The 576,716-nt window shown below is 41.9% G+C and overlaps 1 protein-coding gene and 1 non-coding gene across 2 annotated transcripts; one reads left to right on the top strand and one right to left on the bottom strand.

Annotated features, from left to right (window-relative positions):
* Nucleotides 1-65,534: 65,534 nt before the first annotated feature.
* Trnas-cga lies at nucleotides 65,535-65,609 on the top strand. The gene has a single exon. It is a non-coding gene; the product is annotated as a tRNA-Ser (tRNA).
* Nucleotides 65,610-323,445: 257,836 nt separating this feature from the next.
* LOC124721169 (structural maintenance of chromosomes protein 4-like) lies at nucleotides 323,446-572,976 on the bottom strand. Its single transcript, XM_047246005.1, has 21 exons — nucleotides 572,637-572,976; nucleotides 534,385-534,573; nucleotides 533,838-534,014; nucleotides 533,331-533,435; nucleotides 487,413-487,600; nucleotides 475,619-475,759; nucleotides 475,393-475,543; nucleotides 455,437-455,658; nucleotides 440,260-440,381; nucleotides 432,632-432,872; nucleotides 432,342-432,544; nucleotides 430,607-430,794; nucleotides 429,033-429,274; nucleotides 409,692-409,818; nucleotides 401,676-401,865; nucleotides 377,088-377,232; nucleotides 343,683-343,856; nucleotides 338,342-338,524; nucleotides 337,946-338,178; nucleotides 331,933-332,116; nucleotides 323,446-326,446 (listed from the first exon to the last, which is right to left on the bottom strand). The coding sequence occupies exons 1-21, from the start codon at nucleotides 572,880-572,882 to the stop codon at nucleotides 325,775-325,777; spliced, it is 4,323 nt and encodes a 1,440-aa protein (XP_047101961.1). The 5' UTR covers nucleotides 572,883-572,976; the 3' UTR covers nucleotides 323,446-325,774.
* Nucleotides 572,977-576,716: the final 3,740 nt, after the last annotated feature.

Genomic DNA, 576,716 nt, shown 5'->3' with positions numbered 1-576,716 from the left:
ATTGTCTTACTCCTCCTCTTCCTCCTCTGCTCGAACAGGCTTCGTAAGCTCCATCGGTACTGACCAATCGCCATGTCATCCTCAGCCGATAGGATATAAAGGGGCATGTAGTCAGAACACCGCTCTCCAGGCCGCTAGTTCTCAGTCAAGTAGCTCCTCATTTGGCGGACTGAGTACCAACAGCGCTCGGCACACCCTGACGGTCAGCCATCCAAGTGTTAGTCAAGCCTGACAGTGCTTAATTTCGGTGATCTGACGGTAACCGGTGTTACAACTGCGGCAGGGCCTCAGTCATGAATTTTACTTTAGATAAAAAGTCTAGGAGAATCTGTTATTTCATGTTCCCATATAAATCATCCACTCAGCCTCTTCCAGAATATTAACTAACGATGTCTACTCTACTGGCTTTTCACAGGCAGCACATTCCTGTGATACAAAAATGACTCCCATGTTTCAGAAGTGTATGAACAATGGAGGAAATTAAATAAAAAAGTAGTGGATGATGTGTACTTCCATACAGAATGTAAATGATTGTTATTAATATATATGTGCGTCGCTTACGTCGCATCGGAGCTTACTGTCCGCAGGAACTTTGTCACGACAGTGCTACCTCATGAGCTCGCGTCATTGAAAGCTGTACTAGCGTTCTCTTAAACGCTACTATGTTCACTGACTCCTATTTATGTGTTACATTTATCCAAGATGTTAATCTATCTCTATCACAGTACTAATTGTATGGGGTTTCCTTTCTTTTATTTTTTAATATTAAGAGATGATATATTCCCAGAGAACCACTAAATAATTATTTGATAAACATAGCTGACAGTTTATTACATTACTATCTCAAAATCGAATTAATTATAACAGCTGAGTCATCTGCAGAAAATACTAAATATGCTGGATTAATTTTGAGTTGAAGGTCATTCGCATTTATAATGAACAAAATTGAATCCTGCGTAAATTCACTGGTGATTCTTCCTCATTCACTAAAATTTTATCTTCTTCCTTCACTGTTGAAATTACCAGGTTGCTTTTTTTCTGTTAAGATGATTTATACAAGTTGTTTGTAACACAGTTAGTTCTATGAAGTTTGAGAGGATTGTTGTACATAGAAAAGTGAGACCCGAGGTCACAATGATACTTCAGACGTTTACACCACTTGTGAATAGTCAGAAATTAACGTTTTTCTAGTCCAAATGAATTAGCACTCGTTGTTACGGAAATCTTCGCAGAGAGATTATTCCACGCCAAAATCACACCAACATGATCTGGCTTCTTCTGAAAACTAATTGGGATTCGATAGGACATTCGCTATGGCTCGATACAAAAGGCTCAGTCCAGTGTGCGCTGCATTTGCCAAGTCATTCCGTTTATTGGAAGTAGAGATCAATGCGCAAAGTCCTCTGTATTGCTCTCCCTTGTTGCCTCTAGACTGAGGTGACAAACAAAAGTGATTGGCTAGCGATATGCACATGTACAGATGACGGTAGTATCGTGTACACAAGGTATAAAAGGGCAGTGAATTAGCGGAGCTGTCATTTGTAATCAGGTGATTTATGTGAGAAGGTTTGCGACGTGATTGTGGCCGGACGACGGCAATTAACATTCTCTGAACGCAGAATGGTGGTTGTTACTAAACGCAGCGAACGTTCCATTTCGGAAATCGTTAAGAAATTCAATATTCCGAGATCCACAGTGTCAAGAGTGTGTCAAGAATATCAATTTCAGACATTATATCTCACCACGGACAGCGAAGTGGCCGACGGCCTTCACTAAACGACTGAGAGCAGTGCTACATATGTATAGTTGTCTGTGATAACGGATGAGCAACATTATATGAAATAACGGCATTAATAATTTGGGACGTACGACGAGCTTATGCGTTACAATAGTGCGGTGAAATTTGGCGTTAATGGGCTGTTGCTACAGACGACCTTTGCTAACAACACGACATTGCCTGCAGCACCTCTCCTGGGCTTGCGACCATATCGGTTGGACCCTAGAAGGGGTCTCCCATACATTTTAGCCGGTGGGCCACACTGGCTCTTCCAGTAAGTCACAAGGGCCGTCGCCTTTGTATAGTCTACGTTTTCTTGAGGCCCGTTACCCTAGTACTGCTCGGAACCCCTTTGTAGAAATCAGAAGTATACGTGACACTAAACGCTTCTGCCAATCTTTACGAACTGACACTAAGTGATACTGCACTAGTCATTACACAGTGCACTGCTTGTTGTTTGACCCTGAGATGTGTGTTTAATTTCATGTCATATACATTGCTACAAATATGAATGTCGTTGTAACGCGCTTTGCGGAGCCTTGTTACTTCCGTGAGCCATTAACATCACAGCAAGAGACTAGAACGTTGCATGAGCTGCATGTGGTATCAGCACTGCAAGGTATCTTCCCACCGCAACGTTCCTCGCTACGCGACGGCAATCATGGTTACCTCTTAGTTCCCTGCGGCTCAAGAAAAGTTGCAGAGACAATAGTTCAGCATACCAACATACTACAGCGTTGTCCGCCCCCGGTAGCTGAATGGACAGCGTGACGGATTGTCAATCCTCTGGGCCCGGGTTCGATTCCCGGTTGGGTCGGGGAATTTTCTCCGCCCAGGGACGGGGTGCTGTGCTGTCCTCATCATCATCCTGTCATCCTCATTGACTGCAGATCGCCGAAGTTGCGTCAAATTGAAAGACCGGCACACGACGAACGGTCTGCGCGACGGGGGCCCTAGCCATACGATTAAATAAATAAACTGCAGCGTTGAATTAAGAGCAGATTTTCGTTTCAGGAGTAGACGATGAATGAAATGTTGATGGCACAGGGAGCGGGGGTGGACTCCATAATTTCTGTTGGCACCTACGGTAAGTGTCGAGGTCATTTCATTGCCAACGTGACCGCCGATGCGCCTGCTGCGCTTTATGTCGTGTTAGGACTACTTCCAACAATGCTGTAATGACGTCTTCCGAGGAAAAAAAGTTAAGTGCGGTAGTACAGCACCAATTTGAGGGTAGTGGCAACGTGTAAGATCTGAAAAGCAAAATATTGTGGGACTAGTGTTTTTTGTATTTAATTTAAATAAAACTGCCTTAAAAATAAATCTAGTGCAAATTCTTTACGTAGGACCCTTGCTCTTAATATTAGTAACTGGCATCATTTTGATGTGCATTTATATCCCTTTTGTGTGGATTTGTGTAAATACACTCCTGGAAATTGAAATAAGAACACCGTGAATTCATTGTCCCAGGAAGGGGAAACTTTATTGACACATTCCTGGGGTCAGATACATCACATGATCACACTGACAGAACCACAGGCGCATAGACACAGGCAACAGAGCATGCACAATGTCGGCACTAGTACAGTGTATATCCACCTTTCGCAGCAATGCAGGCTGCTACTCTCCCATGGAGACGATCGTAGAGATGCTGGATGTAGTCCTGTGGAACGGCTTGCCATGCCATTTCCACCTGGCGCCTCAGTTGGACCAGCGTTCGTGCTGGACGTGCAGACCGCGTGAGACGACGCTTCATCCAGTCCCAAACATGCTCAATGGGGGACAGATCCGGAGATCTTGCTGGCCAGGGTAGTTGACTTACACCTTCTAGAGCACGTTGGGTGGCACGGGATACATGCGGACGTGCATTGTCCTGTTGGAACAGCAAGTTCCCTTGCCGGTCTAGGAATGGTAGAACGATGGGTTCGATGACGGTTTGGATGTACCGTGCACTATTCAGTGTCCCCTCGACGATCACCAGTGGTGTACGGCCAGTGTAGGAGATCGCTCCCCACACCATGATGCCGGGTGTTGGCCCTGTGTGCCTCGGTCGTATGCAGTCCTGATTGTGGCGCTCACCTGCACGGCGCCAAACACGCATACGACCATCATTGGCACCAAGGCAGAAGCGACTCTCATCGCTGAAGGCGACACGTCTCCATTCGTCCCTCCATTCACGCCTGTCGCGACACCACCGGAGGCGGGCTGCACGATGTTGGGGCGTGAGCGGAAGACGGCCTAACGGTGTGCGGGACCGTAGCCCAGCTTCATGGAGACGGTTGCGAATGGTCCTCGCCGATACCCCAGGAGCAACAGTGTCCCTAATTTGCTGGGAAGTGGCGGTGCGGTCCCCTACGGCACTGCGTAGGATCCTACGGTCTTGGCGTGCATCCGTGCGTCGCTGCGGTCCGGTGCCCACTATACGCCCTCGCTCAAAGTCCGTCAACTGCACATACGGTTCACGTCCACGCTGTCGCGGCATGCTACCAGTGTTAAAGACTGCGATGGAGCTCCGTATGCCACGGAAAATTGGCTGACACTGACGGCGGCGGTGCACAAATGCTGCGCAGCTAGCGCCATTCGACGGCCAACACCGCGGTTCCTGGTGTGTCCGCTGTGCCGTGCGTGTGATCATTGCTTGTACAGCCCTCTCGCAGTGTCCGGAGCAAGTATGGTGGGTCTGACACACCGGTGTCAATGTGTTCTTTTTTCCATTTCCAGGAGTGTATGAAAAACAAACGGAGAAAAATAAGTGCCGAAATTTTAAAGAGCAATGGTAACATCAATATTCCGTGATTGAAACAAGTAATAAGACAATGTGTACATTTTCACGAAACAACATCAGTTCTAAAAGAAAGCAATATAAAACATCATAATCAGGCTTAACATTCTTAGAGCTATTCCAGATTTACCAGAAGCCAACGGTCAGAAATATATGAGTCTTTCAAACGCGGTTGGAAATCGCAGCAAATGATGTTTAAGAAAGTAAATGCTAAAAGTTGCAACTCGTGTTAGTTTTCGCGTGGCGCAGTTCATAGAAAAACATGAAAAACCGTTTACTTACTGACGGCGAAGTAATAATTGCATCTTTCATCAACAGCCTTTGTACGAAAAATGCCTGGTTATGACAGAAGTCTTAAGGCCAGTCATGTGAGCTGTTAAATATATCAGATCACATGCTTTCAGTCATAAATGCTGCTAGTTTATTGAAGAGATTGAAGAAAATGACTTACCATATTCTATAACAGTACGCTGGCTTAGCTGTAGAAAAGCTCTGACGCGATTTTTTGAGCTCCGAACAACAATCGAAATTTTCTTGAATGACAGGGGTAGTCCTCTGGATGAGTTGCAGAACAGTAAGTGCTTACGGAAGTTATCACTTTATAAAATTTTATTTAAACATGAATGACCTTAATTAAAAATTACAAGGGAAAAAAAAGCTCCAGATTGATTTGTACACTCATATTAAATCCTATCGACCAAAAATATTTTGTTTCGGTCTCAACTGGACGAAAAATGTTTCACGTATTTTAATATGCGCCAGACATTCAGACCGCAGTCAGACAATCCATTTACGGTAGCTTTCGTAATTGAAACTTTGAGTGCTTTAAAAAGAAATTTTGAGTCTCGTTTTTCGAAGTTTGATTCAAATGCAAACGACATCAAGATTTTTCAAAATTCTGACGCTGGTATAGTTTCAAATGGAAATGGCTGATTTGCAAATTAGCGATCATTGTAAAGATAAATATTTAAATTCATCATTACTGGAATTTTATTAGAGTCTTCCACTTACATAGGTTGACAACTGAATAAAGTTTGCTCGTGGTTTTTTTGCACTTTCGGTACAACTTGTCTGTGAAAAAAATATTCTCCAAAATAAATATACAGAAAATATTTACAGATCTAAACTAAGTGAGGAGCATTTGAAGTCGCAGCTGATAATTTCGACCAGTAAACTTGATCCACAACTGCATACAGTTTTAAGCAGGAAGTTACAGCTACATAAATCTCTTTATTAATTATTACATTGCTTAACTTCATTATGTGAATTGTCTATATGTGTCACTTAGGTACGGTAAAATTGCAGGTTCTCTCGTATAGTTAATTACAGTTAAAATGTTCAATTACATATCAGTTAATATGTATCTTAACTGACCATGAAATAAAAGCATCTAATTATTGTACGTAATTTGTATGATTTATATGAATTGTAAATTTTACGCTGTACAGTGTTACTTCGCTTAACGAGCATGATTCGTTCCTGAATCTTACTCGTACGTAACTCGCGTTAAGTGAAACACTTTTTTCCGTGGGAATCCATGTACAGTAAGACAATGCGTTCCATCCCGAAAAAAATAGGTACACAAACAGATTTATAATACACCACTGTAATTTTTTTATTTACAATACAGTACATCCTATTTTAGAAGAAAGTTGTCTAAAGATATTTTTTATGTTTACGCCTATGCCCGTGCTTCAAATTGATACATAGCATTATCGTTAATTAAAATCGTGGCGTGCATAGCTACTGCCTTAAGGGCATCTTTAATGAATCCATGTTAGTTAACGACGACAAATCAGAATTGGAATTTATAAACAGATACTGCAAGGGAAAGGGTTACCATGCGCCGGTAAAGAAATGACCTTGCAACACCGTAGCAGAGAAATTGCCACATCGCCGCGGAGGCCGGAGTAGTGGTACGCGTGACAACAATTGCGGCGCAAGGCGCATTGCGATCAGCACAGCTGACTCAATACAGCATTCTCGGAGCTTTTGCTTTACAGAACGAGAGTTTATAGAAGTACGCCTGGATAAGTGGCCATGGAGACCGATCCAGGCCAGAAGGTAGTTTGTGAAGTGGTTATTGGCGGCTGGAAAAAATAACAGTAAACAGACTCTTTATGCGAAGCATTGTTCGCTAAACGAATCAGTTTCTTGCATTTTCTTCTACTCGTTGTGCGAACAACTCGTTGTAGCACGTGGTCGATAAATAACGTTCAACTGTAATAAAAAAATTACAGCGGCGCATGTCTGAGCCGTTACTGGGGGCCGAATTGATGGTCCAGTGTTGGCCTGCGGGCCGTAGTTTGGAGACCCCTGCCCCAGACGACTGGTCAGATGAGTCCCGATTTCGGTTGGTAAGAGTGTGGCGAAGACCTCATCAAGCCATGCATCCAAGCTGTCAACAAGGCACTGTGCAAGCCGCTGATGGCTTCGTAATTGTGTGGACAGTGTTTACGAGGTCCAACTAAATCAATCATTGACTGGAAATAGTTATGGTCGTCTACTTGGAGACCATTTGCAGCCATTCAACGATGGAATTTTTATGGATGACAACGCGTCATGTTATCGCGATTGGTTCAAAATGGTTCTGAGCACTATGGGACTCAACTTCTGAGCACTATGGGACTCAACTTCTAAGGTCATTAGTCCCCTAGAACTTAGAACTAGTTAAACCTAACTAACCTAAGGACATCACACACATCCATGCCCGAGGCAGGATTCGAACCTGCGACCCAAGTGGTCTCGCGGTTCCAGACTGCAGCGCCTAGAACCGCACGGCCACTTCGGCCGGCTGTTCGCGATTGGTTTGAGGAACATTCTACACAATTCGAGCGAATGGTTTGGCCATCCAGATCGCCAATATGAATCCCATAGAACATTTATGGGACATAATCGAGTGGTCAGTTCGTGCACAAAATCCTGCTGCGACAACACTTGTGGACGGCTGTAGAGGCAAGGCTCAATATTTCTGCAGGAGACTTCCAACGACCTGTTGAGTCCGTGCCACGTCGAGGTGCTGCACTACGTCGGGAAAAAAGAGGTCCATCACAATGGTAGGAAGTATCCCATGACTTTTGGTACCTCAGTGCATAATGTGCAGTATTAGTTAGACAATCTGAAATGGACGAAGAAATGTCGCTGGAATTTGATTTACACAACGGTTATTACATATTTTTTGTGGGGAAATGCTCTGACACAGGCTCAACTCAGTCTCGTTAAGGCCAAATAAGAACCTGCTCGATAAAATAAGCAACGTAATTGACGCGGAAGACGCCGTTGTGGCGACAAATCGGAAGGCTTACAGTGGATAAGGAGCTGTGCGGCATTTTTTTACTGCGGAGTTTGAGTGCATTCCTAACAATGCAACAACATCAACAGATGCCTTGCAGATAGTGTTTTGGGTCCTGCGTGTTGATCTGCGTTTCAGAGAAATAGTAACATCTACTGCTTGAAAAAATGGGCTGCATAAAGTAAATGAAAGATTTGGGATTCGTGAAGATGATGTATTTCTATCAGAGCGCATTCTGTGAATTTGTGGCAAGAGAGACAGGCGCGGCTAGACGTGCGCTAGTTTGACAGACGGCGTGGTGCGAGTCCAGACGTGTGAGCTTTGCTCACGAGAAGGTGAGCTGCCAGTCGGACCAGCGAGCGACACCTCAGCCTCTGATATTTGACAAACATGCGGACCAAGAAGCAAGTGGACTGTCAGATGGGCAACAGGTAGTCTGCAAGTGGCTTTCCTCAAGCGAGTTGACGCTGCAGATTCGTGCTCGGCGTGAGGGTTCCGCCATGAAAAATCTCAAGAGGCCGAAAATTATCTCACTGCCTCCGCATAAGTAAAATCTACACTAATAAAGATAAATGAGAGGCAATGGCACCGCATGAAGAAGAGAAACGAGGCAAGACAGCACGTCTAACACTCACTCTGTAGATGTTATACTACTTTAGACCTCGGCAATGCAAGATACGAATTTATCTATGATTATAAAGTGCAAAGTCCCGACTGGCTCATTCACTGACTCATCATCACCCAACGCAAGCCACTAAAGACAGAAACTTGAAATTTGCAGAAGTTGTTGATCTTATACTGTAGGTGTCATTTAAGAATGGATTTTTGGAAACTCCACTCCAAGGAAGGTGAAATAGGGGATGAAAATATGACGCTGTTAAGGTAATTTTGAAGCTAGACCTGCGAAAATTGGTATTTGGTTTCTCGGTCAGTAATAAAGAAATACGTATTTCAGCAGTTCTGGAAATTTAACCTCTATTAGGTGAAAGAGTGGGTGAATTTAAAAAAATATCATTATTAAAGAACTAATAAAGTATTTTTAAAGCTACGTATATGAAAATTGGTATCTGACTTGTCGATTGAAAATAAAAAAGTACGTGTTTAAGTGAAATTGACTTCTCGATTTGAAATAAAAAAATACGTGTTTCAGTGAAACTTTCTGTCAGATTAAAACTGTGTGCCAGAGTGAGACTCGAGCCCCGGACCTTTGCCTTTCGCGAGCAAGTGCTCTACAAGCTTTTTTTTCTTTTCTTTTCTTTTTAACCGCTTTATGTGAATGATAACCTTAACCACTTTCTTTTTTGCAGACCACTTTCTTCTTTTTTATCGCTTTATAAGAGCGATAACCTTAAAGGGTTTTTTTTTTGGGGGGGGGGGGGAGGGGAGGGGAGATACAACACGTTCATACATTATGTGTGATCATTATCAAACTAAATGGAAATAAAAACGCCCTCTTGACGAAACAAACAAAATGGCTTCCGCGCGCCGCTAATTTGTGGGTAGATGCACTCAGAATACCAAGTCAAACAGGCATGTTCCGGGCACGTCTTCCATTTTGCCGGTACAGTGATCTGAGTCCTTGGATCACACACTCACACTGAAATCACTTTCTCGTAGCCGGAACACCCCAGGTGCAGGAGGGCGGTCGCGGGGTCAGCCACCTTGTCACGGTCCGTGCGGCTCCCCCCGTCGGAGGTTCGGTTCCTCCCTAGGTCATGGATGTGTGTGTTGTCCATAGCGTAAAGTTAGATTAAGTAGTGTGTAGGCTTAGGGACCAATGACGTCAGCAGTTTGGTCCCATAAGACCTTACCACAAATTTCCAAATTTGCAGGAGGGAAGGAGAGGTCGTAGAAGGAGTTACCCAAAAAGCCAGCATAGTATTGACGGTATCTCGGATTGTGCATGAGAAAGGTAAAGCGATCTTGCAGGCATGTACAAAAATTAAGAACACCCGTATCTCCTTCATGGAAGAAGGGTGAGACCGATAGGCCTTTTATCCAGTTCACCGCGTTGTTATTCGTACGTGCGAAGTCTCATCTGATAACAGAAGTGTCTTCGGTGCAATGGCATGGGGAACCGTACATAGAAGAAATGCACGCATTTTCAGAATCAGCTGCTACACCGCTACAGAAGGTCCATCATCAGTCGATGCTCATCTGTGTCAAGCGTCTGACAATGGGGGCAAAGCGGCGAAACGGTCATGTTAGTGGCATGCAGATGAATTTGTGTCATGTGTTCCCCATTAACAACCAGATACCAGGTCGCACTAGCGTTCGTGTCGAGGAGGAAATGCTGCACAGAACGCAAGACCATGGGATATGCGGCCGTAGAATATCGGCTTTCCACAACATTCCGAGTACGATCTCTCATTAGGCTATAAATATCACGTGCCGTAGGGTTCCCGGTACGAGGCAAGTCGGTATGGACATAACTGTATTCGATGAAAAATGTCCTGACATGTGAGACGGAGGGAGAAACATGTGCTACTGCAACGGGTGCCACTCGGGGAGGAGAGGCCAGTTCATCAATCAGTTTTCATGTTAATCTGGTTCGGCGGCGGGTCCACGATCTAACCATCGCGCTTACATAAAGAGCAGCCGCTCTTGCATGGACGTTGACAAGATCGAGGCCGTGGTCTCGAGGAGAAAGAGTTAGCGTGTCGCAGCGGACTTTCATCATAAGACCCGCACTTACAAAGTAGCCAAACGTCACCCGCAGTCTGCGAGCTATTCCCTTTGGCATCAGTAAAATCTGTGCTAAGTGGGGTAGTCGTGAAGCCAGATGAGTGTTCAAAATCCACCCGTTGTGTTATGTCCAGTGCTTGCAGGAGGTTGCCGCGAACGTTCGTGCGGATAACTTGAAGCAGGCGTTTATAGTTAAGTGAGGCCGTGCGTTGTATATTACATGTGAAGGTGATCCCCAAACATTTGAACTTGTCCAGTAATGGCAATGGAGCCACAATTGCTGCTGGAAGGCCTCTACCAACGAACACAGCACCAGATCTTGTCAGGTTCACACGGCTTCCTGTAGCAATCCCATATTGGTTGATCCATTCCAGTGCCTCTCGCACTTCATCCCCTTATAGAACCAAGAATAGCAGGTCATCTGCGTATGCATGACAGATGAAAGCATGCCCCCTCATTGTGGTTCCTGTAAGCCAGCTCCACAAACTTTATAACAGTGGCTCAAGGGCGATGGCATACAGTAGCATCGACAGCGAACATCCATGGCGGACCATTTACCAGCACTCGCGACGTGGCATCTCGTAAGACTTGCAAGACGATGTGAATAAGTGCGTGGGGAAAGGTCATCCACTGCAGCATTTTCTCTGGAAAGCCATGATTCACTCTATAAAAGGCACGGTCGAAGTCCACTGTCACTGAACCACTGCAGATGCAACAGGTCGCCGCCAAGGCTATGATGTCACGGTAATCGCCGAGCGCCGTCTGAATGCTAATGTCACCACCAAAGCAGTTTCCATCCATAGAGATGACTTGAAGGAGAACGCGCCGAAGACGAAGGGCAAGAATCCAGGTAAAAATCTTGAAGTCACAATTTAACACGGTCAACGGCCTATAATGTCCAACTCGCCGACCCCTAGGTGGCTTGGGGACCTGGATCAGCAGGCCTTCTACGAATTCAGGTGGGAGTGGAAGGCCAGGGTTCCTCAGTCCTCGATACATCGCAGTCCAGCTCGAAGCCATGAAGTCTTGGAACGTGCTGTAAAACTCCAGCGGAAAGCCTTCACGACCTGGGACTTTGTTTGCCGCACCCCTACGAAGAGCATCAGCGATGTCATCGGCCATAATCGTCTCTGTGAGAATCTCCACAGCAGCCCCGTCAAGGTTTCCTGTCACCGAGTGGAAGACGTCATTCATTGCTATAGTGTTATGGTCCTCTGCTGCATAGAACTGTTTGTAGTAATCCACTAAAGCGCCTGCAACATCATTGTGGGACCTCAATCGGCGACCATCTGGCATGTCGAGGGCGTTGACCAGCGTTCTCAGACACTGATGCATCTCTCAGGTAATATGAGGCACGAACAGAGGTTTCCTTGCACCCAGTCTTGACATCTTGCACGTACTGTTGTGCCCTCATGGCAGAGACGCATAATCGAAATTATCTTCACCTTAATCCGTTGAATTTCAATCTGTCATTGAACAGAGGGGGAATGGCCTGAGAGTTCGCGGAGAATATTCCATGGAATGTCGTTGCAACAGCGTTTTGCCACGAACGTAATTCATCACCGAGCGACATAATGCAGGCTTGCTGCAGTCGAGCCACCACTGGACTGTTGAAGATTATGTTTAAGGCGTCTCGCACAGTCGTCTCTATGACCTGCCAGCATTCCGGATCCTTGAGATTGGCGACACTCTGCTTCCACGGGCTCCAACTGCGACTCACCTTCTGCCACCGGAGGGAAACAGTGCAAATGTAGGTGATATGGTCGGAGAGGGCCGTAGGCCACAACTCAGCGTCAAGCGTGGCAGTTACAAATCCTTGTGAAACGTAGACTCGGTCAGGACGACTCGCCGAATAGCCGGTGACATACGTAAATCCAGGCCGATCACCATGCACGCAGTCCCAAGTATCGGTGAGCTTCGAATCATGCACTAGCAGCATGAGTCTCTGGCATGTGGTAAAATCGGGATGTTGGTTCTTCTGGGATAACACACAATTCGAGACATTGCCTAGAATAATATGTCGTAACGGTCTACAGAGAAAGTAGCGACCTCTTCTGAATAGAACCGTGACCGTTTCCGTCGCTTGGCCGTGCCAGAGGGAGAGCTAACACTGATGATTCGGACACCGTGGACGGTCTGAGCAAGACCCTAGCTTATGGTAGCTAAGCCACTTCGTCTACCTCAATGCCTTCCTTTAAAAGTATAGCCGTCCCACTACCACTGTCAGCACATGGCGTGAAATAAAAAAACATAGCCATAGATAGTGGGAAACATCGCTAGGCACAGAAAACTGAGAACACCCGTAATTTTTGCAAAGAACCTAACGGTGTTCCGAAAGGATAGGCTAAACACGGTTAGCGGTGGTGTGTTTGTTCCTTCAGAAGTAGTTTATCTTGTCGCGAAATTTAAGCAGATACTTCCTGTGACTTAGTATGGGCAGGGGTCATTGTTGCCAAACGGAATAAAATGATAATTGGATCCTTTTACCGACCTCCCAATTCAGATGATACAGTTGCTGAAAGGTTCAAAGAAAACTTGAGTTTGATTTCAAACACGTACCCGACTCATACCATAATAGTTGGTGATGACTTTAATTTTCCCTCGATATGTTGGCGAAAATACATGTTTAATTCCGGAGTTACGCATAAAATATCATCCGAAACTGTGCTAAACGCATTCTCTGAAAATTATTTCCACCAGTTAGTTCATGAGACCACGCGCGTAGTAAACGGTTGTGAAAACACACTTGACCTCTTAGCAACAAATAATCTTGAGTTAATAACGAGCATCAAAACCGATTCAGGGATTCGTGAACACTGGGTTGTCGTAGCGAGATTGAATATTGTAACCCCCAAATCCTCGAAAAATAAGCCAAAAATATACCTATTCAAAAAAGGAGATAAAATTCACTTGATGCCTTCCTAAGAGACAATCTCCACTCATTCCATATTAATAATATAAGTGTAGACCAGATGTGGCTTGAATTCAAAGAAATAGTACCGGCAGCAATTGAGAGATTTTTACCAAATAAATTAACAAACGACGGAACTGATCCTCCTTGGTACACAAAACGGGTTAGAACACTGTTGCAGAAACAACGAAACAAACATGCCAAATTTAAACAGACGCAAAATCGTGAAGATTGGCAGCCTTTTACAGAAGCTCGAAATTTAGTGCGGACTTCAATGCGAGATGCCTATAACAGTTTCCACAACGAAACTTTGTCTCGAAACCTGGCAGAAAATCCAAAGACATTCTGGTCGTATGTGAAGTATGTTAGCGGCAAGAAACAATCAATGCCTTCTCTGCGCGATAGCAATGGAGACACTATCGAGGACAGTGCTGCCAAAGTAGAGTTACTAAACATAGCCTTCCGAAATGCCTTCACAAAAGAAGACGAAGTAAATATTCTAGAATTCGAATCGAGAACAGCTGCCAACATGGGTGACGTAGAAGTAAATATCCTCGGAGTAGTGAAGCAACTTAAATCACTTAATAAAAGCAAGTCTTCTGGTCCAGACTGTATACCAATTAGGTTCCTTTCGGAGGCTGATGCATTAGCTTCATACTTAACAATCATATACAATCGTTCGCTCGACGAAAGATCCGTACCCAAAACCTTGAAAGTTGCACAGGTCACATCAATATTCAAGAAAGGTAGTAGGAGTAATCCACTAAAATACAGGCCCATATCGTTAGCGTCGATATGCAACAGGATTTTAGAACACATATTGTGTTCGAACATTATGAATTATCTCGAAGAAAACGGTCTATTGGCATACAGTCAGCATGAGTTTAGGAAACATCGTTCCTGTGAAACACAACTAGCTCTTTATTCACATGAAGTGTGGAGTGCTATTGACAAGGGATTTCAGATCGATTCAGTATTTCTGGATTTCCAGAAAGCTTTTGGCACTGTACCACACAAGCGGCTCGTAGTGAAATTGCATGCTTATGGAATATCGTCTCAGTTATGTGACTGAAATTGTCATTTCCTGTCAGAGAGGTCACAATTCGTAGTAACTGACGGAAAGTCATCGAGTAAAACAGAAGTGATTTCTGGTGTTCCCCAACACAGTGTTATAGGCCTTTTGTTGTTCCTTATCTATATAAATGATATGGGAGACAATCTGAGAAGCCGTCTTCGGTTGTTTGCAGAGGACGCTGTCGTTTATCGACTTATAAAGTCATCAGAAGATAAAAACAAACTGCAAAACGATTTGGAAAAGGTATCTGAATGGTGCGAAAAGTGGCAGTTGACCCTAAATAAGAAAAGTGTGAGGTCATCCGCATGAGTGCTAAAAGGAACTAACGTCGGTTACACGGTAAATCAGTCTAATCTAAAAGCTCTAAATCCAACTAAATACCTAGGTATTACAACTACGAACAACTTAAATTGGAAGGAACACATACACTACTGGCCATTAAAATTGCTACACCACGAAGATGACGTGCTACAGACGAGAAATTTAACCGACAGGAAGAAGATGCTGTGATATGCAGTTGATTAGCTTTTCAGAGCATTCACACAAGGTTGGTGCCGGTGGCGACACCTACAACGTGCTGACATGAGGGAAGTTTCCAACCGATTTCTCATACACAAACTGCTGTTGACTGGCGTTGCCTGGTGAAACGTTGTTGTGATACCTCGTGTTAGGAGGAGAAATGCGTACCATCACGTTTCCGACTTTGATGAAGGTCGGATTGTAGCCTATCGCGATTGTGGTTTATCGTATCGCGACATTGCTACTCGCGTTGGTCGAGATCCAATGACCGTTAGCAGAATATGGAATCGGTGGGTTCAGGAGGGTATTACGGAACGCCGTGCTGGATCCCAACGGCCTTGTATCACTAGCAGTCGAGATGACAGGCATCCGCATGGCTATAACGGATCGCGAGGCCACGTCACGATTCCTGAGTCAACAGATGGGGACGTTTGCAAGACAACAACCATCTGCACGAACAGTTCGACGACGTTTGCAGCAGCATGGACTATCAGCTCGGAGACCATGGCTGCGGTTACCCTTGACGCTACATCACAGACAGGAGCGCCTGCAATGGTGTACTCAACGACGAACCTGGGTGCACGAATGGCAAAACTTCATTTTTTCGGATGAATCCAGGTTCTGTTTACAGCATCATGATGGTCGCATCCGTGTTTGGCGACATCGCGGTGAACGCACATTGGAAGCGTGTATTCGTCATCGCCATACTGGCGTATCACCCGGCGTGATGGTATGGGGTGCCATTGGATACACGTCTCGGTCACCTCTTTTTCGCATTGACGGCACTTTGAACAGTGGACGTTACATTTCAGATATGTTACGACCCGTGGCTCTACCTTTCATTCGATCCCTGCGAAACCCTACACTTCAGCAGGATAATGCACGACCGCAAGTTGCAGGTCCTTTACGGGACTTTCTGGATACAGAAAATGTTCGACTGCTGCCCTGTCCAGCACATTCTCCTGATCTCTTACCAATTGAAAACGTCTGGTCAATGGTGGCCGAGCAACTGGCTCGTCATAATACTCCAGTCACTAATCTTGATGAACTATGGTATCGTGTTGAAGCTGCATGGGCAGCTGTACCTGTATACGCCATCCAAGCTCTGTTTGACTCAATGCCCAGGCGTATCAAGGCCGTTATTACGGCCAGAGATGGTTGTTCTGGGTACTGATTTCTCAGGATCTATGCACCCAAATTGCGTGAAAATGTAATCACATGTCAGTTCTAGAATAATATATTTGTCCAATGCATACCCGTTTATCATCTGCATTTCTTCTTGGTGTAGCAATTTTATGGCCAGTTGTGTAGAAAATGTTGTGGGGAAGGCTACCCAAAGACTGCAACAATCCCACGCCTTTGGTTTACAGTCATAGATCGTCCTCCGTACCGTCCCAGCTTGACCCCATTCGATTTTCTTCTGTTTTCAAAATTTAAAGAACACCTCAGAGAACTTCACTTTGAAAGTGATGAAGCGGTGTAAGCAGAGTTGAGTTCGTGGATTTGTCAACAAAGTCAAACATTCTTTATTTCCACTCAAGATGCCAAATACAAATTTTCAGAGATTTAATTTTAAAATTTCTTTCGTAATGAAATATTTCCATAAAAATTTTCATTCCCTATTTTACCCCCTCATGAGCTAAATTTCAAGAAAAGCTAAAACACGTATCTTCTTATGTCTAACCGAGAAGTCAAATACCAATTTTTATACAAGTAGCCTTAAAAATGCTTTACTAATACTTTAATAATAATTTATTAAAAAAAACTTTCACCCACTACTTTACCCTCTTAGTGATTGAATTTCGAAGAATGTTGAAGCAAATAGTTTTTTTTATTTCTGACCGCGTGGGTTGAGGCGCCATGTCACGGATTGCGCGGCCCCTCCCGCCGGATATTCGAGTTCTCCCTCAGACATCGGTGTGTGTGTGTGTGTGTGTGGTTCTTAGCGTAAGTTATTTTAAGTAGTTAAAAAGTTAGTTTAGGGACTGATGACCTCAGCAGTTTGGTCCTTTAGGAATTCACATACATTTGAACATTTTTCGTAGTTATAGCTTCAAAATTGCCTTAAGAGCGACATATTTTAAAAAATCCCCTCATCCCCTATTTCATCCCCTTAAGGGTGGAATATTGAACAGTCGCTTGTTACACGATGCCTACAGTACAAAACCAACACCCTCTCCAAGTTTTATGTTTGTGTCCTTAGTGGTTTGGGCTGTGCGATGATGAGTCATTGAATCAGTCACGTCCTATTTCAGCTCCTCAGGGATTGAATTTCCAAAAACACTGAAAAACGTCATTTTTTATTTCTAGTCTAGAAGGCAAATACAATTTTTCATAGATTTAGCTACTACTTTCATAATGAAACATTTCCATAAAAACTTCCATCACTTATTTCACTTCCTTAGGGGTTGAATTTACAAAAACAATGAAACACATATGAAATTTTCACTCTATAGCATGGTGTGCGCTGATATGAAACTTCCTGGCAGATTAAAACTGTGTGCCAGACCGAGACTCGAACTCGGGACCTTCGGAAAGTAGGAGAGAAGTAAAGATGTGTTGGGGGGGGGGGGGGGTGTATTTCGAGAGTCGTGGTTGCGTGGCTCAGTTCTCAGTTGGCGGAAGTCGGTCTTCGGCAGGCTAGCAACAGGGAAGACTTGTTTACTTCTTCTCCACGCAGCTCACTCGCGGAGTTGTTTACGTGATTATGCTGGCTTAGTGCGCCATAGTTTTTACGTGCAACTAGCAGCGGTTTTAAATTCCGTCACTCTGACGGACACGTCGGTGACGTAACGGTGGAACATGTGGGACTTGGACTGCTGACGATCCATGTATTTGAACCCCCTTTCAAGGTGCCTTCAGAGACGGTGGGATCTGCATACTGCAAGCAGGACACTTAGAAAATGTAACAGACCTACTAAGGAGACTGCCTACATTGCGCTTGTCCGTCCTCTTTTGGAATACTGCTGCGCGGTGTGGGATTCTTACCAGATAGGACTGACGGAGTACATCGAAAAAGTCCAAAGAAAGGCAGCACGTTTTGTATTATCGAGGTATATCGGAGAGAGTGTCACAGAAGTGATACAGGATTTGGGCTGGAAATCATTAAAAGAAAGACGTTTATCGTTGCGACGTAATCTTCTCACGAAATTCCAATCACCAACTTTCTCCCCCGAACGCGAAAATATTTTGTTGCCACCGACCTACATAGGGAGGCACGGTCACCACGATAAAATAAGGGGAATCAGAGGTCTTACGGAAAGATGTAGGTGTTCATTCTTTCTGCGCGCTATATGAGATTGGAATAATAGAGAATTGTGAAGGCGGTTCGATGAACCCTCTGCCAGGCTCAAAAAATGGTTCAAATGGCTCTGAGCACTATGGGACTTAACATCTGAGGTCATCAGTCCCCTAGAACGTAGAACTACTTAAACCTAACTAACCTAAGGACATCACACACATCCCTGCCCGAGGCAGGATTCGAACCTGCGACCGGCTTGCTTTTGTAATATCGTCTCAGTTATGTGACTGGAGTTGTGATGTCCTGTCAGAGAGGTCTCAATTCGTAGTAACTGACGGATAGTCATCGCGTAAAACAGAAGTGATTTCTGGCGTTCCCCAAGGTAACGTTGTAGGCCCTTTTCTGTTCCTTATCTATATTATCGATTTTGGAAACAATCTGAGCAGCCGGCTTCGATTGTTTGTAGAGGACACTGACGTTTATCGACTAATAAAGTCAAAAATGGCTCTGAGGACTATGGGACTTCAGGTAGTGAAGGGAGACGAAAATTTAATAGTCATGGGTGACTGGAATTCAGTAGTAGGAAATGGAAGACAAGGAAACGTAGTAGATGAAAACGGAATGGGGGTAAGAAGTGAAAGAGGAAGCCGCCTGGCAGAGTTTTGCACAGACCATGATTTAATCAGCTAACACTTGGTTCGAGAATCATAAAAGAAGTTTGTATACGTGGAAGAGGCCTGGAGATACTCGAAGTTTCAGATAGTTTATATAATGGTAAGGCAGAGATTTAGGAACCAGGTTTTAAATTGTAAGACATTTCCAGGGGCAGATGTGGACTCTGACCACAATCTATTGGTTATGAACTGTAAATTAAAACTGAAGAAACTGCAAAAAGGTGGAAATTTAAGGAGATGGGACCTGGTTGTACAGAGTTTCAGGGAGAGCATAAGGGAACAATCGACAGGAATGGCAGAAAGAAATATAGTAGAAGAAGAATGAGTAGCTCTGAGGGATGAAGTAGTGAAGGCAGCAGAGGATCAAGTAGGTAAAAAGACGAGGGCTAGTAGAACTCCTTTGGTAACAAAAGAAATATTGAATGTAATTAACGAAAGGAGAAAATATAAAAATGCAGTAAATGAAGCAGACAAAAAGGAATACATTCGTCTCAAAAATGAGATCGACAGGAAGTGCAAAATGGCTAAGCAGGGATGGCTAGAGGACAAATGTAAGGATGTAGAGGCTTATCTCACTAGGGGTAAGATAGATACTGCCTACAGGAAAATTAAAGAGACCTTTGGAGAAAAGAGAACCACTTGTATGAATATCAAGAGCTCAGATGGAAACCCAGACCTAACCAAAGAAGGGAAAGCGGAAAGGTGGAAGGAGTATATAGAGGGTCTATACAAGGACGATGTACTTGAGGACAATATTATAGAAATGGAAGAGAATGTAGATGAAGATGAAATGAGAGATACGATACTGCGTGAAGAGTTTGACAGAGCACTGAAAGACCTGAGCCGAAACAAGGCCCCGGGAGTAGACAACATTCCATTAGAACTACTGACGGCCTTGGGAGAGCCAGCCCTGACAAAACTCTACCATCTGGTGAGCAAGGTGTATGAGACAGGCGAAATACCCTCAGACTTCAAGAAGAATAGAATAATTCCAATCCCAAAGAAGAAAGCATGTGTTGACAGATGTGAAAATTACCGAACTATCAGTTTAATAAGTCATGGTTGCAAAATACTAACGCGAATCCTTTACAGACGAATGGAGAAACTGGTAGAAGACGACCTCGTGAAAGATCAGTTTGGATTCCGTAGAAATGTTTGGAACATGTGAGGCGATACTGACCCTACGACTTATCTTAGAAGATAGATTAAGGAAAGCAAACCTACGTTTCTAGCATTTGTAGACTTAGAGAAAGCTTTTGACAATGTTGACTGGAATACTCTCTTTCAAATTCTAAAGGTGGCAGGGGTAAATGAGCAAGCAGTAAGGGAAACAAAAGAAAAATTCGGAGTAGGAATTAAAATCCGTGGAGAAGAAAGAAAAACTTTGAGGTTCGCCGATGACATTGTAATTCTGTCAGAGACAGCAAAGGACTTGGAAGAGCAGTTGAACGGAATGGACAGGGTCTTGAAAGGAGGATATAAGATGAACATCAACAAAAGCAAAACGAGGATAATGGAATGTAGTCAAATTAAGTCGGGTGATGCTGAGGGAATTAGATTAGGAAAGGAGACACGTAAAGTAGTAAAAGAGTTTTGCTATTTGGGGAGCAAAATAACTGATGATGGTCGAAGTAGAGAGGATATAAAATGTAGACTGGTAATGGCAAGGAAAGCGTTTCTGAAGAAGAGAAATTTGTTAACATCGAGTATTGATTTAAGTGTCAGGAAGTCGTTTCTGAAGGTATTTGTATGGAGTGTAGCCATGTATGGAAGTGAAATATGGACGATAAATAGTTTGGACAAGAAGAGGATAGAAGCTTTCGAAATGTGGTGCTACAGAAGAATGCTGAAAATTAGATGGGTAGATCACATAACTAATGAGGAGGTACTGAACAGAATTGGGGAGAAGAGGAGTTTGTGACACAACTTGACAAGAAGAAGAGACCGGTTGGTAGGACATTTTCTGAGGCAACAGGGGATCACAAATTTAGCGCTGGAGGGCAGCGTGGAGGGTAAAAATCGTAGAGGGAGACCAAGAGATGAATACACTAAGCAGATTCAGAAGGATGTAGGTTGCAGTAAGTACTGGGAGATGAAGAAGCTTGCACAGGATAGAGTAGCATGGTGAGCTGCATCAAACCAGTCTCAGGACTGAAGACCACAACAACACAAGAGGGTAAAGTAGTGGGTGAAAGTTTTGTTTAATAAATCATTATTAAAGTATTAGTAAAGCAGGGCAACGGCCTTTCCGCTGTGGTTACACCGGTCCCCGTGAGATCACTGAAGTTAAGCACTGTTGCGCGTGGCCGGCACTTGGATGGATGACCATACAGCCGCCACGTTGTTGCCATTTATTAGTCGCCAGCCGGGGTGGCCGAGCGGTTCTAGGCGCTACAGACTGGAACCACAGGTTCGAATCCTGCCTCGGGCATGGATTTTTGTGATGTCCTTGGGTTAGCTAGGTTTAAGTAGTTCTAAGTTCTAGGGGAATTATGACCTCAGAAGTTAAGTCCCATAGTCCTCAGAGCCATTTTTGACTTTATTAGTCGATAAACGACAGTGTCCTCTCCAAACAATCGAAGCCGGCTGCTTAGATTGTTTCCAAAATCGATAATATAGATAAGGAACAGAAAAGGGCCTACAACGTTACCTTGGGGAACGCCAGAAATCACTTCTGTTTTACGCGATGACTATCAGTCAGTTACTACGAATTGAGACCTCTCTGACAGGACATCACAACTCCAGTCACATAACTGAGACGATATTACAAAAGCAAGCCGGTCGCAGGTTCGATTCCTGCCTAGGACATGGATGGGTGTGATGTCTTTAGGTTAGTTAGGTTTACGTAGTTCTAAGTTCTAGGGGACTGATGACCTCAGAAGTCAAGTCCCATAGTGCTCAGAGCCATTTGAACCATAAGCACGCAATTTCACTACGAGCCGCTTGTGTGGTACAGTGCCAAAAGCTTTCCGGAAATCCAGAAATACTGAATCGATCTGAAATCCCTTGTCAATAGCACTCCACACTTCATGTGAATAAAGAGCTAGTTGTGTTTCACAGGAACGATGTTTCCTAAACTCATGTTGACTGTGTTGTCAATAGACCGTTTTCTTCGAGGTAATTCATAATGTTCGAACACAATATGTGTTCTAAAATCCTGCTGCATATCGACGCTAACGATATGGGCCTGTATTTTAGTGGATTACTCCTACTACCTTTCTTGAATATTGGTGTGACCTGTGCAACTTTCAAGGTTTTGGGTACGGCTCTTTCGTCGAGCGAACGATTGTATATGATTGTTAAGTATGAAGCTAATGCATCAGCCTTCGAAAGGAACCTAATTGGTATACAGTCTGGACCAGAAGACTTGCTTTTATTAAGTGATTTAAGTTGCTTCACTACTCCGAGGATATTTACTTCTACGTCACTCATGTTGGCAGCTGTTCTCGATTCGAATTCTAGAATATTTACTTCGTCTTCTTTTGTGAAGGCATTTCGGAAGGCTATGTTTAGTAACTCTACTTTGGCAGCACTGTCCTCGATAGTATCTCCATTGCTATCGCGCAGAGAAGGCATTGATTGTTTCTTGCCGCTAACATACTTCACATACGACCAGAATGTCTTTGGATTTTCTGCCAGGTTTCGAGACAAAGTTTCGTTGTGGAAACTGTTATAGGCATCTCGCATTGAAGTCCGCACTAAATTTCGAGCTTCTGTAAAAGGCTGCCAATCTTCGGGATTTTGCGTCTGTTTAAATTTGGCATGTTTGTTTCGTTGTCTCTGCAACAGTGTTCTAACCCATTTTGTGTACCAAGGAGGATCAGTTCCGTCGTTTGTTAATTTATTTGGTATAAATCTCTCAATTGCTGCCGACACTATTTCTTTGAATTCAAGCCACATCTGGTCTACACTTATATTATTAATATGGAATGAGTGGAGATTGTCTCTTAGGAAGGCATCAAGTTTATTTTTATCTCCTTTTTTGAATAGGCATATTTTTCGCTTATTTTTCGATGATATGGGGGTTACATTATTCAATCTCGCTACGACAACCCAGTGTTCACGAATCCCTGAATCGGTTTTGATGCTCGTTATTAACTCAAGATTATTTGTTGCTAAGAGGTCAAGTGTGTTTTCACAACCGTTTACTATTCGCGTGGTCTCATGAACTAACTGGTGGAAATAATTTTCAGAGAATGCGTTTAGCACAGTTTCGGATGATATTTTATGCGTACCTCCGGAATTAAACATGTATTTTCGCCAACATATCGAGGTAAAATTAAAGTCATCACCAACTATTATGGTATGAGTCGGGTACGTGTTTGAAATCAAACTCAAGTTTTCTTTGAACCTTTCAGCAACTGTATCATCTGAATTATGAGGTCGGTAAAAGGATCCAATTATTGTTTTATTCCGTTTGCCAACAATGACCTCTGCCCATACTAACTCACAGGAAGTATCTCCTTAAATTTCGCGACAAGATAAACTACTTCTGACGGGAACAAACACACCACCGCTAAACGTGTTTAGCCTATCCTTTCGGAACACCGTTAGGTTCTTCGCAAAAGTTACGGCTGAGCTTATCTCCGGCTTTAGCCAGTTTTCAGTGCCTAGTGATGTTTGCCACTATACGTGCCTTAACATTCTTCGAAATTCAACCCCCAAGATGGTAAAGTAGTGGGTGAAAGTTTTTTTAATAAATTATTATTAAAGTATTAGTAAAGCATTTTTAAGGCTACTTGTATAAAAATTGGTATTTGACTTCTCGGTTAGACATAACAAGATACGTGTTTTAGCTTTTCTTGAAATTTAGCTCATAAGGGGGTAAAATAGGGAATGAAAATTTTTATGGAAATGTTTCATTACGAAAGAAATTTTAAAACTAAATCTCTGAAAATTTGTATTTGGCATCTTGAGTCGAAATGTTTGACATTGTTGACAAATCCACAAACTCAAATCTGCTTACACCGCTTCATCACTTTCAAAGTGAAGTTCTCTGAGGTGTTCTTTAAATTTTGAAAACAGAAGAAAATCGAATGGGGTCAAGCTGGGACGATACGGAGGACGATCTATGACTGTGAACCAAAGGCGTCGGATTGTTGCTGAGATCGCAGCGCTCTTGTGTGTTCTGGCATTGTCTGTCATGTTGAAAGAGAGAGTGCTCCATGTGTGGACGAACTCCTCGAATTCGATACTCGATTACAGCACTCTGTTTCTCGCACACCGACATAGTTACGCTAGACACCACCATGTTAGAAGTTGGATCCCTCCAGCCGCAAAGGGCTGCAAATATATAAAGATGAAGAATAAAGAGGTAGATTGTTAACAATGATCTATTATTTGAAAAGCTTTAAGAGTTTTTACATAAATTCTGAGGCATTACTTTTTAACACGCCCTCGTAGTAGATGAGTTTTGTTATTTGGGGAGCAACATAAATGATGATGGCTGACGTTGAGAAGATATAAAAGATAGACTGGCTTTAGCGAGGGAAAACATTTCTGAAAAGAGAGATCTGTAAAAACAGAATATAAATTTAGGTGTTAGCAAGCTTTTTGCTGAAAGTATTTTTCTGGAATTTAGCCTAGTACGGAACTGAAACGTGGGCGATAAGCATTTTAGAATATGTGGTGGAATAGAATAATGCTGAAATTAGATAGAGTATCCGATGAGAGGATAGTGAATCAAGTTGGAGAGAAGAGAAATTTATGGCACAACTTGACTAAAAGAAGGGATTGGCAGATAGGACACATTCTGAGGCACCAAGCCATTGTCAGTTTGGTACTGGAGGAAATTTTACCAGGAAAAATTGTGGAGGGAGACTGAAGGATGAATACACTAAGCAAGTTCGAATAGATGTAGGCTGAGAAATTATTCAGAGATGAAGCGGCTTACACAGGACTGACTAGCAGGCAGAGCTGCGACAAACCAGTCTTCGGACTGAAGATCACAACAACAACAGGAAGAACACATGACTAAAGTGGTAGGTGACTGGGGTGTACACAGGGTACGAAATTTAACACATACACGTTCCACCTCTGACGGTAATAATGGCTCTAATACTGCTGGGAATCGAGTTGGACTGAGCTTAGATGACAGATACGGGTATGTCATTGCTAGCTCCTTCAGTTTTATGCCATATTTCACGAACCGTAGTCGTTGCAGAGTGGTGGCGTGCTTGTATCTTGGCAGATATTTTCACGGGGCTAGATATCTGGAGAACGTGCTGTCCTTTTGATCGCCCTCTATGTAGAGGTAGATCAGGACAGCACGTACACTACGCAGTCCTGTGTTACTTTGTCTGTCCACGAAAGAGATAGCTGACAAAACACTCGTTCTACCAATAGTTGAGAATTGCTCCTCAGTTAGGAATCTTGCCAGGTAGGTTTCATAGGAAAAATAGAGAAAATGGAAAGGGAAGCAGCGTGTTTCGTCATTTGTTCGTCTAGTAAGCGCGAAAGCGTCACGGAGATGCTCATCAGGTTCCAGCGGCAGAAACTACAAAAGATGTGTTGTGCATCACGGTGTGGTTTATTATTGTGCTGGCCCGTAATATTACGTCATCATGAAGGTACATGTAACAGACGTCGAATTGGCATAAAGTGTACTACAGGTTTCGATGAGCAAATGATTAATATTTCATCGCAGCCGCACATTGTAGGCTGGAGTAATGCCATCTACATGATGTATATTAGTGAAGATACTCAGCAGATTTCTCGTTCTGAAATCGCATGTGAATCTCGTTTGTTCGTAAGAATAACGTGTTATGCGTCGTGAAAGAAGCAGAAACGCCAACCAGCCAGTCTCGGTACTCGACAGTGACAAGATCATGACTTATTTGACTACTGTTTGTCGTTCTGTGATGTTGCTGATCGCGTAGATCGGGATACAACGACTACCATGCGAATATGGAATCGATGGGCTCATGGAGCCCATATTCTATGCCATGCAGGACGCGAAATTCCTCACATGACTAGCGCCCGAGGGGCTCAGTTCGAAGCGGGACTCAATATTGAGGACAATTCTACTCCATTCAATGAGATTCCAGGCCGAAGACGTGTCTGGGCAGCGGTGGGATTCCTGGAATGAGGGTCTGGGCAGCAAGGTAATGTCTGCCCGCACACGGCGAGAGTTTATACTGGTTGTCTTTGTGCTTTCAAACCCTACCTTGGCCAGCAGGGTCACCGGATATCTCCCTAATCGATAACGTTTGGAGCATTATTGACAGGGCGTCCCAACCATTTCGGGATTTCGATGATGTGCGCGCCAAATGGACAGAATTTGGCACGATATGCCTCAGGAGGACATCCAACAATTGTATCAATAAGACGAATAACTGCTAGCACAAGGGCCAGAGGTAGATCAACGCGTTACTGACTCGCTCAATTTGTGAAGTTCTTGCTCTTCAATAAATCACCCTGTTTTTCCGAAATGTTTGTCTGTACATGTACATCAATTCTACCGATTTCCGTCCATTGGGATGATTCCTTCTTGGCGTATCATTTTTTTTGTCTTACAGAGTAGGTGTCTTGCTTCAAACAAACCTATTTCCTGACTTGAGGTACAGGCCGTGGTTGTGCGACCCTGCAGGGCCGAGTGAACGTTATGTTTGTCATCTTGAACGGTAGTCGCATAAGACCTTTAAGGTCTTTCATTGCCTTCAGTACGATCCTCCTGAACCCATTGATTCCATATTCGCATGGCAGTCGTGGAGACCCCAGCAGTCCGAGCGGCAGTACTTCAGAACGATAAATCCATGTTCATTAAGTCGAATTCCATCACGTGCTGGCAGGCGTTTCTCCTTCTGACGTGCGGGATAGCAACCTTCTCACAAACAAACAACATTCAAATGCTATTTCTGAATGATTTTCCTGACGCTCAGTCTCCTGTTATATTCAGAATGTAGATGGCGTTACTCTTACTATTTTGTGCGGTCTACTTACATACATCTCCAAGAATGTTGTACACTTCATGTCGATTTTATGTTTGTTGCATACACCTTTACGGTGTTCCAGTTTTTATGGTCAGAAATTTACAAGTCCGCCAGTGCGCTTTACAAAATCTTTTTCACGTTTTGTGCCACTCAGAAGATAATCACTCTTTTTTTCCAGTGACCTTTCACACAGTTTCGAAACATCGCGAATGCACTGAAACCTTTTCTATGTACACTGTATTTCGCATTCATTCGGAAGAACAACAAAGTTTTTGAAATTTACGGAAGATCACCACATAGCTAATAGGGTGTGTAATTGACAGTAAAACAGTAAAAATAAAATAGACTACATAAGATGAAATCTAAGTTGAAACCGTGGATTTTTAATACCTCAAACTGAAAAGAAATCAAAATAATGTTTATTAAGAAAAAAAATAATGAAGTGAAGAACCATACATGAAGAAGAAAAAGGCTGTACTCAAATGAAACCGGGAAGTAAACAGTAAATTGGAACTATTCGAGGTAGGACTGATTGGGTGAAAAATGTATAACGGCAGTAATAACATATCAAAATATTGTCCGAGATACCATTCAGCTTACCTTCCATTCTTCTGTGGGATCACAAAGTGCTTTGTACTGTAATTTGTAGCTGAATCCTGGTGGGAAATGCTTTAGGCGGTGATCCAGATCCCAATCGAGGTATACACTATTCGTTGTCACATTTTGGTATGTGAGTCTATATGGTTTTGAAGGAACGACTGAAACAAAATTTGTGTTCATATCAATGTTTCATGGACAACAGTGAAAAGCATTTTAAACAGAGCTAAGTGCGCAGCATTACAGAATCGTCTGTTGCTAACGGCAGGGATACTGAAATGAACAAAGTAAACATGCAGTCAAAAAAGCAAGACTCACAATGGCATTGCACTCGTAAAACGAGAGATATAATCTGTTTATGTTCGAGTATTTTGGGTTTGAAAAAGTCTACTTTTTCTTTGTTGAACTGTTAATAGTAGACATCCTGATTCTATTGGGTGCGCTGTCGTGTGAAGCCGTTAAAAGAATATTTCCCATTAAATTATATCAAGTGCGCAACGGGAATTTATATCATGTTTTCAACACGACGCGAGGGGAGTGTATTATATTCGTGGATTCACTTTGGAATGTAACAAGCTGTAACATTCGTAACATCCAAGTGTTTACACAACTGAGAAAATGCTACAGGAGGAAGGTACATGAGACTTGTATACCAAACAGCAACATCATTACAAACAGCAACATCATTACAGGTGCTTCACAAGGGGCCAGAAACTAAACAGCAACATCATTACAGGTGCTTCACAAGGGGCCAGAAACTGAGTACACCATCCTGAATAAAATCCCGACAATTCTGACAAATCCCAAACTACCAGCATGTGCTCTGGCTTGCAGGTATTCACAATGATCAAGAATGTACATAGATGACAACGGTATTGTGCTAGTATGGGTAATCGTTCTTTTAAATTCTATCCGCCAAAAACATAGAAAAATTGGTAAAATTCGGCACACGCAAATGTGGATTTCGATCCATGTTTTCGTTCTACCTAGCTATGAGCACTCTCATTAATTGTTAAGATGAGGATTTGATCAGTGAGAGCACACTTATATTTTGCAAACAGAAAAGCAATAGATTCTAGAAAAATCATGGCTTCAAATGTCACTAAAGAGTATATATTCTCCTAGTGGTTTAATTTAAATAACGCAGCGATCACCTACATTAAAAAATTAATTAACGGCTCCTGACCGAAAAAAAAACTTATATCAGATGAGCTCGTAAGAGGCTATCTTTCTCACGTATTCGACACAGGCAGAGCGCTGTCATACAAACCTTTTAGAAATCTACGTTAGCAGCTGTGAGACCAGCGCATCTTGTTAGACTGGAACCACTAACCAGCCAATCCGCAAAACTCTCAGGTGGCGCCAGCCACCTACCCAATCGGGTGGGAGCTACCAAACCGTCAGAAAGGTCGTTCCCTTGTTTATAATGATGTTTGCTGGAAAAAGTTCGAACCGAGAATGTAGTGGAAATTTTCACAGCTTCCCGTGTTGTTTTTTACTTGACCAATCGTAAGTCGTACTTTTACAAAGAGAGGTTCAAATGGTTCAAATGGCTCTGAGCACTATGGGACTTAACTTCTGAGGTCATCAGTCCCCTAGAACTTAGAACTACTTAAACCTAACTAACCTAAGGGCATCACACACACCCATGCCCGAGGCAGGATTCGAACCTGCGACCGTAGCGGTCATGCGGTTCCCGACTGTAGCGCCTAGAACCGCTCGGCCACCCCGACCGGCTTACAAAGAGAGGAATGCACGTTGTCTCTGATCGCGCCAGGCCACAAGCCAGGCTTGAAAACAAAATTCAACGGAAAGTTATATAGCCTCTACAAATAAAGGATTAGACAAAACTATCCTGATTCTCCAGTGCATCACCAATTACCCACTCAACCACAAGTTATGGAATGTACCCGTGGTGAGGATTACGGAGAGGTTGCTGATGTGAAGTACAGAAAAATAAAATCAATAAATGATGGTCTCCTATGCAGTCATTCTCCCAGCTATGACTTATATAAATCAAACAGCAGGAAATAATCTGCTAGACTAACTGAAAGTAAATTAAGTATATCTGATAGCAGTTACATGATACGGCTGAGGCATGATCCTTTCATGGTATTTTAGATTTCGACACACTAACTGCAATTGACTGAGATGAATCGAAAATCAGGAAAACGATTTTCATGTAAAGTTAATATTATTTTTGTTTACGTTATTCGTAATCCAGCGTATTGCCATTTCAGGTTGTTGTTCTATAAGAAGTTATGTGTATGAAATAACATAGTCTACGACCATGTATTATTGGTAAAGAATTAGAGTGAAATAAAAACAAACAAATTACCACAGCACAACACAACCACATTTTTATGCTGATATTTGTTAAGCGTTCCAACATATTCTTACAAGGAAGAGTCCTTCCAGTTTATTTAAAATTCGTGCTATCTAGAAAAAAATTTAAATTTAGTCCAATATTTTTTTCAGCTTTAAAATGGTTGTAGACATGCGTCGAACTTTGGAAAATATATACGGTTTCATTATACACTGCACTGCAATTGGTAGCTATGAGTCTGGCTGTGAGAAGGTGTAAGTTGTTCAAACGATAGGATATTGCATGAGAAGGTAAAAATTCGAGTTCAAGCACCGGTTATGTAACAGTAAAATTCAATGTGGTCAATTAAAATTGCAACACCACGGAGACAGAATGCAACAAACGTAAAACTGGTATGAAATGTACTATGTGCTGAAATATGCAGACAATTAGCAGTTCAGTGCAGCCACTCAAAATGGGTAGGAGTAACTTCGTCTATAAACAGGGTATCTCTTCTAAGAGTCGTCAAGCGCATTTTCTCTTGTGTTTCAACAGATACTTACAATTTTGTTTTTGAATTGTATAGATGTACTCAGCCCAAACAAATGGTGCTGGTCGCGTCTTTAATGTCATGCCCAGTGTTGACAGAAAGCGTCTGTTTTTTTGTGCTACAAACATTATTTTTAAAGCGGAATTTTACGTGCTGTAATAAAACTGATTATGGTGAGATGAATGTACTAATCGATCTTTGATCATATGAAGTGAACGATAAACGATATATCACCGAAGGACATAAAGACCAAAAATCTACTACTACATAGCTACGCGAAAATGTTTATATGTCAATGTTTATAAATACTTAATATCATTATGACGGTGATTATGCAATTCTCAAAAATGGTAGACAGTGAATTGTATTTTATTTATGAAACGTATGTTTCAAAGATTGTTTTGCACAAATAGATCGATATATGATAGTAATTTCTTTGCTTCATGTTGTTACAGGTAAATCTTTGTTCTTTTTTTGCAGTTGGTTGTACGAATTGGAAGTGCGAGGATGGAGAACGTGTTATGTGTGTTTTATTGATTTGTATTGTGAACTGAAATGACTGAAAATATATGTGTAGTTCTGCAGAAGTCCACCACAATTCATATTATTATTGAAACATCAATCCGATCATCCTCTAGACTATTATAGAAAGATAAACCACAGAAAGGAAACGCACAACGAGTCATCCATACATAACAAAGGAGAGCAAAAAAAATGAGTGTTGTTACTATTTACAGAACTCGTCATTTTAATTCGACTGTCCCTGTCACTCGCTGCAGTGTGTAACTATCTCAGCGTTGCAAGTGCTGTGAAAATGTGATCGGCCGCCCAAGTTACTAACTTACTCGAAACATTAGTAAAGCAACTTTGGGCAACAAGAGGGTGGGGACAGACAGAGTACCCATTCGACAGAGCGATCCCATATTGGTCTAGTGCGAGATTCTTTTTATCGATATGTATTAACAGGGACAGTAAAACTCGAAGAATTACCACTACAGCAGCAGCGATAGCACTGCCATGGCCTGCTACCACCAAGCATGCAGCGCTACTGAGTCGCTGTTGGATTGCTGTCTATTCTTCGTATTTTACTTTGCCTGCAAGTACATATAGATAAAACCTGAATATCACACTAGACTAATTTGGGAGCGGTCTATCGAATAGCCACATAAAATTCCGATTTAAAAATCTTTTTTTTTCTTTACTCGGAAACAGACCGATGCTTTGAATGCGTTGCATGAAAGACATGACGAACAGTAATTGTTCGGGCTGTCTCTAGCTGCACAATTCAAAAACTATAGCGCAAATATCGGCCCAAACACCAGAGAAAATGCACCTGACTACTGTTAGGAGAGACACCCGGTATGTAAGCAGAGATCATGCAGCGAGTTTCTAATTCAGAAATCGCATTAGATGTTGGTTCTTCATTGAAGATCTCTTTATGTCTAGTGTAAAAAGGAGAAACATCTACCAGCATGTGGGCCATCGAGACACCGCTTTTCTGTTCGGCAATATTTGTGTTTATATTGGTTGGGATCCCAAGACTTTCATGCGAATACGAACTCGGTGCGTTCAGAACGGACCTACTCAAAGCATACAGGATCTCAACGGCCCCACACGATTAGCGCCCGAGAGGACAAACATATTGCTCTGTCAGAAGTACAGTCACGTCACCTGTCTTCACGCAGGAAATGGGCTTGTCTGCGGCAAGACAAGACTACACAGTTAGTGTGACGAAATCTGGAAAGGCGGCAGCAGAGGAAGGCACTCCAGTGGTGCACACAACGACTAAACTGGACAGAAGAGTCGCACCGTGTCATCTTTTCAGACGATTCGTGGTTCTGTGTGCAGCATTCACGGTGGACGTTTTTGCGTGTGGAGGTTCCGAAGAGGCCAGCATTGCCACAGTGCATTCGCCAATCTCAAATGGGCTCAACACCTTACCTTATGGTATGGGGTACACAAAACACGATGACCTACGGTTCGCATATCTGGTAATTTGGACAGCAGTTGTTACATTAGCAACACGATAAGCCCAGTAGTTGTGCGCTACCTTAGAGGTGTGCGTGACATTATCTTTCGACAACATAATGTACGGCCACACGTTGTCTGAACACAAAGGAATTAAAGACATTAGCTGCCAGTGAGCACTCGTTTTGGGGTAAGGTGAAAACTTATGATGAACTGGGATTCGAACCAGGGTCTCCTGCTTACTAGGCAGATGCTCTGACCACTATACCATCCAGATACAGTGGTCGTCCCAACTGCACGGACTCTCCCAGCACGCCTGCCGTCAGACCCAAATGCTCAGCTTATGCGACACGCACTGATGTACTGCCCCTGCTCATTAGCCTCATTACTCGCGGCATCTCGCCAGTTACGGTAAGAGTTCGAGCTCGTTGTTCATCTGCACTGAAGGGATTACTGACCGTCATCGGCTTAATTATATATTGATGTCTACTTTTTACAAGATGTCCACATGGAGTGGTCAGCGCAGCTACCTAGTACGCACGAGACCTGGGTTCGTATCCCGGTCCGGCGCAAATTTTTAATTTGCCCCTTGATATAAATCACTGCCCACTGGCAGCTCATATCTTTAATTCCAAAAATGGCTCTGAGCACTATGGGACTTAACATCTGTGGTCATCAGTCCCCTAGAACTTAGAACTACTTAAACCTAACTAACCTAAGGACATCACACACATCCATGCCCGAGGCAGGATTCGAACCTGCGACCGTAGCAGTCGCGCGGTCTTTAATTCCGTTTTGTCTTGATTCATAGCGGCTGCAGGATAAAATGGTGTCTTTTCTTTCGGATTGTCCGATAGTCACTTGTCAGCCACTACTACTGATAAACTCTGCTATGCAGCTGCGGAAGCATGGAATGACATCATCCAAGCTCAGCCGAACTCGATGCCCTGCCGCTTAGAGCCGTTGTTATTGCCAGAGGTGCCAGCTCTCTGTACTACATTTCGCACCATGTACAGTGTGGTTATAATTAAACTTTAGCTATCTGATAATGCCCTTATGGCAAACGAATGATCGTATGACAATGAAACTTCGTGGAAACATTCGTAAGGACATGCAGAAGAGAAATGACGAATAAACCATTGAAAGAAACACATTTTACTTTCCACGTGAGGGGTAACAGTTTTTAATTGTGTACCTTTTTTGCGTTCTAGGATACAAACGTTGAACAATGTGACGACATCTGCATCCACGACAACACTAGAGATTTCTTTACTGCTGTCTGAAACATCTCAGGTGGGATGTTAGCTGTCTACCTCGCTATGCTCATCTTCTTCTTCAAGATCGCACATTGCGTCCTGCATTCTCAGACATGGCAACAGTAACTTCTTCAACGATTTGTGGCACAATTGGTTGTCAGCCTCTCCCGAACTACCGGATCATGTTCTTCAATTACGGACCTCTCCGGATTCCTTTAATGCGTCGATAGCCGCAGCACTGTTGCTGTTGTTTTGGTAAAACAGCTTTAAGAGTAAAGCCTCCTCACCTTGTCCAGACCCATGTTGACTGCCGAACCAGTAGCGGCGCCCAACGGCAAGTCATGGCACTAACACTACCTGCAGCGCGCAGTCTGTACATCAATCCTATAAATTTAGGTACGCGTACGGCAAATAGTTTTCCATCGACACTGACGCAAATAGCGAAATGTCAGTTATAACAGACCTGTATATCCCCACATACATCAAAAGTTAATTGTGTATTCCTGTTGCTACACTGTACACGCATAGTAAGTAAACTTTCGTAATTTTCTATCCTTCCAGATGTTGCAATATAATGAGTTGTTTTTAATCCAATAGTAACCTCACTATAAAAAAAGTTTCATCCCGCATTGCTGTTATTCATACAAAATGAAGCAAAAGGAGAAAATTTTAATTACACGGTATAAAACATAGATAGCGCAACGAAACAACAAAAATGAACAACCAAACTGTACACTAATAGTAATAATGGATGGTGAATTGTATACGTAAACAATATTTTACAACAGAAAAAAAATTTTTCATTTATTTCGAAATCCCACAGTGAAGTCGACTTAGTGTAATTACTTTCATGAAAACATGAAAAGTTGTCTTTTGTGTGCAGCACTCACCATGTCCGTAATGATGAAAGAGAATCTTTGGGAAAACGGTTTCTCCGAGAACATTCGTTCCAGTGAACTGGAAATAGTAGAACTCATACTCAGCGCGGTATCTCGGGGTAGTCGTGCCGTTCCAGAGACAGTAATGGGACCGTTCAGTGTTGCCTGGGCACACGAACTGATTCCTGCAGACATTTTAAAAACAGAAATACATAATTTATTATGAACAACGACAGTGAAAAATTCTCTCCTAATATTTGAGTGAAAGATGCATTTATATTACAGCTCAAGAATTATTTTCGATGTACGAGGATTATTCGGAAAGTAAGGTTCGATCAGTTGTGAAATGGAAACCACAGTGAAAATCCGATGAAGCTTTTCACAAATGAGTTGGGTAGTGTATCTAGTACACCCGTCTGTCGCGTCAAGACATTCTTTTCAGTTCTGAGAGCGAAGTGAGCACGTAAAGATGCCTAGAAAAGAGTTTCTTCCACCAAGTATGGTAGCCTGCTGAGAGATTTCGCCTGATTTCATACAAACCCACGTAACCTAACAGTCATACATTTCCTCGATTGTGACAATTCTCGCCAGGGGCAATGAGGTCGCTTCCGCAGCGTTTTCGACAGGAGGTCTTTGATCAACCACCGTACAGCCCAGACTTGGCTCCCTCCGAGTTAAGTTTCTGCTCATATCAACCGCCGGCTATGAAGACAACATTTTGACACAGACAGTGTGCTGCAGACCAGGGTAGAGGGTTGTCGGAAAACACAGACGGTTGCCTCGATGACGAGAGTATTGGAAGGTTGGTACAACGCTACGACTAAGTATCTAAGTCGGAGTGGTGATTATGAAGAGAAGTAGCCGGAAGGTAACTACTGCAAATAATTTTTTTTTTATTTTCACTGTGATTTCCATTTCGTGACCGATCAGACCTTACTTTCCGAATAACCCCCGTAACTTCACGACAAATTTTGTGTGACAGGTTCTCGATCCCGGTTCCTCTCACAGAAATACAGGTACCGGCTAACTTAACCAGGCACAACTGACGAAACGCTCCCACAACTATACAGCGCAACACGATTAAAGGATCACTTTTTCAAAACCCCGTAATTGACTCTCATTTCGACGCAGCAATTTGTAATTTAGCTCAAAGGTGCCTAAGACCTTCTTCTGTAACGGTGCAAAAATGTGGAGCGCTGTGACGTCACTCTCGAGCTCGACGACGCTTCAAACAGCAAGGCCACGTTTCACGTGTCGTGTAAGGTGGATTAACCGTGTCACGTTAACCAAAATTCAGCCCAACGCCACCGTGGGAGTGTCACGCGTTGGGCAGGTAGTCACAGCCGCTCTTTCTCCCATTTCAGCCTTTCTTTTGACGCCTCTGCGTTGGACGCGTTCTTCTGATGGGTGACAGAGGGAAACATTTCAGACACGTCGCCACTACCAATCGACACGTCGTGGCCTCAGGGAGTGGCATAAAGGCGTCAGTAAGACCACCATTTTCCCTCCTCCGTGTATTCTAACATATAACACACGGCTACAACACGAACAAAATCACAGACGCCGTGTTCCTGGACATCGAAAAAGCTTTCTATCGTCTCTGGCACAACGGCCTTATGCGCAAACTAAGCGATGGTGGTTTCTCGCACGGACTCGTACGTCTCATACACTCACATCTCACGAACAAACGTTTTAACACTGACGTGCAGGGCAAACAATCGACACAACACGGTATCGAAGCTGGAGTACCCCAGGGAAGCATCTTGGGCCCCATCTTGTTCAACCTGTACATTAACGATTTTCCAGCAACACAAAACACGACGTTAGCCATCTAAGCCGATGACACGCCCATCCCTGCGCAAGATTGGAAACCGTCAAACATAAATTCATCAATACAGACGACACTCAGAACTGCCGAGCCTTGTTTGGAACGATGTCGAGAAATGCGAAACAGTTCTGTTCACACGCAACCCTGTCGACACATGCACGCCCAATACGTTTCCGAGAGAAAGTCAAGATATCTCGATGTCTGGCTGGACCGGAAACTTACATGGGGGACCATATTGAATACGTTGCTAACAGAGCGCACGCGAGGCTCAAACAACTCTACGCAATGCTCGACAGGGAAAATACACTGAATAGGAGGGAGTCGGGGTCCATATACATGACACTGATTAGACCTCTGATGAGGTACGCAGCTCCCGTCTGGGGATATGCAGCTCCTACACGACTGCGCCGCCTGCAGATCGTACAGAACAAAGTGCTACGCATCATTAGCAACGCTCCACGCTACTCACGCAACGTGGATCTTCACAATGTATACCGCCTCGAAACCCTCAAGGAAGTATTCAAAAAATACGCCACACGATTATACAGAAAGTCGAGACACTCGAAAAATCCTTTCATCCCTACTCTGGGAAACTGTGATCACAACCATAGGTGGAAGCGTAAGCGGCAAAAGACACAACTACCTATGACAAAGCTAACAGACACCCACAAGATACAATATCGGCAAGCCCCTGCGTATCAGCAACATAAGATACAACATCGGCAAGCCCCTGCGTATCAGCAACACTGACTGGATACGCCAGCTGCCATTAAAGCCGACCAACAGTCTACAGAATGGAAACCGACGAGTTCGCACACTAACGCACAAACAAACCGCCAACACTACCCTACAGTATGAATCCGATATATGACCTATCGGACACAAAACGATGATGAACCTAACTGTTACAGGTATGTTGACGCTGACTGAGAAATCGACACCGGCGCCCAGCAGTAGCGGTCGAGTAACACCAGCGTACAACGTCAAAGGTATCGACCTGCATGATACAGACTGCTAACAAAGCCTACCTTTGGATGACCTGTCCTAGGCAGTAAGAAACCCGCTACTGCTCTTACAACCCGATCCGACGATCGCAGAGGTTTTTTTGCCCTTGGCTTTTGCCTAGGCACTTTCTTCCCTCAGCCTTTCAGACCGCTACCCTTCGTTCAACTTTCGACCCAATCTATCTCCAGATGGGCGCATATTAATGGTTAACCTTAACCAGACGTACGAAAACATCGCAGTACCCACATCCTGCTTAACCTCACTTTAGTGAAAACTAACCCTTATGCAGAGATGGCAGGAGACCTTTTGTGTTGGCCATCATGCCGGTGTGGGAATGGAGGGGCTCCACCTCTATACCATTTTCCCTGGGGCGTTCATTCCCACACAGTTGACGGTCGAAAATGACATTTCGCAGTGCGATGAGCAACAGGGCAACGTTCTTGACAAACGTTGACACTGCTGGAACTTCTTTTGAGGGCAGCGTGACTACAGATTCTGCTCTCATGTTCAGGGTGGAATCTCTAGGGACCGTGCAAAACCATTCACCAAAATTTGAACGTGATGTGAAGCAGCAATGGGTGCATATTCATCTTCAAGCCTCCTGTGGCGTCATCGCGGGGCAGTGAGACACTGACACGTGCGCGAATAAAACGGCAAACGGCGGAGGGTCCCTCTAAGACATTTCAGCTTGGCCACATCCTCAATGGCACCCGCCGACTTGTACTGAGAATGTTAAAAATGTACCTGTACAGAGACAACCTGAGAAGCAGTCTTAGCCACCTGCTAGAAGACATTTAGAATTGAAGGTGTGTCAAGGAGTTGTATGCCTGCAAGCAGCTAGGACTACTTGACACGTTGTCTCAGTACAAGTATATTTTTAAAATTGTCAATAATGGTGTTGGGTGCCACCGAGCGTGTTACCAAACAGGAGTGCCTTAGAGGGACCCTCTTCTGTTTTATTCAAACATGCGTTAGTGTTGCAACCCCCATGATCACGCCACAGGAGGGCTCGAAACAGCAGACCTGAAAATGTATAAGCACCCTTTGCTGCTTCGGATCGTGTCCAAATTTTGTTGAATGGTTTTGTATGGTCCCTAGTGGTACCAACCTGTACACCAGAACAAAAGCTAAGGTCACACTGCCCCACAAAGAGGTGTGATCACGTTCAATGGTGATCGAGCTCCACAGTGTCCTCAGAGAAGGGTGTCAGTTGTGCCACAAGTTGTTAAAAAATGTCACCCTGTTGCTTACTCGACCGCGAAATGGGTGGGAATCAATGCCCCAACAAAAGGGGCGGTTTAATTGTCGTCTTTATGCTACTCTTTGAGCCCATGTCGTGTCGCTTATGAGCGACGGTGTGTCTGAAATGTTTTCCGCGGCCATCCATCAGAAAACCGCGTGATTTCAACGCTGGGCGTCGCGGTTCTGACCTCAATCGCAGAGCGTAAGAGCAGATGTGAGGATCTTCCCAACGTGTGACACGTCCACGGAGGCGTTGGACTGAATTTTAGTTAAATTTAGTGGCAACGTGACATCATTAACCCACCCTAAATGGCACGTGAGCTTCTGAGGCCTGGCCTTTTTTTCGCGCGTGTCGACAACTTGCCGTTTGGAACATCGTAGAGCCCGAGGGTGACGTTACAGGTCGCCACGCTTTTGCAAAATTACAGAGGAAGCTTATAGGCACCTTTGAGCCAAATTTCAAACTCCTGAGTCGCAATGAGTGACAATTACGGGTTTTCTAAAAAGCGACTCTTTAATTGTGTTGCGCAGTCTATAATGCCGTCTATACCACTTTCCTGTATAGTGAATGATTCGATCTGAAACAAGCCCCAGGTTGTGGCTTCTGTGCCGTATCCCTCTGGCCGGCCGCTGTGGCCGTGCTGTTCTAGGCGCTTCAATCCGGAACAGCGCTGCTGCTACGGTCGCAGGTTCGAATCCTGCCTCGGGTATGGATGTGTGTGATGTCCTAGTTAGGTTTAAGTAGTTCTAAGTGTAGGGGACTGATGATCTCAGAAGTTACGTCCCATAGTGCTCAGAGCCATCTGAACCATTTTTGTATCCTTCTCCAAGGCGTGCCATTCCAGCAAAAGTACGCAAGGGCACTTTGAGAGGCTTGGAATACAAGATGAAGGGACTGACACAAGTAAAGCTTTCAGGTTGGGACATGAGTCGTGTCTCGATAGTGCAGCAGGTAAAATAATTTTTTTCTGAAAGGCAAGGGTTCGGGTGCCGATCAGGAACACAGTTTTTTATCTGATAATATATTTGTGATAGCGTGCACCCTACTCTAATAAGAAAGATACATACTGCAATATCCATGATGCACGTATTCAGGTTGCCGGAATGTCGAAAGGTAGGCTTAAAAACACTATTCGGTTTTTAATAGCTTAAAGTTTTACGAACGTAGACCAGCGCTAAAGTAATAGTTTTCTCCAGTGAATTAGAGCGACCCAGAACGGATAGAATACGCGGTCCGTAGCTATCTGATCAGTTTGGTATTTCCCATGCTGCGCATGGATTTTCGAAGTTCCATACGCTCAGCTGGTTGAATGATAGTCTAATTTCCAATTCTTGTTTTAATCTTGTTTTAATTCTGCTGCCCAACAATGCCACAAAACTCCTTTTTGACTGTACAAAAAAAAAAAAAAATCAACTGTATTTTTGTCGTGTTTACATTTCAGTTGCCAGAACTACTAGCTCGTAACGGCAACGAGCTAAGTGAATAGTAACTTAACTATGTTGCACCTACTACCGTTATTCGGAAACAAATCACTAATAGAAGAGCATTTCTCCTAGAGTAAATGTGGAGATGAGAAGAAATTTTATCGTCAAATAATTGTCATGTATACTTCAATGCATACTGTGGTTGTCTGCTTGTTTTGGACACTACTCTTCAAATGAAAATTTCGTCGACTAACGACCTGCTATAAGTACTCAGGTTACTTTCTTGATGATCAATGGCTTCTTCAGTGAAATAAACTGAACGATTCTTAATCTGAAATGCTAAATAAGCAATTTAAGGTCAGTACAGAAGTTTCGCTACATATTTGGCATAACATTAGTAACTACAGGTACCGTACAGCTTTAAAACGTCACCAATAAGTCTGAACCCTAAGTAAGATCAGGGAGAGGAAACGACATAATTTTTATTTGATGTTTTCTGTCCTTTATAAGAAAATGACAAACAAATTGAAATCAGGGAAAATCGACATTATATTATATTCCGTTCATACAGCAGCAGCACATGAATTATATTATTTAAGTCTTACCTTCCTCCGGAACGACCGGGCAAATGAAAACTAAGTTTGTAGGTTGTTGCTATTGGGTTTTCTCTTTCTTTCCAGGAACAATTGAGATTCGACCAGTTCTCCGAGGTACAAGTAAAATTGTAAATTGGTTTGGGTCTATCTGTAAAAGGATAAAAGACATGGTTATGTTTCGTTTGCATTACAAACCTACTTATAGCATAATGCCAGTAAAGATTGAAGTAAAGATACAAGTGAATAAAACACAAGACAATTATGGACCATAATTTCTTTTAAAACAAAAATATGACCCTTCGTATATAACTGTAACTAGATAGCCGAAAAATATAAAATCCCACATTTTATTTGCATTGACATGGGTATACTTTCTTAGAATATCATAATTTTAATGGAAATTCTGTATTTATTCAGATACACAGTTACTGAAAACGACAGTTGCAATGTCACCTACAAAGTACAGGTTTATTTTTCTGACATAGCCTTACGGAACTTAGTAATCATTCAGAGAAATGCATTAAGTTTCTGCTACAAGTACGTCATGTGTTCCCCCTTGCTTATTCGTCAGATACTGGGTCTGCAATCAAATTCACTCCACAAACAACATGCTCCGTTGATGTCAGCTCATATCACGTGTAGGTCTTCTGGTAAAAGTAGCACAAACACTGATACCTCCATGCAACTCCACACAAAAAATCGCATCATGCCACGTCGGACGGGCGTAGAGGTGGTTAGAGGAATTTTTGAACATTGTCCCCACCACAACCGATCCATTGATTATCTGATGTCGTGTTTAAGAGATCACAAACATGAAGATGGAATTGGGCTTGACATCAAGCTCTTGCCTAATGATGTCCACGATGTTAGTTTCTAGCTGCGAGATGAAACAGTTTTTCAGCATGTCCAGTTACACGTGTCTTGTATTGGTCATTTCCATGAAGAAAACGAAGGTTTTAAGTTTAGACTGCGATGTCGCACGTAAGAAATGAACTGTTAGTGAGTTATGAACAAGCTACAGGAATATTCTATGATCCGCATACAGTATTGTGTCTAATCATAGTGCCATCAAAAAATTATTCCTTTCTCGGTTATAATAGGTTTCTCACGTAAAAAAATTATTGCTCCCCCGGTAACGAAAGATTTCTCACATAAAACACACTCCTACATTTCCTGCTTTATCGTGTAGCGATTCAAGAAGACTTACTTTGTCTTGGAGTGCGACGCTAATGTTTCTATAATCCCAGAAAAAAGAAAGACTTACACTATCCTCTACTTTAACCTACCTTTGGCGCAAAAATGGGTAAAATATGCTGCTGTAAGATTTTTCCATTAATTGCCAGATGAAATAAAATGTCTGACACACAGCAATAATAGTTTCAAAAATAAATTGAAATAATGTCTTCTTGACAACTCCTTCTGTACCATAGATGAATTCTTGAATAGTAATAAATGAATCTATAGGTATAATACATGCATTTGCGCCATTTAAGAGAATGGGATAGGTAATAAAAATTTTAGGCTTAAAAAAAAAGAAACCTTGATTCATGTGTATATTTCTTACGCACTTGACACAATCCGCATCATAACGGTTACCGTGATATTGATCAATGGAACACGTAACTAACTAACTAACTTTTGTAGTTTCGTTAAGAACTTGTAAACGATTCGACTGTCGAATGTTTAGCTCTCTGCTCGTTCTGAACATTGATTTCCGTATTAGACTTACTAGACCCTCCCACACACGCCTAATCGTTTCTTCAGTCACTGTCGGATGATTCATTTCCCTCGACAGAGGCACCCTATAAACAGTGGCTACGAAAATAATCTTTGAATGGCGTTCGAAGTCTGTGCGTCTTTGTAGAATCTCACTCTGAAGTTTTGTTGCTCTGTAGTAAAAGACTGATACGAATGAAATTCGACCACAGCAAAAGCTTTTTCAGCGCCTGTGACCATCTTCACTAATTACCAACCGACCTTCGTTCTGATGGAAAAAAGTGAAAACTGTTACAACAAACAAAACTTCTTAAAGTACTAAATTGTTTCCACCAGGATAGTATATGTGTTGAGATTAGTATTCACCCGGTCCGTTAAAGTAATGTGATCACCGCCTATGTTCGATGTCAACGTGCAATAACCGATCACAGACGGCAGATGGCAGCACTGGCAGTTCAAAAGGACACGATCATTGGCTTTCAGAAAGCATTTCCGAAACGGCTAAATTTGTAAATTGTTTGCGTGCCGTCATGGTTCAAATGGCTATGAGCACTATGAGACTTAACATCTAAGGTCATCAGTCCCCTAGAACTTAGAACTACTTAAACCTAACTAACCTAAGGACATCACACACATCCATGCCCGAGGCAGGACTCGCACCTGCGATCGTAGCGGTCGCGCTGTTCCAGACTGAAGCGCCTAGAACCGCTCGGCCACTGCGGCCGGCCGTGATGTCATGGTTAAATTATTCCGTGCATGGCAAAATGGCGCTATCGACTGGAGCGAACGACGGCTGCGGTGATGCGTACTGGCGAACAGATGTGCAGCTGTGGAGCAAGTGACCACCCATATTAACCGAGGGGATACCGGCAGTGTCTCCTCAACGACCGTTCAGCTAGTGTTGGTGCATTTTGGTCTCCACAGCAGGCGTCTGGTTCATGTAACCATGCTGAGTGCTGTTCATCGGTGATGAAGGCTGTAATTTGCAAAGGCCTTTTCGGATAACAGATGGCCGAACGTCTGAAAGCAAAACCCTTGCAACAGTTGTCGGATAGGTGCAGTCCAGAGGAGGGAGCGTTGTGGTCTGGGGGATATTTTCGTCTCAGTCCCTGGGTGGTCACATCATTCGGGAAGGCACAATGGATGAACACTAGTGGGCATCTATCCTTGGGGGCCATATTCGCCCTTGCATGCAGCTGGTTTTTTCTCGGCACGATGCTCAATAATGTTCATGTCTAGGGAACTTGGTGGCCAGCGAAAGTGTTTAATATCAGAAGAGTGTTCCTGGAACCACTCTGTAGCAGTTCTGGACCTATGGGGTGTCCCACTGCCCTGCTGGAATTGCCCAAATACGTCGGAATGCACAATGGACATGAATGGATGCAGGTGATCAGGCAGGATGTTTACGTACGTGTCACCTGTGAGAGTCGTATCTAGACGTATCAGGGGTCCCCTGCCACTCACGCAAAGCCTCCGAAGCAAAACATCAGTAAGGAGGAACGTCATGCCATCAAGGAGCTGAAGAACAACTCTCAGATAGTGGACAAAGGAAATGGCACCGTAGTGTTGGACACACTAGATTACGACAAGCAGATGGAGGATCTTTTGAATGAACTCATTTACCAGAATAAATAATTAATGAATCTTCCTCTCCCCCCTTTCTCTCCCTTCTCTCTCTCTCTCTCTCTCTCTCTCTCTCTCTATCTCTCTCCCTCCCTCTTTCTCTCTCTATTTCTTTCTCTCTCTCTCTCTCTCTCTCGCTCTCTCTCTCTCTCTCTATCACACACACACACATACACACACTCACACTCACACTCACACACACACACACACACACACACACACACACACACACACACACACACAAAACAAGTGAAAAATACACGGAGGCGCCAAAGAAAATGGTATAGGCATGCGTATTTACAGAGATATGTAAACAGGCAGACACGGCGCCATGAAACTTGTCAATTGTATCTTTCGTCTAGCCCAGAATGTATTTTATTTTGTTGTTGCTACGAAAAAACAGTACGAGTCTTGGCTCATGACGCTTACATAAAAATGTCTGCTGCGGCCGGCGAGAGAGAGGAACCCACAGCTACACCGTCCGTCTGCTAATAAAAATCCCCTTTCCACCTGAAATAGGTCATCGCTCCAACTGCACACGCCCCACACCATTACAGAGTCTCCATCAGCTTGAACATTCCCGTGCTGACATGCAGGGTCCATGGATTCATGAAGTTGTCTCCATACCCGTGTATGTACATCCGCTAGATACAACAAGCTGAACACAAAACGTAAAGTGCAAGTGATTGAAGCGATGCGTTAGAACAAATGTGGGTGGAAGAAAGCCGGAAATCTGTCAGCTGGAGCATGGAGACCTAATCCAGGATCACACACATGGGGTAACAGCGCGGGAAATCGTGTCTAACACCGAAAGTTAATTTTCACCTCACGAAATTCGTGCAACTAAAGTTGATTCTAACCTGCAAAACAAGAGAAAAACATGACAGTATGTAACATAGTAACACATTATAAATACCACATAATATATTTACTGTATGTATAAAAAGAAACGCGTAATCCAAGCGACTAAAGATGCTTCACAAATAAAAGAAGCGAAACGAGTATGGCAATAAACAAACTGCCTTGAAGTAGTTGCATAGACGGAGCATAACTTCATGAATTTTGAAGGAACTAAGGAATGACGGAAGGCAGAAAAAAATGACGCTCTTACAAGTTCTTCCTCGAAGTTTATTTGCTATCCCAGTTTTTGCTTTGCCTTTCCTTTTCGTGCTTTTTATGAAAATATGAACAAATACAATATAGTGAGCATTGCCACGGTTTATTTGCTGTGTAAGCAACGCAAAAACAAAAAAGAAAAAAGATTTTCCGCATAGAGACTAGATATCACGACCGTCGGATTACCGTTCTGTACCCTTCTACTGCGCCAACCGCTGCCTGGAAGCTACGCTAACATAAACAGCTCACGCTTCGCCAGATCCGCTCCAAAATTGCTATTTTTCCTAAACACTTGACCATCTGTCACTTTCATTTCTGGTCAACCTCTGCATATGACATAAATCTCGACGAAATCGGTGATGACGAGTAGACACCATTCCCTTGTGAGCCTCCGAACCACACACATGTGTAAAACAGTAACAAATTATTTATCTTTTGTGTCCTTGAACGGTGACAAGGGCTCAGGAACTAACCAGCAGTTCCCAGTGACATTTGCAGTGGGTTATTGTGCAACGATAGCATGACGCATGGTACTGCAATATACAATGAAGCGCCAAAGAAACTGGTACAGGCATGCGTATTCAAATAGAGAGATGTGTAAACACGGAGAATACGTCTCTGCGGTCAGCTACGCCTATATTGAGATAACAAGTGTCTGGTGCAGTTGTTATAGCGCTTACTGCTAATGCAAGTGAGTTTCAACTTGGTGCTATAGTTGGCGCACGAACGATGGACCACAGCATCTCCGAGGTAGCGATGAAGTGGGGATTTTCCCGTACTACCATTTTACGAGTGCACCGTCAATATCAGCAATCCGGTAAAACATCAAATCTCCGACATCTCTGCGGCCGAAAAAAGATCTCGCAAGAACGGTACCAACGACCACTGAAGAGAATCGTCTAACGTGAAAGAAATGCAACCATTCCGCAGATTGCTGCAGACCTCAATTCTGGGACATCAACAAGCGTCAGTGTGCAAACCGTTCAACGAAACATCATCGGTATGGGCTTTCGGAGCCAAAGCCCCACTCGTGTATCCTTGATGACTGCACTACACAAAACTTTACGCCTCGCCTGGGCCCGTCAATATCGACATTGGACTGTTGATGACTAGAAACATGTTGCCTGGTCGGAAGAATCTCGTTTCAAATTGTATCGAGCAGATGGGCGTGTACAGGTACGGAAACAACTTCAAGAATCCATGGTACCTGCATGTCAGCAGAGGACTGTCCAGTCTGGTTGAGGCTCTGTAATGAAGAGGGGCGTGTGCAGTTGAAGCGATATGGACCCCTAATACGTCGTGATACGACTCTGACAGGTAACACGTACGTAAGCATCCTATCTGATCACCTGCATCCATTCGTGTCCAGTGGGCATTCCGACGGACTTGGGAAATTCCAGCAGGATAATGCGACACCCCACAGGTCCAGAATTGCTACAGAGTGGCTCCAGGAATACTCTTTTGAGTTTAATCACTTCCGCTGGCCACCAAACTCCCCAGGCACGAACATTATTTAACATATCTGGGATAATTTGCAATGTGCTGCTCAGAATAGATCTCCACCCCCTCGTACTCTTTCGGATTTATGGACAGCCCTGCAGGATCGACGGTGTCAGTTCCCTCCAGCACTACTTCAGACATTGGTGGAGCCCAGGCCACGTCACGTTGCGGCACTTCTGCGTGCTGGCGTGGGCCCTACGCGATATTCGGCAGGTGTACCAGCTCCTTTGCTATTCAGCGTGGAAGGCTCTTCCGGTTGTCGTCCGAAGCGGCGTGGTGCTGTGGATAGGGTGCGGCTGGCTTCCTACGATGCTGGGCAGGGAAAGCTGCCATCGGCGGCAGCTGGGAGGCGGCGCTCGGGCAACGCCGGCACCCGAGGACGCTGCAGAGCGGACAGGCCGGCGAAGTTCTGACTGGTGGGCCGCAAACGGCGGCCGGTGTCATTACCCAGAGCGGGGAAACCGTTTGCCAGCTAGCGTGCAGGAAGCTTCTTTTTCAGTATAGTAAAATTTTTTATTGTACCTTCACCTCTTTGCTTGTTATCTTGGCTTCCAGTTCAGGTTTTCGTGTCGTCTGCGACTGGCAGAGGTACTGACAGCGCAACATAGGCAGTGGCTGGTCTGACGTCAGGGCTCCGAACGTGGTTTGCGTTACGGGTGGACTGCTGCGCAGATGGCTGTGGTGCTCGAGCAGCCTACATCACTGCCTCGGAAACTCTCCGCAGCGCCTCAGCGAGATGTGACACCTGTCCGAGTGTAGACAGATCTTCATTGGCCACGGCGCTCGGTGTGGCGCGGCTGGTTGCAGCTTCGGCAAGTACGGCGTCGATAGCGTTTGCTCTATCGATGCCAGTCGCCGTGGTGGTTTCTTCAGGAGGGCGGCGGTTTTTCTTTCGGGCGTGTTCGCTCTTGCACCCTTGTCGGCACAGATTCGCCGTCTTCTGCCTCCCGAGCTGCGGAGGCGGTGTCGATCGACGTCTGTTCGTTAACAGCGGTGACGGCCGGCCTCGCCGGCTTCTGTGCGCCCGGACGCGGACGTCGGACGGGAAGGTCGGCCTCCTCGATTGGGACGTCACGTTGGCGGCCTAGTGAGCCTCTAAACACTTCACAGTCACAGTAGTCGCGACGTGGGGGACACCACAGTTCTTACTTTTCGGCGAGAGCGTTTTGGGTAGCGGGCATCTTTCGCTCTCGTGTTCGCCCTCCTACTTCACGCATGCCTCAGGGAGGTATGCTGGCGTGAAGCACATCCCCTCGGCATCGGAAGCACTGGGGAGAGCCTCTCGTTTGTTAGCTGCTGGGCGGTGACCTTAGTGTCGGCCACCATCGCCATTGAGAAGAGCTTCTTGTGCTCCTTGGTGGCGATCACCAGGATGGGAGGTGACTCTCTGTGCTATTTCATGCGTGTCACAGAGCTTCTTTTAAGAGGTCGGGGTCTGCAAATCTTTGGAAATCTTTGAAGACCGCCTCGATGGGTTTATCTGAGACGACAGCGTAAGTGTAGAATGGAAGCGAGAGCGATGGTGCTGCACTTGTGACCTCCCTGATGACGTCAACGTTTGCGAATTGAAATCTTCTCTTGCAATCCTCAAAGAGAATACCGTTGTTGTCCACTGACACGTTTGAGTCGCTGCCTCTCGGGTCTCCTAAAACGAAAGAGTCGTCCATCACGATCTCCGTCACAGACACGGTCATTGTAGGTGGTGGTAGTGGTGGTGGTGGTGGTGCTGGAGGGGGTGGCGGATAGATGAGGCCATCGACGGAGTGAGTCCCATCAGACACAGATCTGCCACTCTGTTCTCTGTTAGTGTCGTCTTCGGTGAGGTACCGGATGAAGCCGTCGGCCGAACAGGTTCGGTCGATCGGCGATCTTCTATCCCTTCGTCGAGTCCAGCGCGCCACATAATTCTGATTTCATTCACGAAATAACGAAAGGGCAGCAGTAGACGTCTGCTCACTATGGCCCCGCGACGCCGAATGGCGGACTGCTATGTACTTAATCTCGCGACTCTGATCGCAGTCCACTACTGGTGGTGCAAGTGCAGATGTGTGCAACCACGTGATCGCGGCTGGAATAATAGTTCCGCGATAGTGGCGTGCGAGCAGCTCGTCGGTAAACTAGTGCCTCTGACGAGGAAGTGCCTGCGGCCGAGTGACTGGACATCCCGCAGAACACACATATCATGTTGGTAGTTGTAGTGGTCCGATGTGGGTTAAAAATGGCTCTGAGCACTATGCGACTTAACTTCTGAGGTCATCAGTCGCCTAGAACTTAGAACTAATTAAACCTAACTAACCTAAGGACATCACACACATCCATGCCCGAGGCAGGATTCGAACCTGCGACCGGAGCGGTCGCTCGGCTCCAGACTGTAGCGCCTAGAGAACCGCACGGCCACTCTGGCCGGCGGTCCGATGTGGTATCGGCAATAATAGTATAAAGGGCAGTCAATGAAAACGAGACAGGTGGAAGAAAGTAAGTAAACTGTTCATTATTTCATGAGTAACTGACGTAACTGTTAATACATGTGTCGCACTGTGAGGCAAGCCGGTCAATTCCTACACCGAAAAATATTTGTGATTTCCTCGGAATCTTGATTGTATGCAAGCGTGGCCTTCTCGTCCGAAGCAAATTGTCGCGCACAAATATCTTTCTTCAGGGCTCCAAAATTATAAAAATCGCATGAGCAAAGATCAGGAATGTATGGAGGATGTGTAAGGGTTTTCCAGCGAATCTTTTGCAGCGTCGTCGAAGTAACGTTGGAAACTTATGGGCACATCGCTTACACATCCTCCATACAGTCCAGATCTCTTCCCAGGCAATTTCCGTACTTTTGGAAACCTGAAGAAAGACATTCGTGGCCGTAGATTTGCTTGGGACGAAGAAATGCACGCCTGGCTACAATCGTGGTTTCGTAGCAAACCGAAAAATCTTACCTCGAAGGATCTGAAAGTCTTGTCTCACAATGGGATAAATGTGTTAACAGTTATGACCATTATTTTTTAAATAAAAAACAGTTTACTTACTTTTTTCCATTTGTTTCCTTTTCATTTGACTGCTCTTATATCAAACAGAAACTGTTTCCAGAGACAGAAACAAACACAGGTTGTACATGACAGAGTTCTGTTCGAGAAGTAAACAAAGAAAATGCGGGGGTATGCTGCATTATTACTTATTGAAGTTGAGAATAATACGTAACAAATAATTATTTGTATTAGAGAATAATTTTTTTTACTGATCGATTCTTTAGAAAAATTATCTAGAATTGTTAGATACAAATTTATTCGAACTGCCATTTCTGACAGTACAAAACCGTGAATATTACATCTAAAAACCAAGTTGTTACCACTAATGCAAACAACCATTGTATCTAATCATACGATATATCACAGAGCCACTGAACCTCATGTAAGTTTTAACCCCACAGTCTCTAACGTGCTATAGCAATAGCGGAATCTGTAAACACTATTATCAGCAAATATATATTTTCGGAGGAAATAATGTCATCCTTAAATCCAATTTCTAATGAGTGTATCACGCAATCTGAAAAGAAACAAAAACTTTTCGAGTGTCTCTGTGCGACTTCAAAGTTACACAACATTATACCAAAATCCAGTCAGTTCTAATAATTATGTACTAATTTCCGAACTTTCTCGAAATACTACCACTTAATGCGCATCTGAATGATCTGCGATACATTTGCAATTTCTGAAAATTTTATATGCAGAAATTTCGAGTGAGCACTTCAGTCCAATGGATCATCCATCAATACATTTGTTCACGTTCCCTAGGTAGGATGATGTTAATTACTCGTGACCTTATTCACGTTAAGTAGGTTACATCATCTCATTAAATATTCGTGAGTGACCTGCACTATCAATCACATCATCCTATCTTAGACAATAAAACTAGGAAAGAAACGCATTCAGTGCACAGGGTGTATCATAACTAATAGCGCAATTTGGCACTGGTGGAAGCATACGACAATACACGGACGAAAAAAGAAATCCAGACACGAAGAATGAATTTTGCAACAAAACCAGAACTCATAGTCGGCTTTCTACATCTGTAAGATGATGTCTATTCAAATGTCTCGCCAGTCGCATAAGAGTGGCGCTAATAGCGCCACTATGAGGTGTTAATCAGGCTTGCTTTAAATATAAGCTATAGGCTTACCGGTCGTGAACGTTAGTTGCCTATGAGTTTGGACGTCATGAGTTGATGTTAGTCAAGAATGCCTTTAAGGCGACAAAGAAGCCATTATCATCACTTCATTGAGTTTGAAGGAGTTCGTGTAATAGGGCTACGAGAAGGTATTTGTTTCTTCTTCGAAAATGTAAAAAGGCTTGGCAGGAATTTAGCCAATGTACACGATTGCTGGCAGCGGTAGTCACGAGAATGTACCGCCGCAAGAAGGTTGGGCTCTGGACAGCCACGTGCCCTACCGAGAGGGAACACACAGTTTTCGGCGTATGACTCTGGCGCATCGTACTGCATCTCCAACAGCAAATTCAGCACCAGCTGGTACCACAATGGCACAACGAACTGTTACAAATCGGTTACTTCAGGGAGAGCTCCAAGCCACACGCGCTGAACCCAAACCACCGCCTTTTGCGATTTCAGTGCTGCCAAGCGAGAGCTCATTGAAGGACGGAGTGGAGATCTGTAGAGGTTTCTAATGAAACCCGGTTCTGCCTCGGTGTCAGTGATGGCCGTATATTGGTTAGAAGGAGGTCAGTTGAGCGCCTCCAAAAACTTGCCTGCAGCCTAGACGCAACGGCAGTACATCTGGAGATATGGTCAGTGGTGCGGCTTAGGAGCACTCTCGCGGTTATCTCACCAACGCACACTGTAAATTTGTACGTAAATTTGGTGATTCCACTTTTTGAGCTGCCATTCGTGACCAGCATTCCAGGGGGTGTTATCCAGTAGGGTGACGCTCGCCCACATGCCGCTGTTGTAACCTAACATGCTCTACAGAATGTAGACATGTTGCTTTGGCCTGCTCGATCACCAGATCTGTCTCCAGTCGAGCACATACGGGGCATCAGCGGATGACGACTTCAGCGTCATCCACAAACAGAGTTAACCGTCCTTGTGTTGACCGGCCAAGAGCAACAGGCATGGAATTCTATCCCAGAAACTGAATCCGGCACCTATACAACACAACGCATGCACGTCTGCATGCTTGCATTCAGCATTCGGGCGGTTACTCCGGTTATTAATGTAGCAGCATTTCACATTTTAAATGTCTTACGTCGTTCTTGCCGTAACATGCGTTGTTGCAATGTTAATCACTTAAATATGGTATTTAGACGAATGTATTTCCGAAATCTCATTACTCTGAATTAATTATTTTTAGGTGTTGCGATTTGTTTTCCGTCAGTGAAGAAGCAAAAACGTTCCAACAAACGTGGATCCGCAAGCGAGCCATTAGCGAGATAACTTGGAATGTGCGGCTCGAGTCGCCACTGGCTTCAGCATGAAATATTGTCTTGCAAATCTATGTCAAATGTAAACTTACTTCACTCTCAGTCTAATGGGCCTAAAATTTATTGGCCGGCCTGAGTGGCCGAGCGGTTCTAGGCGCTTCAGTCTGGAACCGCGCGACCGCTACGGTCGCAGGTTCGAATCCTGCCTCGGGCGTGGATGTGTGTGATGTCCTTAGGTTAGTTAGGTTTAAGTAGTTCTAAGTTATAGGGGACTGATGACCTCAGAACTTAAGTCCCATAGTGCTCAGAGCCATTTGAACCATTTTGAACCTAAAATTTATTACAATTTACTGTACAAAAATACTTGTTAAAGGTATTCATATGTCATTCTCGCATTTAGATGCGATACTGACCTCCTGTCTGCCTCCTAAAGTTCGTCGCCGATATGGACTGCCTAGTCCTACACTCCACTCTCAAGAAATTCAAGTGATTCCTTCATGTCACTCTCAAACAATTTCCCTCCTAGTTCAGCCTGTGGCTTCTCAAAAACAAACCTCCCAAGATGCAGGCAATAATAATAGGAAGGACCAGCCGCAGCTTATTTCCGCCCCCATGAATTCTATTTTATGCTCTACACTCGTCCTGTCCAACTAACTAACACGGTAAAATATCTCGGAGTAACCATCGATCGTAAACTAAGCTGGAAACCTCACCTACTACACATCCAACAAATAGACCATAGTAGACTAGAGCTACTCACCAGCCGAACACGGGGTTAGGCCGACCACACTCGTCACCTATGTCTCCTCTCACACACTAAACGCCTTTGGATGTCCTACACTACCCGCAAATTTCACACAAACGAACCTGTCTTTTTATCCTCGATTATTAACCTTTTTACTCTGACACGTTTGTACTAAAGCATCCACCACCCTTACACCAACACACTCTTCACGTCCTATACCAACGAAACCTTAACCGCTTCCGCTACCTGATCATGAAGTCCACCCATAAATGTAGCCATCCTTCCAGCTTTAATAGAATACTCATCTTCATCTCTTTGCCAGCGCTCCTGATGCCTCCCCTCTCCGCCCCCCCTACTCACCCCTTTCCCCCTCCCCCCCCCTCCCAACTCACCCCTCACTCCATTTTGCTTCTTCTATATCCAAACACCTGGTTCGGGGTACGCCACCGAACTCTTCCATCCCGCATTCTTTCCAAAACACTCTCCTCAAAAATTCCTCGTCACCTGTAATTCATTTCCTACTGGATCTCGTAAATATTGATCAAACTGTAAAATTGGCTGCTCCATCTCTTCAACTGTATCAACTGGAATGCTCTACACTGCACTTCTGAGATGACACCGAACAGAAAAAGGCAGGGGATTGAGGTCACGTATCTTGGAGGACAAGGCACAGGCCCGACTCGACCTATCCATCTTGTTGGATCATACTGGAGCATTAGATGTCGTCTTACATTAGCAGCAAAATGTGCCGGTACCCTGTCAGGCTTATACCACATCCCCAACGTTGGGCCATCTTGACCCCAAATAGATCGGGACTTAATGGAAAAGTGTACATTTACATTTTTACAAACTAGGACAATATACCACACTGAAGTCAGTGACGGCTCGTTACTACATTTCCACAATTTTATTGTAAACAGCCCGTTTGCGGACCCATGTTTGGTGGAATGTTTTTTATTCTGTTGCGCCACACGTTCAGGTTTCACTACCAATTACACTGAGGTGACCAAACTCATGGGATACCTCCTAATATCGTGTCAGACCTACTTTTGACCGGCATAGTGCAGCGACTCGATGTGACATGGGCTCAACAAGTCGTTGGAAGTCTCCTGCAGAAATATTGATCCATGCTACCTCTATAGCTGTCCATAATTTCGAAAGTATAGCTAGCGCAGGATTTAGAACGTGAACTGACATCTCGATTAAGTTCCATAAATGTTCGATGGGACTCGTGTCGGACGATCTGGGTAGTCAAACCATGAGCTGAATTGTCCAGAATTTTCTTCACATCAATTGTGAACAAGTGTGGCGCGGTGACATGAAGCATTGTCATCCATAAAAATTCCATCGTTGTTTGGGAACATGACGTCCGTGAATGGCTGCAAATGGTCTTCAAGTAGCCGAACATAACCATTTCCAGTCAATGATCGGTTTAGTTGGACTACAGGGCCAAGTTTATTCCATGTAAACACAGCCCACACGATTATGGAGCCACCAGCAGCTTGCACAGAGCATTGTTGACAACTTGGATCAATGGCTTCGTGCGGTCAGCACCAGATTAGTACCCTACCATCAGCTATACCATCTGAAATCGGAACTCATCTGACCTGGCCACGGTTTTCCAGTCGCCTGGTATCCAGCCGATACGGTCACGAGCCCAGGAGAGGCGCTGCGGGCGATATCGTGTCGTTAGCAAAGGCACTCCGTCGGTCGTCTGCTGCCATAGCCCATTAAAGCCAAAGTTAGCCGCACTGTGCTAACGCATAAATTTGTCATACGCCCCATATTGATTTCTGCGGTTACGTCACGTAGTGTTGCTTGTGTGTTAGCACTGACAACTCTACGCAAACGCCACTGCCCTCGGTCGTTAAGTGAAGGCCCTCGGCCACTGTGTTTACCGTGGTTAGAGGTAATACCAGCAGTTTGGTATTCTCGGTATACTATTGACGGTGTGGACCTCGGAATATTGAATTCCCTGAGGATTTCCGAAATGAAATGCCCCATGCGTCTAGCTCCAAGTACCATTCCGCGTTCAGAGTCTGTTAATTCACGTCGTGCGGCCATAATGACGTCGGCAAGCTTTCCACATGAATCACCTGAGTACATGTGATATCTCTGCCATCGCTATCCCATGACTTTCGTCAACTCAGAATATGATACACCCTTTATAGGCTACGAAGTTGGCTGTAGCTTCAAAATGAATCTCCACTGGTTCCAAGCACTAATAATCAGAATTTACTGGTATGCTGGAGTCTCTCAACATCAAAATAAATATTTTTGCAGTTGTCAATATAAAGGCATTCCCAAACGGAATGCGCACGCTGTGTGGTGGAAATGACCTCGGTAGCCCGTGGTATGTGCGTGGATGCACAGATATTACTTGGCACATGGGAAGCACTGAAGGTGTGGCGGCCGCGGAAAACAGCCCAAATCACAGGGACGGTTCAAAGGAAAGGTGTTCGTTTTACATTATTATGTTAAGCACTAAGAAGGATTGTCATTACCAGGACTGTTTTTTCTTCTTTTTTTTCGTTTTTTTCTAAACCTCCGATCTGTCGCGAAATGGAAACGACAGCGAAAATCAAATGCGTTTTATTTCCAACACTTAGCAAAACCTTCCAGCTACTTTTCTTCATAGTCGCCGCTCCTACTAGGACATTTGTCGTAGCGTGGTACCAGCTTTTCAATACCCTCGTCATAGAAGGCAGCCGCCAGAGATTTCCGTCGGTTCCCCATGCTGGTCTGCAGCTCGTTGTCTGTGCCAGAATGTTGTCTTCATGCCCAGTGGTTCAAGTGAGCGAAGATAGAAAATCAGAGGGAGCCAAATCCGGGCTGCATGGCGGGTGATCAAATACGTCCCATCGGAAACGCTGTAGGAGCGTCTTCGTTGCACCGAGCAAGTTGGCGCAGTGGTTAGCACACTGGACTCTCATTCAGGAGGACGACGACGGTTCAAACCAGCGTGCAGCCGCCCTGATTTAGGTTTACAGTGATTTCTCTAAATCGCTTTAGGCAAATGCTGAGATGCTTCCTTTGAAAGGACGTGGCCGCCGACTTCCTTCCCCGTGCTTCCTTAATCCGATGGGGCCGATGACCTCGCTGTTTGATCCCCTCCCACTAAATCAACCAACCAACCAACCAGTCCGATGGGGAATTGTCACGAAGAAGAAAAAGTGTGACAGTTACGTTATGTGAGCTGCATGAAGCCAGGCGAAACCCCTCAGCAGTGACTCAAACTTGCTGCGAGACAATATTTTCTAGGCATCTTTACGTGCTCACTGTGCACTCAGAGCTAAAATGTGCGACAGATCGTAGTAGACAGACATACTAAAGACACTGCGCAACAGATCTGCACAAAGATTCACCGGACTTTCCCTGTGGTTTTAATTTCGCGACTGATTGGATTTCGAAAAAAGAATAACCCTTATAGAAAGCATTTCTTATCTTGTGCACACTGACATATTTCCTGTGCAGTAAGTTAGTGTCGTGTTGTGTTGTGTCTTAAGTATATTTTTTTGTGTAAATGACGTATGAGTGCATGTAGTGTTATAGTTGTGTTGTTGATAGCAAAAAGAAAGAGTGAAACCCGATCCCAACACCCAACCTACGTTTTTTGATTAGCATTAAGAGTTCCACAGTGGTTAATCTTGCGACAAAACTGACGACAATCTTCATGAATGTTTCATGTTGAATACAGTAAACTGTGGGTGTGCCCCTACAGACAGAGCTAATCAGCTAGAAAACTGACAGTCGAAGACTTTTTGCAGGGATAATTTGGCCAGCAGCCGGAAAAAAGGTAGGGGTGCAAAATTTATGCTGACCAAATACTGTACTGTTGTTTTAAGTGAAGGTCAAAAACTCTTCCCATTGGCGTATGAATAGAGTGTCTACAACACAGCTACAGTGCTTGACTGTCAGTTTGGGAAGTTGGGTGATAAACTTGGTGCCTTTCGTGTAGAACAGGCTCAGTGCTGAAGAAAGAAAGAGAGAGAGAAAGAGTCTTGCCACATTGTTGGCTTGAAGACGGTCAGGGACTGATCAGAATCTGAGATGGTAAAACATTCTTCCTTCCCTTTCAGTGACACTTTTCTCCACTGTGTATAACTATGTATTGAGAGTATATTTTTAGTTCTAATGACTGCAATTAATACTCGTACTTGTAGAGTGCATCTTTTACTGTTTATGGGAGAACGAAACTTGGTCATGTGGTATAGTCTTCGTCAGGCATAGCACAAAACTGATGACCGACCCTCATGTTCCCATCCAACGAACCATTTAAGACCAGTGGTAATTCACGCTTTCCCTGGCATAACGCAGAGTTGATTCAGGTTTAATGAAGAACATACAGGGTGGTCCATTGATCGTGACCGCGCCAAATAGCTCACGAAATAAGCATCAAACGAAAAAATTACAAAGAACGAAACTTTTCTAGCTTGAAGGGGGAAACGATATGGCGCTATGGTTGGCCCGCTAGATGGCGCTGTCAACGGATATCATCTGCGTTTTTTAAAATAGGAACCCCCATTTTTTTTACATATTCGTGTAGTACGTAAAGAAATATGAATGTTTTAGTTGGACCACTTTTTTCGCTTTGTGATAGATGGCGCTGTAATAGTCACAAACATATGGTCACAATTTTAGACGAACAGTTGGTAGGTTTTTTTAAATTAAAATACAGAACGTAGGTACGTTTGAACATTTTATTTCGGTTGTTCCAATGTGATACATGTACCTTTGTGAACTTACCATTTCTGAGAACGCATGCTGTTGCAGCGTGATTACCTGTAAATACCACATTAATGCAATAAATGCTCAAAACGATGTCCGTCAACCTCAATGCATTTGGAAATAAGTGTAACGACATTCCTCTCAACAGCGAGTAGTTCACCTTCCGTAATGTTCGCACATGCATTGACAATGCGCTGACGCATGTTGTCAGGCGTTGTCGGTGGATCACGGTAGCAAATATCCTTCAACTTTCCCCACAGAAAGAAATCCGGGGACGTCAGATCCGGTGAATGTGTGGGCCATGGTATGGTGCTTCGACGACCAATCCACCTGTCATAAAATATGATATTCAATACCGCTTCAACCGCACGCGAGCTATGTTCCGGACATCTGTCATGTTGGAAGTACATCGCCATTCTGTCATGCAGTGAAACATCTTGTAGTAACGTCGGTAGAACATTACGTAGGAAATCAGCATGCACGGCACCATTTAGATTGCCATCGATAAAATGGAGGCCAATTATCCTTCCTCCCATAATGCCGCACAATACATTAACCTGCCAAGATCGCTAATGTTCTACTTGTCGCAGCCATCGTGGATTTTCCGTTGCCCAATAGTGCATATTATGTCGGTTTACGTTACCGCTGTTGGTGAATGACGCTTCGTCACTTGATAGAACGCGTGCAAAAAATCTGTCATCATCCCGTAATTTCTCTTGTGCCCAGTGGCAGAGCTGTACACGACGTTCAAAGTCGTCGCCATGCAATTCCTGGTGCATAGAAATACGGTACGGGTGCAATCGATGTTGATGTTGCATTCTCAACACCGACGTTTTTGAGATTCCCGATTCTCGCGCAATTTGTCTGCTACTGATGTGCGGATTAGCCGCGACAGCAGCTAAAACACCTACTTGGTCATCATCATTTGTTGTAGGTCGTGGTTGACGTTTCACATGTGGCTGAACACTTCCTGTTTCCTTAAATAATGTAACTATCCGACGAACGGTCCGGACACTTGGATGATGTCGTCCAGGATACCGAGCAGCATACATAGCACACGCCCATTGGGCATTTTGATCACTATAGCTATACATCAACTCGATACCGACCTTTTCCGCAATTGGTAAACGGTCCATTTTAACACGAGTAATGTATCACGAAGCAAATACCGTCCGCACTGGCGGAATGTTACGTGATACCACGTACTTATACGTTTGTGACTGTTACAGCGCCATCTATCACAAAGCGAAAAAAGTGGTCCAACTAAAACATTCATCTTTCTTTACATACTATACGAATATGGAATAAAAATAGTGATTCCTATTTTTAAAAACGCAGTTGATATCCGTTTTTCCTATAACAGCGCCATCTAGCGGGCCAACCATAGCGCCATCTTCTTTCCCCTTTCAAGCTAGACAAGTTTCGTTCTTCGCAGTTTTTTTTTTTGTTTGGTACTTACTTCGTGAGATATTTGGCCCGGTCACTATCAATGGACCACCCTGTATAGTCAGACGAATAGGGACTGTACGACAACGCCTCTTATACCTCTGGTAGAGTAATTTTGATGATGGAAATTTATTCCATCACAGGGACATGATATAACCTCTTCCCCCATAGCTAAGCAACGGCCTGCTTCACTTATCGCCAGGGGGCATGGGCATGCACTGCCGCGACAACTTAACATCAGTCCGCATCAGCTCGCTCTCAGCCATTGATCACCTATTAACTGGCATGTGCTGGCAGTTATATGGAACACGGACTCTATAAGCAACTGCTGGAATTATCACTCGGAGCAAGAGTGTGCACCGCGAATCTGTGACCTTACTTGCCTGAGAAACATGTCGCTCGGATTATCTACAGAAATCACTAATAATATGGAATGGCTGAGTTGTATGGACTTCTTTGGCGAACATCTTAATGTGTAGATTTTACGAGCTACTATACAGAGCTATCCACTGTGTTGTAGGAATATTTATACTGTGTGCTTAAGTTAACCCCGGTACTACACTGACGGGAAAAGAACTGCAACACAAAGAAAGAGTTGTGCAACATAAACGAAAGTTGTTAGGCGTGTTTCTACACCTGAAAGATGATGTCTATTCAAATTTGGCGCAGGTCGTGTAAGAGTGAATTTAGTAGCGCCACTATTAGGATGCAAACGAGTTTTGCCTCAAACACATGCTGTAATGGTTGTGAGCGTTAGCTGCCTTTGAGACTGGACGTGGTGAGTTGATATTACTCAAGAATAAGTTTAAGGCGACAAAGATGCATTTTCAACACCTCACTGACTTTGGTTGGTTGATTTCAGGGAAGGAACCAAACAGCGAGGACATCAGTCCCGTCGGATTAGGAAGGATGGGGAAGGAACTCGGCCACGCCCTTTCAAAGTGCGGTGGGGTGGGGTTTGTCTGTGCGGGCTGAAAATTAAAATTCACCTACCTCAGAACGGCGTCTGCTCGATGTCCCTTCACTCGCAAAGTAGATACAAGATGATGTAAAAGCAGCGTTGATAAAAAACACCATCTAATATCTACAATTACTGAGGCCGCGCAACTCTAGTAACGAAATAAAGTTCTGTAGAAAAACTATGGAGAACTTCGAGGAGGAAGCCCTGTCGTCATCCGAATGGAAACCTACTCGCTTTTTCCGTTACGTGGACGACACGTTCGTCATCTGGCCACATGGTATGGATAAACTCCTTGACTTCCTTGCACATCTAAACTCCATACACCCCAACATCAAATTCACTATGGAGACTGAAACGGAGGGTAAATTACCTTTCCTTTACGTCTTGGTCAAGAGAAGAGCTGACGGCACCCTAGGTCATGGGGTGTATCGGAAGACAACGCACACTGATCTTTATTTGCACGCAGACAGCTGCCACCACCCCTCACGGAGGAATGGGGTACTTAAAACTCCAGTACATAGGGCGCGCACTATCTCTGACGCAGAGAGTCTACCCCAGGAATTTGGAACATCTGAGAACTGTATTTCGAAAAAATGGGTACTCAGAGTGGCAGATTCAACGTGCTCTCCGCCCAACCACTACAGCACAACCTGTGGAGATGGATGAAATCACGAGGGAGGAGGTAGGCACTGCGTTTATTCCATATACAGGCGCACTCTGGGGGAAAATCGCCCGCATTTTGAAGAAACACCGGGTCGGAAATGTGTTTTGTCCTCCTAATAAAACTCGTGCACTGGTGGGGAGCGCCGAAGATGACCTCGGTTTGAGGAAGGCCGGAGTGTACCAGATTCCGTGTCAATGTGGCAAGTCGTATATTGGTCAGACGATGCGTACCGTCAAGGATTGATGCCGTGAATACCAGAGGCACACTCGACTGATGTATCCGAGCAAGTCGGCGGTCGCTGAACATTGTTTGTCGGAAAATCACGCTATGGAGTATGAACGCACGAGGATTCTGGTACAGACGTCGAGATACTGGGACAGCGTTGTTAGAGAGGCCATCGAAATTCGCACCAATGACGACCTCATAAATCGTGACTGTGGCTATAATCTTAGCAAGGCTTGGGAACCAGCGCTTGGGTTAATCAAGAGTGAATCGAGAAAACGTATAGTCGTGACGGCCACGGCGGACAGAGCCATCACTCCGACGTCATCTCAGACGCCGTCGCAATCTGTTCCACCGCGCGACCGTGGCGCGGGGCGCGGACAGCGGAGGGAGCGCGCCGCGGGCGGAGGGTATTTAAATCGACCGCCGCCGCGACCGAACCCAGTTCCCTCTGAGCAACCATAGCGTACGGATCTCCGTGCCGGCACGTTCATAGGAGCTTAGTCCGTCAGTTCACCTGATGATGGCGACATGTATGATCGCCGAAATATTGTGCCCGTTCGACACTGTAGACCGGCAGTACACCCGTGGATATTTTGATTATCAAATACGCCGGGAGAAACTCAAGAATCACATGAGTTATTACATTCGGTCCTTCTTGTGGATTTCTAAAAAAAAGATACTGCTCGCCAAAAATTCTCAGTGGTTGAATACTGAAACATGCCACGAGTATACTATGAAGGCCAAATTTTCATACGCGAATATCATTCCAACAAAACAATTCCAAAACTTCCAAATTTCACAAAATGTCCGTAAAGGCAACTGCTGTTACGGCCATACAATCTAGTCTCGAAAAGCCAATTATGTCTTCATTTTACACATTATTTTGACTGGCACTAGTAACATGACCGTCTGTGTTCAAAGCTAGCTAGCGACTCCTTTTTTCCAGTCTCTCTCCCAGTATAACTATCAGGAAACGAGCAGGCACCATCTCAATTCTGATTGGCTGACCATACTCGCCGCCAATCAGAATGCTCGCTCATGATCATACTCGCGCCAAAACTGGCCTGCACCAGTCCTTATACACAGACGTATTTGCGTCAATCTGACATGCAAATATTAAAGTAATGTTTAATAAACGTAAAGACAATAATTCTGGAAATATTCTTTAGATACAGATTTTACTCCAGCTGACTTTCTGGCTGCTCTGTTACAATAGCAGTCACACCTAGACATACGTCATTAGCAAAATGAGTAAATTCCCTAGGATCATTTTGCCACGACAGTCTTGTGTAACTCTTGCAGGTTACTTAAGAAGGTATATACCGCAACATTGAAATTAAAAGAATGTCCCACATACCCACTCTCATTTGCCAGCCGGAGTGGCCGTGCGGTTCTAGGCGCTACAGTCTGGAGCCGAGCGACCGCTACCGTCGCAGGTTCGAATCCTGCCTTGGGCATGGATGTGTGTGATGTCCTTAGATTAGTTAGGTTTAATTAGTTCTAAGTTCTAGGCGACTGATGACCTCAGAAGTTAAGTCGCATAGTGCTCTGAGCCATTTGAACCCTTTGAACCCACTCTCATTTACTCACATTCACTCCCACAACCATATTAGACACAAATAATAACTCTCTCTGATTTTTATATTACAAAAACGAAAAATAATTAAAGTTTTAATATGAAAATCTCTATTAATTATTTCTGCACACCGAGTGTTCGGTTTATGTTTTCCAATTATACCAAAAGTTAAATTATCATATTTCCTAACTGAATTTAGCAACATAAGTGCCGGTTTTTTTACTTCTTAGTAATTTTTCAATCTCCGAAACTATGATAGTTACAATGTTGAAATTTTTATGCAATCTTCTCCTGAATAACAAAAGGTACCGATTTTGAAAATGACTGAATAATATTTAATATCACTTATTCAGGTTCTTATAGGTGGTGAATGTACGCGTCCAGTAAGAGACCTCGAATAGCTTTCCCACGGCAGGCAGTGACAGATTCTCGTGTGTTTCTCGGTTGCGCTGGTAGATGACAGCCCCAGAAGTTACATGCAGCAAGCTATCCTAAAACAAACGTTCGCTCGGAACAACTTGCAACGCTACAAAATGAACCATTCCGCCAGTTGTCTGAAGCGATTTACGGAAATCACGGAAGACCTAAATCAGGATAGCTGGACGCGGGTTTGAACCATGGTCCTCTCGGATGCGAGTCCAGTGCGCTTACCACTGTGCCATCTTGCTCGGTCACTGAGTTTGAACGAGGTGGTGTAATAGGGCTACTAGAAGCTGAATGTTCCTTCTGCTACCCTGCAGAAAGACTTGGCAGAAATGTAGGCACTGTTCATGATTGCTAGCAGCGGTGGTCACGAGAACGTACGGTCGCAAGAAGACCGCGCTCCGGACGACTAGGTGCCACTACCGGAAGGGAATACCATCATGGTCGGCATATGGCTCTGGCGCGTTGTACTGCATCTGCAGCAGCCGTATGAGCAGCAGCTGGCGCCGTAGTGACTCAACGAACTCTTACAAATCGCTTACTTCAAGGACAGTAAAGAGCCAGGCGCCCCACAACATGCTTTCAACTGACCCCAAACCACCGCCATTTGCGACTTATGTGGTGTCACTGGGGGGGGCAGGGTGAAGGGCTGTTGTGTTATCTAATGAAACCTGGTTCTGCCTCAGTGCCAGTGATGGCCGTGTGTCGGTTGAAGGAGGGCAGCTGAGGCCCTACAACCAACCTGTCTGCATGGTAGACCCACTAAACCATCGCCCAGAGTTATGGTCTGGGGTGTCATTTCATATGACAGCAGGAGCACTCTCGTGGTTATCCCACGTACCCTGACTGCAAACATGTACGTCAGTGTGGTGATTCGACCTGATGTGCTGCCATTCGTGAACAGCATTCCAGGAGGTGTTTTCCTGCATAATAACACTCGCCTCCATACCACCATTATAAACCAACATACCCTACAGAGTGTCGACATGTGCCTTGGTCTGCTCCATCACCAGATTTCTCTCCAATCGATCACGTATGGAACTCAATCGGACGACAATTCCAGCGTCATCCACCTACAGCTTTAACTGTCGCTGTACTGACTGATCAAGCGCAACAGACGTGAAACTCCATCCTACAAACTGACATTTGGCACCTGTACATTGCAATGCATGCACGTCTGCTTGCTTGCAGTTACACCGATTGTTAATGAACCAGCATTTCACACTGGAAATGGCTTATCTCGCGCTTACATTAATCTGTTATCTTGAAATGTTAATCACTTAAACATGTTACCTAGACAAATGTATTCCCGAAATTTCATTACTCAACTTTAAAAGGAGTTTACTGGTTTCAATTACTTTGGCATTGGTAAATGTTTTGATGTCACTGCTATTTCTATCCATTTGCCTTGAGCTCTGTTGCAAATTTATGAATATTATACGAGTTGCTTCTGTAATCTGTTGCTTACTCAGCATAAATGCAAGTTCAGTTTTCCTGCCTTTGTAGGAACCTAGTGGGGGTTCTTGTTCAAATTTCGTTCATACATTTGTTTACAGGACTAACCTCACTAGTTTCAATTTAAAATCAAGCTGTGCACGTTGCTAAAGGTTTCTTCCTATCCATGTTACCGATATTCCTGACTATCAGGTCCAAGCCCGGTTTTTAATGTAACAATATTTGACTTTGGTACTTAGGGTTGTCGTCGAAGCTAGCTGGGTGTTGTTCCTTAAATTTTATTTATACATATTTTAACGTCGCTCTTTTGTCTCACTGTGTTTTATTATAGTGGCTCATTGCCTCTTCTGATCTAATAACTAATCGTTTATTCGTGTTGCATTTATTATTGTGGAACACTTGTTGATTCAAATGTTTTCTCTTTGTTTTTGTTTACAATTTGCTTTATTTAATTTATGTTGAAAGAGAACCATTGAAGTAGGGTGAATCTCAGTGGTTCGACATCTCAAGTTAACTTCTTCGATTTCAAATTATAAAAAGATATTGTTCATTTGCCAGCAGTCGTCTGAATTTCTCAGTCTTGACGTGTTAGCGAAATACATAATAACTATTTGAAGTGCCTTTCAAAAATAAAATTGTCTTTTCTGGTTCAAATGCTAAGCTTCTTGTGGCTCTGCATCTTACCACTCCCAACTCCTCGGTTGGTAAAGTGTTTAAGGAAGGGAATCGCATAAAAAGTGAAAGAAGTTCCACTGAGTGATAGAATAATGTGTTGTGTTTTTATGGAAGGTTGTGAGTGTGAGGTTTGTCTAGTTTTGAATAAAACAACGCAACAGAGCTCCTATTCTTCTCGAGGGGATGTATCATGGAGTTATGGGCGGAAAATTAATAAATCGACAAGTTTTATTAAATGAAGCGTTAGATCCATGTATAAAGTGTTAAAATGCATTTCACATATTCAGCGTAAATTTAGAGCCAATTTACAACAAAGGGTAATTTATCACTCAAGTGAGGTTAGAGGGAAAGTAACGTAAAATATTTCTCTGCGAATCTTATAAGCATTGTTTTGCGCACTTTTGCGTTTAAACTATTTGTGTGTCGTGGTTCTGAGGCGGAGATGGAGAATTAACTAAGTATTTGCTTAATTGAGTGAAGGTCACGGCATAAAAAGTACACTCTGGTTCGATGCTATTCCAAGTAAACAGTACCAATCCAAAACGCTGCAGAGTTAAAATCTCATTCTGGAAACATCCCCCAGGCTATGGCTAAGCCATGTCTCCGCAATATCCTTTCTTTCAGGAGTGCTAGTTCTGCAAGGTTCGCAGGAGAGCTTCTGTAAAGTCTGGAAGGTAGGAGACGAGGTACTGGCAGGACGGGGCGTGAGTCGTGCTTGGGTAGCTCAGTTGGTAGAGCGCTTGCCCGCGAAAGGCAAAGGTCCCGAGTTCGAGTCTCGGCCCGGCACACAGAAATCTGGCAGGAAATTTCATATCAGTGCACACTCCGCTGCAGAGTGAAAATCTCATTTTAGTAGCAATCCAGCATGCGAATCTGATGCGATATTGCCTCACCTCCCTGTCTTGGAAGGTATTTGCTATTAAGTTCATAAATATAAATATCAAGAAAGAAGTATAAAATCAACAGGAAGCTCGAATTATGGTGGATGCTAGTTAAAGATGGACACTAATGAGCCAATAATACCACAAAAATCTCGTTTATATTAATGAAACTAATGTTTATATGGTGTGTGTAAAACAGTCAACGACATTACTTCGAATAAAAAAAATCATACTCATAACACAGCGCATTAATATGCTTTATCAGCAACCTGTAACAGGAAAGCATGCAAATATTTCAAGTCATCAACACATTCAAAATTTATTTATTGTTATTAAGGTGTTCACAGTGTCTGTTTTAAGTCACAAAATCCAGTTTAATTATTTGTATGGAATGAATGTTCAATAAATGAAAACATAGTCCAATATGATACAAATGATTTATGAAGAAAAATATGACAAATACTAATTTTTAACATTAAATTAAGTGACGTACTATACAAACATTATTCCACCTTTAACCTACAGATTTAAAGAGTAACCTGTTGAAGATCCTAATCTATGTGTATGATTACTATTACTGTTACTTCTTGAGGCATGATTTTGTACAGTCATCATTCATTAGCGCACTAGCTTGTAAAGAAGCTGTTGTTTACCATTAGCTCTTTCATTCTTTAACTGAAGTGTTGCTCATTTACATACGAATTGAAAATTAGAGATTTGGGGGAAGTTTAAACTCCTTGTGAGCTAAAACTGGTGAGGTGACAAGTAAAGAAAGAAGTCTTAATGCTTACAAGTGGTATCCTACACGTATCATATGAAATCTCTTAGATTTCTTACGGCGAAATTCGTTTTATGCTAACCATTAATCATGACATATTTGGTGCACTAGGAATTGCTTGGAATCTGCAAGAAACAAGAGGCACTACAGTGAAATACGTAATATCAAATGAAAATACTACCCAAAATTATTATTGTTGGACAGATTTCTGAAAACTGAACGTTTTTTCTCTGAAAACTGTTTTGCTATGTTTTTACAACGATTTAATTATATTAAAGCCACGTCCTCGTAACGTACTGGTGAGTCAAACAACGCGTAAAGAAACATAATTTTATAGGCTAATGAATGTGTTTAGTAGCTCATTTTGATGTAATAGTCAAATTAAAGTTTTTTTACCCTCAAACGTTAAAAACTCCAGGATTTTTTAGATGTTACAAAATAAGACATTTGCTTATTGTAGGTGTCCCGTAACAAGTTCTAAAAAATGCTTTTCTCCTTGCTTTAAGCACAATCGTACCTGTGGGTTCGTGCACTTTGGTTAGTAGCTCTGCAGTTGATTTCGACCCGCATGTTTCCTGTATTTGAACTATCAAAATGGTTCAAATGTCTCTGAGCACTATGGGACTCAACTGCTGAGGTCATTAGTCCCCTAGAACTTAGAACTAGTTAAACCTAACTAACCTAAGGACATCACACACATCCATGTCCGAGGCAGGATTCGAACCTGCGACCGTAGCGGTCTCGCGGTTCCAGACTGCAGCGCCAGAACCGCGCGGCCACTTCGGCCGGCTTTGAGCTATCATTTTATACCGTGTTAGAAGACATTATTAACACATTATGTGTTCCATGCGCCTCTAAAACATTAACGCCTGTCTGTTAAGTCTCGTCCTTTCATCACCCAGGAGATACTTTATTTATAGTGCACATTGTTACCAAGAAACAAAGAAGCAGGTACAGTATAGCCAAAACAAGGAAATTTGTTCCTTTGTAATGATTTAGAAATAAGAAGATTAATTCCAATACAAAATTGTAATTTTTTTGCTATTAAGATTGAAAAGATATTCCTTCATTTAAATTAAGAAGTGCGAGAAAAAGTATTTCTACACTATGTTCTCAAATTCTGGATTTTTAAACGCTTCAAATATCCCAGAACTTTCCTGTTCCTTTCCCTAAGACTTGTTCGAAGTGTTAGCACCAGAGATATTATTCTGACGACATCATCGATCAACGTAACATAACAAAAGACTATCCTGAGAAAAATAATTGTGTTTGAAGATTTCCATTGAACTATAATAACTACATACCTCCTTCCCTAGTCGGATTGCTAAGTTTACCTTATTTCTTCCAGTTTATAGCAGACTGCAGGTAGTGTACGATGCATAATTAAATTCATCTTCAACGGTTCACCTACAATGCGTGTAATTCAGAAAAGCTAGGCTGTAACGTTTTCGTCCAAAAGTGCTGGTGCGGTAGGGCAGGGACATCCTAAGGTTTACAATATTGCATCGCCTGTGTTGTTCAGAAGTGCGATGGAAAATCCCTTCGGACATGCATGCCTGTCAGAAGGAACAGTTACTGCGGCGACTACAGCCATTACGAAATGAAATGAATTCGCAGTTGCGAATGTGGGTAACCATTAACTTTATAACGAAACGACGGCAATTAAAATTTGTGCCGGACTGGGAGTCGAACCTGTATTTCCCGCTTGTCACGATGCATGGAAGTTTGGGTCGTCCCGTGATAGCCTGATAGTAAGCGGGAGTCCCGGTCTAGCACAAATTTTCATTGTCGTCATTCCACTATGCAGCTGATGGTTGTCCGTATTCGCATCTGCGAATACATTTCATCCTAAGTTGGTGACAGTGGGTGTCTCTCAAAATAATTGTGCTACCTACTGATGAATGCCACTAGAGAAACCACCAATGAGAAAAGCTCTGAATACCACTTTGGCATGGAATTCACTCTTCTCAGGAATGTCATCAGGCTGTGATGAACACTTGCTGAGCACTTTAATTCATGATGATCCTGTACAGTGAACTCTAGACTCAGTATATGTGATGAAGTTTGACCGTTGTACAATATTTTAATTCGAGTGGTAAGGTGAAGAAAGCTATCAGAAAAAAATGATAAATCCTTGAATGTACCAGCAAAGAATTACACATGTTCAAACGTATGTCAACATAAAATCTTACAATATGTCGCTCGTAACGTATATAATTATAAGATGGATGGCCTTAAGGATACTTTAGTGTTGTTTATACGAGATAAAATGTAATTATAGCGATCTAAATGTTGTACAGAAATTAATTTAACCGCCATTAACTCAATTTTATCCATTAATGAGTATACGCAAAATTTTGATGATAGTTAAGTATTTGATGCGTTATACTTACAGCCAACGATGACCATGTTAGCGCAGACTAGTAATTCTTTGAATGGTTTTCTTTCCAGTTTGCATACATATGTACTTTTCGACGGCCCCAGTGCTTCAGTCAACTTTGCCGTCGTGGTATTAAGTATTTTCACATTTTCTTTTCCTAACAGCTTCTGGTTCCTATAAAACCGTAAATGACTGGCATTTCTGCCCACTGAGAGCCTATGCGACGTATTAATAATGCAATATATTTCCAAAATCTTTCCATGCTCCAGTATAATGTCTCCTCTAGGAATTGTCACTATAGAAAAACAGAAAAAGTAGGCATCAAAAATTAATACAGGAAATTAACATGTGACATTTAACTTACTAGATGGTGAATACTCTTATTTCTTTCAGTGGTGTTCAAATGTTTCTAGTTAGCGGGCACTTAACAGATACCATCTCTACATGCAGTTCATGGTTCAACTTGTTCCATTTGCGCCTGTAGATTGGAGGCTGCCGCTTTTGCTGAATGAGTGGGAACTATGAACATCGTTACCTGTGGACGCTTTACCTACCGTGTCCTCCGAACGTCCTGATATTACTACAATTCCTTTTAGGTCTCATGAAACAAACGAGAACCTACTGGGCTGCAAAAGGGACGTACCGCTCTCAAACTTATGAGGTTCAGCCGGTAAAGGGGCTGCGTGAGAACAACTAATCAACTTTGGAAACACATTTAAGATAGATAAAGTGAGAGATCTCGTAGCCTCAGTAGTAAGATGTCAACGCCAAATAACAAGGGTTCGTCTCTGTAGTTACACTGCCAGCCGAAACGTATTCTGCTGAAATCCTTATATTGGCGAAATAATAAGGGGTATTCAAATGGAAACGAGAACGACAGAAGAAGCTAAGTAAACTATTTATTATTTGAAAAGTAACTGTCGTAACTGTTAATACATTTATTCCACTGTGAGAAAGACGGTCAATGATTTCATGGAAAATGTTTACGGTTGCCTACGGACCCATAATTGTACCCAGGGATGAAGCTCTTCGTCCGAATCACACCGACGGCACGAATATCCAAAAATATGAAAATCGCAGGAGGGGAGATAGGAATTGCGTGGAGGATGTTTAAGGACTTCACAGCGAAACTCTGCAGAGTAGGCGAAACAACTTTGACAAACTTCTGCCCACATGTTGCCAAGGTTGTTTCTAGTACATTGTAGAAGTTTCGCCGGTAAGCCCCTACACATCTTCCATAGGTTTCCGACCTCTCATCAGTCGATTTCCATAGTTTTGGAGTCCCGAAGAAAGGCATTCGTAGCCGACGATTCGCTTCGGACGAAGAGATGCAAGCCTGGGTACAATCGCGGTTCCGCAGAGAACCGCTAAACATTTTCCCATGCAGGAAGATTGGAAGATTGGCTCTGAGCACTATGCGACTTAACTTGTGAGGTCATGAGTCGCCTAGAGCTTAGAACTAATTAAACCTAACTAACCTAAGGACGTCACACACATCCATGCCCGAGGCAGGATTCGAACCTCCGACCGTAGCTGTCGCTCGGCTCCAGACTGTAGCGCCTAGAACCGCACGGCCACTCCGGCTGGCTTTCCCATGAAGGCACTGACCGTCTTTTCTCACAGTGAGATAAACGTATTAACGGTTATGGTGATTACTTTTGAAGTAATAAATATATTACATACTTTCTTGCCCTCTGTCTCGTCTTCATTTGACTGTCTCTTATAAATACATGAAATATGTCACGTTTGGTTTGTATTTTGAATAACGGAACGCTCACAGGACCATATCAGTTACACACAGAAATGACAGGAGAGTACTATAGTGAAGTACTGCATATATTTAAAGAACGTGTAACTCGGTTTATTCAAATTAACTTGACGTTCCCATCGTAGACACTGGAAAAGCCAGAGAGGAATGGGACAGTGGAGGCTGGGCTTATATGCAAAAACTATGCTCTCTGCTCCCTCCACAGCTGTAACCATGATTGAGAAGAACTAACCTCACCTTGTTGCGAAATACAGTATTATTCATTTTTTTGTGAGTGTAATCATCAAACCATTTAAAATTTTGGCTCGACCCAGAGCACAGCAGAAGTATGCTAACCTCCCGTAGACTCATGTGTTTTAATTAGCCAATAAATAGTAATGGTTGCGATATTATTGAAAACAAAGCTCACAAACGTCTTGGTGGCGATAGATATGGCAACGTCACAGTGACATCGTGGTGGTAAGTTCAAATTTTGGCAGGAAAATAGGTCATTTGGGCTACCTCCACTAACCTAAGTCATCCGACTGCCATATCTTCCTTGGAATTGGCGGGAAAAGGACTCATCCTGAGCTGAGCAGCTGGATAGGATGGATGTAAGTCTTTATTTTTCACGCAGTCTTTATGTAAACAATTAGAGTTTTCATAGGCAATAGCTCCTTACAGTGTGTTCACCATGAGGCCCAGAGTCCAACTGACCTAGTACACAGTACTACCACCAGAGGGCGCTGTCGTCCCATGGCGGTGTCGGGGGAAAATGGCGAGAAATGCACTCAGCCTGTTCTGGGTTGCTGGATAGGAAGGATTGTACTTTATCTATTTTTGAACAATTTATTTAGCGATGGATTTCACGTAGTTCATGTACTACACTGATACAAAATAACTCACCCTGGTGTGCTTGAGGTCACAGCAAATAGCCTACAGACCTGCAAACTACTCGTAAATCACCGAAATGATGCAGTACACTGATGTGCAGACTCGAAAACAACTCGTAAATTGTCAAAATAATGCATGTAAAAGGCTCTGCAAACATGCTTACTAATTGTAAACTGTCCAAATAATGCATTGCACAGCCTAAAGACCTGTTCACAAAATAATGCAACAGACACGTCCACTACTCGTGAAATTGTAAAAAAATAATGCATATTTAACACTCTGCCAACACACTCACAACGCCGAATATAATACACTGCACAAACAATCATTGTATGTAAAAAACGCTTTCGAACTACCGCTAAGAAATTCGACCGCCACATATCAGCGAACTGCTCCTTGCAGAGGTTCCAATGCCAACGCCGCACATGCGCTTTGCTCTCTCTCTCTCTCTAATTACTGCCTCTAGCCTCAGAGGATGTTTATTGTGAAGGTTATTGTCCCTTTCGGACATTTCCTTCTATTTTTCGAGTGATGAGTGGATGTACTTTTTCTTTTGTGAATTCTTTTCTTTTAGAGCATGTTGTTTTTCTTTATTGCCACTCAGTGAGTAGCGATTTGGGTCTTTTATATCGGCCTTGGGTTTGGTCGTATTGACCTAGCGAGTTGATGAGTTCGTTTTCCGATCTTCCCACGTTGGCGTAGAATTGTTCCGCCAGGGTGCGCAATCGTGTCTGTAGTTTCTCTACATCTGCAGCTATGTGAAGGTCTGCAGTAGGGAAACGGGATGGTGTATGTAGGGCCCGTCGGAACATCCTGTTCTGTATCTTTTGTAGCCGTTCTATCGTAACCCCATACAGGGCATGCGTACTCCAGTATCGGTCTAATTAGACCTCGACAGACGGCTACTCCGCTGCTCGAGTCGAGGGAACTTGTGCTATTGGGGACACGCGCTTTGCAGGGCCAGCCGGACGCAAGCCAGTGCTGGAGAGACGAACACAAGCACGCGAGTCATCACTACCACGCCGCTGCCAGCAGGTGAACGTCGCCTCTAGTTTTGGGTATACAGTTACAATTCTTCGAGTGTTGTACTGACATCACATGTCTTTGTAAATAAGAGCCAAGTTTCCCTCTGGATGCCCACGTGTTCACCTAACCACTGTGGCTGACACATAACTGCGGGTCCACAGCCGAGAGACATGTTTGCATAGCGGCTCACCCTCAGAGGCTAAAAGGTTCTCAATGTTATACTGACGCCATATGTCTATGTAAACAACAGCCAAGTCTCCCTCTGGATGCGCTTTAGAAATCTGTTGCAATCCTTCCCAGAATAATACAGGGTGCATTCTTCCTAGCGATCTAATGGGACAGCGATCCCCCATACGAGACCCTACCAGCCAGGTACGTGTTTACCCAGCCACCACGCGTACCTGCCGGTCCAGCGTCAAGCGAGAGATCTTTGCCAGCGACTCACCCACGCAGGTGCAGCTAAACGGTTCTCAGTGTTATGCTGACGTCACATGTCTATATAAAATAAATAACAGCCAAGTCTATCTCTCGGAAATAGTAAAGTGCCGCAGAAATAGTTAACGGTCGCTTTCGTAGGAGCTTTCGTAATGTCTCAGCTTGTCTCCATGGATATTCTGGTCCTGATAGGACCAGTTCAAGAAAATATCCCAGAATAACACCGATTGCATTCTTCCTGGTAGTCCTATAGAGGCATCACGTGTTATCCTTGCTGGAAATTGTGATGTCCTGCTTTCAACATACGTCTCAGAAACGGTAAACTTCTCATCGCTAAAAGCCTTCATCGTGTATGTGCACGCTTGCGAAAACACCGTTAAACATAAAAGCCTTCTTGTTATTTGGAAAGAGAGACGATGGTCCCGAAATAGTGACGTTCCATAAAAGCTTCTCATTGGCAGTACATTCAAATGAAGCTCTCCCATTGGTCGCCTCGATCTACATATAAACCCACAACCAGCCTCCTTTGTCCTCAGTTCGCTGCTGCCCACTGTGTTGTGCGTACCGTCATCTCTGTGTGTACATGTTTTTTTTTTTTCTCCCCAAGATGAAGGGAGGTAGCAGAAGCAACGATTCAGAGTGTAGTGGCAAGAGGCGTAGAGTTATGGAGACAGGATTACCAAGTGAGTAAATAATTTGTATTTTGAGTGTAAATCTTCGTGTGTATGTTAATTCGCCTTATGAATTCCGTCTCCTTATTATAGTACAACTCCAATATTTTATCTTGGAGTGTGAGGAGAGACAGGAGGGGCTGAACCGTGGCAGACTCTGGAAGTCCAGCCTCCTGTGGTGGGTTCACAGCCAGGATTGCCATGTGAGTATAATTTTCATTGTAATTTTTTTCTTGTATAGCAACGATTCAAAATTTCCTTATTTCATACTTGTTTTTCGATTTATATATCTTGTTTGTTGTGGGTGTTGTAGGCGAGACAGACCAGTTGCCAGATGTCGAATCTGACGGGGATGATGACATGCCTGAATGGGTCAGACAAAGGTCCACTGGACAAGAGGAGGAGGAGGAAAGGCCCTATTAGATGATGATGATGATGATTATGATGACTTCTTTGAGGGTGTGGTGGAGTTACCTGATGAAGTGTTAATGCCTTGGGTCCAGAGAGAAAAAGGTAATTACTCACTCTGCTTACAACCTTGAGACCGTCAGAATTCTTTCTTTCACTGCACCAGCAGCGGTAAGCAATGCACTTAACTATTATTTTTTTATCTCTTCTTCTAAAGCGATCGTGTCTCCGCAGCCGCAATACAGTGTGGCTCGCGCACCGATAGTGGCTAAGCCTTCTTCCTCCCCAAAGCCTGTAAGGGCGCCCCTAGTCCCTGTGCGGGGCCGCCGCCGCTCTGGCGTCCGTGGGCCGAGCAACGAACCACCACCGGGTCGGATCTGCAGCAGCATCAACAACAGCACCGGAAACCATCACCACAGCTCAGCTGTTCCCATCGGTCTGACCCGGTAGCACCTCAGTATCCTCCTCCGTCATCATCACCATCGTATCAGCCTCTTCAGAATCGGTGTAAACGTAAGGCATGTATACCTCAGCGCATACCGACTTGGCCCTCCCCAACACCATCATCAACAGGGTGGACTCAGAATAGCATTAATAGTAATAGAAAAGATTCTGTGGCTAGTGGCAGTTCTCTCTCCCGTCCCTTTAGTGAAGGACATACTATAGCACAGTTAGAATACTCGGTGACTGCGTCAATTACCAATTTTTACCAATTTTTACACCATACAGATATCTTTTCTAAATGGTTTTGCAATTTTTTTTATCTTCTGATGGCGTTACTAGTCGATAAACGACAGCGTCATCTGCAAACAACCTAAAAGGGCTGCTCGGATTGTCTCCCAAATCGCCTATATAGGCAAAGGGCCTATATCACTACCTCGGGGAACGCCAGAAATCACTTCCGTTTTACTTGATGACTTTCCATCAATTACTACGAACTGTGACCTCTCTGACAGGCAATCACGAATCCAGTCACATAGCTGAGACGATATTCCATAAGCAAGCAATTTCACTACAAGCAGTTTGTGTGGTACAGTGTCAAAAACCTTTCGGAAATCGATAAATACGGAATCAATTGGAAATCCCTGGTCAATAGCACTCAAAATTCCATGCGAGTGAAGAGCTGGTTGTCTTTCACATGCAAAATCCTGCTGCATATCGACGTTAATGATATGGGGCCTGTAATTTACTGGATTACTCCTGCTACCTTTCTCGAAGATTGGTATGACATGTCCAACTTTCCCGTCTTTAGGTACGGATCTTTCGTCTAGCGGACGGTTGTATACGATTGTTAAGCACGGAGCTATTGTATCGGCATACTCTGAAGGGAACCTAATTGGTATACAATCTGGATCGGAAGACTTGCTTTTGTTAAATGACTTAAACTGCTTCAGTATTCCGAGGATATCTACTTCTACGTTACTCATGTTGGCAGCTGTTCTCGATTCGAATCCTGGAATATTTACTTCGTCTTCTTTGGTGAAGGGATTTCGGAGGCTATGTTTAGTAACTCTGCTTTGGCAGCACTGTCTTCGATAGTATCACCATTGCTCCACACACGCACAGAATCTCTTTGGATTTTCTGCCAGGTTTCGAGTCAAAGTTTCGTTGCAGAAACTGTTATAAGCGTCTCGCGTTGAAGTTGGCGCTAAATTTCGACCTTCTGTAAAAGATGCTCTGGCAATCAGGTTTGTTTGATCCTGTATGTCTCAACGTACCTCCTGGAGTGTCGACGCCCGGGACGCAGGGCTGGCAGCGGGCGGGCGAGGCGCAGAGCAGGACGCAGGCGGCCGCCACCAGCAACCCGGCCCGCGCCATCACTGGCGCCGCATGCTGCGGATCAAAAATTGTTCAAATGACTCTGACCACTATGGGACTTAACATCTGAGGAACTTAGAACTACTTAAACCTAAGGACATCACACACATCCGTGCCCGAGGCAGGATTCGAACCTGCGACCGTTGCGGTCGTGCGGATCCTGACTGAAGCGCCTAGAACCGCTCGGCCACTTCGGCCGGCGAAAACGAATCCAGTTCGATGAATTTCCTCCGCAGCACCATTAACGACATACATTGACAAGGGGACGGTCCAATCTGACATTTCGAAACCTGCTCTGAATTTTTTTTACACAGAAAGAATATTCTGAAAGAAACACTGTGTCAGAATTTTAGCTTCTCAGACACACTGCAAATATTTTTATACCGTGTTGAAAACTTCCAAATCTGTAGTTGTCTAGGCGGCTGGAGAAATGTACACCTCTACAGTATCTGCAGCGTGCAGCTCACAGCAGGCGCATAGCCTCAGTTGAAGGTGGATCGGTAAGCAGATAACATTGCGCAGCATTGTCGTAATTTGTAAAGAAATTTCAGTTTCCATTGATAGTTTTTCTAACACAGTTGTTCCCAGTTGCTGTTCGCACGAATTTTCAACTCATTTAATATCCATATTAATTAGCAGTTGTCTTTGCAGTATCGCCAGTTTTTAGCAATCGAGATAAAACTGAAATTATTTCCTTTGTTGTGTCTTCGTATATCCTTCCTAACAGCATCTGTCTTTTCGCAGATGCAGTGGAAATCATGTACTTCTCCTGAAGACCTACATACGTGTTATTTATCAGTTAATTTCTTCGGCATACATTCAAAATGTGTCGAAATTTTGTTAGAGATCGTGGAAATATTAGAAGAAAGAGGAAATCGACGATTTCTTTAAGTGTGGTTCGAATGATGATTGTTGTGCTCATTAACGTTCAGTACCTTCCTAGCCCAAAGAAATCGTGTAATGTTACAATGGATAGCATGTAAATTTTTTGGTTAAACGGAGAAGGGAGTAAACGTAAAAAGTTAAGCAAAGTACAAAGCCACTTTCGTTTTGTAAAATCTGAACTTGAACTGTATCAATAGAAGAAAGATTTACACGAAGTATGAAATATGCGCAAAAATTAAACCCGCAAAAATGTGAAAGTAAAAGTATTCGAAAAATTGTGGACTGTTCGTGAGAGTGAGTACGCCATTACTGAGGGAGATCTATGAGAGCTGGCCGTCAAAAATGCAAATGAGATCAACATTACCGATTTCCTTGCTTCTCTGACCTCGTTAAATGGATTCGGGAAATTATATGGAAAAGGAAATCACAAAATTACGAAGTTTACTTCAAGTAAACGTGTAGATAAGACGTCATTAACAGATAATACTATAGAGATATATGTAGCCGACGTGAGGCTGGAGCTTCTTTTTATCCCCTAAAACGCTCTCCATAAAGTCAGTCAGTCATGTTCCGTTCAAGAACTGTGTGCAAACTGCACTTTATCATATCGAGCGAAAAAAGGCAGGGTCGCTTGTGCAGTTGATGATTGCTATGACACATTCATGTACAACAATGTTAGTGATAAGTAACAGTGAGTCACTCTTTACGCAGTTTTACATCTGTAGTCAGGAACCACAAAGTTAATTAGAAACAAAAATGTAAAAAAAAGGACTGTTTAGTTACAAAAATCTTACAATCGCTGTAGCAAAATGTGGAAAATCTGAAGAGAATAATTTTCAATATTACATCCTAAACGTCCTCTTACAAGTTGCAGAAAACAATTCATTGATTGCTTTTGTTGGGCTCTTGGTCTGGACATAATGACACCTTTATCTTTAGGATGCCGTCAAAAGGACTGTTAATATAATTCGGATTCCACCCGGACTAATAGTGTGAATCTACATCACGATAAAGAAATTTTTGCGACGCTGTAAAGCATTTTTCAGAAAATTTTCGGACAGTATAATTTCCGATAGTTCTTCGTCATTTCATGTCTATCAGCGGAGCAATATTGTTAAACTTCGGTCATTTGCGAATTTCAGTTTGCATCACCACATTTTTATGAATTTGATCAGGTATGCCTGTTATGCAGCACAATACGAAGAACAACGGTCACGACCATTCTTTCTCCATCCCAATTCTGTGTAAACAAAACTAGCAAATTACTGTGAAACACTTCAATGCATTAATTTTTCTTTTATTAGCTGTGCCTGGTGTAAGAAAAATGTTTGTTTCTATCATCCACACTTCACTTTTTTGTGAAGATCACACGGAATAAACAAGGAACTGTTTCATTGTCAGGAAAATACACGTTATTATCATAGGACCTGTGCTACGGCAATTGTTATGAAATATGTCATGTCAACAAATCAGAGTCCTGACTAATGGTAATGTTTGGTTTGGGGAGCGCTCAACTGCGCGGTCATCAGCGCCCGTACAAAGTCCTAAATTTTACACAATCCATTTTCTATTCACAATTCAATCTCGTCACTCTCACAAATGATGAAGAAATGATGAGGACAACACAAACACACAGTCCCCGGGCAGACAAAAATCCACAACTCGGCCGGGAATGGAACCCGAGACCCCGTTATCTATAGGCAGCAAGGCTATCCCCTTTTTATTATCATTATTACGATTTTTTTTCCAGGAACAGGGTAAATGAACAAAAGATCTTTATTGGTACAAACTTAAATACAACAGAAATGCCATCCTTCCGGCGAAAATAACACAAGACATTATACTCGTACAAGGCGAGCAATTTTTTGTTTTTATGAACAAGGTGTAGGAAGAAAAGAATAATAATACTGATGTAAGCTAAGAGGTGTGAAGCAATATACAGTGGAGTGAGGGAAAAACCAGTGTGTTCTGGTATAGTGCATAACCCCTAGATCACAAGATGCGGACGTCCTGGTTGAGGGAAAACGTCTGTAATGAAGCATCATACACTGTCTTGATTATTGTTCTTATGCTAGTCACTTTTGTAACAATAACATATGTAATAGTTTGGCTGTCGATATGAACTGCGAGTTATTCAAAAAATTGGGGTTTTGAGACACTTTTGGAATGGTTTAAGTGCTCACACTTGACGCTACGTTCTCCTATCCGTGCGTCTGCAGGTAAACAGGAAGGGCTCTACAGACCGCTCCTATAAACGGTTCTATGACTAACTCTGATATTACAAAAAAACACTTGCAGTACGCCTTAGACGCTAAAATTTTTACAGTGCCTTTCTTTCGATGTATTTTTCCTGTGTGACAAATTTAAAGGTAGGTTTAGACATGTATTGGACTAGTCCCTTGTTAGTCTCACAAGGAAAGCGTAAACACAACAGGTCACCGATGTTGCTCGTCTTCCCCACGCGTACAGAACATAGACAGAGCAGTTGCTGCATTAGTACAGCGCGTATTTCAAGCGTGCTCTGGAAATAGAAGTTCAAAGCTTTATGAGCCTGTTGAACACCCTACAAGAACACCGACTGTTGACACTTAAGGCGACAGACTAGAAGTTTGGCCGTACTATGTACGAGTCACGTCATTTTCTTTGTTTTTTCTCCTAATCTTCAACAAAACACTTGTATCGTTACAATGGAACATGTTTCTTAGGGAAGGAACAACAATAAAAATGATAATCATTGTTGTACATTCGTGGCGAGATATAATTATGGTAATATAAGGAGTCATGATAAAATAAACGTTTATTTATCGATTGGCTCATGCACGTATCGCAGCAAAGTCTTATCGGGTGATACCTGCTTTGAATAACGTATACTGTATTTGCGAAACGCTCATGAATGTATCGGTAGATAAATGTTTTCATTTCATCACATCCCTTATTATATCTTCATCACGATCCTCGTTTATATCTCGCTACCACAGTAACTGTCATTATAATTATTGCTCTTTTTCGAAGAAACATGATTAGTTGCTAGCATGCATGTGTTAAGTAGATGACTGTAAGATAGGTAATGCCCCCGCGATCTCAGTACTGACGCACTTCAAATTTGCCGTCTCGTGTAGTTGCGCTAACATTGCTGCCCTACGGTTGGTACTGTCGTAAGATATTCTACAAACTCGTAAAACTTCGAGCCTCACACTGTACTAGAGTCGAGTTTCTTACATCCAAGTATGTACTAAAACTGTACGAAAGATGAGCAAAATCGGAGATCCATTGGGTGTATGCTTCCCTTGTCAGTTTCGATTTGAAAGTTATCTCTCTACGCGACGGGCCACTTTCCATTTCACGAAACATATTGTAAAAGTTTCTAATGGATAAAATAAAGTTAAAAGATTATACAAAATTTATATGACAATATACTGACAACTGGTGATTTGCGTGTCTTGTGAAATGTATTTTATTGCGCACTTCACAGAATTCTGCTGGAGAAGATCAGATGTTATTGCATCATAGAAATTACTGGTGATCGGTTTTCATCCTGTGTATAACTACAAGAATCCAGAATATAACATTAAGAATTCCAGGGAATGCACAAAACAAAGTAGAGTCCTCACAGTGGGGAAGAGTAACTACTTGATTGATGGAGTGGGATCGATATTGGGTGCTCTTGTTCTTATTATGCACCCAAGAAGCAGAAATTATTATTTTTGCTGACAATGCTGATATTATAATCAACCCTAATAGAGTACCTTCAGCACTTCGGTGTAAATAATATTCAGGATAATGTTCAGGGATATTTTCTGAGTAGACCCTAAGACAAATAAATAAATAAATGGACGGTGCACCAAAAAGGAATTATCCGAATGGGACAGAAATTGGCAGATGTGAGGTACATGTACAGACAAACAAACGATTACAATTTCAGAAAAGTTGGATTATATATTCGAGAGAAAGAGCTTCACAAACTGACCACGTCAATAACGCGTTGGTCAACCTGTGGCTCTTATGGAAACATTTATTCAGCTTGGCATTAATTGACAAAGTCGCTGGATGTCCTTCTGCCAAATTATGTTTTATTGGTGTGTTAGATTGTCAAAATCCCCAGCTGGTTGTAGGTCCCTGCGAATAATGCTCCAAACAAGCGCGAAGACGAGATGCAGAAACTCTTGCCGTGGGCGGTTTATCTTACTGAAATGTGAGCCCTGAATGGCTTGCTACGAAGGGCAACAAAACCGGGCGTACAATACACACGACGTAGCGCTGTGCTGTAAGAGAAATGAAAACTTGTGGCAGGTTGATATCCTACAGCTGTCCAGGGTGTCCTCGCTGGTCATCGGGGCTCATTTCGAAGTGGCCCTCCACACTCGAGACAATTGTACTCCACTCAACACTGCAAACGGGCTTGTTGTTGTACAGAAGTCAATGGGGCGCCGTGAGCTCAGCCCTGTTTCTGTGATCCGCCTATAAATGGCCGTTGTGTCCACTGAAGCACCAGTTGCAGGTCGAATCGATGATAATGATGAATCCGGTGCTATGAGTGCTTCTCTGACAATTGCTCGGTCCTCACGTTCTCTCGTCCCTCTTCATCGACCGCTTCCTTCTTGACGCTTTGTCCGTCCACGGTTCACCCATTCCTGCCAACATCGTGGAATAGTGGCACTGCTCCTATTCAAACCTTGACCGATTCGCCGATTACTCCAACCGCCTTCTTTGAGCCCAGCTACACGTCCTCTCTCAGATGCTGATATCTGCGTGTACTGTTCATTCACTTGTCTGCGAGGCATAGTTACTGTCCAACTGAGTACACAGAACGAAATTCGCAAAGACCTTTTGCCGTGGAATCGACACGTCCCCCGTTAACTACCGTTGCCAGCGTCACACTACATCCGTCGGCCGCCAAAGTTCACAATTTTTCATTTCCCATCGATACCTGTACGAATATCAATTTATGGCAAATTTGCGTGACTCCTTCGTGGTACTTCTTTCTTGGTCTTAGAGTGTATTTTGGTATCAGGGATCCATTCACAGTTGTTCATTACACAATAAAAAAGTAAGTATGACTTACGCAGTTGGTTAGCCCAGTTCCCATAATTTCTGTGAAAATGTTTTCGTAACAGAGAAAAAACCCGTAATATGAAATGACCAAAACGTACAACACAAAACACAGAGTAAGGCGACAATCTTGACACAGATGCAGAAGTATGAGACGCGACTGACGCCGCTGCAGGAACAGGCCAGCATAGTGCCATTGCACCACTCTTTGCACTGCACTCAGTGAAGTTCATATCGGACAACTCCTCTTCAGTAAAACTGCCCCCAATGCTACGTATCACTGTTAACGGATAACTCGCACAGAACGGAGCAATATTGAATGCAAGGTCAAGGGCTACGAGTGGACTGGGAATTACTGTTGCTAATTGTGAAACGTGTCTACTTTTGCCACGACTCGTTTCTTTGATACATTAACAAGGCAGTATTATGTTAGAGGCATGCACTCACGTAGACACACTGGTCTCGATGGTGCACCGTTTTTTGTAGCTCTTTGGTCTAGGAGTAAGCGGAATGCGTGACGCCTCAGTTACTGAGGTATCCTGTCGTGGTTCTGCCAGGCCATTCGGTCGCTGCTTGCTGTTTCACTTCATGTTGTCTCAAATCTCTTGGTGCGATAGCTACATGCTACTGGCTTAAGCAACGCATTGTAAAAACACTGAAGAGCCAAAGAAACTGGTACACCTGCCTAATATCGTGTAGGGTCCCCGCGAACACACAGAAGTGCTGCAACACAACGTGGCAAAGACTCGACTAATGTTCGAAGTAGTGCTGGAGGAAACTGACACCATGAATCTTGCAGGGCTGTCCATAAATCCGTAAGAGTACAAGGGGGTGTAGATCTCTTCTGAACAGCACGTTGCATAGCATGCCAGATATACTATGTGATCCAAAGTATCCGGACACCCCCAAAAACATACGTTTTTCGTATTAGGGGCATTGTGCTGCCACATACTGCCAGGTACTCCATATCAGCGATCTCAGTAGTAATTACACATCGTGAGAGAGCAAAATGGGGCGCTCCACGGAACTCATCAACTTCGAACTTGGTCAGGTGATTGGGCGTCACTTGTGTCATACCTCTGTACACGAGATTTCCACACTCCTAAAAGTCCATATTTTCACTGTTTCCGATGTGGTAGTGAAGTGGAAACGTGAAAGGACACGTACAGTACAAAATCGTACGGGCGACCTCGTCTGTTGACTGACAGAGACCGCCGACAGTTGAGGAGGGTCATTATGTGTAATAGGCAGACATCTATCCAGACCATCACACAGGAATTCCAAACTGCATCAGGATCCGCTGAAAGTACTATGTCAGTTAGGCGGTAGGTGAGAAAACTTGGATTTCATGGTCGAGCGGCTGCTCATAAGCCACACATCACGCCGGCAAATGCCAAACGACGCCTCGCTTGGTGTAAGGAGCGTAAACAGTGGACGATTGAACAGTGGAAAAACGTTGGGTGGAGTGACGAATCACGGTACACAATGTGGCGATCCGATGGCAGGTTGTGGGTATGGCGAATGCCCGATGAACGTCACCTGCCAGCGTTTGTAGTGCCAACAGTAAAATTCGGAGGCGGTGGTGTTAAGGTGTGGTCGTGTTTTTCATGGGGGAGGGGGGGGGGGCGGGCTTGCACCCTTGTTGTTTTGCGTGGCACTATCACTGCACAGGCCTATATTGATGTTTTAAGCACCTTCTTGTTTCCCACTGTTGCTGAGCAATTCGGGGATGGCGATTTCAAAAAAAAAAAAAAAAAAAAAATGGTTCAAATGGCTCTGAGCACTATGGGACTTAACATCTCAGGTCATCAGTCCCCTAGAATTCAGAACTACTTAAACCTAACTAACCTAAGAACATCACACACATCCATGCCCGAGGCAGGATTCGAACCTGCGACCGTAGCGGCTGCGCGGTTCCAGACTGAAGAGCCTAGAACCGCTCGGCCACCAACAGCTGGCGGCGATTGCATGTTTCAACGCGATTGAGCACCTGTTCACAATGCACGGCTTGTGGCGGAGTGGTTACACGACAATAACATCAGTGTAATGGATTAGCCTGCACAGAGTCCTGACCTGAATCCCATAGAACACCTTTGGGATGTTTTGGAACGCCTCATCGACCGACATCGATTCCTCTCCTTAGTGCAGCACTATGTGAAGAATGGGTTGGTCAGATAGTGTATGCTCAATAATGTTCACGTCTGGGAAGTTTGGTGGCCAGTGGAAGTGTTTAAACTCAGAATAGTGTTCCTGGAGCCACTCTGTGGCAATTCTTGGCTTGTGAGGTGACGCATTGTCCGGCTGGAATTGTCCAAGTTCGTCAGAATGCACAACGAACATGAATGGATGCTGGTGATCAGACAGGATGCTTACGTACGTGTCACCTGTCAGAGTTGTATCTCGACGTATCAGGGGTTCCATATCACGCCAACTGCACACGCCCCACACCATTTACAGAGCCTCCACCAGCTTGGACAGTCCCATGCTGACATGCAGGTTCCATGGATTCATGAGGTTGTCTCCATACCCCTACACGGTGTCCTGTCAATACAATTTGAAGCGAGACTCTTCCGATCAGGCAACATGTTTCCAGTCAGCAACAGTTCTCTGTCGGTGTTGACGGTCCCAGGCTAGTCGTAAAGCTATGTGTCGTGCAGTCATCAAGGATACACGAGTGGGCCTTCGGCTCCGAAGACCATATCGATGATGTTTCGTTGAATAGTTCGCACAGTGACACTTGCTGGTGGCCCAGCACTCAAATCTGCAGCAATGTGTGGAAGGGTTGATCTTCTGTCACGTTGAACGAATCTCTTCAGTCGTCACTGGTCCCGTTCTTGCAGGATCTTTTCCGGCCGCAGTGATGTCGGAGATTTGACGTTTTACCGGATTCCTCATATTCACGGTGCAATCGTGAAATGGACGCACGGGAAAATCCGCACTTCATCATTACCTCATAGATGCTGTGTCCCATCGCTCGTGCGCCGACTATAACACGTTCAAACTAACTTTCATCTTCATAATCTGCCATTGGAGTAGCAGTAACCGATCTAACTACTGCGCCAGACTCTTGTTGTCTTATATAGGCGTTACCGACTGCACCGCCGTATTCTGCCTGTTTACATGCCTCTGTATTTGAATACGCATGCCTATACCAGTTTCCTTGGCGCTTCAGTGTTTAATTGGCTGCACTCACATAGAAAAAAATTATTTTTCCAATGTCACAGATACAATAAATCTTTTACTTTCACTTGGTATTCTGACTGAAAACGGTACTTAGTTCTTTATGGACGGATCTGAGACGTGTGCCCACGTGGACTGGAATCATTCTACTGCCAGCCATGATCAGACAAGATACTAAACCTCACTCTCGTTCAGTAAGAAGTATAATTGATTCTTTCACGTCATTATTTTATTTATTCTGCAAAATGTGATCCATTTCCTTTGTTCTTAGTTTGAATTTCGATGTTGATCGCCGAGCTTCAATATACGAGGGGTGGATAATACACACATCAAAAAAAGTTTTGCATCACTTCGGCTCCGAGAGTTCCGGAACCTGTACAGAAAATTGGAATAGAGATAAACATAAACATCGTTTCCGTCCTTTTTATTGCTCACGAAAACCACACACTGCATGTTGTACCACCATACAGCGAGACCTCCATGGGTGGTGGTCTAGATTGCTGTACACGGCGGTACTTCTAATACCCTGTAGCACGTCCTCTTGCATTGATGCATGCCTGTATTCGTCATGGCATACTATCCACAGGTTCATTAAGGCACTGTTAGTCCAGATTGTCCCACTCTTCAACGGCGATTCGGCGTAGATCCCTCGGAGTGGTTGGTGGATCACGTCATCCATAAACAGCCCTTTTCAATCTATCCTAGGCATGTTCGGTAGGGTTTGTAACAACAACGACCCTGTACTATTGTACATATAAGTAATTCTTTTCATCTGATTTCACGATAAGCTTGTGTAATAGATGTTCTGATTTCATTTCTTTTTGTTTCATGCCATTATGTTAAGAAAACTGTAAATAAGTTTCAATGTGAATATTAATGTTTATGTCACATGTCAAGTAATATTGTAACAGAATTGAAATGTAACAAATTATGAAACTGTTGTAAGATGTTTAAAATTGTAACTGTGCGTCTGGTCCATACGTAGGCAATGTGTTAGGATATGTAGAATGCAAAACCTCGGGTGAATACCCGGTTTGTCAGGGAGCGGTAAAAGGTGGATGGCAGGCGAGCGCGGGAAAACGCCCTCGGGCACTGCACGGCACAACGGGCTCAGTAGTAGTTGGAGTTTGGCACTGGTTTGAGCAACACCTTCTGGAGCGAGGAGGCTCTCCTGGAAGACATAGCTTCACTGAGTCTCGAGTATGCCGTTCCAATGACCACACAGCATGGCAAAATTCCATAGGCACAAAATGGAAAAGTATTGCGACGCTAAGAAGAATTAAAGTGCCGATACGTCAAGAGCCATAGCTGTGGTTGTCTGTGTGCTCTGTGCCTCGCCATCTTGCCGCCCGCCAACCGCCGCATCGATACTAGCAGGTTGAAACTTTTAGTACTGTATTCGTATGGATCAGAGTGAACTGTGTTTGTTTGGTGCAATAATAACCTAAATTTTACCAGAACTTTTCCATCATTTAATTATCCTCACAACTAACCTAGACAGGGTCCTTTCCAAACGTTGTGCAATCCGAGTGTCCCGAAAGGAAAATTAAAAATTGTGTTAATAATAATTATTTGCAGAACTAACTATATTAGAATAGTGTTTAAAGAAATGTTTTGTTAATGAACCAGTAAATGAATAGCGAAAGTCTGACAAAGTCGAAAGATAAATTTAGTATTGATATAGCAATGAAGTTTATTATTTCTAGACAGATTTAAAGAATCTAAATGAGCAGTAAATAAGATTAAAAGAGTAGTAACTTATATACTGAAAATCTTGAATGAATAATAAATCCAGTAATCATTTTTTTTTAAATACAGCGATCATAACAGTTTCAGGGTCCCCCCTCATTCATTTGAATTGTGAAGTGTTCTAAATTGGTTTGACCAGCAAAAGTTAAAATCAATATAAAAGTCAAAATTTATCAGTGTTTAATCTTTATCGAAATTGACATTTTGTGTGTGGCATGAAAGTACAATTTCTAGAGTAACCTATGCCCGATTTTACCCAGATTAATAGACAGTATAAAGTTTTGTAGTAAACATTATAGTGTAGTGTTATGTATTCATGATTTTCCATGCCAGTACAGAACGTGAAAGTATCAGTTCAATAGATTTTCTGGTTCTAAAATTCTACTATATTATGCAGTGTTACAACTTGTTGTTTTGCATGAATATATACCAACTTGTACAGGGAAGACACTCAGTTAATACCTAATTAGGCTGACGACCGTATTATTGTCAGATTGGTGGCATCTTCTGGTTTGCTTTTGATCCGTCCTGACGTGTGATAGCATTTCGAACTTACTTGACGCATCATTGTTATTACAGAGTGGATGTAAGTCTGATTTGCCATCATTCAGGTACATGCGGTCGATATCTATCCGAAAATCCTTTCTCATAAGGTGGATCCCGCTCACTTACCATAGCACAGGCTTTAACGAGTACTGTGTCAGGGATTACAGGTTCATGTCTGGAGAACATACTGGCCACTCTAATCGAGCGATGTCGTTATCCTGAAGGAGGTCATTCACAAGATGTGCACGATGGGGGCGTGGATTGTCGTCCATGAAGACGAATGCCTCGCCAATATGCTGCCCATGTGGTTGCACTACCGGTCGGAGGATGGCATTCACATATCGTGCAGCCGTTACGGCGCCTTCCATGACCACCAGCGGCGTACGTCGGCCCCACACAATGCCACCCAAAAACAGCAGGAAACCATCTTGCTGCACTCGATAGACAGTGTGTCTAAGGCGTTCAGCCTGACCGGGTTGCCTCCAAAGACGTCTCCAACGATTATCTGGTTGGAGGCATATGCGACACTCATCGGTGAAGAGAACGTGATGCCAATCCTGAGCGGTCCATTCGGCATGTTGTTGGGCCCATCTGTACCGCGCTGCAAAGTGTCGTGGTTGCAAAGATGGACCTCGCCATGGACGTCGGGAGTGAAGTTGCGCATCATGCAGCCTATAGCGCGCAGTTTGAGTCGTAACGCTACGTCCTGTGGTTGCACGAAAAGCATTACTGAATATGGTGGCGTTGCTGTCAGTGTTCCTCCGAGCCATAATCCGTAGGTAGTGGTCATCCAGTGCAGTAGTAACCCTCTGACGGCCTCAGTGGGGCATGTCATCGACAGTTCCTGTCTCTCTGTATCTCTTCCATGTCCGAACAGCATCGCTTTGGTTCACTCCGAGACGCCTGGACACTTCCCTTGTTGAGAGTCCTTCCTGGCACAAAGTAACAATGCGGACGTGATTGAACCGTGGTATTGACCGTTTAGACATGGTTGAACTACAGACAACACAAGCCGTATACCTCCTTCCTGGTGTTGGAATGACTAGAACTGATCGGCTGTCGAACCCCTTCTGTCTAATAGGCGCTGTTCATGTATGGTTGTTTACATCTTTGGGCGGGTTTAGTGACATCTCTGAACAGGCAAAATGACTATGTCTGTGATACAATATCCACAGTCAACGTCTATGTTCAGGAGTTCTGGGAACCGGAGTGATGAAAAACTTTTTTTGATGTGTGTAATATGGAAACACCGAAAACATATTATCATGCCTAATGCGGTGTACGAAAACAGTTGGCACTCAAAACAGCTTCCAGTCTTCTCGGAATGGAAAAATACAGGTCCTGGATGGTTTTTAAGGGAATCTTACATAATTCTTACCGCAAAATAATGGCACGTTCAGGAACCGATGGTGGGGGTGGATAGCGATGACACACCCTTCTCTCCAAAGTAGACCACAAAGGCTCAATAATAGTGACATTTGGTGAGTATGGTGGCCAGGGAAGATGCGAAAATTCATCCTCGTGCTTAAAAAACCAGTCCTGGACGATGCGAGCTGTGTTACCAGTTGCCCTGGCGTCTTGGAACACAGCATCGACATTGGGGAACGAACATTGTACCATGGCATGTACCTGATCGTCCAAAACGCTCATATAATCTTTGGCGGTAATGCATCATTGCAGAGTAACCATGGGGCTGGTGGAATGCCACGACGTGTTTCACTCCTGGAGCGTAAAATCGGCCAGAAGTTGGAAACAGTCTGAAATAACTCGTTTTCCTGTTATGAGTATTTGCATCACTGATGAGTAGTTTTGGAATTTCAGCTCGCCATGCAATTCCATCTTATGGAGTTCCCCTCGAGTTGTCTAGGTGCTGACAGTGTTCGGGAATGCATCATTCCGTTGAGCAGTGAGTTTTGCAGTTGTCGTCCTCTTATTTTTTTGTCACAATCCTTTCAATGACCGTCTGTCACCATCACTGAACACACATTTTCGTTCGCGTTGTTACTTTGCGAATGATGTATAAATCTGCGATACGAAGTCTCTTGAAAAATTAACACTTCGGCTCCCTTGGTTACGGAAGCACGCACTATACGAGCACCTACATTCTGCCCACGTTTGAATTCACTTAGCTCCGTCATAATGCACTTACGACTACACGGGACACTGTTCCTATCACGGCTGACACTTGCAACGCACTGAGATCACTGCACAGGCGCCGTTCGTGTTCAAGTGCAACAACGCAACCTGCAGGCTTGGCTAGCATCTCTATTTATGTTGCAACATGCATTTCTGACGGTGTTTCCACATTTTTGTCCAAGCCATGTAAGTCTGCTTATGCTGTAAAAGGAGTGGTTTTCTAATGGAGTAGTAATATGGAAATACCAAAAACATATTATCGTACCCAATAGCGCGTAGGAAAACAGTTGGCATCCAAAACAGCCTCCAGTAGTATATATGCGCCTATTTTTTCAGAAAATTCCTTTGTTTTTCCCGCAACCGTGTGCTTATGTAAGCTCACGACCTTCAGTAGGCCATACTGTGATTCCATGCACTGTTTAATTGTACCGCCTTTCACAAAATACTTGACACGTTCCCCAACACTACGAGTATTATTATATATTACGCGATTTTCAGCATTTTTAGGCAAGTAATCATACAGCAAACCGATAAACGCAGCAGCGCAGCAGCATACGGTACAGATCAGTTCTCACCAAATGCTCAGATAAAAGTTCGTTTTCTGTTCAGAGATTAGTTTTTGTATTTAAGTAAGATTGAGTGTTGTTTCACATTACACAAACTCCACAAACGTGTATATTGCACGATCTCCTATAAGGCTTTAAGAGCCCAGTTGCTAACTTTTTTTTTATTACCTGCTAAAAATAATTTCAAATGTAAAAGTTGGAAAATATTAATTTCAAACTATTGCCGAGTGATGGGAGAAGGGCGACACCTGAGGAAATGTCCTTATCTTAATAATTTTTTAAGAAACTGTTTCGCGCTAAGAACATCCGAGCCGCCACACAGATCAGGTTTTGGGGAATAACGTACGCCGAAGACTTATGTGAATGCGGTGGAGGCGGAAAAATGTCACCAGAGGCGCGGAATCCACAGCTCGCACAAACAAAAAATGGTGGACATTATATTAGTCAGCCACTGCCATACATTCATTCGGGAATGACCGATAAGTATTTGCGGCAGAGGTATTGCAGTTATAAGTATTGTCTTCTTGGAGAAGGCGAGAAAGTTATTACTAGGAGGTGTAACATTTGTAATGTTATCAAGAAAATGTATTCTGTTTTATTCACAATAGTCAGCCATTTCCTTTACGAAGTGAACTAAAATGAGAATATTGTAATTTTGCTTCCAACAATTATTTGCTCTTTGACTTACCATTTGGTATCTTTGCTTTTGTTAGCGGCATCTGTAGCGGCGGAATATTATTGTAAGCAGTGAGATGCGTATTCTAGGATAATAGTTATGATTCCTATACTGGCAACTTAAATTTTCCAAGTGATTTTTATTTTAGGCCCGCTATATCCGTGGTTCACCTGAGAAACCATACGATCTTAAATGCTTGGTAAATTTTAGCTCTCGAGATAGGAAGCAAACCTTTGATTCTTTTAAACAAATTGAAGCCTCGTTTCATTTTTAAGAAAAAGATCCGCCACAATGCAGTCTCATTATACTAAGAGTTCATAATCTGTGCACCAACTAGTTCCTTGCTGTTTTACAGTATTTTACTACTAACCATTTCTTCTGAGACCCAAGAGTCTGTTTTCTGTTGCGCTTGCACAAGTTAACTGTCGTCGCCACATAAATTATACACCATTCTCGCAATATACATGTACATAAATTACAGTCAGATACATTTTTACTAGGACCTGCCAGAAAAACAGTTGTAAGTCACTAATAGTCGAAATTTTCGTTTGATTGGTCAGAATGCAGAACAAGATACTTACCTATCAGCTGTAGGTACAATAGTGAATGAAACAAGTTTGTTTCCAGACATGACACACAACGCATATCTTCCACATTTATACTTACGTGGAGATACTTTCAGTGCAATACAAGTACAAAGATAAATGAGAGAAGAACTGAAACTAAATGTCATTAATCTTTAAAGAGCCACCAGAGGTCACGGGTCCGTCGTACCAAAAGAGCCTGAAAACGTTCCCGTACAACCTCCGAAATTTTGACGGACGAGTTGATGTTCACCCTGTACGTAACACGGCACTTTCACCATCTGACATTCAGCATTAGTGTTACACAAAAAGAGGTGAGTCGTTCAGCCATAACAATGCGTTACCACTTTCACTGCGATGTGAAAAATTTAAAAGGCAATAAAATCCACTTCAAACAGATGTGAAATCTAGGCTTGACAACACCTCCTGCATCAGAAAAGAATTTCTGAACGTTAAACAATATACTGTTTGTATGTGAGGGGAGGGGGGGGGGGAGTCTCTTCCACCGGATTCTAGCCATGGGAGAGGCTTCAGTGTGCGAGCTTTCTTGCTCACCGTGCGAGGCGTTAGTAGTATCTGTATAGAGGTGCTACCGAAAAGTGCTAAGAGGCTAGTCATCGTGCCCCACTCGGCATCTTATCCAGGTCTCCCCTGTCGGTATTGTATTTCATAGCATCAACGGGCACTTCTCATCATTTTTATATATGTAATTTCACTTGCCACACTTGTACGTATATGTAATTACTGACCACTGTGTAATTGGCTCAATAATGTCAGCCTACACTAGTTGGATTATATAAATTAATCGAACGCTAAAAGCTATTTAATGTCACTTGTCTCAGAGTTTACGTATTTATGTACCCCGAAGAATATTCCTCTGCTAACGCTGAAACCGAACAGGTTTTTTTTTTCTTTCACACACATTCCGTCAACTTGCAGCTATTGTTCACGAATGTTCGGTAAGCAAACTAACCATCCTGTATTCTGAAACGTTAATACTTTGTCACAAGTTTTAATAAAAATCTTTCATAACATTACATTACATTTTAAAATTAATTAACATCTATCTTTCACTTTGGAAGAGACCAGACTCGTATTATGGAAAAAGTCGGTTGAAATGCTCGACCGGACACAAAGGCGTAGATTTTCTACGGTTTCCCTAAATGGTTTAAGGTGAATGCCACTAATGCTTCCTCACAAAAGGGTACAGCCGATTTTCTTCAGCATTCGAAGCGGGTGCTCCTTCTTTAACGACCTCGGCGTTGACGGAATGTAAAACTCTAATCTTCCCTCCTTCATCATGCATTTTGAAGTACTTTACTGATGAAAATGGATTCAGAGCTTTACAGAACTTCCACAATTACGAAATACGTTCGACGAAATAGGTAAATTTATTTTATAATTATGATGTTTTTCGCAGATTTGTCGCTCGTGCAGTAATTTTTTCAGTTTGGTAAGGACTAGACCCTTTTGTTTAACGGATAAATTAATCCAAGAGGCAATATTAACAACGTAAGAAAATAATACACATAAAATTTTAGATGTTATGGAATTTTTGGTGAGTGGTAGTTCCAAAACGGTTCAAATGGCTCTGAGCACTATGCGACTCAACTTCTGAGGTCATCAGTCGCCTAGAACTTAGAACTAATTAAACCTAACTAACCTAAGGACATCACACACATCCATGCCCGAGGCAGGATTCGAACCTGCGACCGTAGCGGTCACGCGGTTCCAGACTGAAGCGCCTTTAACCGCACGGCCACACCGGCCGGCACTGTAGTTCCAGTTTTGAATAATTACGACAGGTTATCACCACTTTTGATAGCACTTTCAAGAACTCACAACCTTAAGTAAACCACATAAAATAGCGTTAACTGGTCTGAAAAGAAAAATGGAAAACAATAATAAAATAAACACCTTGTTGATGAGCACGTAGTTAACACACTACCTGTGATAAGGTAAGAAACAAGATCGATTTGCATGGTGTCTATCTATAATAAGACTTAGCGACGGTAGCACAATTCGGCCGGCAAAGAGGCATACATCACATAACGATGGCGCATTGCACTGGAATCTTTAGCTGCGATAACATGGGATTATTTGCGCAGCACGTTTACTCAGCACAGATAAGCCATAAGATTTTGCTTGATGTTGAAAACAGCGACGACAAAAGATAGCACCCAAGAGAAGTTCTGTTTTCTTTATCTTCACGTTGCCGCGATTGTAGATGCCACTGGCGACACTCTAATTCTCTTACTAAAAGAAGATTCTGCTCAACGAAGTCTTGGAGCAACATACTGCAACTTCCACTACAAGAAAAATATTTTGGAAGTAACAATGATTCGCACGATTAAATCAATGAACGGCTAACTTGGGGAAAATATTACCGGTTTGCCTCGCAGTTCATCTAATACCTTCGATCTAACAGCGACATAGCAATTAGAAGGGAACTAATCACTAACGGGATTAATGGACAAAACAAATTGGTTGCGGAGGAGTTCGAAAAGATGAAAATCATGGACCATTATTTATTGTTTTACATTACAGTAAGTTAAATTCATATCGAAATAATTTTGGTAGGTATCGAAAACATCTACTACCCAAGGTATGGTGACACTAACTGCAAGCAAAAGTAAACAATAATACTAACAAGGGAACCTCCCCATCGCACCCCCCTCAGATTTAGTTATAAGTTGGCACAGTAGATAGGCCTTGAAAAACTGAACACAGATCAATTGAGAAAGCAGGAAGAAGTTGTGTGGAACTATGAAAAAAATAAGCAAAATGTACAAACTGAGTAGTGCATGCGCAAGATAAGCAACATTAAGGACACTGTGAGCTCAGGAGCGCCGTGGTGCCGCGGTTAGCGTGAGCAGCTGCGGAACGAGAGGTCCTTGGTTCAATTCTGCCATCGAATGAAAAGTTAAATTTATTTTATTTTATTTATGATAATCACATCCACAAGAAAACCCAAATCGGGCAAGGTAGAAGAATCTTTTTACCCATTCGCCAAGTGTACAAGTTAGGTGGGTCGACAACATATTCCTGTCATGTGACGCACATGCCGTCACCAGTGTCGTATAGAATATATCAGACGTGTTTCCCTGTGGAGGAATCGGTTGACCTATGACCTTGCGATCAAATGTTTTCGGTTCCCATTGGAGAGGCACGTCCTTTCGTCTACTAATCGCACGGTTTTACGGTGCGGTCGCAAAACACAGACACTACACTTATTACAGTGAACAGAGACGCCAATGAACGAACGAACAGATCATAACTTTGCGAAAATAAAATTTTCACCCAAGGGAAGCTTGAACCAAGGACCTCTCGTTCAGCAGCTGCTCACGCTAACCACAGGACCACGGCGCACCTGAACTCACAATATCCTTGATGTTGTCTATCTGTGCGCATGGACTACTCAGTTTGTGTATTTTGTTTATTTTTTTTCATAGTTCCACACAACTTCTTCCTGTTTTCTCGATTGATCTGTGTTCAGTTTTTCAAGGCCTATCCACTGTGCTAACTTATAACTAAATCTGAGGGGGATACGATGAGGAGGTTCCCTTGTAAGATTTGAATTTAACTTCAACATCACTTCTTCAACTACTTTTGACAGTAACTCCGTTCGTTCATGACTGTGAACATTCTCGCATCATGTATCGAACATTCACACCCACATTACAAATTACTGATCCACTACATGTCTCATCACCTAAAGATGACAGACCTTGCTTTTAATATCTTCATCATTCATTTAGAGAAACGAATCGCTGCTCGAATCTCACAAGCAACGAGGGTTTCAGTTCTGAGTTTTTTCGTGAGCACTATCTACTAATAGCACGTTGTTATTAATTGAAATTCAAGCAGCTATATTCTCAATCTAAGCAAAATTATTTTGCGATTCACTTGCATAAAATGGGCGTTACTCCACTGGAGTGTCAGGATTCGTCAGTGCAGTTGACTTTCAATATGCCGCATCTCATATGGCTTCTGAGGGGCAGCCTTGATGCACAGTACATCGAACGAAATAGAGCTGAGGTTACTCGACTTCTGTTTGGGAGGAGGAATTTCACATATCGATCCAGCCATTTGTTCAATTAAGGTAGTCTTCCATCTCTATCGACTCAAAAGCCGACAAGTCGCTAAACTGTAACCTTACTTTCTCCTTGATGCACAACACCACTTCTGGTTTTCTAAAAACAAATTCGTTTCGAAAATATTTTGGCGTAATACAAAATAAAAAGGAAACGCGAAACATGTGACGAATTTCTGTTTCTTTTTATGCTTTTAAGTCATATTTCGTACTTTATCTTTTATATTTCGTACTTATCTTTCATTTAAAAAAGGGCCGGCCAGGATGTGCCAAAGTTCACATGTGCAGGGAGTGTGAGGACCACGGGCAGGCCAAAGCCCGGCCTGTTTCGACTTTGATCGGTCCTTCTCGGAAGTAGTCGGAACAGCACGGCATTGCACCGTGGCATTTTTCTGTCAGAACCGTGGTGTCAGCGCTGCTGGCCCTTCTCTATTTGCTCGTGGTATGAAGACATTCACATGTCCAGTGGCTGTTTGCACAAACAAAAGTAGCCTACCAATCTATCGTCATAAGCCTTTAAAAATGAATGGGATGATAGAAGAGAGGGATGAGAATTTCCAGTATCTATAATGCAGTCACCTAACTGACGGGTACTGCAAATTTACTATGAAACATTGCAAACCGTGCAGAAAGAATTTGAAGATCTAGTTGGCAATGAAAGAGCCAAAAATTACAACGATCGACACATGGGATTCATTGTTCTCTACATCAAGAAGCACTTTGTGCTAAACTTGCGGGCATGGGTCACGTGAAGAAACTGGTAGTAAGAATAGTAAAGTTTTTGAAATCACACTCGTTAATCCGCTGTCAACTGCAATAATTTTCGATCGAACTGAACGAAGAGTATGGAGAGTTTCTGTGTCACAGCAACGTACGTTGGGCAAATCAAGGGGCATGCCACGAACAATTTTTCGATTTAAAACTCGCTACTGTTGAATTAGTGAAGGAGAAAGGAGTGCAGGAACGAAAATTAGAACATCCGGAATTGATTGCAGATCACGCATTTTAAGTGGACTTGACTGCACAGAGAGGATGCAAAAGTGCTACAATATGTAAATCGACATATCAGTGTGAAAGACTTTTTCTCGATTATTAAACTAAATAAGTCATCATTATGTGTCAACATTAGTGCCAAATTCTGTGAAACAGTCAACGTTAGTCGATATGCTCACAGTTTGAACCAGATAAATATTATTTGTCTTTAGTGCACCAAAAAATTAAATAATACTGGAAATTTGCTTTGTTTTTTATCTATGTTGTTGAGAAATCTGAAATATAAAATCAAGTCTTACACAGCGTAAGTCAATTGGCATTTAAATGCGGCACGTTTGCAGTTGCCCCCCCCCCCCCCCCCCCGAATTCTTGGTCACATCTGGTTTAGAAGGTGATTGCTGTTATTGACGTGTAGTACTTGTAATGGACCCTAACGAGACGAAATTTTGGATAACAACGTATGACTATAAACAGGCTGACCAGACTTCAAAGAGAAAAAACCGGGACGCTGGTGTTTATACCTAACTTCATTATCTCACTTAAGTTTACTTTTCATGTCAGTTATCGTGATATTCTGAAATCGATAATAAGCCTACGATGATGTAGCAGCTGAAAACCCCATAGCAAGAATACATCTTCATTTTGTGAATTGGAAAGAAAAATGTAGCTAAATTTCATATAAATAATTCATTTCTTGAGAAATAAAAAAATATATATATAAATTTTCATTGTAATAGCTGAGATACGTTGTCTGCAATGTTTAGTCACTTACTGGCTACTTAAAAACAATTTATTAATCCTAAGAACCGTGTAATATTACTAATCAGTAATCAGATACAGATTATACATTTAATACTAAAATTTAAGATTTCGTTTGACAGTGGACTCTCAGGGTAAGTATGCGTACACACCAAATAACATTCAATACACACTGCTAACACATGCCGCATCGCTCACTTTCTTAACAAAATTAACTTCCGTATAGCTGCAGTACCATTAGGAAAAATTGTTTAAAACGATACTCCTTTATAAATCCTTTGGTTTTGGTTTTGCTTGTCTCGAGGGCCATAAAGAGGAAGGTCGGAAAGTTAAAGGCTAGGCTAGGTAATACCTGCTTTCCTTTCCAACATTTCTCTTATTCCTTCATACTTGTTGATGCAGTAGGCCTATATACTGCGAAAATATACATTTCTATTATGCTCTGCTTCTAGGAAACTTGTTTTTCATAAATACTTAATTAAATGGGAAACATTATTGCATGCATTTAGTTTCTCGATTAAAAACCTGGACAATTATTTGTCCCGAAAGATATTGTCGGACACCAGGACATTTATGTGATAACCGGGAGTGTCCTGGCAAAACCGGGATGTCGGGTAAGCCTGATCATATTTGTTTCTGCTAGGAAAATAATAGTTAGATTAATTTTTTAATATCCCATTTCTACAGAGTTGGCGCATAGCTATCGGTTGTCATTCTCCGCCTCTGTTGAAATTTCATAAATTAGAAACGTCAGGTGATTCTTCAGGATAAGATGGAGTTAAGCTACATTCGACGATTGAGGGAACCAAATAGTCTATTTCGAGATTCGCGATGACTGATGGAGTACATCAGAAACAGGTCCAAAGTCTTTTTCACCAGTAAAAACTGAACGATGCCGAAATGAGCGGATGGTGAGTCATGTGAGAAGCGCTCAACGAATTCAAAAGCGAAATTCTATGTATACATCTTACGCAACGGCGGACTAAGCCCATCGAAGGCCCGAAGCGACGAAACTAAACGAGGTACCTGCGAAAGTAAATGAGGCCCCCGGTCTGCTAGTAAATTCCTGTATTTCTAGTGTAATACTGTAAAAAAAAATTATGTTGATGTAACGGCTGACAAAAAAAAAATCTGGTATTTATAATGTATATACTCTGTGCTCTACCAACTGTAATATACATGCTGAAATATATAGCTGAGAAACTTTGAATATGAATCAGCATTTAGCACTGCCATCAAGTAGTCTACAGATAAATAATAAAGAATAAAATAAGAAAATTATCTTCTTTTATACGTTTGGAAATAAAGCTTGCACAGTAACAATATCAGTTAGTTTCACAACCATAGTACAAGATGGAAATGAAGCCCCATGCTTCTTGACAGAGCGTAGGGAGGCCCGCACCGCCGTACTAGGCAATAGTAGTTATTATTAATTTTATTATAGTATATGTTTTCGTACCTTTGTTTTACTGAAATTCTCAATAAAGTCGGTAAAATCTGTTTCATTTGAAACATTTCTTTCAGTTGCAAAAAGGGCAGGTTAGTTAATCGCTCTTCATTCATCGTAGAGCAAAGATATTTCTTTATTAGTTTAAGTTTAGAAAAACCTTGCAACGTTCCCTTTGAAAAATTATAAATGACTGTGCTGGAAAACTACTACGTTATTTGATTTTCAAACAGCTGAGCAAAACTCAACGTACCCAGACATTTCTCTCTTTACTTATTCTGATCATCACTAAACTCACACACAATATTTTAGCACAACGCAATCTGACTTTCAATAATCCCTACAAAAGAATGGTCCTCACTAACAATAACCTATACCTTTCATGAGTCACTTACCTCACAAAAATCTTAGTTACTCGAACTACAACAATACAGCGAGCGCCAATACGGCCAGCTAAATAAAAGGTTCTAACTACTGAAGGTACTAACTACTGATAGGCGTAGTTAGCAATTGAAAGATTTTTATAGAGAACAAACAATGTATTTACCTTAATAATGTTGAAAAGTCATAATGTATATGTCTAGCAATTCATGACATCCATCTTTACAAATTTCCTTTTTATGGCGGACACACGTCCAGTTCGTCCACATGTCTCTCTCCACATCCGCCACTGCTGGCGGCTCACCTCCAACTGCCCAACGCTACGCGCTGTTCACATCCAACTGCCCAACACTACACAAGCGAATATTCCAACAATGAGTCCAACCAGCCACAGACTGCACACAGAGCGCAGTCAGTGATTTTCATACAGAGCGCTACGTGACGTTACCAACATAAAAACCTAAACAGCCTACTTACATAGCCCCCATGTTCCCCACGAAAAATTTTACAAAATATTTTGGGCAATGGCCAATACATATCTGCTAATTTTTTTTATATTAACGGCAAATATATCAAATGCACACAATTAGTGATACACCGTTGGTCAAAAGCAAAAATTGTCCTCACAGTCCATGAAGACAGTCCTGGTCATTAATCACAGTAGTAATTGCAGTTTTTTTTTTTTGCACAAAGTCTGAGTAGTAAAAGAAAATGCACACGGAAGTAGTGGATTTCCATGTAGTCTTGAAGAAGTAGTGTTGTCGTTCCAACGGAAAGACAGTGCCCACTCTTGAAATGCAGACAGAGCAAACCCACAGCAGAGTCAGTCGAAGTTTTGAAGCATATTGGTATGTAGGTCATCACAGAGCAGACCCACAGTATTTCTTGCAGAGATGATGGTATCGGTGGGCCACCAAAGGTGCAGACCCACTGCAGTCCTTGTAGAGATTATGGTATGGTGGGCCACCAAATGTGAAGACCCACAGTAGTCCTTGTAGAGGTGGCCAGCAGCCATCTTTTGCGAGTATGCGGGTGCACAGTCACCATAGAAGAGACTTGCGGATAATAATGCAAGTCCATAAACCACCACTTGTGCGGTCACAAAAATTTTTTTGAAATGTCCTTAGAACCAGCAGTGCTGTTAACCAGTCCCTTGCTGAATTATCAACACACGTGCGAGCACTAACATGCCCTTTTTTTTAACTTCTCACATATTGCGCATATACTATGACCAAAAGAAACGTGTGCAGTAACCCTACTATATACTTAATTTGATGAACTGGTGTGTATACAATCTTATGACTTGAGAATACGGTTACAAAGGTACAGAAAACCTCATTAAAGAACATAGTAATACAGACAACATTTGTAGCAATACAGGCTTTACTAAAGAATAGAAATAAACATACACATCAGTGTTACAGGAATTATGACATAAGTAAATAAATAAAAATTGTGGATAGCTTTCGAAACATTAACTTCACACATGAGCATTAAAACAGAACAGAATAAATAATGTCTAAACATCTTTGCAAAGTAAATAACATTTTATTAATGCAAATTTTATTTGAGTATAACGGTATTCCTCGTAATAGTGAATGTAGCTTAGTATTAGAAAAATTCTACAACATAACTGTTATCAGATAAACATATAAAGACAGGAAGAACACAAATACACAAAGCTACCAAACACATAGCGGAATAAGATAAAAGGAAAGGACAGGGTTTGTTTTCAGTATAACATTTGGTACTGCAGTCCAACCCAAAACTTCATTCCACAGATCTTTCCTCTTATTTCAAGATTTGTTCCCGCCAAAGAAATCCTAGCTAAGAATGTTTTCTGTATTTATATGTTCACATATTTCTTGCCTCATTATTTATTTTCCATTATCTTATCTCATCATTTGTTTCCAAGAAAATCCTACCTAAACCTGTTGTCAGTAAACCCTACTTTTTTGTTTATATCCTCTTTCAAAATAATTACTCTTCATCGTACACTACATTTTTGGCCAAACTTTTTTCATATAGCTTCTCAACGCATTTCTTCCACTTCATCACAACTCATTCTCTTACATAGCCTACCCCATCGTAAGCTAACTTAAATCTACTGAGCTCACAAGGGGAGGCCGCCAGTTGTGAAATTCAGATTCGATTCATACTGCGCATAATAAAAGCTCATGGCCAGAGGTGTAATGTGGCAAAGCACCAAGATGCACTTCTCAGCCGTTGTCGAGAAAATCGACAGTTAAAAGAAACCGTTGCGGTGAAATACTCTCTACGATTAACAATTCTCTACAGCGCCGTGGCGCAGCGGTAAGCGCTCGGGTTCGTAATTCGAGGGTCGCCAGTTCGAATATCGCGCCATGCAATTTTTTTATTATTAGTTTTTTGTAATTTATATATATATATATATATATATATATATATATATATATATATTCATTAATAGTTTATATATATAAACTATTAATGAATATATATATATATATATATATATATATATATATATAAAAATTACAAAAAACTAATAATAAAAAAATTGCATGGCGCGATATTCGAACCGGCGACCTTCGAATTACGAGGCGGATCGCTCTCCAATTGTACCGCCTCCATTTTTCCGTTTGTTTAACGGGGTGTACCAAAGCTCTCCCGTCCGCACTGATTTTCGACGATGTTATAAGTTGCGCTAGGGACCACATCTACCTTCTTTCGGAGTTAGCACGCAACTACGCTGTTATGCGGCGGCTCGTTTCGGCCCATTCAATATCTGTCCTTAAAGTGTAACGAGCGAGTAACGGAGTTTTTTTATATTTCATACCTGCCACAGCAAGTTTGTGTTCGTGGGGTCTCTATTCTAATTCGAACGTTTGACTTACGCTATACGTATTCGTTTCGGAATATCGTTTCTACGTCTTCCGTTAACTATACGTGGTTAACATTATGAAGATAATTAATAACATTTGTGAAATACAACTTTGTTTGCGGAAAACATAATGATGTTCGAAGTCGCCAGTTTTTCCACGACAAACGACTTTCAACAACTTATTATATGCATAATTGTTGCAACTGATTGCCGGGAATTATATATATATATATATATATATATATATATATATATGAACCACAGGCACATAGACACAGGCAACAGAGCATGCACAATGTCGGCACTAGTACAGCGTATATCCACCTTTCGCAGCAATGCAGGCTGCTATTCTCCCATGGAGACGATCGTAGAGATGCTGGATGTAGTCCTGTGGAACGGCTTGCCATGCCATTTCCACCTGGCGCCTCAGTTGGACCAGCGTTCGTGCTGGACGTGCAGACCGCGTGAGACGACGCTTCATCCAGTCCCAAACATGCTCAATGGGGGACAGATCCGGAGATCTTGCTGGCCAGGGTAGTTGACTTACATCTTCTAGAGCACGTTGGGTGGCACGGGATGCATGCGGACGTGCATTGTCCTGTTGGAACAGCAAGTTCCCTTGCCGGTCTAGGAATGGTAGAACGATGGGTTCGATGACGGTTTGGATGTACCGTGCACTATTCAGTGTCCCCTCGACGATCACCAGTGGTGTACGGCCAGTGTAGGAGATCGCTCCCCACACCATGATGCCGGGTGTTGGCCCTGTGTGCCTCGGTCGTATGCAGTCCTGATTGTGGCGCTCACCTGCACGGCGCCAAACGCGCATACGACCATCATTGGCACCAAGGCAGAAGCGACTCTCATCGCTGAAGACGACACGTCTCCATTCGTCCCTCCATTCACGCCTGTCGCGACACCTCTGGAGGCGGGCTGCACGATGTTGGGGCGTGAGCGGAAGACGGCCTAACGGTGTGCGGGAACGTAGCCCAGCTTCATGGAGACGGTTGCGAATGGTCCTCGCCGATACCCCAGGAGCAACAGTGTCCCTAATTTGCTGGGAAGTGGCGGTGCGGTCCCCTACGGCACTGCGTAGGATCCTACGGTCTTGGCGTGCATCCGTGCGTCGCTGCGGTCCGGTCCCAGCTCGACGGGCACGTGCACCTTCCGCCGACCACTGGCGACAACATCGATGTACTGTGGAGTCCTCACGCCCCACGTGTTGAGCAATTCGGCGGTACGTCCACCCGGCCTCCCGCATGCCCACTATACGCCCTCGCTCAAAGTCCGTCAACTGCACATACGGTTCACGTCCACGCTGTCGCGGCATGCTACCAGTGTTGAAGACTGCGATGGAGCTCCGTATGCCACGGCAAACTGGCTGACACTGACGGCGGCGGTGCACAAATGCTGCGCAGCTAGCGCCATTCGACGGCCAACACCGCGGTTCCTGGTGTGTCCGCTGTGCCGTGCGTGTGATCATTGCTTGTACAGCCCTCTCGCAGTGTCCGGAGCAAGTATGGCGGGTCTGACACACCGGTGTCAATGTGTTCTTTTTTCCATTTCCAGGAGTGTATATATATATGAATTACAAAAAACAAATGCTTAAAAAAAAGGTAGCATGGCGCGAGAATCGATCCGGCGACTTTCGGATTACGAATCCGACCGCTTACCGCTGCACCACGACGGTGTAGAAAATTAGTAATCGTAGAGAGTATTTCACCGTAACGGTTTCTTTTAACTGTCGATTTTCTCGACAATGGCTGAGAAGTGCATCTTGGTGCTTTGCCACATTATACCTCTGGCCATGAGCTTTTATTATGCGCAGTATGAATCGAATGTGAATTTCACAATTGGCGGCCTCCCCTTGTCAGATATGTAAACTAAGAGATGAGGGAATGCAGCAGCATAAAACAATTGACACAAACAGCAATGACCAAAAAATGCTGATTGGCAAAGCAAGCAGCAATAAATATAAGTGAGCAAAGCAAATGCAACATTACAACTAATATAAATCAATGTGCAGCAACAAGAAAAACAAATCAGTAGTAAAACTGGCTTAACAGAGTAATACAAAATAAAATTCAGTAAAACTATGCCTGAATAACAGCAGCAGCAAAAGCAATAAACTATAATTAAACATGACAAAGCTCAAGCAGAAAAACTATTACAGTAAAGACAGGAAATGTCTAATACCTATGTCACATCGTAACACTAGAGTGATGCATCACAATAACTTACTCTACCAAACAAGTTACCAAATCGATGAAAAATAATGTATGCAATTCCTGTGAATTGAAATGTCTATTTGTGCTCCCTTTTTTAAAGAAATTAGATCATAAAATTATTATTTACTGGGTATGTAGACAGAAAACATTTCTATTAGTACATCTATTAAATTTTATTTCAACCAATGCTGCAGTGCAGCTAGAAACTAGATATTAAACAAAATAGGCAAATATATTCATAAAGCAAGGCTTGAAACGTCATTCACTAGACATATGGCATCTCCTAAGGCAGTAAAAAAGTTTCTCAACTAGACAGACAGAAGTCACAATCAGGTGTGTAGACATAAAATATTTCTCATCATTTCATTAGGCATTTCAGTAAATATCAGAAAGTACGAGCTCCAAACTGTAATCATATGTTTTCAAGTATTAGCATGTCGTATTTGAATGCTTTCTACAAAGAAATGTCAATAGTGAGGTTAATGGCCTCTTTTACACGAATGCCTTTTTCCAGGCGACTGTTGCGCAGCTGGGCCCCCACAGCGCATTACGTCAGGGTCACCTACCTTCCTTACCGAAATATTTATGAAGCAGTTTCCACTACTGTGACAGTTTGATGCCATAAAATTTCACAGATCGTAAAATGACAGTAAAAATGTGTAGAAACGAAATCTCATGAATAGGAGTGTCTAACATTTCTGTCAGCATAATGGTACTCACATTCACACACGTACTCACCCTTCATAATGATCACAACCAATACTCGACATCACAATACACATCATCGTCACAATAATAATATCATAACACCTCAGTCAAATCTCAAAAACGTCGTAGCTTTCATCAATAATCTCAAAACCTTTAAAAAACGCTCACTGCTCGTTGCAATAAAGTCATCTATCTCAAACGTACTTCAAAAATCACGATCCCTTAGCAAATACATCATTCAAAGCTCTTATAGTATCACAATGGTTCCGAAAAAATATGAACAGTTCACAAAGTACAGACAAAATACAATTTCATAAGTGTGAAGTTAACCAACTGTGTAATTGCGTAACCATGTGTCACTGACATAGTAAAAAAAAAAGTTTGTCTCTCTTAAATAATCAGATAGCTGGGTAATGCTGTGTTAAAGAAATATGGTACCGATGTGAAAAGTTGTATAAGCAGATACCATATTAGCTAGGGCTCCTAGCGCTTGCTCCACGCTTAGTACATAAAGTAGGCGTGTACCCTCTGAGGATTAATGTAATTATATCCTCAGGTGTTTCAAATTACAGCAGTGGAATGAAATGTATCACTGAAAACCTTCTTTGTATCTTTGTAATTCAAGAATCATTCTAAAAATGTTCCAAGTACAAAAATTAATCACTCAAATGCGTTTCCTGTAGGTCTAAACTGTGCATCTTGCTGTAAGATAATTTCTGTCATCACTTAACGGTAAAAATGTGCCAAGTGTCGTAATAATCGTCGTCCATAAGCAAAGTACTGTAGAAGTCAATGTACTTACCTTGTAATAAACAAAAGTGAAATTCTATGGGTATATATATCGTAGTTATTATGTATATTACCGTGACCAAGAAAGTACTCTACTGTAACGTATTGTTGTGCTATGGAGAAGGCTGTCTCATTGTAGCTATACCACAAAAGTTACTAGTAAAACATGATTTACTTTCCAGAAGAATACAGAAAAACTGTGCAGATATAAAACAGATACAGCGCAAATCAATAACATAAATTGTGTCACTCATTAGTATCATCGTGATGTAATCGTGTAGCTGTCAAACAAACCAAATACTAAGTCATCTGTAAACTCACAGAAAGTACTTTAAATAAAGAATGTCTTTTCAAGTAAACCAAAAGGTTGCATTAAAGACTCATTAACAGTATATGTTCTATGTATTATAGCCGTTTCGTAATCGTGCAACTAACAAGCAAGAATGTACACACAATAACACTGTGTCGTCTGTTCACTATTACAATGCATTTGTAATTACTGTCTAAATAAGTTCCCTAGGTTCTTGCCTGGATAGCTAACTTCAAAACATTGTTGCATGTTAACAGTTTCCAAGTCTGACAAATCGTACTAGTAACGTGAAGTGAAAAATTTTATGGCAAAGACTAAGTTAAAAAGCAGATTATCTCTCAATAAACGGTTTAACATGTGAAATGTGGTGTAAATCTTTACTCTTCCTAGTACGCAGAGTATCAACTTCAATGCAATTATCATATAGTATACGTCGGTAAAGAATACAGTAATTTTTCTCAAGATTAGCTTCTATGTTATTTTTGTCAGGGCTGGCCGGCGCATGTAGCTGCCTGCAAGTGCGAGTCATTGTCTATTGTCTCTTCCTTGTCTCGCGTCGTTACTGGGGTTTGGAGATCTAACTTCTACAAATTAACGTTGCAGAGAGGGCCCTGCCCTGTTTGAATCCCACCAGTTCTGATGAAATTCAGGTTTGTCGTTATGATTGTATCGTCTGTCGTCATTTTGGTAGTTTCTTTCTCGTCGGTTAAGTGGTGGAGAATTTCTCCCTGAATCGTAACTGCGCGGTGGACCGTTGCGTCTGAAGTTATTCTGTCGCCCTTGATAATAATTATTTTGGTTCCCATATTGTCTGTTTCTATGATTGCCTCTGTCATAGTCATTACCGCGAAGAGGTGATCTTTCCCTGCAATTATTATTACTTTGCCAATGGTTGTCATACAGGTGGGGTCTGTTTTGGTCACGATTTGTGTTGTAAGAATAGCCGTGTCGTGTCTAGTTATTATTTCTGTCGTCACGGAATTGTGACGGATGTGACCTGTAATTGTTGTTCTCCTGGTTTCGCATCCAGCGATTGTCAGTGTCAATTTCCAATTCTTGTAAGAGTCACTGAAAAGCTTCGATATCGTCTCTGCAACGTCCTGCCAAAATAATATATCTTAAATGTTCCGGCAATTTAATTAAGCAAATGCGGATGAGTTTTGAAGGGCTGTATGGGTTTGACAGATACTGATTCTTATGCAACATGTCTTCAAAATATTTGACAAGACTGGAAAATCCAGATTGTTCAAAGTGTTTCATCATTATGATGCTATATTTTACGCGATCTTGAGTAGCTTGAGGCCAATATGCTGAGAGGAAGGCGTGATAAAATTCTGCTTCAGTGTGACAATCGCGAATGACCGAACGCATTCTTACAGCTGCTTCATTCTCTAAGTAGCCACACATAAATTCTAATCTGTGCTGCAATGGCCATTTGTGAGGAAAACAATGAGAGGATTGATGAAGCCGTGCTTGTGGATGAATGTTGATGCCGGAATTCTTAAATGTTTTGAATATACGTGTAGTAATGAACAGCTTATAGTCAAAGTCATCATGATGGTGAGTCGCATTGTTACGTCGTGTCGGCGGTTCCATCTCAAAATTCGGTGCACCTTGCCAATTTCTTTCATAATTTCCTAAATGCCCTGCGTTATTATTTTGTGGCTTTTCCGTATTTCTAAGTCTCTCTTCCCGTATTGGAGCCCGAGTGTTCTCTGAAATATGTAATTCTTGTATTACTTGTGCCAACTGATCTTGTACTTCCCGCATTTCTCTTTTGTGTTACGTATTAATTTGATTCTGATCATGTTTGAATTTTCTAATTTGTTCGTACTCTTCTGTGTCAGTAAAGACTACCGGTCTTGTGTCATTCAGATTATCATCTACCTTCGTGGATAAATTATTTAGCTGATCCGAAAGTTCGACTACTTTTTCCGATAATGTGCTGATTTCCTCCATGTGATTTTCTGAACCAAGTTTCAGAGTGTCAATTTGTGTCGAAAGAGTATCTACTGTGTCCTTCAAGTTTTCCTGAGTTTTTGCAAGTTGCGTAACCGAATCGGTAGATGCAACTGAGTCAATTTTAGCTTGCAAGGTGTCGTGAGTTTCATGAACAATAGTTTGCAGTTCTTTTATAGCTGCTTCGTGATCCTGTAATGCATTTTCATGACGCGAAAAAAGAGGTTGAAAATGCTCAAAAATTTGTGTTTTTACGTTATTACAGGCTTTTTGATATTTCGATTCGATGTTATGTAACTCAGTAGTTAAATCTTCACGTGTTTGTTGAAGTGTTTCTTTAATTTGTTTCTGATTTTGTTCCATTTGTCGCTGTTATTGTTTATGGTTTTGTTCCATTGTGTCTAACGTTTGAAGCTGTAGTCCCATTTGTTGCATTAATTGCAATAACAGTGCACTGGTGTCTGGAACTTGTTCCTTTGTGACTATAGGAAGTGCATTTGCACCGGCAGCATCCGTATTTTGAAAAGCAGTAAATGTGTCTTGACTTGATTGAGCAACGGGTAATGACGCAAAACCTGAATCTACAGTATTTGCAAGACTGTGTCCTATCATTTCGGATTCCTGAGGCGAGCTGTGGCCGACCGATCGATCGGCAATGCTTCCCTGTTCACTAATTGCTTCACTGTCTACACCATTATTTAATGCCTGGTCCATTTCCCTGTGCAAAATTACCAAATTACTATTCTGAATATTTGTTAATTCTTTACATGGTGGTGCTGATAAGCTACGTTCGTCGTAACTATCTACATCTACATCAATACTCCGCAAGTCACCTGACGGTGTGTCGTGGAGAGTACCCTGAGTACCTCTATCGGTTCTCCAATCTATTCCAGTCTCGTATTGTTCGTGGAAAGAAAGATTGTCGGTATGATTCTGTGTGGGCTCTAATCTCTCTGAATTTATCCTCATGGTCTCTTCGCGAGATATACGTAGGAATGAATAATATGTTGTCGAAACTTCAACAAAAGCCCGTACCGAGCTACTGAGCGTCTCTCCTGCAGGGTCTTCCACTGGGTATCTGTCATTTCCGTTGTGGTGTCACCGCCAGACACCACACTTGCTAGGTGGTAGCCTTTAAATCGGCCGCGGTCCGTTAGTATACGTCGGACCCGCGTGTCGCCACTATCAGTGATTGCAGACCGAGCGCCGCCACACGGCAGGTCTAGAGAGACTTCCCAGCACTCGCCCCAGTTGTACAGCCGACTTTGTTAGCGATGGTTCACTGACAAAATATGCTCTCATTTGCCGGGACGATAGTTTAGCATAGCCTTCAGCTACGTCATTTGCTACGACCTAGCAAGGCGCCATATTCAGTTACTATTGATATTGTGAATAATGTACCGTCAAGAGCGACGTTCATCATTAATGGATTAAAGTTAAGTATTCCACCAGCTACGTCCGTTTTTCTAAATTCTAATTTCCTTGTCATGTTCCAGACCTCACGCCAGCCTGCGTGAGCTAAAACGCGTGCATTTCGGCCTCCTTTAGTAAAACGGTGTTGGCTCTCTTGCCAACCACAACATCCGTAACGCTTTCGCGATTACTAAATGATCCTGTAACGAAGCGCGCTGCTCTCCGTTGGATCTTCTCTATCCCTTCTATCAACCCTATCTGCTACGGATCCCACACCAGTTAGCAGTATTCAAGCAGTGGGCGAACAAGTGTACTGTAGCCTACTTCCTTTGTTTTCGGATTGCATTTTCTTAGGATTCTTCCAATAAATCTCAGTCTGGCACTTGCTTTACCGACGTTTGATTTTGTGTGGTCGTTCCATTTTAAATCACTCCTAATGCCTACTCCCAGATAATTTATGGAATTAAAAAAATGGTTCAAATGGCTCTGAGCACTATGAGACTTAACATCTGAGGTCATCAGTCCCCTAGAACTTAGAACTACTTAAAACTAACTAAACTAAGGACATCACACACAGTCATGCCCGAGGCAGGAACCGAACCTGCGACCGTAGCGGTCGTGCGGTTCCAGACTGAAGCGCCTAGAACCGCTCGGCCACCCCGGCCGGCTATGGAATTAACTGCTTCCAGTTGCTGACCTGCTATATTGTAGCTAAATGATAAAGGATTTTCCTTTCCATGTATTTGCAGCACATTACACTTGCCTATATTGAGATTGAGATTCCCTGCACCATACGTCAATTCGTTGCAGATCCTGCATTTCAGTACAATTTTCCATTGTTAAAACCTCTCGCTATACTACAGCATCATACACAAAAAGCCTAAGTGAACTTCCCATGGTGCGGTTCTAGGCGCTACAGCCTGGAGCCGAGAGACCGCTACCGTCGCAGGTTCGAATCCTGCCTCGGGCATGGATGTGTGTGATGTCCTTAGGTTAGTTAGGTTTAATTAGTTCTAAGTTCTAGGCGACTGATGACCTCAGAACTTAAGTCGCATAGTGCTCAGAGCCATTTTTGATCTTCCGATGTTATCCACAAGGTCATTTATACACTACTGACCATTAAAATTGCTACACCAAGAAGAAATGCAGATGATAAACGGTTATTCATTGGACAAGTATATTATACTAGAACTGACATGTGATTACATTTTCACGCAATTTGGTGCATAGATCCTGAGAAGTCAGTACACAGAACAACCACCTCTGGCTGTAATAACGGCATTGATATGCCTGGGCATTGAGTCACACAGAGGTTGGATGGCGTGTACAGGTACAGCTGCCCATGCAACTTCAAAACGATACCACAGTTCATCAAGAGTAGTGACTGGCGTATTGTGACGAGCCAGTTGCTCGGCCACCATTGACCAGACGTTTTCAATTGGTTAGAGATCTGGAGAATGTTCTAGCCAGGGCAGCGATCGAACATTTTCTGTATCCAGAAAGTGCCGTGCAGGATCTGAAACATGAGGTCGTGCTTTATCCTGCTGAAAAGTAGGGTTTCGCAGAGATCGAATGAAGGGTAGAGCCACGGGTCGTAACACATCTGAAATGCAACGTCCAATGTTCAAAGTGCCGTCAATGCGAACAAGAGGTGACCGAGACGTGAAATCAATGACAACCCATACCATCATGCCGAGCGATACACCAGTATGGCAATGACGAATACACGCTTCCAATGTGCGTTCACCTCGATGTTGCCAAACACGGATGCCACCATCATGATGCTGTAAACAGAACCTGGATTCATCCGAAAAAATGACGTTTTGCCATTCGTGCACCCAGGTTCGTCGTTGAGTACACCATCGCAGGCGCTCCTGTCTGTGATGCAGCGTCAAGGGTAACCGCAGCCATGGTCTCCGAGCTGATAGTCCATGCTGCTGCAAACGTCGTCGAACTGTTCGTGCAGATGGTTGTTGTCTTGCAAACGTCCCCATCTGTTGACTCAGGGATCGGGACGTGGGTGCACGATCCGTTACAGCCATGCGGATAAGATGCCTGTCATCTCGACTGCTAGTGATACGAGGCCGTTGGGATCCAGCACGGCGTTCCGTATTACCCCCCTGAACCCACCGATTCCATATTCTGCTAACAGTCATTGGATCTCGACCAACGCGATCAGCAATGTCGCGATACGATAAACCGCAATCGCGATAGGCTACAATCCGACCTTTATCAAAGTCTGACACGTGATGGTACGCATTTCTCCGCCTTACACGAGGCATCACAACAACGTTTCACCAGGCAACGCCGGTCAATGGCTGTTTGTGTATGAGCAATCGGTTGGAAACTTTCCTCACATCAGAACGTTGTAGGTGTCGGCACCGGCGCCAACCTTGTGCGAATACTCTGAAAAGCTAATCATTTGCATATCACAACATCTTCTTCCTGTCGGTTAAATTTCGCGTCTGTAGCACGTCATCTTCGTGTTGTAGCAATTTCAGTAGTGTATAGATTGTGAATAGCAACAGTCCTACGGCACTCCCCTGCGGCACACCTGAAATCACTCTTATTTCGGAAGACTTCTCTCCATTGAGAACGACATGCTGCGTTCTGTTATCTAGGAACTCTTCAATCCAATCACACAATTGGTCTGATAGTCCATATGCCCTTACTTTGCTCATTAAACGACTGTGGGGAACTGTATCGAGCCGGCCGCGGTGGTCTCGCGGTTAAGGCGCTCAGTCCGGAACCGCGTGACTGCTACGGTCGCAGGTTCGAATCCTGCCTCGGGCATGGATGTGTGTGATGTCCTTAGGTTAGTTAGGTTTAAGTAGTTCTAAGTTCTAGGGGACTGATGACCACAGCTGTTAAGTCCCATAGTGCTCAGAGCCTTTTGAACTGTATCGAACGCCTTGCGGAAGTCAAGAAACACGGCATCTACCTGGGAACCCGTGTCTATGGCCCTCTGAGTCTCGTGGACGAATAGCGCGAGCTGGGTTTCACACGATCGTCTTTTTCGAAACCCATGCTGATTCCTACAGAGTAGATTTCTAGTCTCCAGAAATGTCATTATACTCGAACATAATACGTCTTCCAAAATTCTACAACCGATCGACGCTAGAGATATAGGTCTATAGTTCTGCACATCTGTTCGACGTCCCTTCTTGAAAACGGGGATGACCTGTGGCCTTTTCCAATCCTTTGGAAAGCTACGCTCTTCAAGAGACCTACGGTACACCGCTGCAAGAAGGGGGCAAGTTCCTTCGCGTACTCTGTGTAAAATCGAACTGGTATCCCATCAGGGCCAGCGGCCTTTCCTCTTATGAGCGATTTTAATTGTTTCTCTATCCCTCTGTCATCTATTTCGATATCTGTGCGACAACCTAGAGAGGTAACTACAGTGCAGTCTTCCTCTGTGAAACAGCTTTGGAAAAGGACATTTAGTATTTCGGCCTTTAGTCTGTCATCCTCTGTTTCAGTATCATTTTGGTCACAGTGTGTCTGGACATTTTGGTTTGATCCACCTACCGCTTTGACGTAAGACCATAATTTCTTAGGATTTTCTGCCAAGTCAGTACATAGAACTTTACTTTCGAATTCATTGAAGGCCTCTCGCATAGCCCTCCTCACACTACATTTCGCTTCGCGTAATTTTTGTTTGTCTGCAAGGCTTTGGCTATATTTGTTTGCTGTGAAGTTCCCTTTGCTTCCGCAGCAGTTTTCTAACTCGGTTGTTGTAACACGGTGGCTCTTTTCCATCTCATACGATCTTGCTTGGCACAGACTCATCTAACGCATATTGTACGATGGTCTTGAACTTTGTCCACTGATCCTCAACACTATCTGTACTTGAGACAAAACTTTTGTGTTGAGCCATCAAGTACTCTGAAATCTACTTTTTGTCACTTTTGCTAAACAGAAAAATCTTCCTACCTTTTTTAATATTTCTATTTACGGCTGAAATCACCGATGCTGTAAGCGCTTTATCGTTTCTCATTTTACTTTGAAGCCTAGCGTTACGTTTTCCACACGCCACAATTGTCAAAATATTTCACACGATAACACAGAAAAGCACAATTTGAAGAGTAAAATAAGAAAACACATTAACATAGCACTGAAAATAATGTACAATTAATTGCAAGCGCGGCTGTGAAATACTTGGTACAAATCTACATGCATGCCACAACTGTTTTACTGTACAACAATGAAAAACTACAACTAGAAAGTAGATTCTCTCTATAATTACGCGCTAGCAATAAACAATAACAACGCTAATTACACAAACTACAAGAAAAATTCAGAAGAATACAGTGAGGTATTCTCTGCTAAGGGTTGGCATATGAAACGTCCCCTTTGAAAAATTATGAAAGACTGTGCTGGAAAACTTCTACGTTATTTTATTTTCGAACAGCTGAGCAAAACTCAACGTACTCAGACAGTTTTCTCTTTACTTATTCTGATCATCACTAAACTGACACACAATATTGTAGGGCAACGCAATCTGACTTTCAATAATCCCTACAAAAGAATGGCCCTGACTTACAATAACCTATACCTTTCATGAATCACTTACCTCACAAAAATCTTAGTTACTCGAAGTATTGCAATACAGCGAGCGCCAATACTGCCAGCTAAATAAAAGATTCTACCTACTGAATGCACTAACTACTGATAGGCATGATTAGCAAATGAAAGATTTTTATAAAGAACAAACAATGTATTTACCTTAATAATGTTCAAAAGTCATCATATATATATATATCTATCAATTCATGACATCCATCTTTACAAATTTCCTTTTTCTGGCGGACACACGTCCAGATCGTCCGCTTATAACAACCTCTCAAAACTCTGGCATCTCTCTCTCCACATCCACCACCGCTGGCGGCTCACCTCCAACTGCCCAACGCTACGCGCTGTTCACATCCCTCTGCCCAACACTACACAAGCGAATATTCCAACAATGACTCCAACCAGCCACAGACTGCACACAGCAGTCAGTGATTTTCATACAGAGCGCTACGTGGCGTAACCAACATAAAAACCGAAACAGCCTACTTACAACTTCTCTCGCATGAGGCAACTGAGACACAAACAGCCAACAAGTATTGCATTTGTTTCCGTGCCTTTGTTTTACTGAAATTCTCAATAACGTCGCTAAAATCTGTTTCGTTTGAAACGTTTCTTTCAGTTGACAAAATGGGCGGGTTAGCTAATCGCTCTTGATTCATCGTAGAGCAAAGGTATATCTTTATTAGTTTAAGTTTAGAAAAACTTCCCTCTCATGAGGCAACTGAGACACAGTCAACAAGTATTGGATTATAAATGATGTACAGGCTAATGATTCACTGAGACCCCATTTAATTACAAATTGAAGGATATCTTGGGCTGTCCTTCTAGCAACAACGTCCAAATGTATCGGTTGCGCGTAGATGCCTACAACACCTTTTTATTTCTTGAAGCACCTGCTATTTATCAAAATCAGCGTAAATTTCAAATAGATTCTCCAGTGGTGCAGCCAGAGTGTCATTGGAAGCTTCAACGCAAATTTTCTTTAACAATTTGGAAAATTTTGGTGATTTCCTTCATGGCCGTGTACCATTATGGCAATTCCTGCAATGCGTTGAAAGAATGATTTGACGAACTTCTTCTTGGATCAATAATCCAGCGTCAAGAGCTAGTTCAACCGTTAATGTTTCATTCCCCCTTCTTGTTCTTCGTCGGGCAGTATTCATGTCCATATCATTGCATTATTTAGTGCCGAAAGAACAGCACCGTCTATATTTGCAGTTCGTTCCGCCTCTTACTTACTTCCTCCAGTATAAGTTGATGTAGGTCAAAACGGAAAAATCACATATAGCTGGAAGGAGAAAGTTGCTGCAAATCTAGTACCAAGGTTTGCGTTGGACGGATCTTGCATATGTTCCAAAGACCTACTAATTGCTTTCATGTTTTCTTTTGTGACTTTTACTGAATTGTAATGAGCATTCCAGCGAGTATCACACAATCGGTTTAAACTTTTTTTTTTCAACCTATTCTATCTACATGTAGAAGATGAGAAGACTGCCTATAACTATTCTAAAGTTCTGAAACATATAACACTAGAGAGAACACATGAGAATACATGAACAAAGATGTAAGAAATGAGTAGCACAGGGACTGGACAGAGCTTTGGGAGAGACTTCTCGAATTTTGCGTTGTACTGCTCCACGTACATCCGACACTGATATGGCTTTGTGATAACGTGGGACCTTCCTCAACACAATATGCAAGTCATCTTTTTCCAGCTTCTGTTAAATATCTTTTGACATATCCTTTGCCGTCTTCCTCGACAAAAACACCAAAAAAAACAAAAAAAACTAAGAAGAATTCTCGAATTTCTACGACGTTCTCTTACGTATAGATTCATCTAATTATCTGACTTATTTGGTCAGTTCTGCTTTCATCGGGAATGTTGTCAAAAATTATTCCGCAATATTTAGCCATTTTTGTACCCCGTACCAGGTACTGTCTTCATGTGGTCACCGAAGTTACACGTTATACCGTAATTTTATGACAATAACGTTCAAATTGATTGCCCTCGTTGCTGTTCTTTAATAGATACGTTGTTCATCTTATGAAAGAGGTCACCACGTTACTTCTGGGTTGTTCGGATCTGTTATTTATATTTCGCACTGAAGCCGCCGTAGAGCGTGCGGGGTGCACCCCCTTTAAGGCGTTGACTATAAGTAGATAAAACTTTATGCTATTTTGGGTGAGTAGATGGTTACCGCCGGCGTATAAAGTATAGATGACGCTAGTTGTCAACTTGAAGTTTGTTGTTGTTGCGATCTTCAGTCGGAAGACTGGTTTGATGCAGCTCTCCATGCTACTCTATCCTGAGCAAACCTCTTCATCTCCGAACAACAAGTGCTACTTACATCTTTCTGAATCTGCTTACTGTATTCATCTCTTGGTCTCCCTCTACGTTGCACTTCCCTCCAAAACTAAATCAGTGATCCCTTGATGTCTCAGAAAGTGTCCTGTCAATCTACCCCTTCTTTAGGTCAAGCTGTGCCACAGATTTCTTCGTCTCCTCAATTCTGTTCAGTATCTACATCTACATCCATACTCCGCAAGCCACCTGACGGTGTGTGGCGGAGGGTACCATGAGTACCTCTATCGGTTATCCCTTCTTTTCCAGTCTCGTATTGTTCGTAGAAAGAAGGGTTGTCGGTATGCCTCTGTGTGGGCTCTAATCTCTCTGATTTTATCGTCATGGTCTCTGCGCGAGATATACATAGGAGGGAGCAATATACTGCTTGACTCCTCGGTGAAAGAATGTTCTCGAAACTTCAACAAAAGCCCGTACCGAGCTACTGAGCGTCTCTCCTGCAGAGTCTTCCACTGGAGTTTATCAATCATCTCCGTAACGCTTTCGCGATTACTAAATGATCCTGTAACGAAGCGCGTTGCTCTCCGTTGGATCTTCTCTATCTCTTCTATCAACCCTATCTGGTAGGGATCCCACACTGCTGAACAGTATTCAAGCAGTGGGCAAACAAGCGTACTGTAACCTTCTTCCTTTGTTTTCGGATTGCATTTCCTTAGAATTCTTCCAATGAATCTCAGTCTGGCATCCGCTTTACCGACGATCAACTTTATATGATCATTCCATTTTAAACAAATCCTAATGCATACTCCCAGATAATTTATGGAATTAACTGCTTCCAGTTGCTGACCTGCTATATTATAGCTAAATGATAAGGTATCTTTCTTTCTATGTATTCGTAGCACATTACACTACATTGAGATTCAATTGCCATTCCCTGCACCATGCGTCAATTCGCTGCAGATCCTCCTGCATTTCAGTACAATTTTCCATTGTTACAACCTCTGGATATAACGCAGCATCATCCGCAAAAAATCTCAGTGAACTTCCGATGTCATCCAGAAGGTCAGTTATGTATACTGTGAATAGCAACAGTCCTACGGCACTCCCCTGCGGCACACCTGAAATCACTCTTACTTCGGAAGACTTCTCTCCATTGAGAACGACATGCTGCGTTCTGTTATCTAGGAACTCTTCAATCCAATCACACAATTGGTCTGATAGTCTATATGCCCGTACTTTGCTCATTAAACGATTGTGGGGAACTGTATCGAACGCCTTGCGGAAGTCAAGAAACACGGCATCTACCTGGGAACCCGTGTCTATGGCCCTCTGAGTCTCGTGGACGAATAGCGCGAGCTGGGTTTCACACGATCGTCTTTTTCGAAACCCGTGCTGATTCCTACAGAGTAGATTTCTAGTCTCCAGAAAAGTCGTTATACTCGAACATAATACGTCTTCTAAAATTCTACAACCGATCGACGCTAGAGGTATAGGTCTATAGTTCTGCACATCTGTTCGACGTGCCTTCTTGAAAACGGGGATGACCTGTGCCCTTTTCTTGTACATTCAGTAGAGATTGCCAGCGATTGGTTTTCCAATTCAGGTGTTTACAAACTAACCTGTAATAACTGCCCTTTATATTATATAGGTCAAACACGCAGAGCTGGGAAAACAAGATATAAAGAACACCTACTAGGCAAAAAAGGAGCGAATATACACAACTCTACTTTTGCGGAACAGCTCTTGATAGCCGGCCATACGCCTAAACAGTTAGAAGACACGGTTATCCTACACAGCCAAGTCAAAGGGCGTAGACTAGATCTGTGGGAAGAGTTACAAATTTTCAAACATCTAGAGCTCAAAGACGGTAATACACTGATCGACCAGTTGAACCTTGCTTGTAGACAATTTTTCGAAGGCTTTAAACCTGTACTGTTTATGGTATAACATTAATTCTGGTAACCTCAGTGGTCTATTTTCTCAGGAAGCTATGATGCACTTTCTAATCTTTAAGCTCACTACCCTTTATGTAATGTGGTTTTCTCACGATGTATGGCTGCCACTACATCGGCCCTTATGTGATTTTGTCTGGCTCTAAAACGTTGGTTCCCTGCGAATCACCGAGCGAGGTGGCGCAGTGGTTAGACACTGGACTCGCATTCGGGAGGACGACGGTTCAATCCCGCGTCCGGCCATCCTGATTTAGGTTTTCCGTGATTTCCCTAAATCGCTCCAGGCAAAATGCCGGGATGGTTCCTTTCAAAGGGCACGGCCGACTTCCTTCCCTGTCCTTCCCTAATCCGATGAGACCGATGACCTCGCTGTCTGGTCTCCTTCCCCAAACAAACCAACCAACCAAACCCTGCGAATCTGTATTAACTGGATTGTGGACCAGGGTTCGTAATTCTGTCTTAAGAGCTATTATTATCAATTTTAAAGTTCTGACATATATACCGTGTGTGGGCTTCACAAATATTGTAATATAATTTTTTATATTCTGGCTGTATATGCCACTGTACGTAACTCTCTCGGCGTAAGCGCCACCTGCCTTTTTGATATATAACTACATTAATTGTACCAAGGCTCCCATACTGTTATAACGAGAGTGTTGAACGCTTTCCTTCTTTTTATTGTTACTTTATCTAAGGACGTTATTAATACTGATAATTTACACGTTGCTTTTGTACGCCAATCGGCACATGGTTCGCGCCATGAGCGCCACCTGCCCTGGCCGCAGAGTAACTACGCTGGCCGATTACACCCAGTTGGTTGTGAGCTCTGCAACATCCATGTACTAATTTATATTTACGTGACAAACCCTATTTTTAGGGCTATATTTTAATTTTGACAAATGGATCTATGCAGACATTTGAAAAAACGGCGATGATACATCAGTCCATACTAATGTAAAATTGTAAGTACCAGTCGTCGTTCTCATATTTTTGTAATGCAAGAGCTCTCTAATTTGTGTTAAAATCTATTCTTGACTTAAGTTTCATACCTTTCTAATGTAAGCTATGATGTTCATTGTCCTTAGGCCACCTTCTGAAGAAGACAAATTTAAATTTGTTGAAACCTAGGTAAAGAATTCTTTATCCTTTGCAACTGGTCGGCTGATTATAATTTTATATCTTAAAATTTCTATTTACGGCTGAAATCATCGATGCAGTAATCGCTTTATGATCGCTGATTCCCTGTTCCGCGTTAACTGTTTCAAATAGTTCGGTTCTGTTTGTCACCAGAAGGTCTAATATGTTATCGCCACGAGTCGGTTCTCTGTTTAACTGCTCAAGGTAGTTTTCAGATAACGCACTTAAAAAAATTTCACTGGATTCTTTGTCCCTGCCACCCGTTATGAACGTTTGAGTCTCCCAGTCTATATCCGGCAAATTAAAATCTCCACCCAGAACTATAACACGGTGGGGCAATCTCCTCATTAGTTACGTGATCTACCCATCTAATCTTCGGTTTCTTCTGTAGCACCACATTTCAACAGCTTCTATTATCTTCATGTCTAAACTGTTTAATGTCCATGTTTCAGTTCCATACATGGCTACACTCCCTACAAGTACTTTCAGAAAAGACTTCTGTACACCTAAATCTATACTAGATGTTACAAGTTTCTCTTCTTCAGCAACGCTTTTCTCGCCAGTGCCACTCTACATTTTATATCCTCTGTACTTCGGCCATCATCAGTTATTTTGCTGCCCAAACTACCAAAACTCATCTACTAATTTAAACATCTCGTTTGCTAATCTAGTTCCCTCGGGATCATCTGATTTAATTCGATTACGTTCCATTATTCTTGTTTTGCTTTTGTTGATGTTCATCTTATATCCTCCTTTCAAGACACTATCTATTTCGTTCAACTGCTCTTCCAAGTCCTTTGTTGTCTCTCACAGAATCACAGTGTCATCGGCAAACCTTAAATCTTTATTTTTTCTCCGTAGACTTTAATTCCTACTCCATATTTTTTTATGTTACCTTTACCGCTTGCTCAGTGTAACGATTTATTAACATCGGGAATAGGCTACAACCCTATCTCATACCCTCCTCAACCACTGTTTCCCTTTCCTGCCCCTCGACCCTTATAACTGCCATCTGGTTTCTGTACAAGATATAAATAGCCTTTCGCTCCCTATGTTGAACCCTGCCACCCTCAGAATTTCAAAGAGCGTATTCCATTCAACATTGTCAAAAGCTTTCTCTGCAAATGCTATAAACCTCAATCTATCTTGTAAGATAAGTCGTAGCGTCAGTATTGCCTCGCGTGTTCCTACATTTCTCATGAATCCAAACTGATCTTCCCCGAGGTCGGCTTATAACAGTTCTTCCAGTCTTCTGTAAGGAATTTATGTTGGTATTTTGCAACCATGACTTACTAAACTGATAGTTCAATAATATTCACACCTGTCAGCAACTCTTTGCTTTGGAATTGGAGGTCTACAATTGGTAAAAACGGTTGCTCAGATCTAGATGACTCTAGCTCATACAGTTAAATTTTCACATTCATGAAATAAGCTGTATAATAATTATGTATAACCTCTGAAAAAGTTATTTTCATAATGTAATACTTAAGTTAAAGTAATAAATCGCTGCACTTATATATACACGCTGGCGAGTCACATTAATGTGACCACCGCCTATGTTCGACGTCAACGGGCAATAACCACTCACAGACAGTAGGTGGCAGCACTAACGGTGGAGGGCATATAAAGCGTGTTGGGATGGGTGGGGGAGGGGGGAAGGGGGAAAAAAGTACAGTTATCGTCATATTGCGGAAACGGAGCGATTTCTCTGACACTTTAAATGTCATAATTATTGGCATTCGGGTCACGGGTGGAAGGATTTCCGAAACGGCAACGTCTGTAAAGAGTTCACGTGCCGCTGTGGTTAAAGAATACCGTGCACGGCAAAATAGCGCTACACAAAACCGGCGCCGATGCAACTCTGGTGCACCACGGGCCATAGACGAAAGCGGTGAACGACGGCTACGTTGATGTATGTGGGCGAGTTGTTGACAAACTGACCGAGGGATAACAACAGCGTCTGCTCGAACGTTGCCTCCACCTCAGGCGCCTGGTTCATGCACTCCTGCTGACTGCTGTTCAAAGTCTGGAATTTGTACGCCAGTAACGCAACTGGACAGCAGCTATCGTTTCCAGAATGAGATTTTCACTCTGCAGCGGAGTGTGCGCTGATATGAAACTTCCTGGCAGATTAAAACTGTGTGCCGGACCGAGACTCGAACTCGTGGACTTTGCCTTTCGCTGGCAAGTGCTCTACTGACTGAGCTACCCGAGCACGACACACGACCCTTCCTCACAGCTTCAATTCTGCCAGTACCTCGTCCCCCATCTTCCAGACTTCACAGAAGCTCTTCTGCGAACCTTGCAGAATTAGCACTCTCATTCTGGAAACATCCCCCAGGCTGTGGCTAAGCCATGTCTCCGCAAATCCTTTCTTCTGGGAGTCTATACTTGGGGACCGTGTCAACCCCTACATACAGTTTGTTTTTTCCTTGCCACGATAGCATCTACCAGCAGGACAATGAATGTGTCACACAGCTCGCAGTGTACGTGCGTGGTTCGAGGAGCACTTTAGTTCACCGCACCAAACTACCCAGATTTAAACTAAATCTTGAATCTGTGGGACCACCTCGATCGGGCTGTTCGAGCTATGGATGCTCAACCGAGAAAGCTAGCACAACTGGCCACGGCACCGCACATCCCTCCCAGAACCTCACTGACTGTCTTCCTGCTTATTTCGCAGCGGCCCGCACTGCAAAAGGCGGTTATTCAAGCATCTGATAGATGGTCAGATAATGCGACTGGACAATGTAGCACACCTACGTAGATGACATAGGTATGAAAAAACGTTTCGTGTAGAATAATTGCGTCTAGCAGAAAACTGGTTATAATTCTTCGTATTTTAAGTTTAGTGCAACGATTTATGAAAATTCAAAAAATCCTGAGCACACCCATTGACAAGTGCCAATGTAGAATAACTGCGTCTAGCAGAAAACTGGTTATAATTCTTCGTATTTTAAGTTTAGTGCAACGATTTATAAAAATTCAAAAAATTCTGAGCACACCCATTGACAAGTGCCATGACCTAATAACAATTAGGCACCTACGTTCATATATTGCATGTGTATAGTGTCTCTGACTCCAAACTACTGAAAATATTTTGACTTTGTTTGGGATATGATTAAAAATGGTCCTGTCCTGGGAGGGCCTACAAATCTCGAGGTCCTCGATATTCGGACGTCCGCAAGTATCAGAGGCCCTGGGCGGGACGCCCCCTCCGTCCCTCCTTTAGTCTGCAGCTGATCTGACGAAAAATCCTGAGAAGTTTTGGTCTTGCATTAAGTCAGTAAACGAATCAGAACCATCTAATCACTCACTTAGTGTTGTGGCGTAACAAGTTAGCTACGCCACACTGAGAAGGGAGCCGAAAGGCACGCGTACACACACGCCGACTGGCGTCAAGTCTGGAACAGGATACGTTATGACTGCTATCAAGAAAATACGTAGCTTTGGAATATACTTAACTTTTAATCACTCCTTGTGATACATCTCTCTTGACTATACAAATGAGACTCGTAAGATACATGCACTGTTACAATTGGCGCCTTGCTAGGTCGTAGCCATGGACTTAGCAGAAGGCTATTCTAACTGTCTCTCGGCAAATGAGAGGAAGGCTTCGTCCGTATTGTCGCTAGCAATGTCGTCCGTACAACTGGGGCGAGTGCTCGTCCGTATCTCGAGACTTGCCTTGTGGTGGCGCTCGGTCTGCGATCACACAGTGGCGACACGCGGGTCCGACATGTACTAAATGGACCGCGGCCGATTTAAGCTACCCTAGCAAGTATGGTGTCTGGCTGTGACACCACACTTAGTTACTATAATGTGACCGAAGCGGAAGATTGAGAGAAGAAAGGCCGTAGTACTAAATTGTTTGCAAAATCATCTGGTGTTGGTGACACAGCGATCTGTGTTATTTATTGCAAATTTTAATACTCTTGATCGAATTACAGCACACAATTAACAAGGTAAACGGCTTCGGTTGACTAAAAACGATCTTCAGATCATTCTATCACTGAAATTTATACCTGAGGCATCGATACTATGAGAAGGAGTAGTAACGGTTTTATGCTGTTTGCTATGAGTAGCTTGCCAAAATAGCCAAAATCTGGCTACAGCATGTCTATCGTCGTATAGAAGCAGTCTACTTATGGTTCTACACGCCGACAAACATGCTGTGGTAGGCACTGAAAATTTTGACAAGGTACTCATAGCAACGGTTTTGAGGTGGTTAACGCCATCTGTTGTTTCAAGTACCAATTACACTGAAGCACGATCTGAAGCACCGAAACTGGTTATCTATTACTATTACTATTTTACTGTTACTGTTTTATTATTCTATCTATTACTGTTTGTTTGTATTGCGATCAAGACTATTAAAACATGTAGTACTAAATTCGGTTTTCCAAAATTGTTTCTTAGAGGAAGATAGTACCACGGTACCTCCTTTCAGTCGTCGTGTGAACACCAGAATTATAGATATCGAGCGAAGTGAGTAATCACACTCAGTCAACAGAGGAGAAGCGACTGGACCTGGTGGAATACCTAAACGATTCTACATAGGGCACTCGCATTCTAGTACCTGTCTTCAGAACGCAGTAGGAACGAATTCTTCTAGTTGAATGAAAAAATGACCAGTTCATACCCATTTGCGAAAATGGTCTTCGATCATATGTACACAACTCTGGGCCCATATTGTAGACCCCTCTCCCAAGGTGGCTTCCGCCAGTTCCCTCTCCCTGATGATGTCCTCCTCCCCTCCATCTACCCCTCCTACCAACTTTGATCCTCCCACCCTCCTCCTGTGTTTGCTCCTCTGGGCACCCTCCCTCCCTTCTCTCCCTCTTCCCTCCCTCTTCCATTTCTCCCTACTCCTCCCCCGGGCTTCCCCTCCCCTGTCCCTCTCCTCCTCCCCCCATCTCCTCAGCCATTGGCATCCTTGTTCTCCCCTCTTCCTCACTTCACCCTTATTCCCCGCTTGGCAGGTCCACGGACTCACACACGCTAAGTGGATATTCGCGCGCCGGAGATCATCGCCATCAGTGTCTAGTGTGTGCCGTCGTGTTTAGTGTTCAGTGTTCACCGTCACACTCCATCGTTCACCAGTGCCATCGTCATCTACAGTGTTTGTGCTTCGTGTCAACAGTTTGTAGTGTGGATTGTCATCGAGTGTGAACAGCTTCATGTTTTTTTTTATGTTCATGTGTCTACTGTTTTTTCCCGCCGTTTTTCCAAGTCATGTATCTTCTCTGTTTATATCATTGTGCCATCTTTGGCTGAAGAGCGGCGTATTGTGCTGCTGCCAGCCTACCTGTTCTACAGGTTTTAAAATCACAATAAAGAAAAAAAAAACATATTGTAGATGTCTATCTGTTGTGGAATCTTGGGACACGTTTTATGCTCGTGTCTTATTGACTTTATGTATAAATTAACATGGATTTCCCAAACAATGGTTTTACGAAACCCAGCTCGCTCTGTTCATTTACGAGACACAGTAAGACGTACACTCGACAGAAAAAAAAGTGGGTCACGCCTGAATTCCAACGTGTAAGCTGTACCTGAATGTATGCAACCAACATAGCATACCTCTGTTGCACATCGTCGCAACCCTCCACAGTACAGTCGTTGTAAGATACACAATGGGTACTGCTAGAGACTACTAGAGAACACCGGTCTTTATGACAATCCGTCCAGATGTAAAGTAACACCACAATAGTACAGAAGAGATCAGACAGTTCTTCACGTTTGTAAAATAAACATAATTACAATAAGTGACATTTCAAACGTTATGCGACAACTAATTTTGTCACATAAATCGTTCAGTAATCCTTAGGCACAATTAAATATTTGAGACAGTATATGGATTTATAAAGTTGTATAGCAATTGGAAACAAGTTATTTGCTGTCTAAAAGGTTTACCCAACACATGCTGAACGTCGTTCAACGTTCAACGTGGATTGGTCTCGCATCAACTTTTTGTAATACTAAGCAGTTAAAAGAAAACGTGATTAACGGTGGCAAGCACTCTACGGAAATCCCAACATTAACAGCGAATCACAAGTAATATCATTGTTCACATTACTCAGCAACAGTTACTTGTACACAAAGTTGTACTTTAAATGGTATGACCAACGTCTTCGTTCTGGATCCGAATGCAAACCCAGAACGTAAAGCCATTGTTAACCAAGCAAAGCGTTGTGCCTTATCGAGACTCGATCACTAGACAGAAAGAGACGTCAAATATTGACGTTTGCACCTGTATCAGTTATCAATTTTCAACTTGAACGTAAATGACGATAATGTTTGTACGAAACCAGGAACCCTAACATGACAATTACGTTCTTGGTAATTAACCTCGAAAGACGTAGTGTATTGTTGCATTGTCAAGGAACAAAGGATGCACATGTTTAAAATTGAAATGCCATCATGTACTGCTGGTGACAAGGATGCGAACTCAGCACCTAATCGGATTGTTGAATAAGTACGTAAAATCAGAATGTACATGTCACAGTTTATCTCCAGTAGTGAAGTTGGAACCTTAAATGACGACTGAAGTTGTATTGTCTGACCGGGATTCAAACCCGGCGCCTACCCCCGTAGTTGTTTATCCAGGAACAGACGAGAAATGTCCAATGTTGGTCCACCATTAGCGAGATGTGCGCACGTTTAACTAGAAATAAGACGACGAAAACGTCTATGCTGACTGAGAGTCGAACGGCGCACACATGGTTATGAAGACACATTAATAATCAAATGCCGTCCGGTGTGGCCAAATGGTTCTAGGCGCTTCAGTCTGGAACCGCGCTGCTGCTACGGTCGCAGGTTCGAATCCTGCCTCGGGCATGGATGTGTGTGATGTCCTTAGCTTAGTTAGGTTTAAGTAGTTCTAAGTTCTAGGGGAATGATGACCTCAGATGTTAAGTCCCATAGTGCTCAGAGCCATTTGAACCATTTTTTTAATAATCAAATTCTTATTTAGTAGTAGCTAGAAGTAGCATGTTTAGTTGCAAACCTTAAGGCCTTTCTCATCCCTAGTAAGTGTTGCCCAATATCTGCGATATCATGGTGTTAATTTACAAGTAGATTGACTGCCGTAAAGAGCAATATTCTCTAGTAGTCGCGTATCATTGAGATGTAAATGAAGTGCCTCAGCAGAAAGTAATTTCCGTCGTACCGAGCGAGGTGGCGCAGTGGTTAGCACACTGCACTCGCATTCGGGAGGACGACGGTTCAATCCCGTCTCCGGCCATCCTGATTTAGGTTTTCCGTGATTTCCCTAAATCGTTTCAGGCGAATGCCAGGATGGTTCCTTTGAAAGGGCACGGCCGATTTCCTTCCCAATCCTTCCCTAACCCGAGCTTGCGCTCCGTCTCTAATGACCTCGTTGTCGACGGGACGTTAAACACTAACCACCACCACCACCACCACCACCACCACCACCATTTCCGTCGTACAGCAAGTATTGTTTCAGAAACACTGAGTACATGTTATAAGTGCACAAAACGTGTATTATATACTACGTATATACTATTATTTGGAGAAGCTGCCGTCAAACATGTTTACTTTTACTTAGTTGTCGTGGATGAATACAAGTTTTCTTAAGGCTACATCTAATGCAGAGCGGTTACAAGAAAGAATAGTTTCCTGCGTCATGCTATTGCTAGCTAGGTGAAATATTTTGTGGTAGCTGCTTAAAATGAATGTATTTTGTTCGTCAAATACTTGAATGAATCGTCAACTGTAGGTGTGCCTGCACATGTTATAGCACAATAGCTGTAGCTGCGTTAATTTGTACTACAGACTTCGGTAGGTTAGGTGTATCTTTTGATCCTTCAAGGGGTGATCGTGGCCTTGCGGCCCGGGTCTGTACTAGCCGCGGCTCGCGAGCTACGGGCCAGCCAGGCTGGCCGAGGCGAGACGAAGTGAGCGAGCTGGCGGTGACGTTGGTGGGCCAACAGCCCGGGACGAGCCAGCACGGCTGCGCCGCATGCCTCTGCCTCTGCCGCTCCGTTTGACGTAATTATATTTACCTCCTCTCCTGGCATCAGTATAAGAGCGGCAAGCAGAAATACACATCAGTTTATTCTCTTCATCTTTCTAACAAAGTCTGTAGGCTAAAGAGCGGCATACTAAGCTTCTGCCAGCCCGCCCCCTTCGGGGGAAATTGAAATTCAATAAAGGAAAAAAAAATACACATCAGGCTGTCTTCCGTAATGGCTCACTGGGAGAGGTCTATTCGAGATAGTTATCGCTCTCATTGAAGAAGGAGGATGTTCCATCAGAGAGGCTGGCAGACGGTATGGCGTACCACATACCACTGCAACGAGATGGTGGAGGATCTGCCTTGAAAGAGGCACTACCAACAGGGCTCCTGGCTCAGGCAGCAAGAGAGTGAGCTCACAGCAGGAAGACAGGGGCCTAGTGTCTAGGAGCAGAGAAAATCCCTTTCTGAAAGCGAAGCAGTTGCGGCGGGAGACCAACTTTCCCGGCTCCAGTGACACGATTCGCCGAAGGCTGAGGGACGCTGGACTGCATGCACGACGATCCGCCGTAAAACAGGAGCTCAGCGAAGACAACGTTTTATACCGGCTAGCATTTGCGGAGCTCCATCTGAGGGCGTCGTGGGACAACGTCATTTTCACTGATGAGAAGGTGTTTTCCACCAGTAACAACGGTCCACGAATCGTTTACAGGCCGCAAAGGACTCGCCATCGACGCGAATATGTAACCACGACGAGAAGAAGTGGCCGGCTATCTGTTACCTGCTGGGGTTGGATTTCTGCATTAGGGGCGGGAATTCTTCACAGGATAGAAGGAACTCTGGACAGCGTGCAGCATGCCCACATATTGGAAAATGAGATGCTCCTGTCAGTGAGAAGCTGTACGCAGAAGGGGACGTCACATTGCAAGAGGACCATTCTCCCATTCACAAGTCTGCATTTGTTCAGCAGCGGCTCTCCATGATTGGTGTCAACGTCATGGACTGGTCGTCACGGGCGGCTGATATGAACCCCATGGAAAACATGTGGGCTGAGGTCGCCAGAACATTAACAGAGAACTGGCCTCGAAACCAACCAACTACTGCGGACGCTCTTTGGGACTGCGTCCTGGAAGCCTGGGAGGAAGTTGCTTCTTCAGGCTGTTACGTCCGACGGCTTATACATTCTATGCCAAGAAGGATTCTGGATAAAATATTGGAGACCTTAAAATGTTTTGTTATGTCTTCTTTTTCGTCATTTTTCCTCATTGGGAGCTAGTGGAAGATCGCATGGCAACAGAAAAGGTACAATGTGGGTTAGTTTTCCATTGAGTTGCCTTTTTAATTCAAATGGGTTTCTTTTGAATATACAGTTTGTTAAATATTCTATTTGATTTCATTTATACCCTGTCTAGATACTTACAAACTATGATGACTAACTGAAAACCTCAGCTGTCGACAGGTGTTGTTGATATACCTCGATGTGGACAGCTGAAAATGTGTGCCCGGCCGGGACTCAAACCCGGGATCTCCTGCTTACATGGCAGACGCTCTATCCATCTGAGTAACCGAGGACACAGGTGAATAGCGCGACTGCAGGGACTTATCCCTTGCACGCTTCCCGTGACACATTCCCAACTGTCCACAATTCTACATATGTATTGTACCTTATAGACATTTGCCCAACCACTCATTACTCGCGCACACATTTTCAGCTGTCCACATCGAGGTATATCAACACCTGTCGGCAGCTGAGGTTTTCAGTTAGTCATCATTTATTCCAGGGAAAAGCTGCACGGTTATTAACAGGAACTTTTCTTTCGAGAACAAGTTACTATCTTCTTACTTACAAACTAATCAGCGTAGATTGACTCTGTCACAATAGTTTTTGTTATTTCAAATACATCTCTCTCTTCCCCTCCATCCATGAATACACCCTCCGTCCTCCACACAATACGCAAACGATTTCATATTATGTTTAATCGTTGTTAATATCTCCACTATTCTCTCTCACACACTCTCTCTCTCTGTCACTATCGCCGCAAGTGCCCTTCAATTCCATTCCCCCAAAACTTTATAAACAAATCTAGCAGTTTCCATTGACGCTACATTTTCTCTTTTAATTGCTGCTGTCTTTACTCTGTCATTCCTCTCAACACCCTTGAAACCGTATTCTTTGATCTCCCCTTCCCTATAACCCATTCTTCGTTCTGAAAACAGTCCTTCCTTATCTCTGGGTCCTAAGATAAAACGAACTGTGGCACACATCTAAGTAAGCAATACTTTGCAAGCATTTCACGCTTATATTTTGCACTTCTGCACTTCTATCCATTCCCAGATCCCGCCCTCCTTCCTGTTACCCGTCCCTTGACATCTGCATCTACATCTAAATTAATACTCTGCAATTATGTGCTTGGCAGGGCGTTCTGTAGTCTGGTGGATTAATCTTGTATTGATGTGTGAAACGTGTAGGTTCACATCTCACGTCAGGCGTAGATTTTTAACACACACAAGTAACTCTCCTTCACCCCTAGTAACGCCAATTGCAGAACGCCAGTAAGCTCCGTAGTTCAATATCCGCAGTAAAGATAACATCCCTTCGCTGCCGACTGGGGCATAGCGGCATTCGTCTGAGCTGTGACAGATGGAGAAACTCCGCAAGGTAGAGACTCTGTCACCAGCAAGCCGTCGTAAACTAGAAAACGTATTTCATTTAATGAACCAATGGCCATGTAAGTTCACAAGGCTCTTACTTTATTTGAAACTAAGACGTTGAAAATTGTGGTGCTGGACTGGGATCCGAATTCGATTTCACTGTGTTCCCCAAGATTGCAAACTCTTCTAGGCCTCTTCGAAAGGCACCTATCTGGTTTCGAATCCTGATCAGCACAAAATATTCATTATTTCATTTCAAACCCTAGCATGTGAACTCCGAACTACTACTGAAAAAAAGTTGCATCTTCAACGTCTCTTAGTACTGTAACGTGTTCGTTTCAACTCACAGCCACATGATGAGCTTTTTATCACAGCATTACAAGATCAAACGTTTCCTTACATCTTTTCAAGTTCAAACATTCCTCTCCATCCTACTGGCGAAAACGGACTTGGGTTTGACGTTGTGTTCGTTGTGATCGCCAACGACGATATGTTGTGGATTCAACTTCTAGCCAGCAGAGTATTTTCTATCACATCATTGAAAGTACAAATATGCCACTCCTAGCTATTATTGGAAAGGAATTTGATAGTTAAAGTGTCTTCATGACCATGTGTGCAGGGTCTGAATTCCATTCAGCACAGAACTTTTCGTCGCCTAATGTCTAGCTAAACATGCGCACATCTCGCTACTGGTGAACCAACAATAGCTATTGATCGTCTGTTCCTGGCTATAAAACGACGGCGCTAGATGCTGGGTTCGAATCCCAGTCAGGCAAAAACAATTCTATCATTTAAGGTTCCAACATCTTGCTATTGGTGAAAACATTTGATATTTAACTTCTGATTTTACGTACTTCGTTAACAATCCGATTAGGTGCTGGGTTCGCATCCCTGTCACAAGCTTTACATTATGTCATTTCAATTTTAAACATGAGCATACCTTATTCCTTGTGAATGACACCATATTAAACGTCGTTTGGGGTAGTTCCCAGGAAGGTAACTGTTATGACAGGATTCCCAGTTCAGTACAAACATTTTCGTCATTTATTTTCAGGATCTGAATTGATAACTGATACTGGTGCAAACGTCTATACTTCACGTCTCTTTATGCCTAGTGATCAGGTATCAATAAGGCACAAACAGAGCTTAGCTTAGTTAGCAATGGCTATAGGTGCTGGGTTTAAATCCAGGTCCAAAACGACGACGTTTATCATGTCATTTAAAGTTCAAATTTGTGTACACGTAGCTGTTGGTGTGTTACGAGAACAATGATATTACTGGTGATTCGCTGTTAATGTTGAGATTTCCGTAGAGTGCTTGTTGTCGCTAATCGCGTCTTTTTACTGGTTCGTCCAATATCCAGTTTCCAGAGCCACTCGCCATTGAACGACGTTCAGCACGTGGATGGAAAACCTTTTTGAGAGCGAAAAACATTTTTCCAATTGCCGTAGAGCTTTGTAACTCCATATATGATCTCAAGGATTTAATTTGGACTAAGGATTACTGTACGATACATGTAAAATAATCCGTTTTCTCAGAACATTTGGAATGTCACTTGTTGTAATTAAAGTTAATTTATGAGTGTTATGGGGTGTCTCATCGCTAAGAACGTGTTTTCTGATATGTTTTGTATGACGATATTAGTTGACGCTTAGACTGACTGTCATAAAGACCTTTGGTCTTGTAATATTATTGGGATTTCCGTAGTATGAAAGCTGTGAGTACCCTTGGAAATGCATTCACCTAGCTGTATATTAAATGATGAAGTTATGAGATGAGACCTATTCTTTGAAAGACATTTGTTTTATATAATTTACGTAACTGTAAAGATTAACATCTAGCGCGGACGCTAATGCATCGATTGCGCAGTCAAAGAAACATTTTAACAGAAGCTGAACTGAGCGTTCCGCTTCGATCTAAATAAAAGATGACAGTAAAAACCTTTGTAGATATTCAGATTTTATCGTACTTCTGCTTGTAATGTGAAAGCGTAAAGAAGGTCGTCTTTAAGCCATAAAAAGTGAGCGGTCTTGCCAGCGTGCAGACAACATTATTAATTAATAAAATTCAAGTAATTTGTGTTCGATATTGTAAACCGGCGAGTTATTGTTATAAAGGTGTTGAACGGTGCAAGAAGTCTCTTGAAGGAAGGAGAAAAGTAATGACTGTAATTTGTGATAAAAACGTGAACCAAGAAACTAGTACAGGACAGGCTGAAATCTGATCGCACCATACAGTTAGAAAGTTATACTGTTTATAAAGAATCTTTAATTGCTTGTGAGAATTATTAGAATATATTTAGTGTTTACCAGATTTCTTATTCTATTCTTTTCCTTTATATTTTTTTTACCTCCATGTCATATTATTTTTGTAAATATCAAACAGCCTTTACTACAGCAGAGAATACTGCGGCATCCTGGTCATAGACAGAAGGCCGCTCCTTGTCTTCTATACAACTCATAGCTGCCCCATTTATTAATAATTTCATTTGCAAATGCAATTTTTTTATTGTTCATTGTTAAAGGTCCCTTAGGTAATTATAAATTTCATACTGATTACATAAAAAAATCCGGGTTGTTCTTTTCCAAATAATAGAAGCCTATGCGTAATCAAAAACTAGCCTCCTTCTGACAACGATCAGGAGCCGACCAGAAGACGGACGTCTTCGACCGCTTTCGTATTTCTTGTGGAAAAGCTGTGCCAAACTGGGAACACGACATTCTAGTATGAAACACAATATATATATCAAACAGCCTTTACTACAGCAGAGAATACTGCGGCATCCTGATCATATATATATAATTATCAGCTTAAAATTGAAAAAAATTCAACTGTATTTAACTTATTTTTTTTATCATACTAGAGGCTCTAGTAGTCTCTTGCGGTACCCATTGTGTGTAGTCAAACGACTGTACCCCACGGGGTATTGGTGTTTAGAGGACCTGTAACACAGCTACGTTATGTTGATCATATTCGGCAGTGACTCATTTTTTTGCTGTCAAGTGTACATATCGGTTTTTCGGTTGAATCTGTATTCCTTGATTTCCGAATAATGTTCGACACAGGTCCACACTGTCACCTAATGAACAAAATAAGAGCATATGAAACATCTTACCAGTTCTGTGACAGGACTGAAGAGTTACTAACTAACAGAAAATGGCATGTCCTTTATAACGGAACCAAATATTCACAGGTAAAAGTAAATTTGGGCGTACAGAGAGAGAATGTTATAGCACCATTACCATTCACAGTACACGTAAATGGCCTAGGCGATAACTTCGAAAGCTCTGTGAGGTTGAACGGAGATACTGCTGTATAGAGGGCGAGTCACGAGGTTTTCCCACTGTCGCTGGACGTTATTTCTTAGCTTATTTGGAACAAAAAATGTAAATACAGTAATGTGATCAGATCCATAATTAAGGAGCTACAACAGAGTTCCGAAACATGTCACGGTGCATCGAGTGCTACACCTGTGTTCACAGGACACACGATCAGTCTTAGGTAGACAAGTGCAGCGAGTGGTACGTTTGCATAACAACCACGTTGTTGATACTGCAGTCACTGTTTAGTACTATTATTGTCTCCTCTGTGGTGTCACCACCAGTCACGACACTTGCTAGGTGGTAGCCTTTAAATCGGCCGCGGTCCGTTAGTATACGTCGGACCCGCGTGTCGTCACTATCAGTGATTGCAGACCGAGCGCCGCCACACGGCAGGTCTAGAGAGACTTCCTAGCACTCGCCCCAGTTGTTCAACCGACTTTGCTAGCGATGGTTCACTGACAAAATACGCTCCCATTTGCCGAGACGATAGTTAGCATAGCCTTCAGCTACGTCATTTGCTACGACCTAGCAAGGTGCCATTACCAGTTACTATTGATACTGAGTCATGTACCGTCAAGAGCGACGCTCATCATTAACGGATTAAAGTTAAGTATTCCACCAGCTACGTCTGTTTTTCTAAAGTCTAATTTCCTTGTCCTGTTCCAGACCTCAAGCCAGCCTGCGTGAGCTAAAACGCGTGCCTTTCGGCTTCCTCTAGTATACCGGTGTTGGCTCTCCTGTCAACCCACAACATCCTCTGTAAAGTATACTTTGCGATGCCATACAAGTTTTCATCGCAGGAGTATAGAGAGATGGTGTACGTTTTGAGCTTCTGTGATGGTAATGCGAAAGCTGCTGTTGCCGAATATCACCGTCGGTATCCTAATCGTAGAATTCCGAGTGCCAAAACATTTAGTGGAACATATCGAACATTGTCAGAAACTGGTACACTTCGCAGTATTCGTATTCACTCCGAAAGACATCGTGACGTTCAAGAAGAGGAAAACATTCTTTATTCAGTAGAGCGCAGTCCTCGTTCAAGTACAAGACGCCTAGCTACCCGATTGAACGTTTCACAATCTAAGGTATGTAGGATTCTTCATGAGAATGGACTGTATCCTTTTCATGAGCAGAAAGTTCACTATTTAGAGTCACATGATTGTGCCACCCGTTTGCACTTTTGTAACTGGTTATTTGGAAATCGGCAGCTCTATCGCTTCATAATGTTCAGTGATGAGGCAACCTTTACAAGAGATGGCATCAACAACATGCATAACATGCATGTCTGGGCAGCCGAAAATCCCCATGCCACGGAAGTATCTCAATTTCAACGCAGATTTAGTGTCAATGTCTGGTGTAGTGTTGTGTGTGACTAGTTACAGGGGCCGTTTATTCTCCCTGGAAATTTAAATGGTCAGATGTACAGTAACTTTTTACGAGAAGACTTACTGCAGGTTCTTGAAAATGTACCTCTGGAAACAAGACGTCACATGTACGTCCAACATGATGGGGCACCTACACACTTCCATCATGTGGTAACAGCTTATCTTAATCAGCAGTTCCCACATTGATGTGTAGGTCGCAGGTGTCCTATCAACTGGCCTGCCGGATCCCCAGATGTAACACCCCTAGATTACTGCATCTGGGGGTAGATGAAAGACATCTAGTACAAAGTTAAGGTGGAAACACGAGAAGAATTGATACAACGCATTTTCGATGCCGCAACGTTAATAAGAAACGAGCATGTGAAATTTCGAAATGCTACTCGCGCGGTTCACTCCCGTGCGAATCTTTGCTCTCAAATGCAGGAAGGAAATTTTGAACACTCGCTTTAAATCCACTCTGAATTTAAGAGACTGCTACAAAATTGTTTAAATTAATTATTATGTGCATCTTTGATAGTGAAATCCTACAATAAAAGCTTTTTCTCCCATTTTTTTGAGTTTTTCGATTATTGTAGCTCCTTCATTATGGATGTGATCCAATTACTGTATTATAATATTTTGTTCCAAATAACCTAAGGAATACCCTCCAGAAACCGGGGGAAAACCTTGTGACTCACCCTCTATAGAGAAGTCGGAACGCTAGAAAATAGTAAGCAAATCCAGGAGGTCCTAGAAAAGACGGACGGGTTGGTGCAGAGCTTGGTAGCTGACCCTCAACATAAACAAATTTAAAACGTTTCGCATAGCTATGCGGAAAGATCCATTATTATATAACGCAATAGCTAAATAATCGCTGTAAACAGTCACATCCATTGAATATCTGGGAGTATGCGTACAAAGCGATTTAACGTGGAGCGACCACATAGAACCACTGGAAGGGACGGTAAGATAGCAGACAGATTCATTGGATACATCCTCAGGAATTAGTCCACCGACGAAGAAGGCAGTTCACGGAACTGACGTGCGATCGATACTCGAGTGTGAAAGCGTCACGGAAATGCACATCCAGTTCCATTGGCAGGCGCTACTACAGGAACGTTGTGCAACATAGTACGATTTACTGTTAAAATTATGAGAGTGTACGTTCCTAGAAGAGTTAACCAACACATTGCTTTCACCCGTGTATATTTCGGCAAAGGACTACGAAGATAGAATTGGAGATATTCGAAGTCATACAGAGGCTTACGAACAATCGTTTTTCATTCTTTTTTCCCGGGTACCATTCACGACTGGAATAGGAAAGAGGGGAGTCATATCTGCACACGAAATAACATTCGTCATAGACTGTAGATGACCTTCTGCTATGTAGATACTTCTGATTTCATTTTTCCTTACTCGGCTACTGGCACGGGTCATATTCAAAACGTAATTTACATTGTGTACACTTAAGATGTAAAAATTTGTAACGAGACTTTCAAATCACCTCGGATATTGATCTGCAAATATCAGTGCAGCAATTAAGAGCTGAAATACTTTAAAGTTGCTATTACACAGAGTGGTTACGATTAAACTTTCGCTACTTGGCACGGCCCCCACGAAAACTCAGTAATCGTGGGACAATGAAACTTTGTAGAAACATTTGTAAGGACATGGGGAAGAGAAATAATGAAACAAACACACTTTAATTTCCAAATGAGATGGTAACATTTGTTAACAGCGAACGATATTTACGTTCCAGGTTACAAACGATTCTCAGTGTGACGACTACCTGCATCCACGGCAGCCTGGATACCGCAGCACTTTTCGAACGGTGGACCGTGAGATGTTCAGCTGTCGTGACACAGCTTGTGGCCATTGCGTCCAGCATTCTCATCCATGGCAACAGTAACTTCAACAATTTGTGGCACAGCTGGCCGTCGGCCTCTCTAGGAACAACTTCCAAGTCGCCACTTAATGTTCTTCAACTCCAGTGGGGGAAGAGGACCTCTCCGTATTCTTTAATACTTCTATACTCGCGAAGAAAGCAGCACTACTGCTGTTGTTTTGATAAAACAGCTTTACGAGTAAAGCCCCGCTCACCTTGTCCATACAGATATTGACTGCGTCTGTAATGCACACTGATGCTTGCGTTTCAATCCTACGTCGCCGAACAAGTACCGGCGCCTAACGGCAGGTCATGAAACTAACACTGCGAACAACGTAAATCCTGCAGCGCACACTCTGAACATTATTCCTATAAAGTTCGGTATACATACGGTAAATAGTTTTCAGTCTACACTGATTCCGGTAGCGAAAGTTTAGTTACAACCATCCTGTACTTACACAGTATGTTTATGTTACAGCACACTTTTCTACAAAAGTCATTTTCACATGCTATCGTCAGTGGTCGGTGTTGAAACAGTGTCTCTTATCCCATGCTACAGTGAAGTAGTGCAATACAAACATTTCTTTTCGAGCCGTTCACAGTCGTCGATTGCAAATTCCTATTGTCAGGAATAAAGAACAGTATACAGGGTGTTACAAAAAGGTACGGCCAAACATTAAGGAAACATTCCTCACACACAAAGAAACAAAATATGTTATGTGGACATGTGTCCGGAAACGCTTACTTTCCATGTTAGAGCTCATTTTATTACTTCTCTTCAAATCACATTAATCATGGAATCGAAACACACAACAACAGAACGTACCAGCGTGACTTCAAACACTTTGTTACAGGAAATGTTCAAAATGTCCTCCGTTAGCGAGGATACATGCATCCACCCTCCGTCCCATGGAATCCCTGATGCGCTGATGCAGCCCTGGAGAATGGCGTATTGCATCACAGCCGTCCACAATACGAGCACAAAGAGTCTCTACATTTGGTACCGGTGTTGCGTAGACAAGAGCTTTCAAATGCCCCCATAAGTGAAAGTCAAGAGGGTTGAGGTCAGGAGAGCGTGGAGGCCATGGAATTGGTCCGGCCCTACCAGTCCATCGGTCACCGAATCTGTTGTTGAGAAGCGTACGAACACTTCGACTGAAATGTGCAGGAGCTCCATCGTGCATGAACCACATGTTGTGTCGTACTTGTAAAGGCACATGCTCTAGCAGCACAGGTAGAGTATCCCGTATGAAATCATGATAACGTGCTCCATTGAGCGTAGGTGGAAGAACATGGGGCCCAATCAAGACATCACCAACAATGCCTGCCCAAACGTTGACAGAAAATCTGTGTTGATGACGTGATTGCACAATTGCTTGCGGATTCTCGTCAGCCCACACATGTTGATTGTGAAAATTTACAATTTGATCCCGTTGGAATGAAGCCTCATCCGTAAAGAGAACATTTGCACTGGCATGAGGATTGACACCCGTGGAGGCCAATCAGCTGCTGATAGTGCCTGCACACGCTGTACATGGTGCGGAAAAAGCTGGTTCTCCCGTGGCACTCTCCATACAGTGACCTGGTCAACGTTACCTTGTACAGCAGCAACTTCTCTGGCGTTGACATTAGGGTTATCGTCAACTGCACGAAGAATTGCCTCGTCCATTGCAGGTGTCCTCGTCGTTCTAGGTCTTCCCCAGTCGCGAGTCATAGGCTGGAATGTTCCGTGCTCCCTAAGACGCCGATCAATTGCTTCGAACGTCTTCCTGTCGGGACACCTTCGTTCTGGAAATCTGTCTCAATACAAACGTACCGCGCCACGGCTATTGCCCCGTGCTAATCCATACATCAAATGGGCATCTGCCAGCTCTGTATTTGTAAACATTGCTCTGACTGCAAAACCACGTTCGTGATGAACACTAACCAGTTGATGCTACGTACTGATGTGCTTGATGCTAGTACTGTAGAGCAATGAGTCGCATGTCAACAAGCACCGAAGTCAACATTACCTTCCTTCAATTGGGCCAACTGGCGGTGAATCGAGGAAGTACAGTACGTACTGACGAAACTAAAATGAGCTCTAACATGGAAATTAAGCGTTTCTGGACACATGTCCACATAACATCTTCTCTTTATTTGTGTGTGAGGAATGTTTCCTGAAAGTTTGGCCGTACCTTCTTGTAACACCCTGTATATGTCACTGCCTTTTCTATCCTTAAAAATTCCATTTTGCCTCTGACTCTTTGACGTCGTCAGTCCCTCGTAAATAGGACAATACTTACAGCTTTCTGTCGCAGATACTTGCCAGATGTAAATGATGATGACGTAATGGAGAAGAGAGTTTTAACGAAATGAGCCTAATAAAAATATAGAAAAACTTGACATTATTGTAGATACTGCTAGACTGTAAAAATTGAGAGTCTAAGCTGTAAATAAACACAAGTATCAGTTAACTATACGTTCTTTTGTGACAAACGTATGTCTAAGAACAGATATGCTACCATGTAGAAGATAAAACGGAAACGCAAAGTAGGTTAATATACGTGCCAACGCGCCAGGACATCGTTTTAAATACTGCTTCTCACTTTAAAAAAAAAGCGCAAGACAACGATACTACGAGTATATTTTGAACAATAGAACTCACTTTTCGTTCTTTGTTCTTTGTGAAAATAATACCGGCCGGTCGCGTTGGTGGCCGAGCGGTTCTAGGCGCTTCAGTCTGGAACCGCGCGACCGCTACGGTCGCAGGTTCGAATCCTGCCTCGGGCATGGATGTGTGTGATGTCCTTAGGATAGTTAGGTTTAAGTAGTTCTAAGTTCTAGGGGACTGATGACCTGAGATGTTAAGTCCCATAGTGCTCAGAGCCATTTGAACCATTTTTTGGAAATAATACCATTCCAGTATTTAGCTTTAACAAAATACATTCTGCTCTTCAGGATGTATCTTGAATCGGATTTTAGACTGTGTAAGGTCAGATAAAATGTCAAGGTTACGTCCATGGAAGGGGAGATTAGTCTGAAAGAGCTCTCTGTACTCCCCTGGGTAGGCGCGCAACTTGCTTTCTTGTGCAAACAGTTGATCTCACTACGCATACCTGTTCAGTGCACAGCCAACAGCAGTATCGATCTTTATACAAAGCAGTGGATCTGCAGAAAGCGACTAAAAGAAGTAGCAATTATAACCTAGGTAATTAAGAGCAAAGAGCTGCTCATTTCTCACGGATGACCTCTGTTACATGACAATTGAATGATAACTAAAAAGCATAGAAAGCATTGAAAACGAAGTCATTAGAAACAGAACAAAAGTTAAAATAAAATGAGTATGGAGCAGCAAATACGGCTTGTTTTTTTCAATGAAACTGTCCGACATTCTCCTTAGCGGTTTTCCATAAGTTTAATAAACACAACAGATACACATAACAGAGACTTTAGTCAACAATAGATTATTCTCCTTCATTATTTAAAACTGTCTGCGAACGCTGAAATAACTCTTCGATTCCGTGACTGTAGAAACCACGTGCTTTCAAGACGGAGAACTCGCCGAACCATGTTCGGAGTGCGTTTTCATCCAGAAAGAAAGTTACTTGAAGGTTATTCGATTGAGGGTAGAAACGGCGAAAATCTGATCAGTTGAATAAGATGGGTGCGGAATGATTTCCCAATCCAACTCCTGTATAGTGTTTCTTGTCAGTCTAGCGGAATGCCGGCGAGCGTTATCGTGGAGTAGCATGACTTCACGCAATCTGCCTTGTCGTTGTCCTTGGACTGCGTCCGCAATACGTATCAGCTAATGACAATAAATGTCAGAATTGATGGTTACACCTTGGGGAAGCAATTCGTAGAATATCACACCGTCGCTGTTCCACCAGATTCATAACATTTTTTGTGAATGCGTGCAGGTCAATGTATGGGGTTTTCTGCTTTGTTTGGACTTAACCATTCTCTTCATTATGTTAGCACAAATACACCATTTCTCGTCATCAGTAACTATGCAGTACAGGAATGGTTGATGTTGTTCCCTAGTCAACTGATGACGAGCAAGTAGAGGTGCACATACGGCCACTCGCTGCTGTGACTGCTTTTGGCTTAGAGCATGCGGTAACCATACACCCTGTTATTGAACCTTCCCCACTGTATACAAATGTCGCACGATGATGGAATGATCACATTTCATCAAATTTGATAGTTCTCGAGTACACTGACGTGGATCATTGTGGATTAAAGCCTTTAGACGATCTTCATCAAACACCGAAGGTCTTCCTGAACGAGGAGGGTCACTAACGTCAAAACGATCCTCTTTACAACGAGAAAACCATTTGCTTGCCGTGACATTATCCCCATACACAGTGCAAATTTTTCTGGCTGCCTCGCTGCTGACACCCCTTTACTGAAGTGAAACAGAAGAATACGTCGTAAATTTCTCCAACTGGCACTCCCTTTTCTTTTGTCTAAAGCTCCACTCACTATCTCCAAATGACAATATGTAAACTCAATTAGCAACAGTGAACTACAAAAAAAAAGTGACAGTCATTAAATCAAACCATAGCAACTGGAATACAGAATGCGAAACAAAAAGACTAAGAACTTACCCACTACTCTAATATTTACGAAAACAAAAAACCTTTATATGGATGTCTGAATGGGGATTTTCAACGTGCTTCTACCGCATTCTATTCCAGTATCTTAACCATTCCATTCCCTCACTCGGTGATTGATTTAGAGCATTCTCTGTCCATCTTCAAGTCTCCAAATTTCTGATTAATATTCGTTAGCCGGCCGCTGTGACCGAGCGGTTCTACCAGCTTCAGTCCGGAGCCGCTGCTGCTACAGTCGCAGGTTCGAATCCTGCCTCGGGCATGGATGTGTGAGCCCGCATCTCGTGGTCGTGCGGTAGCGTTCTCGCTTCCCACGCCCGGGTTCCCGGGTTCGATTCCCGGCGGGGTCAGGGATTTTCTCTGCCTCGTGATGGCTGGGTGTTGTGTGCTGTCCTTAGGTTAGTTAGGTTTACGTAGTTCTAAATTCTAGGGGACTGATGACCATCGATGTTAAGTCCCATAGTGCTCAGAGCCATTTGAACCATGGATGTGTGAGACATCCTTAGGTTAGTCGGATTTAAGTAGTTCTAAGTCTATGGGACTGATGACCTCAGATGTTAAGTCACATAGTGCTTAGAGCCATTTGAATATTTGTTAAAATGTGTTTATTAGTCAATATCGTGACAAATTTCGAGGAACATGCACACTGGATAGCATCAGTTGACACATGATTAACCATTGTATAATGCTGCATAACTAATGTTAACTGAGACCCTAAACTGTGTAGATAGGAATGTGGACCCTTCTGTCGTAATTCGTTGCAAAAGTCTAGCGTTTTATGAAGCTTCTTCAGTCTATCTCTTACTGACCTTCTGCGATCTTGGGCTGCGAAAATACTCAATGAATGCAGCTACTGTGTAAGGAATTAAACTTCTCGGTAATGATATTACAGTATAACTGTAGCTATATTCGTAAGACTCACCTATCTGTTTTAAGATTATCGTAATGTATAGAACGATATAAAACAGTATAAAATGAAAGTAGGTTTTAAGACGCCACTATGAGAAGAGAAAATCCACGAGATGTTATGTGCTGCGTTCAGGTAAGTGTAACTACTAGCAGACTGTCTTGTCTAACGTAAGGTAAATATTCAATTTTTTTCAATCTGGAAGGTATTGACCATGAGAAACACCGAAAGTCTGCTAACATGTTAAAGTACCGTAAACCGGGTGTACACTGAACGCCGTGATAACTTTCACCACTCATGCATCAAACGTTTTACAGATCTCTGCTGAGTCTCAGTTGACTGTTTAGTATATACTGTTTGGTGGTAAAGTTCCATCAATATAGTTTAAATGGCGTCACGTACTGTCGAGTTTCTTGTACAACGGTTGGCGAACCTGTTGCGACTTATAATTGTATACGAAAAAGTGTGTTAAAATCAGGTTGTGCAAAATCAACCGATATCATTTAACTGCAAAGCGATCGGTGTTTTCAAATATACCATGTATGTTACTCGATTAATTCTGGAAGCAGATCATGTCAGTTTTTTGTTCACGTGTATATATCTGCCACCATATTAGAATTTCTGAGGTCATGCGCATGATTTCTCTGTTTCGGGGTTGCTTTGGCTACTGGTCATTATTACCCCAGGATTATAGATACACAGTTTGTTAAACAATGTTGATGTCAATGACAGTCTACAACTATGGAATACAAAATTGGTTCAAATGGCTCTGAGCACTATGGGACTTAACATTTGAGGTCATCAGTCCCCTAGAACTTAAAACTCCTTAAACCTAACTAACCTAAGAACATCACACACATCCATGCCCGAGGCAGGATTCGAACCTGCGTTCGTAGCGGTCGCGCGGTTCCAGACTGAAGCTCCTAGAACCGCTCAGTCACAGCGGCCGGCTATGGAATACATACATTAACCATTGATATACAGGGTGAAGCGAAATTCGCGCACTCGGGCTTCGCAGCGTGATACCTCAATGCCAGCGATAAAAAAATGTCTCTCCCAAAATTTCGTCTGGCAAGTGCATACGGCAGAAAAGGGACGTTAAAGAGTGACAATTTGGCAACACTGCAGCCACATGTATGGTGACTACCTCTGTCAGCACACATTGCTTGTACTGTGCAGTTGTGTAGTGTATAAAGTTTTGGGTTAGCGTGCAGGAGGTCGAGAGTTCGATTCTAGGTTGAGGCATGGGTTTTTTATTTGGTAAATGTAGACCAGGTGGTATGGTATCTGGCATCTTAATCGTCAACAGCGATTTCAGCAGGTCCTCTAGAAAATATTTGCACTTTCCTACTACAATCGTAGAAATGGAAGACTGGTCAGGTTTGGAAGTAGCCCTTTGCACATCGTGTGTGTGAATTTATTGGCACCAGTTCATTTACTAGATGCGAAACCTGTTTTCTTTGTACCTTACTCCAATGGTCTCATGGATTAGTACCAAACATTACTCTTGCCTCGTTCAGCTACACTACATTTCGTTTGGAGCCTTACGTTACCAGTAGGACTATCAACGTGCTTTGTGAATAATGTCCAAACTCGATTACTATTTGTATGTGTTATCACCATGGTCCCAGTAATTATGCCTTTCAACACTGAGTCTGGTAACCGCACGCTGTTTAGTACGTATCTCAATACATTATTATTATTATTATTTGATTCTTAAGTTTCTCCCGGCGTATTTGATAATCAAAATGTCCACGGGTATGCTGCCGGTCTATAGTGTCCAACGGGCACAATATTTCGGCGATCATACATGTCGCCATCATCAGGTGAACTGACGGACTGAGCTCCTGTGAACGTGCCGGCACGGAGATCCGTACGCTATGGCTGCTCAGGGGGAACTGGGTTCGGTCGCGACGGCGGCCGATTTAAATACCCTCCGCCCGCGGCGCGCTCCCTCCGCCGTCCGCGCCCCGCGCCACGGTCGCGCGGTGGAACAGATTGCGACGGCGTCTGAGATTACGTCGGTGTGATGGCTCTGTCCGCCCTGGTCGTCACAACTATACGTTTTCTCGATTTACTCTTGATTTACCCGATCGCTGGTTCCCAAGCCTTGCTAAGATTATAGCCACAGTCACGGTTTATGAGGTCGTCATTGGTGCGAATTTCGATGGCCTCTCTAACAGCATTCCCGCTCACGCCGCGGAGAGTTACGCATAAGCTGATTGTCGCTGTTGCTACTCGAGATGTCGGGACGCGGAAGGGGACGCAAAGCTGCTGCCTTGGCGGAGTTGCTGCTCACGCTAGCAGGAACATCCGGCAAGAAGAGGAAGACTACACCGCAGTGCTTTCGCTGTCAAAAGCTTGACCACGTCGCCAAGCAATGCAGCGGAGCAGTTGCGTGCTTGAAGTGTGCGCAAGCACACGACACACGTGACTGCAAGAAGCAGAAGGACGCCCCCAGTACCTGCGCCAACTGCGGCGGCGCACACGCGGCCAACGCCCGTTCCTGCGCCTACAGAAGAAACTGGCGCGGACCGGAGAAGAAGACGCAGAAGCAAGTGACCACCACACACGAAGAGGTGGTCACTTGCACAGAAGACGTCGTCACCAGGCGCCTTAACGACGCCGTACAAGACGCCATGTCCGCCTTCAAATCCGCCATGGCGGAAGATAGGGCGGCCATGCTGGCGGAACTGGGCGAGGCTCGGCGTCAGATTGCTGAGCTGGCGCAGGAGCTTCGCTCAACCAAAGCAGCTTCCGCCACAACAGTCGACACCGCCACCCAGGCGACTCCTCCACGGGAGGATTTCGCAACGGTGGCCACGCACACCGACGTGACTGCCGAAGGGGAGGCAACACAGCCCAAGACGGACACCGAAGCAGCAGCGCAAGAAGAAGAGTGGGAAGAAGTCCCATTCCTCCCGCTTCCAGACATGTACAGCGCAAGCGCTGTAACGCAGAAGATCGCTGCATCGCTTCGCGATGGTACGTACCCCCACCACGATAACCCTTATCCTTTCGTTCCACCTAACCATCCTAAACCTCAACTCCCACATCGCCCACTTGTGTATCCAGAAGGCCTTCTTGGTCTTTCTAGGGAGGAGTTCAATCTGATTGACTCCTACCCTATCTTCACAGAGTGGCAAATGCGCTGTATCATCATCGCTCTGGTCAACGGAGAGTATGATAAAGCGGGATGCATTTTGCACAATATCCCAACCGAGGGAGAGACCTCAGCAACAGTCAAGAAGAAGAAGAAGAAAAATCGTCACACCGACAAGTACAGGAAATAGGTCATCGGCACTCCTTGCCAGTCCAGAGAAACCTACCAGCACAGAAAGAAGATTCGTCAAGATTCCCAGGGGAGTAAAGGCCAACAGGCCACAAACTTCCAACCGAACCTCCTCACAGTGAGGAAGTCAGAAAAGAAGCAGCAGGCGTCTCTAACTGCGCTGTCCCAGTATCTCGACGTCTGTACCAGAATCCTCGTGCGGTCATACTCCATGGCGTGATTTTCCGACAAACAATGTTCAGCGACCGCCGACTTGCTCGGATACATCAGTCGAGTGTGCCTCTGGTGTTCACGGCATCGATCCTCGACGGTACGCATCGTCTGACCAATATACGACTTGCCGCATTGACACGGAATCTGGTACACGCCGGCCTTCCTCAAACCGAGGTCATCTTCGGCGCTCCCCACCAGTGCACGAGTTTTATTTGGAGGACAAAACACAGTTCCGCCCCGGTGTTTCTTCAGAATGCGGGCGATTTTCCCCGAGAGTGCGCCTGTGTATGGAATAAATGCAGTGCCTACCTCCTTCCTGCCTCGTGACTTCATCCATCTCAACAGGTTGTGCTGCAGTGGTTGGGCGGAGAGCACGTTGAATCTGCCACTCTGAGTACCCATTTTTTCGAAATACAGTTCTCAGACGTTCCAATTCCTGGGGTAGACTCTCTGCGTCAGAGATAGTGCGCGCCCTATGTACTAGAGTTTTAAGTACCCCATTCCTCTGTGAAGGGTGGTGGCAGCTGTCTGCGTGCAAATACAGATCAGTGTGCGTAGTCTTCCGATACACCCCATGACCTAGGGTTCTTGGTGCATCTGATAACTGGGCTGGTGTTGCCGCTCGTGAATATGCTGCTAGATATCCTCACCGCCACCATCCAGAAAGAAATGTGTTTTATCATCTGGAGCTGCGCCTTCGGGAGTCAGGTTGTCTCCTTCCACCATCGCATGACAGAGGTCGTCCACGGACTCGCTGTACCCCAGCTACTGAGGAAGCTGTTCTGGAGGTCGTACACCGAGAACCTCAGCGAAGTACACTTAGTGTAGCGAGGCAGCTGCGTGTCTTGCAAATCACGGTCGTTTACATGTTGCACGAGTATGGGCTGCACCCCTATCATTATGCTTTCTCGCAACACCTACATCCTGCACATCGTCATCAGAGAATGCGATTCTGTGAATGGTTCCGACAACAACAGGAAGCCAACGATGACTTTGTGAACACCGTAATATGGTCAGATGTATCAGAATTAAATCGTGAGGGTATCTTCAATATGCACAACGCCCACCATTGGTGTGAGGTTAACCCACACATCACCCACGACCGTGGATACCGAGTATCAACGTCTGGGCCGGAATATCGGGCGACAGGTGGTTGGGCCCTACATGTCGCCTGACCGGCTGACTGCACGTCGGTATCACGCATACCTCTAGAACTATCTGCGTGATGCGCTGGAAGATTTTCAACTATATGTTCGGCAGAAGATATGGTTCCAACATGATGGTGCACCTCCACACTCTGGAATTCATGTGCGACAGTATTTGGCTCAGACGTGGAGGTCCAGTCGTATGGCCACCGCTTCCATCTGACCTAAATCCCTGGATTTCTTCCTATGGGGGCACCTGAAGGAGAACATGTACTCTACTCCGCGGACGAATGTAGAAGAATTGGTAGCGCGTGTTAATGCTGCTCTTGTTACTGTGGCTGCAGCTATGGTGTCAAGGGACCAGAGCTATATGATCCGGCGAGTTGCGCAATGTTTGGACGTGGAGTGAGGTCGCTTTGAGCATCTGTTGTTCTGAGGATAACGTATTCTGTTGTGAAGGTCATGTGGTCATTAATATGGGCATTAATATTGTCAGTGGTTACTAATGTGCGACGTCTGAGTACTCATATTACGTGTAGTATAAATGACAGGTAGATGTGTTGTTGTACTGTGCTGTCCAGCGTTACAAAATGTTGTAAATTTTGGATACGCATGACCTAAGAAATGGTCAGAATGAAATCAGCAAATTAAAAAAAAAAAAAAAAAAAATGCGTCCCAACCCATGATCGGACCCTCGACCTCCTGCATGCTAACCCAAAACTTTATACTCTGCACCAACTGCACACTACAGCCAGTATGTGTTGACAGAGGTAGTCACCATGCATGTGGTTTCAGTGTTGCCAGATTGCCACTCTGCCGGATGCACTCGTCATACGAAATTTTGAGAGAGACATTTTTTTATCGCTGGTATGTGAGGAGTCGCGCTGCGAAGCCCAAGTGCGCGAATTCGCTTCACCCTGTATAGACTAAGGCTCATTTGAAATTGTTAATGTGTCTATAACTAAGAAAAACAAATGTCAGTCATATACTCTGCTCAAATTGCAAGCTATCGTGGTTCAGGCAGTGATCTAGGTATTGCATATTATGTCAAATATATCCGGAAACAAGGAACGAAGTTTGTTTGGCCACAAGTGCCAGATATTGTCTAGATAAATGAAGAACACATAACCTAAATTCTAACTACAATGGATTTTTTGAAACGAGGATTTAGGTCTCCATTGGATGAAATTAAAAGTATTATGCTCAGCTAAACTTGGAGTTAAGTGCACGGTACTCCATCTTAGTAGCTTTCGTTATATTTATAATTTTGATGCTGGATCACACTGATTTATGTACTGTACTATGTTTTTCTCTTTTGTAAGGCTTAATAAAGCACTAATAAAAATTTTAGATCAGTGTTTCCCTTTGTGGCTGGTCAAAGTTCCATTGTCTTTGTGAAATACTGAACACAAATGGAATGGTAGCTGGCAGTTGTGGTGGAAGCATAGGTCAGTCAACGTATCCTCAAATTCATGACAACTTTGACCATCTACATTTTTTCCCGTTACTTCCCCTGCATTTTAGAAAATCTGTTGTACTGAATAGTACGTAAACCTTTTGTACAAGTCCCAGTGTTCACTAGCATAAATATCGCAAAAGTTAAAAAGGAGTCATGATAACCACATTTGAATCTAAAAACGGTCATACTATACCCGCTTTATGGTATGTGTTTTGCAGGAACAGATATACAGTGCCTTACTGAATAGAAAAGGAAGATGAAAGCTTAACGTCCTCCTCTCGATGAGGTCATTAGTGACAAATCATACACGAAGACGGGAAAACTATAGGGAAGAAAATCGGCTGTATCCTTTTCAAAGTAATCGTCCCAGTGTTTGTCTTAAACGATTTAAAGGCATCAAGAAAATCTAAATGTGCATTGCAAGACGTGCATCTGAATCGCCGTCTTCTCAAATGCGAGTCCAGTGTCTTAATCGCACCGCCAACTCGCTCGGTGTCCCTTGCAGATTCGTTTACTCCTCGAATGAAAGAAACGGACATTTAAACCTCGATGCCATGGTCAAGGATCATACTGTATTCCTTGACAACTGGAAGGGCTGCCAACGTAAATTGCGCTGTGGAAGTATTGGTTTAAACATTTATGTATTCAATGTTAAACATTGAACTACCAAAGTAATTGGTATAGTCATGCGTATTCAGATACAGAGATATGTAAACAGGCAGAATACAGCGCTGCGGTCGGCAACGCCAATATAAGACAACAAGTGTCTGGCACAGTTGTTAGATCGCTTACTGCTGCTGTGTCAGCATGCGACCCATTCAACGAAACATCATCGACATGGGCTTTCGTAGCCGGAGGCCCACCTGTGTACCCTTGATGACTGCACTACACAAAGCTTACTCCTCGCCTGGACCCGTCAACCCCGATTTTTTTTTTTTTTTTTTTTTTTTTTGTTTGGAAATTTGCGGTAGGTTCCTGTGGGACCAAACTGCTGAAGTCACCGCTCCCTAGGCATACTCACTACTTAATCTAAGGACTACATACACACCCATGCCCGAGGGAGGACCCGAACCTCCGACGGGTTGAGCCGCCCGAACCGTGGCAAGGCGCCTAAGACTGCGCGGCCGTCAATGCCGACATTGGACTGTTGTTGACTGGAAACATGTTACCTGGTCGGCCGAGTCTCGTTTCAAATTCTATCGAGCCGATGGACGTGTACGGGGATGGAGAGAACCTCATGAATCCATGGAACCTCCGTGTCAGCATGGGGCTGTTCAAGCTGGTGGGGGCTCTGTAAAGGTGTGGGGCGTGTGCCGTTGGAGTGATATAGTGACACGTTCGTAAATATTCTGTCTGATCACCTGTACCCATTCAAGCCCATTGTGTATTCCGACGGACTTGGGCAATTCCAGCAGGACAATGCGACATCCCACGCGTCCAGAATTGCTACAGAGTGGTTTCAGGAGTTTAAACACCTTCTCTGGGCGCCAAACTCCCCAGACATTAACATGATTGAGAACCTCTGGAATACCTTGCAACGTGCTGTTCAGAAGTGATCTCCACCCCCACGTACTGTTATGGATTTATGGTACAGCCCTGCAAGATTCTTGGTGTCAGTTCTCTCCAGCACTACTTCAGACATTAGTCGAGTCCATGCCACGTGGTGCTGCGCCACTTGTGCGTGCTCGCTGGGTTGCTACACCATGTTGGGCAGGTGTACCAGTTTCTTTGCCTCGTCACTGCAGTTGGGAACTGACAAGCCAATTCGGGATTGACAGTCTGTCTGTACAGTCATTTATATGTGCCACACATCTGCTCAACAGACACGAAGGACGTCCTAGAGCGTTGTACCTTGCAAACTTCCACGTTGCAGTGCATAAGAATTTCATGTCAGAGAAGAGAAGCGAAGGGTCGACAGACGTACACATGCTTCAATAACACCATCTCTCAGCTTTCAGGAATGGTTAGTGCAATGGTATGGCTCTTCACAGTTAGTGCTCCTTGAGATATTTTTACGTGATGGAAATGGAAAGCGATGGCCTGGCTGCGTCCTTGGACTCGAGGCAGCGTCCCTGTCTTGAAATGGTAGAAGATTCGAATCCTGTCTGTTCCTGTAGATACATATCGTTTGTTGGAGGATCCTAAACTTTTCAAGTGAGAGTGGGATGAGATCTGCAACGGAGTGTAAAGGATATAATTTTCTTCACAACTGCAGCAATTCTTGTAATGAAAGATTAATATGAAAACCACGGTGCCACATATTTTGCTTTATTTTAAGAGCGTGAAATGAAAGTAACCATCTGTCCTTTGTGCAAATAATCCTGAGAGAGGAATTCTCCAGAATTTAGCTCACTAGCTGTATCCACAGTTCCATGGGGACATGGGCCACAGAGAGGTTGCTTTATTGATAAACTCTCCCATGCATCATTGTAAGACCTTCGGAACTGAAGAAGAGGTCCAACATCTTATTGCAACAAAAACTCATTCGTATTCACCTTTTGGATCTGCAACTCTTGTGCTTTCTTTCCGCATTTGCAGTTAAATTATAGGATGTGGGTTGCGCCTTTTTGCAGACACGCTGCTTTTTCTTTTTACCCAAACATGTTTCAACACCTCTGTACCATTATCAGTGGGTTTTTGTTTATTGAAAACTGTAAAAAACGAAAATATTTTAGGTTATAACTGATTTATCAAAGTGAGACCTAAAGAAAGTTTTTGTTCGTTTTGCTTCTTACCTTGATTTTACATTATATGGCTTTGCAGGAACAACTGTATGGTGTCCTGCACTGATAGCTCGTCATCCGCAAACCAAACGATGCAAATGTAAATTTCATGGGCGAGTTAACACACCTCTTGAATTTTAAAAACGTGATTTTGGTGTGCCAGAATGTTTATAAGCCCCTTTTACTTCGTAAAATGCGTTTTGCGCAGTAAAAAGGCGTTTATAAAGAAATATATTACACAGAGCACATTAATATGTGTATGCAGTGTCCTCGGAACGCAAAAGAAGAAGGATCAGTAACAATAAAGCGTGAGTAGTAACGAATATATACACAAAACATTTTGACAAGCCAAAATCACTCTATTTTTCAACTCAAGGGATGTGTTAACTCGCCGATGAAATTTACATTTACATCGTTGTTTGGTTTGTGGATGACAAGCTATCAGTGCAGGACAGCGTACAGGTGATCCTGAAAAACCATATAATGTAAAACCACGGTAAGAAGCAAACGAACAAATGGTTCAAATGGCTCTGAGCATTATGGAACTTATCTTCTGAGGTCATCAGTCCCCTAGAAATTAGAACTACTTACACCTAAATAATCTAAGGACCTCACACACATCCATGTCCGAGGCAGGATTCGAACCTGCGACCGTAGCCCCACCCCGGCCGGCTCAAACGAACAAAAACTTTCTTTAGGTCCCTCTTTGTTAAATCAATTATAACCTAAAACATTTTCACTTTTTACAGTTCTCAATAAACAAAAACCCACTGATAATGGCACAGAATTTCTGAAACATGTTTGGGCGAAACGAAAAAGCAGCGTGTTTGAAAAAAGGCGGAACCCATACCCTACTATACACTATATGAACCCATATTCACTGGCTTAATGGCAAAAGGGCATTTTTTCTTGTACAGAGGTGATAAAAACGGGTCCAAGATCTGAGAAGTGCTTGATCTACTCCAAAGACATCATAGGGAGAGGTTTCCACTGTAACTGCAGAAAAGTGGCTCAGCCAATGGTCTTTATTGTTAATTAAGGCCATATTATGGTCACACACCATATACGAGAGACCTCTAACTGGCAACGTTACTGTAACTGAGGCCAGTCTTCTCGTGTTGTTGACAACGTAATGTAAGAATCTGATAATAGTATAATTTTCATTCTGCCCGCCACGTGCATCAAAGAATATGTTCAGATCCTTAACACCTGGTGACAACTTTATTAATATAAACTGGTGCAACATAGATGCAACTTCAAAAATGGTTGAAATGGCTCTGAGCACCATGGGACTTAACATCTGAGGTCATCACTCCCCTAGAACTTAGAACTACTTAAACCTAACTAACCTAAGGGCATCACACACATCCATGCCTGAGGCAGGATTCGAATCTGCGACCGTAGCGGTCGCGCGGTTCCAGACTGAAGCGCCTAGAACCGCTCGGCCACATTGGCCGGCGATGCAACTTCGTCAGATCCTTTCCCTCCAATGGTCTCATCATAACAGTAGAAAAGAGAGACACTGTTAAACAGAACGTGGATGTTAAACGAATATAGAGAGAATTAGCGTCTGTAAAAAAGTCATTGGTGGAAATGTTTGGCATACTGAGATTTTTCTGAAAATATCCATCAGTTTGATTTGCAGCTCCTTGTATTCGCCGTGTTTGCAGTTAAAATTGTTGGATGTGAGGTCCACCAGTTATGCAAAACACCGTTTTTCTCAGTACCCAAACATGTTTCAGCACCACTGTACAATCATCAATGGGTTTTCGTTTTTTTATTCTGCAATGTGAACATTTTTGTTAAATGATTATAAAATTATGTGCATTTTAGTTCAAACAGCAGATCGTTTCTTTTTGTAAATACCTTTACATTTGGTGTGTAAAAAATTTTCTGGATCACTTGTGTGTTAATTACTACAGGTAGCTTGTCATCTGCAACCAAACGATGTTGATGAGAAAGTTTTTTGCTGGGAGTTAACCTATCTTCTAGAATGTAATTCAGTTTTTCGTGATGTTTTCGCGCCTATATTCGGTTTTACTCACGTTTTCGTGTGGCAAGCACTTCCATTCTCCGCATCATGCTGAGGTTTTGTGATGCACACGTAACTATAACAAGTATTTTCCACAAATAACGTTATAAAACACCTTTCACTTCACCAGAACATAGTGTGATTGTGGTTTGTTATGTGTCCCAATCCAGCCTGTGTTCATTTGTTCACCAGAGAGTTCGGCGCCAAATTTGAATTTTGTTTGCATTTTATCTTTGTGTGTGTGTGTGTGTCGCCATGAAACATTGCGTGGTCCAAATCTTGTCTAGACATACGCTGTTTTATTGACTTTGTAGACATCAGTCCAAATAAGTAGGAGTTCTGCTCATTATAACTACTCATTTGATTATATTTCTTTAAGAATTTGTGATCTCTGTTCAGCAGGCGCCTTTTGAAAACACTTTAATCTCGTACACATACATCTGGGCCGGTCTCCTGAGATGATAAACGCAGTGTCTTCATTACCGCGAACATTCTTCAGTAACCTTTTCTCTTCTTAGACGAATTCTCTGTAATAGATACATTTTGAATGTCATCTACGTCATTTTGCACACTTTCCATATTATGGTCTTGCAAATAAACAACATCCACAGAATAATAATTATGAAAGTAAGAGACTGAGTACAATAAAAGCGGAGTTGCCAACAGAGTTTGCAAGGAATACAGAATGAAAGAAACAGGTTCGAAAACATGCGGAAATGACAGTCATCATTTTCCCTAAGCCACAATTGACATCTAGCATTGTTTTGGTTCATAGGTAATTTTCAGTTCATTACTACACAACGACTGTTATTGATCTTGCCATATAACGCTGTATGTGCATTCTACATGTCTTCAGCTATGCACCGTCATTCCTTACCCATTTTCCACAAAAATGTGACATCCATCCTTTTCCCGTTGCCTTTTAATTTGTTTGCACTGAATGCATCTAAAAACTTTAAAAACTACGTTACAAATAAAACAGAATTTTGAATAAAAATTGTGAAATGATTTGTCTAAAAGTAGGAAATAAAGTAGATTAGAGGAACCTTCGACGCTTCTTTGAATGATGTTAGAACACTTGTATTGCAAATGAGGTATGTCAGATATTTCTCTAGTCTATTTTGCTTATTTCTTTTAGACAAATTCTTTCACAAAACATTTTGCCGTTTCTCTCCACGTTTTTATTTCTAATTTTTGTTCGGAAAGCATGAAACATATTTAAATATCGATCGGTATTCTATTATTATTAAGAGACTACATCAAGAGAAGGCGTGGAAGTTTCAATTTATGCTGTAATTTGATATTTATTTTACTTTTTCAACATGAAAGAAGGAATTCCACAAATTTCTATAAAAATGTAACTTTTTATGCACGAACTCGCTATATCCTGAAGACATGAACTTTTTGACACACTGCAAACAGCAGCTGTTCGTGAATTATTTCAATTTTCCTCAGATCACTAATTCCACATTTCTTAATTATGCTAATTACTTTCAGGCAACTAAATCTTTTGTTGCAAATATAGACCAGACGCTGGAAAATTTAAATGTCCACTTTCCACTCTTCGTTGGGCTTTGAAAATTCGGACAAACATATTGCCTCGAATCATTAAACTTTTATTAATTACTATGATTACTTTCAAGCGATTTACTCATTCCTCAGTCTTCGTTTGGATGGAAAATTTCGACAAAAATTCATTCTGTAATTTCTAGGGAGGTTTTTTTTCCGCTCCGCTCAAACATTTGACCAGCTCCTGCCAAACACTACAGAAAATGCGCCAGATCACTCCTGAGATCGGCAGAGTAAAATTATCTTCTAGACTTCTCCAATCATTGAGGCCTTCAGTTGTATGCATCCGTGTTACTTCTATATGTTTTCTAACGACATCCCATCACCGTGGCCACTGTTTTCGCTTATCTCTTCGGACCCAGTACAAACCTCCCTTGGTGCGACTAGCACGGTTCACCTGGCTACGTCTCCAGTCTCCATCGTATTTTGCTTACGCCCACTGCTCCTGTCCGTGTCCTCATCCTGTTTGGTTTCCTATCTCTCATAGTAACTCCCGCTAAGTATCTCTACCTTGTTTGCTGGGCAATTCTCAGCCTGTTAACGAATCTCGCCTTTAAAGTCCATTTCTCAAGTTCAAACTGGTGAAAACACAGACCTTAAGCTTTCTTTTTTTTTCAGATACTTGGGAGTCTGGATGCCTATTTGCTATATAATTCTTATTGTTCTGCTGCAGAGGGGACGCGGAAGAGGGTACGATGTGTGATTAAAAAGTAACGGGACTTTTTATTTTTCTTAAAGACTCTTTATTTATTCATCAACATAAATTTTTCCCCTTCAAAGTAATACCTCTAACATATAATACACTTGCGCCAGCCTTTCTTCCAATCTTGGAAGCACATCTTGAACTCACTTTTCATTATGCTGTACAGTTCCTTCAGCGATTCTGTTTTTATCTCATCAGGGGTGACTAAACGATATCCATTCGAGTCTCTTCAGCCTCAGGAATAGAAAGAAGTCCCAAGGGGCCAAGTTCGGCGAATGTGGTTGCTGAGACAACATAACGGTTTTGTTTTTTTGCCAAAAAATCACGAACAGGCATTGAGGTGTGAGCGGGAACTATATCGTGGTGCGATTTCCACTAGTTAGTCGTTTTCTTCGGACTGCTTCACGCAAACAGCGCATAAGTCTCAAATAGTATTCTTTATTGACCGTACGTCCATAAAACAGAAACTCATTATACACTATCCCATTGTAATCGAAGAAAACAGTGAAAAGACCCTTCACATGTGATCGAACTTGCCGAATTTTTTTCGGCCTTGGCTCCAATGGGACGATTTGACCTTGGTTTCGAAGTCATACCCATGTACCCATGATGGGCCAACTGTTTTAATCTTCTTTAGACGTTATAGATCATTGTCGACTAGATTCAGCAATTCCTGAGCGATGTCGAGGCCACGTCATTTTAGGTCGAAATCCAACAGTTTCGAAACAAACTTTGCTGCTACACGTTTGATGCCCAAAACACCCGAAAAAATTGCTTGGCGTAAGTCGAAGGATGTGCCGTGATCATCAGCAACCTGTCTGATGGTGATTCGGTGATTTTCCAGAACCATTTTCTTTACTTGCTCCACTTGTCGTCAGATATTGAGGCACTAGAGCGTCCAGGGCAGTCGTCGACTTCAACGTCTTCTCCGCGACCCTCTTTGAAACGTTTATACTACTCGTAAATTCTTGTCTTACTTGCAGTAGTTTCGCCAAAAGCCTCACTCAACACGTCCAATGCGGTGCTGAACTTTAGTCCGTTTTTCAAGCAAAATTTAATGCAGATTCTCTGATCCACCGTTTTCGAAACTAAAAATTCGCCGAGCACTCGAAAACACGCGTAGTCTTCTCGACTGTCAACAATAAACTAAATATTCAAATTAGCAGAAAATGCAAACATACATCAGGAACATGCGTAGCAACAAGGTAAAAAAATTGAAAATCGGATTTATGAAGCCAACGAAATTTTAAAAAATTCCCGTTACTTTTAGATCGCACCTCGTATATCGTGTGTGGACTAATATTCCTGTATAGGTGAACAAAATTTGAGCCCTCGGACGCAATCGGGAGAGTCCTTGCATACTAATAGCACTAAACAGTCTAACAAAATTTCGTCCCGTCCATATTTTCGGTAGAAAACGGGGGTCAAAGAAAAACTATTCGGCAGCATTGTAGTCACATGTACGACAACATTCTTCATTCATTACATCCATTTGTACTGCCCAGTTAGAACGGAGATTAGAGTTTCGAGTTACAGTATGGAGTTAAAGAGTTCGAATCCGGGTCTAAGTGTGTGTTTTTTTTTTAAATTTGTAGTACACATTATTATTATGCTATATGTAACCTAGAAATAGTTTTTTTAAAGCTGAACGTAACAGTTATTCGTCAGACACGTCAGAAGTATTTGTGAAGAGCAGTAGTCAGTTACACAATGAGGTGACAAAAGGCTTTGGGTAGCGGTATGCACATGTACGGATGGCTGTAGTATTGCGTACACAAGGTATAAAAGGGCCCTACATTGGCGGAGCTGTCACTTGTACTCAGGTGATTCATGTGAATAGGTATCCGACTTGATTATGGACGCACGACAGGAATTAGCAGATTTTGAACACGGAATGGTAGTCGCAGAAGACGCATGGGACATTACATTTTGAAAATTGTTAAGGAATTCAATACTCCGGAATCTAGTGTAAGAGTGTAACGAGAATATCAAATTTCAGGCTTTTCCTCTCACCAAGGACAAGGCAGTGGCCGACGGCCTTCACTTCACGACCGAAAGCAGCGGCGGTTGCATAGAGTTGTCAGTACTAATAGACAAGCCACATTGCGTGAAATTAACCGTAGAACTAAATGTGGGACGTACGACGAACGCGTCTGTTAGGGCGCCTCTTATGAGTTCGTGATCATATCGGTTGGACACTAGATGACTGGAAAACGTTGGCCTGGTCGGATGAGTACCGATTTCAGTTGGTAAAAGCTGATGGTAGGGTTAGAGTGTAGGACTCCACGAACCAGAGGACCCAAGTTTCTAACAAGGCACTGTGCAAGCTGGTGGTGGCTCCATATTGGTGTCGACTACGTTTAAATGGAATGGACTGGGTACCCTGTCCCAACTGAACCAACTATTGACCATCTCCAGCCATTGATGGACTTTATGTACTCAAAAAACGATGGATTTTTTTATGGATGGCAAGGCGCTACGTCACTGGGCCACAATTATTCGCGGTTGGTTTGACGAAGATTCTGGAGAATTCGAGCGAATGATTTGGCCACCCAGATCGCGAGGCAAAAATCTCATCGAACATTTATGGGATATAATCGAGATGTCAGTTCGCGGAGAAACTCCTGCACCGGCAACACTTTCGCAATTACGGACAGCTAAAGTGCAGCATGGCTCAATATATCTGCAGGGAGCTTCCAAAGAGTCTATGCTACGTCGAGATGCTGCACTACTCCTGACAAAAGAGGTGCGACAATTTATTAGGAAGTATCCTATGACTTTTGTCACTTCAGTGTCAAGTACCTCCATAGCACAGAAATAATTATAAAACTTATGTGGAGATGTTAAAGGTGTAAGTAGGCTGTTTAGGTTTTTATGTTGGTAACGCCACGTAGCGCTCTGTATGAAAATCACTGACTGTGCTGTGTGCAGTCTGTGGCTGGTTCGACTCATTGTTGGAATATTCGCTTGTGTAATGTTGGGCAGTTGGATGTGAACAGCGCTTAGCGTTGGGCAGTTGGAGGTGAGCCGCCAGCGGTGGTGGATGTGGAGAGAGAGATGCGGACGAACTGGACATGTGTCCGCCAGAAAAAGGAAATTTGTAAAGATGGATGGCATGAATTGATAGACATATATATGATAACTTTTGAACACTAGTAAGGTAAATACATTGTTTGTTCTCTATCAAAATCCTTCATTTGCTAACTATGCCTATCAGTAGTTAGTGCCTTCAGTAGTTAGAATCTTTTATTTAGCTGGCAGTATTGGCGCTCATTGTATTGCAGTAGCTCGAGTAATGAAGATTTTTGTGTGGTAAGTGATTCACGAAAGGTATAGGTTGTTGTTAGTCAGGGCCATTCTTTTGTGGGGATTACTGAAAGTCAGACTGCGTTGCGCTAAAAATATTGTGTGTCAGTTTAGAGATGATCAGCACAAGTAAAGTAAGAAATGTCTGAGTACGTTCAGTTTTGCTCAGCTGTTTGAAAATCAAAAAAACGTAAGAGGTTTATCAGCACAGTCATTTATAATTTTTCTAAGGACGTTACATATGTCGACCCTTAGCCGAGGATGCCTCACTGGAGTCTTCTCATTTTTTCTTGCAGTTTGTGTAATTAGTGTAACTATTGTTTACTGCTAGCGGGTAATTGTAGAGAGAATTTCCTTTGTAGTTGTAGATTTTCATTGTTGTACAGTAAAACAGTTGTGGCATGCATGTAGATTTGCACTAAGTATTTCGCAGCTGCGCTTGCAATTAACTAGATATTATTTTCAGTGCTATGTTAATGTGTTTTCTTATTTTACTCTTCAAATTGTCCTTTTCTGTGTCATCGTGTGTAATATTGTGACTGTTGTGGCGTGTGAAAAACGTAATACTAGGCTCCAAAGTAAACCGAGAAATGACAGTGAAGACGACAGTAACTGTGTTAGCACCACTGTGAAATGAATTAACTAATGTTCAACATAGTAATTTGGTAATTGTGGATAGGGAAATGGACCAGGCAATAAATAATGGTGTAGACACTGAAACAGCTAGTGAGCAGGGTAGTATTGTCGATCGATCGGTCGGCAACAGCTCACCCCAGGAATCCGAAATGACAGGACACAATCTTGCAAATACTGTAGATTCAGGTTTTGTGTCATTACCCGTTTCTCAATCAAGTCAAGACACGTTTTCTTCGTTTCAAAATGCGAATGTTGTCGGTGGAAATGCGCTCCCGAAAACTACAGTGAAACATGTTTCAGACACCACAGCATTGTTATTACAATGACTGCAACAAATGGGACAACAGCTTCAAAAGTTAGACACAATGGAACATAATCAGGGACGAATACAGCAACAGCTTCAACAGTTAGACACAATGGAACAGAATCAGAGACGAACACAGCAAAAGCTTCAAAAGTTAGACTCAATGGAACAAACGCTTGAATAAACACGCGAAGATTTAACTACTGAGTTACTTAACATCGAATCTAAATGTTAAAAAGTCTGTAACGACGTAAAAACACAAATTTTTGAGCATTTTCAATCTATGTTTTCGCAGCATTAAAATGCATTACAGAATCACGTAGCAGCTATAAAAGAAATGCAAACTATTGTTCATGAAAATCACGACACCTTGCAAGCTAAAACTGACTCAGTTGCATCTACCGATTCGGTTACGCAACTTGCAAAAACTCAGGAAAACTTAAAGGACACAGTAGATACGCTTTCAACACATATGGACACTCTGAAACTTGGTTCAGAAAAACACACTGAGGAAATAAGTTCGCTATCGGAGAAAGTAGCCGAACTTTCGGATCAGTTCACTAACTTATCTACAAAGGTAGATGATGATCTGAATGACACAAGACCCGTAGTCTTCACTGATACAGAAGAGTACGAACAAATTAGAAAATTCAAACAAGATCAGCATCAAATTAATAAGTAACACAAAAGAGAAATGCGGGAAGTACAAAATCAGTTTGCACAAGTAATACAAGAATTACGTATTTCAGAGGACACTCGCGCTCCAATACGGGAAGAGTGACTTAGAAATACGGAAAAGCCACAAAATAATAACGCAGGGCATTTCGGAAATTATGAAAGAAATTGGCAAGGTGCACCGAATTTTGAGATGGAACCGCCGACACGACGTAACAATACGACTCACCGTCATGATGACTTTGACTATAAGCTGTTCATTACTACACGTAAATTCAAAACATTTAAGAATTCCGGCAACGACATTCATCCACAAGCACGGCCTCATCAATTGTCTCTTTGTTTTCCTCACAACTGGTCACTAGAGCACAGATTAGAATTTATGTGTGGCTACTTAGAGAATGAAGCAGCTGCAAGAATGCGTTCGGTCATTCGCGATTGTCACACTGAAGCAGAATTTTTATCATGCCTTCCTCTCAGCATATTGGTCTCAAGCTACTCAAGATCGCGTAAAACATAGCATCATAATGATGAAACACTTTGAACAATCTGGATTTTCCAGTCTTGTCAAATATTTATTCGCATTTGCTTAATTAAATTGCCTGAACATTTACAACACATTATTTTGGCAGGACGTTGCAAAGACGACATCGAAGCTTTTCAGAGACTGTTACAAGAATTTAAAATTGACACTGACAATCGCGGGACGTGAAAACAGGAACACAACAATTACAGGTCACATCCATCACAATTTCGCGTTGACAGAAGTAATAACTGGACACGACGAGGCTATTCTTACAACGCTAATCATTACCAAAACAGACACCACCCGCATGACAACCTTTGACAGAGTAGTAATAATTACAGGGAATGATCACCTCTCCACAGTAATGACTATGGCAGAGACACTCAGAGAAACAGACAATATGGGAACCAAAATAATTATCATCAAGGTAGGCAGAATAACTTCAGACGCAACGGTCCACCACACAGTGACGACTCAGGAAGAAGTTCTCCACCACGTGACCGACAAGAAAGACACTATGGAAACTACCGACATGACGACAGACGATATAATCTGAACAACAGACCAGAATTTAATTAGAACTGTCGGGATTCAAACAGGGTAGGGCCCTCTCGACAAGGTGAATTTAAGTTAGATCTCCAAATCCTAGTAACGACTCGCGACAACAAAGGTAACAGAAAATGACTCGCACTGAAGGCAGCCACGTGCGCCGGCTGGCTCACAGAAAAATAACATAGACGCTAACCTTGAGAAGAATTTGAGCATTCTTTACCGATGTATACCACATGATAATTGCGTTGAAGCTGAAGCTCTGTGTACTAGGAAGAGTAAAGGCTTACACCATATTTCACATGTAAAACGATTTATTGAGAGATAATCTACTTTTCAACTTAGTCTTTGCCATAAAATCTGTCACTTCACATTACTAGAATGCTTTCTCACACTTAGAAACTGTTAACATGCAACAATGTTTTGAAGTCAACTATCCAGTCCAGAACCTAGAGAACTTATTTAGACTGTAATTACGAATACATTGTTATAGTGAGCAGATGAGACAGTGTTACTGTGTACATTCTTCCTTGTTCATTGCACGATTACGTAATGACTATAAGGCTTACATACTTAGAACATATACCGGTGCCACTAATGAGATTTTAATGCAACATTTTGGTTTACTTGAAAATACATTCTGGATTTAAAGTACTTTCTGAGAGATACCAGATGACACAGTGGTTAGTTTATTTGACAGCTACACGATTACATCACGACACTACTAATGAGTGACACAATTTATATTATTGCTTTTGTGCTGTATCTCTTTTATATCTACACAGTTTTTCTGAATTGTTCTGGAAAGTAAAACATGTTTCAGTAGTAACTTTTGTGGTATAGCTACAATGAGACAGCCTTTTCTGTAGCACAACAATACGTTACAGTATAGTACTTTCTTCATCACGGTAATGTACGTAATAACTACGATATCTACATGCAAAGAATTTCACTTCTGTTTATTATGAGGTAAGTACAATTACTTCTACAGAACTTTGCTTACAGACGACGATAATTACGACACTTGGCACATTTTTTAAAAAAATGTTCAAATGTGTGTGAAATCTTATGGGACTTAACTGCTAAGATCATCAGTCCCTAAGCTTACACACTACTTAACCTAAATTATCCTAAGGATGCACACACCCATGCCCAAGGGAGGACTCGAACCTCCGCCAGAACCAACTGCACAGGGCACATTTTTACCTTTAAGTAATGACAGAGATTATCTTACAACAATACGCACAGTTTAACACTACAGTACACGTAGTTGAGTGATTTACTTTGTACTTAAAACATTTATTTTTAAAGATTTTTGAATTACAAAGAAGGTTTTCAGTGATACATTTCACTCCATTGATGTAATCTGTAACACCTGGGGGTGTAATTACATTTATCCTCATGGGGTACACACCTACTTAGCGAACTAAGCGTGTGGCAAGCGCTAAGAGCCCTGGCTAATATGGTATTTGCTTATACAACTTTACACATCGGTATCATATTTCTCTAACACAGAATTACACAGCTATCTGATTATTTAACAGAGAAACAAACATTTTTTTTACTATGTCAATGACACATGTTTACGCAATTACACAGCTGGACGACTTCACACTTATGAAATTGTATTTTGTCTCTACTTTGTGAACTGTTCATATCTTTTCAGAACCATTGTGATACTATGAGAGCTTTGAATGTAGTATTTGGTAAGGGATCATGATTTTTGAAGTACATTTGAAGTAGATGACTTTATTGAAGGTTTTGAAATTACTGAAAGAAGCTGCGACGATTTTGAGCTGTTATTGATCTTTTATGATATTATTACAAGGGTGACGTTTATTATGCTGTTGAGGTATGTTTATGATCAACAAGCTGATGCTATATGAGGAATGTGATTATGTGTTTATATGTATATTAATCATGAATAGAAGTTAGGGACTCTGGTTTGTGGAAAAAGATGTTGCAAACCAAGAATCGTACTTTAAGACACGTGTGTCCATGTGTGAATGTATCACAACACTGCTATTCATGAGATTTCGTTTCTACGCATTTCTACTGTGATTTTTCGACCTATGAATCCTTTTATATGGGACTGTCACTGTAGCAGAAACTGCTGATTTAAATATTTCGGTAAGAAAGCTAAATGACCTTGACGTAGTGCGCTGTAGGCGCCCAGCTATGCGACAGTCGCCTGGAAAAAAAACTGTGCCTTTCAGAGGCACAACAAAAAAAAAGGAGAGGCCATTAACTGCACTATTGACATTTCTATCACAAATACGACACGCTCATACTTGAAAGCATATGATTACAGTTTGGAGCTCTTTATTTCTGATATTTACTGAAATGCCTAATGGATTGATGAGAAACATTTTATGTCCATTGTCTTGCTAGTTGAGAGAATTTTTACTGCCTTATAAAATGCCATAAGGCTAGTGAATGACATTTCATGCCTTGCTTTATGTGTATATTTGCTCATTTTGTTTAATATCTAGTTTCTAGCTGCACTGCAGCATTGGTTAAAATAAAATTTAATAGATGTACCAACAGAAAAGTTTTCTGTCTACAGACCCAGTAAAGAGTAATTTTATGATCTACTTTCTTAGAAAAGGGAGCACAAATAGACATTTCCCCTCACAGGAATTGCATACATAATTTTTTCAACGATTTGGTAACTTTTTTATCAGAGTAAGTTTTTGTGATGCATCACTCTAGTGTTAAGATGTGACATAGGTACTAGACATTTCACATCTTTACTGTAATATTTTTTAACACCACTGCTGGTTCTAAGGACATTCCAGAACGTTTGTGAGTGCACAAGTGGTGGTTCATGGACTTGCTATATTATCCGCAAGACTCTTCAATGGTGATTGTGCACCCACACAGTCACAACGGATGGCTGCTAGCCATCTCTACAAGGACTACAGTGGGTCTGCACCTTTGATGATCCACCAATACCATAACCTCTACAAGGACTACAGTGGGTCTGCATCTTTGATGGCCCACCAATACCATTATCTCTAAAAGGACTGCGGTGGGTCTGCATCTTTGATGACCCACCAATACCATAATCTCTACTAGGACTACAGTGGGTCTGCTCTGTGATGACCTACCTACCAATATTCTTCAAAACTTCGTCCGACTCTGCTGTGGGTTTGCTCTGTTGTGGCCCATTACCTGTCTACATGTCAAGAGTCAGCATTGTCTTTCCGTTGGAAGTACAACACTACTTCTTCAAGACTGCATGGAAATCCACTGCTTCCACGTGCATTTTCTTTTAATGATCAGACTTTGAGAAAAAAAACTGCAATTACTACTGTGATGAATGATCAAGACTGTCTTTATGAGAACAATTTTTGCTTTTTACCAACATTGTATCAATAAGTGTGTGCATTTGATATATTTTTTATCGTTAATATAAAAAAATTTACCAAATAATTATTGGCCACTGCCCAAAATAATTGGTAAAACTTTTTGTGGGGAGCATGGGGGCTATGTAAGTAGGCTGTTTAGGTTTTTATGTTGGTAACGTCACGTAGCGCTCTGTATGAAAATCACTGACTGTGCTCTGTGCAGTCTGTCGCTGGTTTGCATTGCTGGAATATACTCTATTGTAGTGTTGGGCAATTGGATGTGAACAGCGCGTAGTGTTGCGCAGTTGGAGGTGAGCCAGCGGTGGTGGATGTGGGGAGAGAGATGGCAGAATTTTGAGAGCAGACGATCTGGATGTGTGTCTGTCAGAAAAAGGAAATTTGTAAGACTGGATATCATGAACTGAGATAAATATATATATAAAATGACTTTTGAACAATATTAAGGTAAATACATTGTTTGTTCTCTATGAAAATCTTTCATTTGCTAACTATGCCTATCAGTAGTTAGTGCCTTCAGTAGTTAGAATCTTTTATTTAGCTGGCAGTATTGGCGCTCGCTGTATTGCAGTAGTTCGAGTAACGAAGATTTTTGTGACGTAAGTGATTTATGAAAGGTATAGGTTATTGTTAGTCAGGGCCATTCTTTTGTTGGGATTACTGAAAGTCAGATTGCGTTGCGCTAAAAATATTGTGTGTCAGTTTAGTGATGATCAGAATAAGTAAAGAGAGAAATGTCTGAGTACGTTCAGTTTAGCTCAGCTGTTTGAAAATCAAATAACGTAAGTGGTTTACCAGCACAGTTATACATAATTTTCCAAAGGGGACGTTTCAAACGTTCTTATTACCCTCAGTAAGAGCGACCAGTTGTAATATTGTAAACGCAGTCTCAGCGACAGCATGTGTTTCACAAAACATTCATGGTATTCAGAACAGATGATCAAATCGACTTCCTGCAGTTCCAAACATTTACCCACACGCCTGATCATATTGATCTTTTGGCTTAAAAGTGGAATAACAAAATCTGTTTTACTCTCGTTTCCGTATTAGTGCTAAACAATAGCGTGTATTTGCATAATACCTGCTGTAATTGCTGTACAATGATTAAGAAGCCAGATACCATTCTATGCAGTTAGGAAATTTTAAAAAAAATACGCTAAGATACGTTAACGATCTCGCGAACTCGAATATTGTGGCGCAAACTGTAGCCATTTCCCTAACCTGACAGCATGCCTATGCACTCCAGAATGAAGAGATTTGTTGTGCATGTGATTAAAGTGTTGGCAGATTGAATTTCTTTGACGTCAGTTTTATATCGAAAATATTTGTAACAGAATCACATACCTCGATTACGCTCACCTCGCATCTTACAGCCTAATGCTGTACTGTTATTCTATACTAGTAGGTTACTAATGATATGAATATACCAACGAAAAAATAATAACAACGGGAAGTTCAACGCTCATCTGACTTGGTTCCTCCTACCTTGTGCGAAGAAAAGTGTTTTAGTTCCTACACTGGACTCGGATAGCTTGTCAATGATTATTACCACCAAACTTGTTCAAAATTAATTCACGTTTCATAGCTGATTGTAAGTACAGCTGTCCTTTCATGAAACGAATACGCTTGTAAGAACGGACTTCAAGGCTGAAATTTCGACAGGCTACGAGAAGTAGCGCTAATGATACTGCTCCCAGAACCCTCAGAATATTCGTGCTGCTGAACAACGTAACTCTCAGCATTAGAGTTGCTCGTACTTGCGTTGTGTAAAATACCTGTACCGGAATTGGGGCATGGGTCGATTTAGTAGAGCTTAATTCATACGGAACGAGACCGTTACACAATTTGTCATCAACAGACAAAGAAAAACCGACGCGTCACGAAGGGATTATCCGAATGGGACGGTAGGTAAGATGTACAGGCAAAGAAACAATTACAGTTTCAGAAAGATTGGATGATTTGAATAAGAACTTCAGAAGGTAAGCAATACAGTAACGCGCTGATCCACCTCTGGCCCTTATGCAAGCAGTCATTTGGTTTGGTACTGTCTGACAGAGTTGTTGGATGTCCTCCTGAAGGTATCGTGCCAAATTCTACCCAACTGACGAGTTAAAGCATCAAAATACCGAGATGGTTGGGGGGCCCTGTCCATAGAGCTGCTAATGTTCTCAGGTGAGAAGAGATCTTTGACATTACTGGTCCTGCTATAAAATGAAATGGCACCACAGACTACCATTACTTTTTTACCCTGACTATGCTCAATAAGGTTACACTTTCCCAACGGCTCAAGCCCGCAAACATTGGGGATACGTCAAGAAACAAAAACAAAAAAAAGGGAGTAATAAAGGAGGAAACACATAAAGACAACTTGGAAGGTGTAGCGGGCTCTTCTTCGATCAGATCTCCCGCTCACTGGCCTGGACTAGGCTGTTACACTCTACTGCTCCGAAAAAGGGTGTCGTGAGGTGTCAGGCATGTCAAATGTCGGGTACACCTCAACTGAGGGGCGGGTCATAAATTCAGCTGTGTAAGTAATTGGCAAATTGACGCGGTAGTATGGCGTTCGTTCAACTGCGGTGTGAGCATCTAAAATATGGTACCAAAACTCGAGTTTGCCCTGTCGCTGAAGTGGTATGCAATCGTCAGGCAATTGAACCATGTTATAGCGTGGTGCTTGGTAAGAGGAAAATGTGTGTACTCCAGAAAGACAAGGAATTGCAGCCTGACAGTCTTTGGTGGGGCACAGAGGTAACGTGCCAGTATCAGTCATTGACATACATCGTGTTTCGACAGAAATGTGAGACGATGCTTATCAGTATCCTCACTGTGGCAGTGAGTACATAATGGTGATTGTGCCACCCCATCACAGTGAAGTCGCTGGTTCGTCGGGTATTTACCATGATGACATGGTACCACAGGATTCGTGCATCAGCTGTAAGGCAGGGCACATGAACGATCTTCCACAATGTTGTCCAATGGATATCTCGCCAGAGGTACGCTAATACACTGCAGAGGATGCGTTGCGAAAATAGTTTGTAAAAGTCCCTCTCGTGGTATGTGCATGGACGTAAGGGTATCATGTACGCAGCTGAGTTCGACAAAGTAGGTCAATACGTGGGAAAGTGTTGGGGCAATGTGGGCCACATTGACCATTGAGACAGAGGAGGCCAGTATAAGAACTTTCAGGAGGCTGCGTGTAAGGGACATGGAAGACCTGTGCCGATGCCTTGTCATAGTAGCTAACTATAAAGCAAATGTCCTGACCCTAACATGTATGAAACTGAGTCCTGCTGAAGTAGGGAGGGTGAGGCTCTCGTAGCAGACCTTAAAGATGGTTCCTGCTGATACAAAGTACCCAACAGCCGCCTGGAAGTTCCGTCACAGGACCATTGGCAGAGGGAATATTTGGGCAATGTGTACCAGCTTGGGCATGACATAGGTGCTGACGTGGGCCACTTGCTGGATTCGATTGAGGCTGCAGTGGAGTTCGTGTCGGATGTAGGCTCAAATTATCTGAAGCAAACGGCCGTAGGAGTATCACTGTAAGATGGGTATGTCCCGTAAATCTGATATCCAGGTAATGAGAGTTTGTCCACTGTGGCCAGGGACAGTGCCCCTTCACGCTGGAGGCCACGACTGATGTCTATAATTGTTGATTTGGCCACAATGAGGATGCTTCCCGAGGTTCTTCCATACTGTCGAATCCATGCAATGGCGTTATGTATTTCTGTAGATGTACACACCAGGAGCAGGAGATCATCTGCATGTGCTCGGGAACGGAAGATTTGGCTGCGTAGGGTGAGTCCCATAAGTCACGATAGGATGCCTCCGATAAGGGGTTCGTGGGCGATAGAAGAAACTTGAGTCGGACCCTATCAAAGGAACTATCGAAGTCGTCGATCTATACCAGCGCCGCACGGAGGCGGCAGGAAGCGGCAAGCACGATGAAATCCCGACATTCGCCCGTGGCAGTTTGGATGTTGGCACCACGGCCAAGCGACGTCTGCTCCAGTGCAGGAATTGAGGGCAGTACCAAGTGTGTGCGTGCCGCCAATAGGCGCGATAGATTTTATAGACCTCATTGAGAAGAGTAAGCGGACGAAAGTTTGTGATCTCCAGACCTCGAGACATTTCACGTACCGGAATTAAATTTCCGGCCACAAAGGCCGTTGACGCATGAAGGTTGGGAGTGAATAGCTCCTGGAACATTTGTGTTTACCGCTGGATCATTAGGTCACGGAAAACCCGGTAGAATTCAACTGGAAGACCATCTGGGCCTGGCGATTCTTTCGTCGCGCCTTTGGCGATAGCGTCTGCCACCTTGTCCTTAGTAATTCCGCCACCAAGGATGTTGCCTTTGCAGTGTCGAGCGTATGCGTGACGTATCTGAGAACGTCCTCAGATGTCCCGTCGTCCACTGTTCTGTCGTCGCAAAATTATCGTTAGTGGTCAGCAAAGGTGGATACAATAGCCACCCGTGCACTGACTCGGCTACCGTCTTACGAGAGGAGGGTGGTGATACGCTAGTGATGATGACGACGACGACGACGGTCGGACGTCGTATAGATCATTGATGGTGTTTCCTCATGCGCGATATTCTGTTTGAGTGACTTCACCACCAAAGCCTGTAGAGTATTGTGTCTGAGTGAAATTAATGTGGCCTTAATGTGTTGTCGTTCCCTGTGCAACGGATGATGGAGGTTGGTCGTCGAGTTCCCACAACATGGTATAGAAATATTTCATGGTGTCACGCTACCTATACTTTCCTGCATTAGACCAACTCTATCGTGATAATTGGTTTGGGGTAGCTGGACCACCACATCAGTGTAGATGGGAAGGCGGTGTTCACAGGAAGCCCACAGCGCTGCGACGCCTTGTCGACAAGTTGAGTCAGGGAGGAGGGACGTGTTAAGTTTCCATGTCTCACGGCTACGCCACACTAACTGTAGTAAAAGTAGGAGGTAGCTGATGAGTGCACAGTGGTCGGATAAAGTGAGTGGTCATTTTTCTGGGGCGAGCACTCCTGACTGGAGGGTGTCAGGGACGTAGATGCAATCTATCCTGTTTGTGAAATGTCTAGTAAGATGTGTGTGACGGGGGGTTCGCCGTGGACTTCCTCCGACGCATCAATAAGGCGGAGTTCTTTGACCACTGTACATAGGACCGAGCGTGGTGAGTAGCCGGCATGTTGGTCTTGCAGATACAATACGCAATTAAGGTCACCTCCAACTATAGCGTGGTGAAAACGGCCAATGAATAGTAGAGCGGTATATACTACAGAGTAAAAAACAGAATGTTGAGGCCGCTTGGATGTGCCCGATGGAGCATATACATTGATGATACACATTCTAAAAAAATGGCTCTGAGCACTATGGGACTTAACATCTGTGGTCATCAGTCCCCTAGAACTTAGACCTACTTAAACCTAACTAACCTAAGGACGTCACACACATCCATGCCCGAGGCAGGATTCGAACCTGCTACCGTAGCGGTCACGCGGTTCCAGGCTGAAGCGCCTAGAACCGCATGGCCACACCGGCTGGCTACACATTCTAAATATGGTAATGGTCATGCCCATTGCGGATGGGAAATATGGTCGCGTCAGTGACCAGTAGCCCCTGTCGGATATAGATCGCCACCCCTCACCTGGCCTGATCACTAAGAGTGGTACAAGTCATACCCTTAAATATTCGGGATTTTTGCAGCATGCACATCTTGTAATAGGGCAACGTCGACATCTGAAGCAAAAATCATGCCTCAGACTAATTGTATCTTCACCGTACTGCAAATCGTATTAGTATTGACTGTAGCCACTTAGTACACTTGTCGCAGCATCACCAGAAGTTGATCCGGCGTCGCTGAGTGAGGAGTGGGTGTAGTCAGTGGGTGATAGTACCACACCCTGCCAGACTGTAGGGGGCACACTTGTAAGTCGTTGGTGATTGGGGCTAACTGGGTGCATCGGCCCCAGTGGATCGTCGACGCATCTTCTTTATCGTCTCCCCGTGCCGTTGTGGCACAGGAGTGTTCAGGGTCCGTAGAGTCTTTCCGTGTGAGGGAGTGGTCGTACGATGCTAACAGGGAGAGAACTGTCTCCACCAGCGTGTTGTTCTTTACACCGTACACAGAGAGGACAGGCGCTGGCGTGATCGTCGTGCAAGGTTGTCCATCACTGGCAGCGTCGGCTGATATCGGGAGGTGGACGTCGTCCGCACGTGTGACATCGTCATCCTCGCAGATGGGACTGCCACTGGCTCCTGGCATCGACCTGCGCCTCCGCTTGCGCCGCCGTGGCGAAAGTTGCTGGAGAACACGTCCTTCTACGTTAGAGTCCCGTCGTCCAGGTTCGAAAGCTTCCGTCGGCACCAGAAGCGAGCCAAGTGCGGACGCAGTGACGACGCCAGTCGGGGTGTTAGGTGGAGGAAGCAGCTGTGTGGCGGCCTCCCTGTCTATCCGTCCTTTCGCGTCGTCCAATCCGCCGCTTTGTGATGGCTGCCGTGGGCTGCGGTGGCTAAGTGGCAGGCTTCGTGCAATAATGGCGGCGGTAAGCGCCGCTGCATACGTCACCGGCAGAGTAGATGGGTTGGGTAGGGGCTTCACGTCCGAAGGCAGTAACTGTGCGATCCGTCGCTCCATACATTCCGACCAAAGATGATATTCTTTTCCGCATTCCGAGCATTTCAGGGGTCGGCCGTCGTACACGATAATGGCTCTGCTGCTCCCGATGCGAAGGTAAGAGGGTAAATGGTTACGGAGATCGATACGCACTTGTCGGGCAGCATTCGAGATAGCCCATTTCCCAGCTACGCGTTCGAGGACCGTGCCGTAGGGGCAGCGTCAAGAGGTAGTTCAAAAGGCAGCTCGGGAACTATAATTGTTCGCCCTACCCGCGTGATCGGCGGTCACAGTGCCTACGTTGCCACCTGCGTGGCAGAAGCAGAGTCGTCGACTTGCCTCCCTGATGATCGCGTCGCACATTCCGTCATTGATAATCTTCACGTACACTGTGCTGCCAGTGACATGAAGATGTATTCCTATTGTGCCTGATGCTGGTATCTATACCTTGTCTCTTAAGAAACATTCCGCATACTGTGCTTTGAGTAGGGCAAAGTCGGGCAGAAGGTGAATCGTAGCGTTGCCTTACGATGTTGGTTCGCCATGTGGTCTTCCTAGTACAGCCGGAGCGTGTAACAGCCGATATAAATACAAACAAAGGCAAATGCTATCCCTCGCGCTGAACACATGTACGCGTCCACACAGTGTTGGAACATTTGCACGCCGGCCGGAGTGGCCGAGCGGTTCTAGGCGCTACAGTCTGGAACCGCGCGACCGCTACAGTCGCAGGTTCGAATCCTGCCTAGGGCATGGTTGTGTGTGACGTCCTTAGGTTAGTTAGGTTTACGTAGTTCTAAGTTCTAGGGGACTGATGACCTTAGAAGTTAAGTCCCACAGTGCTCAGAGCCATTTGAACCATTTTTTGAACATTTGCGTGGAGTGACACTTGCACGGAGTCCGCGGCTCCTGCCGGGCTAACCGGCTGTTCATTGGTACAGGCACACTGAGACACTGAGAAATCTAGCAGTTCAGGGCAGCTATTCGTGCCAGCTGACCGGCGGTCACACCACAGCACTGAGCAACCATGTTTCGCTTCAGTGAGGCCCGTTAACGCGTTTCGTGGCAACTTTATTTTTAAGACTACTGTATTAATGTGAACTTGCAATGAAATTCAACATAATGAGAAATGGCAATGAAATCAAACATCTCTTTTAATACTTCGATGATGCAAAGAACAGCGCGGGAGCAGCTAAGTAAGACATGAGGTATTTCTTACGACTATTGGAGCCTTATGACGACTGCCATTTTAGGACGAAATTTAAGTTGACAAACTTATATTTCATTACCATACTATTTAAAAGTTAAACATAAAAACACAGAATGTCAATATATATTACTTATAATACTTTTAACTAAAGGATCAACGTCTGGTACCAGTTTTCGAGTAATGCTAGTTCGAAGCCAAGCTCTTAAGTCTGCTGGTGAGCTTCTGTGGGCGGATTTCGTTGTCTTCATTACACAGAACAGCAGCATGTACATGTAACGCTAAACATCGACATAATCTTAACTGCAGACTTCTGAAGTCGTGAAAAATTTTACATTGAGGAACAGAAGTCAACGTGACTAATTTTCCAATGACAGTATAATCACCCAAACGTCATACCGCAGTGTATAGCTTATAGCTGTAACCGAGTTTCCGCACTGTCAGCATTATCCGAAAACCAGTGAAAGTGTGCGACCCTCTGCAAGCAGTTATGGTAACTTGATCTAACTGTAGATCCATTCATTGAGTGTTCCTCCACACAAAAAATGTATTTTTTTTGTGAAAATGTTGGGGAAGTAACAGATACTTTATTTCTCTGCCCCAGTATGACGAATACTTTCTTCAGTCATATCGCTCAAAAGCTTTTTTTTTTTTGGTCATGTATCAAGATGCCATCACATACAGTAAACATATAGACTAGGCATCCTGCACTGATACATTGATGTTGATGTGTCTGACTGCTTTGAAGCACCTAACCTAACCCGACCGTTATGCTACTTTTCATCGCAAATCAGCTGCACTCTATTTTAAGGGGAGACTTCACGCTAAAACTCCATTTTTTTTCAAAGAAATTTAACGATTACTTTATATCTTAGATCCCAAAACGATTTGGCTGTATTCGAATTACAAGTACGTCTAAGAAATGTTTGAAATACGGACTGAATAAGGGGGTGTGGCACACCGAGAGATGCCAAAGATAATATTTGATTTCTGGCACCATCAAACAGAACCACCTTTACACCGAATTTGGCATTAACTCAAATTAGGAAAAACAAGTTGCAAGATTTCCAGAAAACTGAAGAAAAACAATTTGTATGCAGTTGTTGGAAATCAGTTCCTTTACCTGACTGTGTAGATATAAATTTAGGGAATATAATGAAGTCTTGTTCAGTACAATCGACGAGTTCCAAGGAAATAGGCATTGGCTTACGATCAAATATCCCAACCACTGTACCTCCTCAAGAAGTCTATGAGTAGGTTTTCATTCAGAAACTTCAAGAAAATGGCTACCTTGATCTTGAAATTACGAGAAGCAGCCTCATATAAGCAAGAAGGGAAAACGTTTTAGTCGTTGTGTGTCTTGTAGTAACATTCATTTTTTGATAAATATTGAAATACGTTTTGCAATAACTTTGTTGTTCTAAACTCAGCGCCAACTTTTTTTATCATAAATATTAGCCAATCTAAATGAAATTTTTGCAGGAAGTAGTCTTCATGTATTTGCGTACTTCTATTAATTAATATTACTGAAAATGTAATTTGTTTATTTTATCATCAAATTTATGTGCTGATAATTAGAAAAATTTAAGGCTGAAATTTGAAATAAACACTGAAAACAAAATTATTAATACATCTTGTAAAATGCATGCACGAAACTGTAAAAACTATGTCTTGAGAATGTACCTACAAAATCTGTCATGTGAAAATTGTGCTGCGAGTACCAAAAGTTTGTTTTCAAGAATACCATTAAAATCATATTAAAAATTCAATGCTCGAAAACCAGCCATGTTGCAGACTTCTTCTAAACTTGAATATTGCTACATATTTATACAGTAGGCATGATTTTAAAATTTGGTTGCTATCGTCAAAGTAGAAGTAAGTTAAAATTTTTGGGTGGAATTTCCCCTTACGCACTGTACCATATATATTGTATGTTCATATCTAAGGCTACGCCGAACCTAATTATGGTCATTCCTCTGAAGGCAGCACATTGTTTGCACTTCTCCTGCGCTACTAATCGGCTGTGCTGCGCTACGTAAAGACGCCTGACCGTCCCATTTTCCTGCGAGCACTCATAACATAGGCGGCTAGCGAGGATGACCGCTCTTGTTCGCCTAGCCGCATCCTCAACAGGCCTGCTGTAGTCTACCACATGTGTTACTAGTAATTAGTTTTAGATTAGTTTTAGCGTATGTTGAAAGGTTGCAAAACTGCGATCAGTCACTTTTTTATGATAATTTATTTAGCCTTTGCTAGTTTCATGCTGGTTTTCTCATCTTTTATCGGAGGGAGAAAGTATGGATTTCACTGCATGACATTTGGCTGCATTTTCGCTGCAAAGATCTTTTATTCGATGTCTACCCACACAGATTTTGATTCTAACAACCTCTGAAGGCGAATGCTGCGATTATTCCCTTGAAGAAGCTTGGTCTTTGAGGTAGTTTGGCACCCTTCATTAGGGAATATTTTACTAATTCCAAGAGACATCTAGCAGTTTTTTTGTCATTTCCAGGGAACACCACAAGAAGGTAGTATCTTTTCATCCCCCATTAAATTAATTTACAATATTTACAAGATTTCCAATGATTACATTAAACTACTTTTCAATATCTACAAATATTACAATGATTCTGACATTTAATTCGTCATCGTGATTTCTATGAGTAAGCCACTTAAGTCAGAAATGATTTTAAGTTCCCATCAGTTTGATGTTTCTTTAAAGCCTTTGCAATCGTTTTGTCAGTCTTCATTTATGACGTTTTTCTTCTGTTCCCATCAGGGTTTAAAATTAGTTGGTCAAATTAGTCGCTGTGGTGCTCTGCAACTTCTTGAAGATTTTTACTAAAGAGTAAACATTCAGACGAACTTTTGATATTAATGTTTTTATTCTTCGATTCCATCCTTCTGAGACAATATTAGTGCGATGGTGCCTTCCACTGCATTTCCACATCTCTCTTGACATATGTTCGTTATCGATCCACTGATCCACAAAATAGTCATTAAAGTTCTGACGCTTTTGGCTTTCAGGCGTGTTGTCCTGAATACACTGTCAACCTCCATCCACCATGTCCAAGGGTATATGGCGGCGTATTTTCTCGTTTTCCTTGTAGGCTGGAACGTTGCAGAGTAGCAGCTGGGTATGTTGGGTGTACTAAGGGATTATTTACTGAGCAAACTCAACCCATCCAGAAAATAGGATATAAAAAAATAAATCAATAAAAATATATTCAAGCAATGAACTCCATATCGTGAAATTCGTTATTATTACTTTTAGTTCTTTCCATTCATTTATATGGGGTGTTCAAAATGTCTCTCTGCAGCGCCGTATGATTGTTAGCCATGCGTGCCATATGCCGAAATGAAACTCAGTGAAATACAAGTTATTAATTTATTGAATATTCATTTTTACTTACAAATTTTCACATTAAATGTTAAAAGTGTCCCCCTTGTTGTTGAATACACAATTCAATTCATCTAATCATGTTTCCAAACACAAGCTGTAACATTTCTTCTGTAACAGAAGCAGTGAAAATGGATATTCCAGTTTTCCCTTCAGCGATGGATTTTGGACAGTTTTTAAAAACAGTTGCTTTCGCTGCACCCCAGAAGAAAAACTCAGGTGGTGTTAGGTCAGGCGATCATGGAGGCCAAAGTCCCTGTGAAATTATGAGACCACCAAAAACATCAGCAAGCAGTGACACTGAAACGCAAGCTGTTTGTGCATTTGCACCATCTTGTTGAAAACAACCGTTCAGTATTTCTCTTAACACAACTTTTCCCATGAATGGGTACAGAATATCACTGCAGTATCGTTGTGCATTTATTGTTTCGTTGAAAAACCCAGGCAGGTGAACAATCATATGGCACATGCAGCTAACAGTCATACAGTACTGCAGAGAGACTTTTTGAACACTCTGTACTTTAGTTTAATATTGTCATCTACAAAAAACTGAAAGTCCCAGTTACTTATTATTTTATTAAAACTGTCTGGCAAAATACTTTTAAATTTATTATCAAGCTCCATACAAATTTTCTCCCCATATCTAGTTCTTAAACATTCACAATCAGTTATGTAATACAATTCATCTACTTCTGGCTCAATAATCTTTTTAAAGAAATCAGAATTGCTTGTATTATTTGGCTTCTTCAGTAGAATATGCACTTATATAAAATAAAAATGTAGCAGATAAATTTAAACTCTATAGCACTTTCAGTTGCCGTGACTCTGGCCACTAAAATTCTAAAGCACTCTGTAAATTTCAGGGTTAATGCTCACTGACCCTGTAATTTCATACTTAATAATAGGCAACGTTTTTCATGTGGTAAATCTGTACCGCCTGCAATTCATAAAATTAAATTGATGTGGAAAGGATGAACTGTCGAGGTTCAGCACAAATGTTTCCACTCTGACAATTTCCTTAAGAGTGTGTCATTCTAGATTACAATTTCTTTATCATGAACTGCGTATTGTACTGCAAACTCATAGATGAGATAAGAAATACACAGTAAAAATATTAGTGATTGGAAGAAAATTAAGAGTGTAAATATTTTATCTATATAACTATCTATACCACAGCAACAAGAAAAAAATTCGTTTATTAAGGAATAATTTTAATTTATCTAATAAGAGCTTGTCTCAATAAATGGAAGTGTTGAAAAAGTGTAAAAAAATGTGAAGTAGAGAGGTCAATTCATAACTTTCATTCACATAAATATACAAAGGATAAACATTCACATATGTGTAATGAATGTTATAAAATGCTTAGAAGAAATATTTATAATAATAATAAAAAAGAACATTTTAAACAGCTTACACCTAATTATAAGAATCCTTTGGAAAAATTTAAGGACATAAAAGATTTTCTTTGTTTTTACAATCAACAGGAGCTAAACACAGAACAAAAAAGTGAAGCACATTGTGAAAAATGTATTGGTTGTCAAGAAATTAAAGATTTTAGTAGTTTTTACTTAAGTCATACATCTAGGGACAAGCTCTCAAGTAGATGCAAGGTTTGTCAACTAGAAGATATGCAAAAAAAGAAAATAGTGTGTATGTGTGGAAAAGAAATAGTTAAATGTGGTCTCAATAAAGTTTACAGACAAATAGGGACATTAAAGTAACTGAAAATGAAATCACAACATTTTTGCAAAAAAAATTTTTTCTGTCCTTAAATAAATGGAAGCCTCTCTGGGAGAGTTTACAGTCACTCAAATCCATGATTATTACAGAAGGAATAATTCACAAATTTATAGCAGATTTCAAATAATTTACCACCACCCACTTTTCTACCGTCTAATGGAAAAATTTTCCCAATAGAAGGCAATAGAATGGAACCCTCCCTGAGAGAGTTTACAGTCACTCATCTCGGTGATTACTGCAAAGGAATAATTTACCAGTATACAGCAGATTTACAAATGATAATGTAATTAATTTAATTATTTCACATAATTTACCTCCTGCTACAAGAACTCTCGATACTTTAAAAGTAAGGGAACTCAAAGCTAGAGAAAAAAATCTTGGCATTACTGCATACAGTAATTTAAAGAAATCAGAGGTAGCTAATGCTACTGGGTTACAGGAGTTCCAATTTTATCCAGAATTATTCCAAAAGACTAGATCAAGGCCAAAACTAGCACCTAGTATAAATTATTTTTACTGATTTGATGATGATGTTATTGAAAAAGCTCGACCACCAAAACAAGAAAAAATAGTGAGACTAGATTAAATTTATCTGTTCAGTAGAAAACTATTTGAGCAAGAAAAAGAGACTGAGCCATCTAAAAAGCATTTATTTGTGATTAAAGAAATTAGATTGAGACTCAATGAAAAATTTAAAGCATGGCCTGTTGACTATCTAATGGTTTTCAATGATGTCAATATTTCCAAACTCAGTTCTGTCGGTGGTAAAAAAGATTATATAACTACAGCACTCAATTCCATTGTTGAAGTAGGAGAAAAGAGAACCAATTTCAGGAAATGAGATATTTAGTATATAACAACCAAAAATCCAGAAATGTTTTATCCATTTTCCACAGGATATAAAGCATCAGATAATACTCGAGAATCAGTTCAATTTTTGTGCAATAAAATGGAGATATATTTAAATTTGATAAGACTATTTATATAGCCGTTACCTCATTTAATATTCAGATGATAGCAGTTCCTAGAGGTGGCCGAGGTAAAAAAATAATAAATCTAACTGAAGACAAAAAAACTAAAAGATGTGTCATAAGAATTAATAACAATGATAATTTGTGTTGTCCTACAGCAGTAATTGTGGCATTAACATACCATGCAAATAATATTTTAGGGAGAGAACTAACTACAAACGAGATTAAGACAATCAGAATAGGAGATAAATACACATTACACAAAGAGCTAACTGAAATTATGTAATCAGCTGGGTGAATACGATGTAGAAGGGTTTACTTTAGATGACATTAAAAATGTTGAACAATTGTTGGATATTCAAATAAATGTTGAATGTGCTGAGAATTTCAATTCAGTTATCTGTAGTGGTTCTGAGAAAGAAATAGAGATTTACCTGTTCGAAAATCACAACCACTTTGATGTAATTAATGGTATGGCTGCTTTAATAGGAGCGGTATATTACTGTAGTAAATGTAACAAAGCATATAACAACAGGGATGCACACAGATATAAAATAGAGAGAAAAGTCTGTATACTATGCAATGGTTTGGAACATGATACTATGGAAAGCAAGATACAATGCAAAAAGTGCAACATACACTATTATAATGAATATTGCTTAAACAATCATCAAAAAGTTTATAATACAGCTTATAAATGTGAAGGATGCAAGAAGATTTGTTTGAGATCTAAAGAACATAAATGTGGCTTTGAACTTTGCAGGAATTGTAAAAAAGCTGTTAAAATTAGAAATTAGAGATGTTACATTCAGTACAGATTGCAATAAGGAGGTATCTCTGAAAGACAAATTTTGTGAGGGTTTTATAGTTCAAGGTTGCCCAAATTGCAATAAAAAAGGTTGTTATGTTAATGGAGAATTCAAAGATTTTTATGTTTATCAATAGTTCAAATACAATAAAATAGTTGCAGGTGAAGAGTTTAAATGTTGTGAAATAGGCTTCTCTAGGAGAGTGAATTGTAGCTATACTGAGAGATAAATGTGGTTTAACTATGAAACAACTCAAGAAACTGGTACACATATTCCATATCTCATAATTATTTACAATTTGAATGGAGATACTGTTTATAAATTTAAAACAAAAGATGAATTCTGTCGCTGGATGATATCTGAAAAAAACAGTCATCATTCATTCATAGCTCACTATGCAAAAGGTTTTGATTCTCTATTTATTTTGAAGTACTGTGTTGAAAATACAATATAACCATATACCATCTACACAGGAACAAAACTGCTGTTATTGGAGATCAAACAGTTAGGCCTAAAAATAATAGATGGCAGCACTTTGTCCATGCCTCCCTCTTAGTAGTTTTCCAAAAATATTTGATTTGAAAGAATTGAAGAAGGGATACTTCTTTCATTTGGTCAATAGAAAAGAAAATGAAAATTACATAGGACCTATTTCAGATACTCAGTATTATTATGTTGACACTATGAAGCCAAAAGATAGAGAAGCATTTATCATATGGCACTGGCCAAGAGTTAAAGAAAATTGTGTGTTCAATATGAAGAAGGAAATTAACAAGTAATGTAATTCTGATGAAAATATTTTGAGAGAAGGTTGTTTAGAATTGAGAAAACAAATTCTAGAAATAGCTAATACAGACCCATTCTGTTATTTAACTATCGCTGGAGTTTGCATTGCCATGTACAGATCTAAATATTTACCTGAAAATACAATTGCTGTATTGGATAAAGAACAGAAAGAGAATTATAGTAAAGAATCCATAGCTTGGTTAAGCAGTTTAAGCCATAACAACATTGAACACGCTCTTAATGGTGGAGAAGTAAGAATAACAGGTGCAAAAGTAGATGGATTTGATAAAGAAACTAAAACTGTTTATAAATATCATGGTTGCTTCCGCTATAGTTGTAAAAAATGTTTCAAAGGTGAGATGATTAAAAACAAAAATTAGGAAATAATGGATGACCTTTATCAAAAGACCTTAATGAGATGTGCAGAAATACGAAATGCTGAATACAGTTAAGTGGAAATGTGAGAATGTGTTTGCCTTAACTCACCAGAGAATAAAAAGCTTAAGAAATTGAAACATTTACCAGAAGTTGTCGAACCACTGAAGCCAGGAGATACTTTTTATGGTGGCTGAACAAATGCAACAAAATTTAGACCTAATGCTGATGGTGTTAGCACAAAAATAAGTCATGATGATATATGCAGCCTTTATCCAACTGTGCAATATTATAATGATTATCCTGAGTGACATGAAAGAAAAATATGTAGACCAAGATATTATACAAAAAACTGGTATGGATTTATAAAATGTATAGTATTGGCACGTAGAGGATTGTATAACCCTGTTTTGCCTGTACATATAAAAATCGATAAAAACGAAAAACTGCTGTTTCCTTTGTGTATCAAATGTGCAGAAGAACAAATAAGTAAATGCATTACAATGATGAGAAACAAGTTATATTGGAACTTGGGTAACAGATGAAGTAAAGTTGGCTGTGGAAATGGGGTATAAGGTTTTAGATGCCTATGAAGTATGGGATTTTAGAGATAAAACAAACATGTTGTTTAAAAATTATGTGAAAGACGTTCTGAAAATAAAACTGGAAACTAGTTCACATAATTTCGAATGTGATGAAGAGTATATCAAAACAGTTACAGAGAAATTGAATATCGACTTGGATCATGATAGAATAAAGGAAAATCCTGGTAAGCGAGCTGTTGCTAAGATATGTCTTAACTCATTATGGGGAAAAGTTGGGCAAAGACAAAATATGAGTAAGACAAAGTATGTGACAGATGAACAGCAATTTTATGAGATACTACTGGATGATTGACTAGATAATTTGGATGTAAATTTTATTATTAAGCACATGGTACAGATGAGGTACACTTTCAAGGATTATTATGCAGAAAACAATACTGCTACAAACATCTTCAGAGCTTCATTCGCTACATCAAATGGGAGACTTAGATTGTATGATAGGTTAAATAAACTAGGAAGAAATGTTATATATTTTGACACAGAATCTGTAGTACTTATTGATGATGGCACAGTCAATTTAGAAAAAGGTTGACGTTAGGGAAATGGACAGAAGAGTTGGGAGATAATATATGGATTGCAAACTGGGCTTCTACTGGACCAAAAAGTTATTATTATGAGAAAAACGATGAAAGTTCTGTGTTGAAAGTAAGAGGATTCACATTAAATTACCAGAATATTCAAAAGTTGAATGACCAATCTATGATAAGGCTAACAGAGAGTGAAGTGAAAGACAAGGTATAGTTAGAGTACAATCAGATAACTAGAGATGTTGATACTAAAAATTAAGTTAACAAACAGGTTAAGATAAATTCTCATTTCAGTATTACATGAGAGATGTTCTAGAACATTTTGATACAGTGTCTTTTTGATATTAAAAATTAAATAATTTATGTATATCTTCTAACATAAAGAAAAATTCATGCCACATTCCTTATACAAAAAGAATAAATTAATCACTTTCCTTTGTTGTATTCTCTGATGTCAAAATTTTTGGTTATAGAGTGAAAAAATTTTAAAAATAATGAGTATGCTTTAAGGTCATTTTGTAATTTTTCTGGTAACTTATTTATAGGTAAATTATGATTTACTATTACTTTCACATTAAAAAAGAGGGAATCTGACTTTTCCATTTACTCCCATATACCTATAGCACTTATTGTTACATCATGGTTCCACCCTCTCAAATGTTCTATAGTTAAAGATGGTTTCAAATATTCGTTGCAAATATTCATTCAACTTGTCTCTTTCGTGGATTAGTATTTGTATCAAGAAAAAGGTCAAATTTAAATTCGTCCCATACATTAGTCATATTTAAAAGATCAAAATTTAAAAATCTTATTAAAATTTTATTCCATGTAATGGAGTTGATTCCATCAACATCAGATACATCCACTACTGTTGTTCTTGGTTCAGAATCTTCTATCATGAATATATTTGAATTTATTAACCACAATAACTTTCAGCTAAATTAAAGATATTTGGGTTTAATTATTTGAAGAAAAGAATGTATTGATTACAGATGATATTTCATGTTTTTATATGGAATTCCAGAGTCCAAATATTTGGACTCTGCAACTTTAAGAACAAATAAAGGTGATTATCTTGAATTTCTTAAACAAAATAATACTCCATATACAGAAATAGAAAACAGTAGTCCACTTGCCTTAGAGTACGAATATATTTGAAATGAAATGAATATGTTAAAGCCTAATAATCTTTTTCAAAAGGAATGGACTTTATTAACATTGGAAATTTTTAAGGGTCTGTAATGACATTTAACACAAAACAATGCAAGCAGGTAAGAAAATGCTAATTAACTGTAGAAAAAATATTTCTTGATTATCTAAAATACACAGCATCTGTTAAAAAGCAACTCGCACTCGAATTCGAAAGTCACTTAAATATAAAAGAGAAAGAGCTGGAAAAAAAGGAATAAGAATGCCTTCACTTAGAAATGTAATATCTGATGTAGTAGAGATGAAGAAAGAACAAGTTATTTACATTGCCACATGTAAGCAATATGCCACGAAAAACTATTTCAAAGTTGGTGGCATACTACCTGAAAATCATCTTTCAGGAAGATTATCCATTTATAATAGTGTAAGACCTAAAGACAGTAAAATATTTGATGTCTGAAAATACAAATATACAGTTTTCAAATTAGTAGAGAATATGCTTAACAGTTATTATGATGCACACAGAGTAGACAAAAGAAAAGAAATATACAACCAGCAGTCTGTCTTACTTCGTTGAAAATTACATGACCAATCCAACGATATTGTTGATGAAATAAATGAAAAGAGAAAAAATATTTATGAAGGAATTTTGCATGTGTCCATTATAGAATTTTAATTTTAGATATATTTTTATTCTATAAAAATGGAGTCGATTGTAGACCTCGTTTATAAGAAGCTTGCATAGAATGGTGAAAGTATCTGTGATTATTGATGAAAATAATAATCTATTGTTTAAGGCAAGAGATGTTGCTGAAATTTTAGAATATGGTAATCCACAACAAACCATCAGAATAAATGTAGATGATGATCGTATTTCATTAGAAAATTTATTAAATCAAGGGGTGCTATTCAATAGCACACCTTTAAATATGCAACCAAATACAATATTGATTAATAAATTTGGTTTTTATTCCCTTACTTTATCTTCTAGAAAAGAAGATGCAAAAAATTTAAACATTGGGTTACTCATGAAGTTTTACCATCAATTAGAAAATATGGTCAATATAAACTACAAAATAAAATTAATTATTTACATAATAAAATTTAAAATATGAGAAACACATTAATCGTTACCAAAGATAAAATCCTAGAGAAAAGTGAAATTATTGACAATCATGCCACTCCTCCAACCATTAATCGAGATAAACGTAGTGAATTTATTTTAATGAAGAAAAATCATATGGGGTAATATGCATATCATGTTATAAGAACTCATAATTATTCTGTAAATTCTAGATTGAATGAATAACGAGCAGGTAACCAAGAAATGGAAATAACTTTCAGAATCAGAAATTCAAACTCGATAAAGTTATATAATTTAATGAAAGAAAGATTACCGATAATTTCTCAAGGAAATCATTTTGATACAAGTTTAAATGAAGATATTCTTATAAGTGAAATAATACATATTAAAACTGATCATTAAATAATTACTTTACTTCCATCAATCCAATTGTTGTGTGAATTATCAAATTCCAACCATTTAACATACACCACATACACCTTTTCTACTTTCTTTCTCAAAACTTTTTCAACGAGATATACATCTAGAAATTTTGTTTCCTGTAGGTCTTGCTCATAAAAAGTTCCATCAATAGCTTTCAATTTGTATATGACTTTATTAGAATGAACAACAGATTCAGTTCCAAAAATTTCTGTTGACCAGTTGGCTGTGCATCCTTATTCAAAAAGTTCTTTAATTTTACTGCTCCTTACTTTATCTCCTTTTTTAAATTTTGGAGATTTTAGACCCACCTCCAAGGTTGGTATAAAATTGTTTTCATTAACTTCCATTGGTTCCATTTTTATAGTTGATTGTTTTGTGTTGTTGTATTGATCAACTGAATTTTTAACCAAGTCAACCTACTTATAATTTCGTTGAAGAACAAACCTTTCCACATCTTTTCTTAAAAATTTTTAACAACAGATGCTTTTAATTCACTAAAAGTTATGTAATGATTAATGTTATAGTTCTTCATCAGTTCTTTACATTCTTCATTGTAGAATTCTTTGCCATTATCTGATTGTAAATTTTTTGGCTTTCTAGCGTTGGAAACTTTTTCAAAAGCATCACCTATATTCTTACCTGTTTTATCTGTAACTGGGATAGCCCAAGCAAATTTAGAAAAGACATCAATAACAGTTAATAAATATTTATATCCTAGATTTCTCTTAGAAATCCTTTCAATTTGTCAGAATGCATTTTGACTGGATTGGCTTGCCATAGATCATCAATACCAATTAAATTAAAATTTCTTTGCTTGAAATTTATTCTCATTGGTTTATGTAATTCATTTATGATGTCTTTACGAATATTAAAGGGGTCTGGTGGACAGCCTTCACCGACTGCTGAAGCAGTTTTAGAACTTCGTTCACCTACAAAATTTTTTAAACAAACTTACTCTTTTTGCTTTTACATACTGTGCAAAGACCTTCAATCCTCTGTCATCCATTTTTAGTTGTGAGTCTGTAAGGATTATGAGTCTCAGTAAATTATTTACACTTGAAACAGAAGATGTGATTATGATTATCCATTTATATAGAATAAAAAATTTAATAAGATTTAAATTACTTCACCAAATATAATAAACTTTACATCAACTTGAACAGTTTCAACAGAATATTTCAATCTCATAGTCACAAAACTTGATTTGTTTACAATTATTGACTGATTAGTAGGAGTTATTTAATAAAGATTACTGTAAACACATACTGTAATATGAAAATCATTGAAAGATAATTATTTATTTTTATTTCGATCAATAACAACAATTTTTTTAAAATAAAAATACTCGAAATTGTGTGTTTTTTGTTCCCCTCCAGTAATAAACATAAATTCAATTGTTTGTTTATCATATAATTTATCTTTAAGATTACTTAACTCATGAGAATGTGGAGTTATATCTGTTTCCAAGAAATAATCCAAAAATCTTTTTCTACTTCTGTTTTGGTAAAGTAATTTGATAGACCAGTTTTAGTGACGTAATTATTCAACTGTGTTAGAGTATTGTATATTCGGATTTTGTAACAACATTTGATAATTCACTCTGTAAATAATGGTACTTTACTACATCCTTTGCATCAATTGGGTCATTTAAATTCGTATTTCTTCTACCTTTAAAGCCAATATAACCTCTACTTACTTTAAAAATAGTATTAAATTCTTTATGCAATTGTTTAATTAGATTATTTATTTTTTGATCTATTACTGACTTAAAACTGTTGATTTTTTATTCAAATTTTGATATTAATTCATTATTAATTTTTGGTCCTGATGACTGAAAATCCTTAATGGGTTTATTTCCAAAAATGTCTATTTAATAAAGTCAAAGTTTCATTAAACTTGTAATTATCTGACAGCAATTTTAACGCAGATAGACGTAAATGACCACAAATTTCTTCATTAAAATTTTGTATTCTGTCAGCATTGTAGTACAAATCATTTTTTCCTAAATATTTAACTAGTTGCTTTGGTATGTTATCACCAAATGAATGAGAAACAAATTTTATGCCCTTATGTTTGTAGAAACAAACCCAATGAGTACAAGGATGATCAGATATTTCTAAATTAACTATTCCAGATTCATATTCTCTAGTATGACTTGGCAATTCATCAATCATAAAAACGCCCCAAAGGTGTTTGATTTTTAATTCTTTAAGTAATTTTTCTATATTGAAATTAGTTAATGCATTAGGATAGAAATCGATTTTTTAAAATTTCTCCTTGGTTTTGCACCTATCTCTTCTATTCTGTGATTATGTCTTTTCTGTTCTCCCATTTCTGCATCAGCTTTTTTCTTGTTTATTACTGCATTTGCAATTGCTGCAGATCCGCCATCAAGTGAACCAATAGTTGCTACATAAGGTAATGCATCTAATAGTCACAGAAGAAATCCACCTTTGTGTTGAGTTAATCCAGTGCCATCTTTCTTTTTTGTTAGATATTCAATAATTTTTTTCACAACAGGTATACCTAGTGTAATGAGTAAGTTACCACCAGTTTTTTCTCTACCTTTCTTTTTTCTGCAAAAGTTAAGAATGGTCCAATACTATTTAATTGACCATTATTCAGTTTAAATTTAATTGATTTTGGTTTAGTTCTGCCACTAGATAGCAAAGTATAATCGATTGAAAAGTTATTCATTTATACAGATTTAAAAAATTATAAGGATTAATATTTTTTTAGATAGTGGTGATTTACTGCTATTGAAAGTTTTACACTCCCTAACTATGGTCATCCACTCCTAAGCCCATACCAAATTTTCTCTTTCCATACATAATGCCTCTAACTCCAGTGGCTGCAACTTTTCTCCTAATGTTGCATCACCTGCATGCATTCTTTCTTTTGCAGCTAATTGAAGTTCTTTATGAGCTTAATGTCTTTTTTCTTAATCTTTATGATCACAATAGGTAATGTCATGTTGTTTGCAAGTTTTATCTAATGGATTAATTCCTTGATCCCCACTTGCTAATCTTTCTTCTAGTTTATTGAAATCCCCACAAAATTTATAGCCTGGAAGATGCATTTCAGGCATTGGTACATTATTTAAAACCCAATTGACTAATCCTTTTCCATGTTTTTCACTTTTCCAAAACCTATGTGGGAGATTATTCAGAATTCTGATCAAATATGGAACTCTTTTTGAATTGTTGACGACGAAATAACTAAATTTATTTGTCAACATTTGCATTATTCCCACTTTTTCATTGGGATAATTTTTATTTCTGGCTAATTCTTCCCCATGTATTACATCTAATCTATCAATTAATTGATGGACATCATTCATCCAAACATATTTGCTTGCTTTTTCTGAAAATTTTTTACTAAGCCTTCACCAACTTTTTCTCCTTCAGTTTGCAATGAATTATCTGAAATTTTTGTCTCAGTGCCTGAAAAAAGTCATCAATAATTTCTTTCATCAAATATATGTATTTATTTCCTCTACTCGATTTTATTTTATTTGGATTATTATCAACATATAATGCTCCTGAATTGTATAATATATCTGCATAATTTGACTAATCAGAACCTGTAAATAATGTATTCATATCTTCCACAGTTATCTGTTTCTTAGTTAAAAGGTTCATTAACCCATCTGTACCTTCATATATCCTATCAACAATAATTAATTTATCTCCATAAAATTTTACTGGTAATTTACCAACGAATTTAAATGAACCAACAGGTCTTGATCCAAAAACATTATCTTCGCTGTGATTAATATATTCTAACATTCTTTCACTTACATTTATTTTTTGACATTTTTATCCTTTTTTCTTTCTCTCTTCTCCATACTTCATTAATAAATCTTGTATATCTGATTCACTTAAAGTATAGTAACACTGAGGACTTTCATGTTGTTTAATTGGCAGTATATCATTAAATTCTCTTAACTGATAATGTGAATAAGGAACCATTTGCTTTTCAACTTCTCTATTTCCTTCAATAGCTTTCAAAACATTATCACGTAATCCTTCGATACCTTGATTAACTTTTTCAGTTGCATAGATAACCTGTTGATCTCCTTTAATATTTTTCATATTCTGTTCTTCATTGTTTCTTCTATTTTTAAACTCTTCTATTAACAGCTCTTTTACCATTCTATTTCGCCTAGCTTTTTTAACAACTTCTGTATCATATTTTTCGAAAATTTAAGAGAGATGAAAAAACATTAATTATACATTTTTTAACGTTTGTCTTGAATGTTTTATGTTTATGTTTACATTTGTGTTGTTATAAAGTGTTGCACTTCATTTCCGAACTTACCTTCATTTGGTTTTCTATTCATGTCTATCATAAAAAATCCAAATTGGTTGCTCCAACATTTACTACGCATTTCTTTCAATTCATCAAACTTTAAATCACCATCAACAAACACATGGTAAATATGATTTAAATTTGTGTCATCTTGTCTAAAGATATTTTAAAAATTAAGATAATCTCTGACTAATTGTTTCGATATTTTTGAGTAAGTCTGACCCAAATAAAAGCAATCTAGTCCTTTATGTCTTCCTCTACTAAAGTATTCTGTTACTTTATCTTGATTTTCAAGAATGAAGTCATCAAATACTACTACTGAAAATCTTGACATTGATCTAATGGAATAATTTCTTCATTATTTTCAATAAAAGTAGTAATTTTTTGTTGCACTTATCTTCAATTTTTTCACATATTTTCTATAAATTCTCAATATTTCGGTTGACCTAAACTTTTAGAATAAATGTGCAAATTATTAATTTATTCCACTTCAACCATCCAGGTGCTAGAATATAATTATCGATCATTAATGTGGTTTTTCCGCAGTCACTTGGTCCCATGATGGCATATCGAATAGAGTTAGTTAAAGTTTACCATCTTAACTTAAGACTTCCAGGCTCGTAGGCTGTGTTCTATGTATAAAACTCTCCCCTTAAGCTTCATCTCTAATTGTGGATGACTTCCTCTGAGGTAAAGCAGCGAACTGCGAAGAGAATTCGAGGAAGCGGTGATTATATAGGCAGTGCAGAGGGTGCCACTGTCCATCACATGGCGTCGGCCATGAAACTGTCTCTGGTAATGCCAACATTCTCGATTGAAAGTAATCGATTGTCACGTTTGCGGTGCAACACTGACATCCAAATTTTATCCAATTTAACACCTTCATCGTTCCTGTTACATTTATTATGGTGTTTATCAATCTCAATAGCGTCTCTATACATTCATGCATAATAACGCAAGGATTTAGATATGATACTCGTCTTGCTGAATTTTATTTCATGATCAGTTCAGCGTCATATCTAAAACCTCACATTTTTATGCATGCATATAGAGAGCCTATCGAGATTGATGAACACTGTAATAATTTTAGCAGGAAAGACGAAGGTGTTAAACTGGATAAAATTTGGATGTCAAAATTGCACTGCAAGTGTAATGATCGATTACTTTCAATCTAGAATGTTGGCATTACCAGCGAGAGTCTCATGGCCAACGCCATGTGATGGACAGTGGCGCTCTCTATACTGCCTGTATAATCACCGCTTCCTCAAGTTCTCTTCTCAGTTTGCTGCTTTACTTCAGAGGATGTCTCCAGCAGTTGGAGACAAAACATCAGGGGAGAGTTTTATACATTGACCGTGGCCTATCAGCCCAGAATTTTTAAGTAAAGATAATACAGGCCGTGGAAGCCTACATCAAAAGTTTACCATGTCTTTTTTTTATTTCTTCTCTGGAATTCTTATTTTTGCTTCCCAATCAGTATTCATTTAATTAAAGAAATTTTTTAATAGTAAATGAGCAGATTATTTCAATTGAGTGGTAATTTGTTTGTTCCAAAAAACACATTAACTGTACCAATATAAGACAGCTTTAGTAACGTTGCACTGGTTGGTTCTTATTCAACTTTTTTAACTCCAAATATTATATGGAAAAATAATAAATTATATTGTGATGGCGGAACGATAGAAATTCCTGTTGGTCAGTATAGTTTGAAAAAATTGGAAACATTCACTCATTCAAAAAAGCCTAAATGCACATTAAAGCAAATGAAATTTTAAATAGAGATGTCATTGAGCGTTATGTTAAGTTATGTATGGATATAAAAGATGGTATTGGAAGTGTACTTAGATGTAGTAACCAAATTGTTGAGGCTATTGAAAAGACTATTGTTAACGATGTTCCTAAAGTTATTCCACTTGAATTAATAAATATAAATTTTAATTTGACTGGTCATTTTCTTCGAGAAACTAATATTATTGCCTCATTCACGCCTAACGCAGAATTTTGCAGGCTGGTAATTCAAGAATGACATTATCCTGTACATATTCCGATTTTTGAACGCATTCAAAATTTAGAAATAACTATAACTGATGAAAATTACAATTTGATTGGCTTCAATGGTGCTTATGTAACAGTTGTTTTAGAAATGTCTTAATAAATTTTATTCTTATTAAATCATGAACAAAATCGTCGAAAGTTATCAGTTTCACTCATTCCCTGTGAATGAGAAGACTAAAAATAATCTAAATGTCTCCAAGAAGAACACAGCGATTAATATAAATATTGGTAATGGATGGTTTCATCCAAATCAGGCACAATTGAGTTTTAGTATTATCGGAACTGATGGTACAGATTTCCATCATATGATGGAAAATACAATAAAAACTAATTGATAACTATGTGGCAAAGCTGTTTGAGGTCATCACTATAAAGAAAGCAAACAATTTTTTCTAGAATGGAATATCCATTCATTTCTTCGTCTGTCCTTATGAGATTAACTTTGACTATAGTTCATGAGTTAACTATGGAAGGTCATATCCTTAATAACAGTAAGATAAAAAGTAAGAAAAAGGAAGTGCTATTTCCACTAGATGTGTATTCTGGATTTTTCAAAGATTATAAAGAATTGATGTGGGAAGGAGATTTAACAGTAATTTTTACTTGGAGTTCAAGTGCTGGAGATACTATTCTTAGATGGGCTGATAAAAACGATGCTGGAATTGAAATAAAAGATACACTTCCAAAAGAAAGTTAAATTGTAGTAGAATCTATGGAAATTCGTGTTTGTGTTGTAAAGTATGAACCAGAATATTCACTAGAGCTAGAAGAAGAAAGATTAAAATATCCAAAAATTCCAATTTCTTTCTTTGAATCACAAACAATTGAAATGGCTGGATTAGAAGAAAATAGAAATTTTGAGCTAGATATTACTAATTATTATACTTGTCCAGAACTTGATACACCTCACTTTATTTTCGTTGTTTTCGAAACTAATCGAAAAAATAATCAGCTAATTGATTCTTCTTTATTCAATCATGTTAGCTTACAAAATATCTATGTGAAAAATGGAAGAAATTATGTTTTTCCTCAAGAATTTTGTAATCTTTATCCACCAATAATTATCTGAAAGCATATGATGCTTTCCTTAATTGTAAGAGAGTCACTTAATTGAATGATGATGTCAATGTAAATCCCTTCAGTTTTATTGAAAATTATCCTTTTTTTGTATAATACGTCTAGGAGAATGAATGTGTTAGCCACACAGAAAACTAAAATGAAATTGGTTGGCACTTTTAATGATAAAATTCCGAAAGATACAATTGCCTACATAGTCACGTATGGTAAGAAAAATTTAACATATGATGCTCAGCATAGAATTTTGAGTGAAAATTTTTAATATTGCTCTTTTTATTCTGTATAAATGGATTCTGTACTGAAGACGATAAATAATACAAGCAATTGTGATTGGTTTATAAAGATTGGTGAGCTAGCAGAAAATGAATTGTATTACATTATGGGATGTGAATATTTAAATATTGGATATGGAAGGAAAATTTGTATGGATGTTGATAATAAATTTAAAATTATTTTGCTAGACTGGTTTAATAAAGTAATAAGTGAATTGGACTTTGAATGTTTTGAAGATGGTGATATTAAGCTAAAGTATAACGGATGAAGAGAGCTAAAAATAATGATTACGTATTTCACAAGCCAGAGTTCATTGTTTGAATAAATTTTTATTGATTTAATTTTTTATATTTTATTTTTTATGTCTTCTTATCTGGGTGGGTTGGGTTTTCTCAGTAAATAATCCCCTAGTGCACCCAACATACCCAGTTACTACTTGGCTGCAACACTGAACTTGTTCCACAAACACTGATTAAAATTATAACTGCAACTAGTAATCTCTGTTTCAGTAAACATACTGTTAGCAGCTCAGACGATGGCCTGTTAAGGTCGTCGTGGAGTATAAACAACTGTCCAAACTGCTTGTTCAAACTCTTGAACGCTCCACCCACAAAAAAATGATTTGTAGTTTGATAAGCATGCTTTTCCATTTCTGCTGCCTAACACTAGTATTCTATCATTCGTTCACCTGTTACCACCTGCAAGTAAGAAATTGCTACCATCATTCATCACCAAATTATTTTCTTGCAAGAATATTCCTCCAGAATCGGTGGGATCTTGCTTAGTGCCCTTATATTTTCGCCTAATACGACGTAACGTTTGTTTCGCAATTCTATGTGATGTTAACGCTGTTACTACGTCGTAACCTCGATTGAAAAGCTGCCCTACTTCTTCAACGGGAACTGATGAAATTGTAGCGTCTCTTTCGCCCGCTTCTTTGCGCTGACAAAATGTTTTCGCACTTCGTTTGGTGCTTAATCTAGAGTACAAACATGGCTTTCTTCTCCTAAAACTGTATTATTTTTTGTGACTAGTCTTCTTTTGCATTTATTCTTTTTAAAGTTTACACAACGCCAGTAAGTCACTTCTTGTTTGTTTGCACAGTTCGCTACATATTGATGCATGTTGTAAATCAGTAAATGCTTCCCTTTGGCGGTCTCGGTGAACTCCATTATCTTAGCACTAAAACTCAGAACGTTTCTTGCCAGTCAGAGATCAACTGATGTACTGAACTCTGGAAGAAAGCCACGGACACTACGAACTGGTGCGGGGACAGGGAACTTTGCACAGGAAATAGGTTTGGCCTCTCCCAGAAAACGTCGCCAGCAGCGGCGAACATGCCGTTGTACCCTCCTTATGGAACACCCTGTCCGCTACCTGCAGCATCGTGGGCTCGTTGCAAATGTCAGCACATTTCCTCTCAGTACAAGTGTGTCTAGGTGCAAGTGTCACAAACTGCCCACACTGTAGGCAGATTGTATCCACTGATTCCCCACGTCAGCGGCGGATATCGCGCGGTAAAAGACACATGACGTACCTCGAAAATACCTCTAAAACTTTGGCCATTGTTTTTTCAGAACCCACCTTGCCGTGTTCTCGTGAGCGTACAACACGTCTGTCCTCGATAGCGCTAGTCGCGTGGGGCCATTGATATTATGCGTCGCGCTGAGTAGGACTTTTCTAAGCCCACCGACTCCAGTTTCGCATGACAGTCGTGGGATCCCAAACAATTTAGGCAGCCATATCGTGAAACGACAAACTGCAGCCCCGATAGACCACGATCCTATTGCTGTTGATGTCCGACATGTGTCGGGAGATGTTTTTTCTTCTTATAACATGATCTCCTCACAAACAAACAACATTCAGATGCTATTTCTGAATGTGAAACACGCTGCGAAGTCTTTTCTTATGTACAGGGTGTTCGGGAATTCCCGTTACGAACTTCTAGGGCTTGTAGAGAGGAATGAGTAGATAATATTTTGAATCGGAAACCATCTCCAGAAACGTGCCGTTTCTGTGCTACGACCATTTGAAAACATGTTGGTAACGCGACCACTTTTAAAAACAGTTGATCACGCGTGACCCAGTACAACACTTGTTTTACAATTTCACTCCTTAACAGCAAAAGAAATTGCTCGTGTACTCGTTGATTGGCTGTCTTCAACGTGATACAGTACGGCCTCTTCTAATACGGGTGTGCGGCGTCTCCTTGGAACACCACAGTCTCGCCTGCTGACGATAAAGGTATCCTGCAAACGTGTACTCACCCATGTTGATCTAACACTCACAGATACGAGAATGAGGTTCGAACCAGGTCAGAGAGGTAGGACAGACGTCAAATGACATCAGCCGATCAGACGTAACCACCCCCTAACCATGACTACCCTACTGCATACATAAGTAGCAAACATATCTTCAAACAGCTGTAGCACAGAAATGGTACGTTTCCAGACAGGGGTTCCTGTTCAGAATATCATGTACTCACTTCACTCTACAAGTCCTACAATTTCGTAACGGGAATTTCCGAACGCTCAGTATAGAATGCAGATGGCGTTACGTGTTGAAATACTTACTTCATGCAAATTTCACGATTGTTATGTGCTCCTTCATTTTATCGCTGTTTGGCCAACAGTGTAGATACTAGAAATTTTGCAGCACCGTGAAAGCATCCTGATATTGTATCACCCTAAAGGGCGCTTAGTTAAACCGTGGGTACGTGCGTCTGTTTAAAACGTGTGTATTTGTGAATATTTCATCAATAAACACGTTCTTACCACAGCCACACAATTCATATTGTAAACGAATGGATAACTAGAACTATAAAGCAATTAGCACTAGGGGAGTTCCTATACTATGAGGCAGCAAGACGAAGTGGCTGACATTCGAACCGGTGCCCCATGAAACCAGCGACACATTGGGAATTTGAGGGCTAAAGCAGCTTGTGTTCTGTTAGGCGCTCTGTTGGGTACTCAGTTCAGTTTCAGTTTTCTACTAGAGTTTGAAGCTCTTTTTAGGAATCACTTTTGCGCCCCATCCTAAAGAATGCAGCAGCAGTGAAGTTCACCAACATGCAGTTCACTTACAAGAAGTTAATATTTTGTGCGAAATTTTAGGAGGTAGTATATTCCCCTTTGTTGTATCTAACCTAGATAACCGCATTACGTCTCACACATCTTGAAACGTCCCCTTAGAAAAATTTATGAATGACTGTGCTGATAAACCCCTTACGTTATTTGATTTTCAAACAGCTGAGCAAAACTGAACGTACTCAAACATCTCTCTCTTCACTTATTCTGATCACAACTAAACTGGTACACAATATTTTTAGCGCAATGCAATCTGACTTTCAATAATCCCTACAAAAGAATGGCCCTGACTAACAATAACCTATACCTTTCATGAATCACTTACCTCACAAAAATCTTCGTTACTCAAACTACTGCAATACAGCGAGCGCCAATACTGCCAGCTAAATAAAAGATTCTAACTACTGAAGTCACTAACTACTGATAGGCATAGTTAGCAAATGAAAGATTTTGATAAAGAACAAACAATGTATTTACCTTAATAGTGTTCAAAAGTCATTTTATATATATATATATATATATATATATATATATATATATATATATATATATATATATAATAGCTTATATATAAAAATGACATATATATATATATATCAGTACATGACATCCAGTCTTACAAATTTACTATCTCTGATGGACACACGTCCAGATCATCCGCTCTCAAAACTCCGCCGTCTCTTTCCCCACACCCTCCACTGCTGGCGGCTCACCTCCAACTGCGCAACGCTACACGCTGTTAACAGCCAACTGCCCAACACTACAATTGCAAATTCCAACAATGCAAACCAGCCACAGTTTTCACACAGCACAGTCAGTAATTTTCATATAGAGCGCTACATGGCGTTACCAACATAAAATCCTAAACAGCCTACTTACATCAACAGCCTACTTACAATCTGTACTGGAAGGTTCTACCTTTTTTACAATAACATGCACATACAAATAAGTACTTTGCTCTTATAGTAGCCGTCTCCTATTATGGAAGCCTGAACATTTTAGCGAGATCCTTGAGGTCTACACACGATAGCGTGCAGAACCGACGAAAATACTAGGCGAGAAAAGAAGTTGCACCTTACCTTCCTGCTGTTATCGACGTCATTAGAGACGATGCATTAGACGAGTCAGAAAGGAGATGGACGTAAGCTGTCCGTGGTCACAATGGAACGAACTGCGTTGCCTTAAAAAAATCTGTCATCAGTTTAATACAAGGTTAAAGTCTGAAAAACGGTAAAGCATGCTTTGAAAATAAACTTCAAATAACGATATCTCCTGTACAATTTATATTAAAAACTAATTACGCAGAATGATCGCCACTGTTGTTTTTTACAGAAGAGGAGACTCCTGCTGGCTCAGATTCCATATCAGCAAGAGAGGCCTATACAGCGTCATCAGGAGCAGTCTGAAAAGCTTGTAAGGGTATTGCAGGGCAGACTGTGCTGAGGAATAATTGTTAAGCAAAAATTTGATACGTTGCACCGTTTCCGCGTTAGCGTTGAAGTTATCCAGTCGGGCCGTTCTCCACGCAAATTTAAGCGGCCCACCAGAGACGGTGTCGCCAAACGTGATCTTTTTTTGGTTTCCTAAACCCGAACAAGGGAGCGACACAAAAGTTGGAAATGGGACTGTAGAAAGGATCGGGCCCGAGCCAAAGGCTGAGCAGTCTCGTGCACTGTCATCTACGCTACGAGAACGACCGAGGCTAATTGTATCTGGCGGGCAGCTTGAATTGCATTCGCAACGGCCTGATGGGCTAACTTCAATGCTAATAAACTAGGAAATGGTGCACCGTATCGAATTTTTTCCTTAACAGTTATTTCTCAGCATAACCTACCCACCAGCACCCTTACAAGCTTTTCAGACTGTTTCTGACCACCCTCTATATTTAGGTAAGACAAATATAATTTTAAATAGTATATTCTTAAAAACTTAAACATGAATTACCAGCCCTCAGCACATTCTTAACAACTTAAACATGAATTACCAGCTCTCGGCACAATTCAGCTGTATCTAGAAGATGACGGCGCTGCTTCACATCAAAATCTGAAAAGGTTGTTAAAACTGACTTTCGATGATAGTCACCGTAATCAGAAACGATAGGCAATGTCAAAGTAAAATCAAAGCAGTACAGAAATTATGAATCCGTAGAAGTGACACATGCTACCGTTTTTCTTGTTATATATTCACAAAAGAAAACCTTTGATGAAATGAAATAGAAAAACAGAGTATATGAAGTTACTTAAGCTGGTTTCGTATCGGCTTCACGTTAATACACTCCAGCAGCTACTAATTTGGCCCCGCGAAGCTTTGTGGACGTCATTACTGACCTTCTTACCTCAGAAAAAAACAAGGTGGAACTCAGTAAACGAAATCGAGACCTCGGCACCAATAGTGATGATGCTACTCAGCGAAGACTATGATTTATCGTTGTAGCATTGTGGCTCAAGACATGGCTTATAGCTGGCTGCTAGAACTTGTACTTTCAAGTCCTATTACGTCCATACTATTTCAGACGGCTCTGATACGGCCTTTCACTTTCACCATTCCGTTCCCAGACTTATTAAGAATATTGTGATATGTCTGTCCCAGGGGACCACAAAGCGTATCTTGGGCACAGGAAGGAAAATGGTTTCCCCAGATAATTACGTTTGAGGCGACGCTGGCGCTATTGAAGTAGCCAGAAAAACTGAAAGGTGCCTTACAAGGTTTGTGACCAAAATGGTACAGAATTTGAAGATATCGCTTATACATGAATGGACTGGTTTTAGAAAGCTACATTTCTAGAAAGCGTGTGTATCCAAAGTACGACATTATTTTTATATATCACCCTGTTTCCTTTAGCATGAGAGAAAAATGGCGTTATGTAACAGCAACAAAAGTAACTAATAAATGTTTTGATTGGCGAGACGAAAAATCCTAACCAGCCAATCAGACAGAAGGACTGGCCAGAACAAATTTTTCTCTGCGTTACTTCGGCGAGGTATTTAGCTGCAAGGCTTTATGTGAGACACTTCAGTGTCTGCTGAGAAAATATGCATCAAAGGCTTCACAGGTGAAAGCGCTGATATTCAATGGGAATCACTGCTGTTAACCACAGAGGTCCAGTCCACCCTTTGGCCATATCTACAGGCATCAAACGACCACTGCCAGATGACTCACATGTACTGTATACACTGATGTTCAAAATTAAAGCAACAAACTGCTATTTCCCCATGCTGTGTCTAATTCACGATATAATCATACAAACTGCCGACAAGTGTCGTTACGATCGTGTACTGCGCGGAAGATTTATGACCAAAATGGTACAGAATTTGAAGATATCGCTTACCCGTGAATGTTCCAATCAACGGACAACCACGCTAGCAGTGACGTCAGGGCACCTATCAAGCGGAGTAATGTTTGCAGGGTAGCCCTACATCCACAATCGCTGTGAACCACTGTCACAGACAGTGCAGTATGGCACAGGGAAAACAACTACAGACTCTCTGCTGTGGAGGGCCATAGGAAGAATGCAAGCAGGAGAGTCGCAACCTGAGGTGGCCCGATGGCTTAATGTGAGTCGTTCTGTCGTTTCCTGGATGAGGCGACAGTTTACAGAGAAGAGGACAGGGCTGACTACGCCTGCCGCGGTGGTCTCGCGGTTCTAGGCGCGCAGTCCGGAACCGTGCGACTGCTACGGTCGCAGGTTCGAATCCTGCCTCGGGCATGGATGTGTGTGATGTCCTTAGGTTAGTTAGGTTTAAGTAGTTCTAAGTTCTAGGGGACTGATGACCATAGCAGTTGAGTCCCATAGTGCTCAGAGCCATTTGAACCATTTTGAGGGCTGACTAACGTGTGACACTAAAGGAGTGGACCATTATTTGGCTGGAAGGGCACGACGGTACCGCTTTAGTACTGTACTGCAACTGGCATCTGACATCGCAGCATTCACTGGACATGTTGTGTCGAGGTAAACGGTGTATAGAAGGCTTCATGAGAGTGTCCTTTACTGTTGGAGACTTGCGGTCTGTTTACCTCTGGCGTGTCTTCAATGATTCCGCAAAGTTTCGTAATACTACGATCACTCGTTTTTCATGGGGGTCCTCACAAGTTTAATCACAACCAGCCTGTACTTACCTAACTTCAATATTCCCTCCATAGAATATGAAGGTGAAGGCATTATGGCCGGAGTCTGCTTTTTTATAGCTTGGCTTTCTCTGTCGATGCTGGTTCATCGTAACATTAAAGCTAATACATGTCCGGTAACACACGTAAATATTCGGTGCCATGATATGGCAGCAGTTTTAAACTGGCAAGTTTCATTTTCAGCGAGACAATGCTTCCATTCATAAAGTTAAGATGCAAATATGTGGAAACGAATATGGGACCTACATCCACGAGCACATACGAGGTGCGGCTAGAAAAAAACCGGACTGATGCTGGAAAAAACATTTATTTACAATTATTTACAATTTCATGTTATCTCCTTCAATGTACTCTCCTCCTCGGTCTCTACACCGCTCCATACGAATTTTCCACTGTTCATAGCAATGCTGCAGATCATTTTCGGTAAGTCCATACATTACTTCCGTCGCTTTTTCTTTTACTGCTTCAACAGTCTCAAATCTAATTCCTTTCAAAGCTGACTTGACTTTAGGGAAAAGAAAAAAGTCACAGGGGGCCAAATCAGGTGAGTAGGGTGGATGATCTAAGATGGGAATGTTGTGTTTTGCCAAAAACGTCTTCACTGACAACGCACTGTGAGCTGGGGCATTGTCTTGGTGAAGGATCCATGACTTTTTTCTCCACAAATCGTTCCGTTTTCTCCGTACTCGCTCACGGAGGGTAGCCAGGACGCTAATGTAGTAATGCTGATTCACTGTTTGTCCCTCTGGTACCCAATCAATGTGCACAATCCCTTTGATGTCAAAAAAAACAATCATCATTGCCTTGAATTTCGATTTTGACATTCGTGCTTTTTTTTGTCGTGGAGAACCAGGAGTTTTCCAATGCATCGATTGGCGTTTAGTTTCGGGATCGTAAGTAAAAAACCACGATTCATCGCAAGTAATAACATTTTGTAAGAAGGTGGGATCACTTTCAATGTTTTCCAGGATGTGAGAACAAACCATTCTTCGGCGTTCCTTCTGTTCAATTGTGAGACACTTTGGAACCATTTTTGAACACACTTTGTTCATGTTGAAACTTTCATGAAGAATCTGCCTAACACTTTCCTTGTCAACTCCTGTTAACTCAGACGCTGCTCTGATTGTTAAACGGCGATCTTGTCGAACAAGTTTACCGATTTTTTCAATGTTTGCATCAGTTTTTGGTGACAATGGTCTGCCAGTGCGAGTGTCATCACTGGTGTCTTCGCGGCCATCTTTAAATCGTTTAAACCACTCAAACACTTGTGTTCGCGATAAACAATCATCGCCGTACACTTGTTGTAACATTACAAACGTTTCACTTGCAGATTTTCCTAGTTTGAAACAAAATTTGATGTTAACACGCTGTTCTTTCTGTACACTCAACATTTTCCGACGCACAGACAAAACGTCAACTACTTAAAGCAGACGCCACGGGCAGACTGAGTGCAGGAGGCAGATGAAACTCGAGCAGTAGGCGGAGCGAGAGTCACGTGACAGGCCACGCGACTTTCAGCCTTATTGCATTCGTTTTATTGTTTCACCAGTACTAGTCCGGTTTTTTTCTAGCCACAACTCGTATATGGTGACTCATAGCACCGGGTAAAACTCAGGTGAAACCGCCTCGAAGCCAATAAAGGAGAGTTAGTTATATTGTAGAAGGAATGAAATAATTTTGAAGGTTACAGCTAAACGTTTCATTGAGAAGGAGATCATTAAAGGCAGAGCCCAACTGAGCAGGAGAAGAACAGGCCGTCGTGATCGTATAAAGGTATTTGCCTCAAATGATTTAGGGGATCTACGGATACCTTCGATTACATTATATTAGATATTTTGTTTGTTTTATAGATCCATAATGAAAAATTATCATAGTGAAAATCGAACCCATAAAAAACAAAGTATTTACTTTTATACAACAATTTATATACACTGAGGTGACGAATTTCATGGGATACCTCCTAATATCGTGACGGATCTCTTTTTGCTTGGTGTAGTGCAACAACTCGGAGTGGCATGGACTCGTTGGAAGTCCACTGCAGAAATACTGAGCCACGCTGCCTCTACAGCCGTCTGTAATTGCGGAACTGCTGGCGGTGCAGGAGGTTTTACACGAATTGACCTCTCGATTATGTCCTATAAATGTTCGATGTGATTTATGTCGGGTGATCTGGGTGGCCATTTCATTCGCTCAAAATTTCCAGAATGTTCTTCAAACTGATCGGGAACAATTGTGGCCCGGTAACATGGAGCATTGTCATCCATGAAAATTCCGTCGTAGTTTGAGAACATGGTGACCATGAATGGCTGCAGAAGGTCTCAAAGTAGCTGAACATAAACATTTCCAGTCAATGATCGACCAGTTGGACCAGAGGACCCACTCCTTTCCCTGCAAATAGAGCCCACACCATTATGGAGCCACCAACAGTTTGCAGAGTGTCTTGTTGATAACTTGGGTCCATGGTTTCTTGGGGTCTGCGCCACACTCGAAACTTACAGTCAGATCTTACCAACTCAAATCGAGACTCGTCTGAACATCACACAGTCTCCAGTCGTCTAGGGTCCAAGCGGTATGGTCAAGAGCTCAGGAGAGGCGCTGCAGGCGATGTTGTGCTGTGAGCAAAGGCACTCAAGTCGGTCGTCTGTTGCCATAGCCCATTAACACCAAATTTCGTCGCACTGTCCTAATGGATACGTTCGTCGTACGTACCACACTGATTTCTGTGGTTACTTCAAGCAGTGTTGCACGTCTGTTAGCACTGACTATTCTACGCAAACGCCACTGCTCTCGATCGTTAAGTGAATGCCGTCGACCACTATTTTGTCCGTGGTGAGAGATAATGCATGAAACTTGGTATTCTCGGCACACTCTTGGGACTGTGGATCACCGAATATTGAATGCCGCAACTACACTCCTGGAAATGGAAAAAAGAACACATTGACACCGGTGTGTCAGACCCACCATACTTGCTCCGGACACTGAGAGGGCTGCACAAGCAATGATCACACGCACGGCACAGCGGACACACCAGGAACCGCGGTGTTGGCCGTCGAATGGCGCTAGCTGCGCAGCATTTGTGCACCGCCGCCGTCAGTGTCAGCCAGTTTGCCGTGGCATACGGAGCTCCATCGCAGTCTTTGACACTGGTAGCGTGCCGTGACAGCGTGGACGTGAACCGTATGTGCAGTTGACGGACTTTGAGCGAGGGCGTATAGTGGGCATGCGGGAGGCCGGGTGGACGTACCGCCGAATTGCTCAACACGTGGGGCGTGAGGTCTCCACAGTACATCGATGTTGTCGCCAGTGGTCGGCGGAAGGTGCACGTGCCCGTCGACCTGGGACCGGACCGCAGCGACGCACGGATGCACGCCAAGACCGTAGGATCCTATGCAGTGCCGTAGGGGACCGCACCGCCACTTCCCAGCAAATTAGGGACACTGTTGCTCCTGGGGTATCGGCGAGGACCATTCGCAACCGTCTCCATGAAGCTGGGCTACGGTCCCGCACACCGTTAGGCCGTCTTCCGCTCACGCCCCAACATCGTGCAGCCCGCCTCCAGTGGTGTCGCGACAGGCGTGAATGGAGGGACGAATGGAGACGTGTCGTCTTCAGCGATGAGAGTCGCTTCTGCCTTGGTGCCAATGATGGTCGTATGCGTGTTTGGCGCCGTGCAGGTGAGCGCCACAATCAGGACTGCATACGACCGAGGCACACAGGGCCAACACCCGGCATCATGGTGTGGGGAGCGATCTCCTACACTGGCCGTACACCACTGGTGATCGTCGAGGGGACACTCAATAGTGCACGGTACATCCAAACCGTCATCGAACCCATCGTTCTACCATTCCTAGACCGGCAAGGGAACTTGCTGTTCCAACAGGACAATGCACGTCCGCATGTATCCCGTGCCACCCAACGTGCTCTAGAAGGTGTAAGTCAACTACCCTGGCCAGCAAGATCTCCGGATCTGTCCCCCCCATTGAGCATGTTTGGGACTGGATGAAGCGTCGTCTCACGCGGTCTGCACGTCCAGCACGAACGCTGGTCCAACTGAGGCGCCAGGTGGAAATGGCATGGCAAGCCGTTCCACAGGACTACATCCAGCACCTCTACGATCGTCTCCATGGGAGAATAGCAGCCTGCATTGCTGCGAAAGGTGGATATTCACTGTACTAGTGCCGACATTGTGCATGCTCTGTTGCCTGTGTCTATGTGCCTGTGGTTCTGTCAGTGTGATCATGTGATGTATCTGACCCCAGGAATGTGTCAATAAAGTTTCCCCTTCCTGGGACAATGAATTCACGGTATTCTTATTTCAATTTCCAGGAGTGTATTTCCGGAATGGAATGTCCCAGGCGTCTAGCTCTAACTACCATTCCGCATTCGAAGTCTATTAATTGCCGTCGTGCGGCCATAATCTCGTTGGAAACCCTTTCACATGAATCACCTGAGGACAAATGACAGCTCCGCCAATGCACTGCCTATAAAACCTTGTGTACGCGATACTACAGCGATTTGTATGTGTGCATATCGCTATACTTCTGTCACCTCGGTATAAATCCAAGCAATACCAACTGCGGTGACTGGTTGTGGAGACAATGGGCGTAAGTAAGCGTCACGTAAACCGTGGGGCTATACTGCTAAAGGTCCGCAAAGTGTTCGATAAGATGTGGCACTTCGGCTTCCTACAAAATTTTTTTGGGCAGGGGGTACTAGTGTGACCCTCACAAGTAAAACGTTTAACATTCGCGCCGATGACAACATGTCAATACGGAAGCTGATACATACATTGGTGCCGCACGGCTCCCTGATCTGTCCCCAGCTGTACTATTCCCCACTACCGTCCCGAAGATATTACATGAACAGTTGGCAGTTGAAGCGGACGATCCCGCGATGCTTGCTCGGAACATGAACGCTCAGCTGTTTCGTCGAAGGCTGGAGCTAAGCAGTGAGGACCTTGGTGTGTGGACCACCTAGTGGCGCCTCAAACTTGCTGCAACCTACAGCAATAAATTAACACTTTTACAGTTATTTTATTTATTGTCCATCAAATATTAATACAACTTAAATCGCCGGAGCCTTGTAGCCATGAAAATTAGAGTTCGCAAGAAAAATAAACGAGGTACAAGGAACTGACACTTGAAGTCCCAGAAGTTAATTGTCGATCACAGGATGCATTCAGTGACATTTGATTATTACGTGAGCAAGTTCACAGTGTTCCATGCGACGTAGGTTACGTTAGTATAGATAACCAGTCGAAATGTTTCCGAGTGTATCACTTGCAGTCGATTAGTGCTTACTGAGTTAGCCCCTTAAAGTACAGGAGGACGAGACGAGGAATTCGGCAGAGTACACAAGAGCGGAATGATGTATTCAGAGAGCAGCGGCAGTAGCGCTGAGACGACATTGGCTTAAGGTTGCTAAAGCGCCACCTAGACGGTCAATAACATTGTACAATAATATTGTGGTCCGTAATGTTGACTACGAAGACGTTACTGCTGCAATAATGGCTTTACTTTATTGCAAGTAGTAAAAAGAGTGGATGAAAATTTGGGTCGAGGGGCGACAAATATCACTTCCGAAAACTTGTTGGAGAATTGAGGTTGAACGAAAAAAAGATTATAGCAACATTTTTTGTGTTGATGGTCTAACATTTGATACGTTACTGGATATGGTTGTCAACAGATATAGGGTGTTTTTATCCATTACAAAATTTTAATACCGTTCTAGAAGTGATTTCCCATTATTCCGCTAAGCCTCTCGTTTAGCCAGATACAGCACAACGTGCCTGGTCACAGTGAAACAATACTATGTCTTTAGCAGTGGCTGTATAATCGTTTGTTTGTTGTTTTAAGTTTGAAAGTAATGTACGAGTAACAAATATTGAGTGGATAAAAATCAATTCTGCGGGCTTTAATGTTTTTGTGTCACCTATAAAATTTAGTCATTGTGGTATGACACGTCTTAAAACTGACCGACCCATGTACATCAAAAATATCAATTTTAGGGTCTCGCTCCCCCCTGCCCTCCCTTGATAAATTTCTGCGGACGCACATATCCTCATTATCAAAAAACAAAATACTACAGTGAGAGACGCAATGTCTGTGTTTTTGTAGTACGTTAGTATATCTTGCCACTGGTAATTCTTTGGGAAACTTGAACTTTACAAATGCAGTTTCACCCAGGGGTGTTTGTGATATGGTTATGGGAACGTATTACGCAATTATACGCGCACAATATTCGGATAAGATTGTAAATGACGTAACAAATACATTTACTATGGTTTGACAGTAGTTAGACAGTTCAACACTTGCAATGTTATGCGTTTACAAATATTATTCAGATGAGCAGTGATATTATTTTAGTAACTAATTTCGTTGCGATAGTTAATAAGATAATATCGCTGTTCATTGGCATAATATTTGTAAACATATAACGTCGTAAGAGCTGAACTGTTAAACTGTCAAACCATAATTAACGTATAATTTTCAATATACAGGGTGTCACGAAAAGGTACGGCCAAACTTCCAGGAAACATTCCTCACACACAAATAAAGAAAAGATGTTATGTGACACGTGTCCGGAAACGTTTAATTTCCATGTTAGAGCTCGTTTTAGTTTCGTCAGCATGTACTGTACTTCCTCGATTCACCGTCAGTTGGCCCAATTGAAGGAAGGTAATGTTGACTTCGGTGCTTGTGTTGACACGCGGCTCATTGCTCCACAGTACTAGCATCAAGCACATCAGTACGTAGCATCAACAGGTTAGTGTTCATCACGAACGTGGTTTTGCAGTCAGTGCAATGTTTACAAATGCGGAGTTGGCAGATACCCATTTGATGTATGGATTAGCACGGGGCAATAGCCGTGGCGCGGTACGTTTGTATCGAGACAGATTTCCAGAACGAAGGTGTACCGACAGAAAGACGTTCGAAGCAATTGATCGGCGGCGTCTTAGGGAGCACGGAACATTCTAGCCTATGACTCGCGACTGGGGAAGACTTAGAACGACGAGGACACCTGCAATGGACGAGGCAATTCTTCGTGAAGTTGACGATAACTCTAATTTTAGCGTCAGAGAAGTTGCTGCTGTACAAGGTAACGTTGACCACGTCACTGTAGGGAGAGTGCTACGGGAGAACCAGTTGTTTCCGTACCATGTACAGCGTGTGCAGGCACTATCAGCAGCTGATTTGCCTCCACGGGTACACTTCTGCGAATGGTTCATCCAACAATGTGTCAATCCTCATTTCAGTGCAAATGTTCTCTTTACGGATGAGGCTTCATTCCAACGTGATCAAGTTGTAAATTTTCACAATCAACATGTGTGGGCTGACGAGAATCCGCACGCAATTGTGCAATCACGTCATCAACACAGATTTTCTGTCAACGTTTGGGCAAGCATTGTTGGTGATGTCTTGATTGGGCCCCATGTTCTTCCACCTACGCTCAATGGAGCACGTTATCATGATTTCATACGGGATACTCTACCTGTGCTGCTAGAGCATGTGCCTTTACAAGTACGACACAACATGTGGTTCATGCACGATGGAGCTCCTGCACATTTCAGTCGAAGTGTTCGTACGCTTCTCAACAACAGATTCGGTGACCGATGGATTGGTAGAGGCGGACCAATTCCATGGCCTCCACGCTCTCCTGACCTCAACCCTCTTGACTTTCATTTATGGGGGCATTTGAAAGCTCTTGTCTGCGCAACACCGGTACCAAATGTAGAGACTCTTTGTGCTCGTATTGTGGACGGCTGTGATGCAATACGCCATTCTCCAGGGCTGCATCAGCGCATCAGGGATTCCATGGGACGGAGGGTAGATGCATGTATCCTCGCTAACGGAGGACATTTTGAACATTTCCTGTAACAAAGTGTTTGAAGTCACGCTGGTACGTTCTGTTGCTGTGTGTTTCCATTCCATGATTAATGTGATTTGAAGAGAAGTAATAAAATGAGCTCTAACATGGAAAGTAAGCGTTTCCGGACACATGTCCACATAACATATTTTCTTTCTTTGTGTGTGAGGAATGTTTCCTGAAAGTTTGGCAGTACGTTTTTGTAACACCCTGTATTTATGTCATTTGCTACTTACCATAACTGTGACAGTTATAAGACAGTTCACTAAAGACGTAACGTGGACTTCTTTGAAACTAACAATATCACAGAATTGTCTCACAATCCTAGCAATAGATTTGCACTTATAATAAATAAATCCTTCTCACTGAACATGAAAAAGTACATATATAGTTGAATCCAAGTACACCAAAATTACGAGCCCAAACAAAGACACATAAATCGATAGTTCCGATTCGTACCATTATTAATTGCATTAATAGCCCATCACATTTGATAACCAAAAAAACTAAACATCCTAATAACAAAAATTTATACTGTCAACAGAAAGGACACAATCAAAAATTTGCATAATCTGGCAAGAGATATAAAAGACGTACAAATATGACCTAATGGTAAATTTATTTCATTTGATGTTACTAATCTACATACCAATGCACAAGTAGAGGAAACTATCCAAATTATAAAACATATCCTGTTACAGTATTGAAAACTTTCCATGAATGCAAGACCTGAAATTATAACTCTTTAGGAAATAGCACTATCACAAAATTATTTTGATTTTAACAAGAAACTTTATACCCAAGCAGATGGAGTATCCATGGGTAATAGAGTAGCAGACACATTAGCCAATATTTCGCTAAATTCTCTGGAAGACAAATTCTTTAACTCAAATTGGCCGATTCTCAAGCAAATTACATACTATTTTAGGTATGTAGATGATACCCTCATGTTGGCAGATGGTAGAGACGCAGACATCGAAAATGTCCACAAAAAAGTCAACCAGTTACACCCTAAAATTAATTTTACTTTGGAAATTGAGAAAGACAAAACCATTAGCTATCTGGGCCTCACAATTGGTGAAAATAATAATCACCACACGTTTGACATATATAAAAAGTCCGAGCGAGGCGGCGCAGTGGTTAGCACACTGGACTCGTATTCGGGAGGACGACGGTTCAATCCGCGTCCGGCCATCCTGATTTAGGTTTTTCGTGATTTCCATAAAAGCTCCAGGTAAATGCGGGGATGGTTCCTTTGAAATGGCACGGCCGACTTCCTTCCCCATCCTGCCCTAATCCGATGAGACAGATGACCTCGCTCTTTGGGCTCTTGCCCCAAACAAACCCAACCCTGTAGAAGGAATACCACCTCTGACAAGATTATGTTTGGGTAGATAATGCACACGCACACATATACAGGGTGTTCCATTTATCTTGACCACCCTAAATAACTGTTTGTCCAGATGCAAATTACAAAATGTTTCAAGCAAATGTTTTTTAACCATCAGGGGGACATCAAACAGCATGATCGCCTTCGTTGTAGCTTTGTTTTTTACAAAGATATGAACAGCGGTATGACTTTTTTAAATGACACCCTGTATTTTTTATTTGCTAATTCATTTCCTCTCTTAAAGACCTATTTAAGAATGTGTCACAGTATACCATTTACAGAAACACAACGTTATTACTTACATAACACAGCACTGACTTTAAGCCCGGAGTCACAAACTGGTCCACTTGCTGGAGTTGTCAGAAACCAAACGAAAACCAAGTAAAAAAATAACACAAAATTGACTTTGACTCTCCAGGAGTAGAACATTCAAAAATGGTTCAAATGGCTCTGAGCACTATGGGACTTAACAGCTATGGTCGTCATCAGTCCCCTAGAACTTAGAACTACTTAAACCTAACGAACCTAAGGACATCACACAACACCCAGTCATCACGAGGCAGAGAAAATCCCTGACCCCGCCGGGAAAGGAACCCGGAAACCCGGGAGTAGAACATTCAAATGTGCTCAAAGTGGTGACCCTGGAAACCGATACACTGGTGCAGTCGTTGAATGAAAGAATTATTTACTGCTTCCAGTGTTGTCTGCTAAAGAGAATTACAAGCAAGCAAGACACGTTCCTGCATGTCCTCTGGAGTTGTTGGAATATCGCGATAGACAACGTCTTTAATGCATTCCAAAATAAAAAGTCCAGAGGATTTAAATCAGGAGACCTAGCAGGCCAAGTAACTGTTCCTCCTCGACCAATCCTTCGGTTCAGAACACGACGTCCAGGCAAGGCATTATGTGCTGGACATCCATCGTGTTGATACCACATAAGTATTCTGGTTCTTAGCGGCACTTCATCCAGAAGAGGAGAAGAATTCGTCTGAGGAAGTTGGCATACGCTGTGCCGTTTAGACTACCATTGATGAAATCAGAGGCCAATGATTGTAGTACAGAGCATCCCACACCAGACGTTAACTCTCCACTGACGCTGATGTTCCACCTGTCTAAGCAATCGTGGGTTGCTGCTGGACCAATAATGCATGTTCCTTGTATTTACCTGTCCTTTGTTTGAGAAGGAACATTCATCGGTAAATAGAATATTGGAGGAGGAGTTCGGGTTGGCGAGGGTTTGTTGCTGAGCCCACTGACTGAACTGTACACGATTCTGAAAATTATTCCCATGCAATTCTTGATGTAGGTGTACATGGTAACGAGGGAACCAGTGACGTATAAAAATTTCGATGTACACTGGTTTTAGGAATTCCAATCTCGTGTTCAAGCTGTCGTGCGCTCACATGTGGATTCATAGCAACGGAAGCGAGAACTGCAGTAACTTCTGCAGCTTCGTCTGTGAGCGTGCTACGACGATTTCGTTGTCGTGGGTTGAAACTTCCCGTTTCCTGAAGCGTCGCAACAAGACGAGAAAACATCAGTCGGGAAGGTAGGTTCTTGTCAGGATTTCGCTTTCTGTACAGTTCTGCTGCCTGCGTAGCATTTCGGCTACTTTCAACAACAACAATCACATAAACGTTATGTCGATGCAGTTTGTAGGAAGGACAGCCTTTCTGTATGCCTGCTCTACACAACAGTATTTAAAGGACTAAACTACTGTAACAAATGTACCCATATTTAAGAAAAAATTACTTACATTCCCCAAAGATGAGTAGCATTTCTACCTTCTCTTCGTTAGTGTACATTCTACTCACACAGCTCTTCAACTGACGATCGTTGACGAAATAACGGGTGTGCATTCTACTTATGTTTACATTTGTCCTCTGTCAACGTCTGCACGTGGATGTGTTCCATTAGCCCAAGTACCTGCACTAAGCGTTGGGTGCGTCAACGTCAATGATTTGTTATGTAATTAACAACGTTGTGCGTTGTGTTTCAGTGAATGGTGCACTGTGATATATATATATATATATATATATATATATATATATATATATATATATATATATATATATATATATATACTTTTATGTTCCGCCCCATGAACCATGGACCTTGCCGTTGGTGGGGAGGCTTGCGTGCCTCAGCGATACAGATAGCTGTACCGTAGGCGCAACCACAACGGAGGGGTATCTGTTGAGAGGCCAGACAAACGTGTGGTTCCTGAAGAGGGGCAGCAGCCTTTTCAGTAGTTGCAGGGCAACAGTCTGGATGATTGACTGGTCTGGCCTTGTAACACTAATCAAAACGGCCTTGCTGTGCTGGTACTGTGAACAGCTGAAAGCAAGGGGAAACTACAGCTGTAATTTTTCCCGAGGGCATGCAGCTTTACTGTATGGTTAAATTATGATGGCGTCCTCTTGAGTAAAATATTCCGGAGGTAAAATAGTCCCCCATTCGGATCTCCGGGAGGGGAATACCGAGGAGGACGTCGTTATCAGGAGAAAGAAAACTGGCATTCTACGGATCGGAGAGTGGAATGTCAGATTTCTTAATCGGGCATGTAGGTTAGAAAATTTAAAAAAGGAAATGGATAGGTTTATGTTAGATATAGCGGTAATTAGTGAAGGTCGGTGGCAGGAGGAACAAGACTTCTGATCAAGTGAATACAAGGTTATAAATACAAAATCAAATAGGGGTAATGCAGGAGTAGGTTTAATAATGAATAAAAAAAATAGGAGTGCGGGTAAGCTACTACAAACAGCATAGTGAACGCACTATTGTGGCCAAGATAGACACGAAGAACACGCCTACCACAGTAGTGCAAGTTTATATGCCAACTAGCTCCGCAGATGACGAAGAGATTGATAAAATATATGATGAGAAAAAAAAATTATTCACATAATGAAGGGAGACCAAAATTTAATAGTCATGGGTGACTGGGATTCGGTAGTAGGAAAAGGAAGAGAAGGAAACGTAGTAGGTGAATATGGCATGGGGGTAAGAAATGAAAGAGGAAACCGCCTGGTAGAATTTTGCACAGAGCATAACTTAATGATAGCTAACACTTGGTTCAAGAATCATGAAAGAATTTTGTATACACGGAAGAGGCCTGGAGATATTGGAAGGTGACGCGCGGGATTAGCCGAGCGGTCAAGCCGCTGCAGTCATGGACTGTGCGGCTGGTCCAGGCGGAGGTTCGAGTGTGTGTTTGTACTGAGGATAATTTAGGTTCTACATCTACATCTACATTTATACTCCGCAAGCCACCCAACGGTGTGTGGTGGAGGGCGGAGGTTAAGTAGTGTGTGAGCTTACGGACTGATGACCGTAGCAGTTAAGTCCCATAAGATTTCACACACACTGGAAGGTTTCAGATAGATTATATAATGGTAAGACAGAGATTTAGGAACCAGGTTTTAAATTGTAAGACATTTACAGGGGTAGATGTGGACTATGACCACAATCTACTGAAGAAACTGCAAAAAGGTGGGAATTTAAGGAGATGGGACCTGGATAAACTTAAAGAACCAGAGGTTGTAGAGAGTTTCAGAGAGAGCATTAGAGAACGATTGACAGGAATGGGGGAAAGAAATACAGTGGAATAAGAATGGGTAGCTTTGAAGGATGAAATAGTGAAGGCAGCAGAGGATCAAAGAAGTAAAAGGAGTGAGATCGACAGGAAGTGCAAAATGACTAAGCAGGGATGGCTAGAGGACAAACGTAAGGATGAAGAGGCATATTTCACTAGGGATAAGATAGATACTGCCTACAGGAACATTAAAGAGACCGTTGGCGAAAAGAGAGCCACTTGTATCAATATCAAGAGCTCAGATGGAAACCCAGTTCTAAGCAAAGAAGGGAAAGCAGAAAGGTGGAAGGAGTATATAGAGGGTCTATTAAAGGGCGATGTACTTGAGGACAACATTATGGAAATGGACGAGGATGTAGGTGAAGATGTAGATGTAGATGTAGAAGAAGAAGAAATGGGAGATATAATACTGCGTGAAGAGTTTGACAGAGAACTGAAAGACCTAAGTCGCAACAAGGCTCCGGGAGTAGACAACATTCCATTGGAATTACTGACAGCCTTGGGAGAGCCAGCCCTGACAAAACTCTACCATCTGGTGAGCAAAGTGTATGAGACAGGCGAAATACCCTCAGACTTCAAGAAGAATAGAATAATTCCAATCCCAAAGAGGAAAGCATGTGTTGACAGATGTGAAAATTACTGAACTATCAGTTTAATAAGTCATGGTTGCAAAATACTAACGCGAATCCTTTACAGACGAATGGAGAAACTGGTAGAAGACGACCTCGTGAAAGATCAGTTTGGATTCCGTAGAAATGTTTGGTACATGTGAGGCGATACTGACCCTACGACTTATCTTAGAAGATAGATTAAGGAAAGCAAACCTACGTTTCTAGCATTTGTAGACTTAGAGAAAGCTTTTCATAATGTTGACTGGAACACTCTCTTTCAAATTCTGAAGGTGGCAGGGGTAAAATACAGGGAGCGAAAGGCTATTTACAATTTGTACAGAAACCAGATGGCAATTATAAGAGTCGAAGGGCATGCAAGGGAAGCAGTGGTTGGGAAGGGAGTGAGACAGGGTTGTAGCCTATCCCCTATGTTATTCAATATGTACATTGAACAAGCAGTAAAGGAAGCAAAAGAAAAATTCGGAGTAGGAATTAAAATCCGTGGAGAAGAAAGAAAAACTTTGAGGTTCGCCGATGACATTTTAATTCTGTCAGAGACAGCAAAGGACCTGACAGAGCAGTTGAACGGAATGGACAGTGCCTTGAAAGGAGGATATAAGATGAACATCAACAAAAGCAAAACAAGGATAATGGAATGTAGTCGAATTAAGTCGGGTGATGCTGAGGGAATTAGATTAGGTAATGAGACACTAAAAGTACTAAATGAGTTTTGCTATTTGGGGAGCAAAATAACTGATTATGGTCGAAGTAGAGAGGATATAAAATGTAGACTGGCAATGGCAAAGAAAGCGTTTCTGAAGAAGAGAAATTTGTTAACATCGAGTATAGATTTAAGTGTCAGGAAGTCGTTTCTGAAAGTATTTGTATGGAGTGTAGCCATGTATGGAAGTGAAACATGGACGGTAAATAGTTTGGACAAGAAGAGAATAGAAGCTTTCGAAATGTGGTGCTAAAGAAGAATGCTGAAGATCAGATAGGTATATCACATAGCTAATGAGGAGGTATTGAACAGAATTGGGGAGAAGAGAAATTTGTGGCACAACTTGACTAGAAGAAGGGATCGGTTGGTAGAACATGTTCTGAGGTATCAAGGGATCATCAATTTAGTATTGGAGGGCAGAGTGGAGGGTAAAAATCGTAGAGGGAGACCAAGAGATGAATACACTTAGCAGATTCAGAAGGATGTAGTTTGCAGTAGGTACTGGGAGATGAAGAAGCTTTCACAGAATAGAGTAGGATGGACTGCTGCATCAAACCAGTCTCTGGACTGAAGAACACAGCAACAACACTTCTATGTTGTATGCAAGTTCTTGTAGAAGGTAACTACTTTTAGATTAAAAGAGACCAATCACAATTTCACATTAATTGATTTTTTTTTTCAAAACATCGTCCTCCTTGGCCTTTTCCCATGTTTTCTGAGAAACAAATCATACGATTCATTCTTAATCTTTCTGTTTTTGCACTCATATGCCCTAACAGCACATAATGTCAGCAATTATTTGTACATATACATGCAGTGTAATCAAACGCGCTTTCGTCCATACCAACACTATAGCAATAGCTAACAGAGAACAAAATGATATCCGCAGCACACAAGAGACCGGCAAGAATATTGTCAATACTGCCCATAGACGGCACATTTCTGGGCAGCGCTACACGTTTCAAAAGTTTTTAATGTTCCCAATATTATTGCGTAACCTCTCGATCACACCCCTACACGTTCAATATTGTTGCCTCAGGAAATACTGCGCAATATTTGTGATCGTTTAGGGGACGATTACGATGGTCTGCTTGAGGTGGCTGCTCTGTGGCTGGATATATAGCCATTTTCGTAGTTTCCCAAGCGACCGATTTGCATGGCCGGCAGTCATGTGATATAGTTACTGCCGCGAGTGGTGGAGCCACTAAATCCACGATGTCCACGATCTCTGCCATTGATAAGTCTCTATCCATCGATGACAAAGACATAAGAAAATTCAATACTGCTAAAAGTCAGACAGTAGACGTCATCAAATGGCACAGAATCGGAAAAATTCCTGCTTGTGACCCTGAGCAGACGACTAGCTTGGAAGCTGAAAGGCCAGGCGTAAGTCTCTGCAGCGATTTAGCGCCCGCTACACCGTCTTCAACCCAACATCAATGACGGATAATATGGAATTGCGCTATTATTTGTGAGATGGGTGTTAGATTACGCGGCTGTGTAGGGCAACGCCGCCGACACTCATGTCCAGTACTACAATGAGTGCAAAATACAGCTCTGTAGCTCGCCTCGTACACGCTGTGTTACTTTCCGACGTAGCAGCTGGGCGAAATGGGTGGAGTACCGCTGCTTCGAGAGATATTCCAGTTGAGTGCGCCTCTTTCCCGAGCAAAAGCGCATCGGCCAGCCAGCAGGATGATCAACAACAAAGTCAACTGGAAACCATCCGTGATTTATCCCTGAGAACTGCGCATGCAGCTTACACCGAACAGGAGAAACTGGAAAAACTAGATGAAAAACAAAATGAGAAGAACAACTACCAAAGAGAAGACTCTAGGAACAGCACAAAACTGTGTAAACCGTGCAAACACCAGAGAGAGCGGGGTCCTGCAAGGATCGAGAGGACCTGCCTTCCCATAGTGTGAAATGGGAACAGACCTGTCAGGTGGTCCAGAGTAGACAGAAAATGGGTGACTTGGGCTCCTAACGCTGAATGCGGGAATGGACTGCACATACAAAACTTGTGGTATGCACTTTATAAGCAATTTAGGGAAAGTGCAGGAAAACAATATCTGGAAGGTCGGATAGGGATTTACAGCTACTCGCTGTATAGAAGGCAGCGTATGAGCCCACCGAAAACCGAACAACATAGATTGCGTCGTTTTCATAACTCTATCAGAAACTGGGCAAAGCAGCGCAGTGACTGAGATACAGGACTCTTAGTCAAGAAAAGTGAGCTTGGAATTCTAATTTAAGTTTCCCTGAATCACGTCGGGCATCTCCACGAGAAGACTGCTGTCGATTTACTGCCCTACCTTCACCCGTCTTAGCTAGCAAGCCTTCTCTACTTGACCCAATATCCTTTCCTCTCTTACAAAATTGTACATTGTCAACATTAACATTAAATAACATTTAAAGTATAACATTTGTTCTCATTATTGATAGCATGTGCCTCTAACTTAAATAGAGACGATGCTCCCTGCTTTCTCTGTGTCTGGTGCCCATATGCTACAAAACATCCGCCTGAGGAATCGGAACAATTATCAGTTTGAGCGAAGTCGTGAAGGAGAAATTTACAACTTATATCCTAAAATAAATACTCAGGTTATTTAACTAAGTACCCAAAACTGCACTATGATTCTTAGAATATACATAATCAAGAGGAATTTAACGCTTGAAGTTCATATCCAAGTCCATGGGACATTACTCAAAGCACTGGAATAATACGCGAGATCTTCCCGCAAATGGCCAAATACATCCCTCTACAAGAGTTTCAGAGGTGTTCCACGGAACACGCAACTTCCGTAGAGGAACAGAACTTTATATGTTGTGGGATGAAAATCTCGGTCCTTGAACTTCTTTGGCAATGAAAGATGTCATAAAACTACTTCTAATCGGCGGCTTCCGTATACTGGCGCTCTTTGAGTAACTGCTGATGGCATTTCAAGCAGTTACAGCTTGGGCCATGACACCTACTCTGCATACACTACTCCTGGCATTGCTCGGATTATTAGCAGCTAAATCATACACTATGGCCCCATTTAGTCAATTGTCTACATCGTACAAGTGTAACTTCCAGGACCCGTTATTTCCTTTTTCATGTATGACAAATAAGGGTTGGGAAATTTCGCTCACAGGACTCAGTTGGTCTAGCCTAGTGAGATATCTTTATCGCTAACGCAATAGCGTTGTACCCTGTTCGCAAGGACTGGGATTCAAATCAGAGTTGAAATCAGTGATTTAAGTTTTCCGTGGTTTCGCTATATCGCTTCAAGCGAATGCTCATTCGGTTCGTTTGAAAACTTTAGACCCGATTCTTGCCGCCACCTGTCTCTGTCTGAATTATTGTTCCGTCATTAATGGCCCAGACATTAAAGAGACGTGAAACCTTCCTCTCTGCTCCTCTCGGCTGAACATGTTTAAAGCCTAATTTGGTCAATACCGTGTATTTTGCTCAGCCACATTGCGCTTTCCAAACATGCCGAACGTTTTAACGTCTCTTTTACTGGATACACACTGAGGTGACGAAAGTCACGGGACAGCGGTAGGCACATATACAAATGGCGTTAGTATCGCGGTACAAAACGGCAGTGCATTGGCGCAGCAGTCATTTGCACTCAGGTGGCTCATGTGAAAAGGTATCCGACGTGATTATGGCCGCACGACGGCAATTAGCAGATTTTGAACGCGGAATGGTGGTTGGAGTCAGACGAATGGGACATTCTGTTTTGGAAATTGTAAGGGAATTCAATATTCCGAGATCCATTGTTAAAAGTGTGCAGAGAATACCAAATTTCAGGCACTTCCTCTCACCACGGACAACACAGTGGCCGACGGCCTTCGCTTAACGACAGAGAGAAGCAGCGTTTGCTTAGAGCTGTGTGAGTGCAACAAGCAATAATGCGTGAAATAGCCGCAGAAATCAATGTGGGACGTACGACGAATGTATCCATTAGACAGTGCTGCAAAATTTGGCATTAACGGGCTATGGCAGCAGGCAACCGACGCCAGTGACTTTGTTAACAGCAGGACATCGCCTGCAGCGCCTCTCGTGGACTCGTGACCGTATCGATTGGACCCTGGTCAGATAAGTTCCGATTTCAGGTGCTAAGACCTGACGGTAGGGTTCGAGTGTGGTGTAGACCCCATGAAGCCACGGACCCACGTCGTGAACAAGGCACTGTGCAAGCTGGTGGTGGCACCATAATAGTGAGGAATGAGTCCAACTGAATCTACACTCCTGGAAATGGAAAAAAGAACACATTGACACCGGTGTGTCAGACCCACCATACTTGCTCCGGACACTGCGAGAGGGCTGTACAAGCAATGATCACACGCACGGCACAGCGGACACACCAGGAACCGCGGTGTTGGCCGTCGAATGGCGCTAGCTGCGCAGCATTTGTGCACCGCCGCCGTCAGTGTCAGCCAGTTTGCCGTGGCATACGGAGCTCCATCGCAGTCTTTAACACTGGTAGCATGCCGCGACAGCGTGGACGTGAACCGTATGTGCAGTTGACGGACTTTGAGCGAGGGCGTATAGTGGGCATGCGGGAGGCCGGGTGGACGTACCGCCGAATTGCTCAACACGTGGGGCGTGAGGTCTCCACAGTACATCGATGTTGTCGCCAGTGGTCGGTGGAAGGTGCACGTGCCCGTCGACCTGGGACCGGACCGCAGCGACGCACGGATGCACGCCAAGACCGTAGGATCCTACGCAGTGCCGTAGGGGACCGCACCGCCACTTCCCAGCAAATTAGGGACACTGTTGCTCCTGGGGTATCGGCGAGGACCATTCGCAACCGTCTCCATGAAGCTGGGCTACGGTTCCGCACACCGTTAGGCCGTCTTCCGCTCACGCCCCAACATCGTGCAGCCCGCCTCCAGTGGTGTCGCGACAGGCGTGAATGGAGGGACGAATGGAGACGTGTCGTCTTCAGCGATGAGAGTCGCTTCTGCCTTGGAGCCAATGATGGTCGTATGCGTGTTTGGCGCCGTGCAGGTGAGCGCCACAATCAGGACTGCATACGACCGAGGCACACAGGGCCAACACCCGGCATCATGGTGTGGGGAGCGATCTCCTACACTGGCCGTACGCCACTGGTGATCGTCGAGGGGACACTCAATAGTGCACGGTACATCCAAACCGTCATCGAACCCATCGTTCTACCATTCCTAGACCGGCAAGGGAACTTGCTGTTCCAACAGGACAATGCACGTCCTCATGTATCCCGTGCCACCCAACGTGCTCTAGAAGGTGTAAGTCAACTACCCTGGCCAGCAAGATCTCCGGATCTGTCCCCCATTGAGCATGTTTGGGACTGGATGAAGCGTCGTCTCACGCGGTCTGCACGTCCAGCACGAACGCTGGTCCAACTGAGGCGCCAGGTGGAAATGGCATGGCAAGCCGTTCCACAGGACTACATCCAGCATCTCTACGATCGTCTCCATGGGAGAGTAGCAGCCTGCATTGCTGCGAAAGGTGGATATACACTGTACTAGTGCCGACATTGTGCATGCTCTGTTGCCTGTGTCTATGCGCCTGTGGTTCTGTCAGTGTGATCATGTGATGTATCTGACCCCAGGAATGTGTCAATAAAGTTTCCCCTTCCTGGGACAATGAATTCACGGTGTTCTTATTTCAATTTCCAGGAGTGTATCATTAACTGGCAATGATTATGTTTGGCTACATGGAGACCTTCTGCAGCCATTCGTTCCCAAACTACGATGGACAGTGCGCCTCGTCACTGTGCCAAAGTTTGCAGAACATTCTGCACAGTTCGAGCCACCCACACCGCCCGACGTGAATCCCATCGAACGTTTTGGGCTGCGAGGAGTGTCCGCGCAGTTTGAGGTGTCGTGTCACGGACTATGCGGCCCCTCCTGCCGGAGCTTCCAGTCCTCCCTCGGGCATGGCTGTGTGTGTTGTTCTTAGTATAAGTTAGTTTTAGTAGTGTGTAAGTCTAGGGACCGATGACCCAAGCAGTTAGGAATTCACACAGATTTGAACATTTTGAACGTTTGTGGGACATTATCGAGAGGTCAATTTGTGCACTAACTCCTGCACCGGCAACAGTTTCGCAATTGTGGGTGGCTGTAGAGGCAACATAGCTCAGTATTTATGCAGGGGACGTCCAACGACTTGTTGAGTCCGTGCCACGTCGAGATGCTGCATTACGCAGCGCAAAAAGAGGTCCGACACGATATTAGGAAGTATCCCGTGACAGTGTTCAACTGTATCTGTAGCTTATCGGAGAGTAGTCCTTACGTTAGTGAGTGCTTTATCAGATAGCGCTGCATACCTGGAGTCGCTTCGCAAACAATATGTCATTAAGAATGCTTGACGTTGGAAAGTAATTGGCAATACTCTGCAGCGGGCGATACTTTCTTACATGGTAGCAGTGATAAGCGTCTGCTTATCTGAAACGTGACAGCAAACGCGTTTCAGATTTGCTCCTCTGACAAGCTACGTACCATCCAGCTCACTTTCGGCTTTGGTTAACGCAAGCCTTGTAACACAAATGTAGATAAAATACTATTCGTCGTAACTAACAAGGGGAGGCCGCCAATTGTGAAATTCAGATTCGATTCATACTGCGCATAATAAAAGCTCATGGCCAGAGGCGTAATGTGGCAAAGCACCAAGATGCACTTCTCAGCCGTTGCCGAGAAAATCGACAGTTAAAAGAAACCGTTGCGGTGAAATACTCTCTAGGAGTAGTAATTTTCTACAGCGTGGTGGTGCAGCGGTAAACGCTCGGGTTCGTAATCCGAAGGTCGCCGGATCGAATCTCGCTCCATGCAACTTTTTTTTTAGTATTTGTTTTCTGTAATTCATATATATATATATAATTCCCGGCAATCAGTTGCAACAATTATGCATATAATAAGTTGTTGAAAGTCGTTTGTCGTGGAAAAACTGGCGACTTCGAACATCATTATGTTTTCCGCAAACAAAGTTGTATTTCACAAATGTTATTAATTGTCTTCATAATGTTAACCACGTACAGTTAACGGAAGACGTAGAAACGAATACGTATAGCGTAAGTCAAACGTTCGAATTAGAATAGAGACCTCACGAACACAAACTTGCTGTGGCAGGTATGAAATATAAACTCCGTTACTCGCTCGTTAGACTTGAAGGACAGATGTTGAATGGGCCGAAACGAGCCGCCACATAACAGCGTAGTTGCCTGCTATCTTCGAAAGAAGGTAGATGCGGTCCCTAGCGCAACTTATAACATCGTCGAAAATCAGTGCGAACGGGACAGCTTTGGTACACCCTGTTTAAACAAACGGAAAAATGGAGGCGGTACAATTGGAGAGCGATCCGCCTTCACCAACATGCATAAGCAATTCATTAATAGTTTATATATATATATGTATATATATATATATATATATATATACTTTCTTAGCGCAGCGGTAAGCGCTGGGCTTCGTAATCCGAAGGTCGCCGGATCGAATCTATATATATATATATATATATATATATATATATATATATATATATATATGAATTGCAAAAAACTAATAATAAAAAAATATTGCATGGCGCGAGATTCGATCCGGCGACCTTCGGATTACGAAGCCCAGCGCTTACCGCTACGCAAAACCATTAATCGTAGAGAGTATTTCACCGCAACGGTTTCTTTTAACTGTCGATTTTCTCGACAACGGCTGAGAAGTGCATCTTGGTGCTTCGCCACATTACACCTCTGGCCATGAGCTTTTATTATGCGCAGTATGAATCGAATCTGAATTTCACAATTGGCGGCCTCCCCTTGTAAGTAGAAGGAGAACCTTCGAGACACTTCATATTTATAAAAATGAATATGGCCATTCCACATGTTTAAGATGGTGAATACATTTATCAGTCAATGATTGAGAGACCCGCGCGGCTAATCTGATTTCATATGAGAGTGTTTTGTTTTTCTTTTAATTTTAATTTTTTATGTCTTGTCCATCTTCAAGCACTGATGTGCAAATGCAATCTGCAATAAATGGTTCAGATGGCTCTGAGCACTATGGGACTTAACATCTGAGGTCATCAGTCCCCTAGAACTTACAACTACTTAAACCTAACTAACCTAAGGACATCACACACATCCGTGCCCGTGGCAGGATTCGAACCTGCGACCGTAGCGGTCGCGTGGTTCCAGACTAAAGCGCCTAGAACCGCTCGGCCACAATGACATCTGCAGACGAAAGAAAATTAGGTTCCATAAACGATTGATGCTTACAATCGTATTACAAGAGGTAAGATGGATACAATAGGAGTTTGTGCACGTTAGCATGTAAATTCTTTAACCACGTAAAATACATTTCCTGTGAATATTTTCTGTAGAGCTTCTTGGAATGTATTAACTGAGGTGTTATGGGATTATGATGTAGTATATCTGATAGTTCTATATTGAAATATCCGAGAACTATTAGTGTTGTACTGAACATAGCCATATTTATTTGCATTATCTGTTCCTGTATCCTACCGAATTACTGACGCTGTTGCGTTCCACTTCTGCAACTAAGAGAGATGGTACAACAATTGAGGCACTGAAGATTACAGTTCCTGACTAGTCCCTTCTTGAGAATTCAGTTTTACGTTTCTCGTCGATTCCCTAAGTAATTTTACGTTAAATGTGGGATGGTCCCTTGACAGAGCTACAGCTGATCTCTTCCTACTACGTCACCTCGACGTCGGCGTTAAACTCCAGTCTTCTTTGCTTTTAGTCCAGTATTTTTTCTTCTTCATATGATACCGCTACACAACTAAATATCAAACGTGAAATTAATGCCAACATCTTCAAAATCTGGAAAACTGACCAGTAAGGTACCTTCTTCTATTCTACGACTGCGTTAATGTCTTCTTTCATCAAAATTAATTAAGTAAATAAGAATTGTATTTTCATGACGGGTACTACCTTCCAGTAGTATACTGTACGCTGTAGAGTCATGAAGAAAAACGATATAAGAATAGAGCAATAGTTTATCACTAATGAATACACTAACTTTGTATAATCAATATATATCTCGTGTTTGCGTTCTGCTTGCGTAATTTAATTGGTGTACCGTGTTAATTTAAATTCAAGGCTAGTACCAAAAAATTTAACCGAATCACAATCATTAGCAATAGTAAATAATTTTGTAGACTATTACAACAGTGTCGTATGTATTTTCATTCATAATAACGTTAATAGGGAATTTAATAACTTTGTTCTGATGGGCAGTTACTCAATTTGTCACAAATAAATTACTGAATTTTTAATGCTCTCCTTGATTCACTGATTAATTGTTTGTACATTATTTCTCACAATAATAATTTTTTTCATTTGCCAAGAGAACATGCCTAACAGCGGTAACAAAAAAGCAGACCAGTCACATAATTAGTGGTGCTCATACAAAGAAAATTAAACCCCTTATTCAATAATATTATTATGCACGGATGCTTTCTGGCATGATTTTAGAGGTTGTTTTGAGATTAAATCTTTGTTGTGACGTCCACACATTTGGCCACTACTCTTTCCCATTGACCAGTGGCGATCGGAATGTGCAGTCAGACATGGGAAAAAATATTTGCGCAATTTACTTACCAGCAGGAGATACGTCCAGCGTTTAGTTGCTGAGAGCGATTGGCCCCACCTGGCGCACGTGTCAGGCACTTCTGATGCTGTGAGTCGCTGCTTCTAAGCCACCAACACAGCGCTGCACGGTGGTGCGTTCTGCGCATGCGTCGTTTGATAGTAAGTTGGCGCGCTCGCGGAAATAGAATCACACTATAAGTAACGGTCGCAGAAAGGTCTGAGTATGTTGCACGCTACCCGTTGACTTTTTCTTCTGTCCTTGTGTATGATCTGTTTGTGTGAAGCGTGTGGCCGAAACTTACCGGGCGCAACTGTCAATGAGTATCACAGTCTCACACCACATGAAACACGTGGACAACGACCGCAGGCCCAGCAATGTCTGACATCCAAGCTGCGCAGTTATGTGATTGAGAGCTACCAAACTGGACAGCGTTTTCGATATGACATGGCTCTTAAAATATTCAGCTCTTAATCGATGTAAACGATTTACACGACAGTCTGAGCTGCCCCCTTAGATTGTTTTCAGATGTTGTTGTTTTTTACCGTCTAGTAGAGTCACCAGAAGATCAAAACGAATTGCAAAATGATCTGGACATGACATCTGCGAAGTTCGGAAAGTAGCAACTGACCCTAAACAACAAAACGCGTAAGCTCCTTCACATGGGAACCATAAAAATTCCGTTAAATTTCGGTAACACAAATTTGACACAAATTTAAAGCTTGTCGATTCAAGTAATACCTACGGATTACAATTACGAACAACTTAAATAGAGACCATTGCGTACCATATGTGGAGAAGGCTAAACAAAGACTACTTCTTACTGGAGGAACACTTAGAAGGTACAACAATTCTGATAATGAGACTGCCTACATTACGCTTAATTGTCGTCTTCTGTAGAACTGCTGCGCGATATGGGATCCTTTCCAGATGGAATTGGCAGACGACATCGAAAAAGTTCAAGGAACGCAACTGGTTTTGTATTACCGTGAAATAAGGTAGAGAGATTCACTGATATGATAAGAGAGGAGGGGCGAAAATCGTTAGAAGAAAGGTGTTCTTTGTTGTGGAGAGATCTTTTCACGAAATTTCAATCACGAACTTTCACCTCCGAATGCGGAAATATTACTCGTACTTTGACTACTACCTGCAAAGCGAAAAATGACCGTTGTAAAAAAAATAAGAAAAATCAGAGCTCACCAGGAAAAATTTAGTTGTTCATTTTTCTCTAGTGCTATTTGAGAGTTTAACGAAATAGTCTAAAATTGGTTCGGTGAATCCTTTGCCAAAAACTTAAGTCTGAATTGCAGAGTAATGATGTAAGTGTTGGTGTAAAAGGCGTCGTAGTATCTTGTTAATGTAACCGAAAATCCATATTAAGAAAAAAGATGGTTTGCGAACACAATGTAATTTCCAGAAATCGTCGTCTGTTGGAACAGACGTTCTTAAAACCAACTATTTTTTGAACAATTGTCATCGTACAACTCTTCATGACTACAGTGGGGAAAATACAGTACGGTACTGATTCTAATCGAGAGAATTTAGGGTTAACATTGTTCAGTGTGGCAATGTTAAAGAAGAGGGAAGGAAGCTTTGTAATGCGTTATTGGCCGACACCAGAAATATTTATTGAACGGCTTAGTTGGGAAAGATTTCTTGTTCAATATATGTTCATACTTTTTCCTTCGAGACGTATGGGCATTATGTCTCAAGTCTACCTGTATCTTAAAAATAACTGCTCCATTTGCATTTTTACTCCTGGAAGAATGTGGTGGAATCCGGTGCATGGTCTACTCCTCTTCAATAGCATAAAGCGGATGCCGAGCAAAAGAATAGCATCGGATGAGTGGATCACCATCGATCAGTCACACACATCCTTCACAGATTTGGTGAAATCCGTTCCTCGAAATATCTCACCAATGGCTCTTTGTCTAGTTAACTGAACCAGTAAATATTTCTATATTCTTTTTTTCAATTCATACATTGTGAGGCTTGACTAGAAGAAGGGATCGGTTGGTAGGACATGTTCTGAGGCATAAAGGGATCAGCAATTTAGTATTGGAGGGCAGCGTGGAGGGTAAAAATTTTAGAGGGAGACCAAGAGATGAATACACTAAGCAGATTCAGAAGCATGTAGGTTGCAGTAGGTACTGGGAGATGAAGAAGCTTGCACAGGACAGAGTAGCATGGAGAGCTGCATCAAACCAGTCTCAGGACTGAAGACCACAACAACAACAAAATTGTGAGGCATAGGTGATACAGAAAATAAAATAAAGCTAATGTTCTTTGCTTACTTTTCTTCAACAATGGGGTAAACTAAACCTAAAGTTTTCTGAGTCATAAAGAGTTTAATACGAATAATTTACCTTTCTCTTGAGAGTCCAGAGAAAAATAATCAGGACTCTCGTCAAGCACCTTTTACAGTTAAACTCTGCTTTCCTGCCAGCGTAAGATGTAGTCCTTGGGAGTGAGACTACCTGGATCACTGAGTATTGACTAGCAGCTCCTATAACGGTCTCAAAACAAGTTGCCTGCAAGCTGAATACGACCTGTCAAAGCATGGTAGTTGATATGCGTCCTTAAACAACTGGATTTTCGGTACATTTTTTCAAGGTTAATGTGGAAACTGCAGTGACGGAAATAAAAGCACAACACCAAGAACGATTTGCGCGACATAAACGAAAGTCGGCAGGTGTGTTTCTACATCTAAAAGATGATGTCTATTCATATTTCGCGCCAGTCGCATAAGAGTGGCGGTAGTAGTGCCATTATGAACATGAAAATTGGGTTTGCTTTAAATACACGTTGCAACGGTCCTGAGCGTTAGTTGCCTTTGATATTGGACTTGGTGAGTTAACGTTAGTCAAGAATGCCTTGAAGGCGACAAGGACGTCATTCTCAACAAAAAAATGGTTCAAATGGCTCTGAGCACTATGGGACTCAACTTCTGAGGTCATTAGTCCCCTAGAACTTAGAACTAGTTAAACCTAACTAACCTAAGGACATCACAAACATCCATGCCCGTGGCAGGATTCGAACCTACGACCGTAGCGGTCTTGCGGTTCCAGACTGCAGCGCCTTTAACCGCACGGCCACTTCGGCCGGCCATTCTCAACATTTCACTGAGTTTGCACGAGGTCGTATAATAGGGCTACAAGAAACTGCATGTTCCTTCTGCGATATTGCAGAAAGACTTAGCAGGAATGTAGCCACTGTATACGAATGCTGGCAGCGGTGGTCACGAGAATGTGCAGCCGCTAGAAGACCGGGCTCCTGACGGCCACGTGGCACTACCGAGAGGGAAAACCATCGCGTTCGGCCTATGGCTGTGGCACAACGTACTGCATCTGCAGCGGCAATCTGAGCAGCAGCTGGTACCACAGTGACACAACCAACTGTAACAAATCGGTTACTTCGAGGACAGCTCCGAGCTAGATGCCCTGTAGCGTGCATTCCACTGATCCCAAACCATCCTCATTTTTTACTTTCGTGGTGTCAAGCGAGAGGTCATTGCAGGGCAGGGTGGAGGTCCGTTGCATTTTCTGATGAAAACTTGTTCTGTCTCGGTGCCAGTGATGCCCATGTGTTAGATAGAAGGAGGATAGTTAAGGGCCCTGTCACACTGGTCCTACACAAGGATAATGCTCGCCCTCAGACCGCTGCTGTAACCCAACGTGCTCTACAGTGTGTCCCGCTTAATCACTAGCTCTGTCTCCAAACGAGCACATTCCAGACATCATCGGACGACAACTGCAACATCATCCACAAACAACATTATTAACCTTCGCCGTATTGACCGACCAAGTACATTAGGCACGGAACGCCATCCCAAAAACTGACATCCGCCGCCTGCACAGCACAATGCATGCAATTTGCATTCTTAGATTCAACATTCTGCCGGTTGCACCGGTTAGTAAAGTAGCACCATTTCACATTTGTAACGGCTTATCTCGGGCTTACATTAAACTGTGATCTTGCAACGTTAATCAGTTAACTATGTTACCTAGAGAAATATATTCCCACATTGCGTTTTGGTGTTGCAATTTTTTTCGTCAGTTAGTTTCCACTGAACAAAGCTTTATTTCGTCTTCCCCTGCTTTGTTGTTATATTCAAAATTGTAAAAACTTAGTTGTAACAAAGATTAACGGAAGAGTTTTTGTTATGTGGTCAGTAAGGCCACAACAAATAAATAACACAAGAATATGTTTTATTCAGCTCTTAATTAAACCATACAATTTTCTATATTTAGACTTTTAGTTCGCTGATTTCATTTACACAGGGTGAGTCAGGAGGAAAGGTACATGCTTTGACGGGTGATACTACTGGTGATTCTGAAAAAAAATGCTAATAAACATATGCCCTTTTTTTAACCGTCCCCGGGTAAACCAATGAAAACAGCTACGAACGGGAAACGTGCAGGTGACGGTAAATTAAGATATTGTTATGTCATGACTTGTTTAACTGTGTTCGTTTCCTCACAGATGATGTTCAAACAGTCCACCGTCAACTTCAATGTATGTTGCTGCTCTTGTAGACAGGTGTTGTGTCGCCGATCGGAACTCAGTTTTGCATTCCTTTACCTGGGCACAAGCATGTAAAATACGAGCGAGTAGTTCCTCTCTTGTGTCCACCCTGCGCTTGTAGACGCCGCTCTTCAGCCGCCCCACAAACGGTAATCCAATGGGGTATGATCGAGTGACCTCGGTGGCCAAGCAATGACTCCACGGTGATCGATCCAACGACCAGGAGACGTTGTGCTGAGATACTGTGTCACGGGCAGTACGGAATGTGTAGAAGCTCCGTCATGCTGAAAGTACATACGAGCTTGTGTTGCCAAAGGGATATCCTTCACGTATTCTCCGAAAATGATTTCGAGCAGTTAGTCCACGAACCCACGCGAATTGTAAATGGTTGCGAAAACACACTTGACCTCTTAGCCACAAACAATCCAGAGCTAATAGAGAGCATCATGACTGATACAGGGATTAGTGATCACAAGGTCGTTATAGCTAGACTCAATACCGTTTCTTCCAAATCCACCAGAAACAAACGCAAAATAATTTTATTTAAAGAAGTGGATAAAGTGTCACTAGAAGCCTTCCTAAGAGACAATCTTCATTCCTTCCGAACTGACTATGCAAATGTAGACGAGATGTGGCTCAAATTCAAAGATATAGTAGCAACAGCAATTGAGAGATTCATACCTCATAAATTGGTAAGGAATGGAACTGATCCCCCATGGTACATAAAACAGGTCCGAACGCTGTTGCAGAGGCAACGGAAAAAGCATGCGAAGTTCAGAAGAACGCGAAATCCCGAAGATTGGCTAAAATTTACAGACGCGCGAAATTTAGCACGGATTTTAATGCGAGATGCCTTTAATAGGTTCCACAACGAAACATTGTCTCGAAATTTGGTAGAAAATCCGAAGAAATTCTGGTCGTATGTAAAGTACACAAGCGGCAAGACGCAGTCAATACCTTCGCTGCGCAGTGCCGATGGTACTGTTACCGACGACTGTGCCGCTAAAGCGGAGTTATTGAACGCAGTTTTCCGAAATTTCTTCACCAGGGAAGACGAATGGAATATTCCAGAATTTGAAACACGAACAGCTGCTAGCATGAGTTTCTTAGAAGTAGATACCTTCGGGGTTGCGAAGCATCTCAAATCGCTTGATACGGGCAAGTCTTCAGGTCCAGATTGTATACCGATTAGGTTCCTTTCAGATTACGCTGATACAATAGCTCCCTACTTAGCAATCATATACAACCGCTCGCTCACCGATAGATCTGTACCTACAGATTGGAAAATTGCGCAGGTCGCACCAGTGTTTAAGAAGGTTAATAGGAGTAATCCATCGAACTACAGACCTATACCATTGACGTCGGTTTGCAGTAGGGTTTTGGAGCATATACTGTATTCAAACATTATGGATCACCTCGGAGGGAACGATCTATTGATACGTAATCAGCATGGTTTCAGAAAACATCGTTCTTGTGCAACGCAGCTAGCTCTTTATTCGCACGAAGTTCAAAAAATGATTCAAATGGCTCTGAGCACTATAGGACTTAACATCTATGGTCATCAGTCCCCTAGAACTTAGAACTACTTAAACCTAACTAACCCAAGGACAGCACACAACACCCAGTCATCACGAAGCAGAGAAAATCCCTGACCCGGCCGGGAATCGAACCCGGGAACCCGGGCGTGGAAAGCGAGAACGCTACCGCACAATCACGAGCTGCGGACATTCGCACGAAGTAATGGCCGCTATCGACAGGGGATCTCAAGTTGATTCCGTATTTCTAGATTTCTAGAAGCTTTTAACACCGTTCCTCACAAGCGACTTCTAATCAAGCTGTGGGCCTATGGGGTATCGTCTCAGTTGTGCGACTGGATTCGTGATTTCCTCTCAGGAAGGTCGCAGTTCGTAGTAATAGACGGCAAATCATCGAGTAAAACTGAAGTGATATTAGGTGTTCCCCAGGGAAGCGTCCTGGGACCTCTGCTGTCCCTGATCTATGTAAATGACCTGGGTGACAATCTGAGCAGTTCTCTTAGGTTGTTCGCAGCTGATGCTGTAATTTACCATCTAGTAAGGTCATCCGAAGACCAGTATCAGTTGCAAAGTGATTTAGAAAAGATTGCTGTATGGTGTGGTAGGTGGCAGTTGACGCTAAATAACGAAAAGTGTGAGGTGACACACATGAGTTCCAAAATAAATCCGTTGTAATTCGATTACTCGATAAATAGTACAATTCTCAAGGCTGTCAATTCAACTAAGTACCTGGGTGTAAAAATTACGAACAACTTCAGTTGGAAAGACCACATAGATAATATTGTGGGGAAGGCGAGCCAAAGGTTGCGTTTCATTGGCAGGACACTTAGAAGATGCAACAAGTCCACTAAAGAGACAGCTTACACTACACTCGTTCGTCCTCTGTTAGAATATTGCTGCGCGGTGTGGGATCCTTACCAGGTGGGATTGACGGAGGACATCGAAAGGGTGCAAAAAAAGGCAGCTCGTTTTGTATTATCACGTAATAGGGGAGAGAGTGTGGCAGATATGATACGTGAGTTGGGATGGATGTCATTAAAGCAAAGACTTTTTCGTCGCGGCGAGATCTATTTACAAAATTTCAGTCATCAACTTTCTCTTCCGAATGCGAAAATATTTTGTTGAGCCCAACCTACATAGGTAGGAATGATCATCAAAATAAAATAAGAGAAATCAGAGCTCGAACAGAAAGGTTTAGGTGTTCGTTTTTCCCGCGCGTTGTTCGGGAGTGGAATGGTAGGGAGATAGTATGATTGTGGTTCGATGAACCCTCTGCCAAGCGCTTAAATGTGAATTGCAGAGTAATCATGTACATGTAGTAGATGTAGATGTAACACATTTTGAAGAAACTCAAGATACCGTGTCCCAGCAAGACGGTTATCTAAAACAACTGGACCGATGAGTTGGTCATTAATAATACCACACCACACGTTGACTGAGAAAACGTCGTTGAAAATTCGTTTCCACAGTAGTGTGCACATTTTCATTTGCCCATACATGAAAGTTGCGGGTGTTGTTGATTCCGTTGCGGGTAAATGTTGACTCATCGGTGAGCAGAATACGTGGAATTAATCGCCCATTGGCGATGATCCATTGACAGAATTCTTGCCGGGAGGCAGCATCTCCTTCATGCATATGTTGTACATTCTGCCGATCAAAGGGATACAGACCGTGCTCATGTACTGTGCGTATCACTCGTGTTTGTCGGACACCAAGTTGGGCAGCAATTCTTCTACAGCTAGTAGTAGGGTTGCGTTCCACTACTTGAAGAATGTTGTCAACTTCATTAAGAGTTTGTTGTACGGGACGTTCACATAAAACATTTACGCTGGGAGGTGTACCACGCTCACGCAATCCACGAAACATCCTGCTAAACACTCTGCTATCTGGCACTCAGTGATTCTCGCACAGCAGCTCTGGAATTCCCATTGGACAAACCACAGACAAACACCATGTCAGCATACTCTGCATGTCTTAAAATCCGTGGCATTTTCGCTACACAAAATTGTATTTGTTGTTCACGTAATAACACTGTAGTACCGTGCACGGTGACAAGCACTGTCGGACTGAGACTTGAGGTAAACAACTGCACCATGCGCAAGTGAACTGCGTACTGACACGGTTAGTAAGTATGACGCTACACGTTTCCCGTTCCTAAAAATGGTTCAAATGTCTCTGAGCACTATACGACTTAACTTTGGAGGTCATCAGTCGCCTAGAACCTAGAACTAATTAAACCTAACTAACCTAAGGACATCACACACATCCATGCCCGAGGCAGGATTCGAACCTGCGACCGTAGCGGTCTGTCGGCTCCAGACTGTAGCGCCTAGAACCGCACGGCCACTCCGGCCGGCTCCCGTTCCTAGTTCTTTTCATTGGTTTACCCGCAATCGGTTAAAGAAAGGGCATATGTTTATTAGGAGTTTTTCTGTTCAGAATCACCACAGGTATCAGCCCTCGAAGCATGTACTTTTCCTCCTGACTCACACATCTTGGCCCAGAAAATATTTCGTGCATCTTGAGGCAGGCAATCGAACTTGCATCTGCCACCCCAGGTGTAAGTGATGTAAGTTGGGTTGCCTACCACAAGGTGCAGTTTTATCCTGTGCGCCCTGTACCAAGGGCGACTGCGAGTGTCAAAATAATAGGTCTGGATTCGTAACAATGGTACATAAGTACACTCTGCCTTATTCCATCACTCTGTACTGTGGCTTGTGGAGTTTTGGTGTAGATGAAAGCAATATGTCTTCCAATAGGACGATAATAAGCAAAATGCTTAAAATAATGCAACGACGACCCTGTATAACACCTTAAAATAGGTGACACTTCAGTCTCCTGATCTGCGTTACGTTAAATTTTGTGGCACATCTTTGAATCCTGCAAAAAACAACCATATCGAAAATAAAAGCGATATAATGAAGCCACTTTATGAACCATGAAGTAAAATATCAGCTGTGGCAAATAGAAACTGATATAATCGAATAATAAATGCCTCAAAAGCTGCTTACACGGAAGAAACGACATATATTTACTATAGTGCTTGTACAATGGCAGTAATTGGTCCTCACACAACCTACACTCCTACAGCGTCAAATTGTCTTCATGCCAGAAACATTTTTTAACTTTCCGGGTAAATTAACTCAATACCGACATGAGAAATTAACCACAAACTATGAAAACAATCTGAATAATTGTTGCAAATTCCAAAATTGGAGGGCTACTTGTAGTTTTGTTTTATTTAACGCATTGTTTCATTTCTATTATGTTCAATACTTCGTATGTAAAATAAATACGAGGGTTGGAACTTCAATAGTGGCAACTACTTATTCACAACCGATACAAAAGAGTTACATGTTTGCTCCTGTTACAGTCCTTCAAAGTAGTCACCAGCGTTGTGTAGAAGCCGTTGCTAACGATGTGGAAGGCGTAGTATACCGTTAGCAGAGCCTGTTCTGTTGATGGTGCGAATGGAGCAGTCTATTGCCTGTCGAATCTCTGGAACAGTTCTGAAGCGAATGCCATGAAGTGGTTCTTTCATCTTCGGAATCAAATCAAAGTCACAAGGACTTAAGTCCGGGGAGTATGGTGGATGGTACAATACTTCCCAGTTCCATCGACCGAACAGAGCAGCCACAGCTTGCGCTGTATGCGCCCGCGCTTTGTCGTGCAAAATGATGGGTGAGTTGCGCAGAAACTGTTGCCTCTTCTTTCGCATAGTTTTTTTTGGCTTAAGTCCTTGTGACCTTATTTGAGTCCGAAGATGAAGGAACCACTGCGTGATATTCGTTTCAGAACTGTTCCAAAGATTCGACAGGCAGTAGACTGCTCCATTCGCACCATCAACAGAACAGGCTCTGCTAACGATATGCTACGCCTTCCACTTCGTTGGCAACGGGTTCTACACAATGCTGGTACTACTTTGAAGGACAGTAACAGGTGCAAACATGTAACTCTTGTATCGATTGTGAATAAATAGTTGCCACTATTGAAGTTCCAACCGTCGTACTTTAACGTCTACAGTCTGCGGCGCACTTTATGGTTAACACAGTGATTCGTTTTCTAAACAAGCTCCAAAATCGTCACATCTGTTTTTCCTATTACATTTCACACTTTGTGTTCGGGAGACAGAGTAGAGAAAATAATTACACAACGTCATCGTAAAGAGAGTGAACTGAATACATACCGCAGTACTTATCGCGTCAATGAACTTCTTTTTTGTCCTTAATATACAAATAAAAACAACTTTCACGCCCAGCCCCCCTCCTCAAGAAATAGAGTGACATACTGTTGTTATTTGCCATATCTGCACTAAATAGTAACTTGTAACAGGACCGGTTTAAGACATAAGTGACACAATCTTCCACTCTGCGCACTGGAGGCGCAAAAGTGCGAAATTTTTATACAGTGTGTATCATAATTAATGGTGAATACTGACACGGGTGAAGAAAGTATACAATAATAGAGACCAAAACGTTCCAGTAAACATGAGTTCGCAAGCGAGCCGTTAGCGAGATAAGTGAGGATGTGCGGTTATGTGCCAGCACTGACGTCAGTATCAAATATTGTCCCAGTTAGCAGAAATGTACTTGAAATATAAATTGTTCGCTTATATCCCCGCTCCAAGTCGGCTCAAACTTCACTCAAGGCCTCCCTCAGCTCGCAAAACATTCAGGAAAGTGGTTCGTGCATCGTGTGGCCCAGGAAACAGGCACATTTTGTTTCAAATGGCTCTAAGCACTGTGGGACTTAACATCTGAGTTCATCAGTCCCCTAGACTTAGATTAGTTAGGTTTAAGTAGTTCTAAGGACAGCACGGACATCCATGCCCAAGGCAGGATTCGAGCCTGCGACCGTAGCAGCTGCGTGGTTCCGGACTGAAGCACATTTTGCGGCTGATATAAAACATCTAACACACCAATATAGTCTAAGATGGACGCGTCAGTATAAAATTAGATAATATTTTTAGTATTACTGTTACAATTTTCCAGTCGAAAATAATGTGTAAATTGTGGAATTAAAAAGTTACATAATTAAACTAAAGACTAATTTAAATTTCATATTGTTTATTCTTTGCACTCAGTTTAATTGACTGATGTCAGAACAGTGTAATACGTCCAGTTACTTCTGATTTCACAAGAAGTCTTTTTTTAAATCTCAGGAATTACTTCTTCTTTTAATACTTAGCACTGGAATAAGATTCATAAATTTATTTATGTTACAGAGCAATATCTATGTACCACTTATTTGAAAAGAAAAAAAAAACAATGAATTTCCACAGTCACTAGATTTAGACTTATTTGTAAATGTCCTACGAAAACCGAAGGAAAGGCAACTACTTTCTGAGGGAGTGGTGGTGAGTGGGGGAGCGGGAGAGGGGGCGAGGAGGAAATGGGGTGCCTTCCAAGTGATATGTTCCTTGCATGGATACATATTCTGGGGCCGACTCTGCCTGTAAAGAAGGAGACTCCAGTTTCATACTTGACTGTCTTAAAGTGCTTATTAATTCTTCAAATGACGACTGATGTCCATTGAATTTCGGTTTTTGAAAATAATAAACCGGATACAAATGCGACACTTCACTTTATTCTCTGGGACTTCGTGAAATTTTCGCAGGCCCTTACTATACTCTTCGTTGTCCCCAGTGTGTACAGCACAGTATGTAGTACCGTTCTTTCCAACTCGCACGAAACAAATGATACAGCTCAAATGAAGTGAAGAAACTTGCCCTTTGTTGTTCGGTGTTCCAAGCCTACCAGATTGCATGTACACTGCCCTCATATTCTAAGAGGGTCGCGGATTCGTGCCGTTAGAAAAATGCTTACCATGGCCCGAGTCTCATGGCGAATGGTTTATGAGAAATGTATCCAGAAGTTCTGGAGACATGAGCTCTCACTTCCCATCGATAATACTAACTACTGCTTACATTATATTTATTTCGCAACGAAAGGAATAATACTAGAAATAGGAATAAACCACACCAAGATTTAACGCAAAATATGTTGTGTACTACTTCGTACACAACAGTAAGAAGAGATGAGCTATGGAGTGGTGCTGCAGCTGTCGTTGTAGGGAACCTGGACAGGAGCAGAAATGATTAGCGAACTAGTAAAAACGGTAAACAGAAGTTTTACTTAACTTTCAGCTTTCTCCAAGCGTTGCAAAGAAACTTTACAAAAGAACAAACAGCAATAAAGTCCAGCTATTATAAGAGCGTCGTGCAGCGTGTGGCTCCCGCTACTGATGCACAAGCAAACTGTTGAAGGCTCACGAAGAATGGAGACTGTCGAAGACTGCGACTGGGGTGTGTAGCTGCCGCCAGGCATCGTATAGCAGCGGCAGACGGCGCTTGCAATCGGAGGCACCGGTGTGCCTCAGTGGGCGCGCATCACTGGATTCGCCGGGTCCCCACACGACCGCTATTGGCGTCTGTCGGAAACGTTTGTTTGCACTGCGAATCGTGAGACACCAGTGAGTGTGATACCGATCTATGATATTACAACATACTTTGGCCCAGAAAAATGTATATTATTCTGGAACATAAATTCAGAAACTTACCAGCTCCTATAAAATGTTTAGCTGCTCATAATGTACTCTCTAAGAGAACCCTGAAGGATCTATTGTGGCCGAGTTGTACGCTGCTGATAAATTTGTTATTGAAACCTCCATAAAATGTTCAGCTACTAATAAAGTTGTTATGTCCTAGCCAGTAATGCCACCCGAGCCCGCTGCCAAAAGGTTGGCAGCATCAAAGTTCGGACGCCGTCCGCATAAGCTGCGCCAGCGAGAGAGGAAATCGCCGCAAGTCTGCGCGCGCCACCGCTGGCTTCTGGTTTCTTAAGCGCTGGAGTCGCGAGCGCTAGGACAGTTCTGTATTCGCCGCTCAGTTGTATACTCGCCACCGAATTGTGTACTTGCTAGTCAGTTGTGTGTTCATCGCGGCAGAGTTGTTGTTTGTCGTCAGCCGACGCTGACCTAGCCGCTCCGACTCGAACTAGACAGATTTCTGTAGATACGGAGTTCACTACTGTGTTTGTGTATCTTCGTAAATAAAGATAAGTACCGACTTTTATTTAATCAGAGTGTTTGGGGTTTCATCTTTCTGTTTACTGTTCCAGCGGACCGGTCGGCCCGCTATTAAAAGTGTGGCGGTGACTTTGTAAGCCATTTCTACAGCCAAGTGTTTGTCGCTACGAACACCGCCACAAAAAAAGTAATATTTTAGAAAAGCCATATGGATCTATTGGGAGCTAAATCGTACTAAACTGACTAATTTCTTAGTAGAATCAACTGAGGTATATATTATCGTTAATAACACCAAACACTGTGTTACATAGAGTTCAATTTCTGCTTGCAGGGAAGGAGATGTGGCACGGTAATCGGATAGGAATGTAGCTTCGGACAGCATGCTCTGGTGCGTACAGAAAGTGATGATTGTGGAGCACGAGAAGGAAGGAGGATTAGGGTTAAATATCCTGTCGACGACGAGATCATCAGAGAAGCACAAGCTTGGACTGGGGAAGGAAATCAACCGCACCCTTTCAAAGGAAACACCCCAGTGTTTATCTTCACCTGTTTAAGGAAAGCATGGAAAACCTAAATCTGGATGGCTGGACAAGCAACTGAACCTGTGGCGCACAAAGTGGAGTAGTTCAAATGGTTCAAATGGCTCTGAGCGCTATGGGACTTAACTTCTGAGGTCATCAGTCCCCTATAACGTAGAAATACTTAAACCTAACGAACCTAAGGACATCACACACATCCATGCCCGAGGCAGGATTCGAACCTGCGATCGTAGCGGTTTCGTGGTTCCAGACTGTAGCGCCTAGAACCGCTCGACCACTTCGGCCGGCAAAGTGGAGTAGTGAGTTGGCGAAAGAGCAGTAGGAGAGTACGACACTGTACATAGTATAATGTAAATGTAAATTAATGGATTGAAGTGAGAGGCATAGGGAGAAGGGTAGAGATGGGAGTGGAACGTGAACTAGTGGTGGCGGATGTAGTGTCGTTTGAAGAAAGAGGCATCATGACAAAATTGATACCTCACGACGGAACCACAAGCAAGCACACAGACACAGTGACGAATGAGAGACGTCGGCATACACACGCCTTTAAGAGTTTCCATACGCCGTCGCTGCCGGAGACTTACATCAGAGCACAGTGCCGCTAAACCGACTGCCATCATAGCCGAATACATTACAGAGCCAGCAGCGCGAGGGTTGTGTTAGGCAGAACGAAGTAGCAAAGTTTATACCGTAGTCAACTGTATTTTGAGAGAAGGGCGCATTAATCTGTACTATACCAAGTGATACAGTACAGATACGTTACAGTTAGTAGCAAATATACATAGAGAGTCCTATGAACGTGGATTGTCTTAAAATGAATTATTTCATCTCGTTGAAGTTATGATGAAGTCATCTAATATTTTGTGTGTCTTGTAGTATCAACTCCTCCCCCTCTAGAAGCAAATCTAAGAACCCACCACAATGCCGACGAGTGTTTTTTGCCCAGCACAACTGTCGGCGAGTCTAGTCACTTGCATAGACTTTTCCCGGTTGCTTACAATGTCGATGGTGATAAGTGCACATCGTTCCGGAGCACAGTCTGCCCTGGATGGCCTTGTGGTTCTTTGTAGAGTAATACGTAAAGGGGAAAAGTTGTTACCAAAAATATCGAAAAGCTATTGGTCAATTTACTTAAAACTTTTACACAATACTATAACGAACATTCGGACTGGCACAGTCTCGATAGATTTTTGTTATGTAAATGTATATGTATTACATGAAGAGAAACGTTGTTATAAAAAATCTTGAAAAGTTCTTAATTGATTTAATTTTAATTTATGCACAGTACTCTAATGAACATTTGGAAGGATGAAGGCTATATATTTGTAAATATATGAAAATACTAGTATATGTAATACATAAACGGGAAAAGTTGTTGCCAAATTCTTGAAAGGTTATTCACCGATTTGCTTTAACCTTTTACACTATCCTCTAATAGGTATTCGGATGGACATGTGCTACATATTTTTTAAACAAGAATCTACAGGTTTTCTGTTAAAACCAACTCTGAGAAAGAAAATCCGGTGCTGTGTTCTGACGTGAAATTGTGCGGTCTTGTGTTGTTTCTTACAGTCACTCAAATTGTTTTTCCATATATATTCTTTCTCATTGTATACAGTGGTGTCCAAAATTAAGGCAACAAACGGAAATTTTGCAAGGTGGTTTCATTTTGCCACAAAACAATGTAAGCAGGTGATAATAAAGCATAAACAATGTAAAGAATACACGACGCAAACGACTGCAACATTCATTACGGTAGACAAGAATGTTCTTCGATTTTTCCAACTTAACTGATTTGAACATTCAATCTGACAACTTCATGTACTCAGTATGGGGTGTGACCACTTCTGGCAGCAATAAAGGCCTACTGTGAATGATGCCATCAGTCTCATGTTGAGGCAGTAACGCACATGCTTCTTGCAGAGCTGTTCACAGTCTTGGAGAGTGGTTGGTGAATGTTGACGTAATGCAAACTATCTCCCTAGTGCATTCCAGACATACTCTATGGGAATCAAATCAGGAGAGCGAGCAGGTCATGCCATGCGTGCAATATCTTCTGTTTCCAAGAAAACATCAGCCACCTATGCTCTATGAGGTCGAGCATGTGATGTCTGGGCCCACAGCACCTCACAACAACTGCAGATGACCCCAAGATATCGTCACCATACCTGACAGCAGTTAAACCTTACCGATGCACCTGGACAATTTCATGAAGAGGGATTCGACTGGTAAACATAATTCCTGCCCACACCATTAGGGATTCTCCTCGATCTCGGTCTCCTTCCACAATGTTTGGGTTCCAAAATCGTGCTCCACGTTTCCTCCAGATGCGAATCCATCGAGAATCACTCTCCAGACTAAACAGGGAATCATCTATGGAAACAACAGTATATATATTTTGTAGGTTCTGGCTCACTAACTCATTTACCGCATTTTCTAATTAACTCAACCAATTTTTTAAAATTCAGTGTATTTAACTAACTCAATCGATTTTTCAGCTTTAGCTCAATACCTAACTTTTTCAATAACTCAACCGATTTTAACTAATTATCTCATTATCCTCGATAACCAACCGATTTCTAAGTTCATTACTTCATTTACAACATGACCGTAAGAAAATAAATTTAATGACTCATTTTCCTAGGTGATCGTAAGAAAATAAATAAAATAAATTAGTTAGCAAAGGTAAACTATTCAGTTTTTACTTTTTTTAAATAATTTGGAAGGAAATTAAACAAGAAGTTAAAATATCTATAATTTTTTCTGGTTTTTTATTCATTTACATAATTAAAAATTTTCAGTAAGCATTCTATGTTGGGCATCATATGTAAGAATCTTCTTACCATACATAACTATATAAACAGGTCTATCATAGTGAATTTTATCATCAAAAGTTGCACAAATTTCATAGCAGTTTTCTGTCTAGTTACAACATTCTTTCTACAAATCATATTGATTACATAAACTGGATAATTCGTTATTAAATTAAATGGACTAGTATCAATATCTTATTTTAGTAATGTAATTCGTTTAAAATCAAGAAATGCATGTATGCTTTGAGAAAATTATTTGGTGGATTAATATATCACATTTCCTGTGGAAAAATTTCATTTCTACCATTTTCAAATTTTGTTTATTTTTACGATTGTCTTGAATGCAACAAACACAAAATATGGCTTACTAAATCCTGCAGAGTTATAGTAATTTGTGATATCAAGTTCAAAGCTCTTCTTGCCAGATAATCCAGCAACTTCTTCAGTTTGAAGTTCATAAAAAGAGATCGGAATTTTAGAATTTTTCAGAATATTTTCTCATTGTTCAAGTCCATAATTTGGTTCATATTTAAAACAGGAACACAAATCTCTATAGATTCTACTACAACAATGTTTCCTTCTTATGGAAGAGTATCTTTTATTTCAATTCCAGCATCATTTTTATTGCATCTCCAGAAGTTGAACTACGTGTAAAACATCCTGTTAAATCTCCTTGCCACATAATTTCTTCGTAATCTTTAAAAAATCCACCAAGCATTGACAATGGTTAAAGTGCTTCATTTCGCTTGCTATTTATTTTTCCTGTATTAAGAATATGTCCCTCTAAACTTATTTCATCAGCAACAGATGAAGTTAGATGTAATAAAACAGATGAGGAAAGAAAAGGATGTTCAATTCTAGATAAAATATTATTCAATTTCTTTATCGTTGTGAAGTCAAACAATTTTGCTACATAATTGTCGATAAATTTTTATTGCATTTTCCGTTCGATAATCTTTACCATAATTTCCAATAATACTAAAATTCATGTACAATTGTGCATTTTGGATGAAGCCAACCATCTCCAATATTTATTTCAATTTCTGTATCTTTGTTGGGTGCATTCAAATTATTTTTAGTTTTCTCGTTCACAGGGAATGAGCAAAATTGATAACTCTCGATTTTATTAAATGATTTATTAAGAAAAAAATTTATTAAGATGTTTCTAAAACAACTGTTACAGTAGCACCATTAAAGTCAACTAAATTATCGTTGCATCAGTTACACTAATTTCAAAGTCTTGAATAGGATCAAAAATAGGAATATTTACAGGATAATTTGGTTCATGAATTATTGGCCAACTAATTTGTGCCCTCCGTCACACACCATTGGGTGGCTTGTGGGGTATAAATGTAGATGTAGAAGTTTTGAATAATATTAGTTTCTCTGTGAAAATGATCAGTTTGCTTTACAAACATTCCATCAGCAAGATTGAAATTTATGTTGATTAATTTGAATGGAATAATTTTAGGAACATCTTTAGCCACAGCTTTTTCTTTAGCTTCAACAATTTGATTACTAAAACCAAGCAAATTTTCAGTACTATCTGCTATATTCATACACAATTTTACATAACTTTTGATAGCAATTCTGTTTAAAATTTCATCCACTTTAATGTTATTTTTGGCTTCTCCCAATGAATAATTTTTTTTGATTTTTCAAACTATACTGACCTACAGGAATTTCTATTATATCTCCATCACAATAAAGTTTATTATTTTTCGATGTAATATTTGGAGTTAAAAAAGTTGAATAAAAACTGGCTAGTGAAACAATAGTATAAGAATCTCATATTGGAAGAGTTAATCGATTTCTCAGATCAGAAGTCTTATCACTCAGTTGAAATAATCTACTCATTTACTACTGAAAAAAATTATTAATAAATGATTGAAATTGATTGGGAACCAAAAATAAGACTTCCAGGGAAAAAGTTGAAAAACAAACATCGTAAACTTTTACCTAATTCTATTTGATGCACAATAATTGGATCAAGTGGAAGTTGAAAAAACAACATTAATGATTAATAATTATGTTTTAGATCTAGGATGGCTGAATCGGAATAAAATTAATCATTTGTATGTTTATTTAAACGTTTAGGTCAACCAAAATACTCGGAATTTCTGACAGGTTGCGAAGAAATTGAAGATTAAATTATTGAAAAAATTGTTAGTTTTATTGAAAATAACGAAGAGATCATCAATTAGATGAATGTGAAGAAAATTCAGTTGTTGTATTTGATGACTTCATTCTCGAAAATCAAGATATCATTAGAGATTATTTTACTAGAGGTAGACACAAAGGAATAGATTGTTTTTACTTAGCTCAAACTTATTATGAAATGCCAAGACAGTTAGAGACAATCTAATTTTTTTAAATATCTGTAGACAAGATGATACAAATTTAAATCATATTTACCATGAGTTTCTTGGAGGAGATTTAAAGTTTGATAATTTTACAGAAATGTGTACCAAATGTTGGTATGATGAGTTCAGATTTTTCACAATTGACATGACTAGAGAACCAAATGATGGTAAGTTCAGAAATAAAATACAACATATCATAACAACATAAACATTAAACATAAACAATAAATATAAAAATTAAACATAAACATAATTAATATTTTTTCTTCCTTAATAAATGTATGCAAAGTACAACGTAGAAATTGTTAAAAAAGCTAAGCGAAATAGAACAAAGCTGAAGAACTGAAACAGCAACCCAAGTTTTGGAAAAAATAACCAAGAACAGAGTATGAAAAATACAAAATAGAAGATCAACCTGTTATTGATGCTATTGAAAAGTAAAACATGGAATTGAAGGTGTAGGTGATAATTTCTAAAAGCGACTGAAGAAAACAGAGAAGTTGTAAAACAGGTGATTCCATATCATCATCAAATAGAAGATTTGGAGATACAACACCAATTAAACCATTAAAAGATTGGTCTGATGATATTCCTGGCAAATATGACTACTCATTGAGTGAATCATAAATTCAGGATCTATTGAATAAATACCAATAAGAGAAAGAATCTCAGACACAATCCAACAATCATCAAAATGAAGCTAAAAAGATAAATGTTAGTGAAAGAATGTTTAAATATATTAATCATAGTGAAGATAAAGCTTTTGTATTGAAAACTGTTGGCATGTTTAAAAATGTTGGTAATTTACCTGTTGAATTCAATGGAGATAAATTAAGAATGGTTGAAAAGACACATGAACGAACTGATGGATTAATGAGACTTTCAACTGAAAAACAAATTGCTATAGATGATATGAATGAAAAATTCGATGGACTAGATTTATCAAATTACACAGATATATTATACAATTCAGGAGCATTCTATTCTGATAATAATCCAAACATAATAAGATTAAGTAGAGGTAATAGATGTAAGTATTTGACAAAACAAATTGATGATGACTATTTTCCGAACTTAAGAATACAAACTATAGATGATTCAGATTTTAACTAACTTGAAAAAAGAGGTGAAGGTTTGATGTAAAAATATGCAGAAAAAACAATTGAATATATTTGGATGAATGATGTTCCACAGTTAATCGATGGATTAGCAGTAATCCATGGTGAAGAACTAGCTGGAAATAAAAATTATCACAATGAAAAAGTTAGTATAGCAAAAAAATTTAGTGACTTCATAATCGATAATCCAAAAGGAATTCGATAATTGATTAGATTTTTAATAGTTCTCCTCACACATTTTGGAAAAGTGATAAACATGGAAAAGAATTAGTAAACACTATGATTAACAAATTACCATTTGATATGCATCTTCCAGGTTATCGATTTTGTGGACCAGGGACGAAATTACTTAGAGGAGATGATGGAATAAATCTATTAGATGAAGCTTGTAAACAACATGACATTGCATATAGATATCATAAAGATTTAGAAATAAATACATGAAGCAGATAAACAAATTCAATTAGCTACAAATGAAAGAATGTATGCAAGTGATGCTTCATTTGGAGAAGAAGTTGCAGCAACAAGAGTTAGAGGAATAATTTATAGAAAACGAGAATCAGGAATGGGTTTAGATCTTGACGAAAATGATTGAGGATTATAAAAAATCTTTCTAAAATTTTAATCTATATAAATCAATAACTTTACGATCGATTATACTTTGTTACCTAATGGCAAGACGAATACAAAATCAATTAAATAAAAGTTCAATAATGAACAACTAAATGCATTTGAAACATTTTTTAAAGATGTTCAAAAAAGAAAAAAAGAAAAGAAAGTTGATGGAAATTTACTTGTTTTGTTGGCTATTATTGTTGTGAAAAAATTATTGAATATCTAACAAAAAATGAAAGAAGGAAAAGGATTAACACAACATGAGGGCAAATTTTTTCCATTATTATTAGCTGCTGTACCATATCTAGGAACAATTGATTCACTAGCTGGAGGATCTGAAGCAACTGAAAATCCACTATTAAATAAGAATAAAAATGATGAACAATTAGAAGAACAAAAAAGACAACATCAAGCAATGGAGAAAAAAGTTGGTGGTGGAGAGAAGAAAGCAAAAAAAATTTTAAAATGTTGATTGAAATATTTAATTGTCCTTTATCTAATTTTTAAAAATTAAACACTTTCGTCATGTATACATGATTGATGAATTACAAAATAAATCATCAAAAACTGAAATTGGAATAGTCAATTTAGATACATCTGATCATGTTGGCATTCATTGTATTTGTTACTATAAAAATAATGACAAAAAATTTGTTTTTTATTCATTTGGTGGTAATGTACCAAAACAACTAGTTTACTATGTGGTAAAAAATGAACTAGACTACAATAGTGAGGCAATACTAATTTTGATGATGTAATTTGTGGTCATTTGTGTTAATTTCTTTTTAATATTGTTATGTAAGATTTATAATTTTAATAATATTTTAGATTTAATAAATCGACATTTTTGGAAATAAGATACATCTAACTAAACAAACTTAGCGTACCTGTGTTTAATCTAAAATCCAGAGTGAAATTGATCCAAAAATAGAAAATATCATCAAGCAATTTCAGTCATCAAGAGACCAAAAGATAGCCAACTCAATTAAACAATTTCTGAAAGAATTTATTGATATTTTTAAAGTAATTAGAGTTTATATTGGCTTTAAAGGTAGAAGACTTCCAATGTAAATGATCTAATTGATGCAAAGGATGCAGTGAACAAACATTATTTCGATAATTAGTTATCAAATGGTACAAATTCTGAATACACAACACACTTCAGGAACTATGTCACTACAAAAGACTTTAATGAAGAAATAAAGCAGAATAATGAAAGTTTTAAACAAAATTTAACATGCATTATGACATAATTCTATAATTATTTTACATAAAAAGAAATAGAAATACTTCTTACAGAAAATGCGAAATATATAGTGAAAAACTTTAAAGAGATAAATATTCTTAAAGATAAAGTATATGATAAACAAATAATTCAATTTACTTTTATGACATGAGGTGATCAAAAAATGTACAATTTCGAGTATGATTTCATAATTAAAAGAATTATTGTTGTTGGCAAGAATATAAATAGAGACTTGAATTTTGATGACTTTGACATCACTGTAAGTGTGGCTGATAAGCTATACGAAATAAATAATAACAATGAATCCATAATGGTACACAAATCAAATTTTCTAACTGTAAGATTGAAAGATTCTGTTAAAACTGTTCCAGCTGATGTAAATATAATTGTATTTGGTGAAATAATTTAAACTTTTTTCTATGTAAATTTTTTATCTATATAAATGGAAAATCACAATTAGCACTTCGTCCTTAAGGATGATCACTTTTATTATTTACTGAAACACATAATACACACAGAGTAACAACAAAAAATGGAAGACAGAGAATTGAAGGGCTTTGTACAATTAGTAAATCAAAAAAGAGCGAATTCGTTAAAAAAATTGTAAGTGATGAAGGTCTGAATAATATTCATGAAGAAATAATTAATGTATTACATAAACTGATCAGATAAAATTTTAAAAGAAGACAATATGTCTCTCTTGGTATAGACGGTTTATAGCAATCTGATGTAGTCGATATGAACACAGATAATTTGAAAGGAATTTCAGAAATAAACAAAGGATACAAATATTTATTGAAATCATTGATGTCTTTTCAAAATATGCATGGGCTGTTCCTGTTAAAGATAAAACATGTAAGAATGTTGATGCATTCGAAATAAATTTCATAGTTAGACAGCTAAAAAATTTACAAACAGATAACGGCAAAAAATTCTACAATGAAGATTTTCGAGAATTGATGCATATATACAACATTAATCAGTATTCAACTTTTTAAGAATTAAAAGCATCTATTGTTGAACGATTTAACAGAATATCAAAAGAGAATATGTGGAAGAAATTTGCTCCTCAAGGAAATTATAAATGGATCGATTTAGTTAAAAATCTAATCGATGAATACACTAACACAAAACATTCAACTATAAGAATGAGGCCAATAGAATTTAGTGAGAAAAATTTAAAAATTCACAACATTCTATCTAATGAAGAAGCTATATTTAAGTAAGGTGATAAATTGAGAATTAGTTAACTTAGAGGTCTTTTTGAAAAAGGATATACAGCTAATTGGTCAACAGAAATTACTGAGTTTGAAGATGTTATTCATTCTAATCGAATCACATGTAAATAGAGAGACTTAAATGGTGAAGAAGTAGAAGGAATTTTTTTTATGTACAAGAACTGCAGCTGACAAAATATCCAGATGTGTATCTTGTTGAAAAATGTTTGAGAAAGAATGGAAATAAAGTTTATGTTAAATGGTTAGGATCTGATAATTCACACAACAGCTGGGTAAATAAACATAAAGTAATTTTATAATGATTACGTTTCGAATTTTTCATGCATATAATTAATATCAATAAACAACTCTTCTTGTTTGGTAGTAACCCAAAAGATTAAAATAATTTCGAGAACAAACAATGGCTAAGTTTTCTTTCATTCTTTGGTATAAATTGATTGAATTTGAACTGTAATTCAATCTTAACAGTTCTTCACAATTAGGATGTCGATCTTCAGTTTTATATAGATGTTTTTGTTAATTTTTCCTCTGTGTTCTAATCATGTAATAATCACATTCACATTCATCATCCAATAATTTTAAAAGAATGAATGTTGGTCATAAATTTTCATTAACTGTTTTGAGGAACAACATGAGGTATTAAACAATTTATTTCTTCATTCCTTTTACTTATTATTTCTGAAGCGGTATCAACTGTTTCTCACAAATTTGGAATTTGATCATCTTCTATTTTAATTCTTTCATTTTTTAATTTTAATTCTATTATCTTTTAACTGAATTATCTTTGTGTTTAATTTATTCAATGTCTGTAGTATTTGAATACAATAATCTTCGTGTTTTAATTGATCTTTGTAAAATGTTTTAATTTTATATTCTCCATGTCCTCTAATTGATGAAAGAAAATCATGAGTAACCCATCTTTTAAATTGTTTAGCTTCTTCTTTTTTTTATTTTAAAATTAAAGAATATAATTCAGATTCATTAATAAATAAAGAAGATCTTTCATTACCTTTCAACGCTGCTGGGTTTAAAATATTTTTAATATTTTATTTTATCTTCATTATCAACATTCTTTTTAACAGCTTTATCAGTGTCTTTATATTCTAACATTTTTGCAACATCTTTTGCTTTAAACCAAGGATAATTTTTCCTTCAATAATCAAAAACACTTGCTTATTGTTGTATGTAAGCTTGTTGTTGAAGGGTCAAAAATTGACTCCATTTATTAAGAATTTTTTTTATTAATATTTGCAAAAATAAATAATATATGAAATTTGTAGTTTGTATTCACCATACTTTTTCTAAACCTAAGCTGCTGGTAATTTTGAACTTATAAGTTAAAGCTTCATTTTTTATTTTTTATAAATCTAATAAAAATTACTTCTGATAAATGGAGAACCTAAGCAAAATGGAATCTAAGGCAAAATCAACTTATGGACTAATTGAACAATCTGAAGAAATGGATTGCGCTATTTGTTTAAGTGATGAAAGTAATAATCAATTTGTCAAGACAAGCTGCAAACATATTTTTCATAAAGATTGTATTGACAAGTGGTTACAGGAAAAAGAAAATTGTCCACTTTGTAGAATGGTAATGAAAACAAAGCACCAGAAGAAGCTAAAATAATTACCATTTTTGCTTTGGATGCTTATGAACAACCACTATATAATGGTGATGACGTTTCTAGGTTTTTGGTGATGATTATATGTATTAAATTGTAAAATTTACTTTTTCACAAGTCTAATAATTTTTTGTATATAAATGGAGCAGGTTCAACAGCAGTATTCTGTGAAATCCAAATTTTGTAAATATTGTAACACTGAAAAGTCAATTGATAATTTAGCTTTACAGAAATACACAAAAGATGGTTATAGAACTATGTGTAAACCATGTATAAATAAATATCATGTAAAAAATTACAATAAAAGTCGAATTCCTTGTCTATGTGGAAAAAGTGTTGCTACGTATTATTACAAAGAACATTTACATCGAATTCCGAGTGAAGAACATTCAGAAATATTATTATCGATGAATAATGAAGAAGCTATTACTGATCAAGATCATGTATTTGTATCTACATAGAAACATAAAAGTTGTCAAGAGAGTAAAGATTTAAGTTGTTTTTACATAAATCCTTTACATAAAGATAACTATAACAATAAATGAAGGAAGTCTACTATAGATTACATTAAGAATTAGAAATCAAAAGCAGTGGAAGCCTCTTGAACTTGATTTATTATCTATTAAATAATATTCTTTTATGATTTATTATCTATTAAATAAGAATCCTTATCCATCTATGAAATAATAATACTCATCCATCTATTAAATAATTATTCTTTTCAGCGATTTGTGAAAAAATATTTTTGAAAATCTAATGAATATTTTTTCATATAAATAGAAGAGCAAAATGGAACGATACACAGCTGCTCAACTTTGTAAACAAATGGAGCAATTCACTGTTGCTCAACTTTGTGAATATTGCAAAGGTGAAAACTATGAAGATATTTAAAATTACATGAAGCTGATTTCATTACATTTATTTTTAAACATCATACATCTAAAGTGAGTGACAATCTTTGGAAGCAATTACCCTACCATAATATCAAAAATGATGAAGATTTTTCCAAACAAAATAAGATACAAGATTTTAAAAAATTTCCATTTTCTACATATGTATGTGCGAGAACTAAAGAAGATAACCCATTCAAAAAATTATTTCCATTTTCTTCAGATGCATTTGTGAAACATAAGACTAGAACCAATAAAGAAGTGTTATTTCCATTTTACACTGATTTATTTGGGAAACCAAGAGACAGAAAAACAATTAGAGATTATGTAGTTGATAAAGGATTTGGAAACAGATTACAAAGTATAGATTTTGAATATAATGTAGACTCACTTGCACCTGATCATTTTTTGTCTGCAGTGAAGACGAAAATTCTGAAAAATTGTGAAAGACAATTTGAGAGTACATCTTCGTCTGAAGATAAATTTCAATTTATTTTGTGAGTACAAGTTGCAGACGAATGATAAAGTTCAAGAATTTGGACAACGAACACAAAACTATACCATTATGACAGAGAAAGATTTTAGTAAAAAATTCGAGTTTGGGAAGAGAGGTGTTTTAGCAAAAATATCTAATTTTCAAGCACAGTGATTGGGTAGGACATTAAATATAATTATTGGTTTATGACCAGCAAATAACAAATATGTTCCACTTAGAGGATCATCTCACATTGAGTTACCTCGGAGATATAAAAAAGGAAAAAAGCTTGTAACAATGTAAAAAATGATGATCAAAACTGTTTTCTGTGGGCTGTAAAATCAGCCTTGTATCCTAAGGATAAAAAATGCCAATAGAGTAACAAAGTAAAAAAGTTTGATCTTGATCTTGATCAGAAACTTGAAAATATTGAGTTTCCTGTAGTGATTGATCATATCCAAAATTCGACAGTATAATTAATGTATCTATCAATGTCTATTCATTTGATGGAGAATGTCAAGTATATACATTAAAAATTACGAAAAGTAAGAGCGAAAAACATGTAAATTTCCTTTATTTAAAAAAGATGATAATTCACACTATTGTTACATAAAAAATCTTGGCTTATCTCAAGTCGAATCAATAAACATGAAGAAATAAAATTTATTTGTAGTTTATGTTTACTCCATTTCAATAGTAAAGAAAAATTAGACAATCACACATCAAATTGTTTGATTAAGAGTTGAAATTCCAATTAAAGGAACATGTGTATTTTTAATAATTATCAATGCACACAGAAAGTTCCATTTGTAATTTATGCCGATTTTGACAGTTTAGTCTTAAAGATGGACAACTGTCAACCAAATCCAGAAAAATCATATACAATGAAGTAGCAGAAGCATGAACCAAACGGATTTTGCTACTACATCAAGTACATATATGGACATTATAAATATCCCGTTGTTTATCGAGGACGAAATTGTCATAAAAAATTCAATGAATGCATGAAGCAAGAGATTGAACAGATTGGAAAAATTTATTCTGAAACTGAAGAAATGAAACCTCTTACACCTGAAGAATACTCAAGACATAACAATTCTAAAGTTTGTACACAATTCAAATGTCATTATACAAGAAATAATATAAAGGTTCCTCATTATGATCATCTTACTGGTAAATACATTGCTCCATTGTGCAATAATTGTGATTCAAAACTAAAGTATCCTAATTTTGTGCCTATTTATTTACTTAATTTATCTACATATGATTCTCAATTCTTCGTGAAAGAACTTGGTTATGATAATAAAGTGATAGATCTAATCCCACACAATGAAAATAGATACATTAGGTTTGATAAGAGTACAAAAAATTTAAAAATGAGATTTGTTGACACATTTAAATTTATCCCTTCATCACTTGACAAACTTTCATGAGATTTGAAAAAGAATCAAATGACAAACATTAGGAACATTTTGACAGCGCCAGCTGAAGCAGGCTCAGACCTGCAGTCAGCAGAATTATTTAGTTTAGTGATCAGAAAAGCTGTGTATCCATATCATTACATGGATTCTTGGAAGAAATTTGAAGAGACACAATTACCAGCAAAAGAAGAATTTTACAATAAAGTGAATCATTGTGACTCAAGTAAAGTAGATCATGAGCATGCAAAAATGGTTTGGAAAAAATTTAACATGAAAAATCTTGGTGAATATCATGATTTGTGTCTGAAAACTGATGTACTATTGTTAGCTGATGTATTTGAAAATTTTAGAAAAACTTGTATAAAAGCATATGAATTAGATCCATCATGGTATTTGACAGCATTAGGTTTATCTAGGGATGCAATGTTGAAAATGACTAATCAACCACTTGATTTACTACATCATTACAATATGATTCTGATGGTTGAAAAAGGAATAAGAGGACAAATATCACAATGTTGCAAGAGATACGTAAAAGAAAATAAATATTTGAAAGACTTTGATAGTAAAAAGATGTCAAATTATTTAGCATATTTAGATGCAAACAATCTGTATGGTTACGCTATGAGACAATATTTACCATATGGAGGATTTGAATGGAATGAACCAAATAATTTTTATTGTACAAAAATAAGTGAAATACCAAACACTTGTCTAGATGGATATATATTCGAAGGAGATCTAGAATATCCAAAAGAATTACACGATTTACATAAAGACTTTCCATTAGCGCCTGAAGGAAAATTGCGCCAGGGACAAATGAAAGCAAATTTATAACTACTTTGAATGAAAAGCGTAATTATGTAGTTGATTATAGAAACCTTAAACAGTATATATCTCTTGGAATGAAATTCACTAAAATACATAGAGATTTAAAATTAAAAAAATCCGATTGGCTAAAGAAATATATAGAGCTGAACACACAGATGAGGGCTAAGGCTTCAAATGAATTTGATAAAGATTTCTACAAATTGATGAACAATTCTGTTTATGGTAAAACGTTGGAAAATATAAGAACCAGAGTGGATATAAAATTAGTTTCTGGTGGAAAAATATGTGATATACTTGTAGCTCAACCAAACTTTAGAGGCAGAACTATATTTCACGAAAATCTTGCTGCTATCCATATGAATAAATCAAAAATTACATTTAATATGCCTATCTATGTTTGAATGAGTATACTTAATCTAGCTAAAGAATTGATGTATGATTTTCACTACAGAGTTATGAAACCAAAATATGGAGAAAACATTGAGTTGCGTTATCAAGACATGGATAGTTACATTTACAATATTAATACTGAAGATTTCTATGAAGACATAAAATCAATGATTGATAAATTTGATACAAGTGACTATATAATATTTATGGTATTCTACAAGTAAACAAGAAAGTTGTAGGAAAAATGAAAGATGAATGTAACTGAAAAATAATGGAAGAATTTTGTTGTTTGATAGCAAAAATGGATGCTTATAAATTTGGTGACAAAGTAGAGAAAAAATCGAAAAGAATTAAGAAATGTGTTGTTAAAAACAGAATAAGTTTAGAAGATTACAAAGATTGTTTGTTTAACAATAGAGAACAGTACAGAAGAATTAATTTGATTCAAAGTGAGAAATATGAAATCTATACAGTTGAAATAAACAAGAAAGCTTTGAGTCCACATGACAACAAAAGATATGTCTTAAAATGGAATAGATACCTTACCATATGGTCATTACAAGTTATTGAAAGTGTAATAAAATTTTTTATGCAAAAAGTTAATAAAATTTTTCCATATAAATGGAGACTATAACCAAGAAGCTCAATGATGTTAATGTCTCGAAAGAGATTAAAAAATAAGTGAGCTAGAGATAGATGTTTTATATAATGTTACAGGCTGTGAATATTTAAATACTAGATTTGGAGAGAAACTTTGTCTAGAGCTCAATAATAATTTTAAGTTTACTTTACCAAACAAATTTTCTAAATGAATTGATGGTTGGGATTTTGAAATAATTGGAAAAGGACAAAAGAAATTGAAATATAACAGAATGAAGAAACTTCAAAATAGAAATAATGAATTTCGTGATATAGAGTTCACGATGTGAAATTTTTAATATAATTGACCTTTGTTAACTATTTCATTTTAATTAAATTTTTTATGATCACCTAGGGAAAAGTAATGAAGTAATGAACTTAGAAATCGGTTGGTTATCGATGATAATGAGGTAATTAGTTAAAATCGGTTGAGTTATTGAAAAAGTTAGGTATTGAGCTAAAGCTCAAAAATCAGTTGAGTTATTTAAATATACTGAATTTAAAAAATCAGTTGAGTTAAATAGAAAACGCGGTAAATGAGTTAGTGAGCCAGAACCTAAAAAATATATCTACTAACAACGTTGGCCAACTGTTCGACTGTCCAGGTGTGCGTGTTGGTGACTCCATTCTAGATGTTCCTTACTGTGAAGACGCATCAGAGGTAGACATACAGAATGTTTCTGGCAGTAAACGACACACTGCTGAAGACTTCTGCACGCTGTTTGCCTCGATACAAGACGTCCAGTGGATGCTAAGAGCTCACGTGCCACTTACCGTGCAGTGCTAAGGTGGCAATGTCGTGCCCTTACAACCAAATAACGGTCCTCTCTACTGAAGCCATGCTGGTCGACCCTGCCCTGGTCTTCGGGATACAACTTTTCGGTCTCTATAAACCATCACCACACCCGAGAAACAACTTAACGAATCACATTAAGGAATGGGGCCAAATCAGTTTGCAACTGTCCTCCTTCCTTTCTTTCTATGACCCTCCACTGCAGAGAGTGTGAAAGGCATCTTCTCTGTCCATACTGCACCGTCTGTGACTGTGCACACAGTGATTGTGGATGTGGGGTACCCAGTAAACATTTCATAGGTGCTCTGCCGTCATCTCCCTTGCCATCTCCCGTGCAGAACACGATTGTACGGATATCTGGTTGACATTTTGTATGATCATATCGTGAATTAGAGGCAGGATGGGGAAACAGCGGTTTGTTTACTTTGATTTTGGACACCAGTGTATATTTAAAAAATCATATACACAGATGCAAAATCTGTCTATTATTCGTAATTGAAGGAGAGTCCCAATAGCAGTAGATTAGTTTCTTTATTTTTCTTCTGAAAACTAAAAACATTTCGTCATAATTTATAGTTGCAAATTAACTCTGCCTCTTCTGCGGTTACAACCGAAACACAGATCTGTGGATTTGACTCCAACTAACTCCTTGGAGCCGGAACTAAACCCTGAAATTACCAACACTTGAAGAGCTATTTTCCAACACGGAAGCGTTGTTCTCGATCTTACACTGCCACCACCGATGGTATGTCGATGAGAGCTTAATTGAGGGACTGAAACAGTTGGCGCGTGAATCGTCCAGCTCTCATCAACGGGAACTGTTCGCTGTGGTCCCTGGGTTTCTTTAAATAACTATTCTTCAGGAAGACACGTGCTGCCCCTAGTCATTCGTGATCGGACGTAGGCGTGGTTTTGTGATATGGCTATCGACCTCCTGCTGCCGCCTGGCGACGTACCTGGTGGTTCATAGCTCTTGCTGTGCGTCCTGGCGGCCTGGGAGAATGCAAGAAGATCGCATGTGGCTGCTACAGACCAAGTGAGAATTGCTTTCGTGACACGCGTGTTATAGACGTCATGCATGTTGCAACTGGTGCCCCTGGTCACCATAGTGACTACAATGTGTAGTTTTGTCCTTTTCCTTGCAGTCGGTTTTCACAGAAAACAGGAAAGTTCTGTATATGGCTTATCAGCTTGCGATTAGAACAGTATTGCGGAATACGAATTTGCTGTAACAATAAATGAGGCTCAAGGTCAGAGAGAGTTTTGAGTAGGAAATGGTCAGAGGGGGTGGGGGGGAGGGGAGGGAGGAAGAAAATGGACAAAGAGAAGGCGAAGGAGGAATGGACAAAGAAATATGGGAGAAGAAGGCAGAGACAAATGGGTGCAGGATAGCATAGACTGAGAGAGGGTGGAATGGAGGATGGAGGAGGAGGAGGAGATTGACCAAGAGAGTGTGAAAAGGAGATGGACAGAGAGAAGGGGAAGGAGATTAGGATGTGCATACGATTTCCATATATATTTAATAATTTCGAAGCATTGACAGGTTCGTGAGTATGTTGTAAGTAAATGTTGGTTTTTAATTGTCAGTGGAGAAATATGCTGTCTGGTCATTCCAATATTCCACAGCGAATGATTTATAGCTTCAAACGAAATTTACCAATGTGACAGGTGAGCCAGTCCTTAAACGAAATTTTGGAAGTCATCAATGCAAACATAGTTGACAAATTAACTGGCTCCCGAGCAGGGGTGTGTGGACACATAGTTGCATGGGACACGGGGCGCGGGTCGCAGGGAGTGGGGTGGGGATGCTCCGAGTTGCGCAGCATGTGACAGGGCACATGCAAATTTAACCTTGCACACCATTCCCTGTATAGCAGGAGCGCTCAGAGTAGGGGGTGGGGGTACTTCAAGCAAACTGCAAGAGCACAGTCCTCTCCACTCCTTGGCCTCGGCATGTGGCCAGATGTAATGATTCATGGAATGACCTTGGAGATAAGAAAATACTGATACTGCTGCCAGTGATATGTGACAGCGCAGTTGTCTCAGCGGTAATATGATAGCATAAATAAAAAATTGCTGACAGCTGCTGAGTCAGCGTTTTTGTATAACTTGAAAGGACATTGAAAATAGGTACAACATACTTCATTATTTTTGTCAGAACAACACATTTTCTTTGTAAAATAACTCAATTTCAATTAATACAGCGAAGCCGGATACCAGTGTGGGAAAGAATGACAATTTATTTATTTAATTGATCACATGTGCACTCCCACAAAATAAATCCCTACATCCAGTTTGGTGAGATCTGTGAAATGAATGAATGTATGGTCGTCTGCTAACCGCAGATAGTGAATGTGAATATATGATCATCTTTGAGACCATCCTTTGGCCACCTTTGGTGGGACCAAAGAGATGAAATTTACCTGAGCTTTGAGTGCCTGAAATGTGGCTGCCAATACGGTAGCAAGGTGCTCCCCCACTCGGGCAGAGGTGCGAGAGGACCTGAAGAACGGCCATGTTTCAGCACTCTGCCGCTGGATCTCGTGCTGTTAAAACCTGTCTTAGGTGTGCTCCGTAAAGACAAAAGAGTGGAGACATGGTATGCATGTGGAATATTTAAGAGTACTTTGAAATAATAATTTCTCTATTTCAGGAACTTTTGTGGGGAGAATTAAATGTCAGGCAGGTAATATTAATGGGATCGTAGTAATCTTTCACATGGTGGGTACTGTGTGAGTCTCAATCTGTGTATGAGACAAAGGATAAAGAGAAGTACTCGTCCATGGTATCAGTTGAGGACTCGTGTGTGTGATGAATATGTTCTTAATATTACTTTGCGTGATATGTTCCGTGTGATGCTTGATTCAAACTATAATACTCTGAGAGAGAAGCAAGGTGAGTCAGCCATCTATCCAGCAACGCCACTTGGCTTGCATTGCACAGGAAGACGTGCATATATCTCCAGAGTTCATAGTGGGAAAGTAGAATTACGAAGTGGGGCAGTGTCGTGTGAAACTGGGATAGCCGGCCGAAGTGGCCACGCGGTTCTGGCGCTGCAGTCTGGAACCGCGAGACCGCTACGGTCGCAGGTTCGAATCCTGCCTCGGGCATGGATGTGTGTGGTGTCCTTAGGTTAGTTAGGTTTAACTAGTTCTAAGTTCTAGGGGACCAATGACCTCAGCAGTTGAGTCCCATAGCGCTCAGAGCCATTTGAACCAAACTGGGATAAATATTAATTGAAGTGGGCAAGCTGAAAGTGATCATGTTGTGACTATTCCCTGTGTTGTATTTCATGTTGTAGTGTGGTGTATGTCATGTAATTTAAGTACGTGTGGTTTGCGTGGGAGAGTAGCAAGGTAGTTTCAGAGGTAGTGGGTTATGCGTGTTCCTTTTGTACTGCTCGGTCTGGAGGAAAGTTTCGTGATGATGGTTGTGAGAGTCGAAGTGTGAGATATAGCAAAAGATCCACCATCCTATCCAGAAAGTGCACTGTAGCGTTAAATAATTAGAGACCATAAGGTAGAGAATCACCAATGTAAAGCCATGCCCACTGGGCGGAATTTCTCATGTGTTATTGTTGTAGGTTATAGAATTTGTGTGTTTAGGTTATAGAATTTATTGGAATAAATAAGATAGTCAAAAGAAAAAGATTGGTGGCCTTTTCCTTCGAATTGTATGTTGTCAAGATATCCAGAATTTATAATGTGTGCGCCACTCATATTCAGTGCGATGGCCACGTGTTGATAAAAGCCGTTAAATAAAAAAAAAAAAAAGAAAAGAAAATGTGGTATTGCCAGTGCGTAGCGAACAGTCAGAGTTCTATAAATTACTGATAGTCAGATGTGCGTTTCCGTTGCGTATTATTCATATAGGAGGATAATTTGTAACTTAATTGTGAGTACGAGAGTTCATGTTACTCGATAAATAAGAATGAATCCACTCGCTTGGCAGACCACTCATCTTGCAGGCCTGACTGCTTGATGCGACAGTATGAGCAAGGCATGTGGGTGCCTCTCAAACTCTCCTTGCAGTTCTACTACAATACAGTGCCTTGCAGAGTATGTATGTGGATGTGGATGTAAGGAGTTAGTTATGCAATTCATACATCATCTTCATCATAAGCGTTATGATGTGGAATGTGTCAAATGAACAAACATAGAACACATATTTAAAAGTATAAAAAAATATTTATATTGCTATATAATGGACATTTACAGAGGTGTTTCTCTATAAATGATTATTTATCTTCAGGAATTCCTCTGTGGCGTGAGAGTTACAAAGATGAAATATATTTAAGGGGATACGGAATCACCTATCCCCGCAATGTTAATATATGCCTACTATAGGGAACATTTTCTCACAAACTACTGGAGACAGAGAGGTAAAAATTTTACTGTATGTGCATTCATATGTTACAACAATACTGAAACAACAGTTTATTGTCAAAGTATTTTCTTACAGAGATATTGTACATTTATTATTAAGTAAATTTTTTCCATCGCTTTTTACTAGACTATCACCCCTAAGTCTTTTGTAAATCAAGTAATTAAAAAATCGTTGTTTCAGTATGTAATAGGGACCTATGTCACTACGTCATAAAAATTTCAGACTTCTAGGTTGACCAGTACCTGAGATAATGTTCCTAGATGAAGTAAAAAGTAAACTTACGGGAAACGGAGAAAGAAGATTAAAACATTCCTGATCCGTAGCTAATACCCCCTTCACAGTCTTCATAATCATCTTCAAGTCTTCTTTTGGCACCCCTCTGCACCTGTCTTGCTTTTTTCACTAATGTCTTGATTATATTATCAGCATGCCTTAGTCTGTGCTGATCTAAAAAGAACATAGCACGTACCGTACGGGAACCAACACACATACCTAACTTTTGAAGGACCTGGCATTTAGTTATATTTCCAAGATTGAAGGTTGCCACAGCATCATACACACCAAAATGTAGTGTATTAATTCCGACAAACACTGTTTTTGGGAGACGATGCCATATCACACTATTCAAGCACTCGTTGGGGTTCTGCGTTTTTCCGTGAAGACATTTCATCAGAAGACTTCTGTCAGCCAGATCTCTGAAAATGGGCTTTATTTCTGCCATGATGGCTGATGGTAGACTGTGGTGGTGAATGTATTTCTCTCCTGTTGTTAGTCCCCTATTGTATTTACACCAGCTTTTTTCACCTTTGGGGCACAAACCATGTTGTGGATGCTCATCCGTGGATGCGGTGTGGAAATATAAAGCCCATATAGCTCTCCTCATTTCTTCAAGATTGCCTGTATTTTGCCTGATTGCAAGGCCATAGCAGTTCTGAATGTGGTGTATTATGGAATCAGTCAATCTTCCCCTGCCATCCAAGGTTTTCCCATCATCTAGTTTTTTCCCTTTCATAACTGATTTTAACCTTCTCAGCCTGGCACCCATTCTCTTCTGCACATGTCCTATACATTCAAGTTTGCTTATATTTACACTGTTCCCATATGGTTTGCTTTCCAAAACTTCTTTGAATGCTTTAGAGTCACCATCTCCCAGATATTTGACATAGCGAACATTATACCACTGTGAAGAGCGATGAAAAATTTTCTTCACCCCAGCAACCTCCATGCCACCACTACTACCATAATAATTAGCAATACAGTCATCACTGTGTTCATTTTTCAGCCTGCCTGTGCACCTACAGTATTTAGACATTATTGCAACATCAATAACCTTGCCAGTATCAACACTAGTTGCTGTTACAACACCATTGTTGGAGGTGTGGCCCCTTTTCTGCCACGTGCCATCAAACGCCACTGTGAGGTCACGACTGCCGTCATTTTCTTCCACAGCAACCTGCATTGACTTCTGTGCTACATCTTCAACTGCAGATCCTAGTACATAATTGTAAGCTTCAAACTTTGAAGGCGCACTTGGAAGATTTAGAACACCACATAACATATCACCAGCTGCTTTGCCCTTACCAATTGCTCGCAATCCATAAACTAACCTAATATTTACACTATAAAGTTCAGTTTTCTTGTATCCATTATTTACAGTTACTGAAACCGAACTTGGAAACTTACAGCTGTATTTACAAACACTGCATATTAAATTAAACTGGGCAGCCAGGCCAACATGGGAGTCTACTTTCAGAGAAACGTTTCCATGACATTTTTTGCAGCACAAACTGTTTTCAAGAGCTTCACACAATACATTCGTATCAATGAGTTCAAAAACTTCATTCCCTCTATCAAGTAAATTATATTTCTCTTCCAAATCTCTTAGTTTTTTATGAGAAGCACTGTTTTCATTTGGTGTAAGTTCGTTCGGCAAATCAGTAATAAGTGGATTCACATTTTCCAACAGTGATGATGATGAACTGCTTTGCTTTGCTAATGAATCATTATTTCTTTTCTTTTGCCAGTTCACACGCTTTTTAAATACTTTTGCTTTAGCTCTAGGCATTTTCACTGCGAAAAATGAAGCACTAAATACGAAATAACTCAACAACAACTACTTTCTTATATCACACTGTTTACAAAACAGTCCCGCCACAAAGTCAAAGAGTAACTTGAGGAAACCAGAGAGAAACATTTTCGGGCAACTAGTGTATAAATAGTCGCTGGAAACCGGGATATTTGAATTAATGTCACTTTAAAGGTACTGCCAAAAGTTCATGGTCAGCCACGAGAGACGTGTATAACTAAAGCGCAATACCCGATCTCACAAATATATAAAAATAAAATAGTTATAATTGTAGTAGAGCTATGTATGATACGTCATTTTAAAGAGGAAACATGGCAGAATATAATACGCCAATAAAAAAAATTCGATTTTTTAACCCAAAATCCGATTCCGTATCCCCTTAATGTACATGTGAAAACACTTCTGGTATCTACCAGACATACACTGCTTGACAAATGCTAAGGCACAGAGACATTGTTGGACAGGAGTAATCACAGGTGACGATGGAGTATATGAAACACAGTACATACATAATAGATGTGGAGTGATACTCTTATAACGGAAAATGGTACATATTGCACTACTGGCAAAGCAGGTTAACAGACATAAATAACTTTCATGTTTGATACATGTCTGAGTGTCAACATAAAGGTCGATATCGGGCCCTCAGTAAGGAATACGCCCTCCTCAGTCACTAAAGCATATTTTCCTCCCGTTATTCTTGTTGGCTACCGAACTGTTGGCGAGTCCTTGGCCGATGTTGTTCCACTCCTTTCTCAAGGCGGTTTATAGGCCCTGTACGGTTCGTGGAAGGGACATTCGGTGAGTAGCACCCCTGCCAAGAGCATTCCTGGCATGTCTATAGGGTTTAGGTTCAGGGAGTACGCAGGCTATACCATACATTCAATATCTGCACTTTCCAGTGTCTCCGATCTCAGCGATCCTGTGTGGGATGGCATTGTCGTCCATGAACAGAAAATCGGGACCTGCCGCAACTCTAACAGACGCAAATGATCCAGAATAATCTGCCTGCAATACCGTTGTGCCTTAACGGAACTCCGCGCAAAGATATACAGCGGTATTCAGCTGTTGTGCATAATGCCCACCCACACAATAACGCCTAGGGCGTACTGATAACATTCACGAATATCCTGCCATGTGTAAAGTGATTCGCTTTTTCTCCGCACTAACTGAGGCCAGAATCACTTGCCAAAATGAACCGGGATGCGTCGGAGAACATTACTCTGGACCACTGTTCCTGTCCCCAACATTCTCCCTACACCAGCGAACTCGTTCTCGACGATGGCGTCGTTGAATTGAGATGCGTTTCGCAGGTTAGAAGCATACAAACCAGCCTCATTTAATCGTCGCAAAACAATTCTGACAGAGCCATGCGTACCAGCCTAGCGCTGGCAAGGTCTGCAGCGATCTGCCTAGTAGTGAGATATCTATCCCTTTTCGCCAATAGGGCTACGTATCGATCTTTTTGCGGTATGGTGGTCCTTCTACGACCACCAGCATACTTTCGCACAACATTTCCACCTTCTGCGGCCTCTTTTAATCACGAGAGGCTGATTTAGAAACACCCATTAGTGTGGCCACAGTAGTGACACTTTGACCGGCTTCGAGCCTTTGAACTGATTGTCCACGATCGTAAAAGCACTCAGATTGTGTCTTGCAGGCATGTTGCCGTGCAACGCGGAATTTCACACTAATCGGAGGATACCGCATGGAGTTTGAAGACGCTATATTTCCTACTAAAACCGAGAGAGGTGGCGCAGTGGTTATCACACTGGACTCGCATTCGGGAGGACGACGGTTCAATCCCACGTCCAGCCATCCTGATTTAGGTTTTCCGTGATTTCCCTACATCACTTCAGGCAAATGCCGGGATGGTTCCTTTGAAAGGACACGGCCGATTTCCTTCCCCGTCCTTCCCTAATCCGAGTTTGTGCTCCGTCTTTAATGACCTCGTTGTCGACGGGACGTTAAACACTAATTTCCTCCTCCTCCTCCTTCACTACTAAAACCACAATCGACGCTTCCTCCACACTTTGAAATTACGCTATATCTGGCAGTGATCCAGTGCGGGAATACGCGTCTGCAGTGTGGGGGAACGCGGCCGGTACGCACATACGTCAGCTCCAACGGGTGCAAGGGAGAGCTCTGCGACTCGCCTTGCATCTACTCGACCAGGGCCTTGCACGGGGAAGCCGGGATCCCCGTGATAAGGGATCGCTTAAAACAGACTGCCCGGCGGTTCTGTGAAGCGTTGCGGCAGTCTGACAATAGGCTCGTTTCAAGTCTGGGAAACCAGCAGCACCGACGACGGGCCACCAGGTGGCTCGACCTGCTTCGGCAGTGAGATAAGCGGTACACAAACGAGAGGAAACATAGACAATAAGGGCTGTCCTTTGGGAAAAGAGCAGGTGGTTCCACAACAACCTTTGTCAAAACACCATACTGCATGAACTGTCGTCGCTGCAGTTAACATGTCCTGCCCTCTATATTTCCTTTTACTGTCGTTGACTGGGTGTTCCGTAGCAGTGATCAGTTGTTCCATAGCAGTTAACAGTTGTTCCTTAGCAATTGTCAGTTGTTCCTTAGCAATTGTCAAGCACTGTATTGTTATTTCCATGGGTCGATATAGTCTTACAGTGGAACATTTCACCGCTTTCTGTGTCAAGTTACATTCATTAAAGAGTGATTCAGACCACTGTTCCTTCTAGTGTTGTACCTGATAATATTTAGATTACTGTCAAACTCGGATAGATTGTTGATAACATGTTTCCTAAGGGAGAAAATATACTGTGAGGCTGTAGTTAATATTCCCAGTGTAACCAAACCTACAATATACGTAAGATATTACTGTAAACAGCGGCAACCCAATAAGTTTCTCGTCAAAGAAGCTCTCTAGTAAATGTATAAAATGACTTGCCTAGCGGCGAAAGTTTCTAAGAGAAACGTTCCTCGACGCTTCCTCCACACTTTGAAATTACGCTATATCTGGCAGTGATCCAGTGCTTGAAGCATTTCACCTACAAAGCCAAATTACTTCTTTGAATTCTTACCAGAGGTTTCATTCATTGACTGAGCAAACATACATTCCGCGTGCTTCAACCACTACGACCTGCTCCCAGTTTACCTAACAGCCTAGCAACCCAACAAGATGTGATCCAATAAAGACTATCAAGGTAAATCATGCAATGAAACTGATCTGTTACATACCTGAATAACATAAAAATTTTATGATGACCCGTGGGTGAAAACGAAATGACTCGTGTTCTGTCACAAAAACTCAAAATTATTTCAGTTAAGAACTTTGGTAAACTAGAATTTAAAAAAGCATATTAATGAGGGAAGGAGTTACCGACGTTCTATGATACAGTTTGTTTTTATTGCAAAATCTGAAACACATTGCTCTGTGAATTTCTTCGTACTAAATGTCAATGTATGTGGTCAAACACTTCTGCATCAGGTTTTTCTGTGCATTCTCGTGCAAATATAGGCTTAATAAATTGCATCAAAACATATACTTTGTAGAAAGGAGTCGGTCAGTCGTCTGTATTTCACTACCAACACTACGCTAACGTTCGAATATTGCTTTACATTACGAAATAAATGTTAAGCGTACTAGTGGTTATAATACTGGACAGATCTTTAAAAACTTAAAGAGACATTCCAAGACATTAAATATTCTTATCATTTAAATCATGCGTTTCAACAGGTCTGATATACGCCGTAATCACTGAGGGCGCTCTTCTGTGCGGCCTTCTGCCCGCGGCAATGGTTAATAGACAAAACTTCTTCTAGCCCCAAATCATCAATGGAGCGTTCAGGAGGCGGGGATACTCCCTGAGTTTCTGTCGTATTTTTTCCTCTGACAGATCACATGTTTTAATCACAAAAGGAAAATATTCTCAAGTAGTCCTACATCTACATCTATGTATATACTCTGCGAAGCACTGTGAAGTGATTGCCAGAGGGTATGTCCGACTGTACCAGTTACATTCACATATGGAGCGCGGGAAGGATGGTTGTTTAAATGCCTCTGTGCTTGCTGTAATTAATCTAATCTTGTCCTCACCGACCCCTGCGAGAGTGATACATAGTGGTCTCAGCATACTCCTAGAATCATAATTTAAAACCGGTTCTTTAAACTTTGTTGGTATACTTTCTCGAGATTGGTCACGTTTGGCTTCAAGAGTCTGCCAGTTCAGTTCTCTCACCATCTCTGTGACGCTCTCCCGCGGATCAAACCAGTGATTATTTGTGCTGTCCTTTCTTGAATACGTTCCATATATATTGCTAGTCCTAATTGGTATGGGTTCCACACACTTGAGCAATATAATAGGAAGGGTCGCACAAGTGATTTGTAAGCAATCTCCTTGGTAGACTGTTGCATTTCCCTAATATTCTACCAAGAAACCGAATGCTGCTACCTCCTTTACCCACAACTGAGCCTACGTAATAGTTCCATTTCATGTCCCTACTAAGTGTTACACCCTGGTATTTGTATGAGGTTACAGACTTCATCTGTGACTCAGTGGTATTATAATTAAAGGATACCATGTTTCTCGTTTTATGAAGTGCATAATTTTACATTTCTGAACACTTAAAGCTAGTTGACAATCTTTGCACTACTATGAAATTTTGTCAATGTCTGACAGAATGTTTTTACAACTTCGGTCAGACTGTGCTTGGTTGTAGATAACTGTATCATCTGCGAAGATGTTACTATTAACATTGACCGCAAAATCATTAATGTAGAACGTGAACAACAAGGCGCCCAACAAACTTCCCTGGGGCACACCCAAGCTTACTTCAATATTTATCGACGATCCATCATAGATAACATGCTGCATCTTCCCTACCAAGAACTCCACAATCAGGTCTCAAAATTCGCCTGATGCGCCAGACGATAGTACTTTTGGTAATAAGCCTAGGTGTCATACTGAGTCACACGCTTTTCGAAATCGATAAATACTGCATCTACCTGACTGTTTTGACCCGTGGCTTTCAGGATGTTATGTGAGCGAAGTACGACTTGGATTTCACATGATCGATGTTTTCGGAATGCTTGCTGGTTGGCTTAGAGGAGGTCGTTCTCTTAGGGATACCGCATTATGTTTGAGCTCAGAATACGTTCTAAGATTCTAAAACAAATGGATGTCAAGGATATTCGACGGCAGTTTCGTGGAATACTCCTGCTACCCTTCAAATGGTTCAAATGGCTCTGAGCACTATGGGACTTAACAGCTGTGGTCATCAGTCCCCTAGAACTTAGAACTACTTAAACCTAACTAACCTAAGGACATCACACACATCCATGCCCGAGGCAGGATTCGAACCTGCGACTGTAGCAGTCTCGCGGTTCCGGACTGCGCGCCTAGGACCGCGAGACCACCGCGGCCGGCCTGCTACCCTTCTTGCAGACAAGTGTGACCTGTCTTTCTTCCAGCTACTGGACACGGCTTTTTGTTCGAGGCATATATGATAGATCATGATTAACTGAGGGGCTCACTCAGCCGCAAATTGAGTACAGAATCTGATAGAGATTCCATCAGGTCCTATGGATTTGTTCAATTTTAGCAATTTTTTGCTGTTTCTCAGTGCCACTGACATTAATACGAGGGCTATTCGTAAAGTAAGGAACGATCGATTGCGAAACAGAAAGCACAGTGAAAATCCGATGAAGCTTTGCACAGATGTGTTGGGCACTGTCTCTAGTATGCCTGTAAATCGCGTCACGTCGTTCTTCTCAGTTCTGAGCGCACAGTGAGCGCATACAAAACGGTATTTTCCACCAAGTATGGATACCTGCCGGGAAATTTCGCCTGATTTCATGCAGACCCACATAACGTAACTGTCATGCATCTCCTTCTTCATGGTAGTTCTCGGCCGCACACTGCAAGGACAGCGAGGACCACATAGCCCAGACTTAGCTTCCTCTGATTTTCATCTCTGCTCGGATGAAATGCTGAATATAAAAACAACTTTTTGGCACAGACATGGAGCTGCAGTCCAGCGTGGAAATTTGTCGAAAAGCGCGGGAGAATGCCTTCTACGACGAGTGTATTGGAAAGTTGGAACAATGCTACGACAGTTGTCTAGGTCGAAGCTGGAAATGTAGCTAACTATAGCAAATAGATCAGTTCTGATTTTCACTGTGGTTTCCATTTCGTGACCGATCGTTCCTTACTCTCCGTATAGCCCTCGTATCTATGTCACTCATCTTTTTAGTGGTACGGGAATTAACTGTGGCAGTACTCCTGAGTTTTCCTTCGTAAAGGAATGTTTGAAAACAGACTTCAGCATTTCTGCTTTTGCTTTACTGCTCTCAGTTTCAGTTCCTGCTGTATCCATGAGTGACTGAATACTGACTCTGGTGCCACTAAGAGCCTTTACATAGGATCAGAATTTCTTTCGGTTTTCGAAAGATCTTTCAACAATATTCTGCTACCATAGTCATTGAAGGCCTCACGCATTGCCATCTTGACTGCCAAACATGTGCCATTCAGTATCTCTATATCTATAGCCATATGCTTTTTTATACCTATTATGCAGTAGTCGCTGTATACCATGGAGGATCTCTCTTATCATGAACTGATCTACTGGGTACATATCTACCCAGTGCGTGATCAACTGTTCTTTTAAACTTGAGCCATAGTTAATCTACATGCCCTTGAACTGAGCTAAAAGTTTCAAGTCTCTCATTGAGCTTTGACACAACAGCTTCTCTGTCTAGTTTGCTGCACATATAAACCTTTCTATTTGTTTTAGTTGCCCTTTGTAATTTGGTATTCGTTGTTGCTATAGCTGCCTCATGGTCACTGATACTAGTTTCTTTGTAGAATTCCTCAGAGAGATCACGTGTCTTGTTTGCCATTAAATCTGACATATTTCCATCATGAGTGGGGTTCCGTACTATTTGTTTTAGGTAAATTTCAGAGAAGGCATTTAGTAAAATCGGAAATTTGTGGTAAGTTCTATGGGACTAAACTGCTAAGGTTATTGGTCCCTAGGCTAACACACTACTTAATCTAACTTAAACTAACTTACACTAATGACAACAGACACACCCATGCCCAAGGGGGGACTCGAACCCCCGACGGGGGGAGTCGCGCGAACCGTGACAAGGTGCCCTAGACCGCACGGCTGAACGCGCGACAGGCATTTACACTACTGGCCATTAAAATTGCTACACCAAGAAGAAATGCAGATGATAAACGGGTATTCATTGGACAAATATATTATACTAGAACTGACATGTGATTACATTTTCACGCAATTTGGATGCATAGATCCTGAGAAATCAGTACCCAGAACAACCACCTCTGGCCGTAATAACGGCCTTGATACACCTGGGCATTGCGTCAAACAGAGCTTGGATAGCGTGTACAGGTACAGCTGCCCATGGAGCTTCAACATGATACAACAGTTCATCAAGAGTAGTGGCTGGCGTATTGTGACGATCCAGTTGCTCGGCCACCATTGACCAGACGTTTTCAATTGGTCAGAGATCTGGAGAATGTGCTGGCCAGGGCAGCATCAAACATTTTCTGTATCCAGAAAGGCCCGTACAGGACCTGCAATATGTATTATCTTGCTGAAATGTAGGGTTTCGCAGGGATCGAATGAAGGGTAAAAGCATGGGTTGTAACACATCTGAAATGTAACGTCCACTGTTCAAAGTGCCGTCAATGCGAACAAGAGGTGACCGAGACGTGTAACCAGTGGCGCACCATACCATCACGCCGGGCGATACGCCAGTATGACGATGACGCATACACGCTTCCAATGTGCGTTCACCGCGATGTCGCCAAACACGGATGCGATCATCATGATGTTGTAAACAGAACCTGGATTCATCCGAAAAAACGACGTTTTGCCATTCATGCACCCAGGTTCGTCGTTGAGTACACCATTGCAGGCGCTCCTGTCTGTGATGCAGCGTCAAGGGTAATCGCAGCCATGGTCTCCGAGCTGATAGTCCATGCTGCTGCAAACGTCCTCGAACTGTTCGTGCAGATGGTTGTTCTCTTGCAAACGTCCCCATCTGTTGACTCAGGGATCTAGACGTAGCTGCACGATCCGTTACAGCCATGCGGATAAGATGCCTGTGATCTCGAGTGCTAGTGATACGAGGCCGTTGGGATCCAGCACGGCGTTCCGTATTACCCTCGTGAACCCATCGATTCCATATTCTGCTAACAGTCATTGGATCTCGACCGACGCGAGCAGCAATGTCGCGATACGATAAACCGCAATCGCGATAGGCTACAATCCGACCTTTATCAAAGTCGGAAACGTGATAGTCCGCATTTCTCCTCCTTACACGAGGCATCACAACAACGTTTCACTAGCAACGCCGGTCAACTGCCATTTGTGTATGAGAAATCGGTTGGAAACTTTCCTGATGTCAGCTCGTTGTAGGTGTCGCCACCGGCGCCAACCTTGTGTGAATGCTCTGAAAAGCTAATCATTTGCATATCACAGCATCTTCTTCCTGTCGGTTAAATTTCGCGTCTGTAGCACGTCATCTTCGTGGTGTAGCAATTGTAATGACCAGTAGTGTAGTAACGTTTCAGAAGATGTTTTGTCACTCACGCCACTAACAAAACTACAATTATCCTAATTGATTATTGGATGATCGAAGTTTCCTCCAAGGACTACATGATGATTAGGGAACATATGTACAAGCGAACTGATGTTATATCGCGAGGTGAGTCTGGTGGTCGACGCCCACACTTGATAGTGAGTCTTGCACAAACGATCTCGCATACAGCTACAATTTTTAGTTCGGTAGATTTGAGTTTCTTGTCTAGTACGACGAATACCCTGCCTCCTTTTCCCATCTCCTTGTCCTTTCGGTATACGATCGGCTTAAATTTTCCCCAAAGCTCGCACCACTGTCAACTTCAGGTTTTAACCAGCTTTATATGATTAGTATTATGTGAACTTCAGTGCTTTTTAGGAGCGCTTCGAACTCAGGGACTTCGTCGGGAATGCTTTGGCAGTTAACTAGTAGGATTTCACTGCTCTCACTGGCTTGGATGGAGAGTCACCTAACCTAAAAACACTTGTTTGCATCCCAACGCATCTATTTTTGTAGCTGTCTCTGATGTGTAGTGCACATCTGACCCATATATCGAATCATTAAAACTCCGTGAGCAAGGCTGATGCCCGCAACCTTCCCTGCTACTCGCTGTAATGATCCAACTATGATATCGGAGCCCAAAAGACAGGCGTAGTTTGTTCAAACGTGTGCCACAATCTGTAGTTTGTTGCACCCTGTTCCCTCAGTGGCTGCCGGAATAGCCTCTTCAACATGCTAAATGAGACCTCCAGGCAGACAAACTGAGTGCACCTGGTGTTCCTTCCCATCCATTGCTCAAAGGGGACGTTACACTAATCCTCGAACAAAAGCATCCATGAAATTCCTGTCGAAACACATGCTCTTTCCCTGTTTCTTCTCGTGTGCCTGCCGGGCCTGCACGCGCCATTGGACAGCACCGCAAACAAAGCAGTGTTTACCCGGTAAACGCCTGCGGAATACCGACGCATGTGAGGACTCCGTCCTTCCACGGCAAATGACTGTTTGAGGGTCTATTCTACCACAGACTATGAACTGCCACAGCCCTCCTGGTGCACTTTCTTGCACTGCATTTCACGAATTGCTTCGATAGTTATTATATCTGATGTTTTGGAATATCGTCAGATACGGCACTGCACTGCACAAACAGAGAGAGGGATTTGCAGATGAAAGGAAAATATTTAAACAAGTCCGAGGAATACCTCCACTGCCACACTTGAACATATACACTACGAGAAAAGATCGCGACACACTTGTGGAACCGTCCCTGGGATACTTCACACGCTTTTGCGGGAAATACACTCGTCTTTGGCACGAGTTGCTTCAGGAATTACTCAATCCAATTGAATACGTCTGTATATACACCTTCAGAAAAAAGGTCGCTGCACAGTAACTTGCGTCAATTTTGCGATGTATACCGCCACTGACCTAAATAAAGATGGCGACACAGCTGGGAAACCTCTCAGACTTTCTCCACTACTCCGGAATATTTCCGTGCATAAAAAAATTAGGTGTAAACAGAAAGTGTTTAACGCCTCAGTACATTTGCAAATGTTGCCTTAAACAATTTGTTTCAAATACACTCACACACAAAACACTGCACTGTCTACCCAGATGCACATGGAACGAAAATACATTACGGCAAAATACACACGAAAAAAAAAATACATCGCTAAAATAAATGAATGCAAAAAAACTGCATCGAAGACGCAACTGAAGACGATTCTACAAAATATTGTTAAATACACTATCACAGTAGTTTTCTACACGAGGCACGGTCATAACTGTGGGCTTGCAAAGTGGCAGTAGGTCCGCCCGTAGCCACAGCTCACCACAGTGTGTCGTGCAGACTGGAAGCCAGGGTTTTCCCTACCGCGAAAACCGTAGCTGGCCAGACCAGCACTAACTTGTCATTCGAGCTCAGACCATCTCACGACACGATAATATATTCACGTATATTGTTTATTTAATTAATGTATACATGCATATTTGAACCATCAGCTGTTTTTATTTTAAACCCAAATTCTACTGGTTTCAGTCTTGGACCTTCTTCGCGGATGATGCGTCAAAATTATTTAAGCCACCATATTGCATTAGTCATGTTTAAAATGTGTAGTGCGTTTCATCAATAAAAATAAATGACACAGGACTGCTCTGTATACAGTTTGTATTTGGATGTTTGCTTTTAAAGTTCTGTGTCACTTATTTTTATTCATAAAGCGCACAACGCACTACACATTTTAAGTAGTGACTAACGCAATATGGCGGCTTAAACCATTTTAACCATTCATCCGTGAAGATGGTCCAAGACAGAAAAGGGTAGAATTTTGGTTTAAAATAGAAACAGCTGATGGTTCACATATGCATTTTATACATTACTTAACGGCTGTTGGCAGTCGTCTTCCAAAAAGATTTTATTTAAACAGTTTGCGGGAGACAGAGTTCCCGCACTTGGGTAGACATCGTGACTGTATACCTCACTATTACTCACTATAACTGTACTCACTATATCTGTAATCACAAGGGAATGGAATGAGGTATGATACAGAAGCCACCGTTTGCGGTCACCCGCGTGTGTGTGTATCGTCAGAGCGCCACCACGAAGGCCAAAACAGCCCAATGTTCTAATTAGAGATCACATTAGTAAATACCACTGACCACGGACCAGATATTGGCCTGCTATGATCTCGCGGCACCAAGTGGCGGTATTCTGTTGATCGGCAGTTTCCAGACTCGCTTCCTGTCTCTGTTGCTCCCAAACAGCCACTCCGTGCTTATCTGTGTGAACCGTCTCCAAACACAAAGATAGAGGTTTTCATCTCTCCTCAGAATACTCTATTCCTATTGGCTAATGCTAGAGACAAAGGGAAAGCCGACACAATTTCGATATCAAAAATAGAGTGAAATAATCCATTTGCACTACCCGGTCTAATTCACTGTTTAACAATTTACAGAAGTCAAATAGATCGCTTAAAACACTCACTTCCACCCTACGATAATTCTTCTTCATAATAAAGCATATTTTCAAATTTTGGGTATCACACACAAACGTTATACAAATCAAGTAATGAAATTTCCGTCACAAATAGATCGTAACTCTAAATATATCTGAGGTATTGTATGCACCAACGTTTCAGAGCACAAACACCCTCCTCCACCAAGCAATCCACTAAACAAATCTGGTGAAAAGAGAAAAGTCTACCGATCACACAAACCAGCAATCACGAGGCATGTGCCGTTCGCTGTCTACAGCGTAGCCCTCGTCCGCACCAGCTGGGAGAGAGACCCATACCGGAACGCCTGGGTGCATATAATACAACTATTGGAAGCAATAAACTGAGCGATCCGGAATTTAACGTGAGATTGGGTTTTTAAAAGTTCTATAGACTTCCTAAATTGGCTCTCTCCACTGCATTCTGAAAGAGGGAGGACGGTTCTACTGCGTGATAGAAAGTTTTCTAACAGACAGAGAGCAGTATGTCGTCCTGAATGGGGCGACTTCAACAGAAACAAGAGCGTAACTTCAGATGTGCCCCAGGGCAATGCTGCTTTTTACGATTTACATAAACGATCTGGTTGATGGTATTGACAGCGGCATTAGACTGTTTGCTCATGATGCTGTAGTCTACAGGAAAGTAGTATCACACAAGTTGTGAAGAAATCAATGAGGATTTGCAGAAAATAAATGCGTGTTGTAATGACTGGCAGGTATCTCTCATCATTAGTAACTGTAACCTAGTGCCTATAACAAGGTGAAAATCCCCATTAATGTACGAGTACAAAATAAATGCCCAGTCTTTGGAAGTGGTAACATCCGTCAAGTATCTGGATGTGACTATTCGAAATGATCTCAAATGGAATGGTCAGATAACACAAGTAACGGGCAAGGCGAACCCTAGATTGCAGTTTATTGGTAGAATCCTGAAGCAACGCAGTCCTTCAACAAAGGAAATTGCTTACAATACGTTAGTTCGTCCAGCCTTAGAGTATTGTTTGTCTGTATGGGACCCTTACGATGTGGGTCTGATTCAAGAGATTGAGAAGGTCCAAAGAAGAGCGGAAAGATTCGTGATTGGTACATTTAGTCATCGCGAGAGCGTTACAAATCCCATTAAAAGTTTGAAGTGGGACACACTCGCAGATAGACGACACGCTAAATGGAAGGGGCTGCTCACTAAGTTCTGAAATCTGATCTTTGCCGAGGATGTAGAGCATATATTATTACCACCAACTTTCAAATCGCACAATGATCAACATTCAAAGATGAGGGAAATTAGAGCTTGTTTTGAGGAATTCAGACAGTCGTTTTTCCCTCGCGTGATCTGTGAGTGGAAAAGAGGGGGTGGAATTATGACTTTGGCACGAATTGTGACCTCCGTCACACACCGTTTGGTGGCTAGCGGAGTATATATGTAGATGTAGATGTAGAGACAACAAAATGGCTCTGAGCACTATGGGACTTAACAGCTGTGGTCATCAGTCCCCTAGAACTTAGAACTACTTAAACCTAACTAACCTAAGGACATCACACACATCCATGCCCGAGGCAGGATTCGAACCTGCGACCGTAGCAGTCGCACGGTTCCGGACGGCGCGCCTAGAACCGCGAGACCACCGCGGCCGGCCTAGAGACAACAGCTGTCGGCTCCTGGTGACCACGCTTGCAGGCGGCCACTGTGCACTCCGAAACAAGCAGCTGCAGTTTGGACGTATATGGTAGCTCTAAACAATTCTGCCACGACATAGACCCACCGGTTTAAAAAATCTACTTTACGTAATCCGAGGCAACGATCTTGTTGACCATACATCTCGAATTTTTGATTCGAAATGTAGATTCCTCCAGTTTATACGAGCCATTTTCGAAGACAGAAGAAATCGGGCAATACACGCGTTTTCACGTCGCTAAAGTATCATTACTTGTCGTGAAAATCCTGTACAGGACTCTGCCATAGGCTATATTCTCTCTAGGTATCCTTTCATCAGGTAGAAAAATATCTTTCCTTATCTGTCACTTCATACATCACAGGACTAGAATATTAAACTCATTTTTGGCTCGTGACGGGGTGCTACGCTCTATCACTGTCACAGGACGACTTTCGAACTATTTCTTAAGGTAAGCAAATGCCCCTCCACATACCAAGTCTCGTAAAATAATAGCACAGAGACGTTGTAGATATAAGTTTGATACTACATATCAAATTTTGTAGCACATCTGATTTTATTACGATGGTTGTCTCTTCCTGTATAGGGGGACGATTGAAATATCGTTGAAAGATATCACAGCAACGAAAAAAGAAACCGCCAAGTGAAGAATCATATCCGTGGAGCCCTAGCCATTGCCTACACCTGCCAGGTGGCATATCTCCGATATCAAATTTACAGAATAATTAAATAAATTTAACATGATAATCACTTTGTATGGCGAGTAATTTTTCTTTTTTCAGCAGTCGGATTACACTCACCAGGTAGTTCAAATAGATCTCTGAAAGAAGACGATGTTCTATGTTCTTTTTGAGAATCACTATTGAGAACCGACATTTGAAGCTATCCACAGAAGGATTCTATCACCAGCGACATACGTTACTCATAAGGACCGCGCTATTAAAAACACGATAAAAAGCGGTCTTGGTTCTACAAGCACACACAAGAGCGCTGTTAGTGTAACGCCTTCTGGTAGAAATGCTGTCTGGAATTTGGAATCAAGTCTGTCCATTCAACCACATACTTGCATTGGATCCTATGGAGATGTATTTTAATGATTGCAGCCACTGGAGAATAATATTCAAGCCATTCTCATATCTCGAAACGAGTCACCTATTTCGAACCTATCTGCTACAACAAAACTCCATTGTTGTTTTAGACAGTCCCTCTGCATTTTGTAACTGTTCCTTAGTCTCTGCCCCGGCCTCCCTGCACCTTCGTCCATGTGATCGTCCCAGTTTAAGCTGGAACCAAACAGAAGTTGGAGAGCGCTAATCCACCACCTTCTACAAGCTGTGTAGAAACAGGTTGAGCTGAATTAATGCAACAGAACAGTCTCTTGACCACTCGGTGTAAATGAGAACATGTTGTCATAGCACCGCCAATGGTGTACAATGTGTAAGGTCAGCACCAAAACGAAGCTTTGAGGTAGTATAAGAGATAGTATGAACAGTTATGGTGATGTTTCTTATTGCGAAAATTAGGAAGACTCCACATCATAGAGGAACTGGAACACGGACGAGGATTTTGCTACTGCATCGCAATGCTCTTCCAAACTATATACATGTACTACAGTCGAAGCAAATCTGCCTCTCTCAGGGTCCATTCACGTCTGTCACCCAAACGTTCTCTCTATCATGTACCACCTGTAGCGGCACGACCGTTTAAGATATGAAAAAGTTAGATTCGGTGCAATATTTCTGAGCACACAAGTTACAGCCAAGTTAGCAAAACAGAGGTCCACAGCCGCGTATAAATAGGTACTGGTTTTCTAACAAGGGGGATTCAAGGGTGGCAGCTCTCCTGGACGGCGGGGCATGTCACAGCACTGGCTACACGCAGCAGCAGATGGAGCGCCAGCATTCCAGTCCACGGCGGGTCGCTGGTTCGACCCTCTGAGGCCAATGCAGGGCCCGTAGCCAGCCAGCGGCGGGCCACTCGATGGCTCGCTACCGTGGGCAGTCTTGTTGGTTCCCAATACACGCCAGAGGCATCCTGAGGCGAGGGCCGCAGATTTGGCTGCCGGATCGCAGGCACTTGTTGTCCCCGCGATCTTAACCACGACGGTGAAGAAGCACGCAGCGGGCCGCCTTGCAGCTCCCCGTGAGCAGCGCTGAGGCAACAGGGTCAAAGGCCACTGACGTCGTCAAAACAGCACGGCTGTACATGGCCGGCATGCCGCAGTACGTTGCACAGGTCGCTGAGGTAGCCCTTCCGCGCCAATCTGTTTTGCAGACAGTGAAGTGGCGTCCTTGGCATCACGGGAACCTGTGACGCAGACAGAGAGGAATGCAGCACTGTAGCTGCGAAAAGTAAAACACTTGAAGATCACGGCCGAATTTTAATATGACGCATCGTGACAGTTTCCATCCATGTCCAACATTCCTCCACTGCATGCCAACGTCTACATTTGGCAGTGATGACTACACATCCAACAACGAATAAAAAACTACAAACTATAAAATCTCCATTAGCTTCATCCAACAGAGAACTTGATAAGTTTTTTACCACATTTCTCTCTTCCGGTATATCAAAAACAAATACCATCTGTGTGCCGGCATAGAGCATATGTGGCGATCCTATTAAACATACAGGCACTTATCTGTTGGAGCAGGCGGCCAGTGATCAAAGTCGCTTTCACACAGTGGAAAAGTTTCATTGCCTGTTCCACAGGAGGACCATATCCCACAGACTATCAGTCACAAGAGAGGGTCTCTGTTTAGTTGCCTGATGCATTGTTTTAGTCTGCTGTAATGCGCTTTGTACACTGCCATACATTTTGTTTTTTCCGCCACAACTTCAAGGTCTGTGTCAGGTTCTAAGCAGACAGTAACATGTTTCGACTCAATGGCTCTCACAGAAAACTTAGGATTACATGGTGTAAATCATCTAGATGCTGTTCCCACAGCACACACACACACACACACACACACACACACATACTGAATGACTGAAATAAAAGACAGTCAGAACATGAGGAAACGGGAAGAGTTTTGTGGCATTGTGGAGCGTTTCCAAACTTCTGGCTGATGGTAATTGATGACCTCTACATTTAAACTCGTTTTTCCCAGTGATGAAATATGTGATGGCTTGATGTTCTGTTCGACTGATTCCCCATACTGCAGTCACGTACACGATCATTGTTTCAGTGTTAGCCATCCCCGGAAGGTGTTGCCTCTCCATCAAGACTCTTTGTCACTCTCAAACAAGTGATGCCAGTCAATCATCATGTGGTAATCAACAGTGTAGCAGTGCACAGATGGGATGGAAAACACACCACAGATGTACTATACTAATAAGCATCACAGCTGATAGTGCGATCAGTTTAAGCAATTTTATGTTTTATACAATGCCAACAATTGACATGGCTTCCCAATTTCTATATCACACTAAACAGCCACACCTTTACTTTGCAAGTACCATTGTGAATGCAGATAGATGACTGTGCAATACAACCACTAATTGTTAATTCTCAAACATATACACGAATGTATAGCAGAGAGCGATATACATATTCATAGCATCTCTCCCTATGTGGATATGAGTCACAGAGCATTCTCACATTCTTGGGATAAAGTTAGAGGTTGAAAGATATCCTCGCACCGACTCTGACCAAACCTCCCTGAAACACTGGCACCGATTTACTCTGCCATAGACTGCTACATTCCACGTTTCGTGAAGGAACAGTGCAAATCGAGCCTGTAACTGCTGTCCCACACCTACCCAAGTGCACAATATTTCTCCCAGAGTCTCCCATGTCAAGGAGGTTAGCATCCCTTCCAGGTGTATAGTAGAAGATATGAAATTGTTGTGATGTAATAGCAGACAGTTAAGAAGAAGAAGAAATGGGCGGTTTTTATGCATGATGGAGGGCCAGGTGGACAGACAGAAAAATTATGAAGAAGGAACATTGTAGGGTAGAAGTGAGTGTTTTAAGCGATCTATTTGACTCTTGTAAATTGTTAAACAATTAATTTGACAGGGTGGTGCAAATGGATTATTTCACTCTATTTTTTATATCGAATTTGTGTCAGCTTTCCATTTGTCTCCAGCATTAGCCAGTAGGAATACAGTATTCTGAGGAGAAATGGAAACCTCCATCTTTGTGTTAGGAGACGGTTCACACAGACAAGCACGGAGTGGCTTTTTGGTAGCGACAGAGACAGAAAGTGAGTCTGGAAATTGCCAATCAACAGAATACCGCCACTTGATGCTTTTTTTGGGTGCTATGATATCAAAGGAGGCCAATATCTGGTCCGTGGTCAGTGGTATTAAGTAACGTGATCATTAATTAGGTCATTGGGCTGTTTAGACTTTCGTGGTGGCGCTCTGACTATACACACACACGCGGGAGACCACAAACGGTGACGACTATATTACACCTTATTCCATTCCCTTGTGATTACAGTTATTATGTCATGGCAAGCAATGGTGAGGGGTGCAGTCATAATGTCTACTCAAGTGGGGAAGCCCTGTCCCGTGCAAACTGGTATATAAAGAATATTTGTAGGCAAATTATCGACTTTGATTTCAATTTGGTGTTGTGAGATGGTCTGAGCTCGCATAAGAAGTTAGTGCTGGCCTGGGCAGCAACAGTTTTCGTGCGCTCATGGATCCGGTCGGGAAAACCCTGGCTTCCGGTCTGCACAACACATACTGCCGTTTCGCAAGCCCCCAGTTTTGACCGTGCCTCGTGTAGCAAACTACCGTGATAGTGTATGTAACAATATTTGTATATACGATTTGCAAAATTGACACAAGCTACTGTGCAGCGACCTCTTTTTTTTTATTTTTTTTATTTTTTTTTTTTTTGACGGTCTTGTTACAGGCGTAGTCGATTGGATTTAGTAACTGCTGAAGTAGCTCATGCTCAAAGACGAGTGTACTTCCCGCAAAAGCGCGTGAAGTGTCTCAGTGATGGTTTCATAAGTGTGTCGCGATGTTTTCTTGTAGTGGATGTGTTGTTCAAGTGTGGCTGTGGAGGTATTACTCGGACTTGCTTAAATATTCTCCAATCTGCAAATCTCTCTCTCTCTGTTTGTCCAGTGGTACATTTAGTTCCTGTGATATCTTTAAGCTAAGTATCTGGCGATATTCGAAAACACCAGATGTAATAACTCTCGAAGCAGTCCATGAAATGCAACACAAGAGAGTGCACCGGGAGGGCCGGGGCAGTTTATAGTCCATGGCAGAATCGACTTGCAAACGGTCATTTGCCTTGGAACGACGGAGTTCTCGCATGTGTCGGTATTCCGCAGGCGTTTACCAGGTAAACACCGCTTTGTATACGGTGTGGTCTGACAGCGCGTGCAGGCCTGGAAGAGCACGAGGAGAAACAGAGAAAGAGCACATGTTTCGACAGGAAATTCCCAGATGCTTTCGTTTGAGGGTTAGTGTAACATCCAGACTGTCAGTCACAAGACGTGAGCGGACGCCTGCGGCCACTTTTCAGATTCTCGCCGTTGCAAACTGACTCCTGGCAGTGTGTGTGTGGTGGCCTTCTGTGTGGTCCAGTGGATTGTGCATACTTCACAATCGAAAGATTTTTTACTGTGTAATTACGTGTGATGCATGTTTCATGACGTTATCTCTTGCTCGATTGAAATGAAGAAAAAAAGCTATTGATGTAATTACTTCTGTCCAAATGGTAGAGAATGACCCTGCAATCTGAATTTTTTATAAATAAACAATATCACCATGAAGTTCCTGTCATGAGAGCCTTCCTCTCCACCACAGAGCCACCAGTTTCCAGGTAGAGGTGGAATGGGGGAGAGGGGAGGGGGAGGAATGGTGGTCTTACCAGAGGGGAAGGGGTTAATTAATTGATAAATTTAATTAAGTAGTCAATGAAATTTATAAGAGTGTGAGCGAGCTATTCGAATAATTCAGACGTGAAAGTCTATCTGTATCAGTGAGGGGGAGTGGGGTGTTTTGAAGGTTTCCTGAGGGCTTGGGAGGAGGAGGGGGAGGGGAAGGGATGGGGAAACAATAGATAAGGACCTGTAAATCAAAAGGAAGGATTATCCGCAGGGGTCTTAATCCTCTTAACAGAGCAATAGGTTAATGACCTGTCAATAGGTTTGCCCCTCAGTGCATACATGCCCCTGATGTAGGCAACTTGCACTAACAAATTGTGCTGTTGCCAGCTTTGTCTCACTACTATGGGGTTCCAAGATCTTGTAATGATACCTGACAGCAGTTAAACCTTGCCGATTCACCATACAATTTCATGAAGAAGGATTCTAATGGTCTACATAATCCCTGCCCTCACCATTAGCGATCCTCCTAGTTATCAGTCTCTTTCCACAAATTTGAGTCATGAAATCGTGTTCCATGTTCCCTCCAGATGCGAATCCATCTTCAATCACTCTCCAGACCAAATCGCGATTCATCTGTGAAACCAACACTGTTCGACCATCCAGGTGGCATGTTGATGATTCCACTTTACCCATTCCCTTCTGTGAAGATGCATCAGAAGTAGACATACATTGCGAAATGAGGCTGTGGCTTTATGCCACATTGGTGGTACTGCTAGTATGTGTTCCTTCCTCACAATACTTACAAAGGGATCCCACGATGTTGGTTACATGGGTTTACTTCAGACTTTGGACACCTTTAGTAGGCCATACTACGAAAGTAGTAAAGTGCACTAGTCTGGCAATTCCCAGAAAATCGCAAGAGAACTTTTACTCATCTCTTACGTAATACATGTGTCTTTGCAAAGGGGATGGCTGCAAGAATTTATTGTGGCCACGTGCATAGCAAGTGGAGTTGTGAGACAAATCGAATATATCTGGATGTATGGTGTTCATCAATTAATTAATTAGTAGATTAACAGGAATTCACAGAGAAGAAAGAGCTGGAAATAAAAAGTATTAAAATCAGAAAGTTGGAATAACAAAAATGTATACTAAAAATTTATTGGTTTTATAATTAAGAATCCAAAACGAATTCTTTATTTTATTAGAATTTTGAATGATTTAATACACCCATTTTTGGACAGTGAATACGGAAAATGACTAGATAATACTTTAATTAATAAACATAAATGCATTTACCTGTTTATAATCCTGCAATTAAAGCAGATGAATGATTAGCACTGGAGATGAAGGAATAAATCCATTTGATGAGCCATCTAAAGAAAATGGTATTTTTCACAGAGATAATAAAGATTTAGAAAAAAAGACATGAAGCAGATAAAGAACTTCAGTTAACTGCAAAAGAAAGTCTGTATGTTCCTGATGTTTCAATTGGTGAAACATTAGCTGCAACTGCAGTTAGAGAAGTAATATATAGAAATCAAAAATTAGGAATTGGTTTAAATGTTGATGATAAAGGATGGGGTTTATAAAAAATTCTTTATTGATTTTTAATCTACATAAACGAATAACTTTACAGTTGATTATACTTTGCTAACAAGTGGCAAAACTAAAGCAAAAGGTATTAAAGTAAAAGCTAATATCGTACCAGATATTATTGATCAATTTTAACTGATGCACAAAAGAGAAAAAAAGATAAGGTAACAAGACCTAAAGGTGCTAAGTTATTCAAAACATTAGGCACACCTGTTGTGAAATGAGTGTCGATTGTCTAACTAAAAGGAAAGGACGTTTAGGATTAACAAAAGGTAGATTTTTCACATTACTGTTATCGGCTTTACCATTTATATTAGATGCTACTTCAAAAGCTGCAGGTATTGCAAATGCAGTTATAAAAAATTATAAAGAATTACAAGAACAAAAAGACATTATTTAGAAATGGAAATAAAACGAAATGGTATAAGAAAGGTAAAAAAATGCAACGAAGTAGTCACAAAATTTAATAATCCTTTATCTAATTTTTACATAGAAAAGTTAGTTAAACAATTAAAAATTAAATATTTTTGTATCGATTTTATGATTGATGAATTAATTGATAAACCAAAAAATTAAGAATGTGGAATATTAAATTTTGATAAATTTTATCATGTTAGTATTAACTGGATTTGTTATTATAAGAATTATAACAACTTTGATTCATTTGGAGGAAATATATCAAAACAACTAGAAAATTACTAACGAGAAAAGACTTATATTATAACATCAAAAGGATACAAAATTTTAACAAATTTATTTGTGGTCATTTGCGTTTAATTGTTTTTAAACTATCATGTATGAATTATAATTTTAATGATATTTTAAATTTAGTAAATGGACATTTTTGGAAATAAGATAAATAAACAGACTGATGGAAAATTAAAAAGTGAATTAGCACCAGTTGAAGCAGTTAATGTAGAAGCAATAACTAATCCAAAAATTGAATGTAACCAAACAATTTCACAAGGACCTGCATAACATTTTTAAAGCAATTAAAGGGTTAACTGATTTTAAAGGTAGAAGAACAGTGCATATAAATGATCCTATAAGTGGTTAATTTGCAGTTACGAAACAATATTTAGAAAAAACATGATAACCTGAACATACAAGTATTTTAACATAGTTGAATAATTATGTTAATATGACGGATTTCAATGAAAAGATTACTCAACTAAGTAAAACTAACCTATCAAATTACTTTACAAAATAGGAAACAGAAAAATGTTTTTCAGATTATTTATCAAAAACAGATTTAACTCCATACTATAAGGATTTAAGTAATCTTAAAGACAAAGTGTAACATAACAAATAACTGAATTTACTTTTATGATTGGAGGTGAACAAAAAATGTACAATTTTGCACATGGATTAATTCTTAAAAAGTTGTTAATATTGGTAAAATGTATATAAAGATTTATCATTCAATGATATCGATATTTCCATAGGCGTTTCTCACAAACATTATGAAATAACTCCTGACATACAGTCAATAAAAATACTGCACAAGTCAAATTTTCTGACTATATGATTAAAAAAAATGGCTCTGAGCACTATGAGACTTAACTTCTGAGATCATCAGTCTCCTAGAACTTAGAAGTACTTAAGCCTAACTATCCTATTGACATCACACACATCCATGCCTGAGGCAGGATTCGAACCTGCGACCGTACGGTCGCGTGGTTCCAGACTGTAGCGCCTAGAACTGCTAAGCCACTCTGGCTGGCTATGATTGAAAGTGTCTGTTAAATCTATTCCAGTTGAAGTAAAGTTAATTATATTTGGTGAAATAATTAACGATTTTATTAATTTTGTATCCTAAATAAATGGAGAATCATGATACTATCTACGGTTTAAAGTGTAAAAAATACTAAACCACATAGTCGTTATCGATTAACAAATAAAAATGGAATACAAAGAATTGAAGGAATTCGTTCAATTTGTAAAATGAAGATAAGTAAATTTCTTAAAACAATTTGTACGTAATGGTTTACAAGCTAATATTGTGAAGAAATTATTAATGAATGACACAAATGGATGGGATACCATTTTAAAGGAAAAAACGTAATTTCCTTAAATAAATTTATGGCAAGTTCATTTTGTCAAACTGGTTTCTGGAAAATTAAAAGGAATTTCAAAAATAAATAAAAGGTATAATAGTTATTAACTGTTATTGATGTTTCTGCGAAATTTGCTTGTGCTGTTCCAGGTAAAGATAAAAGAGGCAAAAATATAGTTGATTGTTTTGAAATAATATTTAACTACAGAAACTAAAATCTTTGCAAACAGATAATGGTACACAATTTTATAATACAGAATTTCAAGAATTAATAAAAAATTAATATTAATCACTGTTCAAATTTTAACGAAATAAAAGCATCTGTTTTATAGAACAGTAAAAGAAAAATGTGGAATAAATTTGATTTACAAGGAAATTATAAATGAGATGTTGTAGTTAAAAACTTGTTGATGAATATAATCACACAAAATATTCAACAACGAAAATGAAAAATTCTTATGGGAAACTGTTTATGTGCAAAATTTATGAGGTACTAATGCTTAATATAAAATTGATGATACACTAAGAACAACAAAATATTAAGAATTTTCGAAAGGGAATATGCAGCAAATTTGTCAAAAGTAAAGTTTGAAACTCAAGATGTTATTCATTCTAATCCAGTCATATATAAATTAAAAATTTAAATGGTGAACATATCAGAGGAAATTTTTATGAACAAGAACTATTACAAACGAATTTTCCAGATGTTTACCTTGTTGAAAAGGTTTTGAAGTAGAAAGGGAGTAAAGTATATGCTAAATGGTTAGGTTTCGACAATTCACTAAATAGTTGGGTAAATTAATGTAACGAAACTTTTTGAAAAGTTAATAAAAAAATTTATATACAAATGGAGCTAGATATTGAAAAATTAAACATGTTTGCTACTGAATATAATATTCAGTTTTAATTAAGAAGATGGGATATGTTTTGATATTCAAATACTGGTTAACAAAAATTATTTATTGTCGGAATCATTTGAAAACTTTTGAATCAGTGTCAAAACAATCAGATGGTTCTGATAGTTTTATTGGAATAGATGTAAATGAAAATCAGTTGTTCATCAGCTTACATAAATCTTTTCAAATTACTTAGCTGCATTTTTTTCTCATAGCTTTTAAAATAAATATATTTTTTCAATTAATCTGTTTGTTAATATGCTATAAATTTGTGTTAATTTTAAATCAAGATCAAAACACTGTTTAAGATTTCTGTAATGTACGAGGGTCACACCAAAAGAAATGCACACTATTTTTTTAAATTCCATCTTTTATTCTACATGTTTGAAAGTTGTACAGTGTGTAGATACATCCTTTAGGAACAACATTTTCATTTCTCCACATAATAAGAAATTTTGGTGTTATGTCAAAGCGGTAGGTCGATCAAAACAAAATGGCCAGACACTCTGTGACCAAAATGGTACTGAAACAGAGGATGAGAGACTAAAGGCCGAAATACTAAATGTCTTTTTCCAAAGCTGTTTCACAGAGGAAGACTGCACTGTAGTTCCTTCTCTAGATTGTCGCACAGATGACAAAATGGTAGATATCGAAATAGACGACAGGTGAATAAAGAAAAAATTAAAATCGCTCTGAAGAGGAAAGGCCGCTGGACCTGATGGGATACCAGTTCGATTTTACACAGAGTACGCGAAGGAACTTGCCCCCCTTCTTGCAGCAGTGTACCGTAGGTCTCTAGAAGAGCATAGCGTTCCAAAGGATTGGAAAAGGGCACAGGTCATCCCTGTTTTCAAGAAGGGACATTGAACAGATGTGCAGAACTATAGACCTATATCTCTAACGTCGATCAGTTGTAGAATTTTGGAAGACGTATTACGTTCGAGTATAATGACTTTTTTGGAGACTAGAAATCTACTCTGTAGGAATCAGCATGGGTTTCGAAAAAGACGATCGTGTGAAACCCAGCTCACGCTATTCATCCACGAGACTCAGAGGGCCATAGACAAGGGGTTCACGGGTAGATGCCGTGTTTCTTGACTTTCGCAAGGCATTCGATACAGTTCTCCACAGTCGTTTAATGAACAAAGTAAGAGCATATGGACTATCAGTCCAATTGTGTGATTGGATTGAAAAGTTCCTAGATAACAGAACACAGTATGTCATTGTCAATGGAGAGAAGTCTTCTGAAGTATGAGTGATTTCAGGTGTGCCACAGGGGAGTGCCGTAGGGTCGTTGCTATTCACAATATACATAAATGACCTTGTGGATGACATCGGAAGTTCACTGAGGCTTTTTGCAGATGATGCTGTGGTATATTGAGAGGTTCTAACAATGGAAAATTGTACTGAAATGCAGGAGGATCTGCAGCAAATTAACGCATGGTGCAGGGAATGGCAATTGAATCTCAATGTAGACAAGTGTAATGTGCTGCGAATACATAGAAAGAAAGATCCCATATCATTTAGCTACAATATAGCAGGTCAGTAACTGGAAGCAGTTAATTCCATAAATTATCTGGGAGTACGCATTAGGAGTGATTTAAAATGGAATGATCATATAAAGTTGATCGTTGGTATAGCAGATGCCAGACTGAATTTCATTGGAAGAATCCTAAGGAAATGCAATCTGAAAACAAAGGAAGTAGGTTACAGTACGCTTGTTCGCCCACTGCTTGAATACTGCCCAGCAGTGTGGGATCCCTACCAGGTAGGGTTGATAGAAGTGATAGAGAGATCCAACAGAGAGCAGCGCGCTTCGTTACAGGATCATTTAATAATCGCGAAAGCGTTACGGAGATGATAGATAAACTCCAATTGGAGACTCTGCAGGAGAGACGCTCAGTAGCTCGGTATGGGCTTTTGTTGAAATTTCGAGAACGTACCTTCACCAGGGAGTCAAGCAGCATATTGCTCCCTCCTATGTATATCTCGCGAAGAGACCAGGAGGATAAAATCAGAGAGATTAGAGTCCACACAGAGGCATGCCGACAAACCTTCTTTCCACGAACAATACGAGACTGGAATAGAAGGGAGAACCAATAGAGGTACTCAAGGTACCCTCTGCCACACACCGTCAGGTGGCTTGCGGAGTATGGATGTAGATGTAGATGTAGATGCAATTTCCATCCCTCTCAACTGACTTACACCATCTTGGAACCAGCACCTGTATACCCACATGGTAAAATTCTGGACCAACCTGTTGGAGCCACTGTTTGGCAGCGTGCACAAGGGAGGCATCATCTTCAAACCTTGTTCCACAAAGAGACTCTTTCAGTTTCCCTAAGAGATGATAGTCACATGGAGCGAGGTCAAGACTGTAAGGCGGGCGTTTCAGTGTTGTCCATCCGAGTTTCGTGATCGATTCCATGGTTTTTTGACCAACATGTGACCGTTCATTGTCGTGCAACAACAAAACATCTTGCTTTTGCCAATGTGGTCGAACACGACTCAGTCGAGATTGAAGTTTCTTCAGTGTTGTCACATATGCATCAGAATTTATGGTGGTTCCACTTGGCATGATGTCCACAAGCAAGAGTCCTTTAGAATCGAAAAACACCTTAGCCATAACTTTTCTAGCAGAAGGTGTGGTTTTCAATTTTTTTTTGGGTGAATTTGCATGATGCCACTGATTGCCTCTTCGTCTCACAATTCTTCCAAGAAATTCATCTCCACCATTCTCGTACTGTTACAATAGTTTGCTGCATACCGTTTTTCTTGTTTCTTTGTGAGCCACTCTCAACATCCTCGGAACCCACCTGGCACAAACCTTTTTAACGCCAACACTTTCAGTATTCTGCAAACACTTCCTTCCCCTATACTAATGTAGTATGACAATTCGTTCACTGTGATGCATCTGTGAGCAGTCACCAATTCGCTAACCGTCTGCACATTGTCTACAGTGTGTGCAGTACGAGGCCTGCCACTGCAAGGTGAATCCTCAAAATTGCCGTGCCCGCTTTCGTCATGTAACCTGCTTGCCCACCAACTAACTGTACTGTGATCGACAGCAGCTTCTCCACACACCTTTTTCAACCTCTTATGGATGTTTCCCACTGTCTGGTTTTCACACCACAGGAATTCTATGACAGCTCATGGCTTCTGTCGAACGTCAAGTGTAGCAGCCATCTTGAAGACATGCTGTGGCGGCGCCGCTCATGGGAAAAGGTTGAAGTAAGTTTGAAAATAATTGAGAAGGATATATCTACATGCTGTAAAACTTTCACACATGCAGAAATGAAAACTGTATTTTTACAAAAATAGTGTGCATTTCGTTTGGAGTGACACTTGTAAAATATATTTTTCAATATTTTTATTTGTTGTTAATAATTTAGTTCCTCTGTAATTTCCTAATGATAAATCTTTGTTAAATCATATAGTTTTTTTAATATTCTGGATCGATTTATAAAATGTAACCATAGTTATTATCTGTAAATTTTCGTATTTTTCCAGAATTAAAATATTTTAGATCTAACCAATCTGAAATTTGTAAATGGTAAAAATTGAGACATTGCTTAACCGTATAAATTATTTGTATATTTAAAATTGTAATATAATTTGATTGTTTATCTGGCCAAAAATTTTTCATGTATTTATTATTTGATTTAGCATATGTCTCAATATTTTGAGTAATTCCACCTTGAATTCCTTTCTCAAGAAGTAAAATGATCTCATAACTCTCTAATGAATGTAATTCAATTTTTGTAATTTTCAACATAGAATCCCACGATAAAACAGGTGCTGCAAAATATTAAGATGGGTTGAGTTTATAAGATTTGAGAGATGTATCTCTAAAATTTTGAAAAATATCTGCTAGTATTGAAACATAAGATTTATTTCCATAATTTTGTATGTTCATCTAAATTTTTAATATTGTATTTTATCTAGAGTAAAAATGTTCTTTATTAAGTAATTTTTTTGTTTCTTATTTTCTCTTCACAGTATATATATTCATAAGTATAAACTCATTTTTAATCATTAATTGTAACTGTTTGCATTTAAAATATTTTGTGGTTTCTCTAAATTGTTCTTTTGTAAGATTAGAAGATAACTTATTAATACTCGAGGCCATAGATTAAGTTGTATCTAAAAATCCTTATGTTAATCCATCTTCAACCTCATTACTAAAAAAAATATATATTGCTCATTATTTGTAATAGCATTAACATCTTGATTATCTATCGCTAATTCTTTGATAAACAAATAAACATTGAAATCTGCTTAATTGTGGGTGTAAACTGCAATAAAATTTGGAATTTAATAATTAATAATTTACAATCTTTGTGAGCACTTCCTCGACACTTTCCCGTTAAATGACAATGTCATCTTTTTTTCTCCCTTAGTAAATTCATTTTCACAAATAAAACAAGTTTTTGAAATTTTAAACTTTATTTTATCTTCATTTGTCGTTATAATGGGAAAATTTTGGTCATATATTTCAACAGTTTATTTAGACTCTTGTTTTAACACTTCAACAAAGTTTCTTGCTGCAGCTTTGCCTATATGTGTTGCAGGTTTTCTTATAACCATCAGTGCAGTATTTAATACAATACGTAAATGAAAATTGGCGGCGTTTTTGATGGTTATTAATATAAACTCTATTAGGATCTGGTTGAGAAGTGTTACCATTTTCAAAATACATTAGAAATCTGCATAAATTACAGAAGGTATTCGTATTGAATTATTATAATTTCTAAACTAAATTTTGTCACTTCATACAGGTGTATCTACTTTTAGTTCTTTATGATCGTTTTCACGATTGTTTAATTCCTTATACAAATGAAAATATCTTAAATATCTATCACAAGGATAAATTTTTACATTATGTTAACTTGTTTGTGAGGTAATTAATCTAGATAGGTTTTTTTCTGGAATTGAAAACGATGGACACATTTTTGTTCTTAATTTTTTTATGGTAAAAAGGATAAACAATAAAACTTTCGATTAAGTTTCGGGTGTGCAGCCGCAAGAAATCTCCTTCTTCTTATAATATTTCGGCTGTATAACGTTCAGCCATCTTCAGAGTGAGCCGCAAGACTGCCGCTTCAGTGCTCGCTTCATCCCTTTATACTGTCGTACCGTGCGACTGTGCAAGCGGCCACAGATGCAAATGCGCCAGAGACGTTGGTCGGTCACAGAGACGTGCATAATGTGCGAGTTGTATCTATGACTCCGCAGTTGATCTGTGTTGGCATATCGATGTATCATTGTGAGCTGCACTGTTATGGCGTCTGTGCGAGTTAATTACAGCAAGTGCCGGATTCCATTATTTATCAAGATTGAAACCACTATCTCTATTAATTAAATTCGTTGTCAAGCGAATTTCAATTGCCTCCTTCACTATCGAGTCCCAAAAGGATGATGTAGTTGCCAGAATTTCGATGTTGTCATACAACATACTGTGACCATTATTAATACAGTGCTCTGCCACTGCTGACTTGTTAGGTTGTAGAAGTCATGTGTACCTCCGGTGTTCTGTACAGCTTTCTTGGACAGTACAAGTTGTTTGCCCGATGTAAGGAAGGCCACATTCACATCGAATTTTGTAAACTCCAGATTTTCGGAGCAGCAAATCATCTTTGACAGAGCCTACGAGTGCAGTTGTCTTGGGTGGAGGACGAAAAATCACTTTTACTTTGTGTCTGCAGGGAATGCGTCCTATTTTTGATGAGAGGCTACCCACATATGGCAGGAAGGCCATCGATTTAAAGGTTTCTTCATCTTCTTCTGCTTTCTTTGTGGCCTCTTTCGGTTTCATTTCCAGTGCCCTCTGTATTTGTTGTGGAGAGTACCCATTGTCTTCAAACACTCTTTGTAAGTGGGAAAGTTCATCTTGCAGACTGCTTTCGTCAAAAATAATATGTGCTCTGTGAGTCAAAGTTCGGAGAACACTCATTGTCTGGGCAGGATGGTGGCAGCTATTTGCACGTAAATACAGATCGGTGTGCGTCGGCTTCCTATACACTTCAATGTCCCAAAGTGCCATCCTCTCTGTGACGAACCAAAACATCCAAGAATGGAAGGCATCCCTCCTTTTCAATTTCCATTGTGAACTTTATTTGATTGTGGAGGGAGTTCAGATGTCTTAAGAAGTCTTGCAAGTTGTCTCCATCATGGGGCCAAACTACAAAGGTGTCATCAACATAGCTCCAGAATACCGTGGGTTTCAAGTCAGCAGATTCAAGCGCCTTCTCCTCGAAGTCCTCCATAAATAAATTGGACACCAGAGGGGATAAGGGACTACCCATGGCGACTCCTTCTGTCTGTTCAAAAAATTCGTTGTTAAATAAGAAATATGTGGAGGTCAGAACATGTTAAAATAAAGTTGAAATCTCTTTGTCAAAACTTCTTTCAATAAGTTGTAGAGATTCTGGAAGGGGAAAGTTTGTAAATAAAGCCACCACATCGAAACCAACTAATATATCAGACAGGTTCATATTCAACGATTTCAGTTTACTAATGAAGTCAGCCGAGTTCCTTATGTGGTGAGTACATTTTCCCACAAGAGGCCTCAACAATGATGCCAGATGTTTGGCAACGTCATAGGTCGGAGAGCCTATGTTACTCACTATGGGGTATAGAGGAACATCTTTCTTGTGGGCCTTTGGTAGTCCGTAAAGTCTAGGAGGCACTGGACCACTTGGTTTCAATCTCCTAATAACTTCTGGTGGAAAGGGAGAATCATTCAGAAGCGAAACACTTTTCTTCGCCACTCGATTAGTGGGATCCCTGCTGATCTTCCGGTACTTGCTATCACTCAATAAATTGTACATTTTATCATGGTATTCGTCTCAAGACAATAAAACAGTAGCATTACCTTTATCTGCTGGGAGCACCACCGTCTGAGTACCCAGGCGAAGTTTGCGTAGAGCAGCCCTCTCTGCCAGTGAAGGAGGCAATTGAAATTCGCTTGACGACGAATTTAATTAATAGAGATAGTGCTTTCAATCTTGATAAATCATGGAATACGGCACTTGCTGCAATAAACTCGCAAAGACGTCATCACAGTGCAGCTCACAATGATATATTGATATTCCAACACAGATCAACTGCGGAGTCATTGATACAACTCGCGCATTATGCACGTCTCTGCAGCCGACCAACGTCTCTGGCGCATTTGTATCTGTGGCCGCATGCGCAGTTGTGCGGTCCAACAGTATAAAGGGACGAAGCAAGCAATGGAGTGGCAGTCTTGCGGCTCACTCTGAAGATGGCTGAACGTTATACAGCTGAAATATTAGAAGAAGGAGATTTCTTGCGGCTGCACACCCGAAACTTAATGGAACTGTCTTTGCGCCACCAAAACCTGAAGATTCATAATAAAACTTCCATCTTAAGCCTAAATATTAATACTTGACTTCTTTTCAAATTTTGGAATATACATAAACTGAGCAGGAAAATTTATTTTCTGTTTTTCAAAAATTTAATCTAGTTCTAGTCCAATATTTTTATTATTATTAATCCTTTCTAGATGAGCATTTGTTGGATATTAAGCTGGTTTTACTGAATGAAAAGAACAATTATGATCTGTGTTTCCCATTAGTTACAGCGTTTTTATCTTTAAGTTATTTTGATAAATCGATATAAGAAATACCAGAAATTGATTTGTGTCTATTAACACTTAATTCTAAATTATTTATATAAAATAAAGAGCAACCAAATTTTTTACTTGAATTTTTTCCATTTCAGTTAATTGTTTATTTGTTGTTTTTTGATAACAACCTTCTAAATCAATTGCTCTTTATAAAACTTCATTACTTGTTTTAAAATTATATGTTTGTATTTTGACTAGTCTTTTAAAATTACAAAAAAATATCATGTTAGCTTTAATCACTCTTTATTCTATTAAAATATTGTTAAATTTAGTGGTTACTTCTTCTTTAATTTGATTCAAAAACTCTTGTCATTCAAGAATATTATAAAGTTTATAAATTTCATAAGTTATTATTCCAGATTTAAAAGCGTAATCTTTTCTACTAATTCATTTAGATGATATAAAAAGGTCATCATCTAGAAAACTGTAACCTGAAAAATATATCAGATAGTTTTTTTAAAAGAAATTCTTGATTTTCAAGTACTAGAAGCTACTGAAAATAAGTCTCATTATCAGTACTGTTAATGTTAACCTCAAATGTACTGATAACATCTATTAACTGTTATGTATTAAGTTTAGAACATTTTTTTAAATTTTTTTGTTTTATAGGTTTTACAATGACCTCCTAAAGATCTTTTACTTAGTACGTTACCATTACTTTTAACATTGTCCCTAGCTTTTTCGATAAGAGCGATGAATTTGTGTTTACTTAGTTTGGAATATTTTTTTTTAATTTTTATGTTTTACAGATTTTGTGAAGTTCATTTAAAGATTTTATTCAATACCTTATCGTTATTATTATTACTGTCAACAAAATTTCGAGTAAGGTTTAATAATTTTTCTTTATTAAGTTTGGAATAATTCTTTAATTTTTTGTTTCACAAATTTATCAGAGCTCTTTTATATTGTTATCTCTCTGTTCTCTCGCCTTCATTTATTTTATATTAAAATAATCAACAAATTCCAAGAGATCACGTCCAGTTATATTTGAATAACCATTTTCTTTACAATAATTTTCTAAATCTATATACCTTAACCCATACTTATAGTAATTTTCTAAGTTTTTAAATAGCTCAGCTTTGGAGTACATCATGTTTTGCTTTTATTTATACAGAAAAAAGTTTAGATTTAAAAAAAATAAACATTTATGGTTAAAATGTACCTTTGTGTTTTTAAATGAAAATTTCAGGTTTGGTATGGATAGATAATGTTTGACAGATCTTATTTCTAAAGAAAGAATTTATTAGATTTTTTATTTTTTGATTAAAATGAAAAGTTCAATCGTTCATATAGAAAGGGTTTGGTGGAATTTATTCATGAAGAATATAATTTATTAGATTTTTATTTTTTAAATAAAATGGCAATTTCGTTTGCTGGTACAGAAAATCACAATCTCAGATAACTTACTTATGAAGAAATAATTTACTAGATTTTATATTTTTGAAATAAATGGGAAGTTCGTTTGTGAATGTAGATAAATTTTTAAGTGGGGGAAACAACAAAACTAAAATCTCGGTTTCATATAAAGGAATCTTAAAAAATGTACTGTTTGGTCGAGAACTCTTATACATATACTGCTGAAAGCACTACATGTTTATATGAAAACAACCATTGTTGGTGCCTCCAGCGCAACAAATAATCTGATACCTTGCCTGATAGGCTTGTACATCATTAGCATCTCATAAAGTAGGAATAATTTAATGCTAAGGAACCACACATGCACTTCACATTAACACCAACACCACACAGCTGAAACAAAGTAACCATCAGTAAAATCGGACAATTAGAAAAACTTACCACTTCTTACTCTCAGTAAAATATTCTGAATATATGTAAATCTCTGAAGCTGTAAAAAATGGGTTTAGACTTCAGCTAGGCTGAAACCTACACAGACTCAGTTACCACACTCACTGCTGCAAATGAGCTCCCACGACCAACCTGTCACTCCTAAATCCCAGGAACAAATGAAGAACACCCTAGCCAAATTGGGGTTCACACAGGTAATGGAAGTCTTCAGAGAAAACCCTTTCCACACCCTGCCAACTTAAGCACAATAACACTTCGACCAGATGGAATGAAACCTCTTTGCCTCACTCTGAATCTACACAAAAGTTGGCTAAACTGCTAAAGTAGCAGACAAGAAGTTTACACGCCACCAGACACTATGAAATAAGCCCAATCAACAGACACACTCACTCACTCTGTCATTCAAAGAGGGTACGAATGGGAAAGAAGTATGCGAGTACATAATTAAAACACCGTGATGAAGTGTGGGAAAAGTGGAGGAAACACAGATAGTTAGTAAATCGTCATATACACATGTAAAACAGATACTGGGCAAACATGAATTCAGTGACTGTATGAATTTGTGGCTGATAATGACAAACTCAGATGGTGACTCTTTCTCCCAGCATGATTAATTAAGTTCATCGAAAGTATGAACTGCTAAAGACATTCCACCCTTTTGGGTTTGGTAAGCCTCCCTGAGGAAGTCATATTTCGTCAGTAAAAATTTGTCTAAATGTTTAGACAGACAAGAGAGAATTCATAATATGAAAGTATTACATAGGCAAATGTAGGCCAATGGGTTATGATGACCAGTTTGTATGTACCAAAAGGAAGGCCCGCCCGGGTAGCCACGCAGTCTAACTCGCTGCTTCCCGAGCAGGAAGGCACGGGAGTCCCTAGCACAAATCCGTCCAGAAGATAAGTGTCGAGATCTAGTGTACTGGCCAGCCTAAGGATGGATTTTAACGCAGTTTTTCCATCTGCCTCGGCGAATGAGGGCTGGTTCCCCTTATTCCGCCTCAGTTACACTATCTCGTGAAATGCTGCACAAACACTGTCTCCACATACGTGTACACCATAATTACTCTACCACACAAACATTTAGGGTTACACTCGTCTGGTATAAGGCATTCTGGGGGGGGGGGGGGAGGGTATTCTGGGGGCTGAATCGCACAGTAACCCTGGGTCCGATATGGGGCGGCAGTGGGGTGGGTGGACTGCTGTAGCCTGTTGTGGGGTTGTGAACTAGAGATGGGCAAAACTGTTCTTTTCAGAGATCGGATCAGAACTGTTCACTCACTGAAATGAACTAGCTCTTTTTCATGACTCACCACTCATTCACAATAGAAAATAAATGGAAGGCACATTGTCCTTTAAACTTGGTTTATTCCAGTACTATACCTGTATTTTGATCTTATTTGATCCTATTTGGCAGTAACACAGATAATGAGTAAGAATTTTGTATTGTTTATTGAAATTTCCACGATATGACAAAGTTTTTGATTATTGATTTATTTTTCGCTATCGTGGTATTTTGGGTGATCGGAAAATGTTGTAACTTGAGATTTACATTAACAATATATTTGGCTATAATGTATTAAAATTTCATTAACCTTGTACAAATACATCGCAAGCCATATATTTTTAAAGTGAACGTTTCCTTCCGAAGACGCCTAAAATCTCAAAATCCGTACCAGAATAAGGAAAAAATATATATATAAATTTCACTGTAAGACTAAAGTGCTGCATATAGCCTTACGCAGAATAAAACAAGGAAAATATTGGTGTATCACATTTTGCGATACGTTTATCAGTTCGCTCGTAATTAAAGTGTAAATTGGAGTGTCCATAATAAAAATCCTATAGTAAGAGGAGTCGTCAGGAACCTAATCTGATCAGTTTAAACAAATAAAACTAAAATAAAAACAAATGATGTATGCATAACATAATAATGTAATATACATAGCGGTATTACTACGAAGAACAATATCCAGTAGAGTCGAACTCCGATGCAGAGGCGCTGAGTCAAGCAGGCCGAGCCCCGAACTGTATTACTGCATGAGCTAAGACCGCAGAGACCAGAGTGACACCTGAGTTGCTTTGCTCAACGCTCTGACTAGAGTCGAGAATGGTGGGATGAGCGTTGAGCGGGCGAGTTCTGTGGGTGGGGGGAGCGGTGAACGGCCACCAGTCACCCGCTCCGAGACAAATATTCCGTTCTCTTGCGAGCAGGTTGTTGCAAGTAGTTCTTATGTTCTCCGCTAGGAGGCTCTCTGCCCTGTTGCTCGCATCAACTGCCCAGAGGGCAGGACGTGCGACTGAAACGATCGCCGACGGAGTGCGATGCTAAGCTGCGCCAGACACTGCACGCGGCAGAGGAAGCACGGAGACTGCATGGCATATGTGAAACACAAAATCCAATGGGGCACTGCATAATGCAGGCAGCCAAGGTAGAAGCAGGGCAAAGTTCAGCGCTGGCTGTGTTGTGTGGCATGCAGTGTGCTCTGACCAGCAGAGGCCCCGCTGATATGCTCTGTCTCCGTCTCTCTCTCTCTCTCTCTCTCTCTCTCTCTCTCTCTCTCTCTCTGCTGTGGGAAACGTTTGGAGCTACCGTTCTTTTTTTCTGAATCACTGATTGTTCACTCCCTTGAAAGATTCAACTCTATGAATCGGTTCAGGAGCGGATCCCCCATCTCTATTGTGAACCACTGAGGCCTACGGCGGGACGAAGCCTCCCCGTCGTTTCTAGTCCCCGGTTCAATACACAATACACCAAAAGGAAAGACAAAAATTTTTATGACATGTTATAATGGTCACTTATTTATATCAAACTGAAATTTCCAACTGGTAGAACGTTAGTTCACATCAGTTGCAACTGTCCTTTGAAAGGAATCACAGAGGTAGTGCCTCCACTGTTGGCAGCATCTTCAGAAGAGAAGAGGAGAATATCTGGGTAAAAGAGTAAGAAGGAAAACGTTTGCAAGAAAAGCAAGAAAGTCCTGCAGTTATCCTAACATATCACTATGCACATAGGCCACGAGCTATAATAATAAACTAACAACAAGATTTCTTCTTCCTTCAGGAACATGGTTCCACCCCAGGAGGAGAAGAAACAGATGCAGATCTAGGTGTTGGGCTCTGGACGCAAAGAAAATGGAACACTGGAAACAAAGTCATAGTAAGTCCACCATGCTGTTATAAGGTGGTAGGAGCCATCAAGGTATGACTTCTAATAGGTGTTGTCTTCTGTACATGGCAACTGGACGTGATATTGTCAGATTATCAGTGGACCCCAAGGTTAGATTGCAATACTTGAGTACTGGACAGTGAAATTCAGCTCCTAGAAGACGCTTTTGACGAATTACAACGCATGATAAATAACCAGACAAGGTTCAGTGATAGGCAGCGAGAGTATCAGTTGAGACGCTTAGTTTTTATAAGACTAAAGCATCCCCACATTCAGGCAACAGTAGATTTAGGAAATACTACTTCATGATAATTTGGTACTGTCTGGATAACGCGGACACCCAGCTAGTGACTGCAAAATTACCCACAGCCTAGCTGATAGTATGAGCACGTTAGGACCACATAAGTACAGGTAGCTTTGTTACAAACTGTTCGTGGCCATTTAACATGAATACTTCTACCACCAGATAAATTCCTGGAAGGATTATGGGAAACCCAAACTGATGTACCCGCTTCACTAGAACTATTAACAGCAATAGGTGCAGAATTTTTATCATTCCATCATCATACACAAGTTGGTATCCACCTGAAAATTAATTTCAAATACAGTAAACCTGTAAGGAGTGTGGATTTAAGTGTTATGCCGCTAATGCATACACCACAGCATGGAAAGCCCTACAAAAAATCGTGCAGTTGAAAGTGCGGGAAATATTACTGGTGACCCTCAACAGACGATCCCATGCCCTGCTGCCCACACAGGTATTACCACACTGCTGGGAAGGACCAATCACCATCTGCCCTGCAAAACGGGCGTATACCGTCCCCAGATCAAGTGAGTTTGGCTTATTTTAACCCCAGAAATTTTCAATGGAATGCCAAAATAATAATAATAATAATAATAATAATAATAATAAAGTGGCACACAGTGAATAGAATTACAAGGTCAGAGATTGTTAATTGATGGTACCTAGTGTGATATGTATGGGCCGCCTTTCCAATTACCCGCCACCACAACCAGTACTACCACCTTGAATGTAGCCCACACACTAATATATGTACCCAGCCTATCCCTCGAAATTCTACCTGCAGAAAACCTAATTTACCTAAATCACACATTAGACTAGACTCTGCTTGTGTCCCCAGATCAAGTGTTATCTGCACAAAATAGCTGCTTAACAATGGAACATCTTCTGGGTCATGTACAAAAATGCCATACTGAACATCAACAAATACACAGATTAAAAAAAGTTTTGCATCACCTCAGTTCCGAGAGTTCCGGAACCTATACAGAAAAATGGAATAGAGATCAACATAAACATCGTGTCCGCCCTTTTTAGTGCTCATGAAAACCACACATTGCATGTTGTACCACCATACAGCGAGACCTTCAGACGTGGTGGTCCAGACTGCTGTACACACCGATACCTCTAATACCCAGTAGCACGTCCTCTTGCATTGATACATGCATGTATTCGTCATGGCATACTATCCACAAGTTCGTTAAAGCACTGTTGGTCCAGATTGTCACACTCTTCAACGGCGATTGGGCGTAGATCCCTCACAGTGGTTGGTGGGTCACATCGTCCACAAATTGCTCTTTTCAATCCATCCCAGGCATGTTCGATAGGGTTCATGTCTGAAGAATATGCTGGCCACTCTAGTCGAGCGATGTCGTTTTCCTGAAAGAAGTCATTCACAAGATCTGCACGATGGAGGTGCGAATTGTCGTCCACGAAGACGAATGCCTCGCCAGTATGCTGCCAATATGGTTGCACTGTCAGTCGGAGGATAGAATTCGCGTATCGTATAACCGTTACGGCGCCTTCCATGACCACCAGTGGCGTACGTCGACCCCCCATAATGCCACCCCAAACGGCAGGGAACCTCCACCTTGCTGCATTCACTGGACAGTGCGTCTAAGGCGTTCAGCCTGACTGAGTTCCCTTCAAACACGTCTCCGACGATTGTCTGTTTGATGGCATATGCAACACTCATCGGTGAACAGGACGTGATGCCAATCTTGAGCAGTCCATTCGACATGTTGTTGGGCCCATTTGTACTGCGCTGCATGGTGTCGTGGTTGCGAAGATGGACCTCACGACGGACTTTGGGACTGAATTTGCGCACCATGCAGCCTATTGCGCACAGTCTCAGTCGTAACACGACGTCCTGTGGCTGCACGAAAAGCATTATTCAACATGGTGGCGTTGCTGTCAGGGTTCCTTTGAGCCATAATCCGTAGGTAGCGGTCATCCACTGCAGTAGTAGCCCTTGGGTGGCTTCAGCGAGGCATGTCATCGACAGTTCCTATCTGTCTGTATCTCCTGCATGTCCGAACAGCATCGCTTTGGTTCACTCCATGATGCCTGGACACTTCCCTTGTTGAGAGCCCTTCCTGGCACAAAGTAACAATTTGGACGCGATCGAATCGCGATATTGGCCGTCTAGGCACGGTTGAACTACAGACAACATGGACCGTGTACCTCCTGCCTCGTGGAATGATTGGAACTGATCAGCTGTTGGACCCCCTCCATGTAATAGGCGCTGCTTGTGCATGGTTGTTTACATCTTTGGGTGGGTTTAGTGACATCTCTGAACAGTCAAAGGGACTGTGTCTGTGATGAAATATCCACTGTCTATCTTCAGGAGTTCTGGGAACTGGGGTGATGAAAAACTTTTTTTGACGTGTGTAGCAACTATAGGAGCCTCAACCTCAGCTACCTATAAGACATTAGCAGTAATAGGAATCGTGTACTATCAGTTTGAGTGAAATGTAGCCCAAATCCCATCCCTGCCTACCTCCAACCTACGGGTTCAAACCAGCCATACCGCCACCAACAAGAAGCAGTCTGATGAAGGGAAAAGTGAACAATGAGCAAATACTCTGTAAAGAACAAAGTGTACAGGAATCGGCGAGGGCAAGGCAATATCAGGATGTGAGCATCCAGGAGCGCATGGAAATTTAGGGAATGGTTCGAAAGAGAACAACTGAAGATGGTTCAAAACAAATGACTGGTGTTTATTATCAAAATCTACCTCTACTGTAAAGAAATCGAGCCTGGGAGGCCACTAACAGGCTGAAGTGCATTTCACCCAAGAGAGTGATGTGGAAGGCATGTCTCATCGGGTCAAAAGATGGCTACAAAGAGAGCGCCTGCTCGGCGAGTCCCAGGTGACCAGTTGCAACTCTCTGATTGATTGCTGGAAGGTTTTCTAGAAAACTTCGCTCGTCAGCGACGGTTCACGTGAGTGCCATCTCGTCAGCTTTACTCACTGTGAGAATTGTATACAACGTTGACAAGGTGTGGGTTGGAGACAATATCCGATGGCAGACGACACCAAGCCAGTCCATACGTGATTACAGCTCTTAAGTGAAACTCTGTTTGGTTGTATAAAGAACGAAAGGTGAGAAATTAAAAAGTTGGATTAAAAAGAAAGCTTCTCCCACTAATTCTGTTAGTACGCAATGCCTGTTCCCTCTGCCTTCCATAGCAGCAGGTTACTGATCCCAGAATTTCAAACATGGTAGTCGAATTATAGAAAACGCTCCCTTGGACATGTGGCACTTGCTAAGTGCTGCTACGTTCTAATGGAGGTAATTTATGTAGAAAAATATCCTGAGTGTAGTAAAAATGGGTAAGGGTAAAAATTTTGAAAATACAGTGACTGAAAAACAATCGCAACACGAAGAAGAAGTTGTGTAACATAACGAAATTTGGTTGGTGTGTTTCTACATATGAGAGATGATGCCTATTCAAATTTCGCGTAGTCACACAAGAGATGCGCTGGTAGAACCACTATAGCTCGCTTCACGTTAAGACGACACTTCCGCGAATGTGGGGGGGGGGGGGGGGGGGGGGGAGCAGTGGAGGGATGAGAACTGCGCTTGCTGCCAAACAAACTCCACATTGCCAGACTGCGTTGCTTGTGACAACAGTCAGGTTCATTTGCCTATTATACGTTAAAATCTATGAGTGGGATAGTAAATATTAAAAGCAATTTCGATCAGTCGCCATAAGAGAAATATTAATTCACGTCTTGACGACGTTGCGTCCACTGCTCCACATATTTACTCTGCGTAACGTCGGGAGGTGAGAACAGCTGACAGCTTTGGGAAGACGTGAAGTCCATTTTTACAAAAAATGACGATTGGTGAACGACAAGGTCATTCAAACTGCTTGCAATAATTACCATTTATTTCGATTTGAACTTTATTATATGTAAAAATTTAACACACAACAAAATTAACTTCAAGCACAAAACCGAAATCTTTATATTTGCTTGACAACTGCTTCTACTCAATAGAATTTTTTTAAATGTGTATAAGGTGTGTGTGTTGACGTGTTTGATTTAGCTAAGTGTAATCACTGTTTGTAAAAAAGAATTAGTGGTAGTAAAGACTAATGAGAAGAATATCGTAAAAATGGTTAATAAGTTGTCATATTTTTCGCTGTTAACGGGCATTATGAGTGTAAACTAGCTCGTTCGACATTACAGTGAGAGACAACATTTATAATCCATTGGACAAGCAAAGAATTAACCATCACCTACGAATAACTCTAGGGAATGATGACCGATAAGATCGAAAACCACCGATATCTCAACCAGTAACAGTTACAGTAATTTTAGGGCCTTATCGAGTTCGTGCCTTGAGAAAGACAGGGGTTTACATGTAGAAATATTGGACTTTTGACGAACTTATCCAGCTGCATTCTCGATTATTATTAGAGCATACAACATGGTGAGAGAAGCTTAACTTCTCCTTGGGAAATATGTTGAACATTATAGTCTGCATAATTCAAAGGATACAAAATCCTGATCAAAAAGGCTAGGAAGTTCTCATTAATATGTACACAACTGATGTGTTGACAAACACATTCTTTAAACCATGAGTGTTTACAACTAAGAAATATTATTACTTTGTTCTAATGTCTACATCGTAATACCGACGTCACTTCTATTTGAGTCTGTCTCCGATGAATCTGATTGTAAATTTACGATGACAGGTTCAAGGCGTATATCCATCACCATTTCCCTGTCAAATTCTTTCTGAAGCTTTTCAGCATGCCGCAAAAACTATGACCACGCTACAGGTGGGGTGTTGTCTATCGACTCATGCACAAGCGATTCAGTGAATACTATCTTGAATGTTTCTTTTTTTCTCCCATATAGCCTTATCCTTTACCCAAATTAATTCCATAGGACTACACTGACAATGACACGTGGGTAAATGCAAAACTGTGTGACCCCCACTTACGTGCAATGAAGTCAAGTTTGTACCTTCTGTCACGTGACTTGTATAAATTAACGAGCAGCAGGAGATCGGCACAGGTCTGGTTTATACTGTGCTTGATATTTTCATTTTTAAGCCAGGGAAAAATATCCGCTTTTCTGGTGCTTGTACTTGGTGTTTTCTCTGTAACAGTCGAATTATAACTGGCAATGAGCGACTTCGAAGCAAGTTATGTCAAGAATTGTGAATCACGTCACGAATCTGATAGCGTTCATTCCCGAATGAAAGTCACTGCTGTTTTTCTTACACATAAATACAAGTTTCCTCTCAGAAACAAAACCAGAAGAAGAGTCAGCATGCCGAATAATTATCCGATAAACTATTCCTATGAAAACTTTAAAAACGCCAGTACCATCACTCATTTTCCAGCCTATCTTCATGGAATGATTCTAATTGGCCCATGTTTCATCAAAGTAATACACTGTTGAACTGCCTCCTTCTCCTGTGTCGTGAATCTTTATATGGGATTTAGTTCGTGCTACATCTTTGAACTAAAAACTCTCTTTTTAACATATCAGGAACCAACGTCTTTTAAAATTCTTCACATTGACGAAGCACTTACCATTGAAGCTAATTTTCTCCTGCATAGCTGTAACACGTTTCTGTGACGTTAAAACCAACCATTTGTATTGCAGGTTCCTTGCGATTTCGATGCTTTCCAGGCGACAAGAAACCAACTTTTTCTACGGTTCCTACAGCTCTGACACTCGTTTACTATTCACCACACAGTTCTCTTGCCGACAACACATGGTTCTGGAGTCCGTTCATGTATATTCAGATGTCAACAGTAGGAGACCTGCTTTCAAATTCATGTTTGAAAAAGTTTTAGATGCAGCAAATAATCCCCCTAGCCTGCTTGTGAAGCACTTCACATTTATTTCCGTCACCTGGCTTTTTTTTAAAATCGCACTTAAACATTTACAGACACACATTCACATCTATAGTGCTAGGAAGATAAAAGGAAACAAAAAAAGACTGACAGTTGAATGAATAATTCGGTTCTCGCGAAGTATGGCAACAGTGCAGCATGTAGGAGAGAGATCCTTGCTGTCTACCTGTAACTCGCTGCTAGCCGCTCGGTAAAAGAATGAATATTATTGGCTGTCAGTGGCTAGTGGAGGGGGATGCGCAGAACGGCTGAAAAGTGGGCCACCTTCCAACATGATGCGGACTATAGGAGGATATAGATCAAGTTTGTTTTAAATGCACGCTGTAACGGTCTTGAGTGTTAGTTACCGTTGAGACTGGATGTCGTGAATTCATGTTAGTTAAGAATGCCTTTAAGGCGACAAAGTCGCCATTGTCAACACCTCACTGTGTCTGAACGAGGTCATGTAGCAGGGCTACAAGAAGGTGAATGTTCCTTCTGCGGTGCTGCAGAAAGACTTGGCAGGAATGTAGCGACTGTACGTGATTGCTATCAGCGGTGGTCGCGAGAATGAACGATCGCGAGATGACCGGGTTCCGGACAGCCAGGTGGCATTACTTTGAGGGAAGACCGTCGTATTTGGTGGATGGCTCTGATGAATTATACTGCATCTGTAGCAGCAATCTGAGCAGCAGTTGGCACCACAATGACACAATGAACTGTTACAAATCGGTTACTTCAAAGACAATTCCGAGCCAGGCGCCCTGTAGCATACATTCCAGTGACCCCAAACCATCGCAATTTGCGACTTCAGTGGTGTCAAATGAGAGCTCATTGGAGGGACGAATGGGGGTCTGTTGTGTTTTCCAATGAAATATGGTTTTACCTCAGTGCCTGTGATGACTGTGTGTTGCTTAGAACGAGGACAGTTGAGCGCCTGCAGTCAACCTGTCTGCACTGGACATACACCTGGAACGATGGTCTGGGGGTGCAATTTCGTATGACAGCAGGAGCACTCTCTTGCTATCTCATGCACCCTGAGTGCAAAATTGTATGTCAGTCTGGTGATTTAACCTGTTGTGCTGCCATTCCCAGGGGTGTTTTCCAGCTGGATAACGCTCGTCCGCATACCGCTGTAACGTGTCAACATGTTGCCTTGGCGTGCTCGATAACCAGATCTGTCTCTATTGGAGTAGAGATGGGATATCATCAGATGACAACTTCAGCATCAACCAGAACCAGCATAAGCTGTCCCTCTGTGGATAGGCCAAGTGCAACAGGCATCGAACTCTATCCCACGAACTGACATCTGGCGCCTGTTCAACGCGATGCATGCACGTTTGCATGTTTACACCAGTTATTAATGCACCAACATTTCACATATGCAATGGCTTATTTCGTGCTTACAGTAACCTGAGATCTTTCAGTGTTAATCACTTAAATATGTTATCTTAGCAAACGTATTCTCGATATTTTATTATTCTACTTAAATATTTTTTGGTGTTGCGGTTTTTTTCCAACCAGTGTATCCTTGTTCTCAGAGATGGTAGTACAATAATTTGTAGATCGATTTTGATTAATAACAACAGAAAGATATGTGGCCAGTTGAAGTGTTGGGCTGATGCGGCGGCGTAGTGTCGGAGACGGCGCCGGGAGGGACAGCGCGAGGGCTGCCAAGATGCTTTTGCCGGGCAGTGTCCAGGCTGGTGCGATGGCGACGTCTGAGCGCAGTGATTGGGTATAGCGACAGCGCTGGGGCGCCGGAAATGGTTATCAAGTGCGGTGGGCAAGTCTCGGAGATCGTAATATTTGATCAAAGGGGCGTATAGGGGCATTTCAATATCAAAGGGTGGTTTAGCTCAATGAAATTGGTAACATTCATTACTTTTCCTGTAAATCTATAGTTTGTTTTATGACAGGTATAATGCCAAAAGTTATCGAAAGATACGTTAAAAATGATTATTTATCCATAAGGAACTGATTCCATTACGACAATAAAAAACTTAATTCATGTACTTCCAATGACACCGATATTAATTGTTGAACTCCAAGTTAATGGATTGGTTCTTGGCCAAGTAAAATATAATGCTCTCTCATATTAAAAATACGCAAAAGAACAAAATTATCCAATTAAAACGAGCTAATAAATATAAACATCTTACACTATGTGATCGAAAGTATCTGGACACCACCAAAACATACGTTTTTCATATTAGGTGCATTCTGATGCCACCTACTGCCAGGTACTCCATATCAGCGACCTCAGTAGTCATTAGACATCATGAGAGAGCAGAATGGGGCGCTCCGCAGAACTCACGAACTTCGAACGTGGTCAGGTGATTGGGTGTCACTTGTGTCATCGCCTGTACGCGAGATTTCCACACTCCTAAACATCCCTAAGTCCACTGTTTCCGATGTGGTTGTGAAATGGAAACGTGAAGGGACACGTACAGCACAAAATCATAAAGGCCGACCTTGTGTGTTGACTGACAGAGACCGCCGACAGTTGATGAGGGTCGTAATGTGCAATAGGCAGACATCTATTCCGACCATCACACAGGGATTCCTAATTGCATCAGGATCCACTGCAAGTACTATAACAGTTAGGCGGGAGGTATGAAAACTTGGATTTAATGGTCGAGTGGCTGCTCATAATCCACACTTCATGACAGTAAATGCCAAACCGCGCCTCGTTTCTTGTAAGGAGCTTAAGTATTGGTCGATTTAACAGTGGGAAAACGCTGTATGGAGTGACGAATCGCTGTACACAATGTGGCGATCCGATTTCAGGGTGTGGGTACGGCGAATGCCTGGTGAACGTCATCTGCCAGCGTGTGTAGTGCCAAAAGTAAAATTTGGAGCCGGCCGGAGTGGCTGTGCGTTTCTAGGCGCTACAGTCTGGAGCCGAGCGACCGCTACGGTCACAGGTTCGAATCCTGCCTCGGGCATGGATGTGTGTGATGTCCTTAGGTTAGTTAGGTTTAATTAGTTCTAAGTTCTAGGCGACTGATGACCTCAGAAGTTAAGTCGCATAGTGCTCAGAGCCATTTAAAATTTGGAGGTGGAGGTGGTGGTGTTAAGGTGTGGTCGTGTTTTTGATGGGGGGGCATGCACCCCTTCTTGTTTTGCGTGGCACTAACACAGCACAGGCCTACATTGATGTTTTAAGCACCTATTGAAGAGCAATTCGGGGATGGCGATTGCATCTTTGAACACTATCGAACACCCGTTCATAATGCACGGCCTGTGGCGGAGTGGTTACACGACAATAATATCCCTATAATGGACTGGCCTGCACAGAGTCCTTATCTGAATCCTATAGTACACCTTTGCGATGTTTTGGAACGCCGACTTCGTGCCAGGCCTCCCCGACCGACATCGATACCTCTCCTCAGTGCAGCACTCTGTGAAGAATGGGCTGCTAGTCCCCAGCAAACCTTCCAGCACCTGATTGAACGTACGCCTGCAAGAGTGGAAGCTGCCATCAAGGCTAATGGTGGGCCAACACCATATTGAATTCCAGTACTACCGATGGAGGACGCCACGAACTTGTAAGTCATTTTCAGCCAGGTGTCCGGATATTTTTGATCACATAGTGCATCTCCTAATGCTTACAAGGAGAGCACGGCAAGTGCCTTCACCCGATTTCACAGGAACTTCACTCAGTGGAAGAGGAAACAAAATAAGTGAACATGTGTCACGGCTTATCCGTAAACACTCGACTGTTTCTGTAAAAACGATGGTCAAAGTCTCCGAGGTATTTTCAAGGTACTTTATGTGCCTTTTAGCCCGTTATATTTTTACATGGTATGGTGGCTAGCGTCGGAGCTTCGTAATCTTATACCCCATGTTAGAAACTCTATCAGTTTATTTTTATTATTTTCATTTATCTACCCATGTCCATGGAAAGTTACTACGCAGATGTTTCTTATCATGTTAGGGAATACGCACCCATTATATTAAATGTAAAATCACAATGGTATTTCACAATAAGTGTCACACATTTATTGTACAACATATGTGTGTATGGTATGTTGAAGGATTGTAATCTGTTTAAATTCCCTTATTCTGATATTTCATTCTCATACCAGTTCTTATATAAGTTCTTATATTTTATGCTTATTCTTCAGGAAGATCTGATGCATTCCCTTCGATGATACCTATCATAGACATGTTCAAATCACAGATATTCCGAACATTACGAGCATCGCGCCAAGGCAGATCAGCTACAGTGGCACTTCTTCGTATGAATCTCACTCGGCAAAGAAACGTCGTTAACATTGACGAAGATTTCGCGCATTGACAATAATTTCGTGGCAAACTATGCATAGCGGATCACTTTTCTGAAAACAGGCGCTTGCAAATCGTTATGAGTCAAGATATTTTAATTTAATTTGTGGTAAGTTCCTATGGGACCAAACTGCAGAGGTCATCGGTCTCTAGGCTTACACTTGATCTATCTAATCTAACTTAAACGTACTTACGCTAAGGACAACTCATACACCCATGCCCAAGGGAGGACTCGAACCTCCGACGGGGGTGGGGGCGGGGGGGGGGGGGGCGAGCCTAGCGAACCGTGGCAATGCGCCTAAGGCCGCGCGGCCACACCGCACGACAATCAAGATACACTACAGGAATTTCATCGAAAGCAATATCAACTAATTTTCTCGTTTTTTTTTTTTTTTAATTCATTCCTCTGACATACGATTAGTAGACAATTAAGGACAACGTTATATCAATATACACTGGAAAAATTCGTGTGGTAATTTTCTACGGACATGGGTATATAAATGCAAAACAAAAATAAAAGTAATAATCAGGTTTCGAACATGGGGTGCAAAATTAACCAGTGTGTCACCACTTCGCCTGAGGGTGTCGCGTGCTAAAACGCGCATAGAATACCTGCGCTTATTTTGATTCTCCCCCACTGAGTAAATTTTCTGGGAAATCGGATTATGCCAGTTGCCGTGTTCTACTCATTAGTCATAAAGGAGGGCAATGTGTGACTAGCACCGTCTTCCTAAATGCCTTTAAGTATGATAACCACCCAACGACTGCTGCTCGGGCATAACTGTTTTTTGGCGATTTCAACTGCTCACAGTATCATCAGTTACATATGATCCATATAAGCAGTCCAAGGACAACTGGAGTTAGTGGAACAGATACGACACTGGGGAAACAGACTATAAGGATATTCCTACGTATTCCACTCAACAATGTGCACTGTGGCATGATCAAGGGCAATTCGTCCTCGTTCCCAAGCTATTAGTTCATCAGTGAGTTGCAGAAGTATAGCTTTCAAGTTATTTGGTAGCGTAGGCAAGCTATCAGATGGTGGTAGCATAGAGGTGTTTCAGGTAAATATAGAAGAAAATTTTTAAAACTAGTATTATGTATGTAAGTTATATGAGCAGATAACCTAATAGCAGGTTTCATTAAACACAGTAAGAACTGTTGAATAGAAATCCACTCTCAGAGTCACCCAACAACTCTGAGAAATAAATGCACGTTCATAGCACAGAAGTGCTACTACATTTCCACTTCACAGTTGCACAGTTCACCGAATACAGTGAGCTGTACCCAATGGGTGAGAACCATTGTCCATGCACCACGACGACACTGGAAGAGGAGGGGGATGCTTTAGTTTCCTCTAAAAACAATGCAGTTTCATAATTCGCGACGCTAGTGTGGAGTGATAAGATAAGTGACATATGATAATTTGAGTGAAAGCACAACTGAAACTCAGTAAGCGACATGACAGAGTGTGTTTGCGGTCCTTGCTAACAATCAGGATGTTCTTAGTTTGCCAAACAATATATTTCTAAGCAGCTCCTCATGAGGCTGGGAAAGAGTGAAGGTGGTAACACTCAAACTCGCAACTGACACCAGTAACAGGCAGGGATACCCGCACATTTAACACGTCTGTAGAGTTTCACAGTTGTACCTTAGCAGCAGTGTAATAATGCGGCAAGGTTGAGTCCCATATGGGGTAGATCATTTGCATGGGTGCTGATAAATGAACTGAAATAAAATATTTGTTAACGTCTGCAAGAAGGTTTCGGTTGGCAGTACGTTAGGGCTATGCATGTACTGCAGTCATACCTGAATGATAGTGTGCAAGGTGTTAATATATAACTGCGTGGCTGTTATGCAACAAAATCTGTAAGGCTTCGGTTATTCCCAAAGTAGCACTTTGGTTTCACAGTTCCCTGTGTGCAACTATTGAATCACGCTGGATCGAATTTCTGAGTTCCTCATATTGCTGTACAAGCTCAGTGGCTATACTACGAATTTGTCTAGTTGCAGCCTGTTGTGTACAACTTTGTACACAATAATAAGGAGAGGTGGGCTACAGAGTGGTGAGGCAACAGTTGTTGGAAAGCTGGACAGGTGCAGAAATGATTAGCGAACAAGTAACACAACAAGCAGAAGATTTACCTAACTCGTATTTCTCTGAACGTACAAAGACTCATTACAAATGACGCAACAAAAAATAGGGTACAGCTGTCCAGGCCACAAGGAAAAAGTAGAACTAAGGTGTCGTAGAGTTATGACTCCAAGTCCTAGTGGGCTGAGCGGGTGCCGCCACTTATCCTATATCGTGGCGGCAGAGGGTGCTCGTAGTCCAGAGCTGCTGGAGGTGTGGCTCTGTGGGGCACCCTACGTTGGGTCCGCCGGATCCCGCAAAACTTGCAGTTCCATTGCCACCTGTGATACGCTGGTACTGTGGTATCGATATATGACAGCACATAGCCAAAATGTTGTCTTCAGTCTGAGTGAGTTGAACATGCTGGCATACAAGGATTTCACGATTCTGAGTAGCAAAAAATGTAGCCCAGTGGAGGGGCTTACCCCAGCGTCAGCTTGATTAGGCGTGCCAACCATTGTCTTCAACGGAGCCCCCTCCACATGTTAAACCAAGAAACCAATCTCACTTAGTTCCACGAAGTGATACTGCATCAGAAAAACTTCGTTAACGGTTCCTGAGCATTAGTGAGTACTTGTTTTAAATCCGACAATGAACAGAGGATTCTTCTCTGTCCAGACTGCCTTAACAGGGGTTTACACGCTAACGGGCTGTATGTAACATGCTGCAATGCTGTTACTACTTCTTTTACAAACGTTAAATTCATACCAGCCAATTTCACGACCTGATGTGGAGTATATAACAGATCCTCCTGCTATTCAAACATTGTATGTTAACTGGGGACCTAGAGAGGACGGAGAGGCCCCATCCCCGCTGCAGCCACAGTGGTCCACAACCCCACGACAACTACCACAGTCCGCTTCACCCCTCCGCCGCCCCACACCGAACCCAGGGTTACTGTACGGTTCGGCCCCCGATGGACCCCCCTCAGGGAACGTCTCACACCAGCCTAGTGTAGCCCCTAGGTTTGCATGGTAGAGTAATGGTGGTGTACGCATACGTGGAGAACTTGTTTGTGCAGCAATCGCCGACATAGTGTAGCTGAGGCAGAATAAGGGGAACCAGCCCGCATTCGCCGAGGCAGATGGAAATCCGCCTAAAAGCCATCTACAGACTGGCTGGCTCACCACACCTCAACACAAGTCCGCCGGGCGGATTCGTGCCGGGGACCAGGCACTCCTTCCCACTCCGGAAAGCTGGGTGTTAGACCACTCGGCTAACTGGGTGGGCCTGTTCAAACATTATGCTGAAAGACATAGGGTGGTTTTGGAATGGAGGTGTACCCACAACGCCGATAAATAAAGCGTACAACCTATTGCACCTCGCCTCAATTAGCTGGTGACAATAGGCGGAAATACAACAGCTCAGGTTGGATGGACGAGTAGAGCTATCACCAGTTTGGGGTGTATCACTGACAAACTCCACTATCTAAAAACGCGCTAACAAAGTGTTACAATATGATAGGAAAATCCTCTAGTTGATTTACTTTTAAAAACGGCAAAGTGGAATGTCCCTCACAAGAGGTCTTGCAGCAGATACAATGTTGACAGCTGCCTGTGGGATATTGCTACTAATAAGGGAACCTCCCCATCGCACCACCCTCAGATTTAGTTATAAGTTGGCACAGTGGATAGGCCTTGATAAACTGAACACAGATCAATTGAGAAAACAGGAAGAAGTTGTATGGAACTGTGAAAAAATAAGCAAAATATACAAACTGAGTAGTCCATGGGTCACATAGGCAACATCATGGACTGTATTAGTTCAGGAGCGACGTGGTCCCGTGGTAGCGGAAGCAGCTACAGAACGAGAGGTACTTGGTTCAAGTCTTCCCTCGAGTGAATATTTTACTTTTTTTATTTTTGCATAATTATTATCTGTCCGTTCGTTCATTGACGTCTCTGTTCACTGTAATAAGTTTAGTGTCTGTGTTTTGCGACCGCATCGCAAAACCATGCGATTAGTAGACGAAAGGACGTGCCTCTCCAATGGGAACCGAAAACATTTGATCGCAAGGTCATAGGTCAACCGATTCCTCCACAGAAAAACACATCTGATATATTCTATACGACACTGGTGACGGCATGTGCGTCACATGACAGGAATATGTTGTCGACCCACCTAACTTGTACACTTGGCGAATGGGTAAAAAGATTCTTCTACCTTGCCCGATTTAGGTTTTCTTGTGAATGTGATAATCACTCCCAAAAAAGTGATGAAAACATAAGAGTGTCACATAAACTGAAAATAAAAAGATAAAACTTTTCCCTCGATGGAAGATTTGAACCAAGGACTTTTCGTTCCGCAGCTGCTCACGTTACCACAAGACCACGGCGCTCCTGCGTCCTTGATGTCTATTTTCCCATGAACTACTCAGTTTGTATATTTTGCTTATTTTTTCACAGTTCCACACAACTTCTTCCTGTTTTCTCAATTGATCTGTGTTCAGTTTTTCAAGGCCTATCCACTGTGCCAACTTATAACTAAATCTGAGGGGGGTGCGATGGGGAGGTTCTCTTGTAAGTAGTGAAACAGTGAGGGACCGGAATGACTTCACACTCAGGTAATCGACTGGATGTTCACAGATCAAACAATGTCCATAGCGCAGTGGAGGTGAACTAAGCATGAAAAGGTAGAGGAGGCTGGACTCGTTGTGTGGCTATTTATGCTTGCAAGTAGTAAGAGTCAGCAATCACGTGGAGACAAGGGTAACAGGATACCGAGGTTTGATTTTCTTGCAGCCAAAGCAATCGATCAGCAGAATTTATAGCATATTTGCAGATGCTACTGGTTCTGAACCTTTGCGCAAGTTTACAAGTTTGTTGTTCAATCACAAAAAGAGTAGTGCCAATTTTGTGTAAGTGGGATTGAATAATTAGTGTATTGAACTCATAAGAGACGATGAAGGCCTGTAGCAATAGCTAAAAACGTAATTTTAGAAGAATAATTCATGGGAAAACTCAAAATTAGAGAAAGAAGAAGACACTCTTCATTGGAAACATCGAGTTAGAGGGGGTGGGGCGGGGAAGCTTAGAGGGGCTGAGACTAGCATAAATAAGGAAATGCTGTATCTTGAGACAAGAATACCGAGAGAGGAGGCAATAGACCCTTCTCCATCCCGTAGTGATCGCCAGATAATGGGAGGTTCCTCCCCATTCTTTGGCATCAAGTAGTCAGGCCTACTAGATGAGTGGCCTGCCATGCGAGTGCAATTATTATTCGTACATCAGAAATATTTTCATGATTTATCATACCCACTGCAACTATGCTTAAAATATGAGCCCTAGTGCCTATGCATTAAGCTATAATTTATTCTCGTCCTTACTTCTTAACGCAACAGAATGGATAACGCATCTGACTAATTGCTTGCGCACATTTCTGGTGGACTCACTCCACCCTGGCAAGACCACATTTCCTTTCTGTGGTATATATTTTAATCAAAGCTTGGACGTCCCAGCAAGAAACTGGAGGTTATGGTAAAATACCTCAACAAAATGGCTACCCACAACTCAATAATCAAGGCCACTATTTGTTTCATATATCTCCTCTTTTATTACAATAAATTCTTTCACATAATGTTGCAAAATTTCTTGCATTACACTTAAACGCAATAGTTAAACAAGAGATTGTCCACCCAATGGGCATGACATAACATGAGCATTTTACTGTTCTATGGTCTCGGAATGTTTCTGTTTATTGCTACTGTACACTTTCCGGATTGGTAAGGAATTTTTCGCTACTCCATTCTCTCCCACACTCTCTTAACCTCATTCATTAGTGACATAACGAATTTACTGACTTTCGTGCTGTGCTAGGAAAAATCATGCTTGACCCACCATATTTTAAACTAATTCGCTACTGTCTCATGCAAATCACACAGATTAAATACACAAAATAAATCACATTGGTAGTATAAAACACATCTCAAAAACAAAATGTTTGGTTATCTACTCGTTCTGCTTTCCTCCATCAAACAATAGTCATCCCAGATTCACACGTCACTGACCCACGTAATAATTTTCCTACCACAAACTCTGGAGGATTTATGCACATCTCCCCGTGCAATGCAACCCACATGGTGTTGCCAGGTAGATGGCTGACTCCCTTAATTCACTATCAGAGTATCTGAATATCAAGCTGGCGTCACATGAATGTATCTCATAATCGAAGTTTTGGTATCTTATTTATCTCACACACGGATCCTCAACTGAATGCTAGGACAAGCACTTCTAATTTTTTTTTTATTGTCTCATAGTCAGGTTGAGACTCGCAGTGTATTCACCACGTGGAAGTGCTTGTCTCTAATTCAAGATCTGCACACGGAAATCTTGATTATTTTCAACTTAGATTTACACACACAAGTATTTCGTCTTAATACTACTACACGCTAGCATTTCATCTTATAATTACAACACGCGGTTTCTTTATCACTTCCGAAGAATCCTATGTTCCCCATGAAATTTTGTACTTGCCTATATTTTTCCGAACAATTTACATGAGCCTCCCACCAAAAGTTTCTGAAAACAGAAACTATTAGTTTATCTACTCATAAATATTCCACATGCATACCATTTTCATTTAAATTTCTTTTTCTGGAGTACACATAAAGCATGTCTTCACACCTCAGGAACCAGCGACAGAGTGCTGAAACATGGCTGTTCATCTGGTCATCCCGCGCTTCTGCATAAGTGGGGGACGACCTTGCCACCGTATTGGTCAGCCACATTCCAGACCCTCTAGTGCTCTGGCATACTTCCTCTCTTTGGTTCAGCCAAAGGTGACCAGAGAACCGTCTCAAACATTATTATAGAATCTACCTTCACTATCTGTGGTCAGCAGACGGCCAGCCATTCATTCAATTCGCAAACATTACCAAGCTGGATTCAGGGATCTATTTTAAGGAAGTGCACGTTTGAATAATTAAACATACAAATTGCCCTTCTTTACTACATTGATATCCGGCTTCAGCGTATTAAATATAATGGTGTTGTTATAGAAAAAACGCTGTTCTGACAAAAACAACGAAGTATGTTGTACATCTTTTCTATGTCGGGCACTACTGTACCCTTTCAATAAGTATTATGCTAGATGGGATGAAAGATTCACCTTTTCAGAAAAATTGATGCGACTTAACTACATTTTGTAAAATATCAGTATCGATAGAACGTTAGACTGGCTGAGTTTGGCGAAACCATGAAGTATCAGATTTGGTGGTGGTGTCAAAGGGGAACAAGTAACGAAGTACCTAATGAGACAAGTGCCAGCCTTTCAAGCTCAGTTTTATAATGGAAGAACAGGTACATGGAAAGCTTAGAATCGGCTAATTAGTGATGAAAGAGAACGGCAGCAAAAATAATAGTGACTGGCTGAGCTTGCTGCTGCATCGAGTTGAGGACCTGGCGCTCAAGCGGCATTAAACCACACAGCCGCCGCCTATTGTACTTGGCCTACAGGTATCTACCTTTATTCCGACCTCTGAAGGGAAATCCTAAGAAATTATGCGTATCTTTTGGGTAACTCTGCGATATTAGTCGTATGTATTCCTGGTCGAACGATCCGTTATTAATGAAGACATAATTATAGCTGACCATGTCGTTTAAATGCAGATAGTGTATTTAAATAGATAAGAGGATGTGATAAGGGCATAACGTAGGTTAGGAACGCAATTGTGATCAGCTGTCCGAGCTCTTAACGATTGTGGTGATCCGGTGTATTGCGCACTTATACAGAGTACATCACTTCGCAGTGAACTGGATACAGGCGTTCACAATAGAGGAGTGTGATTTATATCCAGGAGGGATTGGCACTTTAAGTGCCCAAACGGTTTTGTTTTACTGCGATTCACAGCCGAGCAGCTGACCCTAGCAGACCGCTGCTCTCTACATATGGCGCAGCTGCTCGAGGATAGCTCTACTGAGTGATCGCAAACAAGCTAACGCATAACTGTCGTTCATAATCATCTTCTGATGCCCTCAGGCGATCCGAGAATAAGAATCTATGAATCGTAACTCCCCAACTCTTGTTGTAAACTTCGCTGGCGGGACTCTCCCTCCTTTGTTAGGGACTTCGAAGGCAGTAACAGGGACCAGTTTCTGCAGATTCATGTGACCTCTGGATGACACAATTGGTGAAGAAAGTGCTGGCATTGCACATGCCTCATTCCAGGCCTCTGAATGTGTGCCCCCTAAGGCACATGTATTGCTGCTGCCAGTCTGACTGCTTCCCATGCACTCTCTGCACACAGGAATTCTTCCTCTTGGATATGTGACTGACCTGGCCACCTCTGCTGCTGCTGTCTTCTTCCTTGTGTCATTATCTTGATGATAGTACATGATACAATATGTTTGTAATCCTTGGACACAATTTAAGATTATTGTGTTTTGTGACACATTTTTCACACTGGGTGACGTACACAATTTTAACTCTGCATTGTTGCCTAGAAGCTACTTTCAGTTCGAATTTGCAGTTCGTTTCCTGCAAAGTATGTGATGCCTAATTGCATCTGCTATGTTATCCACAACATAAGTTTTCCATCAGAATTTCCCCGAGCCAAGTGATTTGCATCTCATGTCAGCACACATTTCCAAAACGTATCCCCACAAGGTGATGCTGTATTCCAACATCATCCCCCTCCCCCTCGTGTTACTAAACCTTCATAGAAGTTTCTCAGTTCAGCCACAAGTCTGAAGAAACCAGCCAGCATACAAAAGAACTGGTTGTACTTTCTCACTCAAGAATGCAAAAGTTAAGTTCGCCATATAATAGATCACCACATTACTACATTTTTTCCCCTTCAAATAGATATCACCAATACCATATATACTATCAATTCTTGCGTAATTTTAACTTATCTCAGCTGTTTCACTAAAAGAATTCATATGATTTTGTATACCATGTATTATATTTCAGGCTATAATGTATAGAAGAAAAATTAATCTGTTACAATCTGTATGTACTAAAAGTTAAATCTACTCTTCTTTTAAATATAACTGAAATTACAAAAGTTCTTGTATACTTAAAATTCATGTTATTAATTGTACAATCTAATTCTAACTATAAAATTTGTTTCCAGATTGATTTATAAAATAATGATATAATTTAGTGAGAATTCTTCTTTAAGAATGAAAGTTAAACTCTTTTGCTTTGTAAACTCTGGAATAATGCGAGTACCACAGAATGTATGTAGTGGTGGGCATGCCTCTAATGGAAGTAGATGTTTTCAAAGTTTGTCATCAACAATGTCATTATTGGTTTTTTTGAATGTGGAAAATGTAAAAATAGTGTGATGTTGAAAGATATCACAGAATAAATTTCTAGAATACAGGCAAATCTTCATTAGTCATTTAGTCATTAAGAACCTACAAAATTGAAATTTCAGCTGCAATAATGTACCCCTAGTCAAGACTTGGAACCATTGACAACGAGATAATGAAGATTAGTAATAAGTTATTCTTTTGTATGTCTTACACCTCTTGAAAATTTGTGCAAAAGACAGAATTTTGAAAGTGATGGGTGGGAGGGTACAATTACAACCACTTCCTGGATCGACTTAGTGACTATGATTAGAAGTACTTCCCCCTGTTCCTATGCCATTCTCTCTTATGCAGCCCCTTGCAGTTCTTAGTGCTATTATATTCTCTTAGAGAGTTTATGTGGCACACACACACACACACACACACACACACACACACACCAAAATTGTGCACAACTGAGAGCATGGCTTGCACATATATGAAGTTTGAATTGTATCCTAATGCTGACTGACAAGTTTGGGACATAACAGTAACCTTCAGTACACTTCGTGTAACTCTGGAACAATTTCTATGTTTTCGATAGCGTACTAATTTTCACTTCTTCCCTGATACAAGTAGTTTACCACATACTGGCACGGTAGCAGCGAAGCTTTCACTTGGGGGCTCCTAGTGCTGAAGGTGGTTTTTAATAACTAATATTTGATAAAAACCTCTTACCTTTAAGCCTAAATACATTGATGGGTCCCCAGCATTCAGAATTTCCAAGTAGGATTCAGTTACCAGCTTAATCTCTCACCAATGGCATCCATCTGTGGCATATAGAATGTCCATTATCACTAGCTATGTTCTCAGTGAGAATCACTCCTTACTCATTGCTATAGGCTTCTACAGTACTGCCTACAAAAGGAAGTTATGCTGCAGTGTCCTATATAATGTTAAAATTATAAAAATGTGGTCCACATAAGAGGAATGTCACAGGACGATGTGAATGAATACAGGCATAAAGTCACTCATGACCAATACATGGATGAAACAGTAACTTTATGTGCTGGGCATGATGATGCAGCCACATTGGAAGCAAACTTCAGGAAAATTCTGTTGCGAGTCTTTCGACAGACATGGGGCAGTTACAAGATAAATTCAGTAACCTGGACCCTAATTATTTTTGGAGCTTTTCAAAGTACGTGATTATGATCAACATATTCTGTGGTTCTCTGAATTTGCATTTTAGTCTCTAAAGACTGCTGTGGATTTTTGTTTTTGTGTTAATGCATCATAAAAGTGTGTTTGATTTGCTAAAGTTAATTAAATGAAATGGGCTCCAAAAATCATAATGGGAAATTCTAAGACTTATTCCTGCAATCATTACCACAGTTGAGAGAAGCAATTTATTGATCTTGGAAATTATCTACATCGTTCAACAATATGTGAAGGATAGATTGCTGCTTACCACATAGAAGGAGCATGACAGAGACTGCTAAAAATATTTAACTTTCAGATGAAAGTCCTCCTTCCGAAATATTGAGCACACGCACTTTGCTTTTTTGACATCTTGGGGCCAGTTCCCTCCACTGAACTTTTCATTACGGTACACTGTTCTAGAAAGGCCTTAAGTGTGAAATTACCTTGAGTGTAATGAAGTTAAATTATCCTGTTTTTGTTGATAAACAGGTCACGAAACTAAAGATCAGATCTTCATTGCCAAAGGAGATCCTCCCCCCCCCCCCCCCCCCTCTTTACAGCAGTGCTAAGTTTGTCAGTCTTCTATTATTCTAAATGTTGTTATTGTACACTATACAACTTGTCAGAAACAGAACTAATGTTGCTCCCAGACTTTACTAGCTTCTCAAATGAATGACATAATGAAGCTGATTTACAGCACAAGATCTCTGTGCTGATAGAAAAAGCAGACAGATTGTTTCAATAAAATTTCATGGTAGTAAATGAGGAAAAAACTGTACAGATGAGTTTTAGATACATGCAAAAAGACAGAGGCAACATAATCCCAAAATCGAAAAATTACAATTTCTTGGAAATTCATTAGGTGATCATTTAAGATGGGGAAACCCACAGTGCACTACTGAACAAAAGACTGAGTAAATACTGTTGTAGCTTAAGAATGCTGAAGGGCGGCTGTAGCATTGAAACAGCACTAGATGCTTACTGTGGGAATGTGCATACCCTGTGGCAGAGGGTCATGTGTGCAATTTATTTACTTGTAATGCCCCCCCCCCCCCCCCCCCAAAAAAAAGCACCTCATACCTGAACACTTTCAGGACAGGTCACTCAGAAGAGAGTTGAGCCTACAAAACTGGTCATTTAAGCCATTATTTAACGCATTGGCACTCAGGTAATTGGTATATCTTCTGGTGTAATACATACTGAAGAAAGACCAAGCTCCGAGACTTTTTTCATATTTACTTTAGTTATTTGATAGATCAGAAATTTTAAAATAATGAAGTTTAATTACCCTTCCAAAAGAAAGTATGAAGGGAGTTACTGAGCAATTTCTTCCTTTTGAGTTTCCTACATTTCTTGCTCACTCAACAAACACGACTTATTTGTACCAGAATTACAACAAACTGCAAAACCTAATGAGTAAATGCTCAAAATTATGTTAACACTGTCACACATTGGCCCAGGCACTCATGACAGCACACAGCATAGTGGCCCGAGCTAGGCTCTAGCTTTGTCTCCAAAGTGTTTAGCCTAATTGACTGATTCAGTACAGGATAAATTATTAAGCAACTAATTTCTTCACTTGCGGGCACAAAATGTAAAAGATAGCAAATTGATTTATAAAATGAAATGAAAATGTTTCTTGATAATTAGGTCTACTCCAATTCCATGGTCATATTTTTACGACTATAATTTGTATCATGCAGTAGAGAGAAAGAGTGCACAAACAGCAGTAATTACAATATAAATTTTTTGGTACAGTATTTATTATCCATAAATGGGCATTGTATGAAACCATAACAGAAGATAATTATACTAAGTGCTCTGTAAACTGACTCATTCAACATCATTACAATACACTGTGCAAAATATCTATGGAAGCTGCATCTGAACATGGTTCCAATGGTCAAAATTCTCGTCTGCCACAATATCCTTTATTAAAGGCTGCCAGTTTAGGATGGCTATTCCTCCACATTCTCGTATAGTCAAGGTTGAAGATGGAGAGGAAAGAGGGGTAATCTTCCTAAACTGCTTTCCTTTAATAAAGGATACTGTGACAGTGGTAATTTTCTATAATTACTTTAATGTCTTCCTGAACTTTATTATACAATGGTTCAATGTGTTGTTGTTGTTGTTGTGCAGAACTAGTAGGAACACAAACTTTTGCACCTGTGGTGAATGCTAGATTTGTGTCCATCTCCACTACAATAATGCAGTTCATTACATTGTTCATAGTAAGTTACCCGCATTCCTATTTTCTGATTCATTATTAGCCCTACCCCTGCATTACCTATCTGATTTTGAGTTGACCCAGCAGACATCTGACCAGAAGTGTGTGTGTGTGTGTGTGTGTGTGTGTGTGTGTGTGTGTGTGTGTGGGGGGGGGGGGGGGGGGGGGGTGCGCACAATGCAATGTAATGTACTGTACTGTACTCTAAAATTGGTGATGGTGATAGATTTCGAATAGGAAATGAGGCTACTAAAAGTAGTCTCAGTTTCTGTACTTGGGTAGTAACATGACTCCATAGATGAAGTACAGAGGATATAAGATGCATGCTGTCAACAGCAAGAAATGGATTTCTGAAAGAGACATTTTTTAACAAAGAATATAATACCTTCCCTGAAGGTATTTGTATGGTCCATAGCTTTATAAGGAAATGAAAGTGGACAATAAACAACTCAGACTGCAAGAGAATAGAAGCTTTTGAAACGTGGTGCTACAGAAGAATACTGAAGATTAGCTTGTACTGAACGAAACTGGAGAAGAAAGAAAGTCATGGCACAATCCAACAAAAGGAAAGGATCGGCTGATACGACACATCCTGAGGCACCAGGAACCTTCACTTGGGTAAAGGAGAAAGTGTGAGGGGATTACCATAACCACCACCACAACTTCAGGGTGCTCAACAGCAGCATTGTCAGTACACTTTTATCAACTGTACAAACGTCATAAGAAACTATACTAGCTGCAGTTCTTGAAAATATGTGACAATCTCAATATTTGTGAGAGAGAGAGGTGGTTTGCCCAGTGTGCTAAACCCATGAGGAGTGCTGACTGACTACCCATTCATTGGCAACACAGTTAAATTTCAATACTATCCAGTGTTGGATCAGTCCATATCCTCCACTGTTTTTATTGGGTATTCTACAATGGAATGTGAATTGCACTAGAAATGGTCAGTTCAAATCTTTTTAATAAAAAAATTTCAAAAATAAGCAGTTTTTTTAGAGTGCTGTCTACATTACAATAGGCAAGGAACATCTCTTGCAGATCAAAGAGCAGGAAGAGTAATTTCCCTCAATCCCCACAAATACAGGGTGTATATGTGGACAAGGAAAAAAATTCCCGGACTTCCCGGTTAAAAATACTTACACCTGGATGATAATACACTTTTTCAATGTTAATTAACAGTATACTTTTCCTCGGAACTGTAAAACTTATCAATCCTTTCAATGGTTGTGGTTTTATACACCGGCAGTAGAATTTCCCGGAACTTTAGAAAACGGGAACTCGGGGGAAGAAACACGTTTTGGAAAGATGTCTGATGTGCAGCAATATGTACACTGCACATTTCGTATTATGAAAGTATAAATTCGAATTCCGCCAATCAACGCATGTTACTTTCCGAAGGATTGAGATCGAGATTGTGATGTGCTTTTTTAAGCCAGTCGTAGTTCATGTCAAGTGATCTTGCCAGCAGATGACAGCGGATATTCAGAGCATAGGACATGTGATGTAGCCAGCCAATAGAAACATCACTGTTAAGTAGTGCTAACACACAAATAGTGAAAGGTAATGGTTTAAATTAATATACATAGTGTTGCTAAAAGAAAAGCAAAGCTTTCACGTAACCTATAATATTGGCCTCTAAGATTAATAAGCTGCAAGAGAAGCTAAGCTTTCACACACAATGTTGGTCTTTTTTGCGCATGTTACACTTTAAGATACATCACACAAATGTTCCAGTAAAATTTTTAACAACAACATAAATGTCTGATCTTCTAGGGTCGAAAATATTCTAAATGGTTGTTCTCAAAGATCTGAATTTTGCATGAGAGTCAAACACTCTGCGATTTAAGAAATTCATTGGACATTGGTGGACAGAGTTCATCTTGTGTAAAAGGAAATTTACTTTACTTGAAAGTAACACTTTTCAAACAACCATTCGGAATATTTTCCCGCGACCTGTTCAGCGGTTGCGCCAGATGACAGGCATCGTCGCGCTTGCGCAGCTACGATGACACAGGAAGCCCGTATGTTTGTATGTGTAAAACACTAAAAGATCTTACATTATATCATAAAAGAAACAAGACGTTAGAGGATACTCCAAGAGCATGAGAATTTTGCGAACCCTACTAAAATGTATAATTCGGCTTAAAGTGCACATTCGTATGTCCAGATTCAGACACAAATTTTCTTGGAGTACCAGTACCGTATTATCTCATGTTTGGTTCTTTATTATGGCATAATGCCATACGTACTAGACGATGAAAACATGAACTTGAAATGTAGCGAACAGTTGAAACTAGGCAATTGTGTGGAATTAAACACTTCGTTTCAAATAAATGACTGCCTCAGCAGAAAAGATTAATAAAAGTCAAATTTCTTTAACAAACCGCAAAGATAACTTCATTGTTCTGCAAGGCGATTAACACTTGACTGTCAGAAAGGTAGAAACAAAATAACATCTGAAACTAATAACTTATTTTAGCCTTCCGTAATTACGTGAATGTATTTTAATTCACTTGATACCTCCCGACCACAGAAATCCGTTTTGTCTTCATTTGACGTGGCAGCAATAAATGAAGAGGAAACAGGAAAATCACTTAATGTAAGCACGGGTCATGTGGAGACTACCACCTACCCACTACAACTCAGACTGCTCTATGCATACAACTCAGACTGCTCTATGCATCAGGTCCGGGTCTACGAGATTTACAAACCGGGCCAATATTAGATAGTGGCGCTCCCCCTCCCTCAAGTGTTCGAGGTAGGACGCCAAAAATTTAAAAAATGGACTTTTCAAAAATATCTTCATATTGTAGTGCACATCTTTCTGAAGGGTCTGATACATAAAACATACATCATCGAGGGAACATAAGACATGTTATTTGGTCTTAAGTGTGCCAAAGTGTGGTGTCACACCTCTTCACAGAATTCTTCCATTGCACGTCTCTGTATTTCGCTCTGTGGAATTCAAACATGTAATATTTTGTATTGGGTGGCATCAAACTATATTCAGGCCAGTGGAAATTAAAATGTCCTGAGGTGCCTCTCCTGCTCCCAGTCGGCCGGTTTGACATCCTGCACCTCTTGAAAAAATCTCGCAATTAGTAGTGTGTGGGATTATTTGTAACCAGCAGGACAAGAACTCTTCAGAAAATTTTCAGTGTTTACTGCCTATTAGCTAATAACTTGCTGTTCTGTGTGACATAAAATGAAATATAGGATACATAAAACAAGTAAAGACAAGAGACAAGCGAGACAGTACACATCTCTTCAATCCTGAAGTCCTAGCTTTTTTTCCACTCTAATCTTGTCACAGCTTTATATGGCATACTTTCCTTTCTGGGAAAGAATCTATTATGCCATCAAAGTTCTTCAACATTTTGCTACATGAAAAAACATAGAAAAGCTGTTAATACAAATAGTACCCAAAACTGGTGTGGTTTCTCGATCTGATTACGTGTATTTTGTCACCGTCTGCTAGATAAAACGAAATAGTCCTGTGTAACATTGCAGCAATTGTTACACACACCAAATAAGTGACACTGTTTTGGCACAAATGATCATTTTATAGCACCATAGAATATAATTAACGAAGTACCAATATCAAATGCCTATGAGGTCTACTACAAGCAAAAGGTTTTATGTTAGGAAATAGTTTCACATTTCATTCATACACACTAGCTTCTGAAGCACGAGATCGAAAAGTAGTAGTAAGGAATTTTCATATAAATTTGGAATCGTCATATTCTTCCATGATTTGTGAGAGTCTCCGTTTCTTCGCCTTCCTTGTTCTAACAAACAATCTTGACGTCACTAATTCTGTAACTATTCCTGCCAGTGTCAAAATTTATTCTCTGGTTAACTTCACTAAACCTGCCACAATCACCGCTTTAGTTATAACACATTCGTTCTCCGGTTAGGCGATATTAAGTGTTCGTGCAACACATTTCCCGTGCTACTCCCAGAATAGAACTTTAGCGGCTGCTAGCCGGGGACTGTATAACTGGGCCTTTCTGCCAAAATTTCATTTTCTTGGATACACGGAGAAGACAATACGTAATCTTAGTTGCCTGTTATTCCTGTTAGTCATTTATTACCACTCTGGTAGCCTGAATCTATGGAATTCGCTAGTAATTGTAACAATGCTGAACATTTACAGACCCAGTCAACCACGATTCATACAGAAATAAACTTAGAATTTGATCAAAAATGTTCAAAAACCAATAGGGATGCGTCCAAAATCATATGAGTAATCGATAGACCAATGTGCACTGGATGCTAGGCGCTCTGTGAAACAAGGTCTTTTTCCTCAATAACATGAATGAGGGATACAGCAAGCAGAGAATAATGAAAGTGTGTTACAACAGTGCATTGGAAACTTTAATAATACCTGCTACTACGAACAGCGACACCTAGAGTTCCACCGACTGGCTCTGAATTAAGAGGTGTTTGCCCATCACCTGATTAGTGCGTAGTGTACTGTAATAGACCTCTTGCATCTATTAAATATATAACTTGCGAATTTCTTTCGGTAAACTTTTTCCTCTTGTGAGATTAAGGAACCCAAGGATATGTTATTTCGGTCACGTAATAGTTTGAGATAAGCAATGATAAGAGGGAAACTTTTTCGGATATGATAATTCCTTGTATTTCAATTACCAAAGTAACACTGGCCTGAAGAGAAATTAAGGAAAAATTTTTTTACACGTTAACAGATATACAAAAATTTCAGAAGTGTTACATTAAATTTGTAAGAGACACACACTCAACTTCATACTTGTTACAAGTTAAATATTGACACAAATGCATGAAAACCATTTCCGAATACTTATAGATGGGAAAAACAATGCAATACAAAAATTTAAAAACGTTCGTTGCTGAGCGAGATATTTTGGTAATCAGGTGGACAACCGTGGGTGGGGGGAGGGGGGGGGGGGAGTATGCTGCAAAATCAAGTGATTTGATATATGGCGGTGTAAGTTTGAAGCTGTTTGCCAAAGGGAAAATTTCGTTTTTCACGTGCTGAGAGAGATTAGAGAGATCTATATCACATATGAATGAGATTTTTGTGCAGCATACAGGCTTGAAAGTGATTTTCTATCAACACAGAGCAATGTACCTGCAGACAGTACTTGACGCAACCTTGAATGCCTCAATGCTGGACCTTAAACATCAAGTGTCACGTACCTTAAATGAGACTATAACAGAGAAATTATAGTTTTTGTATCATTGTTACCAAAACAGGTGAGTGACTGGTTTTCTGGTTATCATACCTACTAGCAACATTATTTGAGTACAATATCGCATGGAGAACCAAAGCAGCACTGAAGTATGAAGCTGTTTTATCTTTATTGGTTACAAGAGCATATTATTCTAATGTCTTGTGGTTAACAAGAGCTATGTAGTTGCTGAAAGACTGAGTACATTTACTGCAAGTGATCTGATTCATAATGACCACCTTGAATTAGTTAACTTAATAGTATAGACACTAAACAATAATAATAACAACAATAATAGTAATAATAAACACAGCCATGTATGGACTGAACTGAATTTCTTTGCTTCAATTTGGCTGTTCTCAGGATAATCCAACTCAGTTACCATTATCTTTCCTAATGGTTATACTGTCATTAGGGGCTCTCCTTCCTAATATGACAAATTCATTTTTATATTATTATTTCGTATCACAATTCTCAGAGAGGTTATTCAGGTGTGCTCTGAATACGTATGTATTTGTATTTATCTGTTTGTATATCACCTTTTCCACGTCAAGAGATTAGGGACCATCCTGGCATTTGCCTAAATGAGCATGGAAATCCACCTAAGCCCCTCACTCAAGTTAGTCCATGTACAAGAACAATGGTCATTAATTCTCAGTACAGGTTCGATCTGGGTCTCACTCAACACGTGCGTGAAGTTATACAAGCATATGTAAAATGTACACATGCACTACAGTCAGTGTAAAGTTGTTTTTAAAGTAAAACATATCAAAATGCATTTTCATTGAATATTTAATATAAAGACATCAATTTTTTTTACACAGACAGCATTTATTATTTAGTTTAACAAAAACAGTCTTACTACATTAAAAACTGCTTTTGAAACTACATTTTTTTCAGTGTAAATTCCACAAATTTTATATACCAATAATAACTAATTTTCAACTTTCATTGCATGCTTGAATCTAAGGTAATACAGTTTGTTTTCATTCCATCTAGTGATCATGAGCATAAAAAATTCAGTTTTTCCTGGAGTGTTAAAAAGAGGACATGTTACCACTTACATCAACAGTGATAGCTATAACACTGTAAAGTTGTTTTTAAAGTTAAGCACATTAAAATTAATCTTAGATGAATATTTAATCTAACAAGGACATCAATTTTTCACCGAGATCACAAAAAGAGCATTTATTACCTTCTTTAATAAAAAGCAGTGTCACTACATTACAAACTGCTTTGAAAACTACTTGATTTCTGTGTGTATACCATATATTTTATATATGAGTAATAGCTAATTTTCTACTTTCATTGCACACTGGATTCTAGGTTATACAGTTTCTATGTTTTCATTCCAACTAGTGATCATTACCAAAAAATGTACAGTTTTTTCTGGAGTGTTGAAAGAGGACAAGTTATCACTTACATCAACAGTGACAGCTATCAATTTTTGGTGTCACACCCATGAGATCTTAATGATCATGGCAGATAGTCAAAGCTACAACTTCAAGTCCAAATGTAATTTGTACTAGTGCACATCTTTTTGTGATTCAAAGTTTGTCTTTGAATTAGTTTATCAGTCCCATCACATATAGTGAAATATTTGAAACAGAAGAACGTACAAGCACCATACTTCAAGTACTGCAAGTTGTAAACCATACATAATTAATAAAAATGTGTTATGTACAACATAATAAAATAAAGAGAGGTTCACAATCATAACGAATTTTTACTAGTACTGCATTATAAAATGGAAGGAAAGTGCACCAAGGGAATGGAAGTTATTACAACCGGAAGTGTACCGTTGAGTGTGGTGTCGTACCGTTCAGTAATTGTCAGTCTGACATTTCTTCTTTTACACTAAGACTGGCTGCATCAATTTCTGTCTTCATCTCCTGGCCTTCATCCTTTATAAGGTTTTCTTGGTTATGAAGATCTAGATCAGCATAAGAGATTTTTTTGGCTACTTTTGTTTTACCATTATGAATACCAGTTCCTTCCCTCTTCCGATCCTTCTTCTTGACCCTCATTTCTTCCATCAATGCAGCATATGCATCTTGATCATAAGCAGCATCAATACCAGATCTTCTCCGTATTCGTTCTTCTATTTCTTGTCTGGTAGGAAGTACTGGAGAGCTCTTTTCAAGCTCCTTCATCATGGCACTGAAAGCAGTTTGGAGCACAATTTGTAGTGAAGGTTGATCACCATTATCTCCAATTCTCTTTACTTTAACTCTTCTCTTTAGTGCTTTTCTGTTGTTTGGAAGGTCCAGCAATCCATCGTCATCTTTCACTGCTTCCTCATTTTCATTTTCTACAATTTCATATTCAATTTCCTCCTCCAGCAATTCTCTTCGAACAGGAGCTTCTATCGCATAGACATCAGGATTTATTGTTATACTTTTTGTACAATCAAACACCTTGAAAATGCCCACAAGACGATCAGCAAGTTCAAACATATTTGATCGTAAAGAAATAACTATGAATTGTGAATTCTTGGTGCGGTTCTGTAAACAAAAACGGAAAAAAGAGTTATAATGACTTGTCAACTTTGAAATGAACCAGGTTCCATAATAACACAGTATAAAGTTTGAAAATTTTGAGTATAATAAATCAAATGAAAAGTAACACAAAATCAAAGCACACCGATTTTCATTAAGTACAATCTAGAAATAAAATCAGAAAGGAACAGCTTATGTATCTCTGATATCTGCTTAAACATTTCTGGACCACATTCGTAATTTTAAAGTATCTTATTTTATAAAATATTGCAAGAACTCTCATTGGAAACCTTTCTTTTGAGACAGACTCAAAACGTTTCAATTAACTTACGTCTCCAGATGTAGTTCACTACCTGTGCAAAGCAAAAAGGAGTTCACATTATTGTAGTTCATTAACAGGTTGTCACAAAGATTACCTAACTTATTCCACACCTTTCACTATAAAGTCTGCATTTAATCCCAGGTTCATACCACTTTGTTAGCTGGCTACAATGTTTAAGTTGATCATTGTGTGTTCTTGTGTTCTGTGTGAATTCACGTTCAATTTTTCCTAAAATATTTTCAAACAATTTTGATATAATACTATTCACAGCAAACATAAAATACTTTCAATTTTCCATCTGTGACATCAAGTCACACAGCTTTTCTTGCATTTTTATTATCAGTACCTCCTGCACATAGTTTTATCTGGTTAGATTCCATTCATTCCCTGTAAATAGAATGGATTCTAGGAAATGCAGCACTGGCATTATAAGTTCTTTGGAAAGCAAGAGGGTTGACCGACATTCAGAAAGACTACACATACCTTCATGTTTTCGTGCCATGTCTAAAGGTACTTCAGTTGCCTTGGAAATCTAGTTTATAGTTTCAAGTTTTATTTCATATTTAATTCATTTGACAAGACACACGAAAGTATTAAGGTGACAGAGTATGGTGGGGACAACAGTTAATAGGCACATTTTCGAGATGGTGATACCACATCTTTTCCTACCTATTGTTCCCACACAATTCAGAGAAGCTTTTGGTGGTGGTGAGCCCACATCTGCGACTACCATGATGTCAACATTCATATTAGTTGCCACCAGCAAGAAGGCAATATGGGGAGACCTGCTTCACTTGATGGCAGTGCCACTGCTGGACGGGTGTTCCCAGGAGCACACTGCCGGTGCGGTCCCACTCTCTTGTGAAGCTGTCCACAGTGAAGGTTCCATTCACAGATTTGAGCAGTTACTTGTTACTGTAGGACGAACATTGAATGTTATCTGACTCGACCTGGACGTGTTCTTAGTTAATGTTCTCTTATGCTTGTGTAAGCCCAGTGCTCAGCTCACCGTCATTGTATAATTGTGTGTTGGTGCTGTCAAGAAAAACTTGTAGATAATACAGTATTCCTAGAGTATGATGGATTCGGAACTTGTTCAGTTGTTACAGCAGCAGCAGCAGCAGCTTACTCGACAACAGCAGCACATAGATTTGCTCTGTCAGTTGGTTAGGAATTCACAAAGAGCCACAGACCTACACACCTCCCTTTCACAAGTTTAAATGCTGCCCCAGCTGTTCTATCATTGCAGGAAGCAAAGTTAGACTGGTAAGCTTATGCGTGTCATTTGCAGCAACATTTCGCAGTGTTTCTGGCAGAGGATCCAACTTTGCAAAAGTCTTTCTTCTTATCTTGGATTGAGGCCAAAATATTTCATTTGCTTTGAAAACTTGCTCCACTGAATGACCCAGTGACATTTCCTGAAATGTGTCAGCTGCTAAGTGCATATATCTTAAGCTAACCCACATCATTGCTGCCCATATGGAGTTTCACCAGTGACAAAAGAAACTGGGTCAGTCCTATTGGGCTCGGGTGGCCAACCTCCACAGTTTAAGTTGGGGGTACAAATTTATTTTTGCTTATCATAACCATTCCTATGCAGACACTCCGATATGTGATGCCATCATAAGTTCTGCTCTGAACACAAGCATTTGACGTGTCTTGTCAGCAACAGAACAGTTCGAGAACACAGTGGACATCACATCAGTATGTGAGTTTCTGCTGCAAAAGCGTCATTCACAGGCACCCTCATCAAGCTCATAGGGTTCATGCTGTTCACTGTCTGATGGTACCCCATTCGACACAGGTTCCCCTTCTGACCTGACCGTTTCCGTGCGCACGCCCATAGCTGCTGCCCACATCCGCAGGTATGGTGCACGGCTTGTCAAACAAGGCCACCTGACAGCTGATTGCTGTAGCAATCCGCACGGCTAGTCCTCAGTCGCAGTTGTTGAGATTGCTAAGTCTGTACTGCTACACCAATGCACAGAAAGGAGCACAAATGTCCCCAACCATTCCATTTCCAGATCGATACCAACACCAGTGTGTTTATTGAATCTTGAAACTTAACACTTACGTAGCCCCGCTTTTTCCTTAATAGATCATCATTCGTTTGGTTATGGTGAGCCGCCCCATTCCATTTTGTGGCCGGTTCATGACCAACGTTGCGTATCAGCACGTCACAAGGGTAACCACATTTTTGGCAATCGACAGTGTGATGTCCGAAAACATTTCTGGTCTCAACATTCATGGTTTATGGACTTATCACTCAGGATTCTGTGAATCTTTTCATTAACTTCATTCCGTCCAGGCGTCTGAAAAGCTCTGCCACAACTCTGGGCCATGTTTTTGCTTGGAATGAGTGCTGCAATGGACTACGAGTTTCTCATCACCCTTAAACCTATGGCCATTCCAGTGTTTTCATGCTTGGCCTCGTTCTTGGCCCTAGAACAAGATGCCAAGGACAAATTAGACAGGCTCCAAAACCTGGCCATCATTGAACCAGGTCATTCTAGGCAGTGGGCTACACCTCTGGCGGTTATACATAAGCCTACAGGGGCACTTCAATTGTGCAGGGATTTTAGGTACATCATTAACACCAATTTATAGTTGATAGCTACAGCAATCCATGCACCAACGAAATTCTCATGAAGCTAAGGCAGTGCGTTTTTCTGAAGTTTACTTGGTAGCTTTGTTTCAATTCTGCCTCTAAATGAATTATGGTCGTTAACACTCCCTTCACATTATAATGATGCATGTGCCTGCCTTTCAGCACCTTGAAGACACCTCCCATTTTTCACAGATTTTTAGAAACCTCACAGGATGTCCCATGCTCAGCAAACTACCTTGATGACGTCATTGTCACTGGTTCCTCAGAGCAGGAACCTCTCGCTAACCTTTGTACCCTGTTCACTGAACTGCAACAGGATTTGCAAAAGTCAAAGTTTTTTCACACAGAAATCAAATATCTGGTCCACATTCCTCGAAGGGCAGAGTCAAACCTATAGAAGAGCATGTGGCACAGATTGTCAAAATATCTCCACTATGCAACTTGAAAGAACTCCAGTTATTCAAAATTTCTCTCCAATACAGAACACTTGTGTAAAATGGATGTTCCTTTCGTTCAGTCAGCGGACTGCAACAGAGCCTTCACCTGCACCAAATCGCCATGCCTCAATACTTTTACACCGGATGAAGAGCTTTTGGCTCGCAATAATGCTGACGGTTCTGAACAGTCTATTGTGTGCGCCAACAAGATGACAACCAAACAATGCAATTATTCTCAAATTGAACAGGACGATCTGGCCATTGTGTACACATTGTGAAAGTTCCAAGTCTTCCTCTGTGGCCATAAATTCCATCTCATCACAGACTGTAAGCCACCTGTGGCTCTTTTTGGCCCTCATTCACACCTTCCCGACAGGACTGCGCAACGACTCTAGCACTGGGCTTTGTTTGTGAGTGCATATCAGTATAAGAGTCACTACAGATTGAAAGCACAGTATGAAAATGCAGCAACATTACTGCACATTCCCACAGGACCTGACCAGGTCTTTGACAAATATGAAGTTTCCTGTTTTCAGATTGATGGCTGTTTGCAGAAAATGATGAATTGACTTCCGGTAACTACCTAATGCACAGCCCAGGCCACCTGTCAGAATCCTGTGCTCCATCATGTGGTCCAGCTTGTGTGCGATAGTTGGGCACGTGTCCTGTCTCCTCCATCACTGGCTGGCAGCTGCCAATGGCACGCTTCTCCTTAGCACCGAATCAGATAACCCCAGTGTCACTGTTGTCCCTCCATTCCTGTGAGTTCACATACTTGCTCTCCTACACCATGGCCACTGGAGCACAACCCACATGAAAGTAACTGCACAGCGATTTGTCTACTGGCCTCGCACTGATTTGGAAATTGAGGTCGTTCGTGACTGCCTATGTTGAGTCGAGCAGCAGATGGCACCACCACAGACCTTCCACTGCCCATGCCTAGTTATCCGTGAGACCACATTGGAGGAGATTAGTGTTTAATGTCCCATTGACTACGGGGTCAATGGAGACTGAGCATACACTTGGATTAGGGAAGGATGTGGAAGGGAATGAGCCATGCAATTTCAAAGGAACTGTCCAGGCATTTGCCTTAAGTGATTTATGGAAATCTTGGAAAACCTAGGCTGGATGCAATTTTGAACCATTGTCCTTCCAAATGCAAGTCCAGTGTGCTAACCACTGCGCTACCTCATACGGTGAGAGCTCATATAATGAAACAGGCGCGCACGCACACACAAACCTACCTCTGAGAAAGTAATCATCAAAAACCTAACCAAGTTCTCCATATTTTTTACATAAATTTCAACGACTCTGCACTTTTACTAATGAGTTGCTACATTTACTCTTTCATTATGTACTAAATATCTGCCTTATTTCAACTCCTATGATAAAAAGGTATTTCCTGTAAGACTGTTTTAGATAATCTGTCAAAACCTATCATTATTGTATATTCCAAAGCTATTCATGATATTTTCAACTCATAGAAATTATAGTGTGTTTTAATGTTCATTGTAATGAAATACAAATTTTTACTCAACACACATTCGAAGCATATATTGCCTTAAGATTTTTAATGGAAACATTTGTATATTTCTAAACTCTGATGACATAGTAAGCAAATTTGCCTCTACTGAATGATAAAAAAATAATCTATTCCTGCATGCATTGAACACGCACAATATACTATCATACCATGAAGAGCATTTCACCTGCATTGTGGAACAGATATAGATAATGCATAAATGTGCATTACATCTTTTAATATTTTAATTGCCATCAGTACTTCATGTCTAACTCAAAACCACCTCATCTCACTGCTGGTTTCCAAAAACCTATTACATCTGCATTATGCAAATACAATTGTAGAAGTAAATGAAAACAAAATCCATCTGTTAATACCATGTTTTTAAAAAACAAACTTAGTTGACAAAATGCTTGACCAAGGAAAAAGAAAGTGGTTCTGGATTAACTAGGGGCTCAACTTTTTTTTGTTTTTTAAGTGCATTATGGATGAAAGAATGAAAATTTTCATGATTGAAACTATCTGTTTCGATATATCATCTACAATATATTTCATATGGTAAGTGTCTTCACAATAGATTAATAACAACAAATGCAAGCTTACCTTAATGTAATTACCCACAATTGACACATTTTTGAAGTCCAATGCTGCATCGATTTCATCCATAACAAACAATGGAGAAGGTTTGTAAAAGTGCAGAGCAAATATCAGTGCAAGTGATGACAGTGTCTTCTCACCACCTGATAAATTTGATATGTTCTTCCATGACTTCTGTGGTGGCCGAACACTATGATAAAGATAAATAACTGTCAAAACTTTGAATACATTTCTTGTGTAGTGTGTTGAGTTTTATTCTCACTAAATTCTTCCCAGTTGCAAATATCGACAACTAGCAGCTTTTTATACATTGTACTGCAAACTGGGAAAGAAGTACGCAGTAAGAAAGAACAAAAATATTTAAGCATCTACTAGAAACTGGGTAACAACACAAGGTGGAAATTGACAGACCAAACACTGGGAACTATGAGAAAACTAGTGTAAATCCTTCAACTTCACTAGTTCATTTGGAAGGAGCAGTAATTTCATTGTCTGTAGTCGATCATGAAACAGTTTTAACAATGTACAGCATTAAAAAGAAAAACAATTCTATCGCCAAATAATTTTGTATCTTCAACACACACACACACACACACACACACACACACACACACACACACACACACACACACACACAAACTTTCAAACAGTGACAATGTTGTCATCAATGTGTACGAAATCTTTCACTGGATGCTGCAACTGCAGCTTTTCCTGTGACGAAGCAAGTAAATTTTCTGTGTTCTCACCCTTACTCAGATCTGGTATGTCAGATTCATTTCCTTGGTATGCTTGAATGAATACAGCTTTCTGAAAGTAGTTTGAGATGGACACCTTCACCTCTGTCTATATCCTGGCAATATAGTTCAAAGCATCTAAAATTGACACTTGAAGGAAGGCTGGGCCTTTCCCAGCCTCCACAGTTAATTGCTTCTGCTCAACGGCTTTCTTGTGGTATGTTCTGGAAGCAGCATGGATAATACCCAAATCGAAGGGCTGTACTTTGCTTGTGCAGTTTGGTGAGACTGACTGCACATTATACTTATATTTTTTGAATGTGCAGGGCAACAGTCCACCAACAAGACAATTTGTTCCTATTCTCGCACCAAGGCAAACAAATCTGCTTTTCAAATAATTCTCATGTCATCCACACTTTTTTGCACTGTTGTTCATAAGCAATGTTTCTACATTTTTATGACAATGTGCTTTTTATTCAGCAGCCAAAAATAGTAATTTTTTCAGAGTTATCAGCATTTGTACCTAGTTTTACTGTAAGGCAAACTTTACTTTGTTTCCCTCCATGGCAATTTTCACCTCTAAAGATGAAGTGTTTCATTTGGAAAGATGCTTAAAAGGAAACTAGTTCCTTCTATGTTGAAAACGTCCTTCCTTTTAAACTGCTTTAGAAGTTTTGTAATCTACCACTCCACCATTCAATAACAGATTTTATGTTTACACTGTATCCTTATCACTTACAGTTTTGTACACTACGTTACACTGTTTCTTGAACCTATCCACTCGTAAAATGTGGAGAAGTCCTCTGTTCGAAGCATATTTATGAACTTCAATACCTTTTTGAATATTGTGCTGTTCACAGGGATGACTGAAGTGCGTTCTGCCTGAAACCGGTTCTTTGTAATTTCTTTGATCATCGAGTTATTTAGAGTGACGAGCAATTTCATCTTTTTAAATTGGCAAACTTACTTTCATTTTCCAAAACACAGTCTCTGTTTCAGTACAGTGGTCGATGGGAATAGCAGCATCAATTGATATCGCATTACCCTAGTCTGTAGTGCCAGCTTTGCTAGCACACCAAACGTAGTCAACTTTAGCTAGTAGATGACACTGTGTTCACTGCATATACAAATGATGAACAAAGCTATATAATTAGTTACAAATACTGTGCATAGGATCAACACAAGGTGAAGTTATCACTGAAACAATATGACTATTATGATGACATACTACTATTTTGTATAGCACACAGTACTGAAAACTGAGTTTGGCAATGACAAGACAAATGAATGTTTGTCTAAAGGCACACCACCTTCAGGCTTCTATTGAAACAGTTACTCCTGTCAGCCACCAAGCCAAGTCCACCTTCAGGCTTCTATTGAAACAGTTACTCCTGTCAGCCACCAAGCCAAGTCCACCTTCAGGCTTCTATTGAAACAGTTACTCCAGTCAGCCACCAAGCCAAGTAGAGCTTGGCAGCAGCAGAAGATAAAGCAGTAGTGTCACCAACATCATGTCAGTGTCATTTTATGTTTTTCCCCACAAATGTCTCATGAAGCATAAATAATATAAAAGTTAAAAATATGTTAATGCAAAAAGGGTGTAAATTAACATTGTGAGCATACGAAATTTGACAAAAGTATTAAAGTTGTGAACAGCAGGAAAACAATTCCTGGAAAGTAAAAGCAGGGTTGTATTGTATTGGCATTCTAAAGTGAACAAAACTGTGTACTTTAATATCAAACTTTGCACTGTTAAATGAAGTCTTCTGTGGACAGTAGCACATACAGGGAAATTTGTTAAAATAGTAACACCTGGTACTACTACACCACACAGCAACTGATTTTGTTTTTATTTTTTATATTTATGGTACGTGAAGTTGAGAACTTAAATATCAATCCCCCACACCAGTTCGCAGCAACTCTCAAAATTTTTTGAGAAAATGTCTTTGCAGTTGTCCAATCATCTGTAATATGCTGAACTAAGGTCTTTTTCTTTCAATAAAGAAATTGGCTCTGTGATAGTGCACTTGCCTCCAACAAAAAGAGGGGGAGGGGGGATAGGGGGGAGGGAAGAGCCGTGACTTGGGTTCGATTCCCAATGGATTCAAATTTTTGAACGTCTAAGTATTTCTGTTAAGTGTAAAACACACAAAGATTGGAAAAAGTTAATTTGAGATTTTTTTATTTAAACATCTTCCATAAAAGATCAGTAATTAAGAATTCATATTTGCAATGGAAACAACTTTCGTTTTCAATATGTAATAAGAAGTAAGAAGACAGCCATTTTTATAAAAATGACAAGAGCGTTAATTAGCATATATTTGGTGAATTTTATATTCAATTGAAGTAGGTACTAGAACTGAATGGAAAACAGAAGAAGAATGGAACAAGACTCGAGCCACCTATTATTTTCCCCATCTTCGTGTAGTTTACACTTCACGAAACTGCTCGCAGAACATGCACTTTCATTAACAATATGAATCTGTCAGAAATTGAACCCAGCACCCACATGACAGCCCGGCACACTAACACAGAATCATGCTGCTTCCCAAAAAATCAACATTACTCGAGATTTTTTGAGAACTACATTGAACAGCTTTGGCAGATAACACTGGCAAGGGGGGGGGGGGGGGGGGGGTGGGATTGAGCGTTTCCTGCACTTCATGAGTGAATTCATACTAAATTTGGGTCAAGTAAAACTAATGTGAGAATGAAAAATTTCCCTTAGCTCTAGTTTCTGTGATACACACTAGGTGGATACATTCCATATTAACAGATTAAGAGAAAAAGACAGTTCAATTACATGTACTACCAACATTGAAAGTATATTTAAATTTTTTTAAATGGTAGTTATACTTTAAGAATTCTAAATTGCTGGAAGAATACCTCACAGATGGTTGGGTCTGAAGAGAACCATGTGGTAGCTGCAGGAAATTGTATTTTAGCTTGCCTCTTGTAACAGAGTTCCAGAGCATCCCTACACAAAAACCTACATTAATCCACAAACATTGCTTCATTACAATGGCCCTGGTATCTTTGTTCCATAACAGAAATATCCTGATGGAATCTTTCTCCATGTTCATCACTGACAGCTCCACAACTAGGAAGGAAAAAGTCTAGGTGGGAGTGGAGAAAATGGATTTTAAGGGACATGTTGAATCCAAGGTTATGGTATTTTCGCAAGACCACTCTCACCAAGTGAGTTTATTTATGATCTCTCGCTGCCTAAAAATCCACGAACAACTCCCTTTAAGGCTTCCCAAGCTTCCTTATCTTTCCCCTCCAAAACATGGTCAAATACAGGATCCTTCATAGGTTCTCAAACTTGGGGCTCAATGAAAATACCCTCCTTTAGCTTTTGTATCAATTTCAGAAATTTCTCTTATGTTCTTAAATGCCTGTCATTGGCTCGTAATCCTTGACAAAATTTTTCATCCATCCAGCTTGATATGCAGGGATGGAAGAATAACATCTTTTGAGTCCATGGGAGGCTTGGGTATGAAATTTTTCTCACTAGGATTAAGATTTCTCGCAGGCTAGTCTGCTTTAACATAATACGATTTCCTATCCCTACTGTCCCACATACATAAGAAGTGGCAATGTTTTGTGTACCCCAGTTGCATTCCTAAAGTATGGCAATGGCTTTTAAGTCACCACAGATTTTCCACTTGTGTTCACGATTTTGATTTAGGCTTGGAGCGCTGTCATATTTGCACATGTTTCCTTCATGTGAACTGCATGACCACCAGGAATAGAAGAAAGATGGCTGCCACTGTGAAGTAACACAGCTTTCAAACTAAGCTTGAAGGAGTCTATGAATAAGCCCCATTCAGTTGGATCTTGGTTCAAGTTCAGAGATTGCATCAAGTAAGATTGTTTTTCTTCTCCAAAAAGGGAACCAGTTCCATGTGACTTTTCTGTACTGCGAGACTGTGACATAACGTTCAAGAAAATTCGATTGCTGTAGGTGAGACCCAAGAATTTCTACCTTCTCCTTTGACAGCTCAGGGTCTCTAATGAGATCACTCAATTCCACTTGACTCAGTCTGTGTGTTTTATCATCATTTCCTTCAAAATCAGGGTCACAGGATGTGGAAGGCTTGTTTTGTTCTGGTTCTTCTTCTCATTGTTACACACTGTCTGTATTTCCTACTTCAAGCACAATATTTTCAGGTGGAGTAGAAACTGGTGAACTACCCAAATGCAGAACAGGTCAATTAGCAGATCAAAGACTCTGGTACTGAACAGTTCTTTTCTTCATAGACAATCCTGCCTTTATAGGTGGAGTCAAACAGAAGAAGCAGTCATCTGTATGGTTTGTAGGCTCAAACCAAACCACAGGCACAGCAAAAGCCATAGATCATTTCTTCCTTTTCAGCCATTCTCGCAGTGTAACTGAACATGCGTTATTTCACCAAGAATGTAACAAATTATTCATCTTATTTACACATTGTTGTGGCATTTTTATGAATTTTACACTACAAAAGTACTCTAAAACTAGAAATTCTGCTTCAGTTACAGCAGAAACTATATGAAACTCAGTCAGAGCGACAGTATCTATATTTATGACTTACAAACAGCTTAAGAGCATTTGTGTTTTGTTATTGGACAGATGTGCCAACTCCAAAAACAAAATTTCCCCCAAACTCAAAATGTTGACTATAAAAATGAAATGTCATTATCTCCAAAGCAGTACCTAATTTGTCATTTTTATCGTGAGTTTTTAATTCAGCAGATGGAAATACATACAAATTAATTATTTGTGAGCCCGAAGCATTTTCATTGTTGGCCAGTGTAATTTGAGTTGTGAGCTTCACGTATCATAAATATAAAGAGATTACAAAAGTCCAATTGGGTGCGGTCTCTTCATTATTTTAACAGAAAATAACATAGCCCCCATTTCACAACATAAACACAGTTTATTTGGGAACCATGTACACTTGGCAATACTTTTATTATTGAAGCAACTAGAGTAATGGAAAATGTTGGTGGAATATAAATAATGAAAGGAATAATGGTAACAACTCCAGGTATAGTTGGGACATTCAGTCACCAACAGCACAGCAGAATATTTAATATGATTGACCATTTACAAATGCACGATTACTGTTATACAAAAGGCAGTAACTTTTTATTTATGAAAGTATAAAAACCAATAAATTTATCTGCAGCTGCTACACCATATCTGACATGTAAAACATAATCCCATTAAAAAAGTATATTGTTAGAAGTACAAAGTGCTTAAGGTACAAGCAGTTTAAGAAACCCTGTACCACAAATGTTACCTGAAAACTATTCCTTCTGTGAAGGGATCCATTGAATCAACAAGCTCAAATTCAGCATCCCCACCAAGGGTTATCATTTGATACAGTTCCTTCAGTTTCCTGGTTATGATAGTGTATCCAGTCATAAATTCCAGAATGCGTTGTTTTCTTGCTTCATCATAGAGAAAAAGAGCTTTTTCTTGTAACAGCCTAACCTCATCAAGCTCTGCAAAACGTTCCAGGAACAGCCTCTCCTAGACAGTTAATTTCATTGCAACAGTGTTAACATTTGTTCAGTCATCACACAACTGAGCATATAAGCTGAAAAATCTTAACTATTTAACGAAAGGGCATGAATACCGCTTCTGAGCAATGGTTATGTACAAACACACACTATTCAACGCAACTTATCCTCACCTTTGCCATGTACTCCTCTACTATTGCAAAATCAGGTTTCTCTTGTGGTAGTGTACCTTCCAATACAGCAAGCTTATACTGCAGTTCGCTTACATCGAGTTGGTCAATTTGCTCATCTGTCAAAGTAGGAAGCTGAAGGTTTACTGTTTCACCAGGAATTGGGTTCATTTTTAAGGACTTCATCTGAAAATAACAAAGGCAATGTATAAAAACATTTTCCATATTTTCTGACACTGTAAATGTGGTTGTCAAAACATCATGCCAATGAACATTACTGCATGTAAGAGTTAATGCAATATGAGTGAGCAGTATACAAATGTGAGAGACCTTAACTTTTCCCGGCGAACTGAATGTTCAAGTAACTTACAGGTTTGCTGCCGAATGACGCCGTCGACCACTGCCGATATTTCGACAGGAGCACACCCTGCCATTCTCAAAGGCACAAATGCAGGGAGGAAGAAATGTGCAAGGAAATTTAATACCTCGGTTCACAGAGGAGAAACAAGGAAGATACCAAACACAGAACAAGTGTCAACACAAACAAAGATAACAAACATCAGAAATATCGATGTTGACTATTAATCAACAGGTGAGGTAGCACTAATTCTGTCCCTCTGTTTTTTGATGAGAGACAGAGCTGGATTCCAAGCAGCATTTAAACAAAATCCACCATCTCTGTTTATAAGGTTGCTTGATAGTTTGATTTCAACTGCTTCCTTGATAATACTATCCCAATAGCTGGATGTGCAAGCCACAATCTCCGTGTTGTTGTATTCCATAGGATGACCGGTGTCAAGGCAATTTTCTGCAATAGCGGATTTGCTCGGCTGTTTTAAGCGTGTGTGACGCTTATGTTCAATACACCGGTTTTCCACAGTCCTGATTGTCTGACCAATATATGACATGCCACAACTGCAAGGAATACGATAGACACCAGCCTTACGCAAACCAAGATCATCTTTTACAGACGCCAACAGGGCCTTAATCTTAGAAGGTGGTCGAAAAACACATTTTGCATCATATTTCCGTGAAATACGGTCAATCCTGATGGAAATGCTTCCTGCGTAAGGCAAAAAGGCCATAGACTTAGGTGCCACTTCGTTACTATTGTCACTCACCCGTTGCACAGAAGGCTGATAGCGCAACGCACGTTTGATCTGCCTCTCACTATAACCATTCTGATGAAAGGTGACTTCAAGATGTGATAGCTCAGCTGCCAAACTTTCAGGGTATGAGATAACGTAGGCCCTGTTAACGAAGGTACAAAGTACTCCATCACGCTGAGCTGGATGGTGACAACTATCAGCTTGCAGATACAAGTCAGTGTGAGTGGGCTTTCTATAAACAGAATGTCGCAATGTACCATCAGTCTTCCTTTTGACCAACACATCACGGAAGGCAAGACATCCATTCTTTTCCACCTCCATAGTGAACTGAATATTCGGGTGGATTGAATTCAGGTGTTCCAAAAACCTATTTAAATTCTCACTACTGGGAGGCCAAACAACAAAAGTATCTTCTACATATCTGAAAAAACACGCAGGTTTCAAGGTCGCTGACTCCAATGCACGTTCCTCAAAGTTCTCCATAAACAAATTGGCCACAATAGGTGACAACGGGTTTCCCATTGCAACTCCATCAGTCTGTTCGTAGTACTGACCATTGAATAAAAAGTAAGTGTAAGTCAGCACACAAATTTGTTAACTCTATACCAAACTTAATCTGAATTAGCTGTAACGAATCAGAGAGAGGACGCAAGTGAAAAGAGAAACTACATCAAAACTGACTAAAATATCAGTCACTCAAACCCAATCCCTGCAATCCATGTAAGAAATCTGCAGAGTTCTTAATGTGGTGTTCACACCTACCTAGTAGTGGGCTCAACACACTATCAAGATGTTTGGCTACACGATATGTTGGAGCACCAGTATTAGGAACAATAGGCCTCAACGGGACAGCCTCTTTATGGACCTTAGGGAGGCCATATAATCCAAGTGGTACAGCACAGTAAGAATTAAGACTCTTGATAGTCTCCTGTGACAAAGAACTTTTCTTCAGGAGGTTATTTGTCTTTCTCTGAACACTCTTAGTAGGGTCAGCACTGATTCTGTGATACGCCAAATCAGAAAGTAGACATTGCATCTTTTGAATGTAATCATGCTTGTTCAACAAAACAGTGGCATTACCCTTGCCCACAGGTAAAATAATATCAGGGTCCATTCTGAGTGAACATAAAGCAGTCACATCAGCTGCTGTAAAGTTACACTTGGGTGGACGGGACCCAGTCAACACACAACAAGCTTCCCTCCTAACCTCTTCCGCAGCCTCGGAAGGTAGTTTATAAACAGCCAGTTTGATAGAACTAATAAAATCGACTGGCAAATTCTTAGGTGTCTGTGTGAAGTTCAAACCTTTCCCCAGCACAGACAAAGCTGAGTCGTCAAATGTTTTCTCAGTGAGATTGATCACAGAATGTCGAGAATTAAAATTACAATTAGACACTGAGTCAAGGAAACGTTCAAACTTCGCCGAATGACAAGCAGTTGCAGATTGAAATTCCCAGTCAGACTGTGACAAAGAGGCACCGTCCACCCAATCCCAAGAAAATGCAGAAACATTAGACGTCGTCATTAAATGAAGCTGAAATAATTCCTTAGAAACAAAATCTAATTGACGGCAAGTATAGTGGATTCTTTCACGAACAAGAGCTAAACCAGCACGTTGCTTGATGCGATTGGCGGCAGGAGAATTAATATGATGCACAACCTTAGCAAACGTCGGAACCACACTATGATTTTGACACTTCAACCTTACTCTACTGCTGCGAAGTTTATCCAACCTCCGCAAGCAACGATACATTTCCTCCCCATAGAGGTAAACAATGTGATACCTTAACTTTTCCTGGTGAATTGGATGTTCAAATAACTTACGTGTTTGCTGCAGGGTGACGTCGTCAACCACCGCCGATATTTCGACAGGAGCACACCCTGCCATTCTTAAGGCACAAATGCAGGGAGGAAGAAATGTGAAAGGAAATTTAATACCTCGGTTCACAGAGGAAAAACAAGGAAGATACCACACACAGAACAAGTGTCAACGCAAACAAAGACAACCAACATCAGAAATATCAATGGTGACTATTGATCAACAGGTGAGGTAGCACTAATTCTGTCCCTCTGTTTTTTGATGAGACACAGAGCCGGATTCCAAGCAGCATTTAAACAAAATTCACCATCTCTCTTCTGTGCACCAGGTGAGTGACTATAGCAACGAAGTGGCACCTAAGTCTACGACCTTTTTGCCTTACGTAGGCACCAATTCCAACAGAATTGGCAGTATCTTGCGGAAATATGATGTGAAATGTGCTTTTCGACCACCTTCTAAGATTAAGGCCCTGTTGGCGTCCGTGAAAGATGATCTTGGTTTGCGTAAGGCTGGTGTCTATCGTATTCCTTGCAGTTGTGGCATGTCATATATTGGTCAGACAATCAGGACTGTGGAAGACCGGTGTATTGAACATAAGCGTCACACACGCTAACAATAGCCGAGCAAATCCGCTATTGCAGAACTTTGCCTTGACACCGGTCATCCTATGGAATACAACAACACGGAGATTCTGGATTGCACGTCCAGGTATTGGAATAGTGTTATTAAGAAAGCTGTTGAAATCAAACTATCAAGCAACCTTATAAACGGAGATGGTGGATTTTGTTTAAATGCTGCTTGGAATCCGGCTCTGTGTCTCATCAAAAAACAGAGGGACAGAATTAGTGCTACCTCACCTGTTGATTAATAGTTACTATCGGTATTTCTGATATTGGTTATCTTTGTTTGTGTTGACACTTGTTCTGTGTGTGGTACCTTCCTTGCTTCTCCTATGTGAACCAAGGTATTAAATTTCCTTGCACATTTCTTCCTCCCTGCATTTGTGCCTTGAGAATGGCAGGGTGTGCTGCTGTCGAAATATCGGCGATGGTCGACGACGTCACCCGGCAGCAAACCTGGAAGTTATTTGAGTATACAAATGTAATTTTAATGAGGAAAAATCATGAAAGGAATAAAAAAAACAGACTTGTGATGTTTATATTATTACTATTATTCCATACCAATCAATAAAAATAATCAACCACAGAGTAACTAATAGGGATAGGTGCATAGAATCAATAAATGGGCAGTATATAGAGAATGTTTGATATAGGCATGTAATAGCAACTCCATATAGAGTAGGAAGTATTTTAGTGTGCTAAAACACAGTACAAAAAGAACTGGGCTAAAAGCTTGTCGATATCATTTGTTGCAGCTAAGTGTTCAGAGCATTTCATTAATCACCCAAAGACACATAATCAATAAGCTGTTTACTATTGCAAACTGTTTCAGGAAGGACACCACTGATACAACAAATGGAATCTTTAATATTTTTTTTAGCTGAAATGAACACAGAGCAATAATACGAGTACAGTTTTTTAAGGCTAATGACCTAATAGTTAGGTGTACAGCATAAACAATAAATTCACAGCTGCAGTGAAAGATTCACTCTATATGGAAGACACCTTTTACTTTATAATGATTACTTAGTTTCAAATCAAGTACAGTTAAATCTTAATCCTTGTTTATGACTCATATGAGAATATTTCATGAAAAAAAAAAAAAGAGGGTAAGGCATCTATTCCCTGGAATAAAGGTAAGTTTTTTATAATGTGGTTTCCCATGTTATTAGCATTACAAGGAAGTAATTTTGGAGTGAATCTTGTTTATCACAATAAAAACTATGCTGACGCAATGCTCAAAAAGGAGTTTTAGTTTCTACATGATTGAAACTAGGGTATTTATTGTTTTAATTAATGTAGACAGAAAATATGACTTTTGCGGGAGCATTATGCCAAATTGGATATTTCAAGATGCAGTGTTGGACATTTATAAACCACAAAAAAGTGTCCAAAATTATTTTCACTAATTTAGCTCATTTTCACATATTGTTTTTCTAACATTTAGTTCTTACTTGGTTCAGATTACAAAGAAATTCATATTAATTCATTGCATAGCAAGATAGATAAATATTTGTCTAATGGCAGTCAGTTGTTGAATATTCAGACAAAACTGACTAAAGCCAGAAACAGAATATAACATTGCAAAAAAAAAAAAAAAAAAAAAAAAAAAAAAAAAAAAAAAAAAAAAAAAAAAAAAAAAAAAAAAATCCACAAGAAATTAATCACCCAGCTGTAATTCAACAATGAAGAACAATTTTTTCCCTAAAGATATGAGGGAATGAGAGGATTAATAGAAGTAACTTTTCCAATTATTAAGCTACATACCAAAAATTTAAAACTAATTACCAACTTACTGTCTTTTTCATTCCAGGAAATTTGCCTTTATATTCTGCAATAGTTCTCTGTTTGACATCAATATCACCTTCAATTTCTTGTGCTTCTGCTCTTCTTTCAAACTCTGTCTTTTCTATATTTGCAATCTCCATTTGTAAAGCTGAAATCTTTGTCTCTTTGTCTGAAATTTCCTCCTGAAAAAATGATAAGAAATACACACAAAATATAGCTCTATCATGTTAGCTGCAGTACAACAATAAATACTAAAATGACATGAAGATATTTCAGCACTTTATCATTACTGAAAATAAAGCTGAGTAAAGTATTCAAGGCAATATCATTACATGAAAATTTAATCAAAAACAATTTTCAGGCAACTACTGAATAATGCATAGATAATTCAGCACAGGATTATTTGCAAACAAGCAATTACTGGGATGCAAACCACTATTTGTGAAATATGATCACTACAGCTGAAGAAAGTAGCTTGCACAATACTGAAGATGGGCGTATGGCAACTGTTGGAATGTCAATGGCAAGGAAAAATCCTCAGCCTCGCAATGATGTCACAACACTCTGTAAAGTGAGGAGATTGCATCCCTTAACTTACATTCTGGAAGATCTGCTAACTACCAAGCTACATACTGTTGTAAGCTCTTCATTGGTTCAAAAAAGTTCCAACCACATTATATTTAGATAATGACTGGTGTGGGTTTCGGAATGTCAAATATAGTAGGTACTCCACAAATTCAGAACTCAAATAACTCAGTTTCGAAACCATAAATTATTTTTGTAGGCAGATGAATTGTCCTAAAGAATTACAATTTATTTCCTTTACCATCCAGAGACCTTCCCTCTCCTGCAGAAATGTATAACACTTACGTGTCTGTCCAGTTTTAAAGTCAACTGAAAAGGATTCAGGCAAACTGCAGTGGTATAGGTTCCCATGGTTAGCAGCATGACTTAATTTGTTGTCTGTTCACTACTCCCCTCCTTGTACCCATCCTATTCTCAGCCAAGCCAGTATCGCTGTTTCCCCTCCTGCCCTTCTGTGCTGAGCAGATGTGAAAAACAAACTGCAATATCTTCTAGGGTAAGGTCATATGCAGCACCATCAACTAATAGATAACTAGAAGACTGCAATCACAATTCAGTTAAATTCTCAAACTTCTGCTTGCACCACGTTCTAGTTCTGTCTGATGGTACTACCTCCAAAATGTGTCTTCCTTTTAGTCTCGTGATAACAATTATTATCAATTTGATTTCTGTTGTTTGTTAGACATTTAATTCTAGGTTAGTTTTCTTTCTTGTTTCACTTGAATGTCACTATCTTGTTCTAAACCTGATTAAGAGGTGGTAATGTTTTTACCTGCTATTCTAATATGTGAACAGTGAACAAATTTCTCACTTGCAACCCACCTGGTAAAACATTACAGTATGTCATAATCAAACCAAATACTGACTTGCGCTCAGATTGAAGTAACATTTCTTGAAGGGCAACATTTTCGTCTTTCAATGCCAACTTTGCTTAACAAGCCCCATAAATGTTTGAACAGTGTGAGAACTTTTATTTCACACTTATTTGTATATAAGAAGAGTTTGTAAGATAATAGCATTAAATTCTTGTGGTGGCTGTTCACAGTTTCTCATGTATCCCTTTCAGCAGCACTGTGTAAATCAAATGTCACGTGATTGTTCGAGCAAGGTCGATACCATATCGAGCTCTTCAGTGTATCAAGATAATCAAACCTGTTTGAGCATGAGTATCATTTGCCCTACTCATCATTCTGAATTTTTCAAAATAAATCTGCCTATGACATCACTAAGTCCAAGCCCTACCAGTAAATGTAAGACGATGCCTGTATCTATCTATTGAACAATGTTAACAATGTAAACATGATCTCAGCAGAAATAGTTTCATATGCTAATATAAGACAATCTCTTAGTTTTCGAATGATGACTTTGAGAAAAACCATCTTATAATCAAGTAAATACGATAGCTATTTTGCCACAGAAGCCCTTGAGTTAAGAGTTTTGGGAACTGAGTGTTAAATGAAAGTTAATTATTTTTCGTCATGGGGAAATTCCAATTTAATACAGCTCATCTTTGAATTTAGCAGTTTTTTAAATAGTCATACCAATAAAAGTAAACACTCTTGACACAGACTCCATCAAATCAGACACTTTTAAGGACCCTGCAGAAGCCGGCAAGCCTGGTAAGTACAGTTTTACATTTCGACAGGTCCAGCTCTGTTCATAAGCTGTCTCCGTAGATGTGTATTGACCCATTTCTCAATGCTGCCAATATTCACAATGTCACAAGAATAAGTTTTTCATTTGCTTTATTTGATTTCATATTCATGAATACAAATAAGTTCCGCATTTGAACATAAGCATTCTTATAAATGAGCTTTTATGAAACCTTGTTACTTCTGTGAGATTTCTACCACAGCAGATGATTGATACGAATCATTTTATCCACATTGCAAGCAATAGGTGAAACTTTTCTGCTGCACCAAATTCCCCCTTCCTCTCACCCAACTTCATCTGTGTTTCTTCCACTGACCCCTAGGACAATAATAGCGCTTGCTACAACATTTGCAGCTGGTATATTCAGATTTCACCATTTGTTTCAGTCTATTTTAGTACTCCTGTAAAGCACCAGGTTAAATACACAATGATGAAGCGTGTTCACCATACCATAAAGTTCAAAAGAGAAGCAATTTCTCTGGCTGAGAAAATGTCATACCGCGCTGCAGGTCAGCGATACCTGATTGACAATAGAAACATGAAACAGAGACAGCAAAAGGAATAACTTTTAGCTTGTCCCAGGGGGCGAAAAAAATTCTGTGCCAAAATGTGGCCACTATCATACATTAGAATTTGTGAAGAATGATTATCTCAAGGTGTAGTGACAGAAGTGCTTACCCGTGAGTGCACGAAGTATGTTAAAGCACATGAAGTTGCTCCGCAGTAAAATATCACAAATTTCAAATGAAGCTGCACTTGGGTTGTCCATTTCATGAAACCTTGTGGATTTTCACAGCTACATCTGCATGATTGCTCTGTTATTCACAATAAAGTGTCTGGCAGAGGTTTGAACCACCTTCAAGCTGTCTCCACCATTCCACTCTCTAACGGCACCCGGGAAAACGAGCACTTAAATTTTCCTGCGCAAGCCCTGATTTCTTGTATTTTATTGTTATGATCATTTCTCCCTAGGTAGGTGGGTGCCAACAATGTTTTCGCAACTGGAGGAGAAAACTGCTGATTGAAATTTCATGAGAAGATCCCATCGCAATGGAAAGTATCATGCCTGTGGCAGTATCTCCCCTATTTTGCAATAATACAAAATGAGCTATGCTTCTTTGAACATTTTTGATGTCATCCGTCAGTCCCACCTGATGTGGATCCCTCACTGCACAGCAATACTTCAGAATAGGGTGCACAAGCGTGGTGTAAGCAGTCTCTCTAGTAGACCTGCTGCACCTTCTAAGTGTTCTGCGAATGATTAGTACTCATGTGAATAACTTCACACTTTTCTTTATTCAGGGTCAATTGCCATTTTTCACACCATTCAGATATCTTTTCTAAATTTTCTTTTGCAATTCATTTTGGTCATGTGATGACTTTATAAGACAGTAAATGACAGCATCATCTGCAAACAATCAAGAGGTCTACTCAGATTGTCTCCTATGTTGTTAATATAGATCAGGAACAATAGAGGGCTTATAACACTTCCTTGGGGAATGCTGGATATTGCTTCTGTTTTACTCAATGACTTTCCGTCTATTACTACAAACTGTGACCTAGCCGACAGGAAATCGCTAATCCAGTCCCACAACTGAAGCGATATTCCATAGGCCCGCAGTTTGGTTGGAAGACACTTGTGAGGAACAGTGTCAAAAGCCGCCTGGAAACCTGAAAATATGGAATCAATTCAAATTCTAATTATCTTTTCGGTCAGATAGGTTAATGTGGACCAGACTCCTGCGTATTTCGATATGCCAACAAATTACACAGTAGAACTAGAAGGGCACAAAGATATCACGATACTGTCCAACGGTTGTGCAAAGCAGCACATGTCTATCATGCTTTCTTGCACAGCCAATGGCCTTAAACTGCCATGATTAATGGTTTTCAACTGCAAGATGTTACCCAAGTCCAAGGTCCTTTCTAAAGCAGTTATTTACGTGCTAACAAAAGTAGCTGGTTCACAGAGAATACGGTATTAGAAGGGATTGAACTTGTATGCCAAATGTCATCTTGGTGGTTTGCTAGGTGTGCCAAATATGCTTGTACTAGATTCGTATGCAGGTCACACAACTCTGCTGCAAAGAGAGAATTAGTAGAGGGTAGAATGGACTTTGGTATAACTCCAGGAGGGATGATACTAATTCTACAGCCATTAGATATTTCTTTAAACAAACCACATAAGATCAAACTTCAAAATATGTACACACAATGGTTAACAAATGAAGATAGGTAATTACAGGATGCGTTAAGCGTGCAAGCTTGTCTGAAGTCTACGAATGGATTGACCAATTTCATAAATTAATACCAAATGAAACTGTCCACCATGCATTTAAAAAAGGCTACATTTCTAATGTGCTTGATGGCAAAGAGGACAATGCTCTCTATGAAGGGAGTAGTGCCAAAAAATCCAGTGGTGACAGCTGCGAATCATCTGAGTAATGATTAAAAACATACTGTTTACAATAGTTCAATAACGTTTGTTTTGTACTTTTGATTTTCATTTTGAAGTATATATGTGATGGTTTTCAGGCAGTCAGTGTACCTAGGCTACTATTAATGATAAGACACGGTGTGCATTTCTTATGTGGTGTTTGTGTGATAGTTACTTTACATCTTTTTGTTATACTGTGTTGCAAATTTGTATTCTTGTTTACCACATTATTGGGAGGCTTCTCTGTAGCACAGGTCTATTTGGTCTACTGTATGGCTGTGGGTGCCTCTTCCTCAGAGAAAAAGTAGTGTCCTCCAAGATTGCAAAAGAGGTTTACATTCTTAGGAGGCTTTATTCTAGCATTTCACAGACCATATAAGAAAACATGAAAAATCCCAACTGCGTTCATGTATGTTGTGCAGCAAGATTCTCCTCACCACTCTCAGCCCACTTGCATGTAGTTCCTAATTATAGCCACCCATATTCTAGGCAGCCGTACACTAACTTGTTTGTCAAAGAACACTGATGTAGGAGACGTTGCAGGAGAAAGATTTTCTCCAGTGACGAGAGTACTTTCAGTTCAGGCTTTGTACAGTTCACTTATGCTGGAAATGATTCAGTGTAGATGAATTATATTGTTTACAATATTATGAGAAGGAAAGTTGCGACTCGTCATACAGCGGAGATGCTGAGTCGCAGATCGGCACAACAAAGACTTTACAATTGAAGCTTTCGGCCATTGGCCTTCGTCAACAAAACAAAACAACACACACACACACACACACACACACACACACACACACGTGGTTTTTTTTTATGTTGTGTCTACCTGCGACTCAGCATCTCCGCTATATGATGAGTAGCGACTTTCCTTCTCATAATATTGTTAATTCCATCCTGGATTTTCCATTATTTAATTATATGGTTTATAATGTTACAGTAATCTAATAAAGTACCCTATTTAAACCCTACCAGAGAAAATACGAATCATAGTCTTGAATACATAGTTTCTTTTCGCCAAATTTATATCCTTCAAATCAAGTATGATACTCCACTGAGCCAAAATGTAACTTTCTTGAATGAAAAAACTATAATTGAAAGAAAAAATACATTTGATGACATTCATATGATATGGAAAGACTGATGTACAATGCTAACATGAGCTGTGGTACAGTCTGGAGAAGTCTTCGTGGCCCCAGCTGCCCTAGTTCCACTCTGAATATTTCGACAGATATCATGAATTTGCACTGCTGTCAATGTTAGCAATGTAACAATGATTTTAAGTGGCCAGCAGACTAAATTTAATTCCATGTGCGTTACCACAAATAAGCACTACTACTCAAAAATCCTTGAGAGGTGGGCCACTTTACTTTATCCATCATACAACGAGCATATTTGTTTCTATTTTTGCAAGTGCAGCTCGATATGAGGGTAATAGCACATTTGAGCTGGTGTTCAGCAAGGGAGCTAAATAAATATGAAAGCTGCTGAGACACTGATATACAGTTCAGGGATAACAAATGGTCCAATGGAGGTCACTAGCCTGTTCGTGGGGATGAAGACTGCAATAATTAGCATCAAACTCTGTGGGATACCATTCTCTTGGACCCATGGGGATGAGAGTAATGCATTAACTTTAACCCAAAACTAAAGCTAGGATAAAACTGACAAAAACAGATAGGGAGCCTTGAAAGCCAGATGTGAAAGGTAAATAAAATGTGATGGCACCAAGAAGTGTATGTTATGTAGGTCAAAATACACTGCGACGTGGTGTTGACATTTAGAGAAAGCCCATCCGACAAATGTTTCCAACTTACCAAGATTGTTAGCTGTGGATGTTGGTTGGTTGGTTGGTTGGTTGGTTTAAAGGTGGGAGAAGGGACCAAACTACGAGGTCATCAGTCCCTTGTTCCTAATAAAACAATGCCACAAGTGTGAGAATAAGACGGACGAAACTTGTAACACAAAACGGAAAGAACGGAAAAGCCACAAAAACGAAGGGAAGCCAACGAACACTAAAAGGAACAAAAGAGGACAAGAAAACAACAGAGACATGCTAGAAACAGAAGAGAGTAAAACATGAAAGCAGATTACAGTGGCTGGCCAACCATGAGAATAAAAAGGGAAAGCCAGCCACTCTGCAAAACATTAAAACCTCCATCCTAAAAGCACTAGGGTGGGGACACAGAGAAACAAAGGACATGCGCTAAAACCTACATAAAAGTATAAAACCCACTCTCACAGATAAAACGAAAAACTAAAGCTGCTTTGGAGGCATTGTCGCCTAACACCGAAGGCAGGGTGCTGGGAAAGTTAGAAGTCTGCCGCAAAGTGGCAGAAAGTTGGCAGTCCAGCAAGAGGTGGACGACTGTCATCTGGGAGGCACAGCGACACTGAGATGGGCCCTCATGACGGAGTAGGTAACCATGCATTAGCCAGGTACGGCCAATGCAGAGCTGGCAGCTGAAAACTGATTCCCTGAAAGAGACCTGCATGGAAGACTTCCACACATTCATAGTCTCCTTAATGACATGCAATTTGTTGTACGCGCTGTTATGCCATTCCATCTCCTAAAGCCAGAAAACTGCAGTGTAAGACAGAACACAGGCCAGCTTTGGAGATGCCTATCTCCAGAAGCGGTTTCCGCGCCGCCTGTCTGGCCAGCCTGTCAGCAAGTTCGTTGCTGGGGAATCCGACGTGCCCTGGGGCCCACACAAACACCACGGAACAATGCGACTGTTCCAGGGCATAGATGGACTCCTGAATGGACGTTAATAAAGGGTGGCAAGGGTAGCACTGGTCGATAGCTTGTATGCCGCTCAATGAGTCAGTACACGGGAAAAATGACTCCCCAGGGCATGAGAGGATGTACTCAAGAGCACGAGATATGGCCACCAGCTCTGCAGTGAAAACACTGCAACCAACTGGCAAGAAGTGCTGCTCAATATGTCCTCCATGAACATACGCGAAACCTATGTGACCATCAGCCATGGAGCGGTTGGTGTAAACCACTACAGAGCCCCTGAACACGTCAAGAATCGAGAGGAAGTGACAGTGGAGAGTGGCAGGGTTAAAGGAGTCCTTAGGGCCACGGAAGAGGTCCAGACAAAGCTTCGGCCGCGGCGTACACCATGGAAGTATACGTGAACGGACCGCAAGCAGAGGTGGTAAAGGGAAGGACTCCAGCTTGGAGAGAAGGGACCGCACACGAACCGCAATCTTCAGCCCCAATCTGGGCTGCCGATGCAGGAGATGGACTGATGCGGACGGGAAAAGTAGACAGTAATTCAGATGCTCAGGTGAACTATGAATGTGTGCTGCTTAACTGGCGAGCAGTCGTGCAAATCTGATCTGCAGTGGAGGGACACCAGCCTCCACCAGTATGCTGGTCACCAGACTCGTCCTAAAAGCCCCTGTCGCTAATCAAACCCCACAGTGGTGCACAGGGTCAAGTAAATGCAATGCTGAAGGTGCTCCCGAACCATAAACCACACTCCCATAGTCAATTCAGGATTGGACAAGGGCTCTGTAGAGCTGCAGCAGCGTACAGCGATCTGCACCCCAATTGGTGTTGCTCAGGCAATGGAGGGCATTGAGGGGCTGACAGCACTTCTGCTTAAGCTGATGAAGATGTGGGAGCCAAGCCAATCGAGTGTCGAAAAGCAGTCCTTGGAATTGATATGTCTCCACTGCAGTGAGTAGATAGTCATTAAAGTAAAGTGCGGGTTCCGGATGAACACTACGAGTCCAACAGAAGTGCATGACACAACACTTTGCCGCTGAAAACTGGAAACCGTGGGCTAGAGCCTGTGACTGTGCCTTGTGGATGGCTCCCTGGAGGTGCCGCTCAGCAACAACAGTACCGGAGCAGCTGTACGAAATTCGGAAGTCGTCTGCATACAGAGAAGGCAAGACGGAGGGGCCGACAGCTGCTGCTAGATCGTTAATGGTCACTAAAAATAAAGAGAGACTCAATACAGAGCCCTGTGGGACTCCATTCTCCTGGATATGGATGGGACTATGGGAGTCACCAACTTGGACACAGAAAGTATGGAGCGACAGGAAGTTTTGGATAAAAATCAGGAATGGTCCCCGGAGATCCCACTCATGCAATGTGGCAAGGATATGATGTCGCCAAGTCGTGTCGTATGCTTTACGTAAGTCAAAAATGACGGCAATAAGGTGTTGCCATCTGGAAAATGCTGTTCGGATGACAGACTCAATGGACAAAAGATTATCAGTGGTAGAGCGACCCTGGTGACAACTGCCCTGACATGGAGCCAGCAAGCCACCTGACTCCAGGACCCAACCAAATCGCCGACATACCATACGTTCCTACAGCTTACAAAGAACGTTGGCGAGTCTGATGGGCCGAGAGCTATCCACATCAAGCGGGTTTTTACCAGGTTTGAGTACTGGAATGATGGTGCTCTCCCGCTTTTGTGATGGAAAGACACCATCGTACCAGATCCTGTTGAAGATGACGAGAAGATGTCGCTCGTATTCAGATGAGAGATGTTTAATCATCTGGCTGTGGATGCGATCAAGCCCAGGAGCTGTGTCGGGGTAATGTTCAAGGGCACTGAGGAGCTCCCACTCTGTAAATGGGGCTTCATAGGATTCACTGCAATGTATAGTGAATGATAGGATGTTCCTTCCAGCTGCCGTTTGAGTGTGCAAAAGGCTGGGGTCAATTCTCTGGCGCAGAGGCTCGAGCAAAGCGATCGGCAATCGTGTTTGCGTCGGTGCATAACTCGCCATTTATGGTAACACCGTGGAAAGCTGTTGGGGCCTGGTACTTGAAAAGACATTTGATCTTTGTCCAGACTTCGGTATATGACGTGTGACACCCAATGGTGGAGACATATCTCTCCCAACACTCCTCCTCCTGTTGTTTGATAAGGGAGCGTACACCGGCACAGAGCTGTTTAAAGTCCATGAGGTGCTCCAGGGAAAGGTGCTGCGTATGCCGCTGTACAGCTTGCCGATGGTCCTTAACTGCATCAGTGATTTCCAGCGACCACCAAGGGACTGCTTTACGCCTCAGGCACCCTAAAGAACAAGGGATCGCGTTTTCTGCCGCAGAAACAATTGTGCTAGTCACCTGCTCAACCATCACATCGATGTTACCATGTGGGGGAGATTCAGCGGTGACAGCAGAGGTGAAAGTTCCCCAGTCTGCCTTGTTCAAAGCCCATCTGGGCAGGTGCTCATGTGCGTGACGCTGGGGCAGTGACAGGAACATGGGGAAGTGGTCACTACCACACAGGTGCTCTCCAGTGGATAGATGGGGGAAGTCCTGGGCTGCAAATTGATAAATCAATGGCCGAGTAACTACCATGAGCCACACTGAAATGTGCGGCGGCCCCAGTACTTAAGAGGCAGAGGTCGAACTGCAACAGTAAAGTTACGACGTCTCTGCCTCGGCCAATAAGCATGGTACCACCCCACAAGGTGTTATGGGCATTAAATCTCCCAGAAGTAAGAAAGGTTTAGGGAGTTGATCAATCAGTGCAGCTCATACGTTCAGGGGTACTGCACCATCTGGAGGAAGATATACATTGCAGACATTTATTTCCTGCATCGTCCTTATTCTGACAGCCACAGCTTCAAGAGTGGTTTGAAGGGGCACATGTTCACTACAGACCGAGTTTAGGACATAAACGCGAACTCCACCTGACACTCCATTATAGTCACTATAGTTCCTGTAATATCCCTTACAGCCGTGGAGGGCAGGGGTTCGCATTGCTGGGAACCAGGTTTCCTGGAGGGCAATGCAGATAGCAGGTGTAAATCTTAACAGTTGCTGTAGCTCAGCCAGGTGGTGGAAAAATCGCTGCAATTCGACTGGAAGATGATATCGTGAGACTGGGAAGGCATGGAACATTCAAAGAGGCAGTTTACCCCTCAGAGCCACCTGCTGCCAGCAGTTTATTGTCCGAGCAGTCTATATCCATTGTGTGACGGTCTGACGATATCTAGGTCCTCAGCGGATGCCAAAATCCCTACCCCATCCTAAGCAGCAGGGCTTGTAGGTAGCGGTGGTGTGGGTGCCACCGCAGTTTCCTTGGTCTTAGGGGTTTTCTTTTTTGATTTCTCTCGCTGCTCCTTGGGTTTCCCTGGCTGGGAGGACTTCACTGGCTCAGTCTCGGGGACTGACGATAAGTGTGAAGCCCTACGACAGGTGCTTTTGGGCTCTTCAGCAACTGGTGGGTGTCGTCTTTCCCACTAGCAGAAAGGAACCCCTTCCTAGCGAGAGAAGCTGAAGAAGACTTACTCTTCTCCAGCGGACGTCCCTGGTGGTTGGCGAATTGGGGAGGGGGGGGGGGGGGGGGTTGTTGTTGCTCCCGAAGTAGGTGGTGCAAGAGCAACAGGGAAGGAAATGCCCCCTACCATCAAGGGGTACGTGTAGTCTTCCACCTCTGAGAGGTGATCTGGGTTGGCGGAGCTGATGGTGCCAGAACTGTTGTAGTGGTAGCGTAAGACAATGTCATACGCACAGGATGCAGGCGTTCAAATTTTCTCATAGCCTCAGTGCAGGTCAGTCTGTCCAAGTTCGTGCACTCCATGATTTTCCTTTCTTTCTGGAGAATCCTGCAGTCTGGTGAGCAATGGTGCTCTCCGCAGCTGACACAGATGGGAGGTGGGGCACATGGAGTATTTGGATGTAATTGGCATCCGCCATCTAGACATATGATGCTGAAAGTACAATGGGAAGACATATGGCCGAACTTCCAGCACTTAAGGCATTGCATCGGGTGAGGAATATAGGGCTTTACACCACACCGGTAGACTATCACCTTGACCATCTCGGGCAATGTATCACTCTCGAAGGCCAATATGAAGGCACCGGTGGCAACCTGATCATCCTTCTGACCCCGGTGGACATGCTGGATGAAATGTACACCTCGCCGGTATAATTGGCGCGCAGCTCATCGTCTGACTAAAAGAAGGTTTCTGTGAAATATGATACTGTGGACCATATTTAAGCTCTTACAGGGCGTGAAGGTTACAGAAACATCTGCTTGTCACCAGTGAGTAACTCCCGTGACTGGGCAGAGGATGCTGTTTCGATGAAGACTGAACCAAATCTCATTTTGGACAAGCCCTCCACCTCCTCGAACTTGTTCTCTAAATGCTCAACAAAAAACTGAGGCGTCATCGTCATGAGAGACTCCTCATCAGCTCTCCAACATACAAGGTAGCAGGGCGAATAAGACCCACTGCCATCCTTAGCCTAACATTCATCTCATGGTGTTGCCAGGGAGGGGAATGATCTGGGGTCATACTTCTGTGCGTTGAATTGAGCTCGTGATCGTTTAGAGACTGCTGGTGTTTCACCACCAGCAACAGATGAGGGACTACGCTTCATCGCATGTCATCTACTTCGACCAGGGGGCCTCCCCATGGGCACCACCCAGCCGCAGCAAAGGCTACCTGGCAGGATGGCCTTTGCCTGGAGTCCCGATGTCCCAGGGGGATGGGCATCTCCCCTTGGCATACGTGGAGAGCTAACGGCACAGGCATCAGCAGAGCTGATCCCTGTGTGGTAAGGGGGCTACAACCAACAGGGTACATGGCGGCCCCACTACAATGGACTGGCTACCGTGCTGGATATCAGGTGCAAAGAAGTCCATGGTCATCGTCGACGCAAGAATAGACAGTGCATAGTGCCTGGTGGAAAACACACCCTGGAAGGTGTCCTCGCCCAAGAGATGGAGAATGGGCAGGACTGCAATGCAACGACGAGAAAGTTGGCTGAAGATCTCAATGCACAATGGACACGACGCACATTGTAAAGCGCCCTTCCCCAATTGGCTTGCTCTTTGGGAAAATTTTGAAGAATGGAGGTCAAACCCCCACAGGGGACCATCACATAAAGGCCTAAATGTGTGAAACTCCTTTTAGTCACCTTGTCCGACAGGCACGAATACCTCAAGGCCTATTCTAACCCCTGGACCCGGAGTGGGTGGGGTGGGGTGGTGGTGGTGGTGGTGGTGGTGGTGGGGGAGGGGGGCTAGGGGCTACATTCAAAGGCATACGGGTAAGAAGAGGACACCTATTGAGACGCACAGAGGGCAGCCAAGGTGTTGCACAAGAACCAATGCATCTGTAGGTATACAACCATGATGGAGGAGACCCAGGAGAGTAGTAGTTCTTTGGCAACCCACCAGAGTACAGGGAATCAACAACACCTTGGATGAAGAAGTATATGTTCCCATAAGACGATTTAGCACTCTAAGCATTCCATTATACTACATTTAGACAGTGAGCCTCACCACGGAGCCTCTTATAAGCTGTCTGTTGCTTTGTACATTGGAGCACATTGTAACAGTCCTGAATAGCCATTGAAATGTCTGGTCCAACACAGTACTATCTGGCGGCAGAGTGGACCTGCAGAAAAGGAGACAGCAGCTCCAACAGTGCAGATAATCTTGTCACAGATTTCTCCCAAAACAAACTCATCAACACAGTCTGACACACAGTACAGATACAATACTGGAAGTTGCCTCATCAAACAGCACAGTGTGGTTAAGTAGTTCACTGGGTAGTGACATGATGATCAGAATGTGGTCACTGCCATGAAGTTCATTATGTAGTGGCCACTTAAGTTAGGAGTATGAGGGAAAGAGATCGTAAGGTCAATAGTGAGTAAGTGCCATGGGTGACACTAAAGTAGGTAGTAGCACTCATTGTGCAGATAGAGATCGAGGTAGGATAGAAGCTGGTTGATCAGAAGGCATCTATTGGTCGAAGTGGAACATCCCCACTGGGGGTGAAGTGCACTGTAACCCTGAAGTAGGAAAAAAATGGGCAGAGTTATTGGATTAATGTTGTCATCTCAAGGTAAGTGCCCTGCCTGGAAGTAAATGTTTGAAATGGCCATCACGGGGTTTATTTACACATTCACTACTATTGCTTCCTATATGATACAGAGAGGAATCTACTCACTGATGATGCCTGTGCTAATGTGAACTAATGTACAGACCCCTCCAGATGCTGTTACGGAGACAGTGCTTTCCTACAAAGCAAAGCACTGTAACCTCCAAGATTTGGAAAATGGTCATCTGTGGATTGAGTTTCTTGGAAAGTAACACAGATCGTAGAGCAAAAGGGAATTAGTGGTTTTAGTTTTGGCAGGTGGCAGCAGTATCGACTGCAGTTCCACTGAATCATGATTTTGATGATGATGTCCTAGTTAGTTGTGAGGGGGCCAGGAGAACAGGCCATGCCGGAAGATCACTGTCACTGGTGCTGGTGGTGGAACAATCAGTCCACACTGGTTAAACGTCCAAGAGCACAGGGGGATCGAATGCCTTTGGTGCCACCAGAGTAGCCTTCTTCCTAATTTTCTTCTTTTTTTCCCCATCACTTTTGGCAGTCACACCCACTGTGGGTGTAGGAATGGAGGAAGAAGAGCAGCAGCCCTGTGATCCACACTCCGTGGTTCCTTCAGTCAGAAACTTGTGTTGGGTTGCTGACTTATCTATTTTTGGGGACAGGATCCCGAAAAATGCCATGCCATTAAGAAACACTCAAAGATGGTGCCACAGAAACCATGAGAGGTGAGGGCCTGTTTGCACCATGGTCAAGCTTAATTGCACAACTTCCAGAGATCAACACTGATGTAGTAAATATGCCAGGTACTGTCAATGACTTTGCCACTGTACTTACAGAAGTTGACATCAGTAAGACAGGATACAAACAACGGTATTTTTCCAAGCTTCAAAATGTTAAAGGTGATTTGTGAATTTCAGCTCCTGGATTTTGTGTTCCTTAATTAGGGTAGCACACTTCAAGGATTGGGAAGGGTGGTCATTCCCACAGTTAACGCAGAAAGTTGTGGTGCAGAAGCTGAATTTTTGTGGAGTGGCCAAATGGTCTCTTCAAATACGGTCCTGTGTACACCAGGAAGACATATGCCTGAAGCACTGGCATTCAAAGCACCACATAGGACTACACACCACAGCAGTGAACTATGATTCTGACCACCTCTGAAAGTGAATCTCCCTCTAAGACTATGGTGAATTTCCCAGTGTTTTCTTGTCTAGTGGGCCTTGACACACACAATGAATTAATTTGATTCCTCTCCTCTCCTTCAGTATAGTTCTTCATCTGCCTGCAGTACAAGGTCTCAGTGACAAATTAATCCCAGTACCATGTTGATATTATGGGGTGTGATGGTAACAGATACACGACATAGTTGTTTTCAAGAGAGTAACACCCAAGACTGTGTAGGACTTGCTGTCTCAAGATGGAATTACTTCATTCCTACTACTAAACCACTGTCATGGAATTTGATTTCAGTTGCAGGTTGCCCATCTAACAGCTTCCAGGAGCAACAAATTTCATTTTCAGTATTCTATGTATTATTGACTGAATTTCAAAATTTAAAATCCTGGTACAATCTACTCATTCAGAGGTAGAATCAAATAAAGTTTAACACAGTCACGCAAGTATTGAAGTTAGAGACTGTGTGTGTCTTGAGGCAGCACAACTGACAGCGACCCATTGGAAGGAAATGGATGGCCAAGCTCTTCACGGAATGCATTAAATCAGGTGCACTCCCGAAGTTATGGAAAGAAGCTGAGGTAATAGCGGTACTGAAACCAGGGAAGGATGGAGATAATCCAAAGAACTATAGACCGATCTCACTGCTTTGTACCTCTTACAAACTATTTGAGAGAATATTATTGGCCAGACTAGCACCATACATTGAGGCGAACCTCCCGGACTATCAAGCAGGGTTCCGTGTGGGAAGGAACTGCTGTGAACAAGTTTTGTCCCTTACTATATATATATATATATAGAGAGAGAGAGAGAGAGAGAGAGAGAGAAAGGCTATCAGAACAAGCTGAAAACGGGCCTGATATATATATATATATATATATATATATATATATATATATATATATATATATATATATATATATATATAGAGAGAGAGAGAGAGAGAGAGAGAGAGAAAGGCTATCAGAACAAGCTGAAAACGGGCCTGGTATTAATAGATCTTACATCAGCCTATGACACTGTCTGGGCCGAAGGACTACTGCTCAAGCTTACTCGAATTATAAAATGCAATCAGACGTACACAATACTAAAAAATATGCTGACAGGCAGGAAGATCAAGGTCTATCTCCATGGAAAGAGCAGCAAAAGCATGGTCATAAACAATGGCCTGCCGCAGGGGTCAGCCCTGGCTCCGACCCTTTTTAATTTATACATATCTGATATGCCGAGCACCAGGTTGCGTAAATTTGCGTATGCGGATGATCTGGCCATCGCATACAAAGCAAAAATTTCGAAGATCTTGAAAAAACATTGAATGCGGACCTTGAAGCTCTGAACACCTACTACCTTAAGTGGCATTTGCATCCCAACCCCAATAAAACGACCAGTACCATAACGCACCTTAATAACAGAGCTTCAAGCAGGAAACTACAGCTTTCCCTGAATGACCGGCATATCAGACATGAAGATAAGCCCAAATATCTGGGAGTAAAATTAGACCGCACACTAACGTTTAGCTCCCATCTGGAAGACACCAAACAGAAATTAAAATCTCGAAATGCCATTATGTCTAAACTGGCCGGAACATCATGGGGGTGCGGAGCTAATACACTAAGGACGTCAGCATTAGCCCTCGTGTACAGCGTGGCTGAATATTGTTCACCAATCTGGGCGAAAAGTGCGCATGTAAATAAAGTAGACACCCAATTGAAAGAGACGATGAGAATTCTCAGGCACACTTAGGGCTACCCCATGTGACTGGCTCCCAGTCCTTGCCAACATAGAACCCCCTGATATAAGGCACTCCATGGCGACCTCAAGAATATATAGGAAGATCGTACACAATCCAGAACTCCCTATACACCAAGACTTATCACCCATCAACAGGCTAAAATCTAGGTCCCATTTTTGGAAGATTGGCAGGGAATTACAGGACTTCGACCCAAAGCTAGCCTGGGGGGAATCATGGTGCAAAGGGACACACAAGAACCAAAAGCTTATCGATGACCCCAGCAAGAAGATAAATGGTTTTGATCTCCCTCGGAAGCTCTGGGTTGCCTTAAATCATCTTAGAACAAGCGTGGGAAGATGCAAACATCTAATGAATAAGTGGGGACTTGCGGAGAGTCCCGTGTGTGAATGTGGTGAAATCCAGACAATGTACCACCTACTGGTGTGTGAAGTGAAGGACATACATTACCTGCCTGACCTAGCCATAGATTGGCTCAAAACTATAAGTAGCATTGTGTAGTGTTGTAATTTCCTAGTGGATTGTAATGACACTGTAATATTTGCCTTGTATATGCCGAACGAATAAATAAACAATTGACAGCATGCAAATACTTTTGAGTATATTCATCCAGTATTTGAGAATAAGAGCACTTGGCAACTTTCAACAAAGTTTCTGCATAATTTCAAACCTTTCCAAAACTTTTTTCTCACTTTCATGTTTGAAGTCAGATATTTAACATAATAACTCATTTGCAAAGCAATTACATATCGGAAGCTGTTTTATACATGGGAGTCCAATTCTTTAAAGAATCGGGATTTTACAGGTAATTTGTTTAGGGAAGAGAGTTTGTCAAATAATTTTGCAATATTTCCTACAAACTTAGTACAGAAGTGTCTGGAGCTTGCTTGGTTTTGTCTTCCTCCCACCATGTAGCCAAGAGAGGAAAGTTCCTGGGGTTTTAATGAGCTGCACTGAATTGCAGTCTGCCTAAGGACTCGGCCAGAGCACAGTGGCCATAGAGTGGAACTTTGCTGATTTCATGGCATCAAATATCTGCCATAATGATGCCACCTGTCATGGTTGCCAGCGGCTAGAGTCAGTATCCCTGAACAGGGGTACCTACTCCTTGGCGTGAGTTGGTGACAGCTCAAGCATCAACGGCACGATCCTTGCAGTCAGGAGGATACCACCATATGGGTACCACGTACCACCCACCTCACCCCCCCCCCTCCTCCTCCCAGCATGAACTTGCTACCATCTACCATGCTGGGTATTGTGTGACCTTTGCTGCAGGGCCTGCATATACTGTAAAAATTTTGAAAAGGTGGAGATCACAGGTGTGGGGACCGAACATATATGAACAAAACACGAAGTACCAAAGTACTCTGCATTAATGATTCAATGCCCAGGTTGTGCACAAAGCACATACATGCAAATTAACGGATGTACTGGAAAGTGGAAATTCACAGTCATGTCAAGAGACCAGTCTGACAGGGTAATAAATAAGCACAAAGAGTTACAAAATAAATTCCTTGACAATTCTGAACCAGCTGAACGACAAAACTTCCACAGTGCTTTTGAGGTCGCTAGTGTTGCCATGTTGACAACAGTGTCACTGCACAGATGATTATGACAATATCTTAATCCTAAGATGGTTTTAATATGTTGATATGGAATGTTAGTATATATAAATTAGAGAAATTCCTCCTTATGAGACACATCATTTAATTAGTTTTGTTTTACGCAAATATATTTAAGCACTTTCTGTGCCATTTCCAAGAGGTTTCATTTATTAGTCTTTCTGATAATTATTATGACATATTAATTTATAAGGAACAATTATACATAAAATCCACTAAAGACCGCACAATAAGTGCTGTCCTGCATAAGGAGAAATTTCTCTCTAATTTTCCTTAGCAAACGTGAAAATATGAAGAGAGCTATGACATACAAAAAATGAATATTACCACATATTTTATTATCTTCTTACAACTGATGATTATTGAGCAAGCAGTAAAGGAAACACAAGAAAAATTGTATTAAAGTCCATGGAGAAGAAATAAAAACGTTGAGGTTCGCCGATGACATTGTAATTCTGTCAGTGACAGCAAAGGACTTGGAAGAGCAGTTGAACGGAATGGCCAGTGTCTTGAAAGGAGGATACAAGATGAACATCAACAAAAGCTAAACGAGGATAATGGAATGTAGTCGAATTAAGTCGGGTGATGCTGAGGGAATAAGATTAGGAAATGAGACACAAAGTAGTAAAGGAGTTTTGCTATTTGGGGAGCAAAATAAAAGAATGCTGAAGATTACATGGATAGATCACATAACTAATGAGGAGGTGCTGAACAGAATTGGGGAGAAGAGGAGTTTGTGACAACTTGACGAGAAGAGACCGGTTGGTAGGACATTTTCTGAGGCAACAGGGGATCACAAATTTAGCATTGGAGGGCAGTGTGGAGGGTAAAAATCGTAGAGGGAGACCAAGAGACGAATACACTAAGTAGATTCAGAAGGATGTAGGCTGCAGGAAGTACTGGGAGATGATGAAGCTTGCACAGGATAGAGTAGCATGGAGAGCTGCATCAAACCAGTCTCAGGACTGAAGATAACAACACAACAACTGATGATATACACTGCTACAGTTTCAATGGCACCAAGATACCCACTGTTCCTAACCCTATACACACTATAACATAGATATGAAACATTTGTTACATGTGTATTTGTAGTATACCATTGGCATAAGTTCTTTTTAACAGCATGTTCCACCGAACACTACTCGCACAAACTGCTAGTCACGGCCTGTACTTTGTGTAACTATTCATTTAAGTTTTATACAGTATCTGAAGACACACCATTATACCAGTGGCATTAGGTGGAAAGTCTATACGTATAACATCTGTTTTCAGATATACTAGGCTAAATGGTATGATATACAGCATGTACAACAGAGAGGTATGGCAATATCTGCCATCATACATTTTGATGACCAGACAGACAACAAATGAATGTAGTGAGTTACTGCACATGGAACAAATAATTTCCTATTTAATCACTGCTTTTAACTAAAATGATGTACTGAAGATCAAACATGGTTTTTATAAAAAATTTAAAAAATAAATAGAGCTTGGGATTCAGTTATCAACACTGTCACCAATCCTAAAACAGAATGATTGGACTGCTGAAAACAACTCATTCAGAAGGAAGAAGCAAACCCAGCAAAATGAGTTCCCATGTCTTTAAGAACGTTTACTGAACTAGCTTAGTCAATGTTAGATTGGCTGGTTAATTTGGGGGAGGAGGGCCAAACAGCAAGGTGATCGGTCCCATCGGATTAGGGACAGATGGGGAAGGAAGTTGGCCAAGCCCTTTCAAAGGAATAATCCTGGCATTTGCCTAAAGTGACTTGTGAAATTATGGAAAACCTAAATCAGGATGGCCAAACGTGGGTCTGAACCATCATCATCCTGAATGTGAATCCAGTGAGCTAACCAGTGAGCCACCTCACTAAGTGTCAATTTTAGAGAACAAAATGTAAGCTTATATGCTTAAAGCGAAAAATGTCATTTTTTGTTAGTCTGGCCCAATATTAAGAAAGATTTGTGGTGGGAGCACCAGCATTAACAACAGTGGTTGGCATGGAAAAACGAACAGAAAAGCCTACTGACTAATTACGATCAATGACTAGTAAAGACGAAAAAAAGTCATGGAGGAAAACATAGCAAAGAACAAGTGGCAGGGTTATTTGCTGTGAACAATGATAAGCCTAAAATTAAAAACCTCTTTTTTCTAGTGGAAACTGGTATTCCTAGATGCTTCAGGATTGTCATATCATTTGCTGTGTCTAAAATATATATATATATATATATATATATATATATATATATATATAAAAAGAACTGCTCATGAGTGGCTCAATACTGTTCATGAGTGACTGTTGAGCCGGACAGATAGATATAAAAATATAAACAAAAACTTTTTTCTAGACAATTGCGCAATTCACAATAACCCTTCAACTGTGAATAATGTGAAACTTTATTGTTGCATGTTGGACAGACAGCATTATAGCTTTGACAGCGATGACTATGGCTGATAAATCATGGAATAATGTTACCGTAACGATTTCAAAGTGTTTCCAGAAATGGAAATTCATCAATGTGCAGGACTATTCAAAAAGGAGGAACAAATTTCAAACATTTATTGCTTTCACACTGAAAAAGATAGAAACCCAGTTCCAACGTTCCTGGAAAGAGAAAAGTTCAAATTTTTATGCATTCAGTGTGAGCACCATGTGTTGTGCTACAAATATCATAACAGTGACTCATTTCCTGGCACACACAAAGCAGCTGGTCTCTTGTTATCGAATTCACAGCTTCAACAATGCAATGCAACTTTCAAGGGGGTCAGGCATAGGGGGAGATAAAAACACAATCTATGCACATCTGACGTTATCCGAAGGACACAATTCCAGGACGCTGGAGTGGAAGAGGAGGAGCAGAAGATGAAATTCGTCACTGGTGACCTCCCAGGTCTCTAGACCTCTCATTTTGTGACTTATCTGTGGAGATGAGTGAAAGACCGCGTTTTTATCCCCCATATGCCTGACACTCCTGAAGGTCTGCTAGCATCACATTGCTGAAGACGTGAATTTGATAACAAGAGACCAGCTGCTTTGTGTGTGCCAGGAAATGAGTCGCCATTTTGATATTTGTAGCCAAATACGTGGTGCTCACACTGAATGCATAAAAATTTGAACTTTTCTCTTTCCAGGAACATTGGAACTGTGTTTCTATCTTTTGTAGTTTGAAAGCAATAATGTTTGAAACTTGTTCCTTCTTTTTCAATAGTCCTGTATGACAGAATCAACTAAAATAGGAATAGGTCAGAGAAATGAACTCTCGTTTCCATTACACCTGAGGCCTTCTGCCTAGCTTAGGGTAAAATGTGAAATTTGGCAAATTCTTCCATTTTGATGATTATGTGGAAGCCTGCTGAGCCCTGACAAATTTGTGTGTTCCAGGTTGCGAGAACGAAGGATGATGGTGAAGCAAAAGCAGCAGCAGCAGCAGCAGCAGCAGCAGCAGCAGAAGAAGAAGAAGAAGAAGAAGAAGAAATGTTTCCATCTTTGTCTCCAGAAGTGGCAAACATGTACATCCTCAGAATTTAAATAGCTTGTGTATTATTGCACAGCAGAGTAATTTTATTGTGCAGGTTTAAAATTCTGTTAAAACTCTACCAGGCTAGCCTTGAACAGAGTAGGCGAGTACTGGGCTGATGCGCGAATCAATATGTGAAAGTAGTTTACTGCCAATGCAATTGACAACACAATGGGACACACAGAAAGGCAAGCACTGTTGTGCTCCTTTTTAAGGAACCAGGAAACTTCACCGCCCGAGAGCCACTACAAAATCAAACATGGACAGTAAAGAACCAAGCTTGCGACCCACAATCATCACTGGATTACCAGGAGCAGACTCTGCCCCTTAATTGGCGGGGTTTTCAGAGCATGGTTGCCCCATACAACAGCAAGCGTAAACCATATACTACCTCCGAAAACTGCTTGTACGTCACATGTGAAGTTCAAATGGAGTCCACGAAAAACATTTGGACCTCCAATCAACTGTTGTTTATTAAACTGTCCAGCCAAATCAATGTCAATAGCCTTCAAACTGCGATACACAGGAACGCTGCGCCGCCAGCGACGACGCCATGCACGTCGCCGAGGCATTGCCAAACTGCGATACACAGGAACGCTGCGCCGCCAGCGACGACGTCATGCACGTCACCTCGGCGACGTGCATGGCGTCGTCGCTGGCGGCGCAGCGTTCCTGTGCATCGCAGTTTGAAGGCTATTGACATTGATTTGGCTGGACAGTTTAATAAACAACAGTTGATTGGAGGTCCAAATGTCTTTCGTGGACTCCATTTGAACTTCACATGTGATGTACAAGCAGTTTTCGGAGGTAGTACATGGCTTACGCTTGCTGTCGTATGGGGCAACCATGCAGATTATGGTGGTCTTGAAGCCTTTCCAGATGGAAATATTTTAACATGGAAGACATGGAGTATAGCAGAGACAACAGGACTTTTGGCTAAGCAGCCTTATGGTACAGTTGTTCCGAGTATGCCATTTACTTTGACTACCCGAAGGAAGAAGAAATTGAATGCCGATGAGTATACTTTTGTATGGGCCAAGATTGGTAATGGAAATTGTAAAATAAAGATCAATGGTGATTGTATGTTGTATTACAGACAACAAAGATTGTCCTACCCGAGAACCATCCTTCTCTATCCCGTGATTTGGTGAGTAAACCATTAATTCAACTTTCATGACTACGCTTTTATTAGTCAAATTTATTGTTAAATTGAACTCAAGTGTTTTAACTTTTTCTAAAGACTAACTCCAAATTATACAGTCTACTGTACTGCAATCCTTTCTACATATTACTGTTGCCATTAACTGAATTGCTTATCAACCACAAAGATAAGAGTTACAGCAGAAAAATATCAGCTGCTAATGAATTATGCTTAAATGAGGCAATACGAGGTGGAAAAATACACTGAACACTGTGAAATTTACTACAAAAGTTGGGACAAACTCGACATTAACAATGTACAGAGTCATGTTATGAGTAGTATAATGACCAAAGAACAACTACTGCCAGATAAAATTGGTTGTTACAGTGATATGAAAACAAATCATGTTGAGAGAAAAAATTTTACTCTCGTAGAAGACACTATCAATGAAATACTCACAAAGCAAAACAGGCCATGGTATGTATAGGACACCAAATTTTTGTGCTACCTGTCCTGCACTTTATCATATATATATATATATATATATATATGTGTGTGTGTGTGTGTGTGTGTGTGTGTGTGTGTGTGTGTGTGTGTGTGTGTGTGTGTGTGGGGGGGGGGGGGGCGGCATGCATGCGTTAGTATAAACCCATGCAAATGTTAGTATAAACACTTGCATTTGAATTATCCAGTAATATTTGAAGCTGAATACAGCTATTGTTTTAGATTAATTAATAATATGGAATTTGCATTGTTCATCCATTTCTTGAAGTGGACATCAATTTGAAGATATGTTTGAGCACCTGTCCTTTACAAAGATGGAGGCGGCATGCACTTCCCTTTTTCCCCACCTGCAAAGTAATTTAGCCTAATCCAAACTGATCTACAAAAGCACTGCCGCTGATCAAAACAATAAGCAACAGAAAATTCTACAGTCCAACTGACTAAACCTAAAACCTTTCATTCTAAAAAAGCCCGATACCTGCCATGAAGTCACCATGGCTTACAACCCCTTAATAGCCCAATGTACATCATAGCCCTTGCACAACTATATTTCGACTGAGTAAGTATAATAACCTGTATCGCCTTCATACATTTCATGTCAAACCCTTAATTTTCACTTACTGTATTCAAAACCCAGAAAACTGAATAAGCACCAACTTCAAACTACTTGCAGTTTTTATTTATTCATGGAATAATTTAACTTTGGCCTGAATTCTGGCAGTATCAAAGCAGCTCATCATTCCACTTGTACATCAGGTAATAACTGGCTTTCAATATTCAACATGATGTAGCTATAACCTTCATGTTTTGAAAGAGAGTAAACTCCGAATGGTGTCAGTGACATTGTCGTCATCGCCCAAAACTGAAGTGTTCTAACATTATTGACTGATATAGGTATCTCTTCCGCAGATCTCATTCTGTAGACTAAATATACCGAGCACAGGTTTTTTTTACTGTAATTAGGGATAGAAAAAAGTAATTTCAGTTCACGGCTGATTTCCATGTTACTCACTGAAGGCTCATTTTTCAAATATCTTTTTTATTCTTATATTTTCATTTAAAACAGAGCACTGGAAAACAAGTAACTATTCATTGCATTACATTTATAGACATCAAACATTACATTAATTTCCATTACCAGGAAAAGAAATGTTAATCCAATTAAAGTTAATTCCAGAAAAAAAATAATACTGCAACAAAACCACCTTTAAAGAATTTCAAAACGTGTCCTAACTACCACGTTCTCTTGTGAAAGATTATTCCACTAAGCCAACACTTACTATTGTGTGAAAATAGCCTGCAAGTCTATATTAGAACATGGCAACATTACCTTCACCACAACAGCTGTGAATTGTGGGAAAGCAAATTTTGATGCCTGCAGACATTTGACAATACCTGTATTTTTGCTAGCACAGAAAACTGCTTTTTCACTAAAGTTTGAAGTTATTTAGTTTCATTCCTTTAGAATATCTACAGCACACAGCATGTTTTTTCACCTCTGCCTGAAGTATTACAGGGTGTATACGCGGCCAAGGAGGGGGGGGGGAGAACTGATTTTTCCCATATTAAAACACATTTTCTCCCTTGTGAAAATGCACTTTTCCCCTGTTAAGTGACAGTATACTTTTCTCGAAACAGTAAAACTTGTCAATCCTTTGAATGGTTATGGTTTTATACAGCGGCATAGAATTTCCAGACTCATTAGAAAACCAAACCCTGGGGGGCGGGGGGGAAGTTTTGGAAAAATCTTTGATGTGCAGCAACATGTACGCTTCATATTTTCGTATTACTAAAGTATAAATTTGAACAGTGCATGTTACTTTCTGATGCATTGAAATCTTGACTGGATGCGCTTTTGTAAGCCAGTCATAGATCATGCCATGTGATCATCACAGCAGATATTCAGAGCGAAAGACACACCATGTCAGCCAGTAGCAACACCACTGCTAAGTAGCATGTATACACAAATTGGAAAAGTTAATGGTTTAAATTAATATACGTAGTGTTGCTACAAGAAAAGCAAAGCTTTCTTATATAATATTCGTCTCTCAGACTAATATGCTGCAAGAGAAGCAAAGCTTTCACATATAATATTTATCTTTTTTGCACGTGTTACACTTCAAGATACATCACACAAATGTGACAGTAAATTTTGAATAACGACATAAATCTCTGATGATCTGTGCTTGAAATTTTTCTGAATGGTTATCCTCAAAGAGTTGATTTTTAAATCAGAGGCAAACGCTCTGCGATTTAAGAAATTCATTGTACATTCTCGCACATAGTTCAGCTTGCATAAAAGGAAATTTACTTTGAAAGTAATGCTTTTCAAACAATCATTTAAAATATTTTACTGCGGCCTGTTAGAAACAGGTTCGTTTCAGCAGTTGCCAGAGAGTGCCAGGTAACAGGCGTCACCGCGCTCGCGCGGCTACGATGGCGCAGGAAGCCTGTATGTGTAAAACATTAGAAGAGCTTACATCAGAGGATACTCCAAGAGCATCGGAATTTCGTGAACCATACTAAAATGCATAATTTGGCTTACAGTCCACATTAATATGTCCAGATTCTGATGTAAATTTTCTTGGAGAACCAGTATTATCTCATGTTTGGTTCTTTAGTATGGCATAATGCCATACGTGCAAGAAGAAGAAAATGTGCACTTGAAATGCAACGAACAGTTGAAACTAGCCAATAGTGTGGAATTAAACACTTCCTTTCAAACAAATTGACTGCCTCAGCGGAAGAGATTAATGAAAGCCAAACTTCTTTTGCCAGGCGATTAATGCACGACTGTCAAAGGTGGAAATGAAATGAAATAAAGTCTGCAATGAACAACACATTTTAGCCTTTCGTAATTATGTGAATGTATTTTAATTCACTTTATAGCTCCAGGCCACAGAAATATGTTTTGTTTTCATTTGACGTGAGAGCAGTAAACTAAGAGGAAACAGCAAAATCACTGAACGTAAACACGGGTCATGTAGAGAGAGACTAACCACTTCCCCACTACAACTCTGACTGCTCTGTGCATCAGCCCCGGATTTACGATATTTCCTAACTGTGACAATATTAGATAGTGCCCCCGCCCCCTTCCTCCATTGGGCGTTTGATGTAGGACGCCAAGAATTTGGAAAAATCTACTTTTCAAAAATATGTTCATTTTGTAGCGCACATCTTTTTTGCAGTGTCTGATATACAAAACATATGTTCGAGGAAATGTAAGACATATTATTTGGTCTTTAGTGCGTCAAAGTGCAGTGCCACGCCTCTTCACACAGCATTCTTCAATCGCACGTCACTATTTCGCTCTGTTGAATTCAAAGCTATAACATTTGGTAATGGATGCCATCAAACTATATTCAGGACAGTGGCAATTAAAATGTCCTGTGGTGTCTCTCCTGCTCACAGTCGGCCAGTCTGACATCCAGCCCCCCCCCCCCCCCCCTTCCCCCCCAAAAAAAGAAAAAACCAACCTCACCCCTCACAATTAACATTGTGATGGGATTATTTGTAACCCGGAGAACAATAACTCTTCAGAAAATTTGCACTCTTTATTGCCTATTAGATAATTAGTTTTTTTTAGTAACATAAAATTAAATACGAGGACAAATGACAAGCAAGACTTACACATTTCTTCAATCCGTAAGTCCTAGCATTTTTCTTACGTGGTGTCCTTTCCTTTCCGCGAAAGGATCTGTTACCCCATCAAACGTTTTGCCACACGAAAAAAAGAAATGTCGTCGTCTAATACAGAAAAAGCTGTTAATACAAAGAGTACCCCAAGACTGATATGCGTATCTCAATCTGATTACGTGTATTTTGTCACTGTCTGCTAGATAAAATGAAATAGGTCTGTCTAATATTGCAGCAATTGTAATACACACCAAATAAACAGACTGTTTTACCACAAATGGTCACTTTTTTTCAACATGACAGAATAAAATTCATGAAGTACCAATATCAAATACCTATTAGGCCTACTACAAGCAAAAAGCTTAATGTTATGAAATAGTTTCACATTTCATTCATTCATACACTCCAGCTTCTCAAGCATGAGATCGAAAAGTAGTAGTAGTAGTACAAAATGTTTATAAAAATTTGGAATCTTCATATTCTTGAATAATTTGTGTGATGGCCCCGTTTCTTCTCCTTCCTCGTTCTAACAATCTTGTCATCACTAATTCTGTAACTGTTCCTGCCAGTCTCAAAACTAATTCTGCAGTTAATTTCACTAACTCTGCCGCAATCAACTGCACAGTTATTCCACATTTATTCTCCAGTAAGATGTTATTACGTGTTCGTACAACGCGTTTTCCACGCTACTCCCAGAATAGAACTTAGGCGGCTGCTACCGGCATCCATACAACTTGCCATTACTAGTGTAGCGGTCTGGCCAAAAATTTTCTATCAAACATTCATTTTCTTGGATACACCGAGAAGATAATATGTAATCTTTCTTATTTGTTATTCCTGTTAGTTGTTTATTTCCACTCTGGTAGTCTGAATCTATGGATTTTGCTGCTAATTATAACAATGCTGATCATTCGCAAAACCAATCAATCACCTAAACAAACAGCGATTGACATTCACCCATTCGGCTTTATTCCGCTCAGCTCGTATAGCCCCCCCATCTCCTTCTGTCTGCAGGAAATTTTATTTCTAGATGCAACAGGATTCCCCTGGCAGAGACATGACGTACACTATACATGCATCTAAAAATCAACTTATGATCCATTCAGAAATAAACTTAAAATATGCTCACAAATGTTCAAAAACCAACTGTGACGTTTCAAAATCAGATGAATAACCGATAGACCAACGTGCGCTGGATACTAGGCCCTTTGTGAAACAAGGCTTCTTCTCAAGAATATGAATTCTTGCCAAACGGGGCAGATACCCCGGTTTGCCCCCACTGAAACTGCCAGCTCGCGCGCGCGCCACTAAAAGTTTTCCTGGGTAGCATCTTGCTGCTACAGATTATACAGCTAACAGCCACACTCCTGTAGCCAGAAACGGGAGAAGGTACTGCACATGTGCAACTCAACTGCACATGCGCATAAGCCCGCTTGCAACTGCTCAAACGAATCTAATGTAAGCCGGCCACTGTAGCCGAGCGGTTCTAGGCATTTCAGTCCAGAACCACGCGGCTGCTACAGTCGCAGGTTCGAGTCCTGCTTCGGGCATGGATGTGTGTGATGTCCTTAGGTTAGTTGGTTTACATAGTTTTAGTCTAGGGGACTGATGACCTCATATGTTAAGTCCCATAGTGCTTAGAGCCATTTGAACCGTCTAATGTGAACACTTGTGACGTCATGCTCATCGAGGCAATTTGTTGTTATGAAGCATTGCACGGTCTTCCTAAAGCCTTTGACACATTTTGCTGTTTGCAGATGCTTCTACGAGCACTGTGTTTTGTTGTTGTGTATGGTGCATTTCCTTTGCAACTGAAGTTTTATTTTCATTTTTCTTTCTCTTGTTCATGTTTTATGGCTGCAATATTATTCTGCAGTAGTGGGATACAGTAATATCCTTTGTTAGAGTATTGTTTCTTACCAGTCAAAATTACAAAAATTTAACTGAAAACTAAAACAAAACAAAAAAATTCTCTCAATTCTAAAAAATTCCCTGGTTTTTCCCAGATCTCGCGGGCCGTATACACCCTGTATGTCTCTTCATGTTTTTCAAAATGTGTTCACTATCATCACCGAAAATTCCTTTTGCCATAATAATGAATCCACAATTAAGTGACTTCAACTTACAATACACACAATATTTTGATCTGCCAACACCAAATTTCCCAAAACCATTGCACAAACTTTTACAAACTGATATGTTTAGGGGAGACCTTTAATGCAGTACATCAATTAAACTGTATATTTTAATAATACCCAAGAATAAATATGGAAACTTCCAAATCAAAATGGTGCTTGCTTTCTATGATTCTATTAGCCAATCCCAGCACAATAAGACTTCATGCAAACGTGTTTCTGGTAGTAAATGAGAACACAAAGAATGTTTGTATCAGTATTTGTTAAATATAATATTTTGAAATGGAGTTTGTTGTGAGAGCTTGATATGTGGCACAGACTAAGTATATAGAGTAGGAGGGGAGGGGGTGCTAATGGAAGTGGGGCACATTGTATTCGAGAATGTGGCCGTAAGTGAGTGCACAGAATATGATTTACAGGGAGATAAGTATTTTCAGTTAGTGATGGCAGCCTGGTAAAAATGTTTGACAAGGATATTTTGAAGGTTAAGAAGGTGATAGGTAAGAGTGTGGTTTGGGAAGGATATTATAGAGAGATGATTTCATTTTATGTTTTGAGTTAAGAAACTCACAAGTGCTGGTGGAATAACCTTGAGACAGGTACAGTCTGGGGGTAATGGTTATCAACAGAGTCATTTCAGAGAGAGATTGACGTATGAGCAATGTTTAATCAAGGGTATAAGTGGTTTGGTTTTGAAGGGGGGGGGGGGGGGGGGGGGTTGTCTTGGGTTGGATAACGTAGAAACAATAGGGTACTGTTGGCTGTGCCACAGAATTTTTACATATCATCTCCTGAAAGATTAAGTAGTTATGGGAATGCACTACGTGATCAAAACTATCTGGACACCTGGCTGAAAACAACTTACAAGTTTGTGGCGCCCTCCATTGGTAATGCTGGAATTCCATATGGTGTGGCACACCCTTAGCCTTGATGACAGCTTCCACTCTTGCAGGCATATGTTCAACCAGGTGCTGGAAAGTTTCTTGGGGAATGGCAACCCATTCTTCACAGAGTGTTGCACTGACGAGAGGTATCGATGTCAGCTGGTGAGGACTGGCACGAAGTTGGTGTTCCCAAAACATCCCAAAGGTGTTCTATAGATTCAGGTCAGGACTCTGTGCAGGCCAGCACATTACAGGGATGTTATTGTCGTGTAACCACTCCCCCACAGGCTGTCCATTATGAACAGGTGTTCTATCGTGTTGAAAGATGCAATCACCATCCCCGAATTATTCTTCAACAGTGGGAACAAGAAGGTGCTTAAAACATCAGTGTAGGCCTGTGCTGTGATAGTGCCATGCGAAACAACAAGGGGTGCAAGCCCCCTCCATGAAAAACCGTGACCACACCATAACACCACCGCCTCCAAATTTTGCTGTTGGCAATACCTAACGCTGACAGATAATGTAGTGTTGGCAGAAGAGCCAACACCGTGTTGCTAGAGGAGGCCGAAATGCACGCGTGAAGCTCACGCAGACTGGCGTGAGGTCTGGAACAGTTAAAGGAGTTATACTATGAAGAAAAGAACATAGCGGCTGGAATACTTAACTTTAATCCATAATTGGAGAACATCACTCTTGTTTATACATAATTACAATCTCAATATAAACTGGTAATGGTGCCTTGCTAGGTCGTAGCAAATGACGTAGCTGAAGGCTATGCTAATTATCGTCTCGGCAAATGAGAGCGTATTTGTCAGTGTAGCATCGCTAGCAAAGTCTGCTGTACAACTGGGGCGAGTGCTAGGAAGTCTCTAGACCTGCCGTGTGGCGGCGCTCGGTCTGCAATCACTGACAGTGGCGACACGCGGGTCCGACGTATACTAATGGACCGCGGCCGATTTAAAGGCTACCACCTAGCAAGTGTGGTGTCTGGCAGTGACACCACAGATAATGTTCACCGGGCATTTGCCATACCATATCCTGCCATCGGATCACCATATTGTATACTGTGGTTCGTCACTCCACACAATGTTTTTCCACTGTTCAATCCGCCTATTACACATTACAACCCTCTTCAACAGTTGGCGGTTTCTGTCAGTCAATAGACTAGATCGGCCTGTATGCTTTTCTGCTGTACATGTCCCTTCACATTTCCACTTCACTATCATATCAGAAACAGTGGACCTAGGGATGTTTAGGAGTGTAGAAATCTCACGTATAGATGTATGACAGAAGTGACACCCAATAACTTGACCACTTTTGAAGTCCTCCAGTTCTGCGGAGCACCTCATTCTGCTTTCTCATGATGTCTAATGACTACTGAGGTTGCTGATACGGAGTACCTGGCAGTAGGTGGCAGCACAATGCACTTAACATGAACAACATATATTTTAGGGGGTGTCCGGATACTTTTGATCACATAGTGCATTTATAATTGATCAGGCATAAAAGAATGTAGCAGCAGGGCTTCAAGTTAGGAACCACACAATTCTTCCCAGTTAGATGATTTGTACACTAGGAAGTAATCTGTTTTCCACACCACATCCAATGGAATAAAATTCTCCCTCTTGAGCGTCATCACTAGCACTGTTTTCAGTAGAAAAACTACTTACTGGCTGCCAAGAATTGCACACTGTCTTTCTCATGTGTATAAGCAGTAGTGCCAGAACTTCCAGAAGTGGGCCAAAAATTATACATGTGTGATAAAGACGATAAGCATGGAGCACATCTGACCTTTAACAAGACCATGTGATGCCACCTTCCAACTGTCACTTTTACCTCACTACAACAAGCAATTGTCATTCTATATTTGCTCCATGTCCACAACCTGCTCCCATATCCCCTAAGAATGTAGCTAAGATTGAGATTGTTACTGTGTAAATCTATCTTGCCAGCCTAAAATCAAATCCCAATAGTTTGTCACAAGTAAAATAGATTATTTCCCCTCCAAATTGTACTTCAAAGATGTTGTCCAGCCCTTCATACTCTACAGCATAACACCCGTCCAAGTTTTGTTACACAAATTTTATCAAAACTTAGAGACTTAGTTTACATTAATTATATTTTTTCCTTGTTATCAGAATGGGAAACTTGAAAATGCACAGAACAATTTGCAGAACTTCAATATCATTTCACATACAATACAGCCATTGAAAGTGGAAATGCCATAAAAAACGTGAGGCACATTCTAAACAAAAATTTGTTCTACTTAGTACAGTATTTCTTCATTGAGTTAAATTTGAGATGACAGAAAAGGGTACTGATTACATCTATCACAATTATAACCAACAGTCCACAATACTTATTGCACAGTGGAACAGGGTGTATACGACCCGGAACCACCAGAATATCCAGAAATTTTTTTTATCTGTGAGAAAACAGGGAAAAACCTGAGAACTTTTTAGAATTACGGAAAATTTTTCATTGTTTTAGTTTTCAGTTAAATTTTTGTAACCGACTGGTAAAAACTAATCTTCTAACAAAGGATATTACTGTATCTGACTACTGCAGAATAATACTGCAGCAATAAAACCTGAACGACAGGAAAAAAACCCAAAAATAAAACTTAAGTTGCCAAGGAAATGCGCCATATACAGCAACAAAACTCGGTGCTCACATAAGCGTCTGCCAACAGCAAAATGTGTCAAAGGCTACACACACACACACACACACACACACACACACACACACACACACACACACACACACACACACCATCCGCACATACACAGAGAGAAGCAGAAATGTCTGCTTGTGTCTGTGCGGATGGATATGTGTGTGTCCCCGAGTGTATACCTGTCCTTTTTTCCCCCTAAGGTAAGTCTTTCCGCTCCCAGGATTGGAATGACTCCTTATCCTCTCCCTTAAAACCCACATCCTTTCGTCTTTCCCTCTCCTTCCCTCCTTCCTGATGAAGCAACCGTTTGTTGCAAAAGCTTGAATTTTGTGTGTATGATTGTGTTTGTTTGTGTGTCTATCGACCTGCCAGCACTTTCGTTTGGTAAGTCACATCATCTTTGTTTTAGATATATTTTTCCCACGTGGAATGTTTCTGGAAATATAGATTAACTTTTGTTATTGCTCTAGCTGTCGTGAAGGGTTAATGCTCAACATGTATAACAACTAGACACATCAGTTGTTTTACGTGATTCACGCAAATAAAAGTTTTTGCTCATTAAAAAATTAAGAAAATCAGTCTTCCTGAAAACTGACGTTCAGAATATGATACATTTAGCCACTGACATGAATTAAGAACTTTTGAATAGTAAATATAACAACTAAATTTCCATCACCAATGTAGTTATTTAACATTTTATGTTTTTGAACTTTTCTGTCATTTTTACTCCAATTGATGGTACATGAGCAAACTCGCAAATCAATTTAAGAATAAACAGTACACACCACAGATGTCTCAGTATGTATGCATTGCCTGTATTAGTGATAATTAGGAGCCCAAACATGTCAAAATTACTTACAATTACATCTTTCATCTTGACCAACACTTCTTTTGCTAGGTCCTCAAGGCGAGTCCTCTTTTCTCGACATACACTTATTATTTTTTCTGCTTCTTTAACCTCCTTTTCCATCTCTTCTATTTTCTTCTTACTTTTTTCAGCATTCCTGGTGAAAAAAAAAAGAACATAACTAGTTTGATGAGTCAACTCAAACACAGTATCTGTAAATAGGACAAAATTAATTTTAACTTCTTGCAGGTTCATTATGTACAAGGTGCACTAATCTTTTATTCAGCCAAAATAAATACAATACATAAAAAAATGGAACCTGATATTCTTCACATTAATTCACGAGATACTAAGATATTTGTGACTTGCAGAGCAATCTACGGGGTTAGGTTCAAAAAGAAGGATTGATGGGTGAATGGCCTGGAGCTATGAGAGGAAGGTATGGCAAGGGAAATGGGTGTAAATTTGAGGAGCTGGCACAACGAAGAGCCAGTTTGCCCATCTGCAAAGCATGGGTAGTTGCATATTGCACACTGTGATATAGAGTGATGGTTGGGGAGGAAGGGAGCAGAACAGTCTCTAGGAGACGACCTGAATGATGCGGATGAAATGCAGATTGAATTTGTGGGGAAATGGGAGTGAATTAGTGGGGAGTAGGAAGCTAATTGAAACTCAGGGGGGAGGAAGTGCAGGTGGGGGCAAGCAAATGTGATGCCAGAAGAACGCCTTAAAGCATGAAATTTTACACGTGTGGTGGCGACAGGTGAACAGGATTGCATGAGTTAAGAAACGGCAACCGAGTTAACAATCCATATTCTCTAACCAACTTCTTACTCTCATATCACCTTAGATTGTATACCAAATAATCTACCATAGCTTATGCTACCTCTTATCACCATGAAAAGAGGGAAGCTCCCCAAAACCCATCTCATTCCTCAAAGATATCTTCACCCAAAGAGATCCATTTCTATGCCACACTCACTTCCACGCTTACCACTTTAGTATCTGTATCAAAGACCCAGATGCAAGACAATCTCACAGTACATCCTATGACAAAATGCAAGTCATACACCAACTCCACTGCAGCCTTTTCCATGCCAGCTGTCCTGTATAAATGAGCACAGGCAAGAGTGATGACTCAAGGCGTAGCCATTGGGGATTAAGCACAGTCGTGGAGCAACAGAGTGAGGTGGTTATTCTGCTTATTCTTATAGCTCATTTGAAAGCCCTTGTTCTCATCTTTTCAATAAATGTTTCACTTTTTCCAAAAATTACATATTTCAAATGTTACTAATATTCAAAAGTTTCCTGTTCCAGAATGTTCGAATCTTAAAATGTACTGCCTTTCAAAATTCAGTATCATAACCTCACAGCTAATTTTTGTGTGTCCAAAAATGCAAGTACCTATTAATTTAATATTATCCATCAAAGACATCAGGTAACCTGTTGTGTTTTCACACAGGTAATTGATAACATTTAACCTTATTTCTATCCTTCATACAGCTTAACAATGCATTTCGAGAGAGAATGCTCTCATCTGGTTGTAAAAACTTAACTCACTGGGTTAAAACACTAAAAAGTTTACCAACACAAGCAGTGCATTCCTAAAACAAAAGAGAATAAAAATACATTGGACAGCAGCTCATCTTACATTAAAATTTTCGACTTCGGCCAGTTGGCAGTCCCATCTCACTCTGCACTCTACACCACATTGCGTCCTGCTGATCTGCTGCGGTCTCTAAGAATGTAATGTTGACACTTTTGCTGAGGTTAGGGAGTAGTAGTAGTAGTAGTAGTAGTAGTACTGACATGTCCACAGTATTACTGCATAATGCAGCTACTGGCTCAGTCATAATGCTGTTCTGTTAGTCGCCTACTTTTCCTCATTTCCTATGTCTATGATTTAAAGCTTCTAGCTATTTCCTCAAAGTGGTATTTCAAATCTATAATTATGTATCTGAATTAAAGAATTCATTGAGAAATATTGTCTGTTGTCTTTTCCTTGCATGTTCAGTATATTGTGATGTTTCTTTTCACGAATGGCAATCTCTAATTCTTCCAGGAGGTCTAGTTGCCCCCTTTCTTTTCTATGTGCAAGTGTTCCAAGTCTTATTCCTTTCCTTTAAGGGGAAGTGGGTGGCCCATTTCATGTACATGCTCCAAAACAGCTGATTTGTCGATAGGTTACTTAATACGAATACATCTATGTTCCTTGTATCTGATCGAAAATTTTCTTTCTGTTCATCAATACTTTTCATCACAGGATGCACACTGAATTTGATACACTCCTGATCTTTCAGACTTACTCAGTAGAAAGTAAGGACAGTATAGATTGCGTCTTATTGTAAAGACGACATGCTAAGTTGCAGACAGGCACAATTAAGAGACATTTACACATTAGCTTCCAGCCACAGCCTTAATCAGAAAAAGGAAAGAGACACATTTAAGCACATGCACTCGAACACCAACTGGGGTGGGGAGGGAGGTGGGAGGAGTGCGGCCAAAGCAGTGGAGGTGAAGGGGGTGCAGGGGGGGGGGGGGGGGGAGGAGGGAGCTGCTGTCTGGCAGAATGTGCAGGGACTAGACTGCCAACAGCCACTGCTTGGTGAGCTTAAGGGGCATGGATGTAGCGAAAACAGACTGAAAAAGGAGAGGAGCAGGCAAAGATGGGTTGGTTGCTGTCAGAGAATGGCATGCAAAGAGGTTGGGAGACAAGAATATGAGGGAGGTGATGGACAGATGGGGTGGAGACTGTTGGGTGGAGAGTGTGAGAACAGTATGTTACAGTAAGCTGAGGCTGGAATAATTTCTGGAATGTAAAACGTGTTGCGAGGATAACACCCATGTATGCCATTCACAAAAGCTGGTGGTGGTGGGAAGGATCCAGATTCTTCCCCATCCGAGATACTTTCCAACCTTTCCAAAGTGGTCTTCCATCACTTAACTTACCTCCATAACATCCTAGTCTATTCCTATGTCACTCCCAATCCCAACAGCTTGCCACAAGGATCATATTTCTGTGGAAGACCCGCCCCGTCCGTCCGTCCACCCAGCACTTTCTATTCCAGTCCTGCCCCCATCAAAGGCTGGGCCACTTGTGAAAGCAGCCATTTTATACACCAGCTCTGCTGCAATTATTGCCCAGCTCTTTATATTGGTATTACTGCCAACCAGTTGTCTCCCAGGATGAATGGCCACCACCAAACTGGGACCAAGAGCGAAGCAGACCACCTTGTGGTAGAACAGCAGCTTAACATAACATGCTTGATTTTAATGGCTGCTTCACTACCCAACCCATCTGGAACCTTCCCTCCACCACCAGTTTTTCTGAGCTGCACACTGCACATGTGCGAATTATTCTTACAACACATTCTCCGCTCCCGAAATTACCTCTGCCTCAATCTACGGTAACATACTGTTCCCACACCCTCCGTCCAACAGTTTCCATCCCCTCCACCCATTACGTCCCCCCTATTCTTATCTCCCACCCTCTGTCAACACACGCAACCATTTTTTCCCATTCGTATCCTTTTTCACCCTGTTTTTCTCCGCTTTCCTACCCCACAGCCTCCCAACAGTTTGCCTGTTGGCACTGTAGTCCCTGCACACTCCACAGACAGCACTCCCCCGTCCCCCACTCGTACACTTCTATCCCTTCCCCGCCCCCTCCAGACTGCTGCTTCTATTCCATGTGACAGTTGCATGTTGCATTCTCGACCGAGCTGCTGGGGTTGGCAGTTGTTTCTGTAAGTGTGCTTGCTTGTGTGAATGAATGGTGTATGTTCCTCTCTTTCTTTTTCTGATGAAGGCTGTGGCTGAAAGTGTCTTATGCGCCTGTCTACAACTTAAAATGTCATCTTTATGATAAGTAGCAATCTATCCTGGAGCTTTATTTTAACAACGTGCAGTTTAAAAAAGGTTCGCCATCTTTTGCGAGATGTTTTCTGGAATGCGACATAGCAACCATTCCCATTTTTTCATTAAGTAAATTTTTTCTGTTCTTATTACTTTTGTGAAGAAATTTATTAACCATATCTACTTTATAACTGTTGCTAACTGCTATCTTTTTAACGTTTACTTCTTTTCCCTCTTCCCACTTCACTTCATGGCGTGTTGACAGCCCTGTGCACTAATCTACAGAACACAGCTACTTTATATGCCTGTGGATGACATGAATCATTAATAATTGCAGCAAGAAGATAAAGCTTTGAAATCTGACCATGCTATCATGGGTAGAATTGGTTACTATGAATGTTACATGGACAATACTTTACTGCCTGTTGACGGTTCTGAAGAAGATACAGAAGAAATATGAAAAGGTTCAACAACACCTATAGGATAGAAGTTTATCATGAAGCACGAAATTGATAGCAATTTGCAATTCTTCAATTTGCAAATTAAAAGGTAGAGCAGTCAGCATGCACTTTTCATTTATAGGATGCCCAGATCTGATGCTGTGATTGCTAATGATTCATGTCATCCACAGGCTTATAAAGAAGCTGTCTTCCGTAGTCTATTGCACAGGCCAGCCAACATGCCAATGAGGAGGAAGGATAGGGAGACTGAGGTAAATATCATTAAGTAGATAGCAGTCAAACATGATTATAAAGTAAATATGACTAAAAATAAGTTAAGAAGAAAAGAAGTTAATAAGAAAAGAAAGAATATCACTATCAGTCCAAAGTTTTTGACAACCATTCAAAACTATGACTGTGGTTAAAAAATGGGTTTTGTTTTGAATACTCTATCATACCCCTGTTCTAATAACAAAACAAGTACAAACATGCAAAAGCTAAGCATCTCTATTGCGTATTTGACTGGTTGTTTTGCATAGAGGTGCACTGATGAGTATACGAAACAACACTGACATGCCGTTACCCAAGATATAGCAGAAGAGGAACATTACCACTAAGTACAAAGAATATACGTCTTAACAATTTTATTACAGAATAAATTTTGAAGGATTTTGGGTACCTTTGTTTTGAGGTGTTGAATACATGCGTTGGAATAAATATTTCGGGTGGTATACAGCCAATGTGATTATTGCACTTTAAGTTCGCAACATGTCACCTGATTATATAAACAAATATGAAGTTTAAGCTATATTAACTTGATAAAATCGCATTTAAATACCACTTAAGGTTCCTACTAAGCAATTCAAGGAAAACACAGAAAATCTAAATTTGAATGGGCACATGAGGATATGAAACTTGCTGCTCCTGACCTGAAAACAAGTTCAGTCCTTTCACTGCATCAAATTGCTTGGTATTACATCAAGCATGACATCATCAATTTGACAACATCAATTTCAGTATCTGCTTCATAGCCTGTATCACCCCAAACACGTCCTAGTCTTGCAATCTCTTAATAACCTCTCTTAGTTCCCATACTGCACCCTCTTCTGATACTCATCCCCTTCCTTCCTATTGCCACTAGCTTGTTACTCACCTCTACTTCATTCTGGTCCCCTCTAAGTTCAATTTAAGGATCCAATTCTTCAGCCGATTACCACAAGAATACTAGCAAGCAGACAAATTGATAAAATCTCAGGAAAGGGACAGTATGTCAATGGAAGATGTATAAGAATAAGAAGAATTAAAAACGTGGGAAGGGCAGGAGTCAGCAGACCACCGAGCAAGGGGAGCCATAGGTCCGCTTGGTTGGAGCAGGCAACGGGGCACCCCTCCAACCCCTGAAGCAACCAATGAGGCTTATGTGCCCTACCTCACAGAGATCAGTAGAAACCACCTCCACAGGTAACACACAAAACCAGGTCAGCCACTTCGGCATCATCCACTAGAACCAGCGACATCATGTCAGCAAATTTAAGTTTTCACACTAAGATGGTCAAATTAAGGCAGTCCAGTAGAATGTGGGCCACAGTCAGAAAGGCACCACACCGACAGTGGGGGAGATCCTCACATCGTATGAAGTGGCCATGGATCAGCTGAGTGTGACCTATGCAAAGGTGACAACAATAGATTCCCTGTGAGAAGCACAAATGGAAGACTATCACGTGGTCACAGTCTCTTTATTGCTTGCAGTTTGTTCAGAGAAACTAGGGCACACCATTCCATGTTCAAGCCTATAACGATTGATGGCGCAGAGTCAACCGGTGGTCTGGGTCCGGTATACCCACCTCCAAAGTTGGCGTACTGGTAGCCAACTTTGCCAACTGCTCATCATGATCATTCCCTGGGATCCCAATGTGACCTGGGGTCTAGACAAAGATGACTGACCATCCAACTTGGTGGAGGTCAGAAAGAAGATCTTGGATAGTCGCAACCAATGGCTGTCAAGGTATCACATGTCAATAGCCTGTAGACTACTCAGGCAATCACTGCAGATTAAGAATGTCGTGCCAGTGCAAGAACAAATGCGACTGAGGGCTCAAGCAATAGTCTCCAGCCCTGCAGTGAATACACTGCATCCGTTGGGCAGGGAGCACAGTTCACTGCATCTTGTATGTGTGTAGGCAAAACCGGTTCATTCGTCAACTGTAGACCCCAGTCTCCGCACGTGGACTGCTCACAGGGCTGGTCCAAAAGGCATTTGTCAGAAGCCTAACACCACAATGGCGTATCGGGTCCAGCATCCACAATGCTGAAGGTGATGCCAAAACAAGTGTAAGACTCCTATAATCAAAATGGGACAGAATCAGAGCATTGCAATGCCGCAAAAGTGTGGAGTGATCTGCACCCCAGCTGGTGTTACTGATAGAGTGCAGAGTATTAAAGTGCGACTAGCACATTGGTATAAGTTGGAAAAGATGCAGATGCTGAGCATTGAAGCCCAGTCCCAAAAAGCGATAAGACGCCACCACATTGAGCGACTGGTCATCGAGGTTTTGGCTGTGGATGGTCAGTACGATGGTAACAGAAGTACATGATGCATGTGTCTGAAAAGCAGAAGCCGTGAGTGAGAGCCCAGAACTGTGCCATTCATCTGACACTCTCCTACTGTCTATGTTCAGCAACACCCACAGTGCAGGAGCAATAATAAATGCGAAAATCATCACCATACAGGAAGGGTGACACTGCAGACCTCACAGATGCAGCTAGAGCATTGATACAGCCACTAGAAAAAGGTGCAAACCCAATAAATAGCCCTGCAGGTCCCCATTCCCTTGTATTTTGGAGGAGGAGGAGGAGGAGGAGGAGGAGGAGGAGGAGGAAGAGTTTGGGGTGATGGTGTGCTGTGGTAAGCACCTATTTGAACCCGCAAAGTACAGTTTGACAAGAAGTTCCTGGCAAAAATCTGAAACGGGCTCCTGAGACCACACTGATGTAGGGTAAAGAGGATGTTATGCCTTGTGGTGCCATAAGCCTTCTGCAAGTCTAAGACAGTGACAAAGCATTTATGCTGGTGAAAAGCTGACCAGATAACAGACTCCAGGCAGAGCAAAGTGTCAGCAGTAAAACAGCATCGGCAAAAACTGCCCTGGGATGGAGTGCAAAGAAATTCAAGGTACCAACACAGCCACCAGCTCACCATACATTCACGCAACTTGTGGAGAACATTAATGAGACTTATTGGGTGAAATCTGTTCTTCTCAAGATGGTGTTTTCCCAATTCTTGCACCAGGACAATCATGTTTCCTTGCCACTGAGATGAGAGATTACCCCACCTCCAGATACAGTTGAAATTTGCAGGGACATTATGTTGGCAATTCACCAATAGGTGTATGAGTATTTGGCTGTGGATGTAGTCTGGCTCTAGAGCCATGTCGGGGCAAAAGAGCTAGCGCAATGAGGTATTCCCACTCATTAAACTGCACATTATGTGGCTACAGTGATGGGTAATGAAAAGTAAGTGAATTCGCTCACCTTGCTGTTTGAGGACAGAAACTGCATACTAAAATTCTACACATGTGGGGAACTTGTGTCCACAGACAAGTTGAACCTTTGTCCAAACCTGTGAAGGAGGGGTACACAGTCCAGTGGTAGTAACATACCATTCCCAGCATTCTTTTCAATCATTTTATTAGGTAGCACACTTGTTCACAAACCCATTTAAAGACAATGAGGTGCTCCGCCAATGGATGTTGCTTACAGCATTAGAGAGCCCCCATGTGTGGTCTCTAATGGCCATGGTGATTTTTGAAGTCCACCACCAAGGTACTGTCTTCTGACATGGGGGACCCTAAGGAACAACGGATCACTAAGTCTGCAACTGATAGAATGGCTACAGTTCTGCTCTAGAAAGCTGAATCAATACTACCATGTGACACAGTGCTAAGGACGATGATAGAGGCAAAGACATTCCAGTCAGTACTGCTGAGAGCCCGTCCGGATCGAAGCCCACACGAGTGATCCTGAGGGAGGGACAGGACAAATGGAAAATGATCACTGTCACAAACGTCGTCATGGACACTCCAAAGGATAGAGAGAAGACCAGGGCTGCAAATGGAGTGCTCAATGGCCAAATAAGATCCATATACCACACTGAAGTGTGCAGGGGCACCAGTATTAGAAAGAGAAACATCAAGCTCTGTGACCAAAGTTTTGATAGCTTTACCATGGCCGGTGGTTGTAGTTCCACACCGCAAGGGACTGTGGGTGCAGAAGTCACCCAAAATATGGAAAGGGGGGAGTCAAGAAATCAGTGCAAACAACGCATTTTGAGGCACTTCATCATCAGGAGGGAGATACACATTACAGACTGTAAAAACCAGAGATATCCTCACAACAGTCACATCCTCCCACATCCTCCGAATTCGTACAGAGTGGCACGTGTTCACTGCAGGTAGGGTCCAGAATATATATGCAAACTACACCTAATGCTCTGTCATAGCCAGCTGTGTTCTTAAAATACCCGACAGCCATGGAGAGAAGGTGTTTACAATAGAGGGCAATGCAGAAAGCAGGGGAATGCATAGGAGACATCGTAACTCAGCCAGGTGGTGAAAAAACCTACAGTTCCTGTAGAGCATTAAGCTACTGATATCGAGTGAACGCGGGAAGGGTCGAGGAGGCATGTCATGCTCCAGAATTGCCTGCTGCCACCAGTAGCAAGGACACAATATTAATACACATCGGTTCTGTAGCAGATTGTGTGGGGAGATCCAGTGCCACAGGGCCACTAAGAACTCTCCCTTAGGTACAGTGTAGGAACATGCAAGGTCCAATGCCATGGGGAACTGCAGAACATGCTGTTTCTTGGCAGTATTCTTTTCGGCCCTCTTCTCCTTTCACGATTTTGATGTTTATGAGAGCTTGTTTGCTCTAGCTTCAAGGACAGAAAAGGAATGCAAAGCCATGTGATCAGCAAACTGCGGTTCCTACAGTCACGGGCTGGAATTCAGTTGCAGATAAGCAGAATCCAGGGAGGAAGCATCCCAAAGGAACTCCATTCTGGTGAGATGCCAGAGAAGGAGATTGCTTCTTGGCTGGGGGTTGGGGATCAACGTCCCCAGTGGGTGGGAAGTCAACACACTGGAAGTAGGTGTGGGGGGAGGGGTGCACCCAACCAGCAGAAAAGTAAGTGTGGTTGAGAGGCCCTGAGGGCTCAATGTGAAATGGTGACGTACTGTCACTAGAGAGAATGACTACTTAGCCATAGCAAATGTTATCGTCTCACAGAGGATGCAGACGATTTTATTTCTTATTGGCTTCTTTGTAAGTCAGTCAGTCAGCTAGCCATCTTTTGTTGTGTTCTCTTCAAAAGATGGTGCACTCCAGTGAACAGGGGAATGGTTGACACAGACATGGGAAGCAGCACAAGGCATGTCCACGTGCAACAAATGTCCACAGTCCCTATACATGGAGCTCTGCCATTACAACATGAAGGCTTGTGCCTAAATCTCATGCATTTGAAGCACAACATAGGAGGGGAACATTGTTTCACATTGCAATGATACACCACCACCTTGACCTTTTCAGACTGTGAATCACCTTCAAATGCCAAAATGAAGACCCAGTATCAACCCTATTGTTTTTCGGTCCCACTAGACATGATTGGTTGGTTTAAAACGGGGGAAGGGACTAAACTGTGAGGTCATCGTTCTCTTGTTCACAGTAGAACAACTGCCCAAGGGAAAGAAGAAAACAAAGACGACATATGTCACAATAACAGGAGAAAGGAAGAACCAGGAAAATGACAGGAGGACAACAAACACTACAATGGGCCAAACAGGACAAGAAAACCACAGACACACAAGAAAAAAGAAGAGATCAAAAACAAGAAAGCAGATCACCATGGCTGGCTGACCATTAGAATAAAAAAGAAGCCAGCCACTCTGCAACACATTAAAACCTTCACCCTAAAAGCCCTAAGGTGGAGGACACAGAGGGACAAAGGACATGCGCTACAACTCACATCAAATTATAAAACCCACCCTCACGAACAAAACTTAAAACTAAAGCTGCTGTTGAGTCATTGTCATCCAACACCGAACGTAGGGTGCTGGGAAAGTTAAAAGTCCACTGCAGAGCAGCTACAAGTGGGCAGTCCAGCAAGAGGTGGATGACTGTCATTTGGGAGCCACAGCGAAACTGAGGTGGGTCCTCGCGACGGAGGAGGTAACCATATATGAGCCACATATGGCCAATGCAGAGCCAACAAAGGACAACTGATTCCCTGCGAGAAGCCAGCAGAGAAGACTTCCACACATTCGCACTCTCCTTAATGACATGCAGTCTGTTGTGCATACTGTTATGCCACTCTGTCTCCCAAAGCCGAAAAACCTTGCGGCATAAGACAGAATGCAGGTCAATTTCAGAGATGCCCATCATCAGGATCAGTTTCCACGTAGCCTGTTTGGCCAGCCTGCCAGCAAGTTTGTTGCCTGGGATTCTGGCGTGTCCTGGGGTCCACACAAACACCACTGAATGACTCGACCGTTGAAGGGCAGAAATGGACTCCTGGAAGTTCGCTACCAAAGGATGGCGATGATAGCACTGGTCGATAGCTTGTAAGCTGCTCAGGTAGTCAGAATAGAGAAGAAACGACTCACCGGAACACGAACAGAAACAGGTAATGTAGTACACGAGATATGGCCACTAGCTCTGCATTGAATACACTGCAGCCAAGGAATGCTGTTCAATATGGCCTCTGTGGACATACGCGAAGTCAACATTACCATCAGCCATCAATCCTCCTGTGTAAACAATTTCAGAGTCCTGGAACATGTCAAGCATCGAGAGGAAGTGACAACAGAAAGTGGCAGGATTAATTGAGCCCTTATGGCCATGCAAAAGCTCCAGAATGGACCTCAATTAGAGGTGGTAAAAGGAAGGACTCCAGTTCGGAGAGAAGGGATCGCACGTGAATCACAATCGTGGGCCCTGATCTGGGCCCCCGATGCGGGAGATGAACTGCTGCGGATTGGAAAAGGAAATGGTAACTCGGATGCTCAGGGGAACTACAATGTGTGCAACATAACCAGTAAGCAGTTGTGCACGTTAGATCTGCAATGGAGAGACTCCGGCCTCCACAAGGACACTTGTCACCGGACTAGTTCTAAAAGCTCCTGTTTCAAGGCGAACACCACTGTGGTGCACTGGGTCAAGTGAATGCAACGCTGAGGGTGCCAACGAACTGAAAAACGGACTCCCATTGTCAAGGTGGGATAGACCAAGGGTTCTGAAGAGCTGCAGCAGCGTGGAGTGATCTGCATCCAGTTGGTGTTGCTAAGGCAGCGGAGAGCATTGAGGTGCTGCCAGCACTCTCGCTTAAGCTGACTAAGGTGAGGTAGCCAAGTCAATTGGGTGTCTAAAACCAGTCCTAAGAATCTGTACGTCTCTTATTACAGGGAGCGGATCATCTTTAAGGTAAAGCGCTGGTTCCGAATGAATAGTACAAAGCCGACGGAAGTATGTGAGACACACACATACTGCTGCTGGGCCATTAGTGGCCACTAAAAATAGTGATACACTCAATAGGGAGTCCTGCGGAACGCCATCCTCCTGAATACGGGGAAACTATGGGAGGCACCAACTAGGACACCGAAAGAAAGGAGCGACAGGAAGTTTTGGATAAAAATCGGGAGCGGGCCCCGAAGATCCCACTCATACAATGTGGCAAGGATATGTTGTTGCCAGGTCGTGTCATATGCTTTACGCAAGCCAAAGAAGATGGAATCCAGGTATTGGCGTCTGGAAAAGGCTGTTCAGATGGCAGACTTGTTCTCGCACCATTGCGATGGAAAGATGCCATTGTACCAGATCCGGTTGAAGATGACAAGGAAATATCACTTTTAGTCAGACGAGGAATGTTTAATCATTTGACTGTGCATCCGATCTGGCCCAGTAGCTGTGTCGGGGCTATGTGCAAGGGTGCTGAGGAGCTCCCACTCTGTACAGGGGGCGTTATAGGGCTCACTGTGGTGTGTAGTGAACGAGATGATTTTCTTTCCATAAACCAGTTGAGGGTGCAAAAGGTTGGGGGGGTAGTTCTCCGACGCAGAGGCTCAAGCATTGTTCTCAGCACAGTGCTCAGCAATTGTGTCTGTGTCGGCAGAGAGTATACCATTGATGTTGACACCAGGGACACCTGTTGGGGTGTGGTACCCAAAAAGGTGTCTGATCTTCAACCAAACTTGGGAAGGTGACTTAAGGAACCTAATGGGCAACACATACCTCTCCCCACACTCCTGTTTCTGTCATTTTTGAAGCACGGGCACGGAGCTGCTTAAAGGCTATTAGGTGCTCTAGGGAAGGGTGCCACTTATGTTGCTGTAGAGCTCGCCGATGCTCTTTAATTGCCTCAGTGACTTCCAGTGACCACCGATGGACTGCCTTTAGCCAGGGGCACCCTAGAGAATGAGGGATCACATTTTCCGCCACAGAAAATATTGTTGTAGTGACATGCTCAATCACAACATCGATGACACCATTTGGGGGAGATTCAATAGTGACGGCAGAGATTAAGGCTACCTAGGTTGCCTTGTTAAAGCCCATCTGGTTAGGCATCCATGGGCATGATGCCGGGAGAGCGACAGGAAGATGGGGATGTGGTCACTACAACACAGGTCATCATGTGCTCTCCATTGCATATATGGGAGAAGTCCTGAGCTGGAAACTGATAAATCAATGGCCGAGTAACTACCATGAGCCACACTGAAATGTGTGGCAGCCCCAGGTGTAGTCTTCTGGTTCTGAGAGGCAACGGGGATGAAAGGAACTGATGGGGCCACAACTGTTCTCATAGTGGCGGCGTAAAAGGAGGTCATAGCCACAGGATGAAGGTGCTCAAATTTCCTCTTAGCCTCATTGTAGGTCAGTCAGCCCAGGGTCTTATATTCCATGATTTTTCTCTCTTTCTGCAAAATCATGCACTCTGGCGAGCAATGTCAGTGATGCTCTTTGCAGTTGATACAGATGGGAGGCGGGGCACATGGAGTATTGGGACGTGATGGACGTCCACAATTTCAACATGTGATGATTGAAGTGCAGTGGGAAGACATATGGCCTAACTTCCAGCACTTAAAGCACCATATCAGGGGAGGGATACATGGCTTGACGTCACAACAGTAGACCATCGTCTTGACCATTTCGGGTACTGTGTCACCCTCGAAGGCCATGATGAAGGCACTGGCAGCAACCTGGTTATTCCTCGGACCACGATGGATGCGACGGTTGAAATGAACACCTCGCCGCTCTAAATTGGTGTGCAGCTCGTTGTCAGACTGCAAAAGAAGGTCCCTGTGGAATATAATACCCTGGACCATATTTAAGCTCTTATGGGGAGTAATGGTAACAGAAACACCCCCCTACTTGGCACACGTGAGTAATGCCGTTGACTGGGCAGAGGATGCTGTTTGTAACAAGACTGACCCAGAGAGCATTTTGGACAAGCCCTCTACCTCCCACACTTGTCTTCCAAATGCTTCACGAAAAAACTGAGGCTTCATGAACATGAAACATTCCTGATCAACTCTCGTACGTATGAGGTACCAAAGCGAATAAGCTTCACTGACATCCTTAGCCTGGCTTTCCTCCTGCGGTGTGGCCAGGGAGGGGAACAATTTGGGGTCATATTTTTTAGCATTGATGATAGACTTAGCCTGCTTACAGACTGCTGGTGGTGGTGGTGGTGGTGGTGGTGGACCACTAGCAAGATATGATGTACTTTGCTTCATGGCGTGTCATCCACCCTGATGCCACCCCCTCCGACCAGGTGCCCTCCCCATGGGCGCCACCCAGCCTCAGCAAGTCACCTGGCAAGATATCCACTGCTGGGAGTCCCAGTGCCCCAGGGAGATGGGCATCTACCCCTTGACATACGTGTCGAGTTAACGGCTCAGGCATCAGCAGAGCGATCCCTGTGTGGTCAGGAGGGCTACAACCAACAGGGTACATGGGGGCTCCACCACTGCCGACTAGCTACCATGCTGGACATAAGGTGCTAAGAAGTCCACGGTCATCGACGACGCAGAAAGCGGCACTGCATAGTGCATGGTGGATAACGCACCCAGGAACATGTCCTCATCCAAGAGATGGGAAATGGGTGGGACTGCAAAGTGACAATGAGAAAGTGGGCTAAAGATCTCAATGCATGATGGACACGGTGCACCATGTAAGGCACCCTTCCTCAATTGGTTCACTCTTCTGAAAAATTTAGGAAGATTATGGTCAAACCCAACAGGTGATCATCACAAAGTCCGAAACGTGTGACACTCCTTTTAGTCACCTCTTATGACACGCAGGAATACCTCGGGCCTATACTAACCCTCAGACTCGCAGGGGGTGAAAGGCAGAGGGATAGTGGTGTAAAATGCTTGGGCATTTATAAGTTGGGGCAAATGCCCAGGATAAATGCCTGGGCCAATGCCCAAAATTCATAAATGCCCACGAATTTGTGCATTCTAAAAGATTAATTGTTAAGTGGCACTTAAAAAATATTTTTAAGTTGCTATTTTGTGTTGGAAAAGGTGTTTTGCAACACTGCTTCAGTGGTTGGGTAACCAAGTTGAAAAAACTGTTAAGACAGTGAGTAGGGGAAATGAACTGGACTGTAAACGCAACTTTCTGCATCTTTAATGAGGTCACTTCTTGGGATAGTATGTAATAAAAAAAGAGAGCAGCACTGAAGTTCAGAAGTAATTTTTGAAATAAAGTATAGTTTATATTAAGTAGCTAGTGTATAGGTAGTATTTTTTATTGTACTATACTACAGCAAAACATTTAAAAAGTTTTACTCAATTGCTGTGCCTAACTCAAGCACTCCATTTTTTTGTTATGGTTTTAGCGCACAAAAACTGCTACGGTCATTAGCGCCTGGTCTGTGACTTAGGAAAAGGTAAAAAAACGAAACTGGAAACCAGCAGCAATGGGAGCGAAACTCAAAAAAGTGGCGAAACCAAAAAAAGAAGGAAAGCTTAAAAAACCACTATAGAAGGGGGGGGGGGGGTTGTTTGTCCCCAAAAAGAGCTTCAAATGACTGACATCTCACTGGCACTAATGAACTCGAGAACGCGATCGGCTGAGTGCATGTCATATGCTAAAATGGAAGATATATCAGGTGACAGATGTAGACGGGTGCGTAACGGAGTAAAACAGGGGCACTCAAGTAAAAGGTGTCTCACCGTACAAAGTTGAGAGCAGTGGGGACATAGTGGGGGAGAATCGCCGCTTAAAAGATGTCAATGGCTAAAAAGACAGTGCCCTATCCGGAGTCTAGTTAAAATTACCACCTCCCGATGACGAGTTCGGGAGGAAGAGGTCCAAGCACAGGGAAGAGCTTTCACGTCCTGCAATTTATTATTGGGAAGTGTCGACCAATGTGCGTGCCATAATAGAGCAACGACGACGACATAAAACACTCCGTAGATCGGCGAAGGGAATCATGCGAATAGCTGGCTGAAGAAGAGAGACTGCTGCCTTGGCCGCTATATCGGCCGTCTCATTTCCACAGATACCAACATGTCCTGGGAACCAGAGGAACGCCACAGAGACACCCCCCAAGTGAAGGCAGTCCTGAATCCGGCGGACCAGAGGGTGGACAGGGTTGAGAGCTGGGAGACTGAGGAGAGAGCTGAGAGAATCTGAGCAGATAACATACTGTATCCGCTGATGGTGACGGATGTATTGGACAGCCTGGAGAACAGCGTAAAGCTCCGCAGTATAAACCGAACACTGGTCGGGAAGCCAAAATCGATTTGGGGTGTCACCAACAATATAGGCACTCCCAACACCAAATGATGTTTTTGAGCCATCAGTGTAAATAAATGTGGTTTCCTTCATTTGTGCGCATAGAGCAGCAAATGCCCAACGATAAACAAGAGAAGGGGCACCATCCTTGGGAAACTGACAAAGGTCACGGAGCAGGCAGCTCCGGGGGCGGAGCCAAGGCGGTGCTGTACCCACAGTTGTCAAGAAAGTTTTAGGAAAGTGGAAGGAAAGAGAATGGAGCAGTTGATGGAAGCGGTCTCCAGGTGGTAGTAGGGATGAAGGGCGGCCTGCATACCCTAAATCCAGGGAGGTGTCGAAAAATATGTCATAGGCCGGATTAACAGGCACGGAAGACAGATGGCTAGCATAACGACTCAGAAGGACAGCTCGCCAATTAGACAGCGGAGGTTCAGCGGTCTCAGCATAAAGACTTTCCACAGGGCTGGCATAAAAAGCTCCAGACACTACACGTAATCCACAGTGGTGGATAGAGTCGAGACGCCGAAGAATAGACGGCCGAGCAGAGGCGTAAACTATGCTTCCATAGTCCAATTTCGAGCGCACTAACTCCATTTTGTTGTAATGTGCCTGTCTGTATTCCTTGGAACAATATTTACAAACAACTCCTTTCCCTTTTAAATCTGAAAAGTTCCAATCAGGTCTTTTTTTTAAGCATATTGCAGCTTTTTAATAGTTGTTGTCTGCAACACTGTAAATAACACAGATGTTATATTGCACATAGGCTGGTTGGTTTGAAAGAGGGGAGAAGGGACCGAACTACGATATCATCAGTCCCTTGTTCCTAATAAAAAAATGCCCCAAGTGTGAGAATAAAACAGACGAGACACATCACACAAAACAAAAAGAAAGGAAGAACAAGAGAATGAAAGGCAACGAACACTAAAAGGAACAAAAAGGACAAAGAAACAACAGAAAGATGGTAGAAACAGAAGACAGTAAAACAAGAAATCATAACAGTGGCTGGCCGACCATGAGAATAAAAAGGAAAAGCCAGCCACTCTACAGCACATTAAAACCTTTACCCTAAAAGCACTAGGGTGGAGGACACAGAGGGACGAAGGAAATGTGCTAAAACTTAGATCAAATAGTAAAACCCACCCTCACGAATAAAACATACACCTAAATCAGCCAATGAGGTGTTGTCAGATAAAATGAGCAGCAACGAGTCCAGTAATCCAAGATTTCGTTGCTGGGCAGTCGAAGTGGGACAGTGCACCAGAATATGGGCCACTGTCAACCAGGCGCTGCACTGACACTGAGGTGAGTCATCACAGCACAGGAGGTAACCGTGGGTCACAGAAGTGTGGCCAATGCGAAGCTGGCAGAGGACAACTTATTCCCTGCAAGAGGCCTACACGGACAACTTCCAAACAATCATAGTCTCCTTAACAACATGCAGTCTGTTGTGCGTTCTGTTATGCCATTCCGTCTCCCTAAGCCGAAAAACCCTGAGGCATAAGTTAGAACGCAGGTCAGGTTTGGAGATGCCCATCTCCAGGAGCGATTTCCGCGTAGCCTGTTGGCAAGTTCGTTGCTGGGGATTCCGACGTGTCCTGGGGTCCACACAAACACCACGAAACGGTGGGACTGTTCCAGGGCATAGATGGACTCCTGAATGGACGCTACCAGAGGGTGGCGAGGGTAGCACTGGTCGATAGCTTGTAGGCAGCTCAAGGAGTCAGTACACAGAAGAAACGAATCCTCGGGGAATGAACGGATATACTGAAGTGCGCAAGATATGGCCACCAGCTCGGCAGTGAATACACTGCAGCCATTGGGAAAGGAATGCTGTTAAATATGGCCTCTGTGGACAAAGGCGAAGCCAACATTACCATCAGCCATTGAGTCGTTGGTATAAACCACTTCAGAGCCCCAGAAAACTTCACGAATCAAGAGGAAACGACAGGGGAGAGCTTCAGGGTTAATGGAGTCCTTAGGGGCACGCGAAAGGTCCAGGCAAAGCCTCGGCGTACAGATACACCATGGAGGTGTATGTGACTGGACCTCGAGGAGAGGTGGTAGAGGGAAGGCCTCCAGTTCAAACAGAAGCGATTACACGCAAACTGCAATCTTTAGCCCTGAACTGGGCCACCTATGTGGGAGGTAAATCACCTTGATTAGGAACAGAAGATGGTAATTAGGATGTTCAGGAGAGCTACGAATGTCTGCGATGTAACTGGCAAGCAGTTGTGCACGTCTGATCTTCAATGGAGGGACTCCAGACTCCATCAGTACGCCTGACACTGGACTCATCCTAAAAGCTCCTGTCGCTGGACGAACTCCGCAATGGTGCAACGATGGGTCGAGTAAACTCAGTGCTGAGGGTGCCCCAGAACCATAAATCACACACCCACAGCTGAGCTTCAGCAGTGTGGCGTGATCTGCACCCCAGTTGGTGTTGCTCAAGCAGTGGAGGTCATTGAGGTGCTGCCAGCACTTCTGCTTAAGCTGATGAAGATGAAGCCAAGTCAAACGAGCATCGAAAACCAGACCTAAGAATCGCCACTACAGTGCGTGGATCGTCATTAAGGAAACGTGCTGGTTCCCAATGAACAGTACGACGACGACAGAAATGCACAGCACATGTCTTCAGGGTGGAAAACTGGAAGCCATGGGAGCCCATGACTGCACCTTGTAGATGGCACCCTGCAGATGATGCTCAGCAACACCAGTACTGGTTGAGCAGTACAAACACCAGTACTGGTTGAGCAGTACAAAATGCAGAAGTCGTCTGCATACAGATGAAGTGAGACAGAGGGCTCAACAGTTGCTGCTAGACCGTAAATAGCCACTAAAAATGGAGGGACACTCAATACACTGGAGGGACACTGTTCGGATGGCAGACTCTAGGGACACACGATTATTAGTGGTAGAGCAACCTTGGTGGCCACATGACTCCAGGACCCAACCCAACTGCCGGCACGCCATACGTTCCAGCAACTTACAAAGAACGTTTGTGAGGCTGATGGGCCAATACCTATCCACATCAAGCGGGTTTCTTCCAAGTTTGAGCACCGGAGTGATGGTGCTCTTCCACCATTGCGATGGAAAGATGCCATCGTACCACATCCAGCTGAAGATGACGAGATGTCGCTTGTAGTCAGATGAGAGATATTTAATCATCTGGCTGTGGATCTGATCAGGCCCACGAGCTGTGTTGGGTCAATGTAGAAGGGCACTAAGGAGCTCCCACTCTGTAAATGGGGTGTTACAGGATTCACTGTGGCATGTAGTGAATGAGAGGATTTTCCCTTCCAGCCAGCATTTGAGAGTGCAAAAGACTGGGGGGTAATTCTCCCATGCAGAGGCTCCAGTGAAGTGCTCAGCAAAGTGCTCGGCAATTGCGTTTGCATCGGTAGGTAACACACCATTTATGGTAACACCTGTTGGGGTCTGGTACCCGAAAACATGTTTTATCTTTGCACAGGCTTGGGAAGGTGACGTATAGCACTCAACAATCGAGATTTATCTCTTCCAACATTCCCTGTTTCCATCTTTTGATAAGTTGGCAGATGCAGTCAATAAGCTGTTTAAAGGCCATGAGGTGCTCCAGGGAAGGGTCCCACTTATGCTGCTGTGAAGCTCGCAGACGCTCCTCAATTGCTTCAGCTACTCCCGCTAGCCACCAAGGGACTGTCTTCCGCCGGGGGGGGGGGGGGGGGGGGGGGGGGGGGGGGGGGGGGCCTCTAAAGAGTGAGGGATTGTGTTATCTGTTGCAGAAAGAATTGTTGCAGTCACCTGCTCCACCATCACATCCATGTCAGCGAGTGTGGGAGGTTCAACGGTGACAGCAGAGGTGAAAGTTTCCCCACTGCATAGAGAGATTTCTTGCATCTGCCTTATTCTGACAGCCACAGCTTCAAGAGGGGTTTGAAGAGGCACAGTGTCACTACAGACTGTGTTTCAGACATAAATGCTAACTCCACTCGACACACTATTATAGTTGCTACGGTTCCTGTAATATCACTTATAACCGCAGAGGGCAGGGGTTCGCATTGCCAGGAACCAGGTTTCCCGAAGGGCAATGCAGAAAGCAGGTGTAAAGCTTAACAGCTGCCATAGCTCAGCCAGGCGGTGGAAAAAACCGCCTCAATTCCACTGGATGATTACGTGATCATGAGACTGGAAAGGCGTGAAACATTCTGTGAGGCAGTTTACGCCTCAGGGTCACCTGTTGCCACCGACATATTGCCTTCGCAGTCAATATCCATTGTGTCTGAGGGTCTTGCGAGATCTAGGTTCTTAGCAGACGCCAGAATCTCCACCGCATCCTCAGACGCAGAGCTTGTAGGTAGTGGTGGTGTGGGTGCCACCACTATTACCTTCGTCTTAAGGGTCTGCTTTTCGGATTTCTCTCACTGCTCCTTGGGTTTCCCTGGCTGGGAGGACTTCACTGACTAAACCTCCGGGATTGAGCATGAGCATGAAGCCCTACGACCAGCTGCCTTTGAGCTCTTCACAACCACTGGCAGGTGTCTCCTTTCCCACTAGCAGAAATGTGGAAGGGATTGACCCAAGGGACCCCTTCCTAGCGAGAGAAGGCGAAGAAGACTTACGCTCCTCCGGCTTAGAAGTGGGGTAGACATCCCAGATGGTTTGGGGGAGGGGGGGGGGGGTGTTGCTGCTCCTGAAGTTAGTAGTGGTGTGGGAGCAACAGGGAGGGAATGCCCCCCCCCCCCCCCAATCAAGGGGGTAGGTGTAGTCTTCCAACTGAGAGGTTACAGGGGATGGCGGAGCTGATGGGGTCAGAACTGTTGCAGCAGCGGTGCAAAATGACGTCTTATGTACAGGATGCAGGCATTCAAATTTTCTCTTAGCCTCATTGTAGGTCAGTTGGTCCAGGGTCTTTTACTCCATTATTTTCCTTTCTTTCTGGAGAATCCTGCAGTCTGGAGAGCAAGGCGAATGGTATTCTCCGCAGTTGACACATTGTGTATTGGGGTGTAATGGGCATCCGCCATGTGATGCATGTGACTCTGGGGGACGACATATGGCCAAACTTCCAGCACTTAAAGCACTGCATCAGGGGAGGGATATAGGGCTTTACATCACAGTTGTACACCATCACCTTGACCTTCTCAGGATCCCTCGGATCCCGGTGGACACGCTGGATGGAATGTACACCTCGCCGCTCTAAATTGGCACGCAGCTCATCGTCGGACAGTAAAAGAAGGTCTCTGTGAAATATGATATCCTGGACCATATTTAAGTTCTTACAGGGCATGATGGTTACAGAAACATCTGCTTGTTGCAAGTGACTAACTCCCGTGACTGGGCAGAGGATGCTGTTTTGATCAAGGCTGACCCCAGATCTCATTTTGGACAAGCCCCCCACCTCCTTGAACTTTTTCTCTAAATGCTCAACAAAAAACTGAGGCTTCATCGTCATGAAAGATGCCCCATCAGCTCTTGAAAATACAAGGTGGCAGGGTGAATAAGATCTGCTGCCATCGTTAGCCTGACATTCCTCCCATGGTGTGGCCAGGGAGGTGAACGATTTGGGGTCTTACTTCTGTGCATTGAATTGAGCTCATGATCGCTTAGAGATTGCTCGTGTTTCACCATCAGCGAGAGATGATGGACTATGCTTCATCGTGTGTCATCCGCCCTGATGCCACCCACTCTGACCAGGGGCACTCCACAAGGGCGCCACAGAACCGCAGCAGAGGCCACCTGGCAGGATGGCCATTGGCGGGAGTCTTGATGCCCCAGGGGGATGGGCATCTACCCCTTGGCATATGTGGGGAGTTAACGGCTCAGGCATCAGCAGAGCGATCCCTGTGTGGTCAGGGGGCTACAACCAACAGGGTACATGGCAGCTCCACCAATACGGACTGGCTACCATGCTGGATATCAGGTGCAAAGAAGTCTATGGTCATCGTCGACGCAGAAATCGACACTGCATGGTGCATGGTGGAAAATGCACCCAGGAAGGTGTCCTCACCCTAGAGATGGAGAATGGGCAGGACTGCAATGCAACGACGAGAAAGTTGGCTGAAGATCTCAATGCACGATGGACACAACGCACATTGTAAGGCGCCCTTCCCCAATTGGCTTGCTCTTTGGGAAAATTTTAAAGAAAGGAGGTCAAACCCTATAGAGGCCCATCACAATAAGGCCAAAACGTGTGAAACTCCTTTTAGTCGCCTCTTACGACAGGCAGGAATACTTCAGGCCTATTCTAACCCCTGGACCCACAGGTGTGTTGCACGTAGACTTGAATGACTGTCAGACAGTTAGACCACTGTTGCCAATTCAGTTTGATTAAATAACCGACAGAATTGCATGAATTACCTGGAATTACCCGCCACTCATTTCGAATTTCATCTACTACCAATATGCTACAATACCAGATGCACTAATATTTACTTAGAATAACTGGAATTAAAGTACATAAAGTTTATCCATATTGATTTTAGTTTGCGACGTGTGACACGCCAAATCTGATTCCCAGTTCCACAAATTGTGGATTTTCTAGGAATTGACTAGTATCTGAATCTAATGATTCTTACGTCTTATGCATCGATTCTTTGTTATTAAATCTCTTATTTTAGAGTTCTCATTTTATCTTTACCGTAGTGCAGTCATATGAAAGTAGATAAAGAAAGGAGCAGAAGAGAAAATTATAGTCAGTCTGAAATTTCTTTGTTTTACTAAAATCAGTTTAACAATTAAGAATACATTTTTGATCTAGAAACACATGCCAGCTGTTTAATATATTCAGTAACAGTTTTGTTATCAATAATCACTCTACAATATGTGAGTGAGTGAGAGAGAGAGAGAGAGAGAGAGAGAGAGAGAGAGAGAGAGAGAGAGAGAGTGAGTGAGTGAGTGAGTGAGAGAGAGAATGAATGAAGAATAGAACTGGTAAAAATAAAAAGGACATTATAAATTATAAGCAGTTGTCAGCAACACATACCCTTCCTTGGTTGACCAAGTCTGAATGCTAGTAAAACAACATGCTTCTCTCTCCTCATCTTTTGTTCCAAGTAATAAAGGCAAGTGTGAACATTTACTAACTTAATAGTGGGAGCATCATCCTATTCCTTTAGTTTAATTGGTAAATAGTACACCCTAGCAGAAAAAATACTTAAGAAGTACTTTTTTTGCAACCGCCCAGATTTTTGCAACCGCCCAGATTTTTGCAACTGTCCCGTTAAAACTGCTCTGGGTAATTTCCCATTTATAAATATCCTGCTCAATGGTTATTTGCCAAGCCCACATCACAACAGGAGAAGGATGGGCTTGCAGCAAGGAACGGGTAGTAGTGCTACAGGAGCTGGAACTCAGTGTTGGTCAAGCATATACTCACTAAAGAGATGGGAGCCTGCTGGGCAGGGGGCAGGGGGAGTTGCTGATATGAGAAGGAAATTATGCTCCAACTGTCCTTTTTCCCTCCTGTCACCGGTTTAGTAGGTTGATAGCACAGTCATTAAAAGCTCAAGCAATACCATAAAAAGAAAATTTTGTAGAAAAATGTATCAGGACTTGGATGTTCAACACAAGTGTGATGTTTCCCATCACTTTCCAACAAATTCAGAAATGGAATTCATCTGCTTGTTCTTTCTGATTAGGTTTCGTCTCAAACAAGACTGCCATGAACAATGGCTTTCCATATAACGTAAAAGGCGTAAAATGGAGTCCCCAAGACAACTTCAAAACAACATCAAAACATCATTTTCAGAAACAAAGGATGAAGCAATGGTCAGAAACTATATAGACTTAAGACAAGCCTATTTCTGCTATCCTAGTAGTTCTATCACAGTGAAAAGAAGTGCTAACACCCATACTCAAAGAATGAATGAAGCAAGAGCAGCCTTTGCAGACCCATGACCCATCTGGAAACTGAAGGAAAAAAGGAGAATGAAGATCTGAATCTTGCAGAACAATTTTCAATCCACACTTTTCTATGGCTGAACAATGGAAGTGCTGGAGGAGCCTTCAAACTTGAAACAGATGTCTGTTCAATTAGTGCTGAGTTTATCCTGGAAACTTCATCACTGCAGACAAATCAGAATCTTAGTACTGGAGTACAAATATCATTGGCCTGAGTTGGAAAAACTCTTAAAGTCAAAATAAAGAGAACACTGACTGTTCAGTGAAGTCTGATGGAACAAAGTAAGGAATACTGAATTTTGTGGATAACAATAAACAAGAAAAGCAATGTGAGTGGGTACAGACAGAAGTAAAAAAAATTCTTACCCAAGGGCAAGCCTGAGACAGGAAAAAAGTAGTAGTGTTTTCCGCTGGCATGAAATAAGAGGATGTTCATCTTTAGTTGCTCTTTACCTTGAATGTAATAAAATTATTACCAACAGCTGATCATCAGAACTACTAGAACTTTTTTAATTGTAAAAGCTTGAAGGAACGTTACTGGTACATTTGTTCCCAAATAAAAGAAGGACTTTTCACAGTTTCATAAATTGATTTTGATGTTACCTAACAGATAATGTTTACTGCCACTTACCTTTCAGCAGTTTTAAGTAGTCCATTTGTTTTCCCTATATCCTGACGCTTTTTCGTTAGTTTCTTTTTACTTTCATCAAGCTGTTTGCGGGCTGTGTCAACTTTTTTACCAACTTCGCCTTCTATTTGTAGATTAATAGATTCCACTTTCACATTTACTTTCTGTGCTTTTTCTAAGGCATCATCATAAGCTGCAAAAATTATGCAACAATAGAAGAGACACCACTTTTGTAAACTACTGAGATAGCCGAGCCTCTTAATAACCCAACCAAGACCAAGGAAGGCCGTATAGTGAAAAAATTCGTGTAGTCACAAATTTTTGTGCTGTGGAAAGAGGGAGTGCCATGAACAACATATTAAAAATCCTGACTGACAGGGTGGAACTGTAGTGGTGGGGTATATTTAACAGTACTTTTTTACGTTTTTCTTGAATAACTAACTGTGACTTCTAGCAAACATTTTTCCCATACAAAATTAAACAAAATCAAATTTATTGCAAAAAGTCACTATTCATTTTTTTCTCTAGGGCTAATAGTTTCCTTGTAGCAGGAGACAAAAATGGTGAAGTTATTAAAATTTTTTCAGTGGTATGAAATCAGCGTTTATCATTAAACGAAGTGGTTTAAGAACAAATGTTAAATTTGTGTACCACATTTAAGTGCAGCAGAATCACTTAAGAGAGAAATTTATGTTCTGTGGTGCGACAGGCTGGAATGGTTATGGGAGGGGAGGTGGGGCGTATCTTAAGCACAAGGGAAGTTACGTCACCATTGTTGTCTAGCACACCCCTCCTTCGTAGGTCTGCAAACTGAAGAGTGAGCAGGTGAGATCCCACTCTTTCTACCCCACTAATTGCACCAACATGCCCAGAAGGGTTTATTTTTCGCAAAATGTGTTAACACTACATGGAATAAAGGTGGGTATTACTAGAAATACTAACATAAGAAATGCGTATGGACAGGATCTGCATAACTCTGCACACTGCTCTACATTGCTAGAGGGCAAATTGATTCTCAGCAATCCTATATGGAAGCTGTAGCAGTCTTTCCTGAAAGGCAATTTTAAAAGCACTGCTCAGTTTTCAGTTTGCAGACAGACAATACCTCTCTGGTATTTTGTCCAGTTCTCTTATGTGAGGAGAAAACAGCTTCACTGGCTTGTTTTTATACAGATGAGCCATTTTCCAATTCATTAATTAAACAACGGACTCTCCATGTAGGAATAACAACAATGCAAGGAGACAGATTGCTAATTACCGTAACTGCAAACTACAGCAGCTCAGGAGGAGTTGGCGGTCGTATGTATGCGAGGTGTACTTGCTTGTGTGAATGAATGGGTGTGTGTGTGTGTGTGTGTGTGTGTGTGTGTGTGTGTGTGTGTGTGTGTTTCTGACAAAGGCTGTGGCCGAAATCTTTTGTGTTAAGTGTCTTAATTGTGCCTGTCTGCAACCTCACACGTCATTTTTACAATAAGCAGTAATCTATCTTTTCATATAACTCATTAATTAAGTGTTTATTTGCAGTTGTTACATGAGCTTTCACATAAAATATGTAAAAATGGCTGAGAAGTTCTTCATTTGTTAAGTGTGATGTCAGCAACCTATGTAGTGTGTTGGTGAGAAAGGGACTAGATCAGTAAATGTGGCACTTTGCTGCTGTCCATTATCGACAGAGTGTTGTAAAGCCATGTAACCTATTGTCACTTGGTGGTGAAGTATTGAAAGAGCAGAAAATAAATATTTTGCAGGCTGTATAATATCCCAGCCATTAATAGTGGAGATATGGAAATCATCATTGACAAATGCATTCTGGCAGCATGATACACTTGAGACAGGTTCTCCAGTGTGGTAGGCAGTTAACAGTTCCAGCAGTTGGGTGTTTTTACATAATCCCGTCTGACAACTCCAAATACATACTCAATAAACTAATAATAAATTCACATACAAACAGGAGGTCAGTGAAGTTATTTTGTCTCGTCACATAAGGGAACTGGACAAAAAATGTAGCGAAGACGCAGTGTCTGTAAACTGAAAAGCAAGCAGCACTCATGGCGAGGGAATTTGATTTTCCCAGAAGAATGATACAGCTGCCATCCTGTCTAGAGCATAGAACAGTATGCAGAGATTCACACAGATTCTGTCCATGTGCATTTCTTAATAACTCTTATCTGTATTCCACATAATGTTATAGCACACTTTGTGAAAAATACCCCCCCCCCCCCCCACCTGCAAGGAGCAAATCTGCTTACTCTTCGCCAATGATTCATGAGGCACAGTGCCTAACGGTCGAGACAACATTGTGATACAATGATGCACCCTGTAGCTGCTTCTTCTGATGTAGTGGGACTCTGCCTGGTCGGTCTTCCGTTTGCACACCTAGGAGGATGGAAATGCATGACCACAATCCAGTGTCTTCCATTATCACACAATCATACACTCCACCCTCACATCCTCCCCCATTACACCCAGGAACACCATTTATCCCTTGGTAAAACTCTACTGCATTTATATGGGATACATACATTTAACATTTTTTCTTAACCCACTTCACTTAATGATAAACATTAATTTTATATCAAGGAAACTATTTTTAATACCTGCCGGGATAACCAAGGGTGTTGGAAGATTAACGACAAGGGTTGGTAAGCCAGCTGGCCTGGATGTGGCTTTTGGCTATTTCCCCACTGACTAGGTGAATACTGGGCTGGTACTCGAGTCCTGCCTCAGTTACAAGATTATCAAACATTTAGAAAACTTCTACATGAGTAAATCTACACAAGCAGTTGGGGTACATATAGGGGGTGGGGGTTGTGCCATGTGGTGACACGAAGAGCATTCGCCCACCCCATAAATTAATTGTGCTGATCTTGCATAAGTGCAGGACAAAGGCACTAAAAAAAGAAAGGAGAAACACTATTTTTAATAATCAGAGATTTTCTGGCCCATGCAATATGGTCACTATTAGCCTTAGAGAAAAAATGAACAGAACCTTCTTTGAAGGAAATTTAACACAGTTTTATTTTATACTAGGAGACATTCTTCAGAACCAGTGTTTTTTGAGTTTCTTGAATAACATAAAAAGTTACCTTTAAGACCCCTCCCTCCCACTCACACCCCATCAGTGGGTATTTTTAGTATGTTGTTCATAGCACTGGCCCATCCCACCACAGTACGCAAAATTTTTGACTACACAAATTTTTCCCTAATTTTCCTTCATTGACTAAACTATAATAATTTAATTTCTACATTCAAATGGAGTACAAGATTCAAATGGAGTACAAAAATAATAAAATATTTTTATTTAGTTTCTGCACATTATATGAAGCAAAACATTAAAAATTATTGGTATATTTGTAAATGATGTTTTCTACAGCACTGTTAGCAAAAAGACAGGAACATTACTTCAGCTGGAACATCATCCCAAAGAATAGAAGATCTTCATAACTAAATACAATTTCTTTGTGGAAATGCTAAGCAAATTAAATACAAAATGTTGAAGCTGAAATAATAATCATACTAATACCAACTTGCATAACCAATCAAATGAGGTAATCATTATGAGGGGATACTAAAATCAGTGTTTATAATTGAACACAAAATGCTTTACTGAAATGTTTTAGAGTGTTACATAGAAATAGCATTTTGATAAGCATGCAATACATTGATGCCTAGATACTTTCAACAACCCAAAATACTACAAAAAACTGGAAGCTGGAGACTTTAAGCAAATTTACAGCACTATGATAAAACTGAAATATGTAATGATAAAATTCTTTAGGATTAAATGAGACCACTCATTGGAAAGCATAAGTATTGAGCCATCGACAGCAACACCCCTCCGAAAGAGATATTCCATCACCCACGCAACCTATACAACAGCCTAGTCCACCTGTATACCACTGCAGCTGCCAACCTGTAGGATCATACGCATGTGAAACCCCCAGATGCAAGTCCTGCTGAATCTACCTAGCCAGCACCTTTCTGCCCCATCAGAGGAAGGGCCACCTGTGGAAGTAGCTGTGTCGCACACAAACTCTGCTGCAATAACTGCACAGCTTTTCACGTCAGTATGGCACCCAAAAAGATGTCCACTGTAGTAAATGGCCACTGCCAAACTGTGGCCAAAAGCAAAGTTGAACAACCAGTGGCATAACTAACTTGAATTCAATGGCTGCTTCACACACACACTTTGCGATCTGGATCCTTCCCTCCACCACCATCTATTCTGAATTATGCAGATATGAATTATCCTTGCACCACATCCTTCACTACTTCCTGGCTTCAATCTTTATTAACTTCCTGTCCCCACACCATCTACTTCGACATCTACATCGATACTCTGCAAATCACATTTAAGTGCCTGGCAGGGGGTTCATCGAACCACCTTCACTATTCTCTATTATTCCAATCTCTTATACCGCGCGGAAAGAATGAACACCTATATCTTTCCGTAGAAGCTCTGATTTCCCTTATTTTATAGTGGTGATCATTTTGCCCTATGTAGGTCAGTGTCGACAAAATATTTTCGCATTCGGAGGAGAAAGTTGGTGATTGGAATTTAGTGAGAAGATTGCGTCGCAACGAAAAATGCCTTTCTTTTAATGATTTCCAGCCCAAATCCTGTATCTTTTCTCTCTCCCATATTTCGCGATAACATAAAACGTGCTGCCTTTCTTTGAACTTTTTCGATTTACTCCGTCAGTTCTACCTGGTTAGGATACCACACCGTGCAGCAGTATTCTAAAAGAGGATGGACAAGTGTACGGTAGGCAGTCTCCTTACTAGGTCTGTTACATTTTCTAAGTGTCCTGCCAATAAAATGCAGCCTTTGGTTAGCCTTTCCCCCACAACATTTTCTATGTATTCTTTCCAATTTAAGTTGTTCGTAATTGTAATACCTAGGTATTTAGTTGAATTTACGGCTTTTAGATTAGACTGATTTATCATGTAACCGAAGTTTAACGAGTTCCTTTTAGCACTCATGTGGATGACCTCACACTTTCCGTTATTCAGGGTCAACTGCCACTTTTCGCATCATTCAGATATTTTTTTAAAATCTTTTTGCAGTTTGTTTTGATCTTCTGATTACTTTATTAGTCGATAAATGACAGTGTCATCTGCAAACAACCGAAGACGGCTGCTCAGATTCTCTTCCAAAACTTTTATATAAATAAGGAACAGCAGAGGGCCTACAACACTACCTTGGGGAATGCCTGAAATCACTTCCGTTTTACTCGATGACGTTCTGTCAATTACTATGAACTGTGACCTCTGACAGGAAATCGCAAATTCAGTCACATAACTGAGACGATATTCCGTAAGCACGCAATTTCACTACAAGTCGCTTGTCTGGTACGGCGTCAAAAGCCTTCCGGAAATCCAGGAATACGGAATCGATCTGAAATCCCTTGTCAATAGCACTCAGCACTTCACGTGAATAAAGAGCTAGTTGTGTTTCACAGCAGCGATGTTTTCTAAACAGATGTTGACTGTGTGTCAATAGACCGTTTCCTTCGAGGCAATTCATAATATTCGAACACAATATGTGTTCTAAAATCCTGCTGCATATCGACGTTAACAATATGGGCCTGTAATTTAGTGGATTACTCCTACTACCTTTCTTGAATATTGGTGTGACCTGTGCAACTTGTCTTTGGCTATGGATTTTTCGTCGAGTGAACAGTTGTATATGATTGTTAAGTATGGAGCACAGTCTGGACCAGAAGACTTGCTTTTATTAAGTGATTTAAGTTGCTTCACTACTCTGAGGATATTTACTTCTACGTTACTCATGCTGGCAGCTGTTTTCGATTCGAATTCTGGAATATTTACTTTGTCTTCTATTTTGAAGGCATTTCGGAAGGCTGTGTTTAGTAACTCTGCTTTGGCAGCACTGTCCTCGATAGTATCTCCATTGCTATTGCGCAGAGAAGGCACTGATTGTTTCTTGCCGCTAACGTACTTCACGCACGACCAAAATCTCTTTGGATTTTCTGCCAGGTTTCGAGACAAAGTTTCGTTGTGGAAATTGTTACAGGAGTCTTGCATTGAACTGCGCGCAAAGTTTTAGGCTTCTGTAAAGGATCGCCAATCTTGAGGATTTTGCTTCTGTTTTAATTTGGCACATTTGTTTCGTTGTTTTTTGTTGTTTCTGCAACAGTGTTCTAAACAGTTTGGTGTACCAAGGAGGATCAGCTCCGTCGTTTTCTAGTTTATTTGGTATAAACCTCTCAATTGCTGCCGATGCTATTTCTTGGAATTGAAGCCACATCTGGTGTACACTTAATAATATGGAATGAGTTGAGATTGTCTCTTAGGAAGGTGTCAAGTGAATTTTTATCTACTTTTTTGAATAGGTATATTTTTTGCTTATCTTTCGAGGATTTGGGGATTACAATATTCAGTCTCACTACAACAAACCTGTGTTCACTAATCCCTGAATCGGTTTTGATGCTCGTTATTAACTCAGGATTATTTGTTGCTAAGAGGTCAAGTGTGTTTCCCAACCGTTTGCCATTCGCGGGGTCTCATGAACTAACTGCTGGAAATAATTCTCAGAGAATGCGTTTAGCACAGTTTCGGGTGATATTTTATATGTACCTCTGGAATTAAACACGTATTTTCGCCAACATATCGAGGGTAAATTAAAGTAACCATCAACTATTATCGTATGAGTCGGGTACGTGTTCGAAATCAAACTCAAGTTTTCTTTGAACCTTTCAGCAACTCTATCATCTGAAATGGGAGGTAGGTAAAAGGATCCAATTATTATTTTATTCCGGTTGCCAACAATAACCTCTGCCCAGACTAACTCACAGGAAGTATCTACTTCAATTTCGCGACAAGTTAAACGACTTCTAACAGCAACAAACACACCATCGCCAACCGTGTTTAGCCTATCTTTTCGGAACACCATTAGGTTCTTCGCCACCCGACAGTTTCCTCACTTCCTGTACCAGCAGCCCTCCCAGTCCCTATCTCCTTACCACCTTAAACAAGCGCTGCTTCCCCCAGCTCTGACATCTGCTCACATGCCTACACCGTGCACCTGTCACTCCTCCCTCTCTTATTTCTACCCAACAAACCAACTGCCTCCTGCCAAGCTGCTAGCTACCCACACCCAAGCCCTCTTCTTGACTCCCACCTCCTCCTAATTCACCTGCCAAACAGTAATCCTGGCACTGTGCGTCCAGCTAGCACTATGCAGAGGCAAGCGCACATGCAAATTTTCTTTCCTTTTTGTGTGTCGCTGTCAATGACTCAAAGCTGCTGCTTTTCGATGATTAGGCTCCTTTCTCCTAAGGTATTTATATACTACAAAACTTTCCTACTTTAATGATAAAATTCATCCTTCTATTTGAAAAAAATGTTACTGGATACACTCACTCGAAGGAAGGAAGGAAGGAAGGAAAAATGGATCAACCTAGTGCCAAGCTGTTTGCTATTTTAAATCTACATAGATTAGTGCAGTAAAATCTATGACATGCTTAGTAACACAACTAGATTATGCCGATCTTGAGTATATACAATTTTTTGTAATGTTTCTCAGGATTATACACAGGTTATTGTGCTATACCAAACTAATTCAACAAAAAACTTATTAAAACACTTGGATCCTCAAATCCAATATGCACAACACCAAATACAAATTATGTGAAAAGCATCTCCACATCTAGTCTCCTGTGTTCACGAAACTGGCAGAAATGGTATGCCTCGATTTTTTTGGCCCCAGCTGAATAACTTACTACATATGAGCATAACAACTTAATTACATAGTCGGTCCCAGTTAGGATCCACCACAAACACTGTTTCAATGAACAAGTTCGAAAGCATCCGTAACTGATACTACACGTAACGCAAAAAAATTAAATTTTCTGTAAAATGATCAAATTATTTGACAGTACAAAGGTTATCCAATTACACAATTTCTTTCACTCAGTATACTGAGCGTTTAGTGAGTGTGTGTAGTGTGATTTGCTCGTAATTGTAAACCTAAAAAGGTAACAGTTTGTTAGATACCTTCTTTTGTTTCCTGTAGTCTTGCAGTCAGAGCTTTGACTTTTGATAGTTCAGGTAGAACTTGCTTCACTTTTTGTTCTTGTTTCTTTACCTGAGTCTCGAGGGTAGGCATTTCATCCACCAATGTCTGGAGAAAAAAAATTGTGTACACAAATGATGACACTATTACACAATATGTTCTTACTGAATTTAAGCACATGATGAAATTTTTAATATGTAAACATCCCATTTGTAAGGTTATGATAATAGCGATAATTTTTTTCTTCACTTCTAGGTATTAGCAGGATTTTATATCTACATTCAACATGGTACTTATGGCTGCAACATTATGGTATGTACTGCAGGTACATATGGAAGATAACCAAAATAAATTAACTACAACTCGCAAACTAATATTACATACATTTATGGCTTACAATGTTGCCTAAGGGCAGTGCCAATTCTTTTACTGAATATCACGTCCTCAATAGATTAAAATATGGAAATGCCTGGTTGCACCACCAAACACCAGATGATATTCCCCTTGTTCCATGTAGCCTGCAGTAAGCTTGGTGTAACTGATGCCATAGCAAACCTTAAGTGATCTTTCAGGTGCTGATCACATTTGGTCTTTTTACACATAATACCACGAGAAAAAATTTTAATGCAGTAATTCGCTGTCAAGACTGAAATGTGACAGAGCTTCATCTACCTGGAAGATCGTTTTATGTGGTAGTTGTGGGAAAGACATACTGTTCCAAGCCTACCCAAGCACAAAATTCCCGTTACTGTCAGTTTTAAGAAGAAGAAGAAGAAGAAGAAGAAGAAGAATCCACATGTGAGACGTGGATTTTCACTGCCCACATTCTATCCCACTAATATGAGACACAGCTTCATCAGAGAAACAACAGTTTGAGGTAATCATATGACATATCAATCCTTTGCAGCATTTCTAATGTGATGTTCATACATACAACTTTGTCATTAGGTTTTACTGCACAAAACATTTGAACCTTCTATGTTCTTAGACTGAGCTTTTAGTACAACTCATCTGTCACTCTTGAACACGAACTAACTGCAAGCTCGCAGTATGAACAGGTTTATACAGGCGCCACTGAAATGCTTCTCTAACATGACTGAAATTTTCTTCGGAGATCTGTGGCATTTCAGAAGATTTTACATGTAGCAGACAACCTGTCGTTCAATGTTTATTGTTCCAGAATCTTTAACAGTTCTTCCTCCCATGCAGCTGACGTTCCTATCGGGTTCTAAAACATCGAAACGATGTAACCAATTGCAAATGTGCTAGTCGCAAAACACACTGAACTTGCTCTTTTAGTGTTGCCATTTTAACTATGGGTTTAAAAAATGGAAATTATATAACCTTGTCAACCACCAGAAAACAAAGCTCCCAGAAATTCTCTTTTTAGAGATGTAACTTGACCACATACAGAAATTAGTTTGAGAGAGAGTTAACTTTTATTTTGGATACCTTTCAACCACACACTTTTACCGCAGTTACCTGAAAGAACTCTAGAATCCACATATTTAACTCTAAGTGCTAAATTACAAATAAAAACAGAATGAACAGAATATAAATATTTAAGAATGGTGATTGCAATCAAAGCCACAGAACCTCAACCAAAACAATTGTTTTAGATATTTTTTGTTTCAAACTACTTCCTCAAAAGCTAAAAGTGATCCATACAGTTTTATGAACTGTTCAGCAATCAGAACATACTGAGATGCCTGCGACACTGAAAATTACACACACTTTAACTGTTTTACCATTCTCTCACAACAGATTCATTTGTTTCATAGTTTGTATCAGTGGCGTTATTTGTGGGTCAACTGAGATGTGTATGAACACAGTAGATTTTGATAGATATCACTTCAGTGGACACTGATGTAAGTTATAAACAACCAACACCTTAATGGGAGCAATTTGATTTTTGGTACTAACTCTTAACACTGGGTTTCCAGTTCAGGCTGCCAATTGTGTAAGACCAAAATATTTGATGATTTACTTTATATGCTGCTTTAAGGGCGGAAGACTAAGCACAGAGTGAACAACATGGAACGTTAACACTACAGTGTTATAATTACCCACCAATAAATTTAAGTCAGCCGAACAATGCACCTTAAATAGAAAATCAATCTAGTGAAATTTCAGCCTGTGGACAAGGATAAAGAACAAGAAAACTGCTGAAAAATTAGTGTGTCCGCTCTCATGTTTCAATGACAAACACTGTTTCACTTAGTACTGCAAAATGTCTTGTCTCCAGTGAGCACAAATTTATGGTTGGTACACTCAAATGTCAGGTGGACCTTACAATCACAATAAAACAAGGGCTGTCTTTTCCGGCAATTTAACAACAAACAAAATTTCCCCTGATAATTATGCAAAAAATACAACCATACTGTCACATAGTGGAAGGTGTAAGTAGATGAATGACGAACACAAATTTCACTCAACGAAGGTTAATTCAGCACGTGCACATACAAGAGCGCAGAGCGAACTTCCTCCGGCCAGAACACATACCGTATACATACAGCTACAGAACATTCCAGTACAATGATTCTTGCAATTTGTGGATATTTCTAGAATGTACTCGAACAGAATATAGAAATTAAAATTGTACAGTTCAGGTGAGTTTTGAACTCACCACCTTTGATGCAATAGTTTAGTATCATATCCACTACACCACAGTGCTATTCAGCTTCTCCTGTGACATTGCTCCGTCCTTAAGAGAACAGTGTCTTGTTGTTACGTCGTCCTAGTCCGGGAACGAGTCATTGGTCCTGCATACTCCAACTCACGATGACTTATGTTCGCCCTGACGGTGATTATCTTAGAACTTCCCTTAACGCTATGTTCTTCGTTGCCTTTCCGCTTGTTGCCTGTCCCTGGAGCTTCGAATTTACCCTGGGTTGCAGGATCCTTGTAGGGCTTCATTTGAAGGATGTGGACTGTATCTCTGATCCTTTGTTGTCTTGTGTCGGAGTCGAAATCTTCAACTTCATACCTCACATCAGAAAACTGTCTTACAACCTTATAAGGTCCAAAGCAGTGCCTGAGGAGCTACTCAGAAAGACCAACCTTCCGAACAGGAGTGAAGATCCAGATAAGGTCACCAGGCTAGTAGACAACAGGGCGGTGGCTCACATCATACCTTCAGCGATTGTTTTCTTGAGCCTGCAGCTTGCGAAGTCGAGCTAACTGCTGAGCTTCCTCAGCTCTGGTTAACACCTGGCCAATGCATTCGTCGTTCACGTCATCAGGATGTGACGGAAACACAGTGTCCATTGTCGTTGTTGCTTCACACCCATGTACCAGAAAAAAAAATGGCAAAAATCCTGTGGTGTCTTGTTTGGCGGTGTTGTAGGCAAATGTCACGAAAGGTAGCACCTCATCCCAGTTGCTCTGCTCAACAATGACGAACATTGATAACATGTTGGCCACCGTCATATTAAGGCATTCAGTAAGCCCGTTAGTTTGCGGATGGTAGGCAGTCTTCATGCGATGAGTAATGTTGCACTGACTGTTTCTCTCTGTCACAAGATTCGACTGAAAAACTTTTCCTCGATTTGTAATTAGAGACTATGGGGCACTTTGTTTTAATACAATGTCTTCCACGATGAATTTTACTATCTCGAATGCTTCGGCTGTTTGCACGGCTTTTGTAAAGGCATAGCGTGTCAGATAATCAGTGCAAACAATACTCCATCTATTGCTATTAGCAGACTCCAGGAAATCGTCCGAGGAGGTCAATCCCAACACACTGGAAAGGTGTTTCAGCTGGTGGAATTGGTATGAGTCAGCCAGGTGGTTTCTGAGGAACTGCCTTTCTTCTCTGGCACTCTCGACAGTGCGACAAAGCGACGGACACTCCTAAATAAACCTGGCCAGAAAAGTCTCTTGCGGATTCTATCGTACGTCTTAATAAATCCTAAATGTCTGGCCTCAGGTGTGTCATGGAATTTCTGTAGAACATCTAAGCACATGTGTTTAGGAATCACCGGTAGCCACCTATTTCTAAACACATCATAGTTTTTCTTACAAAGCAATCCATTGTCCTTTCACATCCTCTGACCAACTTAAGGCAAGCATAATTTGAGATATCTTTGGTCCTCCTCCTGCTCAGTGGAGAGATCCTGGAGTGCAGCGAGACGGTCACTATCTTCATCAAAGTCTTGATGGTCTTGTACAGGGTTTCTTGAGAGACAGTCAGCATCTTGGTGTTTTCTTCCACTTTTGTACACTATGGTAATGTCATACTCTTTAAGACGTAGTGCCCACCTGGTGAGTCATCCTGTTGGATCCTTAAGGCCTGTCAACCAACAAAGTGAATGATGGTCTGTCACAGCTGTGAATGGCCTTCCATACAGATACTGTAGAAATTTGCACATAGCCCAAATCACAGCAAGACATTCTCTTTCTGTAGTTGAGTAGTCTCTCTCAGCTTTTGTAAGCAAGCACAGGCTATAACCGCCTCTTTCCCATCTGAAATTTGCACCAGAACAGCACCGATCCCATACCCACTGGCATCTGTGTGTAGTTCTGTAGGTGCTCTCTCATCATACAGACCAAGTACAGGGTCAGTAGTCAGAGCTTTTCACAGCACATCAAAAGCACCTTGTTGAGCACCACCCCAGATAAATTTTGCATTGGCTTTTAACAACTGTTGGAGTGGCCTGGCTTTGATACAAAAGTCTTTCATAAAACGACAGTAATAAGAACATAATCCAAGGAAGCTTCTCACATCTCTAATACTTTTAGGAATAGCTCTCACCTTTTCTGGGTCTGGCCGCACACCTTTGTTTGACGCAAGGTGCTAAAGTATTTTGATTTCTTTTGCTCCACAGAAACACTTTCTTGGATTAAGTTTCAATCTGGCTTGCTGGAGACACTTAAGAACGGCTCTCAGTCTTTTTGTGTGTTCATCAAATAACTCTGAGAACACTTTAATGTCATCTAAATAACAAAGACACATTGTCCATTTCAGGTGCCTTAGAAGATTATCCATCATTTGTTCAAAAGTTGCTGGTGCATTACACAAACCAAACAGCATTACCTTAAACTCATACAGGCCCTCAGGGGCGATCAATGCAGTTCTCTCACGATCAGCCTCAACTACTTTGATTTGCCAGAAATCTGAGTACATGCCCATGGTTGAGAAAAACTTAGCCCCTTCAGACAATCTAGCGTATCATCAATTCGTGGAAGAGGATAAACATCCTTTTTAGTTATCTTATTAAGCTTCCTGTAATCAACACAAAAGCGCCAATTGATATCCTCCTTCCTGACGAGAACCACTGGTGATGACCATGGGCTCTGCAAAGGCTGAATGATGACGTTCTTCATCATTTTCTCTACCTTGTCGCGAATTATTCGACATTCTGTTGCTGACACACGGTATGCTCTCTGGCTTATTGGTTGATGGTCTCCAGTGCTAATCCGGTGATTCACCATCGATTTGTCTAATTGGCTCTTCACCTGTGGATTGAAGCATTCAGAGAACTCTTGAAGAATGGGAAGTAGCTGCTTCTGTTGTTCCTTAGTGAGATTTGGTGATAGTCGAGCTAGAAGATCTTGTCTCATAGTGGTAGCGCTGATTTCGCCCACAGACTCTGCATGGCAGGTTTCTATGATGCTCAGCTGTTCTGCAATTAACGGCTCAGCAGTTGCTATGCACATACGTCTTGGAAGGATCTGCGGTTCTCAGAGACAGTTAACTATCCACAATTCACCTAATCCGTTCTTGAACGAGACGACAGAGGCTGGGATGACTAAGTTATTCTCCAGTGGTATGCTTCTCCCCACTACAAGGTCCATGGGTTGAGGCATGGCGCGGCACCTTTCTAGCGCTGACTGCAGGAATAATCACTTCATCCAGCACACAGTCTCCACACACTGGGATGCGCATCTTCCTGTCCACAGTACCTCATCACATTTAACATAATCTTCGAGCGACCGCAACCTATAATTGCCTGAGAAGCTTTCAAAAAGTCCCATCCAAGAATGATGTCATGACTACACTCTTGTAAGACAATTAATTCCAAGGGCTGTGTATGGCCACTTATACCCAGACAAATGGTACATCTTCCTGTACGTTTTACGTATTTCCCATTAGCCCCAGAGATGTTTTGCTGTCGACGAATACGGCTTTCTGCAACTGGCGACAGCACTTCTCCGAAATGACTGAATATGATGTTCCAGAGTCGACAAGGGCTTGGGCTGGTCGGCCATCCATGAGGATATCGACGTAGTTGCCTATCATTTTTGTAGTGATTGACGGCAGAGGATTTTTCTCTTTGGTGGCCTCACCTCCAAGGTAGGTCGCACCCTTTAGTTTTCCAGGTTGCAGCGGCTAGATGATCAGCTGGAGCTTCTTAACAGCAATGAAGACCTAGATCGGCGTGTTGGGGAGCGTCCTCTCCAATGGCTAGCTTGTGGCGATGGTAACCTACGTCGTCCTGCACCCAAATCATCTAGTTCATCTTCGTCATCCCAGAGTTGGCGTCGGCTTAAGATTGGTCTGCGTCATGAACTATTTGCCGCCTTTATCGACAATAGCGCACCACGTGTCCCGGTCGTCTGCAATGGAAACGTACTGGTTGGTTATCCTGGGTCCCCCAGACATTAGTCTTCCTTGGTGCCCGAACAGTTGCCTCATGCAGCATTGCAGGAACTTAACTTCGCCTGGGTCTCGACTTTTTCACCGTTTTAAAAGGAAATGAAGCACAAGAGATTGGGTTCAATGTCTGTTCCACCTCCTCCCTTATGACCTCTTGAGACGTCTCGCCGTCCAGTCCAAATGCCTTCTTAACTTCCTCTCTCACTATCTGACGAAGAACACTTGTGAAATCAGTTGCTTCCTCCATCACAGACATCAATACAACGTTTGGAATCCGTTCAAACTTCTTGCGTGTAATTCTTTTGTGATGCATTGTCTCTATATACTGGCACCATTTTATGGAGTAGTCTGCTGTCGAAACCTCCTTCAGGAGTAGGGCTTGATACATGCACTCAACAATACCCTTCATGAGATGTGCAAGCTTACCTTCCTCCTCCATTCTAGGATCCACTATTTTACACAGCTCTAAGACATCTCGAATGTACGATGCTGCTGTTTCTTCTGGACGCTGTGCCCTGCACTTTAATTTCAGCCTTGCACTTCTGTCATCGTGTGTCGCCAAAATACTCGCGCATTTCCGCCTGAAATACTTGCCAGCTTGTGAACTACTACTCGTTCACATACCATTGCTTTGCAGTGCCCTCCAAATAGAAAAATACGTTAGCCAAACACATGGCGTCATCCTATTTGTTAAATCTGGCTATACAGTCATACCTTTAGCCACTTGGCCATCATTACCAGAGAACCTGGAAGGATGTCTCATGTGGTGGCACACAGTTGCTGTCATCGTGACATCCTCCTCTTCTGTCTCCGATAGATTGCGATCTGTTGAATATGGATCGAACTCTGGTTTCTCGCCACATAAACTGTGGCTCTGTTGTGGCCTGATGTCGTCCATCATGTGCAGTATCAAAAGTTCCAATACCGAGCATCTCCACCAGAATGATGTCACACAGAGGAAGGTGTAAGTAGATGAAAGACGAACACTAACTTCACTTCACGAAGGTTTATTCAGCACTTGCACATACAAGGGAGCGGAGCGAACTGCCTCTGGCTGCAACACATACCGTATATACAGGGTGGTCCATTGATTGTGACCGCGCCATATATCTCACAAAATAAGTGTCAAATGAAGGAACTACAAAGAATGAAACTTGTCTAGCTTAACGGGGGAAAACAGATGGTGTTATGGTTGACCCGCTAGATGGCACTGCCATAGGTCAAACGGATATCAACTGCGTTTTTTTAAATAGGAACCCCCATTTTTAATTACATATTCATGTAGTACGTAAAGAAATATAAATGTTTTAGTTGGACCACTTTGTTTCTTTGTGATAGATGGCGCTGTAATAGTCACAAACGTATAAGTCTGTGGTATCCTGTAACATTCCACCAGTGCAGACGTTATTTGCTTCGTGATACATTGCCTGTGTTAAAATGGGCCGTTTACCAACTGCGGAAAAGGCCGATATGGTGTTGATGTATCGTTACTGTGATCAAAATGCCCAATGGGCGTGTGCTACGTATGCTGCTCGGTATCCTGGATGACTTCATCCAAGTGTCCACACCGTTCGCCGGATAGTTACGTTATTTAAGGAAACAGGAAGTGTTCAGCCACATGTGAAACGTCAACCACGACCTGCAAAAAAATGATGATGCCCAAGTAGGTGCTTTAGCTACTGCCGCGGCAAATCCGCACATCAGTAACAGACAAATTGCACGAGAATCGGGAATCTCAAAAAACGTTGGTGTTGAGAATGCTACAACAACATCGATTGCACCCGTACCATATTTCTATGCACCAGGAATTGCGTGGCAACGACTTTGAACATAGTGTACAGTTCTGCCACTGGGCACAAGAAAAATTACGGGACGATGACAGAGTTTTTTTTGCACGCGTTCTATTTAGCGACAAAGCATCATTAACCAACAGCAGTAACGTAAAACGGCATAATATGCACTATTGGGCGATGGAAAATCCACGATGGCTGCGACAAGTGGAACATCAGCGACCTGGGCAGGTTAATGTATGGTACGGCATTATGAGAGGAAGGATAATTGGCCCCCCATTTTATCGACGGGAATCTAAATGGTGCCACGTATGCTGATTTCTTACGTAACTTTCTACCAATGTTACTACAAGATGTTTCACTGCATGACAGAATGGCAATGTACTTCCAACATGATGGATGTCCGGCACATAGCTCGCGTGCGGTTGAAGTGGTATTGAATAGCATATTTCTTGACAGGTGGATTAGTCATTGAAGCACCATACCATGGCCCACACATTCGCCAGATCTGAAGTCCCAGGATTTCTTTCTGTGGGGAAAGTTGAAGGATATTTGCTATCGTGATTCACTGACAACGCCCGACAACATGCGTCAGCGCATTGTCAATGCGTGTGAGAACATTACGGAAGGTGAACTACTCACTGCTGAGAGGAATGTCGTTACACGTATTGCCAAATGCATTGAGATTGACGGACATCATTCTGAGCATTTATTGCATTAATGTGGTATTTACAGGTAGTCACGCTGTAGCAGCATGCGTTCTCAGAAATGGTAAGTTCACAAAGGTACATGTATCACATTGGAACAACCAAAATAAAATTTTCAAATGTACCTATGTTCTGTATTTTAATTTAAAGAACCTACCGGTTACCAACTGTTTTCGTCTAACGTTGTGAGCCATATGTTTGTGACTATTCAGCGCAATCTACCACAAAGTGAAAAAAGTGGTCCAACTAAAACATTAATATTTCTTTACGTATTACACCAATACGTAATAAAAAATGGGGGTTCCTATTTTTAAAAAACGCATTTGATATCCATTTGGCCTATGGCAGCGTCATCTAGCGGGCCAACTGTAGCGCCATCTGGTTTCCCCCTTCAAGCTAGACAAGTTTCATGCTTTGTAGTTTTTTGTTTGACGCTTTTTTCCCCAAGATATTTGGCCCGGTCACGATCAATGGACCACCCCGTATACAGCTACAGAACATTCCAGTACAATGACTCTTGCCATTTATGGATACTTCTAGAATGTACTCGAACCGAATATAGAAATTAAAATTGTACCGTCCAGGTGAGTTTTGAACTCACGACCTACGACGCAACAGTTTAGTATCATATCCACTACACCACGATGATACTGAGCTTCTTCTGTGACAGTATTATCAGCAGGCAATGTGAATTTGGAACAGCTCACATAATATTGTAAGCTGCACTAACATTATGAACAATTATTCTTCAAGTTTTAACACTTTGTCTTATGTTTCAGTGGGTAGCATTATTCGAATCTAATTAGATATCATTGACTGTAGACATCTAGATGGCCTGATAGCCTTTGTTGTATTTACATTTTGGAAGACCTGTTGTTAGGTATTGCACTTTCATGTTAAAGTTTTTAGTAACTATGGTTGTCCAGCGATTCTGATAAAAGTTTCCAGAGTTTTCCAGGTTAACTTTTGTATTTTTCCAGAGTCACATTGTGCTTCTTCTGTAACAATTTGTCACAGATTTTATGACAATCTACAAATTTGTTGACAGGAACTTGATGGTGGCTACACTCCAAGTTAAAAAAATTGGTTCATTTTAACCATGAAATAAAACACACCAGGACCTGACAACAGAATTAAGTGTCTACCAGGTGTACCAGTATGAAATGAGCATTAAGACGCAAGTGTGTCGATAGGGAACATTTGTTGTTAACGAGCCTTAATTTTTTTTATTATTTATTTTTTATTTTATTTATTTATTTATTTATTTTTGTTTGGATGGTATGACATCTGTCTAAGATATGTAGTATACATCAAGTCATGGAACAAACAACATCGTATGTTTTCATCATGTTATGTCGAATTTTGTACCAGAAAGTGATGATTTGCGGAAAGCATTAATTTTTTGTTTGCATTTGAAAAAAAGTGCTGCAGAGTCGCATTGAATGCTTGTCGAGGCATATGGTGATCATGCTCTATTAGAAGCAACATGCAAAAGATGGTTTCGATGGATCAGAAATAATGATTTTGATGTAAGAAATGAAGAACTTTGAAGACCACCAAAAAAGTTCGAAGACGCCGAATTGCAAGCAATATTGGATGAAGATAATACTTTGAGTCAGAAGCAAATGACAGCAATGCTAAATGTTTCACAACAAACAATTTCTGACCGTTTGAAAGCTATGGGAAAGATCCAGAAGTGTGGAAAATGGGTGCCACATGAATTTAATGGAAGACAGATGGAAAACCGAAAAACCATTTGTCAAATTTTGCTTCAAAGACATGAAAGAAAATTAATTTTGTATCAAATTGTTACTGGCGATGAAAAATGGATTTATTTTAAGAATCCTAAACGGGGAAAATCATGGGTTAATTCGGGACAACCATCAACATCGACTGCAAAACCAAATCAATTAGGCAAGAAGACAATGCTCTGTGTTTGGTGGGATCAGAAAGGTCTGGCGTATCATGAGCTTCTAAAACCGGGTGAAACTGAATACTAATCGCTACAGACAACAAATGATCAATTTGAGCTATACATTGATCGAAAAAAGACCAGAATTGGCCAGAAGACATGGCAAAGTAATTTTTTTACACGACAATGCACGTGCACACAAAGCAGAACTGGTTCAGGATGCAATCAAAACACTTGGCTGGGAGCTGCTACCCCACCCGCCGTATTCACCTGACTTGGCCCCTTTCGACTACCATTTGCTTTCATCAATGGGACATGCATTGGCTGTGGAACACTTCGATTCCTACGAAGAAGTCGAAAATTGGGTGTCTGATTGGTTTGCTTCAAAAGACAAACATTCCTATTGGCGTGGTGTCCACAAATTGCCAGAAAGGTGGTCAAAATGTATAGAAAGAAATGGTCAGTACTTTGAATAAAATGTTTTTACTTTTCAATTCAAAATTAGTATTTCATTTTCACACAAAAAAAAGCATTTCCATTAAGAACAATCAGCCGTTGGAAGTACACATTGACATAAAAACAAAAAACCATTATCTACATCAACAAAGAACAACACTTTTTGCGAAGACATCTAAGAATAAGATTCAAATACAATTTGAACAAAAAGTTTTGGGAGGAATACTAATAGACTAGTTTGATAATGACACAGACATGGCCATTAAGTGAAGTCATAAGCAGGTATTTTTAGTGACAGAACTTATCCTTTAATCTGAGAAACTTTCTCAGTTTTATCCCCAAGTTTTGTTTCCTTACTTTGCAGCTGTCTTTGCTTTCTCTTATCTTTCCTCTTCATCTCATTTTCTTTTGAAGACTTCTCAGCTGCCCTTTTCTCTGCTCCTACTTCACTGTAGCTACCACACGTATTTCAGCAACTGTATTACCTGTTTTATGAAGCGTACAGATCCAGCACTCCCTGTGGACTTAACTGCATCATGAATAGTATGAATTGCTATCGGAGATTCCTGGGTCAGATTTTTGATCTGAAAGGAGGTGTTACAAGAGAAACACATGAATTTCAAGCAAAGCTAGACAACAGATCTCAAGTTTGCCTGCACCATATGCTCAGTTGCTGACTCGGCACGGCAGTTTACATTAACTTCTCTTGTATCTTTGTAAAAAGAATCATCATGTAAAGACAGGAATTTGGACAGTTGAATCAGCACATAAGGCTCAAGCTCTGATAAGGAAGAAGCTTGTACATAATGAAGCCACGTCTGAAAATTTGTCCAAACTGCAGATCTCAGAAGAGTAGACCAGTCACTCTGACCCTGAATATTTTTTGTTTGTTACTGTGCACGAGTCACTGCACATATACAGCCTGCTGCCACCAATGTAAATTCCTCATTGTGTGAGACCTATCAGAGGACATTCAAAGCTGTGAGACATTGTTGTTTAATTAGAAAGTAATATCTTTTGAAGGGTCAATGTGACCCTGGAGAACACGTTGTTTAACTATTCTGTCACTGAGTGTGTAGTTCATTTACGTGGAAATAGAACACGGAAATGATATTTTACTAATGGAAGATACTAGACAGGAAGCATTATCAGAACAACTCAATCGTGAAAGTGACGTACGTGACTCGTGATAAAAATTATTCTGGAGCTGAGGACAATGGCAAATCTGATCAGTCTGCCAAATCTTCAGACGGCGATGAAGAAATACAGTCATTCACAGTGAGAATGGTCATTGTTGGAACACAGCTCTCCCTACTCCCGCAACTGATAACATTTTAGTCCTTATTGCAACAGTGTGGACATGATCAACAAATTTATGAATAACTGAGAACAACACAACGTATTTGAGTAATATGTGCACTTCATTTGATGAATAGAATCTTAATGTAATTAAACTGCAAATAAAGGCTTTAGACCTAGATCACTTTCAAGTTTCTTCATTGAAAAGTTTCCATGGCAGTTTTTACCTAGTCTCAAATTTTAATACAATGATGATTGAATAGTTCATAAGAGGGGCGAAATACAATTAGAATATTTTATAATGAAAATGGACTCGCACATACTATTTTCAGCAAATTTCTCCAGCAAATACTTCTGGGCAACTGTTACCCTGGTATGCATTTAGCATGACAATTTCAGAGTGGTATAGTACAAGGGCGGACAACATTCCATTAGAACTACTGATGGCCTTGGGAGTGCCAGTCCTGACAAAAAACTACCATCTGGTGAGGAAGATGTATGAGACAGGCGAAATCCCCTCAGACTTCAAGAAGAATATAATAATGCCAATCCCAAAGGAAGCAAGTGTTGACAGATGTGAAAATCACCGAAGTATCAGTTTAATAAGTCACAGCTGCAAAATATTAATGCAAATTCTTTACAAACGAATGGAAAAACTGGTAGAAGCCAACCTCGGGGAAGATCAGTTTGGATTCCGGAGAAATATTGGAACATGTGAGGCAATACTGACTCTACGACTTACCTTAGGAGAAAGATTGAGGAAAGGGAAACCTATGTTTCTAGTATTTACAATTTGTACAGAAACCAGATGGCAGTTATAAGAGTCGAGGGGCATGAACGGGTAGCAGTGGTTGGGAAGGGAGTGAGACATTGTTGTAGCCTCTCCCCAATGTTATTCAATCTGTATATTGAGCAAGCAGTAAAGGAAACAAAAGAAAGATTCAGAGTAGGTATTAAAATTCATGGTGAAGAAATAAAAACTTTGAGGTTCGCCGATGACATTGTAACTCTGTCAGAGACAGCAAAGGACTTTGAAGAGCAGTTGAACGGAATGGACAGGGTCTTTAAAGGAGGATATAAGATGAACATCAACAAAAGCAAAATGAGGATAATGGAATGTAGTCGAATTAAGTCGGGTGATGCTGAGGGAATTAGATTAGGAAATGAGGCACTTAAAGTAGTTAAGGAGTTTTGCTATTTAGGGAGCAAAATAACTGATGGTCGAAGTAGAGAGGATATAAAATTTAGACTGGCAATGACAAGGAAAGCGTTTCTGAAGAGAAATTTGTTAGCATTAAGTATAGATTTAAGTGTCAGGAAATCATTTCTGAAAGTATGTGTATGGAGTGTAGCCATGTATGGAAGTGAAACATGGATGATAAATAGTTTGGACAAGAAGAGAATAGAAGCTTTCGAAATGTGGTGCTACAGAAGAATGCTGAAGATTAGAAGGGTAGATCACTTAACTAATCAGAGGTATTGAATAGAATTGGGGAGAAGAGGAGTTTGTGGCACAACTTGACAAGAAGAAGGGACCAGTTGGTAGGGCATGTTCTGAGGCATGAAGGGATAACAAATTTAGCATTGGAGGGCAGCGTGGAGGATAAAAATTGTCGAGGGAGACCAAGAGATGAATACATTACGCAGATTCAGAAGGATGTAGGTTGCAGTAAGTACTGGGAGATGAAGAAGCTTGCACAGGATAGAGTAGCATGGAGAGCTGAATCGAACCAGTCTCAGGACTGAAGACCACAACAACAACATACTACGAGAGTTAAATAAATATGTCAAGGCAGTTGTATCAGCCTCATCGTCAGTCTGATGAGGATTTAACAGCAAATAAGGAGTAAGACTAGTTAATCATTAACTGGTATTTCACGCCTGAAATAAACAGTAAATACCAAAGGTAAATCTCAGTACATGCAGAAGAAAAGTAAAAAGGTACAGAATTTGATCGGAAATGAAACTGCAAATGCCACTGGTGTAAAACAGCAAATTGAACTATCCACCAAAAGTAAGCTGTGTAAAATCTGTGCTGACTATAGCTGTGTAAAATCTGTGCTGACTATACACATTTGGTGACTGAACTGATAGGCAAGATGCAGGAATCAAATCATGGCGTACACACTCAAATTTTAAACCTGCCGCCTACTAGCTGAGCTATAAGAGATTTTACCTTCTCTATACAGTACTAAACAATAGCAAAACAGATTACCAGATGTCACATTTGTGTACCAGCAGAAGATGAGTGCATTTTCACTACAACTCCACTTTATTGAGGCTTTTTAGGGCCTACTTTTCAGGTCATGAAATGCATTAGCAGTAGCAAATATGAACCACCTGCAGCTGTATAATGGAATGACAACAATGAGAATCTGTGCCAGACTGGGACTCAAACCCAGATTTCCCACTTTACACAAGCTGTCCCTTTAACCCCTTCAGTTATCCATGCACAGCCCCTGGCCTGACTCAAACTTTCATATGTAATTGTCGATGTGTCGTACTTTTACTCATACATAATCCCATACAGGGGAGACTTTTTGAGTCACGGGCCCAGTATCAGATGGTAGTATGAGAGTGCAGTGCCCATGTAGTGAAGAAACATGATGTAATATTCCTTCGAACATGTATTACATCATACTTCATACTTCATAACACATGCACTGCAATTTTGCACTTTTTATGTGGTTTTGAGCATGGTCTTTCAAACAAAAATTGTTTAATACCGTTTACAGAAAATACCTTTTCGGTAAAAGAGAGCTAAAGTGCCAATTTTGGCTTGTTTTCAAAAAATAGTGAACTTGGCACTACTTGTACACAACTGAAAATCAGTAGGAGAAAGAAATTTTCTGTTTTAAGATCTTGTGTTATTAAGTTATTACATGCAAATTTTCAAGATTTATCACACACTTACTTCTGGAGATATAAAGAGCTAAAACTCATTATTTCAAGTGGTTGCTTTTTGGCTGAATTTGCTTCAAATTATCCATATGAAAATGCTCATGGCATTATTCCACTTAAGAGAGCACACAAAGTTGTTAAGAAAATACTGTCACATATGTCTCAAAGATGCTGAACACTCAAGGGTACACTGTTGAACGCCATGCTGCAGTGTCTAACAAATAACTACATCTCCGCAAGTACTAAATTGGCAATTGCGAAAACTTTACCTAAGCTTATTGGGACTACGAGCAAATGTTTGCGCAAAATTTCATCAAAATCCATGATGGTCAAGTGGGAACCTCTAGACCACTTGGCACAGATTGATGTATGCGCAAACTTACAATGCTCTACTATCTCAGGATCAAATTAAAAGGATTCGAATAGGCTGCCAACTCCCCTAAAAGGACATGTCTTATCACATTGTGTTAATAAAGAAAGCAATACTTAATATATCTGAACAGATGGGAGAAGCTAGTGTCACTTGAATCTTGTGCAGAAGTGCCACAAAAATAATGTGTCACTTGAGGTGACCACAAAAGTCAACATCAGTTGACACAATAAGCCAGAAGTGACCCTAGCTTCTCCCATGTGAAAGTGGACATCTAAAATCACGACAAAAATAAATAAATAAAAATAGAAACAGCTCAATACCTCTTCCATGCAACAAACAACTGTCAAATTGTCAATGCTGCTTGTTTCATGGGCAGCAATTTAATCTGTACCCCTAGGTTTCTAACTCACCACACACTGAGGAAATCTTAATTTTATCTTCCATTTTTCAATCATACTGAAGTACAAAATTTAAGAAAATCACTCCTGAGAGAGAGTGCTCTTAATACGTAAAGAACATCCAACATCACAGAACAAACTTCTGCTATATTAATAAGAAACCCACAAAATGTGTTATAAATGCTGAAATGAAAATAGAACAATAGCATACACCAGGACATGAACTTTATTCATTTAACTCCACCACTCCATGCCTCTAACCACAAAACCACCGGAAACACAAACTCGCAATAATATTGTCATCTTAGGATATACTGAAGGCTTATATCATCAAGCTGTCATTTTGTGACATTCAGTTATAACAAATCTTAACATGAGTGACACGTTTGTGATAAATTTGCCTTTAACTGGTATACTGTCACCATGTTAAATTACTAAATTTAAACGACAAAATATGATTAAATTCAATATGGTATTTCCAAAGTTGACGTTTGTTCCTCGCTATTGACTTTTATGGTCACATCTACATCTACACCTACATTTATACTCCGCAAGCCACCCAACGGTGTGTGGCAGAGGGCACTTTACGTGCCACTGTCATTACCTCCCTTTTCTGTTCCAGTCTCGTATGGTTCGCGGGAAGAACGACTGTCTGAAAGCCTCCGTGCACACTCGAATCTCTAATTTTATATTCGTGATCTCCTTGGGAGGTATAAGTATGGGGAAGCAATATATTCGATACCTCATCCAGAAACGCACCCTCTCGAAACCTGGCGAGCAAGCTACACCTCTTGCAGAGTCTGCCACTTGAGTTTGCTAAACATCTCCGTAACGCTATCACGGTTACCAAATAACCCTGTGACAAAACGCGCCATTCTTCTTTGGATCTTTATCTCCTCCGTCAACCCGATCTGGTACGGATCCCACACTGATGAGCAATACTCAAGTATAGGTCGAACAAGTGTTTTGTAGGCCACCTCCTTTGTTGATGGACTACATTTTCTAAGGACTCTCCCAATGAATCTCAACCTGGTACCCACCTTACCAACAATTAATTTTATATGATCATTCCACTTCAAATCGTTCCGCGCACATACTCCCAGATATTTTACAGAAGTAACTGCTACCAGCGTTTGTTCCGCTATCATATAATCATACAATAAAGGATCCTTATTTCTATGTATTCGCAATACATTACATTTGTCTATGTTAAGAGTCAGTTGCCACTCCCTGCACCAAGTGCCTATCCCCTGTAGATCTTCCTGCATTTCGCTACAATTTGCTAATGCTGCAATTTCTCTGTATACTACAGCATCATCCGCAAAAAGCCGAATGGAACTTCTGACACTATCTACTAGGTCATTTATATATATTTTGAAAAGCAATGGTCCCATAACACTCCCCTGTGGCACGCCAGAGGTTACTTTAACGTCTGTAGTCAAGTGACAAGACATTTTTACATCATATGCGAGTGCAGGCTCTCTCGGCGAATTTCATATATTAAGTCTTTACGGATTGTCAGCCGAGTAGCATCGTCGTCTCGTAGCAACGTTTCGATGGAATGCGTCTCCATCACCTTTGCCTGAAGATGATGGAGACGCATTCCATCGAAACGTTGCTACGAGACGACAATGCTACTTGGCTGACAACCCGTAAAGACTTCATATATATTTTTACATCACTTCTGCGTAAGTTTTGAGTGAATCTAGGTTCTCTCTTGAAGACCTATCTGAACTGCACCAAATACTCCACTGCCACCACAGCCAAATGATTAGCGTTGCTGCGTTCAGTGAGTGAGGATCCAGGTTCGAGTTCCAGTACCACCTCAGATTTTTCTGAGACAGAGAGGACTGTGTCCACTCAGTTTCGTCATTACAGTACAAGAGCTGCATGAATAAAGCAGCAGCATCATCAGGATTCATATACTGGCAATAAAGGCTGGATCGGAAGCATGATGATCACATGTCCCACAATTATAGACCACTCCCCACACTGCCTAAAAGGCCTATTTACATGATCCAACTTTGCCAAATTCCCTTTCATGACCGTTCACTAAAATACAACTTATCTGTGGAAGAAACAGAAAGCATACATTCTTTTTTTATTTTATTTCACTCATGCTTATGTGTTCTGCAAAGAATACTGATATCACTCTGTCTTCCTGTGTAATATATGGCTGGGAAAGATGCAACACTCCCACTATTTTTGCAATTGTCAGTGTCTTAATTTAATCCCTGATCATAGTATCTGTGAATCTGCTGGTAATTAAAATTTCCCTTGAACCTAGTATGTTTGACACACACATCAAACAAAACTACACATAGCCTGGGGAGGTGGGAGGGAAGGGATGTGGTGGGGAGGTTGTGGGGATGTGGAAACACACACTGAAAGTGGTGAGTGCAGCACTGCATTGAGCCAAGTGAAAGGCAAGCAAGTGAACTGAATCAGGTACTGTGCCTTTTCCAGCCTTTTTTATGCAAAATGTAAAAATGTCCTCCAGAACAGAAAATTCCCTGAGGTTTCCCAATTTTCCAGGGTGCTGGACACCCTGTAAGTTCTTTGATGTTACTAAACTTGCTGGATAACAAGGTAAAGTAATTGCCAGTTTTCTTCTGTAATTTCATATTACTGAAATCTGACATCAAATAATGAAAGTTAATTAAATTTGTAAGTGGTATGGTGTATTTCATTGCTTGGTAGGCTTGTGAGATGTAGCATGGTTGAGCTACGATTACTTCTGCTGGGACTGGAAGGTTTCAAGATGTCTACTGATAGTCCTTTCACTGTGGTATTCACATGTTTACATGCCACTATACTGCTCTGGAAGGAAAATGCAAATTCATTGTGCCATGTATCACTGGATAGAATTATTTCAGTTTATGTTCTACCTTAATAGCACTGCGTATTTTCTGTAGTTCCGTAGCCAGAATCCTCATTTCTGGCATAGCACGAGACATCATTCTGTCTAGTTCCTGCATATTCTCTGTAACTGTAGATAGTCTTTGCTGGCATTCCCTCATTTTTCTTTCAAGTTCTTCCACAGTGTCTTGTGTAACAGTGGTTGCACGCACAGCGACTTTTTGGCCTATTCGACCTTTCCGCACTCCACGACCTCCTCCAATCATTGCACCTGTTAAACCATAATAGCTGAGTTAACTTCACTCTTCTTCCTCTGAATATTTTGCAAGAAAAATCATTTTAAACAAGAAGCACTGAATAACAAAGTATTTATGGTTATAAACTAGATAAATCAAAATTGTAATATTTTTGGTCAAACTCCTTAAAGTATGCTGTTTTACCTGAGTAACAAATGCTATGGCCCTTCTTACATTCCCCCCCCTCCCCCCTTGTTCACCACTATATTTTTCACATGCAAATACTCACACATGAATTGAGAAGCCAATCTAACTTCATAAACCACACTTAAACATTGCAGTTGGGGACAGTGTTAACCACAATGTCAATGAAAATATGCATCAAGCACTATCTCACTTGGAGGCTGGTGGAAATATTCAGCTATCACATCAATGAATTGACCACCTCTCAATTAGCTGAAAAATTGAAATTGGGATGACTTAATGGACATCTGATTGTGTGTCCCCCATTAATATTTCGTATTCTGTTAAAGCAACCAAGGTAACTCAGTCTAAAGTCTCATATCTGCTTCCAAATGACCACTGATGTTACTTGGTACATTATCTGATTTGGTGAAATCTGTTCAATTACAATCTCTGGTGGAGTGCAAAGTCAGTTTCATCAATTCCTGTTTCCCTTACAAAGTCTCTCACTGGAGGCAAAGCTTTCATTTGCGAATAATATTCAGTAAACCGGAAGTCACCCCATAACTAGCTGCATGATCTAATTAACAGATCTGAGGAAACCAAGGACATGACTCAGTTAGTACAGAATAAAGATGGACAAAACAACATGTATCTATGAAAAATGTTTATTGATTACTTATATCAGCAGTAAATTTATTTCACAGTAACTAGTTTTAACCAAAGCGAAGTCTACATATCTATGTAGTTGTGTAAGCAACCTATCATGCCCATACAGGAACTAAAGATCAGTAATCATACTGTAAAGAGAAGGTCAACTGACGTAGCAAAATGATGTAGAAATTTTGATTATCAAAATAGTTGCTGAAATTTCTTGTGACAAATATCTTGCCAACATTGAACATACAATTTCATTAATTATTCACTTAAACAAGCATATTAGTCTACTGATTATCACAAATCTTTGCATTGCCAAGCAAAGAATACCCAATGGGATGAATGCATGAAAGCATGTCTTGTCATGACATTTGTCAATTTTTTTACGAATGTTTATTTGTATTAAATACTGATTGCCACACACACACACACACACACACACACACACACACACACACACACACAGGTGAGCTCAATTCTTAAAGAAATCAAAGCTGTATTTATTTCTAACATTTGATAATACACACCTGAGGCTTCAACAATGTTTCCCTGTAGTGTAACCACTCTAAAACGACGACTCCCTGAAAAAGAAATTCTTGATGCCTGCGCCACATTATCTGCAACAAGGGTATCACGAAGGGCAAAGTAAAAAGCCACCCGAATTCTTTCATCCTCTAATTTGACCAAATCCACAATGCGTGGAGCATTTTCAGGTCTGAAAACAAAAATATTAGTTATTATGCAATTACAAACTGAAGTAGTAGACATTGTAATTTTATGAAGATAAAAATGTTGCATTTAGATTGGGGCAAATTTCACAATTCATCCTATTACAACATATTGCATGACAAGTACCTTCAATCACAATATCAATACCCAAGCATTTATGAAAATTGCTTTTATCGGACTCATCAAAATATAAACTCAAATTTTCAGTGATTGTGAAGGAGCACATATGCCAAACTGTGAACAAAGAATAAATAAATTCTACCTCTCCACAAATGCTTCAATGCAGAGTACATATTGCAGGTCATTCCAAGAGCAGCACTAACTGTTTAGTAATTTAAGTCTTTTCACCATGAAAAGACCAGCACGAGTACACATTTTGGAAGGATGCAAATAATTAGCACGTGTGGCGGGATTTTTGAACAATGGTACTGATTCTCAATATGGAATAATGTCAAATTTGACATCTAAACGAATGGAGGCCTAGGGTTGAAACCCATGTGGTTAAATAAAAAATGAAGACATCTCAAATGACAGTAAAGAAACACACAGTTTTCAATTGAGAGTTGGCACAAAATGACCGCAACTTACTTGCTGGTTTTAAGCTTTTATGTAAATGCACTACACACCTTTCCCCCATGATGCACTATCATTTTCACAGCCCACTCATGTATTCCAGATTTTTTAATCCAGTATCTTTTACAGAATAACTGTACACCTAATAAGAAACTTCATTTCCTTCCTCTGCTGTCATGTAGATAATCAAATTTTGATCACCACCACACTGAATTTTTCCTGCCACATTTAAATACCATAATCTTTTACACTTTAACACTCTGGAAGTCCATATTACCACTTTCCTACAGGCACACACACTTATCACAAAAAACATTGGCAGCAAGTCAATTGCCAAGACACTTTATATCACTATGTTCTATACTTTCACAGCAAAATAAGACACCACTATACTCTTGTAATATGACTTAGTGAAGTTCCTGTTGTGATCAGGACCAGAGGCTGATTTGTCATGGAATAAATAATGTAGGTTTTCCACAGGATAAGAAGTTGAACGTTTCATACGTACCATACAAAAACACTGCAGCAAATTAAACTACAAACAGTTACAAGACTGTCTTTATACTATTGTGTCTGATATAGCAGGCAAAAAACCAAATTCTCTGCTTACAAGGGATAAATTCCTTACTTATCAGAGCAACCAAACAATTTAGCTTGAATCTCATTTGCTTATGGGCCCTAGTGGTTTAAACTGATTCATGTACTACACATTGAGGCTACACAAACCTAATAAATGTGAGGCATTCACTGAATATCATACTGAACTATTTTTAATGTCAGCCTTCATTATTTTGACTCAAATGGTGCAATTAATTTATGTCTGTGCCCAGATGGTGAATTATTATCACAGTCAATGTTTCAGTTGTGCTTTCTAAATACTCATGTACAACTGATAGTAAAACAAAGAACTTTCACTCTGAATATAAATATTCAGTATTAGGCAAACCAGTAAATACAAACGTTTTTGGTGGGTTTTCACAAGCCGAACGAAATTTCTCTTGGTGTTCGAGGGCAATGAAAGCAGCCTGTCCAACTTTGGACTGACGTAACAGCTCAATGCACTTCTGAGCTGTTCGCACTGTATCAACAACAATATGGTCCAGTTGACCACAAGCTGTTGAAATTGCCACATCATATTTCTTGTCTATGGCACCAAGATCTCCCTGCAAAAGACAACAAGTACACCTGATATTTATAAAAATATTGTCATTGTGGATAACAATTACAGAGAATAAAACAGGACTACATACCAGCCTTCCAAAAAGGCCAGGGACAAACCCTTTTGCTTTGCACTGCATCAAATGATCAACAACCTTATTATTTGAGTGTAACATACTCATTGCAGAATGCGCTTCTTCTAATTTCATTCTCAGAACACGCAGTTCCTCTGAACATTTTCTCTCTTCGTGTTCCAATTGCTCTCGTTCATTGCGAGTCTGCATCATCTGCTTCTCCATGGCTGGCAATTTCTGCAATATTTGCTTTTCTTCCCTGCAAAGAAGTTGGTTTTGTAAAGCAGTGACAAAGACTGACAACAACTACTCAACATTTTTCAATTAGTAGGGCCATAAAAATCAGTTTCAGTTTCTCTGATACTCTGTGAACTAGTAGTTACTTGCCTCAACAGTCCTTGTGCTCATTAACCAAATTACCAAAACTTTGACCACTTTATCTACAAATCAGAAAAGAATGTTCCTGCAGTTATAAATGAAGACGAATTTTACTTCAAGATGTAGGCGAATTATTTTTAACCCTTTAACTGCTCTGGACGTGTTAACGCGTGCATTTTTGTACCTGTCCCTGTGTGCTCTGAACATGTTCACGCGCGCCACCAGTCCTCCCACCTGGTACTCTGAACATGTCTACGCGTAGACATGTTCAGAGTACCAGGTAGGAGGACTGGTGGCGCGCGTGAACATGTTCAGAGCACACAGGGACAGGTACAAAGGTGCACACTTTAACTCGTCCAGAGCAGTTAAACAGTTAAAATTCAAGTCACTTGTGCTCTCTTCACTGAAAGGGCTACACAAACAACTTATGGGGATTATTACTATCAAAATATTGAATTTGGTTTGAGAATGCCCAATAGTGCTCCTAACCATTGTTTCCATTGATTAATGGGACTGTTTTATAGGTGGAAGGCAAGCATAAGTTTCTTTTAAGCACATTTGTTACCAGATTACTATGATTCCTGCTATTATTATTATTTCACCTAAATACAAAGTTAATTTTGTACCTTAATACCTTATAATCTAGAAGAATTTTATTTCTTGCCAGTTACTATAATCCATTAATATATTATGTTCTCAGCAATCACACGCTCTGTATGTACTTACATTTTTGTTTCACTGTATGTCCACCCAATGTAATAAGATTATGTCTGCATGGAATTCACACGAAATGCCAAAAACTAAAAATTAAATCTAAGAACTGTCATAACCGTTTGCAAAGAAAATGGGCCATGACCAATCAACCTGGATTTATTAACTAACTGTCAGCTTTTTGGTCTGAAAATACAATCCTGCTTCAAATCTGATGTGTACTGGAAGATATAAAAACCAGTATCCTAACAAAAAGAACCCAAGTGAGTAAACCAACATTTTTTACAAGAATACATAATTAATATGACTTTAAAATTAAAAAACTTAAATGTTCAATTTTGATAAGTGTTTAAAAAAATAATTAACATGCATATCAAACAATGCAAGCTCAAACAATGCATTTTGTGTGCAAATACGCAAATTACCATAAATTCAAATTTTTCAATATTGCCATGTTACCTACATGACCCACGAATGTTATAGTTGTCCTACTGTACCTAAATAAAAACAATTTTTGGACACAAGAAAGTAATCTTCAATATTTCTGCCAATACGTATCTTTTTAATGTTCAAATATAAGCATTAATTCTACAAATAGTTGTATGCTACAGTTTCCCTTTGAACTGAAAATACGTCAACAGATATATTCTGTTCATGGGACAAACTCACATCCGCCATCATATCTGATATACTTCATTTACTAATTCAGCTCAATTTTGGATGGTTGTCAAGTTACACATGTGCCCGATCCCAACAAATACTACTTTTTTTTGCATCCAATTGTACATTTTGCACATAATTTGAATCATTCACCGAAGTACGAAGTTTGTGAGCATACCTTTTGGCGTATATTCTTGAGAGGGAGACTGAAAACCTAGTTTAAGCAAGATGGTATAATTTTCCATATGCTGGTACTAAAAGATAGCAAAAGAATGATGCAGGTAATAGTCACAAAATCAAACCACAGGGGAAATAATGATTTATGACAAACTTACTCTTCCAATTGAAATATCGATCAGAACCATCATTTGGTTATCTGCCTTAACCCTCCACAGTTCTCTGTCCCCCACTTTCCTCTTCATTCTTTGCTACCCTCCTTGCAGTCTACTGGTGAAATACAGCACATATTATTCTGCCCTGCCTTCTCTACCCAAGAATAAAACTTTCAACTGCCTCTACTAGAAAGTAATCTCTTCTCAAATCAAGTCCTATCCAGTTTAGCTTCCAATTCTTCATTATCATCAACTCCTCCATTCCCCACCATATCCACATTTCACAAGCATCAATTCTCCTCTCATCCAACCTTCTCAATGTCCATGTTTTTGCTACATACAAGGACACACTCCATATCAGACATTTCACTAGTTGCATCCTGAGTTCTGTATTCAGACCACTAGCTAACAGTCTTTTCTGCTTTTGAAATGCCTCTTTCATCAGCAGCATCCTGACAGCTCCTGCTCAAAATGCCAATCTTCCCCATTCCAAGTCACCAAATACTTGAATCCTGTCATCTGTTCTGTCGTTTCTGGCCCTAATTTACTGTGTATTGTGTATTAAACTGGGGACCTAGAAACAACAGAGGCTTCGTCCTGCCGTAGCCCTCAGTGGTTCACAACTCCACAAGACGCCACACCTCACCGCAGCCCCACACCGAACCCAGGATTATTGCGTGGTTTGGCCCCTAGTGGAAATCAAGGAACATAGCATGAAACCGAGCACCATTGTCTATGGTGCTCTGTATCTTGAGGACAAACAAAGAGATTTCTATTTGCAGAACCCATGTTGATTTTTATACAGGAGATTTTTGTTCTCAAAGATCATCACAATGTGTGAGCATAGGAACAAGTCCATAATTCTACAACAGACTGACTTCAGCACTGTAGGTCTATAATTGTGCAAGTCTGTTCAATGCCCTTTTTGAATGTGGAAATTATTCACACTTTCTTCCAATAGCTAGGTAGTTTTCATTGCTCTAGTGACATATGAGAGACTATGGCCAGAAGGGTAGCAAATTGCCTATTCACTGTTGACTGTTTTCATTTATTTTCTACCACGCGATCACTTGTCATGAGATCCACCAACTTGGCATTTGTGTGACAACTGAAAGGCAGAACTGTAATCTGGTCTTCCATTGTGAAAAAATCTCTGAACAGCGAATTCCATATTTTCAACTTCTGTCAACGGTTTCAGTGGAAGTATGGTCTCTGAGTTACTTAATAGATGATTTTGATTCATTTAATGACTTTAGATTAGATCAAAAATTAAAATTTTTAGTCAGACAATTTGATAAAATTTTAATTTGAAGTTCATTAAATGCTTTCTGCATCATAATCCTCAAGCTCACTCTGGCTTCATTCAGCTTCTGTTTGTCTACCAGTATTGGATTTGTCTTAAATCCAAGAGGAAGCTCACTTTGCTTTTGCTGTTATGGAACCTCCATCGGTCTTTTCCATCCCTCTAAACACTACTTGGCACATACTAAATGCAAGGCATATTTTACAACGCTTCTGAGTTTTGGCTATTTGTGTTCTACATCTTTGTCCTTAGAACTGAATATTTGATGATTATTTTGATATGCTCCAATTGTCCCCCGTCACTCTTGCTAGCCTAAAACACTATCCCATCTTTATTAATATTCCTTGTAATGCCTGTAGTCACGAATGCTATCACAGCCCTACGATCACCGATTCCCTCCTTTGTGGTAAGTCATTAGGAAAGTTCAGGCCTGTTAGTTACTCGGCAGTGTAAAGACATTCTACAGATAGATAGATACATACATACATATTCTGCACACCACTGTATGGTTATGGTGAAGAGCACCATGTGCAATTTACTGGTCACTTTCCTATTCCTCTTGCAAATAGAGCAAGGGAAAAAATACTATCTATATGCCTTCGTACGAGCCCTTATTTCTCGAATCTTTTAATCATGAAAGGTAGGAGGGCAACAGAAGGATTGTTTCACATTCAGCTGCAAATACCTCTGTTCTGCATTTTCTCAACAGTGTTTCACCAAAAGAATGGTGTCTTTCCCCCAGGGATTGCCATTTCAGTTCATGAAGCACCTCTGTAACACTCGTGCATTGATCGATGTTAAGAAATAAAGCAGCATACCTCTGATTTGCTCCCAAGTCTTCCTTTAATCTGACAGCTGGGGACTGCAAACACTTGAGCACAAGCAGTACTCAAGAATCTGTCTCCAGTGTTCTATACACAGTCTCCTTTGTAGATAGGTTACACTTCCCTAAAACACTCCAAATAACCCCAGGTCTACTATTAGCCTTCCTTACTACCAACCTTATGTGCCTGTTGCATTTCATATCACTTTGCAATGTTACATCTAGATATTTAATCAACCAGTATCCAGCAACACATCACTAACACTATTCAAACATTACAAGATTGTTTTTCCTACTAATCTGCATTAACTTACATCTTTCTACATTTAGAGCAAGCTGCTATTCATCACAACTAATTGAAATTTGTCTGAAGTCATCCTGTATCCTTCTACAGTCACTAACAGTACTTTCCTGTATACTACAGTGCCATCAGCGAACAGCTGCAGCTTGATCCTTACCATAGCCATCAAACCCTTCATGTGGGTGGGCGGAACAAGAATGGTCCTATCACACTTACCTGGAACACTTCTGATACCCTTGTCTCTGATGAACACTCACTGTCAAGGACAATGTATGTTGCCCATACGTGTTGGTTCTTTAACTATGTGCTCATAGTAATATTTAGACAAGACATACAGAATAATCTCACACAAATCGCTTTCTGTGGCACCAGTTTTAATTGTGACACTCCCATTCTATAGATGACAAGTTGAAGTGGTCCCTATTAGTCATATTTTCCAATTCATCTCTGAAGTGCCCTGAAACCAATTTCTGGCACAAACGGTCTAAAACGCATCCTATTACCATTTTTTGACTCGCCTTTTATGCTTACCTTTACACAAACTATTTCACATACAGGATCTGCAATAACCTGAACAAATAAATATGCTACCATCTATGACATCTAACATACCCTTGGGATATTCTAATCCGAATTTGGGATTTCGTTGCTATTCACTTCCAGTTTCAACCAACTCCGAGTATTATTTGTGCATAATTACTTTTAATTAGCAGTACCAATTCTAGGACCTTACCATGGATGCTGCTACAGTTCAGAAACATTATGGTAATATTTTGTATTTCCAATCTCAGAGGACAAACATTCTGAGAATAATGTGGCATATCTATATTCGATTTCAGCATGAAAAGTCATCACTGATTGCGAAGAGGGGTGGTTCTACCCTAAAAAAACTCTTCTGCATGGTACAAGTACTCTGCTACCCAAGTAGCCACTTCCCGACCTATTAAGAGGAGCCCTACAATTCTCTACCCGACACTAAGTTGAAAAATTTACAACCAGTATCATCACAGAATTGTCTCAGCCTCTGGTTTAGTCCTCCCACTGTGTTCCAAAGCAGAGGACCAGAACTTACTCTGGGTAAGATGGTACAAATAGTGAGCTGAGCAAACAACCAGCATGTAATGCTAGAAGCCTTCACTAATTCAGCCAAATGCTGAAAGGAACCAAGGATGGCCTCAAAACTCATGCAGCAGGCATTGTTCATGCCAATATGAGTCACATTTTGCAGCCAGTTGGATTCAGTGTGTTCAAAACCATCTCTAATTAGATATCCCAACAAGTACACTGAGTGCACATGCATTCTTTTCTGATCTGCTCACTATTGCCCTCAGGGGCTCCGTTGCCTGCCTGATAAGAGTTCTCAATTGCCTGATAGAGTTCTCAATGACCAGCAAACCCACCTCCGATTGTCCAGACTTAGGAATATTTGATACTGTCCCAACAGATGAGCTGGCTTAACTGCGTTATGAACATTGGGCAGCACCTCTTACTTGCACGTAAGGGATAAGGCAACAACCACGTGGTCCGTTCGCACTTTTGACTACCGTCCCCATATATGTCACGAAACAGGTCTGCCACTCACTCTCAAAGGAGGGAAAACTGTTCAGATGATGTGCAATGGAAGACACAGTAGCATCAGTGTTGCCAGGGGATTCTAGTAGCACTGTAAGTGTGTCAGCTTTCGCCACTGGTGCCCCAATGTCACTGCAGCTTAGAGCAGCAGCCTTGCCAACAATGGTCAACACAGCTTCTACCCGTTTCCAGACAGCGGCTAGTTCTCCGTACATCCACGCACCCTCCCTTTTCCTGCTATGTAAAATACCACATATAATCATGAATAAATCTACGAATCTATTAACCAATCAGTACAGGACTAACTGAGAAAGAAGAAACTGACCACAAAGGTTGCAGACACCAAGTAAATGAAGTGACTAACACTTAAAGCAGCAGAAAACTAGATCACACAGTTAACTCACTCTACATGGGCAATCAAAAATATGGTTCAGATGGCTCTGAGCAATATGGGACTTAACATCTGTGGTCATCAGTCCCCTCAAGCTTGGAACTACTTAAACCTAACTAACCTAAGGACATCACACATCCATGGCTGAGGCAGGATTCAAACCTGCAACCGTAGCGGTCACGCGGTTCCAGACTGTAGCGCCTAGAACTGCTCGGCCACACCGGCCGGCAATCAAAAATATGCAAACTCTTGTAACAAAATAAATAGAACACAAATAACTGAACAACTACTGTCCACTTCAACTTAAAATTATGGATGAATAATACCGAACTATACAATCTTTGCACAGAGATGATGATGCTGCTGCTGCTGAACTATGCCCAGCTGTAAGAAGCGGGCTCTACTGAGAGTGGTATGCCCTTGCCTTTCTCTAACCTGTGAACAGACTGAGCCAGCCAGTTGAAAGGAGCTTCTAGTTTAATTCAGTATTTCCTTATGTTTTTTCTTATATTTGCATCTATATTACAGCAAGCTCCTTCACTGATATGTTACAGTTATGTTCTACATTAAAACCATCATTCTTTGTTAGCTATTAATAGAAGATATTTGTTTTGTTAAAATCGTGGTGTTTTTCAATATTAGTAACTGCAGCAGCCTTCATTTGTGCACTTTTAGTATTTCCAACATACTTATCTAAAACACAAATGAAATATAAACCTAGGTTTCAACCAATAGTTTCTTTTCTGCAAAGGTGGAGTGATTCTGTTTAATACAGAGATGAGCTAAGCAAGCATCTGCCACAAAAGAATTTTCTTCTTCAAATATCTGTTTGTTACTGCTGTTCAAAAATGTACATCATACGTCATATTTTGTATAATAAAGTTACATATGCTCTCATAACTGATGTCCCACTATACCAGTACTACTGTCACACTGAAGGCACCAACTATTAAAATAATTATTTGAGCTATGCATGGAATTTAGTAATTACTGCCAATTCATTCTAGCCACCTCAGGTCTTTTAATTAATTTTCGTGAACAATTGTAGAAACATTTCAACGATCACCAGAAATGTTGCTATGGAGACCACAGAGAAACTAATACAGCTATACCAAGATATGAACAAACAATCCTACTTAGTAACTTAGGATGTCATTACACTGTGAGTTACTTACTCTCTTTTTGCTTGCAATATTTCTTGCGCCTCCTGTAAGGCATTCTTTAATTGCTTCAATTTTTCATTTTCTGTCTTTTCTGGCAGCACATATACATCTAATTCTGATTTTGCTATTTCATACTGTAAAGAAAAAATGAGCATGTTCAATTATGGTTTACAATTAAAAAACACTTTTCCTTGAGTATACATGTTTAAAATACAGGGTGATGAGAAACAGTCTGAAAAGCTTGTATGGATGTTGCGGGTTAGAATGTGCTGAGGAATAATTGTTAAGAAAAACATTCAATATGATGCACTATTTCCGAGTTAATTTGCATTGAAGTTAGTCAATCATGCCATTGCCTGTGCAAATTCAAGCAGCCTGCCAGAGACGATAACTTAGGATGGTAGTAATGATCAAACCCAAGCCAAAGGCCTAGCAGTCTCATGCACTACCCTCCACGCTATGAGGGGGCTGCTTCAACCTGCATGCCCAATGGCCTGCTTGGCTAACTTCAATGATAATTAACTGTAAAATGGTGCACTGTATTTTTCTCCTTCTTAACAGTAACTTCCCAGTACAACCTACCTTGCAACACCCTTACAAGCTTTCCAGACACTGCCTGACCACCCTGTTTATACACACATTCTTTTAATGATAGCCGATCACTGAAAATTTAAGCTACGGTACTAATTTCCTCTATCAGTAAAAAGGAGTGCCTATAAAGCAATGTTTAGCATTCTACTTTAAAAATTTACACACATTTATGGTGCTGTATGATTTGGTAAGCGAATCATTATATATATATAAAAAAAGCAAGTGAATACCGATGTAAACCTGCAAATGCACATGGCCATGTTACATAAACTTGTTTGATTATTGTTTCAGATGTTTTTTGGGCCACAGTTGTGAATTTTGATCAGAATTAATTTGAGAGAAAGTCTATTACTATATTACTTCGGTTATTTATTGGGATTAAGATATCATTAATGTAAATCAAAGTAGCAGCTAATGATTGAAACCCAGGTGAATCATCAAGGTCTTCCTCATTGTTAATTTTATGTTATACCTAAAAGGGCACTGCTTGCAATGATGAATCTCTTCATTTAACTGAAAGTTCTAACGAAGAGGCACGTCGATGCCTTACGGACTGTTTTATTCAGAAATACAGAAAGAAAGTCTCTGCACATTCCTTTTCTAAAGCTTCAAAATGTTAAGATAGTTTGTCTGAAGAAAACTGAAGTGGCATTGAGAAACACAAAATGCAGAAAGAGGAAGGGTGGACAGAAAGAGGAAGGGTGGACAGAAATAAAGAAGGAAGACAATAAAAGACTGAAAATAATCAATTGTTGACAATATAATGTAATTGGATAGATAAAAAAAATCTACTCACTAAGTGGTGTCAGGAGACACACACACACACACACACACACACACACACACACACACACACACACACACACACAGAGGTTTAACTTATGTAAGCTTTCGGAGCCAGTGACTCCTCCTGGCAGAGCAGCTGAAGGGGAAGGAAGATGGGTGAAAGAAAAAACTGGAGAGGTTTAGAAGAAGGGGTACCGTTCAGAAAAGTCACACAGAACCCAGGGTGAGGGGAGATTTAACGAACGGGATGAGGAGGAAAGACTGATTCGTCATAAGTTAAGCCTTTTTGTGTGTGTTCTGCCGTCGCTTGAGTAAATTTTTTTATCCATACAATTACACTTTATTGTCGAAGATGATAGAAGGGTGGAGTGAGGAGCAATACATAAGGACTGTGTGTTTTCTGTGGCGAAGTGCTGGGGAGCATATGTTCTGCTGTTATTGTAAGGTACTACATGAATGATATGCACTTTGGGCTAAATTCCTGGAAGCTGTATCACTTAGTTCATATAAGAAACTTAATCCTCAAAAAGAACGCTTTGGGCGGGCTACAAAGTTCAACAAGGACTCAATGTTCAATGTTTTAAATTACACGAGTCACAGCCAGTCTAAAGCAATCCAGTCATGCGACAGGAACATAATGAGGTGACTACTCATACAAGTCGTGCAAGAATTTTAGTTATTCTTATGCAAGATGACAACCATCTCAGAACTCCAAACAACAAATCTTATGAAGCAGACTCCATTCTGCTATTTGTTTTCATGTTGTCAGTGACATTCAGCAACCATTTTGGAACTGGTCTTTACCTAAGAGGGTTGGTTTCACTTTCTGGAAAACCAGAACATCAGAAATTCTAAGCAACCAGAACATTCAAAATTCTAAGCACACCTGGCAACAACACATTTCATGGAATACCTGGACCATGTTTAGCACAGTCGCAATGTGGCTGCAACCAATTGCCTGTTTCCGCAACTGTGCTGGCAGCAGAGGTGTGGGACATGAATATATAGAATTTTGGAAAGTGTACAGTAATTATATTTCATAACAGAGGCAAATACATAAAATAATAACCGTTGGTTGCCGGATTTAGGGCCCTTGATGGTGCAGTCATTAGTACATCTTGAAAAGTAATTGCAACTACCGACTCAAGGGACAGAAAATAACGAAAAATAAGTAAAAATTTGAGGAATGATATTAATTTATGAACAAATACATAAATTTTGTGGATTAGACTATAAAAAGACTAAAGGTATCTAAAATAAACTCCTTGTAAGGTTCAGGTAACTCCAACCACCTTAAGAAGCCTTTACATTCACCTTCCTGACAGTTTAAGGATAAGATCTCTTAATATGGAGCACATAAATACAGCCACCTGGAGAGTATATAAAATGTTTTCTGTCAATTTGTCACATTTGTAGGGTGTCAATGCAGGACTCTCACTGTTAAGTCGCCTTTAAAGAGGGAATAAACACTAATTAAAGAACAGCAGCATAAATGAGCTAAATGCAACTACCTTAGTCCATTATGTGACTGGAAGGTCGCATATGGTCCACAGGGTGTATACATGGACAAGGAAAAAAAATTTCCAGATTTTTCCCGGATCTCCCAGTTAAAAATACATTTTCTCATGTGTAAATACACTTTTTCTGTAGTAAGTGACAGTATACTTTCCATCGGAACTGTAAACTTATCAATCCTTTGAATGGATATCGTTTTATAGAACAGTGTAGAATTTCTCGGTACTTTAGAAAATGAAACTCCGAGGGGGGGAGAACACGTTTTGGAAAGATATTTGGTGTGCAGCAAATGTATGCTGTTTTCGTATTACGAAAGTATAAATTCGAATTCCACCAACTGGAAAAGCTAATAGTTTAAGTTAATATACTTAATAAGCTACAAGAGAAGCTAAGCTTTCACATATAATGTTGATCTGTTTAGCGCATGTTACACTTTAAAATACATCACACAAATACGCCAGTAACATTTTTAATACCGACATAAATCTCTGATCTTCTGGGCTCTAAATTCTTCTAAATGTCTCATCATCAAAAAGTTTATTTTTAAATGAGAGCAAAGGCTCTGTGATTTAAGACATTCATCGTATGTTCTGTCACATAGTTCACCTTGCGTAAAAGAAAATTTACTTTGAAAATAACGCTTTTCAAACCACAATTCGCAATATTTTTCTGCGACCTGTTAGATTCTTTTCAGTAGTTGCCAGACAGCGCCAGATAAGCGTCGCCGTGCTTGCACAGCTACGGTAACGTAGGAAGCCCATATGTTCGTACATGTAAAACATTAAAAGATCTTTCTTACATTATGTCATAAAAGAAACATGACATCAGAGGATACTCCAACAGCATCGGAATTTCATGAACCATAGCAAAATGCATAGTTCACCTTAAAGCGCACATTCGTATGTCCGGATTCCCAACGACATAGGCCTCGACCTGATATTAAGCTTCTCGGTGTGGTTTTCAGGACGTAGATTTTCTTGCAGTACCAGTCCTGTATTATCTTATGTTTGGTTCTTTATTATGGCACAATGCCATATGTGCTAGAAGATAAAAATGTGCACTTGAAATGCAGCAAAGAGTTGAAACTAGCCAATAGTGTGGAATAAAATACTTCGTTTCAAATAAATTAACTGCCTCAGCAGGAAAGCTTAAATAAAAGCCAAATTTCTTTAGCAAACTGACAAAAATAACTTCATTGTTCTGCAAGGCAATTAATGCTTGACTGTCAGGAAGGTGGAAACAAAATCTGCAACTAATAACACATTCAAATAATTATGGAAGGCTAAAATGTATTTTAATTCACTTAATAGCTCCCAGCCACAGAAATCAGTCTTGTTTTATTTGACGTGAGAGCAGTAAACGAAGAGGAAACAAAAATCACTAAATGTAAACACGGGTCACGGGAAAACTACCCCCCCCCCCCCCTCCCCCACTATAACAGACTGCTCTGTGCATCATAACGTAAAAAAAAACTTTTCAAAAATAAGTTCATTTTGTAGTGCACATCTTTCTGAAGAGTCATACATAAAACATATATCTTCAAGCAAATTTAAGACATGTTATTTGATCTTAAGTGTGCCGAAGTGTAGTGCCACGCCTCTTCAAACAACTTTCTTAGACAGCATGGCACCGTATTTCACTCTGTGGAACTCAAACGTGTATATTTCGTAATGGATGCCATCAAACTATTTCAGGACAGTGGAAATTAAAATGCCATTTAGTGCCTCTCCGCCTCCCAGTTGGCCGGTCTGACATCCTGCCCCTCTTCAAAATAAAAATCGCAATTAATACTGGATGGGATTATTTGTAACCGGGCGATCAAGAACTCTTCATAAAATCTCTACTCTTTATTGCCTATTAGCTAATAACCTGCTTTCTGTGTGACATAAATTTAATATAGGCTACCTAAAACCAGTAAAGACAAAGAGAGAGGCAAGATAGAAAAATCGCTAGGACCTAAGGATTGAAGAAATGTGTACTATCTAATCTTGCTACAGCTTTACATGGCGTGATTTCCTTTCTGCAAAAGAACTATTATCTCAAAGTACGTCAAACATTTTGCAACATGAAAAATCGAAATGTTGTCGTCTAATACTGAAAAACCTGTTAATACAAATAGTACCCAAGACTTGTGTGGTTTCTCGATATGATTACGTCTATTTTGTCACTGTGTGCTGGATAAAACAAAATAGTCCTTTCTAATATTGCAGCAATTGTAACACACACCAAATAAGCAAGACTGTTTTGACAATAATTATCATTTTTGTAGTACAACAATTCTCGAAGTACTAATACAAAATACCTACTTGGCCCACTACAATCAAAAAGCTCTATGTTAGGAAATAGTTTCAAATTTCATTCATATACTCCAGCTTCTCATGCACAAGACCAAAAAGTGGTAGAATAAAATTTTTGTGTAAATTTGGAATAGTCATATACTTCTATAATTTGTGTGATGTCTCCGTTTCTTCTCCTTCCTCGTTCTAACACTAATTCTGTAACTATTTCTACCACTGTCAAAACTCGTTCCCAGTTACCTTTACTAATCTGGCCACAATCACCAGTTTAGTTACCCAGTGATTATTCTCCAGTTAGGCATTATTACATGTTCCTACAATGCGTTTTCCGTGCTTCTCCCGGACTGGAACTTAAGCAGCTGCTAGCTGGGAACTACAACTGGCCCTGTCTAGTGTAGCGATCTGGTCAAAAATTTTCTGTCAGAATTTCATTTTCTTGGATACACCGTAAAGATAATAATCTTTCTTACCTGTTATTCCTGTTAGTTGTTTATTTCCACTCTGGTAGTCTGATTATGGATTTCACTAGTAATTATGACGACACTGAACATTTGCAAACTGAATCAACCACAAACAAGCAGCAGTTGGCATTCACCGGTTCGGTTTTATTCCGCTCAGCTCATATAGCCCCGTCCCGTTTTGTCTGCAGAAAAGTTCATTGCTAGATGCAATGAGGATTCCCCTGGCAGACACATCATGTACACTATGCATGCATTCAAAAATCAACTTACGATCCATTCAGAAATAAACTTGGAATATGTTCACCAATGTTCACAAACCAACAGGGATGTGTTTCAAAATCCTATGAGTAATGGATATACCGACATGCGCTGGATGCTAGGTGCTCTGTAAAAAGGTTTTTTCCTCAAGAAATTTGCCGCCTCATCCCTTCTCAACTACTCCTTCTCTATGTAGATAATCTAACACTCACTTGCTGTCTTACCTCTGCAACCTTCAGAATTTCAGAGATTGTATTCCAGTCCACCTAGTCAAAATCTGTCTCTTAAGTCTACAAATGCTATAAACATGGGCTTGCCCTTTTTCAGTTTATATTCTAAGCCATAGGACCAGCATGGCCTCAAGTGTTTCTAGGTTCCTCTGGAAATGACACTGATCTTCCTCCAAGTTCAGCTACTACAAGTTTTTTCACTTTTTTGTACATAATTCACTAACAAGGGGAGGCCGCCAATTGTGAAATTCAGATTCGATTCATACTGCGCATAATAAAAGCTCATGGCCAGAGGTGTAATGTGGCAAAGCACCAAGATGCACCTCTCAGCCGTTGTCGAGAAAATCGACAGTTAAAAGAAACCGTTGCGGTGAAATACTCTCTACGATTAATAACTCTCTACAGCGTCATGGCGCAGCGGTAAGTGCTCAGGTTCGTAATCCGAAGGTCGCCGGATCGAATCTCGCGCCATGCAATTTTTTTTTTATTCGTTGTTTGTAATTCAAATATAGTATTAATGAATTGCTTATGCATGTTGGTGAAGGCGGATCGCTCTCCAATTGTACCGCCTCAATTTTTCCGTTTGTTTAACAGGGTGTACCAAAGCTCTCCCATCCGCACTGATTTTCGACAATGTTATAAGTTGCGCTAGGGACCGCATCTACCTTCTTTCGAAGTTAGCAGGCAACTACGCTGTTATGCGGCGGCTCGTTTCGGCCCATTCAACATCTGTCCTTCAAGTGTAAGGAGCGAGTAACTGAGATTATATTTCATACTTGCCACAGCAAATTTGTGTTCGTGGGGTCTCTATTCTAATTCGAACGTTTTGACTTACACTATACGTATTCGTTTCGGAATATCGTTTCTACGTCTTCCGTTAACTATGCGTGGTTAACATTATGAAGACAATTAATAACATTTGTGAAATACAACTGTTTGCGGAAAACATAATGATGCTCGAAGTCGCCAGTTTTTCCACGACAAACGACTTTCAACAACTTATTATACACAATTGTTGCAACTGATTGCCGGGAAAATATATATATATATATATATATATCTCAAGCTTTCGCAACAAACTGTTGCCTCATCAGGAAAGAGGGAAGGAGAGGGAAAGACGAAAGGAAGTGGGTTTTAAGGGAGAGGGTAAGGAGTCATTCCAATCCCGGGAGCGGAAAGACTTACCTTAGGGGGAAAAAAGGACGGGTATACACTCGCGCGCGCAATTCCTTCAGTCTTAATCTGCAATTCACAACCAATGAATTAAATTCTCTCCCCAGGAATGTTTTGCAGTTTAAAATCTGGTTTCAAAATTTCTTATCAATGTAATCTATCTGAAACGACTATCTCCAGGTGTCTACAGTCTTCTTTTAAATGATGTGCGGGTGCACAGTGTCTTGATGGAAGATGACTTTCTTCCTTGCTAAACCTAGCCTTTTTTCACATATCTTTTGTTGCAATTTGTCCAGGAGGTGAGCACAGTATTGTACAGTAATTGTTTGCCCCATGGGGAGATAATCTACAAACAGAATGCTCTTTGCATCCCAGAACACTGATGCCATGACCTTTCCCGTCGAAGCTTGTGGTTATAACTTGATACCAGTGCCTACCAATTATAATTGGATATTACAGCACTGAGGATGGTCACCAAGTGACCGAAAATCGATTTTGTTGACAATAAAACAACAAAATACAGCCAATGATGATTTTCCTTCCAATTCTATCCACTATTTGGTCGTGGTGCACATAACACGCCATGGAGTCGCCAATCAAGACAAAGATGTAGAAACCATATCTGGAGTACAATTTTTTGGATACTGCACAATCTTAAAATCACATTGGGCCTCCAAAGACACCAAGGCGGCAGTGCACTCCATCCCTGGGTATTTTCATGCCTGACAGATCCACATTCTTGAGGCAGTCCGTTGCACGTATACCAAATGGCTGGGTCACTTGGGGCAGATTCCTGAACAGTTGTTCAAAGGTGGGTTGGATCACTGTACTAAATGCCAATGACTGAGGTGACGCTGAGATTTTCAGCACCTGTCGAGCCAAAAGGATACGTTGCCGAATCCAGAGTGGGGGATCACCAGCCTCTGCACACAGACTCAGAACTGGGCTGGTCTGAAAGGCTCCTGTCGATATCCGAATGCCCGTATGGTGGACAGCATCTAAAATCCGGAGGTAAGAAGGACGGGCCAATCCATAGACCACGATGCCATAGTCTAAGTGGGATCGAACAAATGCCCTATAAAACTGTAGGAGGCAGGACCTGTCAGCTCCCCATGTTTTTCCACCAAGGCATTTCAAAATGTTCAACAACCGGAAGCCCTTTGTTCGTAGGTCTACATCTACATACATACTCCGCAATCCACCATACGGTGCGTGGCGGAGGGTACCTCATACCACAACTATCATCTTCTCTCCCTGTCCCACTGCCAAACAGAACGAGGGAAAAATGACTGCCTATATGCCTCTGTACGAGCCCTAATCTCTCTTATCTATGTGGTCTTTCCGCGAAATATAAGTTGGCGGCAGTAAAATTGTACTGCACTCAGACTCAAATGCTGGTTCTCTAAATTTCCTCAGCAGCAATTCATGAAAAGAACGCCTCCTTATCTCTAGAGACTCCCACCCGAGTTCCTGAAGCATTTCCGTAACACTTGCGTGATGATCAAACCTACCAGTAACAAATCTAGCAGCCCGCCTCTGAATTGCTTCTATGTCCTCCCTCAATCCAACCTGATAGGGAACCCAAACGCTCGAGCAGTACTCAAGAATAGGTCATATTAGTGTTTTATAAGTGGTCTCCTTTACAGATGACCCACATCTTCCCAAAATTCTACCAATGAACCGAAGACGACTATGCGCCATCCCCACAACTGCCATTACCAGGGTGTATACATGGACAAGGAAAAAAATTCCCGGAATTTTCCCGGATTTCCCGGTCAAAAATACACTTTCTCCCGGGTGAAAATACACTTTTTCTGTGTTAAATGACAATATAACTCTTCCTTGGCACAGCAATACTCATCAATCCTTTGAACGTTTATGGTTTTATATACCGGAGTAGAATTTCCCAGCTAGAAAACTAAACTCAGGGGGGGAAAACATGTTTTGAAATACTTTTGATGTGCAGCAACATGTACACTGCATATTTTCGCATTACGAAGGTACAAATTTGAATTCCACTAAACACCGCATGTTACTTTCCAGAACATTGAAATTGAGATTGTGATGCGCTTTTGTAAGACAGTCGTAGCTCATGTCACGTGATCTTGCCAGCTAATAGCAGCGTAGGACACGTGATGTAGTAAGCCAACAGCAAGATCACTCTTCAGTAGTGTGAACACACAAATAAGAAAAGTTAATGGTTTAAATTAATATACATAGCATTCACATATAATATTGGTCTCTAAGATTAATAAGCTTGAAGAGAAACTAAGCTTCCACATATAATGTTTATCTTTTTTGCACGTGTTACACTATAAGATACATCACACAAATGTGCCAGTAAGATTTTTAAGGATGACGTAAATGTTTGATCTTCTGGGTTCGAAATTCTCCTAAATGGTCGTCATCAAAGAGTTGATTTTTAAATGAGAGTCAAACGCTTTGTGATTTAAGAAATTCATCGTACATTCTCGCATATAGTTCACCTTGCGTAAAAGGAAATCTGCTTTGAATGTAATGCTTTTCAAACCACCGTTCGCAATATTTTCCCGCGACCTGTTAGAAATAGGTTCGTTTCAGCAGTTGCAAGAGAGCGCCACACAACAAGTGTCACTGCACTTGCGCAGCTACGATGACGCAGGAAGACCATATGTTCGTACGTGTAAAACATTAAAAGATCTTACATATGTCAAAAGAAACAAGACATCAGACAATACTTTAAGGGCGTCGGAATTTTGTGAACCATACTAAAACGCATAATTCGGCTTAACATGCACATTCGTATGTAAATTTTCTTGGAGCACCAGTACTGTATTATCTAATGTTTGGCTTTTTATTATGGCATAATGCCATATGTGCACTTGAAATGCAGCGAACAGTTGAAACTAGCCAATAGTGTGAAATTAAACACTTTATTTCAAATAAATTGACTGCCTGAGCAGAAAAGATTAATTTTCAGCCAAACCTCTTTAGCAAACCGGCAAAAATAACTTCATCGCTCTGTAAGGCGATTACTGCTTGACTGTCAGAAAGGTGGAGATAAATCTAAAACTAATGACATATTTTAGCCTTCCATAATTATGCGAACATATTTTAATTCATTTGATAGATGGCGGCCACAAAAATCAGTTTTGATATCATTTAATGTGATAGCATTAAACAAAGAAAACGACAAGATCACTGAACTGTGTTTAACACAGGTCACATGGAGACTCCCCACCTCAACGCAGACTGATCTGTGCATCAGTCCCAGATTTACTGTATTTCCGAACCGGGGCAATATTAAGTAGTGGTGCGCAACCACAGCTCTGTAACCAGAAGCGGGAGAACTTATTACTCATGTGCGACTCAACTGCGCATGCTCAAGAGCCCGCCCGCAACAGCTCAAACGAATCTAATTTAAACAAACACTCATCAGAGGCAATTGTTATAAAGCATTGCATAGTCTTCGTAAAGCCTTTGACACACATTGCTGTTGGCAGACGCTTATATGAGCACTGTTTTGTTGTTGTATATGGCCCACTTCCTTTGCAACTTAAGTTTTATTTTCTTTCCTCCATGTTAATTTAGAGTGCAATAATAAATCCAAAAAGCACACTGTCTTGAAAAGTAAAATACGCTCCCCCATTGTAAGCTGTGGTTGGTTAAAACTCCGGCAAGCACGATTAAAATTGACACACACAGTCTTCTCAGGTGAGAACTGAAAACCAGTTGTCTCGGCCCAGGTTTCCAGCCTCCTAATGGTCAGTTGTAGCTGCCCCGCCGTCGCCGTAAGATCAGAGGAAGAGTAGAAGATTGCATAGTCATCCACAAACAAAGAGCATTTGACAGGGCTCCTGACTGCAGAGGAAATGCCATTGATAGCAATGGCAAACAATGTGACACTGAGTACACTTCCCTGGAGCACACCATTCTCCTGAACATAGCAATCAGTCATGGCATCGCCAATGTAGTAACGAAAACACCTGTCTTCGAGAAAGGATTGGGTTAGAAGCGGCAGGCATCCATGTAGTTCAGATTCATGAAGTTGGCGAAGGGTGTTGTACCTCTAAGTAGTGTCATATGCTTTTTTGAGGTAAAAATAAATAAATAAATAAATAAATAAAAACAAAAAAACTAAATGGTTTCGGCATAAGGATGACTCCTGTATTGCCGTATCCAGTAGAATTAAGTTGTCAAGAGTGGAACGGTAGTGCCTAAAACCACACTGGGAGCAGCTCAGGTAACCTCGTGACTTTAGCTGCCAGACGAGGCGGTGGTTGACCATGCGTTCAAAAGTCAAACCCATGCAACTAGTAAGGGCGACACTCCATTAGATTGCCTCCTTCCAAGTCGTGGGGGTACTGTCCATCAAACCAAATCTGATTGAAACAAGAGAGGAGCTGACCATTCGCTTGAGCGCACAGATGACGAAGCATGGTATAATGGATCTCATCAGGTCCTGGAGCAGTGTGTATGGCTGCAGATAAAGCTGATTCTAGATCCTACATGGAGACTGGAAGGTTGTAGACCTCTTCATTATGCGAGGAAAAAATTGAGCTGCCTCATCTCTGCAGTCCGACGGAATATCTGAACAGCAGGAGCTTGTCTGGATGAGTTAGTAACAGTAAACAAGTGTTCAGCTAAAACTTGAGCCATCTCTTCTGGCATGACCACCAAGACCCCATTATTTGGCAAGGCCATAAGGGGATGTAGACTACCCTTGCCTGAAATCTGTCTTATTGATTCCCAAACGTGGACAGCGGAAGTGGGCCGATTAATGGAAGTCTTAAATTCCCTCCAGGAAGCCCTCTTCTGTTCTTTGATCACCCGCCTTGCATGTGCTCTCACAGACCTGAAGATTGTCTGTAGTTGGGCACAATTTGAAGTTCTGAAGAGCTGTCAGTCTGGCCCTGATTGCCAATCGTCATTCCACCAAGGTACAGGCCGTCGTCCGAGGTGGTTACTAGACCTGGGGATGGACTCTGCGGCAGTCCTTTGGATCTCATGAGTGATGTGGGCCACCGCCTCTTGTGCACAATCCTTTCGTTCAAAAATAGACTGTCGACTGTACTGTAACCAATTTGCCCTTTGTATCATCCACCTACGTGGTCTCCTGCTGGTCACTGTCCTAGGCGGCAGATGAATCCACACTTTGAAGTGGTCACTAGAATGTAAATCTGGAGCCACTTTCCAATGAACTGAATCTGCAATAGCTGAGGAACAAAATCGAAGATCAATAGCTGAAAAAGACCCTGTAGCCGTGGAAAAGTTAGTCATCTGACCCACGTTCACAAGGCAGATATCCTCAGAATGGATGAGTCACTCGATCAGCCGACCCCTGGAGCAAGTAGTAGCCGAGCCCCACAGCACATTGTGGGCACTGAAGTCCCCCCCACAAGAAGGAATGGGCACGGGAGTGCCCAGAAGAGGTCTGCCATTGCATCCGCATCCAAAGCGTCATGGGAGCACAGGTACAAAGAACACAATGTGATAGTAAATGGTGAGAGAACTTTCACAACAATTGCTTGGATGGTTGTGGTAAGAGGGACAGGAGAGGAGTGGTATCTGTCATCAAGAAAAATAGCCACTCCACCTTTAGCCCTGCCTACAGTAGTATCGTCTTTCCTATATATGTGGTAGCCCCATAATGTAGGTTTGTTTGTGACTTTAAAATGCTTTTCTTGTAAGCAGATGCAGAAAGGTTTATCCTGGACCAGCAGCTGCAATTCTTCCAAATTGTAGCGATATCCATTCAAATTCCACTGCAACACAGAAGTCCCTGTGGAAGCCATCGGTTAGCGATGGTGGTTCTTTCTTTTCTCCCTCAGAGGCAGTGATTTACCGGGGAGGTCAGGGGGAACACAAGCCGGTCCCGCGTTTTCTAGTTCCTCTGATTGGAAGTCTGAATCTCCATGAGCAGTCGCCATCTGAAAGGGAGAGCACTCGCCGAACCAAAAGCTTACCTACCGCTTTCTTGGACTTAAAACTACTTTTAGAAGGATGTTTTTCTTTACTGACCGGAGGAGGAGGCTGCCTGGGTTGCTGGTATGGCTTAGGTGGCTTCTGAAGTTGGGGAGTGGTATGTGGCTAATGTGGTAAGACTACAGCTGATGGCTTCCGAGCGACATCAGTTGCAAGTCGAGCGTTTCCCCCATAGATACAGTGACAAGTGCTTGTGCTCGTACTTGAATCTGTGGTCTGAGTTTGTGTGAAGGCATCACGCTTAGCTATTGGTGTTTTAAGAGCTGATGCAAAACAAGTTGCAAAAACCGGTGGTTGAATGGCTTTGTAAGCCTTTTCAGCTTCACCATAGGGTATGCGTCTCTGTACTTTCAACTCTTGAATTTTCTTTTCCTCATTGTAAACCTCACACTTTCTGCCCCACACTGGGTGATCCCAAGAGCAGTTCACACAATTCAGAGGAAGTGTACAAGAAGTCCCCGACTCTTGAGTGGAGCCTCCACAGTTGCCACACGTAGCCTTCCCCTTACATCCCATAGTGGTATGGCCAAATCTTTGACATTTATATCATTGCATGGAGTTAGGAACAAACGGGTGAACCTTTAAAGGTGGATATAGCTGGCAAGGATATGTTCCAGTAATTCCAGAGTACTAAATGTTAGAATAAACGTTGCTGATTTTTCCAATTTGCCATTGACTCTCCTCATATAATTCGACACCTCCATTAAGCCCACATTCTTCCACTCTTCATGCAACTCCACAGGGTCCATCTACATTATATCGGAGCAGGTAACCACGCCCTTACTATAGTTAAGGTTGTTACACGATTCAGCCTCAATTTGGTAGTCACCTAAGGCCTTACATCCCAGAAACTTAGATATTTGGGTGGAATTAGCAGTTTCAACCAAAAGCATTCCATTACAGTCGTCTGACACTTTTCAGAGACCCAGCAATACCTTCCAATGCCTTGTTAATATAGAAAGAGGATATCTTCTCAAAGCTTCACCCATTTCGCTTGATTACAATGGAAGTGTTATGGCACACTAATTCCCTGTTACTATTACTTTGAGACTTCTTTTCGGAAGGACTGACCAAACGAGCTCTCTCTGAGGAGTGGGTGTGGGTGTTGCGTGGCATTACACCCATCCCATCAGGAGTAGTAGTTTCACGAGACAGTTCCATAAGGATCCCACGAGACACTAGGGAGACAACTGTCGACCAAGGCAAGGCCGTGCATGCCTGATTCAACTGGGGTGCAGCAGGTGCCCCAGAGGCTGCTCACTAAAGATTGTTTCACCTAAACAGCCATTCACTTCCTCAGCATGTAGCACACCTCGAGGTTGAGGTTTTTTTTTTTTTTTTTTTTTTTATAGAGGTGGGTACCTTCCTCGCAGTCCAGGCGGTGAAGCCAAGACCCCCATTTTCCGAAACCCACAACATTCCACCGCTGCACCACATGGTGGTCTTACGGTGACAGAGGAATGGTGGCGCTTACCAGTCCCCAAGCTCAGTAACCCCGGGGTTGCCAAGCCCGTACTCAGCAAACGAATGCTGAGCCCCTGAGGGGTCTAGAATATTCTACTCAGGAGAATATGTTCATTAAGTCATGGAGTACATGTCCTTAGGAAAGGTAATGGCTGTAATTTTTCCTTGCTTTCAATCATTCACTGTACCAACATAGAAATGCCATGTCAGCTAATGTTACAAGACCTGATCAATCAATTATCCACACCGGTACTTTTGCAAGAACTGGAAAGTGTGCCAGCTCTCTTCAGGAGCCACATATTTGTCTGGCCTCCCCACAGATATCCTTCAAATAAGACTCCACGAAAGTACGAGTACTTGTAGCATGGAGGCACACAAGCTACACTGCCCTGGCAATGTCCCAGGTTCATTGAAAATTTGTTAGCAAATGTGAATCACTTTAAAACTCACCTGTGACTTCTTCTCGTCCACCACTTTCTGCAGCTCTGCAAGTTGTGTTTGCAACTCATTCTTTTGTTTACAAAGAACTTCTGTCTCCTCTTTTATTCCTGAAAGCACTTTCTTCAGTGCAGCATCCTTTTTCTCATAATCCTCCACGAGTTGCTTTTCTTGCTTTACTAAATTCTCCACATCACCTTTGTATCTACCAGGCTGATTTTCATAACCTAGTAACTGTTGAATAACAGGAAAATAAATTTTTTAATTATTTAATATGCTCCAAATTAATATCACATAAATTTAATAAGTTGTCAATGAGCGTAACAGTTTAATTTTCTATTACTTAAGAATAAAGGAAGGGAAAAAATTTGTGCAACAAAACATTGCACAAAGCATGTAGTATGATTTTACTACAAAATCTTATTCCTAATAAATGGAATAAAGGGTATTCCATGTCCAACGGTCTAACCAATGGGACGCCCTAGTCTCATGACATTTACATTACCTCACCTTCATGCACTACCGCCACATATCTTGTTGAAATTCCATGTGAACATTCGCAAAAGTCCCTGATGAACGTTGGTGCAGTTTAACATTCATCAAAGCAGTACTGGCCAAGATACAGTCATTTATTTAGACTCCAGAGTGAGCAGGAATTTCTAGCAACTCTGAGCCAGGCCATATTTTGTTGAAAGAAATGAAATGTGGCCATCTTGTACGACTATATGCATTCTCTTAAGAATGATAGTGAACAGAATTTTATAAGCGATATTCAGCCAAAAAATCCTATGTTCTAGTAGTTTTCCAAACTGTACTCGTACGAAAGACCATGATTCTAACCACAAAAAAATTTGATGATCCAACGTGATCTAACAATGCTAGATAATTCCAGTTTGGCACAAAAGTTACAACATCAAAGAACTATATACTTCCGATTCCTATATCTGCTGACACCATGCTTCACACAGAATTGGGCATTAGCACAAGGATATCCTGTGGGACACCACCTTGACAAAGCACTGTCCGCGCATGTGGAGAAGCTTGCGTATCTGCGTGAAGCTGAGGGCTATGCTAAAGGTAGAGAACCTATTGCCGGAAAGGCCTTAGCTGACTGATCAGACAGTGTCCCACAACGTCCCATCTCTCCTATCCACTCCTAGTCCTTATCCAATTCCTTTTCCCAACCCAAAGTGTGATGCGATCTATGCCAAGGGGATGTGTGGCACATCGTAAGATGTGTTGCAAATCTAGCCTCAGGGATATGGGACGACCACACTGAGTAAGTAGCCTTACACCGCACGGGGTATTCGTCATGCGGACCGTGTAGATCGACAAATCTCATGGGACCAAGGTGGACATGACTAAAGAAAGTAAATTAAAACAAACTGAGACCTCAGACACCCAAACATCGGGGTCACGATCGATGGAAGGCATTCCCACTACTGAATCAGGGTCTAGACCTGACACAGAAAAGGGAACTGTAACCGAGAAGCTTGACCAGATCAAGATTAAAGCCTTGTCTGGATCCCAGAGGAGTAAACTCCTCAGGGAACAGAGACAAAAAGAAGGGAAAGAATAGCTTCCCAAAGACAAGCAGAGGGAATTAAAGAGGCTTGAGCCTAAAGACACTGAAGAAAAAACTGTCTCAGGTTGAAAGGGATACACAGTAGTCTTGTGCATAATAGTTCACCACTGGGAACGTTCAGTTTAGTTCACGGTTCTGTTGCGAACTAGGTCGCTCTTTTAGTTAGTTAGCTCCCATCTCGATATCTAGAAAGACAGTTCGCTCGCTTTGCTACCGCTACTGCACACACTCTTATTCATTATGCTAGTCTTTTAAATAGTGACCAGTGTTGCCAATGCCTGTATTACTAGTTTTATGTCGAGTAATTAGACTTCGAAAGAGCAAATAAACCAGTTACTTACACAAATGGGTAAAATGGGGTAGTCAACTACTTTACTTTACACACAGTGCACTCTTAGTATTTTAATTTTAAAATATATTTATTTATTAGTTCATTGTAGGAATATTTATTACAGAATATGCTAAATGCAGTTTTTTTGGTGAGAAAAAAAATACTTTCATAAATAATCAACTTTTTTTAAAGTTTTGGAAATAACCAACAAAAAATATTTCTGCTTTAGGTACAGGCTTTTAAGTACTATATGGCACAAACAATAATAACGTTATCATTAACAGAAGAAACACTAACACAATTTGTTACCAAACAATTAGACACACAAAAAATAACTATGACCCCTGAGTGAGATCGTATTCTAAAGCATACTTTTTGTGCTTTGCACTATCATTCTTTAAATAATCAGTCTTTTAATTTTCAAGTGAAATATTACAACAATTTACATATTATTATGTAAAAGCATTAATTTGGAAACTTTGTTCGTTGATAACAGTGTTCTTCGTTCATTAAGGATTTGTCCCGTCGCCAAAAAAACGCGTTCGCAGGGCACTGATGTCGCTACTATGCAAAATCTCTTAACACATATGCACATACATGAGGATATAACTGACTACGCTCGTGCCACCACTCAAGCGGATTTTTTTTTTTTTTTCGATCTAAATACTCTTCATTGAGGTATTTATCGAGTTCGCGAATACCAGCAGCAAGTTGGTTATCTAGTCTAGTGATTTTTCTTATTTCTTGGTCATACTCGTCCCATATAGAGTCTCTTATTTTCATTACTGTTGCTACTAGAATAAGACGCCGAAGGGTTGCTAGCAGTAGGATCAGCCACGTGATTTTTTTAAAGCCTACTGCGGACTCTCACTCCGTCTTGCTATTGTCTGTCAGTCTTCGAAAAAGAGAGAACGAACTAAGTAGCGAGGTTATCCGTAATCTAGTTTACGTAGTTCGCCTGTGGGAGTGCTCTTCCAAACTAGTTCATTCACGAACTACACAAGACCAATACACACACCCCCACAGCGTCTGAGACAGGCAGCAAGAGGATAAGGGAGGAATCTAAGACTCCATCCTCCCTGGATAAGCAAGCCCAGAAAAAGCCAAGGCAAGAAATAGGAAGAATAGACCTATAGCACTGTAGTCTCAGTTTTTAAGATGGCAGTTATCCAGGAAGGCTATCCACTGGTAGCCATCACCTTGAAGCAGGTGACGACTTTCGCAGATGGCTGGTCCTCTCTGAAAAGATTGGCGGACCCAGGAACAAAGTTCAGGAGGGTCTATCTAGATTGTGGTGCCCTCATTTTTGTCTGAGGTGGTGTACACAGTGGAATGGCTTGAGGATAAGGTGCCCATGATATCCCCGTGGGAGGATGCGAAGCTGCTGGTCAAGACTGCAGCGGACCGAAGATGCTTAAGAATGTCTCCTCTAAGACTGAAAAAAATAGGGGTCCAGAACCCAAAAGTCTCAATAGAGGACTGGAGAGTAATCAACCAGAGGGCTGTACCAGAAGGACAAACACTGGTGGTGAATGTCGGCAAGAGCGATGCGAGAGCAAGATCTGAAATTGTTTTTAGGTTTCTTGCAGGTCGCCGTCAGGGTTACCAAAGACCTCTAAGGCAATGATGGCGGCAAGACAGAGACTGGAGGTGCTGCAGATTAATCTGCAGCACAGTAAATGGGCCTCTGCTGCCCTGAGCCGCTGCGTGGGGAGGCAGAAAGTGGACATGGCCCCGATACAAGAACCCTACTTATATAAAGGGGCGTATCTGGCCTCTGTGGCACTGGAAGTAAGCTGATTTATACTAGAAATCTAAGAAACTCCAGAGCATGCACTTATGTAAGAAATGGAATTTCTTTCATGCCAATGATGGATTTCTGCCCCAGGTACCTACTGACCATCAGAATGCAGCAATGTGAGGAAGGTATCATGAAGGAAATTGTTTTGGCCTCAGCATACCTTCCTTGTGAAGACAGCTCTCCTCCTCCGTTGGAGGTGAAGAGATTGATAGAAGCTTGCCATCGGAAGATGACCAACTGTTTGTTGGATGTGATGCCAATGCCCACAACCTACTGTGGGGCAGCAAGGACACCAACAGTAGGTGATTACCTTCTTGAATTTCGCTTAGCTAGCAACTTTGATGTCCTGAATAGGGGGGCAATGAACCTACATTCACGAATAGCAGAAGGGAAGAAGTAATTTGACATAACCTTCGGTTCCATGATGGGCAACTATGTCAAACAATAGCACATGACATTAGAGCCATCCTCATTGGACCATATGTACATTAAATTCAAGGTTGAAATTGGAATCAGACAGCCCATGACCTACAGGAATCCCAGGAAAACAGACAGGGAGACATATAGAAGGGACCTTGACTTAAGCTTATCAGAAATCAAAAGCTCAATAAGGAATCCAGTAGAGTTTGAGGAAGTAGCACAGGCTGTTACCTCTGCCATAGTGATGTCATATCAGGACAACTGCACAATCACAAGAAGTGCATAAATAGGAGTGTGCCTTGGTGGAACAACAAATTGGAAACACAAAGAAAACAGGTACAAAGGCTGTTTAATCTTGCGAAATGTAGAGGACAATGGGCAAAATATCGTGAGACCCTTGTCAACTACAACCATGCAATTAGACACGCAAAGGAGGAATCCTGAAGGCATTCTGCGAGAAAGTACAGAGCACGGCTGCTCAAGCCAGACTTCACAGAATCCTCACTTTAGTACCAACCAATTCACAGGGTATGTTGAAGGATACAAAGACAGCACATGACACACTGGAACTGCTCCTCAAAAGTCACTTTCCTCAATATGCTCTGCCGGAAAACACAGACCAGAATGTGATCCTGGAGAGACAATGGTTCTCAGGCACTCCAAGAGAGGACTGGGAATCACCCAAGGAGTGCGTGGACTTCAATAAAATCCAATGAGTGGTGGGAACATTCCAACCGTTCAAGTCACCTGGCCCAGATGGAATCTTTCCAGCACTCCTGCAACAGACAGGAGAGAATCTTGTAATAGTTCTATGCAGGTTATTCAGGGTTAGCCTAGCAGTAAGAATCATTCCCAACTCTTGGAGGGCAGTGAAGGTTGTCTTCATTCCAAAGCCAGGGAGAAGTGATCATACCAAGGCTAAGGATATGAGATGAATCAGTCTTTCCTCCTCCATTCTCAAAACATTGGAAAAACTGGATAATGTATATGTTGGGGAGAGGAGGCTAATTAGGGCCCCCCTACATTCAAACTGACACACACATCAACCAGGTAAATCACGTGAGGCAGCTCTCCAACTCTATGGGATGGTGGAGAAAGCATTTCACTTCCAAGTAACAGCCCTCTGCATCTTCCTAAACATCAATGGGGCCTTCAGTAACACGACCTTCAGTTCCATGGTAATGGCAGCAGAGGTTAGTTGGTTTAAAGCCAGGAGAAAGGACCAAACTATGAGGTTATTGGTACCTTGTTACTAACAAAACAATGCCGCAAGTGTGAGAATAAAACGAACGAAACACATAATACAAAGTGGAAAGAAAGGAAAAGCCACAAGAATGAAGGGAAGGCAACAGACACTAAAAGGAACAAAAGAGGACAAGAAAACAACAGACGCTAGAAACAGAAGATAGCAAAACATGAAAGAAGATTACAGTTGCTGGCCAAACAAGAATAAAAAGAGAAAGCCAGCCACTCTGCAACACATTAAAACCTCCACCCTAAAACCACCAGGGTAGAGGACACAGAGGGACGAAAGGACATGCGCTAAAACTTACATAGAAGTATAAAACCAACTCTCACGGATAAAACGTAAAACTAAAGCTGCTGTGGAGGCACTGTCACCCAACACCGAAGGCAGGGTGCTGGGAAAGTTAAATGCCTGCCGGAGAGTGGCTGAAAGTGGGCAGTACAGCAAGAGGTGGACGACTGTCATTTGGGAGCCACAGCAACACTGAGGTGGGTCCTCGTGACAGAGTAGGTAACCATGCATTAGCCACAAATGGCCAATGCAGAGCCGGCAGAGGACAACTGATTCCCTGCGAGAGGCCTGCATGGAAGACTTCCACACATTCATAGTCTCCTTAATGACATGCAGTGTGTTGTGCGTACTGTTATGGCATTCCGTCTCCCAAAGCTGGAAAACCCTACAGTGTAAGACAGAATTGAGGTCAGCCTCGGAGATGCCTATCTCCGGAAGCAGTTTCCGCATCACCCTGTTTGGCCAGCCTGTCGGCAAGTTCGTTGCCAGGGACTCCAACGTGTCCTGGGTCCACACAAACACCACAGAATGGCAGGACTGTTCCAGGGCATAGATGGCCTCCTGAATGGATGCTACCAGAGGGTGGCGAGGGTAGCACTGGTCGATAGCTTGTAGGCTGCTCTATGAGTCAGCACAAAGGAGAAATGACTCCCAGGGCATGAGTGGATGTACTCAAGAGCACAAGATATGGCCACCAGCTCTGCAGTGAAAACACTGCAGCCAACTGGCAAGGATTGCTGCTCAATGTCCTCCATGAACATATGCAAAGCCTATGTGACCATCAGCCATTGAGCCATTGGTGTAAACCGCTTCAGAGCCCCTGAACACGTAAAGAATCTAGAGGAAGTGAGGAGCGGCGGGGTTAAAAGAGTCCTTAGGGCCATTCAAAAGGTCCAGACGAAGCTGCAGCCTAGGCGTACACCATGGAGGGGTACATGAATGGACAGCAAGTACAGGTGGTAAATGGAAGGACTCCAGTTTGGAGAGAAGGGACCGCACGTGAACCACAATCGTTAGCCCCGATATGGGACACCAATGCGGGAGATGGACTGCCACATGCAGGAAAAGGAGACGGTAATTCGGATGCTCAGGGGAACTATGAATGTGTGCTGCTTAACTGGCGAGCAGTTGCGCACGTCTGATCTGTAGTGAAGGGACACACGCTTCCACCAGTACGCTGGTCACCAGACTTGTCATAAAAGCTCGAGTCGCTAATCGAACCCCACTGTGGTGCACAGGATCGAGTAAATGCAATACTGAAGGTGCTGCCGAACCATAAACCACACTCCCATAGTCAATTCGGGATTGGACAAGGGCTCTGTAGAGCTGCAGCAGCGTACAGCGATCTGCACCCCAATTGGTGTTGGTCAGGCAATGGAGGACATTGAGGTGCTGACAGCACTTCTGCTTAAGCTGACTAAGATGAGGGAGCCACGCCAATCGAGCATTGAAAACCAGCCCTAGGAATTGATATGTCTCCACTACAGTGAGTGGATCATCATTAAGGTAAAATGTGGGTTCCAGGTGAACGGTACGATGCCGACAGAAGTGTATGACACACGACTTTGCCACTGAAAACTGGAAGCCGTGGGCTAGAGCCCATGACTGCGCATTGTGGACAGCTCCCTGGAGGCACTGCTCAGCAACTACAGTACTGGAGCAGCAGTACAAAATGCAGAAGTCATCTGCATACAGAGAAGGTGAGACAGAGGGCAGGGCCCAACAGCTGCTGCTAGACTGTTACTGGCCACTAAAAATAGAGACACACACTGTATTGAACTCTCTCCTGGATACGGATGGAACTATGGGAGTCACCAACTCGTAAACGGAAAATACCGAGCGACAGGAAGTTTTGAATAAACATCTGGAGTGGTCCCTGGAGACCCCACTCAAACAATGTGACAAGGATATGACGTCGCCAAGTCGTGTCGTATGCTTTATGTAAGTCAAAAATGACGGCAATCAGGTGTTTCCATCTGGGAAAGGCTGTTCGGATGGCAGACTCAATGGCCACAGGATTATCAGTGGTAGAGCGACCCTGGTAGAAGCCACCCTAACATGGGGCCAGCAAGCCATGTGGCTCCAGCACCCAACCCAACCACCGACATACCATACGTTCCAGCAGCTTACAAATGACGGTGAGGCTGATGGGCCAAGAGCTATCCACATCAAGCGGGTTTTTACCAGGTTTGAGCATCAAAATGATGGTGCACTCCCGCCGAAGATGAGGAGATGTCGCCTGTAGTCAGAAGAGAGATGTTTCATCATCTAACTGAATCCGATCTGGTCCAGGAGCTGTGTAGGGGCAATGTGCCTGGGTACTGAGGAGCTCCCAGTCTGGAAAATTGGGCATTAAAGGATTCACTGTGGGGTTTAGTGAATGAGAAGACTCTCTTCCAGTCGGCATTTGAGAGTGCGAATGGCTGGGGGAGGGGGTGTAATTCTCTGATGCAGAGGCTTGAGCAAAGTGCTCAGCAATCGCGTTTGCGTCAGTAGATAACATGCCACTTGTGGTAACACCAGAAACACCTGTTGGGGGTCTGGTACCCGAAAAAATGTTTTATCTTTGCAGAGACTTGGGAAGGTGACATATGGCATCCAATGGTCAAGACGTATCTCCCCCAACATTCCAGTTTCAGTCTTTTGATAAGCTGGCAGACACGGGCACGTAGCCGTTTAAAGGCTATGAGGTACTCCAGGGAAGGGTGCCGCTTATCCCACTGTAGATCTTGCCCACCCTCCTTAATTTCTTCAGCGACTACCGGCAACCACCAAGGACTGCCTTGCTCTGGAGGCACCCTAAAGAGCGAGGGATCACGTTTTCTTCTGTAGAAACAGTTTTTGTTGTCACCTGCTCAACCACCATGTCGATGTTACCAGTCTGCCTTGTTCAAAGCCGATCTGGGCAGGCGTCCATGGGGACTGACACTGGGACAGTCACAGGAAGATGGGGAAGTGGTCACTACTGCACAGGTCGTCGTGTGCTCCCCAGTGGATAGATGGGAAAAGTCCTGGGCTGCACATCGATAAATCAATGGCCGAGTAACTACCGTGTGGCAGACCCAGTATTTACGAGGCAGAGGTCAAACTGAGACAGTACAGGTTCAACATCTCTGCCTCGACCAGTAAGCACAGTGCCACGCCACAAGGCGTTATGGGTGTTAAAATCTCCCAAAAGTAAGAAAGGTTTAGGGAGTTGATCAATCAGTGCAGCTAATACATCCAGGGGTACTGCACCTTCTGGAGGAACATATACATTGCAGACAGTTATTTCCTGTGTCATCCTTATTCTGACAGCCACAGCTTCAAGAGGGGATTGAAGGGGCACAGTGTCACTACACACCGAGTTTAGGACATAAATGCAAACTCCATCCGACACTCCATTACAGTCACTACGGTTCCTGTAACATCACTTATAGATGCGGAGGGCAGGGGTCGGCATTGCCGGAAACCAGGTTTCCTGGAGGGCACCGCAGATAGCAGGTGTGAAGCTTAACAGTTGCCGTAGCTCAGCCACGTGGTGGAAAAAACTGCCGCAGTTCTGAGGATGATATCATGAAACTGGGAAGGCAAGGAAAATTCAGTGAGGTAGTTTACGTGTCATCTTTTCCACTAGTAGGAACCTAGGAAGGGAGTGACCTAAGGGACCCCTTTCTAGCAAGAGCAGCTGAAGAAAGCTTACGCTTCTCCGGCATAGAAGTGGGGACAGACATCTCCCATCACCAACAAGGGGGCAGGTGTATTCTTCCGACAGAGGTTACTGGGGCTGGCGGAACTGGTGGATCCAGAACTGTTGTAGCAGCGGCGTTAAGACGAAATCATACGTAAAGCATACAGGTTTTCAAATTTTCCCTTAGCTTCAGTGTTAATCAGTCAGTTCTGGGTCTTCTACTCAATGATTTCCCTTTCTTTCTGGAGAATCCTGCAGTCTGGTGAGCAAGGCGAATAGTGCTCTTTGCAATTGCCACAGCTGGGAGGCGGGGCACATGGAATATTCAGATGTAATGGGCATGCGCCATCTAGACATGTGACACTGGAAGTACAGCGGGAAGACATTTGGCCAAACTTCCAGCACTTAAGGCACCGCGCCAGGGGAGGGATATAGGGCTTTACATCACAGTGGTAAACCATCACCTTGACCTTCTCGGGCAATGTATCACCCTCGAAGGCCAATATGAAGGCACTGGTGGCAACCTGATTATCCCTCGGACCCCAGTGAACACGCCGGACGAAATGTACACCTCGCCGCTTGAAATTGGTGTGCAGCTCATCGTCAGACTGCAAAAGGAGGTCACTGTGAAATATGATACCCTGGACCATATTTAAGCTCTTATGGGGCATGATGGTTACAGAAATATCCTTCAGCTTGTCACAAGTGAATAATGCCCGTGACTGGGCAGAGGATGCTGTTTTGATCAAGACTGACACAAATCTCATTTTTGGACCACCCCTCAGCAAGAGGTGATGGACTACACTTCATTTTGTGTCATTCGCCCTGATGCCACCCCCTCTGACCAGGTGTCCTTCACACGGGCACCAGCCAACCGCAACAAAGGCCACCTGGCAGGATGGCCATTGCCGGGAGTCCTGATGCCCCAGGGGGATGGGTGTCTTATGCGCTCAGGCATGGGGGATGGGTATCTTACCGTCTCAGGCATCAGCAAAGTGATCCCTGTGTGGTCAGGGGGGCTACAACCAACAGGGTACATGGCAGCCCCACCACAACGGACAGGCTACCGTGCTGGATATCAGGTGCAAAGAAGTTCATGGTCATCATCGCTGCAGAAAGCAACACTGCACAGTGCATGTTGGAAAATGCACACTGCAAGGTGTCCTCACCCAAGAGTGGATCGTGAGTGGGACTGAAATGCGACGACAAGAAAGTGGGCGAAATATCTCTATGCACGATGGACACAATGCACCTTGTGAGACACCCTTCCCCAATTGGCTCACTCTTCAGGAAAATTTTGAAGAACTGAGAAGTGTGAAACTCCTTTTAGACGCATCTTACGACAGGCAGGAATACCTTGGGCCTATTCATACACCCAGACCCACAGGGCGATTTCTCGACTGGCTGTGTAGGAACTAAAGTAAAAGAGGCAGCGAATGTGGGTGGGTGCATGGCCTTTTAGATCTTTTAGCTTCACCATAAGAAATTCACTTTGTTGTTCATATCTTGTTTCTTCAAGGAAGATTCTGCAGTCCCTACTCTAGAGAGGGTCATGCCCAGAGCAATTTACACACTTCAGTGGAAAGGACCAACCGACTTCATGGACAGCCTTTCTGCCTTTGCTGAAAAGGACTACTTTGCAACTGGCAGTAGTGATCCGAATTGCTTCATTTAAAACAGAGCATTGGGTTATGGAAATAAGGCCATACACCTAGACAAAGAAATCCTGCCTGACATACTCTTGAAGCTTCATGTTGTTGAAAGTCAGTGTAAAATAGTCTGATTTCACTAGATTACCATCCACACCACTATTTCTTTTTGCGCGTCAACAATGACTTCCTGGGATCACTCAGCTCTCCTTGGGGATTGTCACCAGATCCGTTCAAGTTACAACACCTTCGATGTAATTCACCACGCTGTGCAGTTCACTTTCTATTGCATACTCCCTGATGCATTGTGCTTTCTGGATGTTCTTCACTTATTGTACACTAGGCATTTCTACCAATACGGTCCCACTCCGCAAGTGTTGACAGATTTTTATGTCCAGCAATGCTCTCTAATCCTTTTTGGATGTAGAAATGTGAAACTTTCTCAAAGCTGCCCCCTTTTCATGTAACTACCAGAAAAACATTCTGATCCCCAGCATGTTTTCTCTTAATAGAGACTGACAGACTGTAATCCGCAAGTCTGGAGTCCTGGCTTCATGAGCCCTCTTGTTAGAATAGGTGTTGGTACCTACCAGTGGCCCACCCATTCTGCTGGAAGGACAAGTAGTAAATTTCTAGGGTTCCATCTCGGTCCCGCAAGCAGCTAGGGAAATCAAATTCCACCTAGACAGAGGCCCCTGTGCCTAGGTAAGCCGTAGACAACTGAGGGGCGGCCAGTTCCCAGAGGTTGCTCGCTAACGACTATTCCACCTCAACAGCCATGCATCTTATTGGAGCACAGCACTCCTTGACATTAAGATTTTTTTATAAAGGTTTTTACCATCCTTGCAATCCAAGTAGGCAAGCCCACAGGGTTGCCAAAGCCTGGGCCTAGAAAACAAATGCTGATCCTTGAGGGTACCAAGTACGGTACTTTATTCAATGTAATACATATACAATAATGGTTCTAAATTAACAAAGCTAGGATAGTATTTCTACAACTGTTTGATTTTGCAAAGTGGTAAGTAATTCAGCTTGAGGAGTAATGGAAAGAAACAGTGCTGGATTTGGAGATAGAAAATCCTAACATGTTCTTGGCATCGTCCAGCTACTTATTCAGAAGTAACAGGAATTAAGGCCTGTCACAAAGTTTCCTGAAACCAGGCAGCATAGTCTGAAAAAAACACAGTCGGCATCATAAACTGAAAACTGCCAGTCTCTCTTCATTTTAGTAAGTTTCACAGATCCAGTTTCAGTTAGCGTTGGCAGCATAAGAAGAAAAGAAACAAGGCAGCTTCACACTCTGCATAGCAGGCAGTAACAGCCACTTAAGTGGTGTGTGGCTGCCAGCCTCATAGTTGACAAGCTCCAACATATATCTTCTTTCCAAGAATGGAAACATTTAAGACTGTCCTCTCACAGTTATAAACAATTTTTATATGCTAGCTACATTTCAAATGGAGTAACGTATGGCATAATATGCATCAAACATGATCTGACCAGCAACTACATTTCACATTGCAAACTTTTCAAAATACATGTGGTGTTGCACTTTACACTGAAGTGTCACGGTAACTATGGGCAATAACTAAAAGAAAACCAGTTCGTTATCAAGGTGTGATGTGTGGCTATAAGGTGCAGAAATATATTTCTTACCTAATAGTTTCCTCAAAATTGACTGAGAAATACTGGATAGTGGAGAATGTGTGTGTGTGTGTGTGTGTGTGTGTGTGTGTGTGTGTGTGTGTGTGCGCGCGCGCGAATCACGAAACCAATTTTTTATTTTTATGCAAAACTTATAATTTTTACTCAGGCACAAACTATAGGGACAGACATAGCTTTGCTTCATTGACATTATTTAAATTTTTTTTTTTTTTTTTTTTTTTTTTAGGCAAATCAGATTGCGTAAGGTCATAATCTGACAGCTTCTTTATGCTTTTGACAAAATTAGTATCTCTGGCAAAAAATATCCAGGGATAATGATTTGTGGGTGATGGTGCTAAACAGCAATGTCATTATCCACCCTTATATGAATGATATACAGATAAGGGTGGTGAAAAACATTAAATCAGAAAACCAAGCTGTATTCTCACACAAGAATTAAGACAACACCAATAAGGGGAGCATTAGAAAAGCCGTGAATGAAAGTTGGACAAAACACAGCAACATAACTAATAGCAAAATAACTAGATAAAACCAAGGCTAAAATATCAGTAGAGACATGGTTAAAAGGGGACAGGCAACTGCAGCTGAATGACTACTAAGAAATAATGGGTGACAGTCACTCAGTGACAAATCAAAACCTCACGCCCAGGATTTTGGGAAGAGTTCTGCAAATCACAAATAACTTAAAATTCTAATAATCACATTCATCTCATTACCAGTTAAAATAGGGGACAGGTCCTGTGGGGAACCCACATCAGCCCTCATGTCATGACCACATCAGCCCTCATGTCACGATATAAAAAACACACAATTAAAATATAAGAACAAAAATAATCAACTTTTGACAATATAATGCAACTGGAGACATAAAATCATCCGACAAGTGACAGCATGGGAACACGCACACAAAGAAGGTTAAAATTATGCAAGCCTTCAGAGCCAATGGTTCAAAAGATGGTTCAAATGGCTCTGAGCACTATGGGACTTAACAGCTGTGGTCATCAGTCCCCCAGAACTTAGAACTACTTAAACCTAACTAACCTAAGGACATCACACACATCCATGCCCGAGGCAGGATTCGAACCTGCAACTGTAGCAGTCGCGCGGTTCCGAACTGAGCGCCTAGAACCGCTGGACCACCGCGGCCGGCCTCAGAGCCAGTGGCGGCTCCTTGTGGCACAAGAGAGAGGGGTGAAGGAAAAGGGCTGTGGAGGTTTAGGAAATGGGGCCGAGTTCGGAAAAGAAAACGTGTTATAGAGACAGCCATGTCCCACATCCATGACAAACTTGTGACTCCTTGCGATTTAAGAGGAAGCCATGGGTCAATGGGCAATGTCCCACTCTAAGCCCTGTTAAGGACTGCTACTACTACTATACAGTCTTTTTGGTCACAAATGAGGTGACAGCCTGCAGTGGGACTGAACAGTGAACTGGTAGTGGACTGGAGCAAGCCTCCTTGGCAGCCTTATCAACGAGTTCATTTCCCCAGCCCTGGAACCTAGCAAAAGATTATCTCTGTCCTGCCTCTGCACGAGAAAGAGCGTCCTGCACTTCTTGTACCATCCAACCTGTTGACTATTGCATTTAAGTCTGTCTGAAGCATCTGACTAACCTTTTTAAAGGTGTGGTAGCCATTACATTGTCATAAAAAGTGGGGCCCAGACATTTCTCCTTGTTCTTAAACGTGAGAACAGTATCCTCCAGTTTTAGAACAAGTAAATTAAAGAGAGCAGCAGCGATCGATAACAACACGAAAAGTTTTCTACAAAGAAAACTCTGAACACACTGTTGTTTAGACCATACCTCCAACTGCCTGAACTTCAAATGCAATTGCCGAGTATCTGTTGCAAGGTTGGAGGAGGCACAGATGATGGAAAAGTTGTCCACGAACAAGGAACACAGTACGGGAGACCCATACTGTGGACATAATACTGTTGATCGGAATGGCGACTGCCATGATACTTAACACTCCTTTGAGGGACATTGTTCTGCTGCTGAAAATAGACAGGGCATTCCCATACTTGCATCTAAAATATCTATCAGATACGAAAGACTGCATGTAAGTGGGTACACATTCACAGAACACCCAATGCAACAAAATATGCCTATACGTAGTATCGTAGGCCTTTTCCAAATTAAGATGACACTGATAACATGTTGCTTTCGGAGGAAACTGAGTAGGGTCAGATTATCAAGTGTGGAGTAATACCTTCTGAACCCGCAGTGGGAGCAACTTGGTAGGGACCTGGTTTCAAGAACCCACTAGGTTCCAGCTGATCTTACACTCCAGGATCTTTCCTAAGCAGCTTGGGGGACTAATACTGTAACTACCAGGATCAGTCCAATACTTCCCCCATCTTTAAAATTGGGGATTAAAATATATTCTTTCCATGAAATGGGGGAGTCTCCAGTCATCCAAATTTCATTAAAGAGCTGGAGGAGGACTTCCTCCAGAGTGTTTGATGTGGTGAATATTCTTAGGTTGTGACCGGGGTAGTTCCACGCAGTACTTGCAATGCAGAATCCAACTTCCACAGAGAAGGGCTGGTTGTATTCCTCAGTTTGTGGGACAGAAACCAACACTCTCCTGTGGCTCCAGATAGTGACAAGAAGCTGGATCTTTGCTACAATTGCCCGTAATCGTCTTATATGCTTGAGCCGTTGTCTGAGTTAAACATCTCTGATGTTATGAGACACCCTTGCTCTTTTACAGCTGCTATTGGCAGCCCTGAGTTCTGCCTCGAGATCCTCCCGACATTTCTGAAATAACCTCAGAAAAAACAGGCCTCTTCAAAGAAGTGTATGAGGCAAGGAAGAGTTGTGTAAGCTAACACTGTAGGTGATCTCCAATAAAATATTGGTTCTACTACATTCATTATTGTCAGATATTACCACTGTGGTATGTCTTATTTTACAGGTACTTTGTGATTTTTCTTTTGAGAAATACATGAGAACATAACATACAAACTGCCAGTGACTGCCACTAGTTTCTTCTTGTTATCGTCCAAATTTTCTAATACATAAATACTTTCAAATGTCTAAATGTACTAGAATAAATAAAATGCTTATAAAACACTGCACTGTACCATGTACTTGCAGCGAGACCATTGTAATTCCTGAAATCCATCATCCATGCCCTTTAAGCCTGTTTAGGAGCAACGCAGTCCTGGGTCTGTGGATAAACCACGAAAATCTACCATACTACACCACACACAGACAAACCCAGCCTGAAGAAAGATCAGTAAGACCAAATTCAATGGGCAGGGCCTGCACATTAGTTGGAAACGATGTGCTTCAGATCGGCAGGCCTGATCCATTAGAGATACCTGCAGTAAGGACCTCCGGTTTTGGCCCGTCATGGAAATCCACTTGTGTGGCCAACTATTCATGCGTTACTGACAGCATGTTAATGAAATTTGACTGCAGTGATCAATCCATGCAACAGGTAACTTGCACAAATACTCTGAGAATCAATACTAATGAAGATAGGTAGCAACTCACCATAAAGATGATCGCTGAGCCACAGACAGGAATGTAGAAAAGGCAATTACACACTCAGAACTAAATTTTTGGCCACAGAAAATGAGAACACATGCACATTCACACAATCACTCAGACACAACCCACACACAGCTGACTGCCGTCTCCAGGCACTATGTCTACAATCTCTGAGAATCAGATCCAAACAAACCAATCCTCACATCTCCCTGCCTCTCGTTGGCAGCTGCTACGCTAGGGCAAGAAGTGGTGACAGCACTAACTACAAGCTGAGGGCAGTGGTAGGAAGGGAAGAAGAGTTAGAATAAGAGTATGGAAGCGGCGCATGTACTCAGCTGCGCCCAACCAGCGACAATGCATAACAACTTAGTATACGAACCATTTCATCTACTGAGACAAAATGAGATTTTCCAATGTTTTTCAAATTCCCCTGATACGTTTGGGGTTCCCTGATATTCCCTGATTTCCAGAACGTGTGGCAATCCTGAAACTATTATGTCCTCATTAATCAGACAAGACAGGATGTGCCCGGAATAATTTTTGACCCAAATGTTGTGATGCTTTGTCCGCTCACTTTCTCTTCGAGGATGCTGAGAAAAGGGGATGCTGAGAGGCACTCTGCTTTTGGGGGCGACTTCTCATTGCTTTCTGCGAAAATCTTGCTCATCTCTTCTGTTGTAGCTGCCTGGATTGCTATGCCTTTACTCTCTGTGCTTTGGCACACACAGCTGCAACTACAGGTGCTGGTGGTTGATAATGGTGCAAGGGATGTCTTCCACATCAAAGCAGCTACTATGAGAACAGGTTTCTGCATGAAGAAAGCACATCAGGTGGCAAATGCGGTGTTTTGTTACCTTACATTCTTTTTTTGCTTCTGCTTGTCAGTTATTTCCTGAATTTTGCATTCCTCAACAAAAACGGGGCGGCCTCGGCTCCAGACTAGGTGGCTCCCAGAGCAAATAATGAATATTGTTGGAGAATGGCAATCGGTCTCAGAGTCATGTGCTATCTTTCCACAAACCACACAGGTCGCTTAACCTCCACAACTCAGCATTGTAGGGCCAAATCACTGGCAAGATAGGGAAAATAAATTTAGACCGGAGAACAGAGTTCCAGTGTACAAAGAAACACTGCAGAAGAAAGGAAATACAGTACTAACCTGGCTGTATCAGATGTTTAAAAGAATCACCATTCATTTCTTGGCACTTTAGGACCCTGGTCAGCAAGTTGCTGAAGGCAGATTGATGTTGGACTGATGCAATTGCTGAAATCTCATTCAAAATGTTCTCGAAAGGCAGAGTGCTGTTGTGATACACTTTACACATAAGAGCTACCCACACAAAGTAATTGCACACTGACAGATCAGATGACCTGGGTGGCCAGCTATAGAACTCTGTCAGGCATGAAGCTTGTGTAAATGTACTCCAAGGTGTGGCCCACTGTATGAGCAGTTGATCCACCCTGTTGGAAGTAACTGCTGGCCTTTTCCTCGTCCATTAATGCTGCCACAAACAGCTTCAAAATGTTGCCAATGAAACACGCCAAAGTCAGCATCTGATGAAAGAAGATGGAACCAATAATGTGGTATGCAGACACTGCACACTAAACCCCAGCCTTCTAGTCATGCAATGGTGTTTCATGGAAGTTGTGTGGATTCTCCACTATCCAGAACCAGTGATTCTGTGGGTGGACATAACCACTCAGATGAAACCATGCTTCATCAGACACAAAGAACAGATCCACATCCACGCCACTCATTGTTATCTCAGTGAACGGCCAATCTCAAAACTGGAGGTGCTGAGGAGCAGCTGCTGATTTTAATGCATGACAGCAGACACTTGATAGGGATTTATGTGCAGGTCCAAGTGGAGCATTCGTCCGCACGATCAACATGATATGCCAGTCTCGGCATCGGGTTGATTTGACAGGATTCTAAAGTATTTTCTGCTGAATTGCGCGCCACATTTTCTGGTGTGTGCGCACGTTTTGGAATATCTAAGGCCACTTTCTGGCAATGCATTGCAAGGCACTCTTTGCTGGCATTTTGACACCCTTAAACATCTCAGCAAACAACTGAACATACTGTTTCAACGACTTTGTTGTCACATAATTTTCCACAACGAATACCCGCATATGGTTAGGTACATAAGGGGTAACCGGGGTAACCCTAAGGCACAGGAACCCAGCCCTAGGGCATGAAGGTGGTGGTCTTCAATTTCTCCATTATTCCTTCATGACTTTTGCTCCACACCCAGCGTCCCCTGTGGTGCCCATTCATGTTTTGGCTCTGTTACATCCATGCCCATAATATCATGATATGTGACCACACCCCTGCTTGAGTTGAAGGAGTTATCCAACTGAACAATTATGTCAGTCACCCAATTTTTCTGACTTCCTAAGGAGTACCACCTACTTCACCCTTTTATCTCAACCAATAAGGAACCATTACATAACTGCTTAATGGACTAAGGTACCAGCAAGCCCTTCTAAGCCTTTATGAATGTAGAAGAGGGACACTCAAATGCCCCCTCGATCTTTACCACTACAAACATTTTGATTTAAAATTTTTTGAGCGTTGTTGCTAAACACTATTTGATTATTGGGATGCCTTGCCTTATCATTCACTTGGATGAGTGGATGCAAATACTCCCAGATGGTAAACCCATCATGCTGGGAACTGAATTTAATTTCGAGAGTTCCATCTCAGTCTCACAAGCAGCTGGGAAATAAGGGACCACTCGGAGCCTCTCTTGCCTGAGTAAGCCCTATACAATTAAGGTCCCCAGAGGCCACCCGCTAATGACCGTTCCACCTCAACAGCCATGCATCTCAGCGCATAGCACAACTTACTGTTCTCATGATCCACACGGTTAAGACAAGTTATCCAGTCCCTGTGACTCATTCCACCACTGCACCACAGTGGTTGCTGAAGCAGACCCAGAGTTTACAATGGCAGAGGATTGACAGCATTCGCCAGTCTACAGCTCAGGAAGCCTGAGGTCACCAAGCCCATATACAATGAATGCTAAGCACTGAGGGCTAAATAAAATATATTTCAGTATATAAGGTATAATATACTCGCAAACAAAGCATCATCTGAACAATCTGTCATTTTACAACTGTGAAAAGAAAATACGAAATTTCACTAGTATTCTATAGAAGGTACATACGTTACCGATGTTAACAACATAGTACATGAAAGAACTCACATTCCAACATGATTTATGGACATCACTCTTAGAAGTAAGTGTAATACCACAATATCTTAGTACCATTTCATAAGACACAGAATAAAACGCCAACAGGCAGTGTAACGCCAACAGGCAGTGTAACGCCAACAGGCAGTGTAACGCCAACAGGCAGTGTAACGCCAACAGGCAGTGTAACGCCAACAGGAACATTTGATAATGGCACATATGCCAAAACAAGCTTGTCACAAACTCATGTAATCAGCAATCAATAAACAATTCAAAGCTAATTTTGTCAAAGTAAATAAGATGTCATAACTGACTATCATTCCATACACTGACCAACATATTTAAATAAACACATGTATCTGGTTGTGGGAAACGGGGGGGGGGGGGGGGGGGGGGGGGGGGTTGAGGGAATGGAGCAGGCAGGGATGAGGTCCTAGTTCTGTGTCCATGCGCCTCACCTAACTTAAAAATTATTTTGCCAGAGGTACTTACAAAATGGATGAAAAATAGAACCAGTAGTTCTAGTTATCTCTGAAAATAATTGTACAATATTTCAAACGCACACTAAGTCAATCCAGTCTTTCCAAAACTGAATTAGAACATTTTTCCAAAAAGTACCTTTTTCTTCTCATCTGCAAGTAATTCATTGGTTCTCGAAATAGTCTTCTTAGACACATCAACTTCTGTTTGGAGGCTGGCATCCTCATTATTGTATGCCTGAAACTGGGCATTTAATTTGTCCTTCTCAGCAATAAGCTTATCTCTCTCTCTGTAAAATGAAATAATCAAATGAATATTGTATGTTAACATACAATGTATTAACTGTAAATTGTCTAATACATACTGGTTTAATCCCTGGATTTGTTCTTTCACCTTCTTCTTCTGGAGCTGTATTTCTTTGACTTCTTCTCCTTTCTCCTTCAATTTACTTTGGAGTTCAGCCTTCTCCTGTTCCTTTATATCAATCAGCTGCTGATTCTCTTTCCTAAATGACAGAAGTGATCCACAAAGTAAGATCTGTTGTCCCATATAGGATTTAGACACACACTTTCCTATAACTTCAATCTTCTTACTCTATTGATATGCAGGAGGAAAACAAGAAATACGGAAACACAAGAAATACATGCTTTAACTTAAATACTGATGCTTGCCACGCCCGCCGGTCACACACTTATTTGACCACAAATTAAGCCCGTCAGTGTAAATACATTGCAAGTACAGTGTGTCCATAACTAATGTTCCAGTTTCAAAATGCTGTAGAGAAAGAAGAACTGCTCAGAATGGTATCAAATTTGAACAGCATAATATTGACATCAGGGAGGGAGGCAGGCAGGCAGGCAGAAGGGAAGGGGAAAGTGTGACATAAATGGAGTCGGCAACAAATGCCAGATGCATATCAATACAATGGCTATGGTTTGAGTTGCACATTAGATCACCCATACTGTTGAACATGTTCAAATGCACAAGTTCGGCAGTCTACACTTGTGGCACTGCCAAGTAATACCATCCACCACAACAAAGTCGTACTACATCCAATGGGGAAAAAAATCTGTTTTAAATAGTCCTGAGGCCAGAAACTGCATAAAAAGAAAAATGACATCTGTTTCTAATTGTTGTGGGACTGGCACAACCAATGTTCAGTATGATGTCCACCACTTTCTGTCAAGTTTCAACTGAGAAACAGCATGTCCACAACAGATCATAGTGTCCCAGGGGTCACACTGGGATTGCACTGCACAATGTGTGCGTTGGACTCCGCTACGTTCTCAATTACAGCACTGAACATATCTGGATAACCCCACAGCCCTAAGTCACACAGGTTAAGATCAGATAATCCGGATGACCAGGCTGTAGGGAAATGATGGTTGATAATTCTAGCATTTCCAACATGCCTCTGCAGCAGCTGCTTCACCAGCTGTACAGTGTTCATAGAAGCCCTGTCTTGCATAAAAATGATCCTACCCATAGATCCATGCTGCTGAAAGGTTGGAATGACATTGGTGCACAAAAGACTCTCTTAACATTTACCAGTGACAGTGCAAGTAACAGGACCCGCAGAACTCATTTCCTCGAAAAAATACTACCCTATGATAATGCTATCAACCCACACAACACCGTCACCTTCGCAGAATGAAGCAAAACTGGTTAATGTGCCTGAAAATTTTCCACTGTCCATGTTTTGCAATTTGCGTAATGACATGTCCTTTTGAGATGGAAATGGTCTTCATCTGTCACAGAATGTTCCAGCGCCATTCACGGTCCACTTCCATGCGACCAAGAAATTCCCGAGCACATGTCTGTCTTGCTGGCAGGTCAGCAGGAAGCAACTCCTGAACATGGGTGATTTTGTATGGATAGCAATACAGCATATTATGAAGGATTTTATGCACAGTGCTCTCAGACACGTCCAACATTTAAGCAATATCCTGTGCACCGCATGTTCAAACACCACCACTCAGTCCTTCCTGCAATGCTGTGGCCAAATCTTTGACAGACATCAGATCAGCTGCTGTTCTTGCTCTGCCATACTGCACTTCGAAAGAACCTGCCTTGTCAAATTTCATAATCATTCTTTCCAGCCCCTTAGTAGACATTGAACTTTCTCATACCCTTGAGTGAATGGAGCTTCTGGAGGGCTACTGGTGCAAAGTCACTGTTCTTGTAAAGGAGTTTTACCAGCACTGTGTGATCCTTTATGGAGATACAGTGAACTCCCGTTTATCTGAAATGATGGGGACAGCGGCTGGTTCGGATAACCAAAATTTCAGATAAACCGAAATTCTTATGTTTTCATGCGTAAAAAACCTCAAATTGCGTCAATACTGCGAAATATGACTGTAAAAGTTGTGTAGGGTACATAGAATGTTATTGATATGGTTGTGAATACACCTGCATGTTTTTGACTGAGAAATTGTGTTGACGTGTTAAAAAGGCACCATAGTATGATTGGAACCTCCAAGTTTTTAAATGCTGAATAACAAAGTTCGTTTATTTTGCATTGTTACAGAAAAAACCCACCTTATTTGGCAGCAGGAAAAACAGGAGTTTTAATTTTATTGCTTACTCTTTTGAATAAAAAATAATCTACTGTGCAAAATTATGAAACAAATCTAGAGATTACTTAAAGGAACGAAAAGTTTGTCTACAGGAACTTTAAAGTAAAAAAACTTTTGACTTATGGACATTGAAGTTCTAGGACATTTCATTAGAATTTATCTTTTTGGTAAAAAAGTCTAATGGTTTTTTGTTTTTTGGCTTGAGAAACTTTTGTTGCAGCAATATATCTCCAACACTGGAAACAAACTATTTCAGGAAAAGTTGCCTCCTCCTAATGTACTCCAGGGCCGTTAAGACCGCTTTGTAACCGACTGTGTGAGGAATCTCTCTCTCTCTCTCTCTGCCTAGTCATCAGACACATATTCTTGTGACGCTTTCTGATTTGTTGCAATTTGGACGATTTCTTCCTTAGTCAAATCAAAAATGTCTTTCCATTCACTCTCCAACGTCTTCGATGTTCGTGTCTCCACAACTCGGTAGTTTCTCCAGTACATTCACTGAAATTATGTAATTTTCATCTGTTTCTGGCATGTCATCTTTAGTTTCGGTGTTGCCGCCTCCTTCCCACCACTGACGAGTTGCCTTAACATCTAAGAGTTTTTTTCCAAGACATAATGAGATAAATTGGAGGAGTTAGATTCCAAGCATCACCAATCCAATGAATGAAACTTAAAACATCGACTTAAAAAAAAGAGCTTGCACAAAATCTTCAGCATCAATCACACTGATCGAGTATTCCAGCAGCTTGCACTCTGTAATGTTTTTTCATCGCATCAACACCACCTTGGTCCATCGTTTGACATAGAGACATGACTTTGGTGGTAGAAACAACTTTGATATCCTTATCTTTTAGATCATCTGTCTAAGGAGCAGCGTCATCCACAAGAAGAAGCACTTTTCAAGGAAGTCCATTTTCCTCCATGTATTTTTCTACAGCTGGAACACACACTGCCTGGAACCACTCTTTGAAGATGGCACCATTCATCCATGCCTTAGACTGGTTCATGTACCACAATGGCAGGTGTATCAGCTGGTTGCCATCTAAATGCTCTGGTTTTTTTTTTGGATTTGCCAATTAAAGCAAAGCGCAGTTTATGACTGCCAGTGGTATTACTGCAAGAGAGGACAGTAACTCTTACTTTTTTTTTTTAATATCCAGATGCAGTTTTTTTCTTGTTTAGAGGCAAGGGTTTTTGTTGGAAACATTTTGTAATTCAACCCGGTTTCATCACAGTTGTAAAGCTGATCGCTAGTCTAGCCTCCTTTGATGATGATTGTGTGCAGTTTCTTCTTAAAATCAGCAATAGCGGCTTCATCCTCAGATAACGATTCGCTGCTGATGACAATTTCACAAATGCCATGCTACTTCTTGAACCAATCCAGCCAGCCATCACTTCCAAGGAATTCTTGCCTCTTTCCTTCAACAGCTCACAAAACATCATCGCTTTTTGACAAAGTAGAAGACCTGAAACTTGCACACCTTTGGCTCTTATTTGTTCGTGCCAGAAAAGTAGGGCCTCTTCTAACTGAGGATATGCAACTTTTCTCATTGTTTTTCAAGATTTCACAGCACTGCCTGACGCTTGGATGGAAAAAAATTTTTCAATTTCTGACCTCTTTGTCTTCTAATCAGTAATTGTACTCCTACCAGCATTAAAATCTGCAGCAACTTTTGTGGGTGGCTCACCAGCATCAATTCTCTGCAAAGCGCAAAGCTTCTGTTTCAACGAGATGAAGTTATTTTTTGTTATGCGCCCATAGTCACATTCAGCATTTTTTTTTACAGACACTACATTCTTTTTCGGATTTTGGCCACTTATCACTGGACATTTTCAAGCACGTAGCACGAGCACAAAACGTTAAATCGAAAACACACAGACTCACGACTTGAAAATACTCTGGATGCACTAGACAAAGCTTTTGACTTTTGAAACCAGGCTGTGGCAGCCATCAAATGAAAACATTTGATACATCTATCCCTCTCCCCTGTCCTACCCGGGCCAACGCCGCAACACAACAGTGTGTTGCACATTCACTGTTAAATTGTTAAATGCTCAGCTTCGTCTGATGTATCAGCAACAGGTGGAAAGTGTTTGGCGCCGCACTCTCATTGTCTGTTTCGACAGGGCTACGTCGCGCTGTATGTACTGCACTTCCAAGGCGTTCCAATAGATCGCAATGGCATGAAACCACGCAATACGAGCAAGAAATAGCTAAAACTTCAACCAACACATGCATGAATTGATGACATTCGGACTTTCGACACGCGCCAGTGTACTGATTAGCAGTAGACTTCCGAAAAACACCAGTGAATGCATGGCTCCAGGCGCAAATTTAAACTTGTCTAGTGTCAGTCTAGCTAGCCAAAAGCGTAGCTGAGCAATGTGTCCGGCAGCGCCAATGATAGCCATGAAAATCAGAAAGATCTGTTCGGATAAAGCAGATTTTGAATAAACGCAATTCGGGTAAATGGGAGTTTACTGTAGTTATGTTGAGTGTGTGTGACGCAAACTGAGGCACAGCCATGTGCTACATATCTGTTAGTGCACATATTCTGACGCAGTGCATCTATTCCTCAAATTTTCATAATTTTTTTGTTCCATGTCTTTTCACCCTGTGTCAATAACATAGTGTACAAATTTGACATCACTCTGATCAGTGGTTCTCTTTCTACGGCGTTTTCAAACTGGAACTTCAATTAAGGACACACTGTAGTTGCGACTCCATTCAAATGTGGGCAAGTTGTTGAAGCTCATATGGTGTATGCTTCCATAACCAAGGTAGTCTTAAATGTATGGTGTTTCAAGAGGCACTGTAACGACGATTTATACTACACACAGAGAAAGTGGAAAAACATCAGCTGCAAAGTGACAATATGGACGAAAGTGTGTGTGTGGAGTAATCAGACAGTCATTGAAGTGCATTGTGATGAAAAATAAGACGACAGTTGCAAAATTCAATGCAGAACTGAATGTTACACTCATGAACCCAGTCAGCACTAAAACAAGGAAGCTCCATAAACAGGGAATTGCAGTGCGAGAGAGAATTTCAAAACCATTCAGAAGCACAAATGCACGTAATAGGGAAACATGGTGAGGAAACCATGAAACCAGGACTATGGAGCAACGGAAGAATGTTAACTGTGTCTTGTTTCGCACTGTTTCCAACTTCTGGCTGAGTGAAATATGGCAGAAGCTCAGTGATGATTTGGGGAGCCACAGCATGGTATTCCACAGGCCCCATCTTTACCCCCTCAAGTTCACATTAGTGCCAATGATTATGTGACGATTCTGACAGATCAGGTCCTCCCGCAGTACAACTTTTATTCCCCCAATGGTGATGCTGTGTTCCAATATGATAGGGCTCCCTGTTCACACAGCTCCTATCATCCAGGACTGGTTTTGTGAGCATGAGAAACTGAACTGCTGCATCTCCCCTGGCCACTGGTCACCAGGTCTCATTATTACTGAGCCTTTGTGATGATCTACAGAGAGGGTGCATGACTGCTATTCTCCTCCACCACCACCACCCTATTTTTCAGGAAGAATGGTGTAATGTGATCCTGTATAGGACCTTTACTTATATCTTCCAAAATGACTGGAAGCTGTTTTGACTGCCAACAGTTTTCCTACACCATGGCGCAGAGAGAGAGAGAGAGAGAGAGAGAGAGAGAGAGAGAGAGAGAGAGAGAGAGAGAGAGAGAGAGAGAGAGAGAGGATTCCATAGTTTGTATTTTGTAGTACCTCCTGCCATTACATTGCCACTGATTTTTCAACTCTGTTGCTCAGGATACTGCCTCTTCCAATTTGCTACCAGTTTTTATTTGGGAATCAATGTTCAACAACTGATTTGATCCAATGTGTCTCTTAGACAAAGGTCTGCAGCATGCAACCCTTCACTGAGTATCTTCCAACCATTTCTTTAACCTTGCTCATTGCCTTTGTACACCTGCATCATGCTGGTATGCAAACTTTACCATTATTCCCTCTGTTGCTCTTTGTAACTGTCCATATCCCTGAAGATAGTCCCCATATATTTTCTCAGTGACTGGCTATGTGTTAACCTGTGTGAATTGTGCAGTTTCTTTTGCAGTCTGCAAAAGTCACTCCTGTTTTCTAACACAGCATCCTCATTTGCATGATATGGAGACTTCTCTCAGTGGTTTTTGGCACTGGCCAAAATTCTGCCAGATCATACCAGTGACCAACAGACTTGCTCTTCACAACTTTGAATGCAATTTTTCTACTAAAACTACTGAGACTTTACACCACTGCACCCATGATGCAGTGATTGATTGTGCACCACTTTTATCACCACCATTGTATACAGAATCACAGGCACTATTTGTATAATGCTACTTAATGTATGGATTCAGAGATTTGCATTATTTCCAAGTATTTGGTCTTCCGGCCATTTATACACAGGTCACATTTCAGTTAAACGTTGCAAATTTCCTCTGAGTGCAACAGCAGGACCTACACCGGTAGCATACAGCCAAATCCATAGTTCTTTATGGAAATCCCCCGTGATGGCGCCCATTATAAATCCCACAGGTGATGAAGTAGATCCCCAATTTACATCCTTATCATTGGGAAGGTTGCTAACAATCTCACTGGGGATTGCATTCAACTGTTTGTGTGTCAGAGTAACAAGCTAACCCAGTCACTAAGTAACAGCAAAATCACAATCTCAAATGGCGTACCCTATCAGTTAGTGTGGGACAAAAAAGGCTTTCTCCAAATCAAGATACAGTGGGTTCTCTTTCTCAACTTTTCTCTTACAAATTGTAAAAACTGCATCTTTGACACCACACCCCTTATAAAGCCACACAGATAAACTGACAGCTTAATAGTGTAAGAGTAGACATTCGATAATGTTGACAAACTGCCCGGTGGCATCTGTCTCTGGTTCTTTAGCCAATGTTTTGTTAGCACGAGTGGTTGACATTGTCACAACTTCACCACGAATTGTCAAATCACCACGAGTCAGAAAAGTGGGATGATTAATACACTTAATGCACACACGACAAATGGGTGAGGCTCAACACCACAGACATGAAATGCAACAGCTGGAAAGTCTTCTGAGGAGCAATGAGTACTCCAGTTATATAAGAAGCATCAAGGGATCAAACACTCAGAAGTGACACATCAGAAGATGAAATGTCAGCTACAGCCTTTCTGCCATAAATTCCCAGGTGATGGGTAGAATCAGCCATATATTGTGCAAACATGAATAAAATGACACAAGATCAAATAGTGTCTCAGATCAGCAGAGCACAAGGGACCCACCTGCAATGTCAGGAATGTACAACATACCCTGTACAGGTGGAAAAGTATATTGGAATTACTGGATCATCAACGCCAGGCTCATCATCAAACAAAAGAAACACTTCAGGTTGGGACATATGGAGAAATCGGCTTTGGTGAAGCACACTCTGTGAGAGAGTGACCACATAATAAAATTTGCCAACACAGAAGTTCTTGCTGTGTACAAGAGCTACCACAACAGCTTGTTCACAGAAGCTACAGAAATTCACCCATATGACAACATCAAAAAGAGGAAAGCCTAAGGTGAACAGATCCTGCAGTCCCACACTGCAGCGAATGACTTGTCGATAGCAAGGGGAGAACCACAGCGTTAATGACCATGGAAAAGCTGACTGATACTGGCACACCATGTACATATAACCTGCAGCCACAGGTTCAACTTCCATCTGCGACCAGCAAATGAGGGTGAAGCTTTGACAAATCTAGCCACCTGTGCTTGCTGAACATCAGTAAATCATCAAATATTGGCCACAGTACCTGAGGAAGTGACCACAAAAGCCTAAACAATTTTGTATTCAATAATGTGATTGGGAATCTTCACAGGGTGGGATTTAGGCGCATAGCACGACAGTTGGAACTGTGTGCTGTATTGCCTTGCCTGGACGATCAGTAGGTATGTAGGCAATCTCAATTACATTACCAGCCATGGTACAGCTTTCTTTTTTTCCTGTCCAGAAGTTTGCAGAAAGGTGATGAGGTCCTGAGTCTTTTGTTTTATTTATCGTCCATCAGTACTCTTAAATGGTGATGCAGGCCATTGCCCCAGCACAGGTCATTCTCTCTAGGATAGATAAAACAGGGCAAAGTTTGGGTACATTTTTTAATGTCCTTGCAGGGACAAGGAAAAAATTCCCAGATTTTCCTCAGTAAAAAATACACTTTTGGGTGAAAATACATTTGTTCCATGTTAAGTGTCAGTACGCTTTCCCTCAGATCTGTGAACCATATCAGTCTTTTGAATGGGTAATGTTTTGTTCACCAGTGTAATACTTACCAACACTTTCGAAAACTAAACGCCGCAAACAAAAAAATAGGTCACCCATGTCTGAAGTATCTTTGATGTTGGGCAACTTGTGTGCTGCATATTTTCATATTACAAAAGTATAAACTTGAATTCACTCAGACACAGCATATTAGTTTCCAAAGCATTGGAATCTAGATTGAGATGCACTTTTGAAAGCTAATCATAGCCTGAGTCGATTGATCTTGCCAGCCAATGACGGCAGTTATTCAGAGTATAGGACATATGGTGTAGTTAGCAAACAGCAATTTAACTGTGAAGTAGTGTGAACACAAACAGGAAAAGTTATGTGGTTTGAATTAATATACATAGTGTAGCTACAACAAAAGCTAAGCTCGTTACACTTTCTAATACATCACACAAATGTGCCAGTAAAATTTTAAATAATGATTTTCAAAGTGTTAAGTTTTAAATGAGAGTCAAGCGTTCTCAAGATTTAATACATTCATTGCACATTCTCACACGCAAATAATTCATCTTGCATGAAAGGAAATTTACTTTCAAATTCATACTTTTCAAACTGCCATTTGCAATATTTGCCCACGACCTGTTGGGATAGATTCGTTTCAGCAGTTGCCAGAGAGTGCCAGAAAACAGGCGTCAAATGTAGGTGCACAGCTATGACGATGTAGGAAGCCCACATGTTCACACGTATTCACAATGAAGTAGACCCAACTTGATATTAAGCTTCTCCTTGTGGTCATTGGGATGCAAATTTTCTTGGAGTACCAGTGTTGTATTATCTCATGTTTGGCTCTTCATTATGGCACACTGCCATACATGCCAGCAGGTGAAAATGTGCATTTGAAATTCGGTGAGCAGCTGAAACTAGCCAATAGTGTGAAATGAAACATTTTGTTTCAAATAAAAGCTGCCTCTGCAGAAAAGATTAATAAAAGTCAATTTTCTTTAGCAAATTGACAAAAATAACTTCATTGTTCTGCACAGCTATTAATGCTCCATTGCCAAAACCATGAAAATAAAATCAGAAAACTAATAAAGTATTTTAGCCTTCCATAATTATGTTTATATATTTTAATTCAATTGCTAGCTAATGACCATAGAGATCTGTTTAATCATTTGACACGAGAGTTGTGAATTAAGAGGAACAGTAAAACCATTAAACAAACACGTCACATGAAGACTACCTCCATCCCCACTACAACTAAGACTGCTCTGCGCATGCACGAATCTGGCAGCATCTGACTCCGTATTGGTAGTGCTGACACAGATAACCGCCACACTTCTAGTAGCCAGAAGGAAGAAGGTAGTGCTCATATGTGGCTCAGCTGCGCATGAGCCCACTGGCGATTACTCCAATGAACCTAATATAAACAGTTGTGACATCTTTCTCATCGCAAGCACTTTGTTGTTATGAAGTATCGCATCTCTTCATCCAAACACTTACGACATTTTGCTGTTGGCAGACGCTTGTGTGTGCACTGTGTTTCGTAGCTGTAAATGCTGAATTTTCTGTGCAACTTTTTTTTTTTAATTTTTATTTTTTCGTCTCGTTTATGTTTTATTGCTGCGGTATTACTCTGCAGTAGCAGGATACAGTAAAACTCTTTGTTAGAGTATAATTTCTTACCAGTCAAAAATTTAAGTGCAAAGTAAATCAATGAAAAATTCCCAGAATACTACAAAATTCCTAGGTTTTTCCCAGTTTTCTTCCAGCTGAAAGAATTCCTGTCCCCCCCCTCACTGGTGGCAGAATACAGGGTCTTCCCTCATGGAGTGGCCAGCCACAGTCTCCACACAGAGGGTCCACTGTACAGTGGGAAGAGCTATGCCCAAAATGCAAGCACCGAAAGCACTGAGTAGGTGGAGGGATGTACGGCTTCACAACACACCTGTAGCAGAACCTCGACCTTCCCCTCGAAAGCCAGAATGAAGGCACCAGTATTCGTGCAGTTGTCTTTGCGGACCTTCTGCACATGTCAAACAAAATGAACACCACGTTGCTCCAGATTAGCCCAGAGTTCATCTATTTGGAGGATAACGTCAATATGAAAAATCACTCCCTGGACCATATTCAGAGATTGGCGAGGCGTAATACACATTGACATTCCCGAGACGATCATAAGCACAAAGAGCTGCAGATTCGGTGGTAGAAGTAGCTTCGATCAACAGGGAGCCCGACTGCATCTTACTAAGAGACTGCATGTCACCAAACTTGTCCTACACATTCTCCACAAAAACAATGGTTTTGTGGCAGTGAATGTGTCCCCATCTGTCCTAGTACAGATGATGTAATGGGAAAGTGTTTCATTCCGAGATGGTGAGCCTGGCCCTCCTGCCACGGTGTAACCAGGGAAGGGAAGGTTGCCGGGTCATATGAAGCAGCATTCGATGATCCTTCACTACTCGAAGAGATGACTGACTGAGAATGGCCTGGTGTAAATGATTAGGTGAAATTTGCATCTCTTCAAGGACACATTGCAGATATTGAGATAGATTGCTCTGGCAAAAATCTAAATTATTATTTTGGTTACAATCCACAATTTCCATATAAATTTCACCCATTTGTTGGTACTACAGACATCTATTTTCAGATTACCACACAGGTATAACAGGCCTTTAGAATTTGATATTTTTGTGGCATACTGCAGCTTTGTCCAGAACTTACCTTTTATTCTCTCACCACAGCCCACCTAGGATGCACACTGACATTAAATAATCAGTAAAGTGACTAACAGCAGTATCATCATCACACTGCAATGGCACAAAAATGCATACTGTTCATAGTAAGTGCAATCTTTTACCTTATTAAAATGACGTTCCTTATGGACATGTATTGAGAATAATAGGTGGTTCAAAATGGTTCAAATGGCTCTGAGCACTATGGGACGCAACATCTGTGGTCATAAGTCCCCTAGAACTTTGAACTACTTAAACCTAACTAAACCTAAGGACATCACACACATCCATGCCCGAAGCAGGATTCGAACCTGCGACCGTAGCAGTCGCGCGGTTCCTGACTGAGCGCCTAGAACCACTAGACCACCGCGGCTGGCAATAATAGGTGAAAACACACAATACAACTGAGAGCTACATTATGCTATGATATAAAAATATATTAAGAATTTTCCATTTCCTGGCACATCAAATGGCAAATAATTTCAAGTTCAATAAGTGCTATCATAATAGGTCTTTACGATTGCTTTTCAAAAGCTCACATTATTGCTATTCACCTTCAAATTATGTACTAAACTGTAACAAATTTTACTTACATATATTTTTGCATTAGCTCATTTGTGTGCTTTGCAATCTCATTTTCTGTCCTCAGATACAATACAACCTTCTCTTTCGGTCCTTCCAACTCTTCTCTCTCTTTCTGAACAATTTTTAAACTGTTCATTTTATCAGTTTTTTGTGTATTTAATTCTTCAAGTTTGTCTCTTAATTTTGCTATGGGTTCCTGTAAACAAAAATATTAAGTTTCATCTAAAAACTTATTAGGAAAAATTGCTGCAAAATTTCATTGAAAAAATAAAATAAAATAAATAAATAAATAGATATTATACACCTATAATGTGTCCAAATTCTATGAACAAGTTTCATTTGGTTCGCAAAACTACAAATAAGAAAGTTGACTTTCATATATACGAAAACTGTGAGTAAAAACACCGCACAAAAATCTAACAGTGTTCTGAGGACAGTAAAAATCAAACAAATGAGAAATGAATTTTTTCAAATTGAGTCAGATTAAAATTTTATATATTCACAACATTGTGTTACACTGATACAGAATAAACACATTTCACTCACACGCACAAAGATACAGAAGTATATGTACAGACAAATGTCTCAGGACTGTCAGTCAATAATTAATAAATACTTTCCATTCATAGGACCCACCAAAACAAGGCTGCAGTGCCAAATATACTTTAAATACATTTTTATTGGAAATGAGTTAGGTGAAAGCAACCCTTTATACCCAAATTATTTTTAACAGGATATTCCATTAGTGATTCTCAAAGGAAAGTGCACAGACATGTAGATTATAGGATTCTAAACATTCTATCAAGTGCTCAAACTATTTACTGTTTTAACGCATGACTGACTGCAAAATGAAATTTTGTCCCATAAATTTTTGTTTATAAACACAAGATAAGAAATGAGGCAACACTGAGCTAGAGAGTAAGTATTGAAAATATAAACAATAAAATTTTTATCATCTTCATAAATAAGGAGAAACTACTCAGATAACATCAACTGGATGGTTGGTTGGTTGGTTGGTTGTTTGAGGTTAAAGGGACCAAACAGCAAGGTCATCAGTCCCTTGTTTCAAATAGACTCCATTCTGCTAACGGGACATCTCAGTATAGTCAGAAAAATAAAACGGATAAAGGGGAAACGTAAAAGGGCAGTCACGTTGTCATTAGTAAAAACAAATGAGGGAAGTTGGCAAGAGAACGAACCCAACACTATGCTGAAACAGCATAGGCAAGACCACCTGTGACTTAAAAGGTGCAACTGCTATAATGCAGAAAGTACGTATGGGAATAGAAAAACTAACCAAGCCTTAAAAAGAAGGGGTAAAAACAGAGTAAAAGGGAAAGAAAAGAGGATTCCGGTCACGGAGGTGAATCGGGAATCTCTGAACACTGCCTACAGTGGGAGACACCCAAACACTCACCGCCCTGCCCCAACACCAGAGGGAGATTAAAAACTTTAAAACTGAGAATAAAAACCACTCTCCCGGAGGAAACCTAGAACCAGAGAGACCATCCGGGAATCGTCAGCCAACATCAAAGGTAAAGTGTGGGGGAGTCTGTACTTAGCACGCAGAGCCAAAAGAAGGGGGCATTCAACCAAAATGTGGGCCACTGACTGGAAGGCTCCACAACCACATAGCGGGGGTGGCTTATCACGCAAAAGGAAACCATGGGTCAGCCTGGTATGGCCAATGCGGAGACGACACAGTGTGGTCGAGTCCTTGCGGGAGAGGCTAAAGGAAGAACGCCATGGGCCTGTATTCACCTTAATGGCACGAAGTTTATTAGACAGTGGAGTAGCCTCCCAAGAATTGGCCCATGACTGTGCAAAGTGGGATTTGATGTGAAGCCGTAAATCCGCTGCAGGAGGGGTTACAGGAAACGGGGGGTAAGTAACTGCTCCCCCAGCCAAACGATCAGCGAGCTCATTACCCGGGATACCCACATGGCCCGGGACCCATAAGAAGTCAATGGAACAAGCAGCACGGTGAAGATCAGCGAGATGGTCATGGATGGCAGAGACCAAGGGATGGCGCGAAAAACACCGGTCAATAGCAAGAAGGCCACTCATCGAGTCCGTACATAACAAAACGCGGTTGTGTTGGGATTGTTTAATAAAGGTAAGGGCCCGGGAAATTGCCATCAATTCCGCAGTAAACACCCCACATGAGGGTGGCAGTAGATGATTTTCCGTTCCAACGAAGGACGTGAAGGCATACCCAACATGATCAGCAGATTTAGAGCCATCAGTGTAAAAAACAACAGCATCCCGAAACTCCCATAAAATTTGGCGGAAAAAGGAACGGAACACCACCGGGGGGATGGAATCTTTCGGACCGCGGCGGAGATCCATCCGAATTCGAGGCCGAGGAACTAACCAAGGAGGGGTGGAGGGGAGGGAGCGAGGAAGACAGGACAAAGAAGGAAGCCGAAAATCACGGGTAAGAGACGCAAGGCGCAGCCCAACCGGTAAACCCGCCCGAGGGCGGGAGTCAGGCGGGCGACGTCCATGGTCTGGGAATAGGATAGAATAGGAAGGATGAGCGGGAGAAGAACGGATAGTAAGGGCATAAGACACCAGAAGCTGGGACCGCCGAACAGAAAGGGGGGGATCCCAGCTTCAACCAGGAGACTATCAACAGGGCTAGTAGGGAAGGCACCGGTGGCCAAACGGATACCACGATGGTGGACTGGATCCAGCACGTGCAGCGTGGAAGGAGCAGCTGAACCATAAACTTGACAACCATAGTCCAAACGTGACAGAACTAGAGCACGATAAAGACGGAGGAGGAGGGAACGGTCCGCACCCCAGGAGGAGTGGGCAAGGAAGCGAAGGACATTGAGTTTACGGAAACATCCTACCTTCAGGAGTCTGATATGGGGCAGCCAAGTGAGCTTGTTGTCGAAAAGAAGACCTAGGAAACGAAACTGTGGAACCACAGGCAATCTTTGTGCAGCGAGATAGAGCTCTGGATCAGGGTGGACCGTAGTACGGCGACAGAAGTGGACCACCCGCGATTTTAAAGGAGAGAATTGAAACCCGTGGGAGAGGGTCCATGCAGAGGCACGCCGTATAGCCACCTGGAGCTGCCGTTCTGCAGATGGCATCGAGGAGGAACTAACCCAAATGCAGAAATCATCCACATACAGGGCAGGGGCGACCAAGGGACCGACAGAGGCCACAAGTCCATCGATAGCAATGAGGAAAAGAAGGACACTCAAGACAGAACCCTGTGGGATGCCCGTCTCCTGGGTCCGTGGAGAACTAAAAGCAGTACCAACTCGAACTCTGAATGACCGATGGATCAGGAACTGGCGGATAAAAATCGGGAGTGGGCCCCGAAGACCCCACTGATGAAGGGTTAGTAAGATGTGATGGCGCCAGGCCGTGTCATAGGCCTTGCGAAGGTCAAAAAACACTGCAACCAAATGGCGGCGCTGGGAAAAAGCCTGCCGAACTGCGGATTCCAAGCGAAGCAAATGATTGATTGGAGATCGTCCCTCTCGAAAGCCACACTGGTAAGGGGACAATAGATCCCGAGATTCGAGGACCCAAGTGAGCCGACGGGCTACCAGCCGTTCAAGTAACTTACAACCAACATTGGTCAAACTAATTGGCCGATAGCTGTCAACAGATAGGGGGTTCTGACCAGGCTTAAGGACAGGAACCACAATGCTATCCCTCCACTGAGAAGGGAAGTCACCCTGGAGCCAGATACGGTTAAACACCCGAAGAAGATGGTGCCGTTGTGGAGCACTGAGATGTTGAAGCAGCTGGTTATGAATGGAATCTGGGCCAGGGGCCGTATCGTGAGAAGAAGATAGAGCAGAAAGAAATTCCCATTCAGTGAAAGGTTCGTTGTAAGATTCTGACTCACAAGTGGTGAAACATAAGGTGACAGCTTCAGCCTGCTGTTTTTGATGAAGGAAAGCAGCTGGATAGGAGGCCGACGCTGATGCCACTCCAAAATGGGTCGCAAGATGTTCTGCAAGAACGAATGGGTCCGTACAAATGCCATCTGGGAGGTGAAGGCCTGGGAGGGTGGATTGCCGATGGCAACCTTGGAGAGAGCGAAGTGTAGCCCATACCCGTGACAGAGGGACAGTGGAACCAAGGGAAGAAACGAATCGTTCCCAACATATCCGCTTGCTCTGTTTGATTAAATAACGGGCTTTAGCGCGAAGGCGCTTAAAGGTAGAAAGGCTGGCTACAGATGGGTGCCTCTTAAAGTGTTGCAAAGCTCGACGGCGATCACGGATGGCAATGGCAATGGCCGTACTCCACCACGGGACTTGCCGACGACGAAATTGTCCAGATGAGCGCGGGACAGCAAGGTTAGCAGCGCGAACAATCGCGTCAGACACGTCACGTAGGACGTCATCAATACAACCCGACAAAGAGGGAGAAAACTCGACCTGTGCAGTATATAGAGGCCAATCGGCGCGGTGGAAAGACCAACGAGGTAACCTCTCCATCGGGGAGCGGGAAGGGAGCGTGATAATCAACGGGAAATGGTCACTATCACAAAGGTCGTCGTGTGGCGACCAGTGTAATGAAGGGAGGAGAGAGGGAGAAGAAAGAGAAAGATCAATGGCAGAAAAGGTACCATGACCAGCACTGAAATGAGTAGGGGAGCCATCATTAAGAAGGCACAGGTCGTGGTCTGCAATAAATTGGTCGATAAGAAGACCTCGTCTAGATGGAAAGGCACTGCCCCACAAAGGATGATGAGCATTAAAATCCCCAAGGAGGAGGAAGGGAGGAGGAAGTTGCTGAAGAAGGGTGGTTAAGGCAGCAGGTGTAAGAGTCCTGTCAGGAGGGAGATAAAGATTGCATACTGTGACTGCAGAGTCTAAGTGGACCCTAACAGCAACTGCTTCCAATGTAGTTTGGAGAGGAATCCACGTGCTAGCAATGTCTGTACGGACCAACGTACAAACGCCACCAGAAGCCCGCAAGGGTCCGACCCGATTTCGACAGAAAACGGGGAACCCACGGAGGGTCGGTGAGTGAGCATCAGTAAAATGAGATTCCTGGAGAACCACACAAGCTGCTGAGTAGGACGAAAGAAGGGATTTCAATTCCGGAAGGTGACGATAGTAGCCATTACAATTCCATTGGAGAACCACAGAACGATGGTTTAAATGAGGGCTGAACACGCTAAATCCAGTCATACCGCCGGGTCCCCACCCGTCACCGACAAGGAGGGGGCGACATCCATAAACGACAGGTCAGAATCCGGTTGTGAAGCCGGGGAAGGGACCTCCGGTGACACCAGAGGCCCTTTGTCCCGGGACTTATGTTTCTTCTTCTTTTCAGGCTGAGATCGAGGAGGGCTGTGTGGCATAATGGAGCCAGCTGCAGCAAGATCAGGAACAGAAAGAGACCGGGCGACCTGGGGGCCGATAGACCGCGGCTCTCGCGGTCGCCGCGCTGCAGCAGACCTTTGACCTGGAAGGTGCCGGGAAGGGGCATCCCGGGAGAGGCGCCCTTGACCGGCAGACGCCGAAGTAGTGGGACACTTCTCCGGCTGGGGAGGGGGAGCGGCGCCCAGAGAAGGTGTGGGAGCCGCAGGGGAGGGGGGAAGGAGAGGGGTCCGGGACGGGGGTAAGGAAGGGGGAGGAAGGGATGAAGATGTAACCAAGGCGTAACTAGATGTCATGGACACAGGGTGCAATCGTGCATATTTCTTACGGGCCTCTGTGTAGCTTAAACGATCAAGAGACTTATACTCCTGTATCTTTTTTTCTTTCTTATAGACTGGGCAATCTGCTGAATGTGGAGAATGACTACCATGACAATTTACACATACAGGAGGGGGAACACAGGGACTCCCCTCATGGAGTGGACGTCCACAGTCACCACAGAGAGGGTCCTGGGTACAGCGAGAAGACATGTGGCCAAAACGCAAGCACTTAAAACACCGCATAGGAGGTGGGATGTACGGCTTCACATCACAGCGATAGACCATAATCTTAACTTTCTCAGGAAGGGTATCCCCTTCAAAGGCCAGGATAAAGGCACCAGTATCAATACGATTATCTTTAGGACCCTTCTGAACACGCCGAACAAAGTGAACACCCCGCCGTCCGAGATTGTCCCGAAGTTCCTCATCAGTTTGAAGGATGAGGTCTCTGTGAAAAATCACACCTTGTACCATATTTAGAGACTGGTGAGGGGTAATGGACACGGGAATTGTGCCAAGATGGGTACAGGCACGAAGGGCCGCAGATTGGGCAGCCGAAGCAGTTTTTATCAGTAACGAACCCGACCGCATCTTGCTCAGGGAGTCCACTTCGCCGAACTTGTCTTCAATGTGTTCCACAAAGAATAAAGGTTTGACACTGGTGAAAGTATCTCCATCAGTCCTGGTGCAAACTAGATAACGGGGGAAAGGTTTTGCCCCTAGACGACGGGCCTGACCCTCCTCCCAGGGGGTAGCCACGGAAGGGAAGGCCGAAGGGGCAAGAGAAGCAGCACTTGAGGAATCAGTACCACGCAGAGAGACGGCCGCAGAAGAGCGGCCAGAGGTTTGGACCCTTATGGGTTTCATCTGCATAGCGTCCGCCCTGATACCACCCACTCCGATCAGGGGCTCTCCTCACGGGCGCCACCCAGCCACAGCAAGGGCCGTCTGGCACGGCGGCCATTGCCGGGAGTTCCGATGCTCCAGGATGACGAGCAACCACTCCAAGGCATGCATGAGGAGGTCACAGCTCAGGTATCAGAAGTGTGATCCCTGTGTGTTCAGGGGGCTCAACCAAAAGGGTACATAGCGACCCCACCACACGGGCTGGCTACCGTGCTGGCTATGCACCCTAGCATCAGACAACGACGTAGAAGAAAAGGTGGAATATACTAGGAGGGCACACGTCGGAGACACTAGGTAAGGTGCTCTTCCCCAAATGGCTCACACTACGGAAGAGAAATTTTGGAATGGAGGTCAAACCCCAGAGGGGGACCAAGGAATGCCAAAAGGAGGAGATGATTACGTAACAAAGCCAGAGTGTAAAACCAACAGAACCAGGAGGATAGCGGGGGCCAACATAAGCAAGGACACCAATAGAGGGAGAGGAGAGGGCGAGGGGAAAGGGGTATGGAGGGGAAAGGAGGGGAAGGGAAAGGAAATGCAGCCCGGGAGAGAAAGAAGGCTGCAATGGCTCGGGGCCCCGTGCTCGCCACGCACGTATCCACGAAAGAGTTGTGGACCCCCTGGGGGGAACATCAACTGGACCTCAATGCTAACATATGTAAAATTTGAATCAAACTTCAGGAAGAAGAGAAGTAACTAAACATAGCTGACAATTAGTCTTTGGACTGATAAGGGAGTGCAGCGTTAGGCAGCAATGTGAAGTGTTCCATATGAAGAAATGAAAGAGCTCACATAAATGGAAGTATCAGGCATGAAAGCAAATAAGTTTAACAGAATAAAATTAGCATTTGCTAAAGTACAATACAGAAAGCCTTAACACAATTTAAAATGGCTAATGGAATTGAGAATGGCAAAACGCAATATAAAAATTCATAAAACAAGGCAATAAACAGGGTAGGTGACGATAAGAAAGTAATTAGCAGACTTTGTTCTAAAATTTTGCAGCTGAAGGACTTCAATTATTTATGTAGCAATCTGTTTTCTTGAACATAATGGTTAGTATTTCACAGCAGGCTGAGAAGTTCAGATGGACTGAACATGGCAAGTCGCGCCAGACTGTCCATCAGATATAAAATCCAATAACTCGTGAACAAAATGAGGTATCATTCTACACTCAATTTTAAACAAAATTTCGATAGCTCACAGTTCATTCACTGCAATATGTGACCTAAAATCAGCAACAGGTGAAGTTTACAAAATGTGTTTTATCTCTTTGAACTCTAAGATTTTGTGAAATATTTTACTGAACTTGATGCAGTACAGGAAGATAATGAAAAGAAATTCAGTTCAATATTGAGCGAAGATACCAGACCCCCCCATGAACCATAGACCTTGCCGTTGGTGGGGAGGCTTGCATGCCTCAGCGATACAGATGGCCATACCGTAGGTGCAACCACAACGGAGGGGTATCTTTTGAGACGCCAGACAAACGTGTGGTTCCTGAAGAGGGGCAGCAGCCTTTTCAGTAGTTGCAGGGGCAACAGTCTGGATGATTGACTGGTCTGGCCTTGTAACATTACCCAAAATGGCCTTGCTGTTCTGGTACTGCGAACGGCTGAAAGCAAGGGGGAAACTAGAGCCGTAATTTTTCCCGAGGGCATGCAGCTTTACTGTATGATTAAATGAGGATGGCGTCCTCTTGGGTAAAATATTCCGGAGGTAAAATAGTCCCTCATTCGGATCTCCGTGTGGGAACTACTCAAGAGGACGTCGTTATCAGCAGAAAGAAAACTGGCGTTCTACGGATTGGAGCATGGAATGTCAGATCCCTTAATCGGGCAGGTAGATTAGAAAATTTAAAAAGGGAAATGGATAGGTTAAAGTTAGATATAGTGTAAAATAGAGAAGTTCGGTGGCAGGAGGAACAAGACTACTACAAGTAGATGTAGTACTACAGTAGTACAAGTTTATATGCCAAATAGCTCTGCAGATGAAGAAATTGATGAAATGTATGATGAGATAAAAGAAATTATTCAGGTATTGAAGGGAGATGAAAATTTAATAGTCGTGGGTGACTGGAATTTGAGAGTAGGAAAAAGGAGAGAAGGAAACATAGTAGGTTAATATGGATTGGGGGGGGGAACAAATTAAAGAGGAAGCCGTCTAGTAGAATTTTGCACAGAGCATAACTTAATCATAGCTAACACTTGGTTCAAGAATCATAAAGGAAGGTTGTATACATGGAAGAATCCTGGAGATACTTAAAGGTATCAGATTATATAATGGTAAGACAGGGATTTAGGAGCCAGGTTTTAAATTTTAAGACATTTCCAGGGGCAGATGTGGACTGACCACAATCTATTGGTTATGAACTGTAAATTAAAACTGAAGAAACCGCAAGAAGGTGGGAACTTAAGGAGATGGGACCTGGATAAACTGACTAAACCAGAGGTTGTAGAGTGTTTCAGGGAGAGCATAAGGGAACAATTGACAGGAATGGGGGAAAGAAATACAGTAGAAGAAGAATGTGTAGCTCTGAGGGATGAAATAGTGAAAGCAGCAGACGATCAAGTAGGTAAAAAGACGAGGGCTAATAGAAATCCTTGGGTAACAGAAGAAATATTGAATTTAATTGATGAAAGGAGAAAATATAAAAACGCAGTAAATGAAACAGGCGAAAAGGAATACAAACGTCTCAGAAATGAGATCAACAGGAAGTGCAAAATGGCTAAGCAGGGATGGCTAGAGGACAAATGTAAGGATGTACAGGCTTGTCTCACTAGGGGTAAGATAGATACTGCCTACAGAAAAATTAAAGAGACCTTTGGAGAGAAGAGAATCACTTGTATGAATATCAACAGCTCAAATGGAAACCCAGTTCTAAGCAAAGAAGGGAAGGCAGAAAGGTGAAAGGAGTATATAGAGGGTTTATACAAGGGCGATGTACTTGAGGACAATATTTTGGAAATGGAAGAGGATGTAGACAAAGACGAAGACGAAATGGGAGATAAGATACTGCGTGAAGAGCTTGACAGAGCACTGAAAGACCTGAGTCGAAACAAGGCCCTGGGAGTAGGCAACATTCAATTAGAACATTCCAAATAAGTCACAGCTGCAAAACACTAACGCGAATTCTTTACAGACAAATGGAAAAACTGGTAGAAGCGGACCTCGGGGAAGATCAGTTTGGATTCCCTAGAAATGTTGGAACACGTGAGGCAATACTAACCTTACGACTTATCTTAGAAGAAAGATTAAGAAAAGGCTAACCTACGTTTCTAGCTTTTGTAGACTTAGAGAAAGCTTTTGACAATGTTAACTGGAATACTCTCTTTCAAATTCTGAAGGTGGCAGGGGTAAAATACAGGGAGCGAAAGGCTATTTACAATTTGTACAGAAACCAGATGGCAGTTGTAAGAGTCGAGGGGCATGAAAGGGAAGCAGCGGTTGTGAAGGGAGTGAGACAAGGTTGTAGCCTCTTCCCGATGTTATTCAATCTGTATATTGTAAAAGCAGTAAAGGAAACAAAAGAAAAATTCAGAGTAGGTATTAAAATTCATGGAGAAGAAATAAAAACTTTGAAGTTCGCCTATGACATTGTAATTCTGTCAGAGACAGCAAAGGACTTGGAAGAGCAGTTGAACAGAATGGACAGTGTCTTGAAAGGAGGATATAAGATGAACATCAACAAAAGCAAAACGAGGATAATTGAATGTAGTCGAATTAAATCGGGTGATGCTGAGGGAATTAGATTAGGAAATGAGACACTTAAAGTAGTAAAGGAGTTTTGCTATTTGGGGAGCAAAATAACTGATGATGGTCGAAGTAGAGTGGATATAAAATGTAGACTGGCAATGGCAAGGAAATCGTTTCTGAAGAAGAGAAATTTGTTAACATCGAGTATAGATTTAAGTGTCAGGAAGTCGTTTCTGAAAGTATTTGTATGGAGTGCAGCCATGTATGGAAGTGAAACATGGACAATAAAAAGTTTGGACAGGAAGAGAATAGAAGCTTTCGAGATGTGGTGCTACAGAAGAATGCTGAAGATTAGATGGGTAGATCACATAACTAATGAGGAGGTATTGAATAGAATTGGGGAGAAGAGTTTGTGGAACAACTTGGCAAAAAGAAGGGACCAGTTGGTAGGACATGTTTTGAGGCATGAAGGGATCACAAATTTAGCATTGGAGGGCAGCGTGGAGGGCAAAAATCGTAGAGGGAGACCAAGAGATGAATACACTAAGCAGATTCAGAAGGATGTAGGTTGCAGTAGGTACTGGGAGATGAAGAAGCTTGTAAAGGATAGAGTAGCATGGAGAGCTGCATCAAACCTGTCTCAGGACTGAAAACAAACAACAACAACCAGACTGTAAGTTGCGCAAAATCAAATTTTTTCACCTAATAGTTTCCAGAAAATCTAGTAAGTACTTCATACTGGTCAGAACACCGTATCTCAGCACAGACACCAGCATTTGGCAAGCAGTACAGCCATAACAAATGCTACCTCAGCAAATAATGCAAAGAGCACATCTGTAGCAGCAAAAGGGTTAATAAAACTGAATACCATACTATAAATTTTAATGGTACTGATTGCAATGAAATGTGATTACATGTAGATGACAACCAGTTTCAGATGACTAGCACCCATTCTCTTATCTATTAAAATAGACAGAAAAATTGAGTTTCAGTTAATGCACAATTTGAATATTTAAAATTGCACATTTTATAGAAGTATTAAAATTAAAACCGTAAGAAACGTACTATGCATACATTGACACCAAATACAGTGTGAGGGAGGTAGGTTGGTTTTTGTTGTATACATGGTTTACATACCGCAAGAGGCCACCACCAGCACACGGACAGTGTCACATGCTTGGCACCTCAGTTATTCAGTTATAAGCACGTGCCTCCTGAATGGTGCTCACTATTTAAGACCACTTTCTGTTTCTGCTGCCATGTCCAACAGCACACTGTATTCTGTCCACTGACAGTCTCGCCAACTGAAGAGGCAGTGCTGTCAATCGGGGATTACTTTGTTTCCCCCTAATACTTGTGGAGATAAACATCTTTCCACTGACAGGCAGAAAGGACAATGCACTGAGTGCTACCATGCCAAGCAAGTGTTTAGTATTACTAATATGCAAACTGCCAAACATTTTAATGAACTTTAGTAAAAACAAGTTTTCTGCTACCGTGGCTGTTTGGGCTGAATTTACAGTAAATTCAGTTACAACATCCAACAGTTTTTCACTCTTTTTAATTTTTAATACTTTTATAAATACTGTGTGGTTTTTAAATATTGTTAGGTTTCACATTAACTAATACGCAATTTTTTGTTCCTCTGCATATATCTGATGGTTGCTAGCCAACCAAAACCTTTTATTATCTACATGTAATCTAATTTTATTGCAAGCAAGACCATTAAAATTTACAATAAATAATACAGATCATTGTGAAGATAGTATCTGTTCTTTCGGACATGAGTATAGTAGGCAGGGGCACTTCAAATGTAGTGTGGGGACAGTACGTTGAAAATTTGGGTCTCACGGGGACTGTGCCACAGGTTAAGTCCCTGCAGTCACACTACCCTCTGTGTCCTCGGTGGCTCAGACATATAGAGCGTCTACCATGTAAGCAGTAGATCCCGGGTTCGAGTCCCGGTCAGAAGACACATTCTCCAACTGTCCCTGGTGATATTTATCAACGCCTGTAAGCAGGTAAAGGTATGGATTACATTGTAATTTCACAGATGTCAGGTTTTACATAGAACTCAATATATTTTACATCTTAAATATATTACTGAAATATGATACCCATAGCAAATCATCCTGAAGAGAATCATTATTGTTGGGAAAGTGAAAACCATCTATGTGTTAATTCATGACATTCGCGCGACGACGACGACTTGCTAACTTCCGCAATAAATCCTTTGAGGTGTACACGTTTTCCGAAAACGTGTCTTGAGCAGCTAGTCCGTCAGCCCACGTGCAATGAAAATATTTTAAACATTTTAACTACAAACAGACCTTACCTTATTCACAGTATTATTATAGAGAGAGACTGGTGATCGTATCAAGCAATGCAGGTTACTAAAGTTAATATTCCATTAAGTATTATAGTGTTGTTGTTGTGGTCTTCAGTCCTGAGACTGGTTTGATGCAGCTCTCCATGCTACTCTATCCTGTGCAAGCTTTTTCATCTCCCAGTACCTACTGCAACCTACATCCTTCTGAATCTGCTTAGTGTATTCATCTCTTGGTCTCCCTCTACGATTTTTACCCTCCATGCTGCCCTCCAATACTAAATTGGTGATCCCTTGATGCCTCAGAACATGTCCTACCAACCGATCCCTTCTTCTGGTCAAGTTGTGCCACAAACTTCTCTTCTCCCCAATCCTATTCAATACTTCCTCATTAGTTATGTGATCTACCCATCTAATCTTCAGCATTCTTCTATAGCACCACATTTCGAAAGCTTCTATTCTCTTCTTGTCCAAACTATTTATCGTCCATGTTTCACTTCCATACATGGCTACACTCCATACGAATACTTTCAGAAATGACTTCCTGACACTTAAGTCAATACTGGATGTTAACAAATTTCTCTTCTTCAGAAACGCTTTCCTTGCCATTGCCAGCCTACATTTTATATCCTCTCTACTTCGACCATCATCAGTTATTTTGCTCCCCAAATAGCAAAACTCCTTAACTACTTTAAGTGCCTCATTTCCTAATCTAATTCCCTCAGCATCACCCGACTTAATTAGACTACATTCCATTATCCTTGTTTTGCTTTTGTTGACGTTCATCTTATATCCTCCTTTCAAGACACTGTCCATTCCATTCAACTGCTCTTCCAAGTCCTTTGCTGTCTCTGACAGAATTACAATGCCATCGGCGAACCTCAAAGTTTTTACTTCTTCTCCATGAATTTTAATACCTACTCCGAATTTTTCTTTTGTTTCCTTTACTGCTTGCTCAATATACAGATTGAACATCGGGGAGAGGCTACAACCCTGTCTTACTCCCTTCCCAACCACTGCTTCCCTTTCATGTCCCTCGACTCTTATAACTGCCATCTGGTTTCTGTACAAATTGTAAATAGCCTTTCGTTCCCTGTATTTTACCCCTGCCACCTTTAGAATTTGAAAGAGAATATTCCAGTCAACATTGTCAAAAGCTTTCTCTAAGTCTACAAATGCTAGAAACGTAGGTTTGCCTTTCCTTAATCTTTCTTCTAAGATAAGTCGTAAGGTCAGTATTGCCTCACGTGTTCCAGTGTTTCTACGGAATCCAAACTGATCTTCCCCGAGGTTGGCTTCTACTAGTTGTTCCATTCGTCTGTAAAGAATTCGTGTTAGTATTTTGCAGCTGTGACTTATTAAGCTGATAGTTCGGTAATTTTCACATCTGTCAACACCTGCTTTCTTTGGGATTGGAATTATTATATTCTTCTTGAAGTCTGAGGGTATTTCGCCTGTTTCATACATCTTGCTCACCAGATGGTAGAGTTTTGTCAGGACTGGCTCTCCCACGGCCGTCAGTAGTTCCAATGGAATATTGTCTACTCCGGGGGCCTTGTTTCGACTCAGGTCTTTCAGTGCTCTGTCAAACTCTTCACGCAGTATCATATCTCCCATTTCATCTTCATCTACATCCTCTTCCATTTCCATAATATTGTCCTCAAGTACATCGCCCTTGTATAGACCCTCTATATACTCCTTCCACCTTTCTGCTTTCCCTTCTTTGCTTAGAACTGGGTTTCCATCTGAGCTCTTGATATTCATACAAGTCGTTCTCTTATCTCCAAAGGTCTCTTTAATTTTCCTGTAGGCGGTATCTATCTTACCCCTAGTGAGATAGGCCTCTACATCCTTACATTTGTCCTCTAGCCATCCCTGCTTAGCCATTTTGCACTTCCTGTCGATCTCATTTTTGAGACGTTTGTATTCCTTTTTGCCTGTTTCACTTACTGCATTTTTATATTTTCTCCTTTCATCAATTAAATTCAATATTTCTTCTGTTACCCAAGGATTTCTACTAGCCCTCGTCTTTTTACCTACTTGATCCTCTGCTGCCTTCACTACTTCATCCCTCAAAGCTACCCATTCTTCTTCTACTGTATTTATTTCCCCCATTCCTGTCAATTGCTCCCTTATGCTCTCCCTGAATCTCTGTACAACCTCTGGTTCTTTTAGTTTATCCAGGTCCCATCTCCTTAAATTCCCACCTTTTTATAGTATCTTTGCAAAAAAGAGCAGATAAGCTTATTAGCATCCCTCTTATACAATGTATGGGCATCATTTAGTTCCAATACCACAGGCATAGAGGTATCATGCGCAAAGTTTAAATTGACTGTAAATTGCACTCTGTACACAAGTGTACTGAGTAAGTGGATTAAAGATACAAAAGACCCACTGTGGTTTAACAACAAAATGCAGAAAATGATGAAGAAGCAGGAACTGTTGCACTCTCAGTTCAAAAAAGAATGTGCATATGATGACAGGCAAAAGTTAGCATGATGCATACAAAACTTTTATCTTTCCTTACAAGACAATCTTGCTGAGAAACCAAGAAAATTCTGGTGCGACATAAAATTAGTAAGCAGGCTGAAGGTTTCTATCCAGTTGCTGTCCCAGCAGTCTGGTGTGGCAATAGAAGACAGCAAAAGGAAAGCTGAAGTATTGAACATACTATTGTCACACAGACTCCGTTATAGAGGACGTTTAACAGGAATCTCGAACGTGAGAGAGTGGCGCATCTCGAACGTGAGAGAGTGGCGCATCTCGAACGTGAGAGAGTGGCGCATCTCGAACGTGAGAGAGTGGCGCATCTCGAACGTGAGAGAGTGGCGCATCTCGAACGTGAGAGAGTGGCGCATCTCGAACGTGAGAGAGTGGCGCATCTCGAACGTGAGAGAGTGGCGCATCTCGAACGTGAGAGAGTGGCGCATCTCGAACGTGAGAGAGTGGCGCATCTCGAACGTGAGAGAGTGGCGCATCTCGAACGTGAGAGAGTGGCGCATCTCGAACGTGAGAGAGTGGCGCATCTCGAACGTGAGAGAGTGGCGCATCTCGAACGTGAGAGAGTGGCGCATCTCGAACGTGAGAGAGTGGCGCATCTCGAACGTGAGAGAGTGGCGCATCTCGAACGTGAGAGAGTGGCGCATCTCGAACGTGAGAGAGTGGCGCATCTCGAACGTGAGAGAGTGGCGCATCTCGAACGTGAGAGAGTGGCGCATCTCGAACGTGAGAGAGTGGCGCATCTCGAACGTGAGAGAGTGGCGCATCTCGAACGTGAGAGAGTGGCGCATCTCGAACGTGAGAGAGTGGCGCATCTCGAACGTGAGAGAGTGGCGCATCTCGAACGTGAGAGAGTGGCGCATCTCGAACGTGAGAGAGTGGCGCATCTCGAACGTGAGAGAGTGGCGCATCTCGAACGTGAGAGAGTGGCGCATCTCGAACGTGAGAGAGTGGCGCATCTCGAACGTGAGAGAGTGGCGCATCTCGAACGTGAGAGAGTGGCGCATCTCGAACGTGAGAGAGTGGCGCATCTCGAACGTGAGAGAGTGGCGCATCTCGAACGTGAGAGAGTGGCGCATCTCGAACGTGAGAGAGTGGCGCATCTCGAACGTGAGAGAGTGGCGCATCTCGAACGTGAGAGAGTGGCGCATCTCGAACGTGAGAGAGTGGCGCATCTCGAACGTGAGAGAGTGGCGCATCTCGAACGTGAGAGAGTGGCGCATCTCGAACGTGAGAGAGTGGCGCATCTCGAACGTGAGAGAGTGGCGCATCTCGAACGTGAGAGAGTGGCGCATCTCGAACGTGAGAGAGTGGCGCATCTCGAACGTGAGAGAGTGGCGCATCTCGAACGTGAGAGAGTGGCGCATCTCGAACGTGAGAGAGTGGCGCATCTCGAACGTGAGAGAGTGGCGCATCTCGAACGTGAGAGAGTGGCGCATCTCGAACGTGAGAGAGTGGCGCATCTCGAACGTGAGAGAGTGGCGCATCTCGAACGTGAGAGAGTGGCGCATCTCGAACGTGAGAGAGTGGCGCATCTCGAACGTGAGAGAGTGGCGCATCTCGAACGTGAGAGAGTGGCGCATCTCGAACGTGAGAGAGTGGCGCATCTCGAACGTGAGAGAGTGGCGCATCTCGAACGTGAGAGAGTGGCGCATCTCGAACGTGAGAGAGTGGCGCATCTCGAACGTGAGAGAGTGGCGCATCTCGAACGTGAGAGAGTGGCGCATCTCGAACGTGAGAGAGTGGCGCATCTCGAACGTGAGAGAGTGGCGCATCTCGAACGTGAGAGAGTGGCGCATCTCGAACGTGAGAGAGTGGCGCATCTCGAACGTGAGAGAGTGGCGCATCTCGAACGTGAGAGAGTGGCGCATCTCGAACGTGAGAGAGTGGCGCATCTCGAACGTGAGAGAGTGGCGCATCTCGAACGTGAGAGAGTGGCGCATCTCGAACGTGAGAGAGTGGCGCATCTCGAACGTGAGAGAGTGGCGCATCTCGAACGTGAGAGAGTGGCGCATCTCGAACGTGAGAGAGTGGCGCATCTCGAACGTGAGAGAGTGGCGCATCTCGAACGTGAGAGAGTGGCGCATCTCGAACGTGAGAGAGTGGCGCATCTCGAACGTGAGAGAGTGGCGCATCTCGAACGTGAGAGAGTGGCGCATCTCGAACGTGAGAGAGCGGCGCATCTCGAACGTGAGAGAGCGGCGCATCTCGAACGTGAGAGAGCGGCGCATCTCGAACGTGAGAGAGCGGCGCATCTCGAACGTGAGAGAGCGGCGCATCTCGAACGTGAGAGAGCGGCGCATCTCGAACGTGAGAGAGCGGCGCATCTCGAACGTGAGAGAGCGGCGCATCTCGAACGTGAGAGAGCGGCGCATCTCGAACGTGAGAGAGCGGCGCATCTCGAACGTGAGAGAGCGGCGCATCTCGAACGTGAGAGAGCGGCGCATCTCGAACGTGAGAGAGCGGCGCATCTCGAACGTGAGAGAGCGGCGCATCTCGAACGTGAGAGAGCGGCGCATCTCGAACGTGAGAGAGCGGCGCATCTCGAACGTGAGAGAGCGGCGCATCTCGAACGTGAGAGAGCGGCGCATCTCGAACGTGAGAGAGCGGCGCATCTCGAACGTGAGAGAGCGGCGCATCTCGAACGTGAGAGAGCGGCGCATCTCGAACGTGAGAGAGCGGCGCATCTCGAACGTGAGAGAGCGGCGCATCTCGAACGTGAGAGAGCGGCGCATCTCGAACGTGAGAGAGCGGCGCATCTCGAACGTGAGAGAGCGGCGCATCTCGAACGTGAGAGAGCGGCGCATCTCGAACGTGAGAGAGCGGCGCATCTCGAACGTGAGAGAGCGGCGCATCTCGAACGTGAGAGAGCGGCGCATCTCGAACGTGAGAGAGCGGCGCATCTCGAACGTGAGAGAGCGGCGCATCTCGAACGTGAGAGAGCGGCGCATCTCGAACGTGAGAGAGCGGCGCATCTCGAACGTGAGAGAGCGGCGCATCTCGAACGTGAGAGAGCGGCGCATCTCGAACGTGAGAGAGCGGCGCATCTCGAACGTGAGAGAGCGGCGCATCTCGAACGTGAGAGAGCGGCGCATCTCGAACGTGAGAGAGCGGCGCATCTCGAACGTGAGAGAGCGGCGCATCTCGAACGTGAGAGAGCGGCGCATCTCGAACGTGAGAGAGCGGCGCATCTCGAACGTGAGAGAGTGGCGCATCTCGAACGTGAGAGTGGCGCATCTCGAACGTGAGAGTGGCGCATCTCGAACGTGAGAGTGGCTCATCTCTAAAGTTGAAAACTTTAATGTGGCAATGTCGTGGTTGAATCCCAATTTGATTTCAAAGAGTACTCTATGGCACTAGCTCCTTACTTAGCTTACATTTATTGTGACTGGAAAAAAGCACATGTGACTCCTGTATGTAAGAAGGCTACAAGAACAGACCTGCAAAATTAGACCAAAATCCTTAACATTGGTTTGCTACAGCATTCTCGAATCTATTTTGCATTTGAATATAACAAATTTCATTGGAACTGAATAGCTCTTGTCTACAAATCAGTACCAATTTAGAAAGCATTGCTTGCCCTTCTCTCTCATTATCCTGCAAACCATGGACAAAAGGGTGACAGCCAATTCCACATTTCTGGGAAGTGTTTGACATGGTGCCCCACTACAGACTGCTGGCGAAGGTTTGAGCAAATGGATTAGGTTTCCAGATATACTAGTGGCTTTAATACTTATCACGTAACAGGACCCAGTAGGTTGTCCTCAACAGCAAGTGTTTCATTAGAGGCAATGGTATTGTCAGGAGTGTCGCACGGAAGTGCGATAGGGCTGCTCTTCTCTACATACATAAATGATCTGACTGACAGGGTGGGCAGTAACTTGTGACTGTCTGCTGATGACACTATGGTGTAAGGGAAGGTGTCCTTGTTGAGTGACTGTAGCAGTATAAAGATGACTTGGACAAAATTTTTAGTTAGGGTGACAAATGGCAGCTTGCTTTAAATATACAAAAATGTAAGCAAATGCGAATGAGTAGGGGGGGAAATCCCTTAATGTTAGATACAGCATTAGTAGTGTGCTCCTTGAGACAGTCACGTCGATTAAATACCTAAGCATAACATTGCAAATTGATATGAAATGGAGCAAGTACTTAAGGACAGTAGCAGAGAAGGATGATTGACTTTGGTTTATTGGGAGAATTTTAGGAAAGTGTCACCTATAAAAGAGATTGCATATAGAACCCCGGTGGGAATCATTCTTACATACTGCTCTAGTGTTTGGGATCCCACCAGGTCAGACTGAGGGAAGACATCAAAGCAATTCTGAAGACTCAAGCTGCTAAGTTTGTTACCTGTAGGTTCAATCAGCACACAAATTACAGAGATGCTTCGTGAACTTAAATGGGAATCCATGATCGGAAGATCTTTCTGCAAAACACTAGAGATTTGAGAGAACTGGTATTTGAAGCTGACTGCAGAAAGATTCTTCTGCCACAAGAAGAACCAAGAAGGTAAGAGAAATCAGGGCTTGTAAGGAGGAAAAAGAGTCATCTTTCCCCTTGTCCTGTTTGCATGTGGAACAGAAAAGGGAACTACTAGAAGTGGCACAAGGTACCCTACACCATGGGCCGCACAGTGGCTTGCAGAGTATATATGTAGATGTAGCTGCCCTGATGCTGTGGAAATTATTCCAGCCATTGACAGTGGAGACATACTGACAGCATGTTAATACTCAGACTGTTCTGGGCGGAAGACAGCTAACACCTACAGAGCTGCTGAGCTTTTATACGTAATAGAAAGGTCACTCAAAAATTGCATTTAATGAACTATAAATAACTCCATACATTCCTGCTCTAGCTGTAGTTCTCAAAGGATTTATTCTGTAAGGTATCAAGTTTTTTCTCTTTTGTGGTTGGCTGGTTGACGGGGCAGGGAAGGATGGGGGAGGAGAGGGAGAGGATGACAACCGATCAGTAAGATCAAGGTTTCGTTCTTCTGGTGATAATGACAGCCACCAAGAATGGGGCAGAATGAGCAAAGTACATATGAGCGAATACAGGAGAGTACATTCTAAGGACGACAGGGAAAGTCCCAGCAGAGTGTGGCGAGGCACATTCTAACACATAATCCACCTGTGGGCGAGCATTGGGAGCCATCGCACCTCACATGGGGGGGGGGGGGGCAGGGGGAGATGATTTGTTGGATGATCAGAAAATTGTCGAATGGCCGTTGCATAGGTGACCATAGTTGGTACTATGTGAACTGAAGAGGGAAGATTCCTGCTTTGGCAATGTGGGTGACTGTGGGTCTCGTCCAGAAAGCACCCGTGGCCGGTTTAACTCCCAATAATGGACTGGGTCTAATAACTGCAAAGCTGAAAGCACCACTGAGCCATAAACCTGGCAACCTTAGTCCACACGGGATTGGACCACAGCCTGATAGATACAGAGAAGAGTAGCACAAGCCACATTCTAAGAGTTGTGAGCAAGAAAACAGGAAACATCAAGCTTTCAAGTAAAGCTTGACTTTAACTGAGGAATACGGGGCAGCCAAATCGGCATATTGTCAAAAAAGGTTCCCAAAAATTGGGACTGTGCAACAACATTGAAGCATTATTGCAAGAGATACTTGGACATCACGGTAAAGGGTTCAAGTGGAGATCCATTGTCTTGGGTTGGTGTTCAGCCAGGGTTAGAGTGCAAGCTATACCCAATGGGAAAGTCATTGGCAGAGCACAGGCTCAACCAGTGGCCCGACAGATGTCACTAGCCCATTGATGGAGGTGATGAGCATGACACGCAGCACACAGCCCGATGGGAAGCAGTTTTCTTGTACCCATGGAGAGCTTAGTGTAGCATCAACTCTAATCCAGAACTGGACGGATAAGAATTGATGAACAAAAATCAGTAGGGAGCCTCCAAAGCCTCAGTCATGGATGTTTCGTAAAATATGATGGTACAAGGCAGTGCTATGTTTTTTTAGGTTAAAAAGACTGCAATGAGGTGTTGGTACTTAGAAGAATCATGTCTGCTTACCATTTCCCACCTAATCAGATTATCAATTGCAAATCATCCCTCCTGGAAACCACACTGCCAGAAAGACAAAATGCCTCAAGAGCATATTTCATCAAAATATAAAAGGTATTAGAGAATTCGACAATTCAGAGGCTTCCTTTACCACAATACAGATATCGCTGGCTGTTTTTGTTGTAACCGCAAACGACGGGACCAAACGAGAGCGGCCCGCGAACAAACAAAACGAATGGGAAAGGACGGACACTAACGATGATGGACGACCGAGCAAGACCTAACGAACAACAACACGCAAATCGTGGTCACAAGCGAAACCTCACGAATCCACAACGTCCACTCGTACATGGAAACCAAGTAAACACACTGTCTGCAGGCAAGATGTCTAGAGACTAACAAATATCAGACTGCCTGCTGGGCGAGAGGCAGGCGCTTAAATGCCTGATAGAGTACATTGCTATTGGCCACTGGGACCACATGCTCCACCGTGGAACCCACACATTATACGCGGGCCAGGAGTGTGCATGCAGCCACGGCTCACGGCGCAACAGCTGGAGAGACCTCTAGTGGTAATCGAGGTCCATGTCGTCTGGTGCGGATTCGAAACCCACGGCGCTCGGTACCAGACCCCTCCCCATGAAACTTGCGCGTAGGGGCGGAAATGGCCCACACAGTGCCGAGGCAGTCGGCAGATGGGAGAAGACCCAGGCCCATCAACTGCCAGTGGCCAGGAGGAAGGAACGACCGAGGTGTCTATGATAGCCGACCGAGAAGCCAGTGTGGCAGAGGGAGCCGCCGATCCACCTGGGGACAGGGAGGGCCAGCAGCAGGCCCACGAGGAGGCAGCAACTTGGTGCAGTGGTGGCGACTAAAGGACCACGTCTGTACCCGAAGGAGGTAAAGGAGGAGTAAAGGAGGAGTGGAGGAGGAGGAGGCGGCAGTGAGACCCGCGGGGGCATGCGGGCAGGCCTGGTTATGATGGCGGTGCTCCAACCCTTTCGATGTCTGCACTGACTTCACACACCGCACATGGGTTGGATGCCTGCCATGATCGTCGCAGCCTGTCTTGCTCCCGTACACGCGGGCCCACACGGCCGCTCCAGGGGCATAACGCTGAGAGGGCCGGGAGTGAGGGCGGGAGGGGGATGGAATCAGCAAATGGAGCAGGGTCCGCAGCTGTTGCCCATGGAGGAGCTCTGCTGGACTATGGCCGTCAACTGACATGGTGCGATAGGTGCTCAAAAACTGGGTGAGGGGCAACGTGATAGGAAAAGTGTCAAACACCTTCATCAACTGCTGTTTAAATATTCGGACAAGCCTCTCCGCCGTGCCACTGGAGGAAGGGTGGAAAGGTGGGCTATGGATATGTTTGATACCTTTGGCCTGGCAGAAGTTGTGGAAGGACGACGCTGGGAACTGGGGGCCATTATCGGACAACAATGTGTGAGGCAGGCCCTCTATGGCAAGAACCTGGGCCAGGGCCACGAGTGTGGCCTCCATAGTGGTGGATGCCATGCGGACGACACATCGGTATTTGGAGTAGGCATCAACGATAAGTAGCCACGTGGTTACCCCAGAAACGGGCCTCAAATCGAGATGGATGCAATCCCAGGGCCGGCGAGGCACGTGCGCACACAGTGCACCCGCAAACCAGGCGGTCAATATCACCATTGATGGCAGGCTAATACACGTGCCAGCAAGCCAAAACTTACATGCGGGACATACCCCAGTGCCTGCAGTGAAACAAACTGAGCACTTAATGCCACAAATCCGGAGGGACAACCACCCAATGGGAATCCAACTCCGTGGCTAACAGGATATCATCGACCACGGAGAGCCTGTGGGACAGGTTGCACCAGGGGCTGAAATATGTGCGCATCCGACGAGTAATAGAGGAGGGCCCCCTGTGGACCACATAGCAGAGAACCTGCCACAAAGTAGGGTCACGGCGGGTAGTCACAGCAATGTAAGCAGCCATAAGAGGCAGACCATCCAGCGGGCGGATGTGAAAGCAGAGGACCTCCTCCTGGTCAAACACAGGATCAGAGCTTGCTGGGAGACGTGACAAAGCATCCGCATTAGCACAGTGGGCAGTGGGCTTATACCAGATTGTTTAAGCATAATTTCGTAAAAATAACACCCAGCACTGGAGACTGAGCTGTCTGCTCTGGAAGGTGAGAGTGGGGTCCGTGAAGCGTAATTAAGGGTTTATGGCCTGTCAGGAGGGTGAACTTTGCCCCAAAGAGATAGATGTGAAATTTTTTGACGGCAAACGCAACCGCCAGGGCCTCCTCTTCAATCTGGAAGTAGTTCCGTTGTGCTGGGGTCAACGTCTTAGAAGTATAAGCGATGGGCTGTTCAGAGCCATCAGCATTCCGATACGCGGGGGCGGCCCCAATGCCATATGCCGACGCATCAGGTGCCACAACCAAGGAGCAGTCTGGAGAGAAGGGGCAGACTTCAGCATCACCTTTAAATGGAGAAAAGTCTTGTCACAGGCAGGAGTCCAAACAAAAGGCACACCTTTGCGACACAAGTGATTGAAGGGTTGAGCAACGGAGGCAGCCGGGGTTAAGAACTTTAATAAGTAACCTTGCCCAAAACCACCTGGAGTTCAGATAATTCGTTGAGGCAAGGAAGGGCCTCAATGGCCACGACATTACCCGAAGGGCAAATGCCATCTTAGCTAAGCCAGTGGCCTATGTATTCCACTTCCGGTTGAAAAAACAACACTTGCCCAGCCGACAGCATAAACCTGCAGATTGCAGAGCACAAAATAAGGCGTTGAGGTTTTGCAAATGTTCCTGGAGGGAACGCCTGGTGACCAAGATGTCCTGCAGATAATTCACACAGGCACAGATAGGCTGTGTAAGCTGCTCCAGGAACCGCTAGAATAAGGCCAGCACTCTAGAGATACCAAATGGAGGGCACTTGTACAATCCAAACGGGATATTGATAACCAAGATGTTCTGGGAATCAGCATCCAAGGGTCGTTGTGCCTGACCTGGATGAGGAGCATCTTCCACTGAAGTCACACCATTTGCGAACTTCCTACTCCATTCGTAGACTTGCTGCTGTGACAAACATGCATCATTGAACTGAACCTTCATTCGTCGATGAGTTTCAACAGGTTTCACACCTTCACTACGCAAAAACCAAATAACAGAACGCTGTTCTTCCCTGGTGCAAGTCGCAAGTGGGGCGGCCATCTTTATACTGATACTGTGACAGTATGTGTGTATCTGCACTATGCTGCCACCTACAGGCCATTCTGCATGTCGTTTGTAGCATGCTTACCAACTTACAGGATAATGGCGCGAAATTTCAATTTGTTATTACAAATTTAAGGTTGTCATTTGACTCACCCTCGTAACAATGACCTTGGCACCTGCTCTCTCTGGCCTTTAAAATATTAGAATTCAGAAGTTGTATCATCTGATTGTGAATGGAATCAGGGCCTAGGGCCATATCGTGAGGTGAGGCAAGAACCGCAATCAATTACTCGTCAGTTATAGGTTCATAATACAATTCGGCCACTAAGCGGTAAAGGAGCGGGTACGTCTGCAATTTGTTGATTACGTATTTGGAAAGCAACCACATAACAGGATGAAGCAGACAACATTGCAAAGTGGGTCACAAGGTGTTCAGCAAGAGGCAACACATCAGTACAAAGACCACGCTGCAGAAAGACACCAGGTAACAGTTGTGGAAGACTACAAAGCTTGGCCTGCATTTGGGATGGAGAGGCATATCCATAGGGAGGAGATGTCGTACTCTCAGCATTTCTTCATACTGTATTTAATTAGACAGCAAGCCTTAGTGTGGAGTCACTGTAAAGTAAGAACACTGGTTTGTGATGGATGTCACTTGAAATACTGCAGGGCTTTTCAGTGGGGAACAGTGGAGGCAGACGAGAGAGAGAGAGAGAGAGAGAGAGAGAGAGAGAGAGAGAGAGAGAGAGAAATCATGGTCAGTACAAAGCTGGTCAATCACAAGGCCCCTAACAGGCACAGTGGTACTACTACATGGGGTGGTGCACACTGAGTACCCAAAGCAGATGAAAAGAAGTTGGCGGGGACGGGGGGGGGGGGGGGGGGGGGGGGGGACTGTTGGATTAAGATGGACAACTCAACGTAAGTGGCCTTTCTGGAGATACATAAACATTACAAATGTTGATCACTGGATTTGTCTGTACCCACATCCCTATTGCTTTGAATGTGGTATGAAGGGGAATCCACTCACTGACACTGACAACATCCGTGCAAACCAACGTACAGATAGCTTAAGATGCCACCAGATCACAGGCCACTACGGTTCCAACAGAAGGCATGGCAGCCACAGGGCATTGGAGAATGGTTATCTGTGAAGCATGTTGCTTGAACAACAATGAAAACTGCAGAAGAGGAGGAAATAAGGTGTTGCAGTTCCAGCAGGTGATTGTAATATCCAGCACAGTTCCACTGACATATCACATATGGGTGACCAGGTTAGGGTCAGGAAAACAGATCATGCCCCAGGATCACTGCCTGTCACTGATGAGTGATGGAACCACATAAACGAACACTGGTTTGGATTCCGACTGCATGATGGAGGGGTCCTGCCACATCTGGGGTCACCGGATGAATGTTGTCATGATTATGATGATCATCATCATCATCCACAACCACCAACTCCAATGGCAGACATTCGTAAAAGGGCTTATCTAAGGTGGGCGTGGGGTAGGATGAAGAGCCAGCAGCCCTAGGATCCACAAGCCGTGGCTCCCTCAACCTCTGTCTGGTATCTACCAAACTGTTAGTTTCCATGAAGATGGGTCCCAAGACGGGGCTCTGTTACCATTAAGACAGCAGACGGAGCTGCTTCTCTCACCAGGTGCGAGAAATGGTTCCTGATGATGGTGCCGCAGGAACCACAAGAGAGGAGGGTGTGGGAGAACTGGTTTGGAAAAAATTAAGTGCAAGGGGGATGATGTCTGTAACTTTTGCATAATTGATAATCATATTAACATTATGTAGGCTTTCATAATTTTTTGTGGCTCCATGTATGACAAGTGGTCAATTGATTTATATAGTTCTAGTATTTCAGGGAGGTACAAATTTGTATCTTTTCTTTCTTAAAGACTGAGGAAACTAGTGGAGAAGGACAAAGATGTCCTGTACAGTTGAAACACAAAGCCAGTTGGTCACAAGGACTACCTTCATGGTAGGATCACCCACAATTTCTACACTTAGCATCCGCCATGAAGTGGCGATGACAACCGAAGTGTGTGCATCTGAAACACCTCATCGGCAGAGGGACATAAGGTTTCACATCACACCTGTCCACTATGACATAACTTTTTGAGGGAGGACATTTCCTTCAAACACTATGGAAGTACTTTTCTGTTTGATTATCCTCTAGCAAACAATATGTACACCTTGTCATTCGAGACTGAACGAGACTCAGAACCATATTTGACGTTCTCATAGGGGCAATGGTCACTGGTATGTCACTATAGTCAGTCAAATGTCTAAAGAGCTGTAGACTGCACAGCAGATGAGGCTTTTATTGCACATTTTTCCCAATGACTTAACTTCTCCACATTTATCTTTAACACTTCCACAAAAAATGATGGCTTCTTTGCAGTAAAAGTAACTGTTCAATTAAGTATCAAATATTGGATAAAATGTTTCACCCCCAATCATCTTGCTTGTTCCACTTGCCATTTGGTAACCTGAGTAGGGAATACAATATGATTATAACTGTCTGCATTACAATTTCTAGACCTGCATTAATGAGTCAGTTGGATCAGAACAGCCATTGTTTACATTTAATTTGATATGCTTCATGTGCAATGTGTGTGCCCTTATGCCACCCACATCTATCAATGGCTCTTTCCGTGGGTGTCACGCAGCCATAGCAAGTCATCTGGCATGACAGTCATTGCCAGGAGACCTGATGCCCCAAGAGACAGGTATCTGCACTTTGGCATTTGTAGGAAGCTAGCAGCCCAGCCATCAGCAGTGTGATAACGTGCTGTCAGGGGGTCTGCCGAAAGGGTCTGTAGTGACCACACCACAACAGATTTGCTGCCACATTCAAATGCATGCGAGTCTACACAATTATTGTGTGCAGATTTTTAACACTGGAACACAGGTCATATTTAAGGCATTTTTCCCCAGTCTGCCTATACTACAGAAAATAATTCTGAGATAGGGTAAGCAAACCCATGAGAGGACGAAAAATTACATCATCTCTTGACTGAAGTAAACTAACGACGGCGAATTTCTCAAGGAAGGGAAGAAGAACCTAGGAGATAATTGCATCAAAATGAAAGGCTGCCATCATGAGAAAGTAAGAGGAAGGATAGTTCGGGGCAAGGTTGCAGTGTAAGAAAGAAATAAAGTACATGCTGGTTTGTTGGTTTAAAAGGGGGGGGGGGGGGGGGGAGGGGAGGGGGAAGGGACAAAACTGAGATCAGTCCCTTGTTCCCAGTAGAAGAATTAGCCAGGGGAAAGAAGAAGAAGAAAAAGGAGATGTATGGCACAATAACAGGAGAAAGGAAGAACCAGAACGGCAGAAGGACAACAGACACTACAATAGGCAAAACAGGACAAGAAAACCACAGAGACATGCAAGAAACAGGGAGAAGAGATTAATTAAGAAAGCAGATCATCATGGCTGGCTGACCATGAGAATAAAAAAGGAGAAGCCACCCACTCTACAACACATTATAACCTCCACCCTAAAAGCGCTATTGTGGAGGACACAGAGGGACAAAGACATGTGCTAAAACTAACATCAAATGACAAAACCCACCCACACGATTAATACGTAAAACTAAATCTGCTGTTGAGGCATTGTTGCCCAACACCGAAGGTAGGGTGCTGGGAAAGTTAAAAGTCCACCAAAAGCAGCTAGAAGTGGGCAGTCCAGCAAGAGGAGGACGACTGTCATTTGGGAGCCACAGCAAAACTGAGGTGGGTCCTCGCGACGGAGCAGGTAACCATATATGAGCCACGTATGGCCAATGCGGAGCCGACAAAGGACAACTGATTCCCTGCAAGAATCCAGCAGGGGAGACCTTCACACATTCACAGTCTCCTCAATGACACACAGTTTGTTGTGCATACTGTTATACCACTCCGTCTTCCAAAGCCGACAAACCTTGCGGCATAAGACAGAATGCAGGTCAGTTTCAGAGATGCCCATCTCGAGGAGCGCTTTCCACATAACCTGTTTGGATAGCTTGTCAGCAATCTTGTTGCCTGGAATTCCAATGTTTCCTGGGGTCCACACAAACACCACTGAGCGACTGGAATGTTTCAGGGCAGAGATGGACTCTTGGACATTCGCTACCAAAGGATGGCAAGGGTAGCACTGGTCGATAGCTTTTAAGCTGCTCAGGGAGTCAGAACAGAGAAGAAACAGCTCACTAGAACAGGAACTGGTACTGTAATGCATGAGATATAGCCACAAGCTCTGAAGTGAATACACTGCAGCCAACAGGTAAGGAATGCTGTTCAATATGGTCTACGGGGACATAGCCGAAGCCAACATTACTGTCAGCCATCGAGCCGTCAATGTAAACAAATTCAGAGCCCTGGAATGTGTCTAGAATCGAGATGAAGTGACAGCAGAGAACAGCAGGGTTAACCGAGTCCTTAGGGCCACGCAAAAGGTCCAGATGAAGCTTTGACCGAGGCGCATTGAGTGTCTAAAACCAGTCCTAAGAATTGGTATGTCTCCACTACAGTGAGTGGATCGTCATTAAGGTAAAGTTCTGGTCCCGGATGAACAGTACGACACCGACGGAAGTGCACGACACATGACTTTGTGGCTGAAAACTGGAAGCCGTGGGCTAGAGCTCATGACTGCACCTTGTGGATGGCTCCCTGGAGGCGCCACTCGGCAACAACAGTACTGGTGTAGCAGTTCGAAACACAGAAGTCATCTGCATACAGAGATGGTGAGACAGAGCCCAACAGCTGCTGCTAGAACGTTAATGAACACTACAAATAGAGAGAAACTCAATACATAGCCCTGCGGGACTCCTTTTCTCCTGGATATGGATGGAGCTATGGGAGTCACCAACTCTGACACTAAAAGTGCGGAGCGACACGAAGTTTTGGATAAAAATCAGGAGTGGTCCCCGGAGACCCCTGTCATACAATGTGGCTAGGATATGTCGTCGTCGGGTCCAGTCGTATGCTTTACGTGAGTCAAAAAAAGACTGCAACCAGGTGTTGGAGTCTGGAAAAGGCCGTTCGGCTGTCAGACTCAAGAGACAAGATTATCAGTGGTAGAGCGACCCTGGCGGAAGCCACTCTGACATGGAGTCAGTAGGCCACATGACTCCAGGACCCACCGCTACCACAGAGACACCACATATTCCACTAGCTTACAAAAAAATAGTGAGGCTGATGGGCTGACAGCTATCCATATAAAGCCGGTTTTTACTGGGTTTGAGCACCGGAATGATGGTGCTCTCGCGCCACTGCGATGGAAAGACACCATCGCACCAGATCCGGGCAAAGGCTATGAGGAGATGTCGCTTGTAGTCAGATGAGATAAGTTTAATCATCTAGCTGTAGATCTGATCAATCCCAGGAGCTGTCGGGACAATGTGCAAGAGCACTGAGGATCTCCCACTCTGTAATTGGGGCATTACAAGATTCAATGTGGCGTGTATTGAATGAGAAACGTTCCCTTCCAGCCGCCATTTGAGAGTCCGAAATGCTGGGGGGTAATTCTCCGATGCAGAGGCTACAGTGACGTGCTGGGCAAAGTGCTCTGCAATTGCGTTTGCGTCGGTAGATAACACCATTTATGGAACACCGGGAAGACCTGTTGGGGTCTGGTACCCGAAAAGACCATCTTTGCCCAGACTTGGGAAGGTGACGTATGGCACCCAATGGTAGAGACCTATCTCTCCCAACACTCCTGCTTCTGTCGTTTGGTAAGTTGGGCGAACACGGCCACAGATCCGTTTAAAGGCTATGAGGTGCTCCCGGAAAGGCCACTTATGGTTCTGTAGACCTTAACAATGATCCTTAATTGCTTCAAGCACTTCCGACAACCACCAAGGGACTGCCTTATGCCTCGGGCACCCTGAAGAGTGAGGGATCGCGTTTTCCGCTGCAGAAGCAATTGTTGTAGTCACCTGTTCAACCATCACATCGATGATACCGTGTGGGGGAGATTCAACGGTGACAGCAGAGGTGAATGTTTCCCTGAAGATGGGGAAGTGGTCACTACCACACAGGTCGTCATGTGCTCTCCAGTGGATAGATGGGGGAAGTCCTGTGCTGCAAATTGATAAATCAATGGCCATGAGCCACACTGAAATGCGTGGCGGCCCCAGAATTTAAGAGGCAGAGGTCGAACTGAGAAAGATTCAACATCTCTGCCTTGGCCAGTAAGCATGGTGCTACCCCACAAGGGATTATGGGCGTTAAAATCTCCAAAAGTAGGAAAGGTTTAGGGAGTTGATCAATCAGTGCAGCTAATAAATTCAGGGCTACTGCACCATCAGGAGGAAGATATACATTGCACACAGTTATTTCCTGCATCATTCTTATTCTGACAGCCACAGCTTTTAGAAGAGTCTGAAGGGGCACAGTGTCACTATACACCGAGTCTACAACAAACACAAATACCACCTTACACTATCATAGTCACTTTGGTTCCTGTAATATCCCTTATAGCTGCAGAGGGCAGGGGTCTGCATTGGCAGGAACCAGGTTTCCTGGAGGGCAATGCAGATAGCAGGTGTCAAGCTTAACAGTTGCTGTAGTGCAGCTAGGTGGTGGAAGAAACTGCCCCAATTCCACTGGAGGATTACGTGATCATTAGACAGGAAAGGCGTGGAACATTCAATGAGGCAGTTTATGCCACAGGGTCACCTGCTGCCACCAACTTATTGCCTGAGCATTCTATATCCATTGTGTTTGAGGGTCTGGCGAGATCAAGGTTCTCCGTGGACGCCAAAATCTCAACCCCATCCTCAGATGCAGTGCTTGTAGGTAGCGGTGGTGCAGGTGCTACTGCAAATTCCTTGGTCCTACAGGTTTTTTTTTTTATTTCTCTCGCTGGTCCTTGGGTTTCCCTGGCTGGGAGGACTTCACTGGCTCAGTCTCAGGGACTGAGGATGAGTGTGAAGCCCTATGACCAGCTGCTTTTGGGCTCTTCAGCTACTGGTGGGTGTCATTTTTCCCACTAGCAGAAACCTGGGAAGGGAGTGCTCCAAGGGATCCCTTCCTAGCGAGAGAAGCCGAAGACGACTTACGCTTCTTTGGCTTAGAAGTGGGGACGGATGTCCCTGGTGGTTTGGGGGGGGGGGGGGGGGGCGGCGACTTGTTGCCCCCGAAGTAGGCGGTGCAGGAGCAACAGGGAAGGAAATGCCCCTACCATCAAGGGGCATGTGTAGGCTTCCGGCTCTGGGAGGCGATCTGGGTTGGCGGAGCTGATGGTGCCAGAACTGTTGTGCCATCAGCGTAAGACGATGTCATACGCACAGGATGCAGGCGTTCAAATTTTCTCATAGCCTCAGTTTAGGTCAGTCTGTCCAGGGTCTTGTAGTCCATGATTTTCCTTTCTTTCTAAAGAATCCTGCAGTCTGGCGAGCAAGGCGAATGGTGTTCTCCGCAGTTGACACAGATGGGAGGCGGGGCACATGGAGTATTCGGATGTAATGTGCACCCACCATCTAGGCATGTGACGCTGAAAGTAGAACGGGAAGACATATGGCCGCCAGCACTTAAGGCATTGCATCGGGGGAGGGATATAGGGCTTTCCATCACACCGGTAGACTATCACCTTGACCTTCTCGGGCAATGTATCACCCTCGAAGACCAAGATGAAGGTACTGGTGGCAACCTGATTATCCTTCAGACCCCAGTGGACACGCTGGATGAAATTTACACCTCACCACTCTAAATTGGCGTGCAGCTCATCATCTGACTGTAAAAGAAGGCCTCTGTGAAATATTATACCCTGGACCATATTTAAGCTCTTACAGGGCGTGATGGTTACAGAAACACCTGCTTGTCACAAGTGAGTAAGTCCCGTGACTGGGCAGAGATGCTGTTTTGATCAAGACTTACCCACATCTCATTTTGGACAAGCCCTCCACCTCTAACTTTTTCTCTAAATGCTCAACAAAAAACTGAGGCTTCGTTGTCATGAAAGACTCCTCATCAGCTCTCTAACATACGAGGTACTGGGGCGAATAAGATCCGCGGCCATCCTTAGCCTGACATTCTTCCCATGGTGTGGCCAGGGAGGGTAACTATTTGGGGTCGTACTTCTGTGCACTGTACTGAGACTTGGAATGCTTAGAGATTGCTGGCATTCCATCACCAGCAAGTGATGACGTGGTATGCTTCACCTCGTGTCATCTACTCTGATTCCACCCACTCCGACCCGGGGCCTCCCCACGGGCGCCACACAGCCTCAACAAGGGCTCCCTGGCAGGATGGCCATTGCCGGTAGTCCCGGTGACCCAGGGAGATGGGCATCTACCTCTTGGCATACACGGGGAGTGAACGGGACAGGCATCAGCAGAGTGATCCCTGTGTAGTTGGAGGCTACAACCAACAGGGTACATGGCGGCCACAGCACAACGGTTCGGTTACCGTGCTAGATATCTGGTGAAAATAATTCCATGGTCATCGTCGGCACAGAAAACAACACTGTATAGTGAGTAGAGGAAAACGCACCCAAGAAGGTGTCCTCGCTTAAGAGATGGAGGATGAGCGGGACTGCAATGCCACGACAAGAAAGTGGGCTAAAGATCTCAATGCATGATGTACACGATGCACCATGTAAGGCACCCTTGCCCAATTCGCTCACTCTTCAGGAAAATTTTGAAAAATGGAAGTCAAACCCTACAGGGGATCATCATATAAAGGCCGAAAGGTATGAGACTCCTTTTATACGCCTCTTACGACAGGCAGGAATACCTCGGGCCTATTCTAACCCCCGGGCCCGCAGTGAGAGAAATTCATGCTGCATGAGCTTGAGGCCCTGTTGTCACCAGGCACATACTCATGAAGTCTTGGGCCCCTGAAGGGTGTCTCTTGTGTGTGCCCAACGATGCCTTAATGCCTCTGCTATTTACTTCTAAATCTTTTACATTCCATCAATTTTCCTTGCTCAAGTTTCGCTGTCCTGTGCAGCAGGAAAAGTAGAGCAAACAAAGGGCTAAGATGCGTATTTGAAGTTTTTTGTCCTGGAAACTTTTCTGTTATGGTATGCCTCATTTGAAGGTTAAGACCATTCTGTGTCCAGAAGTAGAGTTACAACTTTAGTGTCATGTTATCAACAGAGAAAAGTAACTACTGCTTGAGCTGTAGAAGATTGCCTCCACTATGACCTGATTTTGAAATGCAGAAAATTGTAATGTAAAAATAAATGTACAGTCGACAAAGTCCCAAGAAAGCTGTATTAACTCCCCACCCTGAGAAGACAAATCTAAACATCAACCAAGTAACATGCCCATATCATGACACCCCTCCATTGTCCCATTTCCAGGTCTCTTATCTGATTAAGTGAGCTGAACACAGCTAGAGCCAGTCACAGTTACAGACTTCACTAAAAGGTGAAAAACTGTTTTTGTGCTAGATGTTCTGTACAGATCCCGTCTCCCACAGCAGCATTACAGCCAAACAGCTAACACAATGGGCACTGATTCACATGTATTAAATGAGAGCACCCTGGCCAAACATAACTTTTTGTTTTTCTTGTCAAAATTTACATTTAAATCTGGTTGGTTGGGGACCAAATTACTAGGCATCAGTCTTTTTCCTTGAACAGACAGGTGTACATTACTGTAGATCAGAGAGCCTACCGCACAAAACCCAGGAAAAGAGAACCCCGAAGTCTACCAGAGGTTCACGGAGGTGACAAAAAATACAGGGAGACAGAGGAAGAAAGACAGGCACAGTGCCCTATCTAGGCAGCAGCTGGAAGCCCCTGAATGCAGTGTCCAATGAGCGGACAGACATTCTCCAGACCCCGCCACTTACCAGAAGTACCCCACTCAGAAACTGCCTGCCTAGAAAAGGTTAGCAACATGCATAAGGCAAGAGAGACGACAAAAAAGTCTAACAGACCACGCAAGAGGGTTGGAGGAAGAATAAAAGAGATAGGGTGAGGACCACCAAACCCAGACAGCCACAACCCAGTCTGGGTTGAGGAGGCAACAATGTTCTACCAACCCCTCAATGGGCCAATAAGGTTAAGTGGCCCTAGCTTAACGAGTGGTGACAGTGGGGCTGGTCCTCGCAATGGAGAAGTGGCCGTTGTGGAGCCAGCAAAGGATGGTGGAGGGTGAGACGTGCATGGAGGAGCTCTACAGATTTGTGGTCTCCTTTATCACTCGTACTTAGTTTGGTGAAGTCTGAGTGAGCCATTTCATATTCCAGATTCCTAAGACTCAACAGTGTAATACTGACCAGATGCCTATTTCCAGAATACCGTTCCCAAGAGGTGATTTACTGGCTGCCAGTTTGGGATCCTGATGCGGCCCAGGGACCAGACAAAGGTCACTGAGCATCCACATTGTTCAAGAGCATACAGAGAATCCTGGATAGCAGTGACCAAGGGATGGGGAGGGTAGCACTGGTCAAGAGCTTGCAAACCACTCATGGAGTCAATGCAGATAGGGCAGGAAAGGGTATGCTTAAGAGCATGATAGATGGCTATCAACTTCACAGTGAAAACATTACGGCCATTCGGCAAGAAGTGCAGTTCAGTGTGTTCTGTGTGGGTATAAGCAAAGCCTACTTGACCAGCAACCACCATGCCCTCAGTATAGAATACTACTGAAATCTGGCTTCTGAAATCTGGGATGTGCCAAGGATGGAGTGGAACTGGCTGTGGAGGGCCTCAGGATGAGGCGTCTTTTGGACCTTGTGATAAGTCAAGATAAAGCTGTGGCTAAGGGATGTACCATAGAGGTGTATGTGAGTGGGCCCAGAGGAAGGAACGAAAGTTAAGTAAGATTGGGTTTAACATTTCATCAACATCGAGGTCATTAGAGATGACGCACAGGCTCTGATAGTGTCAAGGATGGGAAAGGGAATTGCCATGCCCTTGCAAAGGAACCAGCCCAGCATTTGCATGGAACAATTTAGGGAAGTAACAGAAAACCTAATCCGGATGGTCAGATGCAGGTTTGAACCATCGTCCTCCGGAATGCAAGTAACTTATGCTGACCACTGCACCATCTCAATCCTCCTGTGGGCCCAGAGGAGAGGTGGAAGAAGAAACAAACGGATGGACCACATGTGGACTGTGATCATAATCCCTGATCTGGGCCGCCATTGTTGGAGATGGATTTTAGTGTTAGGAATGAGGAGACTGTAGTTCAGATGCTTTGGGGAACTGCGAGCCTGGGTAGCGTAACTGACAAGTTGTTGGCACCCGATCTGGAATGAGGGACCCCAGCTGCCAAAAGTAAGCATGTCACAGGGTTAGTTGGAAAGGCTCTTGCAACAAGTCAAACCCAGCAGTGGTGTATCAAATGTAGTATCCTCAATGCTGAGGGTGATGCTGAACCACGCCAGACTCCTATAATCAAGACAGGACTGTGTCAGTGCTTTGGCAGAAGAGTAATGCATTCTGCGCCCCAGCTGGTGTTACTCTGGAGCGAAGTGTATTAAGACGCAGCCAGCACTTTTGCTTATGCTGGTGAAGATGGGGAATCCACTACAACTGAGCATCGAAAACCAGTCCTGAAAAGTGATACGTCTCCACCACAATGAGTAGTTGGTCACTGAGGTACACTTCTGGTTGTGGGTGAACAGTATGATACTGAGAGAAGTGCATGACACGAGTCTTGGCGGCTGAAAATGGGAAGCCATCAGTGATGGCCCGTGCCTGTGCCTTTTGTATCGCACCTTGCAGTAGACGTTCAGCCACACTCACACTAGAACAGCAACAGTAGAGGCAAAAAGTCATCAGCATACAAGGAGGTTGATACTGGGACCCTACAGCTGCCGCTAAGACCATTGACGGCTACTAGGAGAGAGGGACACTCAGTACTGAGCCCCTATGGAACCCCATTCTCTTACATTTGGGGGGGGGGAGTTACTGTAGGAAGCACTAATTTGAACCTGAAAAGTATGGTGTAACAACAAGTTGTGGATAACAATTGGGAGGAGACCCCAGAGACCCCACTCGTATAAGGTAGAGAGAATGTGGTGTTGCCATGTGGTGTCAAGCCTTTTGCAGTCCGAAGAATATGGCTATAAGGTGTTGATGTCAGACAAAACCTTTTCGGATGGCAGATTCCAGTTAAACCAGACTCTGTAGTGGAACAGCCTTGGTGTAAACCACCCTGGAATGGAGCCAGAAGACCCCAAGACTCAAGGAACCAACACAGCCACCATCTCGCCATGCATTCAAGCAACTTACAGGAAACATTGGCAAGACTAACTGGGCTATAGCTGTCCACCCTAAAGGGTGCTTACCCAGTTTCAGTACTGAGACGATGATGCTTTCTCACGACTGCAATGGAAACTCACCCTCACTCCAGATGTGGTTAAAGAGGCCAAGGTTATGACGCTAACAATACACCATTACGTGCTTGATCATTTGGTTGTGGATGTGATCTGGCTCTGCGGTTGTATAAAGGCAGCGGGCTAGGATGCTGACCAATTCCCAAATCGCTGAATGGAACATTGTACAGCTCCAGGTGGCGTGTGAAGAAGACAACTGCTTTCACTCCACCTGCTGTTTTATGACATAAAAGGCAGGTTGATAATTGTCAGACGCTGAGCCTCTAACATAATACAGGAAAAAATCTTCAGTGACTGAGTCTGGCTCAATGTAGACAGCACCATGCGAGTTAATACCAGCAACACCTGCAGTTGTCTGGTATCTGTAGACATCTGATCTTCGTCCAAACCTGTGAAGAGGTATGTGGTCCGACAGTTGAAATGTACCACTCTCAGCATTCTCACTTGTCTCGTTTTAGTAGGTGGTCAACCCAGGCACGAAGCCACTTAAAGGCAATGAGGTCCTCCTCCAATGGGTGCTGCTTGTGGCATTGGAGAGCCCGCCTACTACTTCTAATGGTCCCTACGATTTCTGATGACCACCAAGGTACTGTCTTCCATAAGCATGGGCCCAAGGAAGAGGGGATCGCTAAATTAGCTGCTGAAAGAACAAATGTAGCTGTATTCTGGACTCCCTTATTGATATATCCATGCAGTGGGTTGGTTGGTTGGTTGGTTGGTTGTTTGAGGTTAAAGGGACCAAACAGCAAGGTCATCAGTCCCTTGTTTCAAATAGACTCCATTCTGCTAACGGGACATCTCAGTATAGTCAGAAAAATAAAACGGATAAAGGGGAAACGTAAAAGGGCAGTCACGTTGTCATTAGTAAAAACAAATGAGGGAAGTTGGCAAGAGAACGAACCCAACACTATGCTGAAACAGCATAGGCAAGACCACCTGTGACTTAAAAGGTGCAACTGCTATAATGCAGAAAGTACGTATGGGAATAGAAAAACTAACCAAGCCTTAAAAAGAAGGGGTAAAAACAGAGTAAAAGGGAAAGAAAAGAGGATTCCGGTCACGGAGGTGAATCGGGAATCTCTGAACACTGCCTACAGTGGGAGACACCCAAACACTCACCGCCCTGCCCCAACACCAGAGGGAGATTAAAAACTTTAAAACTGAGAATAAAAACCACTCTCCCGGAGGAAACCTAGAACCAGAGAGACCATCCGGGAATCGTCAGCCAACATCAAAGGTAAAGTGTGGGGGAGTCTGTACTTAGCACGCAGAGCCAAAAGAAGGGGGCATTCAACCAAAATGTGGGCCACTGACTGGAAGGCTCCACAACCACATAGCGGGGGTGGCTTATCACGCAAAAGGAAACCATGGGTCAGCCTGGTATGGCCAATGCGGAGACGACACAGTGTGGTCGAGTCCTTGCGGGAGAGGCTAAAGGAAGAACGCCATGGGCCTGTATTCACCTTAATGGCACGAAGTTTATTAGACAGTGGAGTAGCCTCCCAAGAATTGGCCCATGACTGTGCAAAGTGGGATTTGATGTGAAGCCGTAAATCCGCTGCAGGAGGGGTTACAGGAAACGGGGGGTAAGTAACTGCTCCCCCAGCCAAACGATCAGCGAGCTCATTACCCGGGATACCCACATGGCCCGGGACCCATAAGAAGTCAATGGAACAAGCAGCACGGTGAAGATCAGCGAGATGGTCATGGATGGCAGAGACCAAGGGATGGCGCGAAAAACACCGGTCAATAGCAAGAAGGCCACTCATCGAGTCCGTACATAACAAAACGCGGTTGTGTTGGGATTGTTTAATAAAGGTAAGGGCCCGGGAAATTGCCATCAATTCCGCAGTAAACACCCCACATGAGGGTGGCAGTAGATGATTTTCCGTTCCAACGAAGGACGTGAAGGCATACCCAACATGATCAGCAGATTTAGAGCCATCAGTGTAAAAAACAACAGCATCCCGAAACTCCCATAAAATTTGGCGGAAAAAGGAACGGAACACCACCGGGGGGATGGAATCTTTCGGACCGCGGCGGAGATCCATCCGAATTCGAGGCCGAGGAACTAACCAAGGAGGGGTGGAGGGGAGGGAGCGAGGAAGACAGGACAAAGAAGGAAGCCGAAAATCACGGGTAAGAGACGCAAGGCGCAGCCCAACCGGTAAACCCGCCCGAGGGCGGGAGTCAGGCGGGCGACGTCCATGGTCTGGGAATAGGATAGAATAGGAAGGATGAGCGGGAGAAGAACGGATAGTAAGGGCATAAGACACCAGAAGCTGGGACCGCCGAACAGAAAGGGGGGGATCCCAGCTTCAACCAGGAGACTATCAACAGGGCTAGTAGGGAAGGCACCGGTGGCCAAACGGATACCACGATGGTGGACTGGATCCAGCACGTGCAGCGTGGAAGGAGCAGCTGAACCATAAACTTGACAACCATAGTCCAAACGTGACAGAACTAGAGCACGATAAAGACGGAGGAGGAGGGAACGGTCCGCACCCCAGGAGGAGTGGGCAAGGAAGCGAAGGACATTGAGTTTACGGAAACATCCTACCTTCAGGAGTCTGATATGGGGCAGCCAAGTGAGCTTGTTGTCGAAAAGAAGACCTAGGAAACGAAACTGTGGAACCACAGGCAATCTTTGTGCAGCGAGATAGAGCTCTGGATCAGGGTGGACCGTAGTACGGCGACAGAAGTGGACCACCCGCGATTTTAAAGGAGAGAATTGAAACCCGTGGGAGAGGGTCCATGCAGAGGCACGCCGTATAGCCACCTGGAGCTGCCGTTCTGCAGATGGCATCGAGGAGGAACTAACCCAAATGCAGAAATCATCCACATACAGGGCAGGGGCGACCAAGGGACCGACAGAGGCCACAAGTCCATCGATAGCAATGAGGAAAAGAAGGACACTCAAGACAGAACCCTGTGGGATGCCCGTCTCCTGGGTCCGTGGAGAACTAAAAGCAGTACCAACTCGAACTCTGAATGACCGATGGATCAGGAACTGGCGGATAAAAATCGGGAGTGGGCCCCGAAGACCCCACTGATGAAGGGTTAGTAAGATGTGATGGCGCCAGGCCGTGTCATAGGCCTTGCGAAGGTCAAAAAACACTGCAACCAAATGGCGGCGCTGGGAAAAAGCCTGCCGAACTGCGGATTCCAAGCGAAGCAAATGATCGATTGGAGATCGTCCCTCTCGAAAGCCACACTGGTAAGGGGACAATAGATCCCGAGATTCGAGGACCCAAGTGAGCCGACGGGCTACCAGCCGTTCAAGTAACTTACAACCAACATTGGTCAAACTAATTGGCCGATAGCTGTCAACAGATAGGGGGTTCTGACCAGGCTTAAGGACAGGAACCACAATGCTATCCCTCCACTGAGAAGGGAAGTCACCCTGGAGCCAGATACGGTTAAACACCCGAAGAAGATGGTGCCGTTGTGGAGCACTGAGATGTTTAAGCAGCTGGTTATGAATGGAATCTGGGCCAGGGGCCGTATCGTGAGAAGAAGATAGAGCAGAAAGAAATTCCCATTCAGTGAAAGGTTCGTTGTAAGATTCTGACTCACAAGTGGTGAAACATAAGGTGACAGCTTCAGCCTGCTGTTTTTGATGAAGGAAAGCAGCTGGATAGGAGGCCGACGCTGATGCCACTCCAAAATGGGTCGCAAGATGTTCTGCAAGAACGAATGGGTCCGTACAAATGCCATCTGGGAGGTGAAGGCCTGGGAGGGTGGATTGCCGATGGCAACCTTGGAGAGAGCGAAGTGTAGCCCATACCCGTGACAGAGGGACAGTGGAACCAAGGGAAGAAACGAATCGTTCCCAACATATCCGCTTGCTCTGTTTGATTAAATAACGGGCTTTAGCGCGAAGGCGCTTAAAGGTAGAAAGGCTGGCTACAGATGGGTGCCTCTTAAAGTGTTGCAAAGCTCGACGGCGATCACGGATGGCAATGGCAATGGCCGTACTCCACCACGGGACTTGCCGACGACGAAATTGTCCAGATGAGCGCGGGACAGCAAGGTTAGCAGCGCGAACAATCGCGTCAGACACGTCACGTAGGACGTCATCAATACAACCCGACAAAGAGGGAGAAAACTCGACCTGTGCAGCATATAGAGGCCAATCGGCGCAGTGGAAAGACCAACGAGGTAACCTCTCCATCGGGGAGCGGGAAGGGAGCGTGATAATCAACGGGAAATGGTCACTATCACAAAGGTCGTCGTGTGGCGACCAGTGTAATGAAGGGAGGAGAGAGGGAGAAGAAAGAGAAAGATCAATGGCAGAAAAGGTACCATGACCAGCACTGAAATGAGTAGGGGAGCCATCATTAAGAAGGCACAGGTCGTGGTCTGCAATAAATTGGTCGATAAGAAGACCTCGTCTAGATGGAAAGGCACTGCCCCACAAAGGATGATGAGCATTAAAATCCCCAAGGAGGAGGAAGGGAGGAGGAAGTTGCTGAAGAAGGGTGGTTAAGGCAGCAGGTGTAAGAGTCCTGTCAGGAGGGAGATAAAGATTGCATACTGTGACTGCAGAGTCTAAGTGGACACTAACAGCAACTGCTTCCAATGTAGTTTGGAGAGGAATCCACGTGCTAGCAATGTCTGTACGGACCAACGTACAAACGCCACCAGAAGCCCGCAAGGGTCCGACCCGATTTCGACAGAAAACGGGGAACCCACGGAGGGTCGGTGAGTGAGTATCAGTAAAATGAGATTCCTGGAGAACCACACAAGCTGCTGAGCAGGACGAAAGAAGGGATTTCAATTCCGGAAGGTGACTATAGTAGCCATTACAATTCCATTGGAGAACCACAGAACGATGGTTTAAATGAGGGCTGAACACGCTAAATCCAGTCATACCGCCGGGTCCCCACCCGTCACCGACAAGGAGGGGGCGACATCCATAAACGACAGGTCAGAATCCGGTTGTGAAGCCGGGGAAGGGACCTCCGGTGACACCAGAGGCCCTTTGTCCCGGGACTTATGTTTCTTCTTCTTTTCAGGCTGAGATCGAGGAGGGCTGTGTGGCATAATGGAGCCAGCTGCAGCAAGATCAGGAACAGAAAGAGACCGGGCGACCTGGGGGCCGATAGACCGCGGCTCTCGCGGTCGCCGCGCTGCAGCAGACCTTTGACCTGGAAGGTGCCGGGAAGGGGCATCCCGGGAGAGGCGCCCTTGACCGGCAGACGCCGAAGGAGTGGGACACTTCTCCGGCTGGGGAGGGGGAGCGGCGCCCAGAGGAGAAGGTGTGGGAGCCGCAGGGGATGGGGGAAGGAGAGGGGTCCGGGACGGGGGTAAGGAAGGGGGAGGAAGGGATGAAGATGTAACCAAGGCGTAACTAGATGTCATGGACACAGGGTGCAATCGTGCATATTTCTTACGGGCCTCTGTGTAGCTTAAACGATCAAGAGACTTATACTCCTGTATCTTTTTTTCTTTCTTATAGACTGGGCAATCTGCTGAACGTGGAGAATGACTACCATGACAATTTACACATACAGGAGGGGGAACACAGGGACTCCCCTCATGGAGTGGACGTCCACAGTCACCACAGAGAGGGTCCTGGGTACAGCGAGAAGACATATGGCCAAAACGCAAGCACTTAAAACACCGCATAGGAGGTGGGATGTACGGCTTCACATCACAGCGATAGACCATAATCTTAACTTTCTCAGGAAGGGTATCCCCTTCAAAGGCCAGGATAAAGGCACCAGTATCAATACGATTATCTTTAGGACCCTTCTGAACACGCCGAACAAAGTTAACACCCCGCCGTCCGAGATTGTCCCGAAGTTCCTCATCAGTTTGAAGGATGAGGTCTCTGTGAAAAATCACACCTTGTACCATATTTAGAGACTGGTGAGGGGTAATGGACACGGGAATTGTGCCAAGATGGGTACAGGCACGAAGGGCCGCAGATTGGGCAGCCGAAGCAGTTTTTATCAGTAACGAACCCGACCGCATCTTGCTCAGGGAGTCCACTTCGCCGAACTTGTCTTCAATGTGTTCCACAAAGAATAAAGGTTTGACACTGGTGAAAGTATCTCCATCAGTCCTGGTGCAAACTAGATAACGGGGGAAAGGTTTTGCCCCTAGACGACGGGCCTGACCCTCCTCCCAGGGGGTAGCCACGGAAGGGAAGGCCGAAGGGGCAAGAGAAGCAGCACTTGAGGAATCAGTACCACGCAGAGAGACGGCCGCAGAAGAGCGGCCAGAGGTTTGGACCCTTATGCGTTTCATCTGCATAGCGTCCGCCCTGATACCACCCACTCCGATCAGGGGCTCTCCTCACGGGCGCCACCCAGCCACAGCAAGGGCCGTCTGGCACGGCGGCCATTGCCGGGAGTTCCGATGCTCCAGGATGACGAGCAACCACTCCAAGGCATGCATGAGGAGGTCACAGCTCAGGTATCAGAAGTGTGATCCCTGTGTGTTCAGGGGGCTCAACCAAAAGGGTACATAGCGACCCCACCACACGGGCTGGCTACCGTGCTGGCTATGCACCCTAGCATCAGACAACGACGTAGAAGAAAAGGTGGAATATACTAGGAGGGCACACGTCGGAGACACTAGGTAAGGTGCTCTTCCCCAAATGGCTCACACTACGGAAGAGAAATTTTGGAATGGAGGTCAAACCCCAGAGGGGGACCAAGGAATGCCAAAAGGAGGAGATGATTACGCAACAAAGCCAGAGTGTAAAACCAACAGAACCAGGAGGATAGCAGGGGCCAACATAAGCAAGGACACCAATAGAGGGAGAGGAGAGGGCGAGGGGAAAGGGGTATGGAGGGGAAAGGAGGGGAAGGGAAAGGAAATGCAGCCCGGGAGAGAAAGAAGGCTGCAATGGCTCGGGGCCCCGTGCTCGCCACGCACGTATCCACGAAAGAGTTGTGGACCCCCTGGGGGGCATGCAGTGGGGAGCTAAGGGCAACAGTAGAGGCGAGTGCACCCTAGTCAGCACTGCTGAGAGCCTATTCGGGCAGGTGTGCATGGGGGAGATACTGAGGGAGGGTCAGGTAGATCGCGAAGTGGCCACTATCACACAGGTCATCGTGGCCTCTACAGTGGTTGGATGGGAGAAGACGAGTGCTGCAAATGAAAATGCCAATGCTTGAGGAAGTTCCATGAGCCACAATGAAGTATGTGGTGGCACCACTATGCCAGAGGCAAAGGTCAAGTTGTCCCAAATTACATAGGATTAGGAAAGGTGCGGGAAGCTGAGAACCCAACACAAAAAATATCTTCCGAGACACTTCACCACTGCAAGGGAGGTAAACACTGCAGATGGTAATATCCTGAAATATTGGGGAGGGGTTGTCATAGGGTTTCACATCGCATTGGTATACGACTACCTTTACCTTTTCAGGCAATGAATCTCCCTCAAAGGCCCACATGAAGGCACTGGTAGAGACCCTACTGTCCTTTGGCTCCCTATGTACATGACAGTGTGCACCTTGTCACTCCAAGACAGGTGTTTTCAGTGTTTTTTATTCCGTAGTTAGGTCCTTTAACGGTGAATGTGAGATTATGAGGAACCATCATCCTTAAAGTTCAGGATATACCAACAACACATGGGAACTAGCAATGATATAGTTATTAATAGCCAAAGGGAAGTTCATAATGGATGCTATTGAGATCATATGATAAATTCTCCACAGTGCTGGAACCTGAAAGATTATGAAACATGCTGTCTACACATTTTGAAACACCATTTCTCTGTTTCTGAAAATGTATGCAAACACATTAAAAATATTTTAAGGCAGTACATAGCAACTTCTTGCTTTAAACTTCATGTGCCAAATAATATCTGCAACTACTTCTCTCCATCAATAGAGCTGACTTTTTCACTATTTAAACAGTTCTCATTAGTAACATCTTTCATTGATGCACATTCTTATTTATGCAGACTGTAGATTTTATCAGTCCAGATATTTTAAAATGAGAACAACTTTTTGTTTTCAGATTTTTGGTGTGTCTTGTAGGGAAAGGAAAATACACAAAGCCATCATGCAATATAACAACACTGTTATGAAAACATATCAAACAATATAATAAAGATGATGATGAAACAAAAAGCATAATATCCCTTACTATAGTATTACATGAGTGGGTGTGGCAAGAATTGACAACTTCGTATGTTAGACACCATCACCCCCCCTCCCCCTTCCTGTGCATGCACTGTAATCATAATATAATTATTTTAAGAAGTTTACACTTGGCACAGTCCATAATCATCATCATCATCACATCATCATCGGCCCACTCATAACATAGTTGACAGCTAATTTACACACTGACATACAAAACTCACCCATCACTATTAGTCCATTAAGACAAAGTCGCTCATATAAAACCTGTTTAATCTTCATTGTCCTTATGAGAGTAAATTCTAGGTGGACGAAGGGCTAAAATCAGTTGCAGATTTAGTCTCACAAACAATAGTTTTGAATTTTCCTTGATGTTTTTAGGGAGATATTAAAAGTCTTTGAAACACATGAAATCAATTTTTTGCAATTTCTGTTACTGAGTCTCCCACAAAGGAAAGTAAGTAGTGATAATTTGTGGTGACCTTGTCTGTGTACACTATGACTCCTATTAGTCTCAGCTGTTATGGATCACCACTCCTTACCAGTATTTCTTCAAAACGTGTGTGTGTGTGTGTGTGTGTGTGTGTGTGTGTGTGTGTGTGTGTGTGTGTGTGTGTGTGTGTGTGTGTGTGTGGTGGGGGGGGGGGGGCGGAGGGGGGGTGCAAATAACCTTATCTATAAAAATGTTTTAGTTTGACAGCACCCTACCAATATATTGGTATGTGCTATCTGCTTCACCCCACAACTTATGACTGTTCCACTTCACACCTACTCTTCTGCAGTGTTACTCTTAGGTATTTAAATACGACATTATTGACTCCAGATGTCAATTTTACGGCCAAAGCCAAACAAAGAAGCAGCTAAATATGGGAGAGCTCCCAATCAAAAAGGCTTACTTAAAAAAGCAGTAGCGCAATCAGTTCATCAATCACAAATTAACATTGCACAAGTACTGCACAGCAATATTTTGCCACCAGTATTCTAGTTTCAATCATTTCAGTTGCTTTTGTGTTTCCTAATACAAATTAACTGAGCAAGCAATAATTACTTTAACATCATAGTGTCTTTAAGATCATTACATAAGCACTGTTTTGCCACCATTATCTTGGACGATGAAGACACCACCACCACCACCACTTAACATGACTTGAGTGGTGACAATAGAAGATTTTAAAAAATACCTTAAATCTTGAGGTTCCAATTATGTCTTCTAAAAATTCCAGGAGACCAGTTTCATTTTCAGTCATGCCCTTAGGTTTCATTAATGATATCTGTTCTACTTCACCCTGTCAAAAGCAAGAAAAACTGAAATTTAAAATTCAACTAAATTTTACAGACTTAACACTGAGTGTAATTCGCAAGTGTCATTAACTGTGTTGTACAAATGGAGCTTCCTAAATATCTACGCTAACAAGCATTTCATTTCATAAGAGTTGACAGTTACTGATTAATAAATATACAATAAGAACTAAAAATGACTGGATTAAACATCTCCAACGAAGTCACTGACAAGTAAAAATTTCTAATCAACACATACTTTCCCCATATGTGATTTTACCGTATCAATTGCTACTGCTCCTAAATTATCAAAGAATTACTTCATGAACATTTTGGTCAGGCGAAGTGAAAAACACCCTGTCCCCTAAGAAAGTAATAAAACTATTCAAAGCACTACCTAGAGAACTTACCTGAAGAATAAGGAAGCGATTATGATCCAGATCAATTCCATGCTCACGTAACAACTTAGATATAGCATTGAATTTGACACGGCGGTTATTTAGTGTGTAATAGGATGAATTATCCAGAAATGCTGTACGTCCAATACTGAATGAGGAGTTCTTTACAATCTCATGCTGATAGTCTTTCTGAAAAATATTGACAACAATGCAGAATTATAACACACACACACACACACACACACACACACACACACACACACACACACATTTTAAACATTACGAAATATCAATTTTAGCATTCACTCAGTTGACACTGTAATGATATTGGTGCCAAGCTATTTAAGTTTTATTACTTTGGTTCTCCAATGTTAGTGGATAAATATATTGCACTTTCATGTAGTTCCATGACCTAGAATGTGTACCCACAATAAAATTCCTAGATTGATTACAAAATTAGCTTCTTAGCATTTGAAAATATGTTGAACATTAATCTGACTGAAATCCATAAATGCCACCAAGAATATTAAAACACAGCAAAAATAGGGAGTGCATTTACCGTTATCACTTGAACAAAATGGACGACTACTGAACAGCTCTTTATGTCCTGGCGTGTCTCAGATTTGTGGATGAGGACAGAAACCTTCTTCGATCTTATCTTTGTAGAACGGTATCCAAAGACAAATAGTAGTGAGTCAATGACATTACTTTTACCACTTCCATTGGCACCCAAAATGGAATTGAAACACTGTAAAGAAATAAACATTACATAAGCTTACAAGAAACTACATTCATTCTAAAACCCAAAATGAGACAGCAAAATAATTTTACAAAGTACTTTGTTGAGAAAAAAGAAACAAATCTAAAACAGAACACAAAATCATCATAAGTCATCTTATACATTTCAGAGCATTAGTACATATAATTAGTTCCAAATATAAATATGTTACTAACATTACTAAGTGGGACAAAGGTTGACTATGTAAATGAACACATTTTTATTTCTTGTACGGCATCTTAGTAAATTTCATAAACTACGCATAGAAGCCACAAAACAGGCTTCAAAATTCTGCATCCCCTCACTACTACTTCCTCATTTCTGCTATCTTCACTTTCATGTAACAAATATGTAATTTTATCCCACATCATGTAAAACTGCTATCACTAATGCACAGTTTGTTCCCATCACATATTACAAAAACACAAGTTTGTGTGTTTAATGGGTAATCTGTGTTACTTTTAATGTCTTCCCATATGTACCAACAAAAATTACTTCGTGACTGACAGATTGCAGTGGTGGAGGGGAGGCAGTGTAGACAATTGCAGCCAGCCACACTTCACTGCATGTAACAGACAAAACAGACAACACAATACTCCCACATCACTCATATCTAACTACATAATCACTTACATTAAGACAACATAGAAGGAGTGAAAGCTGCTATACTTGGGGTTAAAACAGAAGTAAAATACACAGGAGCTAATAGAGGCACAGAAAAATGTGACTGGCTGACCACTTACAAAAAACATGGGTGAGCCAGTCATCCTGTTAACACATTAAGAACATCCCCTTAATATTTGAGGAAACAACTGAGACAAATCACGAAACCTTAAAATTTTCACCCCATGTGTTGCAAATGTTTGAACATTACGCAACACTTTCGCTGCGGCTGATAAGCGTCACAACAAGCCACGAGCCAGTGCGGCTGACGCTTATAAGCATCCGCGCTCACTGATTACTCAGTGTAGCTGCAGCGGCTAAGCTAGCATCAAAGCATGTAAACTTTCATTTTGCGTGGTCAGTTATCGAACGTATATTGTTCGTAATGGCAGCTAATGAAACAACACCTGGACGTTCCAATGTGAAAAGGAGCAGGAAAAGTGTTAAACTGACAGAGGAACAGTTACTTAGTGTACTAGACGACAGCGATTTTCTGTGTAGTGCGAATGAGGCATACCACGGAGATTGTCATTTAGAGGCTGCAGAAGAATTGCCAAGTGATGATAGCGTGGAAGCAAAGCTTTTGAATCTGTTTCATGACCGTTCCCAATCTGACATTACGTATCACTACGATTGTGTGTAAATCAACGACGAAAAAAAGCCCGACCTGTCACACGGAGATAATCTAGGTGATTACTGGCATAAAGAACCACATAACATGCAAGCGCACAAACCTGGATACTTCTTGAACTGCTGTATAATTTCCCAAAGTAGCAAAAACGCGATAATATCGGGGAAATTCCAATTATCCTAGACAACTTCTTTTATTTCTTTTTGACATTGCATTATTTCTTTTTATGACGTGAAAGTTTTTTTCGCGAGTACTCAGAAAATGAAGTTTCCTTTTGTGTTAAGCCTACTTATTTCTTATTCTGTTGTAAAGTGTTCACTTCAGTTTTTTGCGAAAGAATTTGTTGTGCTAAATTTGTTTTAATAGCACGGCAATTGAAGTGATGGGGGACACGAGAGAAGCCTCCACGTAGGGTGTGTTCCACTTACTAATTTCTACACATCCGGGCGTCCCCTGGGCGTCTATGATAAATGTAGACAGCTAATTCTCTCATACCAGGAGCAAACATGCTATTAAATTGACGACCTCTATCAGAGTCAATCTTAAAAATGTGCATTTGAAATAAATATAATTTCAAATTAATCCAGATTTTTTTTCCTTCTTAAGAATTTGCATTTTGGAATCCAAATTTTTCCTGAATGCAGTGGATTTGTTGCTTGTTTGAATTGTATATTTTGTTACATTATCAACAAATCACGAACATCTGAATGACGCCTGTGCCCCCTATAAGTGTCAGACAGCAAACAGACTTTAAAACATGACCACAATACAGTCAAAGCTTATTTGAAGTAATGCATCTAAGGTGTAATCATTAAGTCAGTATAGAACATGATCCTACAGATCTTACAAGGTCTTGACGTCAGCATATAGCTCAGGTGTGCTTAGGAGCGTCGGCTCTGAGCGGTACCCATCCGCACGTTGACAGGCCACACTGGAGAGTTACGCGCCTGCAGCGATATCGCAGTGAAAGTGTTAAGAGGGAATGTAATGGGTTTTGGTAAAAAAAAAAAAAAAAAAAAAAAAAAAAAAAATCGATTTTTCAATAATAATATTTTCTTGATCTGCACAGTTTCATTCACATTGTGTGTGAATTTTATTGTGATAGCAGCTTTTGAAATGCCTTTAAATTGTTAAACTGATTAACTCTGCACTGGCAGCCACTCCCAACTTTCCTGACATTTGGAAACTGCTTGCTTCAGCGGAATTTGTCAGTGTGAAGGCTATTTCCTTTTCATATCTTTGGCTGACACCTACACTATGTGATGAAAAGTATCCAGACAGCTGGCTGAAAATGACTTACAAGTTCATGGTGTGCTCCATTGGTAATGCTGGAATTCAATATGGTGTTGGCCCGCTCTTAGCCTTTATGACAATTTCCAGTCTCACAGGCCTATGTTCAATCAGGTGCTGGAAGGTTTCTTAGGGAACAACAGCCCATTCTTCACAGAGTACTGCACTGGGGAGAAGTATCAATGTTGGTCGGTGAGGCCTGGCATGAAGTCAGGGTTCCGAAACATCCCAAAGGTGTTCTATAGGATTCACGTCAGGACTCTGTGCAGGCCAGCGCATTATGAGGATGTTACTGTCGTGCAACCGCTCTGCCACAGGCCGTACATTATGAACAGGTGCACAATCGTGTTGAAAGATACAACCCAATCCCTGAATTGCTCCTCAACAGTGGGAAACAAGAACGTGCTTAAAACATCAATGCAGGCCTGCACTGTGACAGTGCCATGCAAAACAACAAGGGGTGCAAAGCCCCCCCTAAACAAAAACCACGACCGCATTATAACACCACTGCCTCAGAATTTTAGTGTTGGCACTACGCACGATGGCAGATGACGTTCACCGGGCATCCGCCATACCTACACCCTGCCATGGGATTGCCACATTGTGTACCGTGGTTAATTACTCCACACAACTTTTTCCACTGTTCAATCGTCCAATGTTTACACTCCTTACACCACGTGAGGTACCGTTTGGAATTTAGCAGCGTGATGTGTAGCTTATGAGCAGCAGCTCGACCATAAAATCCAAGTTTTCTCACCTCCCACCTAACCGTCATAGTACTTGCAGTGGATCCTGAAGCAGTTTGGAATTCATGTGTGATGGTCTGGATAGTTATGCAAAACACCACTTTTTCCAAGTTCCCAAGCATGTTTCAGCACCTCTGTGCTGGGTTTCTGTTTTCTTTAATCTGTAATGTGAACATTTTTACTAAATGATTGCAAAATTATGTGGATATTTAGTTTCAAACAACAATTAGTTTCTTTTTGTTAGTACTTTCACAATCGGTTTGCATGGTTTTTCTGGACCACTTGTGCATTATTTATTACAGTAGCTTGTCACCTGCAACCAAACGATGCTGATGAGAAATTTTGTTGGGAGTTAACCTATCATTTTATGCTCTAAACATAATTTAGTTTGTTATATTTCACGTCTATATTTGTTTTTACTTAGGTTTGTGTGGCAAGCCCTTTTATTTTCAGCATCATGGTGAGGTGGTGTGAAGCATATGTAAACATAACATTATTTTCATAAAGTAAGGCTGTAAGAGCACTTCGCGCTTTACCAATACACACTGTAATTGTGGTGGTTGTGTGTCCCACCCCAGTCAGTGTTCATTTGTTCACCAGTGCGTTTGGTGCCAAATTTGAATTTTGTTTACATTTCATCTCTCTCTCTCTCTCTCTCTCTCTCTCTCTCTCTCTGAGACCGAGAGAGAGAGAGAGAGAGAGAGAGAGAGAGAGAGAGAGAGAGAGAGAGAGAATACACAGAAATACAGAAATAACACTAGATTTTCTCAAAGACAACATCACAAAACTGGCCAGCAACCCAACAACAAGGTACCAGAAAAACACACACTGAAAAACATCAAAAATACATCCTTAAAATTCCAGGTGAAAAGGATGACATAGAAAAACCACCCTGAATTCCTTAGAAAAAGGTTCACAAGGATAATATCCCATTAAGGCCTGTCATCAACTTCCGAAATGCTCCATCCTAACACCTAGCCCATCGGCCACACACATTACTAAAAAAATTTACACTTTTGATAACAGGAATTAATCGACAGAATCAAGAACATACACATACCAGACAACAACCCTCATATCATTTGACATCACATCAATATACAGTTTTATTCCAATAAATGAAACAATCAACATCATCACACACATATTAAAACAACAAGAACACACACCAGACACACACATCAATGAAATAACAACCATACTCAAGACCATAACATCACAAAATTATTTTGTATTCAATAAAGAATTTTATTCTCAACATGAAAGACTGCCAATGGGATCACCAATTAGTGGCCTCCTAGCTAACATATTTGTGAACAACCTGGGGAACATGATCTTCAGACACATAATAAAACCAAAAAGCTACGAAGTTATATACTGGTACCGTTATGTCAATGACATAATATTCCTGATTGATGAACCACATACACACATAGAACAGCTACACAATGAAATAAATAACTTATACCCAAAAATTAACTTCACATTAAAAACAGACACTAACAACACACTACATTTTCTAGATCTCAATATACATAAAACAAACAACACACACAACTTCACAATATCCAGGAAACTGACAACCACAAGCACCACCATTCACAGCCTATCGAATCACCCAATGACACATACGCAAGCAAACTTCAGATTCATGCTCCATAGATTAAACAGAATGAACACTGACTGGGCTGGGACATACAACCACCACAATTACAGTGTGTTTTGGTGAAGTGCGATGTGCTCTTACAGCCTTATTTTATGAAAATACGTGTAATGATTGCATGGGCTTCACAGCACGTTACCATGATGCTGAGAATAAAAGGGCTTGCCACACAAAAACCCAAGTAAAAACAAATATAGGCGTCAATATCATGACAAACTAAATTATGTTTAGAGCATAAAATGACAGGTAAAATCCCAACAAAATCTCACTAACATTGTTTGGTTGCAGATGACAAGCTACCTGAAATAAACTGCACAAATGGTCCTGAAAAACCATGCAAACCGATTGTGAAGGTACTAACAAAAAGAAAAAGTTTGTTTGAACTAAATATCCACATAATTTTGTAAGCATTTAGTAAAAATGTTCACATTACAGATTAAATAAAACAAACCCACTGCTTATGGCACAGAGGTGCTGAAACATGTTTGGAAACTTGGAAAAAACAGTTTTGCATAACTGGCAGACCTTACCTCCAACAACTTTAACTTCAAACATCGAAACCACAAGGAGCTGCAAATCCAAATGATGAATAGAATGTATGGATAGATGTCTATTACACATTACGATCCTCTTCAACTGTCTGCAGTCAATCAGTCAACAGACAAGGTCAGCCTGTACACTTTTGTGCTGTATGTGTCCCTTCACATTTTCACTTCACTACCACATCAGAAACAGTGGATCTAGGGATGTTTAGGAGTGCTGAAATCTCATGTACAGACATATGACACAAGTGGCACCCAATCACCCCACCACATTCGAAGTCCTTGAGTTCCGCAGAGCACCCCATTCTGATTCCTCACGATGTCTAATGAGTACTGAGCCCATTGATATGGAGTACCTGGCAGTAGGGAGCAAAATCGTCCACAAATAATGAACATTATATGGGACTCCTCAACTAGATGAGATACTGTTTACAACTATGGCAAAGATGGTGTAACATTTGAATTACAGCCCTGAAGAACAATTCTCCTGCTCAAAACTGTTCAACAGCATGTCACCAATTCAGTACCATAAAACATGGTTTGATAGGAAGGACCAAATAAAGATGGAGAGATTACCATCTAAGCCCCATTGGTTGAGCTGCCCTATTATACTGTGTGTACAGGTAGTGTCTTACTGATATCAAAAAACATACCTATACAATGCTGTTTACATAGGAAAGCCTGCGAAACAGCCAGCTCTAGCAACGTCAGGTTGTCAATGGTGGATCAAAATCTCCTGAATCTAGGAGGTGCCTGGTCTGTAACCTCCAGACCAGACAATGGTTAACTATTCGCTCCAAGGTCTTTCATACAGAGCTCGTTACAGAAACACTTCAAGAATTAATGGAGTCAAGAGTACTTCCTTTTATGCTGATTGCAAGTTCTGCAGCATGCTGTATTGAATTTGTTGTGACCAGACAATATCACGAACTGCAGACATTGCTGAACCCAGCTCCCACATAGAGAATGGGCAGTTGGAGGACTCTGAATCGTTAGACCTGAACTCCAATTCACCCCTTTTTATGGTGGCACAGTAACAACAGAACCCTGAATCCTGGCTGGCAGTGGCAGAAGTCAGCCCAAATTGTTCTGCTGTTTTATGCATAATGTCTCCAAGTGTTGTTTGGAGAGCCCCCCCCCAATTCTATAATGCTGCTATAGGTAACTGACAGCCTTTACCAGAGATCTTCCTGGTGACTACCCATACTGTAGTACAACAAGTGGAATGATTGATGAGTCCAGGAACACTTGCCATGACCTTATCTTGCTCTCTTTGATGATGTGTCAAGATTTTTCCCTAGCTAACTGACAGGTTTTCCATCACTGAGCAGCACTTAAACTGTCTCACAGCTACATGCCTGACCTGGATGACTGAATGGCTCTCATCAATCCACTAAGGGACAGGCGGCCACCTAGAATGATGAGCGGCTTGGTGAATTACTCATGCGACGTGGTCTGCCCACTCCTGGACACTGTCATGGCATTCAAACTCTGCCAGTTGGCTGAGCAGCATCCAAATGGCTCTGCTGATCATTCACTGTGACTGCATCCTTTCAGGGACACCTCCATCCAGTAGATGGATACAGAGTGGGAAATACATGATGGGCATTAAAGTCTCCCAGTATGTGGAAGGGTCAGGGGAATTTTTCTGTAAGATCCATTAGAGCCTCAGCCAATTACATTGTGGAAAGGTAAATATGGAGAGCAAACAGTGATCCTGTGACACACACAAACATCAACTGCAACTGCTTGCAGGTCAGTAGCTAGGGGGAGGTAGACATCAAGGTCCACTGGATTTTGTAAGTGAGTCTTGAGATATGTCATACGGGGATGTCAACATCGTCAGACTGCTTGCTTCCGGTCTGCACTCGCAGCTGATTCTTTGTCTCAGACTGATTTTTTTGTCTAGGGAGGTTTCGGAGCCACAACTGTGGAGGTGGTAATGACAGCACTGGAGTGTGGACCTGCCTCTGAACCTTTGGAAGAGCTAGGAGCTCCAGGACATTGTAACCATGTTCTGGGAGGACGTAGAGGTTTCGTACTAACTACCAGCACAAGCACACTGACAAACACAAGTAGCGGTGCTACCACTAGCAACCTCCGTTTGTGTAGCAGCATGGTCTTCTGAACTGGCTGTTTACAGACAGACACAAAGGAGGTAGTGAATGCCAGGATCTGCATGGCCTTATAGATTGTTTGGTCTCACCATATGAGATACCAGGCGGCATGGATGTTTAAGACCCCTCGAGGTCTCTGCACCATCGCGCCGTAAGCCGTGGCGGCACGCGCCTCCTGGCCCACATTTAATGTGAGGACGCCACAGTGAAACACATGGTCCCAGCAGCCAATAGCGGCACCCCGATCATATATTTAAGCACCTGCCTCTCACTTGTCCAGTGAGTCTAATTGTTGCGTGTGTCTTCACATATCGCCTCGACAACAGACAGTATGTTTACCATTCTTTGTTTTCACTACTAGTGGACATCTTGGATTCGTTTGGTTGTCTCTGTCACCCCATTGCTTTGTGTGTGTTGTCGTCGTAAGGTCTCTTGATCGTCCGTCATTCTTTCGTGTCCGTCCTTTCCATTCGTTTGTCTGTTCGCTGGCTGCTCTGCGTTTGGTCCCGCCGCACTTTCTTGGCCACCCCGCAACCTTTCTGGTCGTGGTTACAACAATTAAAAACTCCAGAATCTGGAGGGCTCATCACACAAGGCACCTGAAGTGATTGGGTGTTGTTACCTACCAGACACCCACCCATTCCACTGGGAGGAGGAGGAGGAGGAGGAGGAGGAGGAGGAGGAGGAGGAGGAGGAGTAGAATTTGGGGAGGGGGGTGTCCATCTCAGCCCACAAGTAGCTAGGGAAATAAAAGTCCACCTAAAGAGAGCCCCACATGCCTAGGTACGAATTACAAAACTGAGGTGCTGCAGGTTTCCCACTAGCCATTCTTCCACCCCGAACAGCCATGCATCTCATCAGTGCACAGTACACCTTGAGAGTAAAGGTCTTTTTTAGAGGTTTTTACCATCCATTCAATCCAGGCAGCCCATTCCCTCTGACACACAACACTCCACTGCCATACCGTACAGTGATTGCTGATGCATGCCCAGAGCTTACAGTGAGGGGAGTGGCAGTGCTCAGCAGTCCTCAGCTCATGAATCGCAGGATCGCTCAGCTCGTACCCAGCTAACAAATTCTAATCCCATGAGGGCTTACTCAAACAACTATCACAAAGCAACAGAAATCCGAGTATAAAGGAAGAAGCCATTACAAAAAATGTGAAGCACAAGCTACTGATTTACTGTGGTTAGATGAACAATTCCACTTTCACCCAAAATGATAACATGACTCCTATGAATTGGGTTGTACCCGACAGTCAATGATTTCTCTAACCGAGTCTCTAAAGAGAAAGCATTAACCCCCACACAACATCCTTAACATAACTTGGAATTTATGACAGTTGGATACTTAACTGCAAAAAAATGCTCAGTGCCAAATTCATGAAAAATGTGATAAATGGTTTGAAAGGTGCAGGACACCGAGGAGGATTACATATGAAAAGTGGTATGTCCACCGAGAATTCCAAGTGGCTACATTTGCCACCAGTAGATGACAATGATTATAAGTAGCCTGCTGATATAATAATGGTGCAATATGACTTTCAGTTGTGATTTTTTCCCTTTGCTGCTGTGATAAGTGTATGAATAGACTTCTATCCTTTTTTATGAATCATTAATCTACAACTTACAATGTATGTGTATAAACATTACATAATATTACAGTCATATACAATTGTATAACATTGTAATATAAATGAAATACTATATACCTACAGGTTATCTTTAAATCATCTTGCACTGTCCATGTGTTATGTTATGGCAAATGAAAACCACATATGTAGGAGACTGAGGAAGAATGGTAGTACATCAGAGATGAACAGGAAAAATTAAAAATTGAAGATTTAGTGTAGGGGGGAAATACCAGCTAAGAACCATCCCTCACCACAGGTATGATTTTAAGCCCTTCACTGCCTGTGAAATTTACATAAGAAATGACTGCTGTTGAATGTGCATATATTTCCAGCGTCCTCTATAGAAAACAATGTTTTGTTGTTCTTTCCTTTAGGTACTATGCAAGTGTGGATTAAGGCGCAGCGAGCTGATGCCTGCATTGAAAATAGATCTGTTTTCCAAGTTCTGTAAGGAAGACAACTCAACACAAGAAACCTTACTGATGGATGTTCCTAGTGTCACACCAATACAGCATGAAACCTATGACAATCCCACTGAAAGTTGCCGGCAGTGAACAGTTCAGTATTCTATTCTAAATGGTACAGGGGGATCTTGCTGCAATTTGCAAAATCACTTTTATGAATATTTTGCTGTTCAAAAGAAAACACTGGACATACTTATTCAAGGTATATACACAGACAAGAAAAAAATTCCCAAATTTCGCAGTTAAAAATACACTTTCTCCTGGGTGAAAAAACACTTTTTCCATGTTAACTGACAGCATACTTTCTCTCGGAACCATATAAGTTATCAATCCTTTGTATGGTTATGGTTTTATACACAGGTGTAGAATTTCACGGTGCTTTAGAAAACAAAACTCGGGGGGGGGGGGGGGGGGGGGGGCCTTTGGAAAGATGTTTGATGTGCAGCAACATGTACGCTGCATATTTTTGTACTATGAAAGTATAAACTTGAATCCCACTAAACACCACGTTACTTTTCAAAGCACTGAATTTGAGATTGAGATTCACTTTCTAAAGCCAGTCGTAGCTCTTGTCACGTGATCTCACCAGCCAATGACAGTGGGTATTCAGAGCACAGGACATGTTATGTAGTCAGCCAAAAGAAACATCACTTAAGTAGCGCTAACACACAAACAGGAAAAGTTAATGGTTTAAATTAATAAACCTAGTATTGCTACAAGAAAAGCAAAGCTTTCACATGTAATATTGGTCTCCGAGGTTAATACGCTGTATCACACTTTACAATATATCACATAAATTTTTAATAACAACATAAATATCTGATCTTCTGGGCTTTAAATTCTTCTAAATGGCTCGCCATCAAAGAGTTTATTTTTAAATGAGAGTCAAACACACTGATTTCAGAAATTCATCATACATTCTCGCACTTAGTTCAACCTGCGAAAAAGGAAATTTACTTTGAAAGTAATTATTTCCAAACCAATATTCGCAATATTTTCCCGCAACCTGTTAGAAATAGGTTCGTTTCAGCAGTTGCCAGAGAGCGTCAAACAAGCGCCACCATGCTTGCACAGCTACGATGACGTAGGAGGCCCGTATGTTCGTACGTGTAAAACATTGAAAGATCTAACATTATGTCATAAAAGAAACAAGACATCAGAGGATACTCCACACATTTAAAGGGCACATTCGTATGTCCAGTTTCCCAATGAAGTAGGCCTCGACCTGATATTAAGCTTTTCATTGTGGTTTTCAGGATGTGAATTTTCTTGTACTGTGTTATCTTATGTTTGGTTCTTTATTATGGCACAATGCCATACATGCTAGAAGATGAAAATGTGCACTTGAAATGCAGCAGACAGTTGTAACTAGCCAATAGTGTGGAATTAAGCACTTCGTTTCAATATATTGATTGCCTCAGCAGAAAAGATTGATACAAGAAACTTTCTTTAGCAAACTGACAAAATAACTTCACTGTTCTGCAAGACGATTAATGCTTGACCATCAGAAAAGTGGAAATAAAATAAAATCCGAATCTAACAACATATTTTTGCCTTCTGTAATTATGTGAATGTATTTTAATTCACTTGATAACTGTCGGCCACAGTATTCCGTTTTGTTGTAATTGACACGAGAGCAATAAACAAAGAGGAAATAGCAAAATCACTAAATGTAAACACGGGTCATGGAGAGATTACCCACTTCCCCACTATAACTCAGACTGCTCTGCACATCAGCCCCAGATCTATGATATTTCCTATGCACATCAGCCCCAGATCTACGATATTTCTGAACTGGGGCAGGACACACACACACACGCATGCACACACGCACACACGCGCGCGGACTGACGGATGGACGGTCTTGGATCCGTCTGTGTAGACGAAGACACTGTCCCCAAGCGAGAAACTCTCTGTGATGCACGAGGCCATGAGTAGTGCCCTTAGGAAGCAGATGGAGTCCGAAATGAACACGTACCTTGGCATTACGCCAGGGAAGTGAAGAGCTCGCGCCCATGGGGTACGTAACAGGGAGCGTGAAGCAAAGTTGTCAAAGCAGCAAATGAAAGTGAACTCTGGCAGGCAACAGAGAGGATGGATGCAGCCCATACTGGTGGTCAAGGGAATCATCATAAAAGGGAGCCTAAGGTGGGTGACCAGGCACAGAAGACAGACTGCTTGCATAATGACAGAAGAACATCCCGCCAGTAGGGCAAAGGTAAGCCTGCAGCCTCAACAAAGACTCAACAGGACTAGCATAAATGGCACCAATAGCTTAACTTATGTCACAATGGTAGATGGCGTAAAGACGATGTAAGATAGACAGACATGCAGGTGAGTATACAAAACATCTATAATCCAGTTTCAAACTCACAAGGGACTAGTATAAACGACAGAGGATGGTCTGATCCACTCACCATGAGGCACTGCATAAAACACGTAGAACACAGAGATGAGTAGTAATTGGTTGAGACTGAAGGATGGGGAAAGAAACTCTTGCCACCACCAGAAGTTCATACAGATAGTCCTGTCAGTGTAAAAGCTGAAGCCACTGTTTATGACCCACGAGTAAAGACGATCAAGACAGTGCCCAAGTCGCCACTCAAGTAGACAGGTTCACTGAGAGCTGCAACAGATCACAAAGTATCAATGAAAAGAGACTGAATACCTGACAGGGGACAATCCATAATGGGGAAATGGCTATAGCAAATAAGACAATGCTGAGCACAGAACCCTGAGGCACCCCGTTCTCTTGCATGAAAGGTTGACAGAGCCAAGCCCACATGTACCTTAAAAACACGGTCTTTTCCTTCACCCAGATCTCCTGAATGGCTCTCTCCTTGAGGTACATTGGACAGTCATGAGAGTAAGCAGCATGATCATCCTTGCAGTTGATACAGTGCCCCTGCTGCAGGTTACACGTTTTGCTGCATTTTTACAAGAGTCACATGCGTGGTTGTAGCACCGACACATGGGATTCGGGATATATAGCTTCATAACCAGCCTTAATTTTTGATGGAAATACCAAACAGTCATATGTAAAGAACAGAGTGCACATTGGCACTAACTCCTTATCAACCCTTTTCATGACACAGTGAACTGCAGTCACTCCCTGTAATTTCAGCCTAGGTAAAAGCCATCAAGCAGCTAAGTGTATGTGACTGTGAGAGATTCAGAGTGTGGTGCGGCTCTACAGAATAGCTGTGGAAAAGTATTGCATTGAACAGTTTCTATGCTTGAAAAGCACTATCCGTCTCCAAAAGTAAGGTCCCATTATGTGACAGAGCAGGCTTTCATAGGAACGGCAATGGCCTTTACACCCACCTGAATAACAAATGGATTAACTGTCGTGAAATTCTGATTATCTTCCATGCGCGACACCACGAGGTATCAAGGGTGCAGCTGGAAGAGGCGTCAATTATTTCATCTCAACCCATTTATGTTTTTGAGATCAGGAACACATCGTGGAGAAATCCCCCATGGCACACTCCTTCCTGCTGGAGGTGGGTGGTGGGTGGGACATGCTCATGGGGGCTTGCCCACCTTAGATGATTGTCCACACCTCAGGTCACACCTCTCTGACTCCACACACAGAGACCAATCAGCATAGAGGAAGGTACCATCTCAGGAACTCACTACCCCCTCAGCCTGGCCTGCACGAGGGGATACGTACAAGCCCTACTTGTCAACCCGGAGCTGGGAATTGTGTGTTGCCAGTAACCTTTTACGCGTCAAACATGTGGGCCAGCCTTCAGAAATGCACAGGGGAGAGGAAGAAGGAAAAGGAGAACACAGAAAGTTGGGTGGACAGGACAAATCCATACACAGTTTTGCCAAGAAGTTCAGTTCCTCAATGGGAGACAACTCAGTACCCAAGGGAGGGGAAAGAAAGAATGGTTGGTTGGTTGGTTGGTTGGTTGGGTGTAAAGGGACCAAACTACAGGGTCATCAGTCCCTTTTTCCTGAAGCAAGCAAGGCTGAAGGTACAAAAAAAAAAAAAAAAAAACCAAAGTACGTTTGAGAAAGTAAGAGGGAAAAGGAATAGGGAACCACACCTAAAAAGAACTCTGGTGGAACAAAAAACACACCCAGAGAAAACATACACCACAAGGAAAAGTAGAAGAAGGTATTAAAACCATAGAGCAGATGGTCTAGGCTTGCTGATCACAATAATAAAAGATGAGCCAGCCACTCTGCAACACATTAAAATGTCCACCCCAGAAGACATTGCAAGATGAACACAAGTAGGGAGTAGATGACCAACGAGACAAACAAATGCAAAGAAAGTGTGAGAGTTACAATGAAGGGAGGGTGGCAGCCTCTGACAATGCTAAATGCCCAGCCTCAGATGGTATGATAAGATCCCTCCCGCTCATGAATAAAATGTAAAACTAAATCTGCTGTTGAGGCATTGTCGCCCAAGGGTGCTGAGAAAGATAGAAGTCTGCCACAGTACGGCTAAAAGTGGGAAGTCCAGCAAGATGTGGATGACAAGTCATATGTGAGTCACAGTGACACCAAGGTGGGCTCTCGCAATGTAGGAGGTAGCCAATTAGGAGCTGGCAGAGAACCACAGAGTCCCTGCGAAAGGCCTGCATGGAGGTCTTCCACATATTCGTAGTCGCCTCAATGCCACGCAGTTTGTTGTGTGTACTGTTATACCATTCCATCTCCCGAAGTTGAAAAACCTTGCAGCGTAATAATCACATGTTGGTTACAGGGATGACCATCTCCAGAAGCAGTTTCAGTGTAGCCTGTCGGAAAGTTCATTTCCTGGGACTCTGACATTGCCTGGGGTCCATACAAACACCACTGAATGATGGGACTGTTCCAGGGCATAGATGGACTCCTGGATGGTTGCTACCAAAGGATGGCGGGGCTAGCACTTGTTAACTTCTAGGCCGCTCAAGGAGTCAGTACACAGAAGAAACAACTCGCAAGTGCATGAGCGGATGCGCTCAAGAGCATGAGAAATGGCCGCCAGCTCTGTGGTGAAAGCACTGCAGCCATCTGGCAAGGCATGCTGTTCAATCCGTCCTCCACGAACATATGCAAAGCCAACGTGACCCTCAGCCACTGAGCCGTCAGTGTAAACCACTTCATAGTCCCGGTACATGTCAAGAATTGAGATGAAGTGACAGCAGAGAGCCGCAGGGTTAATTGGGTCCTTAGGACTATGTGAAAGGTGTACACCGTGGAGGTGCATGTGAATGGACGTCGAGATAGGTGGTAAAGGTAAGGACTCCAATTCAGACAGAAGAGAGCAGACGTGAACCACAATCAAGCCCTGACCCGGGCCTCTCATGCGGGTGATGAACCACCATGGATGGGAAAAGGAGAACATATTACGGATGGTGAGGAGAACTAAGAATGTGTGCAACATAACTGGCGAGCAGCTGTGCATACCTAACCTTCAATGGAGGGACTCTGGCCTTCACCAGGATGCTGGTCACCAGACTCTTCCTAAAATCTCTCATTGTCAGTCGAACGCCACAGTTGTGCACTGTGTCGAGTAAATGCAATGCTGAGGGCGCCACTGAACCATAAACCAAACTCCCATAGTCAAGGCGAGATTGAACAAGGGTTCTGTAAAGGTGCAGCAGTGTAGAGAGATCTACACCCCAATTGGTGTTGCTCAGGTAGCGGAGAGCATCTGCCAGCACTTCCACTTCAGGTGACGAAGATGAAAAATCCCTGTCAAGTGGACATCAAAAACCAATTCTAAAAATCGATGTGTCTCCACTATAGTGAGTGGATCATCATTAAAGTAAAGTTCTGGTTACAGATGAACGGTACGATGTCGACAGAAGTGCATGACACACGACTTTGCGGCTGAAAACAGGAAGTGGTGGGCTAGAGCCCATGACTGCGCATTGTGGATGGCTCCCTGTAGGCACCACTCAGCAACACCAGTACTGGAGGAGCAAGTACAAAATGCAGTTGTCTGCATACAGAGGAGGTAAGACAGCCCAACTGCTGCTGCTAGACCATTAATGGCCACTAAAAATAGAGATACATTCAATACAGAGCCCTGCGGGACCCCATTCTCCTGGACATGCGAGGGGGGGGGGGGGGGGGGGAACTATGGGAGGCACCAGCTTTGACATGGAAAGTACAAAGCAACAGGAAATTTTAGATAAAAATCAGGAGCGGGCCCTGGAGACCCCACTCATATAATGTGGCAAGGATATGATGTCACCCGGTCGTGTCCTAAGCTTTTCTCAAATCAAAAAAGATGGAAACCTGGTGTTGACGTCTGCAAAAGGCTGTTCGGATGGTAGACTCTAGGTACACAAGATTATCAGTGGTAGAGTGACCCTGGCGGAGGCATGGAGCCAGTAGGCCACATGACTCCAGGACCCAACACAACCGCCAACACACCATATGTTCTAACAGCTTACAGAGAACGTTGGTGAGGCTGATGGGCAGATAGCTACCCAAATCAAGTGGGTTTTTACCAGGTTTGAGCACTGGAATGATGGTGCTCTCCCACCTTTGTGATGTAAAGATGCCATCGCACCAGATCTGATTGAAGATGACGAGGAGATGTCGCTTGTAGTCACACTAGAGATGTTTGACCTGACTGTAGATCCAATCTGCCCTAGGAGCTGTGTCAGGGCAATGTGCAAGGATGTTGAGGAGCTCCCACTCTGTAAATGGATCATTATATGGTTCACTGAGACGTTCAGTGAAAGATAGAACTTTCCCTTCCGGCTGCCATTTGAGAGTGCAAAAGGCTACAGTGTAGTTCTCTGGCACAGAGGCTCAAGCATAGTGCTCAGCAAATGTGTGTGCATCGGTAGATAACACGCCATTTATGTTTACACCGGCAACACTTGTTGGGGTCTGGTACCCGAAAACTAGTTTGATCTTTGCCCAGACATGGGAAGGTGACGTATGGTACCACACAGTTAAATGTATCTCTCCCAACACTCCTGCTTCTGTCGTTTGATAAGTTGGTAAAAGCGGGCACCGAGCCATTTAAAGGCCACGAGGTGCTCCAGGGAAGAGTGCTGCTTACGACACTGCAGAGCTCGCCGAAGCTCCTTAATTGCTTCTGTGACTTTGGGCGACCACCAAGGGACTGCCTTTCACCAGCAGCACCCTAAAGAGCAAGGGATCGTGCTTCCTGTTGCAGAAACGATTGTTGTAGTCACCCGCTCAACCATCACATCGATGTTACCGTGTGGTGGAGATTAAATGGTTACAGCAAAGGTGGAAGTTTCCCAGTCCGACTTGTTTAAAGCCCAACTGGGCAGGCGTCCATGGGCCTGACCGGGGCAGTGACAGTAAGATGGGGAAGTGGTCACTAACACACAGGTGGTCATGTGCTCTCCAGTGGATAGGTGGGAGAAGTCCTAGGCTGCAAATTGATAAATCAATGGCCGAGTAACTACCACGAGTCGCACTGAAATTTGTGGAGGCCTCAGTATTTATGAGGCAGAGTTGAAACTGAGGTAGTAAAGTTTCAACATCTCCGTCTCGGCAAGTAAGCACGGCGCCACCTCACAAGGGGTTATCGGTGTTAAAATCTCCCAAAAGTAGTAAAGGTTTACGGAGTTGATTGATCAGTGCAGCTAATACATTCAGGGAAGAGAGGTTTGACGGGGCACAGTTTCATTACACACTGAGTTTAGGACATAAATGCAAACTCCACCTGACACTCAATTCTAGTCGCTACAGTTCCTGTAATATCCCCTATAGCCGCAGAGAGCAGGAGTCCACATTACCAGGAACCAGGTTTCCTGGAAGGCAACGCACAAAGTGGGTGTAAAGCTTAACAGTTGCCATAGCTCAGCCAGGCGGTGGAAAAAACTGCCGCAATTCCACTGGAGGAAAACGTCATTGTGAGACTGGGCAGGCACGGAGCATTCCATGTGGCAGTTTACGTCTCAGAGTCACCTGCTGCCACTGACTTACTGCTTGAGCAGTCTATATCCATTGTGTCCGGGGGGCCAGCAAATTCTAGGTCCTCAGTGGATGCCAGAATCTCCACCTCATCCACAGACAGAGCTTGTGAGTAGTGGTGGTGTGGGTGCCAACCTCAAGTCCCTTGGTCTTGGGGACCTTCTTTTTGTATTTCTCTCGCTGTTCCTTGGATTTCCCAGGCTGGGAGGACTTCACTGATTCAGTCTCTGGGACTGAGGAGCGTGAAGCCCTACGACTAGGTGCTTTTGGGCTCTTCAGCCACTGGCAGGTGTCATCTTTCCCACTAGCAGAAACATGGGAAGGGTGTGACCGAAGGGATCCCTTCCTAGTGAGAGGCATCAATGAAGTTGTACGCTTCTCCGGATTAGAATAGGGGACGGATGTCCGAAGTAGGTGGTGAAGGAGCAACAGGGACTAAATCAGCCAATGAGGCGTTGTCAGATAAAATTAGCAATGAGTCCGGCAACCGAAGATTTCGTCGTAGGGCAGTCAAAGTGGGGCAGTGCTCCAGAATATGGGCCACTGTCAACCAGGCCCCGCATCGACACCGATGAGAGTCCTCATGGCCCAGGAGGTAGCCTTGGGTCGCCCAAGAGTGGCCAATGCGGAGCCAGAAGAGAACCAGAGTCTCTGCGAGATGCCCGCATGGGGGACTGCCACACATTCATAGCCTCCTTAATGGGACATAGTTCGTTGTGCGTACTGAGAATATGCCATTTCGTCTCCCAAAGCTGAAAAACCTGGCGACATAAAAACGAATGCAGGTCAGTTACTGGAATGCCAATCTCCATAAGCGGTTTCCGTGTAGCGTGTTTGGCCAGCCTGTCGGCAAGTTCGTTGCCTATGATTCTGACATGTCCTGGGGTCCACACAAACACCACTGAATGACCTGACTGTTACAGGACACAGATGGACTCCTGGATGGTCACTACCGGAGGATGACAAGGGTAGCACTGGTCAATAGAGCTTGTAGGCTGCTCAAGGAGTCAGTAAACACAAGATATGACTCCCCTGGGCATCAACAGATGTGCTCATGAGCACAAGATAAAGCCACCAGCTCAGCAGTGAAAACACTGCAGCCATCGGGCAAGGAATGCTGTTCAGTATGTCCTACATGAACGTGACCATCAGTCATCAAGTCATCAGTGTAAACCACTTCATGGCCCAGTACATGTCAAGAATTGAGATTAAGTGACAGTGGAGAGCCGCGGGGTTCAACTGAGTCCTTAGGGCCATGTGAAAGGTCCAGGCAAAGCCGCGGCCTAGGTGTACACCATGGAGGTGTACACAATTGGACCTGAAGTATAGATGGTAAGGGCAAGGACTCCATCTCAGATAGAAGGGATCAGATGCAAACTGCAATTGTAAGCCCTGACCTGGGCCGTCAATGGGTGAGATGAACCACAGTGGGCGTGAAAAGGAGACGGTAATTCGGATGCGCAGAACTAAGATCGTGTGAAACTTAACTGGCTAGCACTTGTGCATGCCTGATGTGCAATGGAGGAACTCCGGCCTCCGCAACGACGCTGGTCACCAGACTTAAAAGCTCCCATCGCTAGTTGAACGCCACAGTGGTGCACTGGGTCAAGTTAATGCAATGTTGAGGGCGTTGCCAAACCATAAACCAGACTCCCATAGTCAAGGCGAGATTGAACAAGGGCTCTGTATAGCTGCAGCAGCATAGAGCGATCTGCACCCCAGTTGGTGTTGCTCAGGCAGTGGAGGGCATTGAGATGCCATCAGCATTTCCACTTAAGCTGATGAAGGTGAGGAAGAGAAGTCAATTGGGCATTGAAAACCAGTGCTAAAAATTGGTATGTCTCCACTACAGTGAGTGGATCTGTGGTGTTACTGCCAGACACCACACTTGCTAGGTGATAGCTTTTAAATCGGCTGTGGTCCGTTAGTATACGCCGGACTCGCGTGTCGCCACTATCAGTGATTGCAGACCGAGCACCGCCACACGGCAGGTCTAGTCTGGAGGGACTCCCTAGCACTCTCACCAGTTGTACAGCCGACTTTGCTAGCGATGGTTCACTGTCTACATACGCTCTCATTTGCAGAGACAACAGTTTAGCATAGCCTTCAGCTACGCCATTTGCTACGACCTAGCAAGGCGCCATATTCAGCTACTATAATTACTTCAAGAATGTATTCTGAACAAATAATATTGTGAATCATGTACAGTCAAGAGTGACGTTCATCACTAATGGATTAAAGTTAAGTATGAAACTAATTACGTCCGCTTTCTGAATTCTCATTCCTTGTCATGTTCCAGACCTCATGTCAGTACAGTTCTTCCCTCCTCACATCAGCCTGCCTGAGCTAAAATGCGTGCATTTTGGCCTCCACTTTTAACACGGTGTTGACTCTTCTGCCAACACATAAGGATTGTCATTAAGGTGAAGTCCTGGTTCCTGATGAACGGTACGACACTGACAGAAGTGCATGACTTTGCGGCCAAAATCTGAAAGCCATGGGATAGAGCCCAATACCGCACCTTTTGGATGGCTCCCTGTAGGCACCACTCAGCAACACCAGTACTGGTGGAGCAGTATGAAATGCAGAAGTTGTCGGCATACAGAGAAAGTGAGATGGAGGGCCCAACAGCTGCTGCTAGACCGTTAATGGCCACTAAAAATAGAGACACACTCAATGCAGAGCCCTGCAGGACTCCATTCTCCTGGTTATGGATGGAACTATGGCAGTCACCAACTTGGATATGGGAAGTACGGAGCGACAGGAAGTTTTGGATAAAAATCAGGAGTTGTCCCCGGAGACCCCACTCATACAATGTGGCAAGGATATGATGTCGCCAGGTCGTGTCGTATGCCGTTTTTTTGACTTACGTAAAGCAATCAGGTGTTGCCGTCCGGAAAAGGCTGTTTGGATGGAAGACTCGATGGACACAAGATTATCAGTGGTAGAGTGACCCTGGCAGAAGCCCCCCCATAACAGAGCCAGCAAGCCATGTGACTCCAGGACCCAACCCAACTGCCGACATACCATGCGTTCCAGCAGCTTACACAGAACATTGGTGAGGCTGGTGGGCCAAGTGCTATCCACATCAAGCGGGTTTTTACTGAGTATGAGCACTGGGTGCTCCCCTGCCAGTGTGATGGAAAGATGCCATGGCACCAGATCCAGTTGATAACTAGGAGACGTCAGTTGTAGTCAGAAGAGAGATGTTTAAACATCTGACTGTGGATCCGATTGGGCCCAGGAGCTGTGTTGGGGCAATGTGCAAGGGAAATTAGGAGCTCCCACTCTGTAAATGGGGCATTATAGGTTTCACTGTGGTGTGTAGTGAACGAGAGGACTTTCCCTTCCAGCCGCCATTTGAGAGGGTGAAAGGCGCTCAGCGAAGCGCTCAGCGAAGCGCTCAGCAATCGCGCTTGTGTTTGTAGATAACACGCCATTTTTGATAGCACTGGGAACACCTGTTGGGGTCTGGTACCCAAAAACTCGTTTGATCTTTGCCCAGACTTGGGAAAAAGGTGACGTATGGCACCCAATGGTCAACACTTAACTCAACCCAACACTCTTGTTTCCGCCTTTTGATAAGCTGACGAACGTGGGCATGGAGCCATTTAAAGGCCAAGAGGTCCAGGGAAGGGTGCCAATTATGCCACTGTAGGGCTTGCTAATGCTCCTTAACCCTGTGGTGCATGAATTTCACTGCAGTGGACACCTTATAATGGTCAATTTTCTGGCGTTTTCAATCAGTCTTGAGACTGCAAATGCACACAGTTGACTGCAGTCGGCACTCCCTGCTGGTGTGTCCTGCATGCATTTGCAGCCTCACGACTGATTGAAAATGCCAAAAAAGCGACCATTAACAGCTGTCCACTGTAGTGGATGCTATGCGCCACACGGTTGATTGCCTCAGTGACTTCTGGTGACCACCAAGGACCTGTCTTTCTCCACAGGCACCCTAAAGAACACGGGATTGCATTTTCTGCTGCAGATTGATATGCCCCTTTGCAATCCAGTCACAGCTCATATCACGTGATCTCACCAGTCGATGACAGCGGGTATTCAGAGCTTAGGACACAAGATGTAGTCAGCCAACAGCAAGATCACTTAAGTAGCGCGAACACACAAACAGAAAAAAGTTAATGGTTTAAATTAATACACATTGTGCTGCTACATGAAAAGCAAATCTTTCACATGTAATACTCGTCTATAAGATTAATATGCCGCATGAGATGCTAGCTTTCACATATAATGTTGGTCTTTCATGCGCATATTACAATTTAAGATATCGCACAAATGTGCCAGTAAAATTTTTAGCAACAACATGAATTTCTGATCTTCTGGGCTCAAAATGCATCTAAATGGCTCGTCATCAAAGATCTGATTTTTAAATGAGAGTCAAACACTCTGTGATTTAAGAAATTCAATTACTTTCTTGTACATAGTTCAACTTGGGTAAAAGGAAATTTACTTTGACAGTAATGCTTTTCAAAACACCATTCGGAATATTTTCCCATGACCTGTTAGACATAGGTTCTTTTCTGCAGTTACCAGAGAACACAATATGACAGGTGTCATTGTGCTTGAGCAGCTACGGTGTCGTAGGGAGCCTGTATGTTCGTATGTGTAGAACATTGAAAAATTTTACATTATATCATAAAAAAAATGAAACATCAGAGGATATTCCAAGGGCATCGGAATTTGATGACCCATACTAAAATGTGGACATTTAAAGTGCACATTCGTACGTCCAGATTCCCAGCGAAGCAGGCCACGGCCTGATATTAAGCTTCTCAATGTGGATTTTAGGATGTAAATTTTCTTGGAGTACCAGTACTGTGTTATCTCATGTTCGGTTCTTCTTGAAGTTGAAAATGTGCACTTGAAATGCAGCAAACGGTGTGTGTAATTGAACGCTTCGTTTCAAATATATTGTCTGCCTCAGCAGAAAAGATTAATAAAAGAAATTTTCTTTAGAAAACCGAAAAAAATAACTTCATTGTTCTGCAAGGCAATTAATGCTTGATCATCAGAAAATTGGAAATAAAATAAAAACTGCAACTATTAACACTTTAGCCTATGTGAATGTATTTTAATTAACTTGATAGCTCAAACCCACAGAAATTTGTTGTTTCCATTTGACGTGAGAGCAGTAAACGAAGAGGAAACAAAAATAACTATATGTAAAGACGGGTCACGTGGAGACTACCCACTTCTCCACTGTAACTCAGACTGCTCTGAGCATCAGACCCGGATCTACGATATTTCCATACTCGGGCAATACCCTGCCACTCCGAGCGTTTGAGACAGGACGTCAAAAATAATTTAATTTTAAAAATTACGTTTATTTTGTAGTGCACATCTTTCTAAAGATGTTTGAGGAAATGCAAGACATGTTATTTGGACATAGGTGTGCCAAAGTGCAGTTCCACACCTGTTCACACGTCACTGTATTTCGCTCTGTGGAATTGAAACGTGTGTATTTTGTAATGGATGCCATCAAACCATATTCAGGACAGTGGAAATTAAAATGTCCTGTGGTGCCTCTCCTGCTTACAGTTGGAGCATTTGACATCCTATACCTTTTTTAAAAAAAATCTCTTCAGCTAATTTGCACACTATTCCCCATCAACTAACAACTTGCTGCTTTGTGTGACATAAAATTAAATATAGAATATATAAAACCAGTCAAGACATGAGACAAGCAAGACAATACACATTTCATCAATCTTTAGTTCCTAGAATTTTTTTCTTTCGGATCTTGCTACAGCTTTACATGGCGTGGTTTCCCTGCTAACAAATAGAACCCAAAACTGGTGTGGTTTCTCGATCTGATTACGTCTATTTTGTCACTGTCTGCTAGATAAAATAGGCCTTTCTAATACTGCACTTTAGGCCTACTACAAGCCAAAAGTTTTATATTAGGAAATTGTTTCACATTTCATTCATACGCCCCAGTTTCTCAAGCGTGAGATCATAAAGTAGTAGTATGAAATTTTTATACAAACTTGGAATCGTCATTGTTCCATAATTCGTGTGATGTCCCAATTTCTTCTCCTTCCCCGTTCTAACAAACAATATTGTCTTCACTAGTTCTGTATCTATTCCTGCCAGTGTCAAAGCTTATTCGCCGGTCAACTTTACTAACTCTGCCAGAATCACCAGTTTAGTTATCCCAAAATTATTCTCCGGTTAGGCACTGTTACGTGTTAGTACAATGCGTTTTCCGTGCTACTTCCAGACTAGACCTTAAAGTGGCTGCTAGCCAGAGACTGTACAACTGGCCCTTGCTAGTATAGCGATCTGGCCAAAAATTTTCTGTAAAAATTTAATTTTCTTAGATACATTGAGAAGATAATACATACTGAATCTATGGATTTTGCTGGTAACCTTAACAAAACTCATCATTCGCAAACCCAATCAACCACACAATCTGACCGCAGTTGGCATTCATCCGTTCGGCCATACTCCCCTCAGCTCATATAGCCCCTTTAGTCTGTAGGAAAGTTTGTTTCTACATGTGACGAGGATTCCCTGACAGACACATCATGTACACTATGCACACATTCAAAATTCAACTTACAATTCATTCAGTAATCAACTTAGCATCTAGCTGCTTGCTGCGACTGCTTACACAGCCAACAGTCTGTAGCCAGAAGCGGGAGAAGGTATTACTAAACTGCACATACGCATGATCCTGCCCGTAACTGCTAAAACGAACCTAATGTAAACAGATGTAACGTCACGCTCATCGGAGGCAATTTGTTGTTACAAAGCATTGCATAGTCTTCCTAAAGCCTTTGACAATTTGCTGTTGGCAGACACTTGTATGAGCACTGCTATATGTGGCACATTTCCTCTGCAATTTCAGTTATTTTCATTTTTTTCTCTGCAGTAGCAGGTTACAGTAATATCCTTTGTATGATTATCAGTTCTTACCAGCCAAAAGTCCAAAAGTTTAACTGGAAACAAAAACGATGAAAAATTCCCGGAATTCTAAAAATCCCAGGTTCTTCCCTGTTTTCACCCAGATGAAAAAATTCCCGGGATTTTCCCGGATCACCCAGTTGTCCCAGGTCGTATACACCCTGTCACTACCACACAGGTTGCCATGTGCTCTCCAGTGGATAGACGGGAGAAGGCCACGACTGCAAACTGAGAAATCAATGGCCGAATATGTGCTATGTGCCAAACTGAAATGTGTGGCGGCCCCAGTATTGAAGAGGCAGAGGTCGAGTTGTGACAGTAAATCTTCAACATCTCTGTCTTGGCCAGTAAGAACTGTGCCACCCCACAATGGGTTACGAGCGTTAAAATCTCCCAAAAGTAGGAAAGATTTAGGGAGTTGATCAATCACTGCAGCCAATGCGTTCAGGGATACCGCACCATCTGGAGGAAGATATACACTGCAGACAGTTATTTCCTGCATCGTCCATACCCTGCCCTGATAGCCACAGCTTCAAGAAGAGTTTGAAGGGGCACAGGTTCACTGCATACTGAGTTCAGGACAGAGATACAAACGCTATTATAGTTGCTATGGTTCCTGTAATATCCCTTATAGCCACAGAGAGCAGTGGTCTGCAGTGCCGCGAACCAGGTTTCCTGGAGGCAATGCAGAAAGCAGGTGTAGAGCTTAACAGTTGCCATAGCTCAGCCAGGTGGTTGGAAAAAAAGCACCACAATTCCACTGGAGGAAGTGCACAAGGAGGCAGGTGATGTCTCAGGGTCACCTGCTGCCTCCACCTGAGTATAGCCATTTCTGTGGTGGCTGAGGCATCTATGAGGTGCAGGTCCGAAGGGAACACTAAGATCTCCAATGCATCCTCAGATGCAGAATTGATAAGGAGTGGTAGTGTTTGGGTCACCAGAGGTTCCTATTTCTTAGCAGACTACTACTTAGTTCTGCTTCTCTTTAGGGGCACGGAGGAAGACCGTGAAGCTCTTTGTCCAGCAGCTTTCGGCTCCTTAAGCCATTGGCGAGTGTCCGCCGTAGCATTATGGAGACATTGGGAGAGAGGGCCCCAAGGGACTCTTTCTGTAGGAGAGGAGCCAGAGGAGGCTGTTGCTTCTCCAGCAGGGGGGAGGGGCCAATGTCCCCTGTGTCTGTGGTGGTGGGGGGGGGGGGGGGGGCCTTGCTCCCAAAGTACCAAAGTAAGTGCTTTGGTAGCAACAGAGGAATATTTACCCCCTACCACCAAGGGGGCATATGCATTCTGGTGGCCTGGAGGGGCCACTTTTTGTGGCACAGAATGAGGAACCACTGGCACTTGGGAGACAAATATGGCTCTCCGTTCTGTAGCTCTATGTTCCTCCCATAGTGTAGCGAGGGAGGGAAACGATTTAGGGTCATACCTGTTGGCATTGTATTCTATCTTGTCCTTACAGACTGCCAGTGCTGTATGGTCACCGCTTCATTGCAGTTCATCCGCCCTGATGCCACCCACTCCAATCAGGGGCTCTCCCCACAGGCACCCCCAGCCACAGCAAAGGCCAACTGGCATGATGGCCATTGCCTCAAGTCCTGATGCCCCAGGAAGACCGGTATCTACTCCTTGGCATTCATGAGGAGTTTACAGCTCAGGTATCAGAAGTGCAATCCCTGTGTTGTCAGGGGGCTACCACCAAATGGGTACACGATGGCCCCACCACAACGGACTGGGTACACCATGCTGGATATTGGGTGCAGAGAAATCCAATAGTGTCATGGGGGCAAAAGAGGACAGGAGACAACAGAAGAAGATGAGATACCACGGAAAGAGTCCTCGCCCAAATAGTTTAATCGGCAGTGGAGATGCAAAGCCATGACAAGAGATTCAGGAGATCGAATCAAAGGACACTCGCGCACCATGTAAGGCAAGGTGTCCTTCCCCATATGGCCTGCACTTCTGTAGAATTTGGAAAGTGGCAGGTCAAACCATAAAATGGGACCTGAACTTCTGTGCGAGACTCCTTTTAGTCACAGGGATACCTCGGGCCTATTCTAACCCCCGGACCTGCAGGGGGAAGGAAAGAATAGCAAGGTGATAGACATGCAGCACGGAAAGGGAAGTAGCACCACAAAGGCTGGGAGCCCGCGATTGCCAAGCATGTACTCAACGAAGAGTGGTGAGCCCTTGGGTGGGAGGGTCAATCAATCAACTTCACAAGTAATTATTTCGGGCCCAGCTGCCTGCTTCCTTTACAAAATGTATGAGAAATTTGCAGTGAAAGGTATTTTATATTCCAAGTGAGTAACTGGCCCCTCTTTTCTGGATTTCTTTGATTGCATGTTTTATTTTTACAACTTTTTGATTTGGGCAAGAAAAGGCTATACAATCATGTACTGTAAGAGACATTGACAAATGACTAAGTAATAAGTGAATAGTGCAATGTATAAACCAATACCCTCTAATCTCTGAGAATAATCTGCCGTATCAAATACCTTTGCAGTCACTAAGAAGGAAAGAAGGAAGGAGTTAAAATATGTGTAAGGTATTGTCCTATATCTACTTATTCACTTACCATTGTGCAGGACAAATTGTGTAATAAACAAATTGTTTGCAGAGATGACAAGTTTCCTAATAGTTGGCTAACCATTAATTCAGCAGGCAGCCACAAGATAAACAAAAGGCGATATCCTCCTCCTTGTGACTATACAGCAAGGAAGATGCAGCATTCGGGCTCCAGCACCTTCAGACAGTGGCCACATGGGAGAATTGTGCTTACGTGAAAGCGTGTGTTTTCTACTTCAAAGGAAAGACTTTGCGCAAAAGCTTAAAAATTTCAGCAGTCTTTCTCATTGTGCTTGTCCTTCTCTATGGATGAGTAGCAATCATCTGTCCAATAATGTTGCTATTCCACCCTTTCCATTGTTTGATTTTGATCTACACATCTACACTTTAACATGATCAGTCCCATTCCATTCAGTGAAGCCCACTCAAAGTGCCATAAAGTTCTGAATGGAAGAGATTGATGCAGTCCACCAATAACATAATTATGAGAAGAGCAGTAACTATCTAGCCATTCATTATTTCACCACCGAGTGAATACAAAATGGTTACACAGGCCAACAATATGCTGTCCATTACAGATAGCAGCAATGTACCACCTTTTCCACTGCAGATCCTTTCCCTTGCGTAATTACAAACAACATAACACAAACTGAATATTTCTCAGCCATTGTTTATGGCAGTGCATTTTACATAAATGGCACTGAACAGCTGCTAATAAGTATTCAAACTGAAAAATGCCACTGTATACACATGAGCTCTTTGAAGTCCACTCACACAAGGGAACTGGACAGGAAATCCTGACAAGGCAAAGACTGTAAAAGTGAGCAGCACTTGTGGTGGGGGAAGTCACCTTTCCCAGAAGAACACAAACTGCTGTACAGGATGACTACAAACCAATTTCTCCTCTAGCAGCGTAAAACAGCATGCAGACATTTGCACAGAATCTGTCCACATGTGTTTCTTGTGCTCTTATTACTAGTATTACATATCTGTATGCCATGTAGAGTTAATGAACTTTGTGGAAAATAAACACCTCTGGGTCTGGACACTGTGTAGCCAGTGATTCTTGTAGCAAACAGTGAAAGGGTCAGTATAATTGAGTTAAACTCCCTGTAGTTGGTTGTTTAGATGTAGTGAGGCGCAGAGTGCGGAGTATTGCTTGCAAACCTTTCCATTTGCAGACCTACAAAGGAAGGAAGTTCATGACTGCAATATGGCAACCTGCCTCACTTCATGCTTGTACCTTCCACTTCCCCTCCAGCCTGACAGCCTCAAAACATAATTAACCTCATAATACAGTTCTACTGCACTTTATGTGATATGATACAAAAACTTAATATTTGTTCTTAACCTACTGTAACAACACAATTTTATACAATTAAAACATTTTTAATTATTTGCAATTTTCCCACCCCACACAACATGGAAACTATTAGTCCTTGAGACGAAATGAATGGAGCTTTTTTCATACGAAATTTAATGTGGTTTAATTTTTATTAAGATACGTCTTCGCTATCCACATGAGTTCCAAAAGAAATCCATTGGAATTCGATTACTCGATAAATAGTACAATTCTCAAGGCTGTCAATTCAACTAAGTATCTGGGTGTAAAAATGACGAACAACTTCAGTTGGAAAGACCACATAGATAATATTGTGGGGAAAGTGAGCCAAAGGTTGCATTTCATTGGCAGGACACTTAGAAGATGCAACAAGTCCACTAAAGAGACAGTTTACACTACACTCGTCCGTCCTCTGTTAGAATATTGCTGCGCGGTGTGGGATCCTTACCAGGTGGGACTGACAGAGGACATCGAAAGGGTGCAAAAAAAGGGCAGCTCGTTTTGTATTATCACGTAATAGGGGAGAGAGTGTGGCATATATGATACATGAGTTGGGATGGAAGTCATTAAAGCAAAGACATTTTTCGTCGCGGCGAGATCTATTTACGATATTTCAGTCACCAACTTTCTCTTCCGAATGCGAAAATATTTTGTTGAGCCCAACCTACATAGGTAGGAATGATCAACATAAAATAAGAGAAATCAGACCTCAAACAGAAAGGTTTAGGTGTTCTCTTTTTCCGCGCGCTGTTCGGGAGTGGAATGGTAGAGAGATAGTATGATTGTGGTTTGATGAACCCTCTGCCAAGCACTTAAATGTGAATTGCAGAGTAATCATGTAGATGTAGATATAAACGGTGGAAAATTATTCAAGAGAAACCAAAATGATACTTTAATTCCCCCTCCCCCCTCCTGCAAACACCCCACTGATCAGGATTTTTAGTATTTCTTCATGGTACTCCCTCATACCACTACACAAAAAATTGCAACTACATGAATGTTTTCCGCTATTCGCCCTTCCATGGACTTCATTACACATATATACAATGGAGATGGTTGAGCAGATGGATTGACACTACACATACTGCACATTGGCTTTGACCAGGCATGGTGTGTGATGTCATCCATGCAAAAACAGAGATGCGAAGGACAACTGACATTTTACTACTTTTTTTAATGTAGTACACATCTACATTCACACTCTGCGAAACACCGGGAAGTGCATGGCAGAGGGTACATCCCATTGTACCAATTATTTGGGTTTCTTCTCGTTCCATTCACTTGTACAGCATGGTAAGAATGACTGAATGCATCTTTGTTTACTGTAATTATTCTAATCTTATCCTCCCTATCCTCATGTGAGCGAAACATAGGGGGTGATTGTATGTTCCTAGAGTCATTATTTGAAGCTGGTTCATGACAATTTGTTAGGAGATTCTCAGGACAGTTTACATCTATGCTCAAGAGCCTGCCGTTTCAGTTTCTTCATCATCACCGTTAACATTCATCCAAGGGTCAAATAAACCTGTGACCGTATGTGCTGCCCTACACTGCACACGTTCAGTATCCCCTGTTAGTCCTATTTGGTACAGGTCCCACACACTTGGACAATATTCTAGAATGAGTTGCACAGGTGACTAGTAAGTATAATCCTTTGTAGAATGATTGCACTTACCCCAGTATTCTACCAACAAACCAAAGTCTACCACCTGCTTTACCCACAACTGAGCCTACATGATCATTCCATTTCATATCCCTACAAAGTGTTACACACAGGTATTTGCAGGCATTAGCAGATTCCAACTGCAACACAGCTCACATTGACAGAAAGTCATTGAGTAAAACAGAAATGATTTATGATGTTCCCAAGGTAGTGTTATGGGCCCCTTGCTACTCCTTATCTATATAAATGATTTGGGAGACAATCTGAGCATCCATCTTAGATTGTTTACAGATAACGCTGTCATTTATCAGCTAGTAAAGTCATCAGAAGATTAAAACAAATTGCAAAATGATGTACAAGAGATATCTGTATGGTCCGAAAATCAACAATTGACCCTAAATAACTAAAAGTGTTAGGTCATCCACATGAGTGCTAAAAGGAATCCCTTAAACTTCGATTACATGATGAATCAGTCAAATCTAAAGGCTGTAAATTCAACTATACCTAGCAATTACAATTACGAACAACTTAAATTGGAAGGAACACATAGAAAACGTTGTGGGGAAGGCTAACCAAAGATTGTGTTTTATAGGTAGGACACTTAGAAAATTTAACAGATCTACTAAAGAGACTGCCCACACTACACTTGTCCACCATCTTTTAGAATACTGCTTTGCGGTGGGGGATCCTTACCAGATAGGATTGATGGAGTACATCGAAAAAGTTTAAAGAAGGGCAGCACGTCTTGTATTATTGTGAAATACGGGGGAGAGTCCCACTGAAATAATACAGGGGTGCACATCATTAAAACAAAGGTGTTTTTCGTTGCAGTGGAATCTTATGATATTTCAATCGTCAACTTTCTCCTCCGAATGCGAAAATATTTGTTGATGCTGACCTACATAGGAAGAAATGATCACCATAATTAAATAATGGAAATCACAGCACGCGCGGAAAATATAGATGTTCACTTCTTCCGTGTGCCATACAAGACTGGAATAATGGAGAATTGTGAAGGTTGTTCAATGAACCCTATGCCAGGCACTTAAATGTGATTTGCGGAGTATCCATGTGATGTAGATGTGACTCACTGATATTACAGTCAAAGGAGTGTGTGTGTGTGTGTGTGTGTGTGTGTGTGTGTGTGTGTGTGTGTGTGTGTGGTGCATATATTTCTGAACATTTAAAGCAAGTTGCCAATCTTTGCACCACTTTGAAATCTTATCAAGGTCATATTTAATACTTGTGCAGCTTGGTTCAGACAGTACTTCATTATAGATAACTTATCTGCAAAAAGCCTTATGTTACTATTAATATTTTCTCAAATCATTATACAGAACAGCAAAAGGTCCCAACACACTTCTTGAGGCACATCCAAAGTCACTTCTACATCTGACGAATTTCTATCCATGATGAAATGCTGTGTTCTCCCTACCAAAAAGTCATCAATCCAATCACAAATTTCACTTGAAACACCATATGACTGAACTTTTGATAATAAGCACTGGTGTGGTGCCAAGTCAAATGCTTCCCAGAAACTAAGAAATACAGCATTTACCCAACTGCCTTAATAAAAGGCTTTCAGGTTTGTTTGTTTGCAGCACAAAAACAACTGGAGTCATACACACCCAAGTCAAAACTATACAACACAAAGACAGAGGAATTAAAAAATGACTATGCATCAATGCCAATTGACAGAAGAGAAGACAGCTAAAAACAGGGACATGGAGAAAGGGCTACAAAAGACACCATACAGAAACAGAGGTCCAAAACTAAAAATTAAATGGCTTTCGCCATATTGCTTTGGCAGATAAAAAGTAAAACGGGGTTGACAGCCCACACGTCATTTGCTAAAACGGCCAATAACTCAGACGGCAAATCTAAGCGGGAACATGAACAATTCAAAAAATGGGCACTCCATCAGGATGTGGCGGACAGTTAAACTTGTGCGCAATGTGTACAAAGAGGCAGGGGAGGGCCACTTATCAAATGACGATGGCTAAAGAGGCAGTGATAACACGCAACCTAGTTAAATGACCACCTCCCAGCAGGAGAGCCAAGAGGTCATCCAAGCTCCTGGCAGAGGCTTGATAATACGGAGCTTATTCCCACAAAGGGAGGACCAATGGCAATGCCAAAGGGATACCACCTCCTGACAGACAGGAACACAGATCAGTGGAGGGAGTATAGGAACTAGTGGGCTGAGATGAGGACTGCAGCCTCAGCAGCAGCAGCAGCAGCCTCATTTCCTGGCAGACCGCCATGACCAGGAGACCCACATAAACATCACAGTGGCTCCACCAAGAGTGAGCAAGTGACAGTATTCCTGGACCCACTGCATTAAGAGATGGATGGTGTACACTGCAGATAGACTTAGCAGTGTGCCGGAAGCCAGTGTCAAAAGACGTGGGCGCCAATGAAGGCACACCCAACACCATGGTCAGTTCGAGAGCGTGTGCCGGAAGCCAGTATCAAAAGACGTGGGTGCCAATGAAGGCACACCCAATACCGTGGTCAGTTCGAGAGCCAATAGTGTACGAAAAGGTACTAATGGGAAGTTCCATGCGAAGACAGTCAAACTGAAGACGAAAGAGAAAGGCTTGACTAGTGTCCTTAAGAAGCGAATGAAGGCCAAGGTTAACACTGGATGCTTCCGAAGCCAGGGTGGTAAAGGGCTCACACCCACCGGGGAAGTTGCAGGTAATGCGAAGCGAAGCTGCCGGAGCAAGTGCCGAAACAGACTCCAGGAGGTAACAGAAGAGGGACGCACACCAAACTGGTGATCAAAGGCATAATCGAAGGAGGAGGCATAGGATGTGTGGTCACGCACTGCAGACAAACGGCGTGCATACCTTCCAAAGAGAAAGTCACGATGGTAGGAAAATGGTAGTTTAGCAGCTTCAGCATACAGACTCAATTGGGCTAGTGTAAAAGGCACCAATGGCAGAACAGATACCACCATGGTGGATTGTGTTGAGATAGCGTAAGAGGGACAGACATGCAGACGCATAAACAAAGCACCCATAGTCTAGTTTCAGATAGGCAAGAGACTGGTACAAACAGAGGAGCATGGTTCGATCTGCACCCCAGAAAGTACCATTGAGAACACACAGGATACTGAGGGACTACGTACAGCAGGCTGCCAGGTAAGAGACATGGGAGGAGCAAGAGAGTTTCCTATAGCTTTCATGTTGTGAGTTTGTTTCACATCGTCGATGTTTTCAGGATGTGTTGGTCGGCATGGAGGAAGCCATTCTGTTTAAGATACTTCATTATGTTTGGACTCATACGTTATAATATTCTACAACAAATCTATGTCAAAGATATTGAATGGTACTTTTGTGGGTCACTTCTACTACCTTTCTTGTAGACGGATAGTACCTGTGCTTTCTTCAAACTACTGAGCAGTGTTTTTTGTTCGAGATATCTACATTAGATTATAGTTAGAGTGGCTAACTCAGCCACAAATTCAATATAGAATTGTACACCTCTTTCAAGGTTACATTAATCACCTATTCATTGAAGTGTTAAAAACACTTGTATAAATGACCACATATAGCCATGTTTTAACAGAAAAATATTTGTAAACCTAATGAAATTCCACAGCACTGAGTCATCATGAATACAATCAATGTGATAGGCACAAACTAATAAAATAAATGATAACAGAATGAACAAATATTATTTTACATCGAAATTTCCTTTCACAGCTTATCATATAAAAGTGCAGAAAGTTTATCACAAAGATTCATACGTGAATACATTACATATTTGTTGGCCAACTTAACTGTCTTGCTGAGCACTGAATAATGAAGCAAAGGGCTAGAGTTCACATATTCACACCATTCAAAGCCTCACTGCTAACACTTCCACAAAAGCAAAGAAACCTGTGACAAACCAGTCATTTGCAAATCAAATGACCCTAGTCCATTCTAAATAAAACTAAAGGTTAAACAACATAAATTTATTATAGCCACAGTAAATGAAAGTAATATACAGAGGTATTTAGTAAGGACCGGACAGGTTGTTGGCTGTAGCCTTGTTGAAGGTACTACCCTGCTGTTTACCTGCAGTAATTTAGAAAAACCACAGGAAACTTAAATCAGGATGGCCAGGCAAAGCGTGAACTTCCATCCTTCCTCATCCGATGCTCATGTCAAACTCACAACAGTAGGTTATACTTTATGTACAATTCTTCTTAACTACTTGTGTATGTATAGTATAACTCTGCTACTAACGCACAAAATGAAATTTAACTTTCACTGCTTAATATTTCATACTATATTTAACTGCTTGTCAGAATACATAAAAACATTTCTTATTCACCTACAAGTAGCTAGACATGAAACCTCTGGCTAAAGTCTAGCACAGGGCCAGCAGCAGTAACGGCAGTGCTTATCTACTACTCCTAAGTTGACTACATATCCGTTTCATGTAGCCAACAGGGTGATTCTCTGACATAACCAATGAGAGGCCAGAAGAGAGGCAATGCATTTCTAGTGACATAATTGAAATCATTACCCTGTATACTCTTTTTCGGTGTGTTACTGAGTTTCGTGAGATACTTTGTGATTATGGTAGCGAGTGCTATTAAGTGGACTGATTTAAGTCATTTAGCTTTGCATGACAATACATGTGTTGGTGCATGCATCAGATTGTTGACATAAAAACCTATCAAATGTGGCAGTGAAATGATTAAGCAATCGTTCTGCATGAGCACAATGAGTAAATGGGGTCAACAGAAGCGTCCGATCCCACGTGTCTGCTTTGACCCGTGACGTAAGGGTGTTGTGTGTGACGTCATGACGGCGCGGAGTTTGGTCTGCGAGTGTGGCGTGTTTGTAGATGATGTGTTGTGGTTTGTTGTGTTCTCTGGTGGTATGTTCAGGGTTTTCGTTTGTGTGGTGTAATGGGCTCACTTTGCTTTTGCTCATTATCCAGAATTGTTAGAGTGTTAGCTGTGTTTGTAGTGGAATTCGTTTCAGTGAGTTTACGATTTTGTGTGAAGGTTAATTTAGTATTGTTCCCTGTACATCGTGTGGTAATTTTAGTAAAATTAATTGGTTGTTTTTGTTCAGGAATGGATATGACGGATAAAAGTAACAGTGCGCAGGTCAAGGGAAGTGTCCGATCCCAATGTGTGGCTGTGTATGTTGATATTGGTATCGGGAGATGTTTTTGAGCTATATAGGACAAGGGAAGTGTTGGATCCTAATTTATGGGATCGGGAGCTGCTGTTGAGCTATATAGGTCAAGGGAAGTGTCCAATTCCAGATGATATTGTGATGTCGGTATTTTTCGTCGTTTTGTGTGGTTTTGTATGGGGGTGGGTGTCTAAATTTGTTTATATTTAGTCTGCCCCCACCCAAAACCAACCCATTTTCCGCCCTTGTCCCGTTAGTGTCATTAGGCTTTTTGTGGAAAGTGTATGTGTTTGTTTTTTGATGTATTTTCGTCCTTATAACATGTACGTACCGACTTTATATGTGCCATATTGGAATCGTGGTTTATGGTCGTTTCCGCCATATTCGTGACGTCATGGGTCAAAGCAGACGGGTGGGATCGGACACTTCCGTACTTCCAGTAAATGGATCGATTTTTTTAAATTAAATTATTAGAGAAGGTATATGGATCAATGCTTATTTGTAGCAGTCACATTTAGTATATTAATAAATATTGATTGTTTTTGAGCTATATAGGCCAAGGGAAGTGTTGGATCCTAATTTATGAGATCGGGAGCTGCTGTTGAGCTATATAGGTCAAGGGAAGTGTCCGATTCCCAGATGATATTGTGATGTCGGTTTTTTTCGTCGTTTTGTGTGGTTTTGTATGGGGGTGGGTGTCTAAATTTTCTCCCATGACTGATTATAAAACATTGATCCTCTACCTCCTGCTAGAATTTAATTAAAAACATTGACCCATTTACTCAGTGTCCTCATGCAGATCAATTGGGTAGCAACACTAAGCAGAGAAATATTTCACTGCTTTTTTTTAAATCTCATGAATTGTGATGTTGTCTTTAGTTTGCAGATACTAGCACAGTTCAAACAGCTGCAACTCAAAAAAGGAGTGATTAAATTTGTAATTTTTCCACTGAAAGATTCATTGGCTACACCAGCTCTCAACCGAACTGTTGCAGTCCAAACTAACAGACATCAAGCTATACTACAGATTAGTATCACGACTTATCTTTTCCACTGCCAGATTCTTTGGGTTCACCAACTCCAACCTTAATCACATTCCATCCTAACTGAGACCTCTAGCTAAAACAAAGCCATTATTGCAACATTAAGCTGTTCTACTGAGTCACAAGGTAACCACACTCAAATTCTGAACCTCTTCCATAATTTCAAAAAAATACATCTTTTCAGTCCACTACAACCTACTGTCAACAAACTCACTAACAACATCAAACAATTTCCAACTTCAGTACACTATGCAAAATTCCCTACACAGCAAGTCGCTGTCATACAAAACTAGCACTGAAATGAACAGTACGGAGTAACAGGGTGTGTCACAGTACTTGTCAATAGGTGATTAGGATCGCAAATAGTTTGTTCTCCCAGAAATCAAAGCTACCTATAAAACCACTTACAAAACACTTCCATACATCAAAATCAAACATGAAACAGAATCAACAGATAAAAATAATTGCAAAAATAAGGAAAAAAAAATCACCATTTCAAGAACAAATCTGACACTTCCTTTGGCACACACATTATTCCCCACTTTCCAAAGTCTAAATGACTCTGTAGCACTGAAATTCCTCTTTCCCTCAACCAACAAGGCTTTTCATTGCCCCAATACCCTTCAATTGTATGTGTGCAGGTCCATTTGTCCCTAATTCCTACAGAATGATTCACAGCCAAATGCATGAAGTCAATTCATCTAATCCCTTGTAACTAGTCCGCCCCCCCCCCTTGACATTAAGATTGACCCATCTGTTATATAATTTTTTATTAACATAGTACAAGCTATCCTGTCTAACTGCCTTAAAAATCATATCCGGAAAAAGAGTGACTGCCTGAAACAACTGCTCTCCACAACTATCTTCCAACAACATCATGCCCTCTACCACCTACACTTTTTTTTCTTCAAAATTACATTCATCAGTTTCTATAACAACCCAGGCTAACAATTTTTTTGCCCCTTTTCGTAGCAAAATCTCTTCCCGGTAAAACGAATACAATTTATCTCATGAGTAGAAAGTCAAGCACGAGATCTTAAAAAATTAAGAAAGTAATACAACAGTTTTCCTAGGAAGCCTTGATTTCTCCGTTTCTGATAAACATTAAAAATTAACGAATTACTTTCCGCATAACCCATAGAGATTACGATAGATAGAATGTTCTGTTACGCAGAAATTCAATTCAAAATATGCGCAAAAACGTGACGTCACAGCAGCCATAATGTCACAGATCAGGTAAGAAATCAATACCCAGAGCCGGCGGCACAAAAATCATTAACATCACGTTATAATGGCCACATTGTTTACAGCGTTTGTTGCATATCTCCTATGTCACTGGTCACATACGACATTAATTCAACATTTTCAATTTTTTTCAAAAATAATGGGAATAAGAGGTCATTGTGCACAACTACGTATTTACATGTTAAAGAAACGAGAAATTCTACAACAATCTTGCGATCATCTAGGACAGCTGTACTGATATTTAATTAAGCATCTAACTACGAAACCCGCTATAATATGGGCAGGAAACCTTGTTATGACATGTAACGAATACAACGTTGCCAAGAGGCACATATATAATATCAAGCCGTTGCCATGGCTTTGCACATAAATGAATGAGAACGTGATGACAAACTTTTAACACAATATCTCTATGCTATTTTATTTACTAAAGTAGTAAATCTTCACTCACCGGATGGAAAGGCCCTAATATTTGCTTTCCAGCATAACTTTTGAAATTTTCGTTATCAATGTGTGTAATCATCAATCTCGGTCCCTTACTATCAAAGGAACATACTGGTTTTGGACCAGGTGGGATGTAAATGTCACCGAGTCTGATACCTCCCTCTTCATCCGAAGAGTCGTCACTGTCACTACCCTTCTCACTATCATTTTCGATTTCTTCTTCCGTTGTCTTGCAAACTTTATCAGAAGACATTTTTCAGCTACCAATAACTGAAGCGGTATTAACCTGTCACCTCAATCCGAACCCACCTACATTCAACGGCTAACTAGTCAAATACAATGGCGCTCTCGCGGGAAAATTTTTGTTATGGGCCAAAGATATTCAAATGATGAAGACACGCGAAAAATATCGAAGTCGTACGGAAAAATCACATGAAGATCGATTTAGAGCCGAGTGAACAGAACGGAAAGAAACGTTAAACCACTCCTTAAGGCGGCATTCATACAGTTCGTCAACGAAACAGAATGGTACGTGAAGAAACTTTTCACATTTATATTGTCCAGGAGGACAGTGGCGTCGTCTGGTAACATCGGAGGGTAACACGTTCTAGCTGCGCCCACTCGTCGTCTTCTTTGTATTTGGGACACATTGCAAAGGTTTCCATGACGTCTTCTATACTTTTGTACTGTAGTCTTCTTGTGAAAACCATTTATTTGCCAAGACCGCTATGCTAACACAATTACTGGTTTACTAGTTTCGCCAATATGTTTTGCCATCTCCAGATCTACAGGGTGAGTGACTAACTATGGCCACCTAGAATAACTCCGAAACTACGATAGAAGCTGAAAAGTTTGTGGGACAGAAGTTGCATAGGACAACGGGGGCCATAATATGACGTTGGTTTTTTGTTGCTAAGTGGGGTAGCGTCAGAGCTATGAAGGTCAGCTTCGCTTTTTTTTATGGGATGCTATAGTCTGGTACTTATTTTCTGATAGTGACTATCGAGACGAATCCAATTATGTGTAACAGCAAGGTCTTTGAAGTCAACGAAGGTGAAAAAGGTGACATGCATGTCCATTTACAGAAGGTGTTGGAAGTGGTGACCATTGGTATCAACACAATGCTGCAATCCTCTTATCATGGATTGAGTGGTATTCCTTATCAGTTATAACTCTCACTCGTGTATCGTGCAAATATTAAATATTCGCCGAATACGGCCTATCCATCTAACATGCCAGTGACATGTAAACACCATTCGCTGGTTTTGCAATACAACACTAATGGGAACAGTAAGATTAGTATCGTCGAATCAAGCGAATGTGAATGATGCTTCTCATTTCCATAGAATGCCAACGAAATTCAGTGAGAGCTAGAGAGTTACACGCTGAAAGATATCCTCGATGTACTCACCCTACACATCCTACATTTAAATTGAGAACAATTGGATCTTTAATGCATTGGAAACATAAATGGCAAAGGAAAGTTACTAACGAGGAAACGGAAATTGGTACTCTAGCCACTGTGGCTCGAAATCCTTGTGTTAGTTTGCGTCAAATCGCAAGGGAATCTGGCATGAACCAGAGTAGTGTTGTTCATGTTCTCCATCGCCATAAATATCATCCTTACCATATCAGTCTCCACCAAGAAGTAACTGGTACGGATTTTATGCGTCACATTGAATTCTGCCAATGAGCTCAACTTCAGATTTAAAGGAATGACATATTTATTAATTTGATTTTATTTACTGACGAGGCTACATTAACGAACCATGGAAAAGTTAATTTGCATAACAAGCATAATTGGGTAACTGAAAATCCATGTTGGCTGCAGCAAGTTGCACACCAAAAACCGTGGTCGGTGAATGTATGGTGTGGGTTTCTGGAGGACAGAATTATAGGCCCCTATTCCATCGATGGCTATCTTAATGGTAGGAAGTACAACACATTCCTGCAAGAAACATTAGGTCTGTTATTGGAAGAAATACCATTAAGAACAAGGAACAGAATGTGGTATCAACATGATGGGTGTCCGGCACATTTTTCACTGATGGCTAGAAATGAGTTGCAGAGACAATTCCCAAATCGTTGGATTGGATACGGAGGAGATGTGTCATGGCCAGCTCATTCGCCAGACTTGACGCCTCTGGATTTTTTCTTGTGGGGGTTCGCAAAAGACATTGTTTATAAAGACATTCCAACTACACCTGAAGATATGCGAGAGAGAATTGTCAGAGAATATGCTTCGATAAGTGCCAAAGTGATAAGGAATACCACTCAATCCATGATAAGAAGATTGCAGCACTGCATTAATACCAACGGTCATCACTTCGAACACCTTCTGTAAATGGACTGTCATGCCACCTTTGTGACCTTCGTTGAGTTTCAAAGACGTTACTGTTACACATTATTGGATTCTTCTCGATAGCCACTATCAGAAAATATGTACCAAACTATAGCATCCCGTTAAAAAAAAAAGAAAGAAAAGAAAAAAAAGAAACAAAGTTGACCTTCATAGCCTGATATGGCACTAGCATCGCAGCCGGCCGGTGTGGCCGAGTAGTTCTAGGTGCTTCAGTCTGGAACCGCGCGACCGCTACTGTCGCAGGTTCGAATCCTACCTTGGGCATGGATGTGTGTGATGTCCTTAGGTTAGTTAGATTTAAGTAGTTCTGAGTTCTAGGGGACTGATGACCACAGAAGTTAAGTCCCATAGTGCTCAGAGCCATTTGACCTTCATATCTCTGACGTGACCACATCTAACAACTAAAAGCCAATGTCGTATTATAGCCCCTGTTGTCCCACACAACTTTTGTCTTACAAACTTCTCAGCTCCTATCATACTTTCGGAGTTATTTTTGGTGGCAATAGTTAGTGATTCACCCTGTATAAATAGAAACTATGCCGTGTTACAGGCTTACAGTATAGGCAACTGTGTAAAGTGGCCTATGCTTGCAGTTATATAAAAAAGGTAATAGGGAATACACTGCAGCTTAATGACAAAAGTTACATATCCATAAAAATGAGCTGCGGTAGTTACATCATACAGTGCTTCAACTACACTTTTGCATTAGGTCTACACGATATAATGTAAAATAATATTTCTCATGAAATACCATTGATATGGTCAGATGCAATCAACAGCCAAATATAATAATGAATATCACTAATAAGTGAAATTTAAACAAAAATAAATAAAAATACCACAAGGAAGTCGAGGCATTACAATGACATGCCAGATGTGCTATTATAGTGTATGTACAACTTGGAGTACAAATAGTATGAACAAGACAGATGCAACATCTTGCCTTTTTGTAATATAATGACTTATTGGCTGTGGAACAGTAAACGACAACTGGATTTGGAGTATAACGGAAGACAGTGCTAAAGGGTACCACCAGGTTGCGGTTTTCACTGCATGACGTCAATTACAACTAACGTAACAGGGTCATATTTATGTTTAACATTGGAATTGACAGAAAGAACGTAACATCAAAGTAGTGTACTCCAAGGAATCCCAACAGAAAACTTTACACGAATTGTATATAAATGAGACACAGCATCAGCAAAGTATCATGGGTAGCCAGCTGAGACATGAGATAAAAAATGGAAAATATTGTGATGTAACAATGACATTAACAGATTTATGTCATATAATATGTGTAATAGAATAAGCTTTAGGAAAAAACTACACAGTCGACATTTACAGAATTATGAAATAGGATTTGACCTTTTTGGTCGATTTTGCTGAAAGCAAAGATGACAGTTAAAGCTAATGCAACAGGAACTGTTAAACAAGCCCCTGAACAATGTAGTATAGCAATGTAAAATATAATTCATGTATAAAGGATTTTTACTAATTGCATGTACCAGTATAAAACTACAAACAAAATATACCTTTCATTTTTTTAAGTTTTATCCATACATCAACACGCCATTACTGTATGAGTAAAATTGTAGTTGGTTTATAACCATTACACACTATTTCTGAAATACATAGGCCTATTTATGAGGGAAGTTAATAGAAGTTACACTTATCTGCTGAATATGTTATTTAACTGCAGTGACATCTTATTTTCACATCCTGAAT

This window comes from Schistocerca piceifrons, chromosome X, assembly GCF_021461385.2.
Source record: "Schistocerca piceifrons isolate TAMUIC-IGC-003096 chromosome X, iqSchPice1.1, whole genome shotgun sequence".
In the NCBI taxonomy this organism is placed as follows: Eukaryota; Metazoa; Arthropoda; class Insecta; order Orthoptera; family Acrididae; genus Schistocerca; species Schistocerca piceifrons.
This window is presented reverse-complemented; position numbering and strand designations above follow the sequence as displayed.

What these genes read in the sequence shown, in the direction of transcription:
- LOC124721169 (XM_047246005.1), bottom strand. Translation starts at nt 572,882, where the DNA reads ATGTCTTCTGATAAAGTTTGCAAGACAACGGAAGAAGAAATCGAAAAT. An exon ending in CTACTTAAAACTGCTGAAAG is followed by an intron (nt 377,233 to 401,675) that starts GTAAGTGGCAGT and finishes TTTTTTCACCAG; the next exon opens with GAATGCTGAAAAAAGTAAGA. An exon ending in ACAGAAGGAATAGTTTTCAG is followed by an intron (nt 332,117 to 337,945) that starts GTAACATTTGTG and finishes TCTTTATCATAG; the next exon opens with TGTTCGGCCACCACAGAAGT.